The following is a 576,716-nucleotide window of genomic DNA, read 5'->3' on the forward strand; positions in this document are numbered from 1 at the left end:
CCCAGTGAAAGACCCTGTCTCAACAAACAGTGTGGGTGTGTGGTGGTATTTTACTTATACTGAAATGTGATTTTAATTGTATGTTAATAAATAAAGTTGTCTGGGGGTCAGAGAGCTATTAGAGTCATAGCAAGTGCGTGGCAGCGGTGGCGCACACCTTTAAGGACCTGGAGGGCGGTACATTCAGGCAGTGACGAGGCAGTCACATGTTTGGGTTTACAACCAATGAGAAGGCAGAACAGGAAGACTTTAAAGACAGACACACAGGAAGTAGGTCCCTTTCGGAGAGCTCTCTTGGCTGGAGAGGATCCCTGAATCAGGAAGGGTGAGGCTCTTAGCTCTGACCTCTTGGCTGTCTTCTCTGAATTGGCTCTGTGTTTCTTATTTTATAAGACCGTTGGTTACATCTACATGGGTGTCTCCTCAGGAAGGACACCCAAAGTTAACCTGTAGCCTTCGTTTGTGGGTGCACACATATACACATGAAAACACATGAGCACATACATGCATGTATACATAGAAACACTCTAATTGACATTGATTTTGTATTTTCCAAAAATTATATGTATATTATACTCATGGTGGTCTCAAATAATTGTCATAAATTCTTAGTGTTAGTGTAGTATTATTCTAGCTATTACCAGAAACAAATAACTGGTTTTAATAGATTTAAGTCATTATAAGTAGTTAGCATGATGACATTTTTGTTTGTGCACTTCAGAAATTTTTCTACTTTACATATGTTCTGCTTTGTGCAAGTGCTTTATCCAGTTTGGAAGTAAGAGGACATAAATCATCAATACTCCAGTTTTTAAAAAACTAAGGCTAAAGTTTTTACATAGAAAACTAAAGAAAACAGACTGAAAAACCAAAATTATTTTTCAGCTCAAGAACCATCACTCCATATTCCCTATATCATCATCATCATCGGACCTGAGCCAGAGCCTCCTGGCAACTCTGTAGTCTGGCAACTGTGATCTCTCAAGACATTTCCAATGAATAATTAGCTTACACTGCAGTTCTGCTCAGGGCAGAAGAAATCCTCACTCCCAAACACAGGCAAGCACCTCATAACCGTCGAGTCTAGTGCTCAATCTATCATTCAAAGTCTGTCTTGAGTTATGTGTTTTCTTATGCTTTCTTGTTCACCCTGTTTGAGGGGAGGAAAGCTGGAAAATTTAAAAGTTAAGAGGGAAGATGCCTCTGCTGATAAAGTATACACATTACTAAGTATACATCTGTGTTTTATCAAGTTGAAGAAGATGAAAACTGAGGAGAAAATATGAGAAATTACAAGCAATGCCAGTGTTTTCTCTTATTTAGGTAGAAAACAAGGCCATACTAAGGTGGCTGTTACAGAAGGGGCATAAGGGCTCAGAAGATCAAGCCATTAAAATATTCATTAACAGCATCTGAAAGACAATGATCTCAGAGAGGAAAACCAAGAGAACCTGCAGCCTTTATAAATCACAAAAGTTCAGAAAACTAAAACCCCATATCAAATTTCGCTCCTTAGTTTCCATTTTACTGTAGAGGCAATGTTTGTATACAATGGGGATGGAGATGCACTATACATTCAGTTCTGGAAATTATATAATCATTTATAGAGGAGAGAGAGAGAGAGAGAGAGAGAGAGAGAGAGAGAGAGAGAGAGAGAGAGAGAGAGAAAAACACTATGTTAAGTGCCTCAAGACTTTAAGTACTGAAACAGAAGCTAACCTGATGTTTTAGCAGATTGTAATACTTTGTCATTTAAGCACACTGGGTCTACTAATGAATAGTGAAATACAGGAGCAGAGAATTTAAAATCTAGATTGTATTCATTTTCCTGCAAAAAAAAATCCCAGAGTAAAAGAGCAATTTTAAAAACTTGAGCCAAAAGATCAATAAGGTGCTTTAAATTACATGGTAATTGTTATCCTTTCCTAAACAAACAAACAAAAAACCAAACCACACACTCAGTTTCATACATGTGCATAAATTTATACTAAAATATGCTCTTTTTCACATGTATTTTTTATTGAAAACAATTTTTAAATTTGAATATATTTTGGTTATATTCTAAGTCCTAGATCCTCTCCCTGCCCCCACCAACCCAACTGTAAATTCCTTCTCAAAACACAAACAAACCCCCCAAACCCCCCAAACCAATAAGATAAAATAAAACAACATCCCAAAACCAAACCCTACCAGACTGTAATACGAGCACACACACACACACACACACACACACACACACACACACACACACACACACACATGTGGAATCCAGTTGTATGTTGGTCAGCTACTAACATGAGTCTTGCCCTGGAGTGCTGATATACTTAGTGTCACTCTATTGGAGAAAACTGATTTTCCTCTCTTAGCAGGTACAAATGACAGTTCAGTTGTTAAGCTTTACCCTAGTGGCTAGGCATTCACTAATTAATTACTTCATTCATTCTAAAATATAACAAAATATAAAACAAAGACTATCACATCAAAGTTGGACAGGACAAACCAACAGAAGGAAAAGAGTCCAAGAGAAGGCACAAGAATCAGAGACCCGCTCATTCGTACACTCAGGAATCCCATCAAAACACTAAACTGGGGGCCATAATAGATATGCAGAGGGCCTGATGCAGACCTGTGCAGGCCCTGGGCATGCTGCTTTAGTCTCTGGAGTTTACATGAGCATTGCTCATGCAGATTTAGAAGGCCTTGTTTTCTTTGGTGTCCTTTATCCCCTCTGGCTCTTATACTTTTTCCACATTCTCTTCCTTGGAGTTCCCTGAGGCCTGAGGGGAAGGATTTGATGGAGACATCCATTTAGGGCTGAGTGTTCCAAAGTCTCTCACTCTCTGAACAATGTCTTGCTGGGGGTCTCTGTATTTGTTCCCATCTGCTGCAGGAGGAAGCGTCTCTGATGGTGGCTGAGCAAGACACAGATCTATAAAACATACTCTTAAATGTACCATAAGGCTGTAAACAAATGGAAGGAACTGTTAAAAGCAAGGAATTAATCCAGGGAAGCCAGAGTAAAGTTCAGGGGAGTGAGTGGAGTGTTCAGTGTTGTCTAGAACTTTGGTTTCAGCCACCAAACCTTAGAAACAGGAACAAATCCTATGCAGTGAAAGGAAACAGATCAGAGACATAAATCAGGAAGTCAAGCAGAACCAGATAGCAAGGAAATTTGTCTTGGCTCTGCATTATGAGAAGAAAACAGCATTCTGGGATATTCATGTGAACTTGTGACCAGAAATCACACTTTATGTGCTCAGGCTTTAAAAAATCCCCTGGAGAATCTGAAAAGGCATTGGGAGATAGAACATGGAAATCCTGACTGGGGACTACTGTACCATCTCAGGTGTCAAGGAACACCGCTGAAAACATGCCACAGCCACAACAGTGTGCAGGAAGTGCCACAAAAGTTCAAAGAAAGAACGAAGGTAGCCCTGCTCAGAGAGCTTATCCAGGGCACTGAGTATTAAAATTGAGAATATAGTAAGTAGATGGCATGTGCTTTTTGAGATCAAAAAATTAAGTATGAAAATATTTTAAATGGGCTGATGGATCCAAGAAGGAAAAAATTCAAACTTTATTAGATGAGCTGGTCTGTGAGTTAGATGAGCTAAAAGTTAGATGTGCAGACATTTTCCCCAAGACAACTGCAAGTTCATATATATCAAAGGAAGTTCTGCCATGTGTCTATTCCAGAGAACTGAAGGTAAGTTTTGGGCAAATAATTGACCCCATCAATCAAAGCTTGATATGAAAATTCTAAATCAGTCAACACATAATTTCTGTCTTTGAATTTTTGCTAATAAAAAAATATGTCATTTAGAATAATGAATTTAGTCAAAATTATCTGTCAGATCTTTGGGCAATATAAAAACATTTCAAGGCAAATAAAGCAGGAAACTAAAAGAAAATATATTATTAAAAGCAAGTCTCTTGCTAAAAGATGTACATTGAAAAGAAAGAACAATTGTATCATGTTCAAAATAGAGTTGAGATAGAATTAATGGTAGTGTTGTCACAGAATACACATGCTGAGAGGCAGATGGTTGGTAATGTAAGTGGATTTTTGTTTTTGTTTGCTGGCTATAGAGTGAGACTGTCGGGGGTGGATGATACACTCTTATGTTTTGTCTGATAAAGACTAAATGAACATTTCAGTTTTGTACCCAAAATTCATGGTAAAGTTTCCAAATAAAACCAGACCAGAAAATCAATATATACCATCTAAACCAGAATTGAACATTTTTCTTCCATGAAAAAGTTTGTTAACAACTTTTTAAGCTTTTGTAGGTAAGTATTCAAACTTGCTTCTATATTTTCAAAGTACTAAAAGAAATTATTTAAAGGACTGGGTATAGCCGTGGCATAGCACTTCATTTGCAGAAACAAGGAATGAGCAAAGTTGGCCTTGAGCTATACTGTTCTGACACATATTTTATACCAGCATGGGAGATACTTGTAATGTGATAAAATGCAGTTCATTCACACAAATGGAATAGAAAAGGAAGGCAAAGAGATGTGTGTGAAGTGTGCAAAATATTACACTCAGAAGTAGGATGGAAAGGGCTCCATATAGCCTTATAACATTTAATGCAAATAGACCAAAGTGGTCATTGCTGTCCTGCTTATTTTTAATTAAATTGTTTCAACAAGCATTCACATACCATGCTATTAAAAAATGGCTAAAATTTAAAATTACAGGAAAGATGAGGATAAAACAAAGGAACACACAAATATTAGAACAGTATCCACTAAAGGGAAATGGGCCAATTATAGTAATAAAATATATTACAATTTTAAAAATCTTTACTAGGGGCAGTGAGAGACATTACATCACAGCTTTCAAGGACATCGACTCTTAAAACTTTAATGTGCTCAATACCATAGAATTGGGGGCTGGAGAGATGGTCCAGTGGTTAAGAGCACTTGTTGCTTTTTCAGAGGATCAGAATCCTGCATCCCTTTTTGGCTGCTCACTACTTCCTGTAATCCCAGCTCCAGGAGGATCTGACTCCCTCTTCTAGTTCCTTTGGGAACTGTGCTCATGTGCACAAATCCCCAAACACATGCAGTGCACATAGTTAAAAGTAAAATCTTTAAATAAAAAAGTTGTTAGATTCATAAAGAAAGATGAAATATACTCTTTCACTGTAAAGTTTTTAGCAAATTTATCACAAGAATTGATAGACTATCAGGAATTAAAGGATAAGTTGCAAGAGGGCAAAGGTACCTGGTTAGCAAATATGATTTAGTTGTCATGTGTGGAACAACCACGCTATATTGCATTCAAGTAAACGTTTTACTTAACTTCAAAACATAAATTCACTAACTTAAAGAACATTTTTGGCAAGAATATATGAGTGTATTGAAGTAATTTATCTCTTCTTTTGTCCCTGACATGTACAAATAAAACTCTGAACAAAGTTTGTCTTTAGAAAAAAACTATACCTGTAAGTAGGGTGCTTTCTTTTAAATATGAGGGTATATAGATTTTTGACATATAAGATCAGAAGGCACTGTCTATATTGACTTTATTAATCCGAAAACAGTAAGCTGGGTGTGGCCCAACAGGTGGCAGTCAGAGGCAGAGGACTGGTATGTTCAAAGTCAACTGATCTTCATGGCAAGTGCCAGACAAATAAAACATCAATGCTAAGAGTCATCTCGGCACACATCGTCCTGTTTTTAAGGTTACTGACACTCTATTTAGTATTTATGCTGTGAAAACTCACAGGATAGCCATGACTGGCTGCAAACTTTTTAAACTATTTTGTATTCCCCAGCTCCAGCCCATGAAAACAGCCTCTGGGTCTTGATGACACTTTTTTATTTACCACATCTGCCTTCCCTACAATTGGCCTGTCCTTTTACTTAGTTCCTAGAGATCCTTCCCATTTGCCACTACCTCCAAGAAGACCAAGTAAGAACCATCAGAGCGATGATACGTTTGATCCCCCAAATAAGCTTATTCTTCACTCATAGTTCTGAGAACAGCTACTGCATTTATTTGGAAACATCTTGGACTCCTATAGGTCCTATAGGTAGGGTAAAGAAATGCTACCATTAAATCATTTACTAATCCCTTCAAAAAGTCATCGCAATGATATCCTCAGAGTTGAGACTAAACAGATCATTTGCAAATGGGTAGCATATAGATTTATTTGTGATTTTTCTGGAAAAAGTGCTATACTTGAAAGGAACGCAATCAGAGTTAAGACAGTGAGGGGACTAAATTCCTTCCTTTAAAATCTACGGCCCCCAAAGGCAGTTAACAATGTAGACAGGTGTTCCTTATGCCAAGGGCGTTTTTGAAACAGGTTTTCACTGTTTGACGAGAAAGGTCAATGACTTCAATTTAAGAATTTTGTTTTTGTTTTTGTTTCTTTTTTACAATGTTGAAATATTTTAATAAACCATTTTTTAGTAATTATATATATATATTTATACACATACACACACATATACCAGTAAAACCTAAGTAAGATAAATCTATGTTTTGCTTGAGCATATGTTAGGTAAATTCACATTTTATTTTGGATGTCAAAATAATTATTTTCAAGGCCTATCACTTAGATGAATATTAATATAAGTTTTCATTTGCATATAAAATATATTATTGTTTAAAAATAAAATACTTAAAAACAGCTGATAGTGAAATTTCCTGATGGCTAAATAACCACAGCCTATAACCAGGTTTATTGATTTATTGACTAAAAAACCCAAAAAGAATGTATTTCACTTCCAAGAGAATTATTATAACTAAAGAGTGTAACTTTGAATTACTTAAAGACACAAAGTAGATACAAGTTGAATTTGCTTTTTAGTTGATATATAAGAATATTTTATAGGGCAGAGATATTTTAGACTCATTGTTTCTAGGGTATTCCTCTCTTGGAGCCCTTCCCATTCTTGGGAGTTCCTCAGACTTTTTTTTAAATCTATTTTATCTTCTCTGCTAAGAAAATCCAATAGTCCTATGTAGATGTAACCAACCGTCTTATTAAATAAGAAACACAGAGCCGATTCAGAGAAGAAAGCCAAGAGGTCAGAACTAAGAGCCTCACCCTTCTTGCTTCAGCGATCCTCTTCAGTCAAGAGAGCTCTCCAAAAGGGACCTACTTCCTGTGTGGATGTCTTTATATAGTCTAGCTGTTCTGCCTTCTCATTGGTTGTAAACCCAAACACGTGACTGCCTCGTCACTGCCTGTATGTACCACCCTCCAGGTCCTTAAAGGCGTGCGCCACTGCTGCCACGCACTTGCTATGGCTCTAATAGCTCTGACCCCCAGGCAACTTTATTTATTAACATACAATTAAAATCACATTTCAGTACAAGTAAAATACCACCACAGTCCTAACTCTCAAATTTAGGCATACACATATATTATAAATACGAAAATTCAATTTCAAAGTTGTCTTGTACTAACACCACATTTACATTACCTTAATGCGATGCCCATTTTGTATTGACTATAAGCAAAACAAAAATGGGTGCAGTAGTCAAGAGTTGGTTGAGCCTTTAAACAACTGAGTATCAACAGGCAGCTTTACAGCCAGTAAAGATAAGGAGCAATCTTGCGTTTAAACAAAACTGATAGAAGCAGAGTGTTCAGTCGGTGAATGTTATTTGTGGGAAAAAGTTTGGGCACTGGACTGAACATTTTTGCTGTTCCATATTCTCAAGATGGCTATTTAACCAACAATACATATCAAAACACTCTGTCTCTAATATCCTAATTGCCATCATGCTTTTATTGATCTTAGCCCAATGAAGGAGGTATTAAATATCGTCTATTACATATCTATGTACATATATATTTCTATTTATGCCTCTATGTTCATGCTACACTATGGTACCATTTCTTGATGGCAAAGGTTATTTGTGAATGTGGGTACTATTATCTCCATGGTTTATATCTAGTCAGGTACCAACATTTTATAAACATCAATCAAAAAAAGTAGATAAAAGATTAAGTTTAAGAACCTCATTTAATTTGTTTCATTTATTAAATAAAGGAGAAAAACTTATATTTTGGGCTATCTGTCATTGCAATTAATGACTTGAGCTCAACATTTAGTATTTATATTTGTGGGAATTTTTTTTCTTTGAGCTTCCAAATTCATAATTCATGACCAACCTCTCAACTTTTATTTCCTTATACTACATCTACTGTTTCCCAGCACCCGATTTACAGTATCCTGGGATTTGATTACCAGTGGCCTCGGATAGTAGATTGAAACAGGTGCCACCATTTCACATTGCAAGCTGTTTGGTTCCCACCTAGAAGATTAATAAAATGGTTTTTGCTGCCTCTACTGCATCCCAGTCACTTGACCAATTGTAAATCCTATGTTTCTCTGAAATATTCTGTTTCTCTCCCATCATTCCTTCTGTCTCTGTCCCCCCACCCCAAAGATGGGTCCTCCTAGCCAAGATTGGTATTGCGTTCCCACACAGCTTCCCTACTCAGGCATTATATGCATGAGCGCTGACTTGAGGGGATCTTTTTGTCTGTTTGTTTTTCAGACGTTAAGTTGTAAGAAACAGAATGTACTAGAGAACAAGAAACCAGTTTCCGTTGATTGTTGGAAACCTAGGCTCGGGTCACAGACCTTAGGGAAGCTTCATTTCTCCAAAGTTCTGAAGGAAGGAAGACCAGATAAAGTTGGTGCTTTCCCCATAATTCTTTTAATCTCTTTGGTCAATGTTCTACTCTCTGCCACAGGCAAGAGCCAGAAATACCCAGAAATGTAACCCAAACTAATATATAGATGGAAGTTTCTGCCCCTCCCGGCCCTGCAGCTATTCAGTCCCAAATAAACATGCAGAAGTCTTTATTAATTATAAACAGTTTGGCCTATTGCCCAGGCTTATAACTAACTAGTTCTTACAGTTAAATTAACCCATAATTCTTGTCTATGTTTAGCCATGTGGCTTGATACCTTTTTCTCAGTCCAGCATTGTCATCTTAATTCCTCTGCATCTGGCTGGCGACTCCACCTCTCCTTTCCTCTTCCCGTCTTTCTCCTAGTCTGAGCACCCCCGTACACTTCCTGCCTGGCTATTGATCAATCAGCGTTTTATTAAATCGATAGGAGTGACAAATCTTTACAGTGTACAAGAGCATTATTCCTAACTACTAACAACCAATATGGCAAGTATGTTGGTGTCTGTCTCAGTAGGCAGAGGCAACCCGGAGGAAACACTCTCTTCCTGAGATTTTCCTGTGGGCTCTAGCCAAGGATTTGCTCATGGATCTTGCTTGAGATTTCACCTTTGCATAGGGGATTAGTTGGTGATTTCTTTTAAAACATGTTACTATAGAGGCCATGACTTCAAACCATTCAAAACTATTAGCTTACAGTCCTGGAAGTTGAGTCCAAAGTAAGTTATTCTGAGCTAAAATCCATGTTGACTGTTCTGTGATTCTTGTCCTGTCCTTATCTAGCTTCTTGAGAATATATGCATTCTTGACTTTTGACTTCCTCCTTTCATCTTCAAAACCAGAAATACAGTCCTTCATACTTTCACCTGCCTCTTTGATTTATAAGGTTTCTTATAATTTCAATTTACCTACACAGCAAACCTAGTACACCCTCCCTCGCTGCCCTGATTTGAACATTTAATTACAACTGGAAGATCCTTTTATCCATATGAAGTAACACATCCATGGGTTCCAGAGTTAGACTTGTATCTCTCAGGAGTCTTACTAACCCATCCTGATATCTCCTTCCTGGATCAACTCTCACACCATTTACATAGCAATGTTTCTCAGGAAATCCATTGTAGAGTAATTGTTGTCTCAGAATTTGCTGCCCAGAAACATGACCAAATATATCAGGTTGACCCTAAAAATGTGCTAAGTATCTAGTAAGGCCAGTATTGATTCTGTAATTAACCCTGGGAAGCTTTTGAGATTTTCAAGTTTATTTCTCCTCCTGCTAATTATTTCATTAAAATGACCATGATACCATTTAAAATGGGGAATTAACACACAGGAGTGTTGACAAACAGAAGAACTTCCAGTGGACCAGAAAGTTTAAACAAACTCTGAAATCTGAAAAGCAGGTGGGGTAAAAGAATCTACGTAAATATTGCAGAAATGAAAGCAATCAAAACCTAACAGTAACATCAATATAAAGAGGAAAAGGGGATAATCAGGGAAATTAACTAATTAATTAATTGATTGATTAATTGAAAGCTGCTTCAGTAAGGGCTGGGTCTGAAGAGATGTAGATCCTCTTCCCCTACAGTAAATAAGGTGGCAGTGATATTTCTCTCTAATATCCAACTTAGTGTTTGTCTGGAGAGCTTTTCTAGAATTACTTTGAGCTTGAAAAAAAGGCAGAGGAGGGCTTGAAATGAATTAAAACCTTCATGTAAGATAGTAAAAAATATGAAACGTCTAAACTGTAGAAAACAAAGGTATATTTGATAGTGAAATACAGTAAACCACTTTACTTTGATTTGATAATTACCTGCTTCTACACTATCATGTTGACCTCTTGGCATGATCCCTTTTTAAAACCAACCAACGTCTAGTTCTCTCATTCAGCAAAGACAAGTACAATTAGGGGGAAAATACCTATAAATCAATCATGTATATTTTGTGTCAATGTGTCCTCAGAGGTAAGACCAACATTTGTGTAGAGGAAAACAATATAAATGATGTAATGTAAAATATATCCACTAACTTAAGTATAACAGATGGAATTAACAGAATTTTCTATATTTCTAATAGGTTTATTCTAGGACTTTTCAAACCTCCAACTGACGTGTGTGTGTGTGTGTGTGTGTGTGTGTGTGTGTGTGTGTGTGTATGTGTGTGTTGTTGTCTGTTCTCTGAAGTGAAGTTAACACTTGTCCCCTTTACCCCATTAGATCCTACAGCATTTCTTACAGCTGTGACAAGTTAAAATCTCTCCAGATCCTCCCATGCATTCCCCTGGGGAGATAGGTTATTCTAAGAAATGCTGGCTTCATTCATTGAGACATGTGGGAATTTTATATCAATTTGAGACAAACCCTGTGAATGGGATACACAGATCAAGGTGAAATGGTAGCTAATGATGCACAACAAAGAACTTGCCCCTAGTGCAGAACTCAAGACAAATATTGAAGCATTAGGAAAAAATTGACGTATCTTGATGGTGAGCTAAGACATGCAACAGCAGCGAAGAGGAAAGAGTTTATGGAAATTAAATAATCAATAAAAGAAAATGTCCTTACACTGCAGTAAGATACTGTGAGCTGCCAAACAGATGGACAACAGGACATCTGTGTCCACATCACAGCTTAGCCAGGGCAGAGATTAGGAAAATACTCAGAGATGGTTTTGCAAGACAAGTGTTTTTGCACTTATTAATAGGGAAAGTTCAGAGGTGGCTGGCTGGATAAGTAGTGCTTACTAGCTCATAATGACCTGTACCCAGTCACTAACCAGAAAGGGATTTCATTTAAATGACATCAGCATGGGTGTTATTAGCTTGCGTTGTTCTTTGTGGGATCTGCATTCTAAGAAACACTGCCTTTAACACACATGCAGGAAAGCAAGTGTGCCCTCTCAGATGTAGCTCTGGGGCACCTAACTCCCAGTGTCCTTCAGATAACAGACCTGGCCTGCTGTCACTTATTCTTTTTGTTTGGTATGATAATGATGTTAGGTGTCCTACTTTTGTTAAGAATTACGTGGACCTGAATGCTTTTTAGTAAAAAAGTCAAATTCCAAAGACCTTTAGCAATGATGCAATTGTTTACATGGAAACATCTTTAGCCAATGGGGGACCACAAGCCACAATTATCTTGACATTCCATCTCATCTAGTGAGCACAATATCATCAAGAAAAACACAGAAACAAAAGCCAGCAAGTGTTTGGGAGCAATTCTTCTGTACTGCTGGTGGCAATGTAAGCTACTGCAGCCATTCAATAATCTTAGAGTAGAATTAACACATGGTCTCAGCACAGCACTTCACATCATCTGAGGGGGTTGAAAGCACACAGTAGAGACACTACACAGCAAGATTTAGTGGCATTGTTCACGGCTGTTAAGTTATGGAATCAGCCCAGTCGCCCAGGTATTGAATGGATAAGGAAAGTGTGACAAGGGATTATCACTCAGCCATCAGGAGCAAACCCCACCGTCTGCAGGAACATGAATGGAAGTGTCGATCACCACGCTAAGCAACACCAGGCAGAGTCAGGAAAGAAACAGCTATAAAGTGTTTCCTCTCCTGTGTGGAGTGTAAAACAAAGTAAAACCAGACAAACCCCAAACCTAAAAAACCCCAAACCCCAAACAACGACAGCAAAAGTAAACCACCACCACACACACAGACATGGAAATAGAAGGGGAGGATCAGAGGATAGGACAGAGGGCACAGGGAGAGATGTGTGATGGTAAGACAACTTATCTGCATGTATAAAAATGTCACAATGAAACCCATTACTTTATACAATTATTCTATACTAATAAAAAGACATGAAACCAGTGATGAAAGTGGATGCTAGGAGAATATAAAATTATTTTAATTTCTTTTAAAAATAGTTTAAATTTATAACTCCATATCAATATTCTATCAAGAAAATGAGCGTAAGATAAAAACCTTAAAATTTCATAACTTGGAATATTTCCCCCTTTGGCAGCCTCAATGAAAAAAGTTAATGTAAGAAAAATGAAAAGAAAAAGCATTTATAAGGAGAGGCTACAGATCGGAAAGATGACTCAGAAAGTTTGGTGCTTGTCATCAAGGCTGATGACCCTAGATCCAGGACAGGCACCAAAACTACACAGAGAAACCCTGTCTGGAAAAACAAAACAAAACAAAACAATTCAGAATGAATACATAGGGAGTAATAGAACAGGGCATCAAATTTATTTTTGTCTTGTATTACACACACCCAGTAAAGCCTTTAATACCTGTAAAGTATTTGCTAAATATACTTTCAAAAAATAATTGTAGAAAAGATGTAAGTATTTTCTAACAACTTTGTGTCTTATGTTTGTTTGGGGAAATGAACTCATTCAGCCATCAAAACTGGGAAAAGCTGAGTTAGTATGATTGACATCAAGGAAAGACAGGATTTCGTCAAACCAACAAGTATTTAAAACTCATACTGCTTGATCATGACATCAATCAAACAGGGAGTCAGAATAGGGAATCAAATAGGGAGTTATGAATAGTACTTTGAAAAATATACTTTATTTAGAAACTTAAAGATGTTAAGAGATGAAAAAGATTCAAAATAAACTTTTTTTTTTACAAACTAAAATTAAATTTAGACAGAATGTTGAAATAATAAAATATAACAATACAGACAAAATGCAGCTATAATGGTTTCATGTACCTATTGCTGACCTTAAACCTAGCAACCTAAAACAACGACATTGTTCTGTCTCCTGCTTCTGAGAAATGGCAGGGTTCAGCCAGCTCTTCATTCTGGGTCTCTCCTGTGGTTACAGACAGACAATGGCTGGCACTGGAGTCATCACTGAGACTGCCTCAGATGTCTGGAAGTTGATCCTGGCTGTCAGCTAGGACCTCAGCTGGATCTGTTGGCTGGAACATCGACACATGACCTCTCCTTGTGCTCTGGGTTTCCTCAGAGCACGATGGCTGCATTCCAGGAATGAACATCCCAAGAGAATCATGAGAAAGCTGTTTTGTCTTTTATTGCCGACCCTTAGAAGTCAAGTAGCGTCAATTCTGCTGTTTCCAAACGCCTGTGAGAATCAGGGGAGGAACAAATATTCCATGTCTCAATGAGAAAGAAAGTTTTGCCTTGTCTGATGAGGGATAGGAGAGCTTAATGCAGTTATCCTGAAAAAATACAGTCTGACAAGGTCATCAACTTACGAGGGGGGTAAGGAAGTGGAGAGGGTGATGAAGTGTGGTTTTGGTAAATTCTTCTCTTCTTAGGTAGCTAAGCAATAGATACATTCTACATCAGAACAACTGTACAAAAGATGAAAAATCAGGATATAGCAGTTCAATGTGGGCATCTGGGGATAAGGAAATGAATTATAAAGTTTGTGTGTTTTAAACAGTATTCTTTAAGGATGATATGTTAACTTGTATTTTAACGTAAGATTAAATGTAAAAATATGTGATTTTTTAATTAATATATTTTAAAAATAAAGCCAAAAAGAATGTGACAAATCAAATATCTAACAGTTATGAACATTTATCACAAACAGCTATTCACCGAGCACTAGCTGACTGCTTGGCCTCTATGCTGGGGTCCTTGAGTGTAGATAGAGAGCTAGAGAAGAAAGCTGGCATTTGTTTGGCCTGCAGGGGAAACCGTCAGAGAAGAAATTCAAAACTTGTTTGCCTAGCCCTGCTCACATTTTTTGCTAGTGCCACTGCTCTGGGCCGATTTCTAAGGCCATTGCTCTATGATTCCCATTCTGTGTCACAGTTGAAAGACCACGCTTGGTCTCACTGAAGGATCTTGAAGATGGGGTGGCTACTCAGAAGACTGTGGGACAGGGAGAGTGACCTGGACCATCTTGATGGATCCAAATAATCACCTGAAGTCTTGAAAGAAAACTGTGGAGACAGAAGAGCCAGAAAGTCACATGCATCATCATCATTGCCAACCTTTCCTCTTCCTCCTCCCCCCCTCCTCCTCCTCCTCATCATCATTATGAGCAACAGCAGCAGCAGAATGAAAAGGCGGAGCAGGAAAGGAGATCCAACTGTGAAAAAGCAAGCCTGGCTCAAGGATGGAGACAGAAGGGCTCGTGTTGGCAACATGGAAGAATCCAAGAACATCCATCAACACCAACCAGTGAGCAACCGGAACCCCAGTCCTACTGTCAAGAGAAACTGGATGCTGCCAAGGAGAACATGGAAGCAAAATCTTCCGGAGTCTCCCAGTATTGCTCATCTGTTGCTTTATGAAGCTCAGAGACACCAGTTGAGCCAATCCAGCCAGACTCCTGGCATACAGAATTTGGAGTTAAATAAATTTGTGGGGCTCATTTATGTCTGTGACAAAACAACTCTAAGCTTTTATAAAAAATAGTTTTTCTCTTTCTTGCTATACAGAAGTTTCCCTTTGTTTAATATCCTATGTGATGTGACTCTATATTTATATTAGTAATAGTAATGTAACTATATTTTTATTAGTTTTTAACTCACAGAAATAAAAGTTACGTGGAAGTTTCAAACAACAAATGTTTAATGCTCTAAAAGTCTGTAGACATTTATCTAGTTTCTCTCTCTCTCTCTTTTTTTAATCAGGGATTTCTTTTTTCTACCTTCTCCTTCCAAACAGATTGTTCAAAGTTAAAGTGTGCCTGGTACTTCTTTTGTTCATGTTGAAATTTTCCATAGGAAAACAGATTGAGTATTTGCAGAAATCTATATTAATGCACCTGGACTGTGTCTCAGCCAACAGTATAGAGTCCCAAAGCATTATGGTCCAGATTCTTCAATCTTTTTGTTTATCCCAACACCTCTCCCTATAAATCACCCATTTGAGAGTAAATGCAGCAACTCATTGTTTGGCCCATATGGAAAAAAAAATCTATCACATACTATCAGCCCCCAAACACTGAAACTTGAAGGTGGTTTTCTGTTCACACTTTCTAAGACTCTTTCCAACTTACTCTGTTCAGCTATATAGTTAACTAGTATTTCTTGAATAAGTCAAGATTACTTGTATAAATTTTCAGTATTTTAATTGCTTAAATATGTTTTATTTAAATAAATATATTCATTTTCTTCTTCTTCTTCTTCTTCTTCTTCTTCTTCTTCTTCTTCTTCTTCTTCTTCTTCTCTCTCTCTCTCTCTCTTTTTCTTTCTTTCTTTGAGACTCTCTCTCACTCTGTACCACAGGCCGACTGGAGCTTGACATGTAGCCCAGGCTGTCCTCAATCTGTGGCAATCTCCATGTCTATGCCTCCCCAACACTTGAATTATAGGTGAGACACAACACACCCATCTTATAGTCTCTTTTAGTTAATATTTTGAATGCTTAACTCACTAGTAAGTATATTTAGAAACAACACTACCATGGCTGCTATGTAAAGGAATGAAACTAAATTTCTGAATATGAAATTGTGTTTGGTGTTGATATTATCAACGAAAAAATTATGATATTCTCAATGAAGTATTTTTGAGGAACTTCAGTAGCAAAAAATAATATGCCTTTTAGGAATATATTTTTTCTTCAGGAAAATAGACTGAGAGAATTGAAATTTAAAGTTGAAGGATAAATTTGTACTCAAATTTGAGGCCAAATGTGAGGAGTTGAGAGTGATCTCAGAACTGGTGGTCTCTTCCAGATAATTTAACACACAGATTCAAATGTGGAACTTATGATGGCAGTTGGAAATAATATATAATGTTCTTCTAGATTTATAGGTTCTGTTGACTTAATTTAAAACAATTATTTTATTTTCATATTTAGAAATTCTTTAGCAGTTTAATTGAGACAAAGTATTTCTAAATTATTACTGCATAAGACCATTTCAATTCAGTGTTAATATTTGCATGAGTGTGTGTGTATGAAATGCTGAATTGTAAAATTATTGTCATATAATTTTTATTAATATAATTTATTCATGCCAATTTCAAACCTGTATACAGTGCATTCTGATTACCCTCACCACCCACCTTCTCTTGTCTCTCTTCCACTCCCATCAAACACCTTCCTTCAGAAGTTCCTTTCTCATGTACGTCTTTTAGTTTTGTCTTGTGCCCTACTGAGTTGAACCAGGGCCACATGTTGACCATGATGTGGAATTATCCATGGAGGCTGGTGGCCTCACCTCTGTATATACTACTGAAGACAATGGCACTGCTTTTCCTACACATATATCATCAGCCAGTAGCTCCCTGGGAAGGGCCTGGACTCATGAGCACACCCCAAATCCTATCAAATCTCTGAGTGATTATTGAACTATTATATAGCAGAATGGGGGTAGGACATAAGGAAATTGCATACATGTATGAAAACATAGAAAGAAACCTATTCTTTCTATTATTAACATGCACTATTAAGAAACCAAACCAACCAACCATCCAACCAACCAACCAACTAACCAACCAACCAACCAAAGAAATCAACTATAGTGGCATTCAGATACAGATTTCTGTGACAATTGTTATAGATCTTTAATACTTACATAGTAAACCTGATTATTAAGATGGTCCTCTTGTCTAAAATATCATTAAAAGTCAGCAGGAATGGAAATTAATATTTCTTGTGATGATAGAAATATTTTTAGACCACCGATCTTCAAATGTTAAAAAAATCATGTTCTCTTATAGCATGATTACAAAAATATATGTACCTTTATTTATATGTACGTGATATACACAGGCCACTCTAACAAACAGATCATAAGCATTGTGCAATGTTACCATATGTATATGTATATATATGTACAAAAATATGTAAATATTCAGCTGGCATAAGTTGAAACACTTGTAAACTGGTAAAAATTTTAAAGAAAAAAAATAAGTATAGTTGAAACAAATAATATTTAGTGAGTTATATATTTTTGCTGAAATTGGCCATAAAATTCCATCTTCCTAAATACCAACAGTTCCTGATGCTCTTGATGTCAGACTATTTTACTAATTTTTGCATAAAAAAATCCACTTTACTATTTTTTTTGGAAAAAAAAATTTCAGTACCTTATAATTGGCCACAAAATTCTGACAATGTAAACATTTTCTAAAATAGATTTTGTAACTTTTTGTTTAGTATTTTTCATTGTCAGTAGCATCTATTCAGTGTACAGGCTACAGGTTTCATTGTGACGTTTTCAAGCCTGTGTATCATGTGCTTTGGTCCTGTTCAGCACCCTCTTGCCCCTCTCATCCCCCTCCCATCAGTCCTCTCCCTCTTTGCAAATGACCCCCGTTTCCTTTCATGCCAGTTTTATACAATCCTGATCCCACTTGTAGGAGAGAATATCTGAGATATTCAGCATGAAATGAAAAATTTCAGTTGCTTCTATTTTCCTACAAATGATGTAATTTTGTTCTTTACAGTTGAATAAACTCCATTGCCTGTATATATACTACATTTTATTTTCTTACTTTTAATTTTTCTTTATTATTACCGTGTGTACAATGTGTGTGTATGTGTATGAGTGTAGCACGTGTACAAGGCACATATGTGGAGGTCAGAGGACAACTCTCAGGAGTCAGTTCTCTCCCTCTATCTCAGGTTACAGGGATCAAACTCAGGTCATCAGGTACACACAGCAAATGCTTTTACACATGGAGACAGACTTTCCTCATTCATTCATGAATTAGTGGGTATATGGACTAGTTCCATATTTGGGCTGTTGTGAAGAACATTACAATAAATAAGGACTTGCGAGGATGTCTGGTATTCTGGATCCATTCAAGTGTAAACCCAGGAGTTCAATAGCTGGCTCACACAGTATTTCTATTGTTAGTTTCTTGAGGACCCTTTTTACTGATTCACTTAACAGTGGCACTATTTACACTCCTAGCCACAGAGTATACATTTTCTTTCCCCACCCACCCTCACTAGCATTTGTTGAGGTTTATTTCTTGGTGGCATCCAATTTAATTGAGTAACATAGACTCCTACTGCAATTTGATTTGAATTGCCACATACCTAAGGGTTCCGAACATTTCTTTCTATATTTATTGGCCATTTGTACCTCTTCTTTAGAGAACTAATTTCACTTGTCTATTTATTGCTTAGATTATTTGGCTTTTGTTCTTTAAGATTTTGATTTCTTTATATAACATCATTGACTAATGGGGTTGCATGAGATTTGCAAGCTCCTGTACAGCAAAGGAAACAGTCAGCAGAGTAAAGAGAAAGGTACAGAAGGGGAGAAAAGTGTTGCCGGCTACACATCAGATAGGGAAGTAGCATGCAGAGTCTCTAAAGAATGGTTAATGCTCCTTTATAAACACCTCCTTCAGCTTGAAAGCCATTTGTGATGGTTAAATCTTGGTTGTCAACTTGCCTGCACCTGGAACCAACTAAAACCCGAGGCCTCTGGGTACCTCTGTGAAGGATTTTCCTCATTAGATTATTGGAAGCAGGAAGACATAATCTGAATGTGAGGGTGGCACCTTCTGTTGGCAGTCCAGATAAGAGGACATGGAAGAAGGGACCTTTGCTTTTACTGGCTTGCCCTCATTCTCACTGGCAAGTTCCTCTATTTGGCTGCTACAGCATTTTCATTTACCACTATTAGAAACAACTTCTTGGGCTGGAGAGATGGCTCAGCCATTAAAGGCTAGGCTCACAACCAAAAATAGAAACAACTTCTTCAGGATTCCAACACAGACTGAAGACTACCACCTCTCCACGAATCCTCCAGGCCTCCAGTACCAGATTGATACTGTTGAGATGTGAAGTCTCCAGTGTGAGACAACTGTTGGATATACTACACAGTATGTAAGTGTGTGTGTGTATGTATATGTATATAAGTGTATGTGTGAATGTATGCATATATAATAATATTCACATATATGTATATAACAGTCAAGATATATATTAAATATATATAATTAGGTATATATTAATTCTATCAGTTCCTTTAGATAATCCTAGTACATGCTGTAACCATGTTTTCCAGGGTCCATGCTCAGATGTCTTTTGCAACACACAATTGTTTCCTGGTTCTTGTAGCAAACGTTGTGATTTTTTTTAAGGATGATTTCTACCTCTTCCTTGTTTGGAGGAATATTACTTTTTTGAAATTATGAAATAGACATTCAAAGTGAATAAAATGCATGTCGAATTTTAAAGTAAGTGTCATAAAAGTGAGTACATACATCTTATCAAACTGAAAAATAAAATGTATTAGTCACATATCTAACTGTCTTTCAGTGACATGCCCTGCTATCAGTCAACCATGATACTGAATTCATTTCTCTATACACTTATATATTATAATGTCATAGTGTAAACCTCAAATACATGCAAAAATAGCAGACTTAGGGTAGTTGATGAAAATATTTTTGACTTTGTGATATAACTTTTTCAGAATACAAAGTCATTTAACTGAATATTTTTAAAAAGTTAAACATTTAGGTCATAAATGTAGGCAGAAAATTCTCAGGTCCCGTCAAGGTCCCCCACCCCCTCCGTGGTTCTGTGACCCACTTATAAAATAATCATTCAGAGGCTTATATTATTTGTAACTGTCCTGCCACTAGCTCAGACTTATTACTGACTAGCTCTTACACTTAAATTAACCCATAATTCTTATTTATGTTTAGCCATGTGGGTTGGTACCTTTTCTCAGTTCTGCCTTGTCATCTTGTTTCCTCTGTGTCTGGCTGGTGACTCCTGACTCAGCCCTTCCTCTTCCCAGAATTCTCCTCGTCTGCTTGCCCTGCCTATGCTTCCTGTCTGGCTACTGGCCAATCAGCATTTTATTTATCAACCAATCAGAGCAACACATATTCACAGCATACAGAACGACATCCAACAGCACATAGAGTCATATCTCAAGGAAAGGTATTTAGCAAAGGATGGAGAGAAGACTCTGGAGCAGAAGGGAAATATGAAGGACAGAGTTCTAATGACTAATGAAAGCGGCGTGGGATGCACCTCTGGCTTCAGGCTTCCTATTTGAGCATCAGTGATTGTGCCACAAATTATACACAGAACAAAGTGGGTTTTCTCTCATGTAGTATGAAATATCTGACATATAGGCTTTATCATACAAGTTGTGCATATATATGAATCAAGGTTCAACCAATTTAATTAACTGGCTAAAATAAAAAAGAATATGCTTCAATCTATGTTCTTATTTAAATTTTCTTCTATTGTCTTTCTACAAATCTGAATCTATTTTAAATGCAATTTTCATATTCATATTCATTTCCTATTTATTTTCCTTTCTACTGCACAATGTGGATAACTGTGTTCCTATGGCTAAATTTTTCCTTCATTTGCTCTCTCTGTGTTTGTGTGTGTGTGCATGTGCATGTGCGTGTGTGTGTGCCTTTCTCTCTTCTGATTAGTTTTAGTTTGAAGTCTATTTTGTCAGATATCAGGATGGCAGCACCTGCTTGCTTCATGAGCCCATTTGCATGCAGTATTTTTTTTTCATTCTTTCATTTTAAAGTGCTGCCTGTCTTCTCTTTTTTATTGTTGTTGTCTTGCTTTGTTTATTTTTGAGATTGTAACTTAATTACATCATTTCTCCCTTCCACTTCCCCGTTTGAAGCTCTCATATACACATCTCCTTGCTCTCTTTCAAATTCATGGTCCATTTTTTCATTAACTGTTATTGCATGTATGCTTGTATTTTATATACATATATGTTCCTAAATATAACCTGTTGAGTCCATATACTGTTACTTGCGTTTTTGTCTTCAGAGCTAACTTTTTGGCACTGGAAAACCAATTGGTGTGCTCTTCTCTGGAGAGGACTGCCTATCTTGCTCCCAGCTTTACTCAGTTGCCTGTAGTCCTCTGTGTAGAGTTGAGGCCTCTTGGGCTTTTCCTCATCCAGTCTGGCATGTTCGTTGGTGTCTTCCTCGTTCATCTCACCTTTAAAGTAAGACAAGACAGATGGGTTTTGTTTTTAATTCATTCAGCTAGTCTGTGTCTTTTGATTGGAGAATTGAGACTATTAATATTTAGAGTTAATATTGAAAGGTGTGTGAAGATTACAGTCATTATTTTGCTGGTTTGTGTTCTTAGTTGTGCTTTGTATTGCATTTAATTATAATAGTTTTTTTTTCTAGAGTCCCTTGGCTATGGTTATGCTTATTTCTCACCTCAGTTAGAAGAATTGCTTGTAGTATTCTGTTTAGGTTTTTTTGTTTTGTTTTTGTTGAGTATGACAATTTTTAAGCTGCTTATATCTTGGGAAGTTTGTCTTTCACCTTCAATTATGACACATAGTTTTGTTGGGTGCAGTAGTCTAGGTTGGCAGTCTTTTAGCACATGGAGTCCATTGCTCTGTGTTTTCTAGTTTCTATTGAGAAATCAGGTGTTATTTTGATGTTTCCCTTTATATGTATTTTTTGTTTTTTCTCTTATATCTTTCCTTACTTTTTCTTTGTTCTGTATATTTAGTTTTTTTTAAATTGTGATATGCTATGGGGTGTTTTTTTTTCCTCCTATCTAGTTGGGTTCTGTGTGTTCCTTGTATCTGTATGGGTGTGTCTTTGCTCAGTTTAGGGAAGTTTTCTTTATGATCTTGTTGAAGATTCGGCCTATTGCCTTGACATGGAATTCTTCTCCCTCATTTATGCCTATAATTCAAAGATTTGTTTTTTTTTGATGGTGTTTCACATTTCATGCATGTTCCTTCCCTGTGATTTTAAATTTTCCTATTCTTTGTTATTTCATCTAGATTTTCTACTTTATCTTCAAGTCTTGTTATTATTCTATCTTCTGCTTGATTCATTCTGTGTCTAAGGCTTTCCTCCTGAGTAGTCTGAGATATTGAGTTTCTAATCCAGTTTTCATTTCCACTTGTGTGCCCTTCAATGTTTCTTTCTTTATTGAATTCAGTTTTCAAATCCTTAATTATCTTCCTCATTTTATTCAGCCATGTAGTTGTATTTTCTTGGAATTACTCAAGTGTTTATTGGTATCTTCTTGGAGTTCAATGAAGTGTTTATTCACATCTTCTTTAAATTATTTGAGTTCTTTGATAAAGTTTATGATTGTTCTTTTAAACTCTGTGTCCTAGATTTCATCGAGTTAGTTCTTGTTAGAGAAAATTTTATCAGACTAGTGGGTTGGATGGTAGACATTCTGTCTTGGCTATTTTATGTTGTTTTTGTTTTGACAATTTGACCTGGACATGTGGAATCCTCTCTTTGGTGATGTGTCTAGTGTGATAACCTTCCTTGCCTTAGGTTGGGCCAGTGCAGGAGACACATGGCTTGAGCTAAGCCAAGTAAAGCTGGTGGATGAACTGTTTAATTGAATCAGGCAAGGATGGCTCCTAAGCCATGGATCTGGAACTAGCCCCATGGGTGCAATATGGCCGCAGTCAGAGAGAAGATGGAGAAGGAAAGGAGCATCTTAACACTCAAAGCTGTCCATTGAACAAAGCAGGCTAGAAGATCAGCAATTGGACCTTGGCCTGCTGATCTGGAGATGTCCAGCAGAAGGAGGACATTGGTGAGGGGGATGAAGGGGTGATGGGAAAGAAGAAACAACTTGCCAAGCTAAGGTGTCTCCCAAAGAAAGAGGGCCCTTAGGCGAGGCTTGTGTGTATAGAGGTGGTGGTGGTTGGCCGCATGAATGGGAGAGAGGGACTGGGTGGGAAAGGAAAGAGATGTGATTAAGGTGGCTCATGAATGAAGAGGTATCACAGGATGCTGGTTTGGAACTAGGCTTTTGAGTGTGGACATAGCAATGGGTTGTAGGAAGGGGAGGAAAGGGAAGAAGTGACTTACCCAGAGCAGGAAGCTCACAAAGATGGCTCTTAGTCCGTGGGTCTGGATCCAAGCTTCTCAGTATGCAGATGTGTATTTTCAATCAGTGTAGAACACAAGCCTCTTGTCTGAAACACTAAACATTTATGTTCCCCTGAGGAACTGGTCTTATAGCTAAGAACATTTGGACTTAATTCTTTGCAGTTTTGGAATTAATTCTTTGCATTTTGGGAATTAATTTTCTTCATTTTAGGAACTAATTCTTTGCATTCGGCAGCACTGCCCTGGGCATTGTGGAATGATTCCTTGTTTCCCCACCTCTACACACAGTCGCCAAAGCCTCTTCTCCCGAGCAGAAGTAAAGAAGCACGTCTAGTTTATTTTAGCGTTGAATTTGAGTGACTGTGGTCTGACAGCATCGATTCAGGTTACCCTACATTCCATGTTCCAACATGGAAGCAGTTTTGTAATTTTACAGAAGAAAGAAAACCATAAATCAGGGCAAATTTAAAATACTTTGGTGGGTATATTAGAGAGATGGTTACAGGAATATGGGGGGAGGTCTTCAGTAGGACTCAGATGGTGGCATTCTTAGCTTTTGGGTTGGTGGAAGCCAGTGGTTTGCTAAGTTAATAGATTCCAAAATGTTTTTTTTTTTTAATCTGTTAGTCATAGGATGTTGTTCTGTTGCAAAGGTGGGCAAGGAATGGCTCTTCAGAGGGCTAAAGCTAGCCCAGGTCAGATGATTAGACTCTGGGCCTGAGACATTCCAACCTTTCCAGATCACTGCAGAACTCATTAGTCAACCCATCTGTGCAGACACAGCTTCCTCTCAGGAATTCTGACACTATATATTAGGAAATAAAATCACCTTTGGGTAAAAATCATCACCTGAGAGACTTTCAAATTCTTAGAAAAGAAAATCTTCCTTGTCCTGCTTGGGGTCAGGTGCAAATGAATGATTCAGTTTGTGTATGATGCACAGGGACATATCTGAGGTCCTGCCCTATGACCTGTGATTGTGTTGGAGACATGCATTGTAAGATATGGGCAGGAAACAAACTGATACTTTCCAGTATAGGAATATCCTTGACTAATTGATTTTGACACTACTGGAAAAAGATTGAGAATTTCAGTGTCAGGCTAATCAGCTTGTTCTCTTATATGACGAATGCTACCTGGGCTTAAAATGAAATGAACAGGAGCCATCTTAAGAGTCTTATTTCCCTTTGTTTGAGAAAATACAGTAAATTTATTTGAGCTGAATATTCACTACATAGCCCAGGCTGGCCTGTAACTAGTTATGTAGCCCAGGCTAGCCTGTAACTAGTTATGTAGCCCAGGCTGGCCTGTAACTAGTTATGTAGCCCAGGCTAGCCTGTAAAAAGTTATGTAGCTCAGGCTGGTCTGTAACCAGTTATCCTGATACTTTAATCCTTTCAAATGTTTGTGTCATATATATGTGTTACTATATCTGATTTTTTGAGAAAGTATTAATAGAATAATGAAAAACATTGTATATCTGAATCCATTTAAAACCAGGCACAACCCATGCGTAATAACTGAACTTAAGTTTCTTTTGCATTTTCAATACTTACAGAGCAGCTGGCTAGAATGACACTTTTCCACATAGCTGTGAGAGTCCACGTTCACGCCTTCTTCCAATGAGAACTGAATACATAGTGCCTTCCTCCTGCTTAGGAGGCGTTCTAAGATTCCCTGAGGGTAAGGTGATTTCCATGGTTCTCCCTGTAAATTCATTCAGTCACCTGCTATACTGAAGTGTTCTTATGTTTACATACTTAACCTTGCCCAAGAGGAGAAAAAGACAAGAAGGGCCCAACCGACATCACCCAGGTTTTGTGTATATGAGAAACCTGTTGCCTGAAATGCCTTCCAATGCAACAGGAAAACCAAATCAAACCAACCTGAAAGACGACATAACTGAAGAGGACAATAAACCTCCGCTTTGGTTTATAGACTATTTCAATTAATTGGTAGTACATTCAAGGACCTTGTCAAAATAAGAAAACAAGGGAAACAGTTATGGTGACGGACAGATTAAATTATTCTGGCTTAAAAACAAACATCAGGTGATGTTTGCTAGTACTATGGTGGAATTAGGAGTTAGACAGATCCTTGATGGCAGACAAATAGGGAGAGGGATCACAAATAGAAAACGGTCAACTTCTGGCTCTTTCCTTACATCCCTGATCTGACAAAAAGGCTTGACAGCTTAAGACAAAGGCTCACACTTAGTGCCTCTGGCCATTGGCCCTGTGTGACAAGTTCAAGCCCAAATCAGGACATGTTTACCCAAAGTTGTGGGCCTACCAGCCTCTTGTCATTTCTAATAATAGTCACCTTTTTCTTCTTGCTGAAACTTTGAGCGTATTCCTCCTCGAATATTATTCCTTTCTTGGATGAATTACTGAAAATGTATACTGACATGAATGTGTATGTGCAGCTTTTAGATTTCCTTTTTTGTTGATGCCACTGTTTGATTTATGCAGATGGGAGATTTCCTTTCTGTGCATCTCAGTCTGGTCATCCCTGATTTGTTATTGTTTGAAATTCTGAGACTGTTTTACACACATTTACAAAGAAAAACATTTGGCCTCTGATAAATGAATGACAAGCGTGATCTAAAGGCTCAAGGATAGTCAGCGAGTATCTGTACAGGGAGACCCAAACATCTGGCTCCAGCTGTGCAGCCACTCACAAGAAATGACTAATCCTGGCTTGGCCAAAGTCAGTAATTATTTTTACTGTTGTTGTGAAGATCAAAGGTTATTCCAGGAAGGAAGGCTGGGGCAGTGGACTTTGCTATCTCACAGCAGTGGGGATTTATAAAAGCTATCATTTGGGTCACAGTTTGCACATTAACTTGGTGCTGATGCATGTGGGTCGTGCAGCAATGTAAACAACCTTCATGTGATAGTCATTATAATTGGCTAAAAGTAAATGAATCTACTGGTTTTGAGTCATCTTTGCCCCCTTTTCAAGCATCAAGTCCTGACTCTAAATGTTAGGGCAGCTTGGTGGAGTTGCATCATATTTTTAAGAGTGTGTCTTTCTGTGAATCCTTACTGTCACTGAAAAATTTGACCCTCTTATCATTAAATAAATTTTCACTAAAAATCTTTATTTAAGAGCTGCCACATGTGAGACTAGACTAATGTTTGAAGGGATTATAATGATTGCAGATTCACTGGAAATCTTAAATATGTAAGTTTTCAATGTTATTCATTTATACATACAATTTTCCCCAGACATGGACGAGCTCTCAGTTGGGACACACTCCTAAGATGTGCTGCACGCTTCATCCATGTTTCTTACCACTTCTAACAAATCTCTTCTAAACCCTGCATCCAACAACATGTCAAGCTAAGAGCTCTAGAGGATCAAGAGTGAAGACAGACAAAGTGTTGCTTTCAACTATGGGTTTGGTTTTCTAATTCTTATTGTGTTAGACTCTACCCTGACCAATTACTATATATTATTTACTCCAGTCTCTGCTATTTGAAGTGAACACTGTAATCTTCGTTTCTAGATAAGTAAACTGCAGCTCCCTAAATGATGTGTAAAGGCTGTGATTACAATAGATACCTGCTATAAATCAAAATGAGTCCTTTGTAAAATACACAGGCTGGTCCCTAGCAACACAAAATGATGATTTTAGTGCTATATTATGTTAGCAAATATGGGTTAGCCTTCCAGTGTCAGTCATAGAAATATGCATAGAGCAGACTTTCACCAAATTCAATAAATATTTATACAATGAATAAAATTTCCAGGAGAATTTAAAAATATATCAAGTATTTAAAAAGTCATTTTACTATTTTAAAATTCTCCTAATTGTTTACATGATAGTGAGTACATTTGGACATGAGACTTTCTTCACTGTTCATTCTATAGTTTAGTGCTAACCTTTCTTTCAAAGGTCCCTTTGTAAGGGCTCTTTGGCATAAGTTTAATGAAATATGATGCCTTGTAAAAGTTCACAAGTGTGTTTAATGAGAACAGGCCTCAATGGTGATGGCCAATAGATGCTACTGATTTAGGCAGAATTGAGGCTGCAGGAGAATCAAAAGGGCTTGTAAGGCACATTTCCTGGGATGAGAACATATTAAGTATGGTGAGGAGCTACACCAAGCATCTCTTTGTTCTCCATAGTTTTTTCTTATACCAAGACAAAAACTGCTGTTGCCGAAACACTGCAGAACCTACTAAATCAGTGGTAGATTACCAATCTAGCCTTATATATATTTTCACTGCAGCCATGTAAAAAATATGTAGTGCACAGACATGTATGCTTTTGATAAAGACCTTTAATAGTGCCCATTGTCCTTAAGATAAAGGCAGAACTCCTTCAGACTGTGACAAGACCCACTAACCTGGTGCTTTCTACCTGCCCAGTCACCACTGTTCCTCACCTCCCACCCCTGAGCTTTATATATGTTCTTCCCTTTTTTTTTTGTATTCTCAAGTCCCAAGTCACTGGGCCATTTTAGCGACTTTCTGGTCTTCTCCGTTTGAATTAGGGCCAAAGAACAGAGAATAAGTGGAATGAATATGACAACTTCTATCACTGCCACACAGCAACCATATTGATGAGTGCATATTCCCTTGCAGACATTTCCCATACATTAACTAATATTCACAATTAGCCTGACAGGTAAGTCATTTTATATATGAGAATTAGATCTCAGGTTGATAAAATAATTTAAGTAGTAAAGCAGGAGAGTTGGGGTTCAAACTAACATGCCAATATAAGTATCAAACATCTAAGACCTTATAAGATGTAATTTAAAAAGTTTAAAGTCTCATCAACATGACTGTCTGTACATGAGCTGAGCAAGGACAGGGACAGACATGCTTATGTGACACAAACACTCCAATTGGTTATTCAGTACCAAATGGTCAGCCCTGAAAACGTACATACAAGTCACATTGCACAGACTGAGGTTGCATTCATGCATTTAGGAATTTTTACACATGCACATGTTTTTATGTGTGTAAAAACAATTAATGAAATTGAGGCCACAACTTTAAAAGAGAGCAGGAGAGGTGTATGGGAGGGGTTGGAGGAAGGAAAGGGAAAGGAAAATGATGTAATCATATGATAATCTAAAATAATCATAAAAGAGACAATTTAAAAAATGCAAGCCAAACAAGTAAATTGCAAGTATGGCATACCTCAATTTTCTCTATAAAGTTTTTTCATCCTACTTCTTCTTAAATTGATATTTCAGGGTTATTACTCTAAAAAAATTGTAATAGTGACAAGAATGGAGGTCCCAGATTCTGGAGCAAAATGCTGGATTTCAAGTCACTTCTGCCATTTACCTTCTGTTTGTCAAAGGCAATGTGTCTGATGTCTCTGTGTTTCAGTCCACCTGTGTACGGAGTGGTGGTGATAACAGCAACATGTTCACTAAAGTATAAAGATTACACAAGGAACCATGCGAAACTTTCCTGTATTTTCAACCCTCCAAACACACAAAATTAAAAGAAAAGAAAACTAAAATTGTACATACTGTGTTCTTTACAAAGTCAAATAGTTTGCTGGCTTATGAACCAGATTGGCCTAGTGATCACTCCCAACGGCTGTCCACCCCCTCCACTCGGGATCCAATTAAGCAGTTCATTCGTCAGCTTTACCTGGTCCATCTCTGTTCATGAACCTCCTGCACTGGCCCAGTCTAAGGTAGGTTAGACTTCACATCAGACACACAATCAAAGAAAAAAGTCCACATGTCCACATCACATGGAAAGCCTGGAGCAATGCACTCCACATTCTAAAAGACCATAACTGCCAGCCTAGACGGTTGCGTTCAGCAAAAGCATCTGATAAAGTTGAGAGAGAGAGAGAGAGAGAGAGAGAGGGAGAGAGAGAGAGAGAGAGAAAAGCTGTCTATGTTCCAAACAGGCTAAAAGAATCCTGTCAGGCAGACCAACTCTAAATAGAGTACTGGAAGCAGTACTTCACACACAAAAAAACTACAGGCCACTGAGGAATTAATCTTCCCCAGGGATGAGCTCCTCAATTGGTTGTCCAATACCAAGAGGCCAGCCCTGAAATCATATACATATATGATTATATACATTTATCACTAAGACTCATCAGATAGTATTTATATAGTTATACATACATACATACAAAATACATATTAAAAGAAAAATATATATACAAAGAAAAATAATTTAAGAAGTGAAGGAGGTAGAGGACATGGAAATGATTAGATGGTGGAAAGGGAAGGGGGGAAATGTCTTTATATTTAATTTTTAAAAAGTCAAACATATTCCTAGGCTATAAAAAAGTTAACTGATGTAGTTTTTTCATCATCTCATTTTTAAATTCACATTTACTCTAAAGGTAGATAAAAGTCCAAAATCCCCACAGCATAGGCTCTGTATCTAAAAGACACATCTAGCCAAGCCTGGTATTTTCAGGCAAAATTTTGGTTAAATATTTTTAAACATGTAGGCCACTATTATCTGTAAGCTTCACACTATGAAGTTAATTTCAAACTTCCTCCCAGATCATTACTCACCTATTTTATCTGGGAATTATACATCTTTAAACAAATATCAGGGAGTTTGAAAAATTATGCACAATTTTTAATTAAGAAAAATTCCAAGTTGCAAACTCGTCTACGCACAGTCACTCATGAATTTACAGCAGATGCTGCTTGGCATCCGAATGGAAAGAGCAGAATGGCGAGGGCACAAACAAGCAGTTGTGAAGGACGGGCCTGAGCAGCTCACAATTCAATTTTGGACGAGAAGAGACTTCGGAAACATCTAGGCCGAGGAAACTTTTAGCAGGGCTATGAAGTAATATGTTTTCATAATGGACATGTCCAGAGCTTCATAGCTTCTAGCCAAGGTAATAATACACAGGAAGTTACAATGATTTAGTTTGAATGTTGTCGTTGAAAACAAAAACAGAGGGAAGGAATTACTAAGGTTCCAGAGTTGGGGTGTTTTAGTTTGTAAAATAGTCTAACACCATTTAGATACAAAACCAACACACTCCTTATGACTTACATGGGGATAAAGACTCTTGATGTGAATTAATTTTATGGAATAACAAGATGGAAATTCCCTGAAGTTATTATTAACCATCCAGTCTTTTTTTCCTCCCACCATATGACGTTTACAGACATCAGGTGTAATTCTGCTACTTTTTCTGGCAGTTTTATGCCTAGAACTTTAAGTCTAACGACAGCTCTTTTTCCTTTTTTATTTTCAATACAAGGAATTTTCTCCATTATGTCTTAGGAGAGAGCAGAGAGGGGAATCACACGGACGGCATTCTCTTGTAACCCCTCGCTTTGCCACAAAATCAACTTCAGATGATTCCAGGGTTGCTCTACGTAGGTGTGACATAGAGCTCAAAGGATACAGTCAAATGCTTGGGTTTTATTTTAGTGTTTTTGCTAGTCTTGGTGATTTTTATTTGTTTTTGTTGGCTTTACACATTTCTAGTATCATTACACTTTAAGAAATAAAAAAGAATTTTGCACTAGCAATCTGAATGGTAATTTAAACCTTGCTTTTTTTTTTTTTAACTTTAGTTCACAGGCTAAGGATTTGGTCTAGTGAGGCCATGACTATTATAAACAAATCCCTGGCTTCTGAAATCCAGAAACATCATCTTCAGAATATAAGAATACTTAAAAACATTGCTTGTATTATAACTCGAGTTGTTTAACAGACCTGTAGACATATTGTTTACATGTGAATTTATTTTTCCAATATTTCTTTCTAAACCTCTACATTTTCATTTTGGAGATATCTAAAAAAAAAATTGAAGTCAAGGCACACCAGTGCCAGAGGATGTATAAGCAATGAAATATGATGACTTAAAAGCTAGGTTTTGTTCTGAAGCACCCATGTTAACTGCTCACACTATTCATGGCCACTGGATACCTGCCACTTTTCTATTAGCTATAGGAAGAACTTGTCCATGAGTTTCCTCTTTAAATATTTATGTGAATATGAAAAAGGCCTTTGGGAAAGTTACTTCAGTAGAAGTCACTATGATTTTAGTACAACTAGTCCTCAATATTCATAGACAGGAGGATTGTTTTGTTTTGTAACTTTAAGACTGACTTGAGGTGATACATGAGTATCACATGGAAAGACTCGAATAATAAAATTGATGGCGCCTTATGTGTTTCACTTACACATAATAGTGACTCAGAGTTGACGCAGACCTTTGTATGAAGGGCAAACAGTTCTGAGGATAAGACAGTCCTCACATCAGATATCAAACACATTTGGACTTCTGACAAGCTTTAAAGTGAGGGATTCCCCTCTTTTCTCAGGATTGACAATCTGCTCATAGAACAGATTAGAGTTCTAGTATAAAGGAGGTTAGGACTAGGCAAAGGAAGGGACAAACAGGGTAGATTGGAGCTTGTGTGAGTGTGGGGGCAGGAAGAGACACAATAGTTATCATGTCCTTTCTATGACGTCATTTCTTCTCTCAGGAGATCAGAGTGCTCAATCTAGGAGCATCACTAAAGTTCAAACCTGGAGTTTGATTTTGTTCTTATTATGAAGATATGGTTGGTCAAAATATTGACCACAAGATTGGATTAAAGTTTCAGATTTTCTTCACTTGCCAAAGTTTGGGTTGATGAAAAGTTCCAGCCTTTAAGCACCATTAAACGTTAGTTTTGTCCAGTGAGCATCTGCCATCCTGAAGCACTGTTACCATGTGAGATTTTATAGGGTCCTGCAGTCATCCATTTCTTTTGTATATTTATCCTATTTATTGTTTGCTTCCTTCTGCACATTTAGAGCCTAGGTTTATTTTTTGTTAGTGTATTCTCTGTAAATAAAGCATTAGTTGGCAACCAGACAGATTGTTAAAAAAAAAATACTGAATCAATAAATGAGAGTTACCACAGAATGCACAATACAGTTTTAGCAAACATCAGTAAACTGTGTCAGTTTGCAATTATGTGTTGACATATTATCACTTTGAATGATATAAAAATAATCAATAACTGATACAACTTATTACATAGTATTTTGATGGAAATTTAAAGATATAATTAATCATTTACTTAAAATATACTTGTTTAAGTTGGCTATTATAATTTACTTACTAAAAAGAAAAAGATGATAAAGTACAATGCTTGATAATTATGCTTTCACAAAGTTAATAAACTTTTAAGAAACAGAACTTTCTATTAATATAATTTTATTCATGATGAAATTCTATTATACTGTAATACATGAAGTAAAAAAACTGAGTTCTAGAAAGTTATAAAGATTCCTCTAAGTTAGTGAAGAAATACCAAAAGAAGAACTAATAGAAAAATGGATGAAGAGTTGAATAGATAATCTATAAAAGAAGAACCAAGAATGATAGTGAAATATTGATAATTTTCAATTGTTCTGTAAGTCATGAAAGTATTTAGAAAAATAACAATGAAATGTTACCTCATACCCAGGCTGACAAATGTTGAAGACCGGGAATGCCAAATGCTGGTTAAGATACAGAATATAATTATATTCAAATGCACACAGCCAATGTGGTAATTTATGAAAAAATGAGATATGCATATCCTACAACCTGTCTTTTCTATAAATGAAACAGAACAATTAGGTTTACTTGGTTATAATTTTGGGGAGATGTGCTTTAAATCAAGAGAGCTGTAATCCAATTAGTTGTATTCTACCCCAATTGTAGAGTCTGTGTTTTAAGAAATCATAAATAGAGCCCATACATAAGAAACATAAAGACCAAAAGCCAGTATTAATATCTGCTCTATCCCATTACAAAAGATGATAGACAGGAATAAGTGAATCACTGGGCAAATTTATGTCATTTGCAGGTATCTCCATCTACAGATATTTGCGGCAAGATAATTTTGTCATTCTTTGTTATTGATAGAGGCATGTGAGTGTTGTGTTTTGTTAGATGTTGAGATCTACAGACAATACCCATAGTATTCCTTAGATGTAAAAACAACAACAGCAAAATGTCTTCAGACATAGCTTGATGACAGCAGTAGAGGATTTTGTATTATTGAAAAGAAACTTAAACACCGACCAAATACCTTTAATAGTTTATTAAATGCATACACGAGGACCTGGTGCAGACCCATGTAGGCCCTGTGCTTGCTGTTTCAGTCTCTGGGAGCTTATATGTGCTTTGCTTGGTTGAGTCAGAGGGCCTTGTTTTCCTGGTATCCTCTCCCTGGCTCTTACAATCTCTGCAGGGATTCCCTGAGCCCTGAGGGGAGGAGTTTGATGGAGCCCTCCAATTTAGACTCTCTGCACAATTTCTGGCTATGGTATGGGTCTTTTTGTTTACCCCCATCTGCTGCCAGAGAAAACCTCTCTGATGATGACTGTATATGGCACTGATCTATGAATATAGCAGAATCTCTCTCTCTCTCTCTCTCTCTCTCTCTCTCTCTCTCTCTCTCTATATATATATATATATATATATATATATGTCTATGTCTGTCTATCTGTCTGTCTATCTATCTATCTATCTATCTATCTATCTATCTATCTATCTATCTATCTAGAATAGTATTTAGGTTTTAGTAGTATTTAGTATTTAGTTTTACTCTAGATTTCTGGGCTATCTAGTCTCTGGTTCTAGGTTGCCCAAGCAGTGTTGGGTATGGGTTCCCTTTCATGGAGTGGGTCTTAAGTCAAATCAGACATTGGTTGGCTACTTCCACAAGTTCTGTGCCACCATTGCCTTAGCTATTGTGCAGGCAGGACAGATTGTAAGTCAAAGATTTTGTGGCTAGATTGGTGTCCATATTCTCTTTCAGTAGCCTGCAGAGTACCTTCTCACACCAAAGAGACTAGAAAGTAGAAGTGAAGGCTCTATGTAGGTACCAGCTCAACTTCTCCATATTCAATGAGTTGTGCAGGCATTGTCCTTGGCAATGGGGGTCTACTGTCAGTTTGGGGAGAGCAACCCTTTGTCTTAGAAACAGCATGGGTTGTTTGGGGAATTCCATGGGATCCCCTTGGCCAACAACTCAATTGAATGTAACCTAGTCCTGCCATTGGCAGCCTTGCCTGGAGACATGAGATGGCCCACTGAGTCTCTGTATCTTCCATCTCTAGGAGTCCTTCTTAGGATCACCTTCATACATTCCAGGAAGTTTCTACTGCACTGAGTTTCTGGATGTCTCACCATTCCCAATTTCAAGTTGTACTACAGAGCTATAGTAATAAAAACCACATGGTATTGGCATAAAAACAGACACATTGATCAATGGAATCAAATTGAAGACAAAGACAGAAATCCACACACATATGGACACCTGATTTTTGATAAAGAAGCCAGAAATACACATTGGAAAAAAATATCATCTTCAACAAATGGTGCTGGTCAAAATGGATGTCTGCATGTAGAAGAATGCAAATCAATCCATACTTACCACTCCATCCAAAACTCAAGTCCAAGTAGATCAAAGACTTCAATATAAAACCAGATACACTGAATGTGATAAAAGAGAAAGTGGGGAACAGCCTTGCATACATTTGGCACAGGAGATGACTTTCTGAACAGAATATGGATAGCATAGGCACTGAGATCAACAATTAATAAATGGGACCTCACGAAACTGAAAATCTATTGCACAGCCAAGGGCACTGTCATTCAGTCAGAGCAGCAGCCAACAGAACGGGAAAAGATTTTACCAACTACACATCTGATAGAGGGCTAATATCCAAAATATATAAAGAATTTAAGAAACTAGATATCAAAAAGCCAAATATTCAGTTAAAAATGAGGTACAGATCTAAACAGAGAATTCTTAATAAAGGAAACTCAAGTAGCTGAAAATTACTTAAAGAAATGTTCAACATCCTTAGCCATCAGAGAAATGCAAATCAAAACTATTTTGGGATTCCATCTTACACCTGTCAGAATGACTAAAACCAAATGCAAGTGACAGCTCATGCTGGAGAGGATGCGGAGCAAGGGGAACACTCCTCCATTGCTGGTAGGAGTGCAAACTTGTATAGCCACTTTGGAAATCAATATGGTGGTTCTTCAGAAAGTTGGGAATCAATCTACCTCCAGACCCAGCTATACCACTCTTGGGCATATACCCAAAGGACTCTCTGTCCTACCACAGGAACACTTGCTCAACCATGTTCATTGCTGCTCTGTTCATAATACACAGAAACTGGAAACAATATGGATGTCCTTCAACCGAAGAATGGATAAAGAAAATGTGGTACATTTACACAATGGACTGTTACTCAGATGTTAAAAAAAATAACATCATTAAATTTGCAAGCAAATGGATGGAACTAGAAAAAAAAATCATCCTGAGTGAGATAACCCAGACTCAGAAAGATAAACATGATATGTATTCACTTATAAGTGTATATCACCTATTAAGTAAATGATAACCAGACTACAATTCATAGACCCAGAGAGGTTAGGTAAAGAAGAGAGGTCTATGGGGGAATGTATGGATCTCCCTGGTAGAAGAAAATAGAATAGATTTTATGGGTGGACTGGGGGTGGGTGGGGATGGGAGTGGGGGGATCAGATAGGGGCAGATGGGGTTGAGGGAGAGAGTGTGGGGAGAGATGACTGGAATTGGAGGGCATTTGGAGTGTGGTGTGGAAACCTTGTGCAGTGTAATGTAATTCTAAGTGAACTTTCTAAATGTTTCCCACTTAAACTGACTCTAATAATATAAAGAGTTACTATGCATTATGAGTCTTATAATTTCATGTTTAGAAGGTTTTGGAAGAGCTGTAGTTGAATTTGTTTCTGGTAGTGACTTGTCTGATCTAACCTGAAAGTTTCAATGTTTGTGTGGATATATACATCTATGTGTAGACTTACAGGAAGAATTTCACATATAAATGGTTTTCTTTTAAGATTCAGAAATACAAAAAGGGCCTTTATACACCAAGACTTTCTACTGTTGTTAGTTAATCTTCCCAGAGATATTTTGAGATGATATGCAATGATATTTTTTAACCAACTCTTTATAGTAGAAATACTTTCAAAGTATAAAATGTTAATCATAAGAGAGTTAAAAAACATGTTTCTCTTTATGAAAATTTGGTCCATCATCAAAAGGTCAAAGAAATATTTTCCATAAAATTCTGAAATGATGTATGGAAAAATCTGTGAAAGTGAAACCTCCGTACAGTGTAATTAAAATGACTGTATTTATTTATGTAAAATGAGAGTGACTCTTAGAATCTAGGCAATACTTTTTCTTTTGTTCCTGTGGTTTTCTTATATGAAGGAACGCTGCATGATCTGTCTTCTACTTAATTAAAAGCACTAATGGGTCTTTCCAGATGTTAAGAGTCTGAGCATGAGTGTGCTGACACCAGACTAATGGATGAAGCCACCTGCTAGCTCCACTCTTGGCTTCGTGGATGGTTTGCATTCCTGTGGCCTGTCGCTCCACATGGGCGCTCTCAACACTTCACAGCCTCAAGGTCTGTTCAATATCACCCATGCTTCCCAGTTATGAAATCTCTCTTCTGTGTTAATAGGAGCACGTAACAGTAAAGATCTACTCCATCATCTCTCTCCTTAAAAATACTGTCTTTTCGTATAAATTCACAGACACTGGGGCAGTAAGCATAAGGCCTGCACAGGTCTGGGCCTGATGGGGGTTCCCTGTGCTGAGAGGGTAAGTGGACAAAAGCAGGACCGAGTAGATGCCCATGTATTAGATGGTCAATACAAAACAATCTCAATGGTGTTTTGGATGTTCGTTATCTCATAATGCTTTGTCAGGGCTTCCTCTCTGGCTTCTGGTTTTGTGTTTTTATGGGGTTGTGTGCGTGTGTGTGTGTGTGTGTGTGTGTGTGTGTGTGTGTGTGTGTGTGTGAATCTGTTAGTCCCTGCATCCATGTAAGTTTCTTGAGCTCTTTCTTTGGTTGTTTTCCTTCTGTTTGTTTGTTCTTTGTTTTGTCATATTCTGGTTTGTTTGTTCTTATTTTATCATTATTATTTTGTTTGTTTGTCTGTAACCTAAGGAAAGAGAGAAAGAAAGTGTGTAGATTTGGGTGGGTGGGGAAGTAGGGAGGATCTGAAAAGAGTTGGGGGAAGAGAAAACATAATTAGAATATATTATATTAAAAATCTATTTTCATTGAAAACTATTGTTTCTTTTAAATATCCTGAGTATTACTATTTTGAAAAAGCCACAAGGAAACATGTTACTTTATGTTTATTTAAAATATATGAATGATGTGTGTTTGTGTACATACACAAATAGTTCGAACAGTTATACAGGTTGGAGTGACAATGTTCCCAACATGAACCAGAGATTTTCTAACAAAACTCCAGTATCAGATATGGGGGACTCCTCTTTGAATATTGGTTAGGGGAGTCTAAGAGATTCACAAAGTTATATAGGTTGCCACTGTGGCCTTCCAGCTGACTTCCAGACTTGAAGGTAAGACCCTATGTGGTGGTTTGAAAAAAAAATGGACCCCAAAGGGAGTGGCATTATTGGGAGGTGTGGCTTTGTTGGAGTAGATACGGTCTTGTTGGAGGAGGTATGTCACTGTGGAGGTGGGCTTTGAGGTTTCATATATGCTCAGGGTATGTCCAGTGACACAGTTCAGTTCCTGTTGCCTATGGATCAAGATATAGAACCCTCAGTTCCTTCTCCAGCACCATGTCTGCCTGCATGCCTCCACATACCACCATAATGATAATGGACTGAACCTCTGAACTGTGAGCCACCAATTAAATGTTTTCCTTTGTAAGGGTTGTCATGGTGTTTCTTCACAGCAATAGAAACCCTAAGATACCCTATTCCTGAAGATACCGCACACTTCAGACACAGGCCTTGAAACTCATACCTGCTCATAGGAAAGGCATAGCTAGTTCTCTAATTCTAGCCAACTACCTATAGCTGGCGAGGCAATGGACCCTCAAGAAGATCCAACTGCTACCCGCTTTCCTCAGCCAGACAATTTCTAACTGCATTCTAAATACTTACCTCTCCCCTCACCTCTCATCAAAGAGCCCTGCTTTTTATAGCCCATGGAAACTGTTACAGAAATTCAGAACTAGTCACACTGCAGAGAACCTCCAACTGTGGGTGCCCAACCCCAATTCTTACAGAGACGGTAAATACAACCCTTACATCTAAGATTCAGGGAACATTGCAAAAGGAGGGTCAGAAAGATTTTAAGAGTCAGAGGATCAGGACATCTGTGAGATAGTATCTTCTATACATGACAGGAAAGTTATGTCCATGAAATCTCAACAATGTGGTCCCCTAAACAAGAGAGACATAATGGCAATGCCAGTTGACATGCCAGTGTGGATGGGGGAAATCACACAAGCCCTCACCCCTAGCATGGCTGCTGAGAGAGACAGAATCATTCTTTTCCAGGGACGAGCCCCCTGATGGGTTAGCTAATCCCAAACTGTCAGCCCTAAATTCATATGTATATGAGCAACACTGAATGAACTCAGCAGGATATATATAAAATGATAATTAAAGAAGAAGAGGTCCGCTGGGCGGTGGTGGCGCACACCTTTAATCCCAGCACTCAGGAGGCAGAGCCAGGCGGATCTCTGTGAGTTCGAGGCCAGCCTGGGCTACCAAGTGAGTCCCAGGAAAGGCGCAAAGCTACACAGAGAAACCCTGTCTCGAAAAACCAAAAAAAAAAAAAAAAAAAAAAAAGAAGAAGAGGTCACGAATTTAAGAGGGACTTGGGAGGATCTGGATGCTGAGGAGGGTTGGAAATTATATAAATACAGTGTACTTGATTATGCAGTTCTCAAAAGAATAACAATATTGTTTGTTCAGTTTAGGCCACGTAAAATAAAATAAAATATTTTTGACAGGCTAGATCGAGATAAAATAAATTTATTATTTCCCCAATCTTTAATATATTATTCATTCATAGGAATAATGGTCTTCATTTTAAATGAAAAATAGTATATTAGACCAAAACTAGGCATATTGACATTATTTCTATGCACAGAGTGTTTCTTTATTTGTTGATTTAGATTATACTCTACAAATGTGTTAAGATTAAACTTTATGGACTATGACCCAGTCAGTATATAAAATTAGACATCTCATGTCTCAGGGGGGATAGATAGGTATATAAGAGAAGTTAGGGGAGTGAGTTACAGCTCTTGCCATTGAGACTATATTAAGAATATAAGCAGAAAAAGAAAGACATAATGGGAGGAATTTAATAAACAGTTTATTTTAAATTACTTTGGCACTATTTTTAACAAAGAATAAAGTGAGAATACAGGTGGGGGAAATTTCTCAGTGAGTGAAGTACTTGTTCTGCAAGCACAAACATGATTTTGGATTTCTAGAACCCGTGTAAAGCTGGACACAGTGTTGCGTGCCTGCAATCCAACGCTCCTGCAGCAAGATAGGAGGTGGAGACATGAGAACCCCTGGAAGCTTGAGGGCCAACTAGACAGGGACTCCGTGGTGAACAAAGAATCCGGCTTCATACAAGGTGAAAAGTGAGGAATGACACTTTGGGTTGCCCTCTGGCCTTCACACGTGTGTGTGTGTGTGTGTGTGTGTGTGTGTGTGTGTGTGTGTGTGTGTGCATGTGCACATGCCCCTCCCCCCAACACAGACAGAGAGACACAGAGAGACACAGAGAGATACAGAGAGAGACACACACAGAGACAGAGAGACACAGAGAGGCACATACACAGAGGGACAGAGACACACAGACACACAGACACACACACACACACACACACACACACACACACACATAAATATATAATGTTTTAAAAACCACATGACAGACGGGCGGTGGTGGCGCACGCCTTTAATCCCAGCACTCGGGAGGCAGAGCCAGGCGGGTCTCTGTGAGTTCGAGGCCAGCCTGGGCTACAGAGCGAGATCCAGGACAGGCACCAAAACTACACTGAGAAACCCTGTCTTGAACACCCCCCCCCCAAAAAAAAAGAAAAAAAATCACATGACATGTGACTGTTGTGGGATACTGAAAAAAATACAATGAGAAAAGGAAAACAATAACGCTAAAGATTTTTTTTTTATCATTAACCTTAGTTTTCAACTTTGGAAAAATAAAAGACAAAAAGCACCATAAAAGCAAAACATGAGGAGAAATGGGAAAGCCTATAAGCCAACACCAATAAAATACAAAGCAAAACTATGTAAACTAATGGAACTTAGCACTAGCTCACTGAAATTATCCTTAAAGGTGATAATATTTCTCATCAAATTAATCTGAGAAAAATTTTTTAAAAACTGAGATAAGGCACAATTATTAAGATCTAGATAGGAAACGAGCACCATTGAAAAATCTAAAGCTATTAAAAGGCAATAAGGGAAGGTTATAAACAACTGTCAACATATTTATCAAAATAGATGAAATAATCAAGTTTTGAATGATAACACAGACCGAGAGGCCAGCTCAGAGAACTGCTCCAGGGTTGTGAATAGAAGACCGTGGAGTAGTGGGACTTTAGGAAACTTTTTTTTTTGTTTGTTTGTTTGTTTGTTTGTTTTTTTTTAATTTATTTTGCAATACAATTCAGTTCTACATATCAGTCACGGATTCCCTTGTTCTCCCCCCCTCCCGGCCCCCTCACCTTCCCCCCAACCCCCCCCCCCCCCCATTCCCATCTCCTCCAGGGCAAAGCCTTCCCCACAGACTGAGGTCAACCTGGTAGACTCAGTCCAGGTAGGTCTAGTCCCCTCCTCCCAGGCTGAGCCAAACAATCCTGCATAGGCCCCAGGTTTCAAACAGCCAACTCATGCAATGAGCACAAGATCTGGTCCCACTGCCTGGATGCCTCCCAAACAGATCAAGCCAATCAACTGTCTCATCCATTCAGAGGGCCTGATCCAGTGGGGACCCCTCAGCCATTGGTTCATAGTTCATGTGTTTCCATTCATTTGGCTATTTGTCCCTGTGCTTTATCCAACCTTGGTCTCAACAATTCTCACTCATATAAACCCTCCTCATTCTTGCTAATTGGACTCCCAGAGCTCCACCCGGGGCCTAGTCATGGATCTCTGCATCCAGATCCCTCAGTATTTGGATGAGGTTTCTAGCATGACAATTAGGGTGTTTGGTCATCCCATCACCAGAGTAGGTCAGTTCGGGCTGTCTCTCGACCACTGCCAGCAGTCTGTTGTGTGGGTATCTTTGTGGATTTCTGTGGGCCTCTCTAGCACTTTGCTTCTTCCTATTCTCATGTGGTCTTTATTTACCATGGTCTCCTATTCCTTGTTCTCCCTCTCTGTTGTTGATCCAGCTGGGATCTCCCGCTCCCCCAAGCTCTCTTTCCCTCAACCCTCGCCTTTCATTACCCCCACTCATGTCCAGGCTGTTCATGTAGTTCTCATTCCATTTCTCTGTCATTGGGTGATCCCTGTGTCTTTCTTGGGGTCCTGTTTTCCAGGTAGCCTCCCTGGTGATGTGAGTAGCAGACAAGTCATCCTTGTTTCATGTCTAGTATCCTGCTATGAGTGAGTACATACCATGTTTGTCTTTCTGAGTCTGGGTTACCTCACTCAGGATGATTTTTTCTAGATCCATCCATTTGTCTGCAAACCTCATGATGCCATTGTTTTTCTCTGCTGAGTAGTATTCCATTGTGTATATGTACCACATTTTGTTTATCCATTCTTCAGTTGAAGGGCATCTGGGTTGTTTCCATGTTCTGGCTATTACAAACAATGCTGATATGAACATAACTGAACAAGTGCTCTTATGGTGTGGTTGAGCATTTCTTGGGTATATGCCCAAGAGTGGTATAGCTGGATCTTGGGGGAGATTGATTCCCAATTTTCTAAGAAAGCGCCATATTGATTTCCAAAGTGGTTGTACAAGCTTGCATTCCCACCAGCAGTGGAGGAGAGTTCCCCTAGCTCCACATCCTCTCCAGCATAAGGTGTCTTCAGTGTTTTTGATCTTAGCCATTCTGACAGGCGTAAGGTGGTATCTCAGAGTTGTTTTGATTTGCATTTCCCTGATGATTAGGGATGTTGAGCAGTTCCTTAAATGTCTTTCGGCCATTTGAGTTTCCTCTGTTGAGAATTCTCTGTTTAGTTCTATAGCCCATTTCTTAATTGGACTGTTGGGCATTTTGATGTCTAATTTCTTGAATTCCTTATATATTCTGGATATCAGTCCTCTGTCAGATGTGGGGTTGGTGAAGATCTTTTCCCATTCTGTAGGCTGTCGCTTTGCCTTGTTGACCGTATCCTTTGCTCTACAAAAGCTTCTCAGTTTCAAGAGGTCCCATTGATTGATTGTTTGTCTCAGAGTCTGTGCTACTGGTGTTCTATTTAGGAAGTAGTCTCCTATGCCAATGCGTTCAAGACTACTTCCTACTTTCTCTTCTAGCAGGTTCAGAGTAGCTGGATTTATGTTGAGGTCCTTGATCCACTTGGACTTAAGTTTTGTGCACGGTGATAGATATGGATCTATTTGCAGCCTTCTACATGTTGATATCCAGTTTTGCCAGCACCATTTGTTGAAGATGCTTTCTTTTTTCCATTGTGCACTTTTGGCTTCTTTGTCAAAAATTATATGTTCATAGGTGTGCGGATTAATGTCAGGGTCTTCAATTCGATTCCATTGGTCCACATGTCGGTTTTTATGCCAGTACCAAGCTGTTTTTATTACTGTAGCTCTATAGTAGAGCTTGAAGTCAGGGATCGTGATGCCTCCAGAAGTTGTGTTATTGTACAGGATTCCTTTGGCTATCCTGGGTTTTTTGTTTTTCCATATGAAGTTGAGTATTATTTTTTCCAGGTCTGTGAAGAATTGTGTTGGTATTTTGATGGGGATTGCATTGAATCTGTAGATTGCTTTTGGTAAGATTGCCATTTTTACTATGTTAGTCCTGCCTATCCATGAGCATGGGAGATCTTTCCATTTTCTGACATCTTCTTCAATTTCTTTTTTCAGGGACTTAAAATTCTTGTCATATAGGTCCTTCACTTGCTTGGTTAGTGTTACCCCCAAGGTATTTCATGTCATTTGTGGCTATAGTAAAGGGTGATGTATCTCTGATTTCCTTCTCCGCTTCTTTGTCCATTGTATATAGGAGGGCTACTGATTTTTTTGAGTTGATCTTGTATCCTGCTATGTTGCTGAAGGTGTTTATAAGCTGTATCAGTTCCTTGGTGGAATCTTTGGGGTCGCTCAAGTATACTATCATGTCATCTGCAAATAGGGAAAGCTTGACTTCTTCCTTTCCAATTTGTATCCCCTTAATCTCCTTATGTTGTCTTATTGCTCTGGCTAGAACTTCAAGTACTATATTGAATAAGTATGGGGAGAGCGGACAGCCTTGCCTCGTTCCTGATTTTAGTGGAATTGCTTTGAGTTTCTCTCCATTTAATTTGATGTTGGCTGTTGGCTTGCTGTAAATTGCCTTTATTATGTTTAGGTATGTTCCCTGTATTCCTGATCGCTCCAATACCTTTATCATGAAGGGGTGTTGGATTTTGTCAAATGCCTTTTCTGCATCCAGTGAGATGATCATATGTTTTTTTTCTTTGAGTTTGTTTATATGGTGTATTACATTGACGGACTTTCGTATGTTGAACCACCCTTGCATCCCTGGAATGAATCCTACTTGATCATGGTGGATAATTGTTTTGATGTGTTCTTGGAGTCTGTTTGCCAGTATTTTATTGAGTATTTTTGCATCAATGTTCATGAGGGAGATCGGTCTGTAGTTCTCTTTCTTTGTTGTATCCTTGTTTGGTTTAGGAATTAGGGTAATTGTAGCCTCGTAGAAGGAGTTTGGTAATGTTCCTTCTGTTTCTATTGTGTGGAACAATTTAGAGAGTATTGGTATTAACTCTTCTTTGAAGATCTGGTAGAATTCTGCACTGAAACCATCTGGTCCTGGGCTTTTTTTGGTTGGGAGACTTTTAATGACTGTTTCTATTTCATTAGGGGTTATTGGACTATTTAAATAGTTTATCTGGTCTTGATTTAACTTAGGTATGTGGTACCTATCCAGAAAGTTATCCATTTCTTTTAGGTTTTCCAGTTTTGTCGAATAGAGGTTTTTGAAGTATGACCTGATGATTCTCTGGATTTCCTCAATGTCTGTTGTTATGTCCCCCTTTTCATTTCTGATTTTGTTGATTTGGATGCTCTCTCTCTGTCTTTTGGTTAGTTTGGATAAGGGCTTGTCTATCTTGTTGATTTTCTCAAAGAACCAACTCTTTGTTTCATTAATTTTTTGTATTGTTCTCTTTGTTTCTATTTTATTGATTTCAGCTCTCACTTTGATAATTTCCTGGCGTCTATTTTTCCTGGGAGACTGTGCTTCTTCTTGTTCTAGAGCTTTCAGGTATGCTGTTAAGTCTCTAGTGTGAGATTTCTCCAACTTCTTTATGTGGGCATTTAGTGCTATGAATTTCCCTCTTAGTACTGCTTTCATAGTGTCCCATAAATTTGGATATGTGGTGTCTTCATTTTCATTGATCTCTAGGAAGTCTTTAATTTCTTTCTTTATTTCTTCCTTAACCCATTGGTGATTCAGTTGGGTATTATTCAGTTTCCATGAGATTGCAGGTTTTCTGTAGTTTTTGTTGTTGTTGAAATCCAACTTTAGACCTTGGTGGTCTGATAGAACACAGGAGGTTATTCCAATTGTTTTGTATCTGTTTAGATTTGTTTTGTGGCCAAGTATGTGGTCAATTTTAGAGAAGGTTCCATGGGGTGCTGAGAAGAAGGTATATTCTTTTTTGTTAGGATGGAATGTTCTGTAGATATCGATTAAGTCCATTTGAGTCATGACATCAGTTAAGTCCTTTATTTCTCTGTTAAGTTTCAATTTGGGAGATCTGTCCAGTGGTGAAAGTGGGGTGTTGAGGTCTCCCACTATTAATGTGTGGGGTTTTATATGTGATTTAAGCTTTAGTAATGTTTCTTTTACATATGTGGGTGCCCTTGTGTTTGGGGCATAAATATTCAGAATTGAGACTTCATCTTGGTGGATCTTTCCTGTGATGAGTATGTAATGCCCTTCTTGATCTCTTTTGATTGATTTTAGTTTGAAGTCTATTTTGCTGGATATCAGGATGGCTACACCCGCTTGTTTCTTAAGACCGTTTGATTGGAAAGTCTTTTCCCAGCCTTTTATTTTTAGGTAGTGTCTATCTTTGAATTTGAGATGTGTTTCTTGTATGCAGCAGAAAGATGGGTCCTGCTTTCGTATCCATTCTGTAAGCCTATGTCTTTTTATAGGTGAATTAAGTCCATTGATATTGAGGGAAATTAATGACCAGTGATTGTTCATTCCTGTTATTTTTTGGTGGTGATGTGTGGGTACTTCTATACGTTGGGGTTTACTGCTGTGGCTTTATCTGTTGCCTGTGTTTTCGAGGGTGTATCTGACTTCCTTAGGTTGGAATTTTCCTTCTAGTGCTTTCTGTAGGGCTGGGTTTGTGGATAAGTATTGTTTAAATCTGTCTTTGTCATGGAATGTCTTGTTCACTCCATCTATGGTGATTGAAAGTTTTGCTGGGTATATTAGTCTAGGCTGACATCCATGGTCTCTTAGTGTCTGCATTACATCTGTCCAGGTTCTTCTGGCTTTCAAAGTCTCCAGTGAGAAATCGGGTGTTATTCTGATGGGTTTGCCTTTATATGTCACTTGGCCTTTTTCCTTTGCTGCTCTTAATATTCTTTCTTTATTCTGTACGTTTAGTTGTTTAACTATTATGTGGCGAGGGGACTTTTTTGGGGGGTCTAGTCTGTTTGGTGTTCTATAAGCTTCTTGTATCTTCATAGGCATTTCCTTCTTTAAGTTGGGAAAGTTTTCTTCTATGATCTTGTTGAATATATTTTCTGTGCCCTTGAGTTGGTATTCTTCTCCTTCTTCGACCCCTATTATTCTTAGGTTTGGTCTTTTCATGGTGTCCCAAATTTCTTGGACATTTTGGTTCATGACTTTGTTGGCTTTAGTGTTTTCTTTGACTGATGAATGTATTTCTTCTACTGTATCTTCAACGCTAGAGATCCTCTCTTCCATCTCTTGCATTCTGTTGATTATACTTGCATCTGAAGTTCCCAATCGTTTTCTCAGATTTTCTATTTCCAGCATTCCCTCTGTTTGTGTCTTCTTCATTTTTTCTATTTCCCTTTTCAGGTCTTGGACTGTTTCCTTCATTTGTTTCATTGATTTTTCTTGATTTTCTCTCAGTATTTTATTGTTTTCTTCCAGGACTTTATTGATTTCTTCTAATTTGTTTGCCCTTTCCTCTAGTTGTTTACAGCGTTCTTCACATTTTTTTGTCTTTTCCTCTACACAAGCCTCTAGCTTCTTCATGATGTCATTCATAAGGCTGTTTTCTTCTGCTTCTTCCAATTTCTGATGTTCAGGTCTAGGTGTTGGAGGAGGGCTAGGGCCTGGTGATGCTGTATTGCTATTCATTTTGTTGTATATGTTTCTGCCTTGACGTCTGCCCATCTCCTTGTGGTTCGTTCTTGGCCTTATCCGCACACTTGGTTCAGACAGACCAGTGTTCCAAAAGGGAAGTCAGTGTTCCAAAAGGGAAGTCCGGAGCAAGATGGGAGCTGGGGGCCGGCCTCTAAGTCTCAGGAAGAGGCTTGGGGCTCAGGCGGATGGGCGTGGGGGCAGGGCGTGGGGGCAGGGCGTGGAGACTGCAGGGTCTGCCAGGGGTCTTGGAGAAGGGGATCCTTCCCGGTGGGGCTAGCAGGGAACCTGCCCGGTGGCCAGAACCTGGGGCCGAGTTGGGCCGGTCTTCCCTGGAGTGGCTGGTGCCCAGGGATGGGGTCTGGGGCAAGGACGGGCACTCACCAGTGTTGTAAAAGGGAAGTCCGGAGCAAGATGGGAGCTGGGGGCCGGCCTCTGAGTCTCAGGAAGAGGCTTGGGGCTCAGGCGGATGGGCGTGGGGGCAGGGCGTGGAGACTGCAGGGTCTGCCAGGGGTCTTGGAGAAGGGGATCCTTCCCGGTGGGGCTAGCAGGGAACCTGCCCGGTGGCCAGAACCTGGGGCCAAGTTGGGCAGGTCTTCCCTGGAGTGGCTGGTGCCCAGGGATGGGGTCTGGGGCAAGGAAGGGTACTCACCAGTATTCCAAAAGGGAAGTCCGGAGCAAGATGGGAGCTGGGGGGCCGGCCTCTAGGAAACTTTTTTTATCTGAGGGTATTTAGAAATAAGTTTCTATCTATCTAAGGGGAAAATAAGAAAACACATTTTCTGATGGTAACTTTCTCTTTTACTTCATCTTTAAAAATCCTCTCTGAAAATCTCTCTGTCTCTACATTATTACATTCCTCCATACATTCTCCACACAGCCACATACCTCTTATGCACAGTTACATCTCTTTTCTATATAGCTTCATTTCCTTGTTTCTACACAGTTACAAATCTCCACACAGCCACAGCTATACATCTCATTTACTCTTTCAAGATAGCCATATCTCTTCCTTCACATACATCTCTCCTACATACATGTTTCTTTTCTATACAATTACATCTTCTATGTCTCTCTACCCACTCAGCTACATCTCTTATTCAACACACGCACACACACTCACTCATTGCACAGTTCTTTACACAGTTCCTTTCACATCCCTCCTCTCACAGTCAAACTCTGCACACATATGAGTTACATTTTCAGGATCACAAAGCATTTGTTGAGTAAAAGATCAGGAGACAGAGCCTAACTGATACATGTAAGGAATCACACTGTTTATTTCAGGCTAGGAAGATAGCATTGACCAGCCAGTGAGTAATGCTTGCCCGAACACGTAGCCTGAGTGGTTAGCATTCCCAGACAGAGAATGGCATTGAAATTCAGAACTTAATAATAACAGTTAGTTGGATGAACCTTGAGTGGTTGGGGTATGTGCAGAAAGAGAATTACTGCAGGGGGTTGTGTCTACCAAAGAGGCTTCAAGTCTGACCTTGATTCAGCAATAAACACCTGGAACTTATGTTTGTGTATTCTCTGGCAGGGGCAGCCAGTCTGTTTTGAATTTGTTCTGAAGCCCAAAATTAGCTGTCTTTATGACTGAGAATACTGTTATTTTCCTGTGTCAGTTATGAAAAATATTCTAGTATTATTTTTATTCATCAGAATTATGCAGCTTTAACAGAAATCATCTTCCTGACCATCCACAACTATAAGTGTGCCCAATAGATGGAATATTTTCATGGGATAAAACACACAAGCAGTGGGGAGAATACTCATAGCTATTTTTAAGAAAGAAAAGCAGTGGAACATGAGAGAAATTATAGACAGACACATCCAGTCATTTACAGTCAGTAACCCCACAGCTTTGCCAAGTGAGGCTTCCTGACTAGTGTGTCAAGCTGTTAAATACTAGTTGTCACCTACTGTATACTCTCATGGCCCTTGGCAGAATGATATAAGCAATCAAAGTTAATTCAAGAAAAATGTCTCAGTTTAGTACTATGCCCACCAAAGAAATGGAATTCAAGAAATAATATTCTTTACAAGTAAATTTTAAGCACGATAGCTTTAGAGATATTTTGCTAAACTTATAATAATGAAATATTATTAATTATACACATTCTTCCAGGTCTATAATTGCTCTAAAATTCTTGTTTTACAATAAAATGAAAAAAAAAAAACCAAAAATATTTAAAGAAAGAATATTTATAGACCACTCTTTAATGAAGGCTAAAGTCATAAATTGTAAGTCTGTTTAATTTTTATAAATTTTAATCAATTTAATATGTATTAAATATGCTTATCTGTATGTATATATGTTTTTAGGCATTAGTACATTGCAATCAATTATATTTTATTCCCAGAATGAATGGTTTATTTAAAATGGCAAAATTAGTATAATTTACCATGTAAGCATATTAACAAAGACTAATATGATCATCTCAGTGAACTCATCAAAAGTATGTGACAAAACGAAACTTTCACTCCCAAGTTTAAAAACAGCAATGTAGTTAAAAAAACATTTCACAATAGATTTTCAAATAGGAAAAAAAGAATCAGTAAAGGATGTCTCCAAGCAAGTGAATTCCTACCATACTGAATGCTTTCTTGCTAAAAATAAAATCCAATCATGAAAAACAATTGAATCTCTCATGCATTTTATTTAATACTATATTAAAGTCTTAGCTTTTGCAACAAAGAGGAATAAGCATAACCAATAAGCTACAGAAAGAAAAGAAATGAAATATAACCACTGAAACATAAAGAAGATTAAGAACACAAATAACAAAAATGAAAAAGAGCAATCAATACACACTTTTCAATAAAATCTTTAAATATTAATGGTTTCAACTCCCCAGTCAAAATACTTGGGTTAGTTGAATAGATTAAGTACTATAATGCAACTTATGCCCATTTTTCTTTTTTTTAAAATTTTATAAGAAATCCATCTCACCTTCAAGAAAGGCACCACATTAGAGTGAAAGGATGGAAAGTATTTCAAACAATGAGCATCACTGTCCTAATACATGACAAAATAGACACCAAAAATAAAATTAATCTGTAGTGATAAAGAAGGATATTTCATTTTGATAAAGAGAAATTGGACTAAAATGATATTACAATCTTGAGCATACATGCGTCAAACTCTGTTGTACCCAGTTTCATCAAAAGCATACTGCTGGACTTCATGACACAGATTAACATTAACCCAGTAACACTAGGTGATTTCAGCATCCCATTTTCTTCTAAAGAGGGATCATCTGGACAAAACCAACCAACTAACCAACCAACCAACCAACCAACCAACCAAACAAACAAACAAACAGAGAAACATCTGAAGTAAATGAGATCATACATCAAATGGACTTAACAGATATCTAAAGACATTTGACCTTAACACCAAAGGATATGCAGTCTACTCAGGAGCCCATGGAAGTTTTTGTAAAATAGACCACATCTTCAAGAAATAAAGAAAAAATTGAAATAAGGCCATGTGTCTAGAGAACCATGCAATAAAGCTTGAAATCAGCAGCAAAAGTATATCAGAAATGACAGGAACTCATGGAAATTAAACACACTACTGAAAGATAAATGTGTCAATGAAATTAAGAAGAAAATAAAAATGTCTTGGTAATAAATGAAAATGAAAGCACATTAAAACCCTGGGATACATTAAAATCAGTTCTGAAAGATAAACTTACATCTTCAAGTGCCTAAATTAAAAAAAATAGAATGTGCACAAATGAACTGTTTAAGGATGAAACTCAAGAATTTAGAAAAACAAGAAGTAACAAAACCCAAATCCAGTAGATTAGAAGAAACAACCAAAAATTAGGGCAGAAAAAGTGAAATAAAAACAATAACAACAAGAACACAAAAAAAATCCAACAATTCTAAGAGCTGGTTCCTTGAAAAGATAAGCAAGATTGACAGACTCTTAGCCCAATTAACCAAAAGAAGAAAAATCTACTTAGCAAAATTGGAGATGAGCAGGGAAAGATTACAAAAGATCTTAAACTCAGAATATTGTAAGGGAATACTTTAAAAGTCTATCCAAAGTATCTAAAACTACTTTAAAAACTCCTTTAAGTTAGAAAACTTAAGAGAAATGGAACAATTAGTATATTCATCAAAACCACTAAAGTTAAGCCAAGAAGAGATCAACAATGTAAACAGACCCAAAAGAAGTAAGAAGATTGGAACAATAATAAAAGTCTTGTGGTTGAAGAAAGCACAGATCCATATGGATTCATGGGAGAAGTCTACAAGACTTTCAAAGAAGAACTATAAGAAATATTTAAGTTATCAAACACATATACACATTGTCTATCTTAAAGATAACACATGACTATAGCTTGCTACAACATAGTTCTACTGTGGTATAAGTCACTTTGATGGTATTATATGCTTAGGGTAGGGATCTTATTCTTTGGAAGTACATATTTCTAACATAAGTTTAGTTGGGAAAAAACAACCTTTTCATTGCCATCCTTTCTGGTATGAAAAAGATGCTATTTCAAGACTTTCATTTAAACTAATATGAATTTCATGGAGTAGTGTGACTCAAAATGTTGTCTCTCCTCCTCCTCCTCTGGTTTCAGCATCATACTATGATAATAGTCTAGTCTCAAGTATGTCCACCTGTATAATCATATACCATTAACAGCATCACCATAGTCAGAGATTACTGTTAAATCTTTCCATGTAAGAGATGGAAGAGGTGAGGCAGTCACAATGCATAAAATAGGATGTCTTCTACAATTACCTCATTTTATAAATGTGAAAATTAAGTAAGATGAATGTGGTAGCCTTTGAAAAGAGGTGTCTATGCCAATTTTATTATTTATATGTTGTGTTTTATTTCACTATTATTCTCAGTGGATTATAAAATTGAGCTCCAGATAGATTGGAATAAGTTATTTGTCAAGATAAATAACTTTTTATGTGATAATTTCATGACAGACAAGGGTTTAAAGCATGAATTTTAATATTCTGCAATTCCCCTAAGGCCATCTTTAATTGCAGATTACTTTAGTGGAATCTCTAACCATTATTCTCAATGGATTATAAAATTGAACTGCAAGTAGATTGGAAAGTCATTTGTCAAAAAAAATCTCTTTCTGTGATCATTTCATGACAGTCACAGGCTTTAAGCAGGAATTATAATATTTTGTAACACATTTAAGGCCAACTTTAACTGAGGAATTACTTTAATGGAATCTCCAATGAGAAATAGAAAGAATTCCACCCCCCACCCGTGTGTGTGTGTGTGTGTGTGTGTGTGTGTGTGTGTGTGTGTTTGTGTGTGTGTGTGTGTGTGTGTGTTTGTGTGTGTGCATGTGTGTGTGTGTGTGTGTGTGTGTGTGTGTGTGTGTGTGTGTGTGCATGGTTGATCCCTCGATTGCTCCTCACCTTGTTTTTTCAGATGGAGTCTTTCACTCATTCTGGAACTCACAGATTAATCTAGACTGGTCAGCAAGCACCAGGTATCCTTGTGTCTCTGCCTTCTCAGTGCTGACATTACAGGAATGCCATGGAATGCCTAGCTTGCTTTTCATATTTTTTAAATATGGGTTGAAGGAGATTGAACTTAGGTCCTTGTGATTGCATGGTAAGCACTTTACAGATCTAAATTTGTCCTTTTCTTTCTTCTGTCTTCTACCACAGAAGTCTATGTGTTTTGGCCAGCTTTTACTATCATAAGGAAGACACAATGGCCATCCCACCCAAAGCAACTCCCATCAAAATTCCAACACAATTCTTCATAGATCTTGAAAGGCCAACCCTCAACTTCATGTGATGGAGAAGAAGACACAATGGCCATCCTACCCAAAGCAACTCCCATCAAAATTCCAACACAATTCTTCATAGATCTTGAAAGGCCAACTCTCAACTTCATTTGATTCAGAAGAACTGGGAGGAGTAGAGGGAGGAGAAGCTGTATTTAGATTATATTTTATGAGAAAAAAATCCAGGTTTAATAAAAGGGAAAAAATGAAAATCCATGTCTTTATTCAATTTATGAGTTCTTTTTTTTTTTTCTTTTTCATTTGTTTTTTTTTTTTTTTTTTGGTTTTTCGAGACAGGGTTTCTCTGTGTAGTTTTGCGCCTTTCCTGGGACTCACTTGGTAGCCCAGGCTGAATTTATGAGTTCTTACTACACCCTTTTCAGTCAAGAAAATGTTAAAATTTCTTTCTTTTTGTCTCATTTTATTAGAGTTCACTAGTTAGCAAAATGGAGTAAATTTCTCTTTTTAATTTGACTCAGAATGTAAAGATTATCAAATAAGAAATATTCACAAATGTATATTCTTTAGCTTTCCTATCACTGAGTCTTGAGAAAATCTTGAAATAGAAATGATGTGATATTTGCTTCATTCTGACATCGGCTATGATGTCATCTCCCTGTACCACCATAACCATGAGCTAACTGCCCTTGTGTCCAAGTTTATGAAATAAACAGAGCCTAAATGCCAAGCAAATCCAAAAGCAGCAGTATTTTCGCACATATGGTAACCATCTCCTTAAAGGTAGGCAGTTTGAATTGTTTCTAGATTGCCTGTATTAAGAAAGTAATTTTTTTTTCTAAAACTAAGCTCTTGCTTTGGTTCTTATATGGAAACTGAATAAATCTTAACATCTAGAAAACTGGAGAGTTTCAGTGAACACGATTTCAAGGATTTTTGGAAGAATCTCTGTAAGCTAATTCTGAGTGTTTTAAGTACTACAGAGATTCTGTTCGACATTAATGTCTGTGCTCTCCCTGAATTGACAGCTTTGAGCTTGCATAAATATGCAACAGCGAAGGAAGTGCTTGGAAATCGGCTATGGAGAAGTGAGGAAAGGGGAGAAGTTTGGATACCACAGTTGCTACCAGCACTTCCTAAATATACAACTGTTTAATGAGCTGACCATTCACAGACTGGTAGGAGTGCTGAGAACTTGGAGGTCTGGGCTTGATTATCTGCACTGTTTTTTTTGCAGTGCCATTTCTCATACAGGAGTAGGAAGAGGACTGAAGAACATTCACCGTTATTGCTCTAGAGCCAGGACTATATAGCAGCCGAGTCAGACAACAACTTGTTATCTATGTATCTTTGTCTGTTTTCATGCTGCACATTAATTGAGGATAAATATTTATTCTATGATACGTCAAAATTACTTTAGTGATCCATTTAGGATGATATTGGCTAAGGGTTGCCTGTATATTGCCTCTGTTATGTTGAGATATGTTCCTAGCATCCCTTTTCTTTCCAGAACTTTTATAATAAATTGAATATTGGATTTTATCAGACTTTTTTTTGCATCTAATGAGACAATCCTATTTTTTTATCCTTTAGTATTTATGTGGTGGATTACATTTATTAATTTACATAAGTTGAACCATCCCTGTTAGCCAACTTGATCATGATGGATAATCATTTTGATGTGTTTTTAAATCCAATTTGCACATATTTTATTGAGCTTTTTTACATGATCATATATTTTATCCTATAATTTTCTTCTTTTATTTTTAGAAATTTTATTGGTTCTTTGTCTAGTTTTGTCATCTGGGTAGTATAGACTTCACGAATGGGCTTGGAAATATTCCAATATTCCTTCCCTTTTGATTTTGCAGAATAGTTTGAGGAATGTTAGTGTTAACTCTTTTTTTGGAAGCCTAGTAGAATTCTACACTGAATTCATCTGGGCCTCGGTTTTTGTTTGTTTGCTCTATTTATTTATTTTTTTAGTTGGAAGATGTTTAGTAACTGCTTCTATTTCACTGGGTGTTATATAGGTCTATTTAAATTATTTACTTCATCATGATTCAAATTTGGTGGAATGCATATATCTAGAAATTTTTCTGTTCCTCTTAGATATTCCTGGTTCAGCGAGATACAGATTTTTTAAATTTATTCATTTTTATTTTATGTGCATTGGTGTTCTGCCTGTATACATGTCCGTGTAAGGGTGTCAGATCTTGTAGTTGTTAGCTGCCATGTGGGTGCTGGGAATTGAACTCATGACCTCTGGAAGAGCAGCAGTCAGTGTTCTTAACCTCTGAGCCATCTATTCATTCCCCCGAGATACAGATTTTTAAAATATGTTCTTATGACTCTGAATTTCTTTAGTGTCTGTTGTGATTCTTTCCTCTTCATCTCTAGTTTTATAAATTTGGATTGTCTCTTTCTTTTGGTTAGTTTAGCTAAAAGTTTGTTAATCTTTTAACATTTTCAAAGTATCAACTTTTTGCTTCCTTAATTTGTTTGGTATTGTGTTTTCATCTCCATTTCATTAATTTCAGTCCTGACTTTGATTGTCTCTTCCTATCTACTTATTTTGGGTTCTGATTGTTCTTGTTTTCCTAAGGTCACCGGTTGCAACATTAAGTTGTTAATTTGAGCTCTATCCATATTTAATGTAGACACACACTGCTGTAAACTTTCCTCTAAACTTTCTGTGACTGCTTTCCTTGTGTCCAATAGATTTTGGCATGTTGTGTTTTATTCAAGTCAAGGAATTAAAAAATTTCTTTTCTTTGACTTCTTTCTTTACCCAGTTTTAGTTTCGTAGTGTGTTGCTTAGTGAGTTTGTGTACTGTCTGACTTTTCTTTAATTGTTGGTATTCAGCCTTAATCCACAGTGGTCAAATACTACAAGATGTGACCTCAATTTCTATTTCTTGAGACTTGCTTTGTGTCCTAAATGTCTGTTTTGGAGAAATTCCCATTGGTTGCTGAGGAGTGTTGTGGAATATTACTTTAATTATGTAAAGATGTGTTACATTTGTTTATACTGTGGAATATTACTCTAATTGTGTAAAGATGTGTTACATTTGTTTCTGCTGCCTTTGTTAATGATGTAAAGACATGTTACGTTTGTTTCACCTTGCATGCCTAAGACACCCGATTGGTGTAGTAAAACGTTGAAAGGCCAATAGCTAGGCAGGAGTGGGAAAGGCGGGGCTGGCAGGCAGAGAGAGTAAGTAGGAGGAAAAAAATCTAGGCCTGAGATAGAAAAAGGAGAAGAGAACCAGGGGAGAAAGAGAGGGACACTCCAGGGCCAGAAGACAGGCAGCTGCCAGCCAGACATAGAGACAGCAGGAAAGTAGGACGTACAGAAAGAAAGAAAGGAAGAAAGAAAGAAAGAAAGGAAGAAAGAAAGGAAGAAAGTAAGAAAGAAAGGAAGAAAGGAAGAAAGGAAGAAAGAAAGAAAGAAAGAAGGAAAGAAAGGAAAAAAGACAGACAGACAGAAAGAAAGGTAAAAAGCCCCAAGGCAAAATGTAGATTAAGAGAAACAGATTCACATAAGAGCTAAGCTAAAACTGAGCATTTAAAACTAATTATAAGTCTCCATGTCATGATTTGGGAGCTGGTTGGTGACCACAAAGAAAAGGTACAGAGGAGATTGTGTATTCTTTAATGTTTGGGTAAAATGTTCTGTAGGTATTGGTTTGGTACATTTGATTTGCAGTTTTACTGAACTTGAGAGTTTCTCCACTCAGTATATTTTTACTACTATTGGTGAGAGTGGGGCATTGAAATCATTGTCACTGTACTGGAGTCAATCTATGATTTTAGATATAATATTGTTTATTTTATAAAACTGGGTGTTTGGTGCACAGAATGTTTATGATTGCAATATCTTGTTGTTGAATTTTTCCTTTAATGGGAATGACATTTCTTTCCCTATCTCTTTTGATTAGTTTTGGTTAAAAATCTATTTTTCAAATATTAGACTAGCTACACCTGAGTGTTTCTTTGATCCATTTGCTTGGAATATCTTTTTCCATTCTTTTTTTTTCACTATGGTAAAACAACCTATCTTTAGTTGTGAGGAGAGCCAGCTAGTTTTTTTTTCATTTAAAAATTTTTTATTAATTAAAAATTTTCATTTATTTTACATAACAACCAAAGTTTCCCCTCCCTCCTCTCCTCCTGCTCCTTCCCCCTACCTCCCATCTACTCCCCTTCCCATCCACCCCTCCTTAGTGTCTATTCAGAAAGGGGTGGGCCTCCCATGAGTGTCACCAAAGCATGGGACATCAAGTTGAGGCAGGACCAAGTTCCTCCCCTGCCCCAAGGCTGGGCAAGGAAACCTAGTAAGGGGAATAGGTTCCCCAAAGCCAGCTCAAGTGCCAGGGACAGGTCCTGATCCCATTGCTGGGAGTCTCACAAACAGACCAAGCTGCACAACTGTCACAACATGCAGAGGTTGGTCCCATGCAGGCTCCCTAGCTGTTGGTCTAGAGCCCATCAGCTCCTAGGAGCTTTGGGTCAGCTGTCTCTGTGGGTTCCCCCCATCATGACCTTGACCTCGAAAAGCCAGCTAATTTTTATGTCAATCTGACACAAGTTAGAGTCATTTGAGAGGAGGGACCCTCAATTGAGAACATTCTTCTATAAGATCCGGCTGTAGACAAGTCTGTTGGGGCATTTTCTTAACTAGTGATAAATGTGGAAGGTCCTAGGCCATGGTGGGTAAGGAAAACCCTGGGGTGGTGGTAATTGTTCTATTACAAAACAGGCTGAGCCAGTGAGTAGCACTCCTCCATGGCCTCTTTAGCACCTACTGCTTCCAGGTTCCTTTCCTAATTTCCTTCAATGATGGACTATGATATGGAAGTATCAGGCAAATAAACCCTTCCCCAAGTTGCTTTTGGTCATGGTATTTCATGACAACAATGTTCACCCTAAGAAATGAGGTGTGTTTCTTGGGGGCCATCAGAAAGATGGATTCTGATCAACTCCATTAGTTTGTGCCTTTTTATTGAGGAGTTAATACCACCATTAAATGTCATTATTAAACAATGCTCATTAATTTCTATCATTTTGTTGCTTTTTTTTTTTGGTTTTTCGAGACAGGGTTTTTCTGTGTAGCTTTGCGCCTTTCCTGGAACTCACTTGGTAGCCCAGGCTGGCCATTTTGTTGCTTTTTTTTTTTTTTTTTGGTTTTTCGAGACAGGGTTTCTCTGTGTAGCTTTGCGCCTCTCCTGGAACTCACTTGGTAGCCCAGGCTGGCCTCAAACTCACAGAGATCCGCCTGGCTCTGCCTCCCGAGTGCTGGGATTAAAGGCGTGCGCCACCACCGCCCGGCTTGCTTTTTAATGTTCAAGTAGGCCTCTTGATTCAGTGTTCTGAAATTAATTATTTGTTCCTTGTACCTGGAGCTTAACTTTCTTTTCAGGCCTATGTATTCCTTCCAATACTGTCTCCAGAGTTGGCTTATTGTCACAAATTTCTTTCTTTCTGTTATTTCTTTTTTCTTTTTTTGGTTTTTTGAGACAGGGTTTCTTAGTGTAGTTTTGGTGCCTGTCTTGGATCTCACTCTGTAGACCAGGCTGGCCTTGAAGTCATAGAGATCTGCTTGCCTCTGCCTCCTGAGTGCTGTGATTAAAAGTGTGCACCACTGATGCCCTGCCAAAAATTTCTTAAATATGTTTTGATCATGGAAAAAATTCCCTTCTCCTTTGCTTATGACTGATTATGTTTCTGGATATAATTGTCTGGGCTGGCATTTTTTGGTCTTTCATACTTATATAACATTCCATTGAAAAATCTGCTGTTTTTCTGAAGGGCCTGCCTTTGTGTGTGACTTGATCTTCCTCTTTTGCTGCTTTTAATATCCTTTCTTTGTTCTGTATAATTAATATTTTGACTACAACATGATGAGAAGACTTTGTTTTCTGGTCTGGTCCGTTTAGTGTCCTGGATGCATTTTAGAGCTTGCTAGGGATCTCATTCCTTAGATTCGAAAAGTTCTATTATTTTGTTGAAAATATTTTCCATGCCTTTGACCTGGGTCTTCTCTCCTATACCTATTATTCATAGGTTTGGTCCTTTATAGTGTCTCAGGGGTCCTACATATTCCATCCTTGGATTCTGGGAGATTTTCTATTTTCTTTGACTGAGTGCCCCAATTTCTCTACTTTGCCTTTAAGACCTGATATTCTCTATTATCATTTGTCCAAACTATTGGTTAGGCTTTTCTCTGAATTTGTATTTCTGAGTTTTCATTTCAAGTTCTATTTCATTTTGGCTTTTCCCCCAGAGATGATATCTCTTTAATTATATTTTAACATATTTCATTCAACTGTATTTTCATTGTCTTCGTCCTGGCATGTATTCATACCCTTTTTGATTGGGGGATTGAGACCATTAATATTCACAGTTGTTACTGAAACTTGTATGCTGGTCTGCAGTTTTACTGATTTTATATTTTAGGGTTTTTCTTTTTCTTTTTTGCTTAAGTAGTGTGGTTTATTCTTTCTTGTGGCCTTGCTGGATGGATTAATTTTTCTTTTCAATATGAAGAATTCTTTGAAGTATTTTCTGTAGAGCTGGCTTAATGGTCCTAAATTCTTTTTTTTTATTAAGAGATTTTCTATTCATTTTACATACCAACCACAGATTCCCCTGTCCTCCCTGTCCTCCCTCCTCCCGTCCCCAGCCTTCCCCCACAACCCACCCCACTTTCCTGCCTCCTCCAAGGCAAGGTCTCCCATGGGGAGTCAGCAGAGCCTGGTATATTTAGTTGAGGCAGGTCCAGCTCCTCCTTCCTGCACCAAGGCTGTGCAAAGTGTCTCACCATAGCACTAGGTTCCAAAAAGCCGGCTCATGCACTAGGAACAGGTCCTGATCCCACTGCCTGGGGGCATTGGTTTCTGTATCCTCAGTGTCCTTGAAATTCTGGAATGTGGGGGAGGGGAGGCTCTGGGTCTTTCCTAGGAGTTCTTTGGAAATCTGCAGTCAACCACTGCCTTTTCTAGTCCAGTAGGTCTGGTGCACGTGAGGAGCAGCACATCTATAGATCAACTTCCTATGTTTCCCTCCCTTTCCCAGCTTCTTTTGGTTTATCATATGCTAGATTATCACTACATATCCAATATTGTCTTGAGAGTTTCTATGTTACCCTAGGCCAGCTTCATCAATAGTTTTGCCTTAGCCTCCTATGTACTGGGATTAAAAGTCTGTATTTATGTTCTCATGCATTTTATAATGTTTTATACTAGCTACTTTAGAGATTATATATATATGTAATCATAATATATGTAAACATATATATATATATTATATATATATGGCTGTTCACATTCTACTGAGAATATTCTTTACTAAAGCAGAACATGGAAACATGATTATATGAATTTTCTTCCCTTTATGTGATGCATATCATATTTAGTATACCTACCTACTTGCAAAAAAAACCCACCATTTCCTTGTAGACATCCACCATCCCTGGCTCTTTCCTGGCCCAGTTCTACAATGATCCCTGAGCCTTGGGACTCCTCCAGATGGTATAGCTGACCCATTTAGGAGAGAGTATTCCGTGATATTTTATTCTCCACTCTTTGTCCAGCTGTGGGTCTCTGTAGTAGCAGTCATTTACTTTAGAAAGAAGCTTCTCTGATGAGGGCTGAGAGCTGCACTAATCTATGAATATAATGGGGAGTCATTAGAAATCAGTTTAATACTGTGGACATTTAGCTGAATAATTAGCAGTAAGTTCTCCCATAAAATCTATGACCTATCTAGCTACAGGGTCTTGGCCCTAAAAACATTGCCAAATGGGGATTTTGTCTCTGAACAGGCCCTAAGTCCAATCAGGTATGACATTTGTGCCAGCATTGCACCCATGGGCCAGGGGCTCTCACGGTAGCTCTAAGAGTTGACAGTTGGATAACATGGATGATTAATTTTCTCCTCCAATAGCATGCTTAGCACATTCTAGCACCATGAAAACTATGTGGAAGGGATGGGGCTTCCAGGTGAGTCCCAGTTTGATTTCTTCGTGCTGTGTTCTATGACTTAAATGTGTGGTTTCTTCAGTGGTAGAGTATTTTCCTCAAGTTCTGCAGGGTTAACAAGACAATTGACAATAGTCTGTAATGTCTGGGGCTCTATGGAACCTCGGTATCCACATAATAATGGAGTTTGTTGTGACATTTTCAGGTGTGTATATACAGTGTTTTCATCCTATTCACCCTTCATTCCCCTGGTTGTCTACTGTCCACTTCTGACAGGCATCGTCTGCCAAGCTAGTCCTCCTACTGTCATGTTCTTCTTTTTTTTCCTGTGATGAATGAGCATAGTTAGTGTTCTTTAATGAGCATGGGAGAAGGTGAGGGAGCATTTACATGAGCACAGGCAACTGACCAGTGGCCATACCTCTGAAAAATGTTTACCCCTACCCCAGCAACAATTAACTGTCTATAAATCTCAGGGAAGGATGAAGTCTAGTAAACCAACTCCCCATCCCTCTCCTACCCCCCACTCCCATCTATGACAGAATACTGACATGTCCAGTCTTACAGAGATATTGTTCAGGTAGTCATAGTTTCTGTGAGTGACCATGTCATGCTTGGAAGACAGATTTCCAACATACTCCCTCTTTGGCCTCTTAAATTCTTTCTGTGTCTTCTTTTCCAATGTTCCCTGAGCCTTGGATGGAGTAATATAAATACTCCTTTTAGGTCTGAGCAAACCACAGTCATTTATTCTTCGTACCTCAAACAATTTTTTGAGCCACTACATGACTCACATGAGTTCAAACATGACTCACTACAAAAAGAAGTTTCTCTGACCGTAGTTGAGAGACGTACTAATCCATGGGCATAAACACAATTATTTAGAAGGCAGTTTAACTGGTACAATATGTCCATTTAGCAAAACAACAGAAATAGTTTCTCCATGACAAACTATGACCTCCTCAGCAGGTCTCAAAACCAATCACAAAGTGGTTGGTGACCCCTCTAACAGATGTGCCACTGTTTACCGATGGATACAGCTTCCTTAGTAGGTCAGTAGCATCGCACAGAGAGATCAGGTTGAGTGAGACAGAGGCTGGTATGTCTATTCCAACACACTACATAGCACCCCAGACACTGTGAAAGCTAGCTACCAGTGAGATAACTTCAGGCTCAGTTCCAGCTGGATTTCCTTCTGTCTTGTTATTGATGTATATTGATGGTCTTTTAACATGAATATCATGGTACAAATAACTGAATCATTTACTAGGTGTTTTGATGGTTACAAAACTCTGGCTTTTATTTGAATTTTGTAAGGACAGTTAATACCAGGCAATTGACCAAATTTGGCCCATAATACATGTGTAAATTGTTTTTTTCTTTTCTTTTTGGTGATTTTGAAAATCAGCTGACTTTACAGAGATGTTGAGCCAGGAAGGAACTTTATTTATTAGTAAATTTTTTGCCATGCCTGATAATAGATCCAAGGAATTTGCAAGATGTGAGTGACTCTGGAAGTTAGAAAGTCCTTTGTCAGCTTGCTGTTTTGCGTTCTTTCTTTTCCATCCTTTCCTTGGTATTCTGCTTCCCAGAGGCTCACATTTTTTTGTTTGTTGGTTGGAAACTATCCATTTCTGTTATTGTGCTTTGTCTACTCTGAGACAGTACGAGAAAAGGAGGCCTCTTGTTATTCTTACTGTCTTGAAGACCCAGTGCCTCCATTAGAGAGATCTTTCTCTCTCTGTCGAGCTCCAGAATCAGCTGATTTTCATGCTGTTGCTGCTGCTGCTGCTGCTGCTGCTGCTGCTGTCACTACCAAGGAATTGCCTGGGGGAGAAGACCCGAGAGAAAACGAAGTAGGCTTGGGAGATTCCCGCTGTGTGGCAGTTCCTCTCTCTGCTTCTTGAGCAGGGTTACCGTGGATCTCTGTCCCTACGAGGCAAACTGCTCTCAGGAGCACTTTGTCTGTGTAATTCAGGCTGAGTATTCTGGTTTGCTTCTCTGTGCTGTGATAAAACACTGACCAAAATCAACTTGGGGGATGAAGGGATTTATTTGGCTTAAAGGTTACTACTATCCCTCACCTGAAGCCAAGGTAGGAACTAGGAGGCAGGAACTGAAAACTCCATGGCTTGTTCAGCTTGCTTATTTTTTTTTTTAATCCTTATCATTGTACTTTATTATTTTAATTATTTAATTAATTTATTTTACATCCCGACCGTAGCTTCTCCTCCCTCATCTCCTCCCACTCCCTCCCTTTACCTCCTCACCCCTTCCCCCCCATCCACCCCTCCTCCGTATTCACTCAGAAAGGGGCAGGCCTCCCATGGGCATCAGCAAAGCATGGCATATCAAGCTGCCATAGGATCGAGCACCTCCCCCTGTATTCAGGCTGGGTAAGGCAATCCAGCATGAGGAATAGGTTCCCAAGAGCCAGGCAAAGAACCAGGCACAGCCCTGCTCCCATTGCCGGGAGTCAGCTTGCTTTCTTACGCAACCCAGAACTTCCTTCTGGGAGTTGCATTGCCCATAGTGGGCTGGACTCTCCCACATCAATCATGAACCATTCCATAGACATGCCCACAGGCCAATCTGTTGGTGATGTGTTCACAACTGATGTTCCCCTTTCCCAGGTTACTTCGGTTTGTGCCAAGTTGACAAGAAGTAATCAGGCACTGCCCTTCCTGTACTTAGGTGGCACTAAGTTTGGATTAAATGATACCAAAGAAAAAGTATAGACTTGCCACATTGGATGCTTACTCGGGCATCTGCCCTTTTTCTGTTGCTGTGAACTCCTCAAATTATCCATCATGTTGTGGATTCAGTCTGTTCAGAATTGTCCAGAATTTAAAGTCATGCACAGTGACAGGGACAGGCTTGCGCTTAGTCTGTCTTATTCAAACTCAGAACAAGTCTTAGAATTCTTGAAAATAAGCAACAGAAGCTGACTTTGCTTGATAAAGAAGAAAATCCCGCCGGGCGGTGGTGGCGCACGCCTTTAATCCCAGCACTCGGGAGGCAGAGCCAGGTGGATCTCTGTGAGTTCGAGGCCAGCCTGGGCTACCAAGCGAGTCCCAGGAAAGGCGCAAAGCTACACAGAGAAACCCCGTCTCGAAAAACGAAAAAAAAAAAAAAAAAAGAAGAAAATCCCTTTAAAACTGTACAGAGTAACTTGCTGAACTGATGAGTGCTGAAGAATGGGACTGGAGGCCACAGGAGGAATGATGCCGTTAACCCTGTCACAGAGCCTCCTTGATCGCGGGACAGGTGTCAATGACAGGAACTGGCACCTACCAGTCTTTCCAAGGAGCCACTACTGTCCGCAGGGATTTCATCGCCAAAATCAGAACTCAAAGCAGCGTTCACTTGAACCCTGAATACTTTTTTGATAAAGCAATTCTCTTGTAAACTATTTTTTTTCATAGATGAGTGCAATTTGTGCAACTCAAGCACTCATCTGGTGTTCTGTTTTCTGAGCTGAAAGCCTATAGAAATGTATCTTACGGATTATACTCCATGAACAGAATGCTTCTTCCAGTATAGCAGGGTGTTCAAAAGGTGTTGGCCAGCCAGAAAACATGGCACATGTCTGCTGAACTTACAGTATCTTGCTTTGTTTATTAATGCCCAGGAGAATTAGTGTAACTATGTAGCATTGCTTGGAAGCATTTAAGGAAAATATTACACACATACAGAACTCAGTATTTGCAGTTCAGATTCATAATGACACATTTATTTTATTCTGCCACCAAGGAAACACAAACTAGATTCTTTCCAGACAGGACGTTCTGGTCCTAATGTGCCGTGGTTAAAGAAGCAAGCCTTGGGTGGAGAAGCAGTTCTACAGATCACAATGTTTGTTCTTCACAATACCGACTCTGAAGTGGAAACTCGACTTCTTTTCTTGCAGCCACTAGCTGGGTAGCTTTGCCTCTATTGCTCAGCTTTGTGACATCGAGGCTCCTTATCTTTGAACTGCAGATAAGGATGGGGATTCCAGGCCTACAGAATTACTGAAGGGATTCAGTGAAGTAAACAGAAAACCCGGTATGAAACAGACATTTGGTAAATTTCAGTTGCATTTACTATTGTTACTATTGTAAAGTATGTTAATGAAATGTGTCTATTTTATCTTCCAAAAAATTTCAAAGCTGTTTGTAATTTTGAATAAGACAAATACTACCTGCTTACAATTATATTTTGTGATTAATGGCACTCTTGCTCTTGGTAAATGATTAGTAAATTGAACAGTTTTACACTGAAGGCATTTTTTTCTCTGTGTTCCTACAGTGGTCTTAACAGTTGATTAGAATCTGGAATATCTCTCCTAGATGTCCATTTAGTTTATCTTAAAGTACAAGGCACAATGCTCTTCAAAGTTAAGAAGTTAGGGCAAAGGTTAATGGGAACTCGCTCATGACTTTTATGACCTGGCTTTTAAAAAGAGACATAATGTAGAAAAGTTCAAACTTTTGAAAAAAATTCTGAAAAAAAATTGCAAATATTTCTTGGCTTCTACATAAAGTGCTTTAAAGGAGAATTGTCACAGGGGATTTGTGGCACTCTCCTGTGATGTCTGGAGCATGTTCGAGAAAACATTTTCAAGAATTTTGAAATGTTTGACTAGAAGTGCTTTCTAAACAGCCTGCTACCCATGCAGTCTGATCCATTTCCTTTTGATAGAAACCAAACCTTTAAGATGATAGGCCAGAGGGGATGATTTGAACTGTACTGCTTTGGAGAGAATATCTGGGTAAGTCCTTTATGCTCTGTTAGTTAGACAATATTGAAGTAAAACAAATGAGTCCTGCTGTAAATGATAATTTATGGCTTTTTTTCATAATAAAAAGTTAAAACTCTAATTTTTGTAAGGTTTCAACGTGCCATATGTAACACTGCACTTTCCCCCTGTCCTAGGGTAGGAAGTGAGAAAAGAAAATGTAATTGCTTTTGTTCATGCATAGAAAGAGTGACAACCCTGACATTTACCTCAGGCGTTCTCCTAAGAACAGTTCCTGATCTCTGATACTCTGAGTGTGGTTTTCCATGCAGAGGGTTAACTGATTACCGAGTAACCTGTGGGTTAATTCTTGAAACATGATCCTGCTGGCATGCATAGGTCTGTTAATGCTTTTAGGCTCTTTTTCTTATTTGTTATAAGATCATGACGTGGCTGGGTCATGTTGGTTCCATTGCTTTTTAGCATACAATTGGGACTTGTGTCCATGCTTGATTCAGAACCAAACCAACCAACCAAACAGACAAAATAAAAGGTTTATGAAAGTATATTCCCTCCAGTGAAAATCTGTGAGAAGAAAAGTTACGAGCCAGGGATTCTTTTGCTCTGTTGTTTCATGATCAGAAGTTTCTGTTTTAGGCAAGAGAGCTGTTTTCCATGTAGTTATTGTTGAGGCAACACGTGGTCCCTCACTGTAGGTGTTAATAGTCTCACTAACAATTTTCCAATCTGCCTGACTTCATAGTAGATATATAATATAGTATTATATTATATGTCTTTTAATAAAATATAACTTAGAGCTCAGAAAAAAACCAAATGTCTCAATTCAATACATATTTCACCTATTTTACTTTGAGAAATTTTAGAATAGATTGCACTGAGGATTTTAAACAATGATCTAAATAAATCCCTTTTATAACTAGTTCAATTAACATGAAGGTTTTTTTTTCATCATGCCTGAGATTTGAGGCAAATGTCTTTATAGTATTGTTTGGATCCCAGTTAAAAGCCCAAAGGGATTTCCTAGGAAAAATAAAAGTGAAGATTTGGGCTGGCCTTGGAATAGGGAATACATGCTATAACTGTGAAGTTGGTGCAAAGTTACAGGTCAGAGGAGATGACAGTGTACTCAAGGAGTCATCAAGAGGGTGATCCTTGGTTCAGCTCCGGACTCTCCTCCCAAATCTCTCTCTCTCCCACACTTTTTTGAGAGAGGGTGTAGCTATGTAGTGCTGATTGGCCTGTAACTCACTCTATAGACTAAGCTACAACTCTTATTTTTAATATTTGAAATTTAATTTTGTGTGTGCATGTGCATCTCTCTCTCTCTCTCTCTCTCTCTCTCTCTCTCTCTCTCTCTCCCCTCTCTCTCCTCTCTCTCTCTCTCTCTCTCTCTCTCTCTCTCTCTCTCTCTCTCTCTCTCTCTCTGTCTGTGTGCCTGAGTGTATGTCTATATACACACCACATCTGTGCAGGAGCCCCTGGAAGCCAGAAGAAGTATCGGATCCTTAGAACTAGAGTTACAGATAGGAGGGAGCCACCATGTGAGTGCTGGGAATTGAACTCAGGTCCTCTGCAAGAGCTAGTGCTCCTAACTTCTGAGCCGTCTCCCTGGGCTCTCCTCATAAATCTTATAGTCCCTAATGAACTATAATCCTACTAAAATATTCATGTCCAGAATATAGAGGAATGACATAAGAAACTGTGTATATTCAGATTACCATGTTGCTGTTCCAATAAATAAGAACTTTTACATGACCCAGTGAGGGGGTGTGCCTTTAGTCACAGGGTTTTGCTTTAAAATCACACTATGTAATACAATAACTAAACATATTCCTCAAATTCTTTTAAAACAGACATTTTTTCAGCATCTGAAAAATCAGTAACAGCAAAATATTTCTCAAAACAAAATTCAGTGTTTTCATATACTATTGAGATACAGGTCAACTCTCTTCATATAGATATTTAAAAGTATGGAGCAGGAACTTTTTATTGAAGATGCAAATATTTCCATTTTTCTTATTCATGCTTTTGTATAAACTCATCCTTCAGCACAGTCTAAATCTACTGGTTCATTTCTAATGACTCACATATGGGAGAAGAGATAGGGTATTTCTCTTGTGATACAAAGATTGCATTATTCTAATCTCTTTCTGTCTCTATTACTGTCTCTCACGGGTCCCCCATACCTTCTTCTCTCCCTGAGATACCAGAAGCAGTTTCCATGGAGTGAACATTTGTTTCGTGCATAGAGAAACTAAGGAATCGGGATGGCTAACATTTTTGTGACCAAGCTGTAAGTGGATACTTAGCCATGGTGCCATTTTGAAATGACTACAGCTTGGCCAATAATTTGAGTGCATCTTATGAGAGCATGTGGTTAGAGGCCTTTATTAATCCTTGTCCAGATTACTGCCCCTCAGAAACTGTCAAATAATACATATTATATGTGTTGATAAATGAATTTATTTCAAAGCAGTAGAGGGCTAAATCAAAATATTTAAATTTGGTTATTTAAAAATATAAAATCTTACTTTATAAAGTTTTAATACTATATTTATTATTTATACAAATAATTTGTCTTTTAGTACCAGGCATGAGTTCTATCTTGTGAGATGGCCTCATACCAAATCAGAAAGTAGTTGGTTAGTTATAGCATTTGTATTCCTATTGTGCCAATGAGCCTGTCTTGCCAAGACAGTCGTTATTGTAGCTCTCAGAGTTCACAACTGGGTAATGCTATCGATTACTTTTATCATCCAGTAGTGCACAAAACTGGAAAGCTAGACAGTAGATATAATGCTTCCATGTCAGTACCAACTTAATTTTTCCACATTCTATGACTCAAATATGTAGTGTATTCAGTAAGGTCTTATCAAGTTTCAGAGAGTAGCCCAAAACAAAACCAATAACCTTTAATTCCTTATGGAGCTCCACTGGACAACTACTCAAAAAGAGGTACCTACACCTGGCACTGGGCTTTTTGATAGCCCATGGTATCTAGAAGAGGCATTCTCTCTTATTTACAGGATTTATATATATGTACACATTTTAGAAAGCTTCTAAAATAGTAGGTCTTCATATGGATTTTTCAGAGAACCTGCTACTATTCAGCTGCTCCCTATTACTTTATATTAATAGATTAGTGCAGTTCTCAGTCCTTAGAGAAGATGGCTGTTAACAAAGACTCACAATTGATCAAGGTGCAGAGAATAGGAGATGTGGAGTGCTCAGACATAACTGGGACATATATATTATACCCCTGTACCCAATACTCAGGAATCATCATGGAAGAAGATTTACAAAGACTGTAAGATCTTCTGAGAATCTGTTTTATGGACATGATAGGGTCATAGGACATGTGACCTGACAGCAGCTTAAGTGTGTGCACAAGACTTGAATATGAGAGAATCCCAGCCCAAGACGTTCACAAAGTTCCACCACAGTTGAGGATTTATTGGCAGTTGATGGCCCCTGGGAGAGGGAGTGTCATTTTTCCTTAGGGATGCAATCCACTGAGAGGCTACCTGTGTACCAGTTGATGGCCAGATACTTAGGCACATCCTGATGTCACAAAGTGGGGAGGATGTGGAAGGACCAGGAGGAGCAGGAGTTGGGAGCAGAGTTGATCAAAACACATTTGGTGCATGCATGAGATCCTTAACCAATACAAAATTCAAATAATAAAAAGATTAGCTTCCCAAAACATCTTAAATGGGGGAGATTAATGCTTTGATGCTCTTTAGAGGTTATTCTAGAAATCAGAAACAAAATTTATTCTTCTGTTAGGAATTTGAAACCATTACCTTTCTGGGGATCACTAAATACAGAGGAATTTAGGAGATTCTGGTCTTGAGACAGAAGCACACAAAAGAAATTGAAAGTCTAGTATTCCTAAGACATTCAGTTTAAGAAGCACAAAATGGAGTGGCAGAGAAACGTGAAAATCATTTATCACATAATGAACTCTACCCCGAAATGTTCTCGTCTGCTGTAGTACAACTTTATGGTGACAGCTAATATTTACTTCAGTATCTCAATATTGTATCTAGCTGTCATGTGACTCAGTCTAATTACTGGGGTATGAGGTGTATTCAAAAAGAAAAGAAAAGAAAGACAGCTATTGACAAAACACTGACATTAATGACCCATGATCAATTTGCATCATATTAGAGTAAACTCTGAAGTGTTCACTCATAGAAAGAGACTTGGAGACAATTAGAGTTAGGTAAGATGTAGGATGGGTCAAATGTGGTGTCTGCAATTCTGACTCATAAAACATTAGCTAATGATGCCATATGCTGAGGTGTAAGAAGCATCTTTAATAAAGGAACATTTTGACCATGTGAAATTTGAGATTCTAATGAGATATTCCTGGTGTGGAGCTGGGGACTTCTGAAGAGAGATTTTGAATAGATGTATTGTTTGGAAGTTACCAGTATGTGTTTTGAAATAGAAATCAAGAAAGTATATAAATTGGCTTATGACAATTGAGAAGAAATGACGTCAAGACCTTAAGTCATTGTCAACAGGTCGTGAAATAGCCAGTGTCTGACAAGGGGAGGCTCAAAACAGTGGTAAGAACACAGGAGGGTGCTGTAGCAGCTGATGTTTCCAGGAAGAGGAATTGTTAAAAATTACAAATGGTGTTGAGAAGTCACATAGGATTTAAAAATGGAAGCAGCCAGTAATAAACAAAAAATAGTCTTTCAAAGGAAACTTTGTCAAGAGTGAAATACAGAGAAGCAAGCTGAGGAACAGGGACTTGTGAGGAATGGGAAGCTGAAATTTAACCCTGTGTAGATGCAACTAGCTCGCGTCCCAAAATACCAGTTTGAGATAAAGTGTGACTGTAAACAAGGAATCTAACAAAGCGAAAATCATGATACTGTTAGTAGATGCGGCACCTCCATGGGCATGAAACCATTTAGGGAGTGTTAGTGGAGAGGATCTCTCTTTACTGGAGAGAAAAGATGTGGAATTTTGTGCTGAAGCCTTCCAGCAATGTGGTGATATATTGTGTACCCTAATAAAATTTGCCTGAAGATCAGAGAGCATAACAAGCCATTAGATTAAACATAGATGCCAGGCAGTGGTGGCACACACCTTTAATCTCAGTACTTGGGAGTCACACACCTTTAATCCCAGCACTTGAGATCTCATGCCTTTAATCCCAGTATTTGGGAAGCACACACGCCATTAATCCCAGCACTAGGAAGGAAGTGATGGCTGGGTGGAGAATGGTATATAAGGTGTGAGGAGACAGGAATTAAAGGCTTTGGGGCTGAAGCTTTTTGGCAGAAGCCCTTTTTCGGCTGAAACCCTTTTTGCCTGGACCCCTTCGGCTGAGGACTCAGAGACATTAAATCAGAGGATGCATGGAGTTGGTGAAATGAGACGTGGCAGTGACTTGTTCCTTTGTCCCTCTAATCTTTCAGCATTTACCCCAATATCTGGCACTGGGTTTTTTTTTAATTTTTTTATTAAAAGACATTTAACATTTGTGTTACACAGCAACCAGAGTCAGGTAGTGGGGGAGAGATGTGCCCATGGACAATGTGCCATGTTTTACAACATATAATTTCATCTATATTGAGAAATGACTTTGAAGTTTGGCTTCAAAAATCACATTGACTCAGAATTTAAAACTTTAGTAAAATACTAAGCTATCTAATATACTACTATAATGTTAAATTTGTTATGAGACCAATACTGTTAAGTTGGAACTGATTTAAAAAGCTTCAACATAAACAAATCAAATTCCAAGTGGCATTCTCTGCCCTCCTTTTCCCGTTACTTGGATAACTTGGTGTTTTGTATCTAGGAAAGACACAATGAATTCAGGTTTATTAGGACTTCTCTTGCAGGTGCTGTTGAAATGAATAAGAAGATGTTTGGCCCTGTGGTGTGGCACAACCTTTCTAGCCCATACCCTACCTTGCGATGCTCACCATTTGGAAATCCTGTTAATCCTTGTAATATTTGTGGTTCCTTCTTCTCCTTGTTGGGATATGAAGCATCCTTAGCTGTTATTTGTATTGTTGTACGTTTCCAGGGGACTCAGTATTACACAGGTTTTCTCTTTTGCCTAGATTTCTCATTGCTAATAACGTACTTGAGTGCCATTTAAAAAAATGAAACTCCTAAAAGGTCAGCTCTTCCTAATTTTTTTTTCATAATACATGCCAGGAGGGGGTACTTTGCTCAGGGTGCCCTTCGTTCTCCCTTCTCAGGGTTCCATTTGGTTGTGCTAACATAAGGGCTCTGTCTGTCAATGATGGGCAACAGAGACATGTAACAAAGTTTATTTATTCTATTGTTCTCTTTTGCAACATTTTCTTCTGGCTGAATCAATTTCATCTGTTGTTAAGATTTTCCAAATCCTTTTTCAATGATCTAAATTATATAGGTAGTTTGATGTTTCATTATTACTGAAGGAAAGATTTTTTGTAATAAAATAAATATTTCTTCCTCAAGGTGTGGCTCAAAAATATTCATACTCTTTAGAGTTTAAGATGTTTCTGCTCTGTGCTTCATAGATTCTATTTAAAAATATATTTGATGTCTTAAAATCAACTCATTCCATTGTTTACACTTTTGATAGGGCCCTTTCTTTTTTGTCAGATTATTGTTACGCAATAAAGAAGATGAGGGAGGCAGTTATCAGCTTAAAATTTGGTCTTGCTACAATGGAAAAAAAGTAGGTTAGCTAGTGACCCATAGGGAGCAGAGTCTGCTGGTCTTCTGGTGGTTGTTATTATTACGACCAGTTATTGGGACCAAAAACTTAAGGCACAGAGCAGAATTGGGAAATTGATTTCAGATTTCATTATTTTTCCCTTCGGGTGTGGGATTGCCTCCACAAGAAACTTTGGGGGAGATAATGATTTTGAAATAAAGCAGCAGTTTAAAGCATATAATTAAAAAATAAGGAATATGCTAGCTATTTTATTAGTGGAGCTAACAGCAATGAATTCACCTGATGATAAGTGAAATGTTCTACTTAAAAATATGTGTTTAAAATATAGCATGGACCATGGCAGGCTGGCATCTACCTTAATTTATTTTCCATGATCATTTTTTTCATGAGTTTCTCATTTTTTTCATGGTTATTAGGAGATTTCCCTTTTTGAGATTATAATTTAATTGTAACATTCCTCTCTTCCATTTCCCCCTCCAAACTCTCCAGCTCCTCTTCAAATTCATAGCCTTGGTCACACACACTCAGGAATCACAAGGAAACAGTCAAAGCCATAATATAAGCGCAGAGGACATGATGCAGATTTGTGCCGGCCCTGTGCATGAATGTTTCAGTCTCTGTGAGTCCATATGAGCTTTGCTCATGTTGATTTAGAAGGCCTTGTTTTCTTCGTGTCCTCCATCCCCTCTGGCCCTTACACTCTTTCATGCTCCTCCTCTTCCTCCTCCTCCACTGGGTTCCCTGAGCCCTGAGGGAAGGATTTAAATAGGGACATCCCATTTAGGGTTGAGAGTTCCAAGGTCTCTCACTCTCTGCACGTCTGGCTGTGGGTGTCTGTGATGTGTTCCCATTTGCTGCAGTAGGAAGTTTCACAGCCGATGGTAAAGCAAAGAACTGATTTATGAGGATAGCAGAATGGAGTCATTTTATTGATATGTTTTGCTGTTTTTGCTGTTTGTTTTTTCAAACCAGGAGCATTTGGTTTCACCTTGGGTCCCTGACATGTCCAGGGGAGACTGTTTCAAAACAGTTTCCCCTCAGTCTTCTACCTCTTCTTCTGAAATGTTTTCTGAGCTACATGGGAAGGAGGAATGATGCAGATGTCTCACTTAGGACTGAGCACAACACAGCCCTTTATTCTCTGCACTCTGAGGTGATCCAAGTTTCTTCATTAACTGCTATCCACTTAAAAATGAAGCTTTTCAAATGACCCCTAAGAGCTGAACTCATCTATGGACATAAAGAAAAGTATTTAGACGGCCTACTGCACCCTCATGCCGTTTCCTTCTGTGTAACGTGCTTGTTCACTTGGCCAATTGGTAGTCCCTGTTTATTAACAAATGGAGCTGACTTCATTCTTTGGATTATCTAATTTACTAATATATGCAAATACAAAAATAACTATACAAAGGAAATTATAGCATACAGGTAAGTTTTAAAAACGAATGGGTTTTTTCCCTTTATTTTTCCTGCTTTCTTTCACAATGCCTTAGCATATAGACGATTTTAATTTTTTTCTAAGGCAGGGTTTCAGTTGCTATGTAAATAAAGGCTGTCCTAAAACTCCCAGTGATCATTTGCTTCTGCCTCTAGAGTGCTGAGATTGAAGGAAGGTGTGTGGCACCATTGACCATCCTATAGATAATTTTAGGTGCAAAGTTTATTTTTTTATTTGTTTCATCCAATGAGATCTTGTGAAAACTTCTCAAAATATATTATTACAGCTATAACTTCAAAAATTACTCTATAGTGGTTTGATATTCCCTGTTTAGATGTTTTTGAACTGTTACACTCATTTCTCTATTAATAAATATTAAATTATTTTTATGATTTGCTTTAAAAAACAATTACATAATGAATGTATTTGAATAAATAATTACTAACCTCAGTTTTGGAGTATCTTGTTAAATTGATTATGACCTGAAGTAGAATTCTTATTAAAAATGGTAAACAGATGCTCCATGGAAATAAAAATTTAAAATAACACATTAAATACTCCATGCCACATGTAACATGTAGGTTATGTGGTATGATATGAAGTACTAAAAATCTATGGGGTTGACGATTTATATCAGTGGTAGAGTGCTTGCTGAGCAAGCGCAAGGCCCTGGGTTATGTCCTCAGCTTGGGAAAAAAAAAGACAAAATAATAAAAATCTGTAACATAATACATACATAATATATGCATTCATGACATGTGCCTGTCATAGTGCTACAATGACCCCAATTCATCTGAAAGGCTTTATATATTTGTGGTTTCTAGTACCTTTATTTTTCTTCTGTTTCTTTATTTTCCTAGTGATTGACATAATCTAAATGTGACATTTAGATTTATTATTTTATATCAATTCTAATTAATTCCTTTTCATGGATAGTTAAATAGTCCTGGTTTTATAACTCTCTATAAAGAGCAATGCTATAGGTATTCCCCTGTATCTCATGGGTTTTGATCTTAGATTCATGCAATTCATGTGTGGCGATAAACAGGTTTCTAGTTGAACATTTATTTTCTGGTAGAGTGTTCCATCATGAAACAAGTACAACTCACTTCCTTATTCCTCTCTTAATACACACATAACTTTTTTTTTTTTTTAAGATGCATTCATTAGGCGGGCGGTGGTGGCGCACGCCTTTAATCCCAGCACTCGGGAGGCAGAGCCAGGCGGATCTCTGTGAGTTCGAGGCCAGCCTGGGCTACCAAGTGAGTTCCAGGACAGGCGCAAAGCTACACAGAGAAACCCTGTTTCAAAAAACAAAACAAAAAAAAAAGATGCATTCATTGAGTTTAATTATCATAATACTTCTATTTTGTGGAACATACAGCATATTCACCATTATGTCTGAGACCTCCTTTTCTTTCTTTTTTTTTTATTTTTATTTTGCAATACAATTCAGTTCTACATATCAGCCATGGATTCCCTTGTTTTTTATTATTTGTACATACTAGAGAGGTAAGTTATTGAACCTTTGGTATGCACATCTCCAACTTCGATAGCTATAACATCCACCTCTGTTCCCTCCTCCTTTGTATCCCGTCTCTTCCTCTGCTTTCTCCTGTTCATTCTTCTTCTCTATAACATGGCCATGTCTTTGTTTTTCCAGTTCATACAACTGGTGAAGTCAAACTTGACGGAATCAGAGAGTATGTCTTCAGTTATAAGACTGTTTTTAGCTCCATTAAATGATTTTGATTTCCAAGTTCTCCAATGTATTAACCTTTTAAAATATTTAGTATCTGCTTAGTGTGGACTCTATGGTGTTTGGTGTGAAGAAGGCAGACTTGAGTCCAAATCGCGGATATTGACAGTCCTTGTATGCTGTTGTGTACGTTGTTTATCTCAGTTTCCTTTTCAGTAATCTAAAGGATTAATTTTAGCTTTCAAAGGACCAGAAACGTGTGTACTTTGTCCATCACTATACTTCTGTTTCTAAGATGGCACTGTTACTTAGTGAATATTAGATATTCATGGAACAAACTGAAGAACTATTTGATATCATAGGAGAGATTTTAATAAGATGTTCAGCATATGCTCAGTACTCCTTTGCTGGAAAGTTGTCTGCTAGTTGTAGATTTAGGAAATCAAAGAAAGTATAAATAGTTACTGCTAAAGTAATTAGAGTTTATAAAGTGATTATATAGTAACTAAACGATTACATTCAAATGTTGTAAGTGTTGTCATTTCTAAATTGTTTGGGCTGCCAGATGCATAGAGTAAATTTACCTTGAACCCTCAACAATAGTTGGATCTATATGTAAAAAATTGATATTTATTATATTCATTGACTTATTCCTCTATTCTAAATATTACATTTATCCAAGTCCCATAAGCTATTTCTTTGATTCCATATGTGTTTTAAAACTACCTAAAATAAAATAAGTTCAAGCATATATAAAACCATTTTTTATGGTCTATATCTTCTGTCATTGTATAAGAAAACTATGGATGAGGTAAATAAACTCTTCTTGCCTTTGCCTGGTGTGTATAGAGATTATAGATAAGGGCCACCATGCCTAGCTTAAAGTCATTCAGAAACCAAAATAATGAAAATTCTTCTTAATAGATAAAAATCTTCTTTTAAAGATTATAATTTATAATATCCCTTTCCAGTCTTCCAGTTTGGTTTAATATTCATTCAAAAGGCGTGCAATAATAAAAATGTAATAATGATGAAATTGTATCTATTTTGTCTGAAATTCTATGATCAAACTATTTAGACAGAGCTTGTTGAAGGAATTTTAGGTTCTAGGCGTGCTCCCTGTACATTTCATGTGCTGTTTACCATTATTGCGATACACGGCTGAATTTCAGCTTTACTGAACAATTCTGTGACATATGTTGTATGAGTGAATGGGCATGCATGAGACATGAGATCAATTTAAATCAGAAAAGCAGACATTGATTTTTGTCTTAATTGCATTTTTGTTGCTGTGATGAATACCCAGATGGAAACACCACAGGAAAGGTTTGTTTGGCTTATATTCTAGGTCACAGTCCTTTATTGAGGGGAAGCCAAGGCAGGAAGTTAAAGCTTGACATCCACAGTCTGGAGCTGAGAGAGAATAAAAGCATGGATCCTTGCCTGATGCTTTGTTCTGAGCTGTCCTTCCTCACTCTTACCCACTCTGGGGCCAAGTTCACGAAACAATGCCACCCACGGTGGCTGCCTTCACATCTCAGTTAATAAGACAGTCTCCCATCCCAGACATGCCAATAGGCCAGCATGATCGGTGACCTGTATAATTCCTTGTTAAGACTTCCATCCCAAGTGATCCTACGTTATGCCCGGTTGACAACTGGAGTTGACTAGAACAATTTCAATAATCCCAGGCTGGAGGAATCCTGTAAGGCCGTATGATCAGATGCGCTCTCTACCAGCAGGTATTTTTACAGGTTATTATGCTGAAAAACCTCAATGACATTAACAAGGATATGTGAAGGAAGAAGAGATTCTTCAAATATGTATATATTCAAAAAAAATATGTATATATTCAAAAAAAATAATCATCTATTTGTTTTTAGTTTTCAGTAGACTTGAAAAAAATCAATCTTCAGATAAACCTTTGCTTGAGAAATAATTTTGTTACGTGTAGTTGTATGTTTTTGCTCTTTTGTAGGAGTGGTGGTGGTGGTGCCACCCAGCTCTCAAATAAATCACACGCGGAGGCTTATTCTTACTTAACTTACTTAACTTATTCTTATTCTTACTTAACTGGCCTTAACTTTGCTTCATTTCTAGCCAGGTTTTCTTAACTTTATATTATCCCCATCTACCGTTCCCATTCTCTTACTTCCTTAAATCTTACTCTTACTCCATGGCTTACTGGTTGTGTAGCTGGGTGGCTGGCCCCTGAGGTCCTCCTCCTCCTCTGGCTGCTAGATCTTCCTCTCCTCACAGATTTTCCCTCTATATATTCTCTATGCTGCCAGCCCCCTTTCTCCTGCCTTGCTGTGGGCCAGTTCTTTATTAGACCATCAGGTGTTATACACAGGCACAGGAACATAGCTTCACAGAGTTAAACAAATGCAACATAAACAAAAGTAACACACCTTAAAATAGTATTCCACTACATGTAGCGCTACCTTGAAGGAATAATTAAATGAAGATTTTCAGTTTATGTCACTACAGGACCCTCCTTACTTGGTCCTACACTGCAAGTGGGTGTATCATTGGATTACAACAATGATAAAAGGAACATTTTTACAATGCTTCATCATAGAGTTTGTTCCATTCTGTTAAACTTGATAAACAGTCCATCATCTTGTCTTCTAAGCTTTTGTCTTTATTATTGTACAGATTTAAAAGTGATAGCATTATTGCCTATAATAATAATGAGGAAATTGCATTTGAGACCCGAAGTGAGGATGAGGCACCACCTTTGTTAGAACTCTCTAGAAATGCTTACGTTGTTGTGTAACATTTCCCTAAGAGAAACAACTCATTCCTTGGTGTTGGAAAAGAGGAACCCTTACACTAATCCATATGCTATTTCGTTTTTTTGATAATTGGATTTAAAAGATATAGTTTCTGTTTTTAACTATAACACTAGAATCATGCATTTATAATAATAAGGGCATATAGAAATTTGAATGAGTTACCACTGACATAGCCAAGAAGCTTAGGCTCTTTCTTCTTTGTGAGAATATTTTGTAATGTGTTTTATTCATTATTTGATTGGTTTCAATTTTTATATCTACAAATATATAACTGAGTAGATTTATGTGCATCATGTATGTGCAGGATCCCCCAGAGATCAGTGGAGGATGTTGCAACCCCAAGAACTGGAGTTAGAGGTGGCTATGAGCCACTGTAGGTACTGGGAACCAAACCCGGACCCTTAACATGCTCTCTCAACTGGTATTCTGTGTCTCCATCCCCCTTCCACAGAGTCTTTCATTAATGTTTGATCAAAACCATGTCTGAATGTTTATGTATACTCTGCTGTTGTTGAGCAATTTCCTCCAAGATAAGACCATCCATCTTTGAGGGAAGCTTGTTAAGACCCAGGGTATCAAAGGGAGGTAAAACAATAGGATGTTGTTCTAAGGGAGGGTGAGACAGCCCATCTTGTGGGGAATGTACTTTACAATTAGGAAATAAACAACTCAAAGTCTTCAAGAAGTCCCTGAAACTGAGCAGATTCACTACCCTCCAATACCTCCCAAGTATATATAAACAGTGAAAGACAACTGTAAGCATCATGGATGGCAGGGAAATGATCCAGCTTGAATTTGTTAGCTGGCCCTGGCTCAAACCTCCAGAGTCTGATGCCAAGTGGTTTATTCTTTACTTATTTAAACACAGTAAAAACTTCAGGAGGAAAAAGTTTTGCTGTGACAATTATTACAACAAAGCTTTAGGCGGGCTACATTGAAATTCCTTTGCAAGGTACATCTCTTTAGCAAAGCACCTCTGACCTTTCCTACAAGAATGAGTTATGTTAACTGATAAACAGGACAAGGGCCTAGGGAGGAAGGGTTTGTAATTAGTATAAGGATGGATTCTATTGACTGAGAAACAATGCTCAGGAGTTTGGGGCTAGGGAGAGGGTGTTTGTAATAAGCATAATAGCAAACTCTTTTACAAAGTATGTAGGCTTTCTTACACGAGGATAGGTTCTATTGACTAAGAAACAATGCTCAGGATTCTGGGGAGTTTGGGTGGGGGATGGTTCCATAGACTAGCAAAAGATCACCAGGCTTTTAAACAACATCTACTCCAGCCTTCTGAGTGAACAGGTGTCAATTTCTTCCATTGAAGAAAAAAGCCTGTGTGTTTAACAATTCTAGTTTCTTTAGTGCTTATCTACAAGCACATGGACCTTGTGTCCTTCTGCAGGGGATATCCCAACCAAATCAAATTCTACTCCTTGGTCCCATAGGCTTGTGGCCATATCATAATGCAAAATGGATTTAGTCTAACTCCAAAAGTACCATAGTCTTTTATAGTCTCAACAGTATTTAAAAATTCAAAGTCTTTTGTGAGACTGTAGGAAATCTCTTAATTGTAACCACCTTATAAAATAAAAAGAGCAAATTACATACCTCCAACATATAATGGCAAACATATACATTAATTTTCCAAAAGGTGGAATTAGGGGTGGGAACAAGAATTCCTAGGAAGAGGGTGTGTCTGTACAGACTGATTAACTAATTAGAATGCCACTGATGTGGTGAGGTTGGAATGTTGCAGGTCCAGAGGCTAATTACCTTACCTGGGCTAGCATCAGCTCCCTGAATAGCCAATCCTTGCCTAACCCTGTGCCAGAACTAACATTCTGTAACTAATAGATAAAAGCCTTTTGAAACCTGTCGACTTAGATAACTAGCTCCCACCAATCCAAGAGTTAAGAATGTATCAGACAGCATATGAGGTCTATAGAAAAGCTTCCCTCCATTGCTGTAACTACCTTTCCGATGTACCCATCAATATGTTCATACTTGCCTTTATGACTTTCTTTGTTCTGTAAAACTGTAAAACTTCATAAAACTAATTCCACTTGGGAACAAGGAATTTATATAATCTAAATCTGTTTACCCAGGGCACAGTCACTCAAAATAGTTTCAGAACAAACTATCTCTTATTCCTTTTAAGGTAAGAACTGTTTTGTTGTTGTTGATGATGGTTTGTTGTTTTTGATGATGGTTTGTTTTTGCCACAGTAAAGAAATATTTGCCCAAAGCAAGTCTGGAACTCACCAGGTCCTAAGGCTGGCCCGTCACTGTCCTCAAAGCCTGTTCCCAGTGACATGCTTCCTCCAGCAGGACCACACCTCCTAAACCTACCCAAATAATGCCACCAACTGGGGACTGAGTACTCAAATACTTGGTACTTTGGAGGACATCTTATTTAGACCGTGTGGTAGTTTGAATGTAATTGGCCCCCATAACCTCATAGAGAGTGGCACTATTAGGAGGTGGGGCTTTGCTGATTTGATGAACTGTGGGAATCAAGAGGTTTCAGTGGAGAAATGTTAATTCATTTGTTAATATGTGGCCTAGAGACCAGACCGGTCATGATATTTTGGTGAAGAAAGTGGCTGCTTTTTGCCCTTGTCCGAAAAATCTGACTGAGGCTAAAGTGGAGAGTTTTGGATTAATTCTACTGGCAGAAAAAAAAAAAACCTCAAAGCATCCTGTTATAGGCTCTGTTGTGTCGTTATTAGTGTTCATGCTTATAAAAATTTATAATGAAAAGGAGAAAGCTGAGTAGGGTAAATTTGCAAAATGTAAATTTTGAGGAGAAAAAGAGCACCAGGAAATGGAATGGAACTAAGTCCTGTGTTCAAGGAGATAAAAAGATTAGGAAATGAAATTTGACCTCAGGGCAAGATCCCACCCAGCTAAGTTTCCAACTTGTGGAAAGAAAGAAACAAACAAAAAGGCTTAGAGCTGAATGTGGTGAGGGCATACCTTCAATTCCAGCACTGGGAAGACATGCTGGTGCACCTCTAAGTTTGAGGCCAGTCTGGTCTACAGAGCAAGTTTCAGGACAGCCAAGCTTAGGCAGTGAAGGACAGAAAACTGGTGAAGATGTAATTAAAAACAACGGGGCTGTATTCCAGCCCCAGTAAGCAGCGGAACTGGGCAACTTTGATCATGTGGTTCTGGCTTTAGAGTTAAGGATAGAAGAAATGGGTTATGAAATTTGCTTTTGTGCCTAAAGAAAGCCACTGGGGCCAGGCATGTGTCAGGGTTGCTCTGAATGGAGGCCTAGTAGAAAGGCCAGAGTGAAGCTGTGAAGTTGAAGCCTGGATTGCCTTGGAGAACCCAGAGGTGCCAGAGTCATTGGATACCTACCAAGGAGAGCTGCTAACAGGGAGTGGAACCAGCCCAAGAGAAAGAAGTGTGTTGTAGTCAACAAAGTTGAACAGAGCTTAAGATCTGAAGAGCGTTTTGACATCAGACACAAAGATGCATAGTTTGGAGTTTGTCCAGCTGGTTTTTGGTCTTGCTTTAGTTCAATATTTCCTCCTGTGATTCCTTCCCTGTGTTGGGAATAGTAATGTATATCCTGTGTCATTATATGTTAGAAGTATGTGATCTGTTCTTTTTGTTTTATTTTACAGGGGATTTACAATTAAGAGATTGTATGAATCTCAGAAGAGACTTTGAACTTCGGACTTTTAAACTTTTAAACATGTTGAGACTTTTTAGACTATAGGTGAAAGGATGAAATGGCGCTGGTGGGTCGGCAGAAGAGTCACTGCCACAGCAGAACCCAATATTAGTTTTAGAGCTTTAATAGAAGGAAAGGGGCGAGGGGAGAGACAGGCCTGGCGGAGAGGAAACACAGGAAGAGTGTAGATGTAACCAACCATCTTATTAAATAAGAAACACAGAACCAATGCAAAGAAGAAAGCCAAGAGATCAGAGCTAAGAGCCTTACCTGCCTGCTGCAGCTAACCCCTTCAGCCAAGAGACCTCTCCGAAAGAGACCTACTTCCTGTCTGTTTGTCTTTATATAGACTTTCTGTTCTGCCTTCTCATTGGTTGTAAAACCAACCACATGACTGCCTCATCACTGTCTGTTGGCTGTATCCTTGAACACACAGAGATCTACCTAGCTCTGCCTACCAAGTGCTGGGATTAAAGGCGTGCACCACCACCGCCCAGCTTTTGCTATGGCTCTAATAGCTCTGACCCCTGGGCAACTTTATTTATTAACATACAATTAAAATCACATTTCAGTACAAATAAAATACCACCATAGAAGAGAGGCACAGCGAGAGAGCGTGGGGGTGCACGTCCAGCTTTAAGGCTGGGACGCAGTCGCCCGCTGATGACGTAAGACATTAAACCCGGAAGAGTGAGAGCAGGATCCTAACAATAGGTACTTTTGAAGTTATACTAAGTGAAGTTTGCATTATGATATTGTTACAAGTATATGGGGACCAGGGAGTGGAATGTGGTAGTTTGGATGTAATTGGCCCTCATAATCTCACAAGGAGTGGCACTATTAGGAGATGTGGCTTTGTTGGAGCAAGTATGGCCTTGTTGGAGGAAGTGTGTTACTGTGGGGGTGGGCTTTGAGGTTTCCTATGCTTAGGATATCACACAGTATGTCAGTCAATTTTCTGTTGCCTGCAAGTTAAGATGTAGCCAGCACCACATCTGCCTGCACACCACGATGCTCCCTGCCATGATGATAATAGAATAAACCTCTTAAACTGTAAGTGAATCACCCCAATTAAATATTTTCATTTATAAGCGTTGCCAGGGTCATGGTGCCTCTTCACAGCAATAGAAACCATAACTAAGACAAACCACTCATCCATATTTCTATAAGTAACTCTAGTAAGACTTACTGCTTTACCAAGTTGGATTTGGTGGTTTCCCTACTTTGGTCTGCTGTCTATCATTGATTCCCAATATGAGATGAGAAGATGTTTATTTGTCTCCCCAGGAACAGTGTCCCACAACACCTGTTTGATACTTAACAGACTACTATTGACAAAACAATATTTTAAAGATGACTTCAAATGATTTTTCCCAACTCTAAAATGCCTCTTCCTCATTCTTTGATTACATTTCTTTTGGTATAGTCTCCATTTCCTAATATGGGATGAGGAGTGGGTTTTGTGTGATGCTCTAAGTCTCATTATTACTGATTAGCTGTGAAAATTAAACAAGTGTCCCATAGCCAGCGGTTCACTTGACTAAGAGATTTACAGTGTTTCAAAACAGAATCTTTTTTTCTCTCCAGGCCTTCAGCGTCTAGTTTGATGTCCATTTGTTTCAAATACACTAACATCAAGGTCAGATCATGGGTGATACCTGCAGAGGTGTGCTCCCTAAAAACCTGTGAGACTATTTGTGTTGGTGTTACAGTTTCTTCAGAAGGTTAACTCTCATTTTCAGGTAATGCTCCCTATTAAACACCTGACTCTTTACATTCAGAAATGGCCAGTGTCAACAGGGCCAGAACTAAGAATTTCCTGATTGGTCTCCTGTTCCTGCACTTCAGCTTTCCGTGTGTTTTCTAACCCGTTATTTTCCTGGTGACAAGAGAGAACTCCTATTTGAGACACCTGAGAAATGACTAGAAAGAATGTATTTTTTACCTAATTTAAGCAGAAAAACAAACCTACCCCCATCAAGAATTCAGTCAAGTTGATGATTAGCATCATAGTATTTGAGATTTTTTTTTAAATAACAAATGTATTCCACTAAGATGAAGGAACTACTTCTTATTTAAGTTTTCTTGGTCTTTGTATCAATGAATTCTTTGTTATAACTTTATCACGTTTCGTGTCAAGTTATGAATCTGGTCTTTCCCTCAGCTATACAGCTATATAAAATGTAAAGTATGTTTACATATAATATATACATTATATATACATATGCATACATATATGTACACTATAAACTTTGCATTTTATTTTATTTATTTTTATTTTGTATTTATAAATTTTTCTCTGTTTTGTCATGGACATATGATTTTTATATGGAAGTTACCTGCAGGCTCTAGAAATGACATGGAAAGCAATAGCTGGCATTAAATAATTTTGACCATTTATATATTTGGAGTTTTGTTAACTGACAACTTGGGATATATGTGTCTTAACAGGTAATAAATTTTTAGTACTAGAAATCCTCATTTTCAAAATATCTCCATAGAATGTAATTTTATATGCACATGTACTAAACTGTGTTGATTTTATTCACAAAAGGCCCAATTAGGTGGTAAGCAGGGGAAGTAAAACATTCTCTGATCTAAAATTCTCCTCTGAGGAAACTTCCTTTCTCAGATGTGAATCCAATATCCAATACGGATAAATAATTGACTCAGTGTGCCACAAGGGTTCTTATTATTTCAACTCAGTTATGTTATTAAAATTGGAAAGGTAACAACAGGTTGATCTACATGGGAAAGAAATTTCAAGTGTTCACATTCATTAATGTGGACACCCAAATGTAAGAACATTGTAATTTTTAGTAATTTTGTAAATGTCATTTGTAATTTCTTATTACATGGGCTAAGGTATTTGCAGTCTGTTCTGGCTGATTTTTTTTTTTTTTTTTCAATTTGACGTAAGCTAGAGTTATCTTAGAAGAGGAATCCAACTGAGGAAATGCCTGTGGCAATTTTCTTGGTTTCTTGATGTGGAAGGGCCCAACTCACTGTGGGAGGTGTCATGCTTGGGCCATGTATGAGAAAGCTGTTATGTATAAGCAAGCAGGCTGAGCAAGTCATGAATGAACAAGCCAATAAACAGTGTCCATCCATGGCCCCTCCTTCAGTTCCTGCTCCCAGTTTCCTGGCCTGACTCCTGCCTTGGCTTCCCTCGATGGACTGTGGCTCAGGATGTGTAAGCCAAGCAGACTGTTTTTCTCCCCATGTTGCTTTTTGTTGTGTTTAATCACAGCAGTTGTGTTGAAGAAAGCGTGTTAAAGTCAAGTGACCAAAGCTTACTAGGGGAACTTGGGGCTTGAAACTTACAGCTGCCCTTGTAGCTCTCTTCCTGACCATTTCTTCTCTTACTCTTGTTAGATGTTGTGGCCGAGCAGATGTTTCAGCAAACAACCCATTTCATTCTGCGCACACTTTTTCAGTGAGGATCTAAATCTATTGCTAAAGTTTGTCTTCTGGCTAGGGCTGTGGTCTCAGTTCCTGACTGCACTTTGGATCAAGGAGACCATGCTTCAGGACATTAACACTGTTTTCTATGGTGGGTAAAGCTCAGTGTTGTCTCCAATAAAATTCTCATCTTCTTTTAGCTAAATAAAGTGATGTTTAGGGGATAAACAAACAAGAAAAGCACAGATCTTCAATATGTGTGAAGAGATTAAACATAACAAGATACAGGGATGCAAAATTGATTTGAGAGGGATTCTTTTTAGCACAAGTGAAAAGTTTTGAAATTCCAAAACTCACTCAGAAGAAGGTTTCTGAAACCTGAGATGTCTTACGTGATATATTTCTCATCTCTTTTTCACTTTCTAACATTCTGTTGTTAATTTTGAGTACTGATACAATTTCAGTGCCTTTGAGTTTTATTCCTTCCTCTTCACTTCCTCTTGCCTGTTGTAGTCATTTCTGTTTCCCAATGATTGTTCCTGCTGTAACATCCGAATCTCCTTAGTACATTAAGCTCATCAATGTTGGATTTGCCTTGTGGAGCAATACACTACGTGCTTATATCATTTCCAGACTGGTAAGCCAATTTCATCAAGGATGAATTTCTCAAATTACCATTGATGTAGCTGTGGTTCTTTTAATAAAAATAGTTCCTCTAGTTGTGTTTGATTGATTTCTTTAGTGTTTTTTGAGTACTGCATTCTCATTTTATCTTTAAGACTATGTGATTGCCAACATTAGCACTTGTAATTCGCTCTGTAAATCCACTACATGTTTTTACAATGCTAACTAAATGTATATTTTTCTCCATAAACAATTAATAAATTAATAAAAGTAATAAGTGGCTTTCTTAATTTTTGTAGCTGAAGGAGACATGTGAGTTGTGTTAGATCATAGGTATTCTTGTACTTGTATTAATAATATTGACTTTTTTCAAGAATACAGAAATTTCATGCACTTTTTTCCATGGGTGCTGCATAAATTTTAATCACACATGCCTTGAGGTGAATGTAGGTCAGCTAGTCACAGTAAGTGTATGGGCTAGCACATTACTTCTCTGATTAGTTCACGTTTATAGTCTTTTGTAAAGTAATAAAGATTTTTCTCATGTGAAAAGTAGCATCCAAGTATGAGTACCTACCTATGCAGAGGTACACACAAGACTCTCGGTGATTCTTTTAGACATTCTTTTAGACATGTCAGGAGTGTACATGCAACTTTATATGGCTTTCTTACTGCTTTATGTATTACTTTATCTTCTCACTGGTCAGTTCATAAAAATGCATGACAGTGGACCTGGATGAAAACTATTCCCCAAGTCTAGAAAAATCTTAGAAAAAATATTATTATTATCTTACTAAAGCAGGGCATAATTTGCTTACCAAGTATCACATTTAATACTGTGAATATCTTATCCAAGTTTAGGATCTCACTGTCCATTATGATATGTGTACAAAATACATTTGTTTCTGAGTTGATAAGATATAGAGATAAAATTGAGTATGTCCAAAATCTTAACCTAACAGATTTTTATTATATAAGTCTAAAATTAATTAAAGACTTGCTTCAGTAGTGTGGAGCAAAATTTAAAAGTGTTTTCTATTTTGAGAATTTTATTAAAGTATTGACTATGCATAATTGTGTATAAAATTGTAGGTTTCTTAGATTGCCCTGAATGACCAGAAGACACCCAATATGCAATTACAGAAAGCAGTTTTATTCTTGAGAAAAACCAGCATGTTGGGGCCCACCCAAAATGACTTCGACCCTGGGGGAGGGTAAGGCAACCCCTTTTAAGCCTGCTTAGTGGAATTCCAGCTGTGGTTAAGTGTGCTTTGAAGTGATTGGCTATAGACCCTTACTGCTAAAGGACTCATTTTATGATTGGCTCAAGACATCTGGTCAGCAACTTTGGTTGCCACGTCAGGAGTCTGTCTGTTGTGTCAGGGGTCTTTCTGATTGAAAATAGCTAGACTAGTTTCTGCTTGTGGCTGGGTAGGACCCTGATTGGTTACTAGACTGAACACACTTCCCAAGGGTCTGGTTGAAGCCGGACATGAGTCAACATAGGATGGTGGGATAATATGAGGCAGAAGTCTTAGCAAACTGGTCCCTGGAAAAAACAGCTGGCCCTGATCCCTTCAAAAATATTTGTACTCACTATTGTTAATTAATATTGTTAATTAATGATATTTTAAAAAATAAATATAGTAAACTATACTGATTCAATTTCAATTCAAATTCAATTCAAATTCAACTGATTCAAACATAGCTGTGTCTAGGTTATTTTAGTTTATAATGTCTAGCTATACATATATTATTTTCTTTAGTCATCAGAATGCTTAGGTATGACAGTAGACATTTGTTTTCAGAATTATCAAAGCTATTGTATGTTTGTTCTAGTCCTCTAGCCTTCTTTTCCTGAACTGCAATGTATGATGTTTATATTGGCTCTGCTGTGTTCTAGGCTGTCCCTTCTTTGTCTCCTTATCCCCTTGAAGTACTAACTGATGCTTCTCAGCTGTGCCTTACCTCAAATTCTTCAAATATTGGAAGGAAACCCAGGTGTAGCAGCATGGAGCTGTAATCTCAGTCTGTAATCAGTAGGTATAGGTAGGGGGGTCAACTGAAAGTCATCTCAATTAAACAAGGGGTTCCAGGCTGGCCCATATAATACATAAGATATAAGTAAGACTTCATCTGAAATATTAACAACAAAGGAAATAAAGGAATGAAAGGGAAAAAAGAAAGGAAAATGAAAGAAATAATTAAAAATTCATCTTAATTCATGATAGATTACCTTTCCTTTCCTGCTCTGTGTGGTTCCTAATCTCATTTTATTAGAGTTGATAATGGAAGATGGGGAGTAAAGTCATTAATGAACCACTAAACTTGATTATACTGACATTTTAAAAATATATATCATGTTTTACTTAGAACACACATCAGCTTCAGAATGAAGTATGAGTGTACATGGTATTTGGACAGAAGAACAAACGATTGTCCTTGAAAAGAATGCTCTTCTAGGATCAGGAGACCTCACAGGAGATGCACCATGTTGCCAGGAGTTGTGAGTACCAGAGAAAGGTACTGTCTATTCTTGGGACAGAGCTACATCTAAAAGGCTGTTTAGGTACTCAAGCTTTTGGCAGACAACCATACCTTACTGATTTTCTAGAATTTTTGTCCCTGAGGATAATGGGGTAAAATAATTGAGTATGAAATGCTTACTAGCCTGTTGGTTTGTTGAAAAGGCAGGTGGAAACTAGCCTGTGGAGTCAATTGTCTGTGTCCACATTTACATGAGTTCCAGGAATTGAGCTCAAGTCTCTGGGTTTATACAGCCAGTACCTTTACCTGCTGACTCATCTTACTGGCCACAGAATGACTTTCTAAGCCAAAGTATTTTTCACCACAAGAACTCCATGGTTTTAACCTTATACATGCATGAGTGCACACACCAAGCATGAGCATTCCTTTTCTTTCTCTTCTATACAATCCTGGTATTCTATTAGTTTTGTTTTTCTATGTCCTTTAAGCCCCCCCAGCACCCCATCCACTTTTCCTGTTGGCTCTGAGGCTTGCAGAAGGTTTCCATCATTCTGTGATGGATCCTTTATTCCCTGGAATATATATCTCTCCTGCCTCAACATTTTATCTTCTCTTTTTGAGGAAATATCTTCCTCAACATTTTACCTTCCTCTTTTTGAGGAAATATCTCTTGTAGTAACTTCCTGAGAAAAGATGCATGGACAGTAAAATCTTTAAAACTTGTCTGACTGAGAATCTCATTAGTCACTCTCATATTTGATACCTTGATTTTCCAGTTGGGAATTCTTCCTCTTCAAAATTTTAAGGTATTTAGCTTTCCCTGTTTTTTAGGTTTTAGTTATTAACCTTTGCACTCCCTGAAATTTGTCTAAAAACTTGCAATTCAGAATCTACCCATTCTCAGTCCCACAGGTGGCTCAATTTAAGTGCTTGGTATAACATTTTCTTTTCCTCTTTGTCCTTAATTTTCAAGTTATAAAGTTTCAAAATCATAAATCTAGTGTTGGTCTTTGAAACCAGCATAGGAATTAATGTTCTGTTTCTTAAGGAGAATTATGTATCTGATGATTTCTTCTCTTTCTCTGTTCTCTCTGAAGAGTTTGCTTTTCATATTCAAATTCTTAAACCAACTAGCAAATAAATGTTTCTACTCTTTTTATTCTGCTTTCCTTGCCCATTTTCGCATTCAGATCTTCTGACATTGTCACCTCTTTTCCCATTTCTACAATTGCATTTTCAAATCTCCAAGAACTGTTTTTTGTTTGTTTGTTCTGTTTCCATTTTTTAATAAATGTATCTTCTTACACAGTTAAAAAAAAAGATCATGTCTCTCTGAGGGTGGTGAAATTTCCCAAAGTTTAATCTTTTCTCTCTTTTGCCTTTGTTTTCTACTAATTCTTAAAAAAAAAAAAAAACAGTTTATTTTTTGTCTTCTAGTTATTCTTAACATGAGTCGAATGCATGTGATTATTTTTCTAACTAAGAACTACAATAGAATGACCGTATAGAGAAATTCAAAATAAACAGCTTAAGTCAAGTCAATAACTACAAAAATATGAGATAGATAAATGGTTATTGCTTTAAGCTGCTCATCTTGGAACAGATTTCTAACAACCGAACCTTCAGGATATAGCAGGTGGCCATTCTAAGTAATAGCCATGGTGATTCCAATGAAAACCATTCTTGAACACAGAATCCCTTGCTTGCTTAATAGGATCTGATGCTTGACTGACTCAGCTGATACATTTTGTCTCGTTCATTCTTCTATAATCAGCAGCTATGTTGACTGGCAGGTGGATGGTCTAGGACCTCATATGCTGTAGTTGGCAGCTTGTTGTCCAAGACATTTTTTTTCCTGTTCTTGCAGTCTGGATTGGTCTCACTTACATGATATTCTCAGTACCCCAAGGGCAGTGGAGAGGGAGACCTAAGGCACAAGCGGCTCATAAACATCTGTTTTGTATTGTGCTTGTGAATGTTCTTTCGGCCAACGCAAACTACATACCAAGCCCAGATACACAGGGTGGAGAAACTGCTCCCATCTCTTAGCGGGAGTATCTGTAACGTTATCCAGCAAGATGCATGAGCAGACTCTGTGGTTATGTTTATCATCTGCAATGGAATGGCTCCCAGCTGTTCTGTTGAGTATTTTCAAATATCATATTCCATAAGTATTTTAGGAACATTTTTACCAAGAGTGAAATTTTCAAGGGGGTTTGAGCCTAACTATCAAAGTTCCATTTGGAAGAGGGAGCTGGAAAAGCAACACTAGTCACTAATACTGAATTTCTTGGGAACTCCCTGCGCCCGTTTGCACCCCTACACTCGTTTTTCTCTATTGACATTAAAGCAGTAGACCCTCTGACCTAACGTCCCCAGGTAGTAAGCATCTAATCTTTTGCTAGTGAGGCATAGAGGACTGATTTGTCTAGACAAAGCCTTAAAATGAAAAATAAATAAAAAGATGCTGGAATTGCAGTTAATAATGAAGTGTGTCAGGACTGAAGAGATGACCTAGCAGATAAGGGCATGTACTGTTCTTACAGAGGACCCAAGATTAGTTCTGAGACCCCCACTTTGGGCAGATCACAAGAACCTATTACCCCAGCTCTAGGGGATCCAGTGCCCAGCTGCCTCCATGGACACCTGCACTTGTGCACAGACTCCCACACAGTCACAATCTCACATACACAATTAAAGACAAAATAAACCTTTACTAAAAAATGAGCTTTAAAGTAAGATTTACCCAATGCCGTTATTCAGAAACACCCTGGGGATAAGTCTTCCTATTTTTGTGCAGTTTTCAAATGCTGTGGGTTTCCTGCATCAAACACTAAATTAATACTCAGTAAATTCAAGATATTCCACAAGCATCTTACCAGCCACCCTATTGATGAAGTTGGAGACTCTTCTGATGGTGGCCAGCAACCCCCTCTATCTTTCACTTTCCCTGTATTTACTCTTTCTTTTTGAGACAAGGTGTGGTGGTTTAAAGGAGGTCTTCCCCCACAGTCTCAGGCATTTGAATACTTGGTCTCCAGTTGGTTGCCCTATTTGGAGAGGGGTAGGAGGTGTGGCCTTGCTGGAGGAAGTGTGTCAGTGCTGGTGGGCTTTGAGCCACTTACATTCCCAGTTCACTCTTTTTTTTTTAACATCCCAACTGCAGTTTCCCCTCCCTCTTCTTCTCCTCCAGTTCTTCCCTGACATTCCCTCTGCCTGCTTCCCCCTCCCCATCCACTCGTCCCCTGTTTTTATTCAGAAAAAAGGCAGGCTTACCATGGATATTGACAAGTTGTAGTAAGTCCAAGCATCTCCCCATGTATTTAGGCTGGGTAAGTCAACCAAGTATGAGGAACAGGGTCCCAAAAGTCAGTAAAAGAGTCAGAGACAGCCCCTGCTCCCACTGTTAGGAGTCCCACAAGAATACCAAGCTACACAGCTGTCACATCTATGCAGAGGGCCTAGGTCAGGCCCATGCAGGTTTCCTGGTTGTTGGTTCAGTGTTTGTGAGCCCCTATGAGCCCAGATTAGTTGACTCTATATGTTTTCTTGTAATGTCCTTGAACCCTTTGGCTTCTACAATCCTTCCTCCCTCATTTCAGCAGGATTCCCTGAGCTCAGCCTAATGTTTGACTGTGGGTCTCTGCATCTGTTTCCACCTGTTGCTGGATAAAACCTCTCTGATGACAGTTGGGCTAGGCACCAATCTATGAGTATAGCAGAATATCATTAGGCACCTTTACATTGACATTTTTTTTCCTCCAGTCATGTTTGGATCTATCTTAGGTCTCTGGGCCATCCAGTGTCTGGATCCTAGCACTCTAGGCAGTGTCAAAGGTGGGCTCACTCTTGTGGCATGGGTCTCAGGCTGGGCCAGTCGGTTGACTCTTTGCTTGCTGCTTGCATTTGAAAATGTGAGCTCTCAGCTGTTCCTACCCCTATGCCTGCCTGATGCTAGGCTTCCTCACAGCGATGGGGATGGATTCTTGGACCTCCGGAACCACAGCTCAAAATAAAGCATTACTTCTATAAATTGCGTTGGTGATGGTGCTTTGTCCAAGCAACAGAAAAGTGACTAATATATGGGGTCTCCGTATAGTTCTGGCAAGCCTAGAACTCTCTATGCAGACAAGAATGGTCTTGAGCTCACAGAGATCTGTCTGCCTCTGCCTCCTGAGTGCTGAGATTACAGGTGTGCGCCACCACACCATACTACTGGCATTTTTCAAAGTGCATCGAATGCCTTTAAACTCTCTTTAATGCTTCCTTAATGGCTGGCTTTGGGCTTGTTTTTCTCAGGTCGGTGATGCAGGTATGCGTTCATGTGTTCACTTTTCAACGTATTCTACCATCTTTTTTTCTGCTGTTTTTGGTTCTAATAATAAATTTTAGCTAAAAAATAGAGGTTACAGATAGGTTGGTAGGCTATTATTCTTTTCATTTTTTCTTATTCAAATTAATGTCTTAATAATAATTTGTTTACATATCACCTGGTAGTAGAAAACTCTTTTTGGATACGGTGAAACCAGTCAGAAAACCCATGTACTTTATAAATGCAAAATTCAATTCATAGCTATTATTTTTAAACATATATTTAATAGACAACAGAATGATTTTTTCCCATTTAATAGGGAAATTGACTTTCTATAGGGATGTTAGTTGTTGTTGTTTAAGCTAAATGGTTTCTTAGTGTAAATATTATGATTATTTTATAATGATACTCTTCATAGAAAATTCTAACAAATTGTAGAATTTGGAACTAATACTTTCTTTAAGCAATATGAATGACAACAAAAATAATGGGCATATCAAATTTTGTAAATAAAAAATTATTTTGTTTGAAAATTTGATTATATTCACTCTTTTCCCCCGAACTCCTGCCTCTATCACCCTTTCAATCCGTTCCCACACCACTTTGAGATATTTCTTTCTTTCCCTGTTCTTTCCCATTGAAAACAGTCTGTTTTGCCCAGCTGTGCTTGACAGTAGAGCCTGCCCTGATGTATGGTCAATATTCCAGGGGTTACTTTATTAAAGAAAACTGACTCTCACTACCCAGTCAACTATCGAATGCCAGTCTCTCCCCAGCCAGTGGTGGTATTTTATGCTCCCTTCTCCCTCTATGATAGCATTGCAGAACCTGTACAGGTCTTGCGCATTCTCAGTGAGCTTATTTGTGCAATTGCCCCAAAGTGTCTAGAAAACACTGTTTCCTTGATGTCATTGACTCCTTCCTTTTCTTACAATCTCTATATTCCTTCTTCTGCAAAGATCTGTGAGCTTTTGGTGGGAGGGGTATGATATACCCTATTTAGTGCTGAGCCTTTCACAATCTTTAATTCTCTGCCTGTTGACCAGTTGGTATTCTCTGTGTTAATTGCCATCTACTGCAAAGAGAAGCCACTCTGTTGAGGGTTGAGAGATGCTTTGATCTACGGGTATAGCAATGTCATCAGGGATCATTTTAGTACAATGTTTATTAGCAGAACAATGCTATTTGATTCTCCTCTAAAGCCTGTGAATTATATACCCAGAGGTTCTTGGCACCCTGAACAGTTCCAGGTATGAGTTCCATTTCATGGAATGGGCCTTAGGTATAATCAAAGAGTGGTTGGTTAATCCACAGTGGCATAAAGCATTCATGCCACTGTGGGGACAGTGGTCCTATTTTGTCAGACCAGGCATTGTTGTGGTTTGTAGGGTTCACAGCTGAGTGGGACTGAGTAACACTTGGCTTCTCCAGAAGTGTGCATAGCACCATCCAACACCAACAAACACTAGCCAGTATGGATGAAGCTTTCAGATGAGTACCAGCTTGACGTTTCCATGTTTGTGTCTCAAGTATATGGTATGTTCAGCATTAGGTCCTCCTGGCAAGTTCTGAGTGGTAAACAAGAGTAGTGGCAGTAGCCCATAGTACTTGGGATTCTATGGGACAACATTGGTCAAAAATTTAAAAATGTATAGCTCATTCTTGTTGCTGGAGTTTTATTTCCTTGCATGAGGTATCTATTTAGGGTCCTGTCCCCCTTGTTGTGGGTAGCACCATTAAACATGTATATGTGTCTCTCTCTCTGTGTATGCATATGTATATTTTTATCAAGTTTATATAGTATTAGGGTTCCATATGGCTTTTCAAAGGGGCTTTATTGTTCAACATCCCTCCCCATAGTCCTTCTTTCTCACTTTTACCCTGCCCTCCCATCCCCACCCCAAGTTAACCTTTCCCGTTTCATTGTTCTTCTTTAACCATCTCTACCTCTGTGTTCTAGTCCCCTCCATTAAATTCCCTCCCTTCCAATGGTACCTTACTAAATTACTAAATGCTGTGGATGGTAAAAATGGAACACACATCTGAAGAGTCAATGCAAATATTCAGAGAGAAATGTGACGTTTGTCTTCTGTGTTTGAGTTACTTGGATGAGGATATTGGTTTCCAGCTCCATCCATTTAACTGAGGATTTGATAATTCTATTTTTCTTCACAGCTGAATAATATTCCATCATATAAATATACTACACTTTCCTTATCCATTCATCAGTTGGTGGGTATCTAAGCTATTCCCATTTCTTGGTTACTGAGAATAGAGGAGCAATGTATAAGGATGAGCAATGATCTCTATAGTAGGGTATAAAATTTGGGTTTTATATGCCCAAAAATGGTGAATCTGGATTGGTGTACCACAGGCACATCTATTTTAAGCTATTTGAGGATTCCCCAACACTGATCTGCATAGTGGTTGTCCCATTTTGCACTCCCACCAGCATTATATAAGAATTCCACTTTCCCCACATCCACGTTGGCATCCATTGTCACTTGTTGATTTGATCTTGGCCATTCTTACTTGAGTGAGATGAAATCTCTAAGTAGTTTTAATTTGTATTTCCTTGATGGCTAAGGATGTTGGATTTTTTCCACATATTTCTCAGACATTTGTATGTCACCTTTTTATAACTTTCTATTTATGTGCATGCCTCATTTTAAAATTTTGTTGTTTATATTCTGATGTCTAGATTTGGAGATTCTACAAACTTAACCTTCACCAGATGTATAGCTAGTATTTTTTTTCCCATTCTTGGGTTGCTTCTTCACTTGAATGATGGTGTTCTTTTTGGTACAGAAATATTTTAGTTTATTTATTAATTTATAAATATAAACATTTTAAATAAATATAACTATAAATTTATTAATTGTAGTTCTTAATGCCTGCACTATTAGGTTCCTATTCAGAAAATCCTTTCTGGTGCCTATAAGTTTAACTCTTGTTGTGGAATATTATTTTAAGGTGTGTTGCTTTTGTTTATGTTGCATTTGTTTAACTCTGTGAAGCTGTGTTACTGTGCCTGTCTAAAACACCTGATGGTCTAATAAAGAACTGACCAACAGCAAGGCAGGAGAAAAGATGGGCAGGGCTGGAAAGCAGAGAGAATAAATAGAAGGAAAATCTGGGAGGAGAGATCAAGGAGCGAGAGAAGGAGGAGGATACAAGGGGCCGTCCATCCAGCTACACAGCCAGCCATGGAGTAAGGGTAAGAAGTAAGAATTACAGAAATAAGAGAAAGATAAAAGCTCAGAGGCAAAAGGTAGATGGGATAATTTAAAGTTAAGAAAAGCTGGCAAGAAACAAGCCAAGCTAAGGCCAGGGATTTATAAGTAATAATAAATCTCCATGTGTCATTTATTTGGGAGCTAGGTGGTTGGCCCCCAAAAGAATAAAAGAGTAAAAAAGTCAATAACAAATTATATTCCCTACTTTGTCTTCTACAAAATTCAGTATATCAGGTCTACATCAAGGTCCTTGACCCACTTGGCATTGAGTTTGTATAGGGTGAGAAATAAAGATCTAGCTTTATTCTTCGACATGTAGCTATACAATTTAACCAGCATCATTTGATGAATATGATGCCTTTTATTCCAATGTGTATCTCTGGCTTGCTCAAAATCAAGTTGTCCTATGTGGACTTATATCAGGGTCCTTAATTATTTTTCACTGATCATTTTGTTTTTAATGCCAGAATCATGTTTTTTTATTACTATAGCTCTGTAATATAATTTAAAATCAAGGATGGTGATATCTCCAGTAGATCTTTTTTATTATGCAGGATTGTTTGTGCTGTCCTGATGGGGATTACATTAAATCTATAAATTTCTTTTGGTCTGATAGCCATTTTTGCAATATTAATCATACAAATCCATGAGCATGGGAAGTCATTCCATCTTCAGGAAAAAAAAAAGTCTGTCATTTCTATCCTTGAATCTGGTAAGCTTAGTGCCTGCTCTTAATTTGACTTTCATTAAAGAATGTTTGATTCACTAACAAAGACTTATAAACCTTGGCGAGACCTTCCCCTAAGTGTGGATCAGGGAAAAAAAGAAAAATTGAAGCACCCACAAACCTCTCTGGAGCCATTGCCTTATCCAACCAGTAAACTTTGTGTGTAGCAGAGACCTGTGTATGGTGCTGACTTCTTCAAAGATGCAGGGAAGGGTATATGTATGATGTTAACAGAGGTGACATGAAAGCATCTTATAGGCCTTGAGGAAAGGAGAGAAACAAAATAGGAGCAGTGGGTTCTAACCGACCAAGGACAGTTTTGAGTGGGACAAACGCTGCACAAGAGTTAAGAAAACTGAGGAAGGACTCATGATTTATCCTAAATATTTACTAATATTATGAGAAATAAAGTTAATGTGTTACTATGAAAAGCAATGGTCTTATGTATCTGTAAAAAGGAAATATATTAGCTGCATTAAAGAACAGAAGGAAGTCAGAAGTGAACCAAGAATGGTTCCACATGCTCATAGTCCTAGCACACAGAATGCTGAGTCAGCTGCCTCACCAGACGGAGAATAGCCTGGGTTCATGAGAGCCTGTCTGTAGCTAGAGTTTTCCTGCCTGGCCCACAGTCAGGACAAATCTCTCTCACCTGCCAGTCCCACAGCCTTTCAAACCCAACCAAGTAAACACAGAGGCTTATTTTGCTTACAAACTGTATGGCCGTGGCAGGCTTCTTGCTAACTGTTCTTACAGCTTAAATTAACCCATTTCTATTAATCTATACCTTGCCACGTGGCTCGTGGCTTACCGGTGTCTTCACATGCTGTTTCTCATCGTGGCAGCTGGCAGTGTCTCTCTGACTCAGCCTTCCACTTCCTAGCTTTATTCTCCTCCTTGCCCCGCCTACACTTCCTGCCTAGCCAACGGCCAATCAGTGTTTTATTTATTGACTAATTAGCAACACATTTGCCATACAGAACATCCCACAGCACTTCCCCCATTTTTTTTTTCAAAAAGGAAGGTTTTAACCTTAACAAAGTAAAATTACATATAATTTGGGAATTTGGGCGTAGCTTCTCTTACTACTTCCTGCTGGAGGGGGGCGCTGTATCTTATGGGGAAACAAAGAAAATTTTAGGATTATGGAATAGTCCATGAGGCTGTATTGTCTGAGCCAGATGCCTTCAAACAGTTCTGGATGTTGGATCATCTGGGCCATAGTGTCATCAAAGACCTTTCAGGGGGTCTTGGCTGGTCAAACCTGATGTATCTTAATCTTGAACAAATCCATAGCCTCTGGCTTTCTGTGGAAACAAAAGAGACTCTTTTCCAAAGCAATACATCCTTATATCCAAATTTTGAAGTCAAGGTATCTTTAAAATATATATATTGGTTTAACTCAACAGCTTTTACAATCAAATGTTTTTCTGCAGTTAAAAATCCCAAAGACAACACAATCCAGATTCTCTGTGTAATATCCATTTTTACGTGGCTTATTTTTTATACTACCTTTACTGTCTCTTTAAAGACTTTATTTTTTAAAACTATGTATTTGTTTCTATAACTCTATATATCATCTTTTTTGTCTCTTTCAAGCCTACGTATCTTTTACACACATTGCAAACTATTACATCTGAATCTGTCTTATTGTGAATCTATTGCCTTAAACTGCAGCAGCTGTGGCTGCTGGCTCCGCCCACCTCAGCTTCCCAACATGGCTGTGGTTTACCGCCAGCTCTGGGAGCTATCGTGGGTCTATGCTTTTATTCAAGCAGCAAGTAGCCCAGAAACCCTTTTTTGTTTTGCACTAGCAAATGCTAAATCCACCATGTAGCTTAATGTGCCACTTGCAGAGGCCTCATTCCCGCCATACTGCAGGTCGAGCACTCTAGGAACCCACCAGTAGCTCAAACAGGCAGCTGCCGCTCATTTGAGAGAGACAATTAGGAAGCTGTTTTTAGCTCCGTTTTAGAATCTTTTTTTCTCAGTTTTTAGGTGGAAACTCTTGCCACCACGTTGGACGCCATTTGTAGCTTAAGTTTTCCTGCCTGGCCCACAGTCAGGACAAATCTCTCTCACCTGCCAGTCCCACAGCCTTTCAAACCCAACCAAGTAAACACAGAGGCTTATTTTGCTTACAAACTGTATGGCCGTGGCAGGCTTCTTGCTAACTGTTCTTACAGCTTAAATTAACCCATTTCTATTAATCTATACCTTGCCACGTGGCTCGTGGCTTACCAGTGTCTTCACATGCTGTTTCTCATCGTGGCAGCTGGCAGTGTCTCTCTGACTCAGCCTTCCACTTCCTAGCTTTATTCTCCTCCTTGCCCCGCCTACACTTCCTGCCTAGCCAACGGCCAATCAGTGTTTTATTTATTGACTAATTAGCAACACATTTGCCATACAGAACATCCCACAGCACCTGTCCTTTTTTTTTTTTTTTTTTTTTTTTTTTGTTTTGTTTTTTTGTTTTTCGAGACAGGGTTTCTCTGTGCAGCTTTGCGCCTTTCCTGGAACTCACTTGGTAGCCCAGGCTGGCCTCGAACTCACAGAGCTCCGCCTGGCTCTGCCTCCCAAGTGCTGGGATTAAAGGCGTGTGCCACCACCGCCCGGCGAGCCTGTCCTTTTTTATTTTAAGTATCTTTAACGCTATGTTTCATATGGGAGTAGAATAGAAATAGAGGTTAGAGTTGTACATTTATAGTGTGTGTGTCTTCTCTTACAGAGTAATTAACTGAAGAAAAGAAAGCCATTGAATTCCCCAGTTCACTAATATTCAGCAGTAAAAAATGGAAGTCAGTTTCCATGAATCCTATCTCTTATAAATTGGACTCTAGAAGAAGCAGATTCTTAGGATGGAGTTTAGTATCAGAATGTTAACTAAAGTAGGTACTTGAGGCCAACACCTGAGAAAGGGAAAATGAAGTAAGAGTGAGTACTGGAAAAAGCAGTCCTGGGGGGGTCACAAGTGCTCTACAGAGACCTCCAGGGTACTGTAATAGTCACCGACAATATCCCTAGGAGGGGTAGAGTACCAGTCCTTTCTTCTCTGGCATGCACTGATCATTTCATAGGGGCTACCCTGGACGGGGCATGGGCATGATGGGGTGGTTCTCTGTTGCTGAGGCTGACACTAAATGAGCTGTAAGATGAAGATAATCTGTTGTTAACATCCTGGCACCTAGTGCATCAATCCTGTCTCTGAAGAATGATCTGAGAACATGACCCAGTGCCTACTACACTACCTCCTCCTCATTCAAACTCCTTTTGCCACGTTCAGATGTTGGAGTCACTCCTCTTTGTACTGATGCTTTGTTTTCCAAGCCATGGCAGAGAATGCAGTTGAGTATAAGAGGTAAACATTACTCTCCCATAAAAATTACAGGGTAGTATTTTGTTATGCATATAAGGGTCAACTTTGTATATTACCTTATTAACATGTAATATTAGCACTAAATTTTGTGGGATCATAAAAATATATATTTATCTCTGCTCCAAGTCTAAGAACAAAAATGAGCCACCCTAGTTTGCTTCATCTTTTAGACTTGAAGGAGTCTGCAGAAATGCAAGCACAGATCACATTTTCTGTTGCTTTATAACTAAATATTACAAGCTTAATTTCTATAAGCATTGAAAAATTATGTTATAGATTATACATCAAAGACCAAAATGAGGCACAGTGGATTAAAAGGAAGCAAGTAATACAGCATTTTCATCTTTGTTTATCTCTTTTGCTTTCTCTTCCTTCCTCCTCCCTCTCTCTCTTCCTCCGTCCCTCTCTTCCCACCTCTGTCTTCTCCTCCTTATCCTTCCATTGCCATAATTCCTTTGATTTTGGACTCTTCTGCTTCTCCCTTATAAGTCCCTCTGTAACAGTTAATCTAGGATAACTGTCTCATTCAAACTCATAACAGCACATGTGAATCTTTGTGACATAAGAGGACATGGGGATTAGTGAAAGGATATTCTGAGAGTTGGCACATTATCTTCTTTACAGCACAGAGAAAACCTGATTTTAACAAGACTTACTTTTGGATAACATCTCTGATGTGGAAATGTAGAAGACTCTTTTTTTGGGATGCTTGCCAAGAAATCCTTACAAGTATTTACTTAACTGTGAGTATGGCAGATTAAAAGAAGCACTGTGAACAGAGAATCCACAGCTAGTTAATGAAGTATAGCAGGACAGGTACCAAAATATTTGACTTGAGATCTTACTTTTGCCAATAAGTAATGCTGACAATTAGATTTTAAATAAACTGTATTAGGGTTTCTATTGCTGTGATGAAATACCATGACCAAAAGGAACCTGGGGAAGGAAGAGTTTGCTTCAGCTTATACTTTCAGGAAACAGTTCATTACTGAAGGAAGACAGGACAATAACACACAACAGGAGCCTGATAACACAGCAGGAACTGATACAGAGACGTTGTGTGACAAACCTTTTCCTGGAGAGACACAACACATGTCTACTCACCCCAGATAGGGAAAGTATCTGTCTTTTGATAGACCAAAGTATGGATAGCAACAATGTCCTATTTGGTGAACCAATAAGTTTTACTGTGGTTACTTACAGGGGCAGAAATGACTCAAAGATGGCTGTATCACCAAAGCTTACCCCAGCAAGGGTGACAGTTCACAAAGCTGGGAACCTGGAACACACTGCACAGCCTGGAGGCAGCTTAACAGATTGAAGAGTGTCCTTTACAGGTGGCTTAGCTGGTCTAAACCTCTTCCAGTCAGGTTGGCTGGCTTTTACATCTTTCAGGCAGTGGGACTGGTCTCAGGCCTTTTTGCAGCTCAGCTTCTATTGGTTTGAGAGGAGGTATTCTTAGCTACATTGAGCTGTTTCCCTTCCTGTTTAAAGAGCTTCCCTGTAGATGTAGTGTTTCAGTCTGTGAGGAAACTGTTACACAAGAGGCCATGGAGGAATGCTGCTTACTGGGTTGCTCCTTATGTCTTGCTCAGCCTGCTTTCTTATAGCACCCAGTACCACCACCAGCCCAGGGGTGACACCAGAGTGAGCTGAGCCCTCCACATCAGTCATCAATCAAGAAAGTGTGACCCAGGCTTAGTCACAGGTCTATGGGGGGCATTTTCTCAGTTGAGGTTCCCTTTTCCAAATTTACTCTAGCTTGTGACAAGTTGACATAAAACTATCCAGTACAGTAGCCTATCCAATAAGGAAATTATAAGTATGAAAACTATAAAATGAATACATCACATTATTTCATCTTTTTCAAAAAAGAAAAAAAGATAGGATAATTTATTGCTATTTTGCCAGAGGAGAATTATAATATACTAGTAACACAGGGTCTATATAACAAATTTTAATTTTGAAAAAACAGTAATTTTTGCAGTATATTTTTTAAGAAGTTAGAGAGTTGACATGGTGGTAACATTCATTGGCCACTCTCTGTTACTGCAGAAATTGGCACTGTTGAAAGTGGAAATCTATCTACAGTTTGTAGTGAGACTTTAAATTATAGTGTTATTGTGAATTTATATCTTACTATGTTAGAAAAATCTTTAGAAAAGGAAATGAAATTCTAAATTCAAGAAATATTAACCACCAAATAAAACATATCATATCCATTTGAGTATAGATTATTTATCAATGTCTAAATATACATATAATGATATTCACTGAAAAGTTATATAATCAGAAGTAAGTATATATCATCTGAAGTATATACAAGCACAAATGTATTTAAGTGCTTGTGGAAAATCATTGTAGGTTAGGTTTTCTGGGAAGCAGATGTTAAGATGGAGATTAGTAGGTGAGACATATATTATGAAGTGTTCTTGGAGTCTCAGACTGTGAAAGGGAAAAGAAAGAAACAGAATTGATTTGAGAGATGAGTCAAGTTTCAGTGTAGGGTTGAACATAGCCTTGGGAGCTAATATGGGTGGCCAGAGTGGGCCCATTTTTAGGTGGAATAGCCAAGATGTTTTTCCTTTGTTCTCATTAGTTATTGGATGAAGGACTCCTCAGGGAATCTGAGGCCAAAGACTTTTCTGTGGATGACAAAGCTCCATTTTCATCACAGAGCATATTCTAAGTTTAAATATCATTAAATTAAATAATGTTATACATGTATAGGCATACATGGTCAACTGTCCAACTAACTTTTATATGCTGTAGTTTTCTCTCATTGAGAATTACTGAAATTGATATATGTGGATAAATTTAGACTATTCCCTGTAATATAGTAGCCACCATTTGAATGTCAGTATAAAATATCAATGTAATCTCCTGTATCCAGAAAGGGCAAAATTTATATCATTATCACTATTCTAATGATAGTCTCTTCTATAGATTTAGATATACTGCTAAGTAGAAAAATTTCCAGAAAACATTTCATTTATGGCTAATTTAAAAAGTAAAATAAACCCTTAAAAGTGTACATTCATCTGCCAATATCCTCTGAATTTTTCATTTATTTTTAATGTTTACCTAGTGTAAATATATTAGCAGTTAAAATTTCCTTTTGTCTTCACCTAGAGATTGTGGAAATTATATGCATAGTCTTTAAAAAGTACTTTTAATGTTTCAAAATATCAACCTATAAAACTTAAGAAATGGGAAGTTATTTAAACTAATCTAGAAAGATAAATGCAGTATTAAGTCTTTTTATGCTAATTTTTCGCCACTTTTGTATGCTTGCCAAATACTTTGGCAGAAGTAGGAATGAATTGTTTTGTTTCAAAATAATTATGGAAGTTAGAGAATGTGTACAGTTTTCATCTCCTCCAGCTAATTTATATGTAATATTTGTTTTCTGATGAATTGACTTCAAGGTTCATATTTCAGGGCTTCTCTGTCAGTAGGAAACTTGGCAAGAGCTCTGTAGATAAAGCATTCACTGGTGTTGGAGCCTGCCGCAGCAACTGGACCAACTCCCATCCAGTGCTTAACTTTGCTCTAAAAAGTTTTTTTTTTAAAGAAAAAAAAAGGCGGGGCGGGGGGCTTGGATGAAACAGTTTAGTGAATGAATTTTCTCTCCACTCAACTTCTCTATTCCCTTAGCTGTTGAATCAATAGAACATTTGTGTGTTATCATGGAAGAAAATCATTACTTTTACTGAACATGTTCATGGAGAGGAATGTAAATTAAGAGCATTAGAGAACCTAAAGACTACACACAGTTGAACCCGTCAGTTTGTCTCCAGTAGGAAAAGGATTTATCTTGCTGGACAAATGGTAATCTGCAGAAAAATGTTACAGGATTTTTTATATAACTTAAAAAATTAGTATTATTATTCAGTGGGGTGTGTGTGTATATGTGTGTGTGTGTGTGTGTGTGTGTGTGTGTGTGTGTGTGTGTGTGTGTGTGTGTGTGTCTGTGTCTGTGGAAATTATGCAAGAGGAAAACTTGCATAGTTCATTGTTTCTCTCCTTCTACCATGCAAGTGCCAGGGATTGAACTCAGGTCTGCAGGCTTGGAGGTAGGTACCTTCACCTGCTGAGTTAAATTGACTGCCCTCATCTAACTTTTAAAGATGTATAGTGTTCTAAAATCACTCTCAGATCTCAAGTCCTGTTCTCTTGAGTTTCCAAAACGATGTCGTTTCGACATTAGCTGGCTTATTAGCAGCACACGATGTTGTCAAAAGTTTGCGTTCTGTGACTTTTACTCAGTTTTGAAAGGTTGGCAAGTTCAATATCCTAGTAAGTTTTAGACTAGTTTTCTGTAGAGATGTAGAAATAGACTAAAGTCAACAATGAATCATAGGAATCAGCACTTTTCCACATGAAGATCTGTGGTTACACAACACTGAGTATGTAAAGTCATGTTGTCTTCCCTAGTAACAAAGAGAAACAATCAAATTCCAAGACAATTGGAGAGAGTCTTGTGTTCACAGCCTGCACATTCCCGTAATGAGTTCATATTAAGTATGATAGAACATATTATTTTTCTGTAAAACCACCCCTGAGATGGGCAGGTGCAGAAAGCCCACCAGAATATCCCTCTATCCTTTATTTAGAAATGAAATTTTCTAGAGATAGAACTGGAGATAAATCACAACCTAAATGAAGTTTAAATAAAAACTTCAAGCTTCTGATATCTGAACTATGAAGAAGCATTAACTGTTTATATGGATACTTGCAATTTCTTATAGTCATGTATTCTTTAGCCATAGCAATCTTTTCTGCCTTGCACTTGTAAATAATCAACTTTATTAAGTTGCCCAGAAAATACAATCATTTACTCAAATCAGTTGTAGACAGGAGATTCTAGAATAACAAAGGACAACATTTTCATGCTACTTCTCAGGTCCTTAAATCAACAGTTCTCAAAGATTCTTCCTGGGACCACCAGCATAAACATATGGTACTTGTGAAAAAAACTCACACTCTGGGATCTTATATCAGAACAGCTAAATCAAAGCCCTGTTTAAGGCTCATTAGCTCGTATTTTAGCAGCCCCCAATGTGATTCCAAGACATACTAAAGACTAATAACCTTTGTGTTAAAAAAGACTCACATACTCCCACTAAAATTATACTCAGGTTCCACCTCTTATATGTTTGAGTTTTGAATAACATGTAGTTTAGACATCGGCTCACTTATTACCACTTAGTTTCATATATAGTAATGTCAACAGCTCAATTCTCTCGGGATCTTCATCTGTATTTAAGAATTTGTTTGTAACATGGATGAGCACAAAAATTATTTTGATTTTTTTTGCTTTGTTATTCAAAGGATGCAAAACAGAAAACTACCAAAATGCTGATTGTACTTATTAAAATATAATTCATGCAAATTTTATGTAAAATAATACCTGTGGGTTCATATCTAATTATTATTACCTAAACCAGAACTTGCAAATATTTAGTGTCACCTAGACACTTATGTTACTTGACTCTACTGATTTTGGGTTTATTTATTAGTGATGATGCTGGGTATCAAGCTGCAGATTTTGGGTATATTCGATGCCCTCTTTACCACTGAGCTGATTTTTTTGTTTCATTGTGGAAGGAAATGCAAAGTCAGGAAAACAAATATCTGAAATGTTGGCAATGTATCATCAAAGATGGTGACTTTAAATGTGACTGCAAGTCTTCTAGTGTGTACATATAAATATATATATATATTTTAAATCCTTCCAGGAAGCAATAGCTTCCTTCCTTTCAGAAGTGTGAAGCTGCCATTCATCTGAAAATTGAAGGAGTGAGGCTCTTGTTGACTTGTGAGTTTCAGAGCACGTGAACGGATTTGGCTTTATTTCACCAATTAATGGTGGTTATTTGTCATGACTTGGGCCTCCAGCCAAAAACAGCCTCTTTTGTTTCTCTCCTTGGCTATGAAAAGCAAGTCCCTTTAAGTCCCAGTCCCCCTCATTGGTCTTTTTGCCAGGACAGCAGGAAATGCTGGAAGAGTCTGTCCAGCTCCTAATGCATGGATTATGTCTTTCGACTGGTGTTGCCACTTAAGTAATTTAAGGACTCATTATTGTGACAGAAAAATAGCTCTTTGACATTTTTGTAATTTCTTAGACATCTACTGAGTACAAGACATTTGGGACATGCTGTCTGAGGTAGAGCAGGACACAGCACAAAATCGTCAGATCTGGCCATGTCTGAATGTACCAAACACTTGGCAGCCCTAACGGCTGTAGAAAACTGACAGAACACTCCAACGCAGGCCTTTTGTTTGTTCTGATCCGGTATTTGACCACATCTAGTGATGACAACCTGTCTTCTGAAGCTGTGCAGATTAGTTGTACGAATTAGCTCACCATGAACTCAATGCTGAAAGCTACTCTTTATTACCATAAATGTAGGATTTTATCATCAACCCAAACTCTAATCTTTGGAACCACACAGGTGAAAGGTAAGGAATCTCTTCAGACATTTACTGTTAGCCATGATATTGCTCTTTGAGTATTATTTTATGAAGGGGGACTTGGTTCCAGGTTCTTGATACTTTTTTCTTGTCTTACCTAGTTAGTCAATCTAGAAAGTGAGTTTAGTACAGTGATAAATTGTGTGTGTGTGTGTGTGTGTGTGTGTGTGTGTGTAGTTGTACTGGACACTTAAGAACGTTTCTATTTTCTGTTCTTATAAACTGTCCCATTTATAATTTCAATAAAAGTTCTTCAGGTGAACAGTGTACTCCCTTAGGTTTTAAATAACGACTCCATTTTGACCATTTTAATTAGTATTTCCTTTCCTTTACTTTTCAACAGTAAAGGAAAAAGAGCAGGTTTTGGGTTTTGTTTTAGTTTTTCATTTCACATGGAACCTAGACATGTAATTTCACATGGAACCTAGACATGTAATTTTCTGGGCCATGAGCCCTGAGCCCTTACAACCTTTTTCTTTAACAACTTATTCATATATTTAGTTTTCAATTCATTCCTGTCAACCTCTGTATTCTTTTCAATCACATCTCTGAAAATCTGGGACTGATTTTTACATTGAACAATCTTGTTGTGGAAGAAGTTATGTCTTCATAGATAGAAAGTAGTTGTGAATCATATCTAAATACTTTATTATAACATGACTTTAGTACATTATAAAAGTATATAGGATATCAAGAGTTTTCCAGTTTCTTTATTAAAATCTTATTAAATTTGTTGACATGGTATTTGTAATAGAAATCCTAAATCACAATATTTTCTCTTCCATGTCATAGGTTCTAAGGGAGATTTTACATTATTCATAACATTTAAATACTGCAATTCAACCTTGAAATGAAATCCAAACAAAATCTGGAGAAGCAAATGATGTCCATATTTGCTTGCTGAGCACAAGAATCTTTGAATTTTGTATATAACATTGTATTTTTTATGTACAACATGCCATTCTAATATATTTTTCATTTAAATGGTAATATTTAATTTAATTTTTTTGCATGTTGATAAGTTAACAACTGGCTTTAATTATAGGTTATATATATATTAGTGTTCATCATTGATTTTCAATGTCCACATAGTAAGTAGAATTGTCACAGCTGCTTTAAATATAAAATATTTAAGTAGGCAAGTAACAGTTTAACACAGAATTGAATCTTCAGGGATATAAACTTCATGAACTAATTTGAAAGTAACTTCTGATTTCTTACTTGAAAGAGAATGTGTTTCCAAGTGTGTATGTGGTTGAAACACATAAAGATATAGCCTGAAAATATTTTAAAGTGGTAGCTCATGAAGTTTCCAAAGTTTTTCTGTTTTTTATTGATTTGCCGGAAGCATTTTGAATTATGTGAGAGTTTTACAGACTTAACAATTTCAACCCCAAACTTGAAGCCCTGAGGTTTTCATACTAGGGCTCTGTAAAAACTAAAACAAAATTAAAGAGGCATCGAACTTAGAGCCATACACAATGTCATTGTAACAAACACTTGGGGAAAAAGATTCCAAAAACTCAAAAAGAAAATGTTTATTTTGGCTTGCAGTTTTAGACATTTCTGTCCAAGGCCAGCTAGCTTCATCATTTTAGGCCTGAGAGTGGACAGAACATCCTGGCAGCAGAGAGGTCTGGCAGAGGAGGTTACTCACCTCAGTGGTGTCTGTGGAAGAGGGGAGGGAGAGAAGAGGAAGAGGGGGAGAGGAGAGGGGGAGAGAAAGGGAGAGGAGGAAGAAAACACAGTGTGACAGAACATGCCCTTCAGAGGCATGTGGCCCTATGTCCTACTTCTCAGACTGGATTTCAACCTAACATTAGCCCATTCAGATGAATTCACCAGTGAATTAATCCACTGATAAAGTTCTCATGACCCAGTCACCTCTCCAGTCCCCCGTCTTTACACACTGCTATACTGAGGGTTGTTGAGCCTTTAAATCTGCATTTGAGGGAACATTTCAGATCCAATCCACCACCATGACAGTTCATTTATGTTTACAGATTTTGTGGATTGATGTTTAAGAAAGGCCTTAAAGGGGACAAATATTTATTGTTCCACAATGTCTGGTACCTCTGCTGGGAAGACCAAAGGATGACTATGTCTTTGAAAAGAGTGTGGGCAGGGAAGTCTACTTTTAAAGATAAAGTCTACTTGCAATTTGACATCTGGGCTGAGGCTGTTGACCTGAGTGTTTACACATGGCTCCTTTATATGGTGCAAATTCCTCCAAGGTTGTTAAGTGGATTCTCCAAGGACATGCCCCAAAAGAGGCCTATGAGAGTGAATGACAGAAGTGATCTAGTCAAAGGATGGTGGTTCTTTCTAAACTAGTGTTGTATGTCACTACGCATCAGTGTCACAGGACTCTGTAGATAGAAATGAACCAATTAAGATTAGCCCTGAGTCAAAGATGTGGGACACAGGAAGAGGCGTCACTTACAGTAGGAGAACCAAAATGGTCCAACTTTATTATATATGTGCATATGTTTATAAGTACAAGTTCACATATGTGTGGAGGTGCACAGGAATGTGAAGACCATAGGCTGGCCTTCAGGTTTGCTCTTCAAGTACTGTTCACCTTTTGGAGGCACCAGGGTCTCTAGCAGGCTGGAGTTTACTAGGTAAGTAAGGCCGGATTGCCTGGAGGCACCAGAGATCTGCCTGTTTCTGTCTTCCCAGGCTGGGATTCCAAGCATGTGCCACCATGCCTAGCTTTTTGCGTGAGTGGTGGGCATTGAATTCAGGTCCGTATGCTTGGACAATAACCATGTTACCAAACAAGCTATCTCTTTGATTGTATATGCACTCCAATATTTTAAAGCTATCCAACCCATTACAGTTTTCCTCTATATTGTTTAAAAATTTATTTTATTTTAATTATTTTTCTCTGTTTGTGAGTGCACAAGTAATCATGAAGATTAGAGGTATCTGATTCTTCCTGAAACTGAAGTTACAGGTATTGTACACACCCTGATGAGAATGCCAGGAACTGAAAACTTAGATCTTCTGCAAGAGCAGTCCATATTCTTAACCATAAGGTCGTCTTTTTAGCGGCCCATTTTTTAAAAAAAAAATAAAATGAGAAAGTCTGATGTCACCTTTGTTGTAGTCAGAACCTAAGTCAACACTCCAAAATTCTCACTTCCTAGAATTTACATCTTTGTGCATGGATTACCCATGGTCCTCTCTCTGTGAGTGTAGCAGAGTCTACAAATTGCTTTCAGCCAGTAGCTTATAGATATCTTTTCAGTGATTGCATTGCATCATGTAAAGTGTTGTCTTAGCACACAGAATCCAGAAACTCTAATGTGTTCAATGAGGAAAGAAGCCATCCTGAAGAAGAAGCCGACATCGCAAGGGACTCTGGGTGCTTATTTCAAATCCAGTCTAAAGCCCAGACACACCTGTAGTAAGCTCCTACCAGCCTTCTGTTACTGTATATCAGAACTCTGTCTGAGGCTAATATGAAGCTCCCAATATAGCCTACCTTGGCTGGCACTGAACTTGGGATCTACTTATCTCAGTCACCAGGGTGAGAACAGCATTATAAATAATTTTAAAGTGTGTTATTTTTAATTGCCTTCACAATAGTTTTCCTTTTCCAACACATTTCAAGACAGAACTCATTAAGCATGTTGTGTCTATTAGTAGTTGTAAACAATTCAATGTATTTTTTTTTGTGTATGAAGACTAATAGTGTATTCAGGACATACTTTGTTGATGTTTTCAAATTAAAGGTTATGAAGGTATAAGCTTTGTCATTAAATTTAATTCCATTCTTATTTATAAGGTAACCAAGGAAACACCAAAGTTTGTTAGAAGATCTTGCCCAAAATTCCAGGCACTCAAAATCCCAATCATGTAATTTCAGATTTAAATCTTTTGCATCACTTTAAATTTATTTAGTTGAAGTAGTGAAGATAAATATTAATAGTTTCCTTATTTTTTCAACTCTCATTGAGCAAACATTATCACATATCAGAGGAACCCTTAGCAGAAACATCTAGTATTATGCCGAAGTCTGATATTGATCCAGAAAGTTTCTGAGATCAAATACAAGATCATGAGGAGTGAATGCAATATTATGTTGACGTTTTTTATTTTTGTTTTTGACATCAATTCCTTGTAAAACAATTGTAGATAAATGATTTGTTTCCTAGTATGCATAGTTTGGTTTGACACCCACATTATTACAGTGATGAGTATAATCTCCCACTGGGTGAAGACATGTGTCTCCTCCCTTGTGCCAGCCAGTCACCTGACCAAGAACTAGAAGGTTCGTGCTTAAAGAGCTAGGAGGAATAATTATGCCCATAAGGAGAAAAATGTATCTCTCCTTCCCCAACTCTTTGCCTTCAGTACCATCTCTAGGAGCCATCATGAGGTGTTTTGGGGTCTACCCACATTTCTGAGTCCTGAGAAACATTTAGCTTTTTCCTTTTCTCTTCTGTCTATTTCTTAAGAGCACGGGCCAGAGCCTAATTACTCTTTCTCTGGCACGCTGAGCTTCCTTACCCTGAAGCACCCCCTCCCCACTCTGTCACTCCCTGCTTGTCAGCCACATGTGTCTTATCTCCATGCATTACTTAAACAGTGCTCTCTCTTTCCCCTCTTAAGCTCCCGTCCATAAATCTACGATACACTACTCTTTAAATCTCAGCCTCTAAGTCCCTTGAAATCCATCCTTCAGCTTTGGAAGAAGAGAACCTGAAAGCCACTAGCTGGAGCTGGCTTCAGGAGCCACTAATTTTCCAGGATCTCAGCTCACTGAGAAGAACTCTGTAGCTCCCAGACACCCCAATATTCCTTGTTAACATTTCAGTGGGAGTTAGTAGGCTATTTTCCTGAACTTGTCTACATTATGGGATTATTTGTGCTTCCCATCCAGTTCCAATTACATTTCTTCTTTACAGACTCTTCACAAGAACTTTGTTTGCCCTATACTTCTGTGCTTCACCCAAAGTTTTGTTTATATCAACACAGCAAAAATTAAATAATTTTATCTCTAATGTTGAACTTTAAAACAAATTAATAGTAACATCTCCAATAAAATCAGATCTTTTCGCCTGGCAGAATAAAAGCTTAACAGGCTTCCTTAGATTCCTAGACGCCCGATGAAAACAACTTTCATTATAATTGGCTGAGCTGTGATTGTCCTGGAAACCTGTGAGGATCGAGTAACAAACAGAAATGTCTCGTTAAGGAGTTCTTGCTCATGGAACAGACTAACTTTATCTTTTGTGCAAATGACAGCAGCAACAACAAACCTTTTAGAATGTGACTAGGTAGGATTGATTTAAAATAGTTAAAAGACGCCGGGCGGTGGTGGCGCACGCCTTTAATCCCAGCACTCAGGAGGCAGAGGCAGGCGGATCTCTGTGAGTTCGAGGCCAGCCTGGACTACCAAGTGAGTTCCAGGAAAGGCGCAAAGCTACACAGAGAAACCCTGTCTCGAAAAACCAAAAAAAAAAAAAAAAAAAAAATAGTTAAAAGACTATTTACCTGGGTCAGGTCTAACAGCTGGGAACCAGTACACATTCCATGTTCTGTGCCTACTGTTCAAGGTACTGACAATCTGCTCAAGGATTGTCTTCCTAACGGCTGATACTTTAGTAAGAAAGTTGTGTCTTCTGATTTTGTTGCAAAAATTAAAAGTATTAACAGAGATAAAAAGAAAGTAACTAGAAACTGTATATTTGCAGCATAGCATGAAAAGAAAAGCATATCCCAAGTGTTGACTTCTCTGCTATGGGTAGCAGGACTGCTCAGCCTCTGTTATCTCATATTGTTTATGTATGCATAATTTTAAATCTTTCCTTGACTCAGCTTCAGAGAAGTCACAGGACGATCAGGAGCCAAATTATCTAGTAGAACAAAGAACTGTCAGAGAACTAGGGCTGGTTTCCCCTCCCGCCATCAGCACCCAAGATCAGAGAGAGTTAGGACTCCCTGGCTGCTCCTCTCAGAACACATTTCATTTTATCAGCTGGCATTCTGCATGCTGACTTTGAAAGGGAGATAGTGGATACGTTGCATCTGGAAGAGATCAAGCAAAGACGAGGCTTGCCAGGTCATCTTGCAGATGTAATCATGTGCTAAACTGAGAACTCCATTCTCAGAGCAAATACCTCACACACTGCAGGAAGAGACTGGGCAGGAGTTAGAGCTACAACGCGAGGATCAATTTCTCCTCTTCGTTTTATTCAGTTTTAAAATAAATCTCTTTGCTGAAAATGACAAGTTAGGCTAATTCTGAGCAGGACAGGACTGGTATTAACTAAGCCTGAGCCAGGTGAATTGGGCTACATTGTTTCAATGAGAGGTTGTCAGCGGCCAGTGACAGAGGCACAGCTCCACACTATCACCCTCAGCAGGCCGAGAAGTCCTCTAATCTTTTAAGGACCTCAGTTCAGAAGAAACAGCATCTTTGGCTTAGAGGCATAAGAGATTATCAGTGGGAGTCATTGGGAAGCAGAGTTTGAGTTTATTAAAAATAGAAAGGTGTTCAGGGAGAGAATAAGACACACCCAAGAGAATGAGTATGGGCTTCTCAGAGAACAGTAACCATTTATTAAAATGCATTTTTATTCTTTTTCATTACTACAGTTTTCTTCCTTTTACTTGGTGTGTGAATGTGTATATGGTATGAGTGTTTATAAGTGTATTCTTGCCTCTCTTTCTTTCTCATGCACACGTGTGTGTGTGTGTGTATGTGTGTGTGTGTGTGTGTGTGTGTGTGTAAGTGTGACAGGCATAAGCATTTGTGTGTTCATGCCTGTGTTGGATGCCTTCCTCTATCCTTCTCCACTTTATTTATTGAGGAAGGGTCTCTCACTGAACTTGGAGCTAGTCAAACTTGGCTAGTCTAGCCAAGCAGCTTGCTCTGAGGATCTATCTCTGCTCCCAGAGTGCTGGGATCATGGGCAGCTGCCATGGCCGTCCAGCCTTTAAGTAAATTTTAGGCATCTGAACTCTGGTTCTCACCTTTGTACTGTGAATACTTTGCCTACTGAGGCATCTCCCCAGCCTTACTTTTAGTATAGGTTTGAAGCGCAGAGGTTGAGAGAAAGAGAGATGCTCAGAGAAAGAAAATGACATGTTCAAGTGTTGGTGTGGGCTTCTCAAGGCACAGTCACAGTTATGTGCCTTAGCATGACCTTACATACCATTGTGGATTTCAAATGATATATCAAAGGGTTGCTAAGAACATTTTAATGTGTCCATTTCTCTACTTGGTTGATGAAATTATGGGGGTATTTCTGGAGGGGCCTTGGATGGGATTATAATCTGATAAAATTCAGAGCCATTGAGTTCATAAGATCTTTGGAGCAGTCTTTTTTACCATACTGGGCAGTTCTGGTAGGTAAATCTGGTAGAAAGATTCTCAGTGAGTTGCAGGTTTAGAGCTGAGAAATAAGAAGGGCTTTAAGCAAATGTCAGCTCTGCTGGGATTATGTTCCTCAGCTGGTAAGAGGTTTCAACCAGACTTGGTCAAGGGTCCTTCCATTCCTATGTCCCCTTAACTTTCTATCTTCTCGTTGTGGTTCAAGGCAATATGGAGGTGCGGAGCAGTCTGGAGAGAGAGTTTTGTGCATAAAAGCATACTTGCTGCTCTCACAGAGGAGTAGATTTCAGTTTCCTGCACTCCAATGGCCAGTTCCAGAGGATCCCACTCCTTTTTCTGGGCTCTTTGCGCACCAGGCACATACATAGTGCACTTATGCCCACACAGGCAAAACACTCATACACATGGAACAAAAATAGATAAATCTTTAAAAAAAATAAAATCATGAGGGTAGGTACTTGAATTAATGGCAAAGGAGGAATGTCAGTTAAGTGTATGAATGATATTTTAGAATTACTGGCTTTAAGATTACCTTTAAACATTAATTTATTAATAAAGAAAGTGTCTTAGCCTGTGCTGCCAAGAATTTCATAGATGGTATAGTTTTTTTATACAAATTTTTTTCCTATTGTATGTGAGACACACATTCTAATTAATCTACCTATCAAATGATGAGGGATATGGCATCTAGCAGTAATTCTTCCACTTTATTAGAAAGACAGTCTGTGCAACCAGCAAAGATTTGGTGCCAAATAACTGGGTCTATAGACCATTGGATCACTGGATAGATCTATCACTTTGGTCGTGAGTCTATAGACAGCTGAGTCACTGGATGGATGGATAGATGATTCACTTTGGTCAAGGGTTATCTATACAACAGCAGAATCACTGGCTAGCTCTATCACTTTGGTCATGACTCAGTCTATAGACAGCTGAGTCACTGGGGAGATGGGTCACTTTGGTTATGTAGACAGCTGTCTCTAGACAGCTGAGTTATTAGATAATGTTGATCACTTTGGTCACTTTTGGTTGACGTTTTCGTAACTCTCATTCTCCATACCCAAAATGGCTGTACTAAAGAAGCCTATGTGAGGTGGCTTGTTATTAAGATTACATGGGTTAGCACATGAAAACCTTTTATGCTAATACCTAGTGTATGGAAATCAATTGATAATTATAAGTTAAGTACAGATTACTGAAGTTGCTATTTTTCCATCTACTTCTTTAGAAATTTGAAAGCAAATAAAATATTCTATGTGTTTCAAATTATAGAAATTGCATCTGATGAGATTTTAAAAATTCTGTAATTAGATAGTATTCTTTTTAATAATCTGTGGTCAGCCTGGAACTATTTAAAAAACAAGGTTTTAGACCAAAAGGAAAAAAATCACATTTTTCTAAAGGCATAGCAATCCAAACAGGGACAAAACCTTTAATTACGTTATTTGGGTGTTTTGATTTTGTGTAGAAATCTGAAGATTCCATTTGAAGCTAAGATAGAGGGGTAGGGAAAGAAGTTGAATTTTTGCTGGATGGTAGTGATGGCTGCAGCACTGGAAACTGCATTCAGGATCTCGAATCTGCTAAGATGACACTGTCACTGGGTTATACCTCTACCCGCTGATGTATTTGTGAAAAGACTTAAGTAAAATAGACAAGTGCTGAGATACATGGACTAAATCCTGAATTTTAAAAACAATGTGAAGATTCCTTCTGAACTGTTGACAATAAAAATAATAAGACCCTGTCGATATTCTAATAATGATTCTAATGTAATGGATATTGATATTTATGGTTGAATGTCCACTTGTCAAAGTGTGGTCCCAGGACTCTAACCCCACCTGATATTTAGATCTCCCCCCAGGCATTCTAGTTTCTGATGCAATTTTAACAACTTGTGGAGAGGGGAGTCAGTTACCTTAATCTCGAGAGGTTTTAAATTTCTAATAAGTCTCACCTATTGTTGAAATGTTTGAAATAATGGGAAAGAAGTTATGCCTCAAATGTTATATATCTGACTGAGTGTGATTTCAGCAAGGCAGCATCAGCGTCACAGTTAAAGACGGAGACTGAAGTCCAACGACTGCAGTTGAGTTCTGGCTTTCTCAATAAGCAGTTTGTGCTGCAAGTGGCTTAATCTGTAAAATGACAATTATAGGACCTTCCTTGTGAAGTTGGTGACATCCCCAGGAAGTGCTTAGAATTGTATGTGGTCCATGATAAATGCTCAGCAAATGTCATCATCATCATCATCATCACCACCACCACCACCACCACCAGCAGCAGCAGCAGCCACATCAACAGTTGTGTATCAGGAACGGTGATTTTACATAACAGCTGATATTTAGTGGGTAGGGTCAATTCTTTTCATGTGGGGCTGGAAAGATGGCCCAGTGGTTAAAAGCCCTGGCTGCTTGTGCAGAGGACCCAAGTTCTGTTCTTAGCACTCATATGGTGGCTGACAATCATCTCTAACACCAGTTCCAGAAGAACTGACACCCTCTTTTTGCTTCTGCAGGCACTTCGAATTTGTGGTGCAGACATGGTCATACAAGTGAAACATCCATGGATATATATATATATATATATATATATATATATATATATATATATATAATAATCTTATGCACAGGATAGTCCTCACAATAAAGAACTGCAGAACTCAAAATTTCATTGTAGCTGGACTTGAAATGAGGAAAGGACAATTGTAAAAGATACCTTAAGCTTGGATGGAAGGGGTGAAGAGTGTGGCTGAGAGAATTTGGGGTAAATGGGGTGAATATGTTCAAAATACCTTGTATGATATTCTCCAAGAATTAATAAAAAATATTCCTTAACAGGTCTGGATCGTGAATCCCTTGAACATCTGTTCACATTATGCTCCAGAAATTAAACTTTGTATACTGCACTGTGCAGGCAAGTGTATGCATCAGTCCACTCCTGATCTTACTAGCTGTGGAAATAGTGGGATCAGCTAGCATCCTGGCCATAGACACCTAGCTGGGTCTCTGGGAGACTGCAGGGACCCCAGAGACTATTCTCAGTGATTGTGTCTTATTAACTGCAAGCTACAGCCTCCACACTGAAGACTATCAGGGTGTTGCGATCTAAGAGTGTTTGTGAAGTAGGCACAAGGAAGCAGGGGTTGTCCGGTCCTAAGGCTACCATATAAATCTTCGGTCCTAATCTCCCAAGGACTTGTTTTTGTTTGAATGGATCTAGCCTTTAGTTATTGTGCCATTTCTGTTAACAAGAAATAGATCTTCAGGCCCAGGGAGATGGTAAGGGGCTTGTGGCCAGGCCAAGGCAGACCGACCCTCTGAGTTCTATTCCTGACTCCCTCATGGTAGTGGAAGGAGAGAACCACTAAAATCAATAAATGAAAACCAACAAAAAGAACCACTAAAATCAATAAATGAAAACCAACAAAAAGAATCCAGCATTTCAACCTTTGTCTTGCGCCATCGGCTTTACTGACAACTTCATGGTGTGCTGCCTACCTCCAGGATCTCCCCTAATTTAGGATTCTCTTTTATAGAGTTTATGCTTTTTTTTTATATAGCAAAGCGCCTCAGCAATTTTAAATAGAGTTTTGACACAAGCCCTCAAACGAATTCCGAGGGACAGCCCTACAGGCTTGTGGTTGGGAATGAAACACTGTCTGTACAGAGCCCTGTGCTCTTTCCTCTCAGAGGCCACTGTCTTTCCCCACAGCTCTGACTCAGGCATGAGTAGGTGGGTGGGCACCTGCAGACAGTCAACCCTGACAGATCCACATTCGAGGTGGGGCGGGGGTGCCACCCTGCCTCACTTTACTGTTCCCATCCGGGTTCTGGGTCTCCGCGCTGGACTCAGGTGCCAGCTGCACCCCTGCCTGGGCGTTGCCCGGGAACCGCGCCGCCGCAGTGCAGCCTCGGACCCTGTGCGGGCACCCGCGGGACGCGCTCCCGGCTGGCTTCTACGTCTTCCGGGCTCAGGCCTTGCGATCTAACACCGCCCGCGGCACCCAGGCTGCGGCATGGGGAATCTACCATCTGCTGCCAAGCACTGCCTCAGCTACCAGCAGCTTCTCCGCGAGCATCTGTGGAGCGGAGAGTCAGTGGCAGGGGCGCTGGACCCGGCGCAGGTACCACCTCGCGGCCTAGGGCGCCCCCACCCTCCCGCACAGCCTCTTTCCCATCAACCTCACCCTCTCATCCCTTTGTGTCAGCTCTGTATGCCAGGGCCCTGTCTGCAGCAGTTCTGTGTCAGTGTGCGGCTCTGTAGCTGAAAAGTCTTTTCACCCTCTCTGCTGTGAACCAGTAGGACTCATCTTGCAGGCCTAGCAATTTCCCTCCCCCGGACCATTTGCAGGTGGCCTACAGGAGTGATCATGTCTGTGTGTTTTCCTTAGAAGGGATGCATTATCTACTGCAATTTGGATCCAGAGGCGTTTTCTCAAGGACAATGCCTTTGTTCTCACTCTCTTCCTTGTAACGTGTGACAGACTACAAGCTTGTCACCTGTGGGTTAGAAAAAGGAATGAAGCCAATGCACACTAGGAAGACATACTACTATTTAAAATCACGTGTCAGGCCAGAGCGTTGACTATCCCTAATGTCTTTTTGCATTAACAAAATTAAACAAACTTGAATAAAGCCATTGCATAATAAAATCATTCCTGCATTTCCCCAAGAGCTGTAATCGTTCTAAATGCTGAAACCTGTTATGAATCAAGGGCTCCGCGAGGCCTTGGCTATTAGCCTTTTTAATTATAGGCGCCTGTTCACCTAGTAAACAAGGTAGTTTATTTTAGTATTTTAGTGGGCTAGTCTAGTTTTGCTGTGTGACGTTACACCAACTGTTCTAAAAGTAGTTATACATTTTCTTATGGTGCAGTCTCAGTCCAGTGTTCCAACAGGTGCAATTGAAACCTTGGATCCACAAGTAGGACTCAGCATTTATGGGCTGATTTATAGACAGTTTGTGCCTCCTTAATTAGAATTGGCCAGGGCTGTTTGCAAGAGTCCTAGGGTCAGTTCAGTGTTTATCAACAGATAAATGGATATAATACAGAAGACACGGCATATCACACAATAGTTATGATTCAGAAAGAAGAACAAAATCAAGTTCTTTGCAGGTAGGTGCCTGGAACAGAAAGTCACCACGTCCGGTGAAATGAGCCAGAGCCTGAAAAGACTAGCATTGCATGTTTTCTTTGTCGCTGAGGGCAGAAAAGAAACAATGAAACAAACGAAGAAACAATGAAAATAGAGATGGAGAGAAATGAAGAGGCTCAGGAGGAAGAGGAGGGTTAGGCGAGGGTAATGAGGCAGTACATACGATCACAGTGTATAATACACACACAGGGAAGTGATGCAATGAAATCCGTTATTTTCTACAAGCAATACGTACTGATTAAAAAAGGCACGAAAGGATTGGCCAGGGTCCTCTGATGAAAACCCGATGGTGGGAGTGGTGAAGCGGAAAGTTGTGCTCCATCTCCTCCCACGTCCTCGCGGGTAATTCCCATGTATTCTGCTGTGAACTTCCTAGCAGGCTGTCAACATTCTTTAGCAGTCAGTAGGTCTTACGCAATCAAGAATCCCTAACATTTATGTTTCAGGATGAAATCATGTGGTGACTTTCATTGCTTAGGTGATTATTATAGTTGTATGGATGCTCCAGTGTTTTGATTTGTACATTTTGTGGGCCTTGTGGATGGTGATTAACAGCAGGCTGATAGGTGATGGTGTCCACTCTATCTGTTAAGATGAAGATATAGAGAAAATGAAAATTACTAGGATTATTGATGAGGCAATCAAAAGACACAACTTTTACACTCTTATGTGCTTTTCTGGAAGACTCTCTTTTAATACCTGCCAACTCTTCTGCCTGTGATGCTCCCATTTGTTCCCTAAATACACCTTACAAACCACTTCTTTGGTCCAGCTCTTTTTTCTCTGTTTCCTTGCCAGTCTGTCTGGGGAATCATGTCCATCTGTCCTACAGCTTATCTCCTCTCATGGTCCTGGTTATTATTTGTGTCCCAGTTCTTGGTTTTTATATTTTCAACTCTCTTCTGAGCTTCAGTCTGCACTTAGATATCTCAACAGGAATTGATAATGAACATTTCCTACTTACATTCATGTTCTCTCTTTCTGTGCTGGCTAGTTTTCTGTGGAAAATCATCCTTGTTCTGTACACAAATCCTCCTAGCTATTGAGTTTTCATACATTCTGGGGGTCATTTGGGAAGAGGGATCCTCAGTTAAGAAAATGCCCCCATCAGATTGGCCTGTGGAAAGGACTGTAGTGATTATCTTTTGATTTATGATTGATGAGTGATGGTGATTAACTTTTGATTTATGATTGATGAGTGATGGTGATTATCTTTTGATTTATGATTGATATGTGATGGTGATTATCTTTTGAATTATGATTGATGCATGATGACTCAGGTCACTGTAGGCAGTGACACCCCTGAGTGGGGGCTACAAGAAAGTAGTCTGAGCAAGCTATGAAAGTCAAGCCAGTAAACAGAGGTTGTCCATCATCTCTGCATTAGTTCCTGATTCCTGGTTCTTCCTTTGGTTTCTGCCTTGACTTCCTTCAGTAATGGACTGTGATAAGGAACTGTAAGCTAAAATAATTCTTATGGTGTTTTATCATAACCATCAAAACCCTTACTAATACACTTTCCAACCATGGGCTTTCCCCAGGATTTCCTGTTGCAAAGAATCTGCTCACAATTCGCTTCTTTCTACAAAGTCAAAAACAGAAGGCTTCTTTTTCTCTGTTTCTATCACTTTCAAAGAATTATAGAATCCTGGAATTCCATTCTTGAATTCCTTTTAAATGTATCTATTTTCCAACTTCATCAGCACTACAATTCTAAAACAGCTTTATGTGACCTCCGTATGATGAGACTGTTGTCTTACCCTTGTTACTTTCATTTTCCTCTCCAACCTACTGTCTCAACAGTCGAGAAGTTCTGTATTTCAAGTTAAATCATGCCATTACTCTGTTTCGTAACCTTATGTGAATTCCTTTGTTTTTAGAAATGGACAAACAATTGGGTCTCTGAAGCCTCCAGTAGTCCTTCATTCATCTCATCTTAAACTATTCCCTTTTATTCTTGTCATTTTTTTTTTTTTTGCCACAGTGGCCTTCTTTGAATTCTCTATAAACCATGTTCCCTTTGCTTGTTTCATTCCTCTGCTAGAAGATATTTCTCAGTTAGCTTTTATTCAGTCTTCAGTGTTCAATGTGAGTGCCACTTTTTCATGAACCCCTTCCCATTAGCCTTGTTTATGATTTTACTGTAGCGTGAACTATTGTATATAATGTGGCTTACCCATTTATTTGGTGATTATTTGGAATATAACTCTCTGCCATATATTAAGCCCATTAAGACCAGGAAACAACCCATCATTGGACTTACCACACCTGACAAAATGACTGGTTAGTTCTGATGATCAGTTTGTACTTCTTAAACAAATGAATGACTGTACATCTTTACAGAGGACAAGCCAAGTGTCACATACTTGGGAAAATCTACAGCAATGATTGGCACATTAGTATGTAATGCATAATTGTGAAATTAGTACAAAATTAATGATAACAAGCCCATGTTATCATTCGGGTCTTGCCTTAGTACCAGTGGATGGGTGTTGTTATGGTTTGTGACTTGTCTTTTTATTACATAGCCCTCAGCCAGGATTTGATGGTGAAGAAAGGATGAAAATGAAATTTGAATGCTGTAAATAAACCACAAGGAACTTTACCTCTTATTTGTTGTTGAATTTGGTAGATAAGATGATATACAGGGCTGGATGATGTGTTATGAGATAACTTGGCTGCAGTTGGGATTGATAGAAATTTCTGAATGTGAAAGAATGCCATGCTTGCTAACAGCAGGCTAGAAAACAGGGTATTTTTCTCTTTTCAACGTTTTCCCCATTCCCAAAGTATCACAGCTGGCTGTGCATCTTACGATTTGACTTTGTACATAGACTAGCTTGCCTCCACCCTAAAATTTCATTGTACACACTCAATATAAAATATCCTGATGAATTAGAGGTGACCTCTTAAAAACAATCAAACTAGTAAAGTTAGGTGCTCACCTCTCTCTAATTAAAAACCGTATGTATGGCTGGGCAGTGGTGGTGCACGCCTTTAATCCCAGCACTTGGGAGGCAGAGCCAGGCGGATCTCTGTGAGTTCGAGGCCAGCCTGGTTTACAGAGCAAGATACAGGACAGGAACCAAAACTACACTGAGAAACCCTGTCTTGAAAAACAAAAAACAAAAGACAAACAAAAACTCTATGTATGCTATTTCTGCTTGAATTTAGTGGAAGAGTCATCTGAACTCTATACATTTTATTTGTGACTGTGTAGCTTTAGTGTACTTACTAAAGAACTTGAGAGGACTAGAGATAAAGTTTTAGAAAAAGAAACAGCCTCACTGCTTTCTGTTTATTTTATGTTCTTTGGTGACTTGTTCCCTTTTGTTCCTTCATTTTTGCTTTATTTTGGAATAACATATTTTTAATTTCCCTGCTGAATTAACATGTCAGTTATAGACTTTTTTTTTACAATTATGTTCATAGTTGTTAGCTATAATCTGTCAACATCTAACCTTGACTCACTAAAATAGAATATGATTGCTATTATAACATTTAAACTAAAGCTATCACACGACCCACTGCTGCCCTTTGGCTTCAGTTACTTCTTGTTATATGGATTTATTCTCCACATGGGATATTTATAAACCGTATTTACTCAGTCCCTGTTAATTTATATTTGTGCGTGTATTTCCCCTTTCCCTTGCTCACCATTCATTCATTCATTTCTAGTCTTACACTGGGGACTGCTTTTCTTCAGCTGGGAGAATTCACTTCAGTCCCCTGACTGCAAACCTGCCGGTCTGCAGGCTAGTGAGACGGATTAGTGGGCAAAGGCAGTTAGTTGCAACAAAGCCTGATGACCTTACTTCAGTCCTGAGACCCACCTAGTATACAGAGAGAACCAAGTCCAACAAGTTGTCCTCTGACCTCTACACACACACACACACACACACACACACACACACACACACACACACACACAAACACTGAATAAATAAGTAAATGAACGAATAGATAAATACAATTTTAAGAAAGCAACAGCCTGGTAGCTCAGGTACTGGGGAGGCTGAGGAAGGAGGCAGCTTAGTGAGACAATGGGAAACTCAGTGAAATACTGTCACAAAATAAAATGTTAGAGTGGTTGAGAATACAGAATGGTTAGAGTCTAGCATGCACAAGTCTCTGAGTTCAGTCCTTAGTACCACACAAAAATGTCTTTGCTTGTTTTTGTAGACCAGGCAATGTGGGTGTATGTGTGTATAATACAACAGATGCAAATGAGTATTAATATAAGCATATAGCACACAAATAATTTAAATTAATAAATAATAAGTAAATAATTTAAATACATAGCAGCCATACAAAATGCAGCTTTCTTGGCAGTTACAATGAAAAGCTTAGCAAGCAATATCAGCTGTTTGTCTTTTGTCTGATAATAATGCATTTTTCACTCTCTTTTTGATTTCCAATCACATACATTGAGACTATTTTCATTTGTCTAGTTAGTGGTGTGTGGCAATTCTGATAACTAGATACTTATGTATAGTTTACATTTCTTTCTGTAATTTTATTCTTTTCTTCCCATGTTCAGTATGTATATTTTCTTCTTATATTCCTTTGCACCAATTCCTTCTTCAAATTTGTCTAACTTGGTCAGTCTAATTTATTGGATTCTATAATTTTAGGTTTCACAATTTTTATGTGTGCATGTATGTATGTATGGTGTGTGTGTGTGTGTGTGTGTGTGTGTGTGTGTGTGTGTGTAAAGTGTTTGAATGTGTGTACGCCCATGTGTATGCAGGTACATGTGCAGATGTGTGCATGTGTTTGGAGGCCAGAGGTTGACATTGAGTGTCTTCCTTTGTCTCTCTCTACCTTATACATTGAGGCAAGTATCTCACTGAAACCCAAAGCTTACTGATACGGCCAATTTTGCTAGTTTGCTCTAGACATCCTCTGTCTCTGCCTCCAGTGTTAGGATTACAGGTGAGCCTCATACTCACCTGGCATTTATGCTGGTGATGGGAACCTGAGCTCTGGTCCTTATGCTTGGGCAGTATGATGGTCAGCTTAAATTATCACCTTGACACCACTTAGAATTACCTGGGAAGAGAGTCTTAATGAGGGCTTGCCTGTGTTGGGTTGGCCTGTGACTACGTCCTCGGGGTACTGTCTTTAATCATTAATTGATAGAGAAGACCCAGCCTGCTGTGGGCAGCACCATTCCTGAGAAAGGAGATCCTGGACTCTGGAAGTGGAGAAATGGAGCTGAGCACAAACAAGCAAGTTGCACAAATGCATTTGTTTGTCTCTGTCTTTGACTATGGCCATGATGCAAGCTCCTGCCGCAGTGGCTTCTCTGCTACGATTTAACTCTTTTTCTCCCCCTTTTTTTAAAATTTTATAATTTAATTTAATTTTACATATCAGCCATGGATTCCCTTGTCCTCCCCCCTCCCGCACCCCCTTCCTCCCAGCCCACCCCTAATTCTCATCTCCTCCAGAACAAAGACTCCCCTGGGGAGTCAGCTCAGCCTGGTAGATTCAGTCCAGGCAGGTCCAGTCCCCTCCTTCCTTCACCCAGGCTGAGCTAAGTGTCCCTGCATAAGCCCCAGGTTCCAAACAGCCAGCTCATGCACTGAGGACAGGTCCTGGTCCTACTGCCTGGGGGCCTCCCAAACAGTTCAAGCTAATCAACCGTCTCACTTATCCAGAGGGCCTGATCCAGTTGGGGTTCCTCAGCTATTGGTTCATAGTTCATGTGTTTCCACTAGTTTGGCTATTTTTCCAATCTTGGTGTCAACAATTCTCGCTCATACAATCCCTCCTCTTTCTTGCCAATTGACTCCCAGAGCTCCACCTGGGGCCTGGCTGTGGATCTCTGCATCCAGTTCCCTCAGTCATTGGAAGAGATTTCTAGCACGACAATTAGGGTGTTTGGCCATCCTATAACCAGAGTAGGTCAGTTTGGGCTTTCTCACACCCATTGCCAGTAGTCTATTGTGGAGGTATCTTTGTGGATTTCTGTGAACCTCTCTAGCACTTTGCTTCTTCCTATTCTCATGTGGTCTTCATTTATCATGGTCTCTTATTTCTTGTTCTTCCTCTCTGTTCTTGATCCAGCTGGGATCTCCCGCTCTTTCTAAGCTCTCTCCCTCAAACCTTGCCCTTCATTACCCCCACTCACGTCCATGTTGTTCATGTAGGTCTCATCCATTTCTCTGTCATTGGGCGATCTCTTTGTCTTTCTTAGGGTCCTGTTTTCTAGGTAGCCTCCCTGATTAACTCTTACCTGGAACTTTGAGCTGATAACCCCTTTCTCCTCTTCAGTTACCCTTTCCAGACATTTTACCAGTGCAACAGAAATGAAATCAGGACAGGTACAAGCCCCAAGCCAATGATTCCTCTCCATAGTCTCAGTTTTATAATTCTTTAAAGGCAATAAAGATGGCTTTAAACTATTTTGATCAACAGGTTGTACAGGAAAAGGTCTGCAAGTCTCTTCTTGGTTTCCTCTAAGATTTGGTATCACTGGGCAGTGGTGGCACATGCCTTTAATCCCAGAACTTGGGAGACAGAGCCAGGCGGATTCTGTGAGTTCGAGGCCAGCCTGGTCTACAGAGTGAGATCCAGGACAGGTACCAAAATTGCACAGAGAAACCCTGTCTCAAAACACCAAACCAAAACAACAACAACAACAACAACAACAACAACAACAACAACCCCAACCAACCAACCAACCAACCAAACTAACAAACAAAGATTTGGTATCTATTTACATACACCTTGTTCCTTCCTCATCTCTGAAAAAAAATTAACCAATAGCCACCTGTGTTTCAATAAGTGATAAATCGTTCTTTCCTTTCTCATGTAAAGAAATGTGATGATCTTTAGACAGCTACTTATAGGAAAAAAAAAATTCCCCTAGACAGCCCCAGTATGTTCACGGTAGCTTTTAGAATTTTGAGTTAAAATGTCTTTTGTGATTTTTAAAACTAGATTTTAGGCTTGTCCACTGTCTTATTATGAGTATTTATATCTCAAATATTTATGGATTGCTTTGAATTCTGTATCTGATCATTTTAATATGCATATTTGTACTAAATTTGTTTCATATATTTGCCCTCCTTGTATGACTACTAAATTCAGATCGAATATTAGACACAGTAGGAAAAATTATAGACATAGTTTGAGTCTGCATATTATTACTCCTTTCAAGGAGGGATTGGTCTCTTGTTTTTGGTAATGGTACATTAAACTGATCAGGTGTTTAGTCAACATGATACTCGGTCTACTTTGTTGGAGAAGGCTTAGCCTTTTGTCTTCATTCATAGTTCGATTTTGTAACCTTTTACACTATGACAATTACTTTAACTATTACCAGTCTCAGCTCTTTATTGAACCCTGATCTCAAGATACTGCTTGTATATGGTGTTTTGATTCAGTATATAGTACTAAAATTGGGGGTAAACACATGAATGAATAAATAAATAAATAATAAATAAATAAGTCAAACATTTTATTTCATTATGATGAAAACCTTTGAAATAATTTCTTCTAATTTTGTAAAATATACAACATTTTGGGGGCTGGAGAGATGGCTCAGAGGTTAAGAGCACTGACTGCTCTTCCAGAGGTCCTGAGTTCAATTCCCAGCAACCACATGGTGGCTCACAACCACCTGTAATGAGATCTGGTGCCCTCTTCTGGCCTGCAGTCATATATGCTGTATACATAATAAATAAATAAATCTTAAAAAAAATATACAACATTTTATTGTTATTTATATTCACCCTACTGTGCAATCACACACCAGAACTTCATACTATGCAGTCAATGTATTGCTCATTGATCAACCTTTAAAATACGTTTTTATTATGACTTTTTCCACTCTTGATCTAGTCTACCTCTCTCTTGCTCTTTCTCTCCTCTCTCTTATCACACAGTTGGTTTCTTCTTTTACATGTATGTGGTATGCTATCAAAAGAAAGTTTCTACTTTTATATTCTGCATTTATCTGTTATTTTGATATAAATCTCTTAAAATCCAATACCCTGATTACTCACTAACTTTAGATGAATTTAAAGTTTGATTGTGTTTGATTTGACTACTGTTAGAGCTATCCTACTTTGCCATATCTATCAGTCTATTATCCTCACCACTCCAAAATTCTTATCTTTAACCATGTTTATGTGCTTTAAGGGATTATTTTATATTTAAATAAATGCTATTGCTTAGAAAAAAAGATGTATCTCTAATTAAGAAGTTGCTCACATTAAAAGTTGCTTCATTCTTTTGTTTTAAGGCTGAGATTTTGGACTATCATCTCCTAGTAAAGATAAATTATCAGATTTTTTTTTTTTTTTTTTTTTTTTTTGGTTTTTCGAGACAGGGTTTCTCTGTGTAGCTTTGCGCCTTTCCTGGGACTCACTTGGTAGCCCAGGCTGGCCTTGAACTCACAGAGATCCGCCTGGCTCTGCCTCCCGAGTGCTGGGATTAAAGGCGTGCGCCACCACCGCCCGGCTAATTATCAGATTTTTTACTTAAACTCCTTCTAAAACTCCTGTCTCCCCGACTCCCTCTAAAGTTTATGACATCCTCCTCTTTAATCATTATTGTTACATATATATATGCATGTATATATGTATATGCAAATACAACCTATTGAATCAATTTAATGTTGCTCATATGTATATGTTTATGGCTGACCACTTGGGATAGGATAACCTATCAGGTCACTTGTTCCTGGGGAAGTTGAGTCTCTCTCTCGTAACAGCCATTAAATCTCCTGTAGGTTGTAGCTAGAGTTTTCCTGCCTTGCCCACAGTCAGGACAAATCTCTGTCTACCGCCAGTCCCCCAGCTGCTCAGACCCAACCAAGTAAACACAGAGACTTATATTGTTTACAAACTGTATAGCCATGGCAGGCTTCTTGCTAACTGTTCTTACAGCTTAAATTAATCCATTTCCATAAATCTATACCTTGCCACGTGGCTCGTGGCTTACTGAAATCTTCACATGCTGCTGGTCATGGTGGTGGCTGGCAGTGACTCACTCAGCCTTCCACTTCCCAGAATTCCCCTCTCTCCTTGTCCCGTCTATACTTCCTGCCTAGCCACTGGCCAATCAGTGTTTTATTTATTGACCAATCAGAGCAATTTGACATACAGACCATCCCACAGCAGTAGGTCTTCATCTAGGAGTAGGGATTTGATGTCTCTCATTCATGTTGGTGTCAATTGGTATTGCCATAGTGCTTGCTTTATTTAGGGGGCTATATTGTTGAGCTTGCATGGGTACAGCTTCTCTGTTGTATTAGAAGGCACTATCTCATAGCAGATATCCTGGTCCTCTGGCTCTTAAAATTTTCTGGCCCCTCTTCTGCAATGTTCCCTGAACCTTGGGTGTAGGGTTCGTGTTGTAAATGATGTATCAATAGGAGATGGGCAGCCCAGCATCAATATTCTCTGCATTTTGACCAGTTGTGGTTTTCTGAAATTGTCTCTGTGCAAAAAGATGTTTCCTTGATGAGAGCTGGAAGGGGGATAGTAGGATACAGGTGCTATGAAAGGGGAAGTGGGAAAAAACAGAAGACATCATACTTTAGATACAAAACTTAGAGAAGATGAGCTGGATCTGGCTCAAATGCTTCACTTCTGAGGACTAGCTCTCACAGTATCTGAAGGTGCTATGTATGCAAGCCACCAAAGGACAAAGCAATCAATATCTTATCCAACTGTGAAGCCTATGGACCACAACAATGAGTGACAGCTATCCTCAAGAGTTCAATAGTGATATATCTTAGGGGCAACCAATAGCTCTCTTAGGAAGGAATTCATGCCTCTTCTGTAAACCTAGCCAATACCCAGTTGCTGGTAAGGTCCTGGACCCTAGAGGGGAACTTACTACTGCCACTGTTCTAAACCAGTATAACTTCTAAGTGTGCTCTAAATATGTATCCTTAAACTCACAGAAGAATGTTTCTCTATTTTTACACTATGAATTTTCAAATAACTTTAGGTCAAATCTGACCACATTTGGATTCCTGACTAGGCATGCCTGGCATGCATATGCAGAAACAAGGACAGAATCCTGGTCCACATCTTAGTTCCTATCCATTAGGAAGTGTGTCTCTTGGTGTTTTATAAAAATGTGTAATCATTTTGTATCCTTGTAGTTGGTTGTTTTTTCATGCTACTCTTTTGGAGGCCACCACCCAGCTCCCAAATAAATACATAGAGTCTTATTCATACTTAGGAATGCCCAGCTTTAGCTTGGCTTATTTCTAGCCAGTTTTTACTAAATTATCCCATCTACCATTTGCCTCTGGGATTTTACTTTCTCTTCCTTCTGCATGTCTTACTTTTGCTCTTACTTCGAGGCTGATTGTGTGGCTGTGTGGTTGGCCCCTTGCTTCCTGTTCTCCTTGTGCTCTGGCTTCTTGATCTCTCCTCCCAGAGTTTTCCTCCTCTTTATCCTCTCTGCCTGCCAGCCACACCTATCCTTTCCTGCCAAGCTTTTGGCCATTCAGCTCTTTCTTAGACCAATTAGGTGTTTTAGACAGGCAAAGTACCACAGCTTCACAGAGTTAAACAAATGAAACATAAAAGAATGCAATACATCTTTGCATCGTTAAACCAGTGTCCCACAGCATAAAAAAAAAAAGTAAGACATCTTAAAATAATACTCTACAACATATCTTCATCTTCTTTAATCAAACTTCATTATTTTGTATGGACTTCTGCTTCAAGCACTTTTTATAGCTGTATTGCTACCACTGTTGGATGCTGAGTACATTCAAGGTGTTAATCTGATTGCTTATTTAACCATCACAGTAGTCTGTTTTGTGGATTTCATGAGTATGGCACACAATGGTCAAATAACTCGCTCATAGCCAGCAGCTAGCAAATAGCAGAGTTAGGTTGGGAAACTCAGGAAATTCTACTTCCAAAACATTGAGTGTGTATTCCTGTTTCCATTGTCGTCCTGAGAGGAATCAGTTGTGGAGTTTATTGAATCTGCCGGAAGCTCTGACTCAGCAGCTCGCAGTTGGCTCCCCGCTGTCTTTGTTTTCCCTTCACCCTGTCTTGGCGAGCCCGTGCTGGATGGTGCTGCCACTGTCTACCAACCATAGTCAACCTGGGCTCCTACTGTGCTTCCTCTCAGTGTCTTTCCTCAGCTCTTGGCCTCTGCTCATGGGGGCTCAAGTTGGGGAGACACGGCTGTGAATTCTGACTTCCCTTCTGCCCTCCCTGAGGTCGAGAGAATTCAGTCTGGAATAGAATTGCATTGGACACAAAAGGAAAAACAACCTGCTTTCCAATAAATTTCCTGTTCCCTTCAATCTTCAATACTTTCTGTCCTTGGATTTCTGTTGGCTCCTGGATTCCTTGCTTTGTCTGATTCCAGCTGGCTTTCACATCCTTCCTTCCCCCTACGATGTGAGCGGTGATCTTGGTTTTTCTTTTTTTTTCATCAGCTTCAAGCTCCTCCAAGTCTTCTGGCTTTATGGTTATTCACTCTGCGCTCTAACTTTCTCTGCCCCTTTCTTCTCTGTTTTCCACCCCATTACACACTTAGCTTTTAGTTTTGTGTCTTTTCATTTTTCCTAGTCAACTAGGAGGCCAGACATCACGGACCCAGAAATGTCGTGGGCCACTTTCAGGGGACATGTGGTGTTGGAGAGACAGAATCAGATCATATATTTGGATCATTTTAACTGGATTCTGGATTTGAAAGTTTTTGTCAAGCCTGGTTAAAGTCCTAAAAACAAAAGCAGCTTTTAGAATTCTGGTTTCCTACTAGTAGCCTGGCAATTACTAATCTATGTGGTTGAGATAAATTGCTGCCTAGCTGAGAAAATTTAATCTGTGGAAATATTTGATTGTACTACACTTAAACATGTAGGTAAAAAAAGAATACCGCCGGGCGGTGGTGGCGCACGCCTTTAATCCCAGCACTCGGGAGGCAGAGCCAGGCGGATCTCTGTGAGTTCGAGGCCAGCCTGGACTACCAAGTGAGTCCCAGGAAAGGCGCAAAGCTACACAGAGAAACCCTGTCTCGAAAAACCAAAAAAAAAAAAAAAAAAAAAAAAAAAGAATACCTTTATATACATTTACCTCCTCACTGTCTTAGGCATCAAATTACCTCCTGGGCTCAGGAAGGTTTGTTTTGGCGATCCTTGGTGGCTAATGGTGTGGAAATAGTATGATGAGCTTGTTCAAAATGTTTCTATTTTTCAACAACGTAGGGCAGAGTAGTCATAATCCTTTAGCTGACAGGAAATTGTCATTAAGGCGTCAGAAGCTTGCCATCTTTCCAGGGGACACTCTTCCTTTTCCTGAATAATCAGAATTCAGTCCTAAATTAATACTCAAGAGCTTTTTTAAATTTCTTCTGTTATAATTAACCTTTTGTATAATTCATTTCATATTTTCTTACAGAAACATTGATTAGTGAATCTTATCCCCAAAACATTTATTCCAAAATAAGACTTCAGATGAAAATAATTCTACATAAAGACTTTTAAAATTGTCCAGTTCTATGAAGGTTTGTGTTTCAATTTCTTCACAATTTCACAATGAATGCTGGTATCAAGGATTCAGATGCATTCAGTAGATAAATAAACTTAAAAGGCTTGTGTGTAGCTCAGTGTCAAGCACTTGCCTAACACGTGAAAGCTCCGATTTTAGTTCCCTGTATTAAAAAGGGAATTTAAAAGCTGTTCTACCATTCCCACATAGTCACAGAGGGATCGGATCTGTGAATTCTTTTTTCTTTTTTAATTTAAAACTCTTTTTTATACAATATGTTTTAATCATATTCTTTTCTTTCCCAAATGCCTCCAAGATCCTCCCTAACTCCCTACCCACCTAATTCCACATCAAATTCTCATATTCTCCTTCACACACACACACACACACACACACACACACACACACTAACCAACACAAACAGCAGAAGAAGGAGGAGGAAGAGGAGGAGAAGGAGAAGGAAAGAAAGAAAGAAGAGAAGAGAAGAGAAGGAAGAAAGGAAGGAAGGAGAAAGGAAGGAAAGAAGGGTCTGTTTTGTATCCTGGGCATGGGGTCCACCCTGGAGTGTGGTTGATAGACACAGTCACATTCCACTGGAGAAAACTAATTTTCTTTTTTTCAGCAGACATCAATTGCAAATAGCTTCTTGGTTATGGGTGGAACTTTTTGTCTATTCCCCTTCTTAGGTCAGTTTTGAACCTGTGCTTGCTGTCACAGTCTCTGTGAGTTCATATGTGTATCAGTCCTGAAGTGTCTAGAAGATGATATTTCCTTGGGGTTCTTTATCACCTCTGACTCTTACAGTCTTTCTGCCTACTCTTCCACTTGGATCCCTGAGCCTTGAGAGCAGAGGTTTGATAAAGACATCCCATTTAGGCCTGGTATGCCAAAGTCTCTCACTCTTTACCCATTGTACAGTTTTGGGCAACACTGAAAACAGAAGGTTCTTTGATGGGAGTTGAGTGATTCAACAATCAATGGGTGTAGTAATATGTCATTAGGAGTCATTTTACTGTTATATTTCTTTAGCAGAATAATAGTAGCAGGTTTTCCCCCAGGCCCTTACCATCTCTTGTCTCCACCATTTTAGTAGTGTCAGGAATGTGTTTCATCTTGTGGAGCAGGCCTTGAATCCAGCCACAAAGTGGTTGGTTACTTCTGTATCATTTGTGCCGCTATTGCACAAATATATTTTGTAGTTACGTCATGTGTGTGTGTTTCCGTCCAAATAACCACAGAGGTAAGTTACCTAGTAGGAGACCAGGAAGTGGGATCTTCCAAGGAAGGGGAAATAGAATAGCATGTAATAAAGAGATGAAGGGAAACTAGAATAGGGTAAGGGAGGGAATGTGGAGAGGGACAATTAACACTTAAAATCTGAGAGTTCTAATCATTATTTTCATTGAAGGAGCTGGTGCTTCTTTTCCTGTTTTAGAACGATCTACTTCTCTAGTAATTGCAGTGTTGTGAGCAGAAAAAAGGAAGAAGGAGGTCTGGCTCTCTGATATAGCATGGTGAAGACCATTTAAGGGAAGAGGAACAAAGATTTATGGAAAATTAAACCATGTGATCTTCTGTTCTAAGATTCCATTTCTAAAGGTTTATTTTAAATTTATGTATGAGTGGTTTGCCTGCCTGCATGTATGTATGTATATCATGTACATGCTCCCAGAAGTCAGAAGAAGGTATGAAATCCTCCACAAACTAGATTGACAAATTGTTGTGAGCTACCATGTGCATGCTGGGAACTGAACCTGGATCCTCTGCAAGAGCAGCCAGTTTTTTTAGTGGATTTCTCTAGCTCTCCAAGGTTACATTCTCATTCTGCATTGCTGAGTTCCTTTAACATATAGCTTCCCTGTTCTGCTTTTTATTTAAGGCCTTGTTTTCCAAATCTTTCTTGCAATTAAAGATTTTTAACACTGATTTAATTTTAATTATTTGCATCTGTGTGTCTGCATGGTGGCATGTGCATATGAGTGCAGGTACCAGCAGAGTCCAGGCAAGGGTCCCTGACATCCTGTTACAAATGGTTGTGAGCTGCCCCATTGTGGATGCTGGGAACCAAACTCAGGTCTTTTGTAGAGAAGCAAATGTTCTAAATTCCTAAGCCATCTACCCAGCCCCTGTAACTACATTAAAAACACAAATCTATAAACTTGTTTTAATCCAGTACATGGGAATAGCAGTTCTTATGGAAGTGGTAGATTTGAGAGTCACGTAAAAATTTGAATAGGTAAGAATGCATTTCTAGTCAGAGTAAGAGGTGCAGAGTTAATGGAAGGACTTATGGAGAGTTCTTTCTTTTTAAAATATATTTTAATTAAAATATAATTACATCATTTCCCCCTTTCCTTTCCTCTGTGTGACCCCTCCCATATTTCCCTGTCACTCTCTCTCAATTGATGACCTCTTTTTCTTTGATTAATACGTGTGTGTGTGTGTGTGTGTGTGTGTGTGTGTGTGTGTGTGTAAATTTACAAATATATAAGTGAAAACTGCTGACTTCATTGTTGTTTATGTGTATACAGTTTCAGGTCTGACCACTTTGCATTGGATAACCTCTTAGGGGCTCAATCTTGGGAGGAGCTAGTTTTCCTCTCTCAGCTGTTATTAGTTGCATGTTTTACCCATGGTTATTTGCCTCAGCAGTTATTATTTGCATGTTTTACCCATGGTTATTCGCCTATAGTTACATCTCATAGGAGAGAAACCCGATGAAGTTTCCCCTTCTTTCTTAGCATGTCTGTTGATATCATCATTGTTTAGGGCTTGTCTAGGTAACAATTTCTAGGAGACACAGCCTTACAGTAGACTTCCTGGCCTTCTGTCTCTTACAGCCTTTGTATACCCTCTTCTGGTAGGTTTCCTGAGCCTTGGGTGCAGGAGTTACATTGTACATGTGCTCTTTGGGGTGGAGCTCTCCATGATCTATTGATCTATGCATTGTCTAATTTGTGGTTTTCTGAAAGAGAAGCTTCTTTAATGAGGGTGAGAGCTACACTCAGGATGTGAGTAAAAGGATACATTGTAGAATAAAGTTAGGAATTACTATGGTCTAGTGAAGTTTTGCTAGTAGACTCTTTTTCTAAGATCCATGACCTCACTAGCCTTGTCTAGTTGGCTATGTTCCCAGTACCAAGAATGATTTCCCTCCTGTTCAGTGGGCTGTAAGCCCAATTAGAGAGCTGTGGTTACTGCCAACATGTGAGTGCCCCTATTGCACCCTTCCAGATATCTTGCTGTGCTGGTCATTGTTCTGAGTCATATATGTCATAGCTGGGTAGGACTATTGATTGCTTCCCTACCTTGGCAGCTTACTGTACAGGGAAGTTTCTTGGTCCCATCTAGCCTCACAGTCCAGATGAATCTCTCCCACCCGAGCTTTCGCAACTGCTTATAAAATAATGACTCAGAGGCTTATATTAATTACAAATTGTATGGCCTATGGTTCAGACTTCTTGCTAGCTAGCTCTTACATCTTAACTCAACCCATTCCTATTAATCTATGTGGCTTCATGGCATTACCTGTCCTCTCACATCTTGCTTCTCTTGGCGGTGGCTTGCAGGGTCTCCTGTGACTCCACCCTTCTTCATCTCCATTTTCAGTTTGAATGTACCACCTAACCTTATTCTGCCTCGCCATTGGCCTAACAGCTTTATTTATCAACCAACGAGAGCAACACATATTCACAGCAAACAGAAAGACATGCCACATCAGCTTACAGAGTACTTTCTGGTACCATAGAAGCTAGACAATAGGAAGGAGGCTTTCTGGTTAGATGCAGCCCAAATCAAACCTGTGTCCTAACTGTTCAATGTCTTCAGCAATAGGGGCTTACCTTCAACTTCTGAGAGGTAACCAGGGGCAACAAGAATAATGTAAAATGTTTTGGAAGTCACTTAGACTACCCTAGCCAACAACTTCAATGGAGGTTTCTCATTTATGTTACTGGGATTTTGTTAGATCGTCCATTATTCTTGTGAGAACATTGAATATTGTCACCCTAAGTAACATTTTTTAAAGGCATATTGTGCTGAGTAGTTTTATGTTAACTTGACACAAGCTAAAGCATGAGAGGAGGGAACCTCAATTAAGAAAATGTCTCCATAAGATCAGGCTGTATGTAACCCTGTAGGGCATTTTCTTATTTAGTGATTGATGTAGGGAGGCCCAGCCCATTGTTGATGGTGCAACATCTGGGCCAGTAGTCTAGGGTTCTATAAGAAAGCAGGCTGGGAAAGCTATGGAGAGCAAGCCAGTAAGCAGCACTCCTCCATAGCCTCTGCATCAGCTTCTGCCTCTAGGTTCCTGCCCTGTTTGAGTTCCTGTCCTGACATCCTTCAATTGATGGGCTACAATGTGGAAGTGTAAGCCAAAAAACCCTTTCTTTGGTCATGATATTTTATCACAGCAATCAAAACCCAGTAGAAACCCTAACTAAGACACACACAAGTGTGTGTATGTATACAATATACTTATATGCACCACATATAATTTCAGATAAATATAAAATAATGATTTCTTGAGGCTTTAATCAAGCAATCTTAGTGTTATTTGTTCTCCTTCCCTACGGAAGAAGGGGAGTTTTTCTTGAAAAAAAAAGTATGTGGGGCTGAAGTGATGGCTCAGCCATTAAGAGTGCTTGCTGCTCTTGCAAAAGATCTAGTTCAATTTCTGGTACCTACATGCTGGCTCACAACTATCTGTAACCTCAGTCCCAGGGGCTCTGATGCCCTCTTCTGACATCTCTGGGCTCCTGCACACACATGATGCACATATATACACTCAGGCACACACATATCTATAAAAATAAGCCTCTCTCTCTCTCTACATATATAGTGTATGTATGTAGATGTAACTTTTACACATTTAGAACTATCTTTCTAGTCTTTTGTCTCCTAAAGGAAAATAATTGAGAAGCACAATAATCTTAAAAATTTTCTCTATTGTGTGTTTTCCATTTGATCTGAGGATAGACATTCTATGCTTTTTGTGTATTAATGCTGCATATACTTTGTGTATACTCTAGCACACTTTACTTCCCCTCTTGCCTGATGCAGTTTGGAGGAGGCATGTTTACTGGCCCCATCCCTATATCCTGCATCGAAACAGAAATCCCTACCAAGTATGGTTAAATAGATCTGTATTAAACATATAATTTTCGTGTGGTTGGTTTGAGCTCTTTAATGGTTTCCACTTTGTCTTATTTTCCTTTCTATTATTTAGTGGACCTAATTGTTCAAAGCTTCATTAAGTGTTTTGTAGAAGCAAATGGTTTGTGTTTGATAGGTACAGTATACTTCCATGGTATAAATGATAATTGCTTTTTATTTTTATTTATTTATTTTTTTTTAGTTTTTCACAACAGGGTTTTCGTGGAACTCACTCTGTAGACCAGACTTCCCTTGAACTCAGAGATCTGCCTGCCTCTGCCTCCCTAGTGCTGGGATTACAGGCATGTGCCGTACTTATTTTCCTTTTTTTTAATTGGAAAAAAAATGTATATTTAGTTTTATGAAAAAATATTGCTCTTGTTGTAGTTCTGAGAGTTATTAAGTATATTATTTTGAGCTAGAATTTGTGGTTTTTCTTATTATTTTTCGTGTACTACCTATTTTTAAGTCTTAGTGAAATGTGAGTTCCCAAAGTCCATTTCCTTTTCTCCTTTTGCGGCTACTGTTGTAAAGATCAGAGAAGTTAGGATCTCGCTTTTCATTCCTTCTCTACCGCGGTGTTTACATTGAATCAACTGATACAGTGTGCAGTGTTTTATCTCCCTGTTCCTCTCCCTTGCACCAGAAGAGAAACCAGAAGTTCCTGAAGTGGAATCCTAAGAGTTGAGCCGCTTTTCAGATGCTGAGGTTAACCCGTGGCCTGCAGATCGGGAGTCAGGATTCGGGCTCAGCATCCCATCGATGGCGCCTCATGGTTATGATTTCCTAAGTCACGCGTCTTAGGATTTGTGAAGTAGGAAAGTACAGATGGCAGGAAACTTCAGCTCCATTATAAACTCCTTTAGTGCATGCTTCACTCCGAGAAATCAGCGTTCATAAAGTCTCTTTGTTGAACTTTATTAACAAGCAACAGGGTCTTGGAAGCTTGGCAAACGAGGCAGCTGGAAACCCCAGAGAATTTGTCTGTCAGACGTTTTTCCTTCTGGGGTTTCCTTCCAAATGTTTTTTGGATTTTAAAGGAAGTAGAGTGGCTCTCTGCCACCGCGTTTCTCCATCTGCAACCCACTGGGTGTACAGAGTCTGGCATTCACTTTTAAAATTCTTCACTCAATATGTATTCATTTCACTGTGAAATGGAAACTGATCATAGGTTAATGCTGAAGTCAAAATAGGAATCTTATTTTCATTAGACACAATTTCTACTTTTCGAGAGTTTTGATTTAGGGGCCAAGATTTCTCTGACTTTTAAAATGATACAGAACGGTTCTAACCTTACATTGTACAGAAAGCTGTGGACTTGCTCAGATGTTACAGTACAAGGTAATTTGGCGCTCCATTTGCCTAGGCTTTAGGGCTGTGTTTAAAAGACATTTCCAAGGCCTGTGGAGAAACAGATGTACTTATTCAGGACTTCACTCATGAATGTCTGCTATCACTTAGCCCTCCTTCCCTTATGACATGATTTTAATATTTAATTTAATATAATTCTGCTGAATGTATGCCCTAGCAAATATGAAAAGGAAAACTTAAGCTAAAGAAGATGGAACATAATGCTTGCATGAATACTCATCTGTAGAGAACCAGATCTCTTCAATCTTCTGGATCTTTGAAGTATTTATACAGCTGCTGACCTTTTAATGGGAAAGATATAGTGATGATTTATTAAAGTGAATGTCAATTGTCTCAATCAAAATGTATTATATATGGGAAGAGTATGAGAATCTTAGCATGCTTGCTGTGGATTTGCAACTGATTTATTACGTGGGACAGATCAAAGAGTGTATGTGATAAAAATGGTAGATACGTTAAATATTAAAAATTAGTAACATGAGTTTTTGTAATTATATAATAATAATGATGATGGATCTATCAGAGAATTGAAATAATTCCAGTAGCTTTTCTAAATATTGCATATGATTTCTGCAAATACATTGTTATTTTCATTTCCAAGACGAATCAACAGAGGACCTGAGAGTTAAATCTCCCCACAGGCCATTAACCTGGAAGCACAGGACTTGAACTTAGGTCAGGCTGCTAACCATCTTCACTCCTGTCCCATCCTGGCAGTGACTTGTCCAGTATGACTAGCATTGAGAAGGTAGTGACCTTCTCAGTGACCTGTTGAGAAGTTTCTGGGCTTCTATTCTTATAGAATAGGAATAAAAGTACTTAGTTATCATTTGAAGTTTGTTTAAAAAAGCAATCGTGAGGTTCCAGAGAATTATGTTCTCACTTTGAGGAAAGAAGCCTCCACTGATTACAAAAGCGTAGGATGACACTGCTATTTATCTCCCATTATTAATTCTCTTTGGGATCCAATATTTCCAACCTCACATAGAAGAAGCTTGGATAAATTCAATACTCTGATCCTAGAAATGGCTTATTCTGAGTCATTAAGAGACCCAAACTTATAGGACATTTCTATTCTATATATCCTCTTTAGTTCTTCAGTAGATAGCTAAAATTCAGTGCAAATCCAGTTGATTAAAGTCATTATAAAGCTGGGATTTATATGAAGTATATTATTATACTTATTCCTAATAATGAGCACAGACTTTATATACATATAACTTAAAGTTCCTGAAAACGTTCTGTTGGAAAATCTATTTTCTTTAATCATTAAATCTTTGCTCTTTCACATGGTTCTCAACCTGTGGGTCATGACCCCTTTGGGGTCAAATGACTTTCTCAAGGGTTGCACATGAGATATCCTATAAATAGTTATTTACATTATATTTGTGATTCATAACAGTAGTGAAGTTATAGTTACAAAGTAGAAATGAAAATAATTTTATGGTTGAAGGTCACCACAATATGAGGAACTGTATTAAAGGGTCATAGCATTAGGAAGGTTGAGAATCATTTTTCTAAGAGGTCACTCAAAGCAGAGCATTTAGAGCAAAATCTCTGTCACACAACTGATCCAATAAGGCAAGCTTCATCCACCTACTGGGTGCTGAGGTAGATATTACTATGATTTTTTAAAGTATAATTATAATTACTTTTCATTCATTTGCCATTAGATACACAAAAAAGCAACACACTGAAACTAATTCACATGAGAGAGGATATAAAAAAGGTAGTATATGAGGCCGGGCGGTGGTGGCGCACGCCTTTAATCCCAGCACTTGGGAGGCAGAGCCAGGCGGATCTCTGTGAGTTCGAGGCCAGCCTGGACTACCAAGTGAGTTCCAGGAAAGGCGCAAAGCTACACAGAGAAACCCTGTCTCGAAAAACCAAAAAAAAAAAAAAAAAAAAAAAGGTAGTATATGAGGATGAAAAGGTGGTAACAGCTCAGTTGTAGTAAAGTCCAAGAATCTCCCCCTCATGTGATGGCTTCAGTGTGTGTCCATTTGCAACCAAGGAGAAGCAGAAACCCAAGCCAGGGACATACTGGCAACTACTTGAATCACTGGATCCCAGAATGTACTTGCATAAGGTTTTCTGCCCTTTCTTTGGGCCCAGTGTTTTTCTGAAGACTGCTGGAACTGATGCACATTGGGGTCTTCCCATTTTGGAGGTTTTCCCATTTTGCCGTGGTTCCTCCCTCTCCTTCCCAAAATGAGTGTCAGTTTGTGGAGCTGCATCCAGGGCTCCGAGCAAACTATGGAGTGTGACAGCTGGTACCATTGGGTCTTCTTTGTCTAAAGCAGTGGTTCTCAACCTTCCTAATGCTGTCACCCTTTAATACAGTTCCTCATGCCATGGCGACCCCCAATGGTAAATTGTTTTTGTTGGTACTTCATTACTGTAATTTTGCTACTGTTATGAACTGTCACGTAAATATCTGATACTCAGCATCTGATATATGACACCTGCGAAAGGGGTCGTTTTTTAAGGGGTTGTGACCCACATGTTGAGAACCATTGATTTAAAAGCAAGCCCAGACACTCAGAAACTCCTCAACCAACTGGGAATAGAGAATGACCTATAATCCTAATAATTTACTTTGTATGAGCTCCTATTTAACTGGCTTTCATACAGCCACAAGTAAAACTTGCTGTCAGGCTCTTTAGTTGCTCCGAGCAGAGCAGCCAGTTTTTCCCATGTGAAGAGTTACCGTGTAGTTAGTTGCAGCCATGTTCTGTTAGCAAGAGCATGGAATGAGTGCCGTGCCGAGAACAGTTACTACGATCAAAATGTTATTAATAAAATAAAGCCAGGTATGCTAAAATAATCACACTTTATTAAAAATAATTGTAAAATTAGAATACATAAGATGCACAACTTCTGTGTGTTGTTCAAGTTACAGAAACAAAGTCCCAGCATGTCCTCCACAGGTGTGCTGTTTACATTACAGCTGTGGCAGGGGATGCTCTTACTGGGTCTGTAAAGTATATCTTTCTTATTTTGCATTTGTGAATTAACAGCACACATCAAAATTATTTTAGATAATTAATTTACAAATGATTAGTTATGAATGAAAATCCTACTAGTCAAGGGTCTATATACTTTAGTTGGTGTATTTTTTGGCATGGCTAAACATTTATTGCTTATCATTTATTCATATAAATATGAACTTATTTATTAGCACATTGTGTATAAACGTATACTAACTGATGTTTATAAATATGTATAAGGATAGACTTTCTAATGTTGAGTTAATAGTTTTATATATATATATATATACATACATACTCATACACACATACATACACACACTTTCATTGGAGGTAGAGTACTAAGTACTCAGAGGGAATTAATGAGCTGATCACAGAGAATTAGGTCTCAGAACAAAATGACAGCATATGTGTATGTGATTGATACAGTAAGATTTGAGATAGACCACTCAAAAGCAGGTATGTAGGAGATAGCACTGGCGGGCATTAATTACCACAGACTCTCTACAGTACCTCCTCTTGTCTGCTTCATTTACCTGTAGTTGATTACCCAGTCTGTGTTGCTGGACTTCAAAACATAATTTCGGTAAATTGTCAAATGACTTTTTAAAGTTACTTGATTTGCTCTTAAGTGACTTTGAACATTTAGTGGAAGAACTGGGAAAGTGTTATTCAAAGTATGGCACAGAATACAATATTATTGGGAACACTGGACCTTAATTTTTAATCCCTGCTGTGTTATACTGATAGTGGGATTTAATTGATATTGCAGTTGATAGTGGTGGATATTGCTTAAACATAATCATACATTTTTTTTTTAAGCAAAGTTGGCTTCAGCTATAGCTCTGTTTCTCAAATTGTGGTACTCTGATCAGCACTGGCATCACCTTCTGTGAGCTAATTAGAAATTCAAATTCATGTGCACAGCCTGACCGAAAGAATCATCTCCTCAGGAACTGACCTTGGGGAACTGGGTTAACCAGCTCTACAGGAGATTTAAATGCATGTTAAATTTTAAGACTCCTGATTTAAAAAGCCCGTGACTAAAAACCATCATGATCTACACAGGAAACAGCTGGGAACTTGGAGGTACAGGTTTGATTCAGTTTTATTTGTAAAGGCCTTATTTTCTTATTTAATAAAAGGAGTCTTCATTTACTGAAATTGTAGGGTAAGTCCAAAGTTATAATTTTTGTGAAATAATATAGTTTACTTTTATTTATTGTTATTTATACTAATGTCTTCTAGGAATAAATAATTTTGGTAAACTTTACAAAGTATACACATAAAATAAGCAGTTCAGTGGACTATTTTAGTTTATTTCTTCAATTAAATCAACTGTATATACAAAGAATAAACTTGAACTTTAGAGCAACCTGATGATTGTGTAAGACATTGGTTTTCCAAAAGGTTTAGTTCACTTAGCTGGGAGACATAAAAACTAATTAGTAATTGCAAGTACATGTTTGTTAATTATTCCTTTGAGAGGAAGTTGAAGTTTGCCACTATGGTTTATTTACTAGAAACTGAAAAGAATGTTGATTTATACCCAAGATGACTGATAAAGTCTTCGTCCAAGTTTAGAAGAATTGTGTAAAATCTTTTTGCCGTTTGGATGCTTCAGTCTGCAGATGTTCACTGTTTTGTGAGGAAATAATGGTGTTAGCTATGAGGTTTCTTGGAAAGAAAGTGCTTAAAAGCTTCGGAACGCTGGGATCAGAATCTGCACAGCCAAATGAGCATGGCTGGAATGCTAGGTGAGGTCCACCGGGAGCCGTTCCACGGCAGCATCTGGAAGGAAACAATAAGTGACTGCGGGTTTAGTTTTCAGGCAAATGATTAAGAGGTGATTAAATGAAGGTGTTAGGATGTGAGAGCGGGAAGGAAGCACTGATGGTGTATATATAACATGGAGTGGAGTTATTGTGGAAAGACAGAAGGAACTGTATAGATCATAGCAGAGTTTATAAGACGAGAGTTGGACGTTTTTCAGAACAGCTTGTAGGTATCACTTGAAATAGAACGTAGACTTACATGACACAGAACACACTGGGAAGCGGTATTTTGGAACAGGGAAGCACAGTGATGATGTCTAGTTACTCAGGGCCACTGGAGACCGTATTTAGATCTGGAAAGACATCCTCCTATTATAGCTTTATAGTCTTCTCCGATTAGATTGGCTCTGCTTTAAAGTCCTAACAAAGCTTTGGACTTTGAAAATGGAGATCCAAGGCTTTGATCAAGTGAGTGGTTTGGGTTTAGCAGTAGCATGGTTCTAACTCGTTCATGATGCAGCAGACAGTGTTGCTCTAAAGTACTTTAGCAGGCATTTCTCTGGTGAACGTCAATTAGGCCTTCCTGCCCAGTCTTATTTGTAAATGGACAAATGAGCTAATTAATGAATAAAGGGATAAGATACATTTCTCTGTAGAAAAAGAGGCAATAACTATTTCCCTCCAAAGGTCACCTTTATCCTTAAAAGCAAAATCAAATTTGCCCTTGAATATGGTTTTGTTCTTGATGCCAGGTAACGGAGCATCTTAGAAACAGGAGAAGTTTTAAATAGGTATCAGCAGCATAGAGATCAGGGTCTTTGGCTGAAGGCATTGTTCCTAGCAGTCACTTAGAGGTCCTTTAAACTTTAGGATTTTGAAAATATAATGCTTAGTCACTACATTTATGATTCTCAAGTTTCATTAGGCAGTACATCTAATGTCCACAACACCCAAGCCTGCATCTACATAGCCACAGGCAATTTCTTGCTCAAGTCTAATGTGGAAGATGTGGTCGTTCTGGGACCCAGGCTCCTCCTTGTGTCCCTTCTCTTCACTGGGTCCTTCCTAGTTTGCTGAGTGATAGGAAAAGAGACCAGGGAAAACACACATCTACCTCCTACCATGGCATTCAAGAACTAACACAATTTTGCTTCATTCCTTTCCTGGAAATAATTTGAATAGTTGAACCTGGGTGTGAGGGTGGTAGGAGTCTGGATCAGCCAGGTTCACAGCAGCGTATGTCAACCAGACCATCACTGTGGCAAATCTCCAGGCAGCTTGACTGCCTTCCTTCCTTCCTCCCTCCCTTCCTTCCTTCCTTCCTCCCTCTCTCTCCCTCTCCCTCCCTCCCCCTCCTCTCTCTTTCTTTGTTCTCTCATATAATACATCCCGACCACAGCTTCCTTACCCTACACTCCTTCAAGCACCACCCCCTTCACCTCCCCTCTCCCCTAGATCCACTGCTCCACCATTTCCCTTCAGAAAAGAGCAGGCCTCCCAGGGATATCAACCCAACATGACATAACAAGGAGCAATAAGACTAGGTGCAAACGTTTATATCAAGGTGGGACAAGGCAGCTCAGTAGGAGGAAAAGGGTCCCAAGGGCAGGCAAAAGAGGCAGAGATACCCCCTACTCCCACTGTTAGGAGTCCCACAAAAATCCCAAGCTAAACAACCACAACATATATATAGAGGACCTTGTACAGACCCATGCAGGCTCTGTGATTGCCACTCCAGTCTCTGCCAGTTCCTATGAGCCCTGCTTAGTTGATTCTGTGGGCTGTGTTCTCCTGGTGTCTGCAACCCCTCTGGCTCCTACAATCCTTCCTCTGCCTCTTCTGTAGGGTTCACCTACAACCTGTCATGCCTGGAAGATGTGCTGTGGGAGTGGCCAAGCAATGACTGGTTTAATTTGAGACATACACTAGGAGAGGGAGTCCATGCCTAACACTGCCTGAATGGCCAGGAACTGTGTAGTAAGTCTTTTGTTGTTGGCCACCAACTCACAAATAACAACATGGAAACTTCCTATTAATTATTAAAGCTTGGTCATTAGCTTAGGCTTGTCCCACTATCTCATATAACTTAAATTAACCTGCTTTTATTAATCTATGTTCTACCATGTGGCTCAGTTACCTGTACTCTATACCACATGTCTGACTTCTTCAGTGTCTCCCTGGCATTTCTTGGGGTGCCTAGATTCATCCCTCTGACTTTCTCTCTTTCTGCCTGGAAGTACTGCCTATACCTCCTGCCTAGCTATTGGCTGTTCAGCTTTTTATTACACCAATCAGCTACATATCTTTACACAGTGCATAAATATCCTGCAACAGAACTGGAAGCTGGATGGCCCAAGAGACCTTGGGTAGAACTGAATATGACTAGCCAAAAGTGATTCCTGATGGTATTCTGCTATACTCATAGACTGATGCCTAGCCCAGTCACCATCAGAAAGGCTTCCTCTGGCAGCTGGTGGAAGCAGATGCAGGAGACTCACAATTCCTTTTCTCTGTAGCAAAGAAATATGAAAGCAGTTTTCACAGGCAGGGACAGAAGACTGGGATAGTTAAGTGGAGGGTTATATATGGAACTTGTATGTTGTATGAGTTCTTGAAGAACAGAACTTTGTATGGTGCTTTAAAAATAGTCTTATTTAACTCTACTTAAACATTTTCCTGCACTTTAAGCTAGCATTCCTTCTCCCTTGGAGTGATTGTTTGATTAATGGGTCTGAACAGTCAAAACTTCAGAGGTTCCAGATTGTTAAAATGTGTTTAAGGTCCATTACATGTTAAAATGTGATTAAGGTTAATTACATTGAGAGTAAAAGGTCTAGAACTTCTTGCAGGCCCCGTATTTGTTCTAAGCTACCCTGTGGTAAAAATATCATCTCCACAACCAAGATCACGCATGTCTCTTTTGGACTGTAGTAGGATTGTACAAGCTTTGGTAGGCTTTAGAAAGCTTTGCAGCATTGATGCTTCAGATGGCGGCAGATCATAGATGGAAGGGAAGAAAACAGATTTTTAAAAAGACAAAGGGAGCAAAGCTGGGGGAAGGCAGAGCTGGAAACAAGTCTCTTGTTTCATCTTTGCCTGGAGTTTACCCTGTGCATAACATTTCTCTAGAAATGCAGACATATGGAAACGCAGTGGCTGGCAGGGTCTCAGTCTCTGGGGCATTCATGTGCTGGGATGAAAGACTGTTGAATGGGAGAGTTTTAGTTACTTGTGACTGTTCTTGGTCATAATCATATGGATGGATTGTGGGTAGATACCTTGACCTTGTGACTCTGTGAAAGCTCTGTGCTCTTGGAGGGCTAGAATCACTCTATAATGTGATGAAGTGTGTCTTCCTTCAGATTATGACCTTTATTAAATTTAATGTGATTGATAGTCCCCAAGAATGACACTTTGAGGGTAAAGGTGGATAAATTGGCTTGGACAACCAGGTGTGGATGGGGAGTCATATTCAAATGACGGGATACACAGCCCCCTCTCTCAGACAGCGCCTTTTCAACTTGCAGCTTAATTTTAATACGATGTTAAATAAATTCTGATAGAAGAGGGAACCTTAGGAGGTATCTGAACACACACCTGAGTAATATAATCACTTGCCATTTCTCTCTGTGGTATCAGAGAGGTCAGGTATCCACCCCCCCCCCCCCCACTGTTGCCCTCGATTGCTACGCCTGCTGCTTTAGTCATTGTTAAGATCTCACCGACGTTCTTTTTAAGGAGTCTGTACCGTGTCTTGGCTTTCCTAGGTTTCTCTCAAATCCTCACCAAGGTGGGAGTCCTTTAGACTGACCACAGACTGCAAAACGTCCGCCTGTGTGTCCTCTTGTTAACTTGCTTAGGACAGAAGGTTGTGGAACCAATTAGGCACGGTCTTTACAATGGGCACCAGCTGTGCTCTGTACAGTCAGCGTAATTGACTGAGTAGCCTCCTGCTTCCCAGTATGCAGAGAGCATTTAAGCAGGGCCGGATTCAGGTTTACATGGAATGAAAAATACACATGCTATGATTTAAGAGCGATTTAAATGCAGTGGCCCCGGACCACCCCTCATCAGCCTGTTTACATTCCCAACATTAGAGACACCTCTGGGGTTCGAGATAGGGTGTCTCTAACATGAACGAGGCCACCTGGAAAGCAATGTCTCATAAAGCCGGTAGCAGCCTCATCAGCGGTGGGTGCACAGAGCGCGCTATGGAAACGCAACACAAATTTTAATTAGAACGAGGGCCGGCGAAGGTCACTGTTAGAAAAGCCGGGTCAGGTGAGGAATCATTCAGTGAGAAGCAGCTGAGAAGTCACCGAAGACAAAAATCGAGGTTGCCAACAAGTTCTGCCAGGAGACACAGAAAGAGTGTTGCCAGGCAACCTGAACCGTGCCTGTTTTCCTGTGGTGGCCAGGGCTGGATGTTACAGGCAGTGAGAACAAAGTACTCAGGTTCAGATACTCATCAATGGGAAATGGGTTAAACAGTAATATAATTTAAAGGTAGATGGTGGGGGGGCGCGGAACGTTTATAAGGATATTTAGTATAAATTAGTGTCTGTAAGTGAATTTTCAATTTTGAGACCTTGTAAATAAAATGGAGAGAGCGAAATGTTGGCATCATTAGGGCGACTGAGCCTAACTTTATAAAGTGTGAGGCGGCTTCCTGTAGGAAAATATTTAGTACTCTTCTGGGGAAGGTAGGAAAGAGTTTAATGGAGATGTAAGTTTTAAATAAATTTAACAACTTACTTTTTCTTACGTTTGGGACTATTTCCCCCTCATAACTATCCTGGCTTTGTGTGCATTTTACATTGTTAAACTTCTAAAGGAAATAAGATCCACATCTGCGGTGTACAGACTGGGAATCAGGAGGCGTACCTTGCTAGGATTAAAACCTACGTTGTTAGGGTCTAGTCCTGCCCCGGCAGCACTCGCATCAACGCTACTATTGTCCCTCATCTGGAATATTCCATAACTTCCTACTTTGTAGTCTTACTGTTTCCACTCAGCTCCCGTCTGTTCTCAATAGCTAGAGATAACACAATCAAAGGCGCCTCAGGCGCATCATTCCTCAACTCCCAAGTCATTGTCCCGTCATCGTCGTCTTGTCCCTGCCCCCCCCCCCCCGCGCCCCCCCCCCCGCCATAGCCTTGCGTTTGCTCAGGAATAAGAGTTTCCTCCTGGGTCCTCTTGAAATCTCCAATCCCGATATTTTAAGTTATCCTTTCTACTACTCGATTTAATCTTTGCCTTCTGGCTCTTCTTGGAACCGTTAGCACTTGGGCTCATTTCCCCCAGCCGGCTCCAGAACACTGCGCTGACTGTTCTCCAATAGCGCGTAGCTTGGCACTTTTCCCTATCACCCACCTCATTTTGTTCTAACTCAAAGCCTACCTTCTTCTGTGAAACTGTAATGTGGCTGCTGTCCCCCCCCCCCCCCCCCCCCCCTGGCTTCTCTCTCCCTTATTTGATTTCTCTATTGCCATATATTATAGTTATTACAAGTTTAGTGTCATCTAGAAGTCATGCGAAAAAAGAGCCTTCCCTGTCACTGCAGCTGCTGTGAACCAAGGTACACTACATGGATGAATGAAAGGGTCAAGTTTATTAATGCCACAGGACTCTCAGTTGATTCGGCTGACTGTGATAATAATCATCCCCCAAGGCATGCCCAGCCTGTAGCCATAGGTACATCTGTCCCTCGAACCTGTGAATGTGGCCTAACGTATCTGGAGACGACAGCATCACATTGCAATGGCCAAAGATCAGATACACTTGTTGACCTCCCCTGATTTCAAGTGATCCTGTGGAGTGGTAAGACTTTAGAACTTTAGTAAGGAGAATCTTGGTATGTTATCAGCACTTCCCTAACGTCAAGGATCGACTACTTCACCCAGCTTAACAGGACCTTCACAACAGAGAAAAGTATATTCCCTTAGCTATAGGGCATCCTGTCCTCTAGAAAGTGAAGGTGTTCAGCCTGCTCTTGTTTTGAGGTTGCCACACCACACGTAGCTCTCATCCAAAGTGTTTTTGAAGACTTGCTTTGGACACGTAGCATGTGGTAGTTGTCTTTTCCAGTATGTAATGGATTTTTATTTTGAAATTCAACATGACGTCCTCTGTTATATAACTGAGGATTAAACAATTGCAGGTCTGTGAATTCTGGGTGAGACACATCCACTTGTTTCATAATATTTATTGAGGATGCTCTTCTTGCCTGGCTCTGTTCTAAGGGGTGGACATGCACGGAAACAAGCCTGTGCATCTTACACAGGCTCCACTCTAGGAAAAGAAACATATAACAAACAAGTTATGTATGTGTAACTCGGTAAGTGGGGGTGAGTGCTGCAAGCATAATTGCGGTGCGGCTCTCTTCTCCACATCAAGACGACGTTTTCTCCTGGAGGCAGGAAGAAGGCTCATAAGACAGGAAGTGAAGCTGGCAAGGTGCGATGGTTTGTATTAATGTCACTGCGGAGAGAAGTAGAATCACCTTGGAGAAAAAAACCTCTGTGCATGTCTGTAGTGGATTTCCTAGATTAGGTTACTAGAGATGCAGGAGCCACTGCCAGACCGGATAACGAAGAGAAACTGAACCGACCATTGACTTTCATCCCCCTCTCTTTCCTAACTGTGGATGTGGCCTCAAGTCCTTCCACCATGACTTATGCCAAATTAGTCCCATCCTGCTTCAGTTGCTTTGGTTATAAGGCACAGAAAGCTCCTGAACATTTTTAAGGTTGACAAGGACTTGTCTTGTTACTTATGTAAATGGGAACAATGTCCAGGAGAGAAGATTCCAAAAGGCAGAGCTACCCTGCAGGTTGGACAGGGGGAGTCCAGGGACGCAGCTTTTGTGAGTCACTGCCCTCTCTGGGGCGGACTTTTCAGTGATGCAGTTGCCTGGAGTTAAGTCTGTCTCATTCATGGTACTCTTTGTTCCACTGTAAATTATCTAAATAAACCCATGGTTCACTAAGCCAGTCTTTTCTGGAGCCATTTCATTTGTCTAATTTGGCAGCATATTTAAGATGCATAGATACCTGTTCTTGTTTCCTTGGGAAAGTTATAAAACAATAATAAAGATTAAGGATGACAGAGAATAGAAAGGAGTTTCTTTGTTATGGTTTACTTGCTTTCATATTATTTTGTGAAAAGATATTAGGAATAAGGAAATGAGCCACAGAGATATAGGGGAAGAGTAGTTCAGTGGGGTGAAGTACAGATGTTCAAGCGACAGCAGAGAACTCAGTGTCATGGAGCTGAGTTGAGGAGCCAGTGGGAGAGGCTATCAGGCAGTCAAAAGATACAAGATTATGGGGCACATTCATGGCCATGGATTTTTCACAGGGGACATTATAGAAGGTGTTGGAGAGAGACGTGATGTGATTGGGTTTATGTTTTGAAAAAATAGCAAGGCTGCTTGATACCTCAGAGAAGAGGCGTCAAGGAGGGAAGCTAAGAGCTTACTTATTGTCTCCTTGTGGTAATACAGGTAAGAAATTATTTCCAAGAAAACAAAGCTACAATTTACAAACAGTCCCTACCTGGAATGTCTGTGAAAGAAAGCACCAGTCAGTGAGGAGTCAACGTTACTATCCAGGCGGTGGTGGCACACGCCTTTAATTCCAGCACTTGGGAGGCAGAGCCAGATGGATCTCTGTGAGTTTGAGGCCAGCCTGGTCTGCAGAGCAAGATCCAGAACAGGCACCAAAACTACACAGAGAAACCTTGTCTCAAAAACAAAAAACAAAAACAAAAACAAACAAACAAAAATGTGGTTACTAAGATGGGGTAAGCTTTAGGGGGAACAGACATAGAGGGACTAAGATTTAATTTATGATAGGAGATCTTAGGCCTGAGCAAATGAGATGACTAATGAATGTTGTGCCTAATGGGGCCACATGTATGGGCATCGCTTCCTCAAAATCGCTGAGTCTTCTTCCACTGCTTGACTGTTCACAGTGTATCGTATGGCTCTTAAAATATGAGAATTCTATGTGACGTGATTTCTGAAGATTCTAATAGATTCTGAGATCAACAAACTTTTCTGTGACATTACCCATAGTGTGGTTAGAATAAGTGTCTCACCCCGATACTGACGACATAATGAGCAACTAGGTTGCCTGAAGGTTTGATGAAGTCCCTTGTGCCCAAGCTGTGGGTCAAGTCAAACCTTCTGTGGTCATTTGAATGTCTATTCAGCTAAAGCCTCCTTATGATAAGAGGCTCTACATTTTCAAATGTTAGAGTTTGGATTGGAGAGCCAGACCAGTAGGCAAAGCACTGCTGTACAAGCATGAGGATCTGAGTTTGAATCCCTGGACATAACATAAACGTGGGCATGATAATGCATGGCTGCAATTCTGTGTCCAGATGGCAGGTGGAGACAGAAGAGTCCTTGGAAGCTCATGGGCCGGCTAGCCTGGAGTACACATTAGCAGACAACGAAAAGAACCTGTCTCACATAAGGTAGAAGGTGATGACAGACACCCAAGGTTGTCCTCTGACCTCCATAGCATGTTGTGGTACCTGTGCATCTGCATCCACACATAAGAACACACATGTACACCACCACCACCACCACCACCACCACCACCAACAACAACAAACCTCTTACATCTGTGCTTGAAACTATGCTTTCAAACTGAAAGAATGATCTGTGGAGTTAAAGAGAAACTACAACCAACATTATTATTTATAGATCCCCTTGAGGTATTCTTGCCTCTGAGCATTTGGTGCCAGTCATGATTGTTAATATGTTTAATTTGCCTTTAAAATTAGCATTTTTCCATAAAACATTTCCAGCTAGTAACTGGCCCTGTGTTCCTATGTGGCATTATTTAACCAGATTTTGAATCTGAGCTCTCATTTCTTCTCATGCTGAAGTGAGTACCTCTCTGTTGCTGCTCAGAGGCTCAGGTTGAGGTTGGCATTGCCCAGTGGAACAGGATGGGTGGAGTTGATGGGGTCAGTACTGAGGGCTAATTAAAATGTTGGCAAGTTGCAGATGGGATAATATCTCCAAAAGTTTTGAGCTATTTACTGAAAGAACTTGAATTATTTCCATAACTTATTTTGACTGTGGTTAAGGACTCTATTTAAGGTAATCTACCTTTACTATCAACAATTCATCTTGTTAAAATGTTTAAATCAATAAGTCTATTTTACAGTGAACAATGGAATCATTTATGCTAACTTTTCTGTAAAGATATTAAAATTTAAAAACAACCCATCTTCAAGTTATTTTTATTAAAAACAAGCAACAACCTCCATCATATGTTAACTCTTCACTAAGCACCAGGCTACATGCCTTACAGCCATGACCTCAATAAATCTTTGCAGTGAATTTTGGGCCAATTACCAATATCACTCCTTTTGATTTTTTTCTCCCCTCTGGTACAGCCTGGGGATTGAACAGAGTCCTGTTCATGGTAAGCTTAGGACTCCCATACTGAGGTAACACTCATAACCTTTTTTTTCTTTTCTTCTTTTTGTTTCTTTTCCTTCTTTATTTTTGAAACAGAATTTTGTTAGTTTGCTTCTATTGACCTCAAAACTTGAAATTGTTCTGGCCCATTCTCCTGAATACTATTATTCCAATTTTAAGCAGAAGATGGGAGAGAAGAACAATGAAATGATTTGTTGTTGGCATTTGTACAATAGCTCATGGTGTGTATGGGTGTTTGTCCATACCTTTTAATCACTGTACTGCATGACCAACTATAATATCATTTTCAAGACATTTCTAGGGTTTGCTTCAGTAGTATTATTGGAATCAGATGATGTTATGGCTAATGTTTTATTTTAGACATGTTTGAACATGGTTATTCCTTTAATATTACTTCTGTATACAAAGAAGTTTTCTTTGGCCAAGTTGTGGCAAAAAGTTTTGTTTTCACTAGATGTCTAATCAGTATTAAGAGAACTGATTTGTGATATGGTAATAGTTCCAGCATTTTTCTTTTTTGCTCTGGTTTGTTTTGTCTATCTAGGAATTTGAGGACCTTCCATATGAATCTTAGGATGTTCTTTTTCTAGTTCTGTGAAGAACGTCATGGGAATTTTGATAGAGATAGCATTAAATGGCTTTTGATTGAATGGCCATTTCCATAATATCAACTCTACAAGCTCATGGCATGGGAGGTCTATCCATCTTCCTCCGTTGTTGCACAAATTCCTAAATGGTCTTATCACAAAAACCTGGAGCCAGATATTGGGATAAATGCTGGAAGATCAGAGAGACAAAGAAACAAGCCGCTAGAGAAACTTCTTACCACTACCGAATCCTCAGGCCGAATGCAAGGCAAGATCCTATCTCCATGAATCCTCTGACTGAAAGCCTTTGAGTCCTCCACCAGAAGGGCTCTAGTTCCTGTCTCCTCATGCCTTATATGCCTTTCTCTGCCCAACCATCTTATTTCCTTCCTAGTGCTGGGATTAAAGGTGTGTGCCATCACTGCCTGGCTCTGTTTTTCTCCTAGACTAAGTCAATCTCATGTAATCCAGGGTAGCTTTGAACTCACAGAGATCCAGACAGATCTCTGCCTCCCAAGAGCTAGGATTAAAGGTGTGTGCCACCACTGCCTGGCCTCTATGTTTAATCTAGCGGCTAGCTCTGTCCTCTGATCCTTAGGCAAGCTTTGTTTGATACACAGTATATCACCACACTCCATCTTTTTCTATTCTATTTAAGCTTTTCATTGTAGAAAAGCTTAATTCCACATCCTTCATTAGGTTTATTCTCAGAAAGTGTAATTTTTTTTTTTGAGGCCGTTGTGAAGCAAGTGCTTCCATGATCTCTCTGAGCATATTTATTATTTGTTGATCTCACTGGCAAATGGTAGCATTACTATCAACACTTTGTTTTACACACACAGCAGTTCTCTGTACTAAACCTCCAACCATTTATGTTTTATGTAGTATAAACTACAAAGTTTTGCGTTGTTATTTTCTAAGTTTATTTATGCATGTCTATAATGCATGACCAACTATAATATCATGCATGTCTATAATCCTGAAAATGAGCACACAACCGATCTCAGCCATCAGAAATAAACATTTCACACAAGTGTTTTGGTGGGTTTCATTGAAATCTGAGACACTTCTCCCAAGTTTCAACAGCGCCTGTAGATGGCTGAGTAGTTCAATTATCCATTAGAAAGAGTATTATGAAACTAGAAGGTCATAATATGCCTTTGATTTGATTCCCCAAATTGACATTGGTATAGAAAAGACATAGTATAAGTGCAGCATGATGAAGACAAATGTTTTTTTAAAAGAACACTAATTTAAAATAATGAATTAAATAATTCAATCAGTTTGATATCTTGTGTTTGAAATTACAAAAGCGATTTTAATGGTTTGCAGAATAAAGTTGGGAGTGATGTCAGCAAGGTGGCAAGAGTATGAGTCAGAAAGGTTTTGTTGGCAATAATACTAAGAAAAGAAAAAATTTCACACTCAAAGTATTTCCAGTAAAAATTTCCTTCCGGGTTTTAATTAGCATTTCATTTCTATCTTGGTATGTATAATTAGCATTTCATTTCTACCTTGGTATGTAATACCTTGATAATAGTGATGAAAAAGTCTAGAGATAACATTGTCTAGTTTCTTATAGTTTTATTGTTAAGTTATCATGAGTACAAGAATAACTTTTTTCCTTGAAACTAAGTAAAAATGACCATTTATAGAAGCAGAATCATGTATACACAACCTCAACTCTATAAATGCATTGACATTCTTTTTGATTTTTTTCAAACTTATTTTAGTGCTTTTGTAGGATGTTTTATTAAATGTTTGCATAAAATTGCTATTTTCAGCTCCTTATATTTATTTTTTCTTATATCTAGTTCCATTCATTTCTATTCCTGTTATTTTGCAATATCTTTGGTTTTGGAAGTGTTCATACAATGTCCTATGTTTATATATCTGTTTATATATCCTCTCCTTTTATCTCTCATGACTTAACTCATCCATGGTGCAGTTGTATTTTTGTATTGAAGCAATAATGAAGTGATGAATAGAAATATATCCACATGTTTATTGTTCAAGTCACATTTTAAAAATATTATTGTGTGTGTGTTCATGTGTGTGTGTATGTTTGTGCCCATGCATGCCACAGATTGCATGTGGAGGTCAGAGTACAACTTTGTGGAGCTGGCACTTCTATCTTTATGTATGTTTCAGGGAATGGACTCAAGTCCTCAGACTGGGCAGCAAGCTCTTTTACCTGAAGAGCCATATGGTGACTCTTAAGCTTTGTCTTTTTTAAATTAATACATAATGTTAGATGATTTTAAATTATTCATCTTGTGGTCTATAATCTGCTGTATGTGAGAGGTGACCATTGTTCAATTACCTTATGCTTTTCTATAACTATACAAATAAAGAGGAGTTCATGCTTTTAAACCTCCTTTGAAAGCTCCAGTTAAACTGTAGCTAAAGGCTGTTGGGAAGCAGGTCACTGTGTGTGCCTGCTTCTTCACTGGTTGTTGACAAATTAATAGACATAAGTGGGCACCATTGCTAACATTCTGAACTAACAAATAAAGAAATATTGCCCACTGAGGTTTAGGTGCCTTTGTAGCACCTTATTTCTTTGGTTACAGATACATTTTAAATAGATTGCCAAAGATTGGCTGCAAACTAACCTGGGTACATGGATATTCTGAAGAAAGGCTTTTCAGATCTCAGCTTTGTTAAGTCAGCCCTTCCTTCTGTGGAGGTGCCCAAGAAATAAAATTATCTTCGGATCATTCTGAGGGATGCAGGTTCCTATAGATAGCTACATTATTATCAATGATAATTATTTACATATTTCTGATTATACTGGGTGAAAAGAGGAATTAATATTCAATAATAAAAAGATAGAATGTGGATAGCTTGACTTATCATAAAATGCACCATGCACATAATTTAGATGAATAAAAAAACAGAGTTTTTTTGAAAGGTGTTCTCTAATGTCCTCTGAAGAGGTCTAATTTAATTTCAAAAGAAAAATCTGTTTTTCAGGTCCAGATTTCTCACATATGTATGGTGATGACATTTGATTTGGCTGTTAGAGTTGTTCTCTTTAAGAATGCATGTTATGAAACTGGGTATTTCACTACCTGGAAAGACACACACAAAGACTACTCAGACTGGACTCCGCTGGGGCAGGGGGAATCCAAAGACAGGTGGTTAGCAAGGTGAGGGTTATTATGGGATAACCTGGAGGTGTATGAATGTGAACAAATACATTGTCTCAAATTCTCAAAGAATTAATAACATATTATTTTTACAATTGCCTCATCCAACCTTAATAGAACAAGAGGTGCCTGGTCTCACTGCAACTTGATATACCATGGCTGGCTGATAGCCACAGGAGGCCTGCCTGTATGTGAAGAGAAACAGTGGAGGAGGGGGAAGGGAGGAGGTAGAGGAGGGACTGTGAAGAAGGGAGGGAGGGGAAGCAGATCGGGATGTTAAACAAAAAGATAAGTAAGCAACACCATAAAAAGAAGGAATGAAAGGAGTGGAACATATACAAATCTGCTTAGAAATTTCTAAAATGGATGGTGTTTAGTAGAGAAAACATGAATACCTAAAGGACAGATAATAACATAGGGAATCTTACCTATGACCATGAAGAGAATTGACTGTATAAAGCCACCAATTACTACTGATAGAAAACACATATGCTATTCACACACCCATACACGCACTAAAGGCTGCAGAGAAATCCTATCAGTATAAGACTCCCGTTTGTTTAACTTTATATGTAAGTGAAAACGTGAGTCAAGCAGATCACCCACGTTCTACATGAAAGAGTGGTTCATTTGATTTTTCAACCAAAACTGAATAATTGATGATATGTTTAATCTCATCTTAAAGAAAACTAGGGTAGGTGTCAGGGATATTAGCAAATTAAATCTAGGCCATCCAATCTTTTCCAGTTCTGCTTAATTAATAGTGTAGCTTCATAGGTGAAAAGTAGATAGGAAATTTCCTTTGAAAACTAAAGCAACATGCAAATTTAACATAATATTTCTTTTGTTATTTGCTCACTTCTGTAAAGTAACTTTTAAAAGGCTCAATTAACTGTTACTTATTAATCATCCATTGACTCTCCCATGTTCCATGTATAAGACAAGTACACTCCAGCCTTTGCCTCAGCATAGCATGCAGAGCTTTTTGCCACATGCCATGGAAAGTTATGGTCAGGAATTTTTTGTTTGTATGGTTCATTACGTCTACCCAACAACTATAAAAATGTTGGTTAATGTGTTGGCTAAATGAAATGCCAATTTTGCTTTTCCAAATTTTAGGAATGACTTAAAATTCACCAACACTTTCAGTTTTTTTTTTAAATTAGATCAATTGTTAATATGTTGGTTCTGAACAGGTAAGCAAAAAAGGACTTGCAGATATATTTTAAAATAGAGAATTATAAAGTGTTACTGGCTCATAGAAATGAAATTACTATACTTCTATCTGAAGAGTTCCCAAGTAGATAGTAAACAGAATGACAGATAATGAAGACTATAGTTGAACTTGTTGGTATTAGTAAACACTGGGAAAGGATTTTTCATGGGTCCCTTGCATGCTAACATGTTTAGGAAGGTCTTTCTTAGGTTAATCTTTTCAATAATGCTGGTTTAACAGATGGTATTGGAAAAATATAGGTAATTCTCACTACATATCACAGAATGTTGAGGCTCTCCGAGTGAGGTTCCAGGAAGGCAACCCACTTCCTGTGCAGACATACATTTGTGGTCTCCAGTGTCTCATTCATCTTTCAACTTTAATATGTGTTCCTTGAATATGTGTAATAGAAAAGCCCTCTCTTGGCAATCTTTAGACTCTCCCTAGCAATCTCCCTATGTGTTGGCTTTCTAGGAAGCTTTATAAATATGCGGACAAAACCTCATAGAATAATTGACATACATTTGCAAGTATTTAGAATTCAAGGATTTAAATGAACGTCATTCATTGTCTCACCTCAAGAGCTTGCTGGTCTTTAGATGACCCATCACACATTATATTTTACCTTCTTTCTTTCTTACTGCTTCTATTTGACTTGTCCATTTATAACTGCTTATCTTTTAACACAGTTTATGACACAAGGTCTGTGTGCAATGAGGATATGTTGATGGCATTAGGGAATTGCTCCCTCATTGGCTTAATTAGAGCTGGCTAGGAAGACTAAATAGTGAATTAGATTCAAGAAGAAAGTAAAAGCACATTCAATAAGAAGGTACTCTGATTTGACTGAAATGGTCATTATTTTTGATTTTATTCATATATATATACTGGTAAATAGTGGCAACCAAATCACACTGACACAAAGGAAATTACCCATCTCCTTAGTTGTACATGGCATATAATTGTCACCTTTAAAACACTATGTTCTTTCCTTGGGTAAACAGTCCGCTTTAATAAAGCAGTACTCTTTGTCCGTGTATGCTGGAAGATAATTCATGATGAATATCCAGTGGAAACAATGATAATGAGATCACATTTACGATTGCCTGGTTTTGATTTTGTTCTGGTCTCATTTCTTCCATTTGAGGACGAGAGTTAATAAAAAGAAGGGAGTGTCTTCCCTTACTCCATCTGTTCATGCCATACTTCTTACTTCTTGGTCAAATTATTACCACTCCATCATTAGGCATGATTTCATATTGTCATCCCAGAACTGAACCCAAAACTGAGGATCCTGTGCTGCCCTCTCAGCCCTCACCCTCCCAAGTTAATTCCATGCCTCCCAACCAGAGAACAAGATGCAGAAATGAGAATTCTTTTCTTTCCTTGGCATCTTTTTATTAATTAATTGTAGTTTTTCAGAAATTGTCAAAGATGGTCTGTTAGAATTGTATCAGGGATCATCTGGATTCTTTCAGGAAATTATCACAGAATGTTAACCAAGCCAGTCACAACTTTGGATGCAAATAAGACAGTAACCATCTTTCCTTGTAACACGTGTAGCCACACACACACACACACACACACACACACACACACACACACACACACATATACTGGGGCCTGCATCAAAAATAGTCATTTCAACTGGACTGGAAAGATAACCCCAATGTGCAATAGTGACATTTTTATCCTGTGGTAACCAGAGCTGTTTAATTAAATCTAAGGCCTGCTAAATGGGAGGGAACTTATTCATGGTATTGTAAACCTAGCCAAGAACCACTGGCTGGAGAGGTCATAGACGCTAGAGGACTCCTGTCATTTTCCCAAACCACTATAAGCTCTAACTACATTCTCAGTTCTTACACTCATAGCCATAGGTGGTACAGCCCACACGCCACATGAAAGATGCTTCTTTTTGCAGAATGCAGAGACTATTACAGAGATCTATATCTAGTCAAAAGACAGGGAATAAGTGGCCATAGTGGCCAGCCCCCAAAAGGGATATCTATAGCACAACCCACACATTTAAAGCTCAAATTACATTGAAGAAGGAGCATAAAAATTGTTAGAGGCTGAGTATTAGGTGGCTCTTATGATCTACTGTATTCTGGACATGACAAGGACATTGCATCCATGTAATCTCAACATTATGGTCACCTACACAAGACCTGCAATAACTATACCAGTCAACATGGGTAGAACAAAATTTCACAAGGCTTCAGGGAATCAATAGATGCTGAGGGTGCATCACTTTTCTTCATGGAAGAGCCCCCTATTCAGCATGGTTAGCTCTAGACATTTGTACATGTGGGCAACACTAATTAAGCCAGTAGGTTGTGTGCATACATGTACATATGCAAAATATGTGTATAATAACTGTAATTAGAGCAGAAGAGGTCATGACTCAAGAGGAAGTGGAGGAGTAGAAGGAGGTGGACAGAGGAAAAGAAGGGGTGGAAATGATCTAATTACAGTGTACTCACATATCAAATTCCCAAATCATTTTTAAATAGCCACTTCTCCCATGAATATATGTGTTATCCCAAGGAAAGAATCAACTGTATAAATTGGTCAATCCAAGTGCACTGTATTTGACAAAAAAACAAAAACAAAAACAAAAACAAAAAACCCAAATACTTAGAAGTGCAGGTTCTGAGTGTCTAAGTTGAGTTTATCTACTCATTTGAAGACATGATGAGTTATCCACACTCAGCTCAGAAATACCAAGTTATGATGTTTATATTGTTTGAAAGATGTAGCTTATATCTCATTTAAACCTTCTATGAAATTTATAAAGCCTAATTTTTCTTATTTAATTTTAACTTTTTAATTAATCATATTTATATCTTCCAATATGCTTATTAATACATCTTATTAATTATTGTCTTATATGATAGTTAATACATCTAATACATCTTCTAAACTAAGTCTGTAGGACCGGAGATTGCAGAATCCAAATCATTCTCTGTCTCAGCTACAGAGAAAGAGTAGGGTAGGCTAGGCAGTTAGGAGCTGTGGGTCCTATCTGGAGAGTGAATACCAGTAAGCAGCATTTGTTGGGAACTGTGATGTATGAGGAGGAAAAGAAGCAAAGAGCCCTCTTTCTTCCCTCTTTAGCCTCAGTGATCTATGTACAAGTCAAGATGCTAGATCCACATTCAAATTCAGGGGATAGTAGTGGCTTCTTGCTTGACCCTTTGTGGCAGAAGTCTGTTATTACAAAAAAAAATCTATTCTTAAAGTAATGCATACTAACTGTACAATGTAATGGGTTTGTTATAACATTTCTATATGTATATATATAGTGTGTTTGGATTGGAGTCTCTTCATATATTCATTATTCTTTTTATCCCTCCTTCTCTTCTTCTTCTATATCTCTCATAGTGTCACCATTTTTATCCCCTCCACCAGTAAATTCACAGGAAGAATGATATTTATCTTTGTGAAACTAGCTTATTTGGCATAGCATGATGACAGACATTTCCATGTATTTTCCTGAAAATAGCATGTTTTTCTTTATGGATGGATAAAATACACGGATCACATTTTCTATTTCCATGCATCAATCACCTAGACTGATTTTTCTGACTTGGGTCTTCTAAATAGTGCCAGCCACAATATGCATGGCTATGTAGGTATTTATATTGTGAGCTGGCACTGATTTGTTTGAGTATGTATTCAGGAGTGGTTTAGCCAGACCATATGGTAGTTATATGTTTAGCCTTTTAGTAAACCACTATATTTTTTCCATAGTGTCTGGACTAACTTACATTCCACCAAATAGTACATAAATGTTTCTTATATTCCTGCATCCATGCCCAAACTTGCTTTTATCTTGACAGCCATTCTGACTCGGGTAAGGTGGAACTGAAGTATTGTTTTAATTAGACTTTTCCTTGTGGTTAAGGTTGCTACGATTGTTGGGCAGTTTTTTTCTTATATTATTGAACATTTATGCTTCTGACTTTGAGAAGTGTTAAGTTCTTTTGCCACATATTGACTAATTTACTTGCTCTTTTGGTGTTTAACGTTTTTATCCTTTTCCTCCAGACACTCTGGATTATTTTGAATTCTTTATTGTGGATGTTAATGTCTATAAGATGAATAATTTACAATGATTTTTAAAATTATTTTTAATAATGGAATTGAGTTATTTAAAAGAAATTGACTTTTGGAATTTCAATCATAATACCTATCATGAAGTTATAATAAATGATTATTTCAATGTTGCAAATAGTGTAAGTGATATATCAGGATTATAACCTATTGATTTCTTATTGTTTTAACTTTGTGGAGTGAGAATTTATTTAACAGAGTGTAATTAATTAACTTCAGAAATAAACTAGTGTATTAGTTACTCTTCTGTTGCTGTGAGAAAACTTCATGGTCAAGGAAACTAATAGAAGGAAGAGTTTCTTCAGGTTTACAGTTCCAGTGGAGGAAGAGTCCATCATGGTGGAAAATCTAGCAGCAAGAAGCATCAGAGAGGCAGGAACAGGAAGCTGAGGGCTCATATCCTCAATGACAAGCAGGAAACAAAGAGAGCAACCTGGACAAAACCTGTCCTCAGTGACCTACTTTCTCCAGCAAGGTCACATCTCCTAAACTTTCTTAAACATCACCACCAACTGGGATCAAGTGTTCAAATACCCAAGCCGGTGGGGAAAATTCTCATTTAAACCATGACGTTTTACTCCCTGACCACCATGGGCCCATGACTGTATCATAATTCAAGTGTATTTAGTCCAATGCCAAAAGTCTCCATATAGTATAACACTGTTGAAGAATCCAAAGTTTCTTCTGAGGCTCAAGGCAATGTCTTAATTATAATCCCCAGTTATATTAAAAAGCATATCACATACTTCAAACATATGATGACACAATGGAAGAATGGGGTCATAGTTAGAAAATACTGGATCAAAGAAAGACCAAAACCTAGCAAGTCTTGTAGCTTCAAGTCTGGTGTCTAATGGCTTGGATGGTCTTGCTCCTCAGGTTTGGATGCCTGCAACATACATCTCACTTGGGATAGTTCCACTCCCTGTTTGCAATTGTTCTTGGCAGATATGTCATGGCTCTGAAATCTCCAACGTTTTGGGGTCTTCATTGCAACTCAGGCTTTACTTTCACAACTTCATGCAGTAGCCTCTCCAAGCATATGGCTCTCGAAAGACCTCCATGAAGGGACTCCCCTGCCATGTACTGCCTGTCCTCAGTGGGTCTCTGAAACCACAGAGGAAGAATCCAAGACTTCTTCATTTTTTCATCCTTTATGTCTCTAAAGCCAAAACCATGTGGACAACACTGCCAAGTTAGGCTGCCTGCTTGGGATGGACCCTGGCCCCCTGAATCACATTAGCAGCAGCACTTTTTATTCAGATGCTTTCAGAAAGTTCTTATACTAGTTGGAGGCTTAGCTGGGGGAGGTCTTCCCCTAAAGGCACCCTCCCCTTTACTCTGGTGCAGAGTGGGAAGTCTCTCTCACAGTCTAATCCCCTTCACAATCACAGCCTCTTTTCCAGCACATACCTTGGCTGTAACATTAAGCTTCCCAGTACTCTTTTTCTCTCTCCAAACTGTACATTTTGTATTTCTTTCTGTCCATTGGTTCTTATTTCATTGCAGACCTGCATAAACATGATCAGTATCAGTCGTGGTGTGGATTCAATGTTATAGTGTCTTGAAATTCCCTCTGACAAAAGGTTAGCCCATTACTTTTTAATTTAGCCTCAGTTAAATTCTTAGTACACAGGCACAAGGCAGCCAGATTCTTTGCCAAAATATCGCACAAATGGCCTCTAGCCCAGTTGCTGGTAAAAGGCTTTGCTTCCCTCTGAAACCTCTTGAGGCGGACCTCTATAATTTGTTCTGCGCTCAGCACTGTCTTTTAGACTCCTACTAGAAGAGTGCTTTAATCGCTACATTCAACATTTAACCACTTTTCTAGTCCCAAGTCCCAAAGTCTTACACATTCCTCAAACACAGCAACAAAATCGATGGTCAGATTCTTCACAGCAGTGACCCACTCTCTGCTACCAACTACTGTATTAGTTACCTTTTCTATTGCTGCAGTAAAACACCAAAACCTAGGTATACTGCAGCTTTGAGATGGTTAATATTCCATCATGATGCACAACAGCAAGCAGCAGGAATGGGGCCAGGACCTGAGACAAAGAGAGAGCTGGATGTAGAGCGAGACTCTGAATCCCCAAAGCCAGCCATTAGTAACAACTTCTTCCAGCAAGGTTACATCTCCTAAACCTCCCAAAACAGTGCCACCAACTGAGGACCATGTGTTTCAATATCCAAGCCTATGAGAGACATTCTCATTCCAACCACTACAAACAGAGTGACAATCCAAGTAGTCTCTTTTTCTTATACTCATGCCTTGCATTTCAGGAGGTCTCCCAGTTATCTGGACTCCCTGAATATGTGAAGATAGTAGAAGTTGGACCTAGAGATGGACTGCAGAATGAAAAGGTAGGTTTATATTAGCTTTCCATGGTGAATTCCTTAAAATTTTAATGGAATGAAGGTTTTATACTTTATACAATATTTGTGTGTAGTTGCTATTTGAATGTTTAAATCACATTGTATTTGCTTTTAATTAGGAAGTAATATTTTATGGGTCAATAGGTCTTATACAATTCACTTATACAATATATTTTATGATTTTTTTAGGTTATAGTTCCTACAGATATAAAAATTGAATTCATCAATCAACTTTCCCAAACTGGCTTGTCTGTAATAGAAGTAACCAGTTTTGTGTCCTCCAAATGGGTACCACAGGTATTCAAATTTGTAATTATATAATTTAACATGTTTAAGTTTAGTGGGCACTGTGATATATTATATATATGTGTGTGTGTATATATATGTATATATATATGTGTGTGTGTTCAAAACCAAATGTAATTGATACAATAATTTCCATATATTATAAATTATTAGTTTATTTCTAACAGGATTTGGAAAACCTTTGATATATGAATTGAATCTTCAAGTTCTCTAAGAATTAATATAATATTAAGCTATTTAAAAAATAACCTGCAACCATATGCTAACACTATGTAAAACAGATGATCCAAAAGAACAAATATAGGTTAAAGCTCTTAAATGTCAACTTTGGGGCCTGCCTTGGATTCACTATTTATGACTGTCATTTCAACTAATCTGAGTGTCTTCAAGTGTGATAGAACTTCATATGAAGAGACGAATGGTATAAAGATAAGTTTTGCTTCTTTTATCACTCATATTTGCTGACATGTAAAGTGGGAGACACACAAAAGAAGAGCTAAGTCATTTACAATCTCATTAAAATGAAAAGATGCTATAGCTCTATCCAGAATTTCAGACATTTAACAAAACTTACCAATCCTGAGACTTGATTAGAGTTTTTGAGGCGTCATTAGTAATTAGCAGCCAATGTGGTCTCATCCTTCCTAACCCAGGGTCATTACAACACCCTGATCCCCAGCTTTCCCCCCCGGACTTCATTGCATTGATTTCTTTTGATCTCATTCCCACAGTCTCCATTATTCTCTGTTTTCTTTATTCAGCTGATTTCATATCATTCTATTTCCTTTATCTGTGATACTTCTTCATGCCTGCTAAAGTTTGATTTGATCCCCTTGACACTCTGCTTTTCATGTTTTTTCCCCGCCTACGCTCTCTCCCCTTCCTGTGCTTCTGATTCCTGCAGTTGCTTCATTGAGGAAGAAAAGACTGAGTTTTCTGATACACTTCAATTGGATGGAAAATGGACATCTCAAACTCATCGTGTTCAAACCTACGCTCACTACTACCACACATTACTTTATACATAATAAGATTTTCCCCTCGGAATCTTGTGCTTGATTCTCCAAGGAGTTGCTTTTTATACCTACTCAGTTACTGTCTTGTTTAGTTATGGCTACAGTAAAGGAATGCAAAGGTGGTTCAGATGCCAGACATCTATTCTAGAGTCTGAGAAACCCGAGATCAGGATGCTAACAGTTCTATTGTCTGTGAAATCTTGCCTTCTAGTTTTCACATCTTCATCCTTACATTATATCTTTATATAGCAGACAGACGAGTAGGAAGAAAATTATTCCCTGTCTTCTCTTACAAGAGCATTATCCCATTGTTGGGGCTCTGTCACGATGATGTAGATACTGTTTAGAGGGCTCCATTCCAAATATGATTATGTTAGTACTAATACAAGGAAATTGGGAGGGAGATGGTACAAATATTCATAGTAAAACAAAAAATAAAAACAAAAGAAAAGCTCCTAAAATGTCTCTGGGGCTGGTAAGATGGCTAAGTGTGTAAGCGGACTTTGCATCAAGCCTAAGAACCTGAGTTCAATCCCCAGAACCCACACTGTTAAAGGAGAGAACTAACTCCTGCACATTATAGCATACCCACACCTACATGTGTATACATATGTGCGCACACACACGCACACACACACACACACACACACACACACACACACACACAGACACACACATAAACCCACATACAAATAAATGTGTAAGAAGTTAATTTCTATTATATTCTATATTTATTTTCCTTTTCAATTCCACAGACATATTAGCAAACCACAAAACCACAGGATATTATATTCCCTCACATGGAATAAATAAGTGTTGTTTCTTCCTTCCTTATACATCTTACTTATAGTGACCAAAATAGGCTTCTAGGAATATTAGCTCTAACAAACACATTCTAACTCTTTAAAAGTTCCCTTTCCATTAAAAATGCTTGGAAAATACACATTCAAGTCTTTGTATATGTGACCCCAGTTTTCCTTTCCACTATGAGCTCCTTTAATGCAATTCACTTTGCTGAAACTCTTGCTAATCTGAACTGATTCATGTTCTTATTTTCCTGGCTTTTAGACATGGGTACCTTTATACAAGGCACTTTACACATACGTCTGCTTACTTACCTCTCAATTTCTGTATTTTTTTTGCAGTTCTAACAGGATGATGTAAAACAGCGAAAACAACGAATCCTTTCAGTTGCAATGCATTTGATGTAAAAGAAAACACCCTGCAATCAGTAATAACTCACTCTTTACTGAGTTACTCTCATTTCTTATCAGATAGTGATTTTCTTCATTTCACTATTGCAGCTTATAATCATAAACTCTTTATATATTTATAAATTGCTGATAATTTGCTATTCATACCGTGTCTTGAAAATAATGTCTGTGTCTCTTCAGTTCATCATCCTCAGTGCTTGGGCCATAGTAAGTGGATTGATACACAGTAATTTACTGTGAATCAGTCAGCTTGAAAGAACTGTAACTTACCTTCAATTATCTGTGTAGGCAACTGGCCCTGTCTTTTATCTATAAGTCTGTCATTATATAATTAAGTATACAGCCACCTTCCTTAGGAAAACACATTACTTGATATAAATACACTTCCTTGATTATTTTGAGAAACAACTATATTTCACTAGCTGTCATTGATTTTAAGGGGGTGCAAGAAATTTTCATCATCTTTAAGAATTGAAGTTGATCTGTTTGTGGCTCATTCCATGCTCTTTCACATATTTGATTATGGCTAGAAAGAGATAGGACACACTGGCATAGTTATAAAATTTGTTTTAGGTCTTGCTAATATTAAGAATAAATTCTAACTAAAATTTCATTTCAGATACTAAATCTTGTTATATTCAAGATTCTTTAATTTCCCAGTGATTTAAAAAAGTTGCATACAAATATTCTTCTCATATGATAATGGTCATAGCTTCATTTTACTACTATTATATGATAATGGAAATTGACAGACTGTCTTTTAGATCCACCTATAATGCTCACAGACATCTGAAAGAGTAAAGCTAGAACAATTTCTAAAAGGCCACACTTACTCTCTTTTAGCTAATGACAAGAAAATATGGACAAAAGAAAAAGAAATACAGTTTTCCTATAAGTAGGAACTGGATCGTGCTTCCTGGCCTTGTTAAATAAATACACATGATGGGAATATAAAGTGATAGATTTTATTCTTTGTTTGGTCCTTTGAATTGGGATTAGCCCATTGAAAATTAATGGGCCCATTTTAAACTCAAAGTAATATTAAATAAGTGACTGAAATATCTCACATGCCTCCCAAGGATATCTATGTTGAGGAGAGAGAGAGTTCTAGAATTGTGCCCTTATACAGGGTGTGCCATGTATTTGAATAAGTGACTTTACCTCTCTGAACATTAGAAATCCTAGCACAGATGCCTGCAGTACAGGATGGTTGTGGGTAGCCACAGAGAATCAGTCATATCAATGGTCCTTGTGTGTGCATGATCACAGGGCCTACCTTCTGACTAGTGTTCAATAATATTCTCCACCATGACTCTACTAATATGTGTGTTTATTTTAAGCCTCATCTGGTTACATGCATCTAAAGAAAAAAGTGAGCCGGGCGGTGGTGGCGCATGCCTTTAATCCCAGCACTCGGGAGACAGAGGCAGGCGGATCTCTGCGAGTTCGAGGCCAGCCTGGGCTACCAAGTGAGTCCCAGGAAAGGCGCAAAGCTACAGAGAATCCCTGCCTCGAAAAACAAAAAAAAAAAAACAAAAAAAAAAAAGAAAAAAAAAGAAAAAAGTGATTTAAATAAATCATATAGCCACAAAAGAGCAGTATGCCTGAATCAAAAACAAATATCACAGATTTCATCTTTCACAGTCACACTAGCCTTGCCTTACATTACACTACACATAGATTGTTTCTCTAAAGGCAGCCTTAAGGAGAACCCATTTTTTTTTTGTACTTTGGCCATCATTGTGTGGCTGCCCTAGATTTCTCTGACCTTACATTTGAAAACTTTTCTTTTTAAATTCTTCCATTCTTATTTTAGAAGAACATCATGTAGGGGAGACCTTTAAAATAACGTCTGAGTTTGATATATAATAAATTTTGGTATAGCAACTCCTTATATGTTATCTAAAGTGATTTCTGCTTCTAAAGACCATGTCTGTGGCTCCTCTTGGTAGTCTGTGAGTTCTATATTTCCCTCGAGCCGATTCTGTATCGAACGTAGGTCATGGGAATAGTTCTCCAGTTTATGTTTAGATTGCTGCTTGTTCACTTATTTCCTTTTTTTAGCATTTTAAAGCTTTTTTTTACAGTTTCCCCCCTACTGTTTTGTTTGGCAGAAGCTGCTAACTCAAATAGCTTAAAGAAAAGTTCTGCGGTAGCAGGGTGCCATATAAAACAGGATCCTACACCTATAATTTAAATGATTGCAGATGATAAAATGCCTGCCATTAAGAAATACATGTTCTTTATAACTTATCTGAAAAAAGATTTCCTTAGAGTGACATGTAATATAAGAATATTTGAAATTAGTCCAGGTAGCCCCTCACTTAGATGGAACACACAATAGCATGAGAAAGAAAACACATTAAAAACAGATTTCCTGCAACTTTGGAAAGTGTCTGTTAATAGTAAGCTATTTAAATTATTGTTAACTATCGTAATTTTTAAAGTGAACTAAATTTTTGTGTTAGTAATTAACTTTCTCTTTTGATCTGTATTTCTATTCATATGAATGATTAAAATTAATGCTATTTTGAAAATAAGAATAAATTAGGTATGGAGCACTGTATTTATATATGTATCATGTGAAATGGATCAGTTAAAAATTTTATTTGTCCCTGATGAAGGTTTTACCTATTGGAATAAATAGATAACAAGTCTTCCCAAAAGGGATAGAAGTGCATTTTTCTTTATGAGAGTAGAAAAAATTATACATAAAAGACTGTAGAATTATTTTTTTTGCAAGTCACTTTAACACTTAAAAGTAAGGTCAAGGTACCTGTTAACCAGAAGATCTCTATAGCCTTTCCCATATGCTCTTTCTACTGTGGAGGACAATTCATTCTTTACTGAAATGAAGGAATGTTTACTAGATTGACATACCAGGTTTAAATTTGCATTTATGAAATATAAGAGACCACATCTTTTGTATCTGGTCTGCCTTAGTCTTTGTGACTCTGTTCTTTTTATGAAGTGTAAATAGTAGGGAGACAATAATTTTGTGAAGCTGAGAGAGAGGATGAGGTAGGGAGGGAAAGAGGGAGGGAGAGGGGACAGGATGCCTCCAAATTGCTGGTTTATGAGACATAGTTATGTATCCAGGCAACAGAAATGTCTTTGGATGATTCCAATGAAAGGATGTCCACCCTACTTATGGTCTATTATATACTGGTCTCTGTCCTTTCCATAAAGGGAATCCTGGCCAAATCAACCAAGGCCATACTTCCTATTTCTTGGTGTTACCCTATTTACCCTATTACCCAGGAATCCTTGGTTTAATCCAGGACTCTCTGGTGTTACCCCAAAGCGTAGACTGACAGTCTACAGGAAAGAAATGCTTAACCCAAAGTTTCCACAAAGGACAATTACATGGATTACAGACTTCTGTGCTTAGCATTGTGCTGTTAGATGCTTACATGGAAGTCAAAGCCACGTTATGACCTGTAATTCTCCATCATTCTCATACTCTGCACCTACTACTACAAAAGTTTTTGTAGTAGAGATAGATTCATTTAATGACTTCAAACAGCTTTAGGAACCAAACATTTCAATCTCCAAGAATATCCACTAAGATAGTCTTATTTTATTTTCTCCTCTAAGATGTCATTCCAGGTATTCACATCAATCATATTTCCTAAAAAAGATTGCTACTGAGAGATCCAATGGTATATTTTCCTTAGAGGCATAACCTAAATGATTATATTGCTTTGTTTCTCAACTTACATGAACATATTGGTTTTCTTACTTGTCAAATACATTGGTGTCATCAATATTTACCTGTGGGTAGGAGTGAAGATGCTAATTGATATAAAAATATAAATTATATTACATGGCTATTGAGATTAAATATGTTATGAGAACTGTGACGATCTTAGCACCATTTCCTGGTGTTTTAAGAGTGCCTTTACCTAGAAAGGTACAATGCTAGCCCTTCAAGAAAATTGAAGACATTATATGCTTTTTGCCTTCTTATTCTGTTTCTAGTATTGAAAGCACAAGCCACAGACCCTGTAGACTGCTTTAATGGATCCAATATGTTTTTTTCACTGAATGTGTACCCTGTGGCATATATTGTGTGTGTGCAAATGTGTCTGCATGCATGTACTCAAACACTTGTAATTACCACCTCTCCCTGACAGCTGAATTGGACAGGTTTTCATTGTGTGCGTAAGAAATATTCCATAAGTTTAGTGACTTAAAATAATAACAATAGTATTTGGTTTTGCTTATGTCTTTGAATCATAAACAATTCAGTTAAGACTGTATTAGGCATTCAGAGACATCATAGGGACTAGTAGTGAGGTAGAGGATATGGTGGATAGAGCAGAGCTTGAGGGCACAGGTGGCTGAGGCAGTTGGGACTGGCTGGGCACTGCTCACTCTTTAAGTATTTTCAGAACTCTCTCCAAGGTCCTCCACAATATGGTCCTTTTAGACATCTAAGATGAATCTTAGCAGCTCACAAGTGATATGCATTTTATAGCTCAGTTTGTAATCTATGTAGCATTGATTTGGTATAACCTTTGAGACAGTTCCAAAGCCCATCCAGTTTCAAAGAAGGAAGAAAGACACCATCTTTTTTTTTTAATTGAAGTGTGGTTTTCTGGAAGATAACTGAGAAAGGAAATATCACTGGGATCATCATTTTTCAAATGTCACACTTTTATTTTAAAAACTGATCTAGAAATAACTATTTTCTTTTTTATAGTAGTGATTAAAAAATAAATGCAGTCAACAGAGGAACAAAGGCTGCGATCTAAACCCCCTGAATTGTAAAGAACACTTACATTAGCCCTAGCATGGAAAGTGCTGGGCTATTCAGACTCACCTCACTCTAACACATGCCTTTTATAAAATTGTTTTGCCTTAAAAACAACCAAGGTGGATATGTGAAGGAAAGCTTGCTGATTGGACAGCTTGCAAAATGAGAAGAGATAAAGCTGCCTCCACAGCCCGTCAATGGTTCTTTCTTACCTGCTTAGGTTAAGGCAGACATGGGGGAGAAGCCGGTGAAGGCACATTGTAGGCATGACTTTCATAACCACATCTATTGTGCAAGAATCCAACACTTCCCTATACCTGTGTCTGAACACATAGCCCAAACGAGAAAGGAGTGAATAAAGGCTGAGAGTCACTCCTCTGAGGGTCACTCCAACCATCTGTGTGTGTGTGGGGGGGTGTCCAGTAGTGTGAATATGACATTCTCAGCATGACTTAGTTTAACTCACTATTATTACAAAATCTCTGTTTTTGAAGGGAAACCAATAGGAGTAAAGCTCTTTTCACAACTATAGCTAGTACGCTCCAAAAATGAAAAGTAGTAATTAGATATTTAGTCTTACTTCATTAGCACAAAAACTGTTTCTCACTTTAAGTTATGTTAAAATGCTTAACCAAATATCCCATTTTTCCTTTTGAATGAAAAGACCATGTGTTATGAATATTATGGTAGCTACTGTGTGGTGTAGTGTTACTTTCCTTTCTATCCTGTACCAGTGTTATTTCTGTATCAGTGGGCACCATCACACCTTTCTTTAGAGTGATGATGTAGATTTCTGTATTCCTCTGTCAGAAGTGGCAAGGGGTATGTAATTTGTGTGTGTGTGTGTGTGTGTGTGTGTGTGTGTGTGTGTGTGTGTGTGTGTGTTTTGAAATCAGTGATTAACTTCACTGTACTCTAAGGCAAACAGCTGCTTGGAACCTATTCACAAATCTTTAAAACTCCTTTGTCTCAGAGAGATAAGAAAACATGAACAAAAATTGGGCTGAGTTGTCAGAGTAGGTACTATTTTTCTGTCCTTGAGCTTGATTACAATTAATCTTCAATAAAAATTGAAAAGAAAATGTTTTGGTAACGTTGCATTATATTACACAGCATTAAACAGTAATTTCTTCTCTAAGATGTGCTTGTGCTACTGAGTCAAAGGGAAGGCAAAACTGACAGGATTCTAGCAGGGCTGCTGTTGAGGTCTTTAAATGTTTAAGCAGAAGGTATAAGCTGATTTTATTTTAGCTTTTTCCTTCCTGCACTCTAAAATTCGTTCTACTCAGAAATGTATGTGTTCGGTTTTTTAATAACATAATTAGTTAATTTGATCGGTTACCTTTCTATTAACAAATTAGATTTTATTTGTCTTTAAATGTATAAAAGTAACCAAGATGAAATGTTATAATAAAACATGGTACCTCATCATATTCAGTTGTTTTTTTTTTTTTTTTAGTTTGTGGTCTTCATCAAAATTTTTGTGTTTCCCCATGAAGAACAGAGACAAATTTTCAAAAACATTTTATTCTCATTAAAGACACTTCTGTATCTAATTGAAAACATTTTCAAATCCTTTTTAATTCTTTGACATTTTCATAGATGTAGTAATGAACTTTAGTGATTTTTGCTCCCTATGCCCTCTCCCTTGTCTTCCCTCTCCCAATGAGACCCTTATTCTTCCCAACAAGTTCCCTTCCTATCTTCATGGAATTGAAATTACCTTAAAATTTGTTCTTCTACAATTATCTTTTAAGTGCTGACATTTTAGAGTTCTGTACATATTGTGGAAAGATAAAAACCAAGTAGGGGTATATTTTGTCTCAGAAATGTTTGATTTTGACTTTTTAAATTGCCCTTTTGGAATTACTCTGGCTCTTTTGCTGATTGACCTCCTTTGGAGAGTGTACAGATTGAGCTACCTACATGCAGTGGGCTGTAGAAGACACAGAATGTGCTCAAGAGACCCGAGAAAAAAAAAGGAACTTGGGCACTTTTGGTGTACTGTAATAAATTCATAATAATTGAGATGATTGTGTTGAAAACTTTTTAAAATAACAGAATGTTCCATAAGAGTAATGGATTTAAAGTTTTTTATTATTAATGTAGAGGATATTCTCCAGAAAAATGTTGTTAATTTAATAACTGTCCTAGAAAATTTCAAATTTGACATTGAAAATAGGTTATATGTATATATTCTTTGATATACAAATATGTGGAATTAAATTCATGCTAATTATGCTCCAGCATCAATACTACTGATCTTAGATTGATTCAAGTTATATTGTATCTGCTTATGGTGCAAAGAAAAAAAGGTATAACCCAGTAGTCTAAATATAAGGACACACACACACACAAACACACAAACACACAAACACACTCCCTACACCTTCCCCTTCCACATATCCTCCAGGCTTCCTGTACTCTGGGGATATCATTATGTCTGTTGCTTAGCTTGCACTTTCTGGTGAAGAAGTAGAAAATCGGAGACCTGATTTTTACTGATTTCTGGTATGATGTAGCAAGGCATTTTCATTTCTCTCTGTGTTGGATCCCTTCCACTTATTCATTTCCCATTCAATGCTTTTATTTTTTTCTGTATTAAAAACTATATAGAGCTCTTTGTTAGACTCAAAAGTGAATAACACTGTAATTATAATGTTAAAGTGGATGGGGGGGATACAATTGCTGGGAAAATGAAAACATGTAAAGGGATTTTAAAATCAGGTGAGTATCTAAGAATGGGTTATAACCTGGTAGAATCACATAACTAAGTTATGCTGAGCAGGTTACCATGGGGCAAGCTGGCACCCTTAGAAAGACCACTTTCACTGTTCTCTACAACAAAAACCTCCAGCATCCACATCACACCCAAGCCTCAAGCTTACAAGCAACAGCAATGCTTTCTATGGTAAGGAGACTTTACTTTTGCCATAGTCTCTTCTTGATAATGTCTGATTAGCAGGGAGTTAGTAAACCAGTAACGATCCTCTGGGCTGCATCTCTCCACAGTGTTATGGATTTAAAGTGTTAAGAATACAAAACTCTACTAACAAAACACACTGAAAACAATTTATTCCACTATTTAAAAGTATCTCATGCTTCCACGCAAGGGAAATAACAATGGTGGCAATGTTATTATCATATACAAAGGCATAATACGTGGGAGGTAACACAATTACTCAGGCATAGAAAGAAAACTATACTGGGAGCTTTGGAACCTCCTCACCCCTATTCAGAATGATGTTGGGAACATGTCATTTTTAGGGTGGGAAGAGCAGTCAGGTGGTTGCAAAGGCATTGACCCTAATAAAGAATAACTAATGTATAATTGCTATGTTTATCTTCCTGAACTGGGAAATGTTACTGAATAAAAAATGACTTTTGTTTCTCCCCTTCAAGACATCAGTGTTAGTTTTTAACCCACAAATCCATTCCGATAGATGGTGTTTGTCCTGTGATGTAAAAATGAATATTTGTAGATGTCAGTGGATTATGATTAGAATCTCTTGTTTTTGCAAGGAAAGAGGGGGGGGGTAGCTGTGGTGGAAGCTTCTGAGACATGTGACCGTTCTGCCCCATAGACGGCACTGGAAAGGTCCTTCGCATACAAAGGTAAAGCTGAACAAGGAAGGACAGGAAATTATACACCAGACCAAATTAGTTTTAAGGCTTCTGGACTTGAGTTTTGTGAGGTTGGTGTCAGACCGTTTTAGCTTTGGCAGCTAAGCAAGGTATTGGGTAGAAAGAAAAAAAAAAAAAAGGATGTTCAATTTTCCAGAGATTTCCTGTGTTTGTTATTGTAAGGCTGTGATTTATTAAGAGTGTCTTACTTCTTCAAGCAGACCAAGGTTTCCTCTGTGCTACTGAGGCTAAGATAGATGAGGTTTGTGCTATGCGGCTATGAATGGGGCATGGTTATAGGACCCAGGCTATAGTGCTATTCATAGCTGCCGTCACCACTTTCACCCAGGATTGTCAGGAAGCACTCGAGTCTCATTTTTTTCTCATTACCAAGTTTCCAAATGTTACCTTTAAGAGGAATTACTACTCATATTGAGTTTTGAGTTATAGAGTCTGAAACCACATCACTTATGTTTTTGCACTAATCGATGGCATGTGTTAAGGAAACTGCATGTTCTCTTGTCTGTCTGTCTTTCCTGCTATCCCCTGTACACAGAAAGTAGTGTTGGCAGACATGGCCGGAGGAGACTCTAAGCAATAACTTCCAGCATTATTTACCTTTATTTCAACAAGATCTGAATACTGTTCTCTTCCTGATGGTAGACAAAAGCAGATACTTCAAGATACTGGTGAGCAGGGGGAAAGAACAGTTATATGTCCATATATATAACTTGGTTTCATGGAAAAATTTAAGATAATATGTGGAGAGAATTAAGAACTATATATACCTAGAAATGCTATGGACATACCAAGAATAAATAACACCTGCTGGGAAGGAGCCTCCTTCCTGAGGGTATAAACCTGGGGGACCCTCTTCCATAAAAATAATTATGATACTAGATTCTATTTAGGTATGGCAACAAAATGTTAACTTCTAATAATAAAAATAACTCATTAAATCACAGAAATGTAAACTTTAAAAATGTGACAATTATCTGTAAATTAAGTACAATGATATTTTTAAAAACTGGATGGGCAGCAGTGGCACATGCCTCTAATCCCAGCACGTGGGAGGCAGAGCCAGGCGGATCTCTGTGAGTTCAAGGCCAGCCTGGTCTACAGAGCGAGATCCAGGACAGGCACCAAAACTACAAAGAGAAACCCTGTCTCAAAAAACAAAACAAAAAAAAAAGTTTTTAAAAACTGAGATGAGTGTCAGAGATCATTTCATCAAATGTTTTCCTTTCATTTTGCTTGTGGGTGAATTGCCTTTTTTTGTGTGACAATACCTTTTTGCTGTGGGATGCATTTTATATGCTGTGAATATGTGTTGCTCTGATTGGTTGATAAATAAAATGCTGACTGACTGATAGCCAGACAGGAAGTATAGGCAGGGCAAGCAGATGAGAGGAAGCCTGGGAAGATGAATGCTGAGTCAGGAGTCACCAGCCAGACACAGAGGAAGCAAGATGACAAGACAGAACTGAGGAAAGGTACCAAGTCACGTGGCTAAACATAGATAAGAATTATGGATTAATTTAAGTGCAAGAGCTAGTCAGTAATAAGCCTGAGCTAATGGCTGAGCAATTATAATTAGTATAAGCCTCTGTATATTTACTTGGGGGACACAAGTGGGAGAGATTTGCCCCAACCGCTGGTCGGCCAGGACACAGGGAGACTTCTAACTTTACTTTTTAATATTTTGTTAGCAACAGAAGGTGCTATGTATTTTTTTGCAGGAGAAGGATTATTATCAAACCTAGCTAAAGACGGTGCATGCTACAATATTGAACTGTCTGGATAGATGAGGGTACTAATATCTTGCCATAGTGACATGAATGTTTTGGGGATTATCAACTACTTCTTGGTTGGATATGAAGCCCACTCCATGGAAGAGAATACATGCCTGGTACTGTAGACTTTGCATGCTACAATACTTATCTGCCTGGTAAGATGTGATAATTGGCACAAAAGTGACATGAATGTTTTAGGGACAATCAACTGCCTCCTGGTTGGATATAAGGCCTGATTAGCGGGGAGGAATTCATGCCTGACATCCAAGACATAATCAAAAGCATATGGTTGGTCACAAGACCTATATGGAAATTTACTCCCAATGTTATGGGGGTCCACAGAGGCTCCCTAGTAAGGCCTTACTCAAGGTCAGAAAGTCTGAGCTTGCTTTGCCCAGCAGGGCTGCATAATGGAATGATTTGGCCAAGGGCGTGGTTACCGGGTGTTTTGAAGGCTCTACACTTGTTGATACCTTATACTTCAACCTTCAAAGGGGGAGGTACTTTGCCCCTCCCCTTGCTGATATATAAAAAGCCCATTAGAAATAAACTGGAGGTGACTGGGTATTGACTCAGAATCCTCCTGAAGCTATCCTGTGTCTCTGTCTTTCTCATTGTCTCCATCTATATTTCTAATATTTCCTCATACCTCTCTACTCCCTCCAAGAACCCTTTGATAGGTTGGAGTTGGCTCCCAACACAACATCTTGCCAAATGCACATTCAGTAAATTTTGTGCCCATAGACTAGTGTACCTCTCAGCCTTGGCTTCTTTCAGCAACAGGTACCTGTCTAAGCAGGGACCCATAACTGGCTAAAATGTTGACACAAAGTGACCGCTGAGTGCTTGTCCCCAAGCAGAATACCTTTGCCAACCCTCTGGGGCTCAGGGCATCTTGAAGAAGAGCTGGTGGAAGGACTATAGGAACCAAAGGATGGGGAGAGTGCAGTGAGGTGCTGATTGCTGGGTACAACATGGCCACTGCAGTCATCAACAAACAACAGCCTTGGTTGCTTGCACAGGGCCTGAAGAAGAAAGGAAAGGAAGAGTGTGGTAGAGGAGACTCATGAAAGAAGGAAGGGAAGAGAGGGAGAGTAGAGGAGACGGGAGAGGATGAGGGGTCAGTTTAGAAGGACTTAGTGAGAAAGGGATGGAAGAAGTTAATGGGAGGTAACTATAACTAAAGTCATTGTGTGCACATGTGGTATTGACAAAGACTGAAAAAACCCTCACTGGCTCAAACTTTTCCATGTGTAATATTTAGACAACTTTCAGATACCATCAGGTCCCACACACTCAATATTTGTTTCTCTTCAATTATTATGTATTTTTGGCGCCAAACATTATGCTCATCAGGAATATGCAGTCTTGTCTCAATTATAGATTCCCCATTGTAATAGAAGGTAAAATACAATGTTAAATTTATATTCTGTTCTATGTTCATAATTTTTAAAAGAGGAGAATATTTACACTAGTGTTCTTGAAGAGTATAGAAACTGTGTGTTCCACCAAGCTGCGAAGTTTGGGCTTGTATTCACACATAAGAACCCAAACATAAGAACATAGATATGTTAATGACGTTATAACCTTCATTTATATTACTTGAATATGTTACAGAATAGCATATCTATTTATATGCTTGTTTTTCTTTGAATTTTGCTTATTGTCATCATAATTTCATTAAGGTATTATTAGGGAAGCACTATAATATCCTCACTATTCAATTTATGAGTAAGTTCTCAGGATGCTGTCTCTGTTCCAGGTAAGCAAGCTTATAGTACCTTAGTTTTTTGGGTAGACATCACTCCCCACCCTACCTTCAAGCTGAAGCCTCTGTTAATCAACCAATTTCCCTCAGTATGAAAACTTTCACAGAATCCACATGAAACAGAGGCCAGATAAACCAACCAGCATATGGACTGATCATGAGTTTCACAGGGAAATCAGATCTTACACCTTCTTTCCATGACTTCTTGTCCATTTCCCTAGTTCTGGTTGGCTATACCATCTCTTATTTGGGATTGCATCTTTGTGCGAAAAATTCTGCACATGTAGAGTATATTCCTAATGTCCACAGTGCTGTTAAAGATGACAGAACTATGTTACTAACCAAGTGTAATTAAAATTTCAAAGGTTTGTATTGATTTAGAGTACAGATTTTTTAACTGTGTTTAGAATCAAAACAAAACAACAAAACAAAAAACCATGGGGAAAGCAAAATGTTTCTAAGGATCCAGAATCCAAAGGATCTCAAAGTCAAACACATTAGCAGCTGAGATGTCTCCAGATGCTCTTGACTGTGCGGCATTGCACAACTTCACCACAGCCTTGGATGTAAATACATGAGATGCCCGCTTTGCCATGTGTGCCGCCCCACATTCAATACCAAGGCACACCACCTGAAACACCTTCACACAGATTCACGCTTACTGTGTGCTTAGGGGTGTGCTGTTTTTATTGTGCACACAAAGGTTCTTGCCTTACAGAAACCTGAGAGTTAAATATTGAAAACAAATCATTTTAACAGTTTCCTATCATTGTTCTTCAGCATGTATCGAATAACTATGCATTTGGATTGTGTTGTGTTTGAATGTTTGATCTTAAAACTTGCTGTTTGAAGGGAGTTTAGAATACATAGCAAAAGGTCAAATGCCTACAGTGCGAGCATGTGGACCTGAGTTCGTATCCCCAGAACCCACATGAAAAGTTGCATAGGTGCCATAGGGATTACAGAATCCTAGCACCAGAGAGGTAGAAGCAGGAGAATCACTGGGGCTCACTGGCCTACTCGCCTTGCCCAATCAGTTAGCTCTATGCTCAGTGAGAGACCCTGTAGCCAAAAGTAAGGTGGGGAGCAGTAGCAGATAGCCATACATCCTCACTCACAAACATGTGTAACACACACACACACACACACACACACACACTGTTTGATATGTTAGACTTTTTGCCCAATATCTGCAAGTTCCTGGATTCAATACCTGGAATCGATAGGGGAAAAAAATGCTCTTTGAGTAGCTTACTAGATTTTTTATAAAATAGTCCAGTTTTGGCATGGGATTTACACAGAATTTATAGCAATTTCTGAAATGGTAATCAACTTATTTCTGCCCTTTTTTGCTATGTATTCATGAAAAACAATATTCTCAACATTGATGATTACAACTTTGAAAGATGAATCAACTCTAAAAGCACTGATAATTTTTGAACTGTAGTGAGCAGCACCAAATATTGTCGACCATTACTTCTTTATGTATAAATAATTTAGCATATCTATCCCATTATTATACAAATATGCTTTCATTTTTAATGAGAGATAAGCTATATGTTTACAAAATAACTTTTAAAATACATTTATATATGGTTTATTGTAACTGCATGTCACTTGTTCTCTGTACTTGGGTTGTGGTTTTCTATAATGGTCTCCATCTGATGCAAGATATATATATATAATCAAAGGGCTGACACTTCCCTGTGAGTATAAGGATAACTATTTAGATTGTAGTTTGTAATGATGCTGATTTAGTAAAGTGGGGGTTGGAGTTTCTCCTCCAAGAACCATGTCCTCACTAGCCTCAGGTATATGTCTTAGTTTCCAGTAGCAGGCATGAGTTCCCTCCTGTTGAGCTGGCCTCAAGTCTAGTCAGAAGGCTGTTCATACCACCAAGGTATGTGTGCCTCTATTGTACCCTTAAGGATATCTATCATGCCTTGCTCGTTGTTTTAGTTCATAAGCACCATAAGTGGGTAGGACTATTGTTTGCTTTCCTCCATTGAAATCTTCTATGGAGCCTTCTGGTACCATGAAAATTAATCTTCAGGAAGGATGCTTTCAGGTAAGATCCAATTTGAATCCTGGTTCTGTGTCCAAAGTATTCAGTGTCTTCAGTAGTAGGGATTTACCTTCAACCTTTGAGAGTCAACCACAGTATCCTATAATGGTCTGTTGGACAGCTTTAACCAACAGCTCAATAGGGGGGTTCTCATGGCTGATTTAGGTTTTTTTTTTTATATTGTCTTTGGCTCTTGGGAAGAACATTGTCACCTCACATGGAAAAATTTTACCTAAACTATATATGTATATGTATAAACAGACTTATGTGTGTTATATGTAATTTTAGGTATGTAGATAATAGTATTGATTTTCCCCAGACATCTTTACTGTTAATGTGTTTTTTAAAAGGCTAGTAAATAGTCGGGATTAAGTTTTTGAGTAAAATACATCTTTTATGTTAGTCTTAGTAATTTTTCTTTACGAGTTCTTGGCCAAGTGGTGTTTCTTTACAGCAGAGCTCACCACTCACTGAATTCTCAGACTTGTTTAAGAGTTTCTTCCCATCTCTGTGGGCTGATTTTCGTACCTCCCTGGGATTCGTTTCTAATTCTGAATTTATTTCAATCATCTCACTATTCCAATACCCCTTCTCTGTGCCCTTATGTTGCCTTCAAGATAAACCAGTAGTTTTTGACTAATATAGACCCAATTCAAAGACATGTCACAGAGTGTGGTCACCACATAGCCTGGTGTCAAATGATGTGTTTACACTACTGCCACATGCATCCTCTGTGTCAACCATGTCCATTTTTCAGGGTTCTAGCTTTTACTGCTATATAATGAGATATTTGAGATCTAGGTGGTAGAAACAAATATATGTTGTATTCACTAAGTCTGTGGATTGGGAATTTGGCCATGGCATAGTGGAGTGTTTGTCATTATTCCATCGTGTCTAGGATCACAGCCATATGACTGAACTCTTGGAGGCTAGAGTCATCTGAAGTTTCTTTAGTCACAGTTATAGGGACTTACCCTGGTTGTTGGCTTGGTGCCTCTGTTCATCTTCACGTATATTCTCCGTGAAGGCCTGCCTCGTTTTGTGACCATTGCACAGGTGATTTGGGGATTTCTTCTGGAATATCAACTGATTTAATAGTGTCCCTTTTTTATAACCTAGTTTTAGAAATCACATAATATTGTTCCCACTATAAAATATTACTTAGACAACCACAATGTACCCAGCTTCAAGGGGATGGATAAATACAATCTATGTTTTTATCAACAGGGAACAGAACTTGGAAAAGTATAAAAGAACAGAAATAGCATCATGGCTGATTTAAAACAAAACAAAACTATAATACACCACATTCAAGCTCTTAGTTCATAGTCCACTATCATAAACACACTATTACAAGGCATGGCCTTCCTATTTCACATAGTAGTATCTGATTAAGTGGGTGACTACAGAGAACCAGCATTTCTGCCATTTTCTTTAATCAAAATTGGTTTTCTTGCAGTCATTTGGTAGTCTAAGAATTAGACACTCATGGTAGTATGGAGAATTTCAATGGCAAAACACTATGTATTTGTCACAAATGATAGTGAAAACTACTCTTCCTTAGCTACATGTGAATACCTCATTTCAGACATTAATTTATAGAATTTGTTTTATATGTAACTATAACTCACACAAAAGGCTGATAATATATTTGATACCTTGCTCAGTTCTATACTTGCATATAACTATTATGTATTTAAGATGGCTGATCACACTGAAGTGATGAGAGGCATTCATCAGTATCCAGGAGTTCGCTATCCTGTCCTGGTACCTAATCTTCAAGGTTTTCACCATGCTGTAAGTGTGCTACTGTTTTATTTAAAATTGCCTTTATTGTTTTGAAGATCTTTAAAAGTTAAAATGCTGTTATGTTTAATTCATTACTCTGCTGATAAACTAACATAAACACGTAGAGATCAAGATTCCCCAATGGCATTGCAGAACCTAACATATTCTCCAGATAGCTCTTTCATTGTAACTGTTCAAGATTTTAATAATAAAAGTATAATTCTCTATTTTGGATGAAAATTTGAAATTTTATTTTGTGCTTCCCTATTAAGAAGCTAAAATAGAGTATATCTGAAACATTTATTGATGAAGCATTATAATTTTTAATATTCCTGAAATAAATGATTTGTCAACATTTTGGGGCCAGCCTTTTGTTTATGTGGATTCTTCTTTTACCCTAAAACTAATCATTGTCACTGCATCTGCTTCTAGTGACTTTATACCTCTTTTGTTTTATTTATTGTGATTCTGTGTGCTTTAGGGACTTATGTGATTTAAATAAGAGTTTTAATGACAGCACACACATAAAGAACCACATTACTTTTACATAAAAACTTACTGTATTATCTTCACGTATGTTTGTTGCAAAGATGTTACAGTATATGGTCCTCATGTCAGTGAGTATTGTAAGCTCTCCATGTGATACTATGCTACATGAAGTTATAGGAGTCTATTTAGTACATTACTGCTGGTGTGTATGCTGTTAGAACCATTTATCTTTCATTTGATTTGATACAATTTTATGGCATTATAAAATTAAAGAATATTACTGTCACCATGTCTTCCAAAGTAGAGAAGGTCTCCATCTTAGAGAAAATTCTTAGGGTACATCCTAACAATAGTGTAACCACAGAATAAACACTAGCTTGGGAGTTGTAAGTTTATAATCGAAGCATGGTTTAGTAGCTTACTATCTACCTGAGATTGAATGGCAAATGACTTTGTTTGTGCCAAATTTGTAAAATGAACCCAATAATAGTTACAGGGGGTTTTCAGATTACAAAAAAAATGCAGGCAAAGTTCTAACATTCCTGGCAAAGAATAGGTGTTTAATGAAATAGACATTTTATTTTAGAAATTCAAAATTCACATTTTAACAGTGGAACAAAGCTGAGTGTCTTCTACATGTTGGAAGAAAGATCAATCTTTTTTTTTCTTTCTTAATGTATTAACAGGCAATCAAAGATGAGGGCATGTAAATCCTAGTCAGACAGTGAGTGAGACATTAACATGATGTCTAACAGATGCCTTTTAGGAATCTGTAAGGCTTGACCTTTGAAAATGTATTACTACAGATGCAGTGTGTAATATAATATGGTGGTATAAATATAACAAAGGGATAAAGGGGACAGAGTGATTCAGTTATTATTTTAGAGTTAAAGACTAGCAATTGGACTTGCACCTTAGTCACACGAGTGCACGGCTTTGGTAGTCAGGATACAAAGTAATAGAGGCTAGTTAGGAACTAGAGTGAAATTTGGAAGCAAAATTTAAGTGATGAATTAGGAAAATATTTGCTGTTGGTAAGACATTCTCTGTTGGATTATAGGAAGCAAACAAAGACAGAATTAGTTTGTATTGCTCTCTTTCAACAATTGGTTTCAAAATAATGTTCTAAAAAATTCAGGCTTTAGTGGAGTATACATTTTCCCCAACCCCATAATTATGGTTAAAGTGTTTTGAGGATAACATGATGAAAGACAGAATTAACGGGTTCATCATCTCTGTGTTTTATGTGTCTCATAATCTTGAGAATATTGTAGTTTGTGGAATTTTCTTGTTACTATAAAATATTTTTCCATTTCAAAACAGTGTAAGTGGCAAACAGAGAGGAATCTGACTTTAAATCTTAAGGCAGCATGAGAACACAGGAATGCCATTAGAGTAGTCTGTCTCCTGCTACCATTCACAAGACTTTAAAACATGTTAGCATTGGGCTGTACACTGTGTCTTTCAGGTTGCTGCTGGAGCCACTGAGATAGCAGTTTTTGGTGCTGCTTCTGAATCTTTCAGCAAGAAGAATATTAACTGCTCCATTGAAGAAAGTATGGGAAGGTTTGAGGAGGTTATCAGCTCTGCAAGGCACATGGACATCCCAGTACGAGGGTACTCATGAAACCCAACTCGATTCCATTAGTATCTATTTTTAGTTTACTTATAAACCACCTTGATCATTTTTTTATCATTTACTAATATATATTATATTATATATAGTATATGAACCATATTTATTTATAGTAATCACTAAGTAATTATATCCCATTAATAACAATCACCATGTTTCTAGCCTGTGGAATCTGGAATCTGTATGATATCAGGGAGCTAGACTATGAACCTCACATTAAGATTCAGCTATCCAGATGTAGTTATGTGTTGTACCAGACTCACATGTGTCAGTAAATTAGAGCTGTTTCTGCAAATGCTGGTGTATCTGAGATCCTTACTCTTTTCTTGTAGAAACTGCATTGCTTTGGATCTGCATCGCTGGCTTTCATTACAGGAAATCCCATTAAGGGCAACAGAGGAGGAAAAACTGTCATAGATCAAAAACCCAGTTTTCTCTTTTAGGAGTTTACATGGTTGCCTTGAATTGAACTATCATGTCATGTCATTTCTGAATTCACTGTCCTGGGGCTCGTGCAATAGAGCCATGTGCAAACCATTAGAAAACAGGGTAGTGGAGAGCAGAGACAGGAAGGTAAGGAGGCCATTAGCATGATGGAACCAAAGGAAGGGGGAAAGTCTGCATTTGGTTTTGCCTGCTTCCAAGGCCAGTGGTTGCAGCATAGATTTGGAGTTGTTCCTCTGCATGGCAAAACATGCAATAAATTATTTGTTATTGAGGAAAGATAGTAGTTTGTTTTCTAAGAATTATATAAATATCCAGATATGATGAGCTTTATGCTGGATTTAACTGTTCCTTGTAATTCTTTTAGTTGAAGTGAGCAAAGTCTGTAGTGGCAGAATAATTCAGCAATTAATAAGAGAAGAGGGTTGGCTTAATGATCCCTAGTGCTGAAAATTTAAAAATATTAATAAAGTGTATTCTAGTTAGAATTTCTATTGCTGCAATGAAACCCCATGACCAAAAAGCAAGTTGGAGAGGAAAGAATTGATTTGGCTTACACTTCCAGATCATAGTCCATCATTGGAGGAATTCAGAACAGGAACTCAAGCAGGGCCGGAACCTGGAGGCAGGAACTGTTGCAGAGGCCATGGAGGAGTGCTACTTACTGGCTTGCTTCCCCTGGCTTGCTCAGCCTTTTCTCCTATAGAATCTAGAACCACCAGCCCAGGAATGGCACCACCCACAGTGGGTTTGGTCTTCTCCCACTGATCACTAATTGGAAAAAAAAAAAAAAAGTCTTGCAGCTGGATCTCAAGGAGGCATTTCCTCAGCTGAGGCTCCTTCCTCTCTGATGACTCTAGCTGTGTCAAGTTGACACACAAAACCAGCCAGTGGAATGTTAAAGATGATTGTTTTTGAGGGAGGGCGTTACAACGTTGGAATTAAGCCTAGGTCATTTGGAGAACAGACTTAGAATATACCACACAGTGTTTTCTATTGAAACGTATCTTCCCAACTCTATACCATAAAGTTTTTTTTAAAGTATCTATCTTCATAGCTTAATAGAAAATTTTCATGTGAAGAACTTGCAAAAAATTAAGCCAAGATGATGCACACCCATTGTCATAAAATAATAGTTTATTTATTTTAAGGCCAAATTATGTAACCACAATAAAAAGGAGAGATGTTTTATAAACCTTCAAATTCAAATATCACTAAGTTGTTTCGCCTTTCTTACCTTTAAAAGAAAGGGCAAATAAACACCCTTGTCTATTTAAAAAGGTGAACAATATTTAGAGGAAAGTGTTTCTCACTGGAAAAGTTTAGGAAACTCATTATAAAGCCTTGTTGGTGGATTGCTGTGGGTACTCTATTGTAGAGTTGTAGTGTAGACAGATATAAGCTTCCCAATACTTTTTTTTTGTCTAATTTGAGGTTTATTTCTGAATTTCCCAGAGGACTATCCATTTGTAGAAATATAACTTTTAGGCTGGGCGGTGGTGGTGCATGCCTTTAATCCCAGCACTCGGGAGGCAGAGGCAGGCGGATCTCTGTGAGTTCGAGGCCAGCCTGGACTACAGAGGGAGTTCCAGGAAAGGCGCAAAGCTACACAGAAAAACCCTGTCTCAAAAAACAAAAACAACAACAAAAAAAGAAATATAACTTTTAGCATGTGTGATCCTTAATTGTTTGAGTACTTTATTTTCTTCACTAACTTTGCATTGAATTTAAATATGATTCTATTTTTGTATTGTATTCATCCTTTGAGAATTTTACATGTGTGTACACACACACACACACACACACACATACATAGACACAATGCATTTTAATCATATCAATCTCCCATTCCTTCCAAATTCTCTTACCTCTTCCTCACTTCTGCTTGCCTCTCCCAATTTTATGTCTTCTTTTTATAGCACACTGTGTTATGTCCTTATAAATGTATTATTATAAAATAAAAAGTCTGGAGGCTCCATTTATCAAAGCATAAAACATGAAAAATCTGCAAATAGCCAGTGTGATATGGGCTGTCATTTTACCTCTGATGTCTGAGCTGTGTGTGGCTGAAGTGCATTTCTCCCCCTTTTAGGAACCTAAGTTAAGTTATTTATCTATTTTTAAAAGACAACAAAATGCAAGAATATATATGTGAAGAGCATCTGTGGCATTTCTTCACAACTTTCCAGAAGAAAAAAAAGCCTGAAAATGAAATTATGAGACCGAGGGATAAGGTGACTTGTTAATTAGATAGTATTAAAAACCCACAGCTTTCATTTAGGTACAGAAAGCAAAGACAATTGTGAGGTGTAATGTTTCATTTTAGTAATAATTTGTTCATACAAAGTGACTAATATTTACTACTAATTAGAAGGAGGTGATTTTCTCCAGCCACAATCTGTGCAGTCCTTATTTACCTTTTTACCAAACCAATCCAAACCAAGCCTGTTTTGTTTCCAAAATATGTTGCATCGGAGGTATTAGTGATCTGTTTCTTTAGTGGAAGACACTCACTGTGAAGACGCTCCTCCACTGTATGGCCGTTCTTCAATCGGCTGCTCAGTTCTGTTGAGCTTGCAACCTTGAGAACAGTAACCTTCCCAACTGCCAAAAAGGAAGGGCAGTCTCCCCCAACTTTCACTTCACGGAATGATTTATAGCCCAACACATTTATTCAAAACTTTCAGCTTTCAACCTGAATTAGCCAAGCCATCTATCTAAATCATGCTGCAGAGTTTGTGTGTCCCGCACTTCTTGCTGCCTGAGGCCAGATGCCACATAGATTATGATCCTGACCTTGAAGGGGAGGGCAGCCTTATTTCGAGGGATAATGAGGCTCTGTATTCAGAGCTCCGCTTTTATGTGGGCAGGGAGGAGCAGGCAGTGCTGCTTCTGAATGACTACCAAACGGCCTCCACTGGACAGTCTCCCTCCGAGGAATTCACATGGGGATACATCACCATCTCCAATTAACAGAAGCTGCTTATAAAGTTACTTTTTAAACCTTTACCATTAAACTGAGGTCTGCAAGAAAACATGAAATAATAGGTTGCTGAAATATGGTACATAAAACTAAAACTCAGACATCTGCTTTTGGCATATTTTTTCCTATGTATAGTGTTTACTTAAAATTTATAGTTCATGTAAGTGTATGTAACCTACCATCAGTGTAAAACAGGGGGCTGAGACTGGATGAGGGTCAGTTTATCTAGTACATTGACTTTTTCTTTTTTCCTTCCTTCCTTCCTTCCTTCCTTCCTTCCTTCCTTCCTTCCTTCTCATCTCTTCTCTTTTCTTTTCTTGGTTTTTGGATACAGGTCTTGCTATGTAGCTCTGTCTGTCTTAAATTGCCAGCTTGACCTCCTCTTGTGGCACTCCTCTTAGCTCCCCCACCCCTGGGTATTATAGGAATGTGCCACCATGCTTTTTTTTTTTTTTTTCCTTTTTTCTCCTTTTATTGAAATTTTTTTCACATAATATATCAGATATATAAACAGAGACCTAAGGGGGCAGATTTGATGGAGACATTCCTTTTTAGGGCTGAATGTTCCAAGGTCTCTCAATCTCTGCATATTGTCTGGCTGTTGGATCTCTGTATTTGTTCCCATCTGCTGCAAGAGGAAGCTTCTCTGATGATGACTGAACAAGGTGCCGATTTATGAGTGTAGCAGAATTCATTAGGAGTCTTTTTATTGCTATGTTCTTTTAGTAGAACCATAGTATTTGGTTTTACCCTAGGTCCCTGGGCTATCTAGTCTCAGGTTCTTGGTCATCCAAGCAGAGTCAGGTATAGGTTCCATCTTGTGTATTGGACCCTAAATTGAATCAGATATTGTTTGGTTACTCCCACAAGCTTTGTGCCATCATTGTACTAGACTATCTTGCGGGCGGGTCACCATTGCTGATCAAAGGCTTTGTAGCTGGGTTGGGGTTTATGTGCATATATTTGGCTGTTAGCTTGGTGTTTTTGTGGGACTCCTAACAGTGGGAGAGGGTGTGTCTCTGACTCTTTTGCCTGCTCTTGGGACTCTTTTCTTCCTATTGTATTGCCTTGTCCAGCCTCGATATGAAGGTTTTTGCTTTGTCTTATTGTATCTTGTTTTGTTGTGTTTGTCTATTGTCTCTTGAAGGCCTGCTCTTTTCTGAAGAGGAAACAGAGGATGAGTAGATGTGGGGGAGAAGGGAGGTATTGGAGCTGGAAGGAGTGGAGAGAAGAGAAACTGTGGTTGGGATATGTTGTGTGACAGAAGAATCTGTTTCCAATAAAAAAAAATGAAATTTGAAAGTCGTTTTGATTTGTGTTTCCCTGATGGCTAAGGATGTTGAACATTTCTTTAAGTGTTTCCCAGCCATTTGAGAATTCTGTTTAGATCTGTACTCCATTTTTAAATTAGGTCGTTTTCCTGATATCTATTTTTTAAAATCTATTTTGGATTTTAGCCCTCTATCAATGTATAGTTGGTAAAAATCTTTTCAACAATATATAGGCTGCCACTTTGAGTGATGGTGCATAAGCTTTTTATTTGTTAATTGTTGATCTTAGTGCCTGTGCTAACAGTGTTCTGTTCAGAGAGTCTTTTTCTGTACTAATGAGATCAAGACTGTCCCCCACTTCTCTTCTATCAGGTTCAGTTTTATGTTGAGTTCTTCAATAGAACTTTTGAGAAAAGAGATTAGCACACTTTGGATTACAGGCCTTTGTATGCCAATTTTGCTTGAAGAATCTTAAAGTCCAGATAAAGACATAGTTTGAGGAATACTGCATTGGTTCTGTAGTAAGTAACTCTACATGTAAATAAGTCAAAGAAGGCACTCACAAAATTGAGGAATATACTGTGAAGATATAGTTCAGTGGAACTGAAGCTGGGCCATGGTGGCGCACACCTTTAATCCCAGCACATGGAAGGGAGAGGCAGGCAGATCTCTGTGAGTTCAAGGCCAGCCTGGTCTACAGAATGAGTTCCAGGATAGCCAAAGCTCCATAGACAAACCTTGTCTCAAAAAAAAAGGGAAAATATGTAACTGGCACCTTAGGTATTATATTTAGTCACATCTCAGTGTTTGGGATTTAATCAGTTTTTGCGTATTACTAGAATCATTGTATTTGGATTGGAATTTCTCCTCTTTTATACAACTTTCTCTAGTGTTATGCCATTTTCTTTTCTTCTCATGTGTCTTGGTCACATTTTAACAACTTATGAAGTATATATAAGAACTGGAAGAGCAAGATATGTTTCCAATAAATTTGAATTCCCCTTCCTCATCCTTTGAACTGTGTGTTGGGCTTGTTAAACAGCTTATCTATTTCATTCCTCAAATGTAAATTTTATTTAAATGAATACCTCCAAATTAAGTTACATCTGACAATCGGTGTGTACTAGCCCATTTAGTGTGTACCTCAAGTCTGTTCCTTCTGAGTTTTCTAATGAATCACAAATTTAATGAAGATGTTAGTATGATTTCTTTTTGCTCCCATCTTCCTTCTGACAGCCATTTATGAAGACTAGATTTCTATAAAGCAAATTTTATCTTTCAGGGCCTTGCCTAAATTTTCTGAGTGCCTCAGAATAGTTCGGAATCATCTCAAAGTCTGGCCTCCTTTGTAAACACAGCACTTGCTGTCTAGAATCTTTCTTGTCCTAGACTAAGGACTGTATCTGCAGCCCCACTTCCTCTACCCTTCTCTCCCCACGTGGCTTTCTTCACTCCAGACCACCAGACATATGATGCATTATTTTAAGACTGCATTGTAAAAGTGTCTGAGGCTGGTTCGGTAAAGTGGGGTTGGAGAGAAGCTGAAAATGGTTAATATAGGCTTGTCATCAAGCTTGATAGTAATATGGAAAGGGATCACTATCTTTAAGTGGAAATGAATTTGCTGAGGAAGCTTATAGAATATCTTTATCCATAATCTTTTTTTTAGAAAAGTATCAACAATTTTTAATAAAATGAATTAAAACATAAATGTGAGCTCAGGATGTTTCCTTCCTTCTCTGTGGCTCCAGGTCGATGCAATGGTTGACTTTCTTTTAACCTCATCCATCCAATGCCTGCTGTGTAAACAGGTCTTCTTTTCTCTGTCTGTGATGTTTCTCCACCTCCTACATGGTACACATACTTTCCATCTCAATGTCTTTAATTCAGTTACATTTGCCAAGCTGGTTTCCTATCTCACGTAACATTACAGGTTCCAGGTACTGGTATTTCATATTTTTGTATACCTTTCTTCAAGATATAACATATAGAAAGATAGTAAAAAGAGAAGCTTTCAGATTTAACTATGTTTATACTACTTGCCCCGTTCATCTTTATCCATAATCTTTAAGCCCGTTAGACACTATTCTATTTGAAACAAGTTAGATATACTCATGAGAGAAATAAGATGAATTCTGAGGTGGTGGCTACTTCCTGGGGCTGGAAATGAATAATGGCTGTATCTTGTTTGTTGTTAAAACATCTAGATAGGTGTATGGAGAGAATCTTCATTTTCGCATGCCAGCTCTATATAATTCTATAGGCTTGGGTATTTAAATATTAAATTTATAAATCTAAATAAAACTACATTTCACTAGTGTTTTCTGCTTTGAATATTTATATGATGCTCTAGTACAGTGGTTCTCAACCTCTGCAATGTTGTGACCCACCAATGCAGTTCCTTATGTTGTGGTGACCCCCAATGACAAAATTATTTCTGTTGCTACCTCATAACTATAATTTTGCTGCTGTTATGAATCATAATGTTAATATCTAATATACTGGATGGTCTCAGTAGACTTCTGTGAAATAATTGTTCGACCCTCAAAGTCATCAAAACCCACAGGCTGAGAACCACTGCTATAGTATAAAAAGCTCATATAATGTTCTCTAATCACTGTCATCATCAAATAACATTATCAAATTTTAATTATTTGATAGATTAAAGGCTTAATGCTCTGAAATAATTTTTATTTAGTTGGAAAATAAGGTAAAGGCATAAAATAATTTTGCTCGATGCATTTTTGTTATTCATTTTTAAAGTGGAAACTTGGAAATGATTGATGGATCATATTCCTGTATGTTTTTAATGTAGGTATGTGTCCTGTGCTCTGGGCTGTCCATATGAAGGAAGCATCACACCACAGAAAGTCACAGAAGTAAGAAACATCCCCAGTCTTTATGGTTACTAGTAAATTGATGGTATTATCAGTAAATTTAGACAGTTTGCTTTATTATTTATTGAATTTCAATAGCAAAGACTAAAGAGAAACATGACTGAGAAATTATCACTGAAAATGTGTTGAGTTACTTAGCTAGTCATTTCATTTTCTTTTAACATAGACCTATCAGCTCTAACTTTCCAAAGGTGGCTGACAAGTCTTATAACTTGGATGCTTTAAAGACAAAAAGAGTAAAAGCAAGACAGCCGTCTTGCTTGTGCATGATTTTAACCAAAGGAGTGCTTTCCCAATTCCCATCACAATGTCAGACAGTTGTGCACACACATGTATGCAGCTCTTTCTCATACATACTTACCTCAGAGCATGTGTTTCAGTGTTTCTGTTCATTTGTGATCTTCATTATTGTGCTGTGTTGTTATGACAGACATTTATGGCAATAGAGTGTAGTCATTAAGAATCTCCATACTGGACTTTTAAATCTGTTAATTCTATTCTAAATCTTTTTTCTTACCATCATTTCATATTAATGAATACCTAATACTCTACTTTGAGAATTTGTGTAGAAATTTATTTGTCGATAGAGTATATTTATATAAACTTCTGCTAAGATTATAAATTTTCATAAATTTTGTAACACAACACTGAAACAGTAAATGTGACATGATTAGTAAACCCCAAATTATGTAGATTAAACTTTTAGTCCAGCTGAAGTAATTCCTTCCTTGTTCACTCATTTGAACTCTGAAGATTACTGAAGATTTTTCAAATGAGGGTTACTTCATTATGTCTTATATTAAAGGTCCTTGATCACAGAGGCAAATACACTAGGAAATGATGAAGCTTAGGTTTTATATCCATTTACTTACATCCAAGACTGTTTTATGAATTTGCACGGACTGCTATATATTGATTTTTTTTGGAGAGTATTTCCAGAGGGCTTGACTCTGGCCTCATTTCTTGAAGACACCAGACTGCTAGTTGTCCTGTTGCACTCTTCTAGCATGGAGGAGCTGCATACTCATTTTTTTTTATACCATAACAACTGGGGTGCTGCTGAAGCCTTGCAGACAGATTAGAAGTATTAAAAATTCATGATCAGCAACCATGCTGCAGGGGCCTTTGTGCTAACCTAATACATTTTGTGAATTTATTCTTTTCTTTCTGAAACGACTATTTGAAACTTGATTACTTTTGCAGACTCTCACCCTTCTTCACACTTAATGCCCCTGTTTCTTGCTTGCTCGTGGCACTCCCTTGCACATTTGACTTTTTCCCTGCTTTGGAATGCTCTCTGCCTTTCACACTTCAGTGGCTTGGAACTCACTAACCTTTGTGTGTGTCTCCTTTCACAAACACATTTCAGACCCTCTCTCCCACCCTTTTAAAGCTTACTTTATCTCAAGACACTCCACTTTCATGCTTGACAGCTCTAGGCCAGTGCCTAGTGTCCTTTCACATATGATGTAGAATCCTGTTTCTCTGTCCAGAGTCTTATTTTAGTTTGATTTGTGCTTATCAGTGATATCGGCAAAAAAACTGGTCCTCATTTATATCCATGATCACAAGAGACATGCCAACATCACTTTCTCATCAATCTCATCACCTAGCACAGCGCCTGCAATAAGGTGGCTCTGGACAAGCACAAGTTGAATGAAAAAAAAATCTTTTTACTTACTTTATTTTGCAGCCAAGTATGCTGTTAACATTGTCCTGATTATTGCTAGTTTTGAAAGCATACTTTGGAAAGCATTCTAGATGAGGACATTTTGTCATCTATATTCAATAAATCAGTAACCAAAGCACAGTAGATTAATCTCATGATCAATGCAGTATCAAAGAGGTAATCTGGGTGAGAGCTAATATTCAAATCTCTATTTGTCTCATTCTAGAAACTCTGCCAAAATATCATGATGTCTTCATGCAGTCCACATTGCTCTTTCATTGTAGTGTTGGTTATTAGGCTTCAAGATAACTTGAAATTTACCTGACTTGAGTCCCTTCACTCACAAGATAGAAAATTTAAGCTAGGAATATTAAGTGATTCTTCTAATTGCTAAATACCTTAGTGACAGAGTTGAAATTTCTGCTGATGACTCATGACCTCTGAGATAATGCCCAAAGAAACACTCCTTCCAATGTAGACCTTCAATGCTTCTTTTCAGTTAAAGTTGAGAAATATCAACCTCATCTATGTGAAATCACAACTTGACCTCAAACAGATATATATGAAGTGGGTGTGACTTTAAGACAAACTTGAACAGATAACATAATAACAGTAATTTCATCCAAAATATTGATATGGGGCTTAAAATTTAATGAGCATAAAAGAGGACCGGGAAACCAAAGTACACACTTTGCATGGGCAAACTCATCAGAGTTGTCATTTTTATCTCCAGGTGGTGATTGCTCGAGTCGCAGGGTTGGTGTCAGCTCATTTCCATATTTTCACCAGCAGTTTGCCTTTCAACAGGTCTCAAAGAGATTGTATGGAATGGGCTGCTATGAGATCTCCTTGGGAGACACAACTGGAGTGGGCACTCCGGGCAGCATGAAGATGATGTTGGAAAGTGTCATGAAAGAAATCCCTCCAGGGGCTCTTGCTGTTCATTGCCATGACACGTACGGACAAGCCCTTGCAAATATCCTAACAGCTCTTCAGGTATTTGTAGTCTTGGTGTGCTATGCTGTAGGTGTGCACAGTTACCTATGATACAAGCATGTTGAGAGTTTTAGTGAAATAAATTTATGAAATACAAATATAGTGCTTAAACAACAATATGTATTGTATAGTTTATGTTGAGATTCTAGGAATATGATGTTTCAACATAGATACACACATGAAATACTTGTAAATGCTACATGATTTTTTAAAGAAAATGGAGGTCTCATTACTATTTGTATGATTTGGTCAAGTTGGTGGTCTTATTCTATTAGACCTATAGCTTCTAATTTCAATACCTATATACCTCAACTATAAAATTTAATACAGTTGAATATTATGATATGTTGAGAAGTAAAGACACAAAAACAGTAGTATGCAACATTGTAATCATGAAATGAGTGATCTCTTGTTAATTTGGTTGTTCTGTGATGAATATATGTGGAGTAGGAACAGAGACTATTTTATTAAACCATTTTTTTCTAAAGTTTGCAACCTCACATTGCGTGTATGCACATGCACCTAGGAATCTAGTGTAAAAGCCCTATGTGTGCTGGGTAATCACTCTGTCACTGAGCCCACAACTTCACTTTTAATATAACTTGTTTATTTTAACCGAATAGATTCCTTTATTTAGTTAAAGAAAAATATCTAAAAAGTTAGAATACTAAGAATCATTAAGTTATATGCTATTCTAGATGTACTCATCTAAAGAGTAAATTTAAATAATTTTATTTAAAATTTTCTTAATCTTATGAAAAATAGATTCATTTGATATCCATACAGATAAAATCTTGAAAATTAAAGATAATACTATTACAGTGTTTTGGTAAGACTGAAAGTCAATTTGGAAAGCTTAATGTTACAGTTCCAACATGTGCAGTTGTTGGCAGAAGTTTTGAAAGAGCAGGAGGAGCTTATCTGACATGTGTTATATATGTGAGAAGGAAAAAAGATTGTGTTGTGATATTTTGGGGTACTGGAACTTTAAAATTTTTCCTTCCTAGGTAATCTAGATTCAATGACAATAGAGAAATGTGCGCGACTCCAGAGTTCTGTGTCCAACTTCACCTTTTGTCTTATTGGGTGTTCCTGAGCACATGCCTGATGTTCCCCCTCAGCTCTAATATTTACTCTTTACTTCTATATTTTCACATTGTGAGTAGTAATGTATTTATACACTGTGTTTATTATTCTATGAATGGTAGTTTAGTTATTGGGGACAAAAGCTTGTAGTGTCTCAGAATATAGACAGAAAGTCTTTAGTCTCTACCTATTAATACTTCTTTATGGGCACTAAATATTTTTATTTCTATTGTGATTTTAATGGTTAAGAAAAGCATATCTGCAGAATAATAGTCATTGTATATAATCATATTTATTATTTTTATATTTATATTAAATATTTAAAAACATTTAAGTAGACAATAAATTATACATATAGTAGTGATCTCATACAATGATATTAATGCTGAAAAACTATTTTCTCCAAGTGACCTGGTAGTCATCGTGATGTCTTAATGTGATACATTAGCCACGTGCCGTGATGCTGATGTTAACAAACGTGTGTTGCTAATTATATGAAAATACACCACAAAAGTCATAGCATTTATAACTATATGTATATTTGTATATATGATTGTATAAATATAGTGTTTACAGCTAATATTGACAACTATAGCAAGCAACTATAGCAAATATATTGGGGTTCATGTATTTTTTACACTCTTTCGTCTCTCCTTTCTGTGCATGTGTATGTTTGATGCTGGCCGTCAAACCAGGGGCCTCCTTATATATGCTAAGCCCAGCCCTACTGCTGTTTTATTGTTATTTCTGTTTATTGAAAAACACACAGAGACTCAGTGCAACCTTATGCCTGCCACAGCCTCATATATTTCATTTTACTGAATCAGCAGGCCATGCAGAGTGATCCACCCTGGGTTTGTGATGCACAGTGATGGAACTTACTCACAATGTATTTCTCAGAATGTCATAATATGTGTTTGTACTTGTTAAAATTAACCTATAGAATAAGAAGAAATAATTCCCAGTAAGGAGTGTGTGTGTGTTTCAAGAACATAAAGAAAAAAATCAACCACTGAGGTGAATAGCTTGGGAAGATAGAAGTGAAAGAAGAATAGATTGAGATTTAGAAAGCTTCATCAGTTGAGTGGCATGCTTCTCATTCTTAGATAAGTACTGAAACCTTGGGGAACATTGGAATCCTGAACTGGAAATACAGGAGAGCACTATACATGTTTGGATCCAAAGCAAGTGGGGAATATGAAAAAAATCTGTATGTGGCCAGCATTCCTCAAAAGAACACACTCTCATAAAGGATAAACAACAATGACACAATTCTCCCCATCCATGGAAGATAAGCATGTTTATTTTTCATGACATTGACTACAAGTGGAAAATAGATAGAAAACCTCTCTTTGTGCATCATAAACTTTCATAGCCCTCCTGAGTTTAGAGTTTGGCTTTACATTGAATTTGAAAGACACACCAGATGAATTGCTTTCAGATAGTTGTGGGTCGGCGGGACCCGTCATTTTCAATCACATATCTATTCTGAAGGAATGCTATTTCTGTTTGAGCTAAGCTCTTGGCAAATTGTGTGTGTGTGTGCGTGTGTGTGTGTGTGTGTGTGTGTGTGTGTGTGTGTGTGTGTGTGTGTATCAGGGAAGAGGTGGATATTATAGTCTTCAGCACCTCCTTTTGTAGTTAGTAAAAGCTGTAAGAACCTGTAGTTATATATTCTGTTGTATCTTTCTTAATATATACAAGCTCTATGTAAATATGGGAGGCAGAAGGCAGGAGGGAGGAAAGATGGTCTGGGAAAAGAGTGTTATTCTTCTTCCAGCTCCGTACTATCCAAGAGCTTCATTGTTAGTTTCAGTGTAAACACACAGATAAAAAGTGTCACAGCAATTTGTATATTGAGAAATATGCTGTGCGTAAATGAACAACTGAGAAAAATGTCAAAAACAGAGGTGAGCAAAGGAAACTAATGTTTCAAAATTATCGAGGTTTCTTTCTTTTTTATGTGTCATTTTTGCTATGGGTTGCCTATAGTTTGATAAGATATTGACAACTGAAAGACATACCCTCCCACTTTCTGGAAACTATACATAATTCAGACAATGTTTAAGTCTTTTAGAATTTTAAATTCATTGAAGACAGATGGGTGTGGCATTGGGATGTCACTGTAGACACATGTGGATGCTGGTCTTTAACAGTCCTGCATAAAGAAAAGCCTAGCAGAGACCATTTCTAACCCTGCCTTTTAATAGAAATGGCAGTAACAACAATAGAACAAGCAGGTTTAAATTTAGATAACAAGAAACAAAACTCTTGGAAAAAAATCTTAACGTTTCAATGTAGGGGAAATGAGAGAGTCCAGCTTCATTAGGAACATGGCTAACCTTGGCTTCAGGAAGCAATGGTCGTACTTCATTTTAATGGAATCTTTGAAGTGGTTTCTAGTAAAATTTGTGGTGGATGTGGAGTGGATATCATTTGCTTTAATTCAGGGGTGGAGAAACAGTTTGCAGTGTTCCAAACTAGAAGTTACTATTAAGGCAAGGAGACATGTAATAAGTAGAAACTTGGCTACAGTAGTAGGAAACAAATGGGAGTTATAAATGGAATGTCCCCCTCAGTCTGGAAAGCACATCTAATCAACTAGTAGAGGAACCTTTCCTGGATTTTCAGGTTTTATTGTGTTTTTAATCACTTAAACATGTAACTCATGGGACTACATGGGTATGTGGACATTAATAATTGAACTTATCAGATATGTTTAATATAGAGAAATTATTCTGATCATAGATGTAAGTTAGGGATATTTATAACTACTCAAAAGCAATAGAGCAAGAAAATGAGGTGATAAAATGTACAACAATTTAGTAATGGAAGAAACATACATGGCCCTATATACATGTCTCCAATTTTATGTAAAAACTGAGTTTTACCCTGTTTCATATTCCCCAAGTCCCTAAATAAAACACCAGTTTAACAAATTGGTTAATCTACTTAATATAAAACAATTGCTCATTTTTCTCCATTAAAATGTTTTGAACTTTCATAATTGAGTAAAGCAGAGTAAAACAAATAATATCCAATGCTGCAAATAATGGTCACATGTTAATTGCTAGCATAGAGACAGAGCAGAAAGCCCAACATTTCTCATGAAGAAATACTACATGCTTTTTTTTAAATTTAATAGACCTCTAGCTAGTGTGCCTTTCCTTGTAATGCTTTCCATATGTTTATTATTCTCTTTTAGAAAGACTAAATTATTAACCTAATTTTTACATCAAAAGCATTCATGGTTTTATGTAGACTCTTACTAAACCATGTTAAAATGCCACCAAACTACAAGTTTTTCCTAATGTAATTGGTTTATGTGGTTCTCAAAAAGGATTTAAAACAATTTCCTCTAATACCTAGCCAAGTCTTTCTCTTTTTTCACTTCCTACTTATTATAAAGGATGCAATTGTGCAAAATTGAGACAAGTCACAGAATTTCCAGAAGAGTTCCTTGATAATGGTGCACTTGGTGGGCAAATTCATGACAGTCATTGCAATTAGTGCCTTAGCCAACAATATTAACTTTTAGCATGTATCTTATTTATGAGCAAAGCCATAGTGCAGAACATTGGGTAGCAAATATATGTAGAAATGGATACATTAGATATTATTCATTTATTTAATAAATTTTTAACAGCTAAGTAAAACAGAATACAAGAAAGGAAAGGATGCAGGGGACTTCTAGGGTAAGATGGCAAATGAGGAGCTTCCTCTGTGCTGCTCTGTGAATAAAGAGTGTTAAGGCAACAAAAGAGACCCAGTATTACAAGAAGAGAAAGAGATAAACAGCTATAGAAGTTCAGAAGGAGGTGACAGTACAGCTACAGATCACAGACAGCTAGGAAGTCACCACCAAAAAGTAGGAAATGTCCTGAGGAGGATATTCCAGTAAAGGACAAATACAGAACCCCAACTATAGAAGACCAAAGAGACTCCTCCATATCATCTAATTGTTAAAATTCTAAGTGTGCAGCAGAAAGCTGCAAGCCATGAGTGCTGTCGTGAGAAATCTATCAGAATAACACCAAACTTCAGCAGAAACTTTCAGGCAAAGAAAGAAGGGATGAATGTATATCAAGGCTGCCAATCACTATTCCTGTACCCTGAATGTTATCTGTAAAAACTGAAGAAGCAGCAAAGACATCCCATGGTAAACAAGAGCTAAAACCATTCGTAACTGACAACTAAGTCAGCAATGCAGAAGAAAACCACACAAAGAGGAGCAAGAAAATCACAAACATGAAAGCTCGGTAAGAATAAATCTTACTACAAGGACAGATAGACGAAAAGAACATATCGAGATTGAACAATATAGTTTTGAATATTGGTTGGCTAGTGAAGAAACCAGAGAAGAAATGACTTTTTAAAATCCCAGCATCAAATTAAAATGGAAACACGAGTTATGAAAACCCGTGAGACACAATTATGGCAATTGTAAATAGAAAATCTTTACCTCTGTGTTACTGCATCTTAATGATCTCAAATAAACAATCTAGCCATGGACTAAAAATGGAAAACCAGCCAAGCAAGGGTTTGATAGATGTAGAGAACTAATGATTATCAGGGCACAAGTTAATAAAAAAAAGTCAATAAATGTACTCAAAGAACAATACAAATGATCAAGCAATAGAGAGTTGGTTCTTAGAAAATAACTAACTTGACAAATGGTCTAACTAATCAAAAGGAAATCCAACTTAATAAAATTGGAGACAAACCATAGGGTATTAAACAGATTTTGAAAGTTAGGTAATAATTAGAGAAAAATTTGGACTATTTCAACAAGTTAAAAAGCATAGAATAGATAAATATCTAAACACATGTGACCTACTTAAATGAACCAAGAGAATACAGATGAGCAAACACATTCAATGACAAATAATGAAATTTCACAATAAGACTATTCCTGGAACAGATAGATTTACAGCCAATTTCTACCAGATCTCCAGAGAACTAAGTCCAATATGATTTTTCCAGAAAAGCTTTCAAACTAAAAAAAATTGATAAAGACAAACAAAGAAAAAACCCTGGACCAATTATGTTAATAGATATAAATACAAAAATTTTCAACAAAATGCTTGGAAATTTGATTCAGTAAAACAATTAAATGATTTTATGCCATCATTAAGCTGGTTTTAGTCCAAAGATGCAATGAGAATTCAACAGATACAAAATATTATATCTCTTTATGGTAAGAGTCTTGAAGAAACTAGGCCTGAAAGGATCACGTCTGTGTATAGTGTTGTTCTAAACAGACGATAACCAACTGCCTAGTGTATTCTTAACTTTATACCTTGTTTTTTGAGACAGGATCTTTAAGGAAAAACTACGGCTCACTGTGAGGCTGGTTGACTATTGAACCCCAGGAATTCACCTGTTTCTACTTCCCAGTAGAAAATTAAAAGAAAATTACATCTAAGACCAGGATTGCACAGGCTGCTATAATCTTCATGTTTCCTGAGTAAAATTGTATGTAGTCCCTCCAGAATGAGACAAAACTATTAAAAAATAATTCACTCGGCAAATTTGAAAAGCTATTAGTAGGCAGTTATTGTGTTTGAACATATTTAAAAATAAAGTCAGTGTAACTTAAATTTATAAACTAGGTTAAAACTTGATTCTTACATAAGCTCATTAATAGGATTTTCTGAAGAAAATGATGTGGCTGGAGAGATGGCTTGGTGCTTAAGAGCACTTGCTGCTCTTGAAGAGGACCTGGGGTCTGTTTCCAAAGCCCACGTGGGACACCTTACAACCATCTGTAACTCCAGGTCCTGGGGACCCACCAGCACCTGCACATGTATGGCATACACCCACACATCACGCACATACACATGATAAAAATAAAAATCAATAATTTTGAAAAGGAAAATTATTTTTACTTTTAGAAAAATGCTTTTATTATCTGTGCACCTATTTGGATAAAAAACTATCACACAGAAGGTAGTCAATAAATATTTTTGGTTCAGTGAACAAGCTGAAATAATTTATCACATTTGACACAAATAATTTGTGCTGAAGAATCTGTTCCATGGTGAAGAGATTTATAAACAACTGGAAACATTTGACTGCTTCCAGGGAGGGATTCCAGAACATGTGATTTGCAATTACTGAACTTCCTGGCCAGTGCCTTTCTGACTTGAATTTACTCTTCGCTGATACTGTTAAATAAGTCTGGTATTGTGTATTGTGAGGCTATTTTCTAATACTGAGCCATTTTAATCTAACACCACACATTACTTTCACCTCCACAAATCAGGACTGGAAAGAGTCTGGCAACCTATGAGAAAATTATCCAAATAATAAAACTAAGATATTTGTACTTATTCATATATAAAACATTAAAATGTATTTATAGTAAGCATGTGAATACTTCAAGAAATTTCTTTGGGAGAACATTTCCCTGTAGGATGTGGAAAAAATTATATATATATATATATATATATATATATATATATATATATATATATATATATATATATATATATATATATTGTTTTTTCGAGACTGGATGTCTCTATGTACCTTTGGTGCCTTTCCTGGAACTCACTCTGTAGCCCAGGCTGGCCAGGAACTCACAGAGATCCACCTGCCTCTGCCTCCCAAGTGCAGATTAAAGGCATGTGCCACCACTGCCTGGCCGTGGAAAATATTTTTAAAGCTAATTTTGTGAGGTTAAAAAAAAAGAATGTGGTTTAAAGGGTGTCTTGAGGATTATTAGTTCCCTTTTACTTTGCTCTCACAGTAACTACAGATAACCAAATAAAGCTCGTGGTTCTTAATGTTTTTGCTCCAGTAAGCATTCTTGAAGGACACATTTGTTTACATAACCCAAACTTACTGTTTTCAATTGAAAGTCAGAGCCTATAAGAATAGATTTCCCATTCTGTAAAGACCAAAAATGTATTTACTTTTTCTTTAAAAAACATTTTATTTTATTTTTCATGTGTGAGGGTTTTGCCTGTCTGTATGTCTGAGTACCATGTGCATGCCTGGTGCCTCCTGAGTTCAGAAGAGGGCTTCAGATCCCCTGGGACTACAGTTGTGAGCTGTCATGTGAGTCCTGGGAATTAAACCCTGGTCCTCTCAAAGAGTAGCCAATGTTCTAAACCACTGAGCAAACTTTCCAGCACTTATCTTTTCTACACAGATATATTGGAACACTTCTCCTTGAAAATAATGTAAGAGTTTATATCTAGTGGGCCATAGAGTAGAGTGTATTATAGTATACACCAGGTATAAGAAAGACAACATGACTTTAAAAGGATAACAGATTAATTCAATAAATAAAGCATAAATTTTGCATTTCCACAAAATAAATCATTTTTATTACTAAGATATTAAACACAAAAATAAAAGCCTGAGTGTAAGACAAATTGCTAAACGGTCTTATTAATAAAAAACCTGGAGCCAGATATTGGGATTAAAACTGAGAGATCAGAGGAACAGGACAAGCCACAGTCAACCTCACCTCACCAACTCCTCAGCTTCCAAAAAGACTTACTTCCTATATACCCATGCCTGTATGCCTTTCTGTCTCTGCCATCTCACTTCCTCTCTCTGCACAGCTCTGTCACTTCCTGTGTGTCTGTACAGACCTCCAGACCTCCATGGTTAAGTAGTGTTGGAATTTAAGGCATGTGCCACCATGCCTGGCTCTGTTTCCAGTGTGGCCTTGAACTCACAGAGATCCAGACAGATTCCTGCCTGCCAAGTGATAGGATTAAAGGGGTGTGCTACTGTTGTCTGACTTCTTTGTTTATTTATAATGGCTTGGTTTTTTTTTCTCTCTGATCTCCAGGCAAGCATTATTAGGGTGCACAATATAAATTGGGGGACACAATATATCACCACACCTGAGTAGTCTATTCAGTGTTGCTGGCATGTATGTTTCTAGGGTTGATCACTTGGTATTGGATGATCAATCAGGGGCTCATCCCTGGGGTATAGTAATTTTAACTCTCAGCAGCTGTTAATTGCTTGTAACCTTGCATTTAGAGGTTCCCCCCTCCCCATCTACACTGGGATGTTAACCAGTGTTGGAATTGTTTAGGACTTGTTTGGGGAGGCTTGTTACAGTCTCAGAGCAGACTTCCTGGTCCTCAACACATTTCTGCCTTCTTTTCCACTATGTCCACTGAGTCTTAGGTACAGAAGTTGTATTGCAGTTATATAGGTATTACTCTCTTTCTGCTACAAAAAGAAACTTCTTTGATGAGGGGTGAGATCTACATTTACCTGTGAATATAGAGATAAGTATTGACAATGTAGTTAGGAATTAAACTGGATAGGAAAGTGGCAGTAGTCAGTTCTCCTATGAGATCCATGGCCTTACCAGCTACATGTAGCTAGCTAAGTTTATAGTACCAGGCATGATTTTTCCCTCCTATTAAGACCCTTGATTCCAATTATACAGCTGTTGGTTACCACCAAGATACTATCAAGATAAATGGATGGAACTAGAAAAAACATTGAGTGATATAACCCAAACCAGAAAGACAAACAGTATACATTCCCTCTCTTCTGTGGTTCCTAACTCCCCATCTTCAGGTATGAGTATTAAACCTGGAGTAACTACAGAATGAGGAAAGTCGAAAAGGACTGTGGTGGGGAGAGCCCTACATAGAGGAATCGAAGGATATAGATGATATGGAGAGGAGAAGGGGAAAATGGGGAGGGAGCTTTATTTTGAGAGAGAGGACAATGCAGAAAGGAGAGGTGGGGAGGAGGGATATATGATAGTAGGGATGCTCGGAAAATATATAGGGAATCATTATTTTATATTTACCTAAAATTGCATATAGCATGTGTGTGTGTGTGTGTGTGTGTGTATGTATGTGGTGTGTGTGTGTGTGTGTGTGTGTGTGTGTGTGTGTGTGTGTGTGTGAGCATCTATATCTTAAAATGAAGTGACACTGTTGAGGTGACAATAATCTCAAAAGCCATAGACTGTCTGTAAACAAAAACAAAACAATAACAAAACCCCCAAACCGAAAACCTTTTGAATTGTTGGTCAGAGGAAACTAAGAGACACCTAAAATAGTATAAGCTTTGCTATTACTATCACCCTTGATCACCTACAAGATTTGAAGGCAAGTCCCTATTGCTGAAGATGTCACACACACTGGACACAGTGGGTTTTAATGAAGGTATACATTGTTGATTAATTTAGCAAGAGTTATAGGTGAAAATGGACTCAATTGAATCAAGGAAGTAGACATAATTAACATGTATGGATCATTGTAATTATTTTTGTTCTTACCCTCTTCAAATTCAGGCTTCCATGAATGTAGTAGAGGGTTTTTTGTCTTAAAAATAAATAACTTGCCAAAGAGGAATGCTCACAGGCTTGCTCTCCATACTGTAATTAATCTACCTTTCTTATCCCTCCATATATCCACAGTGGGCTCTGCTTCCTACATTGTTACTTGAGAAATGCCTCCCCACCACCCCAGACTTAAGGTCAGTCTCATGGAAGCAATCAATTTGAAGTTCTGTCTTCTCACATGTTAGTGGTTAGTGTCAATCTAAGAAAAATCTAAAGAGCGCACAGGTTATGAGTTTGAAGTGTGCCTCTCAGCAGATTATAAACTGAATAAATAGTGGAGGCCATCATGAAGAATGTATGTTGCTCAAATCTTAAATAAGTCTTATTAATAAAAAACCTGGTACCAGATATTGGGGTAAATGCTGAAAGATCAGAGAGACAAAGGAACAAGCCACTTCTTGCCTCTAGGACTCACTTCTTGCCTCAGCCTGAAAAACCTCCAGCCAAAAGGGCTTCTAGCTGAAAGGGATGCTTCTGCCGAAAAGTCTTCTAGTTCCATGCCTTATATACCTTTCTCTGCTCAGCCATCACTTCCTGGGATTAAAGGTGTGTACTTCCCAAGTACTAGGATTAAAGGTGTGTGCTACCACTGCCTGGCTCTGTTTCTCTCCTAGACTGAGTCAATTTCATGTAGTCCAGGGTGGCTTTGAACTCACAGAGATCCAGGCAATCTCTTACCTCCTGAGTGCTAGAATTAAAGGTGTGTGCCACCACTGCCTGGCCTCTATGTTTAATCTAGTGGCTTGTTCTGTTCTCTGATATTCAGGCAGACATTGTTAGGGTACACAATATATCACCAAAAATGTAGAAAGGTTGCAAATGGTTTCCCTGCTCCTTATGGCTTGAGGTGAAATGCTGCCCACATGTCCATACATTTGCACACTCCTTCTCAATAATGGTGTTGTTTGGTGGAGAGTATGAAAGTTTTTGGACAGGGTACTTAACCGGAAGATAAAGGACCATATGAGGAAGACTGGAAGATAGTTTCTAGGTTTGACTGTGAATCCAAATTGTCCCATCTGCAAGCAAACACTTCCGTCACCACAGCTGGGAGCTCGTCCCATCACCATGCCTTCCCTGACACAATGTACTGTATCCTTTGAACAGAGAGCCTGAGAATGTCTTGAATCTCTTCAGCTGTTTTTGTTAAGTAATCTGTCACAATGATAAGTAACTAATAAAAATAATTGGTACTCTGTGTGGTGGGACATGCCTTTAGTCCCAGCATTCTGGAGGCAGAGGCCAGCTGATCTCTTGTGTTTGAGGCCAGCCTGGTCTACATAGTGAGTTCCAGGACAGCCAAGGTCGCAAAGATAAACCCTATCTCAAAAGACAAAACAAAACAAAACAAAAAACAACAACAGCAACAAAAATACAAAACAAAAAATTGGTACTGAGAAATGAAATATATGAAACTGTTTATCAAACATTTAGAATTAGTTTGCTGGAGAACTGTGAACATATTGGAACTGTAGGCTAGAGCATCCATAGAGTGCTACAGGTAGAGCTTAATGTGCAATTCCAGTGGAAGAGCAAAAGAAAAATAGAAAGCCTAGCCATGATGACCCAGGTCATTGGGTTTCAGAGGAGAATAAGGACTCCATCATGAAATACACTAAAGGTATTTTATGCTATATTCTGGCAAGAAATGGAATGTGTTCTTCCTGTGTCCTGAAAGCTTCCTTTGGGCGTGTTTTAGAAGAAATTAACTGTTTTGTTTGGCAGAGGAAATTCCAAGACAGCATAGTATTCAGGTTATGATAGTTATTACTCATTGCATTTTGCAACATTTCCCGTTCTCTTCTGTGGCATATTCCATCACAAAGTAAGAAAAGCAACTAATGACTGTTACAAAATATATGATCTACCTATGGAGGGCAAGCCTGATGAGCATGATCAGTCTACCCATAAACTTGGTCTTTGGGTTAGAAAATGTAGAGGTCAATTTAGTGATGGTCTCTGAGATCTCTTTTAGCTTAAGTTGGCTCAAGATCAAGGGACTTACTTAAAGGTCTGTATAGTACAAGTCATTGTCATAGGCATGTAAAAAAGTTCAGTTAGAGAAACAAGGACACTGTCAGCTTTAGCCTTTTAGTTTTTAAATTTGATAGGAAGATACTAGTGAGGAATGATTTCCCAGAGGTATACTTTTCCTTAAGTATATTGAATATATCCATTTAATACGAAAAGAAACTGATATGAAATCCCCTTTCAGCCAGTAACGTGCTATCAGAAGCTTGTCTAAATAAAGCATAGTCTAATGTGCTGAACAAGATTTCCACATAAGACTAATCAATGAAATTGAGGTGAAGTTCTTCCCCACTAATGACCTGTAAGTTATATCATTGAAAAATAAGACCTATCTAAACTATTCCCTAGATAATCCCCCCCGGTGTGTGTGTGTGTGTGTGTTATATGTACATGCACATGTGCACAGGTGTGCATACATATATCTGAGCATGCCTGTGGAGGACTAAGGCCACTGCTAGTCATCTTCCTTGTTTGCATTCCACGAGTGTTTGATAAAGGATCTCTCACAGAACCTGCAGCACTATGGTCACAGAGGCATGCTGCTGTGTCTGGCATTTGTGTCGTGCTATACATCTAAACTCAAGTCCTGGTCCACTCTATTGATTGACCTGTGTCCCCAGCCTGAGGGGAGAAAATCTGTAAGTTGCTTTGGAAGCAGTCACTGATGCAGAGATCCCCAATGTGATGTTAATGCAGCCATGAGGCATTCTACTCTTCTCTCCATTCCAAATTTATTTCTTTTTAATTTTTATCTTTTTGAAAAACAAAATATAATTTTATCATTTCCCCATTCCCATTCCTCACTCAACCTTTCCCTTGGACTCTCTCACTCCTTCTCAGATTGACAGCATCTTTTTTCTTTAATTCTTATTGTCGTGCACATATATGCATGAATATATAAATACAACCTTTTGAATCCATTTCAAATGTTGCTTGTATGTATATGAATGATTTCAGGACTGGCCCTTTTGAATTGGATAGCCAATTAAGGTGCTCTTCCCTGGAGAGGCTAATCTTCCCTTTCTCAGCAGTCTTTTGTTAACTGTTGTTCTTTGTTTGGAGGAGGGACCCATAACAATTTCTCTCCTTCCACATTAGCATGTCTACTGATATTGCCATTGTTCTGGTCTTGTTTATGCAGCCACTTCTACAAAAGACTGTTTCAGTAGACATTCTAATATTCTGACTCTTACAATCATTAAATATTTTTAGATAGACCAATAGAAATAGTTGAAAATCAGTCATTATAAAACTAATTTATCAATATAATAAAGGATAACAGATTTGTGATAATTTCAAATGATTTAAAAAATCATTGACATCCTTCCCAGCCTTACCTAAGAATCTATTTGCAATTGATACCTTAAGGGAAAATCAACTTTCTCCAATGGAGTGTCACTGGATTATCATCCACAGTCTAGGACAATCATGTCCAGAAGTAGCTGGCCAACACAAAATAGATTTTATGTGTTTTGGGGCCAGGGAGTAAAGAAGGCTTTTTCTTTTGTTTTGTTTTGTTTGTCTTACTGGTTTCTTGTTTGTTATGATTTTCACTTTTCATTTTATTTTTTAAGAGAGGGATAGAGAAAAAACATGAAGTTGGATATGGTCACAAAGAGGATCTGGGAGTAGTGGGAGGGGATATGATCAAAATATAGTGTATGAAAATTTTTAATGAAAACAAAGAAAGTCATGGCATCCTTAAAGAAGTAGGAGACTCTTACCAGAACAGAAGTTGAAGGCTTAAAATAATTTTTATTCAAGATATTCTAGTTGTATATTCAAAATCTCCAGAGTTTTTAGGTAAATTGTTAAAATCAATAAATATAACAAGATCACAGTTACATAAGCACAATACATAAAACTCATAGTATATATGGTTATGCTTAGCTGTAAAAATTAATTACAAGACGAAGTAATGAAGTTATGATTATATTATCATTAAAATGCCAAATAATAAGTCATTAATCTAGCAATAAGTTTGATTTTTTCATAAAAATCAGCATAATACTATGGAGAGAACTAATGCTTAAGTATTTGGAAAGATTACATTTCTGGCTTGGAAGACTTAACATTTGAACAAATGACAACTTTCATTGAATTGATCTATTTATTCAATGCAAAACTGATAAATTCTGTGTAAGTTTTTTTACATAGATATTTATAAGCAGATTCTATAATTGTTATAAGATGTTATAGAATGGCAAATGTCCTAATAAAGCTGTGTAAATATAAAAGTTACCAAGCCAGACTTAGGTATGACTCATACATTGTGTGAGTAGGCATAGACAATGTTTAAAATAATAGAATTCTTAGCACATAGACAGAAACTAAGACATAGTTCAAAGGAAATGAGACAAACTCTCCCACACTAACAGAAATGAAGATGGCTTATCAGCAAATTCAACATGACAAAGGAAAGAATAAATGACCTGAAAGACATCATGAGAAACTTCAAAGGAACATATGAAATAGTATTTCCAATATGTAGGATTTAAATAAGACAAAAAAAGAATTCTACCCAGATATTTTAAATTGTAATGCTTTATGTAAATATGTGGAATTATGTCTGGAATTTTCTGAAAGAGAAGGGGTAAATGACCACGCAGAGTTGGCAGGAGAATCCAACATATTAATAATATTCCATTTACTCAAACTGTGTAGGGAGTAGAATATATGTATGAGTGTAGTAAGTTCAGTTAGTTATGTTTAAAATTGTGCATTTATTTAAAAATATGTTTTCACATTTAAAAGAAATTTAAGAGTTAAAGAAAAAAAGAGATAAAGTATATCTTTATAACTACATTTGGACGGTTGGCCATGACTTTCTGAACCAAGGTATCAATTAAAATTTAATAAAACACTGTTTTTATCCCTGAAAGTTATTCTAGCCAGTATCTATTGGATCTTTCAGTTACTTGAGAATGCAATGAAGAGACCCATTGAGTAAATAAAGCCCCCCGGATGTGTTTGCACAACACAATCTGTGGCTGGTGAAATATTCTGTGCTGATGTTTCTGAAACCAGAGACCGGAAACACACAGTGGAAACGAGACCTTTTACTGTTCTTACGCCAACATCAGCATCAATTATAGCACTGTGTGGGAAAAGTTGTAAGAAATACTACCGGTTTCGCAAGTCCGCAAATATTTTAATTGTGGCAGATCGGACCCCAAAACTTTATGGCCTTCAGCAACAAATGGCTCCTAGACATTAAACTGATCCCTGATAAAACAACCCGGGGGTTATGAGAAGGCTACTCTGCCAATTTCATCTCTCTGTGGGATCCACTGACATCTGGTTCAGCTGCGGAAGCTGGAAAACTTCTTTAAAATTCTCTTGACAGTAAAAATGGACATGTGGAAAACATTCTAATCTGTTAATCTTTGGTGCTCCTGAACAAGGGACATTTGGCTTTAAACTTCATGATGATAAATATGAAACTTCCAGATCTAGTTGTAAATAACCTAACGGCATTTGAATACAGAATAGCCTTTTATTTCCCAATGGTACCAAAATATGAATATGCACCTGTGTTGACGAAAGGACCCAAGTAGCCCACTATGATCTTGGTTTACACTTGGGTTTTATAATTTGTCAACCTTTACATTGATTCCACTTGGTCAGTGAAAATTAGCAAACAGTGGCAAGTAACTGCTGCTTTCTCATCCCCTGTCTCTTCATCCCCTTCCACTCTTCCCTTTGCTTGCCCTCCATGCTGGATCAAGGTCCTCCCTTTCTCTCCTTCATTGTATTACATATTTCAAATAATCAAGAAATCAAATAACAGAAGCAGTTAAATATTTTGTCATGTTTGTAAATGAACTTTAGGATTACCACATAGATATATTAGGGTGTGAATAAGTTAACATGGAAGAAATTATATGTATCACTCTGTCTCTAAACAGATAAACAACTGTCTTTAAAAGCAACAAACTTTAGAAGCTTTTTCTATCTTGTGGTCCCTACAAGATGCACAAAACTATACTGAAACTGGTCACGGTGCAAGCTCCTTGTTTGTGCTGGTTAGTTTTTCTCAGCCTGATACAAGCTAAAGTCAGAATGAGGATATTTGAAATTTTTATATACTAACCATAAAGGCCATGGGTTTAAGCTCAGGAAAGGAGAATACAAAAGAAATATTGAATGTAAATGTAGGTCCATATAATTACCCACCAAATATACACTACTCAAGAGCCTTTCTTTTTCTAATCCCAAGAATAATTTATGATTTCTAGATAAAACAAATATATTGATAAATACACCTATAAATAAATAAGTTAAAGAGAATAAAGCATAGCCATTATTTCTGACAAACTACATTTTTCCCTTCTGTTACTGTCTATTGAGTTTTAACCTCTGAAAGGCAAAATGTCTCATGATAGTTAAATGCAGGGCTTCTAAAATGTGAACATTTAAGATCCAAATGTTACCCTGTCATCTTGAACAAACTACCAAAGCTGCCTGTTCCCTGTGTATTCTCATAGGTAAAGCTGAACTATTAATAGCATCTGGGAGTGTTAGTCTTTCTTGCCTTTTCCATTGGCTCCGTTCCTCAGCTCTCAGTTTTTGCCTCCATAGCTGAAACCAATAATATCACTCAAGAAAATCCTTTATCTTTCCAGTGGAAGGCTGGCTTCTGAAGTCTGTACGGAATCTAAAGGATGAGTTTGCATTTTAATTTTATGTGATTTTATGTTTGAGTATTGTATTTATGTGGTTTGTCCCTCCTCTCCTTTATGTACCTGCTCCCATGTTTCCTCCTCTCCTCAAATTCACGGACTCATATTGCTTAATTATTATTGTTATATATAATATGCATATAAATGTATAAATACAACTTACTTTAGTGCTGCTTGTATGTACATGGGTGTAGGGCTGATCATTTGGCATTGTACATCCTATCAGCAGGCCCATCCCTGGGTAAGACTGATTCTACTTCTCTCACCAACCATTAAATTCCACTGGATCTTCCTCAAGAGGCATGGCTTGTGTGATTTTCCCCATCTGCACTGACATGCCAACTTGTGTTATCTTTTCACATCTTGTTTAGACAAGCATAGTGTTGAGATTCTGTGGATGCAGCCTCCGTCCGTGTTGTACTTCGAAGACACCATGTTGTAGAAGATAACTGGTCTTCTGATTTTATACTCTTTTCAACCCCTCTTCTGTGTTGTTTCTGAGCCATAAATGTAAGGGTTGTGTTGGAGATGTGACAGTTGGGATTGGGCACCCTGAAGTCAGCTGTTCTTTGCATTTTGACCAGTTGTGGATTTCTGTAATGTTCTCTGTCTGAGAGGAAAAAAACTTCTTTGTGGGTATAAAGATAAATATTTAGAATGAAATTAGAAATTAAACTGGTTAGGGAAATGATGGTGGTAGGTTCTTTAGAGTCCATGGCCTCATCAGACATGGAGAGTGATGTAGAGTCATACCAGACATGAACCTTCTTGTTCTTATCCCTCCACACCCCTTCTCCCTCTGTAGTATCGCCTTGCATCACCCTCCCCATTTTCCCCATTTTTCCTTTCTGATCCCTTCTCTAGAGTTCCTTCTCCCACACTGTGTGGTATTTTGTACTTTCCTGTTATCTTCAGTTACTCCAGGTTATATACTCACAACTAAAGTTTCAGAGATAGGATCTACAAATAAGAAAACATGGGTCTGAGTTGCCTTATGCTGTACAATATTTTCTAGTTCCATCCATTTACCTGAAAATTTCATGATTTCATTTTTTATGGCTGAATAGTATCCTATTTTATATATATGCCACATTTTCATTATCTATTCATCATGTGAAAGATGTTCAGTTTGTTTCCATTTCCTGTGTACTATGAACATAGTGGTAGTGAGCATGGCTAAGCCAGTGTCTGTGGGATAGAATGTCAAGACCTTTGGAAGGTCTATTTTTAGCTTTATGATAATTCATTGCACTGATTTCCATATTAGCTGCACTGTTTGCAGTCTCACCTCAACAGTGAACGAGGGTTCCCTTTCTCCCACATTCTGGCCAGCATTTGTTGTCAATGATTTTCTCAATGTTAGTCCTTCTGGATTAGGCCACATTGTGTGTGTGAGCATTTTGCTGTGTTCCTCACAAGATTGGGCATGAATACCTTTTGTTATTCCATTACATCCTTAATGTCAGGTTCTTGAAACATTCTAAGTTCTTGATAGACTATTGCAAACTTCCATTGCTGCCTCATGGTCCTTTTTAACTATCACATTCTTTGTACTAGAGGTCTTCAAAAGGGTGCTTCTCCATGGCAACCTTCATCCTGCTCTACCTCAACAACTCCTATCAATTCTTTATGTTACAATTCAGAAAGATTTCTTGAGCAGGTGTTTCTGGTGCTATATGACACCCTCACCTATTGTCTGTCACATTGCCCCCAGAGTTTCTCTGTTCCTTTCTTGAACTACAGCACTGATTAATGAGGAAGAGTGTGCATGATTGTCCTAGTCTCTGTCATAGAATCTAGCATATATGCTTAAGGTTAATTACCTATGTTCAAAGAATGACAAATGCTGTCAAAAGAAACAGTTGCAATTGAAATACTCATTTCTTATGTCGCTGATAAGGATTTTTTTTAACCTACTTGATTTCCTTGTGTAAAGAGCAGCACATTTGCAGTTGAAGTTGAACTCTGGCAGTCTTTGCAAAGTTGTTTAAAATTAAAGCCCTCAGCTTCTAGGTCTGATGAATTTCTGTAATTGACCTCTGTTCTCATCTGTAATTTAGTTCTAGTTGTCATTCAATTTAAGTTAAAAAAGGAATGAGGTCTGTCTGGTAAAATAGCCACTGAGTCCTAACTCCTTTTACATAAGTCTTCACTGACACCTCACACTGAGTTGATGCATTTACAATGAGAAAGAAAGAAAGAAAGAAAAAGAAAAAAGAGCTGAAAATATTTGCATATAGGATACATATCTCACATTATGTGGTTAAATGTATAACTAAATCATAGACATAGGAAATCCATAGGATTAATTGTTTTATGAACATGCAATAACTTTTAAAAGTAAGACTTCTATTACCTGAACCCAAAGGTTCACTCCAGAACACCACTTTTTGGAAGAAGCAAATGCATTATGTTGAGGAAGAAACTCATGGAGATACAGGCAGGGATTCTAAGCAAGAAAGTTAGGAGCATTGCAAGAGAATCTACAAGAAACTTTGCATTGCTGAAACATAAAGTTTGGGACAATGGCAAATTACTGAGTAAACCTGCATAACATGGGACAATGATAAACAGTGAGGCAGGGTTATATATTCTGGTCCAAATTCTAAAAGGCTTTATTGATAACTTAGAACGATCTTGTACTTTATCTTTCAGGTGACATGACTAAGAGTCACAGCAAGTTTTAGGCAGGAAGCAGACATTTGCATGTTAGACTCATATTGTAGAAAAATTCTTCTATCATATCGTTACAATATATATTTATATGGCCTAGAACAAAACAAAAGAGAATGATGACTTTAGCATATCAACAAAGAGATGTTGAAGGCCTTATGCACAGGACACTGTCGCGTCCGCCTCGACCAGCAAGGAAGACACAACACCAGGCTCTTCTCCAAGCAGTTTATTCAGGAACCTTGAACAATCTTCTGACCCAGGGGAAAGCCATCTTCTGACTCCGGGGAAATCCAGCCCACGCCCTTTATAGCCACTGGGCAACCAACCCCGTAGTGCCACGTGGACAATGCCGATAGGGTCAGACATACCCAAGCAAGCCAGATTCCATGCCCAAGCCAAATAAGGAGTTGTTTATCCCAGAGAACACCTGCCATCGGGAAGGCGGAAGCTGGACGCCGGCGCCATCTTTGAGGCACGGCTATGCACGGCTCTCTACAGTTCCCCCTTTATTGTTTTAAGCAGCAGGCAAGAGCAGAGGTCTAATCTCTGCCAAAATACAACTTGGACATTGTACTGGTGTTAGTCCAGGTGTCATCCACCCAGAGAGCACTTGACCCGTCCGATACCCTTTTTTGCAGAGGTGTGAATTAGGGTATCAACCCACATGCAATTAGACTTGCTCTTCTTGGGTTTTGCAATACAGCTAGACCCAAGTGCAGTGTACTAGCCTCGCATCCTGCACGATCAAGCTTTTAATGCAGCCAGCCAGGCCTGGGGAGACTGTTCAGCCTCTATGGCTGTAAAGGCTTGGATAATCATGGCTGCATTGCACTGCTGAGAAACCCTTAAATGAACAATGCACCACAGGCACATCAGGGAGACAAGCACCAGTAGGCCTGCCAGGGCACCTAATCCCACCCACTCCTTTAAAAAGGTGATAGAATTTTGCAGCCAAGACATCATTTCTGCAGCAGAGGCCAGGTGCACACGGGTAGAGTTGACCGCAATGATCTCATTGCGCAGGATCTGGGTCAGGTTATCAAACTCCACCGACCAGGTTCCGCTCGTGAGTCGATCCTCAGCTGCTCCCGCTGGCAAGCTTGTCAGAATCAGGACTATCAGGATCAGGCACATCAGCTTCCGGGGTGTCATCACGTCTCTCCGTCTGAGGGGCCTGTCGCACCAATCGTTCAGGTACCCAGATAGGGTCTAGTCGGTCCTGTGGGAAAACACAAACAGAACCTCGTGCCCATGTTAGCACGGGATCGGGGCCATGCCAGCTACCCGTGAGGATATCTTTCCACTTCACTATGCCCTTCACAGGGCTGTGTGGATTATGATGCCTATCTGCTGATGAACTTCCCGAGGCATCCAAATTCAAAAAATTTAAGGTGAATAATGCCAGAGAGAGTCTTTCTCTTGGGGTTCGGTCACGGCCTATTCCCCCTTTTTGTTTTTTAAGAATTTCTTTAAGGGACCGATGCGCACACTCCACAATGCCTTGGCCTTGAGGATTATAAGGGAGACCATGCGTTAACTGCACATCCATGCCCTGACAGAAGGAATTAAATTTCTGTCCTGTGTACGCCGGCCCATTATCAGTCTTTAATTGCTGAGGTTTTCCCCATGCTGCCCAGGCTTCCAGACAGTGGGAAATGACTTTCAATGCTTTCTCCCCAGCCATAGGTGAGGCATGTATAATCCCTGAACAAGTATCCACAGAGACATGCACGTATTTGAGGTGCCCAAAGTCAGGGATATGTAACATCCATTTGCCAAACTTTTAAGGGACATAAACCATGGGGGTTAATTCCCAAACTAGGGGGGTGATGAAAAATAACACATTGAGGACAATCCATGACTACTTGGCACGCATCCGCACGGGAAAGGGAAAATTTAGCCTGCAACATGCATGCATTCACATGGAATTCTTTATGAAAATCAGAGGCTCACTGTATAACTGAAGCCATAAACATCCACACTTGTTGGGTACACTGATCTACTATGTCATTGCCTTTAGCTAAAGGACCAGGCAATCTTGTATGAGCACGTATGTGCTGAACGAAGAATGGATGTTTATGTAGCCAAATCAAATTTTGTAATTGCTGAAATAAGGAGCTCACAGAACTAGAGGGTTTAATCAGTCCTGCACATTCAAGATATTTCAAAGCATTAACAACATAGCAGGAATCTGATATCAAATTAAAAGGAAAAGGGCAAGCTCTAAAAACTTCTAAAACAATTTGCAGCTCCACCTGTTGCGGTGTCCCTGGGGAAAATTGATGTATGACCGGTGTCCCATTATCCACCATATATGCTCCAGCACCAGTTTTAGAACCATCTGTAAAAATAATGCTTGCTCCCACAATGGGTTGAGCGGCAGTCACTTTGGGAAACACCACCGGATGTTCCTTGAAAAAGGTTAACAAGGGATGTTTAGGGAAATGACAGTCAATGGACCCTGAAAATGAACAACGTAATATGGCCCATGCATCTATTGTGGCAGTTAATATTCTAATTTGATTGCTATCATATGGCGTAATGAGTTCTTTGGGTGACACTCCAAAATGTTGCACACATAATAAGATTCCTTGTTGGGCAAGCTCTGCCACAGCAGTGGGATAATGCTGTATAGTTTGTGTAGGCGACAACTTTGGGTGAATCCACAACAGAGGTCCATCTTGCCATAAAATCCCTGTAGGCTGTAAAAGGGTAGGCAATATGCATAAGCTAATCTTGTCTGGACTCTGTACTCTCGTAAGGAATGCCTTTTGTAGTCTATCTTCTACCTTCTGCAATGCATCCCTAGCCTCTTGAGTTAATACTCTTGGTGAATCCAAGGCCGGATCTCCATTTAAGATATCAAAAAGAGGCTTCAAATCATAGTTGGACATATGCAAACTCCCTTGGACCCAATTTATGTCTCCCAATAACTTTTGGAAATCATTAAGAGTACGAAGATGATCCTTCCTCAGCTCTACCTTTTGTGGGACAACCTGATTAAAGGTTATATTAGAGCCTAAATAATGAGCGATCCCATTCTTCTGAACCTTTTCTGGGGCAATGCAAAGACCTTTCTTTCTTAATGCTTCATCCAAGCAGGAATAAGCTTCCTCTAATATTCCTTCATCTTTTGCGGCAAGGATATCATCCATGTAATGGACACATCTTACTATGGGAAAACGCTGCCGCATGGGCGCCTGAGCTGCAGCCACATAGATCTGACACATGGTGGGGCTGTTAGCCATGCCTTGAGGCAAGACCACCCACTCATATCTCTTATCAGGTTCCTCATGATTGATGGAAGGGAGAGTAAAGGCAAATCTGGCACTATCATCTTGAAATAAGGGAATGGAAAAGAAAAAATCCTTTATATCCACAGCAATAATATGCCAGGAGGCTGGCAGAGCTGATAGAAGTGGTAGCCCTCGCTGCACTGGACCCATGACCTGCATCTGATTATTAATAGCCCTAAGGTCATGTAACAATCGCCACTTTCCAGATTTTTTTCTAATGACAAATATAGGTGTATTCCAAGGGGACACAGAGGGTCGTATATGTCCAGCCTCAAGCTGTTCTTTTACTAGCTCTTCTGCTGCTGATAACTTTTCAGAGGAAAGTGGCCACTGAGGTACCCATACCGGGTCCTCTGTTTTCCAGGAAATGGGAATTCCTTCCTCAGTGGCCCCTATGAAAAACCCAATCCCTGCCTAGGTGGTCTACTCTGCACCTGAACTGGATCTTTTCTGCCTTGGAGAAACTTCCCCAAACCAAACCTAGGATGACATCCCATCTTCATCATAATTTCCTGAGACTCCTTAGAATATTCGTTACTCAATTTGAATCCCATAGATTGCATAAGATCCCTTCCCCAAAGGGACACTGGAAGCTCGAGGACATGGGGTTGCATAACACCCGAATGGCCCCCTTCATCCTGCCACTGTAATTGTCCTGCACTAATATCTGGTGAATTGGTATATCCTAGCCCTTGTAGAATTTGAGAGGAGACTTGCACTGAAAACCCACGGGGCCAGTCTTTATGGGCAATGATGCTCCGATCTGCACCAGTGTCCAGGAGTCCCGTTATCTTGGTACCATTAATAGTTAATTGCAAGGTGGGTCTTTGATCTAAATCGTGGGACAGAAAAGTTAAATCTGTCCCCGTGGATCCGGAGCCTTTATTTCCTCTGTTTCGATCAGCGGCTGGATAGGACTCATGTAAACTGGGTAATAAAACTAGTTGTACAATCCTATCACCTGGTGAAATGGCAGTAATTCCTTTTGGAGACTCAACCATAATTTTCACGATCCCAGTATAATCAGGATCAATCACTCCTGGGTGTACTTTAAGACCTTTTATGGTGGTGGAGGATCTTCCTATCAATAAACCCACCATGCCCGGCTTCAAAGGGCCTTTAAAATCAGACTCCACTAATTGTACTACCATCTGCGGAGCCAATACGAGTCTGGTGGTGGCTCGGAGGTCCAACCCTGCTGAGCCTGTAGTGGCTCTCTGCGGTTCCTCGGATGACGGAGGGTTGGCCACTGCTCTGGGTTCCCGCCTTGCTCCTGATTCTCCACTGCCCCATATATTTGCGGGCCCTGAGGTCGAGGGCCCCGCTGTCCATTTTTTGAAAGATTGCCCGTTGTTATAGGCTGACCATTTATGTCCTTGACTGACCTACACTCATTCGCCCAATGCTTCCCCTTTTTACACCTAGGACAAAGTCCAGGCTGTGTAGGGCGTTGGCTCCTCCCTATTCCTTGGTTACCTTCTCCTTGAGGGCAGCTACGTTTGAGATGGCCCATTTTTCCACACCAAAAACATGCCCCGGTGTTCCCTCCTTTCTTGTTACTAAGTTGCATAACTGCAGCCGCAAGGCCTGAGTTAGTTAGAGGTCCCCCTAATTCTCTGCACACTTTCATCCATACTTCTAGACCTTTGTTCTTATAAGGGGTGATCACAGCCTTGCATTCTTTGGTACATTGTTCATAAACTAGCTGCTTTATAAGCGGCATCGCAGCATCTGGGTCCCCAAAGATTCTGCCTGCAGCCTCGACCATGCGGGCCACAAAATCTGAAAAAGTTTCCATAGGTCCCTGAAGGATCTTAGTAAGGTTGCCGCTCACTTCCCCTTTATTAGGTAGGGACTTCCATGCCCTTGTTGCTAGTTGATTTATCTGGTCATAAACCTGCTGTGGATATCCATTTTGTTGATTGGCAAATCGGCCTTGTCCCAGCAGCATGTCTACATCCCAAGCTGCTTGACCTCCACCTGCAGCCCTGTTAATCACAGCTTGTTCACTGGCAAATTCTATCAAAAATGCCTTCCAGTCTAAATACTGCCCTGCGCTGAGACATGCTCGAGCAAGATTCATCCAATCAGATGGAGTCATGCAAAATCTGTGCAGAGCCTCCACTTGAGCAACAGTTTATGAGGCTGTGATGCCATAAGTCCGGACAGATTCCACTAGAGACTTGATGACCTTAAAATCCAAAGGTTCATGGTATCTCTGTTGAGTCTGGGCATTGAGAAACACTGGGCAAGCTAGCTTCATTTCAGTTCTAACCTGTCTCCAAACCTCCAGGTTAAAAGAATTCCCCATAGAGACAACTCTAGACATGGAGGCAGATTCCAGATACGGTGGAGGAGCTGAGGGAGCGGCTCCACACTCAGACTCACATCCTTTAATTCTTTCTCTTTCTCCTTTATTTCTACCCCTTTTCTTTCTTATTCTCACGCTCTGCAAGGTTTCACATAATGACTCTACATCATCAAAATCAGGGGAAGAGATAGGGGACTCGGGACGCTCTAGGTCCGAAAGGTCAGGATATAACCTTGTTTTTTCTTCCCCCTTTTTTGTTTTACTTCTGGTAGACACTGCTTTAGCAGACATGGCCTTTTCTGATCTTTCCTCCTGCAACATTTCTAAAGCTGCCTGCCCATTCTCTACTGCATCGCTGCAACACTGGTCTTCAAGACACCCTCTCACTAATTTCCAAATTGGTCTAACCCCATGTTTAAGCATCCCTTGTTCTGCAGCGAAGTCTAGATCACGGCCCAACTTTTCCCAGGAAGCTACCGTGAGGCTTCCGGAAACTGCAAACTAGGGTGCCACGACATCACATTCCTCTAGAAATCTTTCTAAAGTACTCTTCTTAATCTCTAATTTCTTTGAAAGGAGCAGCTCATTAAGAGCCAGAAAAATTGGGTGCGAAGAAGTTGCGCCCATGATACTAGCAGCACTTTTGCCTTTACCTGCTTTCACTTTCTTTAATTTTCCCGTCCGCTTTTGTTGCGGCTCTACTCTTTAATTTTCCCGTCCGCTTTTGTCACGGCTCTATTTAATTTTCCCACTTTTGTCGCAGATCCCCACCTTACCTGGGGACTTACCAGTGCACTGCCCTGACTGCGAAGAGTTCTGAGCCTTAAAGGTTCCCCGTACAGGCCACCATTTGTCACGTCCGCCTCGACCAGCAAGGAAGACACAACACCAGGCTCTTCTCCAAGCAGTTTATTCAGGAACCTTGAACAATCTTCTGACCCCGGGGAAAGCCAGCCCACGCCCTTTATAGCCACTGGGCAACCAACCCCGTAGTGCCACGTGGACAATGCCGATAGGGTCAGACATACGCAAGCAAGCCAGATTCCACGCCCAAGTCAAATAAGGAGTTGTTTATCCCAGAGAACACCTGCCATCAGGAAGGTGGAAAGCTGGATGCCGGCGCCATCTTTGAGGCACGGCCATGCACGGCTCTCTACAGGACACAGATAATACAATAATATAGGCACACCATGTTTTAAAGTGAGTAATGAGTGATTAAATACGAATGCCAGAAAGAGGACAGAAACAGAACTGAGTCCCATGCCTTCAGCATGAGTGACGGGCGGGATAGTGATCAAGGGCTGTCACATGTATCCAGCTGTAAACCATTACAGCAGAAACACAGTTCACTACTATGCCAGGGAGAATGAAAATTTAAAGGGCTAAACAAAGTCATCATGGTAGATTGTCAACTCAGCTCAAAGAATAGAATCTGGTCACCAGAGTCCTATGGTACTTGCTGCCTCATTTGCTGCCCTCAGCTGAGACTATTTTATGTTTTTCCCCCTCTCATCAAGCTTCCCATAGAACTATTTACCTCCACACACATCTGGTAATAATTTCTATATTAGTCAAGATAACAAAACACATGAGACATAATCACAGTCAAATACCTATCTCACTCATTATAAATATTGATTGAGTAGGATGCAGGACCTCACTATTGGGCCTCAGAGAAGCAAAGTCTCAGAAATCTCATAATAAAATGGTCTCTTTTCATCATTGGGGTGGTGGTGGTGGCAGTGGCGGTGGTGGCAGGGGCGGTGGCGGTGCATGCAACAATGGGCAACTGCAAGGATTTTGTGGCCAGACAGTCCTTGTATCAGATGATACTATATGTGAACAAATGTAAAGGGGGAAATTGTGTGTAAAAGAAGACATGAAATAGTTTTAAGAAGATGAATTTTAAAACCATTGCAAGTAGAATCTACTAATATATTTATTTTTTCACAGTTTTATAGATACGAAAACACTTGGATCATGTTCATGTCCCATTATCTTCCCATCTTCTTCCTAGTCTCACTGAACCTGCTCTCCTTCCCAACAGCTACATGTCCTACTTGATTTTTCTTCCTTGGGACACAACTGTGTCAAGGACTGCTTTCATGGCATGGATGAAGGATTGTTTACTTAAGCAAGAGCAACTTATCAGTGGCCACACCCTTAAGGAACATGACTCCATAGAAAGTATAGCGTCTCATAAGGGGTACGGCCTTGTGAGCCCCTCTTTATCAATGGGGGAGTATTGACATGTCCAGTCTTGGACAGGTCTTGGGAAAGTAACCACAAATGTGAGTTTGTGAGTGCAACAGCTATCTCTAGAAGGCAGTGTTTCATCACATTCCTTTTTGTCTTCCGAATCTTACATATCCCTTACCTGATTTTCCATATCCCTTACATGATTAAACATTTTATGTATTACATGTGAAAGACAAATTATACCAAAAACCAATGTACATTTATACCCAAGCAACTTGTTGTAGATTAACAGTATGTAATCGGGCAAGGTATTCTTTTATTGACAGGCTATGTTTTATAGTTACAAAGAAAGGACCAATCACTTTATTGCTTATCTCAAGAGGTAATCTTATAAGAAAACTTAAAAGAATCACAAATCTAAAGTTTTATATATGAAAAAGAATCAGTCAGTTCTACTTTTAAATCTTTAGGGTACATATCCACCTATCAATAGTTGTTGTTGTTGTTTTATATCAGGAGATGGAGGGCAGAAATGGTTATAAGGAATTAGTCATCACGTTTGGTCATCAACCAACCCTAGAAGGGAAAGTATATCAACTAGTAACAGTTGGGCTGCTTTGTTCTTGTTCCCTGACCTTAACGAGTCCCTCATTCAAGTATGTGCCTTTCTAAAACTTTAGATTATCTTCTTGGGTTTATCACCTCAAAGTTATTTTACAAAAACATCTAGTCTAACCTTAAGTTATTTTCAAAGCTTTGTTTCAGCTATGATGCACTCTGAAACCTGTGAACACATCTGCCAACATTAAGATTAGAAGAATTTAAATTAGCTGGGCTACTGGGACTCAATTGTTTTTCTTAATCATTAACCCAAGCCACAGTCTACACAGCTCTTCAGTAGAAACCCATGCATTCTAGCTGTATGACACTTCCTTGTTTATATTTTAATCATCAAAACTCTATTTAAACTCTCATTACTATTACCAATTAGACAGTACGGCTTAGGAAGGAATCATCTTCATAATAGTCCACAGGTAAAAATACCTAGTAGAATGGGATGTTTCCAAGAGATAAACACACTACATTACAGGCAATGGAGATCTCCCCACATCCATTCACACCATGCCAGATACCAGAGAAAGATGGCAGCAGCAAACATAGGAAGGCACAGCAGAAGCAAAAGACATCCCAGGGTCTGTGGTCTCTGGGCCTTGCCTGCCTATCTGAGATTCACCCATCAGGAATTTTCCTCCTGGTGGGCTGGCACCCTGAAGTCCACTGCCATCTGCTGCTCCTCTGGCAGGACGGCCGGCATTTAGTTTTATGTAGAACATCAAAACAATCTAAATTTCTATGACTATATTTGAAAAAGTAACATGGAGAGAGGAAAATTTATTTAGCCATATTTTAACCATACACCAAGTATTGTACTAATTTCAGTGCATTTCAAAGTTAGCAACCCCTTCCCATGCAGTACTTTATTGCAGCAACTCCCCTCCACCCACACTCCAGCACTCTGCCACTCCATTTCCACCTAGTCCCAATGGCTGATTGGTCAAGCATTTGGTGTGCAATGTGTTGTTTTATTTGGAGAATTACAATGTGGTTTACCTTTCTTGTTTCATTTTTTTTTCAAACTTTCAAAGCATAGTACATTTGTCACCTTACTGTTAGAGATTTCAAAAACCTGACGAATGCCTCCCACATGTTTCTTTCTTTTTGTAATGAAAAACACCCTAAAAACTTTACTGTTTAAAAAAGAACACGTAGATGACTAAAAACAGATAGTGGGTCATTATTCTTTAGGATGTCTACACTGCTTGTCTTCAAATTATATTGTATATTTCTTTTTACATAGGGTATAAGAGTCAAGTGATCTTTTGGTTCCAAATTCTGTAGTAGCACCATGCAAGGAAAAACCTAATAAAACTTAGTGAAGTGTTCTCTCATGAGATGACATTGTAGCATGTATTTTATATGTCTCATAGAAATTTTCTAACTTTACATAGCTAAATGTTTATATGATGCTAATGTTATGATGATAAATAAACACTGTTGACATTAAAACTTGGCATCACAGTAAACAAAAGAAATTGCTGGTTTAAATAGCCCCAACACTAAAGAATGTTAAGATACATGGATTTCCAAACTCACAAGTAATAGTATATTGCTGCCCCTGCTGCTTTGGATAATAGTAACAGTGAAATGAATTCAATGTGCCTCATTTAGGCAAGTGTTCTGTCATGGATCAGATCAATGTGCATAATTTTAAGTGTATCTCTCTCTATGTTTTTTTCCTACCAAGAGTATATAATGTTTTCTGCAGATTCTTAAAACATTTAGAATTTACAAACATTTAGAACTTTGTTTTGGACGAACTTTCTTCTTGAGAAGTATGGAGATCTATGGCACAATAAACAGAGCTTTTGTCTTGAAGTGTATTCTAAATATTCATAATTTTTATTTGGAAAATAACCTACCAGAAGTGAAAATATGTTTACTTTAATCAATTAACATGTATTTGTCTTGTCTATGATGTACAAGACTATAGAAGGATGTAAGGGAGAAGGGGGCAGAGGATGGGGATCAGGGAGTAGAGAAATAACAAAAACAAATTTTATGTGAAAACTGCCATAATGAAACCTAATACTTTGGATGATTCTTTTAACAAATGAAAAGTGACAATCCTATGAAGTCTAAACATGTTTAGTTTATAGACATTTGCAGCACTCACTTGTGTATTGTGAGGTTTGCAAATATCCTCAATAAAATACTTGCAAAGAGAGTACAGGAATATGTAAAAGATGATCACCCACAACAATCAGGTTAGCTTTATCCCAGAGATTCAAAGATGGGTCAGCATTCATAATTGATAAATTTAATAAATCATATAAATTTACTTAAGATTAAAATCTTAGAACTCTTTCAATGGAAGCAGACAAAAATCCAAAATTTCTTCTTGATAAAATTTCTAGAGAGACAAGGACTGGAGGGAGGATACTGAAAAATAAAAAAGCTGTATTTGACAAACCCACAGTCAACATCATCCTAAATGGGTAAAAACTCAAAGCAATCACATTAAAATCAAAAGGAGAGAGGGCTGCCCACTGTTCTCACTGCTTTTCAATATAGTGCTTGAAGGCTTGGCTAGAGCAATAGGAAAAGAAAGGGAATCTAAAGGCATACAAATATGGGAAGAAGTGAAATAATCACTATTTGTAGAAGATATGACAGTGTGTGTAAGGAAGCCCGATGATGCCACTAGAAAACTAGACATAATCAACACTTTTAGCAAAGTTGCAGGACACAAAAGTAACTTTTAAAAATCAGTAGTCTTTCTGTATACTGAAGACAGATATGCTGAGAAAGAGATCATAGAAAAACTTCTACTTATAATATTTTAAAAGAATATATCTAGGAATAAACCTGGACAAGGAAGTGAAGACATCTACAATGAAAACGTTGAATATCTGAAGAAACTGAGGAAGAAGACACCAAAAGATGGAACAGCCTCTCATGCTCATAGATTGGTGGAATTAATATTGTGAAAATGACAATTCTACTGTAAACAATGTACAGTTTCAGCGCAATCCTAGTCAAAATCCCCATGATAGTCTTCACAGAAATAGAAAAAGTATTTTATAATTCATATGGAAGCACAGAAGATCCAAGACAGCTAAAGCAAACCTGAATGGACAGAATCATGCTGGAGGGATAGACAGACCAGATTTCAAGCTACATTTCAGAACTGTGGTAACAAAAAAAAAATCCTGATGCAAAATCAGACCTATAGATCAATAAAACAAAATAGAAAACCTACATATGAGTGTAAGTAATTAAATACATCTCATATTTGATAAAGTGTCACAACACATGGTTGAGGGAAGGCAGCGTCTACAACAAATGGTGCCAGGAAAATTGGATGTGCACATGTAGGAGAGTGAAATTAGATTCATATCTATATCTATCATCTTGCACAAAAATAAACTCCAAGTGGGTCTCCATATGAAACACGAAGCTCTGAAACTGGGGAAAGAAAACATCAGCAGTGTTCTACAGGATATAGATTCTAAAAAGAACTCTGACTGGAGCTCCATTTACTCAGGAACTAAGGCCAACAATTGACAAATAAAACTATAATTGTCATAAAACTAAACCGTTTCGGTCCAGCAAAGGAAACAACCAGTTGGATGAAGAGGAAGCACACCGAGTGGGAGAGGATCTTTGCCAGCTCTGCATCTGATGGGGAATTAGTGTCTAGAATATAAAAAGAAAGAAAAGAAAACCAAAACAGAACACCACCAACAAACAGCCAACCAAACACAACCCACAAAGAATCAAGGAAACAAACAACCCATAAAAAAATGTCTCTGTAATGTATCTTGAAATCTGGAATGGCAGTCTTTCCAGGACTGTTCCCTTTCCTTGGGATTGTTTGGGTACCCAGGGCTTTTATGATTCCATGGAGCAGCATGTCTGCCAAAATTTATAAAGTGGAACAGAATACGGAACCCAAACAAGACTTTTGTGTAAAAGAATTCCTGAACAATGGCCATGGGAAATACTTGTCAAAGGAAATGTATGTGCCTTTTTGTTGGGTGTTTACTAAAGTTCACTTGGTTTTATACTCTGAAAACTAGTAATGACTGTATAAGGACCACTTTCAAAAGCCTCCATCCTCAACAGTGTAAAGTGGTGTTGCTGATCACTGAGCTGATCTTAACAACTCAGTACCTTGCAAACGCACAGCTGTTTGTATGAAAAGGAATCTGGAACAGACACCTGGTATAGTTACTGTCTGCAAAACAAACAAGAGCAACAACAGCAGCAAAAACAACAGGGGTGCCAGTCACTGGCCACATTTTCACTCACCAATGACAAGTCATTTGCTATCTATGTAATGAATAGCTAAGATGATAAAATTTATAATATGTGTTTTCTAACAAAAAAAAGAAAGTTAAAATCACCTGGGAATCAGCTGGATATGGTGACACATACTTTTAATTCCAGTGGCAGGGAGACAGAAGCAGGCAGCTATCTCTGAGTTTGAGGCCAGCCTGAGCTAATCTGAAAGACCCTGCCTCAAAAACAAAACAAATCAATGGAAGAGGAAAGAACAATCTTTTTTAAGTTACAAGTGCCAAAAATCAAATTGTAGGCAGAAGTGTTGTGGATATGGCTCTGTATGCTGTGAATATGTTGCTCTGATTGGTTAATAAATAAAGTGCTGATTGGCCGGTAGCCAGGCAGGAAGTATAGGCAGGACAAGTTGAGAAGAGAATTCTGAGAAGAGTCAGGAGTCGCCCATTTGTGTATCCTAGCTCCAAATCCTTATATGTGAGTACATAACCCGAAGTTACCATAGGAGTCAAAAAAGTAGAAAGGGACTATGAGAGAAGGCAAGAATGTGTTTGAGAAAAAGAGATCGATGGTAGGACACAGGTGGTATAAAGGGGGGAAATGGGGTGACTTAACTAAAGAGGGGGAGAGGGTGACACAAAAGGAGAGTGAGGAAGGAGGAAACATTAACAGTAAGGATGTCTGAAAAAGCTATAGGGAAACATTATTTTATAAGCTTGCTTAAAGTACATATTATGTGTGTGTGTGTGTGTGTGTGTGTGTGTGTGTGTGTGTGTGTGTGTGTATTTATGTATTTAGTTATAGTTTTAGTGTCGTTTCACCATACAGAGTGAGAGTCCTTCCCACAGTAGCTATAGATTTTATAACAAGTACTACAGTGCCATGTAAGGGCAACATCCCTTCAAACTGTTGTTCAAGTTGGTCAAAGAGACAACCCCCTCCCCAAACAATATAGGCTATTGCCTTGCTTTTGGCTAATGATCAGAACTTGAAGATCAGACCCTGTTACTGAAGACACCACACGCTTCTGACACAGGACTTGGAGAAGTCAGTCTGGTACGAACTTGGAATCCTCTTTCCTGAGGACTAGCTCTCATTTCCAATACTATGCAAGCTTCCAGGAGAAAAGTAATCCATAGTCCTACCCAGCTGTAAACCTGTGAAACACAACAATGGCCAGCACTGACAAGATATCCCAATGATGCTATAGTGGTACTTATATCTTGAGTGCTACCAATGACTGTCTAATTGGGCTTAAAGCCTGCTCAACAAGAGGGAATTCATTGTTGGCACTGTAAACCTCATCAACTACCCATGGCTGGAGATGTCATAGAACCTAGAATAGAAATGATTACTACTCTTTTCCTAAACAATATTTATAGCTATATTTTCACCACATATCCTTCTATCCATGGATAAATATGGTTTTCATCCTTCATCAAAGAAGCTTCTTTTCTCAGCTGATTGAGGTTACTGCACAGACCCACAGCCAGTCAAAATGTAGAGAGTAAGTGGCTGTGAAGTATCCAGCCCCACTTAGTACATCTTTAACACAACCCATATACCTAAGGCTTAGGTAACATAAAATCAGTGCAAGTAGAAAGACTGGAAAAGCCACAGGACCAGAATTTCTTAGGCAATGTAGCATCTTCTAGACATGACAGTGATGTGGTCCCCATGAAACAAGTCCCCCATAATGACCATACCAGTAGTCTTTCCAATGGAGATGGGGAAATTTCACGATTCCCCAGTACTATATGAAAAGCTATAGTCAATTATTAGCTGCTGAGAGAGGAAAATTAGTTTTTCCAGGGACAAGCACCCTGATAGTCTTCCAATTCCAAGTGGTCAGCCCTAAACCCATGTATGTGTGTGCAGCACTAAATGTACTCACTATGTTACACAGTCACATGTGTGATATATACATATGCATAACTAATATTCATATAAGAAGGAATCATGAATCTGAGAGGCAGTGGTGTGGGAAGGGAAATGTGAGAGGCAGAGAAAGTAGGGTGGAAATCATGTAAATATAGTAAATTAATTTCCGATATTCTCAAAAAAACTCCACAATTTGTTACAAAAAAATCAAACAACCTAAAATCTAAAACATATTGTATTTAAAAAATAAATGTAAATATGACCCTGTTTGTCATTGTCTTCCTGTGAGTTTGGACTCCCCCGTTAGTTCCCTGGTAAGTGTGTCTTACTTATTCAGAACAGTGTGACCTATCAAAGGGAAAAATCTTTTGTGGTGTGAAAGAAAGCATGATTAACAATGATATTGACTATTTTTACTCTTATTGATGAAACACCTGTGAGCTGGAGCCTCAAGCTGATGCACAAATGATACTAACTTGATTAATAAATGTTTTTTTTCCCCATGAGTTCAGCTCTGTCGTGTGTCTGAGTTATAATTGCTGACCACCCCCATTCCAGGCACAATTGTTTTCTTATTACACTCTAAGCATGCCAGACATTTCCTCTCTGAAATGCTTGTTCTGACTTTGCTCATTTTACTAGTGACACTATTATTTCCAATCAGTTAGCAGTTCGCCTTTCTGTTTTATCCAGAGATCAGCTCAAATACTTCTTCAGCTCAAAAGTAACCCTTGACAGATTCTGCACTAGCAGCTCATCTTTGTCAAATGGTTTCCAGGATCATTTTATCACCTTGTTACTTAGCTCTTGTGTCATTTTATGTCAACTTGACACAAACTTAAATATAGCTGGGAAGAGGGACACTTAACTGAGAAAATGCCTCCATAAGACTGGCCTGTAGGCAAGCCTTTGTGGCATTTTTTTTTTTTTTATTAATCCTTGATGTGGAAGGGCTAAGCCCACTGTAGGCAGGTCCTGGATGATATATGAAAGCAGGCTGAGGAAGCCATGAGGAGCATGCCAGTAAGCAGCATTCCTTCATGGATTCTGTTTCAGTTTCTGCCTCTATTACCTGCCTTGACTTTCCTCAGTGATGGAGTGTGACCTCTGAGAATTGTAAGAAATAAACAATTTCCTCCCTGAGGTACTTTTGGTTGTACTATATTATGACAGCAATAGAAACTCTAAGTCATCTGTTTGAAGCATTTTCTCCTTCACTATAATATTAGTCATATTGACAGAACATATTGTGTGTTCTATGTTTGCTACCACTGCACATGAGGTAGGAACTCAAAATGTCTATTTAGTGGTAGAATCAACATTCACCATTATCAATTATTAAGTACTGTCTTAATCTTAAAAAGCAAGAGTCACTGAGATACCTGAGACATTAATTTGTTTCTTGTGATGAACTTTATATTGAATATATTGAGATAAAAATGCATATAGCAAATATTTATTGCTCAGAATAGTCTCTCTTATAGAAAGATCTTCCTTCACGACCTTTTAACCATGTGCCTGTGTGAGACTCTACATACGGCACTCTCTTCCTCCATTCCTCTGTCATTCCTAGCTAAAAAGGCAGACGTGGTTCAGCACACTTAGGCCTTCTACATTAGTGCATTGCCTTCAGTAACTGGCACGCGGGGTTCAAGATGGGTCCACAAAAGAGTACTTTGCCGGGAGTTTTCTCTCTAGAGCATAAAAGATAGGACACTTTTGTTATATAAAACTCTGTGACTTCTGTGTGGGAAATGTAGAAGAAGTCATCAGACATGGAGAAAAAGAGATGACTAGAGGAATAACAGAAACCAGGAAAAGGAGATAAGAGAGAAGGAGGTTCTGTTCCCCCGCCCCACAAGGACAGGGCCTCTAAAGTTTGTGGTTTTCTTTTGCCTGGTTTGCCTTGTCCAGTCTTGATAATGAGGGCTTTTGCCTTGTCTTATTGTATCTTGTTTTGTCCTGTTTGATTTGGTTGCTGTCTCTTGGAGACCTGTTCTTTCATGACGGGAAATGGAGTGAGGGTGAGGGTGGACCTGGGGGAGAGGGCATGTGGAGAAGAGCTGGAAGGAGTTGAGGGAGGGGAAACTATGGTCTGGATGTATTGCATGAAAAAGAATATATTTTCTTTCCTTTTTTTAGTTAAAAGGAGGTTTATTTTGGGATAACTTATAGCCAGTAAAGGTTACAGGGTCCAGGAGAAGTTAGGTGCAGTCCAGCGGGGTTCTCTGGAGACTCTGACTCGGTCTGCCATCCAGCATGAAGAATCTATTTTCAGTTAAAAAAAAAAGAAAAAGAAAAAAATCAATGAAATTTTATCTCATTATACCCAGGCAAATACAGGATATACTGTTGTTTCAAGAAAGGAATTGGAATCATGCTCAGCCAGTTCAAAATCCACATCAGGTATTTTAAATCTTAGAGCTTTACAGAAGCCGCCACCCATAGTACTGATGGAGACAATACTCAGGCTTCTTCATTCTATAAAAGCCTTCTTTTGACTAATTTCAGAAGGACCCACGCTGACCTGAGAACCTGTGGAATACAGCTTGCTGAGGTCAGTCAGTTCTCCTGAAATGGAGAAAAGAATAAACAAGGAAGAACTCTTGGGGCGAATTGGGCCTGTTCTTTGGGAGTTTGAAGTACAGAAAGCATTGTTCCTGTTCATCTATAATACTGAGACACTTAGCTTGTATTCTTGCCCAGATAAACATCAGCCTGGTTTTGTCCATATGTGATATTTAGGGTATTTTTCTGTATACTCCAGATGTGATTTTTCTTTTTGTGAAACTTATCAAGCCAATATGGCAGATATAAAGGGGTAGCTATATGTTACTGAGACCTAAAGGTTTGTGTCTGCTTATGTTTTCATTATTAACTAAAGGAATCTTGGATTTTAATTCTTTAAGGGGATTAAAGTTACATAATTTTTAAAAAAAATGTTGAACATTGCCTTGAAGTTTTTTAAATGTAGAGGTATTTGGTATCCTTGACAAAAAATCACATGGACTTTACTGTCTCAAGTCACAATCTTCAGCAAGGGTTTTTTTTAAGTATGGTTTTAATAACTTTATTCTTTATTATTATTATTTCTTTAACTTTTTTGAGATTATAATGTAATTACATCATTTCCTCCCTTCAAACCCTCCTGTGTATGTCTTCCCACTCTCCTTCAGATTCATGTCTTTTGTCATTAATTGCTGTTATATACATATATGTATATGCATGTATATTTCTAAATACATATAAGAATGATCTGCTCAGTTGTCTAATGTTACTTGTATGCAGATAACTTAATTTTGTCTTTCAGCATTGGATATTGTGGTTGTATGCTATCTAGAGTTTTATATACGTGGAGCCTTTGCCTGAAGCCACTACATCTTTGTTTAGTATTGGTCCACTGTATTTTCAGTTGTTGAGGAAGAGAAATACCAGAGTAATTCCATTGTCCCAAGTTTTAACAGCAGAAGCTTTTAATGTTTGAATTTTATTTGACATCGTATTTTGTGACTTAATTACTAAATTAGGTGTTCCTGGGTGTGCCAGTTGGTTTTGTCAACTTGATAAATTCAAGAGTTGTCTGGGAAGAAGATCTCCCATTGAGAAAATGCCTCCATCAAATTGCCTGTGGGTATTTTTGATTAATGATTGATGTGGGAGAGCTCAGCTCATTGTGGGAAGTGCCACCCCCAGGCAAGTATCCTGTGTTGTATGATAAATCAGGCTGAGCACGACATGAGGAACAAGCAAGCCACATTCCTCTTTGACTCTGCTTCAGTTCCTTCCCGCAGGTTCCTGCCTTGAGTTCATGCCTCAGCTTCCCTCAGTGGACTGTGAGAGGGGATATGTCAGTCAAACAAATCATTTCCTCCCAAGTTGGTCATGGTATTTATCACAGCAATAGAGAAGTAACTAACTGAGCAAACTAAGGTCAGTATTTGTAGAAAGTCTGCTTTCAAAGTTGATGACCTCATTCATGATGGAAGTAATTCTTTCTATAAGGTTTAGATTGTCTTGGTATTTCAGCAATGGAGAGGTCAGTATTTCAGTACTAACATCTGAGAAGAATTAGGTGGCCAGAGTGATACTTCACAATCAACCAAAATTTGCATTTTCCTCTGTATTCTTATTATACAGAATATTTTCTTGACTGCATAAGCATCTTAAATTATGTGGCTAAAAGTCTTCATCTATATCTCAGTCTTTTCTGAGAAAATATGCAGAATTGTCTCACACATTGATAACATCATGTTTTCTGCATATGCTGTTTTGTTCACAACCCACTTTATTTCCTGTATAATTAACTGTAGTTTGTATCTACTTTTATTTTCTAAGGATTGAAGTTCTGAGGTTGCTAGTGTTCTCAGAAACAGTGCTTGCCTGTAGTTCTTACATGAGAGATCTCAAAAATGGATTATTTCTTTGCCTCTGTTCCAGATCTGAGGTGGAACATATGACAGCTCCAACTGAAGATGATCAACTTCAGTCCACATCTCTCTCTCTCTCTCTCTCTCTCTCTCTCTCTCTCTCTCTCTCTCTCTCTCTCTCTCTCTCTCTCACACACACACACACACACACACACACACACACACACACACAGAGCGAGAGAGCAGTGTCTAAGAAAATATGGTTCATGAGGAAAAAGACAGGTGATGAATAAATAAAATAAAAATATAATTTTTTTTCTATCCTCAACTATGTGATGCTGTCTGGCGAATTGGATCAGCCCCAGTTGCTCCATGTGCAGACACACTTGCCCTTGGGAGTGTGTATATATTGTATTTCTGTAATTACTTCATCAGTTATACTTTAAATACTTTTCAAGATAACTCATTCTAGTCTAGGTATCGTGGCATTTAGCGAGGCGCCGAAGAGTGACGTTCAAGCTGATGTATTGCTTGCCGCTTTGACTGACTTCTTCCGGGCAGCTGCCCTGCATAACCTCGCCACCCTCTCGGGTTTGTCAATACGGGTAGCACTGTTTACCCTCCATCCCAAACCCTGCATTTCCAGTTCTTTCCTCCTTTAATCAATTCCTGTCTTTGTTGCTCCGTCCTTTGCTTATGTTTGTTGGCATCGGCTTTAACGTCAGTGTTAGGGGTCCCACTTCAGCATCTGCTTCAGAACTGGGAGTTATTTACCTCTTACCAGAAACAGTCCAGAAAGAAGGCCTGTTCTGAATCAGCTCGTAGATGAAATCCGTGTGAACCCTGTGACTTCCTAGAGGAGCTCAACTCACTTGACATCAGTTAATCAGCCAATCAGTTGCACAGGGGTGGGGGTGGGGGTGGGGGGGTGGAGTTTGGCTATTACTTGATTGTAAAACCCTGTGATTTTTTTTTTTTAAGATTATTATAAAAGCATGCAGCGGTCTCCGCCACTGTGGGAGCTATGTACAGTTACGCAGATCTGTCCTCTTTCCTCGCACTTCATTATGCCACTCACGCCACCCCCAGCTTTGTACAAACTTAACTGAGTATTGTGAGAGTTAAGCTAGGCTGAGAGCTGGTGTCGGAGAGCCAGAACGCGACGATCAAACCTTTTCTGTGCTTTGAGTGTGTAAACTCAAGTGTTATGTTTTGGACAAGGTGGGTCACTTATTTTTCTCAAAAGATCCAGCACCTCGTTCCTTTACCATAGCTCTGAAATTCTACCTGTCTGCCCCACAGTACCTCAAAGAATAGTTTCTCTATTAATTTACCTCCTCATCTTCCTGTTCACCATAAGAACTCTGACCCCCAGGCAACTTTATTTATTAACATACAATTAAAATCACATTTCAGTACAAGTAAAATACCACCACAATTTTTTTTCTATGTATAGCACCATTCTTTGCTTTTAACTAGATCTGCCCTATGGCTTCTATCTTAAATGCTGTCTATATTCTTTCTTCCTTCCATTCAGAGATGGCAGCTGCTTCTATGACTCTTGTGCATAACATGTGCTCTACTGGTAGCCACATCATATAGATTTTTATTTAATTTTCAAATGCTTTTATTCATTCTATGAGAATTTCATACGGTTTATTTCTTTTTTTTTTTTATCATATTCTCTCTCAACCCCTAAACCATCCCCCGTGTCTAGTCCCTGGCCAACCAACTTGAGGCTCATCTAAGCCTCGAGCCTGCTTTCGATAAACCCAGCATCACTATTGAAGAAAACTGACTTTCCCTCTTCTGGCAGCTATCAATCGCGGACAGCCTCTAGACTCAGGGTGGGATTTCCTCCCAGCCTGGCCTTCCCCTCCTTGCTGGCACCTTGCCTGTCTTGTGCCTGCAGCCACTGTCTCTTTGTGTTCCTATGTGCGCCTGCCCTGTCGTGTCTGTCCCTTAAAGTGCTACACCACGTCTGGATCTTCGGATCCTTCTGACTCCTCTTCCACAGAGCTGAGAGCTAGATGCTGGGCTGTGTGATCAACACATTCCTCAACACAGTCTCCCTCATTTTACAGTTAGGGGAACAGGGAGGAGAGGTAGCCGTACAAGACGTCCACACGTGACAGAGGTTACCAAAGAGAAGTTTGACTTCTTTCTATTTTATTATTTATTTATTTATCCTTTTAATTTTGGACAATTTCACACATGTGCGCCAGGCACTGTGGGTATATTCATCCCGCCCCCCTCTCTCACCTCTCCTACTCCTATGATCTCCTTGGGGGAGGAGTAGTCGGGAAGAAGGAGATCATAGGAGTAGGAGAGGTGAGAGAGGGGGGCGAGATGAACTTGCACCTTCCTGCATGTTCACCCACCTTCTTTTCTGTGATGTTTCCTGGCCTTGAAGAGGGTGATTTTTATAGTAGGTGTTATTTTCAGAGCTGAGCACTCCATAGTTGTGTTTCTCAGCATCTTGACTAGTTATGAGTCTCTGTGTTAACTGTTACTCACTGTAAAGTTTTGGTCTTCTTAAACTAATTGATAAAACACTAGGCTGTGTGTTTTTCATCTGCCGACAGCTGTGCCCTCTTCTGCCATCATGATGGCATTCTTTGTTTCAGAGCTTGTCAATGGTGGAAAGCAGTGGATGCCACTGTCACCTTTCTTGATTGTCTGTAGTATTTCTCATTGGATTGTAAATGTTTAGGGAATGTTTTCCTATTCTGGGTTGTAATGTTCGCTTCCCCTAACTCATCGTTCTTTTTCGTCTGCCACTCCCAACCCCACAAATGAGTTTTCACCAAGACAAAGACTCAAATCTCTGCCCTTCTTATCCTATACAAATTCTTTAGAGAGCTCCGAAATGGAATGGTAAAATAAATTCAGAGTTTTAATTGATCTAACAGTGGCCTGAGAGATTGCTCAGTAGTTAAGAGCATTAACTCAGAATTTGGTTCCCAGCGCTCACACGGCATCCCACAGTCACCTGTAACTCCAGCTCTAGGGGCCCTGATGCCCTCTTCTAGTATCTGTGGGCAACAGCACTCATATTTACACACACATACATACACACACACACACACTCACACTCACACACAAGTAGAATAAATAGTATGGGATAATCTATGCAGAAGTGAAAAGTGGGGAAATGAAAGTACAAAGAAGAAATTAAAAGCGAACTGTTCTGAGGTCTGTGCATTGTCATAGAGTTATTAGAAGGTAATTATAATTGAAGAAGGGTATTGTTGGTATTATAGGGTATTATTCTTTATTTTTTTATTTATTTAACTTTTAAATTTTGTCAATTTCACACATGTATAGAGTCATCCACAAATAACTTAGAAGTCAAAATATTAAGTCACCATCCTCGACAAAATACAAACATAAAAATAGCCCATTAACAAAAGAGCCGTTATAAAAAAGGAGGAAACAAGGAATGTAGGAAATGGAAAGAAACAAGCCAAAGCAGCAGAGTGCCTGAGCTGGATATTCTTAAATCATACTATAGATCAAAATGAATAATGGTGCGAACAGTGCTCGCTTCTCCTGCTCTCATGTTCCTTGTATGTGGATGCCTGTTCTCACGCTTGCTTCTCCTGCTCTCATGTTCCTTGTGTGTGGATGCCTGTTCTCACACGATCATTTGGGACCCCAGGTGTTTTCTTGCTGGTGGTTCACCATTTCTGAGGGCCTCAATGTCATTTGCATTTGATTATTTGAAAGGAAAAAGATACATAGTTTCTGAAAGAAAAGAAAACTTGTTTGAGAAAGGGCACCTATGGCGTTGCTCACATGCTACCGCTTAAGCACAGTCTCATGCATTTAAGTACAGCAGCAGTTTGCTAATGTGTAGCTGGATCCTGGAAGAAGATGAAACAGTTTAGGTGAAGAGCTACAGTGATCTGTAATTCTTACACAGTCAGGTCAAAAGATTATGGGTATCCAGACTTTTTTATGCGTTAACTTTCATTTTGGGATTTGAAATAATACGTATTTTTAGTGTTTATAAGGGAAAACGATAAATTTTTTTTTGGCATAGAACACAGAAATCCTCAGTTGAACTAGAACCTCGGGCTATTTTTGACACTTAAATGTTCTTATTTCAGGAAATAGTATACAAGTCAGGAAGTAGCATTTGCTAACATCTCAGTGTTGACATGTGAGATTTTTTTATGTCAATTTTGTCTCTTGCTACTGAAGTATGTTCTAGCAACCTGAACGTTAGCCATCATTTAAGAATTAGAGATGTGGAAGCTTAGGTATTGCCTTATATTTATCTATTAACTGAAACCAGTGCTTATTAAATTCCTTTGTGTTTAAGGGACATTGGTATAGATACTTTGTGTTAACTATGTTAGCTAGAAACCACGGCTGGCCGATAAAGAACAAAGAGACAGAACTAACATTCACTCAGGAAGAAGTAAAGTAGATAAGGCTTATGCAGTAGGGGGAGCAAGCATTCGATGGGGGTTGAATATGACTGAAGTGCATTAGTACATGTCTGAAGACATTGCCGTGAAGCTCACTGTGGTGCACAATCCATATACACAAATTTAAAAGGAGAAAATGGGTAACACTGACACCAATCATATACAGAATTGAATCCAGTAAGTGGCTGGGATAGATCAGGATACTTCTGTGATTATTGTACCACCAGAAGAAGAGAGTTATGAACAGAGTAAACATTTGCCAATAAAGCCCATTTGCCCTAAGTACTTGTGATATGTAATTACTGTAGAGGACTAGATACAGTCTGGAAATGCAAATTTACACCAAGTATCTTGTTGTTTTATCTTTTACCTCCTCAAAAATCAATTCAAACCCTTAAATATTCTATGAAAGTATTAACTGTGCCATGATAGTTTCTATTACATGAATTATTAACTATTTTCTCTTTGTACATTTAACACAAGAACTGATTTCTATTCTTACAAAAAATAGTAGAAAGAATGTCCAGCCTTAAACATAAATCTGTGTCAACATTTTCTGAGATTTTCTTGGGCTGTCCTCCTAGAAATACAAGCAGTAGGGCAAGCGTGTTTTTCCTGGACCGTCTCGATGACGTTACTAAGGAGAAGGAAGTCTCACAAGAAAATGGAGGCTTTCTTACCTGTCAGCACTCCTTCCTCGGCTCACCCCACATCCCAGACCAATGTTTCAGGTCTAGAAAGATGGGGTAAAGTGTTTGTCAAGATCTGCCACTTAGTTCATGTTAAATATGAACTAGAACTATCAGCCCCAGTGTACAACTGGCCCTTCCTTAGTCTATCTCGTATCAAACGTGTGAAGTGGTACATATCACCTGCCTTCTGTGAGCCTCAAGTTTTCTCACCCATCAAATGGACATGTAGTATTAGTTACTTCACACTGGTGTCGTGGAGCTTTTTCCATTGTGAAGCTGACAATCCCTCTGAAAAATAAGCTTTCATAAATATTTGTTAACATCTTTGCTATTTTCTCAGTCTTATCAAAATGAAAATTTCCTTGTTAAACATTTTTCCACCTAAATATACATTTAATCACACTTCTTTAATTTCTATTTCAATATGACTATACCATGTGAAGGTATGATATAACCTGACTCATTTCTAAAGCAAAAGAGGAAGGAATTTAAGAAATTCTATTTCAAAGACGAGGTCTGTTATATGAAAGCTTTAGTAATGACCATATTCATTTCTGAATGTAGATACATACATGCATGAATAGACATAGAATGGCTGATACACTGTTTTGGACACATACATTAGCTGTCCAAAACAGGCAGCATTATTCATGGGTGTCAACTGTTCATCATCTATGGTTCTCATAGCATGATATCATCTTCACAATATATTTACATGGCAAGTGGGAGTCCTCTGGGGTACCATAGTTCAACATGGAGTAGCAATTTAAGTTTTCGGTTGAGAAGCATTTCTTGGCAAGATCTGGGCCTACAGAAAAGGGTGCTGTGATCCATTAGTGATCCCTGGCTTAGTAAATAGAAATAATAATACTGGTGACTGCAGTCCTTCACTAGACAGAACACTGGCTATGATGAGGAGTCAAATTTACCAGAAAGTGATAGTAACTTTTTTAATTTAAAATTTTCAATGTGTGTATGTGTATGTATGTTACATCTGTGCCCCCTGAGGCCAGAAAAAGGTGTCAGATTCATTAGGGCTGGAGTTACAGGCAGCTGTGAGCCAACCAACATGGATCCTGGGTCCAAATCATGTGCTCTGGAAGAGGACCTTCACCACTGAGCCAATGAGTACAATTTTGTTATTTTATCCTGTATGGACATTTACTCCTGAGTAATTTTAATTCCAAAGGGAATAATTTTAAATATCAAAACTACTACTTTTTTTTTTTTTTTTTTTTTTTTTTTTTTTTTTTGGTTTTTCGAGACAGGGTTTCTCTGTGTAGCTTTGCACCTTTTCCTGAAACTCACTTGGTAGCCCAGGCTGGCCTCGAACTCACAGAGATCCACCTGGCTCTGCCTCCCGAGTGCTGGGATTAAAGGCGTGTGCCACCACCGCCCGGCTCAAAACTACTACTTTAAATCTAACATCTTTGCAGATTTTTAAAGAAAGTTCTTAGAGAGCAAAATAATAGATGATTTTTCAAAAAATTAACATTACCAAATGTTAAGTGTTCCTGAGACTTTAGTAACTTCAATACCTAAAGCTTAGACTGCATGGGATATTTTGAAAACAGGATAGGGCGCTTTTTAAATTTTTCAAAAGGATTTGTTTTATTTCCATTATGTAAACACACTTATTTATTGATTGGGGATTTTTTCTAAGCAGCATGTAAAAATAACCTTTATTTACTTGGCATGTCTGCAGAATGTGAGTGTTGTGTAAAATGAGCATGCCTCAGAATTCACCTACTGTTGTAGACAAGACCCAATATGCTTATAATATATCTATGTCTAATTTATTACTTTCTAGAGATGGCAATTAACACCAATTTTACACAAATGTACAGAGCTCAAGCAGGTGGAAAACACCACTAAAGTCAAGGGGTTGATTTATTGATTAGTAAGAGAGAGAGAGAGTAAATGAGGGACTGTAAGGACATTTCAACTGAGTGTTTCTGTTGTTTGCTTTGCTTTATTTTGTGTTTGAGGCCTGGCATCTCTTTTGATTATGGTAAGTTACTTCTTGGCACATAGGACACAAAACTTAATAATTTTTGTTTCTAATGCTAAGTTCCATGATTGTTGGGAGTTTATGTTTAGTAACTGGAATCATAGTTTTGGTTAATAAATATTTCAAATCAGAGGAAGAAGTAACCAAGCACACAAAGGATATTTTAACTGTGGCTTCATGCATCCTGCAGTCTTGTTGTTCTTATATTTATTTTAAATGTATGAAAGTTGTTCACTTGATGGATTGTTTTACATATTAGCTGTCCTCTCTGACTGGGACCCAGTTGTGAACACTGGATGTGAACCTGGGGATTCTAAGGTTACACTGCCACCATGTGGCTGTTCATCTCAAGATGGACATTGCTTCTGAGATAAATAAAAAGGCAAATGCTTTGTTTTTTATTGTACTGTCACAAAAGCTTGTGGTGCGTACTTCACACACAACCCCTAAACACACACACACACACACACACACACACACACACACACACACGCACGCACGCACGCACGCACGCACGCACTCACGCACGCATGTCCTTGTACATACCCACCCATTAAGCTCTTCTCCTAAGCCAAGCTTGTGTTTAATGAGAGACAGGACATTCTCTAACGCTGATAACCTCTCTGAAGTAAATATAGGTGGTCTGTGCATTATTTTCAAATATATATAATGATAAGATTTTAGTTATGAACTCTAAACATATTCCCTCTTTATAATAAACACTTAATTAAAATAAATAATGCTTCTTAGTCTATTTTCTGCTTGTCTACATGTTTGGTATCACCTCTTCCAAAATTTGACTAGGAATATCTGCAATAACTTTTTTAGAAGTAAAAGAATGTAATTTATTTCTTGTTTCCATTTTTAACAGGTGCATAAAATTGACACTTATGGGGTACCATGTAATGTTTTAATATGTGTATACAAATTGTTTAACTAACTTGGGCGGGAGGGCTAGCTACTAGTATTTTTCATTTATTTATTAAGAATTTTTTATTCATTTTACATACCAATCACAGATCCCTTCTCTTCCCTCTTCCTGCCTCTCCCAACCTTCTCCCCCAACCCACCCCCAAGTCCCTCCTCCGCAAAGGTAAGACCTCCTGTGGGGAGTTAGCAGAGCCTGGTACATTCAGTTGAGGTGGGTCCAAGGCCTCCCCCTGCATCTAGGCTGAGCAAGGTGTCCCGCATAGCTAGTCTCCAAAAAGCCAGCTCACGCACCACTGGCCAATAGTACTTTTTAAGAGAGCATAGATAATTCTAATGGGTACTCAGTAGTGAGGACTATTGAAACTTCTGTCTCTTTGGATGTTGTGTTAAATTCCACTAAATAGATTAGCTGCCAAGTATAAAGAGTAAAGAACTGATTAAGTATTTATGCAGCCCCTCGATTATTGAGTTGACAGCTTTCCCAGATGAATGGCACACCCAGCTCCCTTTTTATATTATCAACAGCTGATACCCAAGACTTTCCTTAATATCATTGTGCTTTTATCTTCCATGGTCTCAGCAAATAAGCTCTTTGTCCTCTGCATCCCCAAGTCCAAACACTCAATCTATACTAATGTTCAGCTTCCAGAGGCTGTGGATAGAGGCAGAATGGGTGTTCTCTGGGACAGAATTCTCCACCAGGACAGGCACTTGCACAAATTTTCTGAACCTGCTCTACCCGAGGTTCCTCCCTGTGATGTGGGAATAGTATGAGAGAATCTTTGTGTGGGTTTTGGTGAGAGTTGTGAGCCATGCACACAAAACATTAAAGCTGATATATAGCAGTTAGTGTGGACTCAGTGACTGTGAACTGCTGTAGCTAGAGAGGAATGCCTTGCCTCTTAAATACCTCTTGCTTCCAGAGGAACAGAGTCGTGTGTGCAAAATAGTGTTGGGTAAATTGGATAGATAAATTGAGCCCACAAAGCCCACTGCAGATGTTAGCCTCATCCCTAACTACCATACACAAGTTCCAGTCTTCTGAGACTTTGATTTTGAGCAGTAGTATTGCAAATGCTTTGTGTTATTCCTGCAATGTTTTAAAGAAATTAGAGAATATACAAAACCAGAAATGAATTAACCTTACTTCAAGCTCTGTCTCCACCAGCTGTGCTGTTATAGAGAACAAACAGACAAAACCCTACCTTTTAAATTTTGGTGTAAGACTGGCCCAGCTGCAAAGATCTTTAGCAGAGTGTTTGTTGGTCTAGGAGACAAACTGAGTCAGAAAAGGAACTGGTTCCCCAGGGACTACTCCAGCATCAAGTGATCAGAGACTATGTTGAGATTACAGGTTCAAAGTTTGCTGGCTGGTTCTTCATGACAGGCTAAATGGAAATGGATGATTCATATTCCACACGTGCACATGCCTTAGGTGTTGTGGTTTATTTTTCAGATGGGAGTTAATGTGGTGGACTCTGCTGTATCCGGATTAGGTGGCTGTCCTTATGCAAAAGGTGCTTCTGGGAATGTAGCCACCGAGGATTTGATATATATGCTTAATGGCATGGGGCTCAATACAGTAAGTTCTTTTAACATGTTTTTTAATATCCGTGCCTTCTTTTCAGGTTCAAACAGGAATACTTTCTCAAAGCTGAAAAGCAACTGAGGTCAAAGTTTTACCTCATTGCTATTTGCTGGAATGTACAGAAGGAAAATGCAGTGAACGGGTTTCAGAGACTTTGTAGGTGCTTATTGCTAGAGCTCAGTCACCAATAGCATCCTCATTCCCTGTTACAAACTTTTATGAACTCCAAAATAATTTTCCATATATTATCTGCTTTGACTTTGCACACTTTACTGTGTGAGGGCTCCTGTCTTTGTGATTACAACGCTCTGTAGTTTTGCTTTTCATATGGCTCCTCAGAGAAGCTGAGATCCTCAGTCAGATTGGGATTATTATGTTAGCCTGGGGCTTCTGACACTTTGCAAATGGCCAGTGGAAGAGCAAAGTTTAGCTGAACATGAGATGTAAGATACAGGTGGCAGACACAGGTACTTTCTAAGTACCTGAAGTGGTATGTCTTGTGAGCTAACTCTGCTGAAACCAACTCCAAGCTTTCTTTTTTTTTTCTTTAGTAACAAAATCTATCAGCATAGTGGAGATTCTGTTTTATGGGAAACCATGAAAGGCAAAAAGACTATTCTGAGATTATTGCACATCCAAACCATAAAAGCATCAGTTAACTTACAACATAAATCCCCCCCTCCTTCTTCCTCTCCAGTCTCAATGTAATTATACCATTTCTCCCATGGCATCCAGCTCACCTGTTACTCCATTTTGTTCTCCACTGCTTCCCCTTATTTATGCTTTCATGTATTTCTGAGTGGTCTTTTACCTCATGTCTTATTTCATCTAGAAAGTGAGGTACCGCCAACTGGTCCATTCCTAGCATCACTTTGTCTATACCAGGCAAAGCTATAATAAGGACCTTGTTGCTTCCCTGGAATTTTGTGTTTTTATTTGTTCATGCCCCAAAAAGTTGTATCATGATATTGTTTATTCTTTTAGCTTCCTGGACAGTCAAAATGCAGTCATTATAGCTTATTCTTACTCAGTGTCTGTAACATACAGATGCTCAATAAATATTCATTGAGAGTTTACCTGGCACCAAGGACTAGCAGCTGTTGTCTATAAACCACAAAATCTATTACTTATCTTCTCTGTAGGAAAATATTGGTTTGATTACACAGTGGCCTAATCATTGTTTTAGAAGACAGTGCCTGAAAATGAAGAAAAATGGATCCTTTCTTAGAACTTAAATGAATGAATGAAGTTTAATTAACAACCAGTGTTAAATGTTTCCTGTAACTTTAGGTTTCAATGCCAAATTCCAGAAAATCAAATGTCACCCTTCAAACTGGTAAGGTTGAGGAGGATTTTAACACTAAGGAGCACTACAGTCACTACAAACCACAGTCCCAGTTACTTACCAAGAGCAATAATCATAGAACCATAGCTCTTTGCCGAGTGTTCGTCCCCTGCACTAATTGTGGTTCCAGACTTGCATTTGAGTTCATCACTTACCACAAGATTTTTTTTCTGTACTGCAAGGTTGTACATACTATGCTTCTGCTTAAGCAACTCCCAGTGAGCTTGTATTTCCTCCAAAACAAGGCTTACTGTGTAACACACTCTGGCCTGTTGGTACCTTCTCCATCATAAATGCTCTCTGGGACAAGTTTGACCATTGCTACCCACATGCACTGTGGCTTCCTCATCCTCCATAAACTGTGCTGTTTCTTTTAGGTCTTTTGTGGTGTTGTTCTTTGCCTACAGTGCCCCTTGTAGCTTCTTCCTCCCGTCACCACACGCACCATGAATTGTACCTTCACAGCCTCTTCCCTGGCACATTCTTTCTACTCTTTCCTCATGAGTTACTTGGTCCTTTTAATCAGGTGGACATAACTCTCTCCATGCACTTAAGTAAAGCACAGAAATTTATATTTATGAGTCTCTAATTGTCTGTATACACATAAGCTTCATGAGGACAAAATAATATGCAATCTATGTGAAACCTCACGATATATCATATTACTTTCTAGACATCTGATAAATGATTTAAGATTAAATACAGTATTTTTTATAATCACATCAGCTAATTAGGTGAAATTATAGAGAAAGATCAAAACAAAATTCTTTCCTGAGATAATATTAGCATATCCTATGCATAATTTGTTAGAAATGGAATTCTTACAAAGTTTAGAGGAACATTAGTGACTGAATTATTCCATCAAACCCTTGGTGGATTTAATTCAGAAATGTAAGACATATGAAACTATTTAGACATCATTGTATTAAGAATTTAAATTAAAATGTAGACTCAGATGTTCCATGACAATAACAAATTTCTCAAATCAAAAATAATGCTGCTACCCTGAAACCATGTTCATAATGTAAAAGAAAATAAAAAAACTGTTTAAAAGAATCATTTTACAAAACATTTTATTGACCATTATTAAAAAGAGAAATAAAAAAGAGTGTTCTGAAATATCCCTAGCAAGAAAAATTAAAATGAACATGTTATGAAAAGCTTTGTAAATTTTCATTCTTGTCCATTTTAGGAGGAAATCAGATTTCCATACATACTAAAAATAGCTACTAACAGTTTACTGGCCAAGATTAATTTTAATCGTTAGTTATCACTGTTTCTAGTTCATGTTGAAGAAGGATGTAAAAGTATGTGAGATGCTGCATGAAGGCAAATATATGGTGGACATTCTCATATATGTGTCCTTCCAGTCACAACAAAAGCACTGGGCAAAATACTGTTGTTACTCCAAGGCCCACAGATGAGGACTATGCCCTGAACTTGGCCTTCATACTGTTTGTGATCTGTCAGTCAGGAATTTTCCCAAGCATCAGCTGCTTTTATTTATCCTTTCAGAATAAATGTTAGGCATAGAAGGTGCCATTATATAAAAAATTGTATACAAAATACTGCTCATTTTCTCTGACTTACAGATCCCCATTTCATACCATGTCACAATTCTGATGCTGTATATTGTTAAAAAAGAAAGAAAGAAAAGAGGGAAAAAAAGCAATCATCTTTCCTAGAATCCATGCAAATGTATCCAGTTTGTTTCTTTATATATAATAAAGACATTATTTTCCCAATTAAGTATCTAAGTATAAATGTCTCCAATCCATTATTACTTTATTTCTTCTTTCCTGATACTTTATGGACTGTTTTCAAATTCCACAATTGTCCTTCTTAAACATTAGAGATGTTTGTGAATTATACTGTTATTTGGAGGAGTCTCCTCCATATTATGTTTTAATAAAGTGGAGAAATCTAAAACACTGCCTACATACTTTATAGAAATAAATGTTGACCCTGAATTGATATCAAAATAATACTTCATAATTTTTAACAGCTAAGCAACTACTAGTGAGTAAAAAAGAATTTGCTTTATCATTTTTCTTTTTCACACTAATTCCCTATCTCATTCAGTGTCTTTTCTTTTCCTTGCCAGGGTGTGAATCTCTACAAAGTGATGGAAGCTGGTGATTTTATTTGCAAGGCAGTGAATAAAACCACAAACTCTAAAGTTGCACAAGCCACCTTCAAAGCTGGACTTGAATGAATTTATGATTTAAGAGTTAAAAGATCCATTTTGGTTCCGATTCATTGCAGAATCGTTAATGCCAACTCATTCTGAAGTGGAAGTTAATTTTTTTTAAAAGGAACTGGGAAAGAAGAGATGCTATGAAAGATTATCACTGGGTAGACCATGAAGTAGATGGAAGGCAATACCAGCCATTGGTTGAATTGCAAGCTGGGAATTAACACTGGTGGATGTCCTTCTGGATGTGGACAAAGCCTGCTCATTTGCTCTTACAGAAAGCATTTAGTTTTTACCTTAGTAGATGTGAAAATTGACTTCAGATTTCTCTAAGTATCGAGTATTGTGTTAATACTTCATCAAGCCTCCTTACCACAGGGTACATATTGTTAGTAGTTTACGAGCTTTGACACAATTCAGAGTGTGTGGCCCTGATGTTGTGTTTTCTGCCTCTGGATCCCGACTTTCCATTTGCCAAGTTTGTTAAGTTATGGACCAAGAGCCAAATTTTCGTCTGACCCTACATAATTTTTAGCAATAGAACTTTTATATTTCAAGTACGGCTAACATCTGTTAACTATTTCAATGTCTTTACTGTGCTCCAAGATGCTGTGGTCAATGGCAAGATGCCATATCCTGAAAACACATCATACCTCCCATGTTTGTTCCATGCATCCAGTTTGCTGTGTTTTATAATTACATCAACTGTAGAAAAAAAATCCACAGTAGTATTTAAATATAGAGAAACTATAAGGCATAGTTTTTGTCCTGGTGTCTAAGGAACAGTAATGACAGTAGGCTGATGTAGACACCACAGTCTATTTCCACAATATCTAATTTACTTCTGAATTGCACAAGGAAATGCTGTTGTGATTTTTAAAAATGTGAATATAATTTTTAACTGGTGAAAATTCTGTTTCCATTGACTTTCTGCACCCTAGATCTGTTTATTTTTGTTTGACTTTAGGATGTTTATTTTAAAGTTGAAGTGGTAGAAATACTATCTGTTGTGCCAAAAAATTTTGTCAGGGATAACAAAAATTAATACATCAAAGATCAAGGCCTGGAGATGGCCCAGTTGTTGAAAGCACTGGCTTTCCTTCCAGAGGACCTGCGTTCGATTCCCAGCACCCACATGGTGATCAAATATCATTTTAACCCCAGTTTCAGGGGATCTGGTGGCTTCTTCTGGCCTCTCCATGTACTAGTTAGGGAAGCTGTACATAGGCATATATGTAAAACATCTATTAACATAAAATATCATAGACATCCTAGAAAACAGTAGAGATGTTGAAATGAAAATATTCCAGGAAATAAGAGGGACATTGATTAGAACCAAAATATCATTAAAGGTACATAGTAGGAAAAAGTTAGAGTGGAAACATACGGGTTTACAAAGAAACCTAAATTTTCATGGATGACTCCAACTTGTCAACTTGTAGCACGGTTCTTCAGTAGGTTCTGTGACAGTCTGCTTTTCTTCCAGAGGACTGAAAGCAATTGTGTGCTTGGGGGTTCAGGTTGGAATATGGATGAAGCAGAGGCAGCAAAGTTGCAGCCAGTTGTGGATTTTCCTCAGTACCATCTTCCTGCAGGTCTCACTTGAACACTAGGTGTGGTAGCTTAACTGTAATTGCCCCCATAGGCTCCTTGGGACTGGTACTCTTAGGATGTGTGGCTTTGTTGGAGTAGGAATGGCCTTGCTGGAGGAAGTGTGCCACTGTGGAGGCAGGCTTTGAGGTCTCATATATGCTCAAGCCATGCCTAGTGTCTCATACCACTTCTTGTTGCCTGTGGGTCAAGATGTAGGACTCTCAGCTCCGTCTCCAGCACCATGTCTGCCTGCATGCCACCATTTCGCCGCACCATGATGACAATGGACTAAACCTCTGAAACTGTAAGCCACCCAATGAAATGCTTTCCTTTAGAAGAGTTGCCATGGTCATGGCATCTCTTCACAGGAACAGAAGGCCTAACTAAGACACCAGGGCACTGAAAAGCAGCTGCAACAAATGTGCTCATCCCTCCAATTTCTGGGGAAATTGATTTTTCTCTCTCAGAGTCATGGAGTGCTAGTTTTGAGATATTTGGGGAAATATCTTCTTATGCAAACTACTTATAAAATCAGTGGCCAGCATTGTTGTTTTGAAGTGAATCTCTAAGTTCTTTCAAGGACAGGGTAAACTTTAACCTTAGATACAGTGTTACGGTTACATGGTGCCTACCTCATTGTTATCTGCTCGCTTCCCTAACTACCTTGATATTATCTAATTACACTTGACACAAACTAGTTGATGTTTTGTTGTTCCTTTCTTTCCCTAGTCTGTCTGATGTTCTTAGGAAGAATTCTCCCAACGTATTTCAGCTAACCAGGAAACTTTGCAATCATTGCAGGACCCATCGAAAAAAACAAAAAGCTCACCCACATGTATTTTGAGACCTTTGCTTTGATTCTACCTAGAAAGGCTTAAGAATGACAAAGCAAGTATAAGTTTTATTGGAATGTGAATGAAAATAATCTTTCTTCACATCTATTCGTAAGTTAAGGAAAATATCTATTCTGTGTCCTGGAACTTGAAGTATGTTTTATCATATACACATGTTGCTGTTCTGTGATAGCCAAGTATTTTCAAAGGACTCTGTAGCTTCTGGGTGGGACTATCACTAAGTAGTAGATCACTTTACCTAGGATGTGTAAGGATCTGAATTTGTTCTCCCTGCTCAACATACCAGCAAGCAGAAAGAATTATGCATTCTGAAAATGAAAATTTTGTAAATCTTACATTCATGAACTCAAAGCAAACAAATTTAATCTGGTGGTAATTTTCTAGCAAATTCAATGTTCTCTTTACATTTTTAGCATTCTATTTACTATAAAGTTTAATAAAGAATTTCTTAGTTGTATGTATATGGCTCTTAATTTCCACATGTATGCTCTTAATTTTGATAATTTTGCATACTCTATCATCTAAATGAGTAATTCTCAATATGAGTCAAAGGATTCAGCATTGAGTAAATAATTCATAAATATCATCCCTTTCAAATTTGTCAATAAGGAAAACTAAAGACTCAGAACCAGAAACAAATATGAACTAAAATAATAGACAAGGAAGATTCTAGTAAATATCCATGTTCACTTTGCTCTCATGGACTGGAAGATACGGATTTTGTGCCTAAGTGATGTAGGCCCAAAAGTGAAGAGAGAGAGGGAGAGATGGGGAAGAATGGCATGTGAGGAGGGTCACAGAAAATAGTCAGGAGAGGGACAGAGTAAGAAAAGAGAAAGAAGGAGGAGATAAAGATAAAATAATCTAATTTTTGCTAACGAATACCTTATAGACAGAAATATTACACTTTTATAATTATAACAGTATTAAATATAAATGGTATGAAATAATAAAAGATATAAATATTATAAACAGTATAAAAGTATTATCAATGTGCCACATCAGTTAGGATATTTTAAACTGTAGGCAAAGTCAGGATGTAATATATGACAGAAGAACACAATAAAAAAAAAAACTGCAGGCAAGCAGAAAAACCCGAAACAATAAGTTTTAAAACCCATTTATCTGACAAATATTCAGAATTTGGTTCTCCACCATCGGCAACTCACTCATGCTGCAAGTACCTTTTCCATCCTGCGGTGTAGTTCTCCTTCCGATACTAGCTCCTGGGAGGGCAGGCTCATTGCCATGCCTCCAGCCTTGCATCCACACAGCTCTCAGTATGTGCATGGCCTTTTCCTTTTCCTGTGATTTTTTTTTAATCTTCAAAGTATGGCATACACTTCCACCCTTCCAGACATCCTCTCATGTTTTATTGAGCAGAGGATCATGACAGGCCCTTCCCAATGGCGTTTGTTCTCAGAGGACTAGACCAGGAAGACAGACTAAACACGCATCTGGGAGCAGGCAGAGAAGATGTTCTGATGGAAATATACGCTATGGTGAGAAAGAGAGGTGAGTCTACATAAGCCCAAGCCTGTATCCAATTACTCTGAGACAGAAGGAAAAGGGAATAATTTTTATTTCAGTGATGAAGACTTCAGTGTGGTAGCATTATCATCTAGGAGGTCTTCATCAGGTTCATTTTATTTTTTGCCAGTTAAAAAATTAAAAGGTAGGGGGAATGTCACCAGGGAACAGTAGGGAAATTTATAAACACAGCAGACAGGATCAGCCACAGGAAACAGCTTTCCTTGGGGGCGAGGAAGAACACACAGACCGAGCGCACAGAAAAAACGACTCTGCAAAGCCCAGGGGGCGCTCAAGAAGCCAGAGGCAGGTCTTTCCTTGAGGGATGGGGGTTTTACGGGTCTGTGTGGTGGTCTTCTTGTCTTGATTTAGGGTTGGTCAGTTTGAACAAAGACAGGGAAGCTGGTCCACGAATTTGGCTTAAAAACATCCTGGTCTGGCCTTGAATTTGTTGGACCAGTCCATAGGCAGGGGGTCCTGCAGGTAGTAGCAAAAGCCCAGCAGACATTGGTGGTGGCTGTACAGTGAAGGATCATGAAGAATGGTGACACTCTACAGTTGCTGTGTGGTGAATGTGTGACATCATCAGAGGGCATCGGCGCTTAACTTGTTCTACTGATGGTCTCCTGTAGTTATTTCGAGCTAAATCCAAGTTCACATATCTGTTCTCACTCCGTTTTTAGCACACAGCCGGTGGCACAGTCCCACTTGCTGTAAGTACTTTTTTTTTTTTTTTTTTTTACATAGTTCTCCCTCTGTGTCCTCCATCCTCCTTGGCTCGGTCTTCCTTCCTTCAACTGCTTTTTGGCTTCCTCCTTTTGTCCTGTGTCTTTAACTTCAGACTCAAAACACACAATTACCTTCATCTGTAGTGATTATCATGGGTTCAAGCCCAGCAGAATGATGATCCCCAGGTTCTTTCTTTTTTTCTTTTAAGAAAGGCAGACCTACTACATCACAACTTGCATTTTAACAAGACCTGTGCAGTTAAGTTGGTAAGTACTTGGCTATTCTGTTTGTTTCAGGTCAGTTTGGTGTCTGATAAACATCAGAAGTTTCATGTTGAAACACATTATAGTACTTTCCTCGTCAAGCATTGTACTCTAACCTATATCCTTGGTCTGCTCCTCAAACAAGGTGGCCGAGTGCTATCTAATGTAAAAAACGTAAGGAACAAAGTGGAGGAGGGGATAGGATTGGCAGCAACACAGAAGGATCAGGAGCTCTTAGTCTGTGTGGGCTACATTCAATCGAGGGAGCGTGGTCAGGAGAAAAAAAAGGCAGTGTTGTAAGAACTTGAACAGGCGGGTCCTATGCAAGTTACCCATAAGAGGTCGTGTAGGCTCACCACCCCATCTCTTCCTTCTGTTCTCTTAGAACTAAGATACAGGGAGGAGGTCTGGCATACTTCCAAGCTCCTCCATATTTCTCCTGTAATAAACTCTCTCCTTTCTTGTAACTATTCATGGGTCTCTGCACAGTTCACTGCAAAGAAACACAGAACCTGGAAATTGAAATAGCTGCCCTCCAGATGCAAACTTGCCCCTGATTGTCAGGTTCTTCTTCTTCTTCTTCTTCTTCTTCTTCTTCTTCTTCTTCTTCTTCTTCTTCTTCTTCTTCTTCTTCTTTCTTCTCCTCCTCCTCCTCCTTCTCCTTCTCCTTCTCCTCCTCTTCTTCTTTCTTTCTTTCTTTGTTTCTTTCTTTTTTTTTTTTTTTTGGTTTTTCGAGACAGGGTTTCTTCATGTAGTTTCGGTGCCTGTCCTGGATCTCACGATCAGGTTCTTTTATGGTCTTCTCTTGTTATACTGCTCTGCCTAGACATAACTGGCTCCTTGTAACCAAGAGTTCAGCATCAACTTCACGATGCAATCCAAAGTAAACCCTTAGACTCACTCACCTAAACTGGACTGGCAAGAGACGTCTTGGTATCTTTAAGCTTTTGTTCATCAACATGGTGGGCATGCCACATGCCAACCATCCATTCATCCAGTTACAAGTTACTGAGTCCTTGTTGAATGTCAAACTTGGTGTGTGCAATCAGAGCAAAAGCCTTAAACGGATCTGAGCAGAGGTACAGCAGGCGGCAGTAACCCATGGTTTCATTTCTCACTTGCCTTGGTTCAAGTAGTAGGTCACTGATTGGGGAATGCCTGAATCTCATTCCTGAGCTTGGGATTAGGCACTTTGCAGCCCCTTACCTGAAGAAGGCAGGCCCCACAGAAGGCCTGCCCACCCCAGAATATTTCAACAACTTACCAAACTTTTATTGTAAATTTTAACTTATTTGTTTATTTGCCTAGTTGTCTTTCTTCCCAGTCAGAATATATGTTCATAAGTAGAATCATAATATTAGATCCATGTCTATCACTTTGCAAAAAAAAGGTCTCCAAATGGATTAAAGTCCCCAATGTAAAGCTTGAAAATAATGAAACAGAAGAAAACTCAGGAGGTATCCTACAGGATACAGGTGTAGGCAGAGCTTTCTGACTAGGACTCCAATGCCCAGGAATTTAGGTCAGACAAGTGGGACCTCATAAAGCTAAAAAGCTTTTGTACCACTAAGGATAGAGTTAATTGAGTGAAGAGAAAACCCACAAAATGGGAGAGGAACTTTGCCAGCTGTTCATTTGACAGAGGATTGTTAAGATGCTGAATGCATGACGAACTCAAAAAATGTCAAAGAAAAAACAAAAACAAAAATAAATTACCCATTAAAAAAACAGTCTGGTTCTGAAGAGAAGAAATAAAATATGGCTAAAGAAATACCTCAAAACATGGTTCATCATCCCTAGCAATTAGGGAAATGCAAATCAAAACAAGTTTGATATTTCCTCTTACCCCAGTTAGAATGGTTAAAATCAACAAAACAAATGATAGGAAATGCTGGCAAGGATGTGGGGAAAGGGAAACCCTCATTCACCATTAGTAGGATTCCAGCCACTCTGGTAATCAGTATGTAGAATTCTCAGAAAGCTAAAAATAAATCTACCATATGATCTGTATACCATTCCTTGACATAAGACCAAAGAATACAACATTTTACTCCACAGTACTCAGTCATGTTTCTCATTGCTGTAGAAAATGGAAAAAACCCAAATATCTTTCAAGTGATGAATGAAATATGATAATGTGGAGCATACACACAATGGAACACAGTTCAGCTGTCTCTTGGTCAGAGAAGTCCAAGAGACTCCCAAAACAATATAGTCTATTTCTGTTGCCCTTGGTTGCCTTTCAGAATTTGAAAGTAATTCCCTATTGCTGAAGACATCATGAGTTTCAGACACAGGGCATAGAAGAGTCAAGCTGGATCTGTTCTGGAAGCCTCTTCCCTGAGAACTAGCTTTTACAGAACCAGAAGATGCTATGGAAGAGGCCAAAGGAAGGAAACAACCAATATACCTACTGAACCGTGACACCTATGACTCACAACAATAATAAGCATGGCAAGATAGCTCTAAAGGTGCAGTAGTGTGTCTCATTTATTTTTAGTTATCACGTCTGGTACAGGAAACCTAGCCAACTACCCAGGGCTAGTATGGCCATTAACCTCAGAGAACTCTCTACTGCCACTTTACGAAACCAGCACAATTCCTAACTTTGCCTTAAATGTTTATCCTTACACCCACCTGTGAGTATAGCTCTCATCTCTCATCAAAGAAGCTTCTCTTTGCAGCAGACAGAGGCCATTACAGAAAGCCAAAATGCAAGAGAATAACTGATTACGGTTCCTAGTACCAGTGGATACATCTAAAACACAAGGCTGCACCTCATACACAGAGAACACCACAGAAGAGGGGCAGGATGATTGTAAGATCTAGAGGACCAGGAAGTCTGCTGTGTTAAAAAATAAATAAATAGAAAAGTGAAAACATAAAATCGCTGGGGGATAGCCACAAAGAAGATAAAAAACAAGGAGTCAGCTGAAAGAAGGGAAGAAAGTCAGCAAACAATCTCACTGCAGTTAGCAATGAGGCTTTACGGACTCGGTGCATGTCTGCTGTTCATGGGGTTTTGATTGAATCTTGTTTTAGTCTCTGGAGACCAGCAGCTTGTTCTTAGTTTTTACTCAATGCTATGCAGCCTTGTTAAATGTATCTAGTGCCTTTAAATGTCACTACCTTCACCTGTATAACACACACAAACCCAAACACACACACACACATACACACACACACACACACACACACACACACACACACACACACACACACACACTAACAGTCTTTATATAGCTATTGGAGAGATTTCATGAAAAAAAAATATGCTGTGTGTTTGGCAAAGTGCCTGGCACTTAGTAAGTAATAAATAAATCTTAAGTATCATCAATTTTATTATCCCTTCTCATGGCCCAGTCTTTCTAGAGTTAGCCTCGAGAGAGGTGCTCATAAAAGGTCCTCGTACATTCTGTTTTATGTGAAGGCTGTGCTGTTTTCAAAAGAACTGCCATGTTATCCGTAAGAAAACTTATCACCAAACACCAAACTGTGTATCTTCCTATTGGTGTGCTTGTATGGTGCTGCATCCACTGAGCTCTGCATCCTGACACGGCCTTTCCTGAGTTTGTATAAGTGTCACATGCCTTGGGATTTTATAAGAATTTTATTGATGAAACGTATCAAGCACAAGGCTCAGTATTTGTCTTAGTCTGTTTGATATTGCTGTGATAAAGATGATGAACAAGAGTAATGTGGACTTACTTGGCTTACAGGTTACTGTCCAGTATCAGGGGAAGCCAAGGCAGGAACTCAAGGCAGGAACCTGGAAGCAGGAACTGAAATTGTAGAGCTACACTGTGTGTTGACTTGCTCTTCCTGGCTTGCTCAGTTTTCCTTCTTGGAGACCCCAGAACCACCTGCCCAGGGATGGAACAGTGGACTGGGCCCATCCACATCAAACAACATTCTAGAAGATACCCTATAGGCTTGACTATAAGCTAACCCTATGGGGGCATTTTCTCAACTGATATTCTCCCTTTTTAGATGACTCTAGCCTCTGTCACGGTGACAAAACAAACAACAAAACCCCCATAACTACTCAGGGCAGTATTTATATTCCACATCCTCAGAGTCAGAACTGCCAAAATATTGGGAAATTGTCTCGTACTTTTGGCAGACGAGCAACAGAGTAGGTGGGTGTTGATATCAATTGTCACAGGAATTGCCAGGGATTACTTGATAGTCTCCCTAGTCATGTAGGCTTCTACTTTCTCCTTGCTCTACACGGCTCTGTTAGAAATTTGTGTGCTATTTTTCCTGGAGAGACACCACACACACACACACACACACACACACACACACACACACACACACACACACACGATTGGGAAAACTCAATAGGCTAATATAATGATTATACCAAAGTCCAATTTGGTGACCAAGAAGTATAATGAGATTACTGCCAAGAACATGGGTGGAGTATTTATGGGAACAGGAATGACTCAACTACAGCTGCATCACTCACTATAAAGCCCACCCCAATATGAGCAACAGCTTAGGAAACCTGCAACTTTGGGACTCTCCACGTGGCTTGTAGACAGTTCAACAAGTTCAAGAATCTCCTTTGTGTGTGTGGGCTGTTAAGAATCTCCTGCCTCGTTACTTGCTTTCTGTGACAATAACTTTGGGGAGGGTACCCCATCAGTCTTGAAGTATTAGTTTTCTTATGCATATAAAGTTTGTTTACTTCCTGAGTCTCATGAGCATCCCTGCTCCTTCATGGAGGGACTGTTTCAACCTAGAAAACACTGCTATATAACACATAGTTCACATAATGATGTCATCCTTTTTGCTCCACTGGTGGTGTGGTTTGAATGTGAAATGGCCTCTCTAGGCGCATGTGTTTAAACACTTGGTTTCCAGCAGGTGGCGCTCTTTAAGAAGGCGCCTATAGGAGGTGGACTATTGCCGGAGGGAGTGGGTCAGCCACACTGTCTTCAATTCCTGCCTTTCCTTACTATGCTTATTTCTTGGTCTTACGGTCTTTCTCACTCAGGGAACTGAGTCTCATCTAACAACTTCTCATGGCAGTATTCACATTTTGTTCCTTTCCAATGTGATAATTTGCTGTGTCAACCTTTGAGACATTCTACTAAGGTTTTCAAATACACAGACTATGCCATATACATCTATGTATCTGTCGCACCCGTTTCAGGAAACCCCCAGAGACCGCCAAGGAGCCGGTTTCCGATGCAAGCACATAAGGGTCCTTTTATTCAGGTTCAACGTGGGTCACTGCATGGCAGATGGAAGGAAATGTGGCGGCGGCCACGAGCCCAGGTGTAGAGAGTTTTTATAGGGAAAAACCATAAGCCGGGAATTGGCAACTTGGGATTGGGTAGAAGGGATATGGCGCAAGGTGATTTTTTTTGAAGCTATTTATTGGTCTAGACTTTGGGCGAGAAACCACATTTGAAACCACTGGGTTAGACTTTTGGCGGGGAACCACAACCCGCTGAACAGGATTATCTGGATTGCTCAGCAGGATTATCTAGATATCTTCAAGGGCCGAAACCTCAGACAGGATGTCTGCAGGAGGATACTGCCCTGTATCCATTCCAGTTGTCATGGCACATTCCTGAGGTCCTTTCTGGAACTGAGTACATCAAGTGGTCTGAGCTGGTAGCCCTTTCCCTGAGGTAGAGCCTGAAAGTCAAGTCTAGGCCTTCACATATCCACACTGATTCCTATGAAGATTTCTACATTGTAATTCTTATACTATAGTATTTATTAATGAAGAAATAAATCAACCTAATTTTCATCCTATTTATCTGGAAATGTTATAAGCTTCATTTAGTAAAATCCTCAATAAGTATTGAGATGTATAGGGTGGAATAAGAGCCCTATCTCAATGGCCTAAGACCATATTACTTCCAAAAACCTGTTCTTATGGAAAATTTCAGTTCACATATTATTTTAGCTCTCTGAAGATGTAAAGCCCAGCAGAAAATTAACTAATATCCCAGATATATCTGAATTTTGGACCCTGTTAGATATGTTTTACATATGAGTCAGTAAGCTGCAAATGACTTGTTGATTCTCCCATAAACCAACTGAGAAGAATTAAAAAAAAAAAAAGTATGTGTACGATTGTTTGCTGAATGTCTGCATGTGTACTATGTGGGTGTCTGAAGAGGGGTTAGATCCCCAGAACTGGAGTTGCAGATGGTTGTGACCACCATGTGGGTGCTGGGAAACAAACCTGGGTCTTCCACAACAGCAATATGTGCTCTTAACTATAAAGCCATCTCTTCTGCCCCTGACAAAGTTCAAATACAAATCAGAGCAGAGATTTGGATAGACATCAGAGCTATTAGTTGAATAGACGTTTCAGAATAGTTTATTTTAGTTTTTAGAAGTTGGTGAGACATTCTTAGCAGGATCTTACAGAGAAGACCCTCACCACAAAGAAATTCAGCGTCACCTTGTTTTCATCACCCAAGCCATTTTGGGTTCTGGATGGCCATCTGCTTTGTTCTTCACAAACAGATTTAGTGGGTAAGCAGTTCCATCTCCTCAGGCTCCTGTGAGGGATGACATCACTCTGTAGTGCCATCTTGGCTTAACTGTCTTAGATATTTTGGAAGGAAGTTAGCTTTCATCATTAGATGTTTTCCTCATGGTCCCAAGGTGGCTACTACAGATTAAAGTTTCCATTCACACTCAAGGACAGAGGTGATGGTAACAATCTTGCGGCATCTATCTTTTTGTAGCTCTCCAAGGAACCCTGAATGGAACTGAACACAAATGGATTACCTCACAATGTTTAGTCTACAAACTCAAACATTTTGTCTTGAGAAAATTGTCACTCCTAACAAAATTAGAGGTCTATGTGTGGAAGCGGGTGAAACTGGATCGTTGAATAAAACCTATGTCAAATGTGATAAATGGGGGCCAATTTTTATCAAGTGCTGGAGCCAGAGCAATTAGTAATATAACTAATAGTTCTCTGTAAAATGACAACCAGGCAATTATTGAAATTATCCCCCAATAAGATTACATTTACGATGTGATGTGAAGGAGTTCAGAATAAATGCTACAAAACCCAGCACCATGTATGCCTATCCTATTGACGTAATTCATGATTCAGATGAGGTCTGAATGAAGAGATAAGGTGGTAAAAGTAGGAAAGAGGAGGCAAAGACCATTCCATGAAAAGAGATCACACATAGAAAGAGTCCCTGGAAGACAGATGCACAACGCATTTTGGAAAATTCAAAGAAAGCATTTGTGGCAAGACAGAAGAAAAGGTGAAAGACAGATTAGTCAACTATATTATTATAATTATCCAAATTATACTGTGTTCAAGGAACTCATTAGGGCAGATATTTTGAAATTGCATTTAGAGCCTCAAACCTCTTACATAATGTATCGGTGAGTGAGACTTCCTAAGTAAAATGGTGTAAGTTTTTTTTTTTTTTTTTTTTTTTTAAGAAATCGCTAACAAGAACTCACTTTACCATGTGATATGACACCATTATTTGAACAAACATTTCTGAGTATACTAATTCCTTGGAACTTAAATATGAAGAAGGCGGTGGTTACTTCTTCCTAAGGACTAGCTGCTCATGAGAACTCAATCTGCTTTAATCTTTATAGGAGTCAGGTTTTATTGCAGCTCGTACCACGGCATCAACAAGAAAAGGAACAGAACATAGAAGTATAGCTTAGCTGTAAGTGTTGGAGGTTTCAGATTGAGGGCTTCATCTACTGATGGTCTTATGGCTGTTACTGACATCATCAAATGCTGAGTGACAGGGCATAGGAGTGCGCGGATGATTCCTCTTTTGTCTTCTCTTTAAAAGCCACCAGATTCAATCACAAGGGTACAACTTAATAGTATTTTCTAATCCTGACCACCTTCTAAATGCCACACTTCTAAACCCATAGTTGGATAATATTTTTCTTTCTGTCTTGGCACAATATCCCACAATTGGGGTTGAGTTTCAATATGTGGAACCTTGGAGGACATGTGAGCCCTATCCAAACCATAACAATTATGATGAGAATCTTATAGTAAAAGAAAGAATAAAGGTCAACCCTTCTCAATTATTGGCCTCAATGTTGATTTTCTAGCAAGAGCCAGTCACTATTATAAATAAAGAGGTTGTAAAACATGTTCCAGAAAAAAAAAATAGAGTTAGATACATACAGTAGAAAACTAGTGAATAAGTAACACGATTTTATGTTGTGCTATTTTGTAATGGACGACAGAAAAAGAAATTAACAAACCAGAAGAATCTTAAATACTATTCTTGGAGAAGAGAAAGGAAAAACTAGGTAAGTCTCCCTTAAGCAGATCTTACCTGAAGCTGCAGATTCAAGTCTGTAGACTTGGAACCCTGCAGGACTCAGTTAAGAGGGAGTAGTATGTAGACGGCTGGATCAGATATGAAAGTCAGTTCAAACATTTGGAAACTTATCTCTGCCATAGGCTACATAGCCTTAATTCAAAGTTTGATGTCTTATTTTGTAGAAAAATGACTTAGGCCAATAAATTATGTCTTTAGATTTCTTTATGATTCTTGATGCACAAATTTCTGGCATGCAACTCTTTATTTAGTTGGCATTATTTCTGTCAGTACATCGGCCATTTTAGAAATACTCAACATTCCTCCCTACAATAACCTGCATTAAAACCCCCCAGAACTTCAGTTTCCTTTTCTTAGAATCCTGTCCATATGAACCAATAGCAAATACTTAGGATAGAATTAATAAGAGTTTTATTGATTCGAGGTGCTTTGCACCAGCTGTCAGACACAGCCCAGACTCCTCAGCTATTCTTCACCCCGAATTCATAAAGAACAGGATTCCCACAGGACAATTTTAATTGGAAGCATATTTTCTTCCCGTGATGCAAACTCAGGGTCAAAACAGGTAACCTACAAGATTGCTCCACCATATGTTCTCCCCAGAAAATATATTCCCTAAATATCGGGATACACAAGAGGCAAGGATTACATAAGTCTTAAGATAAACTTCCTGTCAAACCAGTTCACCATAACTGAATGGTTGGGTTTCTATGGAAGGCAAGATGCAATTTAGTTTCTGGTACACATTAGGAAAAAGAAAATTATGTTATCCACCTGTTCGAAGGCCTGTTAGTTTTATGCTAGGCTGGGTAGTATATTTTAATACATTTGAAGATATGTTTAGTAATGGTTATATATTGAAAACCAGAAATTTTTAAGTTTTTTTTTTTTGCTATAGTAATGTTGTGTGGATAGCAATATTTATTTGTTTCATAGGTAGACTTTTTGAAAAATGACATGTACTTTATTAAGGATTTGAAAAAATGTAAGCACGCAAAAAGGAGCTTCAAATGTAAGTTTTATGCCTGATAAAAATGATTTTAAACCCCTACTGTGTTTTTGTCTAAGAATGAGCAGATATCAGCAAGGCTAACCAATACTTACCTTGTAATACAGAGTATAAATTAACCATAATGTTCCAGTTAAAAATGATTAAATTTGGACATTGCTTTTCTGTACAATTCAGGTCACCAAATAATGAAAAGTCAAATTAAATATGCTGTTAAAATACTTGAGTGCTGCTATGATTTGTAAAGGTATCTCTGTATTGGTGAAATTATTAAGGCCACTCCACGTAGTTAAAAGGAGATTTATTTAATGGCGTAACTTACAAATTAAGGGATAGGTAGGTTGCGGGGTCTGGGGAAGGTGTATCGCAGTCCAATGGTGTTCTCTGGAACTCTGCTTGGCCCACCTCCACTGTCCAGGGTCCCAGAACAGAGAGAGCGCTGGCCCATCCAGATCTTGGGTCTCCAGGCGCCTCCCTTGGCCCCGCCTTGTAGGCGTGACAGTTGCCAAAGTCTCAGTGGGGGTTGGAACTTCCAGATCAAAGCTGGAATGGCTACCCACTACATCTCCCCCTTTTTGTCTAAATAAGAAAGTTCTAACCTAATACAAGACTATATACAAAGGAATGGTTATCAAATATTGTCCAGGAATAATGAGGGATAATGACCTAGATAAGATGGAACTACAACCAATGCAAACAATATCAAGCAAGAAACACATACTAAAGTCCAGAGAAGTATAGAGCATAGGTAAATGGCATGTTACAAAGATCATTCCAAAAGGTGTCCTATCCTAAAGAACCTGAATCTAATACTTAATATGTTCTATCTACTAAGTTGTAACTATAACTGCTAGTCTTCAATCCCATCAAAGACCTGAGAAGGAATATAATGGTACCTGAGAAATGGTAGATGGATGTAAGCAACTTCTTCTTTAATATTGTAACTGTAATTCTTGCTTGATAATTGTTTTGTTATATGTAATTTTACTATGTTAAAGTTAAAACCTTCCTTTTAAAAAAAAAAAGAAGAAAAGGGAAGTGCTGTGGATATCGCTATATGTAAATAAACTCTGATTGGCCAATAGCCAGACAGGAAGTATAGGCGGCGGAACTAACAGAGAGGAGAATTGAGAAAGGAGGAAGGAAAAGAGAGACGGCCTGGAGCCGCCACCAGGACAAGGAAGATGTAAAGTACCGGTAAGCCATGAGCCACGTGGCAAAGTAAAAATTAATAGAAATGGGCTAAATATAAGAGTAAGAGCTAGACAATGACAGGCCTGAGCTAATGGCCAAGCAGTTTAAATAATGTAAGGGTCTGTGTGTTTATTTTATAAGTGGCCTCTGGGACTGGCAGGACTTGGCGGTGGGAGCTGGAGAGAAATTCTCCAGCTACATCTCTGTAATTGCTGGCCTGGACTCACAGAGATCTGCCTGTCTCTGCCTTCTAAGTGCTGGAATTAAAGGTGTGCATCACCACCACCTGGCTAAGTCATCACTTCTTAACATTCAGCACTGTGAAGCAAGGTCTTTGTCATACTCAGGTCTTGCACAAGAATGGTAAACAGCAGTGTCTCAAAATGTGTTTGATTAACCACCCTCAGTGACACCATAAAAAATCATTACTCAGGGTTGGAGAGATGGCCCAGTGGTTAGGAGCAGTTGTTGCTCTTGCAGAGGCCTGGAGTTCAATTCCCACCATCCACATGATGGCTCACGACCATCTATAACTCTGGTACTAGAAGATCCAATGCTTTTTTCTGCTTCCTTGGACACAGGCGTGCTTGTGGTACACATACATACAGACAGCACACTCATATACATAAAATTAAATAAATGAATCTCAAAATATGAAAGAAAAATCCCACTGGTGAATAGCAGTGGGGAAGCAAGAGCATTGTTTATGCCAAAGAAATGAGATTTAGCAATTGTAAAACTACCTGTTCAATGACAGTGGAGTCAAAGCCAAGCTAAATTAGAATGCTTCTGACTTAACCCAAAGAAGGCGGGAAGACAAATAAGAAGTTTGGCCTCTCTTCTTCCTTTCACCCTCTTTTGCACATGTAATGACTCTGTGTGCATAATTTATATTTTCCAAAAGTCATCGAGCTCTCTGGCCCATCCCAGTGGATCTCACATGTTACTGTTTTTCTGAAGCCCTGACTGATAAGTTTACACAGGCTGCAGTTAATTTGCTCCCAGTGAGAGGACATTACTCGCTTATTAGAAGCAACTTTGGGGCCAGGGGCAATTGATTTCTTAAGTAGGGTTAGAAGAAACTCAGAGCCATGAAAACTAGATTAATCTTGAAGTGGTAATGGGAGCCATTCATTTATTGATCAGTTTCTCATATTTAAGAGCGTGGTCTCTTTCCCATCCCAGGAGAGGTTCTGGAGCACATACAGCGCAATAAACAGTAGAGACTGGACTGAGCAGAAAATCAAGTTTCAGTCTCAGGTCTGTCCCTTATCAACTGTATCACTTCGAAAACATGTCTTAGGCTCTCTAAGCTCACTGTTATTTATCTGTAAAATAAAGAAAAGCTTAGTGCATGCCAAACAAAACTCTGATGTATATTAAATATATGCATCTTGGAATAATGCCAGGTAGAGTAATTACTTAAATAAATGTAACCTATTTTGTTAAACTGCCATGTTATCCAGCAATATCCCCCTGGCTTCTCTAGAGTCCACTTCCCATCCTCACTGATTTAAACAAACACATGAACCGTATTGAGCAATGAAACATGAACAGAAAGACACATGTTCCTTCTAGATGGGAATTTTGAAAGTAAACATGTTCACTGTCGTAAGCTTTAGTTTCCAAAGGAGGGCTATTTTGTCAGCCTGAGCCTCGCAGATGAGCAACAGTGAGTCACCAGCGCTGATCAATAGTGAAACTGTACTGTGATGGTAGAAAACAATAGCAGCAGAGCCCCAACTTCGTTATTATTAAAAATCATTAGCAGCTCACAATTGCTTACTACCATACAATAATCCAAACTACACAATCTAGGCATCTACTATCAGGATGGCCATTGCAAATCAGGGAGAAAGCAAAGGCAAATGAATGCAGATGTGAGGAAATTAAAATGTAAGTCTATAGAAAGTGAGTTTTGTTGCAAGGAAGAGTTCCAGATTTCTGATGACTGTAAAGGGAACTTTATGTGCAGGGTGAATTCAACATCCGTCACATAGGCAAAAATCACTTATTAAAGGAATCAAACCATTTAATGTTTGATTTAAACAGAGAGACGTGTCACATGGATTTAATAAATTGGCTATTTTGGTCAGAAGTGGAATGAAATGTGGGAAAATTATTTGACCTAAGGTCGTCTTCTCTGAGCTGTGGCTGTCATACAAAAATGTCTTGCGAATAATAACAGGACAACCACACTCACACAAGGCCAAAATTGTCTTTTAAAATTTGTTCTGCTGTCTATGATAACAAGAACTTTCTTGTCTTCTGTGTGCAATAGAAGCAGCGCAGGAGATGGAAAGAGGATGCACCATTCTGAGACTCCAGAATTCTACTTCTCTTGTCCTTTTTCTCTTCTACTTTGCTTTCAACTCCTGCTTCTTCCAACTTCCTTTACCCTTATTTACGCAGTGAATTTTTTTATTAACTTTTGACTGAGTACCTTTTACTTTAACCGATGTGCAATTGAACCATTGTGGTTATGGAAGAGAAAAATAATGGAACAGCTTAAACCATATATGTATGATTTCAGTTTCCATAAATTATGATATTCTCCAGTTTTGGAAAGAGTGAGGGAGCAGTACTCATTCCTGGAGAAACTGGTTGACTCCAGCCTCAGAATAAAGCAGCCATTGTTCAGTTTGAATTCAACACTAGCCTTTTCAAGCACACACGGAAGCAACAGAATGAAAGTCAGGCATTGTTTAGAGAAAGAACAACAATTTCTAAATTTTCTAAACTTGGGCTTATAGTAATCCAACATTTGCAGACTTGAGTTGTCATTCTGTATTGAAAGTTATAATACAAAAACTGTGGAAGGTATACTGCAAGAAAACTCACAAATAATATAGGTGTTTTGATTCTTAGAGAGTGTGGGTCATAAGATAGGTATGAAGTCCAACCTTGACATCCTGACCCCTACCCCTTCTCAACAACTAATCCCCTTCTCTTCCAATTATCAGCACCTACTCATGGTTGATCCTAGCATGGGTTTGGGTCCAAAGAAGAAATTACGAGTAACACTGGCATCTAGGCAAGTGTAGGAAACTTGCCAGCATATGACTTCCTTAGTTCTTGTTTCTCAGCAACAAGATGTGTGCAAATTGTGTGAAATTAACAGGGCACAGGGACTCTGGCAGACAGGAAGACAGAATTTAAGAAGGGAGTTGAACTTGGCTTTCACTCAGGACTGTATAATATTTCAATGTACACAGAAAAATCACTGACAATTTTACTTCCCACAGGAATTCACAGTAGCTACTTCACTCCTTAGAGAGCTAGCAAAAGACCAGGAAATCAAAAATATGCCAACACTCTGGACAGTGATGTATTTATTGAGTCATCATCTCGGAGGAAGGTTGAGGGTATCAAAAAGTCTAAAGTTAGTCAGAATACTAAAATGTACATCAAGCACTGAGATCCACTTGCAGTAGCCACCAAAGGAGGAGGGTTAGCATATCGTGGGGTCTGTTAAAAGTGTACATTCTCACCCTGTTCCAGACAAACCCAATCAGAAATTTTGGAAGTATAGTCCAGGAATCTGACAGTCTTTCCTTTTGATTTTTAGAAGGATTGATGTTTCAGGACTACAGAATAGGGTCAAGTGTGACCTATGTGTATTTGTAAACTGTATCTCATAACCTCATCTGTTTTAGGCAGATCGCTCCCATACATTGTGTACTTCATTGGGTACATAGTGGTTAAAAGAGTTACTCTAACCCCCAAAGCATAGAAAAACAAAGCAAAAGTAGGTAAATACGACTCTATCAAATTACAAAGTTAAGAAGGAAACACTGAGATGATTGTAGAGGCAACCCTCGGAATGTGAACAAAACATTTGACAAGAGCCCAATTTACAGAACTTAATATAAGGAACTCAAAAAACATAGGTGGAAGCTTAAAATATGGGTGTCTATTTGTTTAGTAAGTACAAATCTTTCATGGAAATTACTAGTGGCTTTGGGATATTAGAATATTATGAAATATTATAGATCTTTGTTCAATTTATTCTTTGTATCTAACACTGTGACTCTTCGAGGAAATTTTTCCTGTCTTTAGCCACTAGTGGTTTTTAATTTTAATTCTATAAATAGGGCTGGGTATGTAGCTCAGTAGTAGAATGCCTCATAGCATATAAAAGAGCTTGGGCTCAGTTCTCAGCACTGAAAATAAAACCTATAGATAAACTTTTGTTAGGATTAAACTATACTATTTATGTAGAATATGTATGTATGTATGCAAAAATATATACCTATGTAGAAAATTCAATACACATTTAAATAAAAAATTTCAAGACAGGGTTTCTCTGTGTAGTTCTGGCTGTCCTGGAACTCAGTCTGTAGTCTAGGCTGACCTTGAACTCAGAGATCTGCCTGCCTCTGCCTAACAAGTGCTGAGATTAAAGGTGTGCACCACCACTGCCCAGCAACACCTTGAAATACTTTAACATTGATTCCATTTGCATCTTACTGCCCTAAAGACACACAGAGTTTCTATCAATAGCACTTTATGGAACATAATAAATGATATATTATGTCTTTCTTAATCTTTTTAAGAATGTCTATCCACAACATGTGCCAATTTTATTTTAAAACATTTACTTGTGAATCAAAGACTATGCTTAATTTGCACTGAGAGTGTGTATCCAAAGCAAACTTGAGGTTTAAGGATGGATAATTTACTTCAGATAGTCTCTATAGTTGCTGTTAGATATACAAGCTTTAGAAAATATTTTATCTGATTATATCTCTGTTATAACGGAAAATACCAGATATCTATTACACTCAACATAAAATCATACATTTCATAGATAACATAATTACATAAGCTAGACAGAAAAGTTCCATAGCATAATGAAACTGTATGTTTACATTTAAACCTGCCAGTCTTCTAACCTAAAACTTCAGGCCTCTGTGATTAAAGGCCTGTGTGAGTTTTTATAGACAGTTACTGAAAACAGTGAGCACTGCGAACATCTGATTAAGTGTGTGCCTATCACAATGGGTTCACCTACAGAGCAGACACTGTGGTGACACTCGTTCTGCTAGCTTATTCTTGGGGTGCGGTCGGCGTGATCTGAACAAGCATCGACGCCTCAGAGAAGCACCTGGGGAACAGCTTAGGAAACTCATGCACCATGCCTCATTCAGTCCAGGTGGTTCTCACTTCAAGTTCTAAGGAGAGTGGAGATTGAGGGTAAGCCAGGCTGACAGAAATGTGAGAAGAAATGCAGACACTGTCCTTCAGGTTTTACTTTTGAGTTTTCTAGGCTTCCGATTGTGAGTAGTTTAGAAAACAAATAAAAAGGGTATATTCTATTCACCATTAATTTGTATCAGTTTTTATGGAAGTGACAACAGTCACATATATATTTTTTATAGAGTGACAAATTAAAAAAAAAAAGACAAACAAGGAAATACAAATGAGCTATAGCTTTGTAGTGACAACAAAATCCCTGATTCACTTCTGCCTTAAACTTCTTCCCCAGAGACCTTGCTAAGTTGTAGCTGGTAACTGTTAACTCCTCAGGAGATCCTGGGGAAATTCATGAGAGGAAATGTAGAGGAAAGCAGACCCTGAGTAAATATGCAGAAGCAGGCAGAAGGGAAAAAATCCTATTACTGGACAAGTCAGATGGCTCCTGGGATGGTTTGAATGTGGTGGTTTGAATGAGGCCACGGGCTGTTATATCTGAAAGATTGGTTTCCCAGTTGGTAGAATTGGTTAGGAAGGATTAGGAAGTGTGGCCTTGTTGGAGAAAGTATGTCACTAGGGGTTGGCTTTTAGGTTTCAAAAGCCCATGACATTTCCAGTTAGGTTTCTCTTTTTTTTCCTGCCTTGCATGTATGGATCAGGATGTAAGAGCTCAGCTACTGCTCCAGCACCATGCCTGCCTAATGCCATGTTCCCTGCCATGATAATCATGGACTTTTAATCCTCTAGAAATGTGAGGCCCAATAAACCTTGTCTTTTATGAGATATTTTGTTCATGTTGCCTCTTCATAGTGATAGAAAAGTAACTAAAACAGTTCTTGAGAGAACTTCATCACTGTTAAGAAAATCAAAAGTGAGGAGGTCTATCAACCTTCCCCATGTGATACCACAGTAAGTATTCTGTGTGAAGCAGCCTTCTCTGTGGCAATCAGAGGGGTATGTGGAAGGTAGTGGAAAACTAAAGATTTAGTGGATCCAACTCAGATCTAATTCAGCATATTTTCTGCTTGAATGCTAGATGACTCCACATGGATATCCTGAAGGTGTCTGAAAATAAGTTAGTTCATACATGGAGTTGTCATCAAGGAGAGAACCAATAAGAAATAGATGGACTACATTCCAAGTTATCTCATGACCTTTAACAATTCTTGATTTAAGGAGTCGTCATTCCTGTTTGAGTAGTTGTAAGAAAACCACAATGAGCAGTACAGTAACTTTGAGGCTCAGGATTAGTAACAAGTTAGCTGTGAGTATCACAAGCCTGAGAGGAAAAAGAGATGAAGTAAGTGTTTTTGGAATCCAGAAGGACAGATTCATGTAGAAATTTCCACAGTGATAGAATGTTAATGGAAAAAGGAGAGCCTAGGATGATACCTTGAGGTATTAAATATGTCATTTTTTTTTTCTGTTGGATAAACTCAACTGAAAGAGTAAGGCCAGGAAACCTGTGCTGTGTGATGGAGAGAGGTGGGATAATTCTGAAGATGAAGGTGGCACACTGGACTTCCAATCCTAGTCTCATTCTTCCTTGTGTGCAGTAGTTTTCCAAATGGCACCATGGTGGAACAATTGGCATCAAAAGCCTATTTTAATGAATATTCTTAAAACAATCCTCACAACTTCAACTTCCTACAAACACCTAATTCCAAGTTCCTTTCCATTTCAAGTACTATTTATGAAGAGCATCAATTTTCTCATATGACATCTATAATTTCTCTTGTTAGTATCATATGATCATTCCAAACTATTCATTTCTTTGTAATATTTATCACTTCTCAGAAATTGGCTTATAAACTTTTTACTTTTTAATTTTTTTTGAAATTATATATGTCTGTACCATACATTAAGCCTATTCTACCTGCCTATTCCAGACTACTTTACTTCTGCTTTCGTTACGTATGTACTACAGGCCTTCAAATATACAATTCTTGTGTACTTCTTTATTTTTCAAATGTTTGAGGGGTTTATTTAGATCTAATGTGTTCCGAATTGTGCCTCCAATTCTTAGTACACTGACTGATGTTTAGTATGTGCTCAGTAAATGAGTGTTGAACAAATTAATCACTGCAGATGTTTAATTCTTATTAGTTCAGTATTGCAGTCCACTTTAGAGATAATTCTTAGACTTTTCCCATCCATTGTTTCCATTTATTGCTGGTTCACTTTTATTCATTCAGAAATCATTCCCTCATTTAAAACTTCTTATTGTGTGAATCTTTTCTGGGGAGACATGAAAATATCTATGCATCCCGGGTAGGATGCGAACAACAGACCAAAGAGAGGGTTTGGTGAAAAAAGAGTTTAACTAGGATTGCTTACAAGAGTGTGGGTGACAGTGTGCTTACAGACAGACACATGGGAGGCTTACAGGCAGCTGCACTGCTGAGGAAAGACTGCTCCATCCCAGTAATGGTTAAGCATCTATACGCCCTTTGGGAGCAACTTTATCAGCCCTGTCCTCTAGTAACTCTTAACTGTCTATAATTCCCTCCAAAGGGAACTTGTAAGCCACAGCCCCATGACTGAAAATAATGGACCTAATGTTATGCAGGCTTTTGAGAAAGATCTGTTGACTCTTTAAGTAGGCAACAGCCATGTGATGGCAAGCTGAGGGACAGAAATGGAAACCATAGATGCAGTCACCAAGAGTTGCAATTTATTGAGAAAAACAGTGAAGAAATCGTTATAGTGAGATGTAGTGGTCTAAGGCAAAGAGAAGTAAGTATTGGGGAGACACGGAGCAAGGGTCCTTGGCCCAGCGCAGAGGAGGCATGTTTCTAAAAGGCATTCCCCCAAGGACAGAAGAAATGATGGGGTTGACAAGAGAGCCATGATATGTAACATTCATGGTGAGTCTTTAGACCTAAAGGGGCTTTGTGTTTCTGATATCTACTCCCTCAATAGCTAGGTACCATGTTCTAGAGACAGGTGACTTTAAATTTTCTAAAGTATTTGATGTTGTGTCCTTCTGCTGTTTTCCTGTATTGTTGCTCTTCTCATCCAGGAGATAAAATTCTGTTTTAGTAGCGACACAATGACTCCTAACAATATTCTGCTATATTCATTGATTATTGTTTTACTCAGCTATCATCAGTGAAGCATCCTCCTGCAGTAGGTGGATAGTAATACAGAGACCCAAAAGCAGACAATGTGAAAAAGTGTAGGGACTTTGGCACTTTCACTCCCAAATGGGATGCCTTCGCATTGAGAAGGGCTCATGGAACTAGGCAGAAGAGAAAGCAGAAAAATTATAAGAACCAGAGGGGATGGATGACACCTAGGAAACCATGTCTTCCAGATTCAGTAGGACTGATGTACATATGAACTTTTGGAAACTGTGAGAGCATGCACAGGACTTGCACAGGTCCAAGCTAGATAGGACTCCAGTGCTGAGAGGGACAAGAAGACAAAATTTCCCATCCCTAACCAAGAAGCTATCTCTTAATGACAACAGTTCAGAAATAGAAAAATTAGTTTTCTCTAGTGGGTTTACAAGTCGCACTTAAGAGCAGAACCCATGCCTAGCAGTAGATGATCTACACAAAAGGAAATCATTGGTATTTTTGTAGATTTTTTTATGTGTGTCTCATATTGCTTGTTTAAGCATTTATTTGCCTCACTGGTCTTGTGATTGTAGATTATGGTTTTCAATTTTGTGTTTTTATAGTTTTTACTTCTTACTGTATATGAATCTATACATGTGTGTTTCCTGGGTTTTGTTGGGGGGGGTTGTTTGTTTTTATTTGCCTGTTTATTTTCTAAAGATCAAAAGGGGTCATGACTCACAGGTTGGTCGTGACCCACAGGTTGAGAACCACTGCAGTGGGCTGTCCACAATCCTTTATGGTTACCAATTTTTATGGTAACCTTTATGGTACCAAAATTTACCAAGTCTTACTTGCCTGCTTTCAAATGTAAAGTATTGCTTTTTAGTTGCCCTAAATATACAGAACCAAATGTTAGGTTCAAGTTTAATTTAATGTAGGTACTTTAATTAATAAAAAATGAGACCAAGCAAGAGGAAAATATTTTACCTCCAATTGCAAATGTATCTTTAATACATAAAATGTATCTTTTACTAGCCTGGTGTTCTTGGGTTATTAAATATTTATGTTTTGTGTGACTGAGCAATACAACCTTAGGATTCTGAACAGTGAATGGTGATGTGATTGTATGCATTTGTAGAGTGTATATTCATTAATTGGTGGATATATTTTCAAATAGTTACACTGACGACAAGCCAGAACAAAGCAGTAATGTAGAAAAAACTATAGAAAATGGCAATGTAAGTGTGACTTTATTATTACAGAATTTCATGATGATTAATCAGCAAAGAAAAATTAAATTCACAAAATACATCCTTATTGGGGTGACTTTTCTTAGTCACTGTAGTTGCTTTATGTATTTATGGACATTAAGACACCAGACTAAAAATAAAATTCAGTATGATTTAAATTATAAAATTCATAAGGTGTCAGTTTTTATTTTTAGAACCAATCATCTAACTGAATATGTTTAACATCAATGATTTGTTTAATGATTATACACAAAGTAAGAATATGTAAATAACAAATATAGCCAGCATTCTCATTAGCATTTTCATTTGATCAAGTTAGTGGGAAATTATAAAATTGTTCAGAAAAAAACCCACATACTCTAACTACATTGAATCATATTATGAGAAAAGTTGATATTTGCACTGATACCATTCAAGCAAAAACTGCTACCTTTTTAGATGGCACTTTTTGTCTCCAAAGGAAATGTTATCAACTAGTTATGACATCACTACAAGTATTTACTCAAATATTTTTAGGAAAAAGAGCAGATCTGTGGTGATTATGCTATATTACTGTGCCAGGCATTGTTGTATATAATGACTGAATATCGTCAAATCCATCTTAAATCGTATTATTGGCAAATGTAATTCTCCGCTGGTTTACTACAAAAACTTGGACTTGATAGTGATCTGTGGCTCACTGAGTGATGACACCTCCAGCTATTTCCATAGGTGAGGGATCTCTTTTTTTACTTGATATCCTATGGGAAAATAAGAGAAAAAGTTCATATGTTAGTGTCAGATCATCACAAATGTGCATGCTTATGTTTGGTGATGGAGTCTTTGTTGAGGGATGAGGATAATGAAGATTCTGAATGCAAAGTTTCAAGAGTGGAATATTCTAAGGCCTCTCTGAGGACTACCATATATTTACTATGGTTTCCAAGTAATCATATTTAATGGCCTATTTTTAAGTATGTGAGTTTAAAACTATAAATTTCTTGAAAATTTATTTTAAGACAGGCTATTTTAATTTAGTATGACTACATAAAACACACGTGAAGCTCTTCATAGTGACTAAGGGTAAGTATCAACAGTGGTTAGACAGGCTGCTGGGTACATATGACTGAAATCTCTTAGGAGTATACTCTAATTCTATTTTGGGGGCAGGCGGAGGAGGCTTTGTGCTTGATGATGTGTGTTTTATTCTGTTCTGTTCATAAAAAATTTATTTCGTTTTTGCCATGTTCTTAATTTTGGGTCTGATTACAGAACACAGTAAATTTTAAATTACGTGGGAAATAATTTCTACTTAATAATATGAATAATTTATCTTCAACATATCCATTAGAGCTAAGGCTGTGACTCAATGGTAGAGCTCTTGCCTTAGCGTGCACTAGTCTACTTAAGTTCAATCCTCAGTACTGCAGAAAAACTCAAAACAAACCAATAAAATACATACTAGAGTAATTCAAGATTTTGTGTTTAATAACAACAACACTCTGTATCTTTTAGAAAAAGAATTGTGCATTTTTGTTCAAACAAAGAGGAAATATAATTATAGCGAGTTCATGGGGAGCTCTACTGCACTGTCTATCTGTGGTGCAGTTTTGTACCCTCACGAGCCCACTTAACCAATGTGAACTTTGTATGACGTGTGTCGATAACAAGTAATGATCAAGCACCATCTCTCTACGTGTTTTATTGGGCTAGCAAACTGTGTTCCTTCAAAACAGGGTGATTGTTGTGAAATATCCAGGCAAGCAGAATGACTGAGCGGTGCTTCCAAATATTTAAAGCCATATAAAGGAAAGTCAATTAGCTTCACGTTTCTTCCCTTAGAAAATGATTTTTAATTATTTGGATTTCAAAAAAATATATTGGAACCAATAGAATATCTTTTAGAAAATGTTTAAGGTCTTGGAGCAGTCTGTTTTGGTAGATGTTAAACTAAATGTTTAGAAAATGTTAAATGATTAGAAGAGTTGAAACCAAGAAGTAGATACATTTTTAAAAAATCTTTGTTGCATTTAAAAATAAATGAATTTGAGTGTCACTAGGCAAAGGATCCATTCCATTTGCCATGTACATGACCCCTTGCTATGGCTGTTTACCTCCTCATTTTGTTTTTTTGTTTGTTTGTTTGGTTTTTTTTTTTTTTGGTTTTTTTAGACAGGGTTTCTCTGTGTAGTTTTGCACCTTTCCTGGAACTCACTCTGCAGCCCAGCCTGGCCTTGAACTCACAGAGATCTGCCTGCCTCTGCCTCCTGAGTGCTGGGATTAAAGGTGTGTGCCACCACCGCCCGGCTCTCATGTTGTTTTTTTATTATTCCTGCCTGGTTGTCAAGTCCAGTAATTAGGTTTCTTAGCTTGCTTCTGAGAAAGCAATATGTGTACATTTACTGTTCAGTTGATTGAGCAAACTTTCATTTGTAGTTATCAAATGTCAAAGAGAAACACATAAAGATTATTGATATTCAAATTAAATATATACTTGCATTCATGTATAGTGAATGAGAAAATGAGCATAATACTTTTTTCTTTTTATTTATTCTCTCATATAATACATTCCAACTGCATCCTCTCCCAGTTGTTCTTTTAAATTAAAAGTAAGCAAGTTATCTGTTGTCAGCACTAAGTAAGTTAAGATATTTTCAAATTCAGAGATTTAGAAATGTAGAAATTGACATATTCTGGCAATGAAAGTAGCAAAGGAAAAATATTTGCAAAGAATACATAATATCAGATGGTGGCACTCTTTTTATTGGTATGACATGAGGCCTCATTGACTATGTCTTTCAATAAATATGTATTAAAACTTGAACAAAACTTGTCAATATATATGAAGCTACAGTGATGAATAGGTCTTCAGACAAATGTAACTAAATTATACAATATGTGTCTTATGTGAATTGGTCATTTTTCTAAATAATGTGACCTGGAAACTTCATAGTTTAGTTCGCTGTAGGAAAACCTAGGGGGAAAACTGATAAACACTTTTATTGGAAGGAATCCATAATCCATCTGTACCTGTAAATTCTTCATGAAATCAACCCCCTGTAGTCATTTCCCTTACATGTGAAGTCTAAATGATGTTTCCATAGACCAATCCCACATAAAGCTATATTGAATACCTTCATTCTCAGGTCCTGGTATTGTCCATTCCCTCCCTTTTGAGTTACATTTACTTACCTCAGCTTGAGCATCACCAAGAAAAGAATTCCACAGGTAACAATCATGCACAGGACAGCATAGACTAGTTCTCCTGGGAAGGAAAGATGAGCAATTCATTGGGTATGCTAATGTGGATGGGAGCGGGGAGCCCAGCAAGTTTCAATCCACCTAAAGAACTACAGGCAGTTAAGGAATGCTGAGAACTGGAAAAATACTCTTCCCCAAGAAAGAGCACATTAACTGGCTATCCAATACCACATGGCCAGTCTTGAAAACACACATACAAGTAACCTACAAACTGAGATGGTTATATTAGTAATATATGTGCATATACTTATACATATGTAGCAATAATTAATGAATGAAGAGGTCATGAATTTGAAAGAGAGCAAGGAGGTGTGTACGGGAGAGTCTGGAGGAAGAAAAAGGAGGGGAGAAATGATGTAATTATATTATGATCTCAAAAAAAAGAATTTTTTTTATTCATTGGATTTTTAGAGACAATAAGCATTATTTTCATAGAGAATTTTTAACTGACCATTGAAGGGAGACTTGAACCCAGTCAGAGTAATTTCCTTTGAATGCTTTCTTTTATATGAGGAAATGTCTTTGACATTAGGAGTTGGATAATCTGAAAGAAAATAATAAAAATTATATTGAATATTTAAGACTTATACTTTGTCTTTATCAAATCATTATTTGTTTCATATTCATAAATGACACCAATCCAGTTCCATGACACCATTTTTATAAATCCAATGATTTATATGAAAGTGGAAATGCTAAAACTTTAATAGTGTGTCTCTGCCATGTTTAATCAGCCAACTTCATTGAGGAAATCTTTTCCCTACAAGCCTTGATTAGAAGAAAAGACCCCATGTTCTAGGATGGCTCACTGAACCTTGCCCATGGAGGAGAGACGGGAGAGGGTAGTTTTAGGCTTCCCATTTGGATACTGGAGAAGACTCCTTCACACAAGTGATTATTTCAATGTGTTTTAAATATATCACATTTTCCAAAGAACTGCTGATAAATGGCTTCCTACAAAGGAAAGTCTCTAAGCACGCTGGTGCCCCTCCGCTCAGACCTGAAATCCTCTGCCTTAGTTCTTCGATCATATCTCTGTGCTCTCACCAAAGTGAAGACCTTCCGTTTCTATCGTTGAGACTGACTTTTACCTTCTGGAAGGGCTACTGCTGGCTTCTCTGGAGACTTAGTTGTCTTGGGCATTTCTGAGAAATTCAGTCCTTTTAGATGTTGCTTGCCTTACTACTCTAAAAGGCATGCTTCTTTGTGGCCAGGTCAAAAACTGTATTTTCCTGCTGTGTATATTATTTTCACTGACTTTTACCCTTCAAGAAAATAAAATCTTGATGATTAATTAATGGATCTATTATAGCTGATTAATCACACATAGCATCAGCTGAATTCAACAGAAAGAAGAATGCAAAATGAAATAGCACGCAAGCAAATTTGTTTGGTGACTCTGGTCAGATTGGAAGCATTTAAGAAATGGGATGAAGGAAAGCCTCCACATAGGAAAGCTTGGCTGTCCTCTATTACAGATTGTTGCATGAATTCCCAGACCTAGAAATATAACTATGAATATATATGTATATATATATATATATATTTACAACATTATAGTTCATGAAAACTGGGAAATGTATACCCAATGACATCCAAGGGTAAGGCTCCGAGAGAGAAGGTAGACTAGAAGATATACTACGAAGCATGCAGCCAATCTTCACCCCATATAGCCTATTGCCAGGCATATAAGTTCTACATTACTAATCATCAGTACATTGGGAAATTCAGGAACAGAAATTTCTAGGTGGATCAGAAAGAAACCCAAATAAGAAAAAAAAATTGTAAAAAATGATTTGGCATTAGAAACTTATTTTCAGGAACTCTAACCTCTAATTCATTTAAAACATTTTTAGTTCATACTATTTTTCATCTCCAGGTCTTAGTAATTGAAAAATATACTCTGTCAAAAATGAATAGGTGTACAATTTGGGCATTTTCCAGTTTTGTGTTTATGAAACACATTTTGTTATTTGTGTTATTGCCCTGAGCCATTTATACTAATGGTTCTTGAAGAGAAGGATTCATTTTAATCAACTTGTACATACAGGCTTTCTGTAAAATAAGTGATAATGCAATTGTAGCTAATACATAATAACATGAAGAACAAATGATCCTTTTTTAATTTTACAGTATTTTGGTAGTTTTAGGCATTATCATGGACTCTGCAAATATATATATTATATATATATATTATATATACACGTTGGCTGATTAATTATTCAAATAATATGATTTTTTCTGGAAATTCTATCCTAGGGATGCTTGTCTTGGTTTGCTATCATAATTTAACTTATCATTGAGCATGAAAAATCTATTATTCTGGCAAATTATGCAATCTTTTGTATATAGAACTAAGATAATTGCTAGATGGCTAGAAAAAAGTAGAAGAAATTATTTTATTCAGTAAATTTCACTCCCATGGTACTCGTGATCAAAATCTAAAAGGTTAGTGACCTAAGTTTTAAATAGGATTCCAGGAAAATGTATCTACTAGTCACTATGCTACTTAAATATTGCTCCCTGGCAGGACACTGAGTATCAGCAAGAAAGGCTAGAGTTACCAACGGTTTCTTGGCTACTGAAGCCCAGTGGATAGTTTTTCTTAACTTTTATGAAAGGTGGGGTTTTATTACCATAAAACTGAAGTTGGGAGAGTTGATAGTTACCTCAGTCCCATATCATCTGTTGTCTTTATTATAATCTACATTTTAGAGAAAGGAAATGTTTTTTAAATACATTATAAAATTTCTGTACATTTGGTGGTAAATCTAGATTTACTTTAACATTATACTAAGAACAAATTTAAATAATATTATCTTCAGAAATATGGAAATTTCTGTTTTTTTTGTTTTTTTTTTTTGTTTTTGTTTTTCAGCATTCTCACAGACACTGGAGGTGTGTCCTTGACCCCATGTACCTCTTCAGTACTGTGTGCAACAGGTCTATGGTCTGATGTCATCACTAGGTGACTGGGTCTCAGGAAATCTCATGCCCCTGTCTCATCCTCTTCTCAGTAATACATGTTGGAGCTGTCTTCAGAAAACTCCATTCAAGGATCAAGGGTTTCACACGAGCGGTTACACTGAAGCTAATTTTTTTCAAGACTACTTAAAGTCGGCCTGCAATTTTCCCTTTATTTTTCACTATTGGCTCTTTGTACTATCTCTCATGTTTAAATGCCAGAGTGTTGTAAAATTCAGTACTAAAAAGATGATTTTAAGTGAATTGCAGACTTGCCCAGTTATCTTCTTTTATATTTGCTTGCATATCATAAGCTACCATTAACACCACATTAAATTTAGATTTTCTTATTTTAAACTAATTAATTTCATCTTTTTTTTGTCTCAGTAAATGATGTAACTATCCAATATCATTCAGAAAATTTGGAAAGAATCCTTTCTCTTCTGTTTTCTCTCAATCATGTGACACATTAGCCAATTACTCCTGCTGATCTTACCAAATACATATCTGAATTCTACTCTTAATTTTTATCTACTAAATAAAATTTAAATGAATCACACTGATAAATATTCCCAACATGGTCAATTTATCTTCCTATTTCTGATCTTTCTTGCCTCTAATCAACAGAAACAGAATGACCTATTTCAAAACCAAATCAAATAGTGTACCATTCTTTTGAATGTATATATACTTAAACCCAGGAACTCCGAAATGTTTAGGGTCTCCTGCACAGTCTATGGATATTTCAGAACAACTCATCCTTGCCTATTCTACTCTCTCTCTCCCTTCTGTCCATTCCTTTCCTCCCCTCCTTTCTTTTCTTCCTTCTTTGTTTATCAATCAGATGACATTTTATTGCTGGATCATTTGGCATTTGCTCTTGCCTGTTTCTGGAGCAGACTTCTCTTTCAAGTGCCCACTCAAAGAGCAGCTTCTTGGAAAGATCTTCCCAAGCCATTTTATTGAAAAGGATCCATTGTTATCTATTTTAGAAATCTGACTTCAAAAGGCACAGTATTTTAAAAGATTTTTAGGAGAGAGCATTTTTAAACTGTTTTCTATGCAACACTAGGTCTGTCTACCTTTACACATTAGGAAAATATAGGGCATCAGAAGAAAGTGATTGAAAAAAATCTTTTCTTAGACAAAAAATCATATGCAGTTCTAAGACAAAAGTGTTTCTGTGTGTGTGTGTGTGTGTGTGTGTGTGTGTGTGTGTGTGTGTGTGTGTGTCTGTGTACATGTAATGAACTGAAACAGATAAATTAAAATCAAATTTCTCAAGGTGGTATATCATGGAATCCAAGAGCAAAACCTTGGAAAGCATGGGTATATGTAACTGGTAGACTAACATTTGTGTATTGGGATGAGAACAGAATAGTCTTTGAGGATTCTTATTTTTTAACCAGTCAATAGAAAGCAGGAAGACACAATATTAAATGTTCTTTGTCCACAAATATAAACACTAACTTCAAATCCTTTAGTTTACTAAACACACATGTACATAGATACCTGCCCCATGATTTTTTTTCTTGCTTTTAGACACTGTTGTACATAATTCTATTCTCTGTCTCTGGAGCCAAGCAGATCAACCACCTAACTCCACGTTGCTACTCCTGCTTTCTACCAAACTATAGGATACAGAAAAGAGTTTTAGACAGTATTTTGACTGATCTTTTGGCGTCCAAACTATCTTCTAGATTTGTGTAGGAAATTAGAATTTGTTATTACTTTGAATTTAGGGAATCAATTAGAAGAAGAATGACCAAGTGTGACAATCCATAGCACAGAAGCCATGATTAACTTAAAAGCCGGTGTCACAGCTCAGTCAGTAAAGTGTTTCCTGTGAAATCAGGAGGACCTGAGTTCATTCCCTAACACTCATATCAAAAGCCGTATGTGGTGGTAACCTTTTGCGTTCCCAGTGCTGGGGAGGCAGCAGCAGGGAAATGCCTGTGGATGGATGATATCCATCCTTGGTGAATTTGTGAATCTCAGACCCCCGTAGCAGACTTGTCTCAAAATAATTATGTGAGAAAAATCTTAAAAAGGAAATATTTAAAAAAAGAAAAACCCAAGGTAGGTGACTTCTGAGGAATGACTCCTGAGGTTGATTGATTTTCACATGTACATTAGTTTCATTCACACATAACCATGCATACACACAAAAGCATATAGAAGCACAATTAAAACTAGACTATTGTAGCTGCCAATGGTGTCATATTTAAGGGGATTCTGTTCGAAGCATGTTAATTATACGTTAAATTATATTGTGTAGAGGATCTTTTCAGGGCTTTGAAGTTTTACATTTCATCATAGAGATGAGACAGTAAGTGGTATATTATAAAATACAATGCCAGCTGGGTGGTGGTGGTGCACGCCTTTATTCCCAGCACTCGGGAGGCAGAGGCAGGTGGATCTCTGTGAGTTCAAGGCCAGGCTGGGCTACAGAGTGAGTTCCAGGAAAGGTGCAAAGCTACACAGAGAAACCCTGTCTTGAAAAACCAAAAAAAAAAAAAAAATTAAATATAATGCCTTATTTTTTCTAACCATACAACATACAGAAGTTTAGCTTTCTGAGTACAGCAAATAAAACCTGTGCATTGATTAAAAAAAGATACAAATATGCAGCATTTCAGTAAGAGTGTGATATTGCTTATGAGGTGTAAATAGCAAAAAATATATGGGGTAAGTGAGAGAAAAAATTTGTGCAATCCAAGATATCCATTATGGACTTGACATTCTCTGTTTAGGAAACCACTTTAATTCTTTAATGTGTGTTTGTGTGAACATATGTCACAGCACATATGTAGAGATAAGAGCACAACACTGTGGAGACAGTATTCTCCTTCCAACTTTATGTGGGTTATGGGGATCAAACTCCGGTCTTCAGGCCTATGCAGCAAGTGCTTTCACGTGCTGAACCATATAGCTGGCCCTTAAAGAGTGAGTAGTTGAGATCCTGAAAACGAATATCAGCCTATATCACAAAGCATAGGTTGTCCTGAGAGGCCTGTGATCCCTTTAGGTAAATCACTTTATTTTAAAATACTGGGCTTTGAGCATTTAAAGTCTCCAACTGAAGTCACTTCCATGTCTCATGCACACTCACAGGGATTGTCCTTTATCTGTCGGCAGCTACAATACGGAACTGGAAAAACTTTAGTACACTCGTATTAGTAACTTTTCAGTGGGAGAAAATGAGTGCATCGACTTTAGAGAATCAGAAGTGTGGACTGTCAGTTTTTAGAGACTTTCCCACAGGTTCCTCCCTAGAACATGTTTAATTATGCTCATAAAGGGCATTTTATACAAATATAAGTATTAAAATTTTAGAGAAAAAAAAACCCAATCATTTAGAACCACATTGTGGTTGTTCACAAATGCTTTAGGTTGTCTCACAAGATATTAGCTTCTTTGTAAATATGTGTTTTCTAACTATTCTGTTGCTTTACATAAGCCTACAAATATATATTGATGATTAGAAATAAAAATAAGTTCAAGCACTGTAGACAACAGGGTTCATGAGACATGGGTAACATGAGGAGAGGCCAGCTATTGGTGTCTTGCATTGGCCTTAGGATCTCCTGCTAATTTGTTAAATGTTTGGATTGGACTAATATTTATTTTGCTTTTAAATCTGTATCTGGTTTATCATTCTACTAAATTAAGGTAATACTTTTTAGCTAATAATGAAAATTAAGCTAGGTAGAGCATGTAGCATAAAGTAGAAGCCATGTTTTTTTCTTCTTTAGACAAGTATGTTTTGATAGTAGTTACACTTTAGCATTCATTATGGAATATTTAAATATGAAGATTCATACATCCTATCATTCCAGGATTTGATTTAATGGTTCAAAAATGAATTGGACATAAAATACTATGTAGTTACGATTCTGGAAATCTCTCCTGATACTCCAGGACAGTCGAAATAGAGAAGGGTGAAAACATACAGTGAAATAAAGCAATTATGCCAAGGTGGATGAGAGAACTCCTACAAGGTCCCATCCCGGCATGAAGAACTACAGACATTAATGACGACTGAGAGCTGAAGAATCAATCTGCTTCAGGGTGATCCAGCCCAAAGTGGTCAGTCCTAAACATATATAATGTGAGGGGTACTAAATAAAATCAATAAGTTGTATTTATAAATATATATGTATAAATAAATAACAATAATGATAATAACAATTAAAGAGTAAGAAGCAATGAATCTGAAGAGTAGGGGGACATGGGAAGATTGGAGGGAGGGAGGGAGAGGGGCAATGATATACATGTAACATTCAAATCTGAATGTACCCCCAAATAAAATATTAACAAAAGAGAAATTGTCATAAGTCATATAAACCTCTCCTTATGGTAAGCTAGTGAAATTGGAATTCTTAATAAGAGAGAGGGGATAGGGGAGGGCCAGGGAGGGAAAAAGTCTGGGTTTATGTTTAGTAGATATAGGAGTCAAAAAACGTAATTGGTACAGAAACGTAACCAGACACAGGGACAGTAAGAGCTAAGCCAGCACGGAATCAGTAGAAGGCACCCTGTTGAAAGTTCTTTTGAGCTAGGTACCTGGCAGCATTTAAAGAATACAAACAATTAAAAGCAACAATATGTCCATTGTAGGAGAGGAGTGCTGGAATGGGACAGTGAGAGAAACTGACTGGATCAAAGCAGGCACAGAGAAGTGTTGGAAGCAGCTATTAAGGCTGTAGACATATGCTTCATGTACTTTTTCAAGGTAATAACTACCACATGTAGCATAAACAAAATACTCTTGTAAGCCTGAGACTGTCTGTTGGACTAGGAGAGCAGTAACTGAAGATGAGGGGACAGAATCATGGCAACCTGGATACTTATGACACCACCAGCAAAATCTTCACTTGCAGAACCCCGTAACACGTCACAGTGGGTCAGGATGGCCAACTGCTCCTTGAAGGCAAGCCCTGTCAACTGGTTTAGGTGGTCTTCCCCTTGTCAGAGTATCTTGTCTCCCAACCAAAGTAGACACCACCAGAAACTAGTGAACTCTAGGGTCTTATGTGACTGTGTTGTTCTGAAAGTCCCCCAACACGTGCTTCTGGGGAGTTTATCTCCACCAAACCCAAGTGCTGATGCAACAACAGAATATAAACCCAACTTTTACAAACTCAAAGAATTTTGGTAGTGGGGGAAAGCTTAGGCAGCCTTGGTGGTAACCGAAAACAAAGACAATCAACCAAGCAAAGAACACCTGGCCCCTACAGAGAGGCAGTGGAAAGGAAAGAGCGGAAGAGAAACTGTAGCATAGAAGCACACTGCTTAGACATCACTAAGAACTCGCATAGGTCATGAGGCAAGTTTATACCATTCCATGCTATTTTTATCTAGTTTGAAAGCTGATTGGTTGATGGCAACGAGTGAGGAGAATAAGAGCTATTTGAGTGCTTGTACAGTTTACAAGGCAGTGAAGTGATTTTTGAATATTCTTACAATGCTCTTAATGTTGTAGGGATTTTGATGGGCTCATGAAAAGAACTCCAACAGAAAATCTGGAAAACCTGATACCAATGGAAGATAAACTATTTGACATTACCAGTGAACTCCTAGAAAAGCTTTACTTGTTGCTTACTGGCCTTATCAAAGAGGCTTAATTTGTCTAAGTACCAAACATCCTTTTCTATAGATGTTCCCTGTTTTAAATAATATCCCAGAGTGTAGGTGCCAGAGCAGTAACTATTAAATGCCCACATACGGTGTTTTATGGGAAGAGTCTGATGCTATTATGTTGCTGTCACACGAATACTTGGCTTTTAAGCCAGGAATACACACAGTCATAATAAATGGCTTTTATGACTTCACATACACAGCTCTGATGCACAGAAAGTATAGAGGAAAGATTGCTTATTTTATGCAGGCTTGGCATGAACTTCATCCCCAATTATAGGCAATAAGGGGACTGGATGAAGCCAATGAAAGCACAGGCTGGAAAATGGAAAAGATAACACAATGCCTTCACATAATAAAGACTGCTATTGTTCAAATTGTAACAATATTGTTTTTTTTTTTTTTTATTTCCCTCCATGATGTTAAATGTTTCTGTCTTCTATAGTGATGCCAAAATGTGAGCTGTCTCACTCATCAGTGGCAACTCTTTAATCTTTCTTTTTTTGGCATAACCACATAGCCAAGGTAGTCATGGATGATTCATGCATCATTTCATGCTCGGTGGCAGACTTTTCCTTCTTCCCTAAAAACACCTAAGCCTTTAAGAGCAGAGCTGGGAAAAAGCGAAGGTCGGAGACAGCTGTTCTCCTGTTGTTCATGTTGAGGGTTTGTATATTTCAGGATTTCCAGATTTGAGCCGTGTGAAACATTTTCTGCAAAATAAGAAGCCAAGCCAAATTCACTGGGTTTCAGGTCTGCAGACAAAATGTGAACCAGCTGGATTTGATTGGTAACGTTTGTGTGCAAGAAAACTTAGTGGCAAAAATAAAGCCAGCATTTTCCCAAACTGGAATCGACGTGTCTTTGGGCTATCCCTTCCATCTATCTTCTCTGGAGAGAACTTTGAATTTTGAAAGGACCTCAAATAAAATGTGCCAGATAATTCCGTAGAGTATCTGTTTGGAATATTTGCCAACAAAAAGAAAAAACATGCGAATATGTTGTCTCTCATAGTCAAAATTCTCTATGTAACCTGTATTCAAGTTGCTGAAATCATGCCTTCTATGCATGTACTTTAAAAAGTAAAAACCAAGAAGCATGCTCACATTGACTTAAATCCACAAATATATACAGCAAAATCTGGCAATAGTGACATATAATGTCAAACTTACTGGGTTTGCTGATGGCAAAACTTTACCCCATATTCTATGTAAGTTTAGATGGAAATTACTGTGTTTCTTTCTTTCTTTTTTGTTCTCCAGAGACAGAGTTTCTTTGTGTAGCCTTGACTGTCCTAGTACTAGCTCTGTAGGCCAGACTGAACTCGAAATCACAGAGATCCACCTGCCTCTGCCTCTTGAGTGCTGGGATTAAAGGTGTGCACCACCACTGCCAGGCTTACTGTGTTTCTTATAAAAACATATGCAATGTAGATTTAAGCATACAATAGAAGCAAACAAGCATGTTCTATTATGAGATAGGGCAAAATATTTACAAAGATTTTAATAGTTTTAAAAACAAAGCAATAAAAGATAATCTGAACTAGAGAAGACTTGTTTTACTCCAAATTTCAATTCAGTTACCTAAAAGAATGAGTACTTTTACACAGGTAAAGAAAGAAATGATGTAATTTTTAAAAATTTTGATCCTTCCTTTGGAAGGAAATGCTCTTGCCTTTTGTCTGTTGTGGAGCTCCAATGCAGATGATAGCTGCCAGGACAATAGTATCTCATCAAGCTGCAAGAGTCACCATGGCAATTATGGAATAGTCAAATCTCTTATGTTGTATTTTGGGTGTGCAAATATCTAACATTAGCTAGCAATTCTCATTCAAGCCAGTTTTACAATGGGAAGCATATATTATGCATAATCTATTTCCCTAACACTTCTATATCATAGTCCATCATCAGAGAGCACCAGGGCAGGAACTGAAGGCAGGAACTAATGCAGATGCCGTAGAGGAGTACTGAGCAAGGAGTACTTGGCTTACTCATGGCTTACTCAGACTTCCTTATTATACCTCCCAGAACTGCCTGCTGAGGGGTGGCACCAACCACAGTGATCTTGATTCAGCCACATCAATTATCAATATCCATAATATGCCTTAAATCTTGCAGGCGAATTCTATGAAGGTATTTTCTTGATTAAGATTCTGTATTTAGCCAGTGCTGAAAGACACTTCATTCTGATTACAGGAATGATCAACCAAGAAGACATTACAATCCTAAACACGTGAACTTGGAGTTAAATGATATCATAGATCAAATGAAATTGACAGACATCTAAAGAACATTTTACCTAAATATCACACAATGTACATTCTCAGGAGTTCATAGAAATCCTATAAAATAGATCTCATACTCTAATATAAAACAAATCAGAAAATAAAAAATTGAAGTAACTCCAAGTATCTTCCCTGACCATGATTTAATTAGCTCAAAATCAATAGCAAAAGTTATTTAGAAATTACACAAACTCATGGTGATTAAATAACACCCTAAAGAAAGATGAATGAAGAAATAAAAAGGAAAACATTTTAAATTCCTGGAAATAAATGAAAATAAAAACACAAGATGCCAGAATCTGTGGAACACACTGAAAACAGTCCAACGAGGGAACTTTATCGCACCAAGCACCTACATTAAATAATCAAATGGAGCGTAAATAAATACCTTAGAGATGCACCCCAGGAGCTTAAAAAATCAATAATAAACCAAACCCCAAACCAGTAGATAGGAAGATATAAAACCAGGGCAAAAAAACAAAACCAAAAACCAAAAACAACAACAACAAAAAACCCAACAACAATGAAGTAGAAACGAAAGCAACAAACAAAAACAATTCAAAGAATCAATGAAATTCAGAGCTAGTTCTATGGAAAGATAAAAGGTTGATAGTCTCTTAGCCAAATTGACCAAAACAAAGAAAGAAATGATCCAAATTAATAAATTATAGATTGGTAGGGGAACACTATAACAGGCACCAAATAAAACCATGAGAGAATAGAATACTTAGGATTTGAAAACATATCCTTAATTAAGTTGAAAATCCTAAAAGAAAGCGATAGATTTCTGAACACATCTAAACTATCAAAATTAAGCCAAGAAGAGATCAACAACTTAAACAAACCACAATAAATATGGAGATAGAAACAGTCATAAAAAGCCTTCAGACTATAGAAAAAGTCCAGGTCCAGATGGCTTCATAGCACAATTCTGCCAATAATTCCCAAATTATTCAAAAATTAGAAGTGGAAGGATCACTTCTAAACTTCTTCTATACAGCTGCTCTTACTCTAATTCAAAGCCAGGTGAAAATACAACAAAGAAATAGAATAAACCAGTATCTCTGATGAATATATATGCAACATCTTTTTAAAAAAATGTGCAAATTTGCTCTGGGATGGTCTGTATGTCAATTGTGTTGCTGATTGGCCAATAAATAAATCACTGATTGGCCAGTGGCCAAGCAGGAAGTACAGGCGGGACAAGGAGGAGAATAAAGCTGGGAAGTGGAAGGCTGAGGCAGGGAGACACTGCCAGCCACCACGATGACAAACAGCATGTGAAGATGCCGGTAAGCCATGAGCCACATGGCAAGGTATAGATTAATGGAAATGGATTAATTTAAGCTGTAAGAACAGTTAGCAAGAAGCCTGCCACGGCCATACAGTTTGTAACCAATATAAGTCTCTGTGTTTACTTGGTCAGGTCTGAGCGTCTGTGGGACTGGCAGGTGAAAGAGATTTGTCCTGACTGTGGGCCAGGCAGGAAAACTCAAGCTACACAAATTGTGTTGTGGAATATTATTTTAACTATGTAAAGATGTGTTACATTTGTTTATGCCACTGAATATTACTTTAATTGTGTAAAGGTGTCTTATATTTGTTTATGCTGTCTTTGTTAATGATGTAAAGATGTGTTACATTTGTTTATGCTGCTGAATATTACTTTAATTGTGTAAAGGTGTCTTATATTTGTTTATGCTGTCTTTGATGTAAAGATGTGTTACATTTGTTTATGCTGCATTTGTTTTATTATGTAAAATTTGTTGCATTTGCTTCACCTTGCCTGCCTAAGGCACTGATTGGTCTAATAAAAAACTGAATGGCCAATAGCTATGCAGGAGAAGGATTAGTGGGGCTGGTGGGCAGAGAGAATAAGTAGGGGGAGAAATCTAGGCTTGAGAGATGAAGAAGGAGGAGAGAATGAGGGAGAAAGAGAGGGACATGCCTGGGGAAAGAAGCCAGGCAGCCAGACATGAGAAGCAGTGAAAGTAAAATATACAGAAAGTAAGAAAGGTAAAAAGGCCCAAGGCAAAAAACATAGATCAAGAGAAACAGGTTAAGTTATAAGAGCTAGTGGACAAGGATAAGATAAGGCCGAACATTCATAACTAATAATAGGTCTGTGTCATGACTGGTGAGCTGGTTGGTCCAAAAAGAGAAAGCCTTCTACAAAAACTGAATAGAAGAACATAACAAAAAAGTCATTGTTTTGGTTTGCTTTCATATTGCTGCAATAAACACCATGACCAGAAGAAACCAGGGGAGGAAAAGCTTTATTTCACTTTATGGCTTACAGTTTATTATGAGGGGAAGTCAGAGCAGGAACTTAATGCAAGAACCTAGAGACAGGAGCTGAAGCAGCCGTCATTGGAGAAGTCTACTTACTGGCTTATTTCCAATGGATCACTCAGCTTGGTTTTCATACAAGCCAAGACCATCTGCCTATGGTAACTGCCTACAGTGGGCTGGGCCCTCTTGCATCAATCATTAATTAAGACAATGCCCCACAGACTTACTTATAGGCCAGTCTAATGGAGGCATCTTCTCAATTAAGGTCCCCTCTTCCCAAATGGCTCCAGTTTGTGTCAAGTTGACAAAACTAACCAGCACAGTCACCTTCCCCAATCACGTTGACTTTATTCTGAGATGCAGGAATGGTTTAACTTCAGCACAACAATAAATGTATAGTAAAGACTATATATAAAAGAAAAACAGCCGCCGGGTGGTGGTGGCGCACGCCTTTAATCCCAGCACTCGGGAGGCAGAGCCAGGCGGATCTCTGTGAGTTCGAGGCCAGCCTGGTCTCCAAAGCGAGTTCCAGGAAAGGCGCAAAGCTACACAGAGAAACCCTGTCTCGAAAAACCAAAAAAAAAAAAAAGAAAAGAAAAAAAAAAAAAAGAAAAACAGCCAATATGACCCTAAATGGTGAAAAACTGGAAAAAATTCCACTAAAATAAGAAATGAGACAGGTCTGCCCACTATTCCCACTTCTTTTCAATACAGCATTTGAAACCCCAGCTAGAGCTATAAGACAATAAGAAAATTAAAGGGTACAAAGAGGAAAAGAAGTCAATGATATTTATTTACAGATGATATGATAGTGTCTTAGGTTTTCTCCATGACCTTCCACATCACAGTCAATCATGGAAGGAACTCAAGGCAAGAACTGAGGCAGAAATCATGAAGGAATGCTGCTCACTTACTAGCTTGCTTCCTATGGCTTACTCAGTCTGCTTTTTTATAACATAGAGGACCATCTGTCCAGGAAGGGTACCTCCCACAGTGAACGGGGCCCTCCCACCTCGATCATTAATCAAGACCATGTTCCACAGACTTAAACTACAGGCCAAAATTATGAAGGCATTTTCTCAGTTAAGATTCCCTCTTCCTAGATATATCTTTGTTGGTATTAAATTGACAAAAGCTCACCAGCACAGATAGGATCCATAATAGAGCCCAATGATTCCACCAAAGTATAAATGATCAACACTTTCAGCAAAGTCCCAGGATATCAAATTTACTTACAGAAAGAAGTCAGTTTTCTATACAGAAATAACAAGCATGCTGAGAAGGAAACCATGGAGTTACTGCCATTTACATCAGCCTCTAGAACTCTAAAATGTGTAACTAAGCAAGAGAAAGACTTCTACAATGAAAAACTGAATCTCTGAAGAAAAAATTTGGGAAGACACTAGAAGATCGAAAGATTTCTCAATGACCATAGACTGGTACAAGTAATATTGTGAATAATGCTGTCAGGCCAATCATACTGCATCTCAAGTTATATTACAGAACGATGGTAATAAAAACAACATCACACTGGCAAATAAACCAAACAAACATGTAGGTCAATGGAACAGAACAGAGACCCAGACTTAAGAACACATAATAACAATCTCCTAACGTAATGACCTAAAAAGAACTGTCCAATGTTTTCAGCAGTCAGTGAAATGCAAATTACAGCTATATTGAGATTTAATCTTGCCTGCATCAAAACGGCTGAGATTAAGCAGACAAATGATATCAAATTCTACAAATGCTGTGGAAGACTCAGAGAAAGAAGAATGCTTAGTTGCTGATGTTGGGGATGCAAACTGGTGGTTTTCATATGTAAATCAGCATAGAGAGTCTTCAGAAAGCTGAAAATAGATCTTCCATGAGACCTAGTTTATACCATGCCTGGGCATATACCCAAAGGACTCTGCAGCCTACTACAGAAATACTTGTTTGTCTATGTTCACTGATGCTCTCTGTTCATCATATGTAAGAAATACGCTAGCCACCAGGGAAGAAAAGTTATCAATATTCCTATGAAGCTATGAATCTCATGAACATCGATGCAGGAGGAGTTGGGGTGGGAAGGGAAGGGTTGACATGGTGAAAAAACTTTGTATTCATGTATAAAATTTTGGTTGGAAAGTTAAAAAAAGTTACACTTTTTAAATAGTTTAAGAAAATATAAAACTGACCCTGGTGGCAAACACTAGGGAGACTGAGGCAGAAGAATTTCTTAGTGTATGAGGCCAGTCTGGGCTTTTCCCAAGAAGATTCAGTGTGCCTTGTCTTAGAAAGAACCAACATTTTAAAATATAATTTTGTACACAATAAACGCACTTCTGTTGAGTCCTAGTTGAATACGTGCCGTACAATTGCTCAACTGTAACCCTGTATTTAAGAAGCCACTTCTTAGGTTTTGTCGAAATCATTATGTGTCTACAACATCACTGTGACAGTGCCAAGCCTATGGATTTCCGTGATTTTCCATATTCCTCAAGTTTACACTGAGTCACTGTTCACTGAGTTCCAGATCTTTCCCGTGAACTAACTCTGTAATTTTTGTGACAGCGTTCTCGTTTAGAGATGATGAAGATCATGCCCAGTAGAGACTTGTTGGTGTGTGTTGCCTCTCCAAAGCCACACTCTGTACTAAGCTTTATTAATTTCTAAACATGACATTCAACCATTAGGGTTGTTTGTGTTGATCATGGTTTTTAATCCACATTTAGGAGTTGGCCTGGAAAGAAAGAAAGTAGAAGGAGGGTCTCTTTATATTTTAGGTTTGAAAGCAAATAAAAGTTAAAAACACTGGTTTTCTCTTGAGGTCCAAACCCAAAGAAGCATTTGGAATTCTAAGTCTATAAATTAAAATACATTAAAGGCAAAACTTACAGAATTTACCATGGCTATACATTTCTACATTGATTTGTAACTGAATTCATTTTAAAGAAACGGTTTGTTTGTTTTTATTATTCTTTTTATTGCTAACTTAAAATACACATGCTTGATCTCTAAAAAACACAAAAGCCTTTTCAAATAATGAAAACAAGATCCTAGAGGAATAATCACAGAGTTCTAAAGGGAAAAACATAAATTTATAAGTGAGTGTCTATGAATTTGATGACCTACAAATTCACCATGGAGCCACTTTAATCCAGAAAATACAACATATTTAATGCTTAGCAACTGCATAATAAATATGAATATAGACTAGAGAAAGTCTGTTGAATGTTCCTTGAAAACCAGAAGACTATTTTAGCACCTGGACTGAATTTGAAGGAAACTAAACTTGAATTAGAGTTTTGTGTAGACACCAAGAAAAAGTCAGTGGTTTTGGCTTGTTCAAGTGGTTTATTTAAAGACAGAACTTAACATAAAGTTCTTGGAACACTGCCTTATGATTTGGCTATAAGAAATGGTCGTGTGTGTGTGTGTGTGTGTGTGTGTGTGTGTGTGTGTGTGTGTGTATGTGTGTGTATGTGTGTGTGTGTGTGTGTGTGTGTGTGTGTGTGTGTGTGTGTGTGTATGTATGTATGTGTATGTGTGTGAGAGAGAGGGAAGACAGAGAAAGACAGAGAGAATTGAATGGGAATGTCTTTCACAGTTCACTTTGCTCATTATTTTATTTCTAGTGTATAGTCCTTCTTAATCAGACAGTGATTTCATGACACTAAAAATTAAGACACACATTTTAAAAGATAAGCTTGAGCTTGTATTAACTCATCTTCACAGTCTTTATTGTTTGTAAAATGAGCAAATTTTTATGAGTACAGAAAAATGTGCAATGTTATGCTACACACTATCCCACGTACATGGGTTGGTTTAAACGACTGTCTACGGATGCACTGACGGAGTGGGATTCTGGATCCAGACCTTCACTAAGAAAGAGTCAGACAAATGCTGTCAGGCAAGAATAAATCATCTATCTATTGAATGCAGACAAGCATGATCAATAAAAGTTTTACTAGTATCTCGATGTCAACAGTGATGAAGAAATGGGGTTATAAAGTGAAACTAAATGCTAGAGCATGGAATGGCCAGAATGGTCCTCTTCTTAAGACTATGTATCCACTTAATACATAAACATCCAATATTTCATGAAAGTCAGCTGGATGTAGAAACCTATTGAAAACAATCTTCCATCTCTATTTTTTCAGGTAGATACAGTCAAGACATAGCTTAGGTGAAGTACACATTTAAGAACATAACTGCATTAGCATGGTGGCTTATTTGCAGTGCTCACATGACCCCAAGTATGAACTTGAAATAGACACCTACTACTTAGAACTTAGAAAAGTAGATTGGCGTGTAAGAATGGTGTCAGGAAACAAAGACAGCCAGTGTTTGTATTCCAGAGAGCGGCTGCAGCCTGCACTTGTTAGCTTCTGGTTCTTTTGCTTAAAAATTTTAGTTGAAAAAATTCTGGCTTAAGATGAAACATAAAAGATTGAGGCTTTTAATTGGAAAGCATTATTATTAGAAGAATTCTAACAAGGAAAAGAAACTTGATTGCATTCAAGGACGGGGCTGCTGCCTAGATAGAATATATACTGCTTTGTTCCCTCTTCTATGGATGTATTGATTCACTCTTGCTTTTTTTTTGTTGTTGTTGTTGTTGTTTAGAGTGACCATTGGGTATCCAGAGTTGTCTGGGAGGATTGGGCAAAACGTGCCACCTGAGGAGCTGCATGGATTTGCTCTTAGTAGCCTTGCCTTTTCCCATACAGACCTTTCTTATTCCCGGAGATGTGTGTGCATGTGAAAGAGGCTCTAGGCCTGACACTGGAGACGGAGTTTTTCCACGTGTGGGTGAGAGCCGTGGACAGAGTTTTTCCACATGTGGGTGAGAGTCGTGGACGGAGTTTTTCCACGTGTGGGTGAGAGCTGTGGCTCCCCAAGTTGGTGACAGTCAGAGTCATCCGGGTGAGATTGGTTGTACGTAAGAAATTCTGTAGATATTTCTGAGCATGTTTCAAGTTTGAGAACCAAAAATTCAATGTTAATTAATTCTCTTTGGCTTGGAGCTCTGTTTGTGGCTATCAGGGTCTTCATTATAAAAGAATAATTATTCCAAATAAAATTAAGGGAACTTCTGTGGGCACTTAATAGAAAATCTTGAAAATGTGTATATAGTCTTTGTAAAGTATGAAAAACAAAAGCAACACACAAAGGCTATTTGCCACTTGAAATACATCTCCTGTTGGATATTATTAGATCAGTTAGGCACCCAATTCTAGGAAAAGTGAGTGTAACAGAGTGTCAATGCTCACTCTTCATGGACATCTGCTACACACTGCAAAAACAGAGATAGTCCTAGGGAGCAGTGTGAAAGAAAAGTCCTCCCTGTAGGCAGTACATGCATGGTTATTAATTTTGCTTTGTCTGGAAAGAGAAGTGACTAGAAGTGAGACTCATTGTTAGTGAGATGAAAGAACAAATATGGAAATTTGTAAACAGAGAAGTGAGGGGGAGTGGCATGTGGAAGAATATATACTAGTGGTGAAAATGGGGCAAATTTCTCTGGGAAACTCTATTCCCTATGAAAAGTGTCCTCCATAACATGGTGACATTAATGGGTTATACAATGCAAGTCTGCAGGATCTCTTTACAACATCGCTATACCCATGCAATGAAGGATGTTGCTATATAGTGGCAAAGATGACAGAGTCTCAGAATATATTTACAAAGCATTGTAGAGAGATCCAAAAGAAGCAAATTTTAGTTCAATGAATTAGAAGAAACTACATATAATATATTTGCACGAAATGTTGACTCCTTCTGTTCTTCAAAAGTGGTTTCAAATAGACTACTACCCATAATCCATTGCTCTATGCTTTGTATTCTGCCATATGTGACAGACATATTCAAACATGAATTTGCACTTCCCAGCATTAACGATAAATTAATTGGCTCAGTATTAGGGTGACATGGCTGTATATATTTTGTTGGAGATACAGTGGCAGAGATTGGTTAGATACACACGGAATTCATTTTCCTCCCTACCAGGCACAGAAGTGAACTGTGTTTCCCAGCTTCCCTTGCAGATGAGTCAAAGTGAAAGTGATGTACAAAGCACTTAGGACTGACCCACCAAAATAGCCAGGGAAAATTTTTGCATTCTTCATTAGCAGGGTGGACTCAGAAGAGAATTTAGCCACTTAGCAGGAGAACACTAAATAGCTCAGTGACATCTGAATTTCAACAATCTTCAATTCTTTTTTTTTTTTTTGGTTTTTCGAGACAGGGTTTCTCTGTGTAGCTTTGCGCCTTTCCTGGAACTCACTTGGTAGTCCAGGCTGGCCTCGAACTCACAGAGATCCGCCTGGCTCTGCCTCCCGAGTGCTGGGATTAAAGGCGTGCGCCACCACCGCCCGGCAATCTTCAATTCTTATCCCAACTGTTCTCTTTGTAATTATTTTATGTTGGTTCAAAATTAAATCTTGTGTTAATCTACTGATATTTGGTGTTATAAGTCAAATGAGCTGGTCATATAGATACCTGTATAAAAATGTGCAGATTGAAGTAGGTAATTGTAGGTAATACTACCACAATATAAACCTGAAATATGCAGGAATATGTAGCAGTCAGGTAGGTGGGAAATGCCTACTGAAGTCTGGGGAGACAGACAGCCTTCATATTCTACAGAGACAAGTAATCCTGTACAACAAGAAAGGGAGATTCAACATCTGAATAATCCATAGTTCAGATAGGGTGTTTTACTAAATAGCATGGATGACATTATAAATTGACTCTTCTACATTAGTATTGTGTAAGGTTTTCCAATAAGAATGATGACTTGAGATAGGAACTCATTAGGTTTTTCAATCAGAGATGAGAGAGGTTAAAATATGAACTCTCTAATACTGAATAAAGTTGACTGTAGGCCATGAGTAAGAGATAAGACTGATCACTGTTACAATCCTTTCAACTACAAAAGCTCCATCCAACCCATTCATTGATCAGTGTGTAAGAGGGAAGGGGGCTGAAACAAAAAGCACAGGAACTTCTCTGGACTAGACAGGGGCAAGGCTAAGGGCACCAGCTAGAGACAGGTTACTCTCTGGAAAACTGACTGTCACTGCCAAGAGGGGAATGATAGCAGACAGAAACACATGTGAGCAGAAGCTCCAAGCTCCTCTGGTATGTCCTATGAACTGTTTTCAGAAAACAGGTTGAGAATCTTAAGAGAGTGATTGATGTCAGAATACTCAATCCTAACTAAGACCAGGGTCTAAATTTCATTTTTCTTTTCCTTACATTAAAAATTAACTTTTTAAAAAATATTTTTTCCATCTTATCATTAGAGGTTGATCAGTACATTTGCTAAGTCTAAGGGGACAGAAAAATAAATGAAAAGAAAGATATACTTCAGGGGCAGGACAGTTTAAATTATAGATTTTTAAATCAATATACCCTGTTGAGCCCATTCTGACTATCTACATCCTTTTGTAGTTTGTTCCCACAGTCTTTCTGAGATTGGCGTGTGACTTGCTTTGTTCACTGGTATATTTACAATATGACCTTAGGAGATACTTGATAAATACCTGCATATTTGGTCTTAGTCACTAGGAATTCTGCTGCACCGGGTAACAGTCACCGACTATATTGCTGAAGGGAACACCAGAGGAGAACCATGCTGTACTAGCCAGCAATGCTTGCTGAATACCATCTTGGCCAATCCAGCCTCAGTAGAACCATGAGGGATGAGTGTCAATACATGATCGAATCTAGACAAAAAGGTCAGTAAAATGCACCCAAGGCAAGTGTATAAAACTGTTCAGCTAAGTGGCTACATGGTTAATGATTTTAGGTCAATGTTTGGAGATGATTTGTTGTTATAAAACTATGAATAATGGATATTTTAGCATGTAAATGAAGTCTTTTATGCTTTTCACATTAAAATCAATAAATGATACTCAGTAGTAACTTATCAACTTAAAACGTGCATCACTTTCTGATAAATGAGGAAAAAAAAGCAAAACCAGAACATAACCAAAATAGCAAATGCAAATTCTCTTTATGAACATTTTTGGTAAGGGTTGGCCGGATTTCTGTCTTTACGATATAGTAGAAAACAAGGTAGATATTTATGTAGTAAGAAGATATACAGGCAACCTTTCAGTTGGATAACTTACTGAAACATGATTTGCTATGAAGCATGTGCTGGAGAGCCATGCACAAAGGTTCTTCGCTCTGCGTGATGCTCCTGCAAGCACATGGCACTTGAAGGGCTGTCCCAAAGGTTCCCAGGTAGGCAGCCCTACAGCTGTCACTCCCAGAACAAGTAAGGTCTTGCTTGCCTAATGTGCTGATGCAGGTCTCGTCATCCTGGCACTTCCCTGTCACCCGGGGCCAGCATTCTGATTGGAATGTTCGATAGTGTGTCCTAGAACAAGAGTGAAGACCTGGATTTAACATGTGAATAGAGTGATTTCACATTAATATGTGATGACCTCTCACCTAGGGAAACACTGGCATGGGGCAAAATGAGTTCTGGGTACCAGCACAAAGCTAACTTTGTACTTTCAAATGTTGCTATAGGGAGTGTGGATTAAAAAACAGTGAAACTGTGTAAATTACTGTCCTCTCAGGAGGGTTTCCATTGTAACTATTTTTTTTATCACAATGGGTGACGATTTGCAGTATGAACTACCTGAGAGAAGTTAATTAAAAAACATTTTTAACCTCATATGATTTTGGAGCTGACATTTAGACACTGTCCCCCACCAGGAAAATTCAAATAAGGCACTTCCAATCCAGTTTTCCTACACCATGGGATACACTTTGTTCTTTTTCCACATTCCTAATTATACCAAATAGAATTCACAAAATTATTTTTAGATTTTTTTTTGTTAGACAGCAAGACCTAAGGCTGGGGAACATGTCTCCCCAAAAGAGACTTCGCAATTTCTGACACCTGTCCAGTCACCTTACCAGATGAGACCGAAGCCCAGACAAGGGTGGGTCAGTGGTGGGCAGGTGACAGCCTGACGGGAGCTGTTTAGACATGCAAATCCTTGGTTTTCCGTTTAGATTTTTTCTTATTTCTTTTCTTTTTTTAAATTTTATAATTTGATTTAATTTTACATATCAGCGAGGTGAGAAAGAGGAGGGATTGTATGAGCGAGAATTGTTGAGACCAAGGTTGGAAAAAGCACAGGGACAAATAGCCAAACTAATGGAAACACATGAACTATGAACCAATAGCTGAGGAGCCCCCAACTGGACCAGGCCCTCTGGATAAGTGAGACAGTTGATTAGCTTTAACTGTTTGGGAGGCACCCAGGCAGTGGGACCAGGACCTGTCCTTAGTGCATGAGCTGGCTGTTTGGAACCTGGGACTGTTTAGATTTTCATATCGCTTCAGCCTCCCCAAGATGGACTTGGAGGTGGGGAGTTTCACTGGATCTATTCTTTCCTCTTCCCAGTGAAGCCACATTGACTAAGTCTCCCTTTTTGTTTGTTTTCCAGTATGAATTTGACACCTTTAATTGACTTATTAAGGCCGAGTGGCTGAACAGGCTCGGACACAGACTGTGAGTGTTCCCCCCACCCTAAAGTTTGATTACAAAAAGTTAGGCACAGCAGGACATGACAAACCCGTAATCCCATGACTGGGAAGCTGAAGCAGAATGACCTAGTGAGACCAGTGGGGACTACGTGTAAACGACCCCTCAGTTTAGTCCATACTCTCATTATTTCCTGCATTTCTTACTTGTGTCCCAAACTGTCAACTCAAGGCTAGCCTGGTATACAGAGGAAGACCTTATCTAAGACAAACAAAACCCAAACAATAACAAAGATTCTTTAATCACATCACCACATCATTAAAAAAAAAAGGCTAATTAAAAAGCTGATTGTGGATCAGTGAGCTAGATGAGGGATGAAAGACCATTTCAAAAAGCCTGATGAACAGAGCTAAAATTGTAGGACCCACATGATGGAAGAAGACAACCAACTCATGAAGATTGTTGTGCATAGGTACTGACACACTTGTGCACACACACACACACACAGGACAAACATGATCTTTAAAAAGGTGTCATATAGGCCATCATAGTTCAACATGGTGAGTTTCTTTATTGTAAAATCCTACTCTGCATTTTACATTTGAATTTCAAAAAGGATACCACACATGTACCACAGATTCACAATAGGAATTGTCTGGCTTTATTTACACCATTTGGAGTATGGTGGGAACTCCAGCAATGGAAAGAGATCAAATGTTAGGGTTGGACTATAATAAATAAGGTGCCGAAATAAGAAAGCAAGGTATGTGTGTTTTTACTCACCTGCATAATTCATCATTTCGGCAAGTGTGAATTACACTGAGGCAAGTGGGGGGTGGAACTATGTTCAGTGCACATGGCTTGCTGTGAAGAGTTTCTTTGGACTGCTGACAGGGTATATCAGATTGAGCGCAGTCACAAAAAGCCAACATCTGGGCAGTGTTAAAAGGCATATTTTGATAGAAGAACCGTATGGCTGCTTGGCAATGTTTCACATCGCACAGATTTCCATTTGCTGAGCATGCTTTAAGGTAAAGGGCCAATTGTGCATTACAAGCCACATCCCCTACGCATGCCTCTGTCACTTCCAAACAAGACTGCATCTGTTTGAATCCTGAAAGCAATAAAATGCCCAGGTCAAAAAAAATAAGCATAAGGTTGTACATATAGAACTTGCAAACAAAACTATGGGAATTCTGTAAGGTGAGTACAAAAGTGTACCAGGTTGCTACGATTTCTTTAAAATTATAAATTTACTGAGGCTTCAGGGTGCAATGTTTGAATCATCTTTCTTCAATAGTGTATGTGTATTGTGATCCAGACTGGTGGGGAATGGACAGAACCGAAGTGGGACTTTAGGGGAAAAAAGTCTCTGACTCCAAGTTTCTCAAAAACAAGCAACAAATCTTCAGAAATAGAATTTGAACAATGTAACTTATTGTGAGCTCAGGATCATGAGTCAAAATCATTGTTCTGCCACAGTTAATTGGGGATGGATAAGAAATTCCCATCAAAAGTGCTACACAGCTATTGCTGTCTATGAAGATGCTCATATTCTTATAAAATATATACACATATATGCATATATATATATATATATATATATATATATATATATGTATGTATGTATAGAGAGACTGCTACCTCTGCTGTCACTACAGGCATACATAAAAACAGTTGGCTTGTATGATCAAAATATACTTAAAATTTACCCAACCTTTTGTTTCAATGAAAGAGTATTTTTCGAAATATCCATAAATAGATGACAGAAGGGCAAAGCAGTTGCTTTCCTAACCCTTTTTGGAAAGACTGCTGTGATTTTGCAGCATGTTTTTACTACAGCCTTTAAACTACACAAATAACTTTGTATCAGCATATCATTAAGAATCCTGATAATAACACTTAAATCATATCATCCAGTTTTTATAATGTAGATAAAAATGATAGTTTATATGCATTACCGTGATGCAAAGGGGTAGTTAGATCCCAGTTGTGATTATTACCCTTTTTCATGTTACCTAGAAAGAAAACAAGAAACCTATTTCACTATTGAATAGTTTTCAAAATTTTCTGGAGATATGAATGCATAGTCAACCAAATATTTACAAATGGGTGTAACACTTATTTATTCCCTGACATTAAAAAATAATGAGAGATAGATGAAGAAAAACCATGTGAGTAAATTAAAAAGCCTTGTTTTGTGGATTCAGTTACTTGAAGATATAAGTTAACGCTAATGACTAGACCAGGTACAGTGAAGCAAAAAAAAAAAAGAACCTGAAGAAAAAAGAACAGCAGGAGTGTTTTTTGAACAAAAGAGAGACAGAGAGAAAGAAAAAAGAAAGTAAAGGAAAAGAAATTTCTCTACCAACAGAATCATAAATCAGGTAGAAATGCAATTTTAAAATTATTTCCACCTCTGATTATCTCAGTCTCTAAGAATTTCAGGATTCATAAAGCTAGAATTAGAAAATTTCATTGACAGAATCTTTCATTCCACAAGCATTCGCTGGATTTGGACTGAGTACCAGGTGGCATCCTTGAGAACAGCAGTATGCAGTCCTTGTAGCTGATAACCCACAGCTTCCTAGGAAATAAACACAACTAAAGCCAACACAAAATATAAGAAGCAGCAACAGACCTGTGCAAAGAGTGTTAAGGAAAGCGACATGATCAGAATTTCATTTTAAAACATCGAATTAATATACTTATTTGTCAACTGTTACCAAGACATCAACTTGTTTCCGGATGTAAACATCCTTGCGTGACTAAACGGGTCCTTGTTGGGCTGTCTGTGCAACTTGCTCATCAGCCCACTGCAAGCAAACAACTGTACAACCATAGGCAGGTTCTTCACAGTGCTGCACGTCCCAGCCTCTGCAGGCTCTGCACTGCCCTAGCTGCTGTTACTGTATAGTTTTATTTTTCTATTGACTAGGTCAAGAATCATCATTTCTTCTAGAATCCAATCTCCTCCTGTCTTTCTGAGGAAGAGCTGACTTCTATTTCTGTGGTACGACCCCATATTAAATAAAATTCTAAAAAATGAACAAACAAAAACCAGATTTCAGTGAGTCGTGCAGATTTTCTAAAAATACAAATGCAGACATACAAATACAGACAAACACCACTACTTGGACAAATTGACAAGTCTGTGCTATAGACTAAAACATATTTAAGAAACTACCCTTAAGCTGGGTGGCAGTGGTGCACACCTTTGATCCAGCACTCGGGAGGCAGAGCCAGGCGGAGCTCTGTGAGTTCAAGGCCAGCCTGGTCTACAGAGAGAGATCCAGGACAGGTACCAAAACTACACAGAGAAACCCTGTCTTGAAAAAACAAAAACAAAACAAAACAAAAAACCCAAAAAACAAAAACCTACCCTTGACCCATCAATTTGTAATCACTTTATTGTTATTGACTCGATACTTATGCTCTGCTCTCAAACATGAATGCTAAAGCTCTAACCCCAAGTGTATGTGTGTGTGGATATGGTGTTTTTAAGGAATCAGTGAGGGGCAAATGAGGTCATAATAGTGGGGCATTGGTCTGCTTGGTTGGGTTACACTTATTCCATCCCCTCCCATACCCATTCTTTAGCACACATCAAGAAAGGGTCATAGAAGGATACAGCAAGAGGCCAAGGAAGAAGGGAGACTTCATCAAGAGGAGACCCCACTGGACTATCTGGGCCTTCTGTTTCCATACGTGAAGAATAAAGCTGCTTCTCTCAAGGCCATTTCGTCTACGGGGCTTTGTTCTCAGTGTGAATAGAACAACTAACTCGTTGTGGGAGTAGTTATCGCCCAAACCACAAAACATTTACTTTTAGTATAAAAGAGTGCTTTTTGTTTCAGATAGTATGCTGTTTTCGTAGGCCGTACAATAAACTGTCTGTATATTAAATGCCAACCTCATGTCATTTCAGCTGTGTATATGTTATATTTGTATATGTATATATGCATGCACTTTTCCAATAGGACATTTTAAACAGTAGGTCCATTATTGAAAACAGTTAAAAGACAGTGTGCCCTGGGGATAAACAATTACACACCCACCAGACCTGCACTTGAGTTATACAATCATATACAAATGCATCAAAAACTACAAAACATTTCCTAAATTTGTGTCAGAATCAATCCCCTTTGTCTTCTTCTCTTCCTTAACACGATCAGTACTGATGGCTGCTTACTCTCCATGTGGAATCAGGCTAGGGTGTTTTTTATTAATTGTATCGACTCCTGCATTCTTCTTAAGTTGACCCACTTGTATCAACAGCTTGGGAATTTGACCTCATCTCACCTTGCTACCACTCTGGTCTAAGACGCTGTAAACTTTTTGCTGTTGTTGTTGTTAATCTTGAGTGGTCCAACAGGCTTCTAATTTATTAATGAATGATCCCTTCCTCTCAGTTTCACCTGCTGTCCAAGTCTCATGTCCCAACGCCACACATGGAATTAAACACAAATTTCATACTTAGAACTTGAGCTCACCATTTCAATATCTAGTAAATACTGCAGACTCAAAATATATACATCTGGATCTGGATATTTCCTCTGTCCTCCACTAAAGCCCTTTCTTCTGGGAACTGTCCATATTAATGAAAGGAATGACAGTGCTATCTTTGGAGTTAGTGACTCACAACACAAAACAAACCAAAAAACTTCAACCCTTGTTCATGTACTCCCACGTGATTCATGTTTATAAACATATTCAGAATCTAACGTTTTTTAATACTGGTCTGTCATCTAACAAGTGTGTGCTTCACAATCATTGAAGTCGCATAACAATTGTGAGGAAAGTGGCATGAGAAACTCCTTCCTTGAGAAGTCAAGAATCTAGAGAGCAATCATTTTTGTTTATTTGTTCTTTTATCTCAGGGGTTTAGAACTTATCGTGGGAAGGTAGAGACTCTAATTAAATGACTATCTCTTTTCCTGTTTTATCTGTTTTTTCTTTCTTTTTTTGTGTTTGTTTCTGTTTTTGTTTTTTGAGTCAGCATCTCCCTAAGTAGCTCTGGCTCTCCTGGAACTCACTTTGCAGACAAGACTGGCCTTGAACTCAGAGACCTGTCTGCCTCTGCCTCCTGGGTTCTGGGATTAAAGGTGTGTGCCACCACACTGGTTGCTTCTTTAATTTTAAAATTTCTTTAAAATGTAGCAATCTTCTTCAATGAAGGACAGAGGTCCTTCTTTCACTACACAGATCTAAATGTTTCCTACGCATTTGGTTCAATGAATAAGTGAATAAATAGAATTGGCAATATGCTTCATTCTTTCTGATACCCTCTGTCCATTGGCGTAGTATGAAGGTTTACAAATATTTAATTTCTAAGAGAAATTTAAAATTAGCCTTCAAAGGAGAAATGACAAGTAGAACTAGAAATTAAGTATTCTTTAGTTAATGCCTTTTTATGATTATGTTTAGTGTTCCTAAATTATTCCTTTAAATACCAACCCAAAGCCATGTCCTCTTGGAGTCCATCTTTCTTGTCTTGACTGACGGTGGGAATTTGATTAATTTGAGTATCCTGGATGCAAATGTCTTCAAATAAACTTTTCCAAATCCGAATGCAGTCTCCTTCCAAAGGGAAACCACACTGACAGCCCCACAAAACAGTCTCTCTCAGGCTCTCTCTCAGGGCGACACACAACAGTCGGCCGTTAAGGGTGTGGCATTGTGCAGTTCCTTTGCCACAGGCTTTCTTAAAGTTCTCATGGAGCAGAGTGCAGTGCTCAGACTCCCGGCAGGTCTCTGCTGCTTCGATGCAACTATCCTTCCTCTCTGCTGTTAAAGATGAACCTTTCCTCTGGAACTGTCGTGGAACGTTTGACAGCGGCACCCGATCGGAAGACCCTGCTGTCTCCTCTAGGAATAAAGTCAAAGCATGGTTTAAGAACTAAGTCCATTTACCCTTTATGTGTTCGTAAACTCTTAATGATTTTTTTAAGAATATAAATACATTATATAGATATTTCAGTATCTTTCAAAATATTGGAAAATTGTTTTAAGGCATCTGTTTCAAATGATCTGAAATTTTGGAAACGGACATACTAAGTTTTCAGTTGCGGACATACATAATATTAGCACTGAGTTTCTTCTCTTGGAGATACTTTGGCTTCATTCATTCTTGTCTTCATTGCGTTTTGACAATTGACACAACTTTCAATTAACTATGTACATTTAATACATTATTTCCCATAAACTTTTAAGACTTTTCATTGCCTTCTGGAAATATGCCTTTACTGAAAGGTTTCTCAGATGTTTTTCTTTTTTTTTTTCCTTATACTCTTTCAGGTGTTTTCTTTTTCCTCAGTCCCTTAGCTCCTCATACAACGTAATTCCACACATTTTCATCCACTCACACACATGCACATGAAATAAGACAAGATAAAGTAAAATATATACACATTTACAATTTATATTTTGCTTTTGCACATAATAAAGTAAAATATTTTTGCCATACTCAAGTAGCAATTTTCAGCTCTTGGAGGCTGTTCTACTCTGCATAGAGCCAGGAACCCATAGTATGTTCATTCCACAGAAAGAAGATGAGAAATGCAGTTTCCTTATAAAGTTTTGGGTACCCTGAGCATAGGCTTTGGGGTCTGTTTCTAAACCATTTCTCTGCCTCTGAGATACTTCAGATGACCTCCACATTCGCAAAGATTTTTTTATTGGCTTTATTACATAAATGTTCCTCACAGTTTCATTTTTTCAATGCTTCGTAGGTATATGAGATAAACACCATATGACTAACTTCATGCTATGAAAATGTTTACTTACAATTTACTTATGGTACCATTATAAAAACTTGTCCATAGTTATAACTCTAAAATATGTTTTGAAACACACACTATTGTAGCATTCAAACATTTTTCAAATAAGAACTCACCATAAATTGCTTGTAAGTCAGACTAATAAAAACAGAGACCACATTGGCTAGCAAGCCTGGGCACACATTGTGAAATCTATGAAAATGAAGATTGTCTGCATGTAATTAGTTCCTCTTATATTGGTCATTGTATAGTTATTTTTATTAGAAAATATTTATTTTCCAATAAGCTTTATATATCTACTTAAATATCAATCTGTTTTATGATATGCATCAGCTATAACTAAATATATATATATATATATATATATGAAATAAACCAGGTTAAATTACACAATCCTATTAAATGTCTGTTTTACTCTATGATGTTAGCTACTAAATAGCTTTACTCAGCTTTTTGTCCATTGCACCAGGGATTATGATGTGTCTACCTATATTAAGTGAATCATAACTATTTTATGAATGAACATATGATTTTAATGTTCAAACTTTGAGAAGTTAAGTGTTTACACAATATATTCGATGATAGTATATTTAGTTTTGGGTACTATTCTGGAAACTTTGGCAGAATCAAAAATATCCAAACTTAAAAATGTAGGTTTATATACACTAGGGACTGTTTTAGTGATGCCAAGGAAAGAGAAGGGGATTTTTTTTCTGCAGTGTGATTAAAGGGTTTGCAGAGAGTATTGAGACTGGAATACAATGAATGATGAGACTGAAGCGATCATGTCCTTTTCTCTCTAAGCTGAATTGTAGGCAGTCTATTAGGGGCTCTTTGAAACTGTAACCCTCCAATGGTCCATAATGAAATACACTCGAGGGACTCTTTAGGTCTCCACCTCCAGGTCATCAGATAAGGGTTCTGTTGCCTGGATTGTCCATATTTCACATTGTAATGTTAAATGAACTTCTATTCTGTGAAAAAAATTTTTTTGCATGTGAAATGACTTCAATCTCTCTGAATTCGTCTGTACTTGTTAAAGTGATGATGTTTTGTGAAAATGATATGAGTATGGCCATTGAGTTAAGAGTTTACTGTCTTGGAAGAAAATTGAGTCACTATTAGAATAAATGTTACAAATGATTGCAACTCAATCTACTTTCAACCAAAAAATAAAGAAGACACATTTAATTGCCAAAGTAATGTCATTTCCATACCCTGTTGTACTGGTTTCTCATATCTACAGTGGTGGACTACTCTCTCTGTCTTCTTTTTTCTGGCTTTTGAAATTTGATAGTTTGTTGTTTTTCTCCCTATTGCTAAAGAAAAGAAAATGATGTGAATGATAGAAAAGAAGTTGTAGGAAGAAAGGGGCTAAGGAGAAGGAAGGGAGATTGATTAGAGAGGGTGGGTGTTACAATAGTCACCATGTGCTTGTGCTAAGTAGCCTTTCATCAACTTGACAACTTTGGGGTTCTTTAATTAGATTGTGAAATTTTACTAGCAAATGTTATTCTTCATAATTTTTTACATGCCTTCACACTCATTTCCAGCTGGTCACCAAGTCCTCATGATTATAATTCACAATTTTCCACTGAAGTATATCTTAGAAGTTTCAGGACCACTGTGTTAGCTTGAAAACGTGACACCTCTCATTAGTTTGGACATGGGTGATCTCTCTCTCTCTCTCTCCCCCTCTCTCTCTCTCTCTCTTTCTCTCTCTCTCTCTCCCTCCCTCCCTCTCTCTCTCTCATTCTCTTCTAATCCCTGGAAATGACTTTTTAAAAAGAGATGATTTTTTCATTTCTCTGTTTAAACTATATAACAGCTCCTCACAGCAAATCATGAAATCTAATCTCTTTAGAAAGGCAAGTAAGTCCAGCCTTCCCCGATGTATAGCATCTGGTTTCTTTCTTGCATCATCTTGAGATGCTTCTCCATCTTACAATGCAGCAAAACAAAGGCTTTGTTGTTCCTCAAATGGTCGCAGCTTCATTTTATTGCCTCTGGTTACAACATTTATTTCTTTTTCCCTCCCGAAGAGGCTCAGTTCACATAACTCTGCCAGTTCTATGAAGTGTTTGAAGTCGCAATTATTTCCTCTGCTATGATGTCAATGCACACGTTCATTGTGGATGGGTGCATGACTATCATGTAGAACACAGCACAGTGTACAAAGTGATACTTGGAAATTTTTACTTTAATTAGCAATTGAGGTAGTCTGAAATAGACTTGACTTTAATTCCTGACTTTAGAATTAAATTAGAAATCAACAAGAAAGGTATCCAGGAAATCTCAGGTATCCGAGAATTAGCAATCTTCTAAATGAACTATACATTAAAGAAGCGATGAAGCAGAGGAGAAGTTAAATGGAAAGGATATTCAGGTGAAATCTTCTGAGAAGTGTTTCCTCAGGACCAGCACACAGAGGCTGTAGTTCAGGGGAGCAACGGTTACATCTCATGAGGACAGCTGAGCTTGGTAATGTGTAAGAGACTACCACATGGTATTGGTTTTGAAGGCATGAAGCAGTCATGGAGGACAGCTGAGGCTTGGCTTCATGCAGCTATGATGGAATCCTTTCAGAGTAGCCAGAAGGCCTTTGTAAAGGTTCAGCTTAAGTTGAAGTGGAAGTTCAAGGATTGAAGGGGTAGTGGAGAGAAGCTGAGGTTTGTCACCAAGTACTAGGGTCAAAATCCCTGCAGAGAGGCCGGAAGGCTATTTATGGAGGTACAACCTGTTTCAGTGGAGACCACAACATATTAGAGATGCTAGGACCGTGGGATGTCCACCAAAGATAGCAGTGTGTTTGGAGTAAGCCTACAAGGCAAGCTGTGTGTTCTATGGATGGCAGAACCAAAGATGTGGAGTTTCTCAAGCCTTTTGAAGGTCAGAATACTGTGAGCAAATCCCAGAATTGAACACTGAGATAGTTACACTATTGGAGTTTGGTTTTGCTTTGATCTGATTGCAATTGTGCCCAGCTTTTTCCCTCTTGGGAAAAGGAGTATGTAAGTTGTCAAGGAACAAATTCAGTCAATGAAAAAGAAAGATGCTATCAAGACTCCTTATAAAATGACCTAAAACTGAGTGCAAAGGCAATTTTTTCTTATTTTTGTATTATTGTTTTATTATTGTAATTATAAAATATTATATTTTATGTATTCTTTGAAATTTTGATACATGTTTACAACATATTTTGGTTATATCCATCCTCTACAGGTTTCTTTAACTTCCCTTAAGACCCACCAAATTGTCTCACTCCAGACACTATGTCCTTTTCTTCATTCTTTTATTATTCTTATTATTATCAGCCCACTTAGTCAAATTAATTTTATTTGGGAAATGGCTATGGAAACATCCACTGGGACGTACTACTCTCTCCAAACAAAGGTGATTCTCTCTCTCTTATTAGCCATCAAATGCCATAACTTCTCTGCTAGGGGTGGGGGCTTGGGAGCTCCCCTCCCACCCATGCTGGAATTTTGAATGGCTTTATTTTGTGTGGGTCTTGTGCAGGCAACCATGACTTCTGTGTCATGTCCAGAGGACAGTATTTCACACCTCCTCCCCAACCTCCTGCACTTAACAGTCTTTCCACGCTTTCTTCCTCAGTGTTCCCTGAGCTTTGATTGGAGGTGGGGTGGGTGGGGTTACAGAAGATTCATCCACAGATGAGTGAGCACTCAATGGCTGTTTTTTGTTGTTAAAAACAAAAGTTGCAAATGAAGGCCAATTTATAGTCAAATGAACACTGATGAACACCACCAAATATGAGAAAGAGAGAGAGAGAGAGAGAGAGAGAGAGAGAGAGAGAGAGAGAGAACTATCAACACATGAATTTTAAAAAGGAGAGTACAACTTCTACAGATATTAAAAAAAAACAACCAGAGAATACTAAGAGCAGAATATTACAGAGATCTACAGAGATAGAAGTCATAAAGAGTCACATAGAAAATAAAACAAATAATAAAACACTATAATATAAATACGATTATGATAAATAGAAGATAAACTATTGTGGAATATTATTTTAAAATGTGCCATATTTGTTTATTCTGTGGAGCATTTGTTTTAATGATGCAAAGATGTGTTGCATTCTTTTATGTTGCATTTAACTCTGTGAAGCAGTGTTACTTGCCCTGTCAAAAACATCTGATTGGGCTAATAAAGAGCTGATCAGCCAACAGCAAGGAAGGAGAAAGGATAGGTGGCACTGACAGGCAGAGAGAATAAATACGAGGAGAAATCTGGGAGAGAAAGATCAAGGAGCGAGAAAAAGAGGAGAGGAGGACTCCAGGGGCCAGCCACTCAGCTACATAGCAAGCCAGAATAAGAAGTAAAGAAAGAGATACAGAAATAGAGAAAGGTAAAAACCCAGAGGAAAAAGGTAGATGGGATAATTAGGTTAAGAAAAGCTAGCTAGAAATAAGTCAAGCTAAGGCAAGGCATTTATAAGTAATAATGTCTCTGTGTGTATTTATTTGGTAGCTGGGTGGTGGTCTTCCCCAAAGAGCCCAAGAGTAACGACTAATAAAACAACCAGCAACAAGAAACTACAAAGTTCACTCATGACATTGAAACTAGGCCAATTCTATAACAATTAATCATACAAATTTATATTTTATGTATCACATGATGAGTTGTGCAGTTATAGTACTATTTAAACTAAAAATTAAAGCAAGAGAATCAATTCTTTCTATACTGTTCTAGAATATAGGAAAAAAAGTACTTTCCAATTTAGTTTTAACAGCCAGCATTAGATATATAGCAGAATTAATAATTTAAGAAACTATGTCAATATCCTGCTTGAACTCAGACATAGCAATAAAATATTACCAACTTAAATACAGTAAATGTACAACAAATGAATGCACAGTGACTGAATGGGATTCAGGTTTGAAATAAAGAGCTGATTCAATAAATATTACCTGTCTGATTGATGCATTTTTTCCCCAAAAGTTTGTTCACTGTACAGTGGAGGTCGTCGACACAAAGACATTCTTTAAGCTGGAAATTTTTTTCCATCAAAGACTGGATACTCAGGTTACAATGTGATGAGTTATTTATCTTGCAGGAGTCACCTGGATTTCATAATCACATATAACACTGAAGATATTAATCTGAATATAAAGTTTATTTCTGCTTCACAAAGTGATTTTAGTACATCAACCCAAGAAATTAATGAGTTTAGTAAGATTATCTTGGTTTGCTAAAGGATCTTCATCAAAGTGACTTTATCCTCCAGGTTTTTAACAGTGAACAGAAATATTATTGGCTATGGGATGCATTTTAATATATGAGTATTAAGTTTGATATAGGGACAATACTCAAAGCACCAGGTCCCTGGGTATTTAAGTTAACCAGAAAGCTCCAAAGAAGTCAGATGTTTTGTCCCAAAAACACTGAGTAAATCAAAACAAATTAGGATCTGTTAAAAGCACATAAAATTTGGGCTCTGTTTTTAAGCAATCCACTATTGAAAGGTTTTGATCTAGGAGCATCTGGATCAAGGGTAGTGTTGCTAGTGTAACTACTAAGAATTCCTTCAATGCTTAGGAACTACGAACATCAAACAGAAAACAGAGAAACTTGACCATACCTCCTAGGGTCATCTTTCTCACTCTATTTTGCCACCCTCATCCCTCCCAAGAGGGGTGTAATTTGCCCACTTGTATAGCAGACAAATGCCCTACTACTGAGCTACACATGGACTCCCTGTTTCATTTTCTTATTTAAAAGTTTTGTACATTTTAATTAAAATATAATTATGTCATTTCTCCCCTTCCCTTCCCTTCCCTTCCTCAAACTGCTCTCAAATCTCCTTCCTCCTACTATTTCAATGATCCCCACTGTCAAATTGATAATCTTTTCTTCTCTAATTATCATTGTTACATAGATAGATAGATAGATAGATAGATAGATAGATAGACAGACAGACAGACAGACAGACAGATAGATAGATAGATAGATAGATAGATACATGTTTGCACAGATACATAAATACAACCTGATGAGTCTGTTTTTATTGTTTGTGTGAATATCTTTTCAGGGCTGATACTTTGTATTGGACAAACAATTACGCCCCTCAACCCTAGGAGAGACTAACTCTCCCTTTCTCAGCAGTCATCAGCTGTCTGTAGTTCTTTGTCCAGTGGAGTGATCCCCTGAGATTTTCCCTTTCTTCACTAGCATGTCTATTAGTCTTGCCATTGTTCAAATCCTGTTTTTACAGCCATTTCTATGAGAGCCTGTTTCACTAATAGACTTTGGCAAGATATTCATAAAGATGCAGTAAGTGGCACCCACATAGTGGTAGCCGGCAGCGTTCTAATTGGAATGAAGACTCACTCAACAGGGAAGAAATCATGCCTGGCAGTAGACACCTAGCCAACTTCCCCCCTACTAATGAGATCATAGATCTTAGAAGAAAATCTACTACTACAAGTTGCCAGACTAACTACATCCTAAATCTTATCCTTATACCCAGAGATAAATATAGCTATCAACACTCATCAAAGAAGTTCTCCCTCCCTCTCTTAAGGTTCACTTCATTTTATTTGTGTGCCTGTGTGTTTTGACTCCACATACATGCTTGCCTGGTGCCAATGGGGAATAGAAGAGGGCACCAGTTACTCTGGAACTGGAGGTATAGATAATTGTGAGGTGCCATGTGGGTGTTTGGGTTCTAATCTGGGTTCTCTGGAAAGCAGCCAGTGCTCTTAACTGCTGAGCTGTCTCTCCAATCCCAAGGAGCTCCTCTTTACAGTAAATGTATACCATCACAGACAATAATAACTGGACACAATCCAGAGATCAGTAAATCATGCGGATCCCAGACAGCCCCAGTGGATACACAATTTCTGTTTCTATGGCTCCGGGACCATCATGTGAGAGGAGGGCAGAAAGATTATAAGAGCCAGAATACGAGGAAATCTGTGTGGGGCCGTCTAGAAGTGACTTTTTAAACAAAGTACGCATTTTAGTGTTTCCACCTGTAGAATGCTTTCCAAAATACCTTAAAGCTTTCTGTATTTGAAATGATGTTCTGCACACAGTGGAATACCAATGCTTGCTGTTCGGTAATGTCCAAGCTGACCTTACACAGGGGACTGGGGTGCAGCTCAGTCTCAGCTCTCCCGTCTCTTTAACTATTTTGTTGTGACATATTTTATTGTACTTGTTACTCTAAAACTATATTAAAAGGTATGTAAGTGGTTCTAAAGTTTTCCTAACACTTAGAAAGTATTTTATGAGTAACATTGAATGAATCAGTCACTTATAATTACCAGTATTTCATTTTCTGGTTAAAAATTAATTTGCCTCTAACCTACAATTTTTTAGATTAAAAAAATGATTGAATTTTTTACTTGTATATTTAGGGACATTTCTCTCTGCTTCATATATAAAATAATTACTCAAATACTATCATAATTCATTGCAAATGGCTTAGATTTGTTAGCTAACATTAAAATAAATAACCTATAACTGATGACATACTAAGTATAATATTTTAATACCACATTTAAAGTTGCCTTGTCAAATATAGCTAGGATTTCATCATCAAAACAAATATGGGTTTTTTTTTTGTCATCTTCTGACCTCATCTTAAAATATTTTATTCTGAGCAAATGTGTAAGCATGAGCTGTAACTCTCTTATGGATGTAAATATCTCTGTTTTCTCTTTAGGGCAGAGAAGCAAAGTCCTCTGTAACATCCTTTGGAGTCCTTCGAGTCCTGCTGATGGAGACCCTGGCAGTGTTAGAACTATAGGCTACTGCCTTTGACCCAGAACACTCTGGGGTTAGGTGAGATTCACTAGCACTATATTGTCCAATATTCATAGAAAGGGCAGGGAAACATGTCATGCAGTACATTTTTCATTTTCCCCTCTTGGTCTCTTATTAAACTTTGCACAATTTTCATGAGATGTTTAATTATAATAATCGCAGTACAAAGACAAATTTGTCATAATGGTAGAGCATAATATTTTAAAACGACGTTGGCATAACAACACCATGGGAATGTTTTTCTATGTCATCGGCCTCTTAGAGCAGTGTACTTTTAGCGAATGCTAAAGTACTCTGAGCAATACTAACTCAATGACCTGACTGTTCAGATGACTTTTGTTGCTGTTTTACAAATACTGGTCACTCAGCACCCTCCCCCACTCCCCTCCCCCCAACAACAATGACGAAAGCAAGCAAGCCATGAGGACACTATTAAATAGGCCAAAGTTTCCAGGGAATTCAGAGAGCAGCTAACCCCATCCCATGAGAGCAGCTAACCTCATCATTCCATGAGAGCAGCTAACCCCATCATCCCATGAGAGCAGCTAACCCCATCACATGTGCCCAGAGGTTGAAAAACAAGAACAAAAACAAAAACAAAACCAAACAAACAAACAAAACCACAGGCAATTCCATTTATCTCCCACCTAGCACTTCTTTTTTTCGAGACAGGGTTTCTCTGTCTAGTTTTGGTGCCTGTCCTGGATCTCGTTCTGTAGACCAGGCTGGCCTGGAACTCACAAAGATCTGCCTGGCTCTGCCTCCCGAGTGCTGGGATTAAAAGGCAGATGCCACCACCACCCGGCTCACCTAGCACTTCTTATATGGGAAGGCAGTCTCTGGGTGTGGCAAAGCCATGGCCTCTTCTTTCCTCACCCTCAACTACAAAAACTTTCAGCCCTGGGCCCAGCACTCCTGTTCCTGTTTCTCCCGATGCTATGTGGCTGGGTCTCTGGGTGTCACCTCTAACAACAGTAGAAGTCTGCTCTCAAGAGTTTGGGGGTGGAATGGAGTCTTCACTCTTCATTTCCCTCTGCCTGCTCAGTTCTGACATTTCCTTGCAGTCACTACAATCTTTGCTCTAATCCAGAACTGCCCTCCGAACATTTGTGCTTTACAAATCTTAAAACATATTTTAATTTGTCCATGACACAGTAGGAATGGAAAATAGTATACCTAGTATATTACAAATGTGCAAATAAAATTTTAGTCATGTTACTAGGAGTAGGCATATAATTACAGGATTCATAGTGAGAGAAAAAAATAATAATTTGAAATTTTGCCAAAACTGCCCTCAGTGTCGCTATATAAGGGCCCATTAGTAATTAAGAGTACAGTTTGGTAACTAAGGTCAAGCATCAAGATTAAGTGAAGAATTTAAAGGAAAATTGATTTAGCTCCTAGGATTCTATAAGATAATATGAAATCTCACTGCTGCATTGGTCGATGCTACTCATTTGGGTGGACTTTTGACACCGGCTTTTACCTGGAATGATGCAGGTGTGTTCCACTGATCTCCATGACTGCTCACAGCCGTTTGTATCAATCAAGCATTGCTGCACTAAACGTACACAGTCATTCGTCTGGGAAGAGGATTCATTTTCTGAACTCAGCCTCGCAGCTTGAACAACAGTAACAACAAGAAAACAACGACATGTTCTCAGTGTTACAGCTTGGTGGCCATTTTCCTCAGATCTAAATTATTGATAGTGAAAGGCAGAATTATGGACAATACAATGTGGCAGAACTATTATGAGGATGAAACAAATTTTCTCCCCCTCCCCGTAGTTCTGTATTTCTCTATTGTAAATAGATAGTTTTCATTAACTGTTTTAATTATGATACAATGTAACAGGCTTCATTGTGACTTTTTTTTTTCCCCAAATATGTATCCTTTAGTCTCATTTGACTCTGCTAGACTTCTCCCTTATCCTCTTCCTCCCTCCACAATGGTCCTTCTGTCTGATAAAATGTTCAGTACCGGTAAGTCATCAAGGAAGCGCAAATGTGTAATTCACTGGTGTTGCATCTCACATCAGTCAGAATGGCTCTTGTCCAAAAAACAACAAATGCTGATGAGAACGTGAAGAAAGACTCTCATTCACCGTTGGTGGGAGCGTAAACTGGTAAACTGGTGTAGCTACTGTGGAAATCAGTGTGGAAGATTCTCAAAAAACCAAACATAGACCGAGCTCTAGCATTCTTGGGTCTACACCCAAAGAATTCTAAATCCATAAACCACAGAAATACTTACAGATCCACCTTGTTCCCATGCAGTGTAAGATTCTTAGACAAGGTCTATTATTATTTGCCTGCTCTGCCTTCTTACCTTCTATTTACTCTTTGACTCATAAAATTATTACTTTTGTTCCATCAAAACCACTTCTAAAAACAGATTTATTTCAATTTATGTGTATGTACACTTATGCACATGTGTGTGGGTGCTCATGGAGGCCAGAAGAGGGAGTCAGATTCCCCGGAGCTGGTTTAAAAGTGTTTGCAAGCTGCCAAACATGGGCACAGGGAACCCAACTTGTATCCTCAGGAAGAGTAGCAAATACTCTTCACTGAGCCATCTCTCCAGCCCCTAAACAACTTCTAAAAAATGTCATTTATGTCCCCTTAACATAAAATGGAACATTTTTAGGACTGTGTCTCCTCTGTCAGTGTCTGGGTGCTTTGATGATTTGTTTGTTTAAGAGTCTCCCTCTTCCTCTGGAAACGGTCTCTTGATGATTCACCACCTTATACCATTTGCTGAGAGTGAGACTTCCAGTCATCCTCTTAGTGCTCAGTTAAAATATATTTTCAGTTCAAATTCTGTTTTCAGAACTTTCTTGGTTTTACTCATACTCTTCAGGGAGAATCCTATTTCTCGCATGGCTTGAAATAAAATATCTAGACTAAAGATTCTCTAATATATAATCTAAGCCCTAATACTTTCAATACCAAGCCTAGATAAAAAGCTATTTCCTCTATTGGCATACTGTAGACTCAGATTTATTTAACCTTGTCCTCATCGTTAATCCTCTATGGTGAATCACTGTACTTCATCAGCAATGACACTGATAATATAGACATTCAAACAGTTCATGAGAGACATTTTAATGCATCCTCAACTTCATTGTCCCATATCTATCCCTGTAAACGTTGTGCCTCTGTGCTTTGAGCCACTGAGCAGCCTTCCCTGGCCAATTGCCTGGCCTCTGGATTTATTTGACTAAGAGCAGTTCTTTACGTCACCTTATGTATGGAATACACTTTTAGTATGGCCATTTCTTTGCTTAGTCTCTTTGGGTGGCTCCTCATAACATGGCTTTCATATTTTTTTATCACATGCACCCCAGATATCTTACGGCTTTCTGTAGTGCTCCAAGCTGCCTTGCCCCTTTGCAGTTCACCATTTGGCCTCTAGTAAGCAATCTAATTCTTGTCCTCTGGGATAACATTTTGTCTTTTAAAACTGATTATGATCATTATCTATGTTATGGGAAATATGAATTCTATATTTTCTTTTTTTCTACAACCCAAGTGAGCAAACACCCCTCTTTTGTCTCCCTGGGAGCTTAGAAGTCCCGAAGGTGTAGAATTTCTTGCCCTGCAGTTTGTGTTCATTGGCTTGTCTACAACACTATGCTCTCTACATTTACTGGACAGTTAATATGGGCCATTCAGGATTGTATTCTTAACACACGGGTGTGTTTTATGGGTATTCAATTAGTTTATGTTTGACTTACATCAGTTTAGCTCTTAACAGATAAGGTTTATATAAATAGCTAATAAGTCATCCAGATATTTACAAGTTATTTTCAGGGATGTTTTCTAAAAACAATCAAAAAAATAGTAATACTAATTTAGTGTATTTTATAACTGAATAAATTTCTTTTGTCAAACATACAAAACAGACACTTGATTATGCAATAAATGGAAAAAATAAGAGAATCACAATTGAGTCAGAAATATGACCTACAAGTTTTAAGACATTAAGTAAATCCCTTCTTTTATGTTACCTCTTTCCAAGCCTTGTTTTCTTTCTTTTTTTGATAAATATTTTTATTTTACAATTAACTTAATTTCACATATCAGCCGAGGATTCCCCTGTCCTCCCTCCTCTCACCCCCCAGCCCTTCTCCCCAATCCACCCCCCATTCCCACCTTTTCCAAGGCAAGGTCTCTCCTGGGGAGTCAGCCCAGCCTGGTAGACTCAGCCAAGGCCGGTCCAGTCCCCTCCTTCCTACACCAAGGCTGAGCAAAGTGTCTCAGCATAGGCCCCAGGCTCCAAAACGGCAGCCCATGCACCAAGGACAGGTCCCAGCTCCACTGCCTGGGGGCCTCCCAAACAGTTCAAGCTAATCAACTGTCTCACTTGTCCAGAGGGCCTGGTCCAGTTCCATGGGGGCTCCTCAGCCATTGGTTCACAGTTCATGCGTTTCCACTAGTTTGGCTATTTGTCCCTCTGTTTTTTCCAATCATGGTCTCAATATCTCTTGGTCATACAATTCCCTCCTCTCTCCCTCCAATTGGGCTCCCGGAGCTCCACCTGGGGCCCGGCTGTGGATCTCTGCATCTGCTTCCATCAGACACTGGATGAGAGTTCTATCATGACAGCCAGGGTGTTCGGCCATCTTTTCACCAGAGTAGGTCAGCTCAGGCACTCTCTTGACCATTGCCAGTAGTCTAAAGTGGAGGTATCTTTGTGGATTTCTGGGGACCTCTCTAGCACTCTGCTTCTTCCTATTCCCCTGGGGGTTTTCATTCATCACGGTATCTCCCTCCCCAACAGCCTACAGAATGGGAAGAGATCTTCACCAACCCCACATCTGACAGAGGGCTGATATCCAGAATATATAAACAACACAAGAAACTAGACATCAAAATACCCAACAGTCCAATTAAAAAATGGGCTATAGAGCTAAATAGAGAATTCTCAACAGAAGAAGCTCAAATGGCTGAAAGACATTTAAGGAATTGCTCAACATCCTTAATCATCAGGGAAATGCAAATCAAAACAACTCTGAGTTACTATCTTACACCTGTCAGAATGGCTAAGATCAAAAACACTGAAGACAGCTTATGTTGGAGAGGATGTAGAGCACAGGGAACACTCCTCCACTGTTGGTGGGAATGCAAACTTGTATAGCCACCTTGGAAATCAATATGGTGTTTTCCAAGCCTTGTTTTCTAAGACTCCAAGGAAATTGGAATGCTGTAAAGAATTACCCTCTTAAGGATATATAAAACTCATTAACAAATTCACCATTTCCCCTATATTTTTAGGCAACAGGAATTTGCTTCATCATGACATGTAATTATACAATACCAAACAAGAGTTGTGCAGTTTGGGGAAATTTTCAGTCTTAACCATGTTAGGCATAATTTCTTTTTTTACACAACCTGGTTTCTGTGTTAATTTGGAAGTAAAAGATGACAGCAAATGACCCTAGCCTTTTCAACCAAAGCCTTGAGGAAAAAGTGATATGGTTTGTGTAATCTGATACATAGATACAAAAATTGAAACTCATAGATTTATCTTTATAGCAAAACTAAAAATACTAGAAACTAAAAAAGAAATAAGGAAACATTACAGGAATGAGAGAAACAAAATCTCTCAACACAAGAATTTCCATAGAGACACTGAAAATGTGCAAAGGATCCTTTCCTTCCTGGCTAATTTTCTTGGATTTGATTTATTTTGCTTTCCCTTTTCTTTTTAATGTATTTTGGAATAACATTCATTATTTTCTGGCTCTTATTTAGTCCCATTCATCAACAACCATAGCTAATAGTAAAGAAAATATCCTGGTTTGTTTATTAATATCCAATATGATCACAATTATCCTTCATCCTGTAATTGATATGTAGATGCTAACATATCCTAAAGAAAAATATTAACTTTCATCAATCACGTATCTATGAAGTAGATTTTTTTGGGCTGTGTGTTAAGGGAAAATTATTTGGACCAACTTCTTATAATGACCCAACATGAGAGATTTGAGCCCACATTTTACCTGTAGGCCATGAATGTCACTCAAGAGGCAGAGTTTTAATGCAGAGCTCGGGAACTTTGCTCCACTCAGCTGACCCTGGGTAGTAAGGTTGAAAATTAGGGGGACAGTTTGTGCTGCTCTCCCTTTTAAATCTGCTTTCAAAGCTAAACAGATACACAAAACTTTGTCGTCCTTTAACTTGTAAGTATATACTAGACAGATAACATTTTTCAAAGGCTCTTGTGCATATGGAAACTCGATAGATCTTAATAAATGATTCAAAGTCATTTAGGTTGTTTTGCAGGAGCAGGAGTAATGGGATGAGTAATTAAATGATCATGTTTCATATTTTCCACAGAGTTAGAAACAAGTGACTGCAGGTAAATGCACATTTCTCAAAAGCAGTAAATAACATCAGAGTACAAGTTAGTAACCTAATTGGCATTTCTTATTATATGTCCCCATAGGCTTAGGCTAGATGGGACAGCATCCAATGTATAAAGAGTTAATATTGCAATAAATTCAGAACTAGCATCACAGTTCACTTACCCAAGAAAATGAACACTATCATGTTGGACAACGAGCTGTTCACCTGGGAGAAAGGCAGAAGTGCTGACACCAACCAGCTTGCTTCCCAAAGGAAACTTCCGGAATAAGCTTTCAGTTTCTGCTCTCGCTTCCTAAGAGCACAGCCAATTAGAGTCAGCTTCTGATGTCACCGTTTCCTCACCAATTTGTTCTGAGCTGTGAACTTTCTTAATTACATTCAAATCCAATTGTTCTCCTCAGTGTGTGAACCCAGGATATTATGCTCCCACGAAATCTTGCAAACCCAATAACAGGGGTAAATGATGCATTCTCTGCACATTGACTAGAACACTAAGCTGTGCTTCCTGAATGTAACTGTCTTCCAAGACATTTGACCGTGTTTAGTCCCCTACTCATGAAAATGTCTCATTAAGTCAATTTCTTATAATTTCAGGATTATAGAAAAGGAACGACGATGTAAACAACCCAGGAAAATTATTGTAAATCCAAGTTACATTCAAATGTGGAACGGATGTTTCTCATGTTGGCAAATGCTTCAAATTCCAAGATGACTAAAAACTATGCCACATCTGCCCCCGTTTCTTCAAACCCAGCCACAGTGTGAAAAGAGACTACTTTCAGTGATGCACAAATTCTTCACAGGAAGTGAACTGTTCACTGTATCTCCATCACTCTGACTTGGATGCCGTTATTCCTCACTTTAATCTACAACTTCCTTGATGTTCAATGAAACAAATGACCCTGATCCCCTTTTTTAATCTACGTTTGGTAAATATAAAGTATTACCTTCAGCGAGAAGTTAAAAAAAAAAAAGAGAGAGATAGGCAAATGAAAGAGAAGCATCTGTGTTCCCATTGCTACATGATTTATTGTTTTTATTACATTCTGCTAATGTTCATTTTTACATAAGCAGAGACATTAGGTTTTATTTTCAAAATGCATACGGTTTACTAAAGTCCAATGAACTGAAATTATAACATTATAAATTATCTCTGTAGATTTAAGTAAATAACTTAGTATCAGACATTACTTCTCTGGAAATGGATTGATTATATCACGGTTGTAAATCACATTATGCTTGCATGCAGGTTTTGTATAACAGAAGTCTGCTAATGACAATATTACACCCAGTGATTTATTTGATAGAAGAAATATAGTACTATAAAAATTAATCTCCTCTCTTCTTGAGTGCATGAATTAAATCAGAGGGGACAAATCCTAATGATACACAAAATATAGCAATGACTCTTGTGAGTAGCCTCCAGAACCAGGGTATATAATTCAATGCAGTGTTTTGGGGGAGACAATTGCAAAATTTTGCCGAGTTCCAAGGGGGAACAGACCTAGACCTCACCCCCTGATGGAACAGTACCAACACAACATTTTGAACACAGAATATGAAACGGGATATGTCTTAGTGAAGTAATAATTGGAAGATAAAACCTAGCATACAGATTTCCTCTTTGACTCATGTTGCCTCATTCTGTTATGTGATTATACTTCAATATAAATTCTAATATAATTTCATCACTGTCCTGCTGGTTTCAGTACCTTTAACTCTGCTTGATCATATGTTAGGCAACTGTTCACATACTACCTTCTGGCACCCATTCCTGTGATCCTCAAATACATTTTTAAAAAATGACCTTTAAGTTTAATTATCTTTGTGTCACCACACTGGAGAAAACAGCATTACTCAATTTACTGGCTGTGTTAGTCAGGGTTCTCTATAGGAAGAAAATTTACAGAATCTTTCTCTGTATGTATTGGAAGGGGATTTATTAGAATGATTTACAGGCTGTGGTCAGCTAACCCAACAATGGCTGCCATAGAAGGTCCAAGAATCCAGTAGATGTTTAGTCTATGAGTCTGGATGTCTCAGCTGGTCTTCAGTACACACTGGAATTGCAAAGAGGTGGGCTCTAAGGCCAGTGAAGGAATGAACTTGCTAGCCAGAGCAAGAACAAGCAGGCAAAGAGAGAAATATTCCTTCTTTCATGTCCTTATATAGGCTTCCGACTGAAGGTGTGGACCAGATTAGAGGTGAGTCTTCCCACTTCTAAAGATATGAATTAAAGGTGTGTTTTCTCACCTCAAAGACCTGGATTAAAAGTGGATCTTTCCACATCAAATTAAGCGAAAATTCTTCAAAGGTGTTCCCCTCCATTTTGGAGTTTTAGTTCATTCCAGGTGTAGTCGAGTTGATAGGGCCATCACACTGGCTTTATTTGTAACCACATTATTTTAATTTCTGCCCTCTACCAGAGTTTCTGACATCATCAGTAGTACTTTCTCAACTATCCTCTCCAGGATGGTTCCTACAACATTCATACGCAGTTGAAATCTTTCTCTGCACAACTCTCCCCAATGGCAAACATGTTTTCTGATCCTGTCCCTAGTCCTTAATTTCTAAAATAAATGTTCAGTTCTTTTATGATGAAAATAAGAACATAATTCTTCATGGTTTTTCTGGTTTGTGTGTATAGCTGCTTCCCATATACTGATTTTAAAGTACCCTGTCTCTGTGTGACTCCTCCTGCATCTTTCCCTCCCTCCCTCACCATCTCGTTCTCTATCCGTTGTGTTCTGTCTGCCTTTTTATGCCACTCTCTGTTCACAGCCTCTCTCACTGCCATCTTCTCTTCTCTCTTCTCCATACCCTCACATATACACCCCCAGGGGTGCACCTAAGGGAAGTTGCTCCATCATTGAACTGTGCCTCCTGGTTCCACTTTTTACGTTATTTTGAACTTATGGACCAGTGAGATGACTCAGAGGATTAAGGCACTTGATGCCAATCCTTATGAGTTCAATACTAGGAACCCATGTGGTAGGAGAAGAAAACTGAATGAAACAAGTTGTATCATTGCCTTTACATATGTGCACCCACACAAAGCAAAAAAAAAGTGCAATAAAATTTATTTTGAATTAATGCCATTTCATTTTCTGATTTGTCTTAAATAAAATGTCTTTAAAAAGCATACATTTCCCTTCCCTCAGAGTTCAGGGATCCCTGCAGAAGAGGGGGTAGAAAGAATGTAAAAGTCAGAGGGGATAGAAGACACCAGGAGAATAAAGCCCTCTAAATCAATACGATCAAAGCTCACATGAACTCACAGTGACAGAGGCAGCATGTACAGGACCTGCATGGGTCTGCACCAGGTCCTCTGCATACAGATTATGGCTTCTATTTTGGTGTTTTTACATGATTCTTGAGTGTATGAATGAGTGGGTCTCTTATTCTTGTGCTTTCTCTTGGGCTCTTTTCCTTCTGTTGGTTTGTCTTATCCGACTTCAGTGTGATAGTTTTCGTCTTATCTTATTATATTTTATTTTATCTTGTTTGGTTGCTATATCTTAGAAGCCAGTTCTTTTCTAATGAGAGACAGAAAGGGAATGGATCTGGATGGGAGGGGAGCTGGAGAGGTACTGGGAGGGGTAGAGGGAAGAGAACCTGTAATTAGAATATATTATGGGAGAAAAGAATCTATTTTAACTAAAAGGAGAAAATATTCTCAGATAATTCTCCAAAATACTAATCGTAAGTGAGAGACTATATCAGAATCTAAGTGAATGTATCTATTTATGCTACTTGATAGGAAATATGCACATAGGCTGAACAGAACTTGTCAAGTGACCTTTGATTTCAAAAAGTCAAGCAATAAAAACAGTTAGTAGTAAACAAGCATAAAACTTTTAACCTTTGAGATAATATTCATACTAATATTATTTGTGTATACTATAAACTACAGTGGTTCTAAACATTTGGTTTATGCTGCTTCATTTACTTTTCCAAAGTGCTTTATGATGTAGAAACTATTTTTTTATGACTGAGGAGCAAGATGAATCAGTAAAATGCCTGCTGTACAAACATGTGGATCTGAGTTCAGATCCCCAAGATCCAAGTAAATGTCAGGAACAGTGGAGCCCACTTGTAACCCCAGGACTTGAGGGTTGGTGAGTAGTGGAAACAGCAGTTAACCTGGAGCTAACTGGCCAGACATCTGACTGAATTGATGAGTGCTAAGCTAAATGATAGACCTTTTTTTTTCCTTTGGCACCTGAAGAAGACACTTGAGGTGGATCTCTAACCTCTTCCCAAATACACTCAAGCATGACATATACAACTGCACATACATGTCTACCCACACAAACATACATACACACACTGTACACACACACACACACACACACACACACACACACACACACACACACACACACACATACACACATACAGACACAACAAGAGTTTATTATTTTCCTAATATTATTGATGGTCAAACAGATATGGAATATAAGTAACTTTCCAAGGTCACAAATGAGGTCAACTCTACAGCTGATGATCACAATCACTGTAGCACATTGCTTCCATTTATGGAATAACATTAGTCAATTAGCATGAAAATGACTGATCATCATATCTCTGTCTGCATTTATTAAGGTTTTCTGGATGACCAAATAAATGAACAATTTTTGTAAATACTTCAACATCTTAAGAACAAAATGTGTTCTATACAGATGTGTTATACATAAATATTAGTAGATTTATACAGACATAATTATTTGTTTCATATATAACATTTGAATTTTATCCAGTTGTTTTATATTTACAGTGTATTTTATTAATGTATTCTCAAATTTGCGGAAGTTTATGACTTTGGGTTGTACATTTAATCCTGGTATAATGCCTCCTTTGTCACATTCCCACCTTCACTTTTACTTTGCCTGATTGAAACTAACTATACTTTTGTTGTTCATGCTCAGAGTATCTTTGCTCATAATTTTAGTTTAGAATTTTTCTTACTAGTTTAAATATACTTATGATAAGCAATTGGTAACTAGAATTTTAGTATAGTTGGTCAATTAATTTGGTTTTGTTATAATATATATTTGTTTTGATGCATTTGTTGACTTCTTTATTCTCAACGGTTTTCTTCAAATTATTACTGTTTCTTAATGTTTATTTTTATTCATTTAATTATGTACAGGTATGTGCATGTTAATGAATGTCTTAGGGAACCCTAACCTGGGTTAGATTCCCTGGAGCTGGAATTGCAGGCAATGTGATTTGACATGTGAGTGCTGGGAACAGAATTTAGGTCCTTTGAAGGAGCTCTTAACAGCTGAACCATCTCTCCAGCCCCTGGAGTTACTTCTATCACCCCAAATATCCACCTTTCTGATAACTTTCCTGAACTATCAAAGATCTTAACACCTACTTTAAACACTGCACAAGTGTTGGTTGCCCAGTGGATATCTATGTAGCTTTTCTCCCCAAATCTTACTTCAATTATTAGTTAAGCACTTTTTACTGTGGCCTCACTGACAGTTGAAACAGGTGGTCACTATCTCCACAAAGGTCCTGAAAAGTTTAAACACAGATGTCCTGGGTCATCTGGTCCCTTCCTCCTCCTCCTTCTGTATAATGTGTATATAACAGATGTAGCTTCAGTAGCACTTGGGGTAGTCTCATGCCTGAGAACTTTCTCTTAGCTTGTGGCTGGAATCCTAGGCCTGTATCACCTGCAGGCTATAAAGTGATGCCTCCTCCTCTCTAAGGAGTTGAATCCTCGATCACACCTTGCAGACTGTGAAGATGCAGCCTTTTCTCTGAAACTTTATTGCAAGAAAGTGAAAGATGAGTAAACTTCAGCTTCCTAAAGCCATTCACTCAATTTCGTATTCTGCATTAAAGTGAAACCTAAACAGTAAATACTGAATTTCAGTCGTGAATGTGGGTATCGAGATTTGCTGCTGTTTATTTATTGTCTTTGTTTTCTACTGTTTTTAGATTTTGTTTTAGCAGTATTTAGTAGTATTTCTTAAAAATATCGTCCTGGGGAAGCATCCTTTTAGACTGATGAACTGTCTCAAATTGTCAACCTTTGATACATTCTGGCCCACAGACCCATGGTTTCTTTTTCCATTTAGACACCAAATCTAAGATGGATTTAAGGATTATAGCGTAGGATATGTAGTGTGATGTAGCAGGTCAGCAGACAGAAAGGGAGACTGTTGAGAGACAGCAACTGAGGTGCAAGACGCCCTGCTAAAGAGACTTGACCTGGGGACAGGTTTTGATGTAAGATGTTCCTGGGTGAGAATTCTTGGAAGGAAAAATGTGTCTGATTTCCTCTTATTGAGAGTAATATACCCACACAATCCTAAGAGAGAGAAAAGAGATATAGCGGGAAAGGGAGACAGAGACAGATACACAGAGAAAGACACATACACGGAGAAAGAGAAAAAAAGAGAGGGAGACAGAGACACGGAGACAGAAAGACACATACAGATAGAGACAGAGACAGAGAGACAGAGACAGAGAATAAGAGTGCCTCCTCCACTGCACTGCTATAGAAACACCACTGTTACTGAGAACAACCTGCAGAGCAGGCAGCAGTGGTCAGGTGCCAGCATGTGGTGTGGTTATAAGTCTAGCAAACTGACTGGTTTCTGGTGCTTGTGGCAGCACATGCGAGAAGAAGGTTAGGTTGCATTACCAGTTGGGAGAAAAGAGGAAAGAGGAAGTTCACTGGAGTAAACTTCTACATGTGCTCATAACTCAGCCTCACTGTCCGCACAGAAAGAAGGAAAGAAAGCCTGTTAACGGGTGAAAAATGTGTGAATGTATTTGAAGTTCTTAGCTGTCTCAATTCTTGTAGGAGCACCTCTGCTAAAGTGGATTATGGCCAGGACACATTATAAACACAATATGATCACTCTTATTCCCCAAATTCCATCCAGATATTAAAATTACTATGTATTTTCCAGCCTTGTTGCCACTGACTTGTTTTAGATACAAAGTGTGTTTGTTAAGGAGGCTATAGAGATGGTTCAATGGTTAAGAGCACTGGCTGCTCTCACAGAGGACCAGAATTCTATTCTCAGCATCATAAGGCAATTTACAATGATTGGTTACTCTAGTTCCAAGGAGATCTGATGCCCTCTTCTGGCCTTATTTGTGGTGCACAGACATACATTCAGGCAAAATACCCATGCCAAAAAAAAAAAAAAAAAAAAAAAAAAAAGAATAACAAGCCTTTTTGTAGAAACCTATCTGATTTCTAAAGAACGTTTGAGTCTCAAATTCACAGGTGACATGGCTATTGATACACTCTCCAGAATGCAAATCTGCCTTACCAATCCCTCTGTTGCTTGCCATGTATTTCATAGCATGAGTTTCATATTTCCTCTTGCTCTCCATCAGTTTTCACATGCCCAATGTTATTTCCTGTGAGAGCCTGGCTTCTCTTTAAATGATGTACAACTCCTGGCAAGGGGTAGTTTCTTCTTCACAATGCGAATGTGTTGCTTCTGTCCAGACCATCCTGCCTTACATGTGCTAGCAAACTAAAGGAAGCTTTTCTATGCAGAACAGGAAACTTTACCCTCTTTAATATCTGACAAGTGAAAGTTGATTGAACTTCAAATATTCTTTGCATTGTGTGGGTATGGGTGAGAACTGAACCCTCTTGATCATACATCTTTTCATATAAAGTCTAGCTAAATAGGAAACACTGTAATTTTTTGTTATTATCTAATTTTGTTTTAATGCCCTGATAAAATACTCTGAGTAAAGAAACTTGGAGAGAAAGGGGTATACTTGGTTTACACTTCCAGGTCATAATCCATTGTAGAGGAGAATCAGAGCAAAAACTCAAGGTTGGAATTTGAAGCATAAGTCACAGAGGAATGCGTATGCTGCCTCACTCTTTAGCTTGCTTGCAAGCTTGTGCTCAGCTGGTGTTCTTATACAATCCAGGATCACCTGCCTGGGGATTATACTTCCCATAGTGGGCTAGGCCCTTCTGCACAAATTAAGCCAATCAAAACAATCCATCACAGGTATGTCCACAGAGCAACCCGATAAAGATAATTATTCAGTCAAGATGTTTTAAGTAATTCAAGTTAACAGCACTGAATGCTGTCAAGGGTGGCTAGAGAGATGGCCCAAGGGTTACGAAGACTTGATGCTGTTCCAGAGGATTCAAGTTTGGTTTCCAACACCCATATTAGGTGTCTTACAACCACCAATAACTCCAGCTCCAGGGGATCTGATGTTGTCTTCTGACCTCTGTTGGCACCCAAACACAGATGCATATACATGTAGACATAAATGCATGTGTAAAAATAGAAATAAATCTTTAAAATAATGCTTAGTGGGACATTGGCCTCATCTCTCCTTGTTCCTCAGATTTGCAAAATTAAACGATATAAAGTACTGTGCCGAGATCTTTTCACTTACTTAGTTAATCAGGAAAAGAATTTTGAGATTTACGAAGAGGCATTGTGCTAGGTAATGGTTGGCACAGAAATCATTCGAATATAACATAGTCCCCCTCTGCAAGTAACTGTACCTCAATAGGAAAGAAATGGCCCAATTCTACACTGATTTGGGAAGAAAATAGGTACTATGATGTACTTAAGGGAGACCAAAGAGATCAATGAATTAGTAACATTAGAAAGACAATTTTACTTTTATCAAAATGTTTACCTTTTAACCTTAAGAAAATCATAGCTGTCTTAGATTCTTGTCTTGTTACTTTCTTTTCCTGATAGAAATTCCTGATGGACGTAACTTACGGGAGAAGGGGCTTATTTTGGCATAAAGTTCAAGGTTATAGTCTATTATGGTGGAGAGTGTAGAAGCATCAGAAACTTGAGACAGTTGGCTCCATCCACAAGGACAGAGAGCAATGCCTGTGTGTTGCTGCTCAGCTCCTTTGTCTGCAAATACAGTTCTGGATCACAGTCATGGAATGGTGTCATCCAGAGTGGATGGATCTTCTCATATCAATTAACAAAATTAAGGCAGTTTCCCAGAGACCCATCTCTCAGGTCATTCAAGTTGACAATTAACACTACCCGTTATAATAGCTGAGTTGTACAAAAACACTTAAGAAAGGACTAAAGAGTTCTGAAATTTCAAAAACAGTTTGTGGGAATTTTTTCTAAGTAAAAATTATCCATGTGCTCTGTCATGGTGTATAGAGTTACCAGATCACACTTGTGAGTCCTGAGATACATAAACCAAGGCAGTTCACGCTTCACCTGAGGCGTGGACAAAAATGCCCCATCCTATCCTCAGAAATTGGTTCTGACAGATCTTGTCTGCATAGGTCATAATCTTTGAGACTGAGACCCTAAATCTCCATTTGTATCTTTCCATATCTTAAAAATTAAAGTCTTGTGTCTGTGATACAGGCTTAGTAACTTTAAAAGGGAATTATTTCCTGAAACTCCATGCATGTAAATGCATTTGTATCTGCCTCTCAGTTTTGCTTAACACCCATCTCTTTAAATTTTCAGTACTCTCTAATTCCTGGATTTTGACATGACTTTATTTATTAAAAAATCACTTTAGTACCAAATGCAATTTTAAAAAAATAACATAGCATGAAATGGAGGCAAAGAGCAAAGAAGTTATTAGAAGAAAGTGAAGAGCTGAGTAATGATTATTATACATACCATTGGCCATGACATTTTGTATATTTACAAAGGTGGGGTTAAGCAGCCTACAGATCTTCTGTTGTCCTTCTAACCCTAAGAATGCTTCTCTAGAATGCTATTATAACAACAAAATATAATCAAAATACACACACACACACACACACACACACACACACACACACACACACACTTCCTCTGCAATAGAAGACTGGTCAACTTGTGGCTAATATTAGGATGGATTCTAAAATACTGAAGAGTAATGAAAAGGTTGCTTACTCCTACGGAAAACCCTCTAAAGGTACTATTTTCTGTGATAGGTCTTGAGATGACAAAAGACAGAAATCTTCAAGATTTTGTATCTACAGTTACCTTCTGAAAGACTATCTGGAAGTCCATTGCTAACTTAGCTCCAAGTGACCCCGTCTGACAGTGGTAGAAAGTTTTATTTTGGCTTATAATTTTTTAAATAAACTATTTTAACTTGAAAATTTGTAGTGGGAAGAACGCCTATGAACCTATGACATGAGGATAGAATGTGGCCATGTTATTAGAAAGGAGCAGAGTTGTATAATTTAGATCGTGTGGAAGTGAGATTGTGTTGAAATTTCCTGAACATTAAGAAACCAAACAATGAATGAACTAGAATGAAATCCTTCCAACTCCAGTTAGACATGGGAGGAGAGGTCCACAGATACTCTCCTGGAGATACAATGGCATATGCTCTAAAATGAATGAGGGAATTGTTGGCCCCCTTGAGGCATAGACATGTACAAATTGAGAGATAAAAGATAGGAAAATATCTACACAGCCAATGAATGGAAGCCAAGAATGAGCTGGTATAGCTATTACAATATTTGATAAAGAGATTTCAAATACAAATTCATCAGGGAAATATGAGGACCACTACATATTAATAAAGCAAACAATCACAAATATTTTTGCATCAAATCTCAGGGCTCTTAATTTCATAGAACAAACACTAAAAGGCCTGTTTGAGACTTTGGCTAAATCTTGCTGTAACAGTGGGCAGAGATATCCACTTTTCACACTTAGTTAGATAGGTTTTCAAACTAAAAACTAAAAAGGGCAAATTATAACACAACTAAATCGGACGTAACGCATATTTATAGCATAACAGGTAGGGAATACACATTCTTTGTAGTGGTCCACAGAACCTTCCCTAAAACTGATCATGTTATAGGATTCAAAGCAAGTGTTTAAAAGTACAGAAGAATCAAATAATGGCTCTTATCAGATCCTAGAGGAATGAAAGAAGAAATCAACAGCAAGAGAACCTTCAGTGTGTAGGTTTATCCTGTCTACTTGAGACAAACCCTCCTCCCTGTTGTCTGTGAGGATGGTTTCTAGATTAGGTCAGTGACAGTGAAAGACTCACTCCAATGTCGGTCTCATCATCCCATAGATGGAGGTCTTGTACTGAATAGAAAAGACAAAGGAATGGGCTGGAGGGAGGTTCCGTGATGACCAGAGTCCCACCTCCACATCAGGTGGGTCACAAATGCCTTTAACTCCAGTTCTGGGGGATCCAGTGCCCTCTACCATAAGCAACCACGTGTGTGGTATGTATTCATATACATACATATAAACAAAACATCCAGAAAAAGACAAAGGAAGCTGTGCACCAGCCTTCCCCTCTCTGCTTGCCGAGTGCAGATGCAATCCAATCCATCCCCACTGCTGTGCCTCCTCTGCCACAACTGATGGAATCTTCCTGAACTGTACATTGAAGTAAAACCTTTCGATTTATGTTTCCTTTGTCGTGTATTTTTTTTCACAGCAATTAAAAAAAACAGTGAAAACACACAGAAACAATGTAAGTGATTGGAAATAAAACAATATACTTTTTTTAAATTTTATTTTATTTTATTTTACAATATAATTTAATTCTACATATCAGCCACAGATTCCCTTGTTCTCCCCCCCTCCCGCCCCCCTCCCCTTCCCCCAGGCCACCCCCCATTCCCATCTCCTCCAGGGCAAGGACTCCCCCGAGGATTGAGATCAACCTGGTAGACTCAGTCCAGGCAGGTCCAGTCCCCTCCTCCCAGGCTGAGCCAAGCGTCCCTGCATAAGTCCCAGGTTTCAAACAGCCGACTCATGCACTGAACACAGGACCCGGTCCCACTGTCTGGATGCCTCCCAAACAGATCAAGCCAATCAACTGTCTCACCTATTCAGAGGACCTGATCCTGTTGGGGGCCCCTCAGCCATTGGTTCATAGTTCATGTGTTTCCATTCGTTTGGCTATTTGTCCCTGTGCTTTATCCAACCTTAGTCTCAACAATTCTCGCTCATATAAACCTTCCTCTTTCTCGCCAATTGGACTCCCGGAGCTCCACCTGGGGCCTGGCCGTGGATCTCTGCATCCAATTCCCTCAGTCATTGGATGGGGTTTCTAGCACGACAAGAACAGTGGATCACTGAAGAACCAGTGAGGACAGTCTAAAAATCCCAAAAGCATAGAAAATAATGGCACAACTTGCTCAGGCATCTGAGACGTAGCTTAGGCAGTTCTGAGAGGAAAGTCCCCAACTCTAAGCACTCCCATTAAAACATCAGAAGGACACAAAACAACTATTCTAATGATGTGCCCCAAGGTCTCAGAAAAATAATAACAAGCCAACTACACGTGCAACATATGGCAAGAAATATTAAAGATTAAGGGGGAAAACTAATGAGATGGAAACCAAATCAACAATGTACAAAATCTGTCAAAGAGTTAATTACTTGAAAAGATAAACTGATCTGACAAATTCCTAGGCAAACTAATCATAAGATTATTGAGAAGACCAAAACCTTAAAAAGTAGACGTGAAAAGAGAATTGCTCTAACAGGCTCCAGAAAAAAATGTGCACAGTGGACTGGTGGGCTGGCTCAGCAGGTAAAGGTGCTTGCCACTAAGCTGGTGACCTGAGTTTGATCTCCAGGATCCACAGGATAAAAGGAGAAAACTGATTCACAAATTGTCTTTTAGCTCCATACAAGTGCAGTTGGCATGCATGTGCTCACATGCACACATTAATTCATAAATGCAAAAAATGCACAGCATGGTAAAAACAGAGGGTTAACACCAACTTTTAAGGATTGTTATTTCGTAGGAATGGTTACACTGAGGAATGGAATTGTTAATCTTGGTCTTGAGCAGATGCTGTTAGCGGGTGTTGGAGGTGGGTAGGGGAAAGAATAGTGCAGAATGAGGCATTGTATCTGTTGGTTGGTTCCGAGGTCTAGCAGTGTTCAGATATACATTTCAGTTAATGTTGCTAGGCATTGGAGGGTAAGTCCCAGTGCCCAAAGGATGTTAGAAGTAGCAAAATAATCACCATAATTGTCCTGATAGTCTTTTGGAAGGACTGTCTTCTAGGGGTGGCCTTTGTGTTATTCTCACTAGAATCATCTGAACTGGAGTTGTGCAGAGAAGAGGATGGATGAGGGAAGGACTCTTTGCTAGGACCACCACATCTAGAAGACAGTTACAACTGTACCCAGGGATTCATATGTGCATTTCTGGGAAGATGCTTATGTTTATTGTGCACAAAGTTCATTCCACATCTGAACTTTATAAGTCCTGAAGGAGAGCATATGGTTAAAAGGGTAGCTTGAAAGACCGACTGAAAATGGTCCTCTTGAACACAGAATTGTTAAGCCATGTCTGGACAGTGTGAGTTAATTCATGTTGCTAGGTTGACTGGAGGGGCAGAGGGAGGCTCACAGGGCGAGATCTGCAACGCTGTGCTGTGTTGAGATTGACATACTCCTGCCGTAGGTGCACCTTCAGTACTGCATAGGGATACGTTTATTGAGCAGGAACACGCCTTCTTCCTCATATTTTAGTATATAGATCTGATGATAAACTTATGAATGCTGTACTTCATGTGGTCTGTGGCTTTGTGTTTCCTTGTCAGCTGAGCATTGAAGGATTGCAGAATTTTAATGATAACTTTCCAGTCCTTCCATCTAGAGGCCTGCTGCCATTTTTGTCTTCTATGAAAGTTTTGTTGCCAAGGAAGACAAGATTGTAATTTTTGTCTGACAGATTGAGATGGCCTGGTGTATTCTTGGTTATCAAAATTCTCATGTAGCCTGGGGTCTTTAGTTAGTGAATATTCACAATGTGGGGGCAGCAGGTACATACTGTACAATCTCAGTCACCTAAATGTGTGTACACTTGCAGGATCTAGGACACATCAAGTTGAACTGCTTGTGACTGGGTGACTTTGTCCTTGGCTTCTTGTGTTTTGTTTTCTATAATGCACATACTAAAAAAATAAATAAAAACTTCCTTTAAAAACTGAAAAAATACGAAGATTTATTGAGGAAGAAATACACTGTAAACTTACTTCCATCCCCCTTAAAAAGGAAAATCAGAAAGAAATGGATAAATTCCTAAACACATTTGATCTCCTGAAATTAAATCAAGAAGATATAAATAGCTCAAATAGGTCTGAAGCAAGCAATAGGACAGATAATTAGATGTCACAACATAAAGGAAATGGCAGGACCAGATGGATTTACTACTTGTTACCATCAGAAAACTCTTTAAAAAGAGCCAAGACCAATGCCATTCAAGAATGTTTGACAACAGTCAAGACCCAAGACCCCAAACTTGAAAATTTCTAGAGGAAAAGAGGGAAAACATTTTATAATATAAGCACAAACAAGGGCTTCCAGAAAATAACTCAAGTAGAACAGAAAATAACCTCAAAAAAATCAATAAATAGAACTGTATGGAATTAAAATCTTCTGTACAGAAAAGTAAACAACCCCCCAAATAAAAGATAGAATGGGAGAAAAATCTCTCTCAATTACACATTAGACATATATATCCCCTGTCTAATGTATAATATAGGTGGATGATATAGTCATCTATATAGTCATCATGTGTCTATTGTATACACACACACACATATGTATCAGTAAAAATTGAACACTAAGTGAACACTAATATCCTCTAGTTCTCAAAAGAAGAAACACAAATGACGAATAGATATTTGAAAAAGTGTTCAGTATCATTAGCCATGAGGGAAATGCAGATAAAAACTACTTTGATATTCTATATGACCCCAACAGAATTTTCATCACCAAGAAAACAGACAGCAAATGTTAGCAAGAATGTTGGAAAACAGTAACTCTCTTTCTCTCCTGATGGGAATGTAAACTGGTGCCACCAGTGTAGAAATTGGTAGGAAGGTTCCTCAAATTGCTAAAAATGGAACGAACACAAGACTTGGTTATGCTTTTTCTGGGTGTATGCACAACATCCTATCACTGAGACACTAGCACTTCCACATTCATTTCCTGGGTAGAAACTGAAGTGTCTCCTCCTCTTCGTTTTTCGTTTTCCTTTTTCCTTGAGCTTTTATTCATTTGTTCTGAAATTTGTTCCTTGCTCACTTCAGGAGACAAGGTGAGCCTAATAGAATTTGATAATATTAGGGTGGTGAGCAGCCCTGGGGCTTTGGAGTGCAGGACAGGGGTGGACTTGGAGAAAAGAAGGACAGGTGACCAACCAGAATCAGGTGAAGAGTACAGGACCAGAGAACACATCCACAAGTTCTCTGTCACTCCTGGTGCATGGCCATTGGCTTGGATGCAAGACAAGATGCTATGTCCTCTCTTCAGGGCTGATGTCTAGTGTGTGACTGTGGATTACCCAAAAATATCCTTACCACTGACAACCTCCTCTAGGAACCTCATTTCAAAATAGCTCTCTTCCTCCAGGGAAGCCACATGATACTTCTTCGATCATACTTCCTTGAGTCAAATGTTTACCTTGATCATTTTATGTTTTCATAGAGGTTAGAATAAAATGTTCCGAATAGGAATTGGTTTTAAAATTTTAAACCATTTGCACTAAATTCTAAAGTCATGAGAATCAACTGGGTAAAAGAGGAGCCAACTAGAGGTACAGTTTAAAAGTGTAATTACCCAGAGAAAACCAATTCATGCATTCACAGACTATGAGAGTGATTTGAAAATTAAGGGTGCCATTATTCTCAGCCACAAACAGAGGAAAACTCTGATTCAGATAAGTGTGTGGCTTTGTATAACTTTTATGAAATATCTGTGTACTTAATATTAACCTTTATTGTAGTACCTCCTCTTAGAAACAATATTAAAAATCTTTTATATCATAATTATCCCTGGTTATATAAACTTATTGGAAAAATATTTTGGTCATCATGTATGGCACCAGGGTTAATTCAATCATTAACTGCAAAGATTTGACAATAATTATGAGCAAATATCCAATTTATGTATTGAACAACAACATAATTTTTCACATAGTACAGCAGGACAATGTAGATGTGATTATGGACTTCTCAGTAATATTTTACTTAAAAGCTACATAATTCAATCTTCACACTGGGAGACATATAATCACATTGTTTTGATAAGAAAGATCTTCATGAAAACACAGTACAATCAGGCATAAAAGACCTTAAATGTATACTTGTTGAACAACTGACATGCTGATACACATATAGATACAATAATAGAAACATGTTTCATGAAAAACCTAGGTTTTCTAACTCCAAAGCCCATAAAGAAAATTTAAAAGAATAGAAATACATGGCAAGTTGGGGAGTCTTTTGTTCCCCTTTTTAGTAGCAGAAAACTGTAGAAAAACATTCCCTTTGAACTTGGAGAATTGACAGTTCTTTTCATGTTCCTGTTCTTTGTTTTCTGCTGTGCATAAAGTAATAGAATGGATTGTAAATTAATACTTTCCTACTTATATAATGACCCCCCATCCCATTATTTTGTTTCAAGCAATGTGAAAACTATTTGAAAATAATCTAATGGAATTTATGCTTTTACTTGTGACATGAAATAGAGGAGTTATCCACTGAAAATTGAGTTCCATTGAAATGTTTCTAATTGTAAGGACTACACATGTTTTTGAAATGGAGTTGATTCTTGTTTGATTCACAGCTAATGCAAACCTGATATTGTTACATTGTATCAAAGTGCTAATAGCCCTCATTTCCATAATGATTACTAACATCTCTAGACACATTCATATTGTCACTTATAAACATAGTTACTATTCTTCCTGAATCAATGTGCACTGGAGTAAAACGGAGTATTACTGTACCTAACACTTTTGCACTAAACTTACCAATAGTTTATAATTATTTAATAGTTCCACATTGTGGAAAATTTAGAAGTCACGTTTCTTTTCCTCACAAACTTGGGATAATATTTAGCCCCAAATGAATGAACCCAAAATATCAAGATTTTTATGATATTATAAAATTCATAAATCATTAAACTCAAATATATTTGGTAAAATTATTACACCATTCTTATTAGTGACAAAACTAATGACATTAATATCTCTCATTGAAGGTTTGAAATACAATAGAAATAAAGGCGGATAAATTGTCCAATGTTCAGCGTAACTTGGCTCCAAAATCAACTTTTCCCATAAAGTCTTCTCATTTGTGTCATTAGCCCACAATGAGGTAAGTAGTTAAGTACCCCAACAACATTGCTATGTTTTGGGGCCTCCTGTTTTTTTTAAAACCATCTTTTCCTATGAAGGTCACTATATTAATCCAAATTGTTCAGGATTCATGGGCCCTAATGTCGAGAAGTATATACATGCTTCATGATTCCATTCCCAGAGTTTCATTTATGTATCAGTTTTATTCATCAGTTTTCTTCCAGGCAAGAGTTATTCTTGAAAATGAACTGCTTCCATAAAACAGAAACTTTAGTAAATTAAATTGATAAATGGGAAGTTTTAAAATCTCAAGTCATCCAGGTCACTTATAAAGCGCACAAGTGCCTTAAGGTCCATCTTCTTTAACCAACACTAAGAACAGTGGCAACTGTTTCGTAAACCATTATCTCTTTGAGATGACATGGGTGAGATTCCACATGGACACTCAGTCTCTTCTCTCAGACCTCCAGCCAGGCTGACAGTAATGAAGATGCTACTCCCTGTTGTCGATACCTGTGCGGTAAAAGACTTTATTTCACATGGGCTAAGAAGGTGATGCCAGGAGACACCATTTAGAGCAGCTCTCTCAAAGCTGAAGTGTTTTATAATCACCTGTAGGATTTGTAAGCACATACACTCCTGGATACCAAACCCAAGGCATTCAGGTTCAGTAAGTTTGGGATACATGTTTAATCTTAGATCCTGGGAACTGTAGGTGTTGATGGTCCAGGGACTACACCACATTTAAGATCACTAATTTAGAATAAAGGAATTATAACTTTTGATTGACCATACCCATACCACTTCTTCTCCCTTCTCTCTCTCTCTCTCTCCCCCACCCCCTGTCTCTTTTTCCACCCTTCTCCACCTTTTCCCCCTCTCAAGGCCTCCCCTCTTGTTTATATAACAAGAACTGGCATCTTAGAATCTAATACTGTCTAGCAACTTAGAGTTAATGAAGCTCAACCATAATGGATAAAATCATTATCTCATCTTTATTGAGCTGCAAGGCTATTAAGGCTTATTACCAAGAAGATTTGCAGTTATCTTCAAATCTTAAAGTGCTAATGGTCATCACAATCAGAAAATTACAGCTCTCCTTTCATGTAGTATATATATATGGTAGACAAAGCCCTCAAAGGGGAGAAAGGAGACATTGAAAATGATCATGTTCATAGATAGAGAACATCACGATATTCAGCCATATAATTTTGATAAACCTCATATAAGAGGGTAGTCTTGGCTTAGAGTACTAAAAGGCACATGGTAACAAAATCCTAAACTTTTGAAAAGAAAGTATGGATAGTTTGGTGGCATTATTTTTCTCTGAGAATGAGGAGATGGGCAAAAGGCAAAATGACAATATGATTATTTTCAAATAAAATCTCTCTTAAATATTAAATATATCTGATTTTAATATAATCAGAGTGCCTACTGCTCACTATGAGATGAAGAACAACTTTATAAGTATGCTTTTAAACTTTTAATTTCGTTTAGAAGTGAATACTTGCATTGGAAGAATTTTGCAGAGAACAAATTTGATATAATTATTTCAATCCCATGATTTACATCTATACAAAATACATTCTACACTTTCCATTTGTGAATGAGTTAGTAGCAAGCCTCCTACTTATCTAACTTCTCATCTCTTAGCCTCAGGCATGCTAACATGACTAACACAGAGTGTAATATAACTAAATGGGTATGGGGTGGGGGTTGTAACAGTACTGCCAGTGTTGTGGTGGGGACCACTGTCTTTGGTTGTGTGACTACTCTGCTGTGCCTGGGAATCCTCAGTCTTTCTCCCCCACTAGACTACAACAAGCTTTGTTTCATGTATTTGTTGCTGTTTGTTTTCAATGATGGGGACTAAATGCTAGCCTAGTACAAGCTGCTAGGGAAGTGCTCAGCTATTAAATCCTGTCCCAGACCTGGACTATAGCCCTTCTCAAACCCTGGCTGCAGCCACCTTCTCTCACTTCCTCTTACCTACCACACCATGACATACTTACTTCAGCAAGAATGACTAACTCATTGTTCCTAACTTGAAGAACACAATAATCTGATGTTTTAGCTCTTAATTTAAATGTTAAATCCTCCCCAGAGATGAAAATGATTATGTATTAGTATTTGCTGCAAAATTTTTACTTTAATATAGTCATTTTGATTCTGTATTGCACACACACAAAAATCTTAGATATTGTAAGGTTATAAACCTGAGAACATTTAGTAAATGAAACATAAAATTAGTGGCAAATTAAGCTTAATAGTATATATTTCATGTGATTTGGAAAGGTAGATTTTGAATATATACAAATTGTATGCTATTCTATTCATAAATGGTCTCCCAGTTAGCACATTGTAATGATAGTTTTTGTGAAATAAAAAAAAAAAATTAAGTCGATTAACATATGTCTGTTGCTAACCGAGAGTAATTGTTACTTCTTTTATCAGGGAAGGAAATGATTAATTTTCGGTAATTTTTAGCAACCATTTTGAGTTGTGAAATTAAAAAAACAAAGGGGTTATAAAAAGAATTAGAAAATTTCAAACCCTTAATTGCCACAAACTTCAGTTCACAGAACTAAGAAGAAATAGCCTAAAATAAATTCAGCTGCAATTTAAACGTATAACATGTTCGAATAAATGGTCCAGGAAGTATTTAAAATTTACTTATTTTCAAAGAGTGATAGATTTAAGAAAAAATGGATTGACATTTTAGGTTTAGATCAGCTGGATACTAAAACTTCCGTTCACAGAGTTTGTATAAAAGGATTTTTTGAGTCGGGTTTCCTCGTCATAGCAATAAATATTCTACCAGTTTTGAAGCGGTCCTGCCCCGTTGGCTGCTGGGAGTGTGCTTATGCTGGTAAGCACCACGTGCTCTGAGAGTTTTGATACATTATCAAAGTTGCTGATCTGTGTGGTCAAGGACTTCCTGCTCTCTGTGCTTGTGCGTCCCCTGGCGAGACGATCTCCTTGGCGATGATGAACCCCGAGACAACAAGAAAAGGCAGCTTTAAATTCCTCGCGAAATTTTCCTGGCAGACCAGAGAGAATGGAAGGAAAGTGAATTATGCATAAACAGCTCAACACCTAGTGCGCGGGGTACAAATGAGTCGTTCCCTTGAGCCAAACTAACAGTGAGATGGAGCATTTTGCATCAATAAAGGAAATAGAGAAAGGAAATTAAACGATGAAGTATTTTCCTATGTAATAGTTGGCGTTTGTTTTCTTTCTTTAAAGTCAAAACACCCTGTGTTTCTCGTTAGTTTTTAACCCTGTAATAATACTAAATGGCTCTTAGAAAAAATTGCATAGACACCTAATTGCTTCAAAAGCCATGAAATCTACATTGTGTATTACTAAATAAACAGAGATGTGTTATAGTATAAAGATGCTGGTGCTGTAAGAGTTCAACAAAGTAGAAAAAAAATAAATTGAAGTATTTATGAAAATCCCCTTTCATAATCCATGTGTGGCAACATAGAAAAAGAAAAAAAAAACTGGAAAAATCTTAGGAAGTACTTATTTTAAGCTATTAGTAAGATTTTAGGCATTTAAGAAGATGAAATGATCACCTTTATTAGAGTGAAGGGAGTTATTGGAAACTGTTTTTAATTCTCTTTGTGCCTAAGCTATCCCACTAGGCTTTTGAGGGACTAAGTGTGGTGACCGTTCACAGATAACGGTAGACACGCGGCAGGTGGTAGTCTGGGGCCCCCGCTGACTCTCTTTAACCTCATACCAGAACTCTGCCTTGGTCTGTGCCTTCTGCTTCCAGCTCTTGTCTCTCCACTTCCTAACATGTGTCCCCTACTCAGTACAAGCTCAGAGCACTAGCCAGTGTGCACCGATTCTTTTACAAGTGACAACCTTGCTTTTCAGAAATAAAATTGGGTTTCCTTTTCTTTTACCAACTAAACTTTTTAGTACATGAAATCATAAAAAATATATATTTCTGGATGTGATATTTCAGTAAATGTATGCAGTTATCAAAACTTAAATGGAATTCAATAGATGCAAATGTTTGTTATGTATTCATGGCAAGAACACAAAATCCTTTTTCATTTTTAAGTTTTTGAGATCTATAATAGATCCTTTTATTTGTAATTCTCTCCCCATCAAGTCTTATCTCTATCTGACAGTTCTAACTACTTAGACAAATCATGCAAACCAAAAAAGCCAATATGAATTTGGAAGACACACATTGTTTATTAAATGTATAGTAAATAGTTTTCTCGCATATAAAAATGACTAGTTAGAAACGGAAATAAATAAATAGCCAAGTACTTGGGAACAAAATAGAACAAAAATGTAGCTAACGCAGCACAGTTCTTATAGGGCCACTTGTAGGTTTCCCAAGCTCCAGTGGGTGGCCCGTGCTCTCACACTTATGGGCAGCTCTAAGTGGATTTTGTGAGTTATTAAAACAAACAAGCAAACATGAACTTGGTAGGGGTATGTTTGGGAGATCATGACGAGGATTTGGAGGGAAGAGGTGAGGGTAAATAAGATCATATCTCACTGTATATACATACATATAACATATAATAAATAATAATAAATGTAACATATATTAGTTATAGGTGTGTGTTTGTGTATCTCTTTTTAACTTAAGTGTTACTTGTGAGCAATACTTTTTTTGATTAGTGAGAATTCTTTAAGCGACTCTAGTGTTACCCACAAAAATGAAAGTATAAAAGTATCTGAAAGTTGCCAGGCAATGGTGGCGCACGCCTTTAATCCCAGCACTCAGGAGGCAGAGGCAGGCGGATCTCTGTGAGTTCAAGGCCAGCCTGGGCTACCAAGTGAGTTCCAGGAAAGGCGCAAAGCTACACAGAGAGACCCTGTCTCGAAAAAAACAAAAAACAAACAAAAATATCTAAAAGTGGGTTGGTTCCAATCCAGTTTGAATTAGGCTATGCACTTTGACAAAACACCACCACCACCACCACCACCACCACCACCACCACCACCAAAAACCCCATGTCTATACAAAACAGATAAAGGCAGTTCATACTTTTCAATCATGAGTTTAATGTAAGGGATGCAAGACACTCAAAATTTTCACTTTCCCTTTATCGTTTATTCTAAGTTTTCCAAGAAAGCAGACTAGATCATGCCCTCTGAAGATCTAGGTGACATGGATTCACTCTCAAAAAGAAGAAATTCAGAACAAATCTAGTCAGGGGCTATCATAGCTCAAATAGAGACTAAGTTCTGCGTCTACTTGAGAACTGCTCCAGGGCATCTGTTCTACAGGTGCCATTCTTGAGGAGAGGCTTAAAGAAGAAACATTGAAAACTTACCACTAAGAAAATTATAAATGATGGGGTTTGCCGCACTATTAGCATATACAAGCCAATGAGAAAATGTGAACCAAGCGTAGACAGTCTCTCTGTCTTCAGTGTGTGTGAACATCCCAAATACTCTGCAGGAAGAGAAACAGAAACAGAAAATCGAGAGTGACCTTTAGGTAATTGATTCCCAAGGTGAACACAGCAGTAACCCAGCCCCGAACTCTGTGACAGGCACTGACAGCGCAGTCTCTTTGGAACGGTTTCTGATACCCATCAGAACCTCCAGGGTACTCAAAAGCTGGATCACATGGTGACTCAAAAGCTGGATCAGCTCAGAGGAAAAGGCTGGAATGAGGAAACACAAATCTCTTGTCAAGAAGATAGAAGCTGAATTTCCCATCTGTCATCTTGTTTCTAGATGTGACTGACTAACCTTATTGCTATTGTGCCACGGCGTACATTTTTAAAAATTTATTTTATGTGTATGGGTGATACTCTGCATGTGTGTCTGTGCATCACTTGTGTGCATGCATGGTTTCCACAGAGGTAAAAAGAGGGTGCTGGGTCTCCTTTCACCAGAGTTACAGATGGTAGTCAGCAGCCATATGGGTGCTGGGAATTGAATCCTGGTCCTCTGAAAGACCAACCAATGCTCTTACCCACTAAGCTATCTCCCAGACCCATTGTATATATTTTAATTAGCAGTCCAAAATTGGACTTCTAAATTCTTCCCACTTTCATTTGTGCACTGATGGATGTATATTTTCTCAACTCTAATGATTCCAGCCTTTTTGAAATTTGTCATGAGATGTCTTTGTATACAGGCAATAACTAATTTTCAGTGGGTAAGATTCTGATAGTCCTTAGGTTCATGAGCTTCAAGTTTTCATATATTATGTTAAACTAAAAAATATATTACAGTACCCTCAAAGGCCACTTTTGAGCAATTTTAACACTGTTTTTCTTTGGTGTGGGGAGATTAGACAAGGGGTAAAAGCACTTCCTGTGAAGATTTAATGACCTGAGTTCAGATCCCCAGAACACACATAAAAATCCTGATAGAGAAGTGCACATTTGTAGTACCAGCAATCGTGCTGTGAGGCTGGAGGTGGAGATGGGAGAATCTCCTGGAAGCTCCTAGGCCAGCTAGGCTGGAGTGTACCGCACCACTGCAACAACAAAGCGCAACCCTGCTTCTTCCATACCTGTGCTACGACATGTGTGCAGCAACACACACACACACACACACACACACACACACACACACACCACTAAAAAGAAAAAAAATCCACTGTATTCTATTCTTACAAATCTCCCTCTCTCTTTTTTGTAGAATTTAATAATGATATCCACTAACCCATCCACATAACTTGCAGCTACTCAGTAAGTCCCAGGATGAAGAGACAAGGTGTTCTCTCTTGGTGGCCCTATCAGTGATTTTTATCTTATGTTTGCTTTTTAAAGAGAAAGGTGCATGATAGAAATGAATTTCTGGGACAAAGTGATGCTCTATAGAGTAATAGAAGTTTGCAAACACACACACACACACACACACACACACACACACACACACAGAGTGAAAGAATGTGGACAAATTAAATACACATAAGATGCAATCACTAGTTCAAAACTCGGAAACACTAGACCACTTTGAGGAAGTTAGTTTTAACCAACCAGGCAAAAGATTACATTACAAGAAAAAGAAGGAAGGACTTTACAGTGTGTGAAAAATAAATGAAAACAAGATTGATGAGCAAGGTAAGGCTAAATTTACACATATATATATATGCAGTAAGAACGAATTTCAAAATTATTTTAAAATGTTTGTTTGTATAAAAACAGGAAGGTGGCTCAAAACTTGAAAAAAAGTTTTAAATTAAACTTAAAATTCTCCCCCCAGGAAAGGAGGGTGTTTAATTCAGAATAATAAGATGAATATTATTGACAAGAGGGCATCTGGAAATGATTAGAGGGGGAGGTGCAAGAGCAGAGATAGAAGAAATTCAAATGTGCACCCCACAGAGTGCTAAATCCATTTTGAAAATATTTGATTTAGACTAGCAAAATAGAGGAGAATGAGAAGGGAAGAAGAGGAGAGGAAGAGAAAGGGAAAGAGAGGGGGTAGGGAGGGAGGGGGCGAAGAGGAGGGGGAGAAGGGAGAGGTAAGAGGGAGAGGAAGAAGGAATCTACTCAGGGTCATTCATGTTTATGATGTTCTTAATATCGAAAAACAGAAGCTAGTAAAGCGCTTAATATATTTGTATTTGATTTCTGTGAGGAGTAGAATGAGAGGCCAGGCTTAGCAGAGGCAGGGGGTAAATTACGTCTTGTGAGCAGACACGTATCTCAGGAACAGGAGCTTTCAAAACCTTATACATACAAGGCTGTAACGTTTCTGAACAAAAGTTCATTTTCCACTTCTTCATTGAAAAAGCCTTTAAGCAACCGAAAACCAAGGTCAAAGAGGAGAGCTCTTTGCAGCTGGTTATACCACCTTTTGTCTGACTCTAGCCAAACCTACCTGTCTGAGGAATATGATACTGACTCTGACTTGGGGAAGAGGGACAGGAGCGATTCCTGTTCGAAATCTGTTATACCCGGAATCAAGGTTGCCTTGGGACCAGGGTGTGTGCAACAGGTTTGCTGTTTCCCAGTGAAGCTGGCTGGCTGCTCATGTGCCGACTGCACCCCAGACTGCACCCCAGCATCTGCTGATCACGTCACTAGTCAAAAGTCCTTTGAACTTCATTGTGCTGTCTAAAGTGTAACAAACTGTGCACTACTAACTGGAAAATGTGCCGTATGTTATAGTAATATACTATGTTAATATGTTATATTAATAAGTAACATATAACACGTGTCACACTATATTATATTAACATAGCGTATACATGTGTTATATTAATATTGATACTGAAATCATTCCAATGACTTCAAGGAATAGACATTCTTCTTTCAGTTTAACGTTCAACACGAAATATCTGCTTCACTGATTCTTTGTTTAGTGCCCCAAACAAATTATTCTTATCTCCTTTTTATCCTGAAAAATATTTTTTTAACAGAAAGAATTGTAGTGTGGTTGTTTATATACTTGAGAACAAAGTTGGAAAACTCATTTTATTCTCATGAAAAAGAACTTATAACTGTAGTTGACTTTTGTTTATGAAATTAGTTATTGAAACACAATTTTTATTAGACTGTTTCCTCCCGCTAAGGCTTAGCAGTCAACCCCAAGAGGTTAGGAAAACAACCGTTTTATCTCCCATTGGGCTGTGAATCTTCACTGACTGACCAGAGTACTTCCTTAGCATGCTAGAAGGCTGAGGTTGCCTTAAGTGCTCTAACAACTGCACCACTGAGTGGGCGAGTCAGACAAAGTATCTCGGAGAGGGTTTTGTCTGTTTAGAAAGAAAAGAGTTCTTAATTAAATGTCAAGCTGCTTCATTTTCAAGTAAATACACGGGCTTTACCTCTTTAGCACATTGAGGATGCTGATTGGTAGATAGCAAATTGCGAAGACCAGAAGTACAACCATAAGCATCCGGGCTGTTTTCCTTCGTGCTCGGATCTGCTTTATCTCAGCAGCCACAGCGCTAATCCGGGCCTTGCTCTGCTGTCCAGACCCTCGGGGCTGAGAAACCGGCTGCTGCGGCTGCTTCCACTTTCTCTGAACCACAGAAGAAGTTCCTGGAATCTGAAAGGACAGGGGATCCCTCATTGATACTTAGCAACGTTCCACATCGAAGTAAAGATTAAGAAACAGAAGTTTAGAGTTTAGAATTCCCATCTCTCCAGAGCACTGCCTTGGCTGTATGTTTTTAGCATTCATCTAGTCAAACGCCAAATAGACATTTGCATGAGAAAAAAGTTAAACAAGCTTTTGTTATTGTTGTTGTGTTAAAGCATGACAACGTTATCGCGGTCTAAACAGAACAATAGAAAATACATACCATTATTAAAAAGAAGTAAAATATGGAGAGAAGAATTCTAAGAAATCCCGACTATAAATTTTCATTACAAATTCTAGATTCAGATGACACCTACGTTTAAACACTCCTCAGATAGCGGGACTGAGACACACCACACATACACAGACACGCACACACACACACAGTGGGACACACACAAACACACAGACACAGACATACACACACAGAGACACACACATACACACGCGCGCACACACACCAAAAAAACCACACTTGCATGAATTTTTGGTGCATCGATACTGCCATCTGCTGTCACACGGAGACATAGCACCCAACCGGCTATTGCTTTTTATGAGGTTTTCTGCCTCTGATTCAGACAAAGCAAATCTATGCAGAGAGGCAACAAAAACAAACTACTCTCTGTGATTTAGTGTTCACATTTACAAAATTGCCTGAAACTAATTTTGCAATTTGTTCTTCCAGAAAGCACACAAGTACAATGAGAATCCTTCCAGGTCTTACACTAATATTCCAAATAGCCACAATTTGTAGCAATTACATTACACAACATGCTTTTTTCCTTTGATTTTCAGTTAGTTGATAATAGCAGAAAGTTCTGCCAAGTACAATATTTTCTTAATTATAATCTCATGAAAATTGATAGACCTTAGCAAAACATTAAAATTCAGCATGTGCCTTTTTTTTTTTTTTTTTGATAAGATGTGCCAATAAGTACACCACTGGGACAGCTTGATTCTGTTCCAGTTGTTCAGTTGGTGCTTTCATCTTTTCGCTGCACACTGTACAGAGCAGCGTGTTCCCGTGGCCTCTCAGAATGAAGGTTACATGGAACCCGTGGCTGTTTACACTATACGATCAAAGTCTGTTTGAGAATCTTTCATTTGAGAATGGAGCTTTGCTTTGATGTCCATACAGATGAGTCTCATTACAGGAGACCCCACTTGACCATATTCTCAGTTAAGGGGATCAGCGATGCAAAGGAAAACCTGCCCTGCAACGGAAACATCTCCTAAATGGGCGGGGCCGCTTCACCAAAGCGCGGGGAGACAAGAACTAAAACTTCTCCCTCTTCTGTGATTGTCAGCTGAAAACTTTTTAAAAGGTTATTCAACTTTTATTTTACATATAGGAGTGTTCTGCCCTCTTGTATCTCTGTGCACCACATGTGTGCCTGGTGCCTGCATAGGTCAGAGAAAGGTATTGGATTCCCTGGAACTAGCATTGGATAGTTTTGAGCTGCCATGTGTGTGTGCTGGGAATTGAACCTAGGTCCTCTGTGAGAGTGGCCAGTGCTTTTAACTGCTGAGGATCTCTTCAGTCCTGTGGCTCTCTTTTCAAAAAGGAGTTTCAGAAACAACTTCTGTAGAAGTAGCAATGGATCTTAAAAAGTTCTGGAAGATTCTATCACAAAAGCTGGCAAGTGTCTGTCAAGTGGTCTCAAAGTGGTTTCTAAATAAAGCCATACAGATCATTCTATTTTTGAGTGTTCCCATGAAGGAGAGAACCAATATTCTGCCTGATGACTTCTTCAAGTATCAAAAACATTCCCATGAAGAAAAAGTGCCCTGGGGGAAGAGTTGTGTCCCTTGCAACGAAAAGAGAGAGAAATGTGGCAATGCCACTTTCAGATAAGGACCTGAAGGCAGAAGATGATTAATCTTTCAACTCATCCTCCACTCATAAGAGAGAGAAGGCAGGGAACCTGAGCAGCCCCAAGGAGAGAGCAGAAAATTCATTAGGAGTCTTTACATCAACTGACACTCAAGACTTGCACATGACCTTAAGTCATGCTCAATGTGTCCTTAAAGGTAAATTATAGATCTCATTTTATAAATTTTGACTGAGAAGATGCTAAGTAGGATATTTCAGATCATATCTTTAATTTGTACAAAACTTCAAAACACATTTTTAACTGTAAAAAGTTTCCTTTGGAAAATTTACATACAAGAGAGTAAGCAGTTTTTGTTTGTATGTTTATATGCATGTGTGTTCAGATTCATGTGTGTGCCTTACTTTGTTTGTGTGCATGTGTGTACACATGCACTAGAGGTCAGAAGATGACCTAGGCTGGAATTCCTTGGTTGACATCCATTTCATTCTTTAGACAGGGTCTCTCATTGGCCTGGAACTTGTCAAGTAGGCCAGGTTGTCTGGCTAGGTAGTCTGGCTCCTCCTCTCCAGCTCTGAGATTACAAGCATGTGCTATGATATTCAGAGTTTTTGCATGACTTTGGGAGTATTAAAGTCTTGTCCTCACACTTACAAGGCAAGGAATTTGCAGACTGAACTATCACCCCAGGCCCCTGAATTTTGAGTGCATGTCTTATTACATTGAAGTAGCAATAATGATATAAAAGGACCAGAGAAGACAAATTCCAGGAGTTTGTCCTTATGGAAGGTCTTTCACCAATATGTCACTGAGGGCTCCATAATAGCTAACTGTAGAAAGCAGGCCACACATGACTTGTTCACCACACTGTAAATGAACTGTGTAAACCATCTTTGATATGGGAACATACTATAAAAGAAATGTGAACAATAATTATTAGTTCAAAACACCATGTAAATGATGGACACTGAAAAAAGAAATTAAATAAGCTGTCAGATAGAGGAGAGGTCATTCATGTTTCTGGATTGGCAGAGTTAATTTTATGAAAATGGCCATATAAATAAAAGTAACCTGCATGTTCACCAGGCAAATCCCCATCAAAATTCCAATGACATTCTTCAGAAAACTAGAAAATAATCCAAAAAAAAAAATCACAATCACATGTAAACACAAATGACCATGGGTAGACAAAACAACCCTAAATAGAAAGAACACTGCTGGAGGTATCATAGGAGCTGGCCTCAGATTATACTTTCAAAACACAGTGAAAAAGACAGCATGGTATTGGTACATAAACGGACATGTGTAGCAATAAATGGGATAAAGAACCCAGGGATAAATGCACATCAGTGGGTACCTAAATTTGAAAAAGGCATCAAGAGCATTCGTTGGAAAAGAACAGCCAGTTCAAGAAATGGTGAAGACACAGTTGAATATATAACATTCCAGAAGAATGAACTTAGATTCACATCGTCAGCCTTCTACAAAAGTCAATTCAAATGGCCAAGAACATTAATTTCAGACATCATTTTTATTTTTAACTATATGAGTGTGTTTGTGTGTGGATATCTGTGTGTGAGTGCACAAAACCCACAGAAGCCAAAGGCGTTGGATGTCTCTGGAGTTGGAGCTACAGACAGTTGTGAGTTGCCTGACATAGGTGCTGGGAACTGAACTTGGGTCTCCTGCAGGAGTACGACATGCTTTTGACAGCTGAGCCGTTTCTTCTGCTCCATGACCTTAATTTAAACCTGAGACTTCTAGAGCAGAACATAAGGAATATACTTGTTTTGGGTATCGTCAATGATATAGATAAGAACTTTCTGAACAGAACTCTACTGATGCAGGGCATAGTCCCAAGAATCAAGAAATAGACTTTAGGAAATTTAAAAGTTTCTACACAGCAAGGAAAGTTATCAGCAGAACAAACAGATATCCAACAGATTAGGAAGAAAGTCTTTGCCAGCTATACCTCACACAGGGAGCTTGATATATGGAATAAATAAAGCACTATAAAAATTAAATACCCAAACCACAGAACTGCCAGTCAATAAATGGGCTAATGAAATGAGCAGCTAGTTCTCAAAAGAAGAAACACAAATGGCCCATAAATGTTTTCAACACTGTTTGGCATCCTCAGCTATCAGGGAAATGTAAATTAAAACCACTTTGAGACTCTCTCTCACCCCTATCAGAATGACTACTGCCTTAGGCTTTCCTTGATGGGATGAAATGCCATGAACAAAAACAACTTGGGGAGGAAAGTCCTTGTGGGGCTCACAGTCCATCATGAAGAGAAGTTAGGGCAAGAACTCAAGGCAGGCACATGAGGCAAGAACTGAGTTAGGGGCCCTGGATCAAGAGGCAAGAACTGAGTTAGGGGCCCTGGGAGAGTGCTGCTTGGCTTGTTCCACATGACTTGTTCAGCCTCCTTTTCTCCACCTCCACTTCCTTTTATTTATTCTTTGTATGTTTCACATCATGCATCTCCATCCCATTCATTTCCCTGTCCCTTCGTATCCACCTTCTGCCTTTGGAACCTCCCCACCCCTAATAAAATAATAAAATAAAATTTAAGAGAAAAGAAAAAAGAGAGAAGGAAAAAGAATCTCGTCACGGAAGCTGTAGTGCGACACAGTGAGTCACGCAGTCAACCCTTTTGTCCATATATCTTACTTGCTAGTGTTCATTGCAGAGAATCATTGGTCTGGTTCAAGGCCGCCGGTTTCTGCTACACTCTCAATGCTGGGCCCTCACTGGAACTCCTCTTGGTTATCCTGCTGTTGCCCTGTGTTGTGGAGATCCTGCAGCTTTGGGTCTGCAGGACCGGTTTCTTCACGTGCTCCAGCAGAACACCAATGAGGTGGATGTTCGGGAGAGCTGCCTCTGCCCTCATCAGCTGCAGCACTCAGGAGGGTGGCACTATGCCACTCCTGCCTGGGCAACAGAGTAGAGCTGACCCTGAAGGTGTAGGCTTGGAAGCTCCGACTCTGAGGGCATCAAAGCAGGAGAACCACCCGCCTCTTGCTCTTCCTCTTCGCTGCAAGGTGTGAACTCACCAGGACAACGCCACAGAGCTCACGCTGGTAGTGAAGACATGGGAGAGCTAGCAGACTGACCAATTGGCAATGACCAAGGCCCAGAACCAGGATCATGTGTTGACCCACCCCAACAACCTGCTTTCTTATAGCACTCAGGACCACCAGCGAAGTGGCGCCACCCATGGTGAGCAGGGGCCCTCTCAACATTATCCATCAAGAAATTCACCACAGGTTTGCCAAAACTGATGGGCCAATCTGGGGCAGGGTGGGGTGGTGGGGGGAGCATTTTCTCAATTGAGGTTCCTTCTTCCAAATTGAATCTATCTTATGTTAAGTTGACAAAGAAGCAGCTAGGGCAGCTCCATCAAGAAAACAAATGACAACATGTTGGTGAGACTGTGGAGAAAGAAGTGCCCTTATCCACTTCCGGTGAGAATGTAAACGAGTGTAACCATTATGGAAATTAATATGAGGGTTCCTTAAAATGCCCACCCAGTTCTGACTGCTGTATGACCCAGCCATAGCGAAGATTCCATATTATTCTACAGAGATAGATAGTTACATCTGTACTGGTTGTTGCACTTTTTACAGTAATAAGGGAGGGAACGGGACCAGTCTAGATGTCCATCGTCATCAACAACAAGATGAGTAGTGAAAATGTGACACATGCAGAGCATTGAAGCTTACTCAGCTGTTAAGGAAAAGTTAACTATGAAATTTATGGGAACAGGGATGGTACTGGCAACTATTGTATTAAGTAGGGTAACCCAGTCTCAGAAAGACAAAAATTACATGTTCTTTCTCATCTGGGGCTCTTCACTTTTAATGTTTGTAGAATCTTGATGACTCATTCTGTCCCCTAACATAAGTCTGTTCAGATTTTCTAATTTACATCAATCAACATTTGTAATTTGGGCATTTGTTTTGTATATGTTTATTTTATCTATTGTGTTCCCTTATTTCTTCATTAGTATTTTATTATTGTTTTCTACTATAACATTTAAATTTTATTGTGTCTTTCACTAGGTACTTTTTTGAAAAAAGTATTTTTCTAGTAGTTACAATAAACAGCTTAATTTAAACAATGATTAATACTAACTAATCAAATTTTAATACATATAAATGTATATTTTTTCCAACATCACTGCACACCCCCTTCATCTTTCCTATAAGTTACACTATAAGCTGAATTTTCAGTTTTATTGTTTTATACACTGTATTTCAGGCTGGATATAAACAGAAAAGAATTACAAACAAAAATATCTTTACAGTAATTTTTTAATATACCTTAGCAATTACATTCACTTGTGTTTTTTTATTTCATTGTTGAGCTTGAGCATTGCTTTCCTGCTTCTCCTAGTCTTCTATGACTTTCTGTCCGTTTTCTCATACTAGACTGATTAATATTACTCAGATATCACTGCATGAATTCTAATTTCTCTAAAAATGTCAGTGAATAAAAGGTAGACAGGATCATGGACACAATTATAAAACTGAAGGTCTTTCAGTCTTTGGAAAGTTAAAATCCCATCTGACAATAGTATACTGTTGTTCACCTCTACTATCTCACATAGTATGAGACACACAAGTGCTTAATAATATCTGTGGAATTACAGAAGTTTATATCATAAATACAATCTGTTATTACTTCTCAGAAGGCTCAGAACTGGACTGAATGCTGAAGTATGCACAAATAGCCAAGTGAGTTAAGCTTAAGAAGTCTCTGAATGAGAGGATCTTGGGAAACCAATCTGCAGTTTCATCATCAGTGAATTTTTTTTTAAATCATACTGTCACAGGAAAAGGGAGTGGAAGTTACTGATTTGAGCAAGACAATGATAACTAAAGTTCTTAACAAAGTCAGACAAGGGCACACAATTTGCTCACTAGTAATTTTACATTTGCTAATTCAAAAGTACAAAACAGAATTCATACATCTTCATAACTTTAAGCAAATAGGCTAGGCCCTTCACTTGATGGCTCTCTTGATGTGGCCCATGGCAAAGGCAATGCCTGTGGACTCTGTTTAGAGGCAGTAACAGTGAGAAGCCAAGCGTCGCTCAAGCAGAGTTCTATTTAATTATCCATCTGGGGTCAATTTACTTTATTACAGCTGTAAAGTGGGCTCAGCTCAACTTGCCAATTTCCATTCCAATCTGCTTTTTAAATGTTTTAGTTTCACAGTTCAGGCATTTTACTGCAAATCTTTTAAATCATGTGGATTGTACTAAGTGGGACATTTCATCAAAAAATGTAGATCAGTTCTAAGCCTGTAATACAATTTGAATTTATTTTAAAGTTTTGGGAATATAAGCTTAAATAATAAATAAGCACGTTGTTTATGGTTTAAGAGTCATTTACACATTAGAGTACATTTTTCAAGTTCCTTCTTTGTGCAAGGCAACAGGTAACAGTTGTAGACACAATGGTAACAAGACAAATTGTGTATTACTTTTAAGGAGTTTTAAAGGTACATTAATTTTAAACAAGTGAATATGGAAATATATGCAAAACTACATAATGGGAGATGATCTTAATATCTAATATGCTCCTCGGAACCTCAATCTGTACTTATAACATCAGTATAACTGTATTGTACATTAATTCTTTTTCTTCGTTGAGAAATTGTCATATTCTAATTTTTTCTAAAAACATTCCTCTGAATGGATGGACAATAGACTGCTATATGTCCTCATTACTTTAAATTCTCACTAATTTTTTCTATTGTGCTCATTTTGGCATGTGATGATTAGAAGGATACAAAGATTCAGGCTACTAGGTACTGTCATCAATTAATGGCCTACAGGGATCATTACAAGGCTGCTCTGAAGTCCCATGAAGGAAGTTCATTTTAGGAATATTACTCAGTCACAAGATTTGTCACTCAGTGGCAAAGATGTCACTCAAAACATGGCCAGGCTGTGAGTTTGATCCTCTAGCATGGAAAAAAAAAAATGAAGACAAAGGGCAGAGGTCACAGACTAAACAATTCAACACATGCTAATTTAGAAATGTAAACAGACTTAGTTGAAAGTTCAGCTAACAACACAGACTGTTGAGACATTTTATTTAATGATCTGGGTACTTATTTCAATGACTTAGATCACGTGTATGATTTTGTGAGCTGTGCAACCCGCCTTAGCCATGATGGAAGTGAGGCCAGAGATGTGACTCAGTGGTTAAGAACACTAATTGCTCTCCCAGGGCACACATGTGACAGCTGACAGTTCTCCGGAACCCCTATCCCAGTAACTTCTTGGTCCCCACAGGCACTGTACACACATGATCCCCAGACATACACACGTGATTGAATAAAATAAAAATTTTAAAGATGATGAAAGTCACAGGAGTCATTGACAAACTTTGTGTAACTACCAAGTAGCGTGCCCAGAGGTCAAACTCAAGCATGCTAGACTGCATTTATTCTCACATTTTGTTGTGTTGTGATATTCCATATCATCTGCCCTCACCTCCTGAGAAGGCCCTGTGAACTTGTGCCTTTTGTCAGAGACTTAAACATCTGACTCTGGGGCCAATGAAAGATTACAAGATGTAGGCTCATAACAAATTTCAAGAGGTAGTAGATATTTTTTCAGCCTTTCGGCCTTTCCTGAAATACCCAGAGTGTCATGTCTCAGAAAGCACCACTTGCATAGACTGATGGAAGAGCAGCTGACCTCAACATTGACATGAACTGGGAGTAAGACAGAGTTGTTGCTGAGAACAGCATGCATCATATGGTAGAGTAGCCTAGCAAAAGCTGATATAGTTCCAATAACAAAGCATCCTAGAATGAGTGCCATTGGCTTTAAGTCTGAGAAAATAGTTGCTTGGAATTAAACAAATCACTTCTCATGTCTTACAGTAGTTTACCTTGTTCTCTTGCTTTGTTTTGATGAAAAGATTTGGAGAACAGAATATGACTTGGTTTTGCTACTGGATATAAAAATGTCACAGAAGTTATAAATAAAAATGTGTAAATATAAATAAAATATATTAATGTATAATATATGTCAAATATAGTATATATAATATATACAAAATAATATATATGTGTAGGCATAATGAAAATAATTATTAAAAGAAAAACTTGTAAAAAATAAAAGAAAAAGGAAAAATTAGGAATTGTACAACATACAAGACTAGAAATTGTAAAAACTGTTTGATTCCAATCAGTGAAAGATGGTCTTGAAAAGGTATTTTGAATACCAAAGATAGAATAAAACACAAATGAAGACTCATCCTCAAAGACCAAATAGGACATTTTAGAAATGGAAAATAACTAATGCTAAGGATGTTTTAAAATGCTGAATGGAAGTCTAGTATTTTACAAGCTTCCATGTATATATGGAAGCTTATAAAATAGAACATTGTGTACCTGCATGTACATATAGATATATTTATATGGAGTTTAATGGTTTAATTGGAGTTACTCAGGGAATAATTCTCCTCCCAGAAGCTATAAGTTGCCAAATAAAAAGCCTCTTGCCAAATGTTGAATTATTGGTCAAGGAAGTCCCATCCAATACTCAAAGCAATGTGGGCTATTGCTATTGTTCATTTCCTACAGAATTTGATGGTAAGACACTGTTGCTGACAACACATGGAGAAATATAGTGCTGACAGGGAAGCTTCCTTCCTCTTAACTAATTTTCACAGTATCAGAAGGTGTTATGCAGGTACTAGGGTTGAAAAGTCATCAGCAGCCTTATTCAGCTATGACCCTTTGAGCTACAATAAAGACAGGTATTGTAAGATACACTCATGGATGAAATAGTGGCATAAATGTTATGTAGATAATCAACCACTTTCTGGTTAGAATAGGGGGACATTTTTAGCAAAATAATAATAATTGATTCATCCCTGGAGTTTGTGAGTTCCCCTGCCCTGAATTTTTGGTGAGGTATTTCTATAAGAGGAAACATGGGATATGGCCTTAAATCAAATATTCCTGTTTCTGTGACCACAAATTGGTGTAGGTCTTCCACCTCTTCAGAGAAGTTTCTTTGTTGCTGTGGGTGGCAGTTAATTCAGAAAGTTGCAACTAACTAAAGTGCCTAATGAGTGTGTGTGTGGAGTACTCAGTCACGAATGGTACATCTATCACACCCTCCACCCTCACAATTCAGAGACCCATGCAGGAGGAGCTGGAATGAAGAGATTTGTAAGAGCCAGAGGTTATGAAAAACAGGGGCCAAATAGCAACTTCTGAAAATGACAAGACCACTATACCCATGAACTAACAGTAGCTATGGTTGCCTATATAATACATGTCCAAGATCAAGCCGATCTATTGGGGGCCTATGGAGAGCCTGCCCCAAGGCCACCTCCATGGTAATGCAAGAAAATCCATGAAGGTGGTGAGGGCTAGACTTTTTTTTTGTCTGAGGGTATTTAGAAATAAGTTTCTATCTATCTGACTGGTAAAATAAGAAAACATACATGCTTTCTGATGCTAACTTTCTCTTTTACTTCATTTTAAGAAGTGGTCTCTGACTCTTTTTGCCTCTATACAGTTATAAATTTCCATATAGCCATAGTTAAGCATCTTATTTATATAGCTGTCATATCATTTTACACAGTTCCTAGGCATGGCTCCTCTATGGAGCAGCAGTTCTTTCATATAGCTCTCTCTCATATTTATTTATATATATATTTATATTATTTATTTATATTTTATTCATTTATTCTTTCATCCATTTATTTCCTCATAATTTTCTCATGTTTTTTATGTTTTCCTTTGTCTCTCATCCAGATGTGTATACATATTTCATTCATATTTTGCAGCAGTTCTCATATAGCTCTCTATAGCCCTCTCTCTCCTTATTGTCACTGCTGATCCCCGTCAGTCAAAATCTGGACAATTATAAGTTATAGTTTTAGGGCCCTACCCATTCTCAAAACATAAGATAAGTCATGTAGTTTCTCTTAGGCTAGTAATGTTACATTGGCCCATGCACGTAGATCTAAGTTGGCTAGGGGTCCCAGACATTAAACAACTGGCTGGACCTTGAGCGGTCAGGATATGTGCAGAAAGGGAGCTATTACAAGGACTATGTCTTGATGAAAACAGCCTGGCTTTGAATTAGCAATAAACAACATCTGGGAATTAGTCTTTATATATACTCTGTAGGGACAGCTTAGTCTGTTTTGGACTAGTTCTAAGGCCTTTGCAAAATGTGTCCTCTGATCCCCAGGTAAGCTTTATTGGGGTACACAATATGTCACCACAGAGAATATTGAATCCTGTGTCAGTAAAGAAGAATATTCTGGTAATATTTCTGTTCATCAGAATTATACAGCTTAAACAGAAATCCACAGCTAAATGTGTGCTCAGAGATGTAAAACATGTTACCAAAAGGCTGTGGGAAGCACCTCACAGCTGTTCTTATTAGGGAGGCAAGGCAGTGGCACCTGAGAAAGTTATAGGCAGAAAACAACCAGTTATCACAGCCAGTGACCCCACGACTTTGCCAGTGAGGCTCCCACTAAGGAGTTTATTTGTCTGATGGGTGGACTTGTCAGACATTAGCTGTCATCTGCTGTATATTCCCATGGCCCTTGGAACCAATCAATACTCCATTATGCAGGTAGGAGAGGCTCAGGATCTCCTACTCCTACTTGAGAGGCTAGAAAGTTGATGGATGATGGGTAGTATTGGAGGTTGGGAGAAATAAGTTTTCTTTAAGCCTGTGGCTCCTTAGGTAGGTCAGCCATACTTCATTGGATGTCTTCAAGTTCATGAATAAATGAGAAGCACAAATTTGACTCAGTGGACTATAAAAATAAAAAGAGGATATGACCTTGCAAGGGAAGGAGTGTTGATCTGGGAGGAATTAAGGAGAGGAGTGGTGAGTAAACATGATTAAAATACATTGCATAAATATATGATATTCACAAATAATAGAAATGCTACTTATAAACAAAACAAATGGAATTATTCTTAATGAATTAAGATGATCTCAGTAAGTTCTTTCTCAATAAAATATGTTAGAGAAAAGAGACCAACAACCTGTTAGTTCTCAAGCTTAATAAACTCAGTATACTGGCCATAGTTATAGAGAAGGGAAGAATATATCTTTATCACGTCATATAACTTACTAAACATAAGAAGTTGAGTTATATCCACTTTGCCTATTTACAATTCTCCACATGCCTGTTGATTTCTTTCAAGTCATCAAGATTCAACTTAAATGTTACCAGCCTAGGCTTAGAGATCTTCCACTTCACCAAGCTCTGGTATCTTGTGCTTGTATTAAAAGGGCTGTTTCCACTATGTACCTGACTATATCCCCTCTAAAGACTGAATTTACTGGTGGTTTAGTTTAAGGCTGGTATGTAAAAGATATTAACACATGACAAATGAATCACTAAGAGAATGAATGAAATCCCATGAGTGGTTTGAATTTCTAGTAAATCACAGTAACCCTAATTCAGAATTAAAACGTCTTCAAAAAAACAACAACAACAACAACTTAATTATACTGGATACAGAAGGGGACAGTAGGATGGGTGACGAGGGAGCAGAGGAAAGAACCCTAAGTCATCTTATTCTTTAAATCTACTGTAAATGAGATCATTGAAGTTGGAGATATAACCCATACGTTAAATGTGTTACAAAAATTTCATTTAAAGTACAACCATTTATATTTACACTTTTCAGGAACTGGAATTAATTTTTGTTACTTATAATGAGAAGTTAAATTAATAATTTTACTCCCAGGGGCTGGAGAGATGGCTCAACAGTTAAAAACACTGTCTGCTCTCCTGGAGGACTCAAATTTGATTCCCAGAATCCACATGGTGGCTCTTAATCATCTGTAATTCATTCCAGGGCATTCAGTGCCCTCTTCTGGTCTCTGAGAGCACTGTGTGCATGTAGTGTGCTAATATACATGCAGGCAAAACACTGCATAAATAAAATAACAATAAATAAATCCTTTCAAAAAATTTAAAATCGTTCTTCCCAGATTAAAAAAAAAATAATCCAGTTAATTATTAAGGTTGGAATTTTATCAGAAGTATAGCCTTCTTAAGGCAGAATTTAAGACATTTGCTAAATATCAGTAAAACAGTATTTTCACATCCAGAGTCTCATTACTTTAGAACAAACAATCCTGTGTTGTATATGTTACATGAGTTCAACAAATTTTAAATTTGTTTTTATGTACATTCTAAAGAAGACACAGACAAATTATTTGATATTACATACCTGTCGGCACCAGAGTTTACGGAATATTTGCAGATAAGCCAATACCATAAGACAGAGAGGTGCCATGTACGTCACCAGAAAGAAACAGATGTGGTACATCTTTGGGTAGACGTCACCTGAGGTGAGAGTCAAAGAGTAAAATCTGACATTAGAACGATGGACTCAGAAGAGGGGTCACTTCAGCCTTTCCTTTTAAACAATAAATACACTTTCTGGAGAGCTTCATCTGTTTATTGTATACACACAAGGGAAAATAATTTCCAATATTTCATTTAATATACTCAGAGAAATAACAATTAGTCATTTCTAAATTGGGTGTGATCACAATCTAACCATGATCAAGAAATTTATGTAATCAAATGGCTCTTTATTTGGCATGCCTGCATTTGGCTAATTGAAATAAACTATTTGGATTGTCTTATATGTTCATTTACTAAAAGAGGCCTGGTAAAAAAATATTATTTTAGTTTTTTTTTTAAATAAAAAAATAATGACTAAACCCTTGTTGAAATAGGAGTTAAATGTAAATACAGTTCTCATTAGAATATAAGTGACAATATTTGAAAGGGTTAGAAGGATCAGGAGGCATGGCTTTGCCTGAGGAAATGTGTCACTGTGGGTTGGCTTTGAAGTTTAAAAAGCCCATGCCAGGCCCAGGCTCTCTCTGTACCTATGAAGCAGAATTTAGCTCTCAGCTACCTCTCCATACTAAGTATGCTTGCATGTGGCCATACTCCTCACTATGAGGATAATGGACTAAACCTCTAAAACTGTAGGCTTGTGAAATGTTTTCTTTCATAAAAGTTACCTTGGTCATGGTGTCTCTTTACAGCAATAGAATAGTGACTAAGCCAGCTGTGGAATTATCACCTCTGCATTTAATTAAGAAGTGATATAAAGAATGAAGCCTTGAATATTTGATTAAATTCATCATAAGAGCAATTTGTATTTAGGATGCATCATAATAAGTGCATTAATGACCATAATAATGGTCATTTACTTAGCAATCTTGCACTTAGTTATATTACTGGTTATATTTTAAACATATCCATAATTTTAATGGCCTCTGCCATCTTAAATTCATAACTTCTTATCTGGGATTGATTGAGTTTGAGTCTAATATTTTTTGTACTCTTCGCTCTGAAATTATCTTGTTTCTCATTTTTTGTATTGTATTCTATAGAAAGAACAGCATGGTACATAGGCTGCTGGGAGGTGTAAGAAACCAATTTGAGGTGTCATTTTTAGACCCTTCCTGGGTCAGGAGACACTTATCTGCCCCATTCATTTCTAACTTCCTTTCAAGTTTATCTTGTAAAACAGGCCATTGAATAAAGAGTGATAGAATTCAAATACTGGAGTAATAACAGATATCATTTCCATTTGAAGTACAGCAGCTTAACAGCATTTGCTGGGTCAATTTCAAAGCAACAATTCTTTGGGACCTCAGTGGCTTTGAACTATTATTTGTTTTAAAGAAAATACATGCCACATGTACTTCACACACACACACACACACACACACACACACACACACACACACACACACACGCACACCTTTGAAGCTTATGCATACTGAATCTCTAATAGCTGCATTAGACTAAATTGAACAGGTGGAGGAAAGGAGATTTAATTGGTACATTTTTCCCACTATAGTAGCAGATACCATTACTGCCATAGCAATTTGGTGTTTTGAACAGATGGAAAGAAGGTGAGTTCTGGTGATTTTGAATAAGTGGAAAATTTAATAACTAGCTAGTAAGTATATATTATGATGATTACTTATGCAGAAAAGCTGATCAAGCAAAATTCTACTACAGGCTAGCAATAGTGTATCACTGGAGAGGTTATAATAGTAACAGTCTTAAAAATCTGCTTTCATTCTTAAATTTAGAACTAATTGAAAACTCGATCTACTGAAAATTTAAGTTGCATGTATTGAAAAATATCATTGAGTCCTTCACTTGATAATCATCATTTTCTTCAATATATATTTGTGAAACATAATCTAGAATATAGTTATATAAACTTTGTTTTGCTTAAACACTGCCTGAATTAGTAATCAGCATTTTGAAGGCTGATGACTATACATCTATGTCTCAGACTGAAGATGTAGCTCAGTCAGTAGAATATTTGCCTATCATGATTTGAGTTTGATCTCTAGCATTGAACAAAACCATGTGTGGCGGTGCCCACCTATAATCTCAGAGTTAGGGGGTAGAGGCAGGAGGATCAGAAGTTCAAGATCATCTTTAGTTGTCTGGCAAGTTTAGTGCCAGAATGGGATAATATGAGAGCTTGTCTCAACAGCAGCAGCAGTAGCAGCAAAAACAACAACAACAACAACAACAACAACAACAACAACAAAAATCAGTGTCTTTATTCAACTGATGGAAGGCAGTATCTAAATAAATTCTTCTCTGTACAAATCTATAGGTCCATATGTCACCTGTCTGTCTATCTATCTATCTATCTATCTATCTATCTATCTATCTATCTATCTATCTATCTTTCTATCATCTATCTACCTACCTATTGCTATCACAAATCAATGAATCAGACACAAATATGGATATTTAGAGTGTCTTTAAAATCAGAGAATAAAGAATACTACTCTTCAGAAGAGTTACGGTGCATTATTTACCTAATTATTCAAAATTTACAACATTCTCCCTATGCTATACTTGTCAGGGACAAGTATGTTAAATATAATTTGCCAATATTCAATTTGACAATTTTTAACCCTTATGGGTTTTTTAAATTTACCTGAATATTTATTGCTTTATTATTATCCCTTTAATGAATGTATTGTAACTGTTTCTTGATACACACATATTTATATTTAAGTACTTTCTAACTCTCATAATGAGACAAAAATCATAATTACTCTGACTAAAAGGAAGGCTCACTCTATTGTTTTTTGTTTGTTTGTTTGTTTGTTTTTTGTCAGACCACCAAAGTACAATTTGTTAGCTCCAGGAGGAGAGGTATTTTCAATCTACAGTCATTGCTGGTTGCGGTGGTTCACCTTTGTGATCCTAGTTTTCAGGAGGCCTGGGCAGTAGCAATTTATGTGTTGAATCATGGGTCTGAGGACAGTCTGGGCTTTAGAGTGAGTTCTAGAAAAGCCTGGGCTTTTGAACTATGATCCAATGGCTGAGGGGTCACCAGCTGGATCAGGCCCTCTGAATGCGTGAGACAGCTGATTGGCTTGATCTGTTTGGGAGGCATCCAGGCAGTGGGACCGGGTCCTGTGCTCATTGCATGAGTTGGCTGTTTGAAACCTGGGGCCTATGCAGGATCGCTTGGCTCGACCTGGGAGGAGGGGACTGGACCTACCTGGACTGAGTCTACCAGGTTGATCTCAGTCCTCGGGGGAGGCTTTGCCCTGGAGGAGATGGGACTGGGGGGTAGACTGGGGGGAAGGTGAGGGGGGCCGGAAAATAAAAAAAATTAAAAAAAAACCTTTATCTTGAGGAACTAAGTTTTCATTTACTAACCAAGAAAGTATGAAAATAATCCTGGACATTATACAATTTTATAAATATGGAGGGGTGGGACTGAAGCGAATAATAAACATGGTGAATGGTGATGTTCAAGAGCAATGACATTGATAGTACAGACCTGCATTGCATGTTAAAATTAACGTCTCAGACACATACCTTGGTTTCTTCTTCGTTGGAGTTTTCTGTCTTTTTGTTTTCAGCAACCATGCATATGACGATTATGATCATTTTAGAAATCATTGGTCCCTGCATGGCCATTCACCCTTGGCAGCACGGCCATTAAGGGGTTTCCAGTCATCTTGCACCATGTGTGAAGGGCACTTATTTGAGTGACTTCTCAAAGTGATTTGATAGCCAGAGGCCAATGGGAGTTCTTCCTATATGGTACCATTTGATAATTAAAGCACAACTGTTTTTTTTTTTTTTTGGTAACTGTTTTTATTGAATTTAGGGGACAGATTAAAAAATAAGAATCCAAGATCATAAATTAATCTCGAATAGAAGATACTGTATTCTATAGTCAATATGTAAATTGGGATATTAGGGATAGCCACCATATAGAGAAGTAGCATTAAAAAGTGTTTCCCATGATGTGTGATGTTTTGAGTTATGGTGGTTGTCCTGTTTGTTTTTTTCCACAACTTAATGTAAGCTAGAGTGTTCTGGAAGAGGCAATCTCAATTGTGAAAATGTCTCTATCGTATTGGCCTGTAGGTTAGTCTGTGTAGGGTTTTCTTAATGATTGATGTGGGAAGGTCCAGCCCACTGTGGTCAATGTCATTCCTGGGTAGATGTCCCTGGGTTGTGTAAGAAAACAGGCTGGACAAGCCATGGGGAGCAAGCTATTCAGTAGTATTCATTCATGGCTTGTGCTTCAGTTCCTGATTTCAGGTTCCTGCCTTAAGTTCTCGCTCTGACCTCCCTTCATGGTCGACTATAAGCTATAAGACACAATAAGCTTTTCCTCCCAAGTTGGCTTTGTCAGTGTGTTTATCACAGCAACAGAGAGCAAACTAAGAGAGTTATAATGCCTCTGCAGACCTTTAATCTTCCAGTTTGGGCATGGAATTTTAAATAGTCTCCATGAACAGGGGGTATTCTATGTAAGAATCTTAATATTAATACATAAGATTTGTGAGGAGTTAAGTAATCAGAAATTATTTTAAATTCTTTTATATTTTCCTTACAAGCAGTAAACTATCAATAATTTATAGCTGAATAACTGAAGAACAAATGAATAGTTCTTATTGTTTGATTATTTTATAGATGATCATTTTAATTCAATATTAATTAATTTTTGCCCTTAGAAGCATTTTGAGTAACTGTGGACTGTTATTGAATCACTTTCAAGTAGTTTTATCAATGACTTTTGAATATCTGTATAAAAGCTAGATAAAAAAATAGTGGAAATAGATATAAATTTTATGTTTACATTTATTGATACAAGATGTTATAAAAACACAACATGGTACTTAATTACATTTATTGATAGGTTGATAGGATTCTGTAGTTTGGTAATCTTTTCATTAATGGAGTTAATGATGCTTGATTGTGTGTGTAGAGCAATCATTTATATTATACTCCATGAACATATAAATGAAACTCATTTCCAAAATACCTTAGAAATTTTTTTCTGTTATTTACTAAGTACTAAGTATTTTCTCTGATAACCCTTTCCATAACCTCAAAGGATTCCCACATTTCAGTAGGACTCTTGCGACTGACATGCACAGTCTGCTTTATAATCTTGAACAGACAGTGTAATCTCTGTAGGGCTCAATTTAGTCATGAATTAAGAAGGGTCAGGCTATGGGTAACGGGATGCTTTCCAGCTAAAATTTACTGTAAAGAAATCATGTAAGAAGGGTCAACTCTCCGCTAAAGTCATTTCTTCAGGTTGCCTATACCCCAGGAGCTATGCCTCCCTTAAGATGGGGGCCCAGTGAGTGGGTTACTGTACTTCCTGCAACACATCTTTTCCTTTCCTGGGATATCCCTTCCCTGCTCCTAGTTGGCAGAATTCAGATTCACCTTTAATACTTTGCCGAAATATTAGCATCTCCTTTGAAGACATTTGTCCAAATGGCCAGGACTGAAGCTGTTCTCTCCTTTACGTCCCTAGTACTCAGTACACAAGTCCATTAATCACACTGTGGTTTGTCTCTCAGCCTCACTGGAGAATGCGTTCTCTTAGGCACAATGCCTAGCACACTCTAGATGTTTTCTGCACATTAAATAAATGGGACATAGGATACTTAAGGAAAATATTTAGGAACTTTCCATTCAGTTTGTTTTTGGCTGTATTATTAAATTTATAAAAAATATAAAAGATAAACAAAAATCAAAAGCATTATAACATTAGAAAAGAAGAGTAAAACTCAGTGAGAAGAGATTTAATATCCTGAGTGTCAGGAAATTCAAATTGTAAAGTTTTACTTATTACAGTTCTGTTTTGATTTGCTTTGATTTGTTTTGATTTTTCCTAAGACTGAGCATCACTGTGCAGCCCAGTCTGGCTTAGGATTCAGGATCCATCTACCTGAGCCTTCCAGGTCACCTGGGTTGATTCATTTTTTCCAATCAGTGTGACTACATGTCTATTTAACAATCATTCTTTCCTGATGTGTAAATTCTGTAAGGATGAGCAATTTCAGTGTAATTAACTAGAAGAGGCCAGTTTGTTCCTTTCATGTAGCTAATGCATGTCATACTGAAACATACAGTCAGTTTTTATTATTCTTTTTTTTCTGTCCACATATGTGTCTTTGCCATGAATGGATAGCCATGTTCCCACGGTTAGGGGTTTTGAGGCAAAGAATCACAAGGCCTCCAAAATTCTGCTTGTTTATGTATCACTATCATGGGTGCTAGGTGTGTACAGATGTACACCATACAGAGTTGACCTCTAACTGATATAATTCCTCACTCAGTGATTGAGTGTCTCTGTGAGAAGGCAATGCTCTCAGAACACTGTTCTAAACTGAAGACAGACAAACAAATGAACGCAAACCTAGTTTCATCTGAGGCAGTTAAGAAACTGGGAACTTCAGATAACATAACGTTGAACCAGCTTAGAAATGTCTTTTTATTTTAAACAAGAAAACAAGAATTTATTGGTGTTCTCTTAACATTTTCAGCAAAGATTTTCTTAAGGTGTTTTCTATGCGTATCTAGTTTCGGGTGAACACCTCCCCACTTTTCCCTAGCCTCGTTTCTGGCCTATTCCCTTCCATTCCCAGGATGAACCATTCCACTTTTAAAGTGTATGTGTTCTCTCGCTCTTCTTGCCCCCTCTCTTAAAGTGTCTTTTTTTTCTTCCCCTCTCATGGGCCCCCTTCTAGTTTCCTGGTGTCTACCTTCCTTCATTTGCACATAAATTCACATTTTCAAAAACTAGATGCTGAGACACAGACATGAGAGAGCACATGTAACGTTTGTCTTTTGGACCTTGGTTCACTCTATGTAATATTTTTGTAGCTCCATCCATTTTTCCTGGATATTTTATTTTTCTTTATGATTGGATAAAATTCAATTGTGATACGTACCACATTTTCATAGGCATCTATGCTGATTCTCTTTTTTAAATATTATGAATAGAGAAGTATTAACCATAAATGCACGAGTATCTCTGAAATAAGATATAAAATCCTTGAGGATTCTGCTCAAGGTGTGGGATAACTGGCTCATATATAATCTCTGTATTTTGCTTTTTGAGAAACTTTTGTATTGATTTTCATAAACTGTTAATTTGTAATTTGATTTGTTTTATTGACTAGTTCATTTGTTTTAAATAATAAATAAGAAATAACTAAAAATGAGTCATTGAATAACTCCTCTATACATTTCCATTGTGAAAAATATGAAAATTAAAAATTGTACATAAAGCACTTACAAATGATGTGAATTATTTATGAAATTGTGTTGTGCTTCAACTTTGTTTTCGGCCTTTTGGTGATCTCTTTTAGCAAATACCAATAAAATATATAAGCCTAATTTAGCAATAGTGATGCTAATCCAATATTTGCAGATACCCTGCCTATTTGTGAGCACATGAGCAAAAACTACTTACCGCCCCAGTGCTCATCACATACTGTAAAGAGGGTGGTTTTATTGGCTAAGCCAGGGAGCATGCTGCTGCACTCCATGACAATGGCTTGAGGAATCATTATGATGCAGGAGACAATCCAGATGATGACGATACTATTTCGAGCCCGTTTGGCTGTGCTCTTGAACATCAAAGGGTGACAAATTGCATACCATCGGTCCAAGGCAATGCAGCTCAGTGTAAGAACAGACACAGACACTGACACAGTCTGGAGGGAAAGAAAGGAACACGGTTCAGGAGAATTGCTAGGTGTCAGAAAGAATGTGAGAGCATTTGCCTTATCAGCAAGGTAGTTACAGCAGAAAAAAAAGTGAATTCAGGGTAGCTCGCTCTATATATGAATTCATGTAAATGACTTTCATGTTAAGAAAATGGATAATGAAAATAGAAAACTAGAAATGCATCAGGAAACTTTGTATTTCCTTTCAGATGTGAGGTAGGTGCTTTGAAACCTTTCAATTTTCTCACATTAACAGCTTAGTTTATAATATGTGAATAATTACTATATCTACTTAGTTTTGTAGCTTTTCTACTGATAGTGCAAATAGTATTCTCAGAGGAAAAGAAATTATACATGGGTATATTCCCTTTCAATCAAAAATAATTACATGGCATGTGTATTTTAAATTATCATGTAAGTTTTCACTGGTTACATTTCATTAGCATAAATGCATCATGGGTATCTTCTTTCATATTTTTAAATAACAAAGGGTAATTTTTTTCCAATTTATTTTCAATATATTGCATACAAAGAAAAGTCTAGATTACAGTAAAAGAGGTTCTGTACACGAGTATGTGCACTATAGTTTGCTCACTTACAGGAATAGTAACTTGCTCCTAAACACATGTAGATCCTCTCGGTACAGACTTGTACGTAAATAACATCACAAGTGACTCTTCAGCTTGGAAATTTAAAGAAATTAACATTTCAACCCTGTTGATTCCCACATAATCAACATATGGAGCTATCTTTAATAGGGTTAGGGTACAGGGTTATGGAATTACAGTAAGTTGAGATGCAAAATGCCCAACTGAAGGCTTCCAAACAAGCACTATGCATTTGCTATTATTTATTATACTTATAATGATGACATTATCATGATACTATGATTTTCATCTTCCATTCTGGAGCCTAGAGTTCTAGAAAATCTAACTACATCTATAGCATTTCTAAACTCTTGGAGGGATAAGTTAATCTTATGATAGTTGATGACTATTGAGAGGTTTAGGTGCCTTCCCTCTTAAAAGAGCCAATTATACATGTCAGTATTAGGGAATAAAGTATATGAAGACTGCTCAATAAAGATCTAATAGGTATTATTGGTTATAGAATTACAAATTATTAAATATGTAAGAGAGTTATTTTAATTATTCGGCTGAATTTATTACATTTGTGTGATTCTTAAATAATTTAAGAATTTGCCAAAGTATTATAGTGTATCACTCACAAATCTAAGTTCTATTGCTTTAGAAGAAAAAAGAAAACATAAATCTTACTAAGTTAGTAAAAGTCAGATATAACCAAATACTCCTGTATAGCCTTGGCTACATTGAAAGTGTACTATAACCCACATACATAAATACTTAGGTCACATACCAGGGGTGAAAGCAATTAGTTTTAGGCTGTGGCAATAAGAGAAAAACTACTTGACTTGAAATGAAAGTGTTGATTCTTTTAAAAGCATTTGTTATTAATTAAAAAAAACAATTGTCAAACAGATACAGAAAGGCTGCACTCACTGTTTACCACTGAGACATCCAGTGATGATACTGGTAACTGATTCTTACTCTGAATGCATTGCTTTAAGTTCACGATGAGGTCATCACAGAGCCAACAGAATTATGTAAATGATCTAAATAATATGTCACAACAGCTATATGAGGTAGATCTTATTAAAATTACCATTTTCAGTAAGTGAATTGCCAAGAGTCTATGTATTTCACTTGATAGTGTACCATCTAGAGATGGCAGGACAGACATTCCAAACCTAGAGCTGATGTCTCAAGTTCCCCTTCTTTGATCACATGCCTCACAATTCCTTAGGATGAAAAGGAATCATTGGGAAAAAAAAAAACCCAGGATATTCTTGATTATTGAAAAACAAGCCGGGCGGTGGTGGCGCACGCCTTTAATCCCAGCACTCGGGAGGCAGAGCCAGGCGAATCTCTGTGAGTTCGAGGCCAGCCTGGGCTACCAAGTGAGCTCCAGGAAAAGGCGCAAAGCTACACAGAGAAACCCTGTCTCAAACAAAAAACAAAAAACAAACAAACAAAAAGTTAAAGATCACCTTTGGCGTTGGGGATTTAGCTCAGTGGTAGAGCGCTTGCCTAGCAAGCACAAGGCCCTGGGTTTGGTCCTCAGCTCTGACAAAATAAAATAAAATAAAATAAAAAAAATGAAAGAAAAACAAATGCTTGCAGTTACTTGAACTAGGAGAGGCTTAATCACTACTTTGTTCAAATGATTTATTTAGTGATGAAGACTGTGAAGTAATTAACAGCATTGTTGCCTCAATTTTATTTAGGCATTAACTTGCTTGTTCAGCAAATCTCAAGTGTTATCTTCTTTAATTTTTTTTTTTACTTTCTGAATATCTGTATTTATTTCTTAACTCATTAACTATTTTGCCAGACAGTCCTGACTATAATTGAAAACCTTAAAAAAAAAAAAAGATTCCTCAAAAAGAATTACCTGTAAATAAGGAATGACCTTACAGAGGGACTGTCCAAAGAACCAGGTCTCAGTGATGTCAACAACGAGAGTGGCTGGAAGGCAGGTGATGGTCACAAGCACGTCTGCCAGGGAAAGGTTGACTATGAAGTAGTTGGTGACTGTCCTCATGTGGTGGTTCTTCCACACTGCCACACAGACTGGTATAGAAAGAAATAGAGATGGGAAATAAACAAAGAGACTAGGTAGCAATGAGGAAAGTCAAAGGAATTAGCACTGTTACAAAGTCCATACACACGAGCTGAAAAGAGGAGAGTTTAAGGCTGCGCTGTACTCATTCAGTCCATTAATCTCTGGGAATTTGGAATCTAAGGTTAATGAGCTCATTGACCTGACACTATATTATTTCCTGTTCATAAGAGCTGTGCTGTTTTTGAGTTGTAAGTCAAGTCAAAGGGCAGCCCCTGATTGATCTTACTATTATTTCAATACTCAATATGTAGAAAAACATCAAGAGATGTTTTTGCTGGACTGGGTATAGTAGCACATGTCTTTAGTCTTATAGAGCCTCAGCTCCGGGAGGAGGTAGAGGCGGCAGAGCTCTGTGAGTTCAAGATTAGCCTGGTTTACATAGTGAGTTCCAGATCAGTCAGACACTGAATAAAACTCCATACAATGAAACCCTACCAAAATTAAAAAAAAAAGAAAGAAAATAGTTGCTGAGGCTGAATTGAATGAGGAGAATTAGAGTTAGTAATCTTCAAAGAGACGTGATTGCCTCATCCATGACCTTGACCCATGTCTTCCCACAAATCTGCTTTGTGGACAACCAACAGAGGAAAACTGTTAACTACAGGAGAGAAAAACAAACAAACAAATAAAACAACCTCCTATCATCCAGCCAGGACCCAACCCCTACTTATCCAGACACAGCCAAATAGTTGACATATTTATATTATTCTGTTTGGACAAATCTTAAGGAAGACATTAGCAGCCATGTTTCAATATGTGAGATAATTGAGACAAGGACATTTGTTGGACTTGTTTAAGAACTCATAAAGCATAAAAGCAGTTAATGACAGATACTAAATTCCAAGTGATATATGTGTTCTTTCTCCACCTAGGCTGTCTTTGTTTTTGAAAACGAAGAGGTTATAACAGAGTATATTTAAATTCTAAGCTACAGTCCTCTCTTTTTCATTACTCTTGATGGCTCTGAACATCACCCTGAAATCACACATTGTTGCCTCTTCCATGCACTGTGGAAAATTTCCTGTTTAAAGCTGTGCTAGCCCAAATGATGCTGTGACTGGTAACCTTAAGAAGTAGAACAGAAATACAAACACCTTTTGTTAAGTTTAAGTACCTGAAAAAGAACTTATTTTTGACAATCATCTACCATCAGGAGTTTCCTGTCTTGGAAAAAATACTTTCACTAGTTCCTAATGCTGAAATTGGCTACCAGCTCTCAATTGATGTAATTTAATAAAATATTTATATTTTGGAAAATTTAATTTTGAGTACTTCGAATGATCCTCTAGTTTCAGCAATATAACAGCTAAAACATCAGGTGGTCTTAACTAGGATACACTATAATGTTTTCACCTGTGATACTGCCAAATAAGTTATTTCACATAAATACTTGAAACACACACATATCCTAGCAATTAAAAAACATTATTATGGTTTGTAATAATAAAATGGGAAATCATTGAATATTTCTGGTACTTTTTAATGTATGCTAAACTGTACAACTTAGACCTAGAAAAGAACATAGTGCTTAAAAACACATTTAGTTATGCTGACCCTCCAGACCTGTATGAATGCTCTTCCTTGCTTGCTCCTAACTTCTTGTGGTCTGATAGTAATCATGGCTGAGTCTGGAAATCTTTACCTGTGTAACTCCAATCTCTGCCTTTGTGATCCCATGACAGTCTCCTTTGTCTAGATCTTTGTAGTCATCTTCTTACAAGAATCACATCTGTATGGAGTTACAGGTTCACCGTAATGCAGTATAAAACTTCATCTTCACAAATTAGATCTTCAATGACCCTATTTCCAAAGAGGATCACCTTTGCAGGCTGGAAAGACGTCTCAGTAGTTCAAAGCACTAGCTCTTAGGTTGGTTCCCAGCACCCACATGGCAGGGGCTAACAACTGTAACTCCAGTTTCAGGGAATCTATGCTCCCTTCTGCCTCCTCAGGCACCATACATGCAAGTGATACACAGAAACACATTCAGGAAAAACACTCATACATGTCAAATAAAAATTTAAAAGTATGTGTATACAGAGAAAGTCACTGTCTGGGACAATAGAGACCAGGATTTCACTGTATCTTCTGGAGGTAAGCAGCAAAATTGAACAGTTGCTATAATGAATAAGTATTTAAAGACCACCATTATGTCCATTCTCCCAGTCTTGTCTTCTCCACCTAAATTCTTAAGACTTTCATATGTACCTAAAATTCTGTATCACTTGTCACTCTGGTCCCTGTATTGTGAGGATGATCCAGATTATCAATAATGACTCTCAATGAGTCATATGTAAATGCACGTGCTTCTAGGTGTAGTATGCCAGAGCAAGGAACACGATGACTGCTAAGTTTTCTATCTTACTATTATCATTCCAACTGCATATTGCTATTCCCAGACATAAGTGCATTGCTTAACGCTTATCAGAGAAGCTTCTTTTTGCAGTACATGACAATTAATACAGAGACCCAAACTGGACTATGTGCAGAGAGTGACAGACTTTGTAGTATCAGTGCTGGGATGTCTTCATCTAACCCCTCCCCTTAAGGCTCAGGGATTGTTGAAGAATATTATTTTAAGGTGTGTTACTTTTGTTTATGTTGCATTTGCTAAGCTCTGTGAGGCTGTGCCACTTTGCCTGTCTAAAATATCTGATGGTCTAATAAAGAGCTGAATGGCCAATAGTGAGGCAGGAGAAAGGATAGGTGGGGCAGGCAGGCAGAAAGAATTAACAGAAGAAGAAATCTGGGAGGGGAAGAATTAGCCAGAGAAGAAGGAGGACATCAGGGGTCAGTCACCCAGCTATACAGCAAGCCACGAAGTAAGAATAAAAGTAAGGTTATGGAAATAGAGAAAAGGCAAAAGGTAGAGGCAAAAGGTAGAGGGGATAATTTAAAATTAAGAAAATCTGGTAAGAAACAAGCCAAACTAGGGCCAGCCATTTATAATTAAGAATAAGCCTCCCTGTGTAATTTATTTGGGAGTTTGGAGGCAGGCCTCCCAAAAGAGCAAACAACCAATAAAAAGGGATCTACGTGGAAGTGGAGGCAGAAAGATTGTAAGGTCCTGAGAAGGTGAATGACTCCAAGAACACAGCATATTCTAGACATAACAGGTCAGATGCATGTATCAACTCAGAGACTGTGGCAGATCTGTGACCCCAGGTGGGGTTCCAGCATTCAGGGGGAAGTGAACACTGAATCCCACAACTGACCAAGAAGTCATTTGCAATTAATATCTGCAGGCAAAGCTTTCTTCAGTGGGGCGTCACTGGGTATATCAACTACACTCAAAGTTAGGCTTCATGCCCAGGAGTGATGGGCAACACAAAATGAACTCCATAGGTTTGTTTTTCTTTCTGGTGTGTGTGTGTGTGTGTGTGTGTGTGTGTGTGTGTGTGTGTGTGTGTGTGTGTGTGTGTGTGAGAGAGAGAGAGAGAGAGAGAGAGAGAGAGAGAGAGAGAGAGACAGACAGACAGACAGACAGACAGACACAGACAGGGAGAGAGAGAGAACATGAAGTTGAGTGGTTAGGGAGTTGAGGAGGAGCTGGGGAAGGGGAAAGGATGATCAAAATATATGAAAAACTAGGACCCCAAATCATAAAGTATTGACAACCACACTAAAAGGGGCATTCTCATTTCAGCTAACATAACCAAGAAAATCCCTCACAGACCCTCTCAGATGCTTGTCTCTGGTGATTCCAAATGCTGCAAAACTGAAAATCAGAATTAGCCACAACACATTATTATCCAGTAGGGGTAACAAAGGAAAAAAATCAATAAGGAACATTATTGGAAGAGTAATGGAGCAGTTCATATTAGAGCTTTCTGTGTGATTGTGTTATTCTGTCACTTAAAAATAAGTTTAGAGTTTGTATTATGTCTGCCCCAATATTTATAGATTATGACTCTGCTTACTCACAGGGCTTTGCTTCTCCATGAACTTTCGACATTCTCCTCATACACAGCAAGGTGGTTCTATCTTCATTGCCCTGGCGTCTCTTGTGAAAACATTGTACAGTGTCAGGATCTGTTTCTAAATGGCCTGTAAACTACACACAACCCTGCAGGTATGTTTCATAAATCTGTGCACATATGTATTTGTTTACCAAGCTACAACAGCAACCACTTTCTTTTTCCACAGCATGTCAAATTCATCAAAAGCTAGGCTTGTAGCCTTTGCCCAGATTTTCTATTTCCCTGAAATGTAATATCCTTCCTTTTTCCTCCAGTGATCAATGCTTGAAATCTCCAAAATATCTTTCATCTGTCATGTTTCTCCTAGTCCTATTGAAAATATTCAGTGTCACTCTAACTATTAGCACCAGCAATGTCATAGCCTCCTGAAAGCTTCTGACATGACATGTGCTTTGACCTTTATGGACAGTGTTCTTTGATCACATACTCTAGTTACAACTCTTTTAACTTTCACAGGAGCTGTCTCTATAGGAAATCTTCACCCAGGCTTTCTTTTTGGTTAAATTAATATTTAATTGTAGACGAAGTTCTAAAAGGTCTTACTAAATAAAAAACAAGGAGCCAAATATAGGTGTGAAAGCCTTAGATCAGGGAAATAGGGAAAGCCACCAGCCAACCTTACTTCACCAACTCTGCAGCTTCCAAATGCGAGTTACTTCCTGTCTACCCACGCCTTTATTGCCTTGCAGTTCTGCCCTCTCATTGGCTCTCTTAGCCCAGCTACCTAACTTTCAACACAGCTCTGTCACTTTCTGTCTGTCTGTGCAGACCTCCAGGTCTCTATGGTTGGTACTCGGATTAAAGGCATGTGTCACCACACTTGGCCCTGTTCCCTAGTGTGGCCTTGAACACACAGAGACCCTGCCTGCTAAGTGATAGGATTAAGGGCATATGCTACCATCGCCCAACTTCTTTGTTTACTTAAAATGGCTTGCTATTTCCTCTGATCTCCAGGCAAACTTTATTAAAGCACAAATAAAATATCACCACATTTAATTATGTAGTTTCTCACTCATTTTTCCCTCCAACTCCTGCTGTAGCTCCCTTGCTCATTCTCAAATTCATTGATTCTTTTTCTTTAATTACTATTATTATATATACACATATGTACAAATATATAAATACAACATGCTGAGTGTGTTTACTATTTCTTGGATATATATGATTAAGAAGGCAACCACATTACATTAGATAGTCAACTGGAGGCTCATCCCAGTAGAAGACTAATTCTGTATCTCTTAGTATTCCGTACCTGCCTGTAGTTCTTTGTCTAGGGGTGGGATCCTGTGATATTTCCTGCTTCCATGTTAACATATCTATTGGTGTTGTCATTCTTCATGTCTTGTTAAGGCAGCCATGTTGATAAGGTATCATGAGTGTAGCTTCCTTGTTATTTTTAGGAGATAAAATTGCACAGCAGATTTCCCAGTCCTCTGGCTCTTGCAATCTTTACTCTGTTCTTGAAATGTTCCCTCAGCCTTAGGTATGGGGGTTGTGTTATTGAAGTATCAATTGGTCCTGAGAACTATGTGATCACTTGTTCTCTGTATTTTGACCACTTGTAGCTTTTCTTAATGATCTTCTCTGCTACAAAGAGAAGCTTCTTTGATAATGGTTGAGAGAGATACATATCTGTGAGTGTAAGAGTAAGTGTTTAGAATGCACCTAGAAATTATACTAGTTTATGAAGGTGGCAGTAGTAGGCTCTTCTTTAATATTCATGACCTCACTAGCCCCAGGCAGTTGACCAGGTATTTAGTACCAGTATGGTGATTTCCCTCCTGTTAAGCAGACTTTAAATACAATTAGACATATCTTGGTTACTGCCAAGATATGATTGCCACTCTTATGCCTTTAGGGATATCTTATTATAGTGGTCACTGTTGTTATTCATATTTATAGGCATCATAGCTGTGTAGGACTATTGATTTCTTTCCTTCCTTGGCAGCTTGTATTATGAAAGCCAGTCCCTAGGGAGGAGACTTTGTGTATCATCTAACTTGACTCCTTTGAGCCTAGTGTTTGAAGTGCAGTGTCTTCAGAAATAGGAGCTTACCCTCAACTTCTAGGAGGCAACCAAGGGCAGTAGATATAGCCATATTGTTTAGGGAGTCTCTTGGATGTCCCTGGCCAGCAACTCTAAAAAGGTTTTCCTGTGTCTGGTAATGGGATTTTTGTTAGTCTATGACTCTTGAGGGGAGCATTATCACTCTAAGTACTTCATTGAAAGCATATATATATATATATATATATATATATATATATATATATATACACACACACATATATATGTGTGTGTGTTTTTATATGTGTAAACACATATACTAATATATACTTTATGTAATTTTAGAAAAATATAAATAATATGATTATTTTTCAAACATCCTTAATGTCACTTATCCTTCTGTTCTCCCTCTCCTTCAATATATGCTTCCCTCCTTCTGCCTCACCCACGCTTCTCCCATTTCCTCTTCATAGCATCTGAATCCTTCTGGTCCTCTCTTTACCCCAAAGTCCCTTTTTTACCTCTTTGGTTTCTATGGTTACTCCAAATTATATACTTGTATCTGAAGATTTGGTGTTAAGGATAAAAGATGAGGTCAAACATGCGGTATTTGTCTTTCTGGATCCAGGTAACTGCACTCAGCATAATGTTTTCTAGCTCCAACATTTCCTTGCAGATTTCACTTTTCTTTGCAGATGAAGAGTATCCTATAGTGCATATGTACCACATTTTCATTAATCATTCATCAGTTGAAGGGCATTAAAATGGTTATTTCCATTCCCTAGCTGTTATGAATGAGTGGCAATAAACATGGCTAAGCAAGTATCTGTGAAGTAGGATATTGAGTCCATTGGGTATATGCCAAGGAGAGGTACAGCTGGATCATATGGTAGATTTATTTTTAGCCTTTCGAAAGTTCTCCACACTGATTTCAAGAGTGGCTGCAGCAGTTTACAATCCAAGCCACAGTGAATGAGATTTCTCCTTTTCTCACACTCTCTCTAGCACTGGTTGTTGGTTGTTTTGGTCGCTCTTCCAGGGGTAAGATGAAATCTCAAAGCTGTTTGAATTTTCATGTCCCTAATTGCTAAGGATGAACATCTTCTGAGATGTTTCACAGCCAGTTCTATTTTTCCTTTTGAAAACTGCCTGTTCAGATCTATAGTCCATTATTTAAATGCCCCCTTGCCCTGACTCTTTGATTTTTGAGTTCTTTATATATTCTGGATGTTAATCTTCTGTCAGACTTATAGCTGGCGAGGATTCTCTCCCCTTCCCTGGGATTCTTCTTCACTCAGCTAAAGATTTCCTTAGTTGCATAGAAGCTTTTAAATTTTGATAGTTCTTACTTGTCATTGTTGGCCTGCATTCCTGGGCAACAGGGTCCTATAAAGAAAGTCCTTTTCTACACATATATCTTGTCGGGTAATGCCTATGTTTTCTTCTAGCAACTTAAATGTTGCAAGTTTCACATTGAGATCTTTGATTCCTCTAGTATTAAATTTTGTGCAAGGTGATAGATATGCTAGTATTCCTGGCATCTCCAGAACCTGCTGTCTTTTCTTCAATGTATGTTTTTGTATTCTGTCAACTATGAGATGACTGTAGTTATGTGTTCTCATGTTTGGGTTTTCTGTTTCGTTCCGTTGTTCTACACATGTTATGTGAACCCACAAGAGTCTGTTAAAGGATATCAAGCATTTGTTAAGATATAAAATGGGGACAATACACTCCCAGATACAGAACAAAGTAAACAGCTGTTGTTGTACTCTGTTCTGCCAAAGGGTGAAGGGAACCAACCGACCAGTCTCAGAACACCCAAGAGTGTTAGTGCGCCCCCTCCTTAGTCTTAAGTGGTCACATACCCAGAAAGGGCCACGCCCATTGGGCCAGATAGCCCAAAGGTCATTGGTTGAACAGAACAAATTCCCACAACATACATGTCTGGTTTTGTACCAATATCAAACTGTTTTTAATACTGTGACTCTGTAACATATCTGGAAATCTGGAATGGTAATCCATTTAGTGTTGCTAGAGTTTTCCTGCCTGGCCCACAGTCAGGACAAATCTCTCTCACCCGCCAGTCCCAAGCCGATCAAACCCGACCAAGTAAACACAGAGACTTATATTGGTTACAAACTGTATGGCCGTGGAAGGCTTCTTGCTAACTGTTCTTACAGCTTAAATTAATCCATTTCTATTAATCTATACCTTGCCACGTGGCTTGTGGCTTACCGGTACTTTACATCTTCCTTGTCCTGATGGCGGCTGGCAGTGTCTCCCCTACCCAGCTTCCTGTTCTCTCAATTCTCTTCTCTGTTAGTCCCGCCTATACTTCCTGCCTGGCCATTGCCAATCAGTGATTTATTCATTGACCAATCAGCAACACATTTGACATACAGACCATCTCACAGCAATTTAGAATTGTTTTTCTTCGCATGTTTGATTTTATTTGTTTTGCTTTGTTCAGGGTTGCTTTGGCTCTCCAGAGTCTTTTCTGTTTCCATATGATTTTAGTTATTTTCCCTCCTATTTCTGTGAAGAATATTGTGGGGATTTTCATTTGGATCCCATTATTCTATAAGATGCTTTTTGGAGAATGGTCATTTTCACAATTAATTCTACCAATCCATGAGCATGTGAGGACATTCCATTTTCTATTGTCTTTCTCAGCCTCTTTTTTTTCAGAGATTTAATATTTTCATTGTTGAGGTCTTTCATCTTCTCAGTTAAGTTTATTAGTAGATATTTTACTTTCTTTGAAGCTCTTGTGAATGACAGTCTTATACTCAAAGTACTTGTTGGTGGTATATAGAAAGGCTAAAGGTTTTTGTAAGTTGATCTTCTATTCTGCAACTTTGCTGAAAGTGTTGGACATTTCTAGAGGTCTGGTGGAAATTTGGGGGTCTTTTATGTATAATATGACACCATTTGCAAATAGGGAGGGATTTGACTTTTTTTTTTCCCTATTTGTATCTCTTTAACTTCCTTTTCTTGCTTCTTTTCACCTGCTGGTGCTTTAAGTACCATATTGAAAATGAGTAGGAACAGTGGACAACACTGCTGTGTTGCTGATTTTAATGGTATTGTTTTCAGGTTTTTCTCCATTTAGAATGACATTTACTGTCGTCTTCTGTTGGATTTGTCATATATGAACTTTGCTATGTTGAAGTACTCTCCCTTTAGTCCTATACCCTGAGGTTTTTTTTTTTTTATCGTGATAGAGTGTTGGATTTTGTCAAATGCTTTTCCTGCATTGATTGAGATGATCATGTAACTTTTTTTGACTTTAGGCCAGTTTATATGAATTATTAAATTTATTGACAGGTATGTTGGCCAATATCGACATCTCTGTTATAAAGCCTACTTGATCATGATAGATAATCTTTGCAAGTACTTTATTGAGGATTTTAAAAATCTATGTTTATTGGTCTGTAGTGTTTTTGTTTTTGATGTTGTTATTGTGGTGATGGTGGTGGTGGTGGTGGTTTTACCTGATTTGATATTCAAATAACACTGGCTTCATAGAAAAAAATTAGAAGTATTCTTTCTGTTTCTCTCTCTCTCTCTCTCTCTCTCTCTCTCTCTCTCTCTCTCTCTCTCTCTCTCTCTCTCTCAAGCTCTCTCTCTTCCAATATCTGAAGAAGTGATGGCTATAGATTGTCTTTGAAAGCCTAGTAACTCTTTCTGGGCCTGAGCTTCTTAAGTTGTTTGAGGCTTTTCATTTCTGGTTCGGTCTCCTCATTTGTTTCAAATCTGTTTAAGGTTTTTGTTTTTTATTTTCCCCTTGGTTTAACATTCATGGTTTGGGTGAATCTAGAAATTTATCAATTCTTTTAGATTTTTCAACTTAATGGAGTACATTTTTTAAGTATTCTCTCATAACATTATGTATTTCTTTAGTGATTCTTGTGATGTTCCCCTGTTCGTTTTGGATTCTGTTCATGTGGGTTTTATCTTTCTTTCTTTTGGTTAACTGGGCCAAAGGTCTGTCTATCTAATTTATCTTCTCAAAGAAACAGTTCTTGGATTTCTTGATTCTTTGTATTGTTCTCCTAGTTTCTGTTTAGTTAACTTCTGCTCTGACTTTCATTATTCCTTGCCATTTACTGGATTTGGGGTGGTGAGTGCTTGTTTTTCTCCATTTTGAGTTGTGACATTAAATCTTTTATTAGTGCTCTTTTTGAGTTTTGAATTTTTTTGTTATTTTTTGTGTGCATGTGTGCTTTGTCTGCATGTGACTCTCTCTCTCTCTCTCTCTCTCTCTCTCTCTCTCTCTCTCTGTGTGTGTGTGTGTGTGTGTGTGTGTGTGTGTGTGTGTGTGTGTGTGTGTCTGTTTGTCTGTCTGGTGCCTGTGGAGGCTGGAAGAGGGCTTTGGATACCCCAGATCTGCAGTTACAGATGGTTGTGAACCACCATGTGAGTGCTGGGCATCAAATATAGGTCCTCTGGAAGAGCATCCAGAGCTCGTAACCTCAGGGCCATCTCTCTAGTCACTCTCTGACTTTTTAACATAGACACTTAGAGCTATAACTTCCCTTATAGGACTACATTTGATATGCTCCAGAGGTTTTGTTGTTCTGTGTTTTTTTAATTTTACTTATTTTCTAACCATTCAACATTCATAAATGAGTTGTTTAATCTCCATGATCTTGATATTTACTAGAGATTTACTTGCTCTCTGTTTTAAGTTTCTTTGCATTATGGTCAGATAGGATACATGGAGTTGTTTTGACTATTCTAAATCTGTTAAGGTTTGTTTTGTTCCCAGGATGTGGTCTATTTTAGGAAAGCTTCTATGATCTGCTAAGTAGAATGTGTATTCTTTGATCCAAACATCAAATATGGAATGTTTGTTAGAATATTCTGTAGATATCTGTTAAGTTCATTTGATGTATTTTGTCATTTATTTCTGAAGTTACTCTGTTTAGTTTTTTTATTCTTCTTGTGACCTGACTATTAGATAAAGTGGGATATTTAAATCACCTATTGTTAATTTGATGATGCTATTCTGTGTCTTTAATTTCAGTAGTACCCTTTTTATGAAATTGGATGTTATAGAGTTGGGTACATGTATGTTTAGGACTGTAATGTTTTCTTTGTTAAATGTGTCCTTTATTAGAACAATGTGTCCTTTATTTCTTCTGATTTGTTTTAATTTGAAGTCTCTTTTGTCAGATATTAGGATAGCTACTTCTGCTTGATTCCTGGTCCCATCAGATTAGAAAATTTTTGTCCATCCTTTCACTATATGGTGGTACCTATTTTTAAGCTAAAATGTATTTTTTAAGACAACAGAAAGATGGATTTAGTTTCTTAACCTATTCAACCAGTTTGAAGTGTTGAGAATATTAAAGTTTAAAGTTATTATTGAAAGGTATGTGTCAATTGAAGTCACTTACATTTTTTGCTATTTGTTTTTTTAGCTGTAATTTGTAATTGTAATTTCAATAATTATAGTATCATTTGTGTTCTTCCTATAGTCTCTTGCTTATTCCTCTCTGCATTTCATAGCATTGCTTCCAATCGTCTTTTTAGGGTTAGTTTGCTAGACTTGAATTCTTCCACTTGTATCAGAGAAAGTTTTCCTTCCTCATCCAACAATGGCAGTTAGTTTTTCTGGATATATCAGTCTAGCTTGGCATCCACGATTTCTTACAACTTGGAATATATTGTTCTAGGAGTTTCTTATCTTTCTAGGACATTCTTGATTTCAAAGTTTCCACTGATAAATCAGTTGTTATTCTGATGGATTTTTCTTTATTGTGTTTTTTTTCAGCTTTCAATGCTGTTTCTCTGTTGTGTATATTTAATGTTTGAACTATGTTTTGCTGTGTTTCTTTTCTGATCTTGTCTATTTGGTGTTCTGAATATTTCTTTTATCTATATGGGCATACATTTCCTTAATTTGAGGGCATTTTCTTCTATGACTTGGCCTTTGCCATTGACCTTGGATTATTCTTTCTAACCTATGTCTATAATTCAATTAATTTATCATTTCCTGATATTCCCCAGTTTCTGTACGTTCCTTTCTTTTGCTTAGAAAATTATATTATTTCCTGGTGTGCTCTAATTCCTCTAATTTATCTTCAAGTCCTATATTTGATCTTTTACTCAGTCCATTCTACTTGTAAGGCTTTCCCCGGAGTTTTCCAGTAGGGCAGTTTTCACATCTATCTTTATTTCAGCTTGAGTTCTCTTCATATTTGTACCTCTTTATTGAATTCGGTTTTCAAAACCAGTCTCGTGTTTTTTTGTTTTTCAAAATCAGTCTCATGTTTACCTTTATTTTGTTTTTTTTGGGCATCACACAGAGGTTTATCTCTTTACTCTCTTTAAACTTATTGTATTATTTGTGTCTTTGTAAAACTTCTTGATATCTTTGATGAGCTTTATGATTTTTCTTATAAGTTCTGTGGCCTGGGGTTTATCTAGATAATTTCCATTAGAGAACATTGTTGCAGGACTGATGGATTTGGGGGAGGCTTACTGTATTGATCACATTATTTGTATTTTGTGATAAGACCTAGTCCTGGGGACTTCTTTTATTGGTTCTGTGTCTGATGTGGACATAGCAGGCTGGGACTTAATACTCAGTGAACTGGGCCCTAGTGCACCTTATTTCATGACAGATTGAGCCTGAGGGGTGGATGCAACATGGGAGGGATGAGGTCAGGTGGTCACAGAAGGCCTGGACTGGCATGCAAGATGTTTGTCCAAGTCGGGAGCCTGGGGGCCACATGAGTATGCCTCACCATAATAGGCCTGGGATCCTGGATGTGGAACCTGGGTGAGATCCTAGTATTGTGGAGGGTTTGTAGTGGAAAGATCAGGTGGACCCACCAGACTGAACCCCAGTGCAAGATGTGCAGTTGGATTGGGGCTGGAGGCTGGGTATGTATATATGGCAAGGGGGATGAAGTCAGGTGACTCTCGCAGGGCTGAACTGGTACTAAGCATCTGAGCTTGGATATTTAGAAGTGTTTCTTGGTGTGGACATTTGTTCCCTCCTGTGTTGAGTGATTATTTGGATCCTTGTTTAGTATTATCCCAACCTGTCAGGTTGTGGATAGTTGAATGGTGTTTGGTTTTCAATCTTAGGGACACTCTGTTTTGGTTCATTGGTGGGGTGTCTAGAGTAGTCTCAGCTAGGTGGCAGTTCTTGTCAGACTGCAGATGATGTGGGGTGCCCAGCAAGGTAGTAGGGGATGTGACTGGCAGACAGGCAGAAGGGAAGGTATGTCTGGAGACATACAGGCTCTTCCAGATGGAAACAGCAGGATCCAGATGCTTGGTGGAGTGGTAGGTGGGACTACAGGCAGACAGATAGAAGGCAGACTTCTTAGCCAGTCTTCCTATTAATAGGTTCTAGTGGGAATCTGCATCCAATAGTCCCCCACCCCTACCCCACTCCCCTGGTGAAACACCCAGGACACTAGAGAATGCTTGTTATCTCACTTGCCTGTTGGGTATCTTCTGCACATAGGTCATTACTCAGCAGATTTCCAATACACAAGAGGACAAGGCAGGAAGATTGCAAGTTTCAGGCCAGCCTGGGCTACATATCTAGACCTTGTCTGAACACAAAGACAGCACTAACATTGCACATTTAAGCAGGTAGATTTTATGTTATAGATACTTTATCACAATTTATAGAATTGCCTCCCATGATAAGTCACAAAAATTGTAATAACCTAATAATTTTTCTGAAAAATTTTATATAACAATTACCTCTTAGAATTCACCTTATTTTAAACTGATACATATAAATTAATAATTATATATAATAATGGGTCATTTTAGTATTTTAAATATATGTATTATTGTTTAATGTTGAAAACAATATAACTATATCTGCCCACTCACAGAACTGTTATTTATTGTAAAAATTTCTAAATCCTTTACTGAAGCTTTTTTAAAAGTATAATAATTATTGCTCTCTGTTTCTGCCCTACTGTGCACCAACACACCTGAACTTCCCTCTCCTCCAACTATGACTAGTAACCATGGATCATGATTTTCTCATCTACACCTACCCTATTCTCCCTAGCTCCTGGAACCACCATTCTATTCTCCTTGATTATGAGATCAGCTGTTTTTTTTCAGATTACTTGTATGAGTGAGGTCTTATTTAATTTAACATTATAACCTCTAGTTTCACCCACATTGTTGCAAAAGACAGAATTTCATTTTATGTCCATTTGTAGTATTTAATTTTGTTTGCTTAACATTTTCTTCATTCATTCCTCAGATGTTAGACACAGTTGCTGTTTCTATTTTTTGACAGTTGCAAGTGGTGATACAATGAATACAGCAGCACACATCTCCGGGACTCAGGACTTCAGTTTCTTTGGCTATTTATTGGCAGTGGGAGTTGTAGAAAATTTCAAACCTTTCCTGGGTAAGTTTTCTTTGTCTTCTTACCCCGACCCTCTGTCACCTGCAAACCCACAGGCCCAGTTTCCTACACAGAGCCTGCAAACCCTCTTTGTGCGACAGTCACTTTTCCAACTCTCTTGGGTGACTAGATTTCCCTTCCCAGACCCATTGCTGTTCACAAACCCTCAAGCCTAGTCAGACCTGTGCTTGGGACCCTCCTTCATTTGTGAACCCCCTTTGGCTCTCCTGGGGATGAACCCCTTTATTTGTGGTACACACAGAGCAGTAAGCCTTGAAACCATATACAAACACGCAACAAAAATGGAATCTGTAGGATACACGCACATACACACATATATGTACACACATGCATACATACATATGTATATACGTACATATATGTGTATGCACATACATATATATATGTCTGTAATAATAAAAAATAAAATTGGCTATTAACTAGAAACGTGGGGGTTTGGGAGGGGCTCAAGGGAGGGTAGCTGGGAGCAGCTGAAGTGAGGAAAGGGAGGGGGAAGTTATGTAATTCTATTTTAATTAAAAATATATTTTAAAAATAAACATTACAGTTCCACTATGCTAATGTGATATCAAAAACATAAAACATATGGCCCATTGTAAAAAGTTTCATTGTGGTCTGTGAAACCAAGAATTATTTGAAACATTTAAAATTGCAGCATAGATGGGCAGTTTAGGTATTTACATGTTATTTACAATGCAGATACACTGATGAAATGTTTTTAGTGATTTTATTGGTTTCTAATTTGAAGCGCTATATAGAATATACGTTCAGATATTTAAGAAGTCAGTGTCCTATAAAATACTAATCATTTCAGGAAACTTGTCAAAAAATAGTGTAGTTCCACCTGGTGCCACAAAGTGTCAGTGAAAGCCTTTGAAGCCACCTACTTTGACAATTTAGGGATTTTTTTAAACATTAAATCAATTGTAATTTTATTATAGTGTAGAAATTAATATGTTCACTTTAAGTCAAATTCATATGCCGGAAAGAATACTGAAGAAAAAAATAAACTATCCAATACCTTCCTAATTTACTGGAAATGAGTTAGTTCAGATGAAATGATATATTTCTTTGTGAAAGAAAAATAAAATGAAGAGAGCCAGCAACAAAATGTAGGTGGGGGAGATTGCAGTTACCTTTTTTTAGTTTCCTGTGTTGAATCATTCATGGAATCATTATGAGGTAGATCAAAGAACCCAGAAAGTGAGCACCAATGTGCTCCTAACTCCAAACACCACGAAGGCACTTGCCCTTGTCCATCTCCACTTTGTGGAGTGTGGCATTAGTTCTTCTTACTGCTGCTTTGGGTTTTAACTCCTTCTCCATATTTATCAACAGGCTTGTCACAACCTGTCTCCATCTCCACACCTTGGCAGAGTTTATACATCTCTCTGGCTCAGAAACAATGCACAGACATGGCATTTTCCTATTTATATGCTTCATGCCTGGGATCCTGCCAAAAAAATGCTGCTGAATTATGAATTTGTCACTCAAAAGCTTAACTAATATTAATAGGCCATAAACTTTTAAAAATCAAGGTACTATAAATGGACAGATATTTGAAATGACTTTCAGGTTTTATTTACTTAAGAAGATATAGGTCTGTAATTTAACAAATATCTCAGGTCTTCCTGGTCCTTATGTGAAAGTGGTCAGTCTCCTAAAGACTAAGAGTGTCACCATGGTGCTGATACTGTGAGGCAGTATGGGAATAATTACCACACCATAGGGAGAATTGCCTGGGAAGATTTAGAAAGACACTTGGCACACACACACACACACACACACACACACACACACACACACACTCAGTGAAGAGAGGAGGAGGGAGAAGGGAGTGGGAGGAGAGAAAGGAAGGGAGGGGGTGAGGGAGAGTCTAATGACAAACTCTTACAGAAAGAAAACAGTTAAAAACGGTGCTAAACAGGTTTAGCACCTGCCTCTGAGTGCCACCCTGATTCTTAGGTGGGGTGGGTAGACTGAATCAGAATAGGCTCTGCATCTTTTGGGTAAAAACTGTCAGAGAGAAAAACAGTGCATTTATTAATGGGTATGAACAGACATCTAAGGCTCCACTGAGGAGATGCCTCAGAGGTTGGGTGGTCAGGGCCTGAGCAACCACAGCTGTGGTAGTGTCTGGGTGTAGTGTATAGTAACAGTATCACTTCCGTGTAGTGTGTGCTGCTCACTTCTATCTTTTTCATTCTTCACAGGTAAATCACCACAAGTCCCTATTCTAAGGCAGTCTTACGTAACTGTACCTGCACTTCTGCCCAGTTTCAGAGCTATTCAGTGGCAAACGGTCAGTTTTCATTTCTGACCTTTCTGTACTCAGTAGTTGGCACACACAAGCAACTGATCCTTCTAGTGACGTTTGGCTTCTGTTCAACTTCACGGCAGAAGGAACTCATATTTTGATTATTTTACAGAAAAAAATTCTTTCAGTATAAGACACATGTAATCTTGAATTCCTTTTTTTTTTCTTCCTCCGTTATTGTTATTAGTCCCCACAACTCTAGTGTTCACCTCTAGTATACAAACAGTTACAATCAAAATTTCTAACTCCAGTTCTTGGGTACCTTTCTGTACCTCAGATCTTCCCTCTACAATTTTGATGCTATAATCTGGACATCATCTTGCAGACTATGAAAATGACTGATGGGTTTAGAATAAGAGAATGACAATATCCTGCTTGTAGTTGTCAAAAAAGGAACTTGAAAATTACACGTGACTTTAATGAAATATCAGAAGGATCAATTTTGACACTATTTTTAATTTCCAATTAAATCATCTAATGACACAACATTATTAAAATACTAGTGATAACAGTGGAGTTGAAATACAGTGCTTCAGTGGGGAAAGGATTAGTTGAACATGATATAAACATGATATGATGATAATTACTCTATGTGGTGTCCAACAGCTGGGGAGGTATTCATGATACTCACTGAGCTGCAAAGAAAGAATTAAGAGGCTGTGTTCAGGAGAAGGGATATAAGATGAAGAGTTCAACCAAGTACATGTGGTTTGAGAACACATGTAAATTATCCTACTGTCAACATCCAGTTGACACCTGACCTTGTAGTTCTGTTTTTCAGGAGACATATTTCATTTAGAGGTAAATATTTGTGATTCATCAGAATAGAGGCAGTGATTAAGCAGTTGAATGGCTAAGAGCAACCAAGGATAGAATACAAATAAGACAGCAAGTTCCTAAGTCATCCAGAAGTTGGGGAATATTCAAGAAATGCCAATTGTCCTCTGAAGTCACATTTATAGCGCTATCACATGCAAAAAATATATTCCTGGCAGTGGCAGATAAGTTTGCTGCAGAACAAACACCCTACATGAGACATCTGGCATGTCACCTATGACAATAAAACCTAGGATCATGCCACCTTGCACATCCCCAGTATCCTCTAAACCATCAGAATCACTAAATTGGTCTCTTTGTTACTGGAAGACCATCATCAAGGCAATAACCAGAAGGACCAGTGTCTTTTGATAAAGTATAGAAGAAGAAAGGCTCTAGCACTCAGTTCCTTTGTTACTACAAGCTAAGGATTTAGAAGAAAATTGAGAACTGAGCTCTTGGGAGACTTTGAGCAGAAAACTGAGAAATTCAAATGAAAAGAGTAAAATTACTGGATCTCAGGCTGATCAAGGCAGTTAACATCTTTGGCTCTTTAGCTGAAGCTCCAACCATGAAATCTAAGAGGAATGACTGTATCAGACATGGGCTCTAAATGATGAAGTTCATCCACTGACTAGACAGAAGTATTCTGTCTTGATACCAACTGCCCAAAGAAAACAAATTCTCTACAGGAAAAAAAGATAGCATTATCTGAAGCATCAAATAATTACTACAATGTTTTTCATGCAAAATGTCATTCCACTTATCTAATAAAAAATCTGCTGCTGTACAAGAAGGCAGCACCACATAACCAAAAAATCTATACAGGAAAAAAATGAGAAAATTGAGGGTGACTGTATTGACAATTGTAATACATTGCATATTGTTATTGGGACCATCAGACAATAATTAGAAAAATTTGAAGAGAGTGCAGAACTTAAAAATGTGGAAAAACAGCAAATAGAATTCACTGATTAGATGGAACAATGCAGTAGGAGTATTGAGCCCAAATAACGTAGAGAAAAACAGAAAATGCAGAAAAGCATACAAGTAAAATGTGGTGAAAGTTTCAGTGTACAAGTAATTCAGTTCTTGACACACATGTAGAGAAAATGAGGTGAAAAAAATATTTTAAAAATACTAGTGAGGAAGGTATATTAAACAAGATTTGATCCAAACTGAACTGTAGTATCCATTCACAGATTTAAGAAGTGGTACAAATCTCAACAAAATAGACATAAGGGAAAGCCTTACTTTCTTATAAAATTGCTTAAAAGCAGCATCCGGGATAATCTTAAAGTATACACACACACACAAAAATCACCTTTGAATAGTCATAATGTATGGTGATATTTTCTTTGTGCACCCCAGTAAAGCTTATCTGAGGATCAAAGGAAAAAGACAGCCACTATAGTAAACATAGAAGTCAGGCAATGGTAGCACATGCCTTTAATCTTAGCATTCAGGAAGCAGAGATCCATCTGAATCACTGTGAGTTCAAGGCCACACTGGGAACAGAGCCAGGCATGGTGGCACACACCTTAAATTCCAACACCAGTTAACCATAAAGGTCTGGAGGTTTGTACAGACAGACAGGAAGTGATGTAGCTGGGTGGAGAGAGGAAGTGAAATAGCAGGGACAGAAAGGCATATAGGCGTGAGTATACAGGAAGTAGATCTCTTTGGAAGCTGAGGAGTTGGTGAGGTGAGGTTGGCTGTGGCTTGGACCATTCCCTGATCTCTCAGTTTTTCACCCCAATATCTGGCTCCAGTATTTTATTAATAGACCTTTTAGCAATTCGTCTTACAATAATGAAACTGACAGTTAAATTATTAAAACATAAATTCTAGAAGCACTTTACCATACTAATATAATTTTTATGGTGCCAGGGATTGAACTCAGGGGCTTATGCATGGTAGTGCCTTAACTATTGATTTTAAAAGATAAATTCACTGCAGTTACTCAATATAAAGTAATACTGCTTTACCTTGGATTTTAAGTATTCCCAAAAGTCTATGTGATAAACACTTGCTCATTAGGGATGTTATTGAGCCTTTAATAAGAGGAGCCTAAAGAATACACACACACACATCCATATATGTATACATATATATCCGTAGAGGCATTAGGGATTAGGGGTATAACGTTAAAACAGACCATTGACTCCTAGTCATTTCCAATTTACTCCTTGTCACTTTCTGCCCCTAGGTGTATAAATAGCTTTTTAATAAACTTTTTATCACAAGTTGATTATTTCAGACATATAAAGCTCATTAACACAAACACTTAATTTTTAAGCCATGAAAAAATGAATATATAGGTCATGAAATATATGTAAAAGTCAATTCTATTAGTATTAAATAATAACCAGAAAAATAAACTTTAAAAGTTGATAGTATAGAGTCTTTGGAGTACATAATGAGAACATGAGAGAAGTTACTCGATGTGTCTGTTTGAAAATGTCAGTTTTTGTATTTATTTCTTACAGATGGCTTTTGCTGCTGTCATTGCTGTTGTCGATATTTTCAAGGCTTTAAATTGCAGGATCACATATGCATATATGTATTATTGGGGAAAATGTCATGAAAGGAATACTTCTTTGTAACCACTGTCCAGACAAAGAAATATCTTACGGTCACCACCCAGATGAGACCTTCTTGTGTCTTCTCTGACAACATCTACTCCGTAACCAAAGAGAAACTCATCTACTGATTTGCAAAACAACAGATTAATTTTTCCTGTTTTTATCTTTATCTAAATGGAATAAAAGTGTACGTGTCATTGTATATCTTGTGATTATCACTCTACAGTGTTTGCAAGGACATTCATGTTTTATGAATAACTTAGGAGCCATTACTTGGATTGTTGAATAATATACCAAGAATCGTTATTGCCTTACCACCATTCCATTCTACGATGATAAACAATTTGAATTATTCCAATTCAGGATATATAGGCAGGCTGTGTCTACATTCTGGTTATACCTTACTACATACACATAGGAATAGTTCTACTGTCTCCATGAATAAAAGTGCTTTTGCAGAACATGAAAGAAACCATCATTGGTCCTTAACTGCCAAGAGCAATTCTCGCTGCTGTTAAGTCTTTATTCTCTTTAGCATGTGGGAGCAAACCTCAAAATACAGTTATCCTACACATTTGACTCACACTTAGTACTGTTGGGTATGTTTTTCCAGGTTATAGATTTTTTTGACAAATTTAGCACATTTTATTTACTATTGATTTTAATTTTTATTTATTTATTGGCAATTTGAGAATGGGGTAGGAAACTACTCTGTGGGTCTCATTTTAGAGATGTCTTATGAAAAGTTGTTGGGAACTTCATGACTACTTTAGGATGTGACTCCTTTTAAAACTAGCATGATTATCACTTGGTTTATATTTAGACCCATTTTAAAACTAAATACCCTTTAAATAGTATTTTGTGAATGTTTATATCTCTAATATTGTCTATTGTGTCCTTAATATTGTCCGTCTTTCCTTTGATTTTGTATGTCATTTTAAATTAATGATCTTTCATTGTTGTATTTTCATTAGTCAGAGACTCTTTTAAGAATCTAGTTGATGGTCAGTAAGTGATTGTTGAGTGGTTGACATTGTGTAGTACCCATGTGACTCACTGTTTTTTTTTATATAGAGTAGTTATCACAAATGCTCAACTCAGAAGAGAAAAAAAAAACTTAATGTAAGTAAATAGTAACACCTGCCCTTTCTAATTTTTCAACTTAGATCATTGCACACACATAAAACCATTAAACGATGTCAAAGAGCATCTTAGCTGAAGGCTGAAAACAGCAGACTAACCTTTTAAACAAGAGTGTGGGACACATCGTCACCTGATCAGAAGGCAGGTGACAACTTTCTGTCACAGGGTAAAGTCCCTTCTCTACCATAAACCACATTAGCTTCTGCTTTATCCCGATTTGTCTTCAAAGAACACAAATACATTTATTGCTTTAGTACTACATGTCTAGCTTTATTAACTTTACTAATTGTAAATAACAGTTGTCTTGTTGCCCTTGAATGTGCTTGCAATAGCTGAAGAAATAATTAAGAGCAGCAGCTATTTGCGTTTTCCCTGAAGATGACTTGCTTTAACCTTTTGCAAAAATACAGCGTGGTTTGCTAACAAACAGTGACCACTATTAGTCTATTTGCTTCTTTATGCTTCAGCGTTAACATGGGTGGGGGTGAGATATGTGTGCCTCTCTTATAGAGCTGTTTCCATAAAGAAATGATTTCTCAGTTTGATATTTAAATGTACGATAGATACTAACTAAAAATGTATATTTCCAACACAGTAGAATATAAGGAGATTCTTTATAAGCAATCTCTGGCATGTGATAGCCAAGATTTTATCACTGATTATTTCAAAACTTTAATTGAAGAAATTTTTGTATTCAATTTTAAAACTTGACCTTCAGTTAGATATCCATAGACACTCCCTAGTTTTTGAGCTCTTATCAACTGAGGTAAGATGTCATCCTTTCAAACATCATGTTGGAGACAGATTGCTTTAAAAAAATTCAACTCTACCCAAGAGGTGAGGGGGTGTCATGTCACAGGTGACATGAGGAACAAGAGCAATGACACAATCACCACTACTTCAAGGCTCATGCCCCATAGGTTCCGTGACAGTTGCAAATGAATTTGGAATTGTGGGATGAGTTCCAATGAATGAATGTGTAACTATTGTATCTATTAATTACCCAATTGACTAAATAATGTTTGCTCATCCTAATTAATGGGTATAAAAGTGAATTACATGGAAAGTATTGTAAATAGATTGTATTTACACTAATTGTACACTAATAGATGTAAAATATTTAAAATGGTAAAAAATTGCACAATGTATGGTGTTATGGTAAACTAAATGTTGAAAAGGAGGTCAGAACTATTTAAACCATAGAACAGCACCTTACTGTAGTTTTGATTTGTAGAAATTTTCCCATTGTCAGTCCACCATATAAATCACCCTCACCTACATTTGTATTGACCATGTAACACAAACAAGACTACAGGTATATGATTGACAGCAATATACAGGTGGTTTCTAAACTTATCTATAAAAGTGATGGTAATTTATGTAGAGAATTTTATAAGTCCTTTCCACATGCTCTATTTTCTGTCATTAATGTATCTGTTATTTTTTTCTTAAAAAGTGAATAGACATTGAAAAGGAGCACATTAAAAAAAGTCATTTTATAAAAACAAAAAGAGTATTAGATTGTTAAACCCTAAAAGGTTTAAGAATGCTAGTGAATGCATGGATTTTCTAAGAAATTTGTTTTTGCATAATATAGACAGTTAAATGAGACCTCCATGGAAAGACGGCATGTGATAAGATCTCAGAGCCTATAAGTTCAATTTCTGTAAAATACTGGAACATATTATTGGGATTTTCTTGGTTTGTGTCCACTGACATTGTTACTGAGGAAATTGTTTCCTATGAGAAGGCATGCTCATGAAAAATATTGTGCCTCTAACTTTTCAGTAAGTCAAGTGCTTTGAGATGCAGAAATCCTTACAATTTGCTTTACATTTCAAGCCAAAGATACAAGGAAGAATCAGACTCTAATGTCCAGGCTCAACATGATAAAACCTTACGATATTATAAGTAAAGTTTAATATTTTGTTCTTTCCTATTAAAACCTAGTTATTTCTAAGTCTCACATAAAATATTTTCAACATCTAAGCTTTGATTTTCTTTTTTTTTCCCAGTCTTATATTCTCATCATTATTCTGGACTCATTTTTCCATCCTGTAGTGATGCATTATGATAAAAAATATCTTACATTCCAGACCTGAAAATTTTGCTGGACCTCACTGCCACATTTCCTTAAGGTATATTATTAACTTAATAATACTTAAACTTCTAGCCTATGGTGTACTCATCCTGTCGGGTTAACCAGTCTTTAAGAGAAAATTTTAACAAGCTACCTTCTTGCCTTGGATTTCCCAAGTAATCAACTTTTACAGCCTAAGCTAATGCATAGATGTAATCTCAAATTATCTACTCTTCCATGGCCCTGACTCAAAAGTAATACATACATGTTTGCAAGTGTGTTATAATAATCATTTGGTGACAACAAAAATTATATGTGGAAAACAATCTTATAAGTGAATATCAGTCATAAATATTGAATACAACATGCAGCTATTTCTTGGCAAAAATTGATGTTTCTTGTACCATTTGCTGTCTGGTTAAATTGGTGTCAGTTAGAGTCTGTTGCAGTCAGTGACTTAATCCCTTGTAAAACTCTATTAAATATTTCTGTAAAGTATTCCTAATTCCTTTCTCATGTGATCCTTTCTGTCCTGTTCAAAAATATAGTTTATTATATCATTATGCTATCATCACATAATCTGGTATATATTGGTCCACTTAGAAAAAATATTTGTAATAACAGTAAGAAAATTAGTAATTTTAAATTTTGTATTTTTAGTATTTCTTTTCTTTTTGAGATCAGCCTCATCAACATATCTGTGCCTTAATATAAAGCCCAAGGCCATGATTAGACAGCAATGCAGTTCAAAACAGTTCTTAATTTCAAGTACTCTGTTAGCTCAGTGTGAACTCTAATAAATAATACTGTTACACAAACATCATTTAGATACATGGTTCTTTTATTTATGTGGTTTGCCTAAGTCTGGTGCTAATTAAAACATAAATCATCAGGCCTATCTAACTATACCCAGAAATACTCATGTATTCATCCCATTACAGATGCAGTCTGAAAGTCTTGGATACTCATCACATCAGGAAATGGGAAGATTTACAGCAACTCAAAGTGTAGCATTGAACTTCGCCCACACAACTAGAGCAGAAATCAATAGCTGTCATTGGTAACACCCTCATACACCTTCCTGTTCATACAAAACCCCACGCAGTGCAGGGTTAGGTCTAAACATTAAGGGAACAAATTTATGAGTAATACAGTCTCCAACAGTGGTTTACAGATAAAATTCAGAGTTCTGCTCTTTTTTGTTGTTAAAAAAGTAGCTCTAGTTAATACACCAAATGTACTCTCACTAGTTGGCAATCCATATTTGTTCAAAGCTTATCCAGATATAAATCTTAAGCCATATCATACCATGATGTCATCAAAGTGCTGTGACTGCCAGTGAAGATCTATTAAAAGAAGTAAAGGTGGCCTCATTATAAATGCTAGTTTTGTTCTAGGATCACAAAACCTGTCAACTCTCCTACTATCTGGAATTGGAGAATTTTTTTTTTAAATGGGTACAGATTGTGTTTTGACATTCTTCAAGAAATTACTGTGTGGCTTCTTTATTAATACATACCCATAGGAGACAGAATAAAAGGGGCTTTGTTATTTTCATTATAAATAATGTAGGTTAATTTATCCAACCTTCCACTCAAGACAGAAAGTCTGCAGTACCATCAGAAATTGTACAGTAAATTACTTAACCATTCAATGTATTTATAATTTTTTATGATGCTTCCTCTGTTCTACCTTTTACAACAGTTCTTAGATGCTCATTCCTATTTTAAATTACATTTTTCTTCCTACTGTTTTAACTGGAATAACCTACCTAAAACAAGGTGGCCCTTTATTCCATATGCTTACAATCTGATTAGTTGTTTAAGTTTACTTCAAATGGCAAGTATACTTTGAAACAAATCAAATCCATATTTATTTATTTATTTAATGTTTTTCTGTTTTTATCCCTATAATGGAATGCTACAATGCTATGAAATATTATAATTGCAAAGATAATTTAATATTATGTTACAAAATGCTCCAAAAATAACAGTAGCATAGAAAAGGATTTAGTTCAAACACATTACCAATTCTAATTTTATAATACATAGAATTTTTTTTTTTTTTTAGAGAAAATGTTTTATTTTACTTTATGAGCAGTTATCAGTTGGGGATATCTTCTCGATTAGGCTTGAGGACTTGTGTTTACTTCCTCTCTCAAGGCTGGGACCTTCTCTGGCTTAGACCTGTGCAGCACTTGTGCATGCTGCCACAGCCTCTGTGAGTTCATGTGTGCACTGATCTCGCTGGGTTTAAAGGGCCTTGTTGAATGATGTCTTTTAACTTCTCTCATTCTTATAATCTTTCTGCTTCCTTTTCCACAGGTTTCCTTGAGTCCATGTTTGTCTTTCTGAGTCTGGTTTACCTCACTCAGGATGATTTTTTCTAGATCCATCCATTTGCCTGTAAACCTCATGATGTCATTGTTTTTCTCTGTTGCGTAGAACTAAACAGAAAATTCTCAACAGAGGAAACTCAAATGGCTGAAAGACATTTAAGGAATTGCTCAACATCCCTAATTATCAGGGAAATGCAAATCAAAACAACTCTGAGATACCACCTTATGCCTGTCAGAATGGCTAAGATCAAAAACACTGAAGACACCTTATGCTGGAGAGGATGTGGAGCTAGGGGAACTCTCCTCCACTGCTGGTGGGAATGCAAGCTTGTACAACCATTTTGGAAATCAATATGGTGCTTTCTTAGAAAATTGGGAATCCATCTCCCCCAAGATCCAGCTATACCACTCTTGGGCATATACCCAAGGAATGCTCAATCATACCACAAGAGCACTTGTTCAGCTATGTTCATATCAGCATTGTTTGTAATAGCCAGAACATGGAAACAACCTAGATGCCCTTCAACTGAAGAATGGATAAACAAAATGTGGTACATATACACAATCAAATCCATATTTAGAGACTCCATAAGAAAGCTATTGAAAAGAGAGAAAATTATTATATTTGTAGAAAAGAACAAACTCTAACCTATGAATTTCTGCATTTAACTGAGTTCCTGGCAAAGAAGATGTTCAGTTCTGAATATTATGTTTGACTTAAAATGACAGACAACAAATGCTTTCATTAATGACAGTCTTCATTTTGCAAATTAAGAACCACTCATGTAAAATAGAATTTAAGTTATATTAATTTGTTGACCAACATCAATTGGATAGACTTCTGAATACAGTCCTACTGGTAAGTGAATTGAGTGGGTTCAACTTCAGAAATCTATGAATTTCCTTATCTAAAAAGAAGGATTCTTAGACTTATAAAGCAATTGATAATTGTCTTCAGTCTTCTTACTTCATAGAAAAATTAAACAAAGGTTGAGAAGGATAAACATATTTTGTATGATCTCACAATCAATTACTTGTAAAGACAAATATATGATTGAATATGTATTCTAAACAGGTGGATAGTTTACTGTATGATAAGCCATAAACTTAGAAAATTACCTTAACTCAATGTCTTAATACTGCAAAATATATTCCACTAATCATTCAAATATTATCATCTTTTCTGTTTAACATGATATTTTAAGATGAAATCATATTAATACTTTTCTAAAATTAATTTAACCATAATTTTCTCTTTCTTTTCTTGTGGTACTGTTTAAACCCAGTGTTTTTTGTACAGTAGGCAAGAATAAAAATAATGACATATATATATATATAATGACATATATATACATATATATATATATATATATATGTATATATATATATAAAAAACTCAGGTTTCCAATAAATATCATGTATGTTATTTTTCCTTTATTAATTATTATCTGGTTAGAATAAACCAGGGACATGACCATCATTCTCCTTATGAGGTATGTCTGAAATGAATCTGTGGCTTCATGAGCGTTGATAAGCAGATAATATTTTTATCATATCCTTGAACTCCTTTTTCTTTCCAGAACAAGCCAGATACCAAAACATGTGCTTTTTGTTTGTTTTGTTTTTATGGTGCTGGGACTTGAACCTGGAGTCTTGTGTACACTAAACAAATATTACCAATGAATTATATCCCTAACTCTATTTATTATACTCTCAGTCTTACAGTTTCCATTTACCTTAGTTTCTACATCAAACCCTTTATCATTTCCTTATATTTACTTTGTATAGTGCATAGTTAAATATAGGTTACATATTTTCCTTTCAAAGGAGATAGAGAAAATCTCGAGGTACTATCTCAAGCATGACATTGCTTCTAGTTATAATTATCTTACAATTTTACATTTTTTATAGTTACCATCAGTGTTTCTCTAGATTGCTTTGTCAATGTTTTCTATCTGATGAATTCAAATGAATAGCCCATAAATATATCCAATTTTATGTGTCAATTAAAAATTTAAAAAGCTTGTAATTTGTATAGCTCCCGCACATGTATTTTTCAAAACCTCTTTGAGGTACAACTTAATTCTTTCCATTACCAATTAGCTAAGCAAACTATAGAGCTGTGAATGTCAGGTCATGACATGCCCACAAATCTATCTGAGAACTCTTACATATTACCAAGTTCAGCTGCCAGCACAAGGTACAGCCTTGGCCCCTCTAGACACAGCTTCTGTGTGCTGATCCTGAGGAAATACTTCCTAGAAGATTTGACCTTAGTGATGCTGGTCTCTTTTTAATCATAGCTTAGTCTTTAGCCCCAGCTAACTAGTATCAGTGTTCCAGAAAAGCAAAGGCTTCACTGCAATGGTTCTTAATTCAAAGTACCACATGAATGGTCCCAACAGCGGCTTTAAAGACTCTCAAGAATTCCCTCTGGCACTTTCCCAGCCTCCATCATCTGCACTGCTCTCAGCATTATCTTCTAAGTTCCCACTACAGCTCATTAAGTTCTGAGCACTCAATGGCTTTTGTAGCCCAAAGTTTCAAAGTCCTTCAACAATCCTTCCCAAAACACAAAGTCATGCTTGTCACAGCAATACTACATGAATGAACTGGTACTACTTTCTATCTTATTTGGGTTTCTACTGCTGTGCTAAAACACTGTAACCATAAGCAACTTGGGAGAAAAGGGTTTATTTCAGGTTATAGTTCCACAACACAGTGTATCCACAAGAGAAATCAAGGCAGAAACTCAAATAGAATAGGCATCTGGAGGCAGAAACTGAAGCAGAGGCCATGGAGGGTTGATGCTTACTGGCTAGCCCTTCAGAGTTTGCACAGCCTGCTTTGTTATAGCAGTTTGTTTTGTAGCATATTCACTCCCCCCCGCCGGAAATATTTCAGCCAATTGGCTAGCTCAGACTTCCTCACAGTGACTCTTGCTCAATCTTCTCTTAGGCTTTGCTGCCTTCCAACACTGGAGTACTTTTTATCTTGTTTTTTGGGTTTTTCTTTTATTTGCCTAAATTAACATTTATGGTGGTCTCATCTACTTGTTGCTTCATGCTGAGAATGCTGAGCTGATTTTTTTTCAAGTATATTCTTCAGCCTGGATTTTACATATTACAGTGTTGCTTGACATTCTTACATGGGTGTCTACTAGACATATCTTAGATTGGATTAATTCAAATTCAAATTTTGCTTATTTAGGACAATCATTTTGGTGACATCTTTGAGAGTATCCTCTCTCTCTCTCTCTCTCTCTCTCTCTCTCCTCCATTCTCACAACCTATATGGAACAAATTTCTTTGGCTTTACATTTAGTATATTGAGTTATGATAGTTTTTTTTTATTGTTACCACCCGGTCCAAACTGTCATGTTGTCTGTTGCACCATTAGAGAAATCTACAAAATACTTCCATATTACTACTCTTTGCCCTTGTTTAGCTTAGTTTCCTTTAGAATAAGACTCTAAGAAAAATCTCAAACTTCAGATAGTCTGAGATGCACTTTTGAGAAATACTATTAGGAAATGGACTATTCTGGTAAAAGAGTGAGACAGTCAACATGTATCGAGAAGGCCCTCTAGATGAGAGCAAAGTGTGTGTGTGTGTGTGTGTGTGTGTGTGTGTGTGTGTGTGTGCGTGCGCGCACACTTTGCAGCTCTCTATACAAGCTACATGAGCGTTAGAGTATCATCAATCAACTTCCATGAATGGAACAGTGTGTGGGCTCAAGGGCCATCCTCAGCGTCACTTCCAGCATGCCGAATATGTGCCTGTAAGAGGATTTAGAGTCTCGGAAATATTTTTTTGGGTGTACCCAAAAACCTTTCCTGTGAAAAGTAGGAGGTGAGGCTGGAAGGCAGCTTATTGATTAAGAGCTGTTGCTGCTCTTCAGGAAGACTCTGGCTCAGTTCCTGGCACCCACATAGCAGCCTACAACTGTCTATAAGTCCAGTTCTTGGGGAACCAACAACCTCTTCTGGCCTCCAAGGGCATTGCAGTCACGTGGTACACTTACATACATGCAAGCAAAATGCTCATAAACATTAAGAAGCAAAGTATTAGGGGTTGACAAGAATTGTTATGGGCTCTGGTCTCAAGTTTGAGCCTGCATTCTCAGTCCAGCCACAGAGTGATCCTCGGAATCATGGAATAGGGATATGCCACATTTCTGCTCAAATGATATATCTCTATCCTACTATGGGAAAAAAATGATCAAAATGCCCTGCTCCAAACATGAAGTCCTTATGACAGTTAATATGCCCCTATCTGATATTTTCTTTGTTTCTCAACTGCATGTATATTCACATAGCATTTAATATTTTAAAAGTGAGTGAAATTACCAAACTATATAGTTCACAGAAATATGACTTCAATCCTATTTTGGAATGCCTGTCTTATGAATTCATAATTTGGAAAGCCCTGTATTAATAAATAGCACTATTCTGAATTGAATCTGTGGAGAAAGGCTGCCAGCACTAAAGTGGTATAGTACTCCACTGGGACTCGTTGTTAAATGCTAGGTCTGGATATTGGTCTTCCAGTTAAAAATGAATGAAAGAGGGGAAGACGCAGTAGCAAAGTAAAAATAACTCTGGCAGGAGAATAAAGAAGAACCACATTTAGAAAATACACTAAGAAACAGATGAAAATATTGGGAACTATTTTCTTGAAGTTTCTAAAAGGTGGAACTGTTACAGGGTCCACTCCAGAAGATGAAGAATCTAGAAACAATTTAAGATATGGTCACAGCACCACAAGGAGCAGGATTAAAATGAAACCGTCCAATGAGTTGTGTTGGTTAGTTTTATGTTAACTTGACATACTTTAGAGTCATTTGGGAAGAGGAACTCTCAATTGAGAAAACGTCTCCTTAAAATTTGTCAATACGCAAGTCTGTAATGCATTTTCTTGACTAATGATTCATGTGGGTAGGCCCTGCTCGCTGCAGGCAATGTCACTCCTGGGTAGGTGGTCCTAAGAAAGCAGGCCAAGCAAGGCCGGAGGAGCAAGTCGTTAAGCAGCATTTCTCCATGGCCTCTGTTTCAGTTCCCGTTCCCAGGTTCCTGCTTGAGTTCCTCACCCGACTTTCATCAGTGATGGAGCGTGACCTGAGAGTTGTTAACTGAACTTAACCCCAAAAGATCACTCTGCTGCTGGACTGAAAATGCAGGCTTAAACTTGAGATCAGAGGCCCTGTCAATTCTTGTCAACCCCTAATACCTTGTTTCTTAATGTATGGGTTTCCTCCCAAAGATGCTTTTGGTCATGGTGTTTTATGACAGGCATAGAAACTCTAATAAGTAGTGAGGATTGGAAGATGACTGAAAGTACATATAAATGAGGGGTGATAGAATCTAGGCTCAAAACTATAAAGAAAAATGTAAGAATAGTGGAATATAATGAGATGCAACTCTTCAAGAGAAGATAATAGAAAAAAAAAAAAACAGACAAAGATACCATTTAAGGCTGGGCATAGTAACACACACCTTTAATCCCAGTACTCAGGAGGCAGAGGCCTGTGGATCTCTATGATTTTGAAGTCAGCCTGTTCTAGATAGCAAGTTCTAGGCAAACTGGGGCTACATAGTGAGATCTTGTCTGAAAAAAAGTGTGTACCATCAAAGAAATTTCAGCACCAAGAAAACAATCGAAATATACTTAAAAAATACATTTAACTTTTATGTACATTGGTGTGAAGGTGTCAGATCCCCTGGCAGAGTTACAGACAGTTGAGAGCGGCCATATGGGTGCTGGGAATTGAACCTGGGTCCTCTAGGAGAGCAGCCAGCGCTCTTAACTGCTGAGCCATCTCTCCAACCCCAAAATACACATTTTTAAATATAGTACTCACACCAAATAAAAGAGATTCATAAAATTTGAAATAAGAATGATTACAAGGAGTGGAAGAAAAATAGTTGTTTTCATTGAGCAAAGGTAACAGCTTTTTCTAAAATAATTTTCTTACATCACCAACGTGCAAAGACTTCAGGGAAATAGAGAATAAGATTTTAAAATTTTATGAATAAAGGATCTTACATCCAATCAACCTTAAGCTAACTTGCTTGTAAATTCCATTCTCTGATAGAATAAAGGAATTTTGCAACACAAAATCAATGCACATATCAAAACGAAAGATGACAATGGAAAACAAATTGAATAAACTGCAGTTGAATACTGAAATTAATTCAATAGCTGAATAACAAATTGCATTTTAAAATATGTATAGAGACTATTTATAAAACATATCATGTTATATAAAATGTATTGACACTATATAGATATGAAGTCAAATTTACATTAAATATTTTATGAGTGGCAATAATCTGAAATTACAGTTTAAAATTTTAATAAGATCAAGAAAAATTTTTAAAGAAATATAAGGAATCATACAATGCTATAAGCATGATTAAAGAATTCAGACCAGTGACTGGCTTTACACAATATTTTTTGTACTTAAAGACAAGTGTTAATAGAATTCAGTTTTAAGTGCCAGCTTCCAAATCACTAAGTAGTAATTATAAAAATAACATAAGAAAAAATAGGTAAAATAGAATATCTAAAGAAATGAAAATGAGAAATTATATATTAAAGAACAAATAAATGTAAATAAAAATGTTTTTATAGATCATGTCATGTGGATCTACCTTGATTGTTTCAATGGGATGGACAAATCCAGTAGGCAGTAATGTTTCCTTGGGCAAAGTACAGCAGTGACAAGGCCTGTTCAGCAGCAAATGCAGACTTCAATCCCTGTGCCTTATTCCTTTACATTTGGAACTCAGGACACACAATTCTTTGATAGATTCATTCAGGTACTGAGCAGTTGGTAGTTTGCAGTGAATCACATTCTGATGGATTTAGAGTTTCCACTGACTCATTAAATCCTGCCTTATGAATTTTTCATTTCATTCACTCAAACAGGAAAAACCTAGAATTTTAATATAATATCTTGGTATCTTTGTCAAATCCTCAATTACAGTGAAGGTCTATTCCTCTCATCTTGAAATTATTCTCAAACTATATCTACTTGTCAATTTTTCTCAAAATAAAACAAATATAATTATTTTGGAGCAAACATAAGAAATGCTAAACATTTTGAATTGGATCTAACCTGAAAATCTTCTTCCTGCTGTCTAGTTACTATGGAACCAGAAAATTCTATGCAAGTTCCCCAAACTGGTAACTAATAGTCTTACCCAGATGAATCTATGAGCCACAACAGTGACCAGCATGGAGCCATATCCCTGTAAGTACAAGTGGCATTTACATATTGGTGGTAACCAACAGCTGTCTGTATATGGCCTAGAGGTCCACTCAACAGGAGGGTAACTATGCCAGGTACTAGAAACTTATCATGGATCTTAGAAAAGAATGTACTATTGCCACTTTGCTAAATCAGCACAATTCCTCACTAGTTTCTAAATTTTATCCTTATATTCACAGATAAGTGAAGCTATCAACTCTCATTAATGAAGCTTTTCTTTTCATCACATAGAGACCTTCACAGCAAACCACAACTAAGTATAATGAAGACATCAATGGATAGTGGGAAGCCCAGCCCCAGTGGATACATCTACATTACAGTTCTTGCTTGTATGTCTCAGGGAACATGGGAGAAGTGGGGGCCAAAAGATTGTAAGAGTCAGAATACCAAGAAGTCTGCAATGAATAGTCTCTCCTACAAATGATTTTAAGAGCAAGACAGAACAATAACAATGCCCATAGATGTGCTAAAGTATAAGCAGGAAGATTTCATGAGGTCCCACCCCTAGACAAAGAACTATAGGCAATTAATGACTTCTGGGAGAGGGAGAATTAGCCTCTTTCAGGGATATGCATGAATACGTATGTATGTGATAATGATAATTAAAGAAAAAGGGGCTGTAATTTTGAGAGTGGAGTCAGGTAAAGCATTTGAAGAGATGGTACTTGGTGAGGTTGGAGAGAAAAAAAGGAAGTGGAAAGTGATATAATTCTATTATAAGTAAAAGTGTATTTTAAAAACTGAAATATTAAGAAATGATCAGTTCCTAAATGCACCCTTCTACGGATTTTCTTAATGCTGACTAGGAAAAGGTTTAAGAACTAGGACAAGATAGGAAACAATTTAACAGACTGAAATAAATTCTATTAAAAAACAACAACAACCTAGGAATTGTTTCCTAGCATTTGTATAACCTGAGACAGAAGGCACGGATTGTGTTCCCTAAAACATTCTATCCATAGTTTCTTTAAAAAGAAAAACATAGACTCATCTTTCAATTTTATTTTACTTTTTTTTTTTTTGAGAAAGGGTTTCATTATGTAGCCTTGGCTGGCCTGGAACTCACTACATAGACCAGGTTGACCTCAGACTCATAGAGATCTACCTGTCTTTGTCTTCTGAGTGTGGGGATTAAAGGAGTGTGTCACTGTGCCAAGCTCATCTCTAAATTAATGACATGACACGTTATGTTTAATTCTAGACTTAGTTTTAAAATTCAGATTGGTTTTTCGGTCAGATTAGAGGCAGACGGGATTTAAATTAGTGTTGTGGGGTTAAAATCAGGTGAAGGACCAAGTTTAAAGGCTCAGTGTCAGTGAACACGTAGGGTGGTAAGTGAGGTTGAGTTGAGTGTTAGTGCTACCATTTTGTTAAGATACTAGGTAGACTGGAGACTACAGTCCTCCCATTCATCAGTCAGAGGCCAGAAAAGCGATGCCTTCAGTGTGCCCATCACATACACTAGACAAAGTTATTTAAGTCTCTCAGGGCTGCAAATCCTCAGAGGGAAAAGTCAAGGTTTCTTGGTTACCTTCCTTCTTTGTCCCTTTCCCCTCGCTTTCTTTTTCTTCCTTTGTTCCTACCAATATAACACACTTTTGTTCCTATTTGACTTATTACTCTGAAGCATGTTCATCCAGATCCAATGAATATAAACTAAATAAGGCTTATATAACAGAGAAGGTAGAAAAGCCTTAGTCTGACTAGATCTACGAATTCGTTCATTTTAGATTTTTTTTTTTCTAATCTTTGGAAATTGTTCTCATGGGCCTCCGTTGTGAGGACCATATTCCCATAGTATCATAGTTTCAATTTTCACAGTTTTGCTTATCTGCAGCCAACTTCTGCCAATAATAAACAGAAAATTTTAGATGCATACAACTTATAATGTTTAAATTCTTTCATTCTGTGGCATGACAAAACCTCATAGCATTCTAATCTGTTCTACCCTAATGGAAAATTTCCCCTTTGTCCAACATATACATGTTGTATATCCGACTGGCTTGTTAGCTACTTAGAAGTCACAATTATTGGGTTATTGTCATGGATCTCAGTACTTACATATAGAACACCTCATTTTACTTAGTAATTATCTCCAAATGAAACAGCATAAGTGGTAGAAATTAAGATAAGCCAAAGAGACAAAGAGAGGCCAAAAGCATCTCTTTTAAGTGAAAGGATGAAAATTCTCGACTTAATAATGATGCTGAGATCTTTGGTAAGCTTTCTTCTTCTTCTTCTTCTTCTTCTTCTTCTTCTTCTTCTTCTTCTTCTTCTTCTTCTTCTTCTTCTTCTTCTTCTTCTTCTTCTTTTTTTCTTCTTCTTCTTCTTCTTCTTCTTCTTCTTCTTCTCCTTCTCCTCCTCCTCCTCCTCCTCCTCCTCCTTCTGCTTCTTCATTTTCTTCTACTGTGCCTGTCTTATAACACTTTACTATGCCCGACTTGTAAGTATGTACACACAGGAAACACACACACACACACACACACACACACACATTCTTGAGCTTCAGATATCCATCAGAGGGTACTACTATACTACACTACTATAGGTGATTTCTTTTAAGTAGAAAAGAAAAAGGTCTTGGTCATCTTTAGGTCTAATGATTCACACTAGTAAAAATCTTACAAGAACAAATGTGCACTTGTTTTTCACAGATTTATGAGAATGTAGCTCACTGTGGATTCTTCTTGGGTGGTCTCTGATCTCTTGGGGTGAGGGGAGGAGGATGAGAAGTCAAGTCTGCCCTGGATCTCTGCACCTCCACCGTCCTTCCACACAGTATAGTAAGGGAACTGTTTCCTAAGAGAGGTAGTTCCAGCAGGGGACGGTGAGCAGAGGGGACATGATTGCTAGGAGAAAAAGCCACTAGATCCTTAGGCTAGACCAGACATGTAAAATCCTTGATGTTTTAGACATTTTAGAGACCTTTGAATCTGTGTTCCTGTTCACTCTCTATGTTGTTTTTGTCACTGTTCTTAATTTAAGCTTTGTCATCTAGGTTTATGCTCAAGGAAACTTGACACATTATATTCCTCATGATACCTTCATCTAAATTCCCTTAAAAAGTCAAGTCATTGCCTTATATTTTCCTTTTCATTTTATTATCTTGCATTGATTTTTATCCTTCCCTGAGGTATTTTATATTTTAATGCTTTGTTTTGTTAAGTCAATTTCTTACTGATTTTTTAAATTCTATTTTCATTCACTACTTTGTTCTACCTTGTTCCCAAGAGTCTTCATTCTCTATTTTCCCTGTCCATTCTTTATTCTGGAAGAAGATGACTCTCTAGTTACTGATATCACAGTGGTTTTGATAGTATTTTTTTCTGGAAAATCTGACATGCTCCATGAAGTGGAACTTTGTCTATATTATTAGGTATAGAATATTTTATGAATCATTCCATGCTTGTTTTTCAATCACATTTTGCCTTTCTGTATGGTTGTATTTCATTTAAAAGCTGCTCTGTTGTTCTTTTAAAAGCTCTAAAAGGTTAATCCATTTGGTTTAAAAAGCATCATACTTAATAAGGAGATATAATTAATATCTAATTGCTGTGGTGTCATACTCTGGGCTTACTCAGTGACAGAGACACATGAGTACAGAAACAGAACATCACAATGCTGAATAAAACTCTGCCAGGAACCTCCAAAAAGTCTCATTTGTGTTCTCTTGATGTTGTTAAATGTATTTATTAAAGCCCTGAACTCTAAAATCAATAGTTTTGAGTCTAACATTATTTAGAGTAAAGTAGAAATACATATGTTAGAAATGTGTTACTATATTAGATCTGTTGGGGTCCAGATGACCACAGTTCCTTTCTAAATACAAGCCATGACCTATATGTGGCCACATGACTGTGGAAAACTGCAGGTATAAGGTAAGGCCCAGGCAGAATGTTCTCCAGGGGTAGGGAAACAGAGGAGGAAGAACTCAGAAAGGGGGGCCAAGTGGACTGTTCAAGTTCTGCTTGTAGTGAGATCTCTAGCAGCTATAGAAACAATATTATCAACAGATGTAGGAAAAATAAAAATTGTTTCTTCTTGCAGTGAATCCAGAGTCTTGAGTCTCTGTCTAACTATATCTTCCTTTCCAGGTTCCTGTGATACTCACAGCTGTGCTGGCCATGGCACAGAAGCAATTAATGTATTTGAAATTTGAAAATTGGGACATAAACTAACCATTGTATGTTGAATCATTTTCAAATTTTTATTAAATAATCAGAATTTATAGGTGATATGCTTGTCATGATTCAAATAGAGTGGGTTGCAATATGAAAACACGTATGTAAACAAACTCAAAGTGTTTTTTTATCATATCCAATATGAAATATCAGCATCTTTTAAAGCCAATGGTTACTTTGCAAGTGTTTGTGTAGAAATTCATTCTAGACTAAACCCTTGGATCTCATCTTTGAGGGATGCTTGTTAAGACACAGAATGTCAGAAAGGAGGTCAATCAATAGTGTATTCCAAAGAGGTAAATAAAGCATTCCATCCTGGAAGGAAGCCCATTAGGTTCAGGAAGTAAATACTTCAAAGGATACAGGAAGTCCCTGAAACTGACCAGATACTCCTAGTCTCCCTCTCCTCAAACATATACAAGCTATAAGAACTGTTGAGAGAACCCCTGTGACCAGCTAGGCTGCCTGGAGGAAACAGCTCAGCTGAAGCAGCATGACAGAAGCAGAAACCTACTGGGCTTCCTGGAAGATGCTCAGACCAACTTTTCATCTCATTTCAAAGGATACTGTCCAACACATTGAGCTGCCTGCAGGTTGTGCTTTGGACTACAGGTTTCCAGTTTTCATCAGCTGCCATCTGTGTTGGGACAGGGTTTTGGTGCAGTTGCTGCATTTGAGTCATTTCTGAGCCCATAAATAACCCCTCACCCTCATTCCTGTAAGTAAGCCCAATGAAACAAATTGGTTCACTTACCTCATCTTTGGTGGTATTTTTACTTTATCCTGTCATAGGTTCCCTGTCCGAGGGTGAGCAGAGGTTGTTCGTGTCTCCCCAGTCATGCAAGAGAAGCACGAACTCTTTTCTCTTGTGTGACTTTAAATAGGTAAACTTGCAAACAGCCTGTATTGCCACCAGCGTCCACAGACATTATAAAGGTGAACAAGTAGGAGAAAAGTGCTTGCTAAAGTTAAACAAACACCGTAGTTTGATACGTGGAGTGGGGAGGAGGAAATACTTTTCCTTGTTATTGGTATGATACGACGAATTGGAGGTAGCAGAATTATGGCTTGTGTCCAAGCTTCTTTAGCAACTTTTGAGTTTTCTCTCACCTCACCTGTCATTCACTTCCTTGATGTCCAGTCTCTGGCATCAATATTTTATTTTCATCCATTTAATTCACACACACACACACACACACACACACACACACACACACACACACACACACACACGTGTATGAATATATACCCGTATGTCTCAGCTCTGTATATAAGACTGGGCATCCTGCTGTGTTTTACTCTAATTATTACATCCCCTTTTTCCCTATGATGCTTCTAACTCCTCAAGGTCAATGATGATACATTGTTTATAGTTGATGCTTCTAATATCAAGCAGACTCTACATAATAGGCTCTCCTTAGTGGTTTCATGAAGGATGAATGACTATTTTAACATTATTGAGATTTACTTTGTACACACTTGACAGAGACACACCACCAGTTAGATCTATCTCAGCAGAACATCAGGATGCAAGCTGTGAGATGAAATATTTTTTTATTGATAAAATGATTATCCCAAGTTTCCAAAGGAAATAAGTTCTTGTGACCTTGCTTTTGTTATTCAAAAGCTTCTAGCAATTTTCTTCAGTTCTCAGATCTGAACACAGATCATCTTTTCTTGTACTCATGATGAGTGTTGCAGTTTTAATTATCATGTCGATGAAGAAAATAGCCATTAAAAGTATAATATACGTTCAGCTCTTGTACTGTATTTGGATCTGCAGATGGATATAAGACATTCAGAGATAGTCTACAGAAAAGAAAGCCAATTATATTTGGCAATGGAGACATTTAAATATTTTAGCATCCATACTTATCAATACTAAAATTAAACACAAAGCAATGAATTGTGTTCTAAGGAGCATAAACTTGTGCTGAAAATAACCTTCACAGGAAAGGCCAAGAAAAGCTTAAAACATTGTTATCATCATCGTCATCATCATCATCATCGTGGAAGTGAAATGGGAGCTTCAAACTTTAGTACTATTTAAAACTTGTCATTTAAAAATACTATCGTTATGACTGAAAGGGAGAAGAAGACCCACATGCATGCCCGGGACATGCCCAGGCACTAAGGAGAAAGCACAGGCCTGCCTCTGCAGCGCCGGACAGTCAGGCACTATTATGGTGAACAAATGAATGGTGTGATATGGGAGAAAGAGTGTGAGACAGAATGGTTCATGTCCTGTGGACAGAGGCAGATCTGAAGAAGTGAAAGTGGTGAGGAGCAGGCTGAGGTGGGCGGTTTGCTTGGCGCCAGGGATCATGGTGATATCTGGGTTTGGGTTGCTGCCAGGATGCCTGTCTGGGCCTGTGGCCCTGCTGCAGCTGTGATCTGTGTTGATGTTCAAGGCTCCTGATACCACCAATTCCAAGAAGATAGGGCTACACAGAGTTGTCCCTCTCCCTCACTGGCTGCAACACTAGGGAGAACTGGCCCCCGCCCCTCCCTGGCTACAGCACTCAGGAGAGCGGGTCTTATACATTGCCTTGGCAGTTCCACAGAGCTGACCCTTTTCGAGAGGGCGTGGGCCAGCTGGCCTTGACGGTGTGAGAATGGGAGAATGGGTTCTGTCCTCCTTGTCTGCCTTGTGGTGTTGTGGGTGAGGGAAAGATGTCCTCCCCTCTTCTCCCTTCGACCCCATGTGGCAAGCAGGGTTGCTGACCCAACCCCTCACTAGCTGCAGTACTCAGGAGAATGGGCCCTGCACCTCGCCTGGGCAGCACAGTGGTGCTAACCCTGTTGACGGGGGCACAGGTGAGCCAATGGGGGCTGTGAACATGGGAGATCCAGTCCTGCCCTTCATCTACCATATGGTGGCATGGGAAAGGGAGAGATGCCCCTGTCACCTGTTGCAGGTGGGAGAGATGGTCCTGGAGTCACGAGAGTGGGAGAGCTGTCCCTGTCCCTCAACAGTTGCAGTACTAGGGAGAGCAGACACTGCACCTGTTCTGGGCAGCGCAGTAGAGCTGGCCCTAGTAGTGTTGATAAGGGGGAACGAGCTCTGATGGCATAAAAGAAGGAGAACTGGTCCACTCCTTGCTCCTTGCTTCATAGGGTGAACCAGCCTGGACAATGCAGGAGAGCTCCCCCTGGTGGTGAGGACAGGGGAGACCTGGTGGGCTGACCAACCCTGCAGTTATCCAAGCCCAGAACCAAGGTTATGAGTTGGCTCACCCAACATCCACCCCGTCTTTGATCTGCTAGAGCATGTGAAGGGGCCATTCCTGCAGACTCAAAGCTGCAGGATTTCCACAACACAGGGCAACAACGGTAGGATATCCAAGAGAAGTCCTAGTGAGGTCCCAGTGTCAGTGGTGCAGCAGAAGCCAGAGATCTTGAACCAGACCAATGACTCTTTGCAATGAACACTTGCAAGTAAAGATGTGTGGACCAAAGGGTATGCTGTGTGACTCACTGTGTCACACTACAGCTTCCACGATGAGAATTTTCCTTTTTTTCCTCTTTTTATTATTTTCTCTTAAATTTTATTATTATTATTATTATTATTATTATTATTATTATTATTATTATTATTTTCTGGTGGGGAGAGGTTACAGAGGCAGAGGGCAGCTACTAAGGGACAGAGAGATGAATGAGATCAAGATGCATGATGTGACAGACACAACAATAAATAAAAAAGAGTTTAAAAAATATTATTAATTGCACTCTCATTTCCTTAAAGTGTATGAGAAACACAGAAACATTTTTATATATATATATATATATATATATATATATATATATATATATATATATATATATAGTATATGTGCAATATATAGGAATATTTGATGTGTTAAAATCTGAATGAATTTACTTAGTTTAAAACAAAATAATTCTCTAACTTAACTGTAACTGCTATAACTCCAGGCTTGTATATCTTGCTCCATATTTCTCAAAGATATACCTTTTGGAAGAATGTTAGCAAACTCTGAAAAAATTGAAGAAAAAGATTGGATTAGATAGAGCTTGCCAGGATCTTGTTCCTTCCTTTATAATATAAAAAAAATTAAAGATCTTTGGGTGAAAATTTCATTTTGAAATATTTGTATGGACAGATCCTTATACAAGTTTTTATTTCTTGTGTTTTCATATTTTAAAATTTTTGCTGAGAAATTTTAATGCTTTCCAAACTTCCTGTAATGCCAATATATGACAAATGACTCCTGAAATTCATGACTTAATAAATCAGAGCCACTACAAATGACCCAGAGCATGGCTTCCATACTGCTTTGCTGGTGATACCCCTTTAATTTTCATATCATCACTTCAGTTCTTTCTGTGACTTAACTGATTAACTGCATTTGCTTTGCAAAAGCAATATGTGTGTGTAGAATTTGTTTAATGGTTCAAAGGACACAATACAATGAAGTGACTTCATTTTCATCTTGTAAAGCTGACTTGTTATGCAGAAAATACTGAAAGAGTTTTTTTATTATTAATTCTATTTTGCACTGAAATTCACTTAGCATCTCGGACTTCAAACATCTTTTCTGGTACAATGTTGTGTTGTCTATGACATAAGAGAGCATGCTAACATCCACAGTTATAGCTACACATTAGTTGTGATATAGGAATATTACTTCAGAATTAATATCAAGAAAATTTTTAGAGCTCTGATACCTTTAACTTCTTTTATCTCCTCCATCTTTTCCTATTGGCCCTTTTGTTATATTTCCTTGTTTTCTAGCTTAATCCATTTCAAAACAGATCTCCACTTCTTCCGTTGGTAACTATTGGCATAATCAACTTTCATTTTATGTGAAGCCATTTTTCTTTCTAGTCATCTGCCATGTAACACTTGTAGGTATATATCTTTACTATTTCCTATGGCAAGAATTTTCATCTTCTAAGGCCCTAGACAAAACGTAAATTTCTAAGTCTCCAGCCCTTGGAATTCTGATTCAAGAGTTGAAGTACAGGCCTTGAAATTAGATTTCTGATGTGCGTTTAGCTTTGGTTTTCTGGATGTTTTTAAAGTACATGGTTCAAGATGATTCTTTTCAAGTCTTAAGTAAATATAAAAGGAAGAGAAGAAGGCTGTTTAGAAGAATCATCTGTGCACAGGGAGTTTGGATGGAAGAAAATGAAAATTAAAAAAGCTATCATTGAGAAATAAAAGCATGAACTACACAAAGCAGAATGAGACCAGTTAGGAATTTCTCCGTAATGAAACCAGCCTGCACCCCCAGCCACACCAAGCTGCTAATACTGAGCTAGACTCCATCAAGAAACTGTGGTGAAGGACTCCAAACACTAGTCACTGTGAGTCCAGGAGAGGGAGTTTGCATCACTGAAAAGCCAATCAGAGACTGAATTCAAGGAGCATGCCAAAAGAGGAAAGTGAAACACAGGCACCAGAACAGAGGTCATGGAGTTTGAGGTTGAAAAAAAAAAAAAAAAGACTACTGCCATTACCCAGTGAAGAAAGACATTGGAACTCCAGAAAGAGCATGGCAGAATGGGGAATGAGGGGAAGCTTCTTGACAAGAGCAAAGGCCCCCAAGCTAAATGTCTGGAGACAGCAGCAGGAGTGTGGTAAGAGTCTGAAGGGGAGAGCTTCTCAGCATCTCCACCCTAACCACAGAAAATAACTAATCTTTCTTTATACAAATCACAAACATACCAAGAAAGAAATCATAGAAACAATACTTTTCACAACTGCCTCAAAATATCTGGAGATAATTCTAATCAAGCAAGTGAAAGATTTGTATAATGAAAACTTTAATAAGTGAGGAAAGAAATTGAAGAAACAGAAAAACTGCCCATGTTCATGGATTGGTGGGATAACATTGTGAAAATAACCATCTTACCAAAAGCAACATACAGATTCAGTGCACTCCTTAAAATTACAACATAGTTCTTCACAAAAATTGAAAAATACTTTTAAACTTCATTTGGAAACACATACACACAAACCCAAGATAGATAAAAATAATCTTTAATGATAAAAGAACTCCTGGAGATATCACCAGCTCATATTTCAAGTTGTACTACATAGCTATGACAATTAAACAAAAACAGGATGGTATTTTCATAAAGCAGGCACACTGATTAATACAGTAGAATTGAAATCCCAGGCATAACTCTACACACTTATGAACACCTAATTTTTGACAAAGAAACCAACAAAATAAAACAAAAGAACACACTAGATAAATAACAACATCTTCAACATATAGTCATGGTCAAAATAGATGACTACATGTAGAAGAATAAAATACATCTGTGTCTATCACCTTACTCAAAACTCAATCCCAAATGGATCAAGGACCTCAACATAAGACCTGACAGAAGAGAAAGTGGAGAATAGGTTTGAATTCATTGTCACTGGAAAAGACTTTCTGAAAAGGTCCCTGAAAGTTCATGTGTTAAAACCAATGATTAATATGTGGGACTTCATGAAGCTAAAAAGCTTCTGTACAGCAAAGGACACCATCATTTAAGTGAAGGGGCAGCCTACAACATGGTAAAAAGTCTTTGCCAATGGTACACCTGACTGAGAGTTAGTATCTGGAATGTACAAAGGATTAAAAAAACTGAGCATCAAGAAAACAAATTAAACACAATTACAAATAGGTTATAGAAGTAAACAATTCTTAAATAATGAAGCACAAGTAGTTGAGAAACACTTTAAGAAGTTCAACATCCTTAACCATCAGGGAAGGGAAAGTTAAAATTACTTTGAAATTTCATCTTACCCAAGTCAGAATGGTCAAGATCAATAAAACAAGAGCAGCGTATGCTGATGAGGTTTTAGGGAAGGGGGACACTTATTCATTGCTGGTTGGGATGCAAACTGGTATGTCCACTATGGAAATCAATGTGGAGGTTCCTCACAAAGCTGAAGATTGATGTACCACAAGATACTGCTATGCCATTCTTTGGCACATACTCTACAACCTACTACAAACATACATGCTCATCCATGTTCATTGCTACTCTATCCATAATAGCCAGAACTTGGGAGCAGCTTAGATGTTTATCACTTGATGAATGGATACTAAAAATGTGGTACATTTACACAGGAGAATATTATTTAGTTGTTTAGAAAAATGAAATATGCAGGTAAGTGGATGGAGCTAGAAACAATCATACTAAGTAATCTAGATTCAGAAAGACAAATATAAGAAAAAAAGATGTTTTCTCTTATATGTGGATGCTAGCTTTGAAGGTTTATATATGTGTGTTTCATTCAAAACATTCACAGAGGTTAGGTAGCAAATAAGTGACTTGGAATAAGAGGGATGTTCCAATGAAGAGGAAATAGAATATGGTGTTATAAAAGAATAAAGATAAATTATAATAGGAGGATTATAATTTGGGAGGGGTGGGAGGGCAGGTTAGAGGAAAGGATATGGACAACTAGTGCTAAGACCTTTTGGAAAACTATATGGAAAACTATTACTGTAGAAGCTTGCCAAAATAAATACACATATAAATGGACTTTAAATATAGTTGCCATATAATGGGAGGGACAATACAGTAACCAGACATTATATGCTATCAAATAAAGTCCCCAGTATTGAAAATGGGGTATGTCTTTTTTGAGTCGTTGACCAAAGGAATCCCATAGATTCCACCAAACATTACAAGTTATTGCTAATGGTATTGGTTATCCTCCAATGACGCCCGTGCTTTGGTCATCAAACATGGAGAAACTGAGCTTGTGTTCAACCTGAAGCTTCATCCCTACTGGCTAGTGTTCATAGTGCTGCAAGGTGCTGTATGCACTACCAGTGAAGAAAAATAAACATCAATCTCACCCAGCTATGAATCCCGTGAGATACAACAGCACAGGGCAATAGTGACACAAATAGGACAGGAGTGACCAACCACTTTCACTCGTGTGTAGTTTCAGTCCTGCTTTGTGAGACAGGATCTATTCCCTACACTGTTAATTAGGCCAAGAACTGGAGACTAGATAGTAAGGAGCCCTAGTGGATAACCTACAATTATTCTGCTAAATCAGTGGTTCTCAACCTTCCTAATGCTGCAACCCATTTAACACAGTTCCTTATGTTGTGGTGACCTCCAATCACAAAATTATTTTGTTTATACTTCATAACTATGACTTTGTTACTGTTATGAATTATAATGTAAATATCTGATATGCAGGATATCTGATATTTGACCCCCAGAGGGGTCACAACCCATAGGTTGAGAACGGCTGTGCTCCATGAACAGAGCAATAAAACAATGACTAATGGAATATTGTTATACCCATAGATCAGTGTATCTCTGAACCCTTATCAGAGAAGTTTCTCTTTGCAGTAGGTGGTAATTAACACAGCAAATCAAAATTGGGCAATGCAGAAAGTGAGATACTTTGGAGCATGAGATGTCTGTATCCTACTTCTCCATTCAAAACTCAGGAATTTATGTAGAAGAGGAGGCAGGCAGGCTGTAAAAGCCAGGGGTGGACAGGTAACTCAAAGGAAGCAGTGCTTCCCAGACAAAAAAAATGGGCAGAAGAACATACAAATCTCAGAGACTCTTGTAGCATGCACAAGACATGCACAAGTTTAAAGCTGACAAAGTCCTAGCCTGGAGAAGAGAAGTAGAGGGATTGTCCCATCCCTAATAAAGATGGTCTTTGCAACCGATAATTGCTTGGGAAGGAAAAATAAGTTTTCTGATGTGACGCACAGTGTAGCAATTGCACTCCAGGCAAGGCAGCATGCTCAGGAATAGTTGTCCAACACAAAATTCACTCCACCGTTTCTGTTCTCATTTTATCCTTTTCATTTCTTTTTCTTTGTGGGATGTGTTTTTGTCCCTGTTTTTTACTTTGAGAGAGAAGTAATATGGAGTTGGGTGAATATGGAAGGGGAATCTGGGATGAGTTAGTGGAAGAGAAAGAAGATCTCCAAACATATCTTGTGCAAAAAATTTAAAACAAAAACAGACCAAAACAATCCAATTCTCTATTGTCTGAAGAAATGCATGTAAGTAGGAAAGGTATCCCCAAACTGGAAATCAAAGCTAACCTTTAATTGACAACTTTAATCTCCTATTGTGAGAAAGTAGACTTCCACCCAAAAACTGATCAGAAGACACAGAGGGGACCATTACATCTTGGTAAAAGAAAAAAATCTTAAAGAAGCTATACCTATTATAAATATTCATAAAACAAATGACAAAAGAATAATGGATCACACAGTTCCTGACACAGTTGTAGAAAAATTCAAATTTCTCTGTCATACCCAAATGTGCTTTATAAAACCAAAGTCAGCGAAGAATCCTAAAAGGTGATTTCTAGCCTAGGTCAACTGTATTTAGTATGTATATACAAAATCTTCCACTTCACAGATAGGGAATGAATATTCTTCTCCATGCCACATGAGTCTTCTCTAAAATTGAATGTATTATAGGCTACAAAGCATGCCTTGACAAATACCAAAAATGAGTTGAAATATTTATAAAAATCTATTGGATCATTATGGAATAAAACTGGAAATCATCAGTAAGAGTAATCTCAGAAACTAAACAGATGCTTAAAGTATTTGGAGATTGAACAATATACTTATGAATTAAGAGTGGGTCATTGAAGAAAGCAGAAAGGAAATTTTTTAAATGATTGGAACCTAATGAAAATGATAGAGGAAATTCCAAAGCTTCTGGAATATAACCAAAGCAGGACTAATGTGAATTTTATAGATATAAGCCTTCCCAGCAAAAATTCAGAAGCATCTGAATAACTTAATGATGTACCCCAAGTTTCTAGAAAACCAAGAAAGGCTCAGTAGGTAAGGGCACTTGTCATCAAGCATGACTACCTGAGTTTAATTCCATATGGTAGGAAACAATCAACTCACACAAGTTGTCTTCTGACTTCCACATGGGCACTGTGACACCCAGGTGCCCACACATATACACAAATACAAATATACACACTAAATAAATAAAATAGAATAAAAAACAGAAGAAGCCAAATTCAAACCCAGTACATAGCAGAAATAGTAAATAATATTATGACAAAAGATAAAGAAATGAACACTAAAAGAACAAAATATAGACTTGATCAAAGACTTGATACGTTGAAAAGGTTAACAAGATTGACAAAATCCTTGTTAAATAAACCAAAGAAAATGAGAGGAGCCAAAGCAATATATTGAGGGAGGAAGAGGATTCATTACAATAGACTTCAGTGAAATCCAAACCATCAGGGAATACTCTGATAACTTATATTTCAGAAAGCTGGAAAATCTATAAGAGACCAATAATTTATAAATGTGTATAGCCAAAAGTTATATGCCAGATGTAGCAGGAACCTTAGAAGGTCTTATTAATAAAATCAAATCTGAAGCCAGGTATTGGGGTGAATATTGGAAGATCAGAGAAGCAGAAAAAGCCACAGCTTCCTCACCTTGCCGGTTCCTCAGCTGATCCTGTTTCCTCAGACTGGATGTCTCTGAGTCCTTATCCAGAATGAATCTCAGCTGAACTGCTGCTCGAAAGCCTGAAGCTTAACCAGCTAAAAGCTTAACCAGCCAAATGCTGCTAGTTTCTGGTCTCCACACCTTATATATCTTTCTGTTTTTGCCATCACTCCCTGGGATTAAAGGCTCACTTCTTGGGATCAAAGGCTCACTTCTTGGGATTAAAGGCGTGTGTCACCATGCCTGGCTGTTTCCAATGTGGCCTTGAACTCACAGAGATCCAGAGGGATTTCTACCTCTGGAATGCTAAGATTAAAGGTGTGAGTGCCACCATTTTCTAGCCTTTGTATCTGGTGGCTGTTCTGTCTCTGACCCCAGATAAGTTTATTAGGGTGCACAATATTTTGGGGAACACAATACCACCACAGCCAGAATTTACAGATCAATTGTTGTGATGAACAAAGATAAAAAAAAATTCTAAGCCGGGTGGTGGTGGCCCACGCCTTTAATCCCAGCACTAGGGAGGCAGAGGTAGGCGATCAGGGTGAGTTCCAGGAAAGGCTCCAAAGCTACACAGAGATAGTGTTTCTCTGTTTAGTCCTTGCTGTCCTGGAACTCATTTGTAGACTAGGTTCCCCTCGAACTCAGAGATCCCCCTTCCTGTGCCTCCCAAGTGCTGGAATTAAATGCATGTACCAGCACTGTCTGGCAAGATACAAAAATTCTTAATTGTATATTTGCAAATAGTATTGAAGAGTACAACAAAGAGATCATACATCATAATCAAGTTATTTTCACCTCAGGGTTACAAATAATTTCAACATGTGAAAGTCAATAAATGTAATACAGCATTATCAATAGACGAGGACAGAAATCAAGTAACCATCTCAATAGATTTAGAAAAAAGATGTGGGCAACATTCAATATGCTCTCTTAATAAAATGTCCTGGTAGATCTAGGAAGATATGGAATATGCAATAACATAATGCAGGACATATATCATAAACCTGTAGCCTAAATTATACTATGTAGAGAAAATTGTATTTTCTCTAAAATCTGGGATGAGACAAGAATACCCTACTCTGCTCACTTTTACTCAATGCTCAAAGTGTTAGCTGTAGCAAAAGGTAGTAAAAATATGAAAGAGACAAAAATAAGAAAGAAGTCAAGCTACCTGTATTTATAATGGCATGATTCTATACTAAACTAGACCCTACAGATTCCACTAAAATGTTTTTAGATCTGATAACCACTTTTAGTAACCACCATCTACAAATTAGTAATACACTTGTTAAGAAAAAAAATTCATTCATAATAGTGTTTTTAAAAAATACTCAGGAATAACCCTATCCAAAGATGTGAAAGATCTATACACTAAAACACTTTGAGACACTGAAAAAAGAAAGCAAAGTAGATGGTAAATGGTAGAAAGACTTTTTTTTCTTCTGGGTTGACAGGATTAATATCATGGAAATTGCTACACTACAAAAGTAATCTACAGATTCAATACAATAAGTTCAAATGGCTTCACAGAACCAAAAAAAACACACACCAATTTTTAAAACTCATGTATGAACACAAAAGACCACATATTGCAAAACCAATTCTCAACAGAAAGAACATTGCTAGAGATGTAACTGACCTCAAACTATACAGTAGACCCATAGTGACAAAGACAGCATGAGATCAGCAAATAAATAGATATGTAGACCAATGGAATACAATAGAGGAGGATCCAACAGTAATCCAAGACACCTAAGGCCATCAAATTTTTACAAACGTGTAAATAATATACACTGGAAAAAAATAGGTTATTAAAAAATGGTGCTGTTAAAATCAGAGAGCCACTTGCCAAAGAGTTCAGTTAGATACATTTTCCTCACTCTACACAATGATCAATTCAAAGTAGATCAACGATGTTAATTTAAAAACTGAAATTGCTAGAGGAAAACTTGCTAGGGAGGCACATCAAGATATAGGAATAGAGAAAAATTTTCTGAATAGAAATAATGCAAGAATCTCCTGAAGAGTTAACAAATAGGATTCAATTTAATTTAAAAGCTCCCACACAGCAAAGGAAAATACCACCAGAGTGAAAAGACAGCAGACAGAATGGGGAGAAAATATTTGTCACATGTATTCCAGAAAGAGGGTAGATATATAAAGAACTGCAAAAATGAAACTTAACAAACCCTGCCAACCAATAAATGGGTCAATGACCTGAACATACAGCTCTTAATAGAAGATACATAATGTCAATATTTTTAAAAAGAATTTAACATCCTTAGCTTGAGAAAATGCAAATTATTACTATTTTAAGAGTCTATTTCATCCTAGTCAGAATTCCTATCACCAAGAAAACAACCCTTAGTGAGAATGTGAATTAAGAGGAACCCTTATTAGCTGCTGATGGGAGTGTAAACTGATACAGTGACTATAGGAATCAGTGGTGTTGTTTCTCAAATATATATATAACCCAGTTGTGCTACTCCTGGGCATATACTCAATGGATCCTATATTGTATCAAAGATACTTATACTTCTATTTTTGTATTGTTCTCTATTTGTAATAGCAAGAAACTACTACCAATAGAAGAAAGAACAATAAAAATGTGGTATGAATACATGACAGAGTTTTATTCAACTTTATAAGAACAAATATTTGGCAAAAAATAAATGGAACTGGAAAATACTATACTAAATGTATTTGGGTGAGTGAGTGTAGTTATAGGTCATGAAGTCAGAAAGAAACTTGTCTTTGTTACTTTTCCTGTTGCTGTTAAAATATCCTGACAAAAGCGACATGTGAGAGAAAGGTTACTTGGCTCTTGGTTCTGGGTTACACTTCATCATGGTGGGGGGAAGACAAGCAACAGAAGTTTGGGGGAGCTGATCATGTTTCATTCACATCCAAGAGCAGAGCAACCTGGATTAATGTGTGCATGCCAGTGCTCACCTTGCCTTCTCCATTTTATGCAGTCTAGGATTCCGACATAGGAAATGATCCTGCCCACAGTAATTAAGGTGGGTCTTCCCACAAAATTAAAGTATCAATCAATCCTTGATAGACTTTATTAGAGGCTAATTTTCATCTAGATAATCCCTCACAGGTGTGCATTGGAGGTGTCGAGTGATAATTGCTACTAACCATCACAGGTATATGGAGGGGGGTGGTAAAGGAAGGAGTAGGAAAGGGTAATAGAATACATGTGAAGTGAAAGTGTAAAGGGAAATATTGGAGGTAAAAATGTATAAGCAGGAGGAGGAGCTGAAGGAAAATGGAGAAGAGAAGTGGTTATGGTGGAGAACCAACTGAAGCAAAGTGGGAATATTATAGCACATTCAAAATGAAAATAGAGTTGGGGGAAGTTCAGATTGTAGGGTTTAAACAAGGAGGGTCAGGGGATAGAAGAAAGGAAGGGGATGAGTGTGAGGGGTAACTAAAACCTAAAGATGGAAGAAATAGTTAAAAAGAAATCTTCAAATCTTAATTATGAGTCACTTTTTTAATTGAATGTAGGTATCCTGCACGGGTAGATAATGCTAATTTCAGAGCCATAGATGATCAAATGAAAATCCCAGTGTAAGGTATAAGTTGCCTCTGTATGAGTTGGTGGTCAGGTATGTCTTATAAACCTCCAAACAGCATAGACTTTTGACTTTGGTCTTGGTTGCTCACCTGAACTAGATGATAAGACCCTATTGGTGAAGATACCACAAACCTTTGTCATAAGCAATAGGGAAATCAAGCTGGAACTGATCTGGAAGCTTCATATCTGCTAGCTGGCTCTTGTACTGCTGGGGTTATTATGTGATAGCTGAGTGAGAAAAGTCATGAACAACATTTTTCATCAGTAAATCTAGAGTATTACAGGATAAACCTACCAGGCAAATTGGACCCATTAGGACAACAGTGGCATGACTGTTATGGTCTTAACCAACCACTCCCTGCTTGGTTTGGAGACCTGCTCCTTCAGATAGAATTCATGCCTGCTACTGGAAATTCAAATATTCAATACTGGGGAGGTCATAGACACTAGGGATAACTTACTACTGTTATCCTGTAAAATGGACATATATTATATTGTCTTCTAAATATTTACATTTACAGGCTTAGATAAGTGTTGTTCTCAGCCTTGATCAGAGAAGCTCCATTTTGCAACAGTGTTTGTAAATGCGAAGGCTCTCAGCTGTTCAATGAGCTGAGAATAAGTCACTGTTGAGTGTTCAGCTCTAAATGGTAGACAAATGTCACCCTTCCAGGGATCAGTGAATGTCACAGAAGAGGAAGCAGAAAGAATGTAAGAACCAGATGATTAAAAGGAAGGGTGTGAAGCCCTGTCTTCTTGGTATGGCAGATGCTGTGATTATTAACTCACAGCAGTTGCGGTTCCCGGCACTAGGCCTCTCAATACTTAGTCACAGATAGTGGAAGGGATTGTGGGACCATATCTGTCCCTGGAGAACTATTGGCTGTTGATGGATACCGAGAGGAGTGTCATTGTCTTCAGTGGGTAGTCACTGGTGAGCCCCATGCTCCAGGGATAGATTCACACACAGGCCCCTATGACAAACAACTTTGCTTCACCTAAGTGGGTCACAAAACCAAACCAAAATGATATGGAAGAAGGAAGTGGACTTGTAGGAAGGAGGGGATAGAGAGTATTAGAAGACATAAGAGAATATAGGTGGTGCATGTAATCAGGATGCACTGAAAACATGCAAGAAGTTGTTGATGAGAATATGGTACTGAAAAACAAGAGAGAAAATCACAAGAATCCTATTACGTTCTTTTGCTAGTTAAAGAAAAATTAAAAAATAAGTAAACATTTATCTGCTTTATGTATTTTTACCATCAGCTTATGTAAGAGTCAAATATATGTGTGTGAAATAAAATGCATGCTCTGTACAACCACAGTAAAAGAAAATAGAGTTCGAATGTACTGTGCATGTGGGAAATAAACCTCGTTGGAAGCTGGATGACACCATGTCAGCATTCCTCTAGCAATAGTGACTCCAACTCTTGTTGCCAAGTTTCTTCTTCTTCTATCCACCATACCTTTTTTTTTTCTTCACAGATTTCCTGTTTACTTAATGAAAAGACAAAGTAAGACAGCACCACACTCTCTTTGGCAAAAACCTTCTATTAACTATCAGGTGCTTTTTTTTTTTTTTTTTTTTTTTTTTTTAGCTCCTTCCTCATATCTGATGAGCTGCCAGCTTCCAGCTCTATACTATCTTTTGTATTTGGTTCATTTTATTTCTATTCATCTGCTATGCGGACTTTACCCTAATAATCACTGTCCTGAAGAATCCTGTGCAGGTTTCCCAGTTTCAGGTCTCTCATATCTTCATTCTTACCATGCCTCAAATTGCTCTTCCTCCCAAACACTCTCACATGTGACAATAAGGTCATTTAAAAACAACTCCAGGGAAGTTTTAGAATTGCAATGTCCTCTTGATGGTTTTTTCCTTTGATGAGTATGTAGTGTCCTTCCTTATCTCTTATGATTAGTTTTGCTTTGAAGTCTATTTTGTCAGATATCAAAATGGCAGGATTTTTGTTCCTTCAGTCTACCATTAGCCAATGCTACAGACAAGAAACACAAAATAAAGACCCACAAAACCACAAAGGAAGCAATTCAAAGAATCTAAAGAAGTATTATGCTAAATTTATCAGAAAGCATATGAAAACCAAGGTTTTATTGGGATTTCTGAATCACTTTTTGGCAAGATTTATGTACAATTATTATGTATTTTCAAGCTATGGTACATTTACTATCTTACCAGCTTTAGTGGAATGTTTTTGTACTCTTAGAATTTTTCAAAATTCTACTCACACGTCAACAAATCGAACATCATATATTTCCTTTTCAGTGAAGGCTCTGACCCCAAGTCAGGCCTGCTATATACTCTGACTTTACATTTCCCTCTTCAGTATCTGCCATACTACAGTCTATTATTTATAGCTTAGACTCAAACATACAATTAGAAAATCCTTGTAGGTAAGGATCATGTCTTATTAACTTTTTTATTTCCTCTACAAAATGTAATAAAAGAGATTGCATGTTGTGGGTGTTCAATAAATATTTGCTGAATGAAATAAGAAAAGGAAATAGTTCTAAATTGAATAATCCTAGAAAATCACCATGTTGCTTCAAGATGTATTTTTCTGTTTGCCTCTCACTTCTACACGAGACGTAGTCTTCTATAAAGCTCTGCTGCTTTTGATTCTACTTGGGTGATGAAGATGTGCTCTTGTAACTTGAAACCAATAATCTTTAGGGGGTTTGATTGTTGCTAATGACACTCGGCACTTAAAGTTATTGTAAGAAGTCCTTTTACCAAGAGGGAAAATAGCATCTCTGGCTTACCCCTTCTTTTATCTTTCCCTCTTTATCCCCTGTAGCACCTATGAACACAGTCAGTTATAGATCACTGAGCTCATGCTGATTATGGAATTAGTGACCCTTTCAGTTAATACTAAACAGTTTGATTGTTCCTTAAAGTCCACGGATACTTTCAACTTGTGTAGACTTAACATATGCATATCAAGAATAAAAATGGAGAACAGAATGAAGAAGTTAGGTATTGTTTAGGAAGGAGAAACTACTCAGAAAACGAACACAGTAGTGACTCTCTAACACTGAATGTTGCCACCTAGGGAAGGGGCAATAATAGCTCTGTCATACTTGTGACTGTAGGACTAAGTTGGACTATTACAAACACTCTGTTGAAGAATTATATAATGAGGGCAATATAATAGCCCCTCCCCAATCTAATTCTATAAATTGTATTATAGTTCACTGACTGGTAACAATAAACATTGTTGAGAAGGCTGCCCTGATTGATTGATAGATGCTAGACTTAGTGACATTACTCTTCTTGGGACAAAACTGCACCTTCTTGGGACAAAATTGCATAATTTTATTGAAGTTTCTGGAAATTAAGAGCCAGAGTCAGTCAGAGCATTATTTTTGTTTATCTTATTGTCATTAAATTAATTTTCTTGGAACCAACCTGCAATTATCAACATTGGTCTTATACTTCAACCAGAAGTATGATTTTTTTCCTTTCCTTTTTTTTCTTTTCCTCTTTCTCTATTTTAGTGAAGCCATAGCTTGGAATTAGAGCCCTGGACATTTGAGTTGAGTGCTCTGTGACTGATTTACTTCTTCAGTTTCCCTCCCTCCCTCCCTCCTTCCCTCCCTCCCTCCTCCTCTCTCTCTCTCTCTCTCTCTCTCTCTCTCTCTCTCTCTCTCTCTCTTCCAATTTTCTGCACAAAAAACGTTCACAATTAGTATGATTTAATTGTGACACAGGTACATAATGAAGGGTTCCCAAAGTTAAGCCTCTATTGGCATGTTGAAACCCCTTGTACTCAGGTAAGGATGTTCTTCCCTAACAGGATGTCAGAGTCACGGTGACATTCGGTTTCAGCTCTCATCATGCATTTGGAACACAGAACTCAAGTGTATCTGTAGACTCATAAGGTAACCAGGGATTATTTTGAAACAAAGATAGTTAAAGTGAAGGTTTGTTACGTTATGTAGCCTCAGATATTGCAGAAATATAGAATGTTATTTAAGAAGATCTTGGTGTACTTTCCATGAAAACAAAAACCCAAACCTAAACTCTTTCAGTTAAAAGTTTTCCAGAGGAGTAAGATAGTTTCCTATTATAAGTCCCTGAGCAATGTTAAAGGGCTTGTACTGTTAGGGAGAGATATCTTAAATGGTACCTATCAATCATTGCTTTAGTAATTATAACATAAATCTTTTGATATGTGTGTTTCCTTAAAACACAGAACAAAAGTAGGGCTGAGAGACTTTTTAATGATATAATTTATACTCTGTCATTTGTGGGGACCCAAGTTCAGTCCCAGCACCAAAGACAAAAAGTAAATACAACATATGTATTTCTCTTTTCTATGTTCTTTAAAATTTTTTTAATTCTTTGAATTTCATACTTTGTTTTTTTATCACATTCACTCTTCTCCTCAACTCCTTCCAGGTCCACTGCCCATTCTGTAATGACCGCACTTTGTGTCCTCAGATTTCTTCTTAATAAACCCATGAAGTCCAATTAGCACTGCGTATATACTCTGGGGTGTGAGAGCGTCTATTTGAATGAGGTCAACTTTTCAGGGCCTATACTTTTAAAGAAAACTGCTGAACTCTTTCCCTATAGCTATAAATTACCAATAGCTCCTTAGTCAGGAGTGGGATTTCATAACCAGAACACTCAACTGGATAAGATTGCTTATTTTTATCCTCCAGTAGCAGGAATTACACCTGCCATCCTTATGAAAACTATCCAGTAGGGATAAATCCTCCAGGTCAGGAGCAGCTTGATTTCTCCATGTTCCATGACTCACGTGTGTGGTGTTTCACTGGTAATAATTCAAAATATCCTTTTGAGTTTGGGAAATTCAATACACTGAGAATCTGGAGAAGAATATTACAATTGTATAACAACATCGTGTTTATTTATTTTTGTGTGCATGTTGATGTGTATTTGTGTATGGCTGGGGACTTGCCAACATGTGCATATGGAGGTCATATCACAACTTGTGGGAGTCAGTTCTTTCTTACCACATGGGGTCCAAAGACTGAACTCAGGTCACTGGGCTTGGGAGTAGATCCTTTTACCCACAGAGCCATCATACCTACCTGGGATACTACAATTTTAATCATTGCTGTGTTTTCATTATGAGCCAAGAAAAACAAAACTTTTAAAACTATTCTTGCTTTCAGAAATTTTAAAGTATACAACATTGCCAATCTAGAGAGAAACCTCTTGGATCTTAGGCATGATGCACAGGCTGTTCTTGGTCCATGCCTCATCACAACCTAGACTTCTCTCCTGTCTCTCCTTACCTGTGCTAACTCAGGAGTTATCAGTTGTTACCAGTCACTTTGCAGTCCCTGTTATTTCACATCTCTTGGATTTTACGTTGTTTTGTCCGACTAGAATTTCTTTATCCAATTTTCTTTACCTAGGTAACTTGAATTTACTCACTAAAACTCGGGTTAGTTGTCTTCTTTTCCTGTATCTCTACCTAACCATGCAAAGATGCTTACCAGTCTTCTCAGATGTTTCGATTTCTTTATGTGCACCCTCCATCAGAGCTCTTGCCACATTCTATTGAAACAGTTTGTATGTCTGTCTCTTCAACTGGGGTGTATGTCCTCAGATTTCTTCTTTGTACCCTTAGTCCTAGTACAGTCATTGGCATAAAACCTCTCAATATTTTCAGCTGACTCTATTGTTATGCCACTGAGTACTGAATTTCTCTCATTCCCCTTACTCTGACTTTATGCAAATTAAAATACCATTTAGTAACATACCTTTTCTGTGACAGAGATACACATCTCACAGCCTCCTTTGCAATTAGATGGATACAATGTGATGTTATTAGGATGAAGCTCAATAATCATGGGCATGTTTGTCAAATCATATTTTGGTTAAAGAATCTGTTTTGTTTTTTGTTTTTTGTTTTTTTTTTTTAGTTACTCCTAGGTCACTCTTGTCATACCATGGAAACCAGGATATGCACATCAACTTACCTGAAAACCTAATTGCTTAAAATAACCAAAGTATATTCTGAATTCCAGAGGGGCCAAATATTGGTATGGAACTTGCATGGACAACTCTGCTTCTGAGTCTGTCATTAAGTTTCAGTCAGTTGGGGCTGGAGAGATGGTTCAGTGATTAAGAGCACTGGATGCTCTTCCAGAGGACTTGGGTTCAATTTGTGGTTAACAGTCTTTATTTTCTTTTTATGGATAGAGAGTTTAATCCCACCCCTGGTAGGGTTGCTTCAGAAGAAAATACTTAAGAGCAAGAAAGAAAATATGCATTCTAGCTAGAGTTTCTAATCTTTTAAAATGTAATCTTGGAAGCAGCATACTCTTTCATCTTTTGGATGCTGTTGTCATCCAGACCCAAACAATGATGATGTGAATTTATAGGAGACAAGGTATGAACACCAGGAAGCAAGGGTGTTAAATGCTGCCTTGGTAGCTGGTTACCTCAGATGCCAGGTGTTGAGATGGCACACAAACAGTGGTACATGGACCATGAGTCATTGCATGGAACAGACTTTCTTCCTGCATTATTTGCTAACTTATCCAGACACAGGGCTGAAGAAATGGCTCTATGATTAAGATTATATACTGCTCTTGAAGAGGACTGGAATTTAGTTCCGGGCATCACATGACACTTCTCATAAGCCTGTTACTTCAGCCTCAGAGGATTTAGCATCACCTTCTGGCTCTGAGGGCACCTGCCCATACATTGTGATGCACATAAACCCACAAAGGCACACACACATAAATAGTTTCAAAAATCTAAAAAAGAAATAATACCCTTAAGTAGTACCAAAAATTAGGGTTTATTGGCTATTATGGCAGGAACTTGTTATTCAGACCAATCACAGTTGTAAGTGGTTTAAATGAAAACAGTCTATGTATAGGCTCATATATTTGAATGCTTGGTACGCAGTTGGTGGAACTGTTTAGGAAGGATTATGCGTTGCTGCCTTGTTGGTGGAGGTGTGTTACTGGGGTGGAGTTTGAGGTTTCTTTTCCTCAGGATATTCCCTATTAACACTCTTACTCTGCCTCATGCTTGTGGATCAGGATATAAGCTCTGAGCTACTGCCCCAGTGCCATGCCTACCTGTGTCCTGCCATGTTTCTCACCATGATGGTCATGGACTCACTTTCTGAAACTGTAAGCCCCAGATAAACTCTTTCTTTTTAAGCTGTCTTGGTTATGGTATTTTGCCTTAGCAATGAAAAAGTAACTGAAACCAAAATCTTCATGTTAATCTGCCTACAGAAAAAGACTGATGACTGGAAGGGCTTTGGTCTTTCAAGGACTTACAGCTATTTCTTACTTCAAAGCAAGACATTGAAGTCGTTGTCTTATTTTGACAAGTTATTGAGTTTGAATTAAATGTGATTGTGTTCCCACAGTACTGACCAATTCAGGAATCAAAGCTGGCTTAGCACAAGACTGGGAAAAGGTCATCTGTGCTCCCGATCTTGCCCCCTGGAATGATAGGAAATGGACAATTTTTCTCGCTCTGAGAAAACAGCTACAGGATATTTCTGTGTGCCATGCTTTTCTTTCATAGTGACTTCTAAGTACTTGAATCTTTTAAATTAAATACAACATACCTCAGAAAGGTGCTCTGATGAGTAATGAACACAAAAGTATAGCAAGATTTTCTAAGAATAAATACTCTCCGTAAATATTAAACATGGTTTTTGGGCATTTACTATTGAAAGCAAATTTATTAGCAAAGACTCAATCACAGTGATATCTAAATGAGAATAAGAAACAAAGCAAACACTTAATTTGAGGAGCTAGATTTTTATGAGGTAATAGATCTAATGATAGGAATGTAATGCAAACTAATATATCTATCAAATTTGCATGGTCAAATTAATAACATCTAAGAGCTGTTTAATAAAGTATTAGTATTTTAAATGAATGACTGTGTTTGAAAACAAAGAAAAAGGATAAGGGTCTCTGGATTACATCAGGTTTTAAGTGGTTTTTTTTCTTACGTTATGTCTAACAATAATACTTTCAATAACATAAATTCCTTAACCATAATTATCTAACATTTTTTCCCCAGTGAGTCAGCTCCCCAGAACAGGCAAAAGCATTTTTGGCAGTACCTATTTTACCTTGAAACTTTGTCTTGTAATGTAACCCTATCCTGACCTTGATTGGGCTTATCAAATGAGCTCATCCTCCTAGCTGAAGAAGTGTAGTCTATCAGAGAAACAGTGTGACAACATGCCAGGACAGTACTGCATGCTCTCTAGAGGGCACTGGGGCATTGCCTGCTCCCTTCCTTCACCTGTGCTTCTCCCGTCAAGCCTAGATGATAAAGTGGACATGTGAAGTATTAGAACATGGAGCATCGGTTCTGACAAATCCATATTTGAGATTTAGAGCTGCCACTTTCTGTGTAACTGAACTTTCAGATTGGTTAAAATTGCAGGTTTTTTCTCATTTGTTAAACAGTTATTGATTTCTGCATTTTAATTTGATTGTGTGGTGGCATCGAAGCATATGTGAATGGAGCCTAGCACATGGGGCTTGACTCATAGTAGTCCATAAATGGTCTTCATTTTTCTTTGAGAAAAGGAATGGGAGATAAACACACCAATCATCCATGTCACATGTTCCTGACTGATCCACCCCAGTGAGTCATTACTTATCTAGCAGAGCAAAGAACTCTAGAATGTTGAATCAAGCAACAGAGGGCGACTCCACTCTTTCATTAGACAAAGAGCATTAGTGGTGGGTGGTTTTGAATGTGAAGAGTCCAGTGAGAACTCAGGGAGCTTGAGCACTAGCATGGGAAAATTGCAAGCATAACTAAGGTGCTGGATGATGAAAATTCCTCAACTACATTAGTTATGATCTCCTACTAAAATCAGGAAAAAAATCAGAAACCTGAGACATTGTGTTTAATTTTTAGATTCAGCACCCTTATAGATTTCTTATTTATTTGTTATTCTTTGGCTTTCTCTTGGTACTTTTAATTTTCAGATAAGTTGATGTGCATATCTGAAAGTTTCCATGGTAGGACAAGAGTGACCTAGGAAAAACAATATCCTGATTTTTTGACTGAAATATAATGTGACAAACATGCTCATGATTAGTGGGTCTAATCTAAGAACATCACATTGTATCAACCTAACTCTAAGAAAGCTGGGAATAGAGTTGTAGCTTAGCCAGTACCACTTCTTGGATATAAAATTAACTCTAGAAAGCAACTGCATTACAGATATGCCTACCATGAACAGAATTTTCCTTAGCTCATATTGGTTAAATCCTTAAGTGACAATGTGGTTTAACCTTGTTGAGTCAACATATTGCAAGCAATTATTTAGAACATTATTGCTAGAACAATTTACTGACAACAACTACAATAAACAAATAAACAAACAAATAAGACATAGTGCAAGCAAGTATAATCTGTGAGAAAAAAATTTGGCCAGGCAGTGGTGGCTCATGCCTTTAATCCCAGCACTAGGGAGGCAGAGGCAGGTGGATCTTTGAGTTCAAGGTCAGCCTGGTCTACAAAGTGAGTTCCAGGACAGCAAGGACTAAACAGAGAAATCCTGTCTTGAAAAACCAAAAAATAAATTAATTAAATTTAAAAAAATAAGAAGGACTTGCATGGAGAGACAGAAAGGCAATGCTAAGCATACAATACCAGAAGGATGGGTATCTGGATCTGACAGAAAAGGGAGAGTAATGTGGCCAACTCCATTTTACTCATTTCTTTTAGAAAAACACTCCTTTGAGGAATGGGGTGAGAGAAGAGGCTTGAAAGAGCTACATAGATCAAGTTAGGCTGTGGCTGCAGAAGATGGTTACAAACCTCAACAGGGAACACTTCACTAGTGGAAGTAAAGGAACAGCAAAAACAAACAAACAAACAAACAAACAAATAAAATGACATTAATCCGTATTTACTATTTCAAGAAAAAATATGTTGGCATGCTCTTCTTTATATCAAGGGAAAGTATTATATATTATTTGTGATATGATTTTTAAATAGCAACTATTACCAACTTCAGTTTGTAATTAGAAAAGGGAAGAGTTGGAGAGTTCAGAACTTAATCGTGGACACACAAATAGCAAGAACATAACTAGATGAATGTCCATTGTTTGGATGGTTTCTTTTTTTGAGGTAATGATAGGGAAGTTTGGAATTTCCCAGGTGAAACAATATCATTGAGCATGGAGGAAGAGAGGCAGAAAAATGAATATTTTCCTGGCCATTTAACATTTGAGTGAATAGAAACATCTTTCCCTCCAATTTCTTCTCAAGGAATAAGGGCTAAAGATTACATCTAACTTCTTTATTTTAGTGTTCCAAAATATTTTCCTTCTTACACACATCAATTTTATAAATAAAATATTGCTCAAAATATATCAGTTAAATAAGTAGGTGAGTGGACTTGGATATAAGATATAGAACCTTACCACCTACTGCTTCCTAGGACTTCAAGTTCCATAATTAGACATGCATATGACTTTCTGCTGGAACACAAACACTCATCAACTCCCATTTACAGTAATTGTACCTTTTTGTGAATGACTTTGTCATTTGTTTCCAGGAAACTGCTTTCTATCTCTGCAAGGAGCATCCTTATAATGAAGTAGGGACATAATGATGGTGAGAGATTGTCAGGAGGAAAAAAGAAGAGGCTGAGTGATCAAGACTTTGCTATTATGCTTAGACAATATTCTACTGCATCAGTTAACAAAAGGACATTGTCAGAAAAAGGACTTCTAGTTAATGGCATTGCATGTGTAAGTTCAACAAGGTTGATATTTTCCAAGCAACCAGTTACATGAAAGTGCACATGTTATGTGGACCTGAGGGTCAGTAAGTACATCTGCTGCCTGTACTGTGTTGTGTCTCCTTCATACTCATAGCATCCCTTTATCTTACATGAGTAGTGTCACTTCTCCTGATACCCTAAGTAGATCTATTTGTACCATGAAGCAGAAAGGTAATTCTTGTTCTAATCCGTCTTGCAGATTTGACAGTGACATCAAAGATCAAGAAGTCTGTAAGTAATGACGGTGCTCATTTGTTTAAATGTCAAACCCAAACCTCACCAACTTTCAGGGAACATGTCAGTAAAACATGAACTTCAGTTCACCCAGAGAAGATTTCAGTGTTATTCAGATGTAACTCAGTCCTGCGGGAAATAGCTGTCAGTATCTAGAAAGTAGAGTTCCTTGGGTAAATCTTTCTTTTAAGCTGAATGGAACTGGGTGTTTAAAGACTTGAGGCTGTGGACAGTTGACATTATGAAGTAGCCTCAGTGTAGACATAATACTCGTCCCCCAACCAGAATATATATATATATATATATATATATATATATATATATATATATATATATATATATGAAACTATGCAATCAGGCCATGAAGACTGTATCACAGAGTCTTTGCAAAGCAAACTAGAATACATCAAAGAAGAGCACATTTATCACAAAGAGTAAGCCTGAAATAAAATTGGGGAAGAAATATGGTGTTGGTTTATAGTTTTTCTTGCTTTTAATTTTTTTTTTTTTTACTTTTCTTGAATTTAAGAGCAGTAATATTCCTTCCTAGACAGGGATTTCTTGTGAAGTGAATGGTAGTGGTACTTTACTGGCAGTGTACATGGATCCAGAGGAGAAAAGGAAATCCATCCAATAGGCTTTTTGCAGACGACCCAGAACAGAGAATCTATTCTCTACATGCTTTCTAGCTCTAGAGTAGAATTACAATTGAGAATTCTGGATGTGAGGTCAGAACAAATGGGGCTGAATCTGAATTATGTCCTCTAATAAGCCATCATTGTTTTATCTTCTAGTGTGGTTTATTTTAAGATTTAAGCAATAGAGTGTATGTCAAGTGGTCTTGCAAAGGTAGGTACTCAATGCATGTTCAATTTGATCATTCACTTAGCAATAAGTATGGGCCCCATGCAGTAATTGCTCATAGTACTCTGTTTATAGCTGTGACTCTGAAGATGACAAGGTGGGAAACAGAACAGATACAACCATTAAAATCTTATCCTTATAACAAGAGCTGAATCACATCTACTCACATGTCCATTCACTTTCATTGTAGACTAAGAAGATTGTCTTTATTTTTAATCTTAAAAAAAAATCAAAAGAGCAAAAGTATCCTAAAATAATAAAGAGCAAGCTAAAGTTCTCAGAGATTTCTTGCCTCATGACTAACACTCTCTCTAAAGAGCCCCTCTGTCAGTCACACATTGTCAGCTTATCTACTGTGAATTGGAAGAGAAGGTAAAGCCAGGGTAGCATTGAGAACCTGGTGAGTTCTGTCCTTCATTGCAGCTGCAACCGTTTTTTTTTTTTGTTTTGTTTTGTTTTTTGTTTTTTACTTCCCAGTTCCCAGCCCATTTCACGTCCCTCACCCCCCACCCCCCACCCCCCACCCCCGTTTGGACTGGGGAGATTGCACGGTCTCCTGGCTGTCTGCCTCCTCCTCCTGTCATTTTCAACAGACTTCCTCCACACTGCCCTCTGCATTTGAAAAACCTCCTGGTTTCCATTCATCAAGGTACATACTCCTTCCATTCACAATTTAAGTCGTAGCTCCCTCCCTGAAGGAAGCTCCTTTTCTTAACAGAAATTCCCCCATCCTGTCCTAATGAATCCACCAAGCTCCCATAGCTTCCTTACTCCTCCCTCACTTCATCCATCAGAAATTGTGGTTGGGAGCGCAGTCATGAGCGAGCAAGGAAACCTGTGTTTTTCACAGACCAAGACAGACTCTGACATTAAGCTTAGTTTCATTGTAAGAAAAAAGCACCAGTTGGTACAAATATTTTCTGAAACTGATAACAACCACTCACTGGGGGGAAATACGTATTGGTTGAAAGGATGGATGGATGGATGGATGGATGGATGGATGGATGAATGAATGAATGAATGAATGCACGCATGCAAGCATGCATGCGTGCATGCTTGAATGGGTGGTGAGGACGAGCTCCGGAGCACTTTTCTTGCTCCTCCTTCCTCCTAAGGCTCCAGGCACGGTTTCTGTTTAATTCCGCTTCTGTGATTGAGCGCACTTCTGTCTGCCTGCCTCTACCTCCACTCTGCCCCTTCATTACCACTTCTTGACCCGAGCCTAAGCCTCCTTGCTAAAGGGCATGGTACCGAGCTCGCGAAGGCCTTATGACTTCATCAGTTTTTCCGGATGCAAGCCCTCCACAATAAACCCACCCAGCCTGCACAAAAGCATTACAGATTCCCCTACACTCAGCAAATCCACCTGGAGGTCCTTGTTCCTCTCCTTGGGTTTATAATCTAGGTTCTCAAACAGAAACAGTTTCCCTCTTTTCTCTGCAGACAAACATAATAATCATTCTAGAGCTCGTTCCTAGTTTGTAAAATCAGAAAACTTAACAACAACCAAAAAATTATTAGAAACCTCACCCAAGAGCAGCGACCTCTTTGTTTGCACCCCAGGAGAAGGGAGGGGTCTCCCAGCCTTGCAGTCTGGGCGGAGGGGAGGTGACAGCCTTTCTGGAGGGTTGCCCGTGACCAGACTCACCCAGGACGTTCCCGATGAGAGCCACAACGAACACGATGATGTACCCTGCGATCAGGACCCACTCATATTCTTTGGGGTGTAGGTATTCCCTCCACAGGTACCGCAGGAATTCCTCGTCGTCATAGTCCGTGGGGTTTAAAAACGGCTCTTGAGTTTCATTCAGCTCCGAAGCAGATGACCAGTTGCGACGAGAGAGGGAATCCTCCAATTTAGTGCTGGACATCACGGACTGGTCCTGTTGGCCTCAGTGCTGCAAGCTTGTCTCTGCCTGCCCCATGAGCACCGGGGATCCGCGGTGGGAAAGGCTGCGCCGCCGCGACTAGGGGCTCCGGAGCCGGGAATGACGTGAAAAGTTCCTGAGCCAATGCCTCCGGAGTCCTGCGCCCGGCAACTTCGGCGGCCGCTTCAGTGTCTTTGCAGGGGATTTGCACCAGGAGAAGCTGCTGAGGAGCTAGGGAAAGGGAAGGGGGAGGCTGCAGCAATGACTGGGAGCAGAGATTTACCTTGACCTCAGCTCCAGCTCAGTCACTCTTCATTCCAGCAGTGAGTCCTCAGCCCACAGCCTCCTCCAGGGCTGAGGGGCAGACAGATGAAGCTGAAGAAGAAAAAAAGGGGAAGGGGTAAAGACAATTACCTTAACTTGTTTCTTTGTGGATCAAATGTCCTTTTTCAATCACTTTCCTCCTGTTTTACATGCAATTTTTATGATATACACTGGCATGCATAAGCCTGTGGACATGGCTGGAAGGTCAACACATGGTTAACACAGGATCCATTGCTTAACTTGTCTTTATAATGCAAATGTACAAGTAATCATGAGCCACTCTAGTCTCAAACAGGCCCATGCAAAAGTCATTTCATCCAAATATTTTAATATTTAATACAGCATCGCAGTGTTTATCATGTGCCAAGTTGGCAGTGGCTGAACTGCTAAGGCATTGCCTGCTACTCCTTATCAAAAATGAGGAGAGGATCATTTTTAATTGAAGGTTGTATTTAATAGGGATTTGCACTTTCAAGGGCAAGTGTAACAAAAACACAGCAGAACCTCCTATTACTCTGCTAAATGGACATAGTATTAAACTGACTCCTAATGACTTATTATAGTAATAGATTAAGGCATCTCTCAGCCCTCATCAGAGATGCTTCTGTTTGCAGTGAATGATGATTAACGCAGAGATCCAGAACTGGCCAAGGTGCAGAGAATAAGAGACTGCAAAATGTTTAGCCCTAAAAGGAATACATTAGACCACAACCACTCCTCTCACAGCTCAGGGATCAGTTGGGGAAGAGGAGCCTGAAAGAGCGTGAGTGTCAGAAGCAATAGATGACTGCAAGGAATCAATGTCTTCTGGACACAGCTGGGCAGCTGCACATGAGAACTCACAGTGGATGTGACAACATGCACAGGACCTGTGCGAGTCTAAGCCAGAATAAATCCCAGCATGGAGAGGAGAGGTGCACAGGAAGTACCTATCCCGGCTGAAGATCTATTGGCAGTTGTTAGTTGCTGGGAGAGTCAGTTTTTTCTAAGAGTGTATCATCTGGTAAGTCTCCCATCCTTAGTGAAAGACCCTGTATCCAAAAATATCTGGGTTCAAATTCGTCTTGATGGGTTAAAAAAAATAAAAACACAAAGTTGGGAATGTAGGGAAGGCAGGGTAGATCTTAGACAAGTTGGGAGAGGGAAGTAAATAGGATGGATATAAGAACAAAACTCTCAAAGAACTAATTAAATGATGTTGTATTCATGTATAAATTTAATTTTGTTAGAGTTTTAAGGAGATCATTTAAATGCTAATGTTATCATCCAAAGAATCATTCATTCCTCTGGAACTGCTGGCACCCGTGAAAGTGGGGAGCAGACCTTCCATAGGCTTCATTCAAATCACCTAATACAAATCTGGTACCTGTTGATGGCTGGTGTCTTCCTATGACTTATTAATATTCATCTTCCTTTCCTACGCTATTCATTTCAACTGTGAAGGCTTGCTGCACCTTTGATTAGATTTACACTTGTTAGTGTCTGCAGATTCCTTGCTATTGGTGATCTATAAACATGGGCTCCATCTGCTACTTCTGAGTCACTGTCATTAGCTGTCATTGCATGGCATTTAACCTGTCTATACTTTATCTTCATTTAAAAGTCTTCTACAGTGATTAATCATGTCTGTGTGTTACCATTGTCAGTGGGGGAGAAACGAGAACTTCTTCAAGACTTTATTCCAATGTGTGCCTTAGGTTGTAGCAAGCCTAGATTTATCTCCAGTCAACGAACATTCCATTTCTTCTTCTCCGTGCTTTATCAGATACTTTCGTTAAAGTCTGTGGTACTCTGATGCCATAAAAATTCCACTGAAACTTCCCAGTTATAATGTGATTTCAATTTCTCTAAGCACAAGAAAGATGATAAATATCTCAATCCTTCCTACTGTTACCGACTGGACCTCTTCTTTATGCCTGCTAACATCTTTTACAATTTTCTCAGGTTATCACTCACTTTGAAATCTTTCTACTGTGCATGAGGTATTGCTGTCAACCCAGTAGCAGGGTAAAATATTATTTCTGATTCTAAAGTTGCCACATTAAATCCTCTAAATTAATTATTTTCAAAACAATGTCTTATATTTGTCACAAGTCTGAATTTGTTTTTTAAATAATATTTTAAAATGTATTATTTCATTGTTTTGGGTCTAAAACCAAGTATAAATTATATGATTTCTCAGCACAAATATTATTTGCTGTCCATATAAATTTCTGCATTAATACTTTCCATAAAAATGAAATGTACCTTATAATATTCTGAATAATTTCTAGCAGATATCTTTGTCCCTCCTAGTAACCTGAATGTATTAAAAATTAGTGAGGGTGAGGAAAATAGGCCACAAACCAGATTTTTTTTTTATTATTTCCTAGTGGTTTTACTTAGCTTGCTCAGCAACTTCAGAATATGTTTTCTGTCCCATCTGCTGTTTTCTTATTTCTAGTATGAAATCATATTGCTGTCTTTTTTTTCTAGGCCTACCATAACTTTCTGGATCCATTTCAGTAGATGTTTCTGAGTATTTACTCTGTTTCCAATAATTTGCCTAGAAACAAAGGCCACAAATATGAGTAAGATCACCCTCAATGACCAGTCAGTTAACTGGGTGATACATGTTTAGGTTTTCAAATCCCTGAGTTGCTGAGGTAGAAAGAAGCATACAATGCTGTGAGGTCACGAAGGAATACCTTAGTCAGCAAACAGAAACCCAGAGTGGATGATTTTGTCACCAGAGGGAGACCTTTAAGCAGAAGAAATTGGAAAACCAGAAGCAAAAAGGTGAAATGAAGCAAGGTTGGCTTTGGAACCACCACTGGTAAGAGTGTAGCGATTACCTTGGAAAGACAGAAATGGGGGACGGAGGGTCAGCAAAGCGCTGCTGTAGGAAAAGAGGCTAATACAGGGCTGCGGGAACTGACTGGAGTTGGGTAATGCTTGAAAGTATGAGTATGAATATAGAATTCTACTATGAGATAATAAGATGACTTCTGAGTTTAACTGTACATTAAGACCACTTTTTAAGACACCTAGTGATTACATATACATTAAGTACAGTGTGGTATTTCAGTATGGTATTGCAGGATATGTATTAAGTACAAGTGAAATGACCAACTCTGGGTAATTAGCATATTCATCACCTAAAAGCCGCCATTTCTTCATGATAAGTACATTCAAAACCAATTCTTTTAGCTACTATGAAGTAAACAATATATTGTTTTTAGGGATGGTCACATTTTTAGGTATTCCTCCTCACCAGCTGTAATTTTGTACATGCTAGCCAACCTCTCCCCCCTCTTTCCTACCCCTCCCCATTCCAGTCTTTGGAAATCACTGTTTTATTTCTTGCTTCTATGAATGAGATTTTGACAACAGGAACAGAGAACCATCCCATGTTTGACTCCTTGGTACTTATCACTGCCTGCCTCCCTTCTCTGTCGGAATGAGACCGAATGCCCTCGGTAATGACTTCACTGAGAGTGAGTATACCCGAAATGAGTGCTGACATCTCTCTACCACGGTCACACATTTTCTTACAACACACTCATGAACTAAATCCTCCCAAGAAGTTTGGAGTTACAGAGGTTCTAGAAGTCTGTAGAAATGGAGATGAGTACTCTTGATGAAGTGTTACTTTGGGATTCTACTGCAAATGGAAAACTTCAGATAAGGGAAGATTCAGCCATGAATATAGTAAAGGCCACTTGCCACCATTTACTGTGAAACATGTGTCCTCTCTACCTGTATCTTTCTATTCTCTGCTATTGCCCTTTTTGAAAATTAATCTATTTTGGCTAGTCGTATATATTCAAATACATATCTATTCAAACTCTTATACTTCTATTACCCAACTCCAGTCAGTCCCCACAGCCACAGCTGCAACCTCTGTTCCAGTAGCAGAAGTATAATGTATGTATTCACATGCTCACCATCTTCCCCACACAGATTCCCCCTTTCATCAAGTTCCTATATAAATTTCATGTCTTTCTGTACTATTTTTACTGTTGCACTTTAGTTTAACTGGGGCCATTTACATGAGTAAGAACATGTAGCTATCCCATGAAGCATGAGGCACTCATCAGTGGCTGTGTCACAAATGACAATGACTTCTCTCCCAGTAGCACTCAGTTCCCATTAGCTCCCCTGGACGCAGTGGGGCCCCACAAGACAGCATCTCCTAGTTTTCCTTCCTATTACCTAGCTCTTACATTCTTTTCAGCCCCTCTCCTACCATGTTTCCTGAGTCTTGGAGGGGGTATATGGGTGTTCCATCTATGGCTGAACACTCAACACTCACATGCTCTCCACATTTTGACTATGAGTCTCTATATTAATTGAGTTAATTGCAAATAGAAGCCTCTTTGAAGACTGTACAGTCTATGGTTATTAATTTGAATACTGTGGAGACAGCTTGACAGCATGTCTGTTTAGGAAAACAAAAGTAGTAGATTTACTCATAGTTCCTATGGCCTCCCCAGCCATGAGCCTTTGACCAGGTTCACAGCATTAGGTATTAACTTACTCTTATGGGTGGGCCTCAGAATAACTAGAAATTAGTTGGTTATTCCCTTAACATTCTTGACACTATTGCACAAGTAGTACCTCTGTCCTGACAAGTTAGTATTACAGGTTTCAAGGTCCAGAACTGGGAAAGACTTCTGACTTTTCTTCCACAGATGGCTGCATAGCAACTTGAGGCGTTATGAAGGCCATACTGCTTAAAGGCATACTGAATTTTGCAACCAAGGTGTCTCACACTCTTTGATTGTGTCTTATCTCAAAAAGGTTCTGTGTTCCTTTTTGCCTTTTGTTCTGCACTATTGAATGCTTTTGCATCATGACTCCTTCATAGAATTGACTGTTGTGAGATCTTTGTATACTATGTGAAATATATTGCTGTGATTGGTAAATTAAAAAGCTGAATGGCCAATAGCTAGGCAGGATTTCGGAGGAGAGAAAGGAAGAGGAAGAGGAATCTAGGCACACAGGAAGAAGCCAAGAGACACAGAAAGGAAACAGGAGGTGGAAGATGAAAGAAAGATAACACAATGTGATAGAATGTAGATAAATATAAGTGGGTTAATTTAAGTTATAAGAGCTAGATAGGGACAAGCCTAAGCTAAAGACCAAACTTTCATAATTAATAGAAGGCTCCCCATTGTTTTATGTGAGCTGGTGGCCCAAAGAAAAATCCAAGCACATATGGAACCCAGCATGAGGCTCAAATATCTAAACATAGGACCTAAGAAAGCTAAGAAAAGTTCTTGACAAGGAGCCAGATGTGACTTCCTCATCCTGCAGTCTCTTAGGCAGGTTAGTGTTCAGAGGCATACAGAGATGCAGCTACCAGCTGCTTCCTGTGGGCTGGAGCCAGCTGCCAGCACCACATGTTAAGCTGAGCCACACAGTAGCTGACAGGGCAGTTTAAGATTTGTGTCATGTGGTCAGAGAACACTGCAGGTGCTTAGTAAAGCCAGGTCCAGACATAGAAAACCTCTAAATAAGCACAGTATGCTTTAAAATGTGCTTAGATGCTAAAGAAAGAAAAGAAAACGGGTACTGGCAGTCATAAAAATAGTTTAAAAATAATAAAGTGTAAAATAATATAAAAAGAATAAGCCACATAAAGATGGGAAATATGCAGGTGTCTGGATACTGTATGGTGCTTTGTTGACTTTGAATTTTTAAATGTAAATGCACAAAAAACAATAACTACTGAGTCTCAGCCACTGCCTTCAGGCTTGAGAATATAGCTGTGCCCTGTATGACAATTTAGAGTTTTTGCATAGACAGACAAAAAAGGCTAAAGATACACAATAGGACAGATTCAGGCAAAAAGGTCCTTAAATGTGTTACAGTATGTTTAAAAAATATATGTGGGGTTGGGAGAGAAAAAAGAAAATATGTAGAGAAAGTCCTTAAAAAAGAAATAGAGTAATAAAGAAAATATAATAAGCCACATAAAGATGGAAAATAAACAGAGAGTCTGGATACTGTATGTTATTATGTTGACTTTAAATTTTTTGACAGTTAATGAACAAATGATAACTTCTGAGAGACATTTGATTATAAAAGCTGTAGGATTAAACCAACCTATATATTTATAAAATGTCTTGACTTCAAAATTTAAGTCAAAGGATATATATGTTGCTTTGGAAAAGAGGTTCTGCTTTTGTTTCCACAGGATATGAGAGGCTCTGGATTCATTCTGGGTTAAGGAAAATCAGGTTTGATTGAGGAAGAACCCCTGAAATCCTAACTACAGACATGGGAAAATAGACCTAAAGTAACTACAAGACACATAAGATATATTTTACCTGCTCAGACACAAAACAAAAAAATTAGTCTTTGACTGGCTTATGTATAATGCACAGTTTATATCTGTATTAATACAGAGATGTATGTTACCTTTAAATGTTTATATATTTTTAGAGCAAGGGGACCAAACACCAATAAAAATGATGGCCCAGATGATCCAAGAACCAAAACAGCTTTAAGGCCTTTGACGAAGATGATCCAGCCTCACAAAATACTACAGTCAAGACTTAACAATTATGCTAAATTTTCTCAGGGTCCTCAAAAGATTAACAGCATCCCCAATCAACAGGAAATAGCCTAGAGAACTACACCCACTTTCCCAAAAATATATTATGGATGCATGTCTTTGTTTAGAGGGTTGGTTATAAATTGTTAATGGTCATAGTCAATCTCTTTCTATAGAAGAAAAGGGGATATGATAAAGAAATGATGCATAAAGGGTAGGTTATTATGATGAAAAAGAAAGGGTAGATTATTGAGTCTACTTTAATCTAAAAACAACTGCTAATTTCAAAATATTTTATTTTGGTATGGATTTTAGTCTATTTATACAAATTTAAAGTCAATTTTGTTATATTGTATGTATATTTCTACTCTTGTTTAAGGTATTATGTTTATGCAGCTCATTTAAAAATGTAATGTAAAATTAAAAGGCAGATTAATAGTTGGGTCATCTATAATAGTCAAACTTATAGCCATATTAGTTAGGGTTTCTAGGTATCCAAAGATATATTTCAATTAGATAGGCAATCTTCAAACACTTAAGAGACCTACAGAATATGCCCTTGAAAATGATCTAAGAACTTAGACTTTTCTCAGCAGTGAAAAGTTGAGTTCCAGTGATCTTGACAGCTGAGCCATTTCTCCAGACCTTTAGAATTTCTACATAAAATAGGGAGTTCAAGCTGAGGAGATGACCCCATGGGCAAAGGGTTTGCTGTGGAAAGCTAAAAGGATGACATGTAATAGTAAGTCATGAGGACTCTGTCGTCAACAATATTTATCATGTCTGCAGGCATGCACCAATTACTTCAAAGAGGATGACAGGCATCGAAGAAACTCCTTATGGAGTTTGCTTTCAATGTGGCAAAGCTAGCCACTTGGGCAAGAAACTGTTCTTGCCCGGACTGCTTGACAGTACGTTACATAAACTGGACATGCAAGACCCATAGGAAAGTGACTGCTGAACTTCACCAACACAAGGCAGGATGGTCCATCAGGGTTTCTGCTTCACAGAAGAAACTACTGGACATTCTGCAGAACACAGAGGAAAGTGACTGATGAACTTTGCCAATACAAGGCAGGATAGTCCTTCAAATTTCCTGCTTCACTGAAAAGTCTGCCAGATACTCTAGACCTGTAGGCTGAAGATGGATGCCCCCAAATTACAGAAGAACTTTGGGTGACTGTCTAGCAAGCCAGATGTCTCTGTCATTTCTAGAGTTTTGGAAGTTGCTTGCAATGCACTTTCTATTTACTCAGGTAATATATCCTTCTGGGGTCTTTGATGGAGTTGAAGATTAGTTAGTTCTAATTTTCCTTAGTTATGGTAAAAGGTAAATTAGACATGAAACTTCAGACTCACAAAGATAGGATAGATGATAGAGTATTTTCTTTAATTTTGCCAAATACAAATAGACTAAATATTTTCTCTATAATTCTTACTTGATAACTGTTCTTATGTATATAATTTCACTGTGTTAAGGTTAATACATTCCTTTTTAATTAGGCAAAGATGAGGAAATGCTGTGGACTATGCTCATTGTTAATAATAAAGCTGATTGGCTGATAGCTGGGCAGGAAGAGATCGAGCACGAGAGTCAGACTAGGAGAATTCTGAGAAGAGGAAGGGTGGAGTTGGGGCAGACACCAGCCAGCCACTGTGGAATCAAGACATATAGAAAATGAGGTAACAAGGCACGAACCATGTGGCAAAGCATAGATAAGAAATATGGGTTAATTTAAATGTAAGAGCTAACTAGTAATAAGCCTGAGCCATTGGTGACATTTATACTTAATATAAGCCTCTGAGTGATTATTTGGAATAGTTGCAGGAAGGAGCAGAACAGAGAAAAACCTCTGCTTACAACTCAGAGACACTGGATTATGGAAACTGCTAAATTAAACCAACCTATGTATTTTAAGAATGTCTTGACTTCAAAATGGAAGTCAGAAAATATGTTGCTTTGGGGAAGACATTATGGTTCTTTTCAAAATTAATAAAGATCAGATTTGATCGAGGGAGACTGCCTGAAAATCTTGACTAGAGACATTAAGAAAGAAACCAAGAAAGACTACAAGACAGGTGATGTATATGCTGATCCCTCTGTATGGAAACAGCTCTGAGATTGAATAAGACATGATAAATATTGTTGACGACAGAGTCCTCATGACTTATTATTACATGTCATCCTTTTAGCTTTCCACAGCAAACCCTTTGCCCATGGGGTCATCTCCTCAGCTTGAACTCCCTATTTTATGCAGAAATTCTAAAGGTCTGGAGAAATGGCTCAGCTGTCAAGATCACTGGCACTCTTCCAGAGGACCTGGGTTTGACTCTCAGCACTGACATAGTGGCTCATAACCATTTTCATCACAGAGGATCAGCTCTAGATTCCAGGGCCACTAGGCATACAGTTAGTGTGCATACTTACACACAGATAAGACAACCAGTAATTAATTAACTAATTAAATTTTAAAAAGATTTAGCAACACTATGTATAACTGAGGTGATATCATACCATTTTACATATCAGGACATTCATTGTAAGATGGTTTGACTGTCTTCATATTTTTTTTTCTTAAAATTTACATTAGATGTTTATCTGTTTATTTTTGTGCAAAGTAGCAAATGCAAGACATTGAGTATGTGTGGAGGTCAGAGTATAACCAGCGATCTAACTCAGGTCACCAGAGTTGGCAGCAAGAACTTTTACCAGCTGGATCATCTTACCAGCTATACATTCTTTTTTTTTTTCTTTTTTCTTTTGGTGTTTTTCTAGACAGGGTTTCTCTATGTAGTTTTGGTGCCTATCCTGGATCTCGCTTTGTAGACCAGGCTGGCCTCAAACTCACACAGATCTGCCTGGCTCTGCCTCCCGAGTGCGCCACCACCACCTGGTTCCAGCTATACATTCTTATCCCTGTGTTTTCTGACTTAGATTATGGCTATTGTGGAAGGCATGAGATTCATTGTTCTTTTTACTTACATTTCTCTTGTGATTAAACATACTATACTAAACAACTTTTCCTTGGCTACTTGGCTATTTGTTCATCAAATTGGTGAACTCAAATTTCAAATTACATTCCTGTTTTTTTTAAGTAGATTATTTGCCTTCTGTTTCCATGCTATAGACATTTAAAATATAGTCTAGGCAATATACTCTCCTTATCAAATATATAATTTTCAAGTATTTGCCCCGATGTATAATCGTCCCTGTGAACTCTTTATACTATTACTTGATGTGTAATTAACCCATTTTTAAAAAAAGATATGTTTACTTTCTGTGTCATTTTTATTTTAGAATCATTGCCTAATATATGATCATGAATAATTACAGATGTATCCTTCTAAAAGTTTTATAGTTTTAGCTCTTTGTATATTTGATCTATTTGGGGTTCATTTTTGTATATGGTGAGGGGGAGGATCAAAATTCACCCATTTACATATCGAGTTATTTCAGTAACATTTTATCAAAAGACTTTGCTTATCCCACTTTTAAGAATGTGGGCATCCCAGGTTAAAAATCAATTAGCCATAGATATATGGGTTAATTTCTGTCATCTCCATTCTATTCAACATTTACCTTTATGTCAACTATTGCAACCTTTAAAGTACTGTGTTTTTGTCACATATTTTTATGATTGGGAAGTGTGAGTCTGTCACCTTTGATTTCTTTATAAGGTTGTTTTAGCTACTAATAAAATTCCATGTGGAATATATACTCTACTAATCCATGTCAAACAGAAAAAGTATTTGGAACTTTGATAAGGCATTTGTTGATTAATTTCCAAAATATTGCCATCATAAGTCTTCCTATCTATGAACGTGGGATCTTTCAATTTATTTAGGACTTTCAGTTTACTATCTTCTAAAATATTTTATATTATTCACATTGAAACCCATTTTCAATTGAATTTAGTTCTATAATTTTTATTTTTTCAAATGCTATTGGAATAGGAATTTTCTTATTTTTATTTTCCTGTTGTTCCTTGCTAATGCACAGAAATATAAGTGTGTTCTTGTATTGCTCTTATGTCCTACATTGTTATAGGACTCACTAATTATAATATCTATATGTATGATTATGGCTCTGTGTTTGTGTGTGTGTGTGATTATAGCATCTGCCAGTGGTAATTTTACTTCTTCCCTTCTAAAACCTAGATGTATACATTTTTTTCTTTTCATACCTAATGACTAGAACAGTCTGTGCAATGTTACTAGTAAGTCATGAAATTCCCTTTCTAGTCCTAATCTTATTGGAGGCCATTTTCCATCTTCTACAGCACAATGTGATGTGTTGTTTTGCTGAGGTTGTTTTGGCCAGGTCCTTTGTCAATATGTAGCTTCTTCCTATGGTGTTTTTGATGAATTGTTTTGGTTGTTACTGTTGCTTAATCATGGAAAGGTATTTGCTTTGTCAGACTGTTTCATGTCCATTGAGATGATTGTGTGTTCTTTACTTGTTTTTTTTTTTACTATGGCTTGTTACTTGGGTTCATTTTATGAGTTTAAGCAGTATTACTTTACTGAGATGAATCCCATTGCTTCATGTCATAGACTCCTTTTAATATCCCTGCTGGATTCAATTTGTTGATAATTTCTGAAGATTTTGTATATGCCTTCATAAGAGATTCTATTCAGTCATTCTCTGGCCATATGTTTAACTGGCTTTGGAAGCAGCAGAGCACTGGCCTCATGGAATGGTTTTGTGATTTTTATTTCAATTTTACTTTTCACTGGGTGTTTGAATATAGAACAGTCAATTGATAATTTAGAAATTTTGATTGTTCATTTCTGGGTTAATCACTCCATATGGCTGTAAACTTTAAATCACAATAATCATGTAATATTATGGGGAATATTAGCATAAGAAGAATAACAAACAGCAGTTTGGGAAAGAGCTGTACATTAACTGGGATTATTATAATTAATTGGTTTTATTCATTGTCACAGCATCTTTGAAATCATTCACAACCTTCCCAGTTGTCCTACAAGAATCCATTGTTAGTAATAATAAATATGATAAAAGATTTATATTTTCAAGAATATGTATAAAAGAAGAATACACAAAATAAGGACCAAGATCTAGATATGTATTAGCTTATTTTTATCTTTATAACACTATAATCAAAGTTGTTTATTTCCATAATTTTCAAGAGAGTATAATAACTTAAATTTGGATAAGTGATGCAAGGTCATACAGCTAAAAAGTTACAAATAACAGTTCACCCTATGACATAGTATTAAATAACAGAAATGAATCGGTTTTCGCTCATATCATATGTTCACAGACTATTAAAAAATAAGAATCATTTCTCAAATACCCAATTGGTTAAAATTAAAATAAGAATAAATAAATCTATCTTCTTCTAATACCATAAAATTAACTTTTCTGCTGTTTTAAACATTAACTCCCTTAAGCACCTTTTATTTACTGCTTAAATGAACTGTCACTGGCGAGACGCTTAATGAAAATACCTGACCACCACCCCCTCACACCTCAACAGTGAATAGCACTTAGGCCTTGGCAATCCAGACAAGTATTTTATGAAATAAAACACCATACACTTACATAAAACATTGAACATTGATACTGAATATTTTTCCTGAAAGACAAAAACCAAATCCATTGTCTGAAGTTTTATTAATAAGGATGTGAATTGGAATAAATCTAAATATCCTTGGCTATTTTCTGTGCTAACACAAAATACTATTTAAATACAAGTTCAACTCTTGTAAACAACCAAAATTCATTATTTGGTTTTAGTGCTTGGTACTGAATGCAAAAAAGGGGGACTATGTCTTAAAATGCAATGAACACAATGTCAGAAAAATAAAATGAAAAGAAACTCATTATAAATTGGTAATTAAGCCTAGATTCATTTTATTGGTTTAAACCTATTGTGTGGATTGCTTTTTTCCATTTCTGTTAAAAAAATCATTAGTATTTTGACAGGAATTATGTATCTGTAACTCATATCAGGTTCTGTAAATTGTTTGAAGTAGTATGAACATGCTAACAGTATTAATTTCTTCAGGTGTGTCTTTCATTTCTGTCATTGGTGTTTTACAGTTTTCACTGTATAAATCTTTCATTTCCTAGATGTATCTTTTTATCTTATGTCATTACAAATGGAATTTTCCTAATTTCAGTTTCTAATAGTTTTATAATTATCACATCAAAATGCAATAGATTCTTGTACATTGGTTTTTGTATGCTGCAACTTTACTGAATATACTACTTGATTCTAAGTTATTATTTTTATTTTGCTTAATCATGGAAATGTATAGGGATCTGTCTCTGCATTATTCATTACACACTTCAAAACAGAGCTTCTCTGACAGGGGCCAAGAGAAGCATTAGTCTATAGCCATAATCATAAACAGTTAGAAGACAGGTTGATATCATGACAACTTAGCAAAAGAAAGTTCCCCTCTCAGGGTCCATGACCTCATAGCTATGAGCCTTTGATCCAGTTTACATACCAGATGTGTGTCACCTCCTGTAATGTAGACTCAAATACAATCACAAAACAAATGGTTTTCCCCTTAACTGGCCCTTATTTTTAGTCTTTGACAATATGTTCTCAAAATTAATGAATTTAAATGTTAGTGAAATACAGCATCAAAATAACGCTAACTTACCAAATTCTCTAAACAATTTTCAACCACAAGTTCTGAAAGCCAGGTTCATTTACTGAGGTGGTATACAACATTTCTTGAAAATAGTATACTAAATTTCACAAAGATACGACTAGATATAAATAGGAAACAAGGATAGACAAACCTCCTTCCAAAGTATATTTAAATTTATTCTAAAACTGCTCATAGAATTGGTGTTCATACTAGAACATCCTTAAATGACATAAATGCTGCTTGACATACATCATTTCAAAGCGCCACATTAAAAGGTTCACGTTTAAATTTTAATTCCTTGTTCATCATTAGAGAATCCGTTTGGCCTTGGTAAGATATTCTGTCTTATCCTTAGTTGGTCCTTCTTGGTCAATCAAAAGAAGAGAACAGAAAGTACAGTTGATATTAATTGTAATGAAAATTTGTCCACCTCACTTCTTACCCATAGTTCTGAGCAACTGCAGTTGTTAGTCAGATGTTGAAATTGCATTGTCACAGCTGCACGATGTCAGAGCAGATTCCTGCTGTGCATTATTCAAGCCTATTGAGTGTCCACACTGGTCCAAACATTAAATGCACTGAAGATGCCTTTTGAAACACAGTGATGATTATGAGCACTCCTTCAATTGCATAATTTTTCCCCCAGGAATAAAAAATGTTGAGGTAATAGAACAGAACAGAATTCGAAAAAATTGCAGACATAAGAAGTGATGGGGAATAACCAATTTAATAATCAATTGAACTGGTCTCTGTGGCATGGGATCTTCCTCTTTGAAGTTTTCTGGTTATAATTGCACTAGGGTAATCAACCAGATGAGTGATAACCTTGCTCCAAGGTTGTAAGCATCACCGTAAATGTTTTGAACCAAAGATGTTAACTTTTTTGGCCTCATGACAAGATATAGATTCAAGGTAAAGCTAAAATCGGGGCAAAAAAAGAATATATCTACCAGAAATAGCCATTTTGCTTTCTTAGCATTTAATTTCTCTATAAAATTGAATTGAAATGAAGTTCGCATTCCCTAGCTGTGGTTCTTAATGTCTGGTAGTTGGTACAGTTGTTGAAGCATTTAATTACATGCGATGGACTCTATCCCCTGCTAAAATGTTCATAAAATATGTGTCACACTGTGTGATATCTATCCATACACTTTCAAGTTCAAAATTTCAACCTAGTCAGGCACAGGATTTGAAGCATCTCAGAGAGACAGGGTTTTCCTATAAGGAGAACTCAGAAAAAAAGGAAGAAAATGTCACCACAAATTGCACTGGAACTGGAGTTTGGCTTTCCATTCTGTGCCCGAGGTGGGCTTTCTCATCATCCGTCTCAATGGCTGTCCTAGTCACCGGCCTCTGCAAACTGTCATAAGCAAGTTTGTAGTAAGCACCTACAGGACAAGAGGAGAGGAGAGGTTTGGAGGTCACTTCCTGACAGCCAGTGAATTTAAAGCAAAGAGTACCCACCCTATGATTTCCAGTCAGCAATTGATATTCCAGAGTCCAGGTAAGTGCTTCTGAAGAGAGATGCTGTAGAGATGACAAGTATCATTATGCTCTTCATCATCTTTAGTGGTACCTTTCCTTTCATAGTTTCAACACTGAGCTATCTTCTGACTCAACAAAATGTATGGCTTATGGTTTTTCTCAGTCAGAATTTACTTTAAGAAGATTGTTGTATTCCGCCCCCCCACCAAGTTGAATGAATATATACTCTCATTTAGATACACACATTCTCCTATACAGATATATATTTCTGTAGACATATGTGTGGAGATAGATACAGTGATAGAGCAGAAGGCTGAATGATAAGCAGAATACTTCTTGAATATTTTTGTATTTTAAATTAATTTTGTCCTATGCCATTGTTGTGTTGCTGGAAATTGAATCCAGGTGACTCTCATGCTAGGTAAGCTTTTGATCACTGAGCTGCATACTCTGCCCATTTTGCAATATTTTAATAAATATTTTATTAATTATTTTAGAATTTTATATAATATATTTTCATCATATTCACCCTAAATCCTCCCCTTAACTCTTCCCAGAGCCCTTATTATCCCCCACTTAACCTTCCAATTTTGTGTTATCTATTTTTTAACTTAATAACCCATCAACTCCAATTTGTTCTGTCAATATATTGTGGGGCAATCTGCTGGTATGTGGTCTACCCACCAGGAGCCACACCATGAAAAAAACTGACTCTGCCTTTCTCAGAAGATATCAGCTATTCATTGCTGTGGATATCGCTCTGTGTAAATGAGACACTGATTGGCCAGTAGCCAGGCAGGAAGTATAGGCAGGACTAGCAGAGAGGAGAGAGGAAAAGGAGAGGAAGGCAGAGGAAGGAGACACCAGCTGTCCTTCAGGGAACATCATGTACAGGCAACAGGTAAGGCCACGGAACACATGGCAACATATAGATTAACAGAAATGGACTTAGTATAAGATCTGTTTGGGAGGCATCCAGGCAGTGGGACCGGGTCCTGTGCTCATTGCATGAGTTGGCTGTTTGAAACCTGGGGCCTATGCAGGATTGCTTGGCTCGGCCTGGGAGGAGGGGACTGGACCTACCTGGACTGAGTCTACCAGGTTGATCTCAGTCTGTGGGGAAGGCTTTGCCCTGGAGGAGATAGGAATGGGGGGGGGGGGGGCTGGGGGGAAGGTGAGGGGGACGGGAGGGGGGAGAACAAGGGAATCCGTGGCTGATATGTAGAACTGAATTGTACTGCAAAATAAAAAAAAAAGTTAAAAAAAAGAGTAAGAGCTAGAGAATGGTAGACCTAAGCTAATGGCCGAGCAGTTTAAGTAATATAAGCATCTGAGTGATTATTTTATACGTGGGTTGTGGGACTTCGGGGGCTTGGTGCGACCTGGAGAGAAGCTCTCCAGCTACAATTCATAGCTCCTCAGATGGGGGCACCCATGAGCCCCCTTCTCCATGCTAGAATGGTGACTGGTTTAGTTTTATACAGAGCATATGTGAGTGACCACAGCTGCTGGGTGAGCGTATGAATGCAGGGGTCCTGCCATGTTATGAAGATACTACTTGGCTCTAGTCCTCCCCAACTTCGGGCTCTTGTCATCTTTCTTCTTCCTCTTCTGCAATGGCCCTGAGCCCTGAGAAGAGGTGATTTAGATGTCCCTTCTGTGACTGAGTACTCCAGCCACTTACTCTTTATATTTTGACCAGGTCTGAATCCCTGTGTTAACCACCACCTATGACACAGGATACTTCTCTGATGAGGTCTAAGAGCTACACTAACCTACCTACCACTGAAATCAGTTACATAATGTTGGAGGATTTTGCTATTTTAATTAATTACATTAAATTACAATTAATTAATAATCAATACAATTATTGCAAACTTTCAGCGTTGGAATCATACATTCCTTGTTTCCATTTTTTTTTTAAAAAGAGGAATGATTTCCAAAAAAGATTTCTACCTTACCTTCTCAGACAGACTCCAATGTCCATTGAAACTTCAATGGTGATTTCAGTAAAATAGCTTCACCAGAGCTAAGCTGCTTATCCCCAGAACAGAGTACTGCACATGACCATGCATTACTATCTTCAAGTACCAAATTTGAAGAGATGCTCTATCAGGAGAAGGAGGCATCAAGTTCATTGGTCAGAGCATCAAAATGGATCATTGAAAGACTTTAGTAAAATATTATTTTAAGGTGTGTTACTTTTGTTTATGATACATTTGTTTAACTCTATGAAGCTGTGTTACTATGCCTATATAAAACACCTGATGGACAAATGAAAAACTGGCCAATAACAAGACAGGAAAAGGATAGGCGGGATGGACAGACAAGGGATATAAATTAAAAAAAAATCTGGGAAGAGAGATCTAAAATCTAAGAGCCAGAAAAGGAGAAAGACATCAGTTCTGTTACCCAGCTAAACTGCAAGCCACGGAGTAAGAATAAGACTTACAGAATAAACGAACGGGAAAAGCCCAGAGGCAAAAGGTAGATGGCATAATTTAAGTTAAGAAAAGCTGGCTAAAAACAAGCCAAAATAAAACTGGGCACTTATAATTTGGGAGCTGGGTGACAGGCTCCCCAAAAGAACAAAACCCCACAACAACAAAAGACAGCCTAATTGGCTGATCCACACCTACACTAGTATCAGTTTGGCCTCTTACTAATTGTGTCAACTCCCTGAAGCAAACACACATTGGTGTGAGAGTTTCAAAATAACAATACCTATTTTATAAGTTGGTATGAGTCGTTGTGAGTTACCAGGGAAGCACTTAAGATCTTCTGACCCATGATGATAAATACATCAGATAGTATATATATATATATATATATATATATATATATATATATATATATATATATATATGTGTGTGTGTGTGTGTGTGTGTGTGTGTGTGTGTGTGTGTGTGTGTGTATGTGCATATGTAAAGTTATGATATTCTTTCTAAATCATGTTGATATAGAGTCTTTCTTTACACCAGCTGAAAAGGAATCATTGTATGATGCCATTTATTTTAATCAAGTATGTACATTATTTATGAAAAATAATTAATTTATTGTAGATGGATTTCTAAATGGTCTTATTAAATAAAAAACACAGAGCCAGATAAGGGGGTGAAAACCCTATTTCTGATCAGGGAAAATAGGGAAAGCCACAGCTAACCTTACCTCACCAACTCTGCAGCTTCCAAATTTGAGATACTTCCTGTCTACCCACGCCTATATGCCTTGCTGTTCTGTCATCTGATTTGTTCTCTCTGTTCAGTTACATCACTTCCTCTTCCTACACAGCTCTGTCACTTCCTGTCTGTCTGTTCACACCTCCAGACTTCATGGTTAACTAGTGTTAGAATTTAAGGCGTGTGCCACCACACCTGGCTCTGTTTCCAGTGTGGCCTTGAACTCAAAGAGATCCAAAGAGATTCCTGCCTGCCAAGTGATAGGATTAAAGGTGTGTGCTACCATTGCCTGACTTCTTTGTTTACTTATAATGGCTGTTCCTATTCCTCTGATCTCCAAGCAAGCTTTATTTATTAAAGCACAAATAAAATATCACCACATTTTCCCTTTTATGTCTAATAAAATATTAAAAAGTCATAACTAATATAAGAAAAACTATATACAATAAGTACAATAACTATATACAATATATAAAAGCAATAAACACACCAACAATGTCTAGTCCATTTGCATTTGACAAATTCAGAGAAAATATTCCATTATCTATCCTATATCTTGTATTACCAACAGAAAACTATCTTATAATGTCTTTCAAACTTGACACACTTAACACCTCTTAGTGAGTTTCTTTTCTGAATTTCTTAACAAGGAAAACTGTAACTATAACTATTTAATCTTCAACTCCCTCAGACACCTGAGAAGGAAATAATATTACCTAGTAAAACAGGAAGCGCAAACAAGCGACTTCCAAAAAACATGAGTTATGACAGAAACAGCCAGCTTCCTGTATAGTCACCCGAGGTTTCTCTGCAACGTTGGGGCATCATCTTTGGCCTATAGGCTTAGTGTATCTGACCAACTCATTTATGAAGCAGGATGTATGCAAGGCCTACAGCTTGACCTCACATTTGGTGCAAGTATTCCATGTAACAGATACACTTGAATTCTGCCAGTGTTGTGTCTTGATTCAGGATTTTAAATTCTGGAAATTGCTGGTGTTTTTGGAATTCAGCTTCCCATTCTTCTCGGCTTGTGGGTAGCTTCATCTCCTTTATTAAATGCCAGTCTAATATTAAGAGGCCAGACTCTGTCAGCCTAGTTACTCCTCCAAGTATAACTGTTCCAGCTACTGTTCCACTGCACACCAGGAACCGTTGGCCCACTGCCTGTTCAGCTGCCTTTTGAAGGAAGGAGCACTGTACCTTTCCTGGATTGCAAAGCCACTTCAGCGATGGTGTCATATTGTCCTGGCCTCAGAGGATGCCTGTTGCCAAAGCTGCAACCACATTTGTCTTGGCAGGAATCAGCAGTCCCCCCAACTTGTGTGTGTGTGTGTGTGTGTGTATGTGTGTGTGTGTGTGTGTGTTCTGCTTATCCATTTTAGACAGCATACTGTCAGCAATAACTGCTCGGCCATTAGCTCAGGCTCATTACTGACTAGTTCTTGCACTTAAATTAACCCATAATTCTTAGCTATGTCTAGCCATGTGGTTTGGTATCTTTTCTCAGTTCTGCCTTGTCATCTTGCTTCCTCTGTGTCTGGCTGGTGACTCCTGACTCAGCCTTCCTCTTCCCAGAATTCTCCTTGTCTGCTTATCCTGCTTACACTTCCTACCTGGCTACTGGCCAATCAGCATTTTATTTATTAACCAATCAGGGCAACATACATTCACAGCACACAGAACGATATCCCATAGCAACTTATACTTTATATTTTATGAAAATATTAATACACAGATAAACTCTAAGTATAATAATAAACAATTATTTTATTCATATACTTAGAATCAAAACAATAAAGTATTTAAGAGCTTTGAGAAAGTAACTATATAATCACTTTAAATATTCTCTATGTTATTGTTCCTCAAGTTATCTGTGCATTTGAAAATCTGCCTAATTTTCAAATCCCCAAACCAAGGGAAATTCCCAACCCAATTAACTCTGAGAAAACATCAGTAGTTTGTAAAGATCCCTTGGTTATTCCAGAGCACAGCAGAACTTGAGCCTCTGCCATAAACCCTCCTTACCTCATATGTGGTACATGCCCCCAAAGCATTGGAGCCAACACAGAACTTAATAGCAATGCAGAAAAATGAGCCCCATTCCAGACTACCAAATCTGAGTCTATGTCATTAGTGCGATGCCCAGGTAACTCATACTCATGTTGAAGCTTGAATCGCATTGTATGACATCCAAAAAATAAAAAGATCCCTAAGCAGAACAACATATAGTAACTAATTCTGGCAAACACATTGGCTATAACACATCCTTAAGAAGAAAAGAAATCATGGAATGTTTTCCACCAACCTTTGCTCTAAACTTATATTCTGGTATTATTAATCAAATATCAGTTACTTAATCTGCAATGTTAATTATTCAGTTCTCTTTCCAATAAAGTATCTTCCATTTCCCCACAATCCATTTAGCATTTTGACCTTGAATTGTCAGTTTTTTTTATAGATCCATGTTGTGAAAATTAATGTCTGCAAACTTTTCTGTATAGTCATATAAATTTTATAGCAAGAGGGCATTTATGCCATCAAATGAATAAATTATTACTTTTACACTGATGCCAATGTACTATTTCAAGTTCTTTTGTATTCAAACTAGATATCTTAGTCGATATCATCCTTTTGGAGATAGATATTAAATATAACAATGCCATGCAAATCTGATCACTATTTTCCACCTTTGAACCATTATTAGTTCTATAATATTTCTGAAATACCTATTATGCACCAAAACTTTTACAGGAAAAGTTTTTATAAAGGCTTACTTCTATTACCATATATCACCAAATTGGAAATTTGATCACAGACCCTTTGAAGAACCTAATGATGCAGTTTTTCTGTATTCAGGTCAAATTGCTTTCTAAATATGTTTATATTGTGATATACTTGTGATATTCCCAACTTTGGTCAGAGAAGCTTCTAAGCACAGTAGGTGGTGGTTAATGCAGAGGCATAGCACTGTTCAAGTGTTGAGAAAAATGTGACTGTGAGCTTAGCCATACTGGGACATTAGTATAAACCTCCTCCCACAAAACTTAGGGTACTTCATGGACGAGGAGGTAGACAAATGTAAGAGACAGAACGCTAAGAAAAACAGTGTAAAATGCTGCCCTCAGTGTGGCATGGTTATTACACACAAGACTCAGCAGCTGTGGTCACCTACACAAGACCGTCACACAGTAAGCGGGGTAAAAATTCCAACATGTAACAGGAAGGGCCACCCAAAGTCCCAGCCCTAGCAGAAGAGCTATAAGGGAGGAGGAAATGACTTCTCTTTAGAAATGTGGCAACTGATGGGTCCCTATGTCCCAGTGGATGACCCCGTGATAATGTATATTAGGGCAGTACCAATTGGTGGGAAAAATAAACAAACAAATGAATAAAGGGGTGAAAGGAGGGGTGAATAAGGTCAGATACATTGTATACGTGTAGGAAACAGTCAAATGATAAAACATTCTGTAATGGTAGATAGATGTGATGATACAAATTGTCTATTCCTGCAGAATGTACAATACCAAACTTGCTTTGGAAAGAGATAGCTTCAAAGTGAAAAATGGAACAGGTCTAGAAAAGTGACCAAAAAGAGCTGATTAGGTGTTTATCACAATAGTCTATAAATGTGTTGGGTTTATGGGGGAGCAAGACCACCAGAGCCTCACTGAGACCAAAACATGAAGCTTTATTGAGGTACAAACTGCCCAGCCGTCTCTGAGAGAAGGGAGAGCAGAGGTACCAAAAGGGAACTGGGGTCTACACAGGGTGGTTTAAGTTGGGTTGGGAGAGTGGCAGTGGTGGGAGAGCATTAAGGGCAAAGGGGACTGCTGCAACAAAGAAACTGTCACAAAGAGAAATTTTTAAGAGAGGACCTCTGGTCATTAAGATAATGGGATGCTGCAGGAGGTAAGATAAACATGCTATGGTCTTGGGTCATATTCCTGAGATGTTCAGAAAATGCAGATTTTATTTTCCCGAGAGGGCTGGTTCCCTCTTGGCCAGAGACTTGGGCCAGCCTAACAATATGCATATATAAATATGAAGATGTAAAGTATATTAGCAATAAAATCAAGTCTACAGGCTGAGTGGCTTAAAGAGTACAAAGTATGGGATAGACCAATTATGCTCTGGAGACTTTTCTTTGGGGTGATATGGTGAGGTAAGGCTAAAATACAACAGAAGAGAAAGTTTGGAGAGGGAGGAAATTTGATGAGTTTCATTCTTCCATGTTTCCCTTATGGCTCAAGAAGACAGTGACACGTACCAATCCAGAGCTCACAGAATGGAAAAGCTCAGCGCCACTGGTGCACACAGATGCTGAGTGGCTCATATCATCAGGAAACTGATGGAGAGCAGTCCTGAGCCTAAGAGCTTATGGGCTATAAACATTTACAGAGCACAGGGGAGAAAATGATTTTGCAAATGACATTGGGAAAGTGCTGCAGTGGAGATAGATGAAGCAGGACAGGACTGAGTAGCATGGTTTTGTAACAGTTCCCTCAGACATTAAAACTTTCCGCCGTACAGGCAGTTTTTTAAGACTTACAGTGTTATTATTATTAATATATTATTATTGTTTTTATTAAATGTTGTAAAAAAACGGCTCTTCTAAGGGGGAGCTTGAGAATACACAGGAGGTAAGCCGGGCAGTGGTGGCGCACGCCTTTAATCCCAGCACTCGAGAGGCAGAAGCAGGCAGATCTCTGTGAGTTCGAGGCCAGCCTGGGCTACAGCGTGAGTTCCAGGAAAGGTGCAAAGCTACACAGAGAAACCCCGTCTCGAAAAAACAAACAAAAATTAAGAAGGGAGGTAAAACAACAGGATGCTCTACGAAATAAATCATTCATTTCTGAAACAGCTCAATTCCTTCAGGAATTCCCTGAAACTGACCAGGTACACTAGACTTCTTCTTCCTCCAGCTTACATAAGAAATAAAGACTTTTGAGAGACACTCTCAGACAAGCTGAAATGCCCAGAAGAAGCAGTGACTATTTGAGCCGCCTGGAGCAGGCTCAAGTGTGGTGCCGCCTGCAGGTTGTACCGTGCACTGCAGGTTCCCCCTTTAAAGCTCTATCACGGTTTAGGCATGCAGCTGTCTTCATAATGTTTCTGCTTCTGTTAAGTAACCCCTCACCCATATTTCTGTAAATAACTCAAATAAAATACATTGGATCACCAAGTGGTGGGCTTGTTTTTGTCAACTTGACACAGCTAGGGTCACCTGGGAAGAGGAAACCAGTTGGGAAAATGCCTCCATCAGATTGACCTGTAAGCAAGACTGTGGGGGGCATTTTACTGAGTACTGTTTAAAGGGAGAGGGCCACCAGCTCACAGTAAGTGGTGCTGCCAAATCTGGGGGGAGCTGGTTCTGAGTTGTGTACGAGATAAGTCATGGAGAGCAAACCAGTAAGCATCATTCCTCCATGGTCTTTGCTTCAGTGTCGGCCTCCAGGTTCCTGCCTCAAGTTCCTACTTTGACTTCCCACAGTGGTGGTTTGTGATATTTGTAATCCAAAGAAACCTTTGAGCTTCGAGTTATTTTTGGTCATGGTCTTTATCACATGGGAAACAGACTGAAGCAGGTAGCACTCTAGCTTTGGTTTGTCATGGATTCCGTCTTTGTTAGGTCAGCTCTCCCCAGGTACAGTGTCACGGAACTTGGCATCACCTACTAATTCTCCTAGGACAACTAAGATGAGACATGTGCCAACAAATATCTTTCATAGTTCAGTCTTTCCAAGTGTGATGTTTAACTAACATGGGAATTCAATTCCTTTGTGAAGAGCTGAAGAGTAACATAAAACCAATGTAGTATATGGTAAGAAAAACGGATAGTGACTAACTCCAAGACTTAAAGCCATTTGAACTTGAGAGTTTTTTTGTTTGTTTGAGTTTTTTTTTTTTTTTTTTTGGATTTTGGTGGGTTTTTTTTGAGACAGGGTCTCATTAATAGTTGTGATGAGGCTGATAAGTAACAACTCATTGGTGCCAGGTTTCTTGAGTTTGTATATTGGTTTTATATATATATATATGTGTGTGTGTGTATGTATATATGTGTGTGTGCACATATGCATGTATTTATATACACATGTGTGTATATGTATATATTTATACTCACATATATGTATACATGTGTGTATATATATATATGCGTATATAGGTGTGTGTGTGTGTGTGTGTGTGTGTGTGTCTGTGTGTGTGTGTGTATAATCCTTAGTGTAACTCTTCCCCTGTCTCAGTTTTTGTGTTAAATGGAGCTCACTGTTATCTACCCTATAGCATTGTATGCAAAGGTTCAAACATCTGGAAAGAAAGGGCAGAGCACACAACTCAAAATAAATGGTGCTTATTCTAACAAATGTTTTCAGATTGGCTAGGATTCTGCAGGGACCCAAAAGCCACACCCAGAATTCCAAATAAGACAAATATAAAGGAAAGGACACTTCTAAACAAGCCAGTTCCTCTCTGTTAGTGTGCAAATGCCACTTTATCAGGAAACATTTGAAAGCGATGCCTTAAAAGAGACAGAGGGAGAGCTGGGGATGTGGACTGGGGTGGAGAGCTTTGCTAGCACGCGTAAAGCCCAAGGCCCAGTGATGGAATCCCAGCACCAGGGATGGGTTGGGGAAGATAGAGACTGGAATAATGGGATAAAAGTGTCATGGAGGATCCAAATAGTGGGTCTGTGGGATCTACTGTGTTGAAATAACTACAGAAACTGGAGGGAAGCATCTTATTCTGGTTTCAGGAAAAACATAAAAGACATAAATAAGGAGGACAATTTCTAAATGAGAAAGGCAAATATCTAGAGCATACTATACAATACTATAAGAGTTTGGGAGCTAATCTCCCAAGTTGTTTGGCATATTACTTAAGAATGCCTGAAAAATGTTAGAAACTGCCATTTTATTAACCTAGAACTTTATAAAGGGTATTAATTTATTTAAGAATTGTAAACCTTTCTAGAAGTATAGAAATTTTTTACATAATGTTCTACATGCAATTTAATGATAGCTATCTATCTATCTATCATCATCTGTATATTTATGTATCTATCATCTATCTACTTACTTTCTCTATGTACTTACCAATCATCAAATTCCTTATCTATCAATTATAATCTATCTTTATCCATTTATTTGTTTGAATATTGTATTTTGGTTATAATATGTTACAGAATATGTACATCTCAAAATTATTATTTCTTCACCCTGACATATTCATTCTTCAGGCTGACCACTTTTAACAAACTTGGTCATTGGGTGTTTCTTTGAATAAAATAATATGGATGCCTTTGAATTTTGGATATGGTAACACGCCACCAGAAAGAATGCACCATTACTCCAGCTTTGTGTATGTATTGGAACCAGTGCAATTTCATTAGCTTAAAAGAAATGGTAAATTCAGGGCTCAGCAGTTAGGAGCACCTGTTCTTACAGCGAATCAGGGTTCAGTTCCCAGCACCTACATGTAACTCCAGTTCCAGGGCATCTGACGCCTTCTGATGACCTTTGCAGGTACCAAGCATGCATGTGTTGCACAGATGTATAAGCAGGCAAAACAATCATATGCATAAATTAAATAAATTTTAAAAAAATTTCCCCCAAATGGTAAATTAAACTCTTGAAGTACTGTGCAGCAAAAACAAGAAAAAAATATTTCTTCTGTCAACTGTGTGAACTTATATATGAAAGCTTCAAAACGCAGACCACACAGAACTGTATCCAAGAAAATAAATAACATTTATGAAGCTCTATTACTTTTCTAGGCAACTATGACTCAACAGGAGATATTTGGACTTAAAGTTGAAAGACATAGGTTAATGTTTCCACAGTATACTTCTGCAACCCTGTCTCTGCGCCACAAAGTAATGTTAAGCTTTTCATAGCGTGTGTAGTGTGTGTGTGTGTGACTTGTGTACAGAGGTTAGAGGTCACCCTTGGTATGACTCCTCAGGTACTGTCTATATTACTTTTTGAGATATAGTCACTCACTAGGACCTGGAGTGACTGATTTTGCTAGGCTGGCCAGTAAAGTTCCAAGATTCTGCCTATCTCTGCCTCCCAGCCCTGAGATTACAAGCACTCTGTGTCTGGCTTTTTATGTGCTTTCTGGGAATCAAACTCAGATCCTTGTGCTTGCTCAGCAAACACTAAGTCTCATCTGTATTTTTAAAAGATAGTAATATAAAACATTTACAAAATATAAATGTCTGCAAGCTACTTATAATTGTAAATGATATGCTTTAGTGTTCCCCAAGAATATCTTGATGACAGTAAAGAGCAACTCCCCTCACTCCCACTCTGTCTGTCTGTCTTTCTCTTCTAGATGAACTCTTGGTATATTTTCCAGGCTGGTCCTGAACTCCTGGAGCTCAAGCATCACAAACTCAAACTACGTCATCTTCCTGAATATCTCAGATTTAAGGCATCTGCTGCTGTCCCTAGAGAAAAGCCATGTTTCTAAAAGTGATTTTTGCTTTTCTCTCTTCACCTCTGTCTGCTCTTGAAATGGAAGATTTTCCTTCTTTCTCTGTGAATTAATCTCCCCAAGAAACCGTCACAAAATCTGAGTTGGGAGATTGGAGTAAAACTGAGGAATCAGAAATAAAAAAATACTGGAGCAAAGGATGACTTCGTGCTCTAGGGCTCTCTAAATGCTGGACACTCCCAGCAAGTTGTTTCAGTTGTAAGCCTTAGCACTGAAAATACACTGAGAACCAAGGGACTTGGTAGAAAGATAGTAAAATAGACTGGAAGAGACACCTTGTTGGTTATGCATCTCACTCTAGGAGACTTGGGGAGACACCTTGTTGGTTATGCATTTCACTCTAGGAGACTTGTGGAGACACCTTGTTGGTTATGCATCTCACTCTAGGGAGACTGGTGGAGAAACCTGATTGGTATTCATTTCATTCTGAAACATCTAGATTAAATTCTACAAATCAGGACACCATTGCCTTTGCTCTGGGGATCGTTCCAATAGGAGGCCAAGGGGCTAGGACATAGGCGGGGACATTAAGGTTTGGAGATACCACTGTAATGTTCCATATGATCAAATAAACCACCCCAGCTTTCAAAATAATGATTGAAATTTTACAGAAAACATTTTAAAAAGTTACCCCAACAGCTGTTTGTATTTCAAAGCGGTCAATTTTGTGCCTTCTGAGTTTCAAAGAAACACTTTTTTTTTCTAATGGAAAAAAAATGAAATGATCATTAGATTCCACCTACTTTAGTTGGGGACTAAGTAATATGATTTCCTGTGGTCTAGCTTGTTGCTTGTTTTTCTTTGACCAATATAGAGAAAATAAGAAGATTTAGCTGAAAATGAAATCAGGTCCAATATTATGGATAATAATGCTTGGCACCTTACAACACAGTGCTTTGAAATTTCTGGTCTATGCAGTGCTTTTATTACACATTACTTCCTTTGATCCTGCAGGACTATGTGTGGAGGAGGAGGCAGGCACTATTGTATTTTACTGAAAAATTGAACCAGGACTTTGTTTTGTCAACTTCATTAAGAAGTCGTAAACAAATAACCAAACAGACACAAAGTTTAGTCTCATAAAAATGTGACTCTCCAGCCTCTGATTATTTTCTAATGCCAGTTGGCCATACTAGTCACAGTCACTGGATGTCTTTGGTATAAGAAGATGGGCCTCTGATTGTTGCAGCTGTCTCCTGGTTCTGCTTACACACCAAGCCCCCCTAGTCTGGTCTTCAGACTGTAGATGGGGTGGTTTTCCAAGCACAGTTATCTATTGTCCTTTCTCTTATTTCCTCCAATGGCCAGCCAGTTCAACAGAAGGAGGATCCATCATTGTCCCTCTGACCTGTGAGGCCCTTCAGAATATAGCCTTCAGGCCTTTTCCTCATGACAAGATCTAACCAGATTTAACCTGTTCCAACCAAAGATAACCAGAATCTGAACTTCAGGCCTTTCCTTCATTCTATTCCATAGCACCATATCTGCTTCTTTCTCCCTAGGCTGTTATTATTGTTATCATTGTTGAGATTATAATGACACCATTTCCTCCTCCTTTCCTGTCATTCCTACAAACCCAGCCATACAACCCCTTGCTCTCTTTCAAATTCATAGCCTTTTTTATTCATTGTTATTGCATGCATAAATGTATATACCTATATATTCCTAAATATAGCCTGTACAATTTGTATAATGTTATCTATAGGTATGTTCTCAGGGCTGGCTATTGGGTAACCGACTGGTGTGTGCTTTCCTACGGAAGATTGTTTCTCCAATTCCCAGCATTCCTTAGTTGCCTAGTTCTTTTTGTAGGGTTATGACACATGGTCTTTTCCCAGTCCGGTTTGTCTATCATTCATCTTGTTCAGCTTGTGTCTCAGCAGTTATGTTGGTGAGACTTTATGGGTATAGCTTACTATCAGAGACCTATTAGTCTCACAGCAGACTCCCTGATCCTCTGGCTCTTACAATCTTTCTGCTCCCTCTTCCACAATGTTCCATGAGCCTTAAGTACCGAAGATCTTTTGTAGATGTATCCATTGAGACTGGGATCCACAGCGCTGCATTTTGATTGGTTGTGGTTTCCTGTAAATTCATTGTAAAGAGAAATTTCCTTGCCAAAGGGTGAGGACTGCATTTCCCTGTGGGTATAAGGACAGATCTTTAGAATGTAGGTGGGGACTATGATGGTTTGTAAAGTCTATCTGGGCTTTTGAGTTTGTTCCTGAAATACTCTTCTCAAACACAGCTGCCATCGGCTTGCAAACAGGCACTTCTATCACATACAGCTGGTGAGGTCCTGTAACTATCATCTCCTCACAGAGACTTGCATATTTCAGAGTCCCCCAAACTCATATTTACTCCCTGTCTCCACTTTTTCTCTATTTCTAGCCCCTAGGAGCATATCTTCCAACAAATACATCTTAAATAAAACATGAATAAATAGATGGACAGATCCAGTTGAGAGGAAAAATACAGATCCAGGCTGCCTTTTTGCCCATATTGGGCTGTTCATGTGGGGCTACTCATCACTGGCCTAGGTATTTGAGGGATTATTGTGATACACATCCTTTCCAGAAATCTCTAACTTTCTGGCCGCTTAGGAAGTTCAAATGGCACATATAATTTTTGGCTAAAACTAAGATGTAAAGGTGTGAGTTATATTTCAGAAGCAATCAGTTCACGTAAAAAGTTACTATAAACCACTATTAATCTTTAAACATCTGTTTCTCAACTCACTAGCTAGAACTGAAACAACAGCATGATATCAGGCAGCGTGGATATACTGCTTTGTATTTTTGACCAGATATTTTCTTCAGTACATATATAAACTTAATAAATTAATAGTTTCTTTTGAACCCTCAGAGATGGTGGCAACTTGCACAGTCCATGCATAGGTCTAAGTCAGAAGGGGTCCCAGCGATAAGAAGGGAAGTGGACATATGCCCCCATCCCTAACCCAGAAGCTATCCCAGTTGGTACTGTTCAATGGAGTCTCACTATGTATACAAACTATCCGTAAGGACAGACCCCATGCCCAGCAGTAGATGGCCATCACAAAGTGAATTCAACAGCATTTCTTGGAGGTTCCTTGCTCATAACGCTTTGTCTGGGCATTTTATATTAAATTTTTTCCTATTTCATCCTATTCTGTTTTTTTATTTATCATATTTTATTTTATATTACTTTTTTATTATTTTTAGATGCCTATTTGTATTCTAATGAAAGAAAGAAAGAAAAGAAAGAAAGAAAAAGAAAGGGTATGTATTTGGATGTGTGGGGAGTTGGGGAGGGTCTGGGAGAAGTTGGAGGAGGAACTGTGATCAAAATATAGTGTATGAAAAAATCTATTTTCAATTAAAAATTAATAGTTTCTTTTATTTCATCAAATTATGCTTTTATTTGATGAAGTTTAGCCCTGGAGGGAAAACCATGTGAGTCTCATAAACACATCATGCTGTTTAAAAAAACTCATGTTAGATGCTGGAGGCAAATATGCAAACTACATCATTTTGAATGCACTAAATTTTATTTTGTGAATCATGTAGGATATCTTTACATGCAAATCTTTTAGGACTAAAACAAATCTTGGTATCTGCTGTGGGGGGTAGAAAAACTGAGCAATATAGCTACCCATTCCTCCCTTAAGGCAAAGGTTGCATAATCTGAGATAATATGAGAGAAATCAGTCCCCATGGACTGGCTTATCAGAGTCATTAGGAATATTTGGTTATCTCCATCTAAGGTCCCTATAAATATCAGGGAATGGAAAACAGGAAAACAAAGTGTTACTAAAGAACTGGTAACAGGAGAAGTTGTGCTTCATTGGGCCAAAAATAATGATATTTACAGTAGAGATTTCTTTTAAGTTGATTCATCAGGAATTTGGTGCCTGTGGTGGATTGAAAGAAAATGGTCCCCAAAGGGAGTGGCATTATTAGGATGTGTGGCCTTGTTGGAGGAAGTGTTTCACTATGGGGGCAGGCTTTGAGATCTCCTATGCTCAAGTTATACTCAGTGTCTCAGTTCACTTCCTGTTCCTATGAATCAAGATGTAGAATTCTCAGTTCCTTCTCCAGTACCATGTCTGCCTACATACAGTCATGTCCCACCATGATGATAATGGACTAACATCTGAACTGTAAGCCACTCCAATTAAATGTTTTCCTTTATAAGAGTTGCCATGGTCATCATTTCTCTTCACAGCAGTAGGAACCCTAACTAAGAAAAGGCCTTTTAGTGGTCTTGACCTAAATGATGTAGACCAGCATCTGAATACAAAACAGTATTAAGGAGATATTTTTTAAGGGTAAAAATAACTCTAGGTCTCTTGAAGCCAAATATGGAAATAACCATGTCCAGCTGGACTTTCTAAGGAAAAAAAAATGTCAAAAAGCCAAGTGCTAGGGTAGTGAGTTTCTGAAAGCCTCCAAAGACTGAGCAACAGTTCACAAAAGGTATTAATGATAAAATAGTCCAAATAAAAAGACTAAGAATGTCCTGGGGTAGGCAGTCATCCTAACAGGAAAATATACTAGTGACACAGATATGATAGGACAAAAAGGTAGATTATTGAATCTACTTTTAAAGAGCAACTTGTTTAAAATGTTTTACATTGCTATATATTTTAGTTTATTACAAATTTAAAGTTAATTTTGTTATACTGTATGTATATTTCTACTCTTGTTTAAGGTATTATGTTTGTGCAACTCATTTGAAATTGTATAATTAAGAAATACAGATTAATAATTAGTCATCCATGATAATCAAACCTATGGTCATGTTAGTTAAGTTTTTTTTGGCATACATAGATATATTTCAATTAGGTAGGTAATCTTCAAACACTTCAGAGACCTACAGAATATGGCATTTAAAATACTTTAAGAACTTAGACTTTTCTGGACAATGAGACACATCTGCTCCTGGCAGCACCAATTTACTTCAAAGAGAAAGATGGGCATTGAAGACACTCCATATGGAGTTTATCTTTTTTCTTGGAAAAAAATAGCCATTTGGGCAAGAAACTGTTCTTGCCTTGACTGCCTGACAAAATGTTGTATCAACTGGACATGCAGGACCCATAGGAAGGTGACCACTGAACTTTGAAAAGTGAGATGGTCCTTCAGGTTCCTGCTTTGCAGAGAAGACTGCCAGATATTCTCCAGGACACAGAGAAGCGACTGAGAGACTCTAGGCCTGTGGGCTGAAGATGGATGCCCCAATGTTTGGATGACTATCCAGGCATCCAGCTATCTCTGTCATTTCCAGAATTTTGGAAGTTGCTTACAATGCATTTCCTGTTTACTTAGGTAATAGTATATCCTTCTGGGGTCCTTGATGTAGTTGAAGACCAGGTAGTTATAATTTTCCTTGGTTATGATAAAAGATAAATTAGATATGAAACTTTAGACTCACAAATATAGGACAGATAGACTATTTCTTTAATTTTGACAAATACAAATAGACTAGATATTATAACTGTAGTTTTTGCTTGATAACTGTTTTGTTATATGCAATTTTACTGTGTTAAAGTTAAAACCTTCCTTTAGACAGAAAAGAGGAAGTGTTGTGGGATGTTGTTCTGTATGCTGTGAATATGTGTTGCTCTGATTGGTTGATAAATAAAACGCTGATTGGCCAGTAGCCAGGCAGGAAGTATAGGCAGGGTAAGAGATGAAGAGAGTTCTGGGAAGAGGAAGGGCTGAGTCGGGAGTCACCAGCCAGACACAGAGGAAGCAAGATGACAAGGCAGAACTGAGAAAAGGTACCAAGCCACATGGCTAAACATAAATAAGAATTACGGGTTAATTCGTGTGCAAGAGCTAGTCAGTAATAAGCCTGAGCTAATGGCCCAGCAGTTATAATTGATGTAAGCTTCTGAGTGACTATTTTTTTAAGTGGGCCATGGGACTGTGGGAGCCTGGCAGGACCAGAGAAATTTTCCAGCTACATGATAGAGATGGAAATTGTTCACTTAGCCTGGGGCTTCCACCAAATCCAGGAGAGGCTGAGGGAGACCCTAAAGGGGGTAGCTACAGCTGCAGTGTCTGTCTATCCCAGAACCTTCCAGACCAGGACCTCTCACAACACAGAGGTGTGACTGAGGGAGTGTCAATGATGGTGGCTGCAGTCCAGAGCCTGTCAGATTCAAGGAGACAACTGAAGTGGCAAAGGAGGCAAGGTCCTGCTCCCCCGGGACCTGTGTCAGGCCAAGCAGCTTAAGCCAGCTCTACTTATCCCACTGGAGGTGGGAGATGCCCCATGGATGTGCCCCAGGGTAAGGAAACAAGCTAGTTCTTGGAGAATGATGACTGATTATGGAAGTTTAGCTAAGGTAGTGCCCCCCCCATTCCATCCACAGCACCCAACGTCCCTGTTCACAGAGTTTGATTTGGTCTTTCATACATTGCTGTCCTAGGGTTTCTATTGCTATCGCGTTAAGGAGAAAAAATGGTTTATTTCAACTTAAGAGTCTGTAGTCCACTTGAAGAAAATCAGGGAAGGAAGTCATGCCAGGACCGTGGAGGCAGAAACTGATGCAAAAGCCATGGAGGAATGCTGCTTACCACTGGCTTATTTCCTGTGGTTTGCTCAGCTTTCTTTCTTATAACACCTAGGGCCACTTGCCCCTGCGGGCACTGCCCACAGTGACCTGGGTCCTTCTGTATCATTCATGAATGAAGTAAATGCCCTCCAGGTTTGATTACAGGCATTTTCTCAATTGGGGTTCCTCTACCCAAAATACTGTCCTTTGTAAAAGTTGACAGAAAACTCAGTAGCACAATCACCCAATTCATTTGTGGTAACAGCTACAATTTTTATTTACCTATTTATTTTAATATTTTATAGCCCAGAGAAGACTTCCATAAGATTAAAACTACATGCCCCTCACAATGACAAGCAAATGTTATTTTTTATACTGTTTTTACAGCTGGCTTCTTTGATTCTAAGGTGTGACATTGTGCAAATCACTTATGTAGTCACTCCCCCAAACTTCCAGAGTTCAGGATGGTATTGAACTTTCCCCTAGCCGGGTTCTTCTGGTTACGAAGAACAAGAATAACACACAGCTCTGCATGTCTGAAGCATCAAACTGGATCTCAGGAGTCTTTAACATTTTGCTACTAGCGGAAACAATTAATAAGCCACCTCGCTGCTGGACTTATTCTTTCTCTCTGTCTCTGCCGACACGGAGGGCATTACCTTTTTCTCTCTCTGATGGCACCTAAATTTTAACAGCAGAAGGAAGATCTCCACTGGCTGCCATTCAGGCTGTCACCGCTTTAAATACCGCCAGCATGCTCTAAAGGGTTTTTATTCCTTGATTCTGTCATTTCTGTCAAAAGATAGAAATTAATTTCAGGGAAACTAACCACAGGGAATTATTTCATCATGTTTTTCTAGGGCTCCGTTTATGATCCAAGGTCACCATGACAGACGTCTTCTAGTGCTCACCCACATCTGATTTCCCCTCCTCTGGCTCCTGTGACTCTTTCTGGATAATGGGTCGTGAGAAGACATGATGAGGAGGAATTGACTTGTGGCTATCCGACCCTTCAGAGCACTTCTCTTGCCTCAGCAGCTGAAGAGGCCTCAGCTTCCAGATGGAGAAGAGCAACCAGCCAGCAAGGGTTCTCATGAACAACAGACCACTTGCCAACAAAATGGGGGCCAGTCAGGACGAGTGAGAAGGAAGCTGTTTGGGCATAAACTATTGAGATTTGGAAGAGAGTCAAGCTGTTTTTGCCCCCACCACACTCTAAAACAGTGACTATGTGAGATAGTAGATATGTTAATTAACTTAATTGTGGTACTCCTTTCAAATGTGTATGTGCATTTAATCATCACATTGTTTTCCTTCAAATATATTAATTTTAATTTCTTAATCATAACATAGAAAAATATAAAATTTAAAATAATTGTAATTATTGTAAAGATTGTTGTGTAAGAGGCATGAAGTCGAAGAAAAAAGAAAATAAGAATATCTTGCATTATCAAAAGTTCTGGATTTTCATGAGGAAAAAAATCGCATTTACTTAATAACTTCAGACCAACTGAGTGAATATAAATTATTTCACAATTTCTGACTAAGGGAATGATCTTCAATACCTAATTTTCTGTGATGTTTGAAGCAATAAAATAAAACCAGATAACACTTAAAAGGACTATAACTATCTGAATTCATCCCCTCACTTAAATTATTGAATTATTTGAGAAGGAAACATTTTAAGTCTCTAAGAGGTAATTTTATTCATAAATTGTAAATTATGTTTGGATTTAAAAAATAGCAAGGCAGACAGAAAAATAAATAATATTGCTTCTCTTGTTCTTAGGGCTACAGTGATTGATCATTACCAACAGATGCTGGGATGAAAATGTTAGCCTTGGGTTCATATCCTATAAATTATTCCTGCAGATGACTATGCACCAACTGAAGAATGCTTTCAGAGGGACATGAGATTTTTAACATGGGAATGGGTTATTTCTGATTCAATCTGTACGCCTTCTTTATGTTATAAGCACTAGTGTGTGTGTGTGTGTGTGTGTGTGTGTGTGTGTGTGTGTGTGTGTGTGTGTGTTATGCATACCTATGCTTTCTCTCCAACAAATATAAATGTATGCAAACATAGAAAGCAAGCTAGTGGTAAGAACATGCCTGTCAACTTCAATTTTGCATGCATAAAAATGTATGAGCAAAGGGAATGAAAACATGGAGCAAAGAGACAGGAAATAGAAAACTTCACGCATTCCACCAAGGTAAAAACATTCACCCTAAAATAAGCTCTACCGTTACATACACTGTATGGATTTGATTTTATATTCAACATAAATGTGTTTCATCTACTGGCAATTAGGCATGTATTGTCATTCCACCAAGCTAAGAGGACTATAGCCCAGGGGTCTCAGCACTTGAGGCTTTCATCTGATGTTATTATCTGTACTAGCTTTGATTGACATAAAACTGGGTAGCAAAAACACCCAATACATTTGTGGTGACAGCTACAATTTTCATTTACTTATTTACTTTTAGTATTTTGTAGCTCAAAGAAGACTTCCATAAGATTAAGACTATAGACCCCTCATAATTACAAGCAGATGCTAATTTTCATATAACATAAAAACTCTATCATGGATCTACATATTTATGTAAAAAATTATTGCTTTGATTTATTTCCACCCTAAAACATAATTCATGAAAGTCACTGTTAATTACACACAAAGCATTACCACTGTGGTGACATATTGTGTAGCAAATAAAATTTGCCTGAAGATCAGAGAACAGAACAAGCCACTAGATTAAACATAGAGGTCAGACAGTGGTGGCACATACCTTTAATCCTAGCATTCAGAAGGCAGAGATCCATCTGGATCTCTGTGAGTTCAAAGCCACCTGGACTACATGAGATTGACTCAGTCTAGGAGAGAAACAGAGCCGGGCAGTGGTGGCACACACCTTTAATCCCAGTACTTGGGAAGCACACACGCCTCTAATCCCAGGAAGTGATGGCTGGGTGGAGAGAGGTATATAAGGCATGAGAAGACAGGAACTAGAAGGCTTTTCAGCTGAGGAGGCTCATTTGGCTAGAGGCTAATCAGCTGAGGCTCTTTCAGGCTGAAGAGTTGGTGAGGTAAGAGGTGGTGGCTGTGGTTTGCTCTGCGTCTTTGATCATCAGGCATTTTTTATTAGGGTACACAATATATCACCACATACCCCTTTCAGAATCCTTTTGTTTTTCTTTATCATTTACCCAATGAAATAATGATAGTATTTAATGATAATAGTGGATTATTCTGTACCCGAGACGTTCTGTCTTTTTCCATTGCACCTCAGTATCCTTCCTTAATTTAGGGACAGGTGCTGACTCTAACAGCATGGGTGTAATACTGAGCTTCCTCAATGTGGAATGACTAAATGTTCACATATTTAATTTTACTTTAGTGTTGACATCTATTTCTCTGTTCTTGAGGCTAAACTTGCATTATTTATGCTGTTAAACTACTCCAGGTATGGGAAATACACTGGTCAATAGTCTCCTCTTTTATAACAGAAGTACATGCAACTGATCAATAACTACCACATTTTGTACTTTGAACACCTTTAGAATCTACACCATTACTTCAGATAGTCTTTAACAGTCACTCAGAGCTAAAAATCTTCTTGCTATCCCTAATTTTCTTGTTGTTTTAAAAATATTTTGGGGGCTGGAGAGATGGCTCAGAGGTTAAGAGCAGTGGCTGCTCTTCCAGAGGTCCTGAGTTCAATTCCCAGCAACCACATGATGGCTCACAACCATCTGTAATGAGATCTGGCGCCCTCTTCTGGCCTGTAAGCATACATGCAGGCAGAACACTGTATACATAATAAATAAATAAATCTTAAATTTTTTTTATTTTAACTCAAGAGTGCAGGAGGTACAATTGACCTCAACTTTATTTTTATTATGATTGTTTATTATAACAAATTATATTATAGACATCCTCATTCACTTTTGCACATCTTTAGAAAAAAAATCTATGTGATGAAGATTTTCTTTATCAAAAGTTGTTAGTTTTCTATCGTGTCTCTAATATAAAAAGAACTAAAAAACCCCCAAGAAATCGAACAGCACAACCAATATGTGTATTTCTCAAAAACAGCAAAAATATTTACTTGTGAGCGGGCAATATTGATCCTAGATATTGTATTTACTTGAAGAACTGAAACAGATACTTGCACATGAATTCTTATTGTAACACTGTTCAATAGCAAAGTTACAGAACCATTTTTGGTGTCCAGCAACAGAAGAATGGATAAAGAAAATGTGGGCTGTATACAAAACAGAATGTTTTCAGCCCCAAAAATGCTGAAATAATTTCATTTGGAGGAACATGGATGCATTTGGAAATAATAGTATTAAGCAATTTAAGAAATACAATATCAAATAATTACATATATTATATATATATATATATATATATATATGTATATATTGCAAGTAGAAGGAAAACTTTTTATTCTTTCTATTGCTGCCTGGGGGACCAGCCTCCAGCAGTGCAGGGCTCAAAGGAAATCCACAGAGTTGGCGCATACTAGACTTTTCTCTCTGAGGGGGTTAGGGAAAAGATGCTCACACTCTCTCTTGATGCTTTCCTTCCTTATTCTCTAGTCTTAGTTCTGTGTTCTATATTCTCTTTTCTTATCTCTATCCAGAAATGTTCTTTATGTCTCTCTTGATGTTTTCCTTCTCCTTCTAACTCTCTTGATGTTCTCCTCCTAATTCTCTCATTCTTGATGTTTTCCTTCTAACTCCATCTTTAATTTTTGATGTTTCCCTTCGAATTCCCCCATTCTTGATATTTTCCTTCTAACCCTCATTCTTGATGTTCTCATTCTAGCCCATTTTAACTCTATCTTTATTCTTTTTCTTACAGCTTATATAGCCCAGTAAAATCTTTCAGGCAATATAAAAATTACAATGTGATTACATTCTGTTTTTTCAAGTGAATGATTACGATGGATGCAAAGTAAAAAACAGCATGTTATCCACATCCCTTACATGACTAAACATTTTACATATTACATCCGAAAACAAATTATCCCAAGAACACACATGCATTCATACCCAAGCAACTTGTTCTAGATTAACTATGTATGCAAGCAAGATATTCTTCTCAATAAACTCCCTTACTGGCAGGCTGCATTTTGCCGTTACAAAGAAAGGGCTAATTACTTTATTACTTATCTTGAAGTAATAAAGTATAAATCTGATAAGGAATCTTAAAGGAATCACAAACCTAAATTTTATATTTGAAAAACAATCAGTCTTTAAATCTTTAGGCTACATACCCACTTGTTAATAGTTTTTTTTTAATATCAGGAGATTGAGGGCAGAAATGGGTATAAGGAATTAATCATCACCTTTGGTCATCAACCAGTCCTAGCAAGAAAGGCACATCAGCCAATGATAATTGGGCTGTTTTGTTTTGGTTCCCTGACCTTAATGAGTTCTTATTCAACTATGTGCCTTTCTAAAACTTTAGATTGTCTTCTTGGGTTTCTCACCTCAAAGTTATTTGACAAAAACATCTAGTCTAACCTTAAGTTATTTTCACTGAAAAAGGAAAGGTATTGAAAGCACAGTCCATATACTGTCTGTCAGTCACAGTGAATCTGTGCTGCCTCTGAGATTCACAAATAAAGAGATTATATACAAGCTATACAGGTCTTCGTAATTTAGAGTGATGTGTTAGAGACGAAAGCATATAAGTCAGTAGAATTGATCGATGCTTCTAATATGAACAGTGGTAAAAGTGCTAATTGCAGGAGTCCCTACGGGTGTCATACCAGGCAGGGAATCTCTGTGAAGAGGTGAGAATGAAAACTTGGTTCAGCTTGCCTTCAACAGGCTGGATCAAACTTTGGGAGTCTGATGACAGGTGGTTTATCACGAGCATATTTAAACATAGTACAATTTGGGGAAAAAGTTTCCTGGTGTAACACAACCCCAGGTGCACAAGGAGGCATAATTACATTGAAACTCAACACAAAGTACATGTCATTTCTTCCAAGAAGATGGGTTCTAAAGATAGGCTACCTATATTAATTAGCTCAAGGGGCTAGGGAAGGCTAGGCATGGTCTCAGTCATACAGATTGTGTAAAGGTCATTTGGGCTATTAGCCACCTCTGGTCCTGTTTGTGGGAGCTCAGCGGAGCTCTTGGCTATATAGATAATATAAGGGTCATTTAGACTGCTAGTCACTTCCTGTCCTGGTTGTGGAAGCTTGATATGGACTGGACCAACAGATAAACTCAGATCACCAGGCTATAATCACCTTTAATTCCCAGCTTTTGGAAGGGAAAACAGGTTATATGCCCTTTCCTTTGAAAGGACAATCCTGTGTGCTTAACATTCCTGGTTTCTCTGGTGATCTGTGGGTACAAGGATCTTTGTGCTCCCCAAAAAGAGAGAGAGAGTAACTTGCTTGAGGAAGTCCAATTCACTTAATTTGGGAAATGAGTTTTAGCATGGATAGATGAAAGAAAGATATGGTGGAATGAAATTCCATGAAGAACCCAGGAGCAGATATGAATAGGGAAATTAGTTACTCTCAGAGTCAAATGGCACAGGATTTTGAACAACATCTCACAGAAGGAGTAAAACAACTAAATAATATCAAACGGAGGGATGAATGGTCAATTTGTATTTTGGATTAGACACACTGACAAAAGCCCAGCACTGGATTTAAGAGCAAACATGGCTGGAAATAGGGAGTGCCAATAGGTTGGCATTGCTGTTGCCTAGACTACCAGCTGGGGAGAGATCATCATAATAGAAAAGGATGGACCAGAAATCATTTAGGAAGTATGATACTATTTATCAGTCTATGGAGAGGGAAAAAGAATGTGGCATGATTTGTAGGTCAGTAGTTTTAATGGAGAAGCAAATTATAGAGACAATTACTATCATTACTTCATCCCATTAGCTTTCTCTTATGATGTTTTGCTATGTATCTGGAACTCACTATGCAGCCCAAGCTGACCTCAAAATCATTATTCTTCTGTCTCTGCATCTTTAGTTGTAATGCCACCATACCTAGTACAATGGTTAACCTTGACTGACAACTTCATGAGATTCAGAATCACCCTGGAAACAAGTCTTGGGGCATGTCTGTGAGGGATTTTCTAGACTAGGTCAGTTGAGGTGAGGAGGTTCATCCTCAGTGTAGTCTGCACATTTCCGTGGGCTAGAGTCTGGGACTGAATGAAGGGGGAAAGGGAGCTGAGCAGCAGTGCGCACCTGTCCCTGCTTCCCAACTGCAGATGCAGTGTGGACAGCTGCCCCAGGCTGCAGGACTTTCCTGCCATGATGGGCTGCGTTCTGGAATTGAGCCAAAGGCATCCCTTCCTTCATGAAATTGCTTTAGTCTGATTTTTTTTTCAGCAGCAAGCAACTAATACATCTGGACTATTTAACTGCTCTTAGTCTTTCAAAATCCACCTTAGGTATAGTTGATTAAGCAAGGTTTTACAGTTATCTTACCCATTGGGGGTAAGTTTACAGACGGTGAGAAATTTTAATTTTGAACATTGTAGTTTTATAATTACTCTGATAAGGGGGTATGATCATCCAGAGTTTGTGATATGAATGAGATGATTTAGGGTGTGTTTGGACTGGCGAGAACATTGGACAAATGAAAAAGTGTGGGTGAAAAGTAGGGTAGTTGATAAACTTGCCTGAGTAATGCGAATGAAGCAGTGGCCACTAGCTTACTGAGGAACACAGTCTTTTCAAGCTTGAGACCGAGGAACAAATGGTCATGTCAAAACAAAAGCAGAAAGACCAGAGTTCCTGAAGAGAATTATGAAAGTCTTAAGTTTTTTTTTTGTTTTTTTTTTTGTTTTTTTTTTTTTGTTTTTTTTTTTTTGTTTTTTTTTAGAAATGGAGGTTTTAGCATCAAATTCAGAAAAGAGGTGGGTGGTTTGGACTCACAGATTGTGTGACACTTGAATCTATTTCTATCATTTTGTGGGATTTTCTGTAGCTCTTTATAGTCATTGTACTCTATTAAATCAGCACCCAGAAAGCCATGCAGCATGGGTTAAGGTTCCGTTTCTGTACACAGGGCACAGCAGACGATCCATGTGAAGGAGAGAGAGAGTAGAACAATTATGAGTAACCCAAGTGAAGGTCACCAGCCCTGACACTAATCCCTTGTTCACAGTTCCAGATTCAGCACCAGTCTCTTTGAGCATTTCTTTTCTTGTGGGGGAAGGTGATGACTGACAGCTATGATACTGGTCCTGCCTGATCGTCATTGAGAGCTATGCTAAACACCAACCACAGCAAAATAGACTGAAGGTCCTTCATCAGAGTGTAAATTTGTACATAAGTATTAAACATATCTATGTTTCTGCTAGTTAATCTATCATCTTTGAAATCCTCACTGCTTAGTTTTGAATGTTAAACATTGTCTAAGCAGTGCCCAAGTTAAGGAAATAATCATGAGCAGCCGTACTCTACACATTTAATGAAGTTATTGGATGAGTTGACCTCATATTGTAAATGTATTCTGCTTGACTCTGTCATTGATATTTAACTGTAGACAGATGTTCTAGTCTGTCTGTGTGATGCTTTATTTAAAGCATAATATCTGATGAGAAAGGAAACCATTTAGCTCTGATGGGAATCTGTTCTCTGTGGCCTACAACCTGACACTTTCCCTTTTTACGTAATTATCATTCTGAATAGTTTGTGAAACAACTTAAGCACTCAGAACTCATATCACTTAGACTCTTAGACCCTCTTATATAATGCCATCGAGTGGCAGCTCCTGAATAAGCAGCAGCCACTAGAATATGAGTTTGATTTTTTTCACTCTTTACAATCCTATTCATAATAATTAACTTTTTAATTTAATCCTTTAGAAGCATGTGTCCAGGTCTAATTGAATGCATCATTAGAGTTTCTTTTACATCAGTTATCTTCCCGTTATTTCAGGAAGATGTACTTTCAGTTGTGATTGAGTGTCGGTGGTTGTTTTCTCCTCTTTCTTATTTCTCTCCTCTTCTGCATAAACCTAGGTTTTCTCCTTTACTTCTCCCACCTTTCCCCCTTTTCTCAAGGAGAATTTTATTAGATAGTAAGAGAAAAAGCATAGTATGGGTTAGGCAAAATCCTGGCAGCTGCCAGGAGGAGAGATGAAGAAAAAGTCACATCTATCAAGGAAGGCGTGGAGTAGAAATAGCTTGTTTAGAAAGGAAAAGGAAAAGGAAGTGGTGAGTGAAGCAAGGAAAGAACTCCAAAGCCATTTTTCTTCTCGCCCTTTACTCTTTCTCCCTAGGACTAGTTGACTCTCTTAGTTTTAATGTTCATTGTATATGTATACTGGGAATTGATACCTTGGTTTTCCTGAAACTAACCAGATAGTCGACCATTGAGCTACACCTACTGCTCCTTTATATATATAATATAAATAAATATATATTTAATAGCAAGATGATTTAATGAAATCAAAACAGCCAAAACAGTCTTATGATCATATATGCCCCAAATTAACAATTAAAACCTGTTGAACTCTGTAAACTCTGCTTCGCTGGCTGACAATGAGAAACACTTCTGCACTGAACTCAGATTCTGCAGGACAGATGTTTCTCAGGTTTACAAAGAATTGCATTTCTCTTTGGTATAAACAAATTTTTACTTTTTAACCACACTACAAACAAACATGCTGCCATTTTCTAATATTTACCTAAAACTAGAAACAAGTCTTAGCACAAAATAATCCCTGGCCAGCTTAAACACTGAATTCTGATTAAAATTTCTTGAATTTTGAGGCATTGTGAAGCTCTATATAAACACACTGAGGAATTAGAAGTAACTTATGCATACATGATTATGTATGTCTTACAGAAGAAATCAATAAAAACCTAAAAGAAAAAGAGTAATTTAAAATACAAATAATATATTTAAATATAAACCTGTAGTAAGATTTTAGAGAGCTATCTATATATTATTTATGTTTCATCTATTTGTGATTCATCTTCTATCATTTAAATTTTAAGGAATGGCCAGTGTCTCTACATCTGTTATGTTTTTCATAGCAATCATTGCTGTGGGATGGTCTTTCTGTATGCTGTGAATAAGTGTTGCTACCATTGGTTAAGAAAGAAGCTGCTCTGGCCTATGGCAAGGCAGAATAGAGCCAGGTGGAAAATTCAAGCAAAGGAGAAGGAAGGCCAAGTTGGGGGGATACTGTGAGCCACTGTGAGCTTCCACCAGGAGAAGCAAGATGTGAGAGACCAGGTAATGTCACAAAGCCACGTGGGAAACATAGATTAATAGGAATGGGTTGAGTTAAGTTGTAAGAGCTAGTTAGTAATGAGCTTAAGCCATAGGCAATACAGTTTGTAATTAATATTAAGCCTCTGAGTGGTTATAAGTGGCTGTGGATCACATGTGGGAGAGATTCGTTTGGATCAGGGGATCCAGATGGGACAAAAACTTCCATCTACAAACCATGTTGACATGCCAATTTTTTTTTACATTTAATAAAAGCCACTGGATAATGATTACAGCACTGAAAATGTTTCCTACATTTTAGAGACTATGTCTGATTCTATGTTTGCACATATACACGAACAGAGTTTAACTAATACTACTGGAGAACTGTCACCCATATTCCTGACACATGCCTAACCTTCTGAGACTTTGATTTGTTCATTTATAATTATGTTGAGGCATTTTCAAGAAGTAAGGAGCTGTCACTGGTAAATTAGAGCTTGGGAAGCAGACTCACTTGCCCTCAACTTCTTCCTATTAACCATCAACTTAGACTGCTGCACCCTATGTTTTGATAGGGTTGGCGTCTTCTAGTCCCTGAGAAAAGACTCATGTTTCTGTATTAGACAACCAGCTGGAACAGTCCAGGCCAAAGTCCGAAGACAGAAGCGTGTCAACACTGGACTGAGGTGTTTTCCTTGTTGAATTATGACTTTAACATCTGAGAAACGTTACTAATACTGAGTATTAAATGAGAAAATAAACTAATACTTTAAAAATACTCTGTTATGGACAACAGAAAGAGTAGCATTTTCCTTTTCCATGTTAAGATCTTCTCTTTGTTCTAAGTTGTTGAGCATTGTCAGTATGGAGAGGGGGAAATCTGAGCTGCATTTAAATGTTTGGATAATTGCTGTTGTCACCTGGGCTGTGTCAGGGAGCTGCAGGCAGGGGCACTGTGGAGGAAGGAGTACTGTTAGTACTGGTGAGCTGACTCTTGCTGCATCTGTCAGAGGGAAAAAGAGGGTGTACAAGCGTTCTGAAAGAGTCCTTGGAATTCACAGAGCTAGATGGTTGCTCAGTTTGTCAAAGTATAAGTTTATCATAGGATCAATTAAAAAATCTTGTCTTCACAATAAATCCACTGCCATCATGAACTATTTTTAAATGCAATTGCATTTGGTTTTACCTCTCATCCCATGAGCATACTGATAGCCACACAAATGCTAACATGGGTCCTTATCTTCAATTTTGAAATTAATGTTACTTAAGCTTAGGCAAAATTATTTAAAGTATTTCCTATTGAAATTATGATGGATAACTTCAAACAGGAAGGCTTTAAGAATAGAAATTACTGAAGATGCACAAGGTCATGACAGCCATTTAGAATTCTGAAGTACTTCAATAGCTATTAAATTTCTCCATACATAGACTCCATGCAAAATGACAAAGGAGCCACTATTCGGGGGATTAAGGTTACACGGGAGCATGCATTTAAGATACTGGTTTCATTCACTCTGAGATCTCAGTGTGTAGATCTCAGGTGTCTTGAGTGAGAAACCTACAGCAAAGTAAATACTCTATCAAACTCCTTCTTGCTATATACTCATCTAAACTTCCCTTTAAATTGTGTCACTGAAGGTGTGCTGTGTGGAGATAATAAGAATAAAGAAGAGGTAAATAAGAAAAAGGAGCAGGATATACTCATGCAATTCAGGTATATGTCTATTCATGTCTATATGGAGAGCGGTGGAAAGAAAGAAAGATGTCTTAAGTTCTTGTGGGTGTAGATTATTTTGGAAACAAGGAAGCTAATAGTTTTGGAGATCAAAGAATAGGAGACAGGAAGAGTAGAAGGATGTTCCCTTTGTGTCACAGACCCTTGGTAAGGTGAGCATCTTTGCACGAATGCTAATCTTCATTTTAAAATAATAATATATTATTTTATTTATTACCCCATAAGTAGTGGTATAGATTTTGAAAAATAAGTGCAAAAATTTGTACATATAAACAAAACATCTATTTCAAAAAGAAGCATGAATAAGCAAACCATTTGTGGGCACTTTGTGGTCCTTGGAAGGAGAAATCTTGCTGAATAGAGGGTTCTTTGATGACTCTCTGACTTGCAGAGAAGGTCATGTGTGTTTGTAAATGTTGTATGCACACCACTGAGTATGTACACCACTGACTTGAGTGATGACAGTAGCAGGGAGATTCAGAACTGTCCAGTGACCAGCAGTGGATGGGCTGGATTTAAAGCTGAGTTTTGGTGGAGCTGATTTGATGTTGTTTTCCTGATGGTGCATAAGAAAACAGAACTTATAAAATGTTAGGCGCATCTCCTGACTCAGCCCTTGGAATGATTTTTCAAGTGTGGTGGTTACTCAACAAATATTTGCTGAATTCATCTTTAAATAAGCAGGAAAAAATATACAATGAATATATTAAATACATACCTTGAATGCTGAACGGCTACCATTTCAAGAGAAACGCACCTCCCCCAATATATTCACTTCTCAGTGTTTTCATTTAGCCAAAAAGAATGTTTTCAACGGGAACTTGATCTTTGTCATTCTATCCTCACTGACCTTGAGCTTCCTCTCCTCTGACAGGTTGGCTGAAGGAAGTACTGTTAAGAGCTTTGAAACTCAAGGTTGAATCATTATGTTGCCTTGTGGGAAAATGTTTGGTATAAAGAGACAAGAGCCATATGAAGTGGGTAACGTCATGCATTTTAAGTAAGCAAAATAGTCCACAGCTGGCCAAATCAATGTGGTGTTTTTCAAAACCATTTCCACTAACGTATAGACACTATAATAATCTTTGTGTTTTACATAAGCTTTGTTTGACAAAATAACCCCCAATTAGATGGGAGCACTTTAGAGCTGGGCCTGGTGGTACAGGACTGGTAGTCCAGCATATTAGGAGGCTGATACAGGAGAATCACAAGTTCAAGGACAGCCTGAGCTGTAGAGCAAAGCCTCTTCAAAATAAAAAGTGAAAAAGAGGGCAGGGGATAAAGTACAGTGGTGGTAGAGTTGAGGTCCCGAGTTCAATCTCTAGTATGGAAAAATAGAGGGGAGGGTTCTGGGTGTGTGTGTGTGTGTGTGTGTGTGTGTGTGTGTGTGTGTGTGTGTGAAGGGGGGGAAGTTGAAAGATTGAAAAAGATTTGGAGGAGGAAAAGAAGGAAGGAAACAGGAACTTTAGGTTCAAATTTAGAATGAGAATGATCTTCCTTGTAAGTAACTTGGGTCTTAACTCATGCATAAGCCCAGAATACATCATCGTATAGCACAAAGTGTATACTCAGGCTGGGATTTCCCGGAGTCAGCACAAAGAGCTACATTGTCTTTCATCAAGTATGGATGGCTCAACTCTCAATGCAGATTGTTTTCAATAAGATTTTCAGCAGGAAACTGTGGTTGTTGATTGCCCCAACCTTTTCAGACCAAAGCTCTGGCTCTTCCATGACTACTAGGTCACATTATTAAACAGTGAAAAGCATAGTTTGTTTCCATGAGTTTATATGTATTAGAAGTCTCATGTCCTGTAACACCAAGACAAACACTAGGAAATCACAAGCAGCTGCATGCAACACATGATTCGGCAAACTCTCTAAAGTGTGTAAACTGTTGCCTAATCTTGGTACTACGTACACACTGAGCTGAATGTTCTGCATAAGGCATTGTACAGAAACTTCAATGCAAAACCTAATATATGATGCTACTTTCATCTGAGTCATAGATAGAATCACCATATGTATGATAAATTCTTTCATTCCCAACTGTGCGGACAGGTTTCCCCAAATGGTTAATGTTGAGGGCAAATTTGAACCCTTACATTTGGGTTAAGTCCTAACTACTAAAATTCTTGAAAAAACCTTAAATTATAACCCATAACATTGTCAGAAAGCCTTTCTTTTTCGATGTTAAATAACTTCAGGCAATAGTTTGCTACATTTTAGAGTTTTTTTTTTTTTTAATGAAACAACATTTCAAGGAAATTTTGGGGGACATGCATTCTTCTGGACAGTATAGCACTTCTCGCTAGAAGGGACTAAGGACACTCTTGTAGGTATGGTTGTTGCTGTGGCTTGCCTCCACTATAGCCCATGGTAAAACTGGGTGACAGTAAAAGATAAGTGATAAGTCTACAGAGTTGGAGCTTAATACAAAGGTGACACACGGTTTAAAGGAAATCTAATGGAAACATATAATGACAAAATTATCTCTCAGGGAGAGAATTCTATGATCACAAAGATTTATCTCTTCACTTAAGTGAGCACCTTCCGTATTGACTCCCAACACAGTAAGAAAGCACTTCTTTCAATACATACCCCACATATCCTTTTGATCCTCCTTCTTACAAAATCAAATATTTGCTTAATCAATAAAAATGTCCCCCAGAGGACGTGCTTCTTCTGTTTCCACTTCAATATTTTTGCAAAGTGACACCCCTCACCCCCATGGATTTGCATTTCCAGACAATTATGGAACATCTAACTGCACACAACAGATCAAGGCAAGGTATACATATCAAAGCTTTTCCTGATTTTGTGCCAGACATGAGAAAGATCTTAGTTATGTAATATAGTCTGAGATTGTACACAAAAGTCCTGAAAAGCACTCAAAACCACCACACATTTAGAACTTCAAAAGGCAGGAGGAAAAAGCATGCAAATGGTTCTGTCTCCCTTTGTTCTTATATTCTTTGGTTGTAAAATAGGAGCTCACGGAGTTCCATCAACACCAAGAAGTACTGATATACAGCCATGCCTTAAATTCTAAGATAAAAGCCCCATTTCCTGTGCCTGGCATCCTTCACTCTTCCCTTATAGCTTATGTAGAATGTATAGAAATAGCATTTTCCAGACAAGCAGGGTTAACTCATTTACCAACATTTAAATAAAAAAATTCTGAATTTTCTCTTTATGTTGGCAAATAAGGTTAATTTGTAACTCCAGTCCCCAGTGGGTGGGGCTGGTGAGCACTAGGGCCTTCCTTCCCCCAGTCTGCCATACTTCCCTGGGCTTGACTAGTTCTTACAAGCATTTTATTTTTATGGTATTTGGTCTTCCCTAAGTCACATCATCTAATATTCAAAATTTTGTTTATAGCACATCTATCTACATATTGTTTTAATGAAAATTAATTTTCAATTATCTTCTTTTCCTTCCAGTTTCTATTTTCTACCATGCCTCTGCTTTAAGTATTTGTTCCTTTAAAAATGCATATGTTGAAACATCATCTCCAATGCGGTAGTTCGAGGGCCAGATCACCAGGAAGTATTCAGATCATAAGGCAGAGCACTTGTGAATGAGATCAGTGTTCTTAAACATAACTCCAACAGGGGCCAGAAAGATGGCTCAGTGGTTAAGAGCATTTACTGTTCATACAGAAGGCTTAGGTTTGATCTCCAGTATCGATATGGTGGCTCACAACTGTCTCCAGCCCCAGGGTATCCAGCACTCTTGTGGCCTCCAAGGGCGCTGCATGTATGTGGTGCAAAGACATACATATGAGGAAAACACTCATTCACACAAAATAATAAAAGTAATTTTTAAAAATAACCCCAACATCCAACTGCTGAGAAGGGGAGAATTAGTTTCCTCTGAGGCAGAGCTTCCTCCAAGGATATCCAACCTCAAGTGCTTAGCCTTGGACACATGTGCCTACGAGCAATGCTAAACGGACTCAGCAGGTTGTACACACATGTGTGTAGCTTGAGTTTTCCCCAGTCCTGCCTGGCCCGCGGTCAGAACAAATCTCTCTCACCCGCCAATCCCACAGTGGCTCAGACCCAACCAAGTAAACACACAGAGACTTGTATTGCTTACAAACTGTATGGCCACAACAGGCTTCTTGTTATCTAGTTCTTCTATCTTAAATTAACCCATTTCTATTAGTCTATACTTTGCCACGTGGCTCGTGGCTTACTGGTACCTTACATCTTGCTTGTCATGGCGGAGGCTGAAGCGTCTCTCTGCCTCAGCCTTCCACTTCCCAGAATTCTCTTCTCTGCTTGTCCCACCTATACTTCCTGCCTGGCTACTGGCCAATCAGCATTTTATTTATACAGAGTGATATCCACAGCACATGTGTGAATACATGTATATATAGTAATCATAATTCAAATTAAAAAGTGACCACAAATTTGGGTTGGAGTGGACACAGAAGGTACTTGAGGTGGGGAGAGGTAGAACTGATATAGACGGACTAAGTTTCACAGAAAATAAAATTTAAAAAGAGTGAAAAAAAAGTACATGCACCTGTTATTTTCCTCCCACATTATTTTTGTTGGCTAGTAATTAGCATTTTTTCATAATTGCTTTTATGTGATGTCAAAAATATTAAAGCACTTACCATTTCCCTCATCTCAAATCGACTATACAATTGCCATCCAGCATTATTTACACAAGAGGTGGTCCTCATCTAGTACATATCCTTACTAATATTCTGCTTCCTTTTTTTGCTTCATCAAAAATAATAATTTAATATTTTACATTGGTTTATTTACTTTCTTGTATCTGTTTACTCATATATACCATGACATGTATGTAGAGGTCAGAGGACAACTTGTAGAAATCTAGTTTCTCCTTCCACATTTGGGTGCCAGTGATCAAACTCAGGTTGTCAAGCTTAGCAGCAAGCATGCATACCCACTGAGCCGTATCACTGGCCCGGAAATAATATTATCTAATAATTTGTAGTTGATCTTAAACCAGTCATTTTAAAAGAGACATAACTTTTTTTTTCTGGATGTTTTAATATAAATTTTTACTAGTGTGCATTCTTGGATTTCATTTTGACATTCTCATACATGTATATAACATATTTTGATTCTATAATACAATGTTGCAGATAATATGTAAACCCAGGTCAGTTCAGCCCTGAACCTTCTTTATCACCACCACATCAAGGAGGTACTCTACCAAAAAATGTGTATTGTTGACATTGCACTGTATTGTTTGCAGGGTCTTTTTTTTTTTTGAGGTTTTGCTAGTGCTTTGAGAATTTCATACATTGTATTTTGAACATATTCATTCCCTTCCCTAACTCCTTTCATTTTCACTCCTTTTTTCCTACCATGGAACTTTGTGCCTTCTTCCTTTAAAGGAATAAGGAGAAGGAGAAGGAAATTAAGGAGGAGGAAGAGGAGGAGGAGGAGAAGGAGGAGGAGGAGGAGGAGGAGGAGGAGGAGGAGGAGGAGAAGGAGGAGGAGGAGGAGGAGGAGGAGGAGGAGGAGGAGGAGGAGAAGGAGGAGGAGGAGGAGGAGGAGGAGGAGGAGGAGGAGAAGGAGAAGAAGAAGAAGAAGAAGAAGAAGAAGAAGAAGAAGAAGAAGAAGAAGAAGAAGAAGAAGAAGAAGAAGAATCAAGTATAGTTTGTTCTACCCATTTGCTCTAGGATATGTAGCCTTCCATTGAATCATGGTCAACCTACAAAGAGCCACACCCTTATTGAAAACTGACTCTCCCTTTCCTGGCAGTTAACAGTTGCCAATAGCTCCTCAGCTAGCGGTGAAACTTTGTGTGCACCTCCCCTCTCCATGCTGGGATTTTGTATGGATTGGACTTGCACAGGCTTTGTGCATGTTGTCTCACCATGAGTCTGTATATGCAGCTGCCTTGCTTTGTTTAAAAGACACTGTTGCCTGTAGTCATCCGCTGCCTCTGACTCACATACTCTTTCCACTCTCTCTTCTGCGATGATCTCTGAGCACTCCAAAGTCTTTCATTTTGCACCCATCCCCCAGTGTGGGTCTCTGTGTAGATCATCAGGTACTTGAGAAAAAAAGTTGAAAAGTTTCAGTGGGTTATTAAAGTGAAGGAATGTTATTCTGTGGGCCTATTCTAATTTGTAATTTTTAACTTTATATTAGAGGCTTTCAGAATACAATATACCAAACTATGCTAAATAAACACATTCATGAAACTACACTGAGATACTAACAAGTACCCAAATAAAGTGAGCACTTGGCTTCCTAGGAAGGAATGTTGACAATTAAATATATCCCTGAAGCATAAGTCTCAGATAATAATCTGACAGATTGACAAGGATGACATGTTTTTATTTACTTCCAAGGTTTCAAACTATGGATGTCCTTCACTTATCAAGAAATATTGTAAAAATTACCTAAGTTGCCATTTTGACTCTTAACACCTTTGCTGGCAAATATCTTGAAGCAAGTATTTTGGAAATGTGTTCCAACATCAGCTAAAAAGCAAGAATTATATCTTGTCCTATCATTGTGTAGGATCTATGATGCCTTTATTAGAATGCTCCATTAGCCTTGAAGAATGGGAAAGCATACAGCTCTAATTTCTTATAATGATTCTATGCGAGCTAGAGATGTAGCTCATGAATGTAGTAAATGCTTTCCTCCTCCTAGGCCCTGTATTTAATCTTGAACACTTGAAAATAGTCTGTTAAAATAATGTTAGCAAGCTAAAGACTCACATTTTTTTTTTTTTTTTGGTTTTTCGAGATAAGGTTTCTTTGTAGTTTTGGTGCTTGTCCTGGATCTTGCTCTGTAGACCAGGCTGACCTCTAACTCACAGAAATCCTCCTGGCTCTGCCTCCCTAGTACTGGGATTAAAGGTGTGTGCCACCGCTGCCCGGCCAAACTAACATTTTTTTTTTTTATGGAAGCTATATCCAGAGATAATTATGCACTGCCCTTAATTTAGCTTCTTCAACAGTTGAGACAATCATTTGATGTCTTCAGTCATCATATTTAAACTATTATCATTGTTTCTCCATTGTAAAAACCTAAAAATTTCTTATTAGTAACCTAAATTTTTGTCCTCTCCCTCTTTCTCTCTCTCTCCCTCCTTCTCTCTCTCTCTCTCTCTCTCTCTCTCTCTCTCTCTCTCTTTCTCTCTCATGTGCATATGTGTGTCCTTGTTTTCTTATTTTGCAATTTAAATTGTACTGCATACTTTTATATTTGTTTCATTAACATTTGTCTATATTTTCAATCCCCTTTTAACATATGAAAATAGTATTCATTCATTTTCCGTTCTTCCATTTTTTCTTCTCTAACCAAATCTCTTGCTACACTTCTACTTCATATCATCAAGATTGCATAAGGTTATGCTCCAGTCCACATTCAAACATATATCACACATTTTTCATCTCCCAGTTGACTATAATAAAGAAAAACTAAAAGCAGATTATTCTTTAAAAAGTTTAACACTAATATCTGGACTGATAGTAAATATGACTACATTGACATTTAAAATGTTAACCAAAACCCCTTTTCAACTTCCTTCCCTCCCCTGAATTGTTGTTCAGTGTCATTAGTGTAATGTGAATCTACATTGCTAGCATTGTCTTAAAAGATACTCATCTATGGCTTGTTTTCTTTGTTTGTCAAAGAACTTCATTATAAAGTCTTCATCTGAAAAGATATATATTGGAGACAATTAGATTCCTTGAGAATGAAGCTCTAGATGGAATAGAAGAATAGATGCTTCTTCATCTGTAAGATCTAGATAATTTATTATTTGAAATGTCTGGCATAGGGATACAAAAGTGGCTGACTGTAGCCATTCTGAAACAATAAAGACAAGACCCCAAAGACCTTGAAAGTGAATAATGCCCCGAGCAGGACACCTCCCCACAATGAAGACATGGGGATATTTGTTTAATAATAGATAGTACTGAGAGTATAATAAATAAGTTTGTCTTGGCTTGTATGATACTGTTTTGAAATACCCCAAGAGTCAAAAAGCTACCAGTAACTCAGTCTTTCTAGCCTAAGGGAGCATGATTAATAAATGCTCAGGAGATGAAAAAGTTGTAGTACACAGCCAGCAACGCAATCCTGTCATGTCCCAAAAGAAGTCTGAGTGGATTTCCAATCTGTGACAATACTACAAATAAGAAGCACAAGGCTTAGAGGGAAGCTGTTAACATGATCCTTGATGAAGCTGAGGCAGTTTTTATCTCCCTTTACCCATCACCACAGATGCGCACACGAGTACACTGTCCAGCTGAAAACAGTGTTTTAACTTTGTTAGTGTTTTGATTTCTCCAAATCAAGACAAAGAAGTAACTGCACTTTTTGAATGTATCTGACAAATCTATATGAGTCAGAAATGGTTATCTTATAAAGGCAAAATTAATCATGCATTAAAAAGTTGGTCAGTGCTCATTGGGCCATTCTCGTGTGTAAAATGTGCTGACCAAATCTGTCCTGGTATAGATTGCACACCAAAGGTCAAGAGAAAAAGCAAAAAGAAGCAAACAAACATTTGTTGAGACAGGAATCAGTGAAAAAGGGAGCCAAAACTATAAGTTATAATCAAACTCTTCCAACTGTATGAATGAAATAAGTAAGGACACAATTGTGTACTTTTCCAAATCACAGTAAGATATACATCCTTTAATGAAAATAAAAATGTGTTAAGAAATAACAAATAAACTTTACATTAAGAACACAAGAAAGTGTGTGTGTGTGTGTGTGTGTGTGTGTGTGTGTGTGTGTGTGTGTGTATGCTAACATTACCATTGAGCAAATTAGGACATCAGTGATTGTGCTTTTCAGTGTGAACACTTCAGTCAGACGAACTGAATGACTATCTATTGGGTGGAGAGACAAAAAGACTGCGTATCAATAAGAGCTGAAAATATGCAAAGTGTAAACTTAAAGACGTATTACTTGCAAGACACAAGCTCCACTACAAACATGTGAATGGGTAAAATGAAATGTGGAACTATGAGGCAAGAATCAAAGACCAGGAGCTGGAGAGATGGCTTCTGCCTTAAGGGTACTTGATACTCTCACAAAAGACTGGGGTTCAAGTTCACATGGCAGCTCACAACTGCCTGTAATTCCAGTGCCAGAGGATCTGATGTATACAATCGTACAGACATACATACATGAACAAAAACAAAAAGTAAAAAAATAATTAAAAAAATCAAATACCAGTTTGGAGTAGTGGCACATGCCTATACATTGTCAATATTTAGGATTCTAGGTCAGAAGATTCTCAAATTTGTGACTAGTCTGGGATACATAAAGAAATGAACGCTCAAAAGTATAGTAACAATAGAAAAGAAAAGAAAGTGTTTATCTACATAGAGAACATGGCAAACTTATCAAGAAAATGTTTTAGGATGTCATGATCAACTTTGAATGACCATGTATACAATTCCACTCTAGCAATTATTACAAGTCTGAAAAGGGTGTATGATCCAAACATAAAATTTTCTAGTAATTATAAGCAAAACTGTATCTGATATGAAACAAAGCTTAGATAATCCCACCTCATTCATTTTCTACAAAGCAGAAAGGAATCATTATGGAGCATAACAACAAAAGAGGCAGGTGAATCCATTGTAGTAAAAGAGATGCTTAAATAAAGCTTTAAAGAAACCAAAAACAAACTCCAGATGTAAGTACTCGAAGTACTTAAAGTACTTGGAACTCAAAGACAGAGAAAGAACTAAGAAAGTGACTCTAGACAAGCGTGAACAATGCAGAACCAGAATTCTGTATCTTCAGTTTTTAGACGATAGCAGGAAGCACATGTAAGTCTTATCTTAAACAATCTGAAAACCAGAGAAGATCTATGAAACAATGGTTTTCATTTATTGATGGGTAACCTGTGCGGGAATGAGCTTTCAGAGAAAAAGAGACTAACAGACATCTGAGACCACTGAGCTTTGGCTTGGCAAATGTGCTGCTGATACTGTGTTGTCACGCAGCAGATAGATCTGTGGTGCCACTCAGCTGATTGATAGATAGATCTGTGGTGCCACTCAGCTGATTGATAGATAGATCTGTGGTGCCACTCAGCTGATTGACTGACAGATCTGTGGTGCCACTCAGCTGATTGATTGACAGATCTGTGGTGCCACTCAGTTAATAGATCCAATTTCAGGGAATCTGGAGTATCTGTCATTGTAGGACAAAGTTCCTACAGAATGTTTGAATGGAGGATGCCTTCCCAAATGGAAGGGAATTAGAAAAACACTAAACTCCAGAATACTGAATGGGGTCCCATATAGTGTGTAATCTATATGAGATTCAGCAAAAGAGGCAGTCCCCACCAGCTGGCAAGCAGGTGAGAGACCTGCCGCCAGGATGCATACCACCCCACCACCACTGGACTCTATCCCTCCAAGACCCACTCTGCCCCTCCACCCCACACACCTGAACATCCTCCCCGTGGCCAGCCCTCCCCTGCAAACCCAGCAGACTATATAGGCACAGGCACAGCACACTCATTATAACATACAAACATCATAACAAAAAATGTCCAGGAAATCTAGGACACCATGGAAAGACCAAAGTTAAGAATAATAGGGATAGAAGGAGGAGAAGAATCCCAGCTCAAAGGCACAGAAAACATATTCAACAAAATCATAGAAGAAAATTTTCTCAACTTAAAGAAGGACATGCCTATAAAGGTACAAGAAGCTTACAGAACACCAAATAGGCTGAACCAAAAAAAAAAAAAAGTTCCCTTGCCGCATAATAATCAAAACACTAAACATACAAAATAAAGAAAGAATATTAAGAGCTGCAATGGAAAAAGGTCAAGTAACATATAAAGGCAGACCTATCAGAATTACACCCAACTTCTCAATGGAGGCTCTAAAAGCCAGAAGGTCCTAGACAGATGATTTGCACACACTAAGGGACCGTGAATGCCAGCTCAGACTACTATACCCAGTAAAACTTACAATCATGTTATACCCAGTAAACAAAATATTTCATGACAAAACCATATTATATAATACTTATCCATAAATCCAGTTCTACAGAAAGTACTAGAAGAAAAACTCCAACCCAAGGAAGTTAGCTACACCCATGAAAACATAGGCAATAGGTAATCTCACACAAGCAAAACTCAAAGAAGGGAAACACACACTACCACCATCACCACCACCAAAACCAAAAAATAACATAAATTGACAATCACTGGTCATTAACATCTCTTAATATCAATGGACTCAATTCAACTATAAAAAGACACAGGCTAACAGAATGGGTATGAAAACAGGGTCTATTCTGCTGCTGCATATAAGAAAAATACTCAACTTCAAAGACAGACATTACTTCAGAGAAGAGGGTTGGGAAAATATCTTCCAACCAAATGGACCTAAGAAGCAAGCTGGTGTAGCTATCCTAATATCTAACAAAATAGACCTCAAACTAAAATTAATCAAAAGAGATGGAGAAGGACATTTCTTATTCATCACAGGAACAATTGAAGTCTCAAGTCTGAACATTTATGCCCCCAATACAAGGGCACCCACATTTGTAAAAGAAACATTACTAAAGCTTAAGTCACACATCAAAGCCCACACATTAATAGTGGGAGACTTCATCACCCCACTCTCACCAATGGATGGGTCTGTCAGACAGAAACTTAACAGAGAAACAAGGGAGCTAACAGCTGTTATGACTCAAATGGACCTAACAAACATCTATAGAACATTTCACCCAAACACAAAAGAATATATCTTCTTCTCAGCACCTCATGGAACCTTCTCTAAAATCAACCACATACTAGGTCATGAAGCAAATCTCAATATATACAAAAAAATTGTAATAACCCCTGCATCTTATTGGACCACCATGGCTTAAAGTTAGAATTGAACAACAACTCACATTACAGAGAGCCTACAAACTTGTGGAAAATAAACAGTGCTCAACTGAATCACCACTGGGTCAAGGAAGAAATAAACAAAGATTCTAAAGACTTCTAGAATTCAATGAAAATGAATGCACAACCTGCCCAAACTACGGAACACTATGAAAGCAATGCTAAGAGGAAAGTTCATAGCACTGAGTGCCTGCATAAAGAATCTAGAGAAATCTCACACTAGTGACTTAACAGAACACCTGAAAACTCTAGAACAAAAAGAAGCAAACTCCTCCAGGAAGAGTAGATGGCAGGAAATAATCAAGCTCTGGGCTGAAATCAATAAAATAGAAACAAAGAGAACAATAAAAGAATCAATGAAACAAAGAGTTGATTCTTTTGGAAAATCAGTAAGACAAACCCTTATCCAAACTAACCAAAAGGCAGAGAAAGACTATCCAAATTAACAAAATCAGAAAGGAAAGGGGGGAACATAATAACGGATACTGAGGAAATCCAGTGAATCCTTAGGTCATACTTCAAAAACCTATACTGCACAAAATTGGAAAATCTAAAAGAAATGGACAATTTTCTTAATAGTTACCACATATAAAAATTAGCCGGGCGGTGGTGGCGCACGCCTTTAATCCCAGCACTCGGGAGGCAGAGCCAGGCGGATCTCTGTGAGTTCGAGGCCAGCCTGGACTACCAAGTGAGTTCCAGGAAAGGCGCAAAGCTACACAGAGAAACCCTGTCTCGAAAAACCAAAAAAAAAAAAAAAAAAAAAAAATTAAATCAAGACAAAATAAACAATTTAAATATACCTGTAACCCCTAAGGAAATAGAAATAATCATTAAAAGTCTCCCAACCAAAAAAAAAAAAAAAAAAAGCCCAGGGCCAGATGGTTTCAGTGAAGAATTTATCAGAATTTCCAAGAAGAGCTAATACCAGTACTCCTCAAATTGTTCCACACAATAGAAACAGAAGGACCATTACCAAATTCTTTTTATGAGGCCACCCGATACCTAAACCACACAGAGATGCAACAAAGTAAAGAGAATTACAGGCCATTCTTCCTTATGAACGTTGATGCAAAAAATACTCCTGTAATCAGAATGATGACTGCCCTAATTGTCATCATAGAACCTTCATACAGTAACTGATGGAAGCATGTGCAGAGATCCACAGCCAAGCACTGGCCTAAGCTCTGGGATCCCAGTTGAAGAGAGGGAGGAGGGATTATATGAGCAAGGGAGGTCAAGATCATTACAGGGGAACCCACAGAGACAGTTGATCTAAGCTAGTGGGAGCTCACAGACTCTGGACCTACAGCTAGGGAGCTTGGGACCTGCCTAGGCCCTCTGCATGTGGGTGACAGTTGTGTAGCTTGGTCTGTTTGTGTGGCCCCTAGCAGCGGGATCAGGATCTGTCCTGGTGCATGAGCTAGCTTTTTGGAACCTATTCCCCATACTGGGATGCAGGGGGAGGAGACTGGTTATGCCACAGCTTGATACACCATGCTTTGTTGACTCCCATGGATGGGAGGCCTGACCCTTTTTGAATGGAGGAGGAGTGGATGGGGGTTAGAAGGGAGACGAGGAGGGAGGGAACGGGAAGGGAGGAGAGAAGGAAACTGTGGTTGGTATATAAAATAAATGAAAAAATTTAATAAAAAAAGAAAAAAGATTCGTCAAAAGAAAGAGATAGCAGTAGACAGACATATAGACAAACAGACACAGATGCAGACACGGAGATAGAGAGACATGTAATGATCTAGAGCCAAAACATCTTTAAAATGGAAAACTTGGAGGATTTAAATGTCTTGGTTTCAACATTTATAAACATGGAACAATAATAAAATCAATATAAAATATCACAGCAATGAGCATAAAAGCCAAAGAAAAGAATACTTTGCTTATAACCTGAAAGCCATAGATGTGCATAGCAATGATCCTCCACAAATGATACTGCAGCTGAATTACAGATAACAAGTATTGAAGTTAAATCCTTATATCAAAACATGAAAAGATTTCCACTTTTTATAATGAACCTATATCTTATAGTGGAGGACATAAAACTTTTATCACATGTGCAGACAGAGCAGGGCAGCTGCATAGATGGACTCATAGTGGTTTTGACAGAGTGCACAAGATCTGGGCAAGCCCAACCCAGACCAAACGTCCCAAAAGAGGGGGGGATTGAGGATAAAGTTCCGACTCTAGCTGCTGGCAGTTGTTAGTGGTGGGGAAAGAAGGGTCGGTTTTTCCCAAGTGTGAGCCCCTGATAAGTCAACCAAACTCCAGGGGAAGGTCACACATTCAAGAATATTTGAGCAGCAAAAATTGACCTTGATGGGAATAAAAAAGACACAAAGTTGGATGGCAAAGGAAAAGGGGACAGACTTGGGAAGAGTTGGGGCAAGAAGCGTAAATATGATGAAAACTCATTGTACAAAATTCTTAAAGAACTAATTAAAAAATAGCAAAAATTTTAAAAAGAAAACATAAAGAGGGAACAGAAGAGATGGCTCTTCAGTTAAGCGTATGTACTGATCGAGCAAATGGCTTGAGTTAAATTCTTAGCACCCATATTGGGCGACTCACAGCTGTCTGTAATGCCAGTTCCAGGAGGATCTGAGGACTCTGGCCTCCACAGGCACTGTATCTCTCTCTCTCTCTCTCTCTCTCTCTCTCTCTCTCTCTCACACACACACACACACACACACACACACACACACACACACGAAACAGCATATACACAAGGAGAACGAAGATATCTGACACACACATGCATCCTGTTTTCTAAAAACTCAGAAATAAAGAACAAAACATTCTAAAACTTGAAATATTTGATCAATTAATTTTTCTAGTTTATACTGTAATGTTTTATTCAAATTGATGCTGCACTGTGCCAAGAAAATGCAATATAGCTAGAAATACTCAAAACATGTAATAACTATAGGACTGTAATAATAATAGTCATAATAAAAATGTTTACAGTATGCATTGGATGGAATAGTTTGCTCAAAATATTCACCTCAATCCTAATCCTTGAACTTCTGAATGTGGCCTTTTGAAAATGGATCTTTTCGCAGATGTAATTACATTAAGCATTGCAGTACTGAGTCCAGTGACTTATAAGAAAGAGAAGACAGAGGTCTGAGATACAGAGGAGCAGGGAAGGAATCTATTGAGATAGAAACAGGACTGGAGTTCCATTTCTCTAACCCAAAGGACATCTCAAATCTCGAAGAGACTGAGAAAAATCAATGAGGACGAGGCAGAAGAGAAAGGCACAGTGAAGAGACAGGACATGAGGAATGGAGTTTATTGCAGCTATCAGGAGGGATGCAGGAAGCAGATAATGTTTATGTTAACAAATCAACAACAAATATGTGTGAGCATGGTTTCAATTCATATGAATAAATTAGAATAAATTTGTATTAGAATAAAATATAAAAGGAACAAAATAAAACAAAGTACGTGAAGTATTTAGTAAAAGGAAATGGAGAGTTTCACTGGCAAAAGCTCCCCATATTCTACTATTATATATTTTCAAGACAAGTGACTGAAGCCAACTGTGAGGAAAGACACCCCACAGCTCTGCTCGTGCTGGAGAGTGGGTAAGCATGACCCAGATGTCCTTAGAGAAAAAAGTAGCAGCTAAAACTCTCATTAGGTACTGTGACACAGTCTCATTCCGGAATCAGGAACTCACTTAGCTTCCCCACACTTCACTTTACCCCTTCTAAACAGCTGAGATAACAATGTGTATCTCACATAGAATAAAATTGTTCAATACATGTAACTCCCAGTGGCTTGTATACGGCAAACACTCAAGAAATGATCACTGGCTTAAAAGCTGAGTGAGAATCTTTCAAATATGTAAGAACCCAAGGAGTTTGGAGGTCTATAAATCCTTTCTGGAAAGATTATTTCATGCTGAATTCTAACCACATAAAAGATAGCAACAGAGAAATATAACACTATGCTAATGAGACTGGTAATGAGAACATAATTATGCAAATTGTGGTCAAAGGAAAGAATATAAATGCTACAAACTTTAATAATATAGACATAATCATGCTTTTAATATGCCATGAGCAAGAAGATATCTTCTGTTTAATTGGCTAATCTTTTTAAATCTTTACTACAAAAAACCCCACCAAGATATCCTTATAGATGCTAAATCAAATATTTATAAAAAAGGTATTATGAAGTATTTAAAATTAATCGTCCAAGGTGTGGAAACAGCTCTGTGCATTGTAAATAATCAGAAAAAATAAAACCAGCACTATATACATTACAAATTATATATATATATATATATATATATATATATATATATATTGCCTTAAACTGTTTTAGAGCAAGGGAATTTTAAAAGCAGCAGCTCTGAAGCAAAGTTAAATAAATTAAAACCAGAGATAACTCTCAAATCAATAAAGATAAATGATTAAAACTTACTAAGAGAAAAAAAATTCACTTTGGTTACACGGGTAAACTAAATGATAAGACCTATGAGCAAAGCTTCACAAGATTCATAAGCTTCATAGGGCGCAGGGGATTGTACAAAAATCATGAGAGATGCAATTGCTTTTAAAAGGTCCATCATGAAGCTGGGCATGGTGGTTCATGCCTTTAATCCCAGCACTTGGGAGGCAGAGACAGGAGAATCTCTGTGAGTTCAAGGCCAGCCTGGTCTACAGAGTGAGTTCCAGGACAGCCAAGGCTACACAGAGAAACTCTGTCTCAAAAAAAAAAAGTTCATTATGATATTATCATAAGAAAAATTATACTTGTAACAGAAAACAATAAAATGAGCAAGATTTTTTTTTTTTTTTTTTTTTTTTTTGGTTTTTCGAGACAGGGTTTCTCTGTGTAGCTTTGCGCCTTTTCCTGGAACTCACTTGGTAGCCCAGGCTGGCCTCGAACTCACAGAGATCCGCCTGGCTCTGCCTCCCGAGTGCTGGGATTAAAGGCGTGCGCCACCACCGCCCGGCGAGCAAGATTTTTGTGTTAAATTTTACACAACACATTAAAAGAACCAACATGGATATTTATGCATTAACAGACTCCTACACATAAATTCTTGCACTCAATTGCTAACAGTGACAAAATGACAAAGTAAAACCTATCAAATTTTATTCTCAAAGTGGGAATCATTCAAATCACATATCACAACAAGATAGAACTGGCATTTAGTAGGTGAAGCACAAAGGAAAATCTGGTCAATTCCAGTATGCTTGATAAATTCACTTTTTCCGGCCCAACTGAAAAGTAACAACTGGTTATACACTCCAGCAAGTAATGGATGTTTCATAATGAGGATGAGAATAGTAACAATACAGACAACACTTGTCCGTATAGGAGTTTCTGGTCAGTATTCTAAGATCTGTAGCACTCTACTAGCTATGAAAGACTGGATGAAATGAAAAACATAAATTTAATTTCTCACAATTCTAGAGGCCTAAGTCCAATACTGAGGCACCAGCACAGGGAGCTAGGGCTATAGTTGAGTGTTGCAGAGGAAACCTGGGTTCATCCTGAGCACTCAAAATAAGGAGGAAGGGGAGAAGTAATCAGTGGAGGAGGGGAGGAAGAGGGTGGGGGAAGGAAGCAGGCATCTTCTGCTTCCTTTGTGGTGTAGCATCTTTATTAAGACTTGCACACCTTTAATCCCAGCACTTGGGAGGCAGAGCCAGGCGGATCTCTGTGAGTTTGAGGCCAGCCTGGTCTACAGAGCGAGATCCAGGAAAGGCACCAAAACTACACAGAGAAACCCTGTCTCAAAAAACAAAATGAAACAAAGCAAAAGACTTGCTGGTGAATACTACTTTGCTGTGTGGCTATCTAACGCATCTTCTGTGCTTCTCCTCCTCTTATGTAGACATGAGCCCTGCGGGATTGGGACTCTTGTGATTTATTTATCATCACCTTAAAAGCCCAATGTCCAAATAAAGTCAAATTGAGCATCAGGGCTTCAATATTCAAACTTATGAAGGGGATAGTATCCAGTTCATTAAAAAAGATAATTCTTAGTATGGTGATTGGCACCCAGTAAATGTCTAGTACTGTAGCTTGTTTTCAATTGATTCTTTTTGCTAAGAGAATAAAAGAAATTCAAAACTTTAGATATTTAAGTTTCATCTAGGTTATTTTCTGTTTCTTTCAGCTATGGCTTTTCAATTATTTAAGTCAAATAAGTACTTCTTTGGAAACTTCTTTGATAAGAGAACTGCATAGCTTACTCTTTTGTTAAAAAGCTATGCTTCACATTCCTAGATCATGGAAACTAATACATCAAGAGTTTACTCTTTTAAAAACAAAATCTCTCTCTTCTTCCTTCTGTAGGATACCTGCCCCTAAAACTGAAGTCACACTTAAAAATTGAAGTTTTAAATACTGCATGTTGTAAAGTATACTTTGAATGCATGCTTGATCAATAAAATAATCGATGAAAAGTCTTGCATCACATTCCCATATCTCCTCACTTATCTTGACAACAATACTTTGCCACTGCACATAAACATAAAATGTTTAGAATTGCCAGAAGAAATTGAACTGCAAAGAGTAACTACTGGATACAGTGTCTGCACAGCAAAGAAGCTCCAGAATTAGATAAGCCAGTTTTTCCCTTTAATTTCAAAGGTAAAAGGTGGAGTAAAAGTATATAAACTACAAGAGGAAACATTTTAAAGCCCATTATGTTTGACTCTAAAAATGTTCTCATAACCCAGAAGCATCTAGATTTATTATACTGAAGTCTAAAGAATAATAAAAGGACAGAGAAAATATTCACCGCTCTGTGACATTCCCTTGTGAATGTACTAATGAAGTAAGAATGTACATGTTAACTGTCCTGACAGTTTAGTATTAGAAGCTTCCTCTGCTACAGAATGCCTCTTAAACATTGAACATACATAGAAAGGTATCATCCAAAAATGTCTCATAAGGAGAATTGCTGATTTTATCTAGGAGTAAGCTATTTTCGATCTTTAAGCCATAGCAATACATGATGCTCAGAATCACAAGTGGCATGTTTGTATTCATCACGTTTCTTGTGGCTGTAAAAAAAAAAAAAAAAAAAAAAAAAAAAAAAACAAAAAAAAAAAAAAACACCCGACAAAGCAACTTAAAGAAAGGAAGGTTTATTTTGTCCCACACCCACAAGAGCAGGGAAGACATGATGGCAGGAATGTGAGGTGGCTAGTCACAATGCACCTGCTTTTAGGAAGCGTAGAGAGATGTATGCTGGTTCTCAGCCTACTTCCTCCTTTTTATTCTGTCTGGCCTTCAGTCCACGGAATAGCGCTACCTACATTCAGGGTAGATCTTTGCATCTCAGTTACACCCATCTGGAATCACCCTCATACACAGAGGAATGTTTCCATGGTGATTATAAATCCCATCAAATTGATGCCCACGATTAACCACCACATTACGTCAGCATTATTTTCCATCCACCACCCTTATGAGATCATATTGAAATAGTCCTTATGTTAAATAACTGAAAAAATATATCAGTTTACCTCAAAGGTAAATGTCACAGGACACAGGGTCACGGAATTACTTACCTGAAGTCACTCTCTCCTGTCTACAGTGACAAATGTCTTGGCACTCTGAGACCTTGAAACCCCAAACTATTAATGACACACGAAAAGATTCTGTTTTCTATCAGTATTTTTAGCTTCGTATTTCACAGTGATCATTTTTAATATATTTTAGAACACAAATCCTATAGAAGGATTTAAGTAAATGTTAGAATGGGAAAACAAAACTAGGCCTCTGTGGCAAGAATGATTAGGGAATGGATGCTAGGAAAATGCACAATAAGAAAAGTTATTACACAAATGGAGACTATTCTAATAAAGTTGAATCAATTTTCACAAATAGTTTATCTTACTGAATTCCCATGGTGTTCATATTCTTGGAAATGTTTTTAATCAGAGAGGAATATTGCTATCACCACACATTAAAATTCCCTTTACATTTCTTTCTCATGTAGTATTAGAATGAAATATGTAATCACTCTCCAGGTATAATCATTTAGATAGATGTCTAGCCATTCCCCACATTGTTATCCCATATCATTTTGGTATTGTTTTGTCTTATTTCTCTGATGGGTATGAAATAATGATATCAGATTATCTAAATTCTATCATAAGAAGTAAAGCCAGTGGCCATAAGATTCATCAAAAGTAGACACACTAAAACTATCATAGCAACTACATTTAGGTTCTGCCATATCCTTTATTATTTGGGTTTCATATCTATCTCTGGATTCAGCCAGTGTTGATAGACTGCAGAGATCCTTCTGAATTTATTGCATGTTTGGTTGGCATTCCTCCAATCTAAAAAGCTGTATAAAACTGGAATGAGGAAAAACAACCCTGGGCTCAGGACCCAAGAGTGCTAGGAGTCTCTGCAGTCTCCAACGTGCTTAGCTACTTTTATCTGTTTTGGATGAGAATATACACAAAAAAGCCTACAGAAATCAATTTCTTGATTAACTATTTACACATTCACCATGTATTATGAGATGCTAATATTTGCTTGATACTTCCAAGGTAGCCAGATATTTTATGAGAACATGGAATCAACTTTCTAGTCCTCAGAGTACTTGAAGGCTGGCATCTAAACTCTAAAACTTCATCTGAAGATCTACCCTCCCTCTTTAAGTTAGCTTTCCAGGACTAATCCTTTCTTACCACTTGCCTGAGTGTATTCTCCAGCCATCTGCATGTTAAGAAAATTAGAGACTTTCAAACATGTATTGAATTTTCACAGAACTGTGGGGAATAGAAAAGTTGTAAAGTTTGTGGTGGAAGGACAGATACCACGATCAGAGAGCTCAGAGATTTGTCAAGTTCTCTGATCCACAACAGTGCCCTACTAATGATGTGAAAAGAAGAGTGACTCTCTGGTCTTGTCATCTGAGGCTTCTGAGACCTTTCTTGGAGCTCTGTGCTCATAGTTCATTTAATTTATTAGTGAAGTGAGCAAGAAAGGTCTCTGTACATGACAGAGATGAATGTGGAAAGAAGTCAGCTTTGAGGTACAAAGACAGCAGGCTACCACTTGAAAACTCAAAACCTACGCTGTTTACGATGGGAATTGCGTGACACAGAAAAAGAATACCTTAGCATTTAGTACAACACGTTACAATTTCTCTTTTAAAATATCCGTTCTCCTTTTACATTAGCAAAGATTTCTAATAATGTATGCACACTTAGCATGCCCCATTCTCTACATACTTCATTAGCATGGTACATTTATCATAACTGATGAATCTGACATGACATCAACATTCTAAATCTATAGTTTATAATAAGGTTTGTTTCACCTTGGTGTATAATCTGTGGAGCTTAGAAGAACGTATAAGTATTTGGTAACCACAATCATATTGGACAAAGCTGTTTCATTGTCCCAAAAGTCTTCCTTGATCTACCTCTATCCCTTCTTCACAACTATAGCAACCACTGATATTTTTTAATTATTTTCATAATTTGCCGTTTCCCAGAAAACCAAACAAGTGAAAATTTTACAGAATATGGCCTTTTCTTATTAGATTCTTTCACATATTAATATACAGTTTAGTTTTATCAGTATCATTTTTATGCCTCAATATTTCTTTGTTAACAGTGGATAATGTTATGGTGTCGAGAATTACAAAAGTTTATGCATTTTCAAGTATCTTGATTATTTCCAAATTTTAAAAAATAATAGACAAAACTGTTATAGATATGTTTGTACATTTTACGGGGACACGAACTTTCAGTTTGAGTAAATACTAAGGAAGCTGATCACTGGATGAAGGTAGGAGTCTAGTAGGTACTTTTATCATTGTTGTGAGAAAATACCTGACAAGAGGTAGCTTAAGAGAGGAGCAGCTTGTTTCTGCTGACAGTTTGAGGGTACAGTCCATCATGTCTGCAAAGCTGTGGCAGCAGGAATATGGGACAGCCGATCACAATCAGGAAGCAGAGAGAGATAAAAAACTAAGTTTTTAAAAAAAGATGTAAAAATGCATAGAAAGTGAATACATTTCTAGAGGTCATGTCAGAACTAAAGATAAATAGTGGAAGATCTCACTACCTCCAGCCCCTCTACTGTCCTATCTTCTCTGACCTTGCCTCTTCCCTCATTGTCTCCAAACAGAACAAAATACTCAGGAGAATAAAAAGATTATGAAGAACTGCTTTAAGATAAAATCTACAGTTACAAGAGACCCATACGTTATTGAAAATTACCATTTATACAATTGTCTCCCTCTGTGATGGTTAAAGAGGAAAGGATAGGAATCTAATTCTACACAATGAGCTTGACCTTTGACCTTTTCCCTATTATTACTCCTTCCTTACATCAGAAAGAAACACAAATGGGCATTGTGTTGCTTTGTTTTGCTGAGACATATGTTCTGATTGCATTGTATGAGTTCATAATAATTGTTTTCATGTAATTGATTTTTTTGGTGGCATAAAACTCAATTTGTCCCTAAAATTCATAAAATAACCAAAAAACATAATCTGTGGCAACTCCTTTCTATTTTTAACCTCATTGCATGCTAACGTTAACTACTCTTCATATGTTTAATTTGATGTTTAAGTGAATCTGTAAATATAAATATTTTAGGAAGAATATTTGACTGCTATAAACTCATTTGAATAAATAAACAAGACAAAGTATAAGACAAGGTCCTCATTTTAGTTAAATCTGGACACAACTCCAAAAATCTGAGATTAAGGAAAACACATGGTTCTATCAAAACCTGCTTAGTCTGCTTAAAGGCTTACAAAGAGGTCATATTGCTTCACTTTATTATAAGTGTAATTCATATTATACCCTAGTTTTTCAATGTGCTTTTGGCAAAATCTTCACTCTATGCCTCTAGACTGAAGAAGATAAAATAATTTAGGTAAAATACTTAGTCAATGATCAAAATGGCTACTAGAAATGTATACAAGTTAGCCTAAATTAAGAGAAAGATGCAAAAAACCCAAATCACAGAATTTCAACCTGTTTTTAGTTGCCTTACAAACCTAAAGTGTCCATGTTTTTCAGTGGAGACACTTTTTCCATTGGTTTATGTGTCTATTTTTGTGCCAGTACTGGACTGTCTTTATTACCACGGCTCTGAAATATATCTTGAGGTCTGGGAAGGGTAATCTGTCCCTCACTGTTTTTTTTTTCTTTTCCCCCCTCAGGATTGTTTAGGCTATCTAGAGTCGTTTGTGGTTCTATGTAAATTTTAGAACAGATTTTTTTTTTCCATTTCTGTGAAGAATGAGATAAGGTGGAGATTTTGACTGGGATTTTGTTGAGCCTACATAGCTCTTGACAAGATGGTCATTTTTACAAATAGGAATCTAACCACCATCACCACTGCAAGTCTTTCCATTTTCTAGTGTCTTTCTCTATCTTTCTTCAGAGGTTTAACATTTTCATTGTAGAAACCCTTCACTTTCTTGGGTAAGTTTATTTCTAGATACTTTATTTTCATTGGGGCTCTCATAACTCCACAATCTCTTTCTCTGTGTGTTTGTTGTTGGTGTATAGAAAAACTTTGGCTTGTGCAAGTTGATTCTGTGTCCTACCACACTGCTGAATTTGTTCATCATTTCTACAAGTTTCCTGGTAGAATTTTTGAGATCTCTAATGTATGATATCATGTCATCAGCAAACATGGATAATTTGATTTCATCTTTCCCTACCTGTATTTCTTTAATTTTCATCTCTTCCTAGTACTTCAAGCACAATATTGAAAATGAGTGGTGATAGCAGACAACCCTGTCTCCTTCCTGACTTCAGGAGGGTTGCTTCAAGTTTTTCTCTATTTATGATGTTGTTGGCTATGAGTGTCTCATACACAGCATTTACTAGGTTGAGTTATGTTCCCTCTAGCTCTACATTTCTAGGACTTTTTTTTTTTTTTTTTGGTTTTTTGAGACAGGGTTTCTCTGTGTAGCTTTGCGCCTTTCCTGGAACTCACTTGGTAGCCCAGGCTGGCCTCGAACTCACAGAGATCCGCCTGGCTCTACCTCCCGAGTGCTGGGATTAAAGGCATGCGCCACCACCGCCCGGCCATTTCTAGGACTTTTATCATGAAGTCATGTTGGATTTTGTCAAAGACTTCTTCAGCATCTTTTGAGATAATCATGTGATTATTTTTTCCTTAAGTCCATTTATGTAGTTTACTAGATTTGTTGACTGTGTATGTTTAACTATCCCTGCATTTCAGAGACAAAGCCAACTTGGTCATGGTGGATGATCTTTTTTGATATATGTTTGCAAGAATTTTATTGAGAAATTTTGAGTCCATATTCACTCGGGACATTAGCCATTAGCCAGTAGTTTCCTTTTTTTTTTTTTCTCTATGTCTTTGTTTGGTTTTGGTATCAGATTTGGGAGTACACCTTCTCCGCCTCTTTCTCCTTCTTCTTGATTGGCTGTTAGCTGCATAATTTCTTTTGAAAGCTAGGTAGAATTCTACTGTGAATCCATCTGGCCCTGGGCTGCTTTTTTTTTTTCCTTTTTCTGGAAGGCTTTTTTTTTAAAAATTGCTATTTAAATCTCCTTATTTGTTATAGATTTATTTAGGTTGTTGGATTCCTGTTTTAATTTTGGTGATTTGGCTGAATCTAGAAATTTATCCATTTCTTTTAAGTTTTTCAGCTTAGCAGAGTACAGGTTTGCAAAGTAGTCCTTTATAATATTTTGAGTATGTGTCTGTTGTAATGTTTTCTTATTCATTTAGGTTCTGTTAATTTGGGTCCTTTCTCTCTCTCTCTTTCTCCCTCTCTTTTTCTCTCTTTCTTTCTTTGATGAGTTGATCTAAGAGTCTATCTTGTTTATTTTCCAAAGCACTAGCTCTTAGATTCATTAATTCTTAGTATTGTTTTCTTTGTCTCTGTTTTCTTGATTTCAGCTCTGGTTTTTATCATTTCTTGTCATCAACATGGGTTGTTCTTGTCTTTCCAAAATTTTACATTGCATTATTAATTCAATGCATCATTTACTTATGCTCTTTCTGACTTACTTTAATGTAGACATTTAGAGCCATAATTTTCCATTGTAAGACTGCTTTCAGTGTGTTCCAGAGGTTTTTATGTTTTGTATTTTCATAGTCCCAGGAATTTTTTTATTTCTTTCTTGATTTATTTTTTGACCCATTCATCATTCAGTAATGAGTTATTTATTCTCCATGAGTTTGTGTATTTACTAGAGATTTGTTTGCTGCCAATTTTAAGTTTCATTGCATTATGGTCAGACAGAATACAAGGAGTTGTTCCAATCTTTCTGAATTTGTAAAGGCTTGCTTTTTGTTCCAGATATGATCTATTTTAGAAATCTATATGGTGCTGAATAGAATGTGTATTCTTTGGTGTTTGAGCGGAATGTTCTGTAGATATCTGGTAAGTCCATCAAATATATGATGTCATTAATTCTGATGTTTCTCCATTTGTTTTTCATCCAGATGATCTGTTGGGCTAGATCCTGGAAAAGGATGTGAGCCAAGTGGAATTTCTTATTTGTGTCCCTGTAAAATATGAGGTAGCCTTCTTCTCTTCTTCAGGATTTTTTTTCTTAGTTTTGATTTTTTTTTGGAGATTCATGATATATCATGGCAAACTGTTTTGGAGGATATTTGTTCTGAATTTGTCCTCTGAGAATCCTAGATTTGTATTTCGGAGTCTGTCATTAAGTTGGGAAAAATATCCAGTCATTATTTTTTTAGTGTTTTTCTCTTTCTCTTCCTTATCATGTTCCTAACTACTTTACACAGTTTCCAATGTTCCACACAATTAAATATTCATTTATTGTTTTTCTTGTCATTTTCCTGTTCTTAAAGCTTTGAAAATTTTTAATGAGAATGTATCTTAGAAATTAATCAACTGTTTCCAATTTGTTAGCCTATCAACAGCGTTATTTCTCTTATAGTGTTCTTTAATGTTTCTTTTGAGTACTCTGTTGGAAAGTATATCTCATGTAGACTGCCAACTACACCCACCTTACTGACCCTAGATCTCTTTAGGGAGGGTCACAAGACCCACACCAGCAACTCCACCCACCCCTAAAACCTGCCTAAGGAACATATATCACATCTGTATTTCTGCATATACTGGTCAGATAGGGATTTCCAACTGGTGTCACTAATCCCATCCAGTCTTTCTGGAATGCAGTTTACCCATCCATACCCTGATATCCTAGACACCCCTACTCCAAATCAGTTCTACTCACCCCTACCAATTCTATACATTCCAGATGTACACACCTGTTCCCTTCTCTAGGGAGACACCAAATTTATACAGCCAAGTACACCCACTTCACTGACCCCAGGACCTCCACTCTCCAGGATAGTACTGGACTCATCCCTACAACTTCCTAGGGTACCATGTGTCATGCACTTGCTTTTCACCCTGCCCAGTTTCTTGCCTTCCCCTTTAGGTAGGATATCTCAGACTAATATCACCAATTCCATCAATAACCTTTATCAGAGGAGAAATCCTGAACACTTTCTCTAGGTTCCTAAAGTTAACTGAGAATCTACTAACTCTACAAAAGGTCTGCTCCTGGGTTTAGAAACCTCACTTAACTTTAACTGAACTGGAACTGCTTTTGAAAACCTATTCAAACATCAACACTGAATAGGTCAAAGACTGAATCCTAAGTCACACATAGCTGGTCAACCATTCGACAAGTTGGGGTAACAGAAACCAGGGCTTCAAACACCCATTCAACAAAACAGAGACAATGTTTCCATACCAAGCAACAGTACCACGTACCTTACTCCAGATGTCTCAATACCATCACAAATATACAAACATAAATAACCCAAACAGTAAGTTTCCACCAAAAATTTGTAGCACTATGGTAATGCCCCTGATAAAAAGCAACCTGGATGCTATATAAGACTGTGATTTCAAAACATCAATAAAAAACATGATCAAAGATCTCAAAGATGATATGAATAAATGCCCCATGTCATACAATAGTCAAAATGCCAAGTGCTTACAACAAATAAAAGATATTGAAAGTGGCAAGAACATCTGTGTATGTGTTCAAACAAAGCAGGTCCATCAGAATAACAACAGATTTCCGATGAATACCATGAAAGCCAGAAAGGATTGAACTGGTGGTCTACAAGTTGTTAAAGACAACAGATACCATCCCAGAATACTAGGGTATTCTGTATGGTGTATTATACTAATGGCAAAGCTATTAGTCATATTCAAAGGAGAAAGCAGAATTTTTCAAGATATAAACAGATTTAAGGAATTTGTGAACATCAAGACAGCACTACAGAAGATGATAGAAGGAATAGTCGGCTTGAGGAAAAAGTTAAATACACCCCAAATGAGTTAGTAAAATACAAATAGTCTAGAGCACTGAACCAATAGAACACAACAAAAGCAACATAGTGACAGGATTAATACATGTTGCTCAATAATAATATTAACGGTATCAACACCCCATTAAAGAAGTGGAGATTAACTGATTCCATCAGAAAACAGGATCAATCTTTTTTCTGCCTCCAAGAAAAACAGCTCACATTCAGCTATAGATACTACTTTAGGATGAAAGGATTAAAAAGATACCCCAAGAAGTGGAACCAAAAAGTAAACAGGCATAGCTATTTTAATATCTAACGAGGTGGTAATATCTGTTTTGAAAATACTTCTTGCCCTAAAAAGGAGATTTTGAACTTATGTCAGACCTTGTAGTCAAATTAATAATGTAACTAGAGATCATTTAAGATGATATTCAATCTACTACCTTACTGTGTACTCGGCCTGCTTAACCTACCTTTGATAAAGCAATGTAAGTATTGAACTTCCTATGCAACCACCTTTAATAACCTAAGGTAAATGGACAACTTTAATACTCTACTACATACCCTCCAGTGCCCCAACCCAGAAGCATGTGTGTGTGTGTGTGTGTGTGTGTGTGTGTGTGTGTGTGTGTGTCAATCATGTGCTGAAACAGCCAAAAAGCTGAAAGCAACCTTAAGCAACAAATATTCCATAAATGTTGAAAACGACATGTGGATATAATTTGATGACGTGTTTGTGACTTTCCATGCTATTCTGGATTAATTTAATTCAGTAAAACCACTTCTTCCCTTATAAAACTGTTAGATTCCTGTAGAAAAGAATCATTGCCATACCATGTTTGGTTTTTTTGTTTTTTGTTTTTTGTTTTATGTTCAAAAGAGCAAAGCCCTTGACCAGAGACAGGGACAACTGGCAGGCAACAAGAACAGGCAGATCAGAAAAACACAATGCACAGGCAACAGACAGGAAACAGTCAGGCAACAGAACACAAGCTATAGACAGACAGAAGATACGGAAAAGGAAGTGAAGAACTCGACTTCAGGATCGCTCTTGGTCTAAACGACTTTAAGAGGAAGTCTCGTTTTTTCATTTCTCAGTGCAACATAAGCATATTTTGGTGCCTTCCCTAAGCTTTCTTTAATACATTATTGATTCATGACAATATTGACTTAAAAAAACTAATCAGAAAAGATAAGGAGGGTCATTTTACTCCCGTTAAATGAAAGAAATAAATCCAGCAATGGGATATTACAATACTAAACATGTATGCACCAAACATAGGAGGACCCAACAGCATAAAAGAAACATTATTAGACTTAATATCAAAGATTGATACAAACACAGCCATAGAGGGTGATTTCAATATTCTACTCTCATTAAAACATGTCATCTGAGAAAAACTGAGTTGAGAAACTCTGGCATTAAATGACATCATAAATAAGACAGACCTAACATATCTATAGAACATTCCACCCAAACACTAAATAATAAACATTTTCTCAGCAACCCACTTGGATTTCTTTCAAACATACCACATAACAGGATACAAAGCAAGTCTCAACAAACACAGGAACATTGAAATCACATGTATCACTCTGTCTGAAGACCATGCATTTAAGATGGATATCAAATATAAGAGAAGACAGAAAGTGCAGAAATTCATGGATATTAAAAAAATAAACAACAAAACAACAACAACAACAACAACAACAAAGCACTACTAAACCAAAAGTGGGTTTAGGAAATAATCAAGAAGTAAAACTGAAAATGATTAGAACTGAATGAAAACACAAACAGAACAGACCAAATGCTGTAAGACATTTTTAAAGCAATCATAAGAGGATAGTTTGTACCTCTGTGCGCCTACATCAAAAATATTGAAAGATTTCAAATTACTAATTCATGATAAACCCAAAGGCCTTAGGAAAACAAGAATAGTGAACAGTCAAAAAGAGCAAGTTAGAAGAGATAATCAAAATAAGAACTGAAATTAATGAAGCAAAAATACAAAAAATGAATGAAACAAACAGCTGGGACTTTGAAAAGATTAATAAGATTGACAAACCTGAAGCCAAGCTAACCAAAACAGAGAAAGAATTCAATTAATAAAATTAGAGATGAAAAGAGATATTACAACAGACACAGAAGAAATTCAGAGAGTCCTAAGAATGTACTTTAAAAAAGAATCCTATATTCTACTAAACTGGAAGATCTAAAAGAAGTGGATGAATGTCCAGATATATACAATGTAACAAAGCTAAGTCAAGATGAAGAAAATAATTTAAATAGAACCATACCATCCTGTGAGATAGAGGCATTGATTGATAATCTCCCAACTAAAGCAAGAAGTTCAGGGACAGATGGATTCAGTGCAAATTATACCAGACCTTCAAAGAAAAACTAATACTGATACTCTTCAAACTATTCCACAAAATAGAAAAGGAAAAAACATCTCCAAATTCATCTTACAAAACCAATGTTACCCTGATACCCAAATCAGAAAAAAAAGATCCAACATAAAAGGAAATTATCAGCTAATATGTTTGATGAATATAGATATAAAATTCTCAATAAAAGATTTACAAACTGTATTCAAGAACACATAAAAAATGGACCATCCATCATAATCAACTGAGTTTCATCCAAGAGATACAGAGGTATTCAAAATATATAAGTCAATAAATATCACCTGTCACACACATATTCTAGCAGACAAAAACCACACAATCATTTCATTAGATGAAGAAAAAGCCTTTGACAAAATCCAACATCCATTCATGATTAAAGTCCTGGAGAGAATAGGGATACAGGTGATAGATTTCAACATAATAAAGGCAATATACAGGAACCCTCAGCTACCATAATCCTAAATGGAAAAAATAAACAACAAATATCTCTGCTAAAATCAGGGACAAGACAAGGATTTCCACCCCCCTGCTGCTGTTCAACATAGTACCTGAATACTTAGCTAGAAAAAAAAATAAGGCCCAGACTTGCCAAGACAATTTCGGACAACAGGGACAAGAACAAAGCTGCTAGAGATATTACCATTACAGATCTCAAGCATTACTACAGAGCTACCGTAATGAGAACAGCAGGCGACTAGCATAAAAACAAACCAATCAATGGACAAGAGTTGAAGACCCCAATATAATCCCACGCTCTTGTAACCACGTGAATTTTGACAAAAAAAAGCCAATTAACACACATTTGAGAAAAGACAGCATCTTCAACAAATAGAGCTGGTCAGACTGGATGGATACATATAATAGAATGAAACTCCTTTGTAATCTTGCACTCCAAACAAAACTCAATTCCAAATGGATCAAGGACCCCAGTATAAGACTTGATATCTTGTATCTTGTGGGGATTCTCTTTCCCTCTTGGCCTGTCAGTCATCAGTCCGAAAAGGGAAAGAGCAGAAGCAGCAACAGAAAGCTTTGTACACGGCCTATGAGCACAAACTGAGACAGTCCTCTGGGAGACAGACTTCGCAGCTCAACTTTATTACAGAGTATAAAGGATTAGGGAGCCTGGGGACAAACCCTTATTTGCATTAAGTGGCATATTCCTATCACAAGGCTTTGTATGTGGCAGTAGGGTCCTATCAAATTGGCTAGAGCATTTACCAAATTACCATGTGGATCATCAGAGGAAGAGCATTTGCAGGTAACTGTGTCAAGGGTCACCCTTGAGATAAGTCAGGTATCCTGGACCTACAGACATCCTCCAGATAAAGCTGCATAGAGAGCAAGAAGCTTTGCTGTGGAGGAAGGTGGTTACCATGTTGTTGAGCATAGAGAAGACTGCCAGGCTATGGTAGACTGCAAACTCTACCAGCCGGCAATGTATTCCAACAGAGTCTGATAGAGGAATAATTAAGATTTCACTGGAACTCAATGGCACAGGCAAGGACTTTCTGAACAGGACTCTGATTACACAGGGAAAAGAATCAACAATTAATAAATAGGACCTCATGAAGCTACCAAGTTTCCGTATAGCACAAATAGCTCAAGCAAAGAGGCAACCTACAGAATGGGGAAAATTTTTACCAGCTATATATCTTGACAGAAGATTAGTATCTCGAATATATAAAGAACTCAAGAGTCCAGGAAGGGACAGCATCAGTTGCAGTGGAAACATGAGCATTATAGATTCTGTGACCATGGGGCAACTACCAAGGGCAGAAGCAGGTGGAGAGTTCTCTGGGCCTGAGTCTACCAGACCAATTGTGTGTGGTGTTTTTCCCTAGTCTGTGTTTCACTTCCGGCCTCTGGGTTCCTGGCTTGAGCTCCTCCCCTGGTTCCCTTCTATGATGGACTATGAACTGTAAGCTAAAATAAATCCTTTCCTTCCCAAGTTGCTTTTGGTCAAGGTGTTTAGCAAAGCAGCAGAAAAGAAATTAGGACTGGTCATGATAAAGATGCCCCTTTTGTGGATGAGCACTCCATTGACTCTCTGCACTTGGACCAGCTGTGAATTTCTGTGCTAACCACCATCCACTGCATAAAGAAATTTCCCTGGTGAGGTCTGAGAGCTGTGCTAATACATGGATCCAGAGATAGAAATTTAGAGGGCAGTTTGATACTATGCCCATTTAGAAAAAAATATTAGTGGGTTTACCTTTAGTGCCTATGAGCTCCCAACCATGGGTTCTTATTCAAATTTACAGTACCACACGGTTTGAGTGACTTTCCTGGTGCATCAATAAAATATCATGACCTAGGCAACATATGGAAGAGTTTACTTTTGCTTACAGTCTTCAAGGGATAAGAGTCCATCATGATGGGGAAACATGAGAGGTGCAGTGGTCATGGTGACAGGAGATGGAAACTGAGAACTCACATCTTAACCACAAGCACCAAGCCTAAAGAACAGACTGGAAGCGACATGAGACATTTAATCTAAAAGTCTGGCCCCCAGCAACATACTTCCTTCAGCAAGGCCACACCTTCTAAACCTTCCCAACCAGCCCCACAGACTGGTGACCAAGTATTCAAACATCAGAGCTTAAAATACAGACATTCCTATTCAAACCACTACACATACCAAAAATTCAATCAAGAAGTAGTTGGTTACCCCTTATGTGCTGGTTAGTTCTTTGTGAACTTGATATAAGCTAGAGTTCAAAAGCGGGAATCTAAATTAAGAAAATGCCTCTATCAGATTGGTCTGTGGACAATCAAACCTTTGCCAGTAAGGCAATCCAGTTGATGTGGGAGGGCCCAACCTATGTTGTTTAACACCACTTTGGGCAGTTTGGCCTGGGTTGTATAAAAAGCCATGGAGAGCAAACCATGTTCCTCCAGGTTCTCTGCTTGAGTTACCTTCAGGTTCCTGCTCGACTTCTTACCCCAATTTCTCTGAGGATGTAATATAAGCTGCAAGGTGAAATGATCCCTTTCTTCCCCAAGTTGCTTTTGGTCATAGCATTAACCACAACAATAGAGAGGCAATTAGGATAACCCATATCATTCATGACAATATTTAATCCATTGATTATGTTGTCACACCAATTGTTACTGCATTCAGGTTTTAATCTGGTAAAGATTATAAGTGACCTTATGCCTCCCCAGGACCAGGTCACATCTTTCTTAATAGCTTCACTATTAAGACATTTGAAATTGAATAACTTCAAGTTTAGTATTTTAACTGGTCTGATGACCACCATCATATCCACTGGATTATAATATATAAGAACTTCATGTTAAAAGTCTGTCCCTAAGTTATGGGTAAAATCAAGAAAATGTATCACCTATAAATTATTACCTGCATGTAACTGGGCTTTACACAAATATTTTTAAAATTTCTTCAATATTTCTATCTTCTTTCACTCTCTTGCTCTTCAATGAGAAGAATGAGGGAAACTAAGTGATGTAAGATAATTTAATTTTCAAATCTGACATGGTCACAGTATCATTTCAAGTATAAATTTTATAATATCCATTTTGTTTCATTCAGATTAAGGTAGTCCATCTCTCACCAATAAATGAATATACTAGACCTAGACAGATCCTCATTTACTTTTTTTGCTCTGAGTAGTGTTGCTAATGTTTTCCTGCCTGGCCCACAGTCAGGACAAACTCTCTCACCTGCCAGTCCCACAGCCACTCAGACCCGACCAAGTAAACACAGAGACTTATATTGGTTACAAACTGTATGGCCGTGGCAGGCTTCTTGCTAACTGTTCTTACAGCTTAAATTAATCCATTTCTATTAATCTATACCTTGCCACGTGGCTTGTGGCTTACCGGTACTTTACATCTTCCTTGTCCTGATGGTGGCTGGCAGTGTCCCCCTCCCCCAGCTTCCTGATCTCTCAATTCTCCTCTCTGTTAGTCCCGCCTATACTTCCTGCCTGGCCACTGACCAATCAGTGATTTATTCATTGACCAATCAGCAATACATTTGACATACAGACCATGCCACAGCAGAGTATTGATTCTCAGAATGTAGAAAATGGAGAACTATGTTCAGGAGGTACATGTGTCACAAAATTGTATGATAAAAATATATCACCTGTGCTTCTCACTTTTGTGTGCTCATGCTCATATGGCACAGCATTGTAGCATTCCATGGTGGGAACTCTTTCAGGAGATGAAAAGCTACAGCTGAGTTTCCTTGTCTTCTACCAAACTAGACATTTAATTAATTAATTAATTAAAAAGAATGAAAAGGCTCAGCATAATCACTCATTTTTATTTTGAATGTATAGCTACTGGTCATAAAACATGCTGTTTGTCTTCAAGTAAAGCCATGGCTTTTGGGGTGACATTTAAAAAGGTAAAGACACAGCTATTTTAAAAATATCTTTTATTATTGTTTTGCTTCATGGAGTCAGGGTCAGCCTTTGTAGCCCAGGGTGGGTTTAAATTATTACAGTTATCCTGAGGTAGGCCAACAAGTGCTGTGATTAAAGGTGTGAGCCACCAAACCTGGTTAAAATATCTTGGTTTAATTTACGTTATGAAAGATATGAACAGATATAATCATATATATACATATAAAGATATAATAAAATATAATTTAATAGACATATGTGTTGTGGAGAGAGAGGGGGAAAGAGGCTATGATGGCCTCGAAAATTTTAAGCACAAGAAATTCTGAGGTATTTTCAAGTGAACAAATTTGGGAACTGCTGCCAAGGATCACTTCTTAGTGAGCATGATTTGTCCACTCTACTTTATTCCCCATCTTCTTGTTGGTTTAGGATCCATAGCTCTTACTTATTGACTCAATTAAATTGCCACTGACTCTAATTTAACTAATGAAAGTTGTATACCATCCATAGCTCTTACTTATTGACTGAGTTGAATTATGATTGACTCTAATTTAACTAGTATGCCTATATATCTTTTGAGTGAGTCATATAGGTCTTAGGTTTCAGTATATGAAAGAAGTCTATTCAAGTCTCAATGCCACACTGCACTCTTAGTGAAGGAACAAGAATAGCTCCAAGCATATTGTATTATTCTTTTGTCCAGAATTCTCCTTTAGAATGAAGTCCAAAATCTGTAGCAACCAAGAGCACCTTTTGTGCTTTGGACCGCTGACTTCTCTAACAACTCGATCTACCTGAAGTCCTGGTATACCATCTATTGCCTTTCTTACTGGATTTCAAATATGTCAGATTTTCTGTCACTGTTAGAACTTTGTTTCTTCTTTCTTGGTTACAGTGCTGCCAAAGATAGACACATGGATGGCTCATCACAGAGGAAGTTTGTTCTTAAGCTTCCTTCTTACAGAGTTGATTCTATCTACCCATCATAAACTGTAAGCTTCAGAGGTCTCAAACTCTTCCCCACTCACTTCTGTTCTTGTTAGAAGTTACCACTAATGTGAAATACATTTTCACTTACATTATTCTAGCTTTTCTTTTTGGGGGGGGGGTGTTAACATGTATTCACAACTCTCCTAGAAATCACCATGTAAAATCAGGTTGCTCCAATTTCTATTCATCTTCCTGCCTCTGCCTCCCTGAATCTGGGATTATAGACATAAATCATCACGGTGGATATTTTGTTTATTGTTTCATGCCAATTACATAAAATCTCAGACTTCCATATACTTCATTTATAGTTATTTGATAATCTATACTGTCTATTATCATTGTTATTTCATGATTTGAAGAAACTAGACGCCAAAAAGGACAGACTGAGGTAGTGTGTTACCACTAGGTGGCAGTAACAACAGATGGTCGTAGAGTACTCGGGTGCAAGGCCATCTTCCTCAGTGGGATTAGAACAGAAGTCCTCAGGCTGTGAAACCCACACTTGTGTGGAGGAGAGCACTGGATTCCCAGTAATGGAGAGGAATGTCAGAAGGTCTACAAATCTATGTCAGAGAGAGCACTGAGTGATCTTTTGCGTATTTAAAAAAGCAATATCTTAATTTCTTTTTCATATAGTTCATTGTTATTTGAGACAGAATGAAATAAAACGTTTAAAAATATACTTAACTCAGGAAAATAGTAGAAAAATGCAAAAATCTAGTGAAAGAAACTGATCATAAATTGAGGGGAAAATGTCCTGTTCTCATGGATAGGAGAGTAAATATTAAGATGTCCATGCTAGCCAAGTTGTTTACAAACTCAAAACAGTCCCTGCTAAAACACAAATCCCATTTATTTGTCATAAGCAGGAAAGATACCCAAAAGTTCATGAAAAAGTGCCCAAATAGTCAGAGTGAGTCTTGATAAAAGATCAAACCTAAATACATTACAATACTTGTTTTCAGAATCCACAGAGCTAATGAAAATGTATGATGCAAGTATAAAAGCAGTAATATGGGCCAACACAACAAAACCGAAAGCCCAGAAACCAGTCCAGATGACTCAGGGCCAACCACCTGTAAAGTAAATAGAGCAGTGAGATTCCATGGAGAAAGAATAAATAAAATCTAAGAAGTGGTGGGAAAACAAGATATTAGACACTAATGTCACAGTATACCCTAAAATCTACTCAGCATGGACTTAAGCACAACAACAAAGACTTAAAAAATTAAGAAAAAATATGAAATTATAAAAGCACAAAGCATGGGAGAAACTCCTTAATGATCATTTTTAAACACGACATCAAAAGCATAGGCAACAAAATAAATAATAAGATTACATAAAACTAAAACTCTGTAAAGCACAAGCAATTGTCATTAAACATGGAAACAACACAGAATGGGAGAAAACATTATACATGTGCGTGTGCGTGTGCGTGTGCGTGTGTGTGTGTGTGTGTGTGTGTGTGTGTGTGTGTGTATGTGTGTGTCTGAGAGAAACAGAGAGATTAATATTCAAGTATATGATGAAAACCCTCAGGCATTTCTGTAGCATTAATTAGACAACATGATTTAAAAATAGTTAAAAGACTTTTTTTGTAAAGAATACCTAGAAATGGACACTAACTATACAAAAATGTGCTCATGACTGTCACTAATCTTCAAAATCACAATGAGATGTCATCTCACATGACTTAAGATGATTTTAATTAAAAAAGAAGAAAGATCAAAAGCAAGTATTGGCAAAGGCAGGAGGAGGGCAAAGCTTGAACATTGTTGGTTGGAATGTAGATTGATATGACCATTATGGAAAAAATGGAAGTTCCTAAAATATTTAAAAACACAACTGCTGTGCACCTATTGGTATGTTTTGTGGATATGTATTCAAAGGAAATAAAATGATCACGTCATAAACATATCTGCATTCTCATGTTTATTGAAATATTATTCACAGTAGAGAAAATATGGAAACAACCAAGGTATTAGTCAGTGAATGAATTAATAAGTGATTAATTAATTAATTGTGATACACAGTGGGGAGAGAGGGAGATAAAAACACATTATGATCTCACTTCTATGTGTGATTTAGAGGACAACCAAGTACATGGAAACAAAAGCTAGAATGATTGACACAGGGAGGTACATACAGAAAAATACAGAACAGTGTAAATCTGTAGTTATGTAGAGAGAATCGATATACATAGCCAATGCAGAAAATGAGAATTTTGTTAATTATGTTGTATTATAACTGGTAACTTGCCAAGAGTATTTTTTAAGCGTTTTTACCATTAGGAGAAAATAAATGCATGGGGGTGATGAGTATATTAACACTAATCATCTCATTATTTGTCCATTTATCAAACACACTGCACTCTAGCATACTCTACATCAAAAATAAAAACAAATGAAATTAATATCTTGCAGTAGAAACATAAGAATTACAGGGTTTGTAAGATACTAAAATAGCACAGACCAAAAATGAATCTTAAAGTGTTTTGCTTGCAAACTCAAGGATGGACTAAAAAGGAAAGTTGAATAAGTAATGAATGGCAGCAGTGGGCAGAAGAGGGAGATGTGAATGAAACCCAAATACTCTCAAGTTGGAGGTGCAGTAGAGTAGGTCAAGGCATGAGGGAAGAGCCAGCTTGAAAAATACCATTCCCGCAGTGAATGGCTACTGTCAGATCTAAATGCTTCTCTGTCTAATGCTGCTGGGCTGGGCATGGAGGGTCCAGCCTTGTCAGGGCAGAATATCTGTTGATGCAAAACAAGTTGATTCCAATTTCTTTGTGTAGTAAATAAAGGAGCAATAAACATGAGAGTACAAATATCTCTGTGGCAAGATATAAAGTTCAGGTCATATGGTAGCTCTGTTTTTAGGTTTTTGAGAAAGCTCCAAACTGACTTCCATAATTGCTGTATTAATTTGTTTCCCCACCAGCAGTGAATAAGGGTTCCTTTCTTTCCATACCCTCTCCAACATTTGTTGTCAAATATGTTGATATTAGCCATTCTCATTGGATTGAGATTGTATCTCAAAGTAGTTTTAATTCACACTTCCTTGTTGATTAGAAATATTGAACACATTTAAAACAGTTATTAGCCTTTGTATTTATTTGAAAACTATCTATTCAATTCATCTGCCAACTGATTGATTGGCAGTTTTATTTCCTTGGTATTTAGTTTCTGCAGTTCTTTGTAAATCATTGATATTAGCCCTTTGTTTGAAGTACAAAAGGTAAAGATTTCCTCCTACTCTGTGGGCTGTCTGTTTGCTCTATGGATTGATTCCTTTGCTGTACAGATGTTTTTATTTCCATGTGGTCCCATGTGTTTATCTTTGGGGTCAGCTCCTGTGATGTTGTTGTTCTATTTTAAAAGTTCTTTCCTACCCTCAAAGTCTTGAAGGCTATACCCTATGTTTTCTTCTAGAAATCTCACATTTTAAATTCAGATTTTTGATCCATTTAAAATTTATTTTGTACAAGATGAATGATATGAATCTGATTTCATTCTCCAGCAGGTAGATATCCAGTTTTGCTAGCACTGTTGTTGAGTAAGTTATGTTTCTTCCAATGTATGTTTGTCTCCTTGGTAAAAAAAAATTAATAAGCAGGCATATTTTTTGCTGTATTTCTGAGTTATCTTTTCTAGTCCACTGGTATTCCTGTCAGTTTTTATACCAGTACCAGATTGTCTTTATCACGATAACCCTACAGTACAATTTGAGTTGGAATATTATAATACCCCCAACTTTGTTTTACTCATTAGAATTGCTTTAGCTATTTGTGGGGTTTTTTTTATAAAGAAAGTCAAAAGATTATTTTAACACTTATTAACAAGCAAAATCCATGCACAATTATCACAAGACAAAATGGGGATCCAAACCAGGTCATCAGCTGCTCTGCTGCTCACACTGGCCACATGTTCCTTCTTCCCAAAGGGCTGAGCATCTCTCTGACCCACCTTATATTTGGGTCATGTCCACTCTCAATGAAAACTCTGCCTATCCAACCCAAATGCTCCTTTCTATTGGTTAGCTGACCTGTGACAGGATTCCTGTAACATTTTTCCCATCTTGTCTAGTTAAGAAGGAAAAGTTCTAATTCTAACACAATAAAATTATATACAATAAGAATTATTGTCAAGTATTGTCCAGAAGAAAGAAAAGGTAATAACCTAAACAAAAATGAAACTACATACAGCAAGAACAATTATTAAGTAAGAAATACATTCTAAATGTCCAGACCATAAGTAATTGGCAAGTTTATAGAGATTATTCCAATAGTCATCCTCTCCTAAAGAATCTAAAGTTTTGTTCCTAATATGTCCTTTGCCAAGATTCGGGAGAACTGTAACTGTAACTGTCTGAGAAGGAAAACAATATTACCAGAGTAATCAGGAAGTATAAGCAAGTGGCTCCCAAAAAATTAAGAAATGACAAAAACAGCTGGCGGCCATGGCTCTGCAATGCTGGAGCATCCATCTTTGGCCTACCACAAAGTTAAGTACTTGTAGGACGTAAAAGAAATGAAGGGAGGAAGGAAGGAAGGAAGGAAGGAAGGAAGGAAAGAAAGAAAGAAAGAAAGAAAGAAAGAAAGAAAGAAAGAAAGAAAAAGAAAGAAAGAAAGAAAGGGAAGGAAACACTAAGAATTTTTGATGTAGAAAAAGAAATTCAGCTGTAGAATAAATAAAACTTATCCAATTAATTTATCACATAATTCTTCCCAAATCTAAGAGAAAATGTTTACATCCAAATGCAGGTGTCATTTAGAATTCCCAAAGGATCTGAAATGAAAAAATAATGTGAGAAACTTAAAATTTCTAAAATCGAATACAAAGGAAAACACCACATATTAGAACATGTGAGTTACAGAACAGGTTTCCAAGGCAGTGTTAGCTAGGGCAGACAGATGATCAAGCTGGTGGGTCTAGAGTTCTTCTAGAAGTTCTTCCTATGTTTTGATGTTTCACTCCATGATTGACTCTACATCTAGGTCATATAGGTCATTGTCATGGGATTTGGGTCAAATAGAATATCTAAACTACAACACAAAGTCTCGAGAGAAAATCAGCCATAATCTAAGGGACATTCTAGTTTCAAGGCTTCCCTTGAAGACTACAATGCAAGCAAAATCTAATATACACTAGAGCAGTCATTCTCCCTTTATTCTTCTCCCTCTTCTTGTATTCCTCTTTCCCTCCCTTGCTTCTTTTCTTCTTTCCTTCCCTTTTCTCTTTGCTTCCCATATTAGTTGCTTTATCCATTGCTATGATAAAAAGCACACAAAAGCAACTGAAGAGGTTGGGTTATTTAGGCTCAGTTTGAGAGACAGTCCATCATGACAGAAGCCAAGGCAAGGGGAACTTGAAACGGGTGGGATTACACTGCATCTGCAGTCAGGACACAAGGAGGCATAATCTCTTCTCTCCAGCTTCCCTTTTCCTTTTGTTCCATCCAGGATCCTAGCCCACACAGTGATTCTGCCTCCACTAGGATTAGTCTTCCTACTTCAACTAACCTAATTAAAGAATCAAATCACCCACACACGCCAGAAGATTGTTTTCATAGTGATTCTAAATCCTGTGAAGTTGATAGTCAAAGTTAACCATCATGCTTTCTATCTTCTTTTTCTTCTTGCATCTGTAATAATTACTGATGGATAGCAATAAGTAAATTAGATATTTGGAGAAGTTAGATTTGCTGGAGATGCATTCACACTGTGAATTCTGCTCCAGTGATTTAAAAAATGACAGACTTGTCAAGCATTCATATTAAGTGTTGATGTAGAATATTTTTTCAAAGGGATAATGTGCATATGTTACAAATGTAAAGTTTTCTGTGTGAAAATTCTGTACAGCTTTCTGTACATTATTGATTCTCATCTAGCATGTTCTACCAAGTTATAGATCAATCATTTTTTGAATTATTACAAGTAGCTATTTACCATATAATTCTTGCATTGCCACATCAACAATGTCATGATTAAAAATATCAAAAAAAAAGCATAGAGCTAGTAAGATGGTTTAGTGGGTAAAAGTGCTTGGTATGAAGTCTGAGGGCCTAATCCATATTAACCATGTTTTAAAAAAATCTGGGTGTGACTCCACTTGCTTAATTTCAGAACTCCTAAAGCAATATGGGGGGCGGTGAGAAAGGATAAACTTTTGGAAGTTTGAGCACACAGCATAGCAGCAACAAGAGAAGCCCTGCCTCAACAATGTGGAAGGACAGAACTGACTCCTGATGAATACTCTCTGACCTCTAGTGCACACTGTGATACGTGCTTCCTACTCACAATCATACACCCACCAGCAAAAGAAAGCACACATAAAATCACTATAGTTATCTCTGAAATCTACTCTTTTCTTTGCATCTGAACTACCTATCTTGCCTTATAATAGTACCATCTCTCACATAAAATACAGAGTCTGAGCTCTTTCTGCTAGAGTACATTCCCATTACTGGGCTTATCAGTCCTATACCATTACTGTGTCCTGTGAAACAGTCGATTTATCCTGTGTTATTAGGTTCAATGCTTTTTACTACCAGAATGTAGGTTCCATAGTCCTCACAACTCAATGAATCCAGAGAGTAATCTTGGAATGTTATAGAAACTGTGTAGATACGTTGAAGTATTTTTTTACTGCTTGAGAAATTTATATTTTCTTAGAAAACATTTTGAGCAATCTATCCTCCATTCTTTCCCTTCCAATTCCTCCCCTATCTCTTTTTCCTTCCAGTGTGGTGTGTTCTGCTGTAGTTAGTTTCTTTTTCAGTTGTCAGTACTTTATGACCTTTGATCTGAATGGCTATGTGCTTTCTTCTTTCCTTCTTCCTTTTTTTTTTCCATTTTAGACAAGGTCTCACTATGCAATCTTGGCTAGCCTAAAATTTGCTGTGTAGGCCAGGCTTCTTGAACTCACAGAGATCTACCTGCCTCTGTCTCCCAAGTTCTGGGATTAAAGGCATGCACCATCACATCTTGTTTTCAATAGTTATTATTAATATTTTCAGTGAAGTGTATCATTTTAATTTGAAAATCAAACACATTTGCTTACATAGCATTCAAAATGTTTACCTATCTTTTAAAACTTCTATGATTATTCATTAGCTTAATCCTCATTACACAAGTTATTCCATATACAATGAAAATAATATAAAATATTTCTCAGAATTTTACTTCGTATAGATTTTCATCAAATGATGATTATATTCACATTCCTAAGCTTTTATAGTTTCTTGTATGTGTTTGAAATTATGAAGGAATATGATTCCTTGGGAAGACAGCAGTAGAAACTCATGAAGTAATGTTTGTTCTTAAAATTCCATTTGGCATTATTGCTTTGTCTACATTAGAATTAAATTAGTAAACTAGAAATGAAAAGGTCTCTTAATAACCCTTAAAGGAGAGAAGATGAGGAGAGTCCCTGGAACAGAGCTGGGACTAGGCACATTGGCTAATAACATAGCTCCTCAATATAGCTTCTGACAGCAAAGTGCCAAGGAGAGTTATCATGAGCTATTTGAGCCAGTACTTAGGGCCAGCTATTAGTAATAGAGCTAGAAACTGCTCTGATACTGGAGTTACTATTATCTCAGGGTGATGAACTATCTACCACCTGTATGACTGTGGTTGGTCACCTTTCAGTAGAAGTGCAAACTGGGGACAATTAGGGCTCCATATACATTTCATGCAGGGAAGTGATGGGCGGGTGCCTCTATGTGGATTATTCTTGATTGCACTGCAGTGGGGTGGTTCTCTCTGGTTTTAAAGAGAGCTCTTTTAGATCTTTTTGTTGTTGTTTTCAGTAACTCTTTAATAGCCTCGGATTCTGGGTTCAGACATCTCTTCTCTTTATTATTTTTTCATTACAGCAATGATCTCAGCATGTGGCCAAGACTGGCTTGGAGGAATATTTCAAGTTTTGCTAAGGCCCCTGGATTAACCAGTAGATCATCAGTTTTGATGTAGATTCAGTGCTTCATCCTAGGAGGGATTCGCTGAGCCCCACTCAGAGTCAGGAGGATAAGACAGAAAATGAGATCACCTTTTCGGATCATGGTGCTGAGCCTGGAAGCTCCTTCATAGTAGGTGCAGATGATCTAAATGGTTGGTGAGCAGAGTATTCAGAAAATGTTCACTTGTGTGCAGTATTTACCTGCAAAAACAGCTTCCCTCCCTAACTGGATACCTTTACAGTTGACTCAGTAAGACTTGCTGGTCTTTGAGGGAAGCCCCCTATTGCATAACTGAGGGTATTGTTTGTATTTATTTTGACTTATGGGATGTCCCTTTGCCCTCCATTTCTTTTATTTTTGAGAACATATATGAGCCCTACATGTATATCACTCCAGTTCTTCTCCCCCTCCAGCTACTTCTGTATTACCCCCTCTCCCTCCCAAATCTACATTCTTCTTTCGTTATTATTACTATTACATATGTATTTACACACACACACACATATATAACCTACTGAGTCTATTTAACTTTGCTCCATGTGTATTCAGGACTGACAACCTAGGTTTTGACAATGTATGTGAGAGCTCACAAGTGGAGAAAACCAACTCTCCCTCTCTCAGCAGTTCTTCATCTAGAGGCAAGATTTTATGAAATCACCCCCCATGCTCACATACATTCTCTTTTCAAATTAACCAAGTCCATTTAATACTGCCTGTACATGCATGGTTGTAGGCCATCCAGTAGAGTATGAGTAATCTCTCAGAGAGTACATCCCTACTCTAACAGTACCTCAGCTAGGGGTAGGACTTTATAAACACACCCTTTATCAGTGCTGGGGTATTTGGCTGACTTGATTTTGTCCAGGTCTTTTGCCTGCCATCACAGGTACTGTGAGTTCATGTGTACAGTGACTCTGTCATGTCTGGCAAACTCTATTTCTCTGAGATGTTCACCACCTCTGGCTCTTACAGACTTTCTGTTCCTTATTCTGATATGATCCCTAAGCCTTGAAGACAAGGTCTCATTTAGAGCAGGGGCTCATTTAAAGGTTCCAAGGGCTCAAGTTAGCTAGCTACTAAGCTATACCCATAGCACACGATGTTATATATCATAAATTACAATTTTAAAACATTGGAGGAGGCAATATTATGACAATTAAAATGTCTGTTATTAGTCAGTCATCTATGGAGTTGAGTAGATGGCTAGGCCATTAAGATTATGTGCTGTTCTGAAGGTAACCCAGGTTAGATTCCCAGTACACATATCAGGTGCTCACAACCACCTGTAACTCCAGTCTAGGGGATGTGATGCTCTCTTTTGTCTTCTGTATGTGCTTACATGAACACAGTCTGCATAAACACTTGCAGGCATGCAAGGACGGATACACACACACAAACACACACATAGCACAAATAAATAAATAAATAAATCTTCTAATAATAATAATAAATTTAAATATCAAGAAAACTATAAATACAATGTTAATTTATGATTAGAAAATGGAGTATTATAAAGGGTTTTAAAATTTTCAGGAAATATTCTGAATGCTGTCATTGTTTTTCCTTTTATCCTGAGTTTGTTCTAATAATTGTACCAGTGGCCACAAATATAATAGAGATGCTAACTTTATGTGTCCAAGAAGTACATGACTTAAGATACTTAAAATACTTAAGACTTGAAGTGGAATATCAAATCTTCATATTTTACCATATGTTCTGTCTGTAGGTTCATTGCAAATGACATTTTCTCTAAGCTCATTGTCTTTTGCATTGTTTTCAAGAGTGTGGAAATAAACTCTGAAATCCTGACTGCTTGCAAATGAATTTATATATTGACAGCCTGCAACAGTGGAGTTTTGTATAGTACATGAGGGACAGGAGATAGGGCCTTCCAGATCTGGATAGCCATAGGCATACATCTAAAAGCCAGGTATAAGTACACACTTCCTTAAAAACATGGAGATGGAAATCAGTCTTCTCACAATAAGTACTTAACTGTGCAATCAGAAAAAGGCAAGGAACAGAAGATGGCTCCAAGGGGTAGAGCAGATCCTAGGCTGATGTAAGTTAGAGCTCACTTCATGTATCTCTAAGCTGAAATGTTATGCTAAGGCTTTCCAACATTGGAAGGGCTCAGTGGTTATGGAAAAAGCATGAATTGTTTTCCAAAGGTTACCATAACAAAACCCTGAGACTGGATGGCTTCAAATGTTCTCACTATATGGAGGCCAGAAGTCCATGACAAAATATTGGCAGGTTTAGTTATCTTGTAGTCTCTCTCTTTGGCTTAGAGACTACTGTCTTCTTGCTAGGCCTTTAAGTAGCCTTTGCTCCATGTTTTCACCCTGTGTAGATTCTAGAATAATGTCTGCAATATCAGATTTAAGCAAAGTTCCTGCTAACTTTTTTGTCTTGAGCAGCTCTTCAGAGGCTCTCTAAGTAAATACAGTCACATTGGGGGCCAATACTTCAGCTTATGAAATTAGAGGGCACAATCATTTAACAGTTATAGTTATAATTCCCATTGGAAGAAATAAACCCAGGTCTTGAAAATGTCCACAGGTTTACAACAGACATTTGGATAAGCTTTCCTTGTACCATACATAAAAAAAATCAATTTTTGGTGAATTTAATTATTACTGAAAAATAAAATCCTTCTATATTTTTGTAAGAACACCTTTTAAAAAATGTCTTTATTGTGATCCTGTATAGAAGCATGCCAAGGACATGGGGTTCTAGAGACTCTCACTGCCATCAGAGGAAACATTCGAAGACAGACAGACTAAACAAACAGGAATGAGTTCAGTACAGCAAAAGTCACAGTTCATTCTGAAGGGGTGGATGATGCCAGCCCAGGTGAGCAGCTGAGTGATCGAGACTCAATGTGGGAGGACTTTAGAAACTGAAAAGAAGTCTTAGATTGCAAGGCCTTCTGGGAACTGAGAAGACAGTCCCAGAAACTGAATTAGAAGGGTGAGTTGGATCAAATATGAAGCTTTCAGTATAAAACTGGTGACTTTGGAGGTGTGCACATAAAATGGCAGCTATAATAAGATGTTGACAAGGCTTCCGCTGAACGTTGGAGTTCTTGAGTTCCCCTGGGAGGATAATCATCCACAGAAACAGCTCCATGCAGTTACTACACAGGCACAGCCAAGATCAGAGTTCAATTTTTACTACGTGGTTTCTTGTCTTCCTGACTGTCCTACCTCAAAGTTATGAAAGAATGTTTTTTAAAAAAACTCCATAAACAAAAAAGCTATATGAATGAATTATAACTGTTCATAATTGCATTACCTCCAAACAGAAATATGACAATAAATAAGTGAGTTATGATATTTTATGCATTATAATATTATGCAGCCATAAAAATGAGTGTGGAGGAATTTCATGAGTATAATCTCACAAATGTAATAAACTGCAATTTGCAGAACAACACAGAATACATAATTCATCTATAATTTTTAAAATATTCAAAGCTATAGTATATTTAGCTTATAATACAAATTTATGTAGAAAACATATAAATAAATGATAGTCATAATGATATTGTCTCAGTGGGAGTAGGATTAAGGTTATAAAAGGACATCAGAAAAATTTTCATCTATAATGCCTAATTTTATACTGTTATGCTTTGAAATCTCTTTTTAATTTCATAACTTTAAATAATCTATGCAAACAAGACTAACAACTTCCGATCTACATAAAATGCCAATAATTACATAGTATGATTCTGGATCTTTAGAGGACATATTTTCTCAATAACTTCATTTCTTTGCCTTTTTGTCCATTCAACAAATATTTAATGGGTATTCATCATGTATGAGATATAGAACTGGGTATTAAGATCCTTGTCTTAAAAGAAATAAACATTTATGCTGCATTGATTTTTCTGAAGCCTATCTATGGGTCTAACTATGTTTGATTAATTTGGTCTAAATTTAAGATAGTTCCACTTTTGTATCCCACTCCCTTTTGGATGCTCTCTCTGAGAGCGTGGTGTACAGGATACTCTTCTCAGCTTTGGCTGTAGCTTTCCTACATGCTGTGATTTGAAGACCTAGGTTTACTTAATTCCTTCTTGCATGAGTTCTTCTCTGTATTTACATTTCTAGACCAAAGAGTGCTTTTCTTCTTGTGTTACATCATCACTTACAGTCTAACGTTCACGAAAACCAATGCCAGTATGCATCTGCTCCTTTGTGATGTTCTTCGGCACACGGCAAGCATTGCCAGCGGAATGTCAGTCTCTTTGAACCTCTGACATGCTCTAAATGTTTTCATGTCCCAAACATCTACAATTTCTAGGAAATCAAATTACTAGCTTTCATACTGTTCATATTTGGCTTTTAATTTTTGAAGATGTGTCCACTTTAGTCATGATTGTTCCAGGATGGAGATTTAAAATGACTCCAGGAAATACATCTATTTTCTTGCAAATTTTTTAGTAGTTTCCCCACACAGTGTTGGTCTTGCAGGCCTCCTATGTTACCTATATCACTTGGCTCAGAATGAGTTTATTCACTGGTCATGAGGAAAAGCTAAGTAGTAGAGGTAATATAGACTTGTCATTTAGGAAAGGTCCCCAAACTATATAACTTTCTTTGGTTTTTCTAATTTTGAGTCACAAAGCAGTGGTTCTGTTCCATTTACCATGTGGATACAGAACATTACATTATCCTTCTAAATGTGTACTGCCAATGCTTTTGCACATTGCATCCTAAAATGACTGAACAAACTATAAGATAATGAGGTCCTGGAGCTGTCAACCTGTTCTCTCTGGCATCTCATCTGGCATCAAGCTCACTGAGCCTTGGATTAACTTTGGGAGGACTCTAACAGCAGATGGTGGCTGTGTGCATAAGGAGAGTGGACTCATCCAAAGAAGGAAGGTGGGACTGGTCTTGCCTAGGGGTGTGGACAGTCACCCTAAGTAACTTCTATGAGAGACACTAATATAAAAGATATTGTAACAGAAACTTATGGATGAGACACACTAAATTGAAACTTATATTCTACACACAAGCAATAATTTAAAATCATAATGTGCTACAGATTAAAGTGATCTACCCCAAGTTCTATCAAAGTTGAACAGAGGGCCCTGTAATGAGTAAGGCAGAGAGAATCTCTGAGTCTTTAACTTAAGAAAATGAAAACAGTACCTCGGTGTGTTTGTGCGTGTGCTTGGATGTGTACCTTATATAGTCGACTCTCTTCCTCAAAATAAGGTAGACAATGCTCATACCCCATGTTAAACTCATCCAACAAAGACAAAAGCATAGCCATGCAGTTTCACAGTCACTTGAGACTACCCTACTTGCCCTTTTTTTTTTGCACTTGTCCACTCAACATTCCTTTCTTCCATTCAAACAAATTTGAAGAACTCTCTGCTGTGGCTTTTTGGTTGAATGCTGCAGGTCACCTCATGAATAGGCAAATAAGGAAAAGGGTCAGACAAAAAGCAACACCTCCTATTCTAGACTTGGCAGTAGGCAGGAGGACAGGTGGTAGAAATCTCTCATGCTGAAAGGCACTCAGAAAGGTGACACTGATCATGGATAACAGAGAAAAGTTTAACTATCTACTTCTCCAACTTAGGAATACTACTGAGAATCCAGTGTTCTATAGAAGAAGTATCAAAATTCTTAGCTAAAGGTGATTTGTATGTGGAAAGGAAAAGGGCATTGCTGTAATATCAGGTGGTTTATTTCATGTCGTGCCAGAGGGAAGACAATAAAGGTAGGACCATATTCTGCAAGGTTGAAAATGAATCTTCCATAAACATCTCCCCCAAACCCACAGGCATGGATGATAAAATATAAATGTGGTGCCTGTAACATTTGAGAAGTGCAAATTGACTTTAAAATCAGACGGCTCAGTACTGATAATAGGAATGCTTAACAATGGGGAAAGATGTTGTGATTTTAGGACACTACAAGTTTTTCTTGGCTTCCTTCAGGTGATTAAATTATTCAAAGGGGTTGAAAACAGCTATCAAGAGCTAAGAGGCATGAATAATTGGGGAAAAAATCAAAAGTCACCTGAAAGAGGAAGGAAGACACAATGGAATACAAAATACAGTCAACTGCCAACCCATAAGGTCTTTGTCATAAACTACTGGAGAACAAGCATCTTGTGATGTGTAGAGGTAGAAAGGAGAGAGGAAGAAATAAGGATTTAACTGTGGGTATCCACTCCAGATAATAGATAATGAAAATCTGGTATATATAAAAATGGAGCAGTATTTAGCTTGGGAGAAAAACATAATCACAAAAAATTTATGAAAATGGATGGACTTAGAATGTATACTATTAAAAAGGTCACACAATTTTAGAAAAATAAAAATTGCATATTATCCCTCAAAGTTGGATCTAAACAATAATATATTTAAGTATATATATATAAACATACATACAAAAATATATATGTGGGTACTATATAGAAAAGAGAACAGGAAAGGCTAAATATTAGGGAATAGGGAAGGACTGACTGTAGGTAATGGGCATGAATTATGAAAAAAGATATAAAGATAATTGTTTTTCTAGTTCTAACTCTGTCATAGAGTTCTCATTTGTTAGTAGTGGAAAAGTTCATAAAAATATATTTAATAATGAAAGTGTAAAATCCAACGTGAAGCTCCACACTTTCAGAACAGCTATTCTAATTATGCAGAGATGTATTGACATGCATAGACTTTGGGTAAATTTCAGTGTGTGTGGTTTTTTAATTTACAAACTTTAAAAAAGTAACAAATTTAATTAAAAGCAATCAAATAAACAAAAACCTAACATAGGGTGTGAGGAAATGAGGTAGCGAGTGGAAGTTGGATCCTCCTCTGGGGTGCTTTAAACAGATAAAAAAGAGGAGGCTAGGAATTTGAGAAGGACAGAGTGGGGTGTGGGAGAAGTGTGAGGAAAGGGAATGGAGGGAAATAATTATATTTTAATTTTTAATAAAAGAATTTAAAGAAAGGTGCACACTCAGAATCTTTCTTCCACTGGTACTGGAGGAAGGGCCTCTTGCACCTCCTAGGTGGCTCACTGGGGCTGAAGTAGGCGACCTAACACGGGCCTTACCATTCAACATTGTGTTGGTAGCACCTGGGGCCCATGCATGTGTGTATCTCCAAGTCACAATGGCCTCTTCTTTTCGCTGACTAAATAAACATGCTTCAAGAATCAGTATTGGTCCAGGAAGCTGGTTAAGAATTAGATGACTATTCAGTTGAAGATCTGTATGGTGGGGGTGGGTATTTTCTTTCAGGATCGCCTGCTTAATCTCTGAGAAATGAAGTGAAGCCGACTGTGTGTGTTTATGAGTCTGGCTGAGACAAAGGCCAGTGTGGCTGAGTTACACAGAATGACTCAGTGCCATTTGAGAGAGTTAAGGCTTTCTACAATTCATTCTTCACACAAAGAATAATCTGTAACAGTTACAACAGCAATTAGGCGATCAGACTGTATCCACATAACTAGTCTATCCCCAGCTGATGACTGGCTTCCCAACTAAACTCCCACACTGACGTCTATAATCACTGTGATTCACTTCGTGGTCACTGTCTGTTGTTAGGTGGTTATCATTTTACCATAAACACAATATGTTACTTTGTGCAGTTTTATTTTAAATGAAAAAGAACTTCAAATACTAAAATAAGACTTCAGGTGAAGAAGCTATTCTTTAGAAGTAGTTTCCATGTGCTTCTAGTTCTTCATTGAAATCAATCTTAATCATTTCAGGCCAATCAAATATCATCTTAAGAATTTTGAATTTTTCTTACACAAATCTTAGAACTTTACCCCCTCACTTTATTTGAAATTTTTTTCACACATAATTTTGTGTTTTTATAGCATTAGCATGCAGCTTCACTTTTCCCTAACAGGTACCCAAGTCATACTGTTCAAACGTCTTTGTATTCAGAGGTACAATGTCTACACACATTGGAGTTGGTTTATGTGAATTCAATAAAAACACACATAAAAACATCCAATCACCTAAACACATAAAAAACAAATCTATAGATAAAATTTATAAGGATTTATAAGGAAAGGGATTACACAAAAGGGAGAAAGCCGAACTGACTAAAAACACGAAAACAAAGGTGTCCTTTGTTGCTGGGTACTGTGTTATTGTTTAACCCATTTGCACAGATGTGTGTGCTTAAGTAGGAACTGGGAGACCTTCTTGCTAGTTCTCCCATCTTTCAGTCCTCCCACCCTTGACGAAGTCCCTCCTTCACATTGCTGCAGTCATTGGTAAATTACAAGGACCAGAAAGAAGGAAATGGGGGGTCAAGGAGAATGGTGGCCTCCATGTGTGAAGAAATGAACTCCAAATTGAAACACAGCTCCTTGATTTTCTGTCAGTTTGTACAAAATTGGAAGATATCCTTAGAAACACACATCTGATTTATAACAAAAAGGCATTCTAGATGCAGAGTTTAAAATCTTAGGACCATAATTTTCAGGTTATAATAATGCATAGATCTACCTTAACAGGGAAAACACATAAAACTCAAAGGTAATAAAATTACATTTTATTATATCATCATTAACAAATGTAAAAGTGGAAATGTATAAAACTTCTATTATAGTATTTGCAAATACCATTTATTAGGACACAATAAACTTACTAACTACTTTGGAGGACATAGCTACACCTCTCTGAACTGGATCACTGATGAAAATGTCTAAGTGCAAAAGCATAAAACTTACAGATGAAATGTTGGAAGGAAAGTTTTGTGCGCTAGGGCTTGAGGATTCATTTTCAGATCCAATACTAAAAACATAGCGCATGAAAGAAAAAAACTATTAAATTACTTCATCATTAGAATAGAAATACACATTCTGCAAACAACAATTTTAAGACAAGAAAAGCTACACCACAGACTGGGGAGAGTATCTTCAAATCGAATGTCATAAATTTGTTTGTATCTAAGCTATAAAAAATAATCCACTAAGTCACTGAGAAGTGAGTAAGCCAATCTTGAAAGTTGAAGAAGAACCTAAATTGTTATCTTACCAGATAAGATAAACATTGAAAACAACAGTATGGAAAAGATGAACCAAACCATCCGAAGCAAGAGAACACAAAATTATGTACCACTAAACACCCACTAAAACTACCCAAGCAAACAAACAAACCTAAATTGCAACCTCTTGCATGAAGGTAACAATTAGAAGCCTCAGTTTGCATTGATAGCAACATGAAAAGTCAAAGACAATTTGTAAAAGAATTGGGCGGTTTCTTTCTGAATAGTTTCACAACATGATCTAACCATGAGGCTACTAGCTATTTAACTGATAGGAAAACGAATATCCACACATGATCCATATGCAAATGCTTATGTTGGACTCCTTAATAATCACCAAAATATTTAGGGGAAAATTTCTGATATGTGAATAGAATAAGACTCTTACAAGACTCTATGCTAATGTAGTACACTACACAGAATGAGATAGAGCGCAAAGTTAAAAGCTAGGAAACCTGAGTGCAGTGCACACTGGAAACACCAATACTATTAGTGCTGGTAAATTAACTGTGGTGACTTTGTCATGAAGCATCAGGTTTTGAAAAGTAAACACCGAGTGTGAGGCATATGGAAGCCCTTTTTACTATCTTCTGGAACAGGGAGAGAAATGTGGAGTGACCTTTGCTAAGTTTATTGCCATTATAAGGAATTTGACATTTAAGATTCTATGGTAGTTAGTGGAAGGTCTTATGTAGCACGAATCTTAACAGGTCTTATTAATAAAATCAAACCTGAACCAGGTATTGGGGTGAACACTGGAAGATCAGAGAGATAGAACAAACCACAGCCAACCTCACCTTGCTAGTTCCTCAGCTGATCCTGTTTCCTCAGACTGGAAGCCTCTGTGTCCTCATGTCTGAATGGCTCTCAGCTGAACTGTGTTGCTAGAAGCCTGAATGCTTAATCAGCCAAATGCTGCTAGTTTCTGGTCTTCACACCTTTTATATACCTTTCTGCTTTCCACCATCACTCCCTGGGATTAAAGGCTCGCTTTCTGGGATTAAAGGCGTGAGTCACCAAGCTTGGCTGTATCCTTGAACAGATGGATTTCTGCCTCTGGAATCTAGGATTAAAGGCGTGTGCTACCACTGCCTATCCTCTGTTTAATATTGTGACTGTTCTGTCTCTGACCTCAGATAAGTTTATTAGGGTGCACAATATTTTGGGGAATACAATACCACCACAGCCACCACAGTCTTACATTTAAATAGAAGCATGATGTAACAGAGTGATTTAAAAACAAAAGAACCATTCTAACTGCTGGTAGAGAAAGACTATTGGGGGGTGTTAAATTGGTAGACTATCAAAACACCCAAGCAACTGACATACCAAAAGCATACTGAAGATGCCAGGTGTGTGGTATGAAAGAAAGGCATCTTGAGTGACTCTAAAGTTTGGAGCCTTCCAATTGAACCACCTGGAAGGGTGGAGTTGCTATCAACCAGCGTTGGGTTTGAAGCTGAAGAAAGTTGGAGGAATATGAGGACACATGGATTGTATATATTAAATCCCCAGTTGCCAAGGAGATTCTCAATGTTAAGGGTCAGGAAATGTTCCAGGCTTCAGATGCTTATCTGACTTGAGCAACATGTGGATGAGAAGATCTGGGCAAGAGTCAGTTTCTGCTGCTGCTTTTAACTCCTGGCCAGCAAATTTTAATTTGTAACTTTAAGTCTCCAGTGCCTTTAGAGGGGGCATCACAGATAAAATTAAAGACCACAAACAGAATTCCTATGATAAATGTGGATTCTAGACAGAATTTTCTTTTTGGGCTGCCAGCTCACACACACAAAAAAATGACAAGGAGTCTTATTAATTAAGAAAGCTTTCTAACTAGCTCTTATAACTTAAATTAACCCATATATTTTTCCATGGGCTACCTCATTGTAACCTGAAGTTTTTCCGGCCCTGCCAGACACCACGGTCAGGACAAGTCTCTCCCACCTGCGTCTTGCAGCCACTTGGTCCCAAGTAAACACAAAGAGTTTTATATTATTTATAATATATTCTGTAGATAATATTTATGTTATCTATAAACTGTATGACCTATGGGTCAGGCTTCTTGCTACCTGGCTCTTATAACTTAACTCAACCCATCCTACTAATCTATATGTTGCCACATGGCCATGGCATTACCCTGCTGGCATCTTGCTGCTCCTTGGGTGGTGGGCTGGCATCTCTCCTGATTCTCCTTTCTTCTCCTCTCTCTCCAGTTCGTTCCACCTAACCTTATTGGCCAAACAGCTTTATTTATCAACCAATCAGAGCAACAAATATTCACATGGTACAGAAAGGCATCCCACAGCACCTCATCTCCATATGTCCACCCTGGTTGTTCTTTGTCTGGCTTGCAAATCCACCTATCTTTCTCCCAGAGCTCTTTGCCCTCAGAAGTCCCACCTAAACTTTTCCTGCCTTGCTAATGGCCATTCAGCTCTTTATTAAACCAATCACAGTGACATACCTTCATACAGTGTAAAGGTATATTCCACAACAGTGGGTATTGGAAATTTTAATATTTATGCTTCCATATAACTCATTAAAGATTATTCTAAATCTCACAGTATACCAACATTTTATTTTTAAAATTGTGTCTGCACATATGTGTGTGCCTGTGTGACAGTCAAAAGTCATCTTCTGGTGGCATTCTTTAGGTGCTGTCCATTATGATTTTTGTCCAAAATCATTTTTAAAATAGGGGTTTGAGAGATCACACTCAGGTGATAATCTTGATTTTTCTTTTGTAATAACTATTTTTAATATGATGTGTCCTGGATGGGAGTACACTCACACTGATATTTTGAATAAACAACCTTTCAGATTCAATAAAGCACAGATTTTTTAAGTTTCTGTTTCATGCCAGAGGAAAAAAAGAACAGAGCTCATTATGTGTGTGCTTATGGATGTGAGGATCAGAAATAGATGCAGTCACTATCTAGTTGACATCTCTCCACCTGAACTCAGTATCTCACTGACTAAAACTTCCTCTTCCCCAGAGGCAGAGGGGAAGGAGTTTGCTGAGGAGCTGTGTAATTGATAATTCATTTCATCTACAGTCTTGTCACCTTGGTGACTCCTGAGAGAAACCCCAAGCAAGATAGTGGTATTCAAACCTACTCCAGGAACAGAAGAAGGTGCCACACCTCACGGAGAGAGATGATATGGAGGGCAAGAGTGTCGTTTAACACATTCTTTTATGTCTTTTATTATGCTTTCCTTGCTTCTTCTCCCACTTCTCCGTGAAATGGTGCTTGCCATTTATGCATAGATCTGCTGTCACTTTATTACACAGATTACATTCCCCACAGCAGCCTTTAAATTGTGCTAGCACAACTCTGGGCGAATACACCCTTTCTGTGTAGCTCTGTCCGGGATGCTTCTGTTATGAGTTGAGAAACAGTAAGGACTTGCAGCTGGTATATGTTTTTATTGCTGAATAGTAAAAGAAAAATACACAGAATTTTTAAAAAATGAACATGACATAAAATTTCCAAAGTACAATAATATAAACTTTTAAAGTTCCAGCCTGGCTAGTCTTGGTAAGGGTTGTGGAGGAGATAACCAGTGGCAGGCTGTGCATTTCAAATCCGGCCATGCTTGCTTCGGGCAGGCTAAAATGCAAATAACTTCAACACTGACATTTAAAACTTTGTTACAAGATGCACATAGCACAAAAGAAACCCAAATCAGTCACGTGTGTTCCCAGCACTGTTAATGGCTAAGCATATTTGTACTTTTGATATTTTTGGAACCTTCTAGCACCTTAAATATGATGGTTGGCTTTTGATAACCCAAAGGTGCTGCAACATTTTAAATAACTATCAACAGCAGCTGCAAGTCTGATGTGGAGAGAGATATCCTTTCACATTTTTACTGTTAAGGCACCATGCTATAGTGCCAGCAACTTGAACAGATTTTCTGAGGATAACTTTCAAAGAAATTGTGAGGCAATCCTCAAACTAAAGATAATAATATTGTCTTTATGCAACTCAAAAGTGCATAGAGAATATTCTCCGAGTCTTTATTACTTCCTTTTACAGTACAAAATGTTGTATGTATTCAACCAGGCAAATTGTCTAAAGTAATCTATAATTTAAATACATTTATTTAAGATAGGCTATCAGGATTTTTACGTTACATGTGAAAAAAGAAAATTTATAAATAATTTTCATTTTCAGAAAATGCAAACCTAGTCACTACCAGTACCATGTGGAGAATCCCTTGGTGCTATGTGTATCAAGGAAGTGAGGACAACTTCCAGAAAAAAAAAAAACTATATTTTTAACATATTTCCTTATTGATTCTTTGGGAATCTCACATCATACACTACAATCCTGTTCACCTCCCAGTCCCTCCATATCCATTCCTCACCCCTGCAATGCTCCCCAAAAGAAATTAATTAAAAACAAAACAAAATACCCACCTCGCTCCTCCATCTTTCCTATCTTTCCAGCATCTCTTTATTTGTCCTGGTGGCATTGGAAGCTGGAGTGTGTCACCCAGGATACCTCTTTCTCCAATCAGCCCCACCCTCAAATGTCCATTGCCATGAGTCATTGGTCTGGTTCAAAGCCTCTGGCACACCATCATCACTGGACCCTCACTGAAACCCTTCTTGGATTCTCTGCCATTGTCTTGAGTCATGGAGACTCTGTAGCTATTGTTCCACAGGACCAGTCCCTTCACGAGTTCCAGCCCCTCATAGATGGGGACTCAGGTGGCTGACTGGTCCCTGGGCATTTGCATGGCCTTCAGTGGTTACTGAAGCCTTGGACGTCAGCTCAGACCATGGCGGCAGTAGAGTCACAGATCCAGACATGGCCCTTGGCAGCAGCTAAGCCCTGATGTCAACATAGCCCAGGGTGGCAGCACAAGGCATTCAGATTGGCATGGTCCCAGTGGTGGGGTGGCCCTCGGACACCAACTTGGCTACAGGTGGTGGCTTAGACCCCAGGCATCCCTGTGGCCCTTGGTGGCAACGTGAGTCACAGGTGTCAACAGAGACTCCAGTTACGGTAGGACTATGGAGCCAGATACAGCCCTCAGCCACTTGCTGGCTGGGACCTCAACCTGGCCGAGACATCAACCTGGCCCCGGGTGGCAAGAAGACCACCCACATCAGCCGGCTCCCCATTGCTTTCACCTCTTCAACTGTATCTCTCTCTACAGCACAAGTTCTGCCTCCCTTTCTCCCCCATCTCTCCACCACACATTAGCTCATCCTAATGGTACCTACCCACCAGTGCCGGGCGGGCGGGTCTGCGGCTGCCTTCAGCCAGCCCAAACAAAAAACTAATGTTTTTAATGATATTGACTTCTTCATAAATGGACAATACTACCAGTTGATATATCCTCAGTTTATGAAGATATTAGCAATGTCTGAAATCAGTAATCTTTGAATGCGTATCAACAAAGGATCCAATTAAAATGGTGTAATACTCACATAAGAATAGAGAAAGTAGGCAGAGCAGAAAAAGATCAAACAAACAAAAGGGCACAAGAGCTAATTGAAAAGTTTACAATAAAATGACGGCATCCAAATAGGGACAGGAGAACTCAGTGAGGAACGCGTCTGACATGACCTTCCTTCTTATTCTTCCCCAGAGTTGGGGATAGAACCCAGAGCCCGTGCTTTGCTACCATGCATAACCCAGGCTGCTGGTTCATGAGTTCATTGAGGTTACTCTGCTTTACTTTTTGTTTGCTTGTTTTTGAGACAGGCTCTAGCTTCGTTCTAAGCTGGCCTCAATGTTGAGAATCTCCCTCCTCCTCCTCTTTCTCCTCCTCTAAGTACTGAGATGATAGCAATACACCACATGTCTTACTTCCTTACTTTATAATTGTCCTTAAAACAGTGTTAACATATTTGAAGGAGTACAAACGCTCAGGTTCATTTTATGTATACCTTACACATATGAGGTAAGAATCTCAAGACACCATTTTATTCCAAAATTTAAACTGTGAATATAAATAAAAACGTGAGAAGTTTTTGTTATGTTTTCAAGTGTTGAATTTTTGTGTCTAGTCATGATGGAATAATGGGAATTATATCCACCCTACTATCTTTCAAGCAGCTAAAGAAAAAGAGTGAAGAAAAAAAAACATATGAAGCAGTAGTTTTCATACACCACAGAGCAGAAAATGTAGAATTGTTATCCTCGAGGGCAGGAGCCAAATCGTCTGAGCTCAACGGCCCCAGCTCAGTGCAGGAGAGGGTCCCCAGCAACAACAAACAAAGAAAAATGCAATTCCAGAAGGTCTGAAGCATATAGCACTGGTGAGGAAGACTTCAGAAGAGAAAGGTTTACAGAGAACATTTCAGGGGTGCTGGGATTGTACGGCTGAGGAGAGATCTGCACATTGAAAGGGAATTACAGAGGCCGTCAAGAGAGCCACCTGAAGTCCCTTGGGTGAAATGGTGCTAACCCCAGTCCCACCAGGTTTACAAGCACTAGAAAATCATAAGGGTCTTTAGGGGTGACAACTAAGAAGCTCATTCGATTAATAATGCAGCAGACAGCAGAGAGGAAGGATGAGGCTGCAGGAAACAGTGCTGGAGAAAGGGATGGGAGCTGACTTCCCAAGGAAGCTGCTGAAAGAATCTGAAGGAAGGTCATTAAAGAGCAGGCTAAGACAGTTCTTGTTCACAAACTGAATACCAGTACGGAAAAGAGAGGACTGGGACAGCACCCACACCACCATTTGAGTACTTAGCTACAGTTTGAAGTCTACACCCCCAAACTCACGTGTTGTAACCTTAGCCCTTAGTACCTCAGAAGATCACTGTATTGTGCATCCCTTTCAGAGCCTCTTAATAAGGTGAAACGGAACTGTTATTGTTAGCTCTAATCCAATTTGACTGGCATCTATAAAAGGGGAAATCTGGGATAGAGGAAACATCAAATATACATGTATACTGAGCCTAAACCATCATAGAATGTAGTGAGAAAGAGCTACTTGGAAGCCAAGGAGGGGGTCCCCAAAAGAATCTAAATGGAGACAATGTGATCTTGTGCTTCTAGCCCTTGACACTGTGAGAGTAAGATTCCTGTTGGTTGGATTCCCAGTTAGTTGTTCGTTTTTATATGTTTCTTCACAAACCGTACAGGTATGATGACATCCACTGAAAACCAGTCACACAGAGAGCTTCCAAACAGAGGAAAGGCAGCGATCACGCCTCAGACATCCTGAGGTCAAGGTTTGCCAAGATAGCATTTCAGTGCAGCTCTTTGCCATAAGTTGGTGTATCTGGGCTAGACCAGCAGGAGATTCTTACCTCATAGATAATCCACTGTGTTTTATTAACTTGCAAATTAAAGTGGACTTGGATGAAGGTCAAAGAAAAAAATATCAAAAGGGTCAGTGAATTAGAGTAGAGAACTATGTTGTATAAGCATTAGGAATTTTAGGAAATACTTTCTTAAAGTATTAAAAGAGGTAAAGGGTGCATCAGAGATGGTAAGACAAGAGATCAGTAAGTGATACGATCACACATCTGAATTTTGTGAGTGTTTGCCATTTCTCAGACTCATGTTGAAAATTGAATTCCTCGCAGATAAAGGGCTGCAGCTTTATGAAGTTTGGAGGCCATGATAACTATACCTTCATGAATGGATTAGTCCTATTAGTACGGGAGTGGATTTGTTCTCTTGGGAGTGTTATTTGTAAAGTACTGACTTTGGACTTTGTCTCATCTTTTGTCATGGGAGAATGGAGAAAGATGATACCTGTCAGATGTCAGCCCCCTGCGCTGTGAGTTAATGCATTTCTCTTCATTAAATGTTATCTCTTAGTCATCTAATTCTGGGCTGGAGGGATGGCTCAGCAGTTAAGAGCACTGGCTGCTCTTCCAGAGGACCTGAGTTCAATTTCCGGCACCCACAAGTCTGCTCACAACTGTAACTCCAGTTCTTGTATAATATTAGAGGGACCAGCCTAAATATTATACCTCCCAGGGGCTCAGGAGAGAGAACTACTAACGGCGAGGACTATTTTCAGGAAATAGAATCTCAGCACACCGAGCTCTTTAGTCCATTCACTTTAATTCATCATCCGTCTCTAGCTTTACAGTCATATACCCAAACAATCATAATCCTCCCCTCCACCCAGCTCACCCAGCCTGAATTCCTGTGTGGTCATAAAGGCAGGTGAGAGTTTCCTCAGGCAGTGATTGTCAGGCTTTCAGGGTCAAGCTGAGGGGAGATAAGAATCACATAGAGGGACAGTAATTGTTAATTATCATTTGCAACCCAAAGGGGAAGTGACTAATGAATTAACTAAAGGCTAAATTTGGGTAATATCTAAGAAGACGGATCTTATGTGCTCCACTATAGTCTTAAATGTGATTGATAGAAAATGTTAAGAATCTATAAGTTGCTAGGTCAATGGGAGAAAAGAAAACTGCCTTCTTTTTTTCCTGTGGCTCCTATCTGTCCAAGCTATCTGCCATTTTTCTGCAGGGTGGGGGAAGGTGTGCTCTGTCCCTAGGCAACCTGTGTACAACTAGATGCCTCTGGTGATAGTTAAAGGGAGATCTGGAACTAGAGGTAAGATTTGGAAAAGGAGGTAGTTAAGCTTAATTGGCACATCCGCCAGGCCTTCTCAAATGGGTAGTCCGGATGCTTAAGTCTATTCTTAGAGAGTACAGAGGTATCTCTGATAAGGTACTTTCCTCCATCTGGGGATGGACCTGGCCAGATGCTGCCAATGATGATAATTACAGGGAAGCTTGAACTCGGGTTCTGGCTGAGCATAGCTGTCGGCACAGAGAGTTATTTAAATATTCCTAGAAGTGGTTAGGTAAGGAGTTAGAGCTCTATAAAGTTAGTAAGGCTGTAAGAAGGGAGGGTCCAAGCTAAATTGTGTAAAGCTATTACTTAACATCCACATGACCTAGGCAGTGTCTCCTTGTGGAATTTACCTTAAATCAGGAGACCTGCATGTGGACTGTTATTACTGCTAGTCCTTGAAAGTGGCCAAGGGAGATATCTGATTCCAGAGGAAGCCTGTCCTGAGGTTGTTCTCCAAATACCTTGAAGTGTATGTCCAGAGAGTGATCAGTCTACACTGTTAGCCCTTCTTAGGGAAAAGTCAATGGGAAATCAATGAAGGCACACATGATTTTCATAACAGAAGACAGCTGATATATAACAATCCAAGTAACACCAAAAGCTCCTTGGAATTTGGCTTCCTCTGAAGGAATTCCTTGATCCCTTCAGGTAGTGACTTTGCCATAACCAGCTGAGTTATTATGATGTATTCCTGCGGCCAGCAGCATCCAGTTCCAGGGCATTCAATGCCATCACACAGACAAACATGCAGGAAAAACTCCAATTCACTTAAAATAAAAGTAAATCATAAAACAAGGAAAAAAAAGCCTACCCATTCTCAGATCTTCTTTTGTATCAGCACAAAATGAACTAAGATACATGCGTGTATATATGCATATGAAAATGAAAACTGAAAATCAAATTTCCCTGTTTAAATTCTTTTACTGGGTTCAACATGAAACCAATTAGATATAGTAGTCTTTACAAGTTCTCATTGTAAACCTTCAACTTAGTCTGTTACACATCCTTGTTCTCACTTTGTCATGGTAATACTATGTTCTAAGAGCATAATGTAAGTTAGTGGAATTTATCAATATTTGTATAGGATGCAGGTTTTAAAAAAAGCTTTTGTTATTATGAAGTTAAATAGAACTTGCCACTATGTTGCATTACTTTTAAAATTACATATTAATGTCTGTGCCTTCTACTACACTGGAATCATTTGCAGAGCAGAGGTAATGTATGCCTTCCTGCCCAGAACACAAAACACTGATTCTCACAAAGCCAACACTCACTGAGCATTTGTGATGAAAATAATTTTCAAGAGCATATCTATTTCTTTGTGAAAAGAGGGCAAAGGTATGATGTAGTTGGACGGTTTCCTCTGGTCCCACCAAGTCCCTGTAGTCCTGTGGCCTGCTTATAAAATAATCACTCAGAAGCTTATATTAATTATAACTATTTGGCCATTAGCTCAGGCTTAATACTGACTAGCTCTTACACTTAAATTAACCCATAATTCTTATCTATGTTTAGCCACATGGCTTGGTACCTTTTCTTAGTTCTGCCTTGTCATCTTGCTTCCTCTGTGTCTGGCTGGCAACTTCTGACTCTGTCCTTCCTCTTCCCAGCATTCTCCTCCTCTGTTTGTCTGCCTATACTTTCTGTCTGGCTACTGGCCAATCAGCATTTTATTTATCAACCAATATATATCCACAGCATACAGAACATCCCACAGCACCTCCCCTTTTCTGTCTAATCAAAAAGGAAGGTTTTAACTTGAACATAGTAAAATTACATATAATCAAGCAAGAATTACAGTTATAATATCTAGTCTATTTATATTTGGAAAAATTAAAGAAAATATTCTATCTATCCTATATTTGTGAGTCTAAAGTTTCATATCTAATTTATGTCTTATCATAACCAAGGAAAATTATAACTATCTAGTCTTTAACTACATCAAAGATCTCAGAAGGATATAATATTACCTAAGTAAACAAGAAGAGCATTGTAAGCAACTTCCAAAAATCTAGAATGACAGAGACAGCTGCCTGCCTGGACACCAAAGTTCCTCTGCAATATTGGGGCATCCATCTTTAGCCTATAGGTCTAGAGTCTCTCAATTGCTTCTCTTTGTGCTCTGTAGAATGTTTAGCAGTTTCTTCTGCGAAGCAGGAACCTGAAGGACCATCTCACCTTGAAAAGTTCTGTGGTCACCTTCCTATGGGTCCTGCATGTCCACTTTATACAATATATTATATCAAATAGTCAATGCAAGGGCATTTTTTTTTGTCCAGTGGCTAACTTTTGTCACAAAGAAAGCAAACTCCATAATGAGTTTCTTTAATGCCCATTATCTTCTCTGAAGTAGAATGGTACTGTCAGGAGCAGACATGTCTCAATGTCCAGAAAGTCAAAGTTCTTAAAACATTTTAAATGTCAGATTTTGTAGGCCTTTGAAGTGTTTGAAGATTACCTACCTAATTAAAATATATATATATACCTATACCTAGAAAACTTAACTAACATGATTATAAGTTTGATTATCATAAATGACTAATTAATCTGTATTTCTCAACTATACATTACAATTTCAAATGAGTTGCACAAGCAAAATATTTTAAATAAGAGTAGAAATATACATACAGTATAACAAAATTAACTTTAAATTTGTATCAATAAACTAAAATCCATAGCAATGTAAAACATTTTAAGCAAGTTGTTCTTTAAAAGCAGATTTAATAATCTACCCTTTTATCCCATCGTATCTATATCCTATTTCCCCACTTTTTTAGAAAGATATTGATTATGACCAATAGCAATTTGTAAGTAATCTCTAACAAAACCAAATATCTATAATTTATTTTTTGGGAATGTGGGCATTGCTATGGGATATTCTCTATGCTGTGAATGTGTTGCTCTGATTGGTTAATAAATAAAATGCTGATTGGCCAGTAGCCAAGCAGGAAGTATAGATAGGACAAGCAGAGAAGAGAATGCTGGGAACCGGAAGACTGAGTCAGGAGACTTGGCCAGCTGCCACCACCATGAAAAGTAAGATGTAATGTACTGGTAAGCCACGAGCCACATGGCAAAGTATAGATTATAGAAATGGGTTAATTTATGATATAAGAATTAGATAGCAAGAAGCCTGAGCCATTAGGCCTAACGGTTTAAGTAATATAAGCGTCTATGTGTTTATTTGGGTCTGAGTGGCTACAGGGGCCAGGTGGACACAGGAATACTCGAGCTACAGGGCATACATTTTAGGATACTTTTTGTTGATAGCGGGTGCTAGTAGCTTAATGAGGATCTTGAGAAAATTTGAGATAATGTCTAAGTCCTGGGAAGATCGACTGTAATCTTTGTTGATAGGTACCATTTGTTAAGGTTTAAGAGATCTGGCTTGATCAAATCTTATCTATCTTAATTTGGAACAAATCTATAGTCTCTTACTTTTTTGTGGAAACAAAAGCAGATCCTCTTTTTTAAAGCAACATATTTTTAGATCTAAAGTTTGAAGTTAAGATATTTTAAAAATATATATGTTGGTTTAACTGAGCAGCCTTTATAATTAAATATATTTTTGTAGTTAACAATCTTAAAGACAATATAATCTAGATTTTTTTGTGTGTGATTTTTATCTTTATGTGGCTTATTTTTATATTATTTTATTGTCTTGTTAAAGTTTTTTTATTGCTTAATTTTTTAATATTATATTCATTTATTGGGGAAGTACACATGCCTCTGAGTATGGAGATCAGAGGAAAAGTTGAGGGAGTAAATTCTTTCCTTCCACAATGTGGGTCATGGGGATCAAACTCAGATTGCTAGCCTTGGCGCCACCACCACCCAGCACCAGAGTAAACTTTTTCAAGATATTTTTTTTTTTTTTTAAGATTTTATTTTTTAAAATTTTTATATAATTGTTTATTTATTTTTTAAGTCTATGTATATTTTTATATATATTGTAAACTGTTTAGGGTTTATGTTATCTGAATCTGTCTTATTGTGAATCTACTGTTTTAAATTGTAGAGTGGTTAGAACAGAAGTGGCAGCTGACCCCTTCCATGTTCTAGCATTGTTTGTCCTTCTACATTCCCATGGCACATCTGCTTATCTCCAGATAAGCGTTTGCAGTTTGGGTCTGCTTCCTGAATCACGTTTCTCATCCAAGGACACACCTGTGTTACACAGATTCTTTGAGAAGCTATACCTGACTAATTAGCTCACAACTGTCTTGCTTTTTGTTTCTACAACTTTTAGTATTTCTGAAGATTGCACACACAGAGGAGCACATGCACACACACACACACACACACACACACACACACACACTTCATTCTCAGTAATTTCATTTATTTTATTTTTCCACTAATGTGTTCCTTCTGTGTATTCACTGTGTGCCTACTTGGCATTTGTTAGTGTTACAACTCTAGAGAATCCAATTCCCAGTATCACCTTAAAGTCCCTAGTGACATTAGAATTGATATTTAATGGATCAACTAAATCCATGGCCATGAAGAGTATCCATATGACTATTTTTTACTCGGTGGTGAGGAAGCCTCAATGAAGAAGGAACTTTTAAGATAAGAATTAAACAACAAAAACAAGTCAATGTGTATGGGTACAGCGAAAACCTATTGCAGATATCAATTACAAAAGAGGAAATTTGCTATGATTAAATCCATTACTAGGCCCAGAGGCCTTTCTGGCTGGAACATGGCACATGGGGAAAACTGTAGCTGAAGGTGGGACTTAAGTCAAAAGTCATGACCATGAGATTTTTGTATTAATTGCACTGAGAGTCAACAAAGGAGTTTTTATTTTTAATTTTTAAATATTTTTAATTGAACTAGAATTACATCATTCTCCCCTTTCCTTTCCCCAGCCCCTTCCAGGTACCCTAACCCTTCCCATAGCTTGCTCTTTCAAGTTGAGGTTCTCCTTTACTTTGATTATTGTTGTTATACACATATTTTTCAAAGGGAAAGAAATATGACCTAATTTCTCATTTAGAAAGATGATTCTAGATGCTAAGTAGAGAATGTCTTATATGGAAACAAGGATGGATGAATAATGATCCCAAGGAAGAAATAATGCAGACTTATATTGTCGGAGAACATTGAAGACAGACTAGGCCATTAGCAACATAAGTTGGATGTGGCTAGCAGCCAGATTTAATAACACTTATGTTCTTCAACATGTGGGAAAATGATTAGGGAATACGATGATTTAAAGGGAGAGTAAAAACAAGAATTTCAATGTAACCATAACAAATTTGACATGACTGCTAAAAATTAAAATAATAAACTAGAGACATGTCTCTAGAATGGAGAAGAGTAGTCAAGCATGGAGAAATGAATTAGGAGACAGTAAAAATTCAATGGCAGTTGGAACCAGGGGACCCAATGTTGAGAATATTGATCCTGTGAGAAGGCCAATTATGCAGAATTTTTTCATATTCCTATTATATTTTATGTTATTGTAATGTTCTCAAATGCTTGGCAGTGCTGACTAATTTTGTTCACTTGTACATGTCTTCTAACTTCTCTATAGGCTCTTTAAGGGAAGTGGCTTGTGTCCATTTTCACTTGGACATTGTCACTTCTCTTAGGTTGAATGTGTATTTTAAATGAGAAGAAATCAGCTGAAGGAAAACAAGTTGTCAACAGAGTGAAAGAATTTCTAGGAGTCACTTAAGCGAAAACATGTTTCTTTTACTTTCTGTTTTTAAACTTGACAACTACAGGTAATGGATAGCACTGCTTCTTCACAGTTTAACAGAAAACAATTTTCTTATTTTGAAATTTTATTTTCAGTACCATACAAAGATACTGTACTATCATTCCTGCAAATACTAGATGGAGATGAGACATGACCACACCCTCTTTTAGTGTGAATTTTGCCAGACTTGGAATACTGAACTTAGATTTTGGTTGGAGCAGTTAATTTAGAAGATATTCCTGTAATATAGGGAGGCAAAGAAACTGAATTAGCAAGTACATTTCTACTCTGGGCAGCTGGAGGCCACTCTTTTCTGGGGAAACTTTGAGAACACGTATTGAGTGCATACCTTAGAGGTGAGATCCATGGAGGCCTATATCTACTCTATGTGGTCCAGTAAGCTGTCTGTCCTTCTGACAGGGATGGCTCCAGCTAACGGGATTCTTGTACTGAAAGAACCCACAAACAAATAGTGCCAGACTGTAGTACTTGAGGAGTATTGTGGTCTAAATGGTTGGCTGTAAGGAGTGTGTATGAGACCGACTTTTCCATAATGATTTCATAAGGAGAACCACAGCAGTTTTACACTAAAACTTTAAAGGGAAATTTTAAGGATACATGTGTTTTAACTTACTAAAAGTTTCCTTCACTACTGTGCAAAGGGTGCTAGTGTGTTTCCATGTGGGAGACTTTCCTTCAGAAAAAAATGGAGACAGTTTCCTGTAAGTTATTATGTTAAGTCTCTTTAAACAAACAATGATGAGAAGCAGGGAGAATGGAAGGACTGTTTGTAGTTAAAAAATTAGAACCCAGGCTTTGAATTTAAAATAAAGTCACAACATGTATCTCACCATTTTATTCAAGATTTTGGCATGGTATAAGATTGGTGTATAGAGAAAACAGTGATGGGAATAATGAACCGGAAAAGTTGAAAAAAATTGGTGAAGATTAACATACTCCAAATTTAAGTCCCCAGTATAGTGTTATTTGAAATTGTTGCTTTGGGGAGAAAATTAACTTAGATTAACGACAGCCCTCCCTTATGATCCCAGCAATGCCTTTAGAAGGAAACAAAGACAAAACCAAACATCGACAAAGTGACCCATCTCCACAAACACTAAGGGAAGACCCTGGAGGTACACAGCAAGAAAGTGACTCTCTGCAGCCAGGAAGCAAGTGTCCTTCACTAAGAACTGAGTCTGCCCACACTTTAACCTGGAAAATTTTAGTCTTCAGTATTGTAAGAAAGAGATCTGAGTTTTAGCACCCCAAGCCATAATCGTTTCCTGTTGCTGCCCAGGATGACTAAGACAATGGGGCAAAAGTCTTACTCAGAGTAACAGGTAAAAACATATGTCACACCCCTCTTTATCCTTTTCTACATGCAAAGCACAGCCTTAGCTTTCATCTTTGACGTCCTTGCAAAGTATGCCTTGAATAATTTATGCTTTCTGAGGATGAAGCATCAAATCAATTGAATAACTTGGGTGGAAAAGTGATATCCTAGAGGAGACTCAACAAAATAGCAGATAATCTCTTTTCTCTTTTCATAGTCACACGTAAGACTAGTTGCTTCGTGATAATCGAGCTGAACTAGTTTCTGAGCACCTTAGGTCTCTATGGGTCTGCTCAGTGCAGTTTTTCATAAAAATCTTTATGAAATAGTTCCTGTTTCACCACAGAATAGTGATCAAATGGCTACCTGCTAATTTCAATTGTACTTGTCTCAATTATAAGACCAGATGCGTTATTAAGCTATACCTTTTAAAAACTAGAAATAAATATGTTAAATGAAAATAATCTGTATTTTGTTATTTTGTTTTTATTTGCTAAGAATTGAACCAAGGGCCTTGTGCATGCTGGCTGAGCATCTCTCTCCTGAGCTATAACCACATTCATTTTTATCTCATATCACCCAAGTTCTGAGAAAGGGTCTCTACTAAATTGCCCAGAATGCCCAGGAACACATATACTCCTGATTCAGTTTTCCAAGTAGGATTTCATGTGTTCACCACCATTCCTGTCTCTATATGTTACTAAACAGAATTTTTGTGTAAAGCATTTACTCAAAAACATATGTTCAGTAAATGACCATGAACAGATCACAGTGGACTCTTAATCACTAAGTCCTCCACAGTAAAGGATTGGCAAGCTTTCTATACAGGTGTCTGGAAAAAGAACCTCCAATTTATGCTACCTTAATATTTTGTGTGTTTTGTGATTTCTTTGGTTTCTTACAAGCCTTTGCCCACCTGGTATTATGAGCTCATAGGTGTCAATATTCTCATTTGCTTTCAGCACACTTCTGTCTGCTGATCTCAACAGAACAGGATGTTTGCTGAGCATTGCTTACCAGCATTTTAGAATTGTGTTATCCTCTGCTGGTGTACTGTTTTGGCGTCCTTTGTTCAATCCTTGCATCTGGTTCTCTTGTACATGTTAACATTCACTTAATTCTTTGTATTACATTGTATATTTATTTATTTAGTCATGCTAATCAATCAAACTATTATAATGACAGGATTCAGTGTCACACAGTGAATGTCCAGATTCTGAATTACAGGATTCAGTGTCACACAGTGAATGTCCAGATTCTGAAGAGATTATTGTTTATGTGTCAACTAATGCTTGACAAAAAGAATGAGAACATTGAATAATTATGGCAAGCAATGATAGCTACCCAGACACCTGTGATCTTGAAACAGAAGTAACAAATACTGATCTGAAGATGACATTGCAAGGTCATTTTTCTTATTATCTTCAAGTCTGGTAGAGTCTTTCTTGATAATGCGGAAATACCTGTTAAAATTTCCGTTTTCATCCCACCTACAATCAGTAGCAGTGTGTCCATCTCATTTTGGGGTTATTCCAATAGCTTAGCACTTTTTTTTCTGTTTTCCCTGATCACGAAGCATACATCAGATCAGTCTTTCTAAAATACCAATTTGGTCATGTAATCCTTAGGCCACCCTTACTTGAGACCTTTTGAAAATCAAGTGCTTTGCTCTGTATTGACATCCTGGTGGTGCCTGCAAGCTGCAGCCTATATTGATTGCTCTTTATTGTGCTTCTCTCAGCACAATCTCCACTCCCATTAAGTTGGTTTCTGAGAATTTCTATAGTATATCAGGCTGCTGTAGCTCCAAATCATGCTCAGTCTGCTTCCTTTCCACTTGAGATGCTTCAGATTTAATATTCCTCACAAATCATCTCAAGTTCCGTAAGCTTACCCAAATGAGCTCATGTGTTGAAATATCTTATTGTCCTCCATAAGTGTGGTTATTTTATATGTCAATTGAAAAACAAGTGAGTAAGGAAATTCCCCTCCCTCCTAAGTATTTTGTTTTACTCCAGAATACCTAAATTCCCTGCCCTGTGATTCTTTAATTGGACTTTGAGTAGCGTTAATTATTGGTTCCTCTGCACATCTCGAGTCCCTGCTTCACTGGACCAGGAGTGCTATCAATGTAATGGACTATGAGTATTGTTACAGTAGACTAGTGTATTATATGCCTTTCCAGAGTAATAAGAACTTTGTAAATAAATGATACAAAAAAGTAATAGAAGTAGCCCCCTTTCAGCATTAGTTTCAGTATAATTTCATTGATGTCATATACAGCTGGGGGTAAAAAGCTCACATCATAATGAATCACTTGAAAAATGATTGAGAGTGCTGTAGCTATTTGATCGAAAGTTTATAAGATTTGGCAGGAACTTTGAGGCTGAATTTCTAGTTTAGATTTCCTACTTCCTGATCCATGAAAAAGAATAATTTGCTTAAGAAAATGTTCAGCTTGGTATCAGAATAGTTTGTACATATACTCCATGATGTTTTGAGGTACAAATAAAACATTGTGTTCAATAGAAATGATACAAAGTCAAACATAAAAAGTATTCTCAATAAATTCACATTTTTATTGAAGTAGATAGTGGTAAATTATACCATTAGCCACATATTAAGGACCATATTAATTGTAAAACGTTGTGAGCTGCTGACAAGCCTCAATGTTTCATGAGTCACACAGGAGGAGTTACTTTTGCTTTCAAAAACACAAGTTCAGAAAGAAAATAAACATTTCCAAGAGGGTAAGCAGCTACTCCATGAAGTCTTGCAAAGACCAAGGTGCTGGCCAGCCCACTGAACTATCATTCCTAAGATGCTAAACCATTTAATAGTCATATCCACTGCAGGTTCACATCTGCATCCTGACCCAAAAGATGAAAATAGGACAATGAGCAGGCACATGCATCTGTTAATCAGTTAAAGCAGAAACTGCACAAATAATTTTTATTAACAATCTGTAGTTAAACCACCTGGTTGCATGGTCATGTTAGCTACAAGGAATGCTGGGGACTAAATTCTATAGATAGAGCATTATAGGAATAGTCCAGAGTAGAGAGCCGTGCACGGCCACGCCTCAAAGATGGCGCCGGCGTCCGGCTTCTGCCTTCCTGATGGCAGGTGTTCTCTGGGATAAACAACTCCTTATTTGGCTAAGGCTAGGATCTGGCTTGCTTCCGAGCACCTGGACCTAATCTGGCTTGCTTGCGTATGTCTGACCCTATCAGCATTGTCCACGTGGCACTACGGGGTTGGTTGCCCAGTGGCTATAAAGGGCGTGGGCTGGCTTTCCCCAGAGTCAGAGAGTGAGAGAGTGAGAAGATGGCTTTCCCCGGGGTCAGAAGATTGTTTCAAGGTTCCTGAATAAACTGCTTGGAGAAGAGCCTGGTGTTGTGTCTTCCTTGCTGGTCGAGGCAGACGCGACAGTCCAGGGTCTGGGAGAAGGAAGAAAGGAACCAGGTGATCACTGTATTTGTCCTCATATGTGACCTGCAAATGGTCCTCTCTTTGGCCCTGTCTACAGATCAGGACCTTCTGCTTTCTGTCTCTTTCTAGAACATGGGCTTGAGTGCAGTACTTTTTATAGAGGCAACCTGTAAACAGTATTTTTTTATTTTAAATTTATGTTAATATATCTTTACATATTTATTTTTCTTTATTAGCTCATGAACTTTGAAAGCCAATGTTGGCAGGTGGCGTGAGAATCACTGCAAATTCAACAGTAAAATGTAGGATTGGATTAGCTTATCAGAAAAGGAAGTCTTTGGGACTTGGTCCAGTAGAAGAAAATTACCGACAATATAATCATTGTATACACGTATTTATGTTGGGTGCAAAGTATAATGTGCTTTCATATTTGAAAATTTATAATCATGGCATTTTATTTTACAACTTATGTTTTTTGTTTTTTTTTTTAAATCACTAGTATATACAGGTCCATTAAATCTTTCTGAGTTGGTCTCTTTTCCAAGTGTTATGTTTGTATGACTCAGAACTTCACTTAGTTTGCCATTATGAGAAAGTGAAATAGAATATACAAGTGCACAAACCAGAAGTGCCATTTAAAGCAGGACTTAACATCTGAGTCTTTGAAGTACTGTCACCGGCTTTGTAGAGGGTGGGCACAGCATTGTCTCAGAAATGTCACTTTCATATTTAACTTTTGGAGATCTTTAGAGAGTTGAGTTATTAATCACCTGTCTCATTGGTATCTGACAAATATTTCTTCCCATTCTGTAGGCTGTCTATTCATCCTACGGAGTCTTTGTTATGCAGTAGGTTTTTAATTCCACACAATTCTACTTGTGAACAGATGACTATATAAAAAAAATGAAGTAGATACACACAATGGAATTCTATTTAGCCATAAAGAACCTTGAAATAATGAATGTCGCAGAATATAGATGGAACTAAAGAGAATAATGTTAACTGAAGTGTGTTAAACTCATGAAGTTAAATGTTGCACTTTTTCTTTCACATGTATAATATTTTTATATACACAGAATATATATGTGTATAGATATATACACATATGTGTATGTGTGTGCTGATATGTGTATGCATGTATGTATATGTAGGACATGAAAGTAGACAATGGACAATGAATGGAACAAATCTTAAGGAAAGGGAATCGGGGGAAAGAGGGCAATGGAATACATGTGACACAGAAGTGGAAGATGACACTTTTTGGAGTGAAGAAGGATGTCACCAAAGGAGGGTAGAGATAAGGGGATAAACAAGAACAAAGTACAATGGCGATGAAATGCATTGCTTTGTTGCTAACTTACTATGGAAAATAATTTTATTCTTTACTAAATATTTCATTACATTTTATTTATTGTGTTGAGGGATTGCCTGGATGGAGGTCAGTGGACAGTTTCCAGGAGTAAGTTCTCTCCTCCCACCCTGTGGATCCTGGGAATGAAGATGAGGTTGTCAGACTTGTAGGCAAGCATCTTTACACACCGATCTTTGAAAATATTTCTGAAATGGAAAAAAAAAAACTCAATGGAAAAAATAATCAGAGGGATAAAAGGAACTCTACTTTCAATGGCTCTGTTACAATAGGCACAACCATTTCTTCAACAATACCATTTCAGCATGCTGTGGTACTGCAACATAATTGAGATTTTGCATGTGGACATTCAATTCTGTCTGGGTGGGTTTGAATTCTCTGCCATATTCTAGCAAGCAATACGATATCTTATCTCAATTCTGCCTTGCAAAAAAATAGCATCATCCTTGTAGAAACACATTAAAAGTTATAGTATTTGAATGTTTCTGTTTTCCTGGCTGAATGCCTATTAGCAATTTAATTCATTAAGCTTACCCACATACAAATGTGAACGTGTGCATCCAATATCAAACATACATGAATCACATATTTAGGCCCTAAGACTATAGCCATTAATAAAATGGGAAAAGGTCATAGCCTTGGTGAAACTTACATTTTAACACTATCATATTTCCACTCCAAGAATTGAATCACATTATCCTCATTTATAGATGAAGAAACTGAGCTCAAAACGGTGGCATGTTTTATCCAAAAGCCAAGTCAAATAAATAGAAAAACAGCAGAGTGGAATTTAATCTGAATTGGCTTCACTCTGAGAGTACTGGCAACTCTTAATGCTGTGTGTCCAGCACATATTTCTTTGTATCAGGCTCAGAAGGAATAAGAGGGAAAGCATTCTCAGGCTCCAAAGTAACGATTCAGAGACTTTGAGCATAAACACTCCCTGAGATAACCTGTAGTATGTAGACACCATCAGACATTTCTGTATTCTTAAATGAGCTCCCAGTTATGATGAACATATTTGTGTCAAGGAAGAGCTTAATTAAGAGATAAATTATGTGTATTAAAATTATTTGGAGGACATGCATGGTGCATTGTGGAAGAAGAATACCTCATTCATGTAATTCAAGGACAGAATCAATATTCTGTGGAGCAGATGAGTATTTTACTGCAAAGTTGTGTCTAAATATAACTCTAGTATTTTAATGGCTTGCTTTTCACAAGGGAACAGTGCATGCCAGTGACTGGAGAAAGGGTGGATTTTCTTTCTGGTTGTACTTTTTAGTACAACTTAAACACCTCTCTCATTGCTTCTCTCACTTGTTTAATGGTCTTAGAATCTTCAGCATATGAAAGGAGCATTTGTGAGAATTTATTTTTAAGGATAATGGGATTGTGAATCATGTACCCAGAATATTTAAGAAATCTATTTCACTGACTATTATGAAATACTAACATAAGATATAAATGCTGTGTACAAAATAATCTGTACATGTGTAATAAAGGTGTTTAATGCTGATATAATGATATCACTTGAATAATTCTTCATTAACTTTTTGAAAAATCCCAATGAATAATGCCATAAATCAACTGATTCTAGCTTAGCATTTTATTTTAAGCAGTTTCAGATTTACAGAAAAAAAATGAGCAAATAGTTCTCTTATACATGTTCCTTCAATATTTCTCTCTTAAATTCTTCTAAACACCTTATATTAGTGTTGCAAATTGTCACAAATAATGAGCCTTTTGTATATTGGAATTCGTAATTTAATTATTATGCACTTCCTGTTCTTGACAAACTTGTAGCACACATCCGTTACTACTGTAGCACACTAGGATCACTTGAAGGAAGGAGGAGTGGTTTGGGTGGGTTGTGGAAACTGAAGACCTCCTTCTTGAGATTCAAGGACAGCATCAGTATCCTCGGAGGAATGGATGAATTCTTCTACCCGTATCTTACAGAGTAGGATGTCTACTCCCCTCAAAACTTCTGTGCTTTCTTTGACTCCCACTTACCTTCAGCCGAGCCCTAGACAACCACAGTTTTCTAGGCATCAACGCTGTCTTTCCCAGAATGTCCTGTGGTGGAATCCCCTGGACACAGCCTTCTTAGATGGAGTTCTTTGATTTAGCAGTGTGTATCTTATGCTTCTGCATTGCCTTTCCTGAGTGAAATGTCCATCCTTTTATCACAGAATAGATTTTTGTCATCTAGTTGCACCGTGGTTTTGTTATTCACCTACTGCGTCACATCCTTGTTGCTTCCAAGGTTGCCACTTGATAAAGCTGTGATAAGCTTCCTATTGATCTACATCATCATGCTAATGTCTTTCATTCTAGTCTTTGACATCTAAGCACAGGAAGTGTAACAAGTCTCTCTGAATAAATAAGCCTCAGAAACCAGTTATAAAGAACAAATCATTACTATTAACCCATGTTTAAACATTTATTTTTTCTCATTTAAGTGAAGGAAAATGGTTGCTCAAATATTTTATAACTTTAATTCCAAATGCTTAATATGCAGTTGCATAATATTATTTCAAAACCAAGAACCAAAACAGTTCAAATACAATAAATAAACGCTCAGAGAATTCTCTTTATAAATTGATTTACAGTATGTAGCAGGTATATTGTTTTCTCTAAAGGCCCTTTAAATCTTTCTATAGCATGTTCTTTTATACAAATCTTTTTTTTGTAAAACAAATGATGACTTTTAGAATAAAAATACAGCACCAGAAATATGGCAAAAGAAGAGGTGGGGAATGATGCCTGATTCCAGAAAATATCCTGAGACAGAGGAAGGCTTCTGAAGCTCTCAAGGCCACCTTGGTCAAGCAGGTGCTTTTGACAAGGAGGGAGAGGAAAGGGAAAGAACTCAGTTTTAAATGACTGGAGTCATTCACACACAATTTCTGGAGGCAGGAGCAACACAGTGCAAGCCCAGGTACCAGAGGTGAAAGCTACTCTATTGGAAGTGCCTGATAAGCTTCCTAGGCCTATGCTGTAGGCCTGGAAAGGACTGATGCAGTGAGCTGACTGGTACAGAATAGTATTGTAAAGCTTCAATGGCAGAAGCCAGTGGCTTCTTGGTCAAAGTCACCCCTAAAGTGTAAAAATGCTGCATTCAGTGGAGCTTGATACGACCATTACTGGACTTGGGGATTCCCAAACCTGAGGTCTGTCAGGGAACTCATGTTGAACCATGGACAAGCCAAGGATCAGAAGAGTACCATCTCTCTGAAAGACAGCACAGTGACTGAGGAGCACATGGAGAGATTTGCCATCGTTCTCCTGACCGCATCCATGAAACTGCCTTCCGGGTGGAGTGCTTCCAGGAGATCTTTTCATTCCCGTGCCCCTCTCACCTGCTGTGGGCTGTCATGCTATCAAGAATACAGTGGGATTCCTCAAGGAAATGGGCTTGGCTGGTTGCTGGAGAGAATGAATCTATCAGCTAGTATATCTGACCTAGACTCTGACTATGTGAGAACATGATGCATTGGAATCCTGCCTTTTAAAATCTACCTGTATCAAGTATCTTCAGAGAAGATTTTCTGCCTTCAAAAACTAGAAGCAAGTTGTAGGGAGAATGATAGGAGGTTGTGAGCATTGCAGGCACTCTGTCACAGCCCAATTCCAAGGAAAATCTGCATTGTTTTCTACGTTGGCCACCATTGTCCCTGAGATTGACACATTCTGAGGAGGGAGGAGTCATCATTCTTGGCCACATCTTCTATCTTCATGCTTAATGTTGGTGGGTGAATAACCTAACTATGTATAATCCCCTTCATCCATCCACAACTCTTACAGCAATGGACCAGTCCAGGGACACACTTAAACCCACAGCAGTATTCCTGCTCGGCCTCCCAAGTGATAGGATTATAGATGTGAGCCCTCCCCAACCCCTCCCTAGCACACCTCACCCTTCTCCTGCCACCAGGATCTTGTTCGAGAAAGATGTGAAGTGTAGTTGAGAGAAAGAGCATGGGTACTAGGTGCTCACTTGTCCACCTATGTTCTGTGTTTCAGTGGCAGCCTTGGGACCTGTCACACGTTCTGTGTCTCTGCACATATATGGTGGCCTTGCATCCTAGTCAGAAATTGACTGACAGCCCTTTCTTAGCTCAGAAAAGAAAGAAAGGACACTTTTTTTTTAAACCAGGAAAACATATATATTCAAAGTTTACTTGGAACTTTGAGATGTTAATAGATCCTCCCCAGACCCATGCATCTTAAATGAGGATGCCTTGTTTTTTATTAAAATCGGTCCTCTAGGCCTCCATCTTTCTAGTTCTCTCTGGCCCTGTGCTCTGGAGAAGAATGGAGCTTACCAGACCTACTGGGTGTTTCCTATTAAGAACTTAGTGACAGATTATGTTGTTTCCTACACCATTTGTACCTAGGAAATGCCTTCCAAATTTTGTGCCCCTCTACTCCAGGTTGAGAGTGAACTTGATGAATTTCCCTGGTCAGGATTTTCCTTTTGTACCTAGGAAATGCCTTCTAAATTTTGTGCCCCTCTACTCCAGGTTGAGAGTGAACTTGATGAATTTCCCTGGTCAGGATTTTCCTTAACCACTCACATCAGTAGGGCTGGGAAGATTGTTCAGTGGATAAACATGCACAAATGTCATGGTGGGTGTGTATGTGGAAGTCAGAGGTCAACTCTTAGAACTGGTTCTTCTCTTCTACCTTGCTGTTGAGGCATGGGCTCTCTTGCTGATTTTGTTAGTATGTTGTGTACTCCAGAAAAGCTGCTTATCAAGTTTCTCACTGAGCTTCCTGCCTCTTTGGTCTTTTGTCTAGGAGTGTCGGAACTGAAGAAGCGCGCCACTGCATCTGGCATTATTTTGTGAGTACTGGGGATCAAACTTGCAGGTACACACACACACACACACACACACACACACACACACACACACACACACACACACTCATATATGTTATGAAAAAGTGAGTGTGGGGGTCCTAATCAAAAGAAGAGGCTTGATTGACAGGAGCCAGTGTCCTTGCCTGCTGTGGACTTCAGGAGCATTGCCCCTGTCCTTTCAATGATGAAGTAAACCAACAACAAGGCTTCTGGGTATAATAATCCCAGAAAAAAAAGTGGGTCTGACATCATTTTCATCAGTATCTACTCCAAGGATGCCCTCTACCTGCTACCTCTGTGTTCTAATTTTGTCATTTAAGCAGTTGGTCAAGATTTGCCGAACTCCAGACTCCAGTTGTACTGAAAACAGCCTTAATCATTCTTTTCCTTGAACCTTTCAAACCAGATTTCCTGAAATTTTGGCTCATGGTGCTCTTGAAAACATAGCTGTTAAACTGAACTAGTAGCATAGCAATGCCTTACAATATGCCACTTATGAGGTAATTAGTGAATTCCTAAGCTAACCTGACGGTAGTAGATGCCACTCAGGTATTGTAGAGCATTGTGAAATCAGATGACTTTAAAATGGTGTATTGCAGAGTCCTAGAAAATCACTCATGGAGTATAACATTTTGGGATATAATACCCTATATCTTAATAAACAAGCAAACAGGGTTTCGGTCTGTGTTAGGGCACATGTGTACCATGTATGATGCCCTGAGTTTGATCTCCAGCATAGGGGAACAGTATTTACACTCCTGCCCCATAAAATGGACAGGATATCTTCTAACATGTCTGTCTGGCACTCAGTTAAAACAATTTAACAAGAGAAGATTTTAACCTATATTTCTATTTAAATTAAAAAGCTTAATTTTTTCTAAAACAACAAAGCAAGTTAAAACATCAACTCACTATTTTAAAAATAAATAATTTAACAAGTTCTATTTTAATTGCTTTGGTATGACTTATTGAACTCGTGTTTTACATTAACAAGATCCGATCATCAACCATATTTCACCAACAAATTGCTGTAGATACCCTGAAGAATCAGAATGAACCCTCCCCACACAAAATAAATGAAGCCTCACTCATGTGCCCAGGACAAGAAGATGGTTTGTTCCCTACACAGTGAGGCTTTCCATAGAGCAGGCAGGCTACCAAGCAATGGAAACAGAGAGTCCTTATTCCATGAGGAAACCTAAATTGAATGTGTATAAGTCATCCTGGTCATTGATGAAATTCCTAAATTGCATATCTGCATTAAAACTCAATCCACTTTCCTTATCTATGATCATAAACAAGATAATGTTTTTAGGACTATAAAATTCTCCCTTTCAAACTACAGAAAATATGGACTCTATAATAAGCTTCTAATAGAAAAGTAAAGCTACTCTTAACCACACAATTTGGAAAGATCATGGGTTTATTTAGTTTATTCTGTAATAAATATACTGTCTTAATAGTCTGTGTTGTTCTTTGGCCTTAAGTTGAACATTTTGTATTGAATTTTATTTTTCAATAATAAATACTCTTGCCAGTGGTAGGTAGAAATAAAAGATGTCCTTAGTTATCTCAGCCCTTGGTATTATGCCTGGTGTTAATATCTCCCTTGAGTATGGGCAAAATTGTGAGTTGATTCTAACTATTAAGGCAAAAAGAGCAAACTACAGTGCCATAATTTCATTATTTTAAATTATTGGTGTAGGTATTTGTAAAATGTAGTGAGTGTTCCTTGAGCTCACCAAACATTATTATGGATAGGTATGATGAGATCTGTGAGCTTCTAAGCAAAGGCCTTCATCTGACTTGACAGGAGACATTCTTCTTCAGGTCCTGAGAAAGTGTGCTGCTCTGTGGAGATGGGGCTGTGTGGGAAAGAACTGCAATGTCCTCTGGAGCAAACAGCAAACCCCAGGAGATAGTCAGTGAAAAGTCAGAGTTCTCCTTCTTTTAGTCATGAAAACACCCATACTCTGAATTCTGATAACAGCCAGATGCACTTGGAAGAGGACCAATAAGATGTAGGCCAGCTAAGTACTTAACTATAGACCTATGACACCCTGAAAAGTAGATCAAGTCAAGCCACCCCATGACTCCAGGCTCTGGAAACCATAAAAGAATATATAAAAGTGTTAAATGTCCTCTCCATAGTAATTTACTATGCAGTTGCAGAAAATAGATCCATTTATGTATGTGTTTTCAAGTCATGACATCAATGTCAGATCCATGAAACTTAAATATGTGTGTGTGCGCGCACGTGCGTGTGCGCGTGTGTGATTTTGGTATGAGTTTAAATGCATGGCTCTTTCATTGGCATTAATTTGAAGAGTTGATCTAGAACTGGCAGCACACAGATTCTTCAGATCCGTGATACCTTATTTCAGCACTAGCAACCCGATTGTCCTATCCTTGTACCTATGTTGACAGCACTGTCAGCCCAGATATCCAGCCCTTGCCTGACCTGAGGAGAGCTATACTTCCTAATCAAACCAAACAGATGATTTTTCCTAGAATGTGAGTCTCAAGAAGAGCAGCACTGAGAAATCAAGGCAGTCAATTTCTATTTATGGCAGCCATGAGGGGATGAAAAGAACAAAAGGTATGTTGTAGGGGGTTCTGCTACCACAGCAAGTCAAACATGGATGGAAAGGAAAGAGCAAAGTTTACAGCCGGTTCTGAAGTCATTTTACTCCAGAGACCTTTTCCTACGTTTCCACTCCAGCTGGAATCTAACGCTTTTTACCCTACTCGGTGAAGCAGAAAAATGAATTATTTGTACTTTGCTTTGGATTCCTGAAAATGTCTGACCCTTGGAAAGTTTATCTCCAATATATGTACCATGGCCTCTGGTTTCTTATTTGCTTTGAAGCACTTTTGGGGTGACTTGAGGCTCTTTTGAACCATTTGGAGTTCTTTGGGCTTTAGGTTCCTCAGCTGAACCCTTTGGACTACTATTGGTAAAGTAGACAACACAGCGGCTACAGCAGCAGAGGAGAGAAAGCCCTCAGAGGTACTGGGGACCTGACCATAAGTCAGAGTTAGGAACCGCAGAGACGGGGAGCTGATGCCTTTCCGTTTCTTCCTCCAGAGGCATAGCTAGGGCTCCTTTGTCTGAGGTTTGCTTTTTCCCTGCATAGACCTGTCCGTTTTAATCCTCACACAGGGAGCCTGACAGTTTTAATGAAGAATGTGGCTTGATTTCCTCAGGCTATGAGGTCTGACATTCCAGAGGGACCAATGTCTTAGAAAGGCCTGGAGACAGAAAAATGGCCCAGTAGTTGAGAGCACTGACTACTCTTACAGAGGACACAAGTTCGATTCCCAGCACCCACATAAGCAGTGCACAATCATCTGTAACTCTGGTTTCAGGGGATTTGACACCCTCTTCTGGCCTCTGTAGACCATGAACAAATACTGTGCACAGGCATAAATGCCCCACATGCACAGTTCAAATAAATATTAATGAAAAAAAAGTGGAGAACTTATGATCTAACAATAATGATGTTTGTAGGACAGACCTTCTCAATTTGGAAAGCTGTTTGAACAAATGTGACATTCTTTTGAATTATTTGGGGTATAAGCCATGTGACACAAAATATTTGGAGCTCTTTTGAGCCATTGTGGCTTTATTGAAACATTTGAGATAAAGAAACAAGAATTTTGAGATTTCTTCTGCAATGTATGTAACCAAAAGCCTATTAATTCTTCATTGCATTGCTACCCACCAGGCAGAAATGTTGCATTCTGGTCTTTTATACTGGTGTCAAAGACAGCTATGGGTCAAACCCCATTCACTGCCTCTGGGGAATCTATAACTGAGTAAGGAAGCTCTGGACATCCTATTTTTGCATTTCTTCCTTTTAAAATGCATTGCATGCATTGCATACTACAAATTATAATTGGCATGGCTCTTTTGAAATGTGTGTGATTTGTTTATAATTTGGGGACTACTAAAAGCAATTGGTTCCGTGCCTTTTGTTTTGTTTTGTTTTTGAAGCTAGTTAAAATGCTAAGGTTTAGATACAATTTTAATATAGAGGGCATGGTTTTATTGGGCTCTACCTCAGGCAGAATTACCTAAAATTGTAACTAAAATAGTAGTTTTGAGCTTACTTCTTAGTGATTTGGGTCCAGTCCTTTCAAACGTTAATTTTTGAAACTGATGCTGAGGCAAATTGATTATTTTAAAAAAAATCAGTTTTTAAAAATACATTTTAAATGTTTGGAAAGTTTTTGAACTCTTATTTCTAGGCAAATATAAATGTACCATTAAGATTAATTTTAGACTTGACCTGTGTAGAGGTACTTTTGCTTTGGCCCATTTAAAATGTACATACATTTTGTTAATGTAGCAACGAGCTAATTTTGTAGGACAGGCTGTAACCCCTAATTCCAGTAACACACATTATGCTGAAGTGCTTTTGTAGTTCCTAAGCAAAATAGGCTGTGCTGTCCCTTAAGGAGCAATCAGCTTGGATAGACCCTGGTAGTCTGTGAGTTATGATGCTCCTGGCACTGTGCTCAGTGTAACAAACTGGAAACACAGTTGAGGCAATAAGGAGACTGGTTGGTGTGTATGTGGGGTGCTATTGCAGTTACTAGATTAACATCAATAGCTCATGATGAAACTGGAAATGATGGGAAGTGATTCACACGTGAATTCATGAGATAATAATTTCTTTTCAAAAAACCAAAATGCTTAGAATTGATGTAAATCCGGAAGCCAAAGATATTTATGGCCATGTCTTCTAAAGTTAGCAAAATATTACACAGTCTTCAGTGCTGACTGGCTCACATGTTGTTATCATACATATGGGTTCACATCCCATACCTCACGAAGCTACAACTGGCCAGTCATCTTCAATAAGCCAAGTGGAGTAGCCAAATTAATAGTGAAAAGTAGAATAAAGGAGATTTATTTCAAGTGGTCACATTGGGAAAAGGACAAAGAGATATTAGTGACCTCAAGCTTGACGTAAGGGTAAGGTCCAAATAGAAAGTAAGTGACAGGTGTGGTCCCCTGACCACCAAAGTCTCAGCTCGAAGTTTCCACCTACAAGATCATCTAACAAGTTGTCTATTTTTTCCAGGAGACAAGTTTCCCCTTCTGGCTGCTCCAAGGCTTTCCCTACTGTTTCTCCCAGCAAGGAGATTCCTGGCAAAAATTCTAATTTATTAGGGACCATTCCTTAAAGTCAGATAACCAAAGAGAAGAGCACAGGTGTCTCTTTAGACTGTGTTCTTACCTGCCAGATAGGTAGTTGCCATCCATGGCCATGCCATTAGGAAAGAAAGGGTCCTGCATTGTCCCCAAACCCCAGCATTCCAGGACTAAAGTCACTTGTTTTCCTGCATTCCTGTCCCTGCCAGGGTGCAGACCCTGGTAATGGCTGGCCATAAGAGATGTTTATCTGTCATCTGACTTCCATCTCATTACTCACCATTCTTGGTCACTCCTAGCAAAGGTCAACCTAGGGCCCAAAGGGAAACTCTTCCTCATCCTTCCTTCTCTGCCCTGTGACTACGGCAGATTGTATGTGGACAGTAGGTGTTGATTCCTACGAGACCAAACCCTCCCATATCCTCCCTGCTCCTGAAGATGTTTTTTTTTTTCTTTCAAATAAAGCCTGTAGTCTTTTAAGGGATTCTCTCGTCTGTTTTTCTTTTTCCCTGACCTTTCACCAGTTACATGTGTCAAAATGCAAGACGGCACTGAAAATGTTCAACTGGTGCACAGGCTGTTAAAAATGAGTTCCAATGGCTAAAGAGATAGAGGGTTATACACAACAGCAATTTTCAACACCTGTGAAAATGACTTGTTTTACCCAATTGTTAGCAAACAAACAAATATACGGGTTGATGAAGATATTATGACAACACACAAGAACTTAGCTATATTTTATGATGTGAGAAATGACCAGTATTTGCTACATATTACAGTGCTTAGTAGGATATAAGTCATTAATAATAATAATCAACTATACATGTATCCATACTTAAGTACCTGCACATGTTTTTGTTGCTGACATCTAGACAATTCTATGAATATATTAATATACTAGATTTAAAGATTGAATTCTGAACTCTTGATATAGCTTGTTAGCCAGAAAGTCTTGCCAACTTTCAGTAGTATACAAGTCCTCTGATACTCCTGCATCATAAAGCTTTCAACATCTTTCCAATGTAGTAGTCACAAAAGGCACATATTTTTCTTCTAATCTACAGTTTAAATCAAACAAAATTCATGTTTAAATTTTTATGTGTGCCATTTTTTTTTCTTTTCAGTTGAAATATGGTGAAACCCTTCTGGCATTTTTGTAAATCTTCAAGCTGAACTAACATACGTTTTCTGGTCTAATCCAACAACAGATAGTTTCTTCATTCATTATTTCTGATTTTCCATGTCCAACTTTGGAATGCATTTCACAGTTTTTAACTAAGTATTTGAGACAAAGGCTTTTTTTTAGCACTAAATTACTAAAAATATTTTACACAGACTTCATACTTGGGTTTAGAAAACTGTAACGTGATCATTTTAATAGAGTTTCAAAAGTACTGCCCCATTTTATTCAGGGTTTTCAGCTGAAATTCTGATTTCAAGGTAATTCTTGGCTTCTAGAGCTTCTGGAGGCTTTCTTTAATCTGGAAACCCACAATGCTTTTCATCGTGTGTGGCATACTCTGAAAGGCGAGCCCAGCCCACCTTGCGGTGAGCTGTTGCTTTAACTATTGTTACAATGTGATAAACATCCAGTTAACCTGATGAATGCCTGTCTGTCTTCAATTCCGGCAGAAATCGTTATTTCTTCCTTTTCTGTTTTGAAAGGTATTAGAGCGTTTACATCATCCTCATCTTTACGCTGCCATTTCCGTTCATTTGTGGTTAAATTTCAAGGATATTTTAAATGTGATCTTCTCTAGCTATGTACTCATCATGTAAACCCCCTTGATTCTGCTCCATCTGCTGAATTTTACTTACATGCACATGTTTCGGTGCTTTCAGAGTTCTTGAGTGTTTTGAATTTATTTGTTCGCTTGTTTTGATCTGATGCTACTTACTTTTCCTATTTTCCACTTTCAAAGTTGTTTTCTTCTTCCTTCCTCCCTCCCTCCTTCCCTTCCTTCCTTCTTCCTTCCTTCCTTCCTTTCCCTCGACTCTCTCTCCCTCCATCTCCCCTCCCTCCCTCCCTCCCTCCCTCCCTCCCTCCCTCCCTCCCTCTCTCCCTCTCTCTCTCTCTCTCTCTCTCTCTCTCTCTCTCTCTCTCTCTCTCTCTCTGACAGAATCTCACTATGTAGCCCTGACTGTCCTGAATATCACTACATAGACCAGGCTGGCCTTGAACTCTTAGAGATCCATGTGTCTCTGCCTCCCAAGTGCTGGGATTAAAAGTGTGTGCCACTAAACCAGGCTTTCTTTGTACTTTCTTATTGTTCCTCCCTCAGGTTGTACGCAACATTCACGGATGCTGTCATGTTTTCCCGAGATGTTGTGCCTGGAGGTATGTCCTTCTACCTTCATTTTACTGGATACAGGTGTGACAGGTTGTAGGAAGGATTGATAATCATATAATTTTCCATATCCTTCTGGATGCTTCCAGCCTCTCTGGCCCACATGTTCAATGTCACTGCTCATGCCTGACCATGAAGACTTGTCCAAAGGTGAAGAAGGGAGAGAAGGTCTCTGAGCAGCCCCACCTGTCAGTCTTGCACTGGCTGATACCTCAGCCCTTCCTCTTTAGCACATGAATTACATCTAAATTTGGAGCTACCCCTTCGTCTGTTCCCCACACCACCTTAAGCTTTTCATCAGAAGTGTTCTCATACACGGCTCTTGAGCTGTGATTTCCTCCTTTAATCCAATTCCGCTGGCTGCCACCTTCCGGTGACTCATTTTGGGTCCACTGAGAGGATGGATTTTCTATTTCTAGTTCTGTTCTAGGTTTTAAAAAATACACTGTTGCTAGTTACACAGGAGATGTTCTAGAAGTCTATTCCACTGCAGTATGACTTAAATAATGACAATGTGCTGTATATTTCAAGAAAATAGTAAGTAAAGAATTTGACTTGTGGGGGCCAGTGTGGACAAAAGAGAAAAAAGAATGTGACTGTTTCACCACAAATAAGTGCTTATTCTGACTTGAACACTGCACAATGTATATGTTTATTATAATTCATAGAGTGTACTATAGATATGGGCATTTTTTGTGTGTTAAGGAAAATGTGTCTGTGACCTAATAACAGAGAATTATGTAGAGTATGTAGTCAGTCAAGAATCCTTAGGGCATGTGGATATAGCCTTTTGCAGTGTGAACCCTGGTATTCAGGTCACTAAAGCAATGATACTGAGGTCTGTTTCAGCTCAGAATGAGCAAAAGTGGTCAAAGCACCGCTTTCACAAAACCTACCTTAACTTCATGCATGCAAGCATGCATCAAGCCGCCATCCACTGATGGGAGAACAGGATAATGTGCACAGAGCTTTTACCTCTAATTTCCTGCCATAGAAATAAAACCCAAATATGGGAAGTTTATGATGGTCCTCATTCTCAGGCCTAACTGCGGAGCCTCTGGAACAGACTAGATACTAAGAGGCGGCACAGCCCCAGTCTATCAGACTTCTGTTTTAACCTGCATGGCATCATCTGTGAACCGTGAACACTCTACAGCTACAGGTAAGTCCTCCCACAGTGCTCTGCTGGTCTTGATTTCAGTCCTCCAGTGCACAGATGATACAAGATGCCATCAAACATAGCATTTGGGAAAACATGAGCTCATCAACTCTCAATGTTTTACCAACTGCCAATACTGACCAGATAATAATTAGTATGGAAAATTTAAAATATTTGCTAAAAACACCAACAACAAAACTCAAGGAACTTTAAGGAAACACAAAGAAATGACTTTATTTTCCAGGAAATTAGCAAAGAGATGTACGCAATTTAAAAAACTCAAAGAAATTCGATAACTGAAATGTATACTAAGAGAAAGTGAAAATACAACAGAAAGCATGAAATACCAGAGTAGGCTAAAGAGAAGAAACAATTAGGAGGTCAAAATATGTAGCTGGAGAAGAAAAGAGGAACAAGGAAGAAGAGGAAGCAAGTTTGTGAGGCCTTGGTATCATGCCAAAAGAGTGGTGTGGTAGTTTGAAAGTCATGGTTCCGTACTTGCTGCAGTGTCAGAGTGCCAGAGTCCCCAGCTGGCACTCACTGGAGGCTGAGGAAGTGTGGGGTTTGCTGGAGGAAATGTGTCACTAGGAGTGAGCTTTGAGATGTCAAAAGCTCACACCATTTGCAATTTCCTCACTCTGTTTCTTGTTTGTGGTTCAAAATATAAGCCCTCAGTTCTCAGCTTCTAAATCCTGCCACCATACTTCTTTACAGCCACACTTCCCTGCTGGGGTGGTGATGGACTCTTATTCTCTGGAACCACAAGTCCAAATGAACTCTTCCTTCTGTAAGTTGCTTTGGTCATGGCGTTTTATCACAGCAATAGAAAAGTAATACTTGAGTTGATATGCTTAAAGAGAAATTTGAAAATGGCCAAGGTGTACAAGGCTTGTTCAAAGAAATAATAGAGAATTTCCAAACCTAAAGAAAGGATAAATAAGACGATAAATGTTCTCCAGGCAGATTTAATGCAATCATGTATACAAGACATTTCCTACATTATATACAGACATGACCCTAAAGAAATGCCAAGGCAAATTGATGAGACAGAAAGAAGAGGTTAATGAATAGTAGAAAAACCACTGGATGGCATAAACTGATAATGAATTACTATACAAGTTCACAGTGTTCTAATACTGTAACTGTGGTGTGTAAACTACTCAGCTCTTTGGTATGAAAACAAGAAAATAGTAAGAATAGAGGCATGTTATCAGAGAAATAAGTATAGAAAGATGTAAATGGAAAGAGCAAGGATTCAAAGCATCAGAAGGAATAGAGTCTAAGTCCAGAACTTTCCTGCAACTTTCCCACTGTCTTCTCTTCTTATCTTTATGATCACATTAGACTGCTATCATTTCAGAGTAGCTTGTAAAAAGATGCATTTTGTAAGCCTCCTGTGTCCCCCAAAGTGAAATCTGATCATAAGCAAATCTAATTTGCTAAACAGAATCCAAACACACTGCTAGAGTAATGTAATCACAAAGGACAAGTTTAAGGGGATGAGAAAAAAAACTTAAACTTCTTTTCTACAATATATTTTTATTTAATTTAAATGTGAGGTTGTCATTTCTCCCTTCCATGTCCTCTCTCCTAACCTTTCCATCCACCCCTGCCCCAATTCATAGCCTCCTTTTCTTTAGCCAGTGTTTTTACATACGCATATAGGCAAATCAACTTAGAAATACAATCTGCTGAGGCCAGCCAGTGTTTCCTGCACGTATGTCTCTAGAGCTGACCACTTGGTATTAGATAACGAATCAGAGGGCTCATCCCTGGAGAAAACTAATTCTCCCTTTCTTTTAAGTTGATAATTCCTTGTAGCCCTTCATTTTGGTGTGGGGCCCCAGAAGATTTCTCCCATTTGCATTAGGGTGTCAACTGCTGTTAGAATTTTTCAGGTTTTATTTAGGTCCAATTTTTAGTTGGACTATTTTCTTGACTATGACTTCTTCATATTTTGTGGATATTAATCCTCTGTCAGATGGTATAGCTGGCAAAGATTCTTTCCCACTCTGTGGGATTCTTCTTCACTCAATTAATTGTTTCCTTAGTTGTATAGAAGTTTTTTAGCTTTATGAGGTCCCACTCATCAATACTTGGTTGATTTCTAAGCAAATGGAGTGCTCTTGAGAAAGCCCTTTGCTAATCTGCATCTCCCAGAGGTTATCTTGCAAACTGGAATGGTAATCCCTCCAGCATTTGTCTTTTTGTTCAGTATTGTTTTGCTATGTTTCCTTCTAGCAGTTTCAGATTTTACATTTAGGTCTTTGGTAAATGTGGAGTTATTTGTATGCAAGGTGATAGACAAGAGTTGAGTTTTAGTCTTCTGTATGTGGACACCCAGTTTTCCCAGCATTATTTCTTGGTGATGCTGTTGTTTTCTCCAGTGTATGCTTTTGGTTTCTTTGTCACTGAATGAAAAAAAAAGAAATAAAAAAAGAAAAGAATGGACATGACTGTTCCTAAGTATGGTGGAGGAGAAAGTTTATTATAGATATGTGGGAGAGCATAACCAGAGGCTGAGACATCTAGAAGAGTCCAGAGTGGATGGGACCAGACTGAGCCATGCCATATGAGGGGAGGGGAGAGGAGAAAGGTGCGGGGAGAGAAGGGAACCAGGAGGCCCAAAAGAGTAGATGAAAAGACCAGATAACCAAAATGGTTGGATTATATAGGAAAGGGCAGCTGTGGAAAGGGCAGCCCAACCCCTGGGCTGGGAAACTCAGGGTAAGGAGTGAGTTATGCTAGCCAGGAGTGACATGTAACAGGTAGGAACTGAGGGATTGCAGGGAGAGCTTGGCAGCGAGGTCCACTTTGATATGTTAAACAGGCATCTCAGACATTGGCCGTAGTTTTGAAACCTAACAGTCACGTAGCAGATGTCAGTAGTTATGTGTACTGATATTTGGGGCTGCACTCCTGTTCCTTTGGTTGACAAGTCTGTTTGTGTGCCAATACCACACTGTTCTTATTAGAAGAGTTCAATAATATATCTTGAAATCTGGAACTGTAATTCTTTCAACATTTGTCTTTTTCTTCAGTATAGTTTTGGCCATCTGAAGTCTTTTGTGGCTCCAGAGAAATTTTAGGATTTATTTATTTCTGTTTCTGGAAGAATGCTGTGGGTATTTGGATTGTGATTTCATTAGACTTGTAGATAGCTTTTGGTAGAGTGGTCCTTTACATGATATTAAGTCTTTCAATTCATGAGCATAGGAGGCCTTTCCATTTTCTAGTATTGTTCTCAATCACTTTCTTCAGATATAAAGTTTTTATTGTAGAGGTCCCTCATCTCTTTGGTTAGGATTATGCTAAGATATATTCTTTTCTTTGATACTATTGTGACTAGGTAGGTGTCCAAGATCTCTTTCTCAATATTTTTGTTATTGGTGTGCAGAAAGGGTTTTTTCATCCTCCTTTCTTTTATGATCATATTAGACTACCATCATTTCAAGGTAGCTTATCATAATACAAATATGTTTTTTTGTAGTCCTCATGCTTGATAATAGCAACTTGATAATAGCAAACCTAACTTAATAAACAAGGAATCAAAATATATTGCTAGAGTACATTACTTCATCACAAAGGACAAGAGTAAGAAAGAGAATAAAAGAACAAAAAGAGAATAAAAGAACAAAAGCAAACTTCGGTACATTTTTTCATAGAGTATATTTGATCATATTCTTTCCCTTCTCCCAAGATGTTCCTCCAAACAAATAAAAACATTATTTTTAAAGTTAATAATATTTTAGCAAGTGAATCTAAAGTATATTTATTAAACCATATTTAATTAAAACAAAAACTTCAATGAAACTATCAAATATGGAAAGTGTGTTTGCAGTAAGGCCTTTTCTTCTGTGTAAGTAGATTAATTTTTCAATAAAAAGATATAAAGTACTTCAATGAATTAAAATTTATACAAGTATATAGTGCTTAAAAGAAATTCACTTCACCTCCCAGGAAAAACACTTCCAAGGAGAAGGACGGGATAAGGATTTTATACAAATTGAATAAAAAAGAAAGCAGAAATAGTCATCATTAGCTCATATACAATGGACATGAAATCATAAAATGTAAAATGAGACAAAACATCATTATGAAATGATAAGGAACCAACTGTGTAAAAGGAAGTAATTCCAAATGTGTATATACTCCATATCTGAGCAACCGATAGATCTAGGTGGAGAGGTAGACGAGAAAGCACAAAAATAATAGGTGATTTTAATACTAAAATTTTAGAAACAGATTATACAAAGAGAAAATCAACACTGATAAAGGGAAATTAAAATATTCCCTAAGTCAAATAGTCCTAATAAATATGTCCATGCTACCCCATCCTAATGTATATTCTTAGCTTATAAAGACTCTCCAGAAGAGGTATGACAGACACCAAGAATATTGTCAACAAGCATTAAAGAATTGAAATAACGTTGGATGACTATCATTTCTAACCACAATGCAATAAAACTAGTAAACAGCAACAAAAAGTGATTTAGAAACTATAAAAGTATGTGGCAATTAATTTAATTAAAACTAAATCAAATGATGGGGGAATGAAGAAAAGGATCAGTGGTTAAGAGCACTGGCTACTCTCCCAGAGGACCTGGATTCAATTCCCAGAAATCATATGACAACTCAACTGTCTGTAACTCCATGCCCAAGGGATCCAGTGCCCTGTTCTGCGCCTCAAGGCCAGCTACTTCAAGCATGTAATGGAAAGACACACATGCGAACAAAACACTCATAAACACAAAATAATAAAATGAAAACAAAAACAATGAAAGAAAGAAAAAAATGAAGAAAATTAAGTTTCTTGAAACATACTAAGACCAATACTATGCAGTAAAATCAGTCTACGAGGCAAATTTATAGAAAATCAAAGGAGTGGCCAACCAATGACTGTTCTAGACTAAAATCCATGCCAAAAGAGGAAGCCCAGCCTTGACACTGGCTGGAGCACCAGGACCCAGAGACTGGATGAGCCAGAGACCTAGGATAGAACCAAACATGATTGAAGGAAAAAAATATGTCGATGTAATGAGGCTTAACAATATTCTGCGATTCTCAGAGACTGGTGCTTAGCCAAACTGTTATAAGTGAGGCTTCATCCAGCAACTGATGGAAACAGATGCAGAAAAGCCAAACAACAGGCCAAGCCTGAGGAATCTTCAGGAAGAGAGGGGAGAAAGGATTGTAGGAACCAGAGGGGTCAAGGACACCATAAGAAAACCCACAGAATCAACTAACCTGGATTCATAGGAACTCAAAGTCTCTGAACCTGACAACCAGGGAGCCAGCATGGACTGAACTAGGCCTTCTGTATATGTTACAGTTGTGTGGCTTGGTCTTCTTTTGGGACTCCTAACAGTCTCTGACTCTTATACGGGCTTTTAGGACCCTACTCCTCATACTGGGTCGCCTTGCCCAGCCTTAATACATGGGGACGTACTTAGTCTTACTGCAGCTTGATATGTCCTGAACAGAAACAGGAGGAGTAGATTGGGGGGTGGGGACAGAGGGGACTTAAGGGGGAGGAACTGGGAGAAGAGGAGAGAGGGGAAACTGTGGCTGGCAAATTTTAAAAAGAGAGAATCAACACCTACATCAAAAAGTGAAACAATCTCAATAAACAGAACCCCATTTCAAGAAACTAGAAAATTAACAACAAACAAATTTCAAAATGAATTTACAGAAGAAAATAGTAAGTATCAGATCATATATAAATGAAATAGATGATAGACATTAAATGTGAAAGATACAAGGAACATTTGTTTTAAAATGTAAAATAGACAAACCTGGTCTGGGCAGATGGCTCAGCAGTTAGAGCATTGGCTGTACTTGTAGTGGACTGGGATTCAGTTCCCAGCACTCTTACAGATGTCTCACAACCATTGGTTAACTGAAGCTCCAGGGCTAACTAAAGCCCTCTTTGGGCCTCCACAGGCACAAGGTTTGCGTGTGGTTTATAGACATCCATCCAGGAAAAACACCAATACATATAAAATAAAAATAATTTAAAAAATAGACAAAACTTTAACTAGATTAACTGAGGGGGAAATTAATATCAAAAGGAAGACATCACAACAGGCCACACAGAAATGAGAGGAATCATTTAAGATTATGAACTATTGCATACCAATAATTTTGATAACTTAGAAAAAGTGGACAACTTGCTAGACATATACAACTTATGCAGACTGAGCTAAGAAGAAAGAGAACACCTGAACAGATCCATAATGATGAGCTGGCTAATCATGACTAATGAGATTGAATCAGTAATGAATGTCTCCCACCTCAAAAAAAAAAAAAAAAAAATCCCGGCCGGGCGGTGGTGGCGCACGCCTTTAATCCCAGCACTCAGGAGGCAGAGCCAGGTGGATCTCTGTGAGTTCGAGGCCAGGCTGGGCTACCAAGCGAGTCCCAGGAAAGGCGCAAAGCTACACAGAGAAACCCTGTCTCGAAAAACGAAAAAAAAAAAAAAAAATCCCAGGACTGGATTGTTTCACCACTAAGTTCTGTTAAGCAAAGAAGGAAGAGCTAATATCACCCTCCTTAAGTAAAATAATAACTAAAAGGGAAATAAATATATACCATGATGCATTACACTTATATCAAAACTAGACAAAGACGTAAAAAGAACATTACAAGCTAATATCCCCAGTGAAGTTAATTGCAAAAATCTACAGTAAAATATTAGCAAATCAAATCCAACAGCGCATTCCAAAGAATCATCCCAGCAATGCAAAGACAGTTTGATATACATAAATTAATAAACATGTTACCCCACATAAACAGATTAAAAAGCAAAGCCCCACATGATTTTCTAAGTACCAGTAGCAAAAGAACTTGATAGTGTTCAACGTCACTCAATGATAAAAATGCTGAACAAGTTAACTAAAAATAGAATTTATGATAAATGAAAGCAATTTCCAACTAGCCAACAGGGTACCAAATAAACATACAAATCCATAATGTTGCTGTACTCCTATTGCAACCCCAAACGAGGAAGGAAAGCAGTTTCATTTACAAAATATGAAAATAAAAATAATGCTAGGAACAAATTTAACCCAAGAATAAAGATTGATGAAATAAAGAGGACACAATGAAAAAACATTCCATGCTGATGGATCAGAAGAATAAGTTTCATTAAAATATCTACATTATGCAAATAAACTGACAGATTAAATAACTCCTCTGTCAATAAGCCTTTGGAAACCAGAAAGACAACCCTAAAACCTATATGGACCTGCAAGAAATCCCATGTTGCTGTGTGCCATAGATTTTGAGAAAAAAAGAATGAAGTAGAAGCCTATGTGTTACCTAACTTCAACATACTGTACGAAGTTTAGGTGTTTGCATGAATATATATGCATAGGTTAAGAGAACAAATAAAGAGCCGTAAATCAAATCTATATATCTACAATGATACAATTTTCTGTAAAGGTGGAGTACCCCGTGATGGAACAACAATATCCCTACTAGACACCACAGGCTAACAAATAAAAATCTCAGTGGCTCAGTGGGTTACCTCTTTTGGAAGTGTTGGTCAGTAAAGTCTGGTAGACCCCCAAACATTACTGGCTATTGCCAATTCTGTGGTCATTCCCTAGAATTCGATGGTAAGACATAGCTGCTGAGGACACTACATACACCCACAGGCCCATATGTTTCTCAGTTGGTGGAATTGTTTGGGAAGGTATGAGGAGGTATGAGGGGTATGGACTTCTTGGAGGAGGTGTGACACTGGGAAAGAGCTTTGAGTTTTCAAAACCCCATGCCAGGCCCAGTGTTTCTTTCTCTCCCTGCTGTCATCTGGATGGAAAGCTCTCAGCTGTTGTTCCCATACCACAACTATCTGCTTCCTGCCATAACGATCATGGAATAGTCTTCTAAAATTGTAAACAAAATTCTAATTAAATGTACTCTTTCATAACAATTGCCTTGGCCATTGTGTCTCTTCACAGCAATAGAACAGTAACTAAGAAACTGAGTCACAGAACATGGAAAATGAAGTCGGTACTTTCTGGAATATTCATCACTACTGGCTAGCTTTCAGAGCACCGGAAGGTGCTATGCACACTACCAGAGGAGAAAAGTAGTCAACAGTCTGACTCAGCTGTGAACCTCACAAGCTTACAAATGTCTTTTCATAGACTGTGATGAGGAAATTGGACGCATTGTAGAGTAAAGCTGGAGTCTCATCTTTAAAAATGTCCACTCAAATATGTTAAAGATATAGATATAAGATCTGAAACTCAGAAATTACTATAACAGAACATAGCATAAATGCTGTGTTATGCTGGAATAGGCAATAATAGGTGAATAAGGCCTCATAGTACAGGGAAAAATGCAAAAAAATAGAATTACATCAATCTAAAATACTTCTGAATATCAAAGGATACAATCAACAGAGATCAGAGATAACCTATAAATTGGAAAATGTTTATGAACTATATATCTGAAAGTGAGTTGATATCCATAACATTTGTATGATACATATAAAACTTACAAGCTGCATAATAATATACATATACATTGTAAAAACTCAATAATATTCCTAAGCATATGATTTAAAATGTGTAAAATACCAAAACATATTTTTCAAAGAAGACATTCAAATGGCCAAATGGTATAAGACAAAGTGTTCAGCATCACTAATCATCAGTTAAATGCAAATAAGAGTTATCATGGTACACCAAATCCTCCATAAAAAGTAGCATTGTCAAGGAGAAGAAAGGTAAGTACTGAAAAAGATGAGGAGAAAGGGAAATTCTTGAATATTGTTGTTGGGTTTGTAAAGCAATAAATCCATTATGGAAAAGAATATGAAAATAGCCTCATGCAATTAAGGTTAGTTATGGTGGTGTATGCTTGCTATTCTAGCTGGTAGATATACTAAGGCAAGAAGATCATTGGAGCCCAGGAGTTTGGAAGAAGTGCTGGTATGTAGAAAGATGTCTAGAGCTCAAAAAACATGCAGTGAAAGTAATATTGCCATGTTATTTATCAATCTTCAGTATGGTTATATGTAAGTATAAGTAAATAAAATCAATGTGGTGAAGGGCTATATGTGCTCCTGTGTTCACTGAAGCAATATTCATATTAGCCAAGTAATAGAAACAACTTAAGTGTCCATCAACTGAATAATGGGGGGAAAAGTGTGTAAACATTTGGCTATTATTCATGGATAACAATGAACAGCATCTTATTCATGACCAATGGTTGGAATTAGTCATCATTATGTTAAAGGGTGTATGTCACATGCATAAAGATAAGACTTGATCTCATTTGTAGAACCTAAAAACAGTTGATAGGAATTTGTAATAACCTCATTACGAGAACTAGGATGAGGAAGGGGGGTGATCAAAGGTTGATGTAATGTTATGCATTACAGTTGGGTTGGAATGAGAAGTGCTGGTGTGTCATAGTACAGCATGGTAACCATAGATGACAGTAGTGTGCCATACACTACTGAAAAAGAAGAAATAAAAAATAGAAGAGAAGGGGAAGAGAAGAAAGGATTCTAACAGAGTTATAATGAAGAAATGCCAAGTGAAGGGAAGATAAACATCTGAAATATGATTTGAATATTATATAGTTTATGCATGTTACAATATTAATATGTGCAATGTTTCTGTGTTAGCTAGTGTTACAAATAAGTTTATTTTGTGACATTGGGATTTGACTTAAGTACTTATGTATGCTACATAAGTGCTCTACTGCTGAGCTACACACCCAGCCCTCCTTCACTTATTTTGTTATTGTTTTGTTTTGTTTCAAGAAAAAGTTTCTTGAAATTCCAAATTTTATTTTTTTATTTTTTTGGTTTTTCGAGACAGGGTTTCTCTGTGTAGCTTTGCGCCTCTCCTGGAACTCACTTGGTAGCCCAGGCTGGCCTCGAACTCACAGAGATCCACCTGGCTCTGCCTCCCGAGGGCTGGGATTAAAGGCGTGAGCCACCACCGCCCGGCTGAAATTCCAAATTTTAATAAGGTCACATTAAGTGGTACTAGGGACTAGAGTTTTCACCATATGTTCTTGAGAGACCAAAATCTAAAATATTCTTGACTACCAAATTCTGATGACACAGATACAACCTGTCTTCAATGATATTGATGATTTCAAACATCTCTCTTAATTCTATCAGTTGTCAAAATGCATTGCATTTATATGTCATTGCTTAGAGATATGTTCTTAACTCATTGGAAATTCCCTTAAAGAAAAGAATTTGTTCCAGAGTAGGGTTAATTAATGCACAGTAATATCTTGAATTTGAACAGTAGTGGCAGCCTGGAAGCTAGTTTTCAACATCCCCAACAATCCTATTACAGACAAGAAGTAACTAACTATCTCATTTAACGCAGAGAGAGCAAAACTGGAATTCTGGTACAATGGAGGCAACTGCTGATCAGATTTTGGATCCTGGAGAAGCTGCAGAAGTGCATGGTTGGATCATATGCCTCGTGATCCTCTCAGTCCCTCCCTCTAGTTTAATATTGTGGTAGGTAGCTCAGATTAACCTTCTTGGAATCAATAGTAATACTTGCAAAGCACCATCGAGTAGCATGGAAGCAGAGTCAGCTTCCTTGTATTCTTCCCAAAGTTTGCCTTTAATATATAAAGAATACAATTTTATAGTAAATATGACAGCATAAGTGTTCTTGGAAATTAATAATATGAACTGAACAGCTAGAGATGCCAGCCATTACTTCATTAAGTAAGTTACAGATTTAATCTTCAGTGTGATTTCTTAATTTAATTTTGAAAAATCAGTAAGTGGGAAACTTAGGTGCAATAAATGATTATATATCCTCCTCCTCTTCTGGAAACCCTTGACCCTTATAAAAAATGGCATTCTGCTATAGGTTACGCATGTTCTTTAGTGCTACTTTTACTGTTAAATTTCACAGTAACATACTCTAGTTTGTTCACACATTCAGTATGTACAAACTGCTTGACATGCTCCACGCTCTGTGGGCCCACCAGTAGGAACTAATTCCAAAAAATTGTCCTCCAGAACAAACAGGCTGAGCTACTACCCCAGCATGACTCTGTGGCACTATGCTGATAAAACAATTCTGTTTTCTTTAGGAACAGCGATTTTTTTTCTCTCTTTTTTTCTGGCCATGTACTCTCAGGCTGCAGCAGAATGACCTGCTCTGACATTGTGAACTTCATTCAAGCCAGTCTCAAGTCACAGAGCTGTGTCTTGCCTTTGTAAACCTGACTACTCTTCTAAATAGAATGCCTATGAATAAAGTTTGCTCTTTTAAAGTAAGTCTATTCTTATATCCAAACTGAGACTGTATTAGGTTTTTGCTGCTATTTTATTCTCACTGAAATAAAGATTTATTATTGAATAAAAATCTTAGATCTAAATACAACTCAAATAAAATGGATATCCCAAAGGATCTCTGAAATTCATAGTTAGACAATTATCAGCATGGTATGAAATCATTGTCTTGGATAGAATTAACTGTAGCTAGAGTTTTCCTGCCTGGCCCACAATCAAGACAAATCTCTCTCACCTGCCAGTCCCACAGCCGCTCAGACCCGACCAAGTAAACACAGAGACTTATATTGGTTACAAACTGTATGGCCGTGGCAGGGTTCTTGCTAACTGTTCTTACAGCTTAAATTAATCCATTTCCATTAATCTATACCTTGCCACATGGCTCGTGGCTTACCGGCATCTTCACATGCTGTTTCTCATCGTGGCGGCTGGCAGTGTCTCTCTGACTCAGCCTTCCACTTCGCAGCTTTATTCTCCTCCTTGTCCTGCCTGTACTTCCTGCCTAGCCAATGGCCAATCAGTGTTTTATTTATTGACTAATCACCAACACACTTGACATACAGACCATCCCACAGCAATTAACTGTCAACTTGACAAAGCTTGGAACCACCTTTTTATTTTATTTTATTTTTAGTGCTAATTGAATAACTGTCTTTATCAGTATGGTCTATCAACATGTCTGTGAGAGATTGTCTTTTCTTAATTGATGTAGAAGGGCCCAGTGGTACCATTTCCTGGGCAGGTGGTCCTAGGTTATATAAGAACGCTAGCCAAGTAGGAACCTTCACAAGCAGTGAGTGAACCAGCAAGAAACATTCCTTATGGTTCCTGCCTCTAGATTCTTGCCTTGAATCTCTGCCTTGACATCCCTCAATGATGGATTGTGACCTGAATCTGTAAGCCAAATAAATCCTCTCCTTCTGTATGTTGCCTTGGCCAGTGTTTTTTATCACAGTAACAGAATGCAATTAAAACAATCATAAATGAGATGTTTCTTTCCCAAGACACTGTTGTTGTTTTTTTCTTGCAGATTCTTTATTTCCCTTCATCTTTATGATACTGAATTCAGAGAAATGCTACCTACAGGGTCCCAATGGCATATGTTTCTTGCAATGTCTAAATTTCTTCTTAACAAAGCAGAGAGGCATTTGCTGATTTATGTTCAAAATATCCTTCAAGATTATATGGTCATCTATACCCCAATTTACCTATTTTCTCATTTTTCTTACCTATTTCTCAGTACTTTGTTGTTATTAGCATAATTAAGAATGGATAGTTTTATTATTATTTAACAAAATGTTCTTTAAATGCTCCTGGAAGTTTATTTCTTATGTGGTAAAGACATCAAGTTCTAAAGGAGTATTCCCCAGAATGTCATCCCAGTTTTAAGCAAAGAAATCCTAAGGGAAATGGTGAATTTTTTTTTTTTGGGTGGGACATTTGCTTTAAGTTTGGGTGTTGTGTAATGATGCACTGTTAATGCATGCCTCATTTGCTGTACAAGGTCCATTAAAGAATTTACCTGGTGATAAAGTAGAAAGCCAAATGGGTCAGAAATATAAATCTACTGCAACCATGAGAAGTTCTACCTTTAAAACAGGTTGGATAGACTGGACATGCCCCACGCACTGGGAACAGGATTCCCCAAGACACTGTCTGGAGTGGGCACTGTGCATCTAGCCCATGCTTACAGTAGAGAGGTCTAGTTGTTATCACTGCAAGACAGATGCTTGCTATGTCTGTCCTGCCAGCCCATGATGTGTGAGCTGTAGGAGTGGAGTGAGA

At 38.0% G+C, this 576,716-nt stretch overlaps 3 protein-coding genes across 8 annotated transcripts; 1 reads left to right on the forward strand and 2 right to left on the reverse strand.

Annotated features, from left to right (window-relative positions):
* The first annotated feature begins 117,288 nt into the window (after positions 1-117,288).
* On the forward strand, positions 117,289-322,975 carry Hmgcll1 (3-hydroxymethyl-3-methylglutaryl-CoA lyase like 1). 5 transcript variants are annotated; one of them, XR_008213279.1, is made up of 10 exons: positions 117,290-117,690; positions 163,316-163,396; positions 163,598-163,705; positions 181,655-181,750; positions 183,699-183,847; positions 191,380-191,443; positions 193,938-194,126; positions 232,010-232,412; positions 232,920-233,131; positions 242,375-242,485. XR_008213279.1 is itself a non-coding variant. In XM_052714742.1 (9 exons), the coding sequence occupies exons 1-8, from the start codon at positions 117,583-117,585 to the stop codon at positions 295,152-295,154; spliced, it is 933 nt and encodes a 310-aa protein (XP_052570702.1). In that variant the 5' UTR covers positions 117,289-117,582; the 3' UTR covers positions 295,155-295,193; positions 311,433-311,534. The 5 variants fall into 5 exon arrangements, 3 of the variants coding, with proteins under 3 accessions (XP_052570702.1, XP_052570719.1, XP_052570693.1); XM_052714742.1 differs by lacking the exons at positions 232,010-232,412; positions 232,920-233,131; positions 242,375-242,485 and adding exons at positions 295,017-295,193; positions 311,433-311,534 and having other exon boundaries at positions 117,289-117,690; XR_008213280.1 differs by lacking the exon at positions 232,920-233,131 and having other exon boundaries at positions 242,375-242,487.
* On the reverse strand, positions 265,699-318,465 carry Gfral (GDNF family receptor alpha like). The gene is made up of 9 exons (XM_052714773.1): positions 318,070-318,465; positions 313,020-313,154; positions 308,674-308,826; positions 298,925-298,981; positions 297,747-298,077; positions 295,590-295,840; positions 274,738-274,830; positions 274,218-274,290; positions 265,699-271,786 (listed from the first exon to the last, which is right to left on the reverse strand). Exons 1-9 carry the CDS (start codon positions 318,089-318,091, stop codon positions 271,723-271,725), a joined length of 1,179 nt encoding a protein of 392 aa, XP_052570733.1. The 5' UTR covers positions 318,092-318,465; the 3' UTR covers positions 265,699-271,722.
* An 8,851-nt stretch (positions 322,976-331,826) lies between the features above and the next one.
* On the reverse strand, positions 331,827-433,942 carry Hcrtr2 (hypocretin receptor 2). Of its 2 annotated transcripts, none has more exons than XM_052714786.1 (8): positions 432,352-433,942; positions 367,412-367,590; positions 364,684-364,927; positions 357,109-357,224; positions 343,767-343,990; positions 340,306-340,427; positions 337,812-338,034; positions 331,827-335,506 (listed from the first exon to the last, which is right to left on the reverse strand). In XM_052714786.1, exons 1-8 carry the CDS (start codon positions 432,572-432,574, stop codon positions 335,452-335,454), a joined length of 1,386 nt encoding a protein of 461 aa, XP_052570746.1. In that variant the 5' UTR covers positions 432,575-433,942; the 3' UTR covers positions 331,827-335,451. The 2 variants fall into 2 exon arrangements, with proteins under 2 accessions (XP_052570746.1, XP_052570755.1); XM_052714795.1 differs by lacking the exon at positions 432,352-433,942 and adding an exon at positions 432,234-432,342.
* Between the last annotated feature and the right edge of the window lie 142,774 nt (positions 433,943-576,716).

This window comes from Peromyscus californicus, unplaced genomic scaffold (assembly GCF_007827085.1).
Source record: "Peromyscus californicus insignis strain IS unplaced genomic scaffold, ASM782708v3 Scaffold_11__1_contigs__length_118956290, whole genome shotgun sequence".
Taxonomy (NCBI): domain Eukaryota; kingdom Metazoa; phylum Chordata; class Mammalia; order Rodentia; family Cricetidae; genus Peromyscus; species Peromyscus californicus.

Excerpts from the sequence above, each read along its gene's own strand:
- Hmgcll1 (XM_052714733.1), top strand. The coding sequence starts at position 117,583 with ATGGGGAATCTACCATCTGCTGCCAAGCACTGCCTCAGCTACCAGCAG. Across the intron at positions 117,691-163,315 it reads GGGCGCTGGACCCGGCGCAG|GAGGTCTCCCAGTTATCTGG; the intron begins GTACCACCTCGC and ends CTTGCATTTCAG. Across the intron at positions 242,501-245,955 it reads ATGGCATGGGGCTCAATACA|GGTGTGAATCTCTACAAAGT; the intron begins GTAAGTTCTTTT and ends TTTCCTTGCCAG.
- Gfral (XM_052714773.1), bottom strand. The coding sequence starts at position 318,091 with ATGATAGTGTTCATTTTCTTGG. Across the intron at positions 308,827-313,019 it reads ACACACCTGCATCATTCCAG|GTGACTCCTGCAAGATAAAT; the intron begins GTAAAAGCCGGT and ends TATGAAATCCAG. Across the intron at positions 298,078-298,924 it reads AACTACCCCTTTGCATCACG|GATTCAAACAGATGCAGTCT; the intron begins GTAATGCATATA and ends TATTGCTTTCAG.
- Hcrtr2 (XM_052714786.1), bottom strand. The coding sequence starts at position 432,574 with ATGTCCAGCACTAAATTGGAGGATTCCCTCTCTCGTCGCAACTGGTCA. Across the intron at positions 357,225-364,683 it reads ATGTGATGAGCACTGGGGCG|GTGACGTCTACCCAAAGATG; the intron begins GTAAGTAGTTTT and ends CTCTCACCTCAG. Across the intron at positions 343,991-357,108 it reads GTAAACTCTGGTGCCGACAG|ATTCCAGGAACTTCTTCTGT; the intron begins GTATGTAATATC and ends CTGTCCTTTCAG.